Source organism: Ciconia boyciana, chromosome 3, assembly GCF_034638445.1.
Source record: "Ciconia boyciana chromosome 3, ASM3463844v1, whole genome shotgun sequence".
Classification (NCBI taxonomy): Eukaryota; Metazoa; Chordata; class Aves; order Ciconiiformes; family Ciconiidae; genus Ciconia; species Ciconia boyciana.
The window spans coordinates 104,230,001-104,771,892 of NC_132936.1; the positions used below are offsets into that span (position 1 = coordinate 104,230,001).

The 541,892-nt window shown below is 40.0% G+C and overlaps 6 protein-coding genes and 1 long non-coding RNA gene across 14 annotated transcripts in view; 4 read left to right on the top strand and 3 right to left on the bottom strand.

Moving 5' to 3' along the window:
* PROX1 (prospero homeobox 1) overlaps positions 1 to 8,099 on the top strand; it is a 49,797-nt gene extending 41,698 nt beyond the window's left edge. The window contains exon 5 of one of the 2 annotated variants that reach the window (XM_072856925.1): positions 2,405 to 8,099. In XM_072856925.1, the coding sequence (XP_072713026.1) occupies positions 2,405 to 2,593 (189 nt within the window). In that variant the 3' untranslated portion in view covers positions 2,594 to 8,099. The remainder of the gene's footprint in view (positions 1 to 2,404) is intronic. The other variant, XM_072856926.1, reaches the window with a different exon arrangement.
* Positions 8,100 to 96,523: 88,424 nt separating this feature from the next.
* On the top strand, positions 96,524 to 126,756 carry SMYD2 (SET and MYND domain containing 2). 5 transcript variants are annotated; one of them, XM_072856929.1, is made up of 12 exons: positions 96,660 to 96,975; positions 100,157 to 100,220; positions 107,658 to 107,768; positions 109,405 to 109,465; positions 111,668 to 111,792; positions 115,426 to 115,493; positions 117,283 to 117,385; positions 119,758 to 119,868; positions 121,651 to 121,771; positions 122,567 to 122,741; positions 124,166 to 124,274; positions 126,332 to 126,756. In XM_072856929.1, exons 1-12 carry the CDS (start codon positions 96,794 to 96,796, stop codon positions 126,410 to 126,412), a joined length of 1,311 nt encoding a protein of 436 aa, XP_072713030.1. In that variant the 5' UTR covers positions 96,660 to 96,793; the 3' UTR covers positions 126,413 to 126,756. The 5 variants fall into 5 exon arrangements, with proteins under 5 accessions (XP_072713035.1, XP_072713030.1, XP_072713033.1 ...); XM_072856932.1 differs by lacking the exon at positions 96,660 to 96,975 and adding an exon at positions 97,159 to 97,407; XM_072856930.1 differs by lacking the exon at positions 96,660 to 96,975 and adding an exon at positions 97,436 to 98,017.
* Positions 126,757 to 128,017: 1,261 nt separating this feature from the next.
* Positions 128,018 to 250,376, bottom strand: PTPN14 (protein tyrosine phosphatase non-receptor type 14). Its single transcript, XM_072856928.1, has 19 exons — positions 250,034 to 250,376; positions 205,819 to 206,143; positions 197,972 to 198,141; positions 172,616 to 172,713; positions 170,316 to 170,383; positions 167,349 to 167,419; positions 165,510 to 165,597; positions 162,982 to 163,070; positions 161,261 to 161,348; positions 160,458 to 160,540; positions 158,089 to 158,146; positions 154,905 to 154,983; positions 151,761 to 153,250; positions 148,757 to 148,900; positions 147,442 to 147,660; positions 143,279 to 143,407; positions 142,110 to 142,344; positions 139,756 to 139,919; positions 128,018 to 134,892 (listed from the first exon to the last, which is right to left on the bottom strand). Exons 2-19 carry the CDS (start codon positions 205,990 to 205,992, stop codon positions 134,764 to 134,766), a joined length of 3,576 nt encoding a protein of 1,191 aa, XP_072713029.1. The 5' UTR covers positions 205,993 to 206,143; positions 250,034 to 250,376; the 3' UTR covers positions 128,018 to 134,763.
* A 3,073-nt stretch (positions 250,377 to 253,449) lies between these two features.
* LOC140650261 (uncharacterized) lies at positions 253,450 to 261,586 on the bottom strand. The gene is made up of 4 exons (XR_012041908.1): positions 261,486 to 261,586; positions 261,254 to 261,349; positions 259,009 to 259,164; positions 253,450 to 253,651 (listed from the first exon to the last, which is right to left on the bottom strand). It is a non-coding gene; the product is annotated as an uncharacterized lncRNA (long non-coding RNA).
* A 228-nt stretch (positions 261,587 to 261,814) lies between these two features.
* Positions 261,815 to 306,228, top strand: CENPF (centromere protein F). 3 transcript variants are annotated; one of them, XM_072856935.1, is made up of 20 exons: positions 261,815 to 261,992; positions 263,011 to 263,215; positions 264,600 to 264,796; positions 267,042 to 267,157; positions 269,258 to 269,349; positions 272,175 to 272,442; positions 273,997 to 274,199; positions 276,951 to 277,076; positions 280,902 to 281,030; positions 282,636 to 282,758; positions 286,482 to 286,617; positions 287,798 to 291,222; positions 292,828 to 295,128; positions 295,682 to 295,834; positions 296,917 to 297,093; positions 297,833 to 297,994; positions 299,652 to 299,838; positions 300,542 to 300,982; positions 303,029 to 303,222; positions 305,738 to 306,228. In XM_072856935.1, exons 2-20 carry the CDS (start codon positions 263,054 to 263,056, stop codon positions 305,945 to 305,947), a joined length of 8,802 nt encoding a protein of 2,933 aa, XP_072713036.1. In that variant the 5' UTR covers positions 261,815 to 261,992; positions 263,011 to 263,053; the 3' UTR covers positions 305,948 to 306,228. The 3 variants fall into 3 exon arrangements, with proteins under 3 accessions (XP_072713036.1, XP_072713037.1, XP_072713038.1); XM_072856937.1 differs by having other exon boundaries at positions 261,853 to 262,117; XM_072856936.1 differs by lacking the exon at positions 280,902 to 281,030.
* Positions 306,229 to 308,979: 2,751 nt separating this feature from the next.
* LOC140649901 (spermatogenesis-associated protein 7 homolog) lies at positions 308,980 to 348,017 on the bottom strand. The gene is made up of 10 exons (XM_072857737.1): positions 347,957 to 348,017; positions 343,142 to 343,234; positions 340,105 to 340,152; positions 326,827 to 326,948; positions 324,817 to 325,325; positions 324,550 to 324,709; positions 323,311 to 323,375; positions 322,583 to 322,654; positions 319,808 to 319,865; positions 308,980 to 309,144 (listed from the first exon to the last, which is right to left on the bottom strand). Exons 1-10 carry the CDS (start codon positions 348,015 to 348,017, stop codon positions 308,980 to 308,982), a joined length of 1,353 nt encoding a protein of 450 aa, XP_072713838.1.
* A 35,282-nt stretch (positions 348,018 to 383,299) lies between these two features.
* KCNK2 (potassium two pore domain channel subfamily K member 2) lies at positions 383,300 to 492,585 on the top strand. The gene is made up of 8 exons (XM_072858354.1): positions 383,300 to 383,534; positions 386,085 to 386,278; positions 415,675 to 415,985; positions 429,440 to 429,557; positions 463,892 to 464,052; positions 467,352 to 467,538; positions 476,188 to 476,327; positions 490,962 to 492,585. Exons 2-8 carry the CDS (start codon positions 386,245 to 386,247, stop codon positions 491,277 to 491,279), a joined length of 1,269 nt encoding a protein of 422 aa, XP_072714455.1. The 5' UTR covers positions 383,300 to 383,534; positions 386,085 to 386,244; the 3' UTR covers positions 491,280 to 492,585.
* The last annotated feature ends 49,307 nt before the right edge of the window (positions 492,586 to 541,892 follow it).

The following is a 541,892-nucleotide window of genomic DNA, read 5'->3' on the forward strand; positions in this document are numbered from 1 at the left end:
ATGTTTGTGGGCTGCTCTCTGCAGCCTGTTGTACCAGGTTCAAAGGGGCCCGGCCCTGCAGATGTGACTCAGGTGCAATGAAGTTGGACCTTAAAAGCTAGGTCCTAGGCTAAAAGAAAAGCCTGTGTGTCTTTACGGGGGTGGGAGGCCTGGAAGCTAGTGGCTCAGGGGTTTCATGCAGCCTACTCCATGGAAAAGCAGCATCCCCTGCCTGGAAGACTTTCATATGCACAGGTAGAAATTGAACGGCAAAGGCTCAATTTAAAACTCAGGTTGTCACTTCCATACTTGAAGTTGTCATGGGTGTTACAACGTAGGGAGAGGTAGGACTTTTTGGATTTGGACTTTATGCTTCTCATGTAGGTGCTTGTAATTGCCTCCCTCCCATCTCCAGCGACTTGGAAGGGAAGAAAGGCATCTAATGTTCGTCCTCTGGAGGGGGCACCAAAATTGAAAGGTGTGAACTCTTTTTCCCGAGCACAAAGGCAAAAAACAACAGGTTTTGCCCTCAGGAGCTAACATCACTGTGTACACCAAAAAGTTGGTTATCTACTACATTTCTTGCTTTCTAGTATCATGTAGTCAACAACTCCTTCCCCTTGGTTAGCGCCCAGAAACACCAGGGGTGATGAACAACAGCACATGAGCAGTTATTTGAACTGCCTGAACAGAAAAGTGTATCATTTTTTATAGCAATGCAAGAATGAGACAAGCATGCTATCTTTTGTAGACGTATTACCAAGTGCCCAAGCAGCAGAGTGGTTATGTGAAGTTTTAAGTTATTTCTCTGAGCTGGAATAAGTGAAACATAATAGTTATTTTCTTCCCTCATAATTATTGCTGGAATAGAACATCTGTAAAAATGTGTGCGGCCCATTGAATGAAAAATTTCCACAGAAAGCAGCCTGTCTTTGGGAGCAGAGAAAAACGTGGGGTTCACTCTCAGAAGTAGACATAGGACTTCTGCAGGCTGCGGGGCTTCTGGAAGCAGAGTTTGTCAGCTGGTGTCATGGGGAGCTGATCTCATGCTTATCTGATGCCAAAACGTGGCTAGCAAACTGCTAGTGTTTCCCCAATGGTGATAGGTGAGTGAGGCTCCAGAGCTCTAGCATATCAGGTTAAACACGCACGTTTCCAGACAGGTTTTCTGAAAGTGGCTTCTAAAGGGAGAAGAACAAAAGCCTGAAGTAGAGGATAAGGTGCTGGCCTTGATTTGGCAATGTGACATGCATTCAGTAAATGAGTGAGATCTGTCCGGGTGTCTGTTGGCCACAGGAATGGTTGAAGTAGCCTCTACCGCAGGTCGGAGAACTCCTCTTGCCGAGTGGGCAAAGAATAGCAGTGAGGGAATACTTGCTATTATAAGCATGCTGGCTACTGGCCGGTCGTGTATTAGCAGTTCTAGAGCTGTGAAGCCATATTTCCGTAATAAAAATGGAAAATGATACCTTTATGGAGATGACCTCAACCTTGCAACTGACCTACGGTTCATTATAGTGATTGCTTTCGAATCATTTAAGGCAGAGGGTAAGAAGGTGGTGCTGTTGCCTGAGACAACTATTTAGGATGAACTACCAAAGTTTGGAGGTAACTGTGTTTTTTAACATTCACCCATTGTTCAGGGGCTTCTGAGAGTGGCATGCCCCTGCTAGCTGGCCGTTTGGGTCACCTATGAAGTGACAGTGACATTTAGAAAACCCGGATGAGTTTGATGCATCCCAGCTCAGTAGCCACTTGGAGCCCAATGTGCCTATTGAAGAGGTTGGGTTTTGATTTGTAGGCTTCTGAAAAAGAAGGGAAGACCATAACGTCTCCTGAGAAAGCCATCTTATGGAGGTCTTGTGCACAGCAGCCACAGAAGCAAGCCGTTAGCTGAAGGCTTGCTTGCTTGCTTGTTTTTAAACTACAAACAACATTCAGAGATACCCTATTTCTTTGATAGCTTTCAGCACTGGTTGTGACCAAAGTTAAGCGCAGAGGTACGGAGGGTTTTCTATGCATGCATAACTTTCTTATTAGTTCCCACACGGAGAGGAGAACATAGCCGTAAATGCACGGGTAAAATATCAAGCAGAGATTTCTCTCCTTAAAGACAATTGTGTTTGTTTCCCCTCCAGCTAATTATATCCTATAAATCCCCCACTCTCCAAACTCAGACAGTAACATTTTGTTACCTACATTCTGTCAGTAGACTTTACAAAGATCTCCAACACATGTTATAAAAGTTATTGCTATAGTACTATATATAACAGCTTTGCATAAGAGAATAGAAGGCTGCCACATTTAGAAAATGCAGGTGCTATGTAAGCCCCTTTCTGAAAGAAAGAACTTAGCTCAGTTTCCTTTGAAGAACCAGAGACTTGAAATTGAAAACTGTATTAATGCCATTGTCTCCTTGTATCAGCAGGTTCCAGAGAGATTCCTGGAAGTGGCTCAGATCACGTTACGGGAGTTTTTCAATGCCATTATCGCAGGCAAAGATGTTGATCCTTCCTGGAAGAAGGCCATATACAAGGTCATCTGTAAGCTGGACAGTGAGGTTCCCGAGATTTTCAAATCCCCAAACTGCCTACAAGAGCTTCTTCATGAGTAGAGAGTTCAGCAGCTATTTATGAATGTATGAAAGTAGCAGTCCCCTTCTGATGCCCAAGTCACGTGTGTCTCTATTTTAATTTCATATATATGTGTATCGCATACATATATATATGTATATGAAATTAGACTGTAATCCCTCCTGGATTTAAGTTTTCGTTTGGTTCCAAGGGGATGGTTATTTTACTTCAGCCTTCGGTTTACTTTTGCCCGAGACCCTTAACATTTGGAGAATCAACGGGGTTAATTTTCAGGGAGAAGAGTTTGGAAGTGTGTAAAAGCCTGTCTTAGCAAGTTAGGGCATTATGTTTAAAAATGCTTTGTCAGATTTATTGCTTGCTGCAAAGTGGCATTTTGTCTTAGTGAGACTAATGTCATGGCACAATACTACAGACAATGAAGTTTATATTATGTTTATACTGCTAAAGGTCTGAACTCTGTGGAGTCACTTCATAAGCTTCGAGCTTTTTTTTTTTATTTTATATACTTTTTAACCAATAACTAGATTTTGTTTTACACTTCAAAAAACTACAACATCTATTTTAGGTACTCACTCCAAGGAGTGATACCCAAAAAAGCAAACCCTATTCTTCATGCTTTCCTTACAGAAACAATAAATACCCTGCACCAGTAATCAACATGCCAGGTTGTTGTTTCTCTAAATTGCAGCAAGGGACATTTGCACAAATCAAATACCGTTCTTGCAGGGTGAGGCCAGTAATTCATGCACAATATTGTATCGACCACACTAACTTTGGAATATGGTCAGCTTATTAAAGCGGAAGCATTTCACTCTCCATAGAGTAAAAATGAAACCTTCAGCGTCCTATATTGCCATGTCTCAGTCTTACTTTAAGTGGCATTAGTCCCTAAGTTTGTTCTTTTCTTAGTGCACTCTGCCCCCAAAAATCCCCTTTCCAGTATACAAAGTTTTCTGTCTGTATTCGACATCTGTCCTGAAAAGCACTTTTTGAATGATCTTAGATATAGTAGAAGAAAGCGTCTTCACCTCACAGTGCTGAGGCAAAGGAAAAAAAAAACCACCTTGTTTGTAGCTGTAAAATATAATTAGTCTTTTCCTCATCAGAAGAATAACAATTACATTTTCATAAAAATCTAATCACGCATATACAAAAATTGCAGTGTCCTCCTGGCTATGCAGGGTTCAGATAGCCAAATTGGATTTTTAAAATTACAGTAAGTGCAGCTTTAAAAAAAAAAAATCTATTTGAGCAACGCGCTGCACTTGTCTTCTGAAGCTGGAGCTAGTCTTGACCAAAATCTGAGCTACAGTGTAAAGTCCATGATGGATCTGGGTTCGCCTGAATGCTATACCACGCTATGTCAGCAGACGGAAAGAAAGCTAGCTGCTAGTTCTCATGCTTTCTTCAGTGGCTCTCCTTTTCTCACGTTTTCAGAAAGGTATCGTCTCCAGAAGTGTGGGGGAAGGTTGAATATGCTATGGCACTCTGTATTTGTCATTTTCTCTGTCGTCTTTTGTACGGATGCAGTAAGAATTTATTGTTATCGTCAATAGTATTTTCCCCTACATAATTCAATCTGAATCTAGAGGAAGTTCCTAATTAGCTGCGAATTATATTTAGACCATTGAGGATATTGGTATCTTATTTCTTTATTTTAAAATTACATTTTGACTTTGGAGAGTGAAAGTTTACCCATGTGACTAAAGAGCTGACCTGATCATTGCAATTTCACTTCATTTACAAATACTGCTGAAAGACAGAAATGTATGAAAGCAATTATTGTTAGCAGAAAGCCTTAAAAACCTGCTGACTTCAAATTAAACAGCACAATCCTACGATTCCCTGTCATTCTTTTCAAGCACTGGCAGTATCTGTGGAGTATAGGCAATGCAGACAATAGCATGGGATGAAGTGCCAACATTTTCACTATGCATTAAAAGCAAAACAAATCTTCTTGATCTTAGGCTCCCTGAGAGTACCTAATACTGTACGTATCCTTACAGTAGACAGGATGTGTCTTTTTCTTTCTTTTCTTCCACTTTCTTTCATTTTCTTTTGTTTTCTTGTCTTTATTTCTTTTTTTTTTTTTTTGTGTGTGTGTGTGTGTGTGTGCATGATTTGGTAAACAGTACACTTCATAAAGATGTAACTCCAGTGAATTCTGAGTAAGAAAGGATGAAAATTGTGTTCATGCACTTTTTTGATTTATGGGAAGAAGTGGCATAAAATGCTCAAGTTTTAATACAGTAAGTTCATCATTGGCATACCATCAGATACAGAATATAACACTGCATTGTCACCTCGGACATAAGAAAGCAAAGCCATACTTTAGTCATACTATGTGGACATACTACTAGCTACCATCTCAATCTGTGATTTTACCGTTACTTTTATTATGTTTATTATTATTATTATTATTGTTGTTATTATTATTATTATTATTTGGCTGCAATGTGATTCACATAATCTAAATAAGTGAAATTGTGTACTCAACACTTGATGTTGTTGCATTTATTTATTTATTTATAAGTAGCATAATCTCAATAGTAAATGAGGCATAGGAATTAAGAGTAGAAATTTCATCTTAAAAGCAAAATAAAAAACTCCTTCATCTGAAAAAGGAATAAATGATAATTTGATCATTTCAGTGATGTGATTTTTCTGCATTTTATAGCCATATTGCCTTTGTGCCTCCCAGTATACCTAAAATTATAAATACATGGCATAGCTCCTACTAAATTTTAAGTAGAAAGCAGTTTCTTTCAAATGATCTCAATATTATTTCACTAAAAATGGCTAAAAGGCAGGAGGCTACTTTTATTGTAATGAAAAGTTTACGTAGGGAAAGAATTTCAAAATCCATATAGAAACCCCATGTTACCATTCATTTACTGCTAATTCAGATTTATTTCTGCATATAAACTTGAGGTTATAGTCTGTGCCTAGACCTTAAATGCACCAGCGGAAGGATAAAAAAAAATCCTTCAAAATACCAGTTTTTCCCCCACAAGTACAATTGTTCTTGTGCCTTCTGTGGCTTACAGTTTTCATCTTTTAAACTTTATTTTTCAATTACTACAGCTGCAATAAACACTGATTTTTTTTTTCCCGGCTGTTTGACATAATGTTGATAGCTATGCATATTTTGTGTCTTTTTAAAAATTAAAAAAAAATAAAAAAACAAAGCAGGAGAATACGTTTTTGAAGAAGAGAATTTTTAGAACAGTTTGATAATGCAAATTATTTTTTCTCAATTGTTTGAGCAGCATTCAAGTTTTGAAAATTCTTGTAGAAGCCAATTTTTTGTAACTGTGGTGCAAATCTTGTGTTTTCTTAGCCTGATGAAAAGTAGTATAGAAGCAATATTTCATACGTGACATGTGCATATACATATACATATGTAGTCACGCACACAAAGACAAAATGTGTGGGTGTATGTATGTATATATACACAGAAACACACACACACAAAATATGCGTATGAAGTGAAAAGCTTACCTTTTTCCTATCTAGATTAAGAACCTATTTTAGACATTTGTTATGTTTTGTGAAAAGAATGTTCTATTTGAAACTACAAAACATTTAATTCTTACTGTATCTCTGGTCGTTTAATGGGAACGTTTCACATTTAATGGTAAACACGTGGAAGATGTTAGAATGTAGTAATTATTTAAGGAAGTGTTCACCCATGTATTCCTGAGGTTTGCTTTGTGCCTCTGAGTATTATTTAATTAAAGTGTTTTCAGTTTGCAGAATCTTTGTTACTGTACCAGGTATGTGGGTGAACATTGAAAATCGAGGGGAACTTTTATAAAGCAATGTAAATATTCAACCTTATGGCTGTTCTTGCATAAAGATGTAAGATTTTAATAACTACATTCTGAAAACATCTGTTGAATTTATAAGAAACACTACAGTAACTGTATAGATAGTTGAAAGCATTCTTGAAAATCCAGCTCTCTACTTTTAAAAGTTAAGTCTCTTTCATCAGATGTCAAGGGAATGGGTAATACAGTTTCTGTAAAATTGCAGAATTTTTTTCTATGTATATGAAGTCGGTTAATAGAAAAATGTTTTTTTCCACAGGTTAATATTAATTAAGAAATAAAGGTGAAGATTTTGTGGCTTTAAAGATAGGATTTTCACCAGCAGCATTGAAAGATTATACATATATATATATACAGAAAGATATATATATATATATTAAAAATGGAAAGTGGTTTACAAAACCCCCAAAATGAGCACTGTACATGAGAAGTGAAAGCAAAAACTATATTTGCCATGTGTATTATATAGCAATCATTGGTGTTAATAGTGCAAATGTTTCCTTCTGGTACCAACTATGTGTTTGAAAATTCCAATACGCATTGTTTTCAAAAAGCTCCCCTTAAGGAATGTAACTGGTTTATATGAGTAAGCAGTTACTGTATTGCACTTAAATGTTCTGTTGAAGGAAATGCAATTCTGTTTTCTGTAGAACTGTTGGTTGTAAACCATCTATAAACTGAAGCTAAAAATGCTCATATTTAGAGCTGGGATGAAAACTGGTATTTAACCTTTGTATCTTCTTAGGAATATCCTTTTTAGTGTATGAAAGGTGGTGGCACTATGACTTTATTCAGTCTTTTCATCTGAGCCACAGTCACCTCTCTCCCGAAGCAGCCACCTTCCGAATGCACAAGTATACTGGGATATGTAGAAACAAATCTAGAAGAAACAGCGAGCTTACATTTTTCTCTAAAATCCATCCTTTCTGCATTAATTGTACCACTCGAGTGAGATATTAGACAACCACAATAACCATCTCATTACCATATAACGTGTAAGAGTCAGAAACTAAAAAAGAAGGAAAAAAACAAAAGCCTCTTTAGGTTGGTTTTAATGCTGCCCAGAAGAGTCAAAGGTTAAGGTTTAAACTGATATTGTCCCAGCCATTACTCATATGTATATAGTTACAAAAGTGACAAAACACTGCCTTTATATTATTTAGCAATATGTTGTAAATAGCATTATTAAGCTCTTTTTTTGTAATAAAGACCCTTTAATTTGAAGATAGTACAATAACTGAACTGATAAAGTCAATTTTTGATTTTTTTTTTATTTTATTTTTTAGCTAGAGGCAATTTCAACTGTGGATTTTTTTTGTTGTTGTCTATTGTTCTGAAGACTTTGCATAATTTATTGGTTTAATTTATCCTAATTTATTTGATGAAGGTGTACAATTTTGTATTACCAAGGATGTACTGTAATATTAATTGATGACAAGATAAAACAATAAGACTCCCCTGTCCGTTTGGAAAAAAAGGTGCAGTAGACAATTGATTGAAAAAAGTTACAATTCTAGCTTGGCAGCTACTAAATTTAAGATAAACACAGGAAAAATGTTTGGGGGGGTGGATTTTATTTTGTGTGTTTAAAGCTTTTGTATACTCTCCAGACTTTTACCTTTTTGCTTTGTACCACTTAAAGGATACAGTAGTTCAATTGCCTTGTGTGCCTTCCATCTTCTCTAAACTGAATGTATGTGCAGTATATATGCAAGCTTGTGCAAAATAAAATATAAATTACAAGCTCATTGCCATTGTTTATATTTATTTCCCAAAGTTTATGTTGCCCCATATCAAGAGGTGAACCACTGAAGCTCTCTGCTGCGGCCAGGCTGTGCCTAACACTGTAGTCCTCTGAAGGTTTTCTTTTCCCCTTAGTTCGAATTATTTATTAATGAAACTGCCAGCCCTCTTGCAAAATGGATATAATGATTTATCTAATCCGGTGTCCTACCTCCAGCACCGGTTAAGATAATGAATGTTATTTTGCAATAGTCTATCAGACAAGGAATAACTCCCTGGAAGAGACCTGTTATGTCTGAGGCATAGACAGCCCTTTAAATTAAATGTAGCCAACGTGAGCTAGGAAGTACTTTTTATTTATCATATTTATTTATCATTTTATTTAATCATTTCCTGGATATACCTGCCATGCTGGTGTCCTGCAACAGGGAGTTCCACAAGTCAGGTGGATGTAGAATAATGCTCGTTTTGATGTGTTCCTGTTATCAATTTGCCGTTGTTAATGGTAGCGTCCAGATACCATTCTCTGTTCTTTTTATTACAATCTATCACTCCTTCTTGGATCACTTCCTTTTCAAGCTGTATAATCATTAGCATTATATATAACTAATCTGTTCCTATACATTTCCTCAAAATGCAAGTCTCATTTCTTCACTGTTTGTCTCTAGTCCTTTGCTATTTCTGCTGTTTTGTATGTACCTTAACGTTTTGAGGTTGAGTGAACCTCTGATTTACATTATTGTCTGCGTTTCAGATATGAACGGTCTCTTTTTGGCTTAGAATTGGTGCAGACGGCAGTAAGATGGTAGCTTATTTGGATCACAAAATCGTGCAAGAATTTTCTGATTTTGAAGGAGCATGTTAAAAATATGTTTTCATCTGAGGTCATTTATTTTTATAATCTTCTCTGATTCAGCCTCAAGACACTGTAGAGCTGAGCTGGAGCCTGAATCCAGCTGTAGCTACATGGTAACAACCAAATAAATACTTCATATCTGCAACAGCAACTGAAACTCCATGTCTTTTTATACAACTGGAGTTGCATTTGCTCGCCACATCACCACCAGGTGTAAAGGAGGTCTGTGGAAGGTCATGAAGTGGCATCTACGTAACTAATAGTCATTTAGGTGTAAGATCTTCTCTGGTTTTACTGCAAACAAATTGCCTCTCCTAGTTCACATCTATCCACATTACCAAATCAACATACTAGAAGCATTTTCAGGTCAAAATACCTGACATTCAGGTCCTTTCTTAAGGAACTGGCTGCCCCACAGCACTTACTAATCGTCCATGTATTTGGGAGGCTGCTAAGACCGTGGCATGGTGAGCAGGGCAGACTGCAGTGTCTGAAATGAGGAGTGTGTCAAGGTCCCTGGCTTATCCGCTCCAGAAAGCCTCCAGCCTTGAGGAGGTCCTCTGCCAATCTTGGTTCACAGCAAGCACAGGCATCCCAGGAGGGAGCTGCTGGGAAACCATGAAAATGCTTTCCTTGTCAGAGAGAAGCCAAAGAGAGGGTGAGGAGACTAAAACCAGGCAGCTGGTTAAGCACATCCTAGCAAAGGCTTACTAAGGCAGCTACAGATTACATGGGAGGGCTCATTTTTGTGTTAGCTATCAGGACTTAACTGGATGAAGGAGAGGGAGATCATCCTCAGGTGCCCATTAACGGACCAAAGGGTACGAGCTGCATGGGTAATTGCCAGCTCACTCTGTCCCCTGATCAGTTTTTCTCTCAAATATGCTAGTTCTATGAAATACAAGACACCATTTGCCATTTTACCCTGCAGTGGAAAGCATACAGATCTCTAAATAAGAAATCCTAGCTATTGGCATCTCAGAATACTGCAGGAGTTGAGAGCTAGACTGGAACTTGGCAAGAAGTCCCTGTCATTGCAGAGGGCCAAATCAACTTTCCCAGGCTTCAAGCACCCTGAAACAATCCAAATTCTGCAGATCTGGCCATCTGTCCTTGGAAATCCTCAGTTCCCCTAATACCTGGAATTTTTACAATAAGGAAGATACTACGTTCTAGCTTAAAATTCATAAGGAAGACATGAATTGTCCCTGACCAAGGCAAATAGAGCAATTCTGTGTCACTGAGACCATCACTAGGAACTGGGGTCTTTTACACACCACATTACTGAGAAGCCGAACGTAGAAGACTGCATTTTGTGAGTTGAGAGCCTGAAAGAGTTAATTGCTCTCGTTTTCTTGGTCTGTACCCTTATTTATGCCCAGTCTAGGTTGTGCCAACACAATTTCTATGGAGATGATCCCTTCTGATCCAGTCTTCCCTCTTTGTTAGGCGGGAAAGGGAACTGCCGGGTGAGTTGCAGATACGACTGACTGCTTTTAGGAAATTACGGCAAACAAGTCCATCACTCTTTGCAATGGGTTACAGTGTTTCCCCAAACAGACTAATTCAGTTTTAAAATATGGCACCGTGTTTATTTTAAGAACACAATACGGAAAATAAATTAAATCTTTGCTAAAGCTTATTGTTGAACGGGGATGGCGCGCTCCCATGGTGGTGGCAGAACTGCTAGATAAAAAACGGTGGGGGGGTGGGAGGGTTCCTTCCCTGCGTGGTCCGAGTGTGTGAGCCTCCGGGCGTATCGCAAGGCCTGCCTGTTCTCCCAGCTTTTCAGGGGGCAGGGGCACTTGGAGAAGCTGCCTATTAAAGCCTGATCGATTGGTGGATGCAGAAAATCCATCACTTGCTACAACGCTCATTTTTGTGTACAGCTTATTAGTATCACTAGCATACATGTACCTCAAAGGGGTGAAAGAGGTATATTTTATTTACATATTCAATTTTTTTTAGACACTCAAATGCATTCTTTTTGGCTTAGGTTAGCCTGGCTCTTTCCAGAGCTGCAGAGCGGAGTGAGACACCGACGCTCGTGCAGAGAAAGGACCCCCCCACCTCGCTCTGCCCAGAGTCTGGGAGGCTGTGATTGCATTTTCATGAATAAATCCTAGGCAAGTGAATAGTGGTACTTTCCCATTTATTTGGGAATCAGTGTGAAAAAACAAACAAACAAACAAGCTATTTGCTTCACAACAAAACACATGAAAATGAACTGCTGTTCGTACTCAAAGGCAGTTAATTGCATGCACAGTTTAATTTTATTCTTTAAAATTAGACTTAAGGTTGAGGCTCTAGCTAGGCAAAGGAAAGAAAAAAAAAAAGAGAGAAAGATGGCACAGATAGCTAAAGAAATACTACCGGCTCCAATGTAAATATGTTTGCAGTTTGCAAGAGACCTGCCAGTCAAGCAGCTGTGGGAGGTAACAGGGGAGAACGCATGAGAGGAAAAAGTCTTGTGGCAACAGTGGCCAGTTTCATTATGGCCACTGCCAGACTGTGAAACAACTCTGGGGGCTTGAAATCCTATTGCCTATTAAAACTGGGCATGACAGCTCTTTTTTATGCTTCACCAACCAGAGATGGAACTGTGTCCTAGGGGAAATAAGGAAAAATATTTATTACAAGTGTTTAACACCTTTTAGTACAAAACAACCCTAATATGCAGCACTCAAGGATAATTCATGCCAGCACATGTGAAACCAAGGGGAATCGCTTATCAGCTCAATAATTTGGTCAGAGCTTTTAAAGGAAGAGATGATGCTCCAGTCAAAACCCTGAGCCCAGATTTCTCTGAAGTGGAGGTACTTTAGATTTTTTTTTAATATTATTTTTACAATTTCTCAGTAATCGACACAAGGCTCTGACAACGCTCCCTTCCCAGGGACTGCAGGGCTGCCTGCCTTGGGCTGAAGAGCAGCCGTTCAGACTGGAGACTCACCTGCCCCTCATGCGTGGCAGTAGTTGTTGGCATATTTAAGAAAGCTGCAGGACAGTTAGGGGTGGATCTCCAACAGCCCACGAGGCTGAGGTTTAAACTGCTTTCAAGGCTTATTTGAAAAACGTGCACCCTAAGCCTGCCTTAGATTGCAAACACCCTGGAAGTCTAAGGACGCTCGGGTCGAGGGGTGTATTTCCAATCTTTCCTAATAAAATGTGCGTGTTTAGAAGCGGCAAAATATAAAATGAAATTCACCGCTTTCTTACATGAACCTAAGCGTGACGGCTTCCCAGCTTTTGGTGATTCCTAGAGCTGCGGCGGGGAGCTTCACCACACATTGAGTGCCAGAGCGAAAATCCTCCAGCACTTTCAAAAGGCTGAGCTCGACGCTTTTCACGCCGCCGGCTGCGTGTCCCCATTTTACAGAGAGCGAAGCGGAGACGCGGGACGGCTGCGCCTCCTCCCCGGGACCCCCGCCGGCCCGCTGCAGAGCCAGGAACAGCGCCCGCTCCCCCAGCCCCCGCCGGGCGCCGGGCCGCTGCCGGCCCGCTGCGTTACTCATTAACGCTCCCGTTACTCGTTAACAGCCCGAGCAAGGGCTTCCTCTGCAGCCCGCGCAAAGCCCCCCTTTACATTGCGCAATCGACGCGCTGCTGCCGTTCCCGTTTCATTTCCTAGCAGAAACCTTGCTTTCTGGAATCCTTTTGCATCCTTGCAAACGACCAGAGCCGATATTTTAAAATGCTGTTTACCCGGCCATTCGCTTTCGCAGAACCTGGGGGGAACTAGGGAGAAATTGGAAAAGCCGGTCGGTGGCGAGGATTTCCCCTTGCCCCATGAGCCAGGTTGCTGCTTCCTCGGTGCTGCTGCGCGCCGTCGGGAAGGGCCTGCTGCTTAAATGGTGTTTCCACCCTTCCAGAAATTTCCAGAGTACTCGGCAGACCTTCACCAGGGCCATGGCCGGCTGCCGGCGGTGGCACGGGGAGGCGCGGGGCGGCTGTCCCAGCTGCTGGCCGGGGCCGCGCTGGGACAAGAGCAGGTCTTGGGGTGCCATGGTGGGGCAAGGGGGGAAACCCGGCTGTGCCAGGAACGACCCTGTGCAAAGGGCCGGGCAGGGGGGGCTGCCCGAGGCCACAGAAGCTGCTCCTTCCTCTGGGCAGAGGCACCGGGGTCCAGAGCCCGCGGGGCAAGTGGGGCCCGGGGGGTGCCGGCGGATGGCAGTGGCAGCAAGGGTCTGGGCTCCCCACCGCAGCCAGAAGTTTTCTCAGCAGCGGGGTGAAGCCCGTACCCAGCGGTGGGCACCCCTGCCCTTCGCGTGGCTTCCTCCCGGTGTTTCCAAATTTCAGCACCGTTCTCGTGTCTCTTTGGGGGAGGGAAGCAGAAGGGGGGTGACTGTGGTTTTGACAAGGTAAGCACGGCAGCAGCTCCAGCAGATAGGCACGTATGTCAGCCCCAGCGAAAGACCTGTACCACTACCCTGTGATTCTGGATATAGCGTTATATCACTTGCAAAATTCAGGATTTGTCCAAAATGTGGTACTCTTCATTGGTTTTTTTAATAGATAATATCAGCAACATAGAACAATTATTATTGTTATTATTAACCTTAAGGAACTTTGTTCTTCCGTAAATATAAATGAAGTGTATTTATCCTTAATCTGATTTCAAATGACCTGAAAAGAGGACGGAAAAAGTGCAAGATAGCTATACAACAGGGGAGAAAACAGAGAGGGGGTGGGGGTGAGGGGGGGCAGTGAGGGTGTCGACTGCAAAAGAAAGAAAATTATCCCAATTCGAGCACTGCTGGGAAAACGTGAAAGTTATTGCCGCACAAAGAACCTCTTGAACTGCTCTGCCTTCCAAAATTTCTACTGCACTCTCTGCAGTTACTTGTGTATGGCAGAAGCAGCATCTTTGTATTATATGAACAGTCTGCTTCATAATCAAATACCATCTGTCGCTACATCTGAACTTGTTTTCAACATCTGTGCGTTCTGGTCTTAACAAAGCTTTAAAAACTAATTCAAAAACTTTCACAGATCACTGACTAAATATGTACATTTACCATCTTTCATATTGGTTTAAAATATTTCTTCTATAGCTGCATCCCCTTGGCTGGGAATAGTTAAGATGTATACACTGAGTTGCTTTATTAAGCTTATTTTCTAATGGCCTTGGGTAGCCAAGTGCAAAAGAGGGACACTTGCTCAGGCACCGAGAGGACCCATCATATTCTTTCTTGGTGCCAATACAGTCCCTTTCTGCCAATGAGAAACCTGAAAGTTGATCAGCTACCATACCCCAATTACTCAAAATGACACTACAGATAAAACTGCAACCAAGGGGAGAATCAACTGTATGGCTTATATGCTGCTAAAGTGTGTCTGAACAAATGGTGAAGTAAAATCATGAGAGCCCTCAGGAGGATAAGTACGTTGTTACTTTGCACATGCTTCAGAAATGTGAAGTACATCTTTACAGAACTTTTGGCCAACCCCCTGGCAGATGTTGACCAGTTTTGCTTATGTATACATCAGTTGCAGAACACTAAAACAGAGATTGGAAATTTTAATTTAGTCAAGGCAGTTGGGCTAAAATGATGGCTTTTGTTGAAACCATTAAATAGAGCTGCCTAATGAAGTACAGTACAGCACTGGCAAACCGAGCCCTGATGAGATGCAGCAGCTTCCAAACTGCAGCCCTGCAAAGGGGAAGAAGGAAGCTTGCAAGTCTTTAACTAAAGTGGAATGGCGACAGCCCTTGTAAAGCTGCGTTTGATTTTGTGTTTGAGGGCAGACGCACTTGTACATTATCGCCCTGACATTTTAACCATTAGTTGGAAATGTGCCGTTGCAGTTCCTGCCATATATTTCTCAATCCTATTTGTTAGAAAGTGAGCTAATAGACAGTGTGATGAAGTGATCATAAATTCACTTTCAAAGGGCATTTGGGTTCAGAGCCTAAAGATTGAATATGGCAAATTCTTAGGCACAGGGAGGAAGGTGGGGGGCCAGGAGGGTCATTCTCACTGATGGGTTCAGTGATTGATTCCACTACAGAACTATATTTGCCCTTTACTTGGCTGTTTAACACAGAATAGCTATAATAGGTTCCCGATCCATTATTCCTCTTCCTCCTAGGGTCACTATGAAGTTGAAAGAAAATATAACCTTGGCTGTAATAAAATAAACTTTAACATATCAGGTGTTTGGAAATTGGAAGGTGTCCGATTGCTTTATATAGGATACACACAAACACACCCCCCCACACACACACAAAGGGTTATAACATAATCCTCTGTGCCGCCTCTGACAAATGGTTATTACCATTCAGGATTGGTTTTTTGCTCATGCAATAATATGGTGTCATGCAAGTCCACACAGCCTTGAAATTCTTATTATACATAGTCTTCCAAAAATTGCATGCGGTATGCTGCTTTTTTGACGGTGATTAGCAGCATTTTTTTTTTAAGATAGGTGGCCTAGAACAAAATTCGCTTTGAGAGAGCAAAAAATTATCTGAAATGCAAGATGAAAATGAGCGGTTTAGCACAAGGCAGCCCCAAAATATTTTCAATAATTAGGAGAGACTTATGTTCCATTTCACTGTTTTATGTGTTATATAGTATAGAGCAAGTGCCACTGTAGTTAAGTGTTTGTCAGCATTTCCCTTGTAAATCCTGGTTTTCCAGAGGGTTGCTATAACTTGCCAATTTCAAATCACACTGGGCTAACACTCACTATACACATTGTCAGCCCAGATGCAAATTTCTGTTGTTGTTATTACCAAAAATGAAATCAAGTGAAGCTGCTGGTTTTTAGTTCATGGCAAAAGATAATGGTTTGGGGGGGGGAATGCTTTTTTTTTCCTTGTTGCTCCTGGTTGGGATTTTGTTGTTGCCATGGTCTGATTCAAATGGGTTTGTTTTGAAAGGAAGTTAGGGTATGGATATTTTTATACACTCCAAAATATAAGCGATGCATAGAGGGCTCAGGGAGAGAAGAAGGTAGTGTTCTGATCTGGTACAACTTACTCATGGTCAGGCCTATGGAATTCAGGGGTACACCTACTGACCTCCATCCCACGCTTTGGTTCTGTGTCGTAAAGGCCTTAACACGCTAATAGAAGTCCATTCAGCAGCCGAATTCTGCAAGAAAACACAAAATTGGTTGACTCAGCTGGAGCAACTCCTGCGAAACACAGAAGCAAACCCTGGCCTCCTCCCCCCAGCCTTTGGGACCAACCTTTCGGGCTCCTGCAGGACCCCATAAACTCCCCTGGCTGAACCACGAAGAAGTAGCCAAACCTCCCCCTTCAACATCCCCAAAGCCTGCGCCATCCCACGATGGGCGCAGGAGAGCACCGGGCTTTGGGGCTGCAGGCGCAAACATCCTCTGCTTGACAGCAAAAGGAGGAGTGCCTCCTCCTGCCAGTCCCCGGCGGGACTCAGGCCCTGGCTGGATGCAGGACGAGGAGGAAGAAGAGGAGGAGGAGTAGAGTGAGGTTCAGCAGGCACCACAGACTGGCTCTCCAAGATGTGGGGCAGAGAGCTCAGCAGGCTGAGCACAAAGAGCTGCTCTCCTCCATGGATAGAGAGTTAAGGCCACACAGGTGAGGAACGCTCGCTAAATTGACAAGACTTTTCTGTTTTATTTGTTTTTCCCTTCACTTTTAATTAACTAAAATTCCTTTTCAAACTTACAAAAACAATGCTGAAGCATTGCTCTCCCCTTATTGATTGAGTCTTTTACTGTTTAACAACCGCTTGGTTTTGTTGACTGCAGAAGGCTGTACTGAGATGCTCTTGGCTGCTTTCCTCCGAGGACGTAGCCCTCCACCCCTGCAAGGCACAGGCATGTAAACGCAGACTAAAAGCAGATTTACACCAGTGTAGTGCAATCGTATATTGTAAGAGTAAGTGGAGAAATAGGCCTAAGGTCAAAGGCTTGCATCGAGGAGCAGTGCGCTTCTAGATGTTTTCAAATCTAGAGGGTTTTCTGCAAGTAAAGAAATGGGGAGTCCCTGGGTGAACAGCTGTTACCAGCTCTGAACTAGAGAGGATAAAAAGCGGTGATATCACACCCCGGCTGCCTGGAGAAAGACAAATTAGAGAAAATGTTCGTATCACTTAGCAGATATCCACAGGTCTCGTAGTACTTTTAAAGCAGACCCTCAGCTGATGTGACTTGCAGTGCTGTCAGCTGGGTTTATCTCACTACTGTTGGAGGTGTTGGGGTATGGCTTGTGATATTTTTGGTGCTCTGGACTGAGAGACTAAGGTCAGCAGAAGAGACGATGACATTAGTAGTGTTATAGCAATTTACATCAACTGAGGTTTCAGTCTGCTTACAGTAGCAGCAGGTTAATTTTATAAGCCATTGCTCAGGTACCTGCCTCCAAGATCTGCAGCAATCAGAGCTACCCCATACACCACCTTAGCATAGAAAACAAGGTCCATATTAGTCACACACTGTTTTCCCCACCTGGAAAAATACTTCAGTAGATTCCACTTGAAAACAAAGGGCAATTCCCTGCCTACTTAGAGTCAGGCTAGAGTGCCACTTTTTTCCGATATCCGAGCCCCACATTTCTGTATATTGATGCATTCCAACACAAAATTCAAGCTTCGAGATTAGAGGACCCCAGCTAAAGGTAAAGATTTATCCACACAAAAGAGAAACTAGATTTGCCCTCTATGTAAGACACCCAGCAGATAAAACCAATAATACCTTATCTCCTCCCATGACTTCCTGGCCAGGAGCAGCAGCAATATATATTAAGATATCAAATGACTGTTTATAGGATTAAGTAAGGAATAGCTGAAATCACTCCTTGATTTTATTTGAGTTTAATTCATCCAGTCATAGATCTGTCTGGTAACCACCTATAATAAATAATAATAACAATAATAATAGAGCTTTACACTTTTACAGCATCTTCCATCGAAAGCTATCTCAGTGTGCTTCATAAACATTACTCTTGCATCCATTCCTTCACTCTCTCATCTTTAACTGTAGAATTTGCAGTAATATGATAGCATGGATAGCCTTACAAATAAACTAAGGCAAGATGTTATTTCAATGAACTACAGAAAGAGCGAGGTAAAGTTATTTGAAAAATATGAGAGAAATTCAGTAGGTTGGGGATGGTATATGTTCATTTTGCTAACATATTATGTGCTCAGTTAAGGATAAAGAAAATCCATACATTCTGCTAGGTTGGCTGATATTTCTTGTATTAAAGGAACATAAATCAACTTATACCACTCAGCATGTCTTGTTTCTGAGACAAAAAATGAAGAACAAGAAAAATGTCAGTGAAGAAAGTTTGGAAAGATATGGGATTCGTTTCTTTATTACAGATAATATTTTCCAAAATCTCAGTCTTACGATCACACGTTTCTCATGTAAATAAGTCACAGCATTGCAAGGTGGCAGGAGATGTAGGTATGGGGTTGCAATTTGAGACTCCCTGGAACAGCCATGCTCTCTCTATCTATGGTTATATGGCAGCTAGCTCACTAAACACAGTTATGAGACAAGTAAGAAATGCTAACCAATACTGCCACAGGTATTGTCTTCGGTGTCCTGAACCGACTTCAGAACAAGGAAAGAAGAGGCTGTTTGCTCCAGGAAATTCATCCCTGGAAGCTTAGCCTGTCTCCAGCAGAAGACTTCCTAGGGTGAAACTCCCTCCACGGGGACAGCCAGCGCAAAGCCCATGTACCACTAAGCTTGTGGTAATGACTCCTTCCACCTCAGTGCTTTACTTTAAAGTGAAAGGGCAACAAAATTTAAAAGACAAGGAAACCACCCGAGAATGCACAAAATTAATGCAAGCAGGCAGATTTGGGAGAAAAATGCACGGTAAAGTGGTGTTTTCTAAACAGAAAGTGCTGCTAAGCAAGAAAACCCCGATCTTCCACCAGTATTGGAGGCCTTACTCCTCTTGCATGGTGTTAGGTTTGAATATTCTCTCCACAAAGAAGCTGGTCCCTCTACGACTAAGTGGCCATTTCCTTTACTGGGCACTGCAACACCACCAACAAACTTGAATCCAGGCTTGAATCAAGCCCAAGTGAAATGGTGGGAGAGGCACGGATAGCAGAGGGAAAGGGGGACAGGCAGTGAGCTCCAGTGGAGCAGGAGGAATAAGAGACGTGTGGTCCGTGCCTCAACATCTCCATCCATAAAATACAAGCAGTAGTAAGTATCTTCCTGCGTTAAGTATATTGAGACAGGCTGTCTGTGTAAACATTAAGACTACTACCAGCTATTACCCCTTCAGTAATTTCATTCTGCCCCCCCCCCCTTTTCTCCGTATGACAGTGACTGTAGCACTAGCCCAGTAATTGGATATTCTCATGCCTCAAATTCCCTGGTATTTAATTTTTATATCATTCTCAGAACCTATCACATATTTGTTTTGATTTATTCAATATTGATCCTTTCTCTGACTTTCGAGCAGCTATCACCTTCCCCGCCTGTTCCCAGGGAATCTGCCAAGCCAGCAGTTTGTGATTTTGTCATAATACATGTGTTTCGTTCTCTGAGTGGCTGTCACAAGCTTCTGGGTCTCACAAATGTTACATCCCCGCTTTTTATTCACACGTTCTGTATATTAAATGTTCCCAGAGATGAGCTTTTTTTGTGTGGAGAAGCAAGGGCTTTTGTATCAGTTTGCAGGGTACAAATCTAAACCTGGTTTACTGGAGAAAGAGGAGCTTGATTTTTGCTGGATTTGAATAAATGCTCTTATAGTACTTTCTACAATACACTATGCACATGACGAGAAAAAAGAAAGCTGACTGAGATGAACCTGCGGCAACATTTTCTGAAGTGTCTAGGTGACTTGGGCACGTTTCACTTTCTTAGCAGTCCCTTGCATTTTGCTTGCTCTCTGTACAACTTATCCAAGCACCTCCCTCACTTCACAAAATCAGACTGAGATATTCTAAACTGCCTTCCCCAAATCTGTTCTTTGTTAGTTCTGTGTCTCGCAGTTGGTGGTCTCCTCCAGTGTGGCCATGACAAGGAGACCACTTATCACCAGTCAAAGCATCGTCCAGTTAGGAGCTAGCCCTTTCCAAGGGAGAATAAAGCAAAGCCTGTACTGGGCTATATTAAGAGGAGCACAACCAGCAGACCGAGGGAAGTTTTCATTCCCCTCTATTCAGCTCCATCTGGAATACTACCTCTGGTTTTGAAGCCCCGCAAGTCAAAGAGGATGTTGAGAAACTGAAGAGGTCCCAGCAGAAGGCTACCAAGATCATTAGGGCTAAAGCACATGAATGTTGAGGAAAGATTGAAGCAACTGGGCTTATTTAAGAAGGTGAAGAGGAGGCTGGGAAGGGAGGTCTCTAGTCAATATTTGAAGGGCAGACACAAAGACAACAGAGCTGTTCTTCTTGGTAGCGGCAGGCAGTAAAACAAGGAGTAATAACTGTGAGCTGTGGCTCAGGAGATTCAGAATAGACATTAGGGAAAATTTACTCACTAGAGGAGTAGTGCAGGAACAGGTTTCCCGAGAGCTGGTATCTCTGTCCATGGAGGATTTCAAGACGAGAGAAAAAAACAGAGGTGACATTATCTGGCCAGTAAGTAATAGCTGTGCGCTGAGCAGGGGGCTGAACTAGATGACCTCCAGAACTCTCTGACAATTCATACTTCTGTGGTCAAAAAGTGTTACGGAAGTTCAAAGGAACTTTTCCAAGGAGCCGTCTGAGAGCGTACACATGTACACACTAACAGAGTGAGAAATCAAACAAGGCTTCCAGAACAAACAACTTCTCAGGATAGTCTGCCATCAAAGTCAAGCTCCTGTGATCTCCATAGGCATTTGAGAGATGAAGTATGGTAGAATATTGCAGTCTGAAGAAAATAGTCCCAGTGTTGTTTACTTTCAAGTTTTTAGTCTTATGTCCCCATAAAAATCTTGTACTGTTCAGGAAACCCCAGCTTTCTGCAGAAGCAACTGCCAGCTTCCTCCCAGTTCTCCCCCAAATTCTTTTTCTCCCCAAACTGTTTTCCCTGCTTGTGAAAGTTTTATCTCTTTCTAATTCCACATCCTAACATTATTTGGGTTTTGCCTCTTCTCTCTCAGGAACGTGCCATCTTGTGTAAGCCTGAGACCTGGCTCCTTATCTCAAGTCATCTCCACTCACAGCAGCCTCAGAAATAACTGGTTAATTCAGGGCATATGCTTGGGTGCTGGGTCCCTTTTGACATTTTATGCTGTAGCACGCAGTGGAAGCAATGGTGGAAGAATCTATCCTTTTCTACGGAGAGCTATCTTTTGCTTGTTTGTTGTACCACCCCAGGCAGCTAACAAAGTAAAAGATGGGTTTGCACAGGGAAATTCAGAGATGGGGCAGACTTTTGCATGGATTCTTTTCAATAAACATTTCGCTGCATTACCATTTCTGCTATTGCGTCCAGTGTCACCAGGGAACGGTTCAGCATAAACACCTCCTGAGGAACTGTTCCAGAGCCTAATGCCAACCTGAGACAGCTGCTGATGCTGAACAACATCATCAAGGGCCCACTGTCCCTTCCTGCCACTCCTCCTCCTTCACTACCAGTGAAAGAACTATGAAAAGACCAAGAGCTGGTGTACAGCCAACAAGAACTAAAGATCTTGCAGCTGGTTGTACCACCTGTGCCTTGTGAAATTCCAGCCAAAACAACGTCCCCTCCCTCCCCTCAGATAACCCCTTTATTAAAGAGAAGGGCATAACATTTGATAACTTTATAAGCAGGAGTGACACGTGCACAGCAGCAGATATGGAAGGCAATTGCTCCCGCTATTGCTCGTGGCTGTGGACAACTGACCATCCGTTGTGGGTGTGCAGGGCCACTCTGGGCGAGCCGTCTAGTACGTTCAGATCCACACGCAGCGTGTAAGCCACATTGTGCCAGATATATATAGCTCTTCAATGCCACCCTGCTGAGCCAGTGCCAGGACAGATCACATGGTGCTTGCTTTATTTGGGCTGGTTTGAGGGAGATGTACAGAATCCATGAGTGAAAGCGCTGATACATGCTACTCTGACACAAAAGGAAGAATCCTTCACTTAGGGCCATAGAGCAAATCCAATGTTCTGGATTCCCCCGTTAATATCAAAGGGCATTATACGCACATAGTCAGAGCACATTGTCCCAGGCCAAGTTCCACCACACAGCTCTGAGAGGGGAATTTTGCTTGAAGAATGCTAGAAATGGGTCTATAGCCATTAACTGATAACATTCTTCAAGCGGCAAAATATTAGGCCTATTTGTTTTTATCTTTTACTAGCAATTAACGTTTTGATTAATAATTTTTGACTGGACTGGAAATGGGAGGGGAGTACAGTTGAGATGGAAATTATGCATCTTCACTCCATCTCATTCATCTACGTGTTTCAATTTGTGTGTTTTCACAGGTAGCATGAGCTTACACTTTGTCCCGCTTGTGTCCATGTCATTATTTAGATTCACTACTGATGGGTGCTAGAGAGAAAAAGACCCTAAACAAATATGTCTGGGTACGACCAGGGAATTAGTTGTGATTACAGCGCACACCCTGGTGACACTAACGAGAGAGGTGAGACCTTACTTTTCATGGACACTTGGTCTAAAGGGAGTCTCCTGATGCCAGCAGTAGCCCTGCCTTCAAACACATAACTGACCAGCTTTGACTCTATTCAGTGAAGGGCAACAGCATTCATATACAGTGGCTTATTAGAAAATATCAGCATTACAGCTTTTAATCCAATTAAAAACATCTGGCACTGGGGTGATCCAGCTGGCAGCCCATAGATCCATACCTAAACTGTGGAATGGCTGTGCCCATCCCACCATGGTTGCCTCAGCAGAGACCAAGAGCAGCAGCTGGAGTGGTGCTGGAGGCTGAGCACCTCTGCTGCATCTCTGCCCAGCTGAGGGTTTCTAGACATCACCTGGAGGCAGGATTGCTGCCCGGGGCACGGCTGGAGGCCGGGGGGGTGAGTATCTCCTCCGCCTGGCCCACAGCAGGGCAAGGTAGGCTAGGGGCAGGAGCACCAGCTCCTCTAGCCGAGAAGTTTGGTTTTGCCCTGTATGAAGTAGCTGGAAATCTGTTGCCTATTAGAAGCTGATCTCCTATTGAGGGTCACCCGATGTTTTACTGGAAGCACTGGGAACATTTTAAAATGATCCTTCAAGACAGGAACTACTTGGCAGGAGGATTTCATTTTGCACACTTGGTTCTCTCTAGCAATTTCTGCCACAGAACACGTACTCTTCCTTATTGACTCCACAGGGTGGTACTGAGAGGAAATACACCATGACCTTCATCGAAATAAGAAGTGCCATTAATACAACTCCTATTCTTTCTCTGCTTTCCTCACAGAGTTAAGCGAGGCGCAGGAATCATCAAATTAAATGGCTGGGTCAGCTTAATGTAATAAATCTATTAGTTCATATCATCATATATTTGATTTATACTACCCTAGACAATTACTAGCATGTCATTTCTTTGTTTAGGGATTTTTAATTTGAAAGTGTTCTAATCCTTAGTGTCAGCTGTTCCTGGTGGGTGATGACATATCTACTGTGAGTGAAACATTCTGATGACATATAGAGTGTAGGAATCAAATGTCATAAGCATAAATATTTAAGCAATAAGACATGACAGGTAGAGCATTTCTTGGCGATTATCACACACCTCGGGTGGTGTTATGACGAGGCATTTGTCCAAAGGCCAACTGACTTTAACACACTAAAAGTAGCATGATCGCCTGGAAGTGTGCTGCTTGAAGTGTCTTATCGACATTTTTCCTTCTCTTGATGATTTCTTCATTTTCCAATGGGACCCCCAAGGAATTACCATTTCCTTCTTCCGAGACAGGGAAAGCTTACACCTTAGAAAGATCTGAGCACCCGGAGCTACCTGGAAAGGGGGTCTGAATGAAGATGGGCCTAAGCCTTAACAAAAGACATGCGCTGCCCACATTCACAGTCCGAGTGTGGTATTGAAATGGCAGGTCTGGCATTTCCTACCGTAGTAAGTGCTTTCTGAATCAAGCAGACATAGTCAGCATGGCAATGAGGAGCTGAGCAATTTCTTCAGCAACATTCAAGCTACAGACAGCGTTTGAGGAGAAAATACCATATCATCTTCACTTAGAAGTTGCTTTCTATAGTTAATTGCTCTGGTTTAATAGCATTACCTTTTCTATGAATGATATGAGGATATGCTGTGAAATATAGAGGGGCTGGTCTTGACTGAAAGTAGCATGTAAAATACATACTTAATTTCAGAAGTTATAGCTTTAGTTCAATCCATCCAATACTGCCAAAAGCCAAACTGAGATAAACCAGCCTAGCTCCACTACAAGCAACTAGACCAGTCATACCTCTGGAGCTCTAGTCTCCTGGGCTGCGGGACTAGGTTAATTTCTGTCTGAACTGGATTATGTTAAAAAGAACATTATACACAAAAATAAATGTTGTGAACCTTCAATGCCTATAGTATTTTTTCCTATTTGCTTGCTGTGTAAGAGAGGACACATATGGAGGAGTTTCCTAATTTGGCCAGGTCTACACCATCCATGGTAATTTCTGCTGTGATCACAATACATCAGCTTTTTGCATAAGTACTCTGCTGGGCTTAGTACAAATAGGTGGAAGAACATATATACACATCTAGTGCACCTCACTGAGGAAAATTATGGGCCACATTCATGGTATGAGATTAGAGTTGCAAAGCCAATTTTAGGCATAACTGACTCCCTCAGCAACTCAGATCCTTGGCAATGCACAAGCAGAGCCTGGTTTTAATTTCACAGATTTCAAAATTGTGCTTAAATTTTGATTTTGAACTGAAAGGAAAATCCCACATCCTTTTCTTTTACCCCCACCAATGAGAGAGCTCACTGAAATAATAAGGAGTAGCGGCAGTAGCCATGGCAGTATTTGCCTGCTCCAGCTGAGACACTGGTGTTTCTCTGCATGACTTCCAGGCTAGTGTTAAGGTAAGCCCCATTTTTTGTGAAGAAAGAGCCATTCTCTCTGGCCTGGCTGCAGATCTCCCACTGTCCCTTCCTCGGTTGCAGCTCCACAGCAGCTTCAGCACCAAAGCTCGAGTTTGTTCCCCAGCACGCCAAAAGCATCAGTAGCACTCAGCCTTACTGGCCTTTAGCATACAAATCACAGGAACGCCAACAGGACCATCTCGTGCAACAGAGTGATAGAAAAAAGCAGAGATGGAAAAGACACCAGCAAAGTTTTCTTTGTGATCATTGTTTAACACTGTAAGTAATTAAATATTAATGAAAGTACGCTACTTTCATTTTGTGAGCAATTTAATTCAATTAAAAATAAATGGATCTCCTTGGCTCAGTGGATATACTGATATTCAGCACTGCCCTTAACTTAGTTTCAACAGCATTTAACTCCAGCACAGCACAAAGTACAGCGACTGAAACATAGCCCCCAGCTAACATCGTTAACTCTTTAAGTCCCAGCGGCATGATTCTGTCACCCTGCTGAACCAACACCGCCTCTCCCAGGGAGTATTGGCTATGCTGTTTAACTTGCAGGAGCAGTAATTTATACCCAGTGTGTTAGCGAAGATATCTTGCACTGGGGCACTGTTTTCTTGAAAGGAAGCCATTTCAGAAAAACTTAGCAGGCCTGCGTGGGTCTGAATCTACTAGCATGCCGTGATCTGGTTAAGTAATATATCTGGGAACTTCATGTCACATAATGTAGAACTATTCTTTTATTGCACTGAAAGAGCTGTTTTAGATTCCCTCTGAGCCCATAGGCCATGTCTTTCTGATAATAAGAGTGTTATCAATGCTTTAATATTGAACTCAAATCTCTGCGTGAGAGAGCATCTAAGAGCTATTACTCAGCGCTGAAAGCAAAACCCAACTGTTCTGAATGGAGAGGAAAATGCCAATCTGTTGACAAAAAGTTAAACAGAGGTGAAATCTAAACTCTGGCCAACATTTTGCAGCCTTAATGCATTGTTAACTTTTCATCTTATCTGTCAGGAATAGGAAACTAATGTTTAAAAACAATGTATTGCTTTTACGGGCAAGGTCAGCATTTGTTAGATTTCAGGGTTATGCCGAGCATAGTCAGCCAGCACTACACAGAAAGAATTGCTCCAGCACCCATGGGCTGAGGTCTTCCAAAAGTTAAAACGTACAAACCAGTTTCATTCCCACTTTTTCCACGCAGCCAACAGGAGCTCTGCTCTGACTTTTTTGTTCGGCCTCTGTTTTCACATGTGATAGTGCTAGCAGTGGCTGGAGGTTAACATCTTTCAAAAGGTGCTGCTGAACAAACCCTAGGTCAAAGAAGCGGTTGCTGCATTTTGCTTTTGGGGGAGCTCGGGTTCAGGGTCACTCCGCTCTCTTCCAGGGGCGAGGTGCAGATTTGTGCGCCTGCCCCTCGGACAATGCCGGGCTTTGTTTGAGCAGCAAAGCATCCTTGCTCGGCCATGCAGTTCCCAAGGAGCTGTGTAGGTAAGATAATACAGGGGAAGTGGAACAGAGAGTCATTCTCTGTGAGAGAGAGGCAGAGATCTCGCTCGGAAAACACGGCTCAAGGATGTTTTCCCTATATGCTTTTATATTAAATAATCCCACCTCGTGTACTTAGAAAGCATTTGATCCATGGGGCAACTGTATGGACTAGCAGATCATGATGTCATTACAAACAATCCGCGTGCAACGTCCACTGCGCAGCAAACAGGCCAGCAAGAGAAAAAGAAATGAGTTTCATAGAAAACAAAAGAGCTTCCAAAACACGTGCTGTGTGTGCTGCCACATTCCTGAATTTGCTTTCCTGACAGATACAGCCCCTCTCTTTCCTTAACAGTAAACATTCAGGTGGGCAAGACTTGTAAGCCTTTTTGTGCAAGCAGTAAAAAACACCATGAATGCCAGTGTAGGTGAATTTTTGTGGAAATCCTAACAACAGAGAGGCATTTTTTATCGTTCACACTGAAACAAAATGTATTTATCATTAAGAATATTCTTGGGTTATGTGCAGGTAAGCAAAATACCATTCAGTGGAAAAAAGGCAACACCGTATGACCTAGGTGATCAGTCACACAGAAGAGCTTATAAATTGCAAATACTCAAAAAAGACCAGCTTTTGAACAAGTTGTAGAGCCAATTTTGCTTACAAAAAATAATACTTAAATACAATCATAAAAGCCAAACAACAACAAAAAAGCACAAAAGGCCTCGTTACATCAGCTAAAGGATTTGGGATGAATTCTTTGACCAGCTCTAGGTGAGGTATGTTTTGTACCTTCTGTCCCACGTGCTTGGAGAGTTCCCAGCTTGTTTTAATCTCGCTAAGCAAATGAAAGCCCTCAAGGCTCATTAGGGCTATTTACACAGTTCTTAACTAGAAAAAATTAGATCTACAAAAATGAATAAATAAATAAACTGATGTAAGGTATGAATGGGAAGTCATGTTTAAAATCGATTTCCAAGTCTGTTACTGACATGGACCTCCCTGGGGCTACTTCAAAGAAATAGCCGTGGGGAGAAAAACAAAGGAAAAGTGAAAAAAAAAAAAAAATTATGGTGAAAAAATGGTAAGAGTTAAGACTAGGGTTGGTGACAAATCAGAGGCACAAAAGTCTGTAATAAAACAGCTCAGAGAAGAAGGGAATCTTATGACTAAAGGATCCGTGATTCGGTCTTGGCTCTCCTAGGGTGGCCATTTGTCTGATCTTCTGCTCTTTATTTGTAAAATAAAGGTAATGGCACCTTCTTTTCCCTCCAAGTTATTGGTTCTATTTCTCTAACTATGGGATAACTCTTATTCTGGATGTGCATTCCCGTGGTTATTAAGGGAGAAAGACAGGGACTCTTGTTACATGGGACTAGAGGAGCATTTACAATCATATTGATCTCCCAGACATGCAGGTGCAACTACTCATGGCCAGCCAGTTCCTGCCATCCATATACACATGTTCCTTTGAATGGCAGCTTGTACCTACCCACCCACCCCAAAATAACAGCTATCTGATTAGCATAGCACCTGGACCATCCACATTTTCCAGTGCTGAACCACTTCTTGGAAAGCAGGCCCTGGCTTCTAGAAAGGAGAGGGGGAAAATGGATGTTGCAATAGAGGCTATAAATTACCAAGTGGCCAATTCAACTGATGCACGTGAAAGGAAGAGTATCTTCCCATCACCTTTCTTCTCAGACGCTGCAATTCCATCAGCAGAAAAAGTGTTCATTCTTAACCCAAAGCAGCTTTCAATCTGCCCTGTTGCACTTCTCCTTCTAAGCACATTGCCTCTGTTTGTGCCCCTGCAGACTTTTATCACTATCAGAGTTTGACTCTCTGCATTGCCTCCGTACTGACACTTTCCCAGATTCACCAGCATAGGCATCAGACATTAGACACCACCCAGTACTCTAATAAAACAGTTTTGTTTTTCCAGCAGTCCTTTGCTTCAGGGATAGGATTGCCCATTTCTTCTGCTTGTGCTTAACTTAGCAAGGCTCACATGGCATATCCGTTGAACTACCTATTTCTAATCTTCATTGCTACAATAGGAAGAACAGAAAAGGCAGCTTTTCAAACACCCTTCATGGCATTATCAGCCCAGCAAGAACAAGTTGCTCTAAAAGCAGAAGTTTAAACTGATCCCTTTATACCTTGGAAGGCAGAACTGAAGACTGACGGAGAAGGAAGCATTTTGTGATCAGTGGCACCACAGCTGAGGTTCTCAGCTGCGGCGGTCTCAGATGCACAATCAGCTTCAGCTGAATCAAGAGGAATCATGCATGCAAACCTAAATGAAAAGTCAGTCTTGCATCCTTAGTGTGCGCTCTGCATTGCACCCAAGATATGTATTTCTGAGCAAGATAAAAGTTACAGCAGACTTTCAAATTATAATCCCATCAAGCAGAGGTGAATAACTGAAGAACGTTTGCTTGGGACATTCAATAATTCAAGTTTATACCCAAATATTCTCTAGAGTTGCAAAATGTAAGCATCAGAAGCTCTTTCTTGAGACTTCACCCCATCTTCAACAGTGTATTAAAAAAAAAATTCACAAATTTCCAATAGCATGTGAATAATAGGATACAAATATCATAACATTGTTCAGCGTTAACTATTAAATATGGCCTGCAGCTGTACCACCTGGGGCTCTGATCTTGACAGCTCTCACAAGTTACAGAAGATTTGACTCCCGCCAGAACTTGGACAAAAAGCCTCTAAGGAAAATATAAATGCTACAGAAGAGATTGTTGCAATTCAGTAGGAAAAAATGACATAAGGAGTTTCTCGTGGTGGCAGGGTGTTGTAACTGATGGCCTTTGTAGGCTCATTCACTGCTTGGGGCAAGGGTGCTACCTGCCGCATTCCTCCTCAGTTATGAAATGACTTCCTGCTTCTCTAAATTCCCCTCTAGGATTTCCACATGACACTGAAATGTCCAATGCTAAATTATCAGGTCCTGTGGCTGTATGATCTCAAACAGTTGCTGCTTTTCACTCCAAAGGTAACTGCGTTTCCACAGTGGGTAAATCACTTCCTACAGATGTAAAGTCTATGGTAAATTGCTGGGGGTCCTTTGAGATGACATATGCATAAAATACTACTGTTAATATACTACTAGAGCTCAGATAATAATTATGTGAAGCAAAGATGGAAAAAAGAAAAATCTCTGCTTTTTTGTCATCTTTTTTCTGTCCCACTCACCCCTTCCCAGCAAAACCACAACTTGAACACATCTGCAGTTACATATAGGGCTTCACCTTCACACGATCTGACAACTGGAAGCGTTTTTCCCTCCAAACAGCCCCTTCAAAAGCTTTTGAGCTTCAGGTCTGTTCCCTCAAAGAGTTTTCAGGGGGAGAATCGACACTCAAACCCTTTCCCTCATTGACAGGGATTACATTCTTTCCCCTGCTTCTCTTCCCTTACCTGGGTTTGTGGTGAAAACCCATTGCGACTGCTCTAAGGAAATTCTGTTACGTGCTGACATTTACCAGGTGACAACAAGGTCGGGTCAGGTGTTTGATACTCAGGTCTTTGCATGTAATTACCAGGTAGTATTACAGGTAGCTGAGGCTCAGCACATTTCAAGGGGTTACGATGAAGCAGCTCCCTCACTTGTCTAAGCTTTTTCTCAGTAAGATTTTTAAAGAGGCAGGTGGAATTTTATTCCTAATCCTGTGTGTGGTCAAACTCAGGGGTTACTTTTTTGCAACTAAAAAACTGTGAATAAGCAATGAGTGGGTTTGTGAGCCCAGAAAGGTGACAGTCACTAACATCTCTGAGTGGTAATATATTCTATGAGGTTTTGATATTTGCCACCAGATTTCTGCTCTGATGTTAGCAGATCAATCCCCGTTCTCCAAATCTTCTTAAAACCTCAAACGAGTGCTGCTTTCAAGTCTTGAAAGAAAAAGCTATCCACTTTCTGTTTTTTCTTCTATGTCCAGAAAACAGTCCAACAGAAGCTTCTTAAATCAACGAGAAGCTTCACTTGGGATTAGAGTATCAGCCTGTGGATCTGACCAGACTGGAGTTAAATTACATTTCAAAACAGCATTTTAAATACTACAATCACCATTTCTGAGTCTGTCTGCATGGATTTCGGTCTGTTTGGTTTTCTTTTAAGCTCAAAAACTTGCCGTCACCGCAAAGTTGCTGTCTTAAGTGTAAATCTAATCTAAATATTTTCCGATAGAGAGAAGAAGAAGAAGAAAAAAAACTTTCTAAATCACGCTGGAAGCTTTGAAAGCGATCCCGCGGGCAGGCTGTGCCGCCGTGCTTCGCATTTCCAGGCCGGGTGCCGGGCACGGAAACCAGAGGCTCACTGACACCCAGCGGCTGCCGCGGAGAGCGCAGCGCCCGCCCCGCACCCGCGCCCGCTCCGGCCCCGCTCCGGCCCCGGCCCCGGCCCCGGCCCCGCTCCGGCTCTGGCTCCGGCTCCGGCCCCGCTCCGGCCCCGGCCCCGGCCCCGGCCCCGGCCCCGCTCCGGGCGCCCGGGGAAGGGTCGCAGCATCTCGCCCGAGTCGCGGGCTTTCGGAAAGCCTGCAGAGTAAGGCCGCTCCCGCAGGCAGGAGCTGAGGGGCTCCCGGCTGGGCTTTCCAGGCTGAAGGGCTGCCGGCTGGGCAGGAGCCCGGGGGGAGGCGGATCGCTGCGGGAACCGGTGCGGGGAGAGAAGAGGGGTGCCCTGCGATTTAAAGAAAAGTTTTTTTTCTTAATCTCAAGGGTCCTCTGCCGTTCGCTTATTGCTCTCCGTGCTACTGCGGTTTGATCGGCTCCTGAAAGGCGCTGAGCACCCATCTCTCCCTCCCTAGGCAATGCACCAGGTACTTTTCGAAACCAGCATCTTACATAGAGGCCAACAGTGAAAACTAATCAGCCTGTCGTGCTCAACGACAACAAAAAATACACGCACGCCCCAAAGCACATTCCAATATTTTCCATCCTAAAATCTTTATTTTAAAAGGGTTTGCTGCCCCAGAGAGAAGTAGCCTTTTTAATACAGACAAATGACACGCACCAGATATCCACACAACAGAGGAATATACTCTGTAGCTGTAGAGACGTTGTGCTTCTGATCACCTGGGTGTGCGTGCCCGTGATTATGAGGGCTAAGGTATTTCAGGGAAACAGCTACTGATCATCTGAGAAAAAAAGTAAGAGTAGGAATTGGAAGAAAGGGTAAGAAAAACACAGGTGGCAGAGGCCAAGAGAAGAAAAAATATTTAAAATTAGAAGTAAACCAAATATTCAACCTCCATCTCTTTGATTACTATAAAATGAGGCAAAACAGTTGCATGTAGAGGACAGATGAAGTAGCCACAGAAGCTGAGTATCCAGTGCCTTTAGTGTCAAAAACCTGAGCTGCCCGGCTGAACTTCCTTAAGCTCTGAGGATGGCCTGATTAAAGGAGTGTGTCGGTCTCAACACTAGTAAAAAAAAAAAAGGCAACAGACTCCTGGAGCTGCAGGACTGGATGCCCAACCAAGCACACGCTGGTACATCTCCAGCAAAGACAAAAGGCAGCTCCAATGCGAAGAAGGGTGTAACTGTGCTTGTGTCCAAGATTAACAGCCCGTCTTTACACAGTGCCTATAGCTCACAGCCACAGTAAGTGAGACCTTTGCTCTTTTGATACTGGCATTCTTGCCGTGCTCAACACCACAGTTTCTGAATGCTTTACAGACATGAAAGGAATAGCGAAAAATGGGTCTCTTCACCCACATTCTTAGTTCTGTCCTCCAAATTTTGCTATCTCTATTTTTTTACTGGAGCAGTACAAGGAGGAATTTCCTATCTTATTTTAGATTTAGGAGTGTTGGGCAGAAAAGATGCTCTTTTCATTTTGCCTGCAGTTTGTATGTACAAGACAAACACTAGCAGTGTGGGGTGCTGGTTTGAAAACCAGTTGCATGAGCCTGACTTGCAACAGGTCTGCAGCCACCTACTTCTCTTCAGTTGTCTACACGGTGGGCACCCTGCAGTTGCTGGGCACTTCACAGAGCGCACTGGAGTGTCCTTGGAGTAAATGGAGATTCCCCGTTAGCAGCTGGAGGTGCAAGGTGTCTGAGACAGGGCTGGGCTGGTTCAACGCAGCCCAGAAGACAGCAGAAACAGGCACCGCGCACAGTGTGCATTTGATTTCCTTGCATGGGTTTTTGGCTTATCTTCAGATATTACTGTCAACTTTTGCAATCGTAAAGACAGGAGGTTTGTTCCTCCCACAAGATCTGGAGTGACAGCCCCATGTGTGACACTAACCTTTTGACAGAAAATTGTTTCGGTGTCTCTTCAAGTGAGTGTCCCAGCAGCACGAGAGAATCTGGAGACAGCGCAACCCAGAACTTTTGACAGACAAATAATCTAAAAAATGTGGGATGTGGCCCTAAGTTAAAAAGAATGAATTATTTTGTCTTTTTTTTTTTTTGGGTGGAGAAAATAATTCCCTTGTTCTTTTCTTCAGCAATTTGCATTTGAATAGGTGGATCTGTTCTTTACATTACTTTTGAGAGCCTGCATTTCCCAAATTCCTATTACACCACTGGGCTTTCAAAGACAGGAGGGAAGCCAAAACATTTCCATCTAATGCAAACATGGATTACTGGAAGGATGTTCTCATTTTTTAAAAATGCACCGGGAGCAAGAGCCAGGTTTGCTAGCACCTTCTCTGCAAGCCATTGCTTCCTTGGCTTGCTGCATGTAGAGAAAGAAAACCTCACCAAAAGGAAAGGGCAGAGGTTCCTGGAACACCACAGCCTGCAAAGAGAGCTGAGGAAAGTGCTACTGGGCAGGCAAGCACACCCACAGCAGCTGCAAGGAGGGTTAGCACACTGTCTCGCAGTGAAATCAAGCACACTGATGGCTGGAGACCCTTTGCCATCAGTCTCCAGTTAGTCAGCATCCTGTCTGTATCAGTGGAAGACCATCTCCAAGATAAAAGATCCAGTGCAAGGAGGGGAGATATTTAATACCTCCTATGTTAGCGAAGCTGAGGTTTCTGTTGCGACTACCCCCAGGCAAATCCAAGTTTCCAAATGTTCCAGGTGTGGTTCCAGGAGGCATCTTCAGTTCCAGGAAGCAGATCTCTGTGTTAGCACAACCAGTGTCCAAAGCGTTTCTTCCTTAGAGTCTAGATGGAAACTTCATGTCAACCCAAACTGTTCTTCCAGCCAACATACAGTAAAATCCTGAGAAGTACTGATGAGCTGAATGTTGTCATTGCATATATGTGTGTGTATATATATGTATGTATGTATTTTATATATATATATATATAAATACATATATTGCCTCCACTTCTCCCTCCCTCTGCTCCCAAAAGTTTGGGGAATCTGGGGAGCTAGTCAAACACAAAGAGAGAAATCTCAGGGCATGCTGCCGATGATCCATCCCTGCAGAACTCATTACATGCCAGTTGCTGTACTTAGGGTGGATAGGAAGGGGGATCTATTAGAGAGAAAAAGTACAGAGTAGAGTTAAGAAGCATTTTTTTTCCTTCTAACTGCTGTCCTTTTATCTGCTCTCCTTCTCATGTTTCTGGGCTTTTTTTTTTCTTCTTCCTTCTCCTTCATCCTATGGAAGTGGCACTGAATGCTGATGAGATAATAAATGGTCCAACCCCAGGCAATCATTTTCAGGTAATTAGTTCAGCTACTGAACTTCTAAGAGTCATTTTTTTTCACCTGCCCAGCCAGAAAACTTGGGTGGTTAGTTACCCCATCACTGCTGAGCGGTCTTTGGGGAAGGGGCACTCACAAGTACAAGTACTTGAGCTCCTGGATACACTATGCAATCTCTAATTAAGCCTAGCCCTGGCCTACATATTTAGTATTTTATTTACTTTCTATGAAATTCCTTACTTGTGCCAAAAGCCAAATGCCACATCCCGGTAGGACCAAATCTGGGATTTGTTGTAAGCTTCTGTGCACAATCACACCCAAGACCACAGATTGGTTCAAAACAATTGGAAAAGCACTACTTTAGGGAACTTGGGGGGGTGCCCTTTTTCTGTTTCAGAATAAACATTTCAAAATTTCCCTTGGAAGGGAAGTTTGGAGAGGGAAATCATGGCATTTGGTTTAATGAACCTGACAGGTGAGCTTCCAGCTTTCCTCTTTCCCAGGATGCTCATCATCCTCATGCCCTGTCAAAGTCCAGGGTACCAGGGTGTGTGGGGTTCCCGGCTGCGGAGCCTGGAGCTGGGCTTTTGTGAGCACTGGGCTTTTGCAGCTCCCAGCCCTGCAACAAGGAGCCCGCAAGCCCTAGGGTTGTTGATCCTGGAGCAGACTGCCTTGGAGCTGCGGGCCCCAAGGGCTCCAACTCCAAAGCGGTCCAAGTGATGGAGAAGCCCTGGATCTGTGGACCCTGGAAGCCCACCGGGTGAAGTGAACAAAAGCCTTCCTGGCAGGCAGGCAGGCTTCCAGGGGAACCTTTGCCTGTGTTTTGCTGGCGGGTCCCCAAACCTGCCTAGTTCCAAGAAACACTCTCATTCCAATAATTTGGCATTTTCCGACACAGATCTTTTCCATCTGAGAATTCCTGCCCAGCCCTGGTATACCCTCAGAGCTTCAGGGGTTACCTCTGATAAAACGAGGGGAGATTTGGGCTTTTGGATGTATAATTAGCTTCTTTGTGGCAGAATACATGATAGCCAGGTCTGCGGACGGGGAGAGGAAGTTCTGCGTAGGCGAATTATGGGGGCTTGGTGCCCTCCCCTCTGACACTAGTCAGCACCAAATGCAAAACACAGGATTAAATAAACCAACTGTTTGTCTGCTTTGGTACCGGCAATTCATATTTGATACTCATTAGATTCAAAAATAAAGTTAAGCATCCTGGAAACACACAGAATTTATCAAGCACCTCTGTACTTCACGAAGCAGCAAAGGAAGGATGCAGCCACATTTCTTCCTCCACACAGATCATCATCAGAAAGTTTTGTTTTAAATCTTTGTTTTATAGTCCCATACTTTTTTTTTTTTCCTTTTTCTCCTCTTAAAGTCACCTTGTGTGACAGATGTCACCGGGCCTCAAAAGAGCCGCTCAGATAAATCGGTAAATAATATTCATGAAATAGTATGTGCTAGCATATCCTGCTTTTCTTTTTATCCGTTCTAACAATACCAAATTCCTCATCCCTGAGACTCACATAAAGCCCACGACAGAGGGTTCACATTCAAACTCCAATCAGCAATTCACAAACTAACACAGAATGATCTAGCTGATTTCACTAGGGACCTCCATATGGTGATGAGATTTATTCTGAGCCATGTTTAGGTTTTGTAGTTGTGGACACCATACACAAACCCTGAGAGAAACTGAGATTTTTAAAGCTGAGCTGGGAATTTACTAATACAGCTCCTACTGAAATAAATGGATGCTATTTGCCCTCAAAATCTCAGTCATCTTAGAAGTCGGACAGAGTCCTGTATCCTGCATGTTTATTTCTCAACCAAAATAAGGATAATCTCTTTCAGCCTTTCGAGTCTCCAGTTCACTACAATGATTTCCCAAAGCGTACTTTTTTAGACAGTACTTTTGCTGTTATATCCTGGAGGTGGACATGTCTTCTCCAGTTGTAATATTTTTAACCTATAAATTGTTCAGTTGGATTCAATTTTCAAAAAGCTATAATAGGGAATTCATATTCCCCAACTCTTTGAAGCATGTAATAAGTACACATTTTTACAGTATGGTATAGGTGTGAAGTTTGTGTGGCTTGTCTTCAAAAAAAAATAACACTCCAGATATATTCTATTTTTTCTCCCTACAGTTTGAAAATTTGATTGATTTTTTTTCTTTCATTTTTGCCTGTTTAAGTACAGGACTGGAGTTGTTTTTTTCTGTATTTTTCCCTTCAGACAGCATATTTTCCTGATGGAACTCCCCTCCCCCAATACACAATGTGCTTTTCTGATTTACCAGCTCTAGCATTTTCTCAACAATCATGTGAGCGAGAGCAAGTACTGAATATTTTTAGACACTAGAACGAAGCAGATGGCAAAGGATGTGGAAGATCAATAACTCTAGTTTTTGTAAAGTTTACAGCTCTGCTTATTTCAGTGTATCTCAAAATGCAATGAGAAGAATATAAAACTTCATAGAATGAATGAAACAGGAGAAAACTGCACTGGCCTGGGTGCCTTGTAGGAGAACATGTTTCAAGCCGTTCTTTGAAAGCAAGCCATGCACTTGCTCCAGCTTTAATTGTGAACTCTCCCTTTGTTAATTTAATTGTACTCATGTTGCTGTTTGGTAAAAGGTCTTGGACAGATGTGTGCTCATCTGACATTCTTCCAAGCATGTCTGCGTGGTCAAACTTGAAAGGTTTTTGGGAGCTGAAAGTCATCCCATCAGGAACCAGAAATAACACCATCTGCTTTAGGTGACTAAGCACACTTCAAGAATAGCCATCTCCCTCCTTCTGGGCTCAAGCCTCCATGCTCCCTTGAGCTTTTCCTGCGGAGCAGCTGCCCTTCAGAGGTGCAGAGGAAGGGGAAACCATAAAAAAAGTTCTGGCCACAACACAGTTTTCACTACCACTTCAGGAGCCTGAGGGCTTAACTGAAAACAGGGTGCAATCAGGCAGTTGCTCAAAAGCTGCTGGTGCAGTGCTGGAAACGGGATCTCCTGGCCCACAGTAGGGGCACTTAACAGGAGAAACCAGTATCCTGGTTTGTGTCCTTGAGTAAGTCCCTCCATCCTTCTGCGCCTTCACTTCTCAGCTGCAGAACGGGGCAGCACAACTTCATTTCTGTGCCTCCTTTCCCTTACAAATGGCAAGGCTCGCAGGGCAGGCGCTGGGTCTATGACCCTGCAACATGTGGGAAGGTGTGTTGTTATTAGCCTGCAAGCATTAAGTGGAATTAGGAAAGCCAGCCACCAGACCAGCAGTTGACAGAGGTCAGAGGCGACAAACAAAATTCCCCCCCAAGTCATTAAGACAGAGTTAACATTAGTGAGCGTGTTTCCTGGTGGGGCTGTGGGGCTACAGGGCAGGCACATCCCACCCTTCAGCAGTATCTGCTGCAAGCATGGTGCGAGCAGCTAAATGCCAGAGACAAAAAGGCTGGTAGGCAAGCAGATCCTGCTGTAGCTTTTCATCCACGGCTGCTGACCTTTCCAGCCCTGTGGCTTCTGTTTGTTAACGGGAATGCCCGCACCGTGCTGACGAGGAGGAACGGACCGGGAGCCCTTCGTGCATTTCCCTGAACTTGTAACGGAGCAGTCCCTAAAACCGGGGAATGAGAACGGGGCCGAAGAAGACCAAAACACATTTCGATGCTTTGTTTTCAGCAGACGTAAGGCAGCTGAGGTTTACATGGTATTTTTAGTCCTTGCGACATCCTCAAGCTCTTTGTGCTTGGTGCTGGCAAGGCAAGCATCACACAGCTGCCATCTTGCATTCAGCAAGGGTCGGGGGACTGGGGGGGCTAGGGCCAGCGAGGCTCCTTGCCTGCGCAGGAGGTCAGGAGGAGATACGTGGGGCAGGGTGGCGATGCTCTTCTCACACCCACTTTAAAGGGTTACGACGGGGTTTCCAACTTACAGCCAGATCCTCACCACCCAAAAGGCGGCCCCGCGAAGTGTCTCGGTGCCATCTCTAGCAGCTGTCCCTTCCACCCGAGCAGTGTCAGCCCTGGAGCCGGGCCAGCATCTACGTGTGGAAGCTGTTCCCTCCTCCAACCTTCTGGACCTTAGGCAAAAGAGCTACTAAATGAGCCATACTGACACCAATACTGCAATCAATTTGTTAATAAGGATCAGAGACAGACTCCGCTGCTGGGAGGAGGAGGAGAGGGGAAAGGAGATCATTATTTTTAATTTAAATAAATCAATATGTTAATAGGGGAAAGGATGCACCCCGCACAAGGATGGTGGAAGGGGGAAGGCAAATGAGTACAGCTTGGTTTTTTGTTTGGGTTTGTTTTTTTTTTTTTGGGGGGGTGCTATGTAGTTTTTCGGTAGCCTGGGTTTAAAAAAAAGGAAATTATTTAATACAAAAAGAGTGAGAGTAGACAACTTTAAAAGTCCAGTAACAGCAAATAACTAATTATACCCGTCTGAGACTCAGAATCATGCCTGGCTCTTTTCTTTCTTTAAAACAAATTAAAGAAAAAGGAAAGCTTCATTCCCAGGAGGGCTTATCTAAGGCCTCTCATCTCTAATACACATCTAAAGGGACAGGGAAAATATCTTTTATCACTTAAATCTCCCTGAAATTTAAGACCAGCTGGGAATTTTTTTATGTGGATATGATTCATTAAATTCATATCATTCCAAAGAAACCTTCCTGCCGGTTTATCTTTGCTACTGCAGTCATCTCTCCAGAAAAGCACAGTTTCCTGAATGTTGTCAACCTGGACAGCTCAATTTTTGGCTGAAGTTTAGATTTCATTCGGAAACTATGGAACTGGCCCCACATTTTTCTTTTCAGGGAACTGGTATGTGCAAATGATTCTCGAAGTCAACTTTTTCCCCTCTGCTGAGACAATAGGAAAATCCTGCACCACCGTACCATTTCCAGCCGTTAGGCTTCTCAGTCCTGAGAGGTGGGGTGGTTTTATTTTCACAATACATTTCAATATTTATACATGGTACTCGGGGGTTTAGCGTCTTTGATCAAATATAGGTACAAGAGCTCTGAAGGCTCGGCTCTGAGAGCTGGCTCTGAGAGCAGCCGCATCCACCTTCCGCTGGGATCAAATGCAGTAAGTTTGTATTTCAGCAATCTTTAGAGCCGCTCTACAGTGGAGTGGTGTACGGGCTGACAAACAGAAGGCTGTGGCGGAGTTAATATCCCGGTATAACGTGAAGCCACTGAAATGCTCCGAGCAACGCTCCGCGGAGTTTTAGCAGGAGGAAAATGTATGTTTTACATAATGAGCTCCTTCACATATAGTGCCACAAAAGTTACTAGGGAGACGGTCTGTCTTAAGTGCAAAGAAAAACAAAGGGAAGTTCATGTGGCAAGATTGCTCCTTGCTGGCTCCGTCTCGCAGCCGATGCGGAGGGTGGGGAGGCACTTCCAAGGGCGAGCGTTTGAAAAGCGGAGCTGAGCCGGGGTACCCGGGCGGCGGGGAGCGAGAGGCTTTGGGAAGAGGTCAGGCAGAGGGCAGGGTGGATCGAGTTCAGGGGCGGCTGTGGAAGAAAGGATGCGCGGCCCCGACAGATGCTAGTCGTGTTGTTCGGCGCGCCGTTGGAGGGCACGTGAGTGCCATGGTGATGGGTGCGCTCTGACATCCCGAATAAAGGAGCCTGAGATGGGGGGGCTCCGGCGAGGGGGAAAGGGGCCGTATCCCAGCCTACGTGAGTACCTCAAATCAGACTGCACCTAGCACTCGTGACATTAAAAATAACTGCAAGCGATTGCATAGAAGTAAGCAAGCCGGAACTCCCTGAGTTTATCCCAGGGTAGAAGAGCGAACAGTTTTCACCCTGGGGTTTTTCTGTTCTCTCATCCATTAAGCAGACACAGCTCTGCCTTTTGAACAGCTCCATAGGACATGGCCGAGAGTGGGAAACTGCCCCCGGACTCCCCGTCTGGAATGCGTCTTTCCCCAAGCAGGTATCTGGGCACGTCCAGCTTTCGTGTTTCCCCAGCTGAAAGTATCATTTTTCCTGTTTCCTGTTTTCCTCTGGAGGAGCTCACAACTTCCCTGCATTTTAGTTCTACTTATTACTCGAAGATTTACAGTTATATTTTTAAGGTTCAGAAAATTCAACTCATGCAAATACTCTCTGTTAGTAAAGGCTGTGTAATCTGGTTTAGATACAGATGCAATCCTTAGATTCAAATTAGGGCTTTTACCACATTTCCAAAATCCTCACAGACCTCTGCTACCTTGAACACAGCGAACGTGATTAAAAGTATCGGCTCCTCTCGCCAGATTCCTGTGGGAGTATCTGATCTAAACTAGATTATTGGGCTAAACCCCTGCTTTTCAATTCAACCCAAGTTAGCAGTCGGGATCCTCTGGTTACAATTTGAAGCTATCATCAGCATTTCGGGGCCAGACTCGTGCAGGAATCATCAGCGAGAGCTCGTGCCACAGATTCACTTTGGCTTTGCAGCTCCTAAACGCGATACAGCTCTCTGCCGATCTCCAAACACAGCCAGTAACATAAGCTAGCAACCTTCACTAAATATTCCTAAATTATTATTTTTAAAAAGCCTAGCAAAACAAGAAAAATTCTCCTGGTAGAATAGTTCTCAGATTTAAAAAATCTCTTTACTTATTCAATAATGGCTTTTGCTTTAGGACCTCATGCTGTCATCACAAGAACAGTTTTTACCAGTGGGCAATATCTTGCTGCTGCCTTTAGACCAGCAATTAGAACAACTAACAGATAGTCCAGACAATAGCCAATTTATCTGCAGAAAGGGAATTTGCATTTCTCTTTATATACCTTATATTAAAGATATACAGTATCATACAATAATTATCACTATATGAACAAATTATAATTCTAAGGTCTTCAGAGCAGTGACCTTCCATTTTTATAGTGCACCTGCACAAAAGCTTTTAAGCTGTTTAAAATGTTTTGAGCCTCTTGTCCATAGCCTTTGACTACTCCTATGATATAATTATCAAATGGCTACATATATATAATATACAATGTATAATTAATATTGTATCATATATACTAATAATATTACACTAAAATATACTTACTCAATATTAAATTATATATTACTGTAACTTATGTTTTATACATGATATCTTAAATTATGTCATATATTGTATATAGTATTTTTTAAAAATATACATATATAAAGCCAGCATTTCACATGTCTCCACACATGATCAGACATGTACTTATGCATGCAGCTGTGGGTATTGTGCATACATATGTCAGCAGCATGCTATTAATGCATAACAATATTTGGGACTGCTGTTTTTTAAGTATATGGTTAAAAGGAATTTCCTTAAGACATATTCAGTAATTACATAAATAAAATAGATTATGAAAGTCTATATAGGTATCAGGTGCTTTCTGTTAAGAAGAGTACTATGAAAAAAGTATTAGTAGCTGAACCTAATTATTGGTGATGAAAGTAATTTCGTTTCAAACATCCTATTAACTAAAATCCATACATAGAAATTATTGGCTGCTTGTACCAATCCCCATTATAAAAAATGGTGAAATCCCTTTGCAAAAAATGGGAAGACTACAGCTTAAACCTTAAGTACTTCGATAAAAATATAAGATCGGTTTCATCCCAAAGTACAAATCCCAATCTCCATCTAAAACTGCCTGACCCTAAAATATATTCAGAGCTTGTTCTAATCACAGGAGATGTATTCTGAATAGGACAGCCCTCTATCATCTGCTAAGTCTCTTTAAGTCATCGTTTTCACTGTATCTGAAAAATTAATTCCTTTTCAGAAATATTCTCATCTTCTACTAAAAGAAAAAAAAAAGCTTTTTTGATGTAGAGTGACAGGATTATGAAGTGACCCTTCAGGTCAGAAGGAGACTTTTCCTTTTCTCATCAAGGAAATCAATTTCTAAGTCCAAGTCTCTTAAAATAATATATTCTTGTGGCATGCATACAGCTTTTTTTGATCTGCTATGAAAAGAATAAGAGGTAAAGAGGATCAGGGGTGGCGATGGAATATTATAATCTGCCACACTCACACATCAGCCTTTCACTAAGTAATTCCAGATAAATTGAGGATTTACATATTTAAGATTAAATGGGGAAAGAGTAGTGATGCATAAATAGAAGAATACAAAGATACAATTTAGGGAAGTTAACTCTTAAAAACTTAATGTTACTTGATGTTTGATACCCTTCCCCTGTCCCACCCCATCTTTTTTAAAGCACATAATGTTTATTAGGAAATAACCAGGATAATCTCTTTTAGATCAACTGAGCACAAACACAGATGCCTCAGGGTTTCTCTCCTCCACCCCTCCCACCTTCACTACTGAAAAAATACCAATTACCATGACAAGAAACAGTTAAATGCCTCCAAAGACACATACACACAGCAGATGGAAAACAGGAGGAAACCAGCTGGAAGTGTGTTTCCCTTAGAACTGTTTTTAACAGCCTGTGCACAAATAATGTCTCACTAATACGCAGATAAAAATAAAACATAAATATTTAAAAGGTGACTGGTCAAAGCAACAAGATGGCATTCGATATGGGAACTTTCCCTTCTCTATTCCCTTCCATGTCCATACTCCAGGTAATGGTTCAGAGACATCCTGAACCAGGTCTCTGATTCAGGGAAGGTAACTTTTACATGAAAGCTCTGGTGATGGCCGTAACCTTTTGGTACTGCTATTTGCAAGGCACATGGGCTTGCCTTGTTTTTTATTACTCACCTGTTCAGCCTTTGCTTTTATGTTGAGCTTCCTGTGTGGAGGGCTTCCCGACGCTGCCTGCCCCAGCTGAGCTGCAGGAGCAGTTGTTCACACCAGTGCACAACAAGGAGGCCAACCCTTTACAAAATTCCTTCTGCTCTCGGGTGCTCAACCAGAAGCATTCTAAAGGAACTTTCTCCAGAAAATCCTAGGCACTTTCTGACAAGCAGGATATTTTTAAGATGTCCCACATAGTAATATGAGATCCCCCTAATCCATGGTTACCACCAAACATCTTGGCCTGACCCCCCAGCGTCCACACAGCACCCACGCTCCCTTGTACCCCTGTGGCTTTGCCATTAGGGAGAGCAAAATCAGTGGAGATGAGGAGAGATGGATATGCTCATGCCCCTTTCTAGCTGAAGCAATGCAAGAGTGGGCAGGAGAAAGCACAGGCATTGCTTGCAAGAAATAAGAGGGACTTCAGCACTATAACTGGGGCAAAGGCAGCTGCAGGGGACAGCGGAGATGAGAACCCTACAGTTCTTCTCGAGGACTGCCCAAGCCAGAAGCATTTGTGCTATATCCTGCTTGTCCTGTCTTTCATCTTAACAACCGTATTATCAGCTAGAACAATTTTAAGCAGTGTAGACGGGTCGGCTGTCACTTATTTAGACCCCTTCCTTTGCAGTCCCTTCTCCACCGATTCTCATTGGGCAGCCCTCTCGCACTCACCAGGAATTCAGCAAAGCAGATCCTTAGCTGCTGTTAATTGGTCTAAGACCATTTACTTCAAAGAAGCTGCTCAAATTTACAGTGCCCAGAAATCTGACCCAGTTTCACTTCTCCACATTATGTGGTCTCTTGATGCAGTAACAGATGTATTCCTTCTGCTCTGGGTCTGAAGCTTTAAGTCATTTCACACGTTTTTGAGAATCCAAGAAATCTGGATTTTTTGGAGCAAATAAATCCTAAACATGGTGACTTACTCCAATGAAAGAAGTTGGAAGCTCTAGAACATAATGCAGAAAAGGAACGGTATATCATGCTGGTCCACCCGAAGCCAGAAAGAACTAGAAAATCCTCTCATGAGACATCTAGATGACAGGGGAAGGCAGGGGAACACATAAGCACCTGGAGGAGTCTTGGCCTGAATGACATGAGGCCATCAAACATGCTCTCTAGACAACTGGTTAAACAAGTAATGAAGAGTGATTTGGCCCAAATAAGGTTTTACTGATTTGGACCAGTAAAAGATGGTTGCATGTAGTCTGATGATTCAACGTAAAACATAAGGATGTTATTTACTTCATTTTTTTTGTTAATTATTTTTTACAGCTTTTTTCACATGCCTTCAGAACCAAGAGGTGTGAGTGAGCCCTGGTCAACGCCACTCTCTGTTTAGGTACAGCCCTAGCCTGCTTCGGAGGGCAGCTGTAGCACAGGCAGTAGCAGCGAAGGCAGTGGGAGGTAAGGAAGGAGGACAAGTAATTGCCGGTCTGTGAGGCAAAGATGGGGAGAGAATGGTCTTACTCAGGCGGCATCACGATGGTCAGCAGCTAAGGATGAGCACTTCTCAGGAGCTTTTCCTGTTCAAATTCTGGCAGCACATCACTTGGCTTTACCAGAATATTAAACATAACTTTAAAGTTGTTGTTTTTTAGTGCTCAATTTCCTTGTTAAATGTCTACAGAAAAAGAAAGATCTGTTTCCTCTGATGTTTCTTTCCCTCCATGAATGAACTATACTTTTGTCTGTTTTTATTTTTGTACTGCCATATTTATACCTAACACCTTCAAACACATATTATTTTAGACATCTGATACCATCTAGTGTTATTGCTGGCTTTTCACATCTTACACTTATCAAGTAACCACAGTCAGCAACATGTCAGAGTTCATCACTGCATCACGTCAGCAGTAAAATAAAACCTGCTTCCCATCCAATATCTATATTTACACACCCCACAGGTGGGTGGTGAAATTTACAGTTCATCTAGGAAATTTACTCTCCTTTAATCTCTGGAAATTAGTTTATCTGTATGTATACGTACCATTATCATCTAGTGCCTCACCACTGATTTATTTCAGCCTCTGTAGCAAATAGGCTGGGATTATTAATAACAAACACATGTATTTATAAACAGCCTATGTACAATCTTGGGTGCACTGAGGTCAAGGGTACACTTGCTTTGAAGCAACCAATGTTTCACTCTGTTTTTCAGTGAATTAGGTGAGATTTTAATTTGCAAATAGTAGTGACTGGTGCAAAGTCTTCCTAAATATTCATAGTTACGAAAAGCTGGTGCTGTCCAGGAAGGGGATCCTTATATGATTTCGTACTAAAAGAGGACAAGATAAACAAGAAGAGCCAATTTCTGCTGGACAACATAGTGTGTTCATCTGTTTGCACACAATGAGCTTTAAAACACAAAGTGTTGCTGAACTGAAAATATGCAGAAATACAGTATATTCATGAAGGTAAAAAAGAAAGAAAGGAGCAGTGTGGTTAGTATTATAAAAGATGGTGGATTAGTATCCATGGAGACTCCTTTCTTTTCTTTATTCACCCAATATGTACAGGACGATTGGTGATTTCTCTACAACATCCCAACACTGCCTTAATCTGGACAGACAGCAAACACTTCTGTAGCTAAAAGGGTAATTTGGACTTCATGTCCCTTAGCTCAAGGCCTCTCTTCTTGTGTAATTGGGATGGATGTCAGTTATGATAGTAATTTCTGCAGCAGGGCCACTTGTCTACTTGGGAAGTGGACCGGTGGCCATCAATACTTTTAAGTCACTCAGCAACCTAGAAACAGCAATCGACAGGAGGTTCATATTTATTGCTACCCCTTGCAAACAATTTACTACCTCCAGAGGAAATTATTCTTTAATGATTAAGTGCTTCATTGGAATCGGGAGGGGGGGGGGGGAGTTTATTATTTCATAGCTTTGGGGAACATAAAATTAGGATATTTTTCAGTGTTGTGTTTCACTTGCTTACTTATGACTGCTGGCAGTGGATACTAAATGCTTTTACACACTAAAGGTCTAGTTTTCTGTGATGTTTACACATGCTAAATACCTGGGGCTAGGAAACAGATACCTGCCTTTTAGGAGCACTCCTCCAGGCAGCCCTTTTTATTATACAGGCCATGTGAATGAGATCAGCTTAGAGGGAAATGCCCTTTTGTGCCTCTAGTAAGAAGGTAAAGAACAAGGAAAAGAGGGAGAAAACCTACCTAGACAGGACTGCCTCCAAAAAATGAGGTGTTGGCATATGAATGTTAATAAATTTTGATATTGGAGAAACAATTCAGCAGGTAGGAAGAGCTGCCTCATGCCTCTATTTCTTTCAAGATGTATAGTTAATTTATAAAACAACGACTAAAAGTTAGCACATTTCATCTGTGACTGTCTACACTTAGAACAAAACTGCACTGAACACTGAGTTAGCTGAAGCACGCCAGCAACACTGCATCTCCCCAAAGTAGACCTGGCCACGTCCTCCAGATATTGCTGCACAGTCAATCAACAGCTTAACCAAAATGGTAGAGTTGTCAGCGCACACTGCAACCCACTCAGATGTGGCCACACCAGTTGTGAGAGCAGGCATGATGAAGAACTTCAAGTAAAATAACACGCTACCAGCTATCGGGAGTTCGGCTCCCAGGAGCTCCAAAGAGGCTGGATCCAGCAGACAGGCTGTCCCAAGGCATGGGGAGGGAAACATGGTTTTGGATACACCTCTATCTAGCTTAGAGCCTGCAGCCCACTTTGGACCCCCATCCAGAGGCACACAAAAATGCACTGTACTACTTCCTTCAGGGATCTTTAAGGGTTTACTCAAGCCAATTACACTGTAGTAACACAGAGGTTACAAAGACAAGAAAATGTCGATAACAGAGGGGGACAGTCACAGCCTCAGGGCTAACTGCTAATGAGAATTAGCAATGCATGTCCCTATGCCTATTATCTAGGAACTGAATAACACTAGTACGTATGATATGACCCCAAATGTATCTAGTCTTCCACTCCTCAGCTTCATTTCCCCTCTAGTTTCCCCTCTGCTACTCCAGTTACACCTTTTTAGTCTCTATGTTGTGCATATATCTATGGCTATTCTCGTTCTCTTTCTGCCAGTGCATGTGCAACAGCTCTGTTGGAAAGTTTTCAAGAGGTAGGCTGTGAAAATAACATTTTTTTTTCTATAGTAACATTTTTCAAGGGCTCAGAACTGGCTTGGATATCATCTTTTTTCATTTCTCATGAAAAAAGGTTGACAACTCTTATTTTGAAACAGTCTTATCAAAGAAAAAAGGAAAAAGCAGCTGTTTCACACTCTTTGAAGCAAAATTGACTAAAATATCTCATATTTTTGTTTTACTTAAATGTTCTATTTTCATTTATATGACAAGAGGACTTGGAGCAACCCCTCTCCCTTGACCTGACATTAGAATTTTTTTAAGTGATGCCTGTTCTGGCTGAAGTCTTGAGGAACTCCAAACCAGACAGTTCTCTCATGTGAACACAGGACTTCGATGTCACCGGCACGTACAGCAACAAACGTATTGATAACAACTTTGACAACAGCAGTTCAGTCTACCTCAGCTGATATCCCAAAGTCAACAATATATGTACATTTTCTTCACTCTTGTAGCGCACGTGGGCTTTTCAGCCAGAACTACTTTCTATGTTTAAATTAAACATATGACATAGCTATATACTGAAATGCTTTCCTTGTGAAAGGTTCCTAGATGGACTGCAATAATTATTTGCTTTTACATAGTTTCAGAAGGTATGTAAAAGCCCCTCTCAATTTGACACTGATGTAACTTGGGTGCCTTTTATTTTTAACAGAGACAGCTCTTAAAGTATCCTTATTTTTACTGCTGTTACTATATTAGCAGCTGAAATGTGATTATCCCTTTGAGATGCATCATGTCACCTATAGTTATCTTAAATGCTGTTCTCAATTCATTATACACAGAAATAAAGATACAAATCCAGTCCTGCAGTCTCATTTTATATGACAGCTCTCAGTCATGTGGGAGATGTGTACCACCAAACTGTATTTATTATAAATCTATATTAAAAGCCTGTCCTATATGAGTATGTGGATTAGAAAATGTGTTTCCTGAACATGTCTACAAATGCACAGTCCAATCCATATTCCTTGCCCTAATACAGATCTAATAAAAATGTTCACAAAATTCTTAAGGGTTTGCTGCCTTTCAATTTCTCCCCCTCAGGTGCTTCCTTCCCAGGGGACTGGTTGTTTTAAAAACAAATCTAACTATGAGTCTTGTTTTTCCTAGAAAATCTCCAGATAAGCACAAGCTGAAATCGCTTTTTTTTTTTTCATCAAAGCTATTTCTTTATATCTTTGACATTGGTTTTGTTCTTTTAAATTAAAGGGGGAATCTGTAAATCTCTGAAACTGCAAAGGACTGTATTGCAGCTCTGCCTGGGAAAGGCCATGGTTTAAGGCAAAGCTTGTAGCTCTGGAGTTGAACACGCGGGCTCCCAGCTCGCACCGCATGTAAAGGGCTTTCCAACCCACTGCATTAACAGAGCGTTTCTCTGTGCATAGGTGTGGCCACCCTAACTCTGGGACAGTCGGGTAATGTTAAGTCATCTGTTGCATGGACAAGGTCAAGGGAGGAAAAGGGAAAATGTGTCATTTTCCATCACTTCCCACCACTTCCAAATTTAGAAGTGAAGCAAGGTCTATGGAAAAAAGGCATTACCTCCCACAACACACCTTGACTCTCTTCTATCATTAGACCATCACGGCTACAGTAATACAACTGTTACAGGCTTAGAAGCAACAAGAGTTTAATTACCCACATATTCAGCAAGGGAATCTTCCGGGTTGTTGCGGTGCATTCAGAAAGACCTGCTTTAAATTAATTTGAAGCAATACGCAGCATTCCCTGTGAGAGGCACACTGCTTTGTTGAATCGATGCAGATCGCTTCTCTCTAAGGCAAGAAGCACATTTGCACGTGCTGACAGAACCCACGTGAAAGCCCAGAGTTGCTCAGGGCTTCCTTGACATGTTTGCATAATTGTGGTTTTTCAGACCAAAAGCGGAAGGTAAACTTCATTCATGCCTGACCTGCTGGCCTTCACAGCTGGAACATGTTGGGAATCACTTCTGGCACCGAAAAGGTTAATTGTCTCCTGCTGTGAGGTAGGAGTCTAGAAAAGGATACCACATTTGGTGGGAATTATAGTAAATGAGGTTTTCTTTATAGCACTGCTCATTCTCAACATGTTGAAAGGGCATTAGTTCACAGTCACTTTCTCTGGAATTATCAAATCTGCTCAGGAAGCCTTCATTAGGATATTAAACAAGACTTAATAAGTGAAAGTGATTTGCATCGCTGATAATCGTGCGCATTAATCAAGCAAGCTTCTGTCTCTCCCTCTGCAATATGTTTCATGTTCCATTGTAAAGCCTCTTTAATTCTGTAGGGCTTCTTAAAAGGGAAACGTTACATTTAGAAAGCCATTTTTAAAATGATTTACTTCGCAAAGATCACTATAAATAATGTTCAACTCACTCCTCAGCTTTAACCATCAATATAATTAATACTGAGGGGTTTGTATCAGGGATATGGACCAGATGTGTTCCCATTTATCAGATATAGATTGCACTTACTCTAATAAATGTGTTTTCATTCTGAGTAACTTTTGAAACCAAATAACTGCATGTGGCACTTTAATCTGAAGTCACAATTTTAGGCTAAGGCATTTATTTCTCATGCCATGGGGGACCATGCAAGCTTTCACTACATCAACCCACACGCCAGAGTCACACCCGCAGTTCTTAATGAAATTGTGTGGCAAATATCTCCTGCTGTTCAGTAATTCCAAGGTAACTTTGCATGATCTACTTTTAGGGGGTGATGCCACTTCTATAGAGCATAGCCAGCTAGCACAGTGTAATTAATACCTTACGCTTCTCCAACATCTTCCTTCCCAGGATCCCACAATGTGTGTAAATAGGTTTAATTTTCAGAACACCCCGCAAGACAAGCCTTTTGCACGCAGGCAAACCGACACTCAGGGGATAAATGTTTTTGCCTACACCAGAAAATCCTTGAGAAAACAGAATTAGACCCTTCAAAAGTCTTCCTCTGCTGCTCTTGCCACTAGCCTGCACTACGCCAGTGTTGGCCGCCCCCTCTAACATGGCCCCACAAACACCAGGAGGGCTCTGCACACTCACAAATGCCACCTGGATACTCCACAGCCAGAGGAATATTTTTAACAAGAAAACCAGTATCGGTATTACTGTTCCTCACCAAACGTCTCACCAAGGATAGCCTTGAGGAAAATCTTGTCCCAAGAATCAGCGGTCATTATGAAAAGTGTGGCAAAATGAAAGCCTAGTTATTGTTTATAGCGCATCAGGAAGGACTGTGGCTATGGTCTGTAAATATAAATATACAAAAGTGACCAACACCAGAGTCTAAGTAAGGAATAATATTGGTGTCAGGATGAAGAAAAGAAGCACAGCATCTAAACAAGCTCACCCACAGGGGTGACCTCTTATCCACAAAAATGTGCAAGAACAAGGATGTGCTTATGCATGTATTTAGGTGTCCAGATCAGAGCCTGAGCACCTACGACCGTGTTAGGTTACTTGTGATACATCTATGCTTCTGTTTCTGAAGAAGAGAATTTCTGCAGGTCTGATCATTTAGTCCACTCCCTGGGAGGAGCAGCCATTGTTTCTCATTACTTGCTGCATGGACTTTTTGCAGTTGTCCTTACTGCATTTCATGCCATTTACATTCTCCTGAGACCTGAAAGCATCATTTAAGAAACCATCACTAAAATTAAGACTGCGAGAGTATTTATTGCTTTTAAGGAAATGCTGTTTGCTGGAGATCTTGTTTGCATTCACTCAGGCTGAGCACATAGCTTAAATGGAGCTAAAGAGATGATGTTTCTATAAAGTTGTGGAGACTCAATTCATTCTAATGGCCTGAAACATGAATTATGTGCCCTGCTTCACTACCTTCATGGTTCAGTAAGCTGCTATAGCTCAGATGGAACCATTTATCTGAAGAGAGAACGATGTTATTCCCTGCTTACTGCTGATTTCCTTTTATTTGTGTTTATATATGTGTTTATGTGTGGTGTTTTCCAGATAGCAGGTGTTAAGCTTCATAGGTCTATCTGAACAATTTTCTTTGTTTTCTAGAGCATACTTGAGAAGATCAACATCCAGTAATTCTTTTCTGTTTTCAGTATCAAGTTTTATGGTTGGACCACTCATGTGGGTGAGAAACTGTGCCTCTAAGCTTTGAAATCAGTTATGTGGATTCATTCTGACGATAACCAAATGGGAAAAATATTTCAGTGTCCGCTAATAAGAGCACAAATGCAACCATATTTTTTCCTAATTGCTGTATAAAAGTTTTAAATTTTCAAAACAGGAACATAAAGTTTAAGCTCTCAAATCTACGCTTTGATGTTTAAATGGATTTGGCCATTTATTTTTCAAGTATGTTGGGAGTTGCACTGGAGGTCAGTGCAGCAGGCTTGCCTGAACACGGTCCATTACCCTCTGCAGCAGCAGCAAACAGGGAACAAAGGGACCCCTTCATTATCACACACAAGGAAAACTCTGGCAGAGGCTGAAAGAAGGTAATGAGTATATCTACAGTGAAAAAATATAGTGCCGTACCAAGATACCCAAACCAGCTCTAATTGACAAAATGCGGTTTCTCTACAAGGCATTGCGCTGTGCCATGTAAACATAGCCTAAACCTGTGTTTATGGTGGTACGTTCCCAGGAGTTCTGGGTAAAGTTAGCTCTAGGGCCAAGACCCCCTCCAGATCCCCTAGCTCTGACAACTGGAAGATTGGAGATAACGCTAATGACACCCCTCTATTCTGAATTATTGTTGCCAACTGTATCAGTCTTAAAGCCCCTACTCCTGGGATCATATGATTTGCTGAGAATCTCTACTCTCATTTAATAATAAAAAGGTAATTTCCATCAATGATGCAGAGGAAAGCTTGGAAGCATGACCAGAATATGTCCTAAAACCTCTCCTCTCCTGCCAAAAAATCCCTCAGAGGTAATAAAAGGACCCTAAAAGGTATTATTTTTAATCTTCCAATATTTGAGCCAATGACATAATTCTCTTGCTGCAGCATCTTATGATTTTTGAGCACTCAGAAGTATTAATAATGCAGCCTAAAACAGATATTTGTGAAAAGACAGCACTAAATAGCATAGGGAGGAGGCACATCAGGCCTTCAGAATAGCATAGCAGAGCTGGGAAGGAGGGAGGGGGAATGGACACACGCTCTATCAGTACGACTAAATAAAACAGGCCCTAGATGTTTCTCCGTTCAGAGGCCAAGTGGAACAAAATGGCTGGTGCCCATATACGTCAGTTTGCTTTCCCCCAAAACAGGGTGGCTGTGTTCAAATTGCCTACTGGGACTAGTCCCTTGCTAATGCTGGGGAGCTATGGCACTGGCCAGGAGAGTGCTAGTGGCTGTCAGCTAAAACCATGCCAAGAAGCCTGCTGAGAGCTGAACAATATAGATGCTCACACACAGGTGCTCAAGCCCGTGCCCAGTCCCGTTTTATTTACTACTAGAAGCTCCTCTGCAGAGCTGCAGACTCGGGTAGCTGGGGAATGGGGTACATGCAGAAGCTCTACCCAGTGGCAGGCGTGAGGGGGCTGCAGGATGATGGAAAGGGGTAAGAGAAGCACAAAGTGAGCGAGTGTCTGGCAGGTGGCAAAAGGAAAGCATGAGGAGCCGGAAGGCGGCAAAATGTGCAACTCTTAACACTAAACTGGAATGACTTCCTGAACAGAAAAGCGTAACTGCCCTTTTCTTTTTGCTATAAAATGTTACTACGTAGCTTCAGTTTCCCACCACCTCTCTGTCTTAGCACTTGTAGAATTCTCCTGACAAATATAAGCCTTACTAAGCCAGGCTGGCATATTACCCTGAAAGAATTCCGTACCAAGTTTTAATTGAATCTTTATACATCACATTCAAAAATCAGGCAAGATGATACCAACCAACTGCTTTCAGGCAAAAAAACCCACAAACACAAAAGAACTAGTCTATAATGAGATTGTTGATTTGGACTTAATTGAAGCAAATGCTGTTATAAAAGGCATGTGTATATAATTTCTCAGACTGCTAAAATTCATGAGTAATATTGGTGTCAAATACAGTTCTGTATGATTTTAAAATGGAGGAGTATGTCCAAATATAGGGCCTGACTCTGTCTCCATTGCCTCTGACTTAGGTTTTCACTCCCTGAGAAAACGATTACACATTAGAGACAAATACGTACTCCAATTTGGAGGAAAATTTGGATGTGAAAATTTTGGGCAGGCTCATCTTGTGACCTGAGGTCAAGTCTAGGAAAATTTTTTTATAACCACAGGGCACAAACACAGAGGGATCTAGTCACAAACATTTTTATTTAGTGGAAAAAGTAAAGCAGAAAGCTCTGGCCTTTGAGACACAGGAGAAAGCAAGGAAGTTGATTGAGCTAACATAATCAAAGCACCTAGACTCTGCCAGAAGCCTTGGACATCACCTGTTTTTAACTGTGCAGGCCAGAAGGTCAGATATAAACCGTAATAATTGCTTTCAGAAATTATAAAAAGCATTCAGCAGTACTTCTCATAGAACATGAGTCTGATTCTGGTGATCGTGATGTGGAAATAATAAGAGGAAATCCTTTCAAGGTTTTGTGCAAGCATTGCCATGGATTCTCCCAGCCACCAGCTTTCTCACTGTTAGGCGCTAAGTGATTGCTAATCTCTGTTTGGTAGCCCAGTTGCAGTGGGATCCTCTCTCACCAACGGACTTCTCTCAGAAACCCTACTCCTCTCCCCTGGGGCACCTTCTCAAACCTACAGTAGACAGTAGCTCACTGGTAATTTCTATAATGATGTGCCAGTGGTACTAAGATACTTGCCTTCTTGCTGGAAGCACTTGGATAACCTGTCAGTGTCTGTTATGTTACCATGTCATATCATATTCTATTTGACACTGCCTACAGGGCTGCATATATGGAGTTTCATGAGCCCCTTTCCAGTGGTCATGGGGGGTGTTTGGAGCAATATTTTTTACAACTTCTGGGGTAATTCAAAACACTTTTGGATTTAAAATAATAAAACTGACCTCGAACAGAGACTTTGCTGTTGGCCTGATGTATGGTGCATCATGAAAAGGACAAGAAATGTGCCTGCTATCCTTCACAGTAAACTATCACAAGGATCCAGCAGCCACATAAAATTGGATTCTGGCAGAGTGATCAACTCATTTGTACTCATCTTTCCTGTCATTTGCCTTGTGATCTGCTTAGCAATGTCCTCTTGGTGAACCTGACATTACATCCTAAATGTACAGGTCTTTTTTTGCAGCAGGAGTATTACCACTCTCACATGCTGCAAGCTCAGTTTTGGTGGTGAAAAGTACTTAAGTAAGAGAAAAACACAGATTAACCAATCAATATAAATTAGCACACAACCAAAGTAACTTAATTAATAGCAATGAGACTTCATCATAAAGGCAGAAAATTAAAGGAGAATCACTGTAATCAAGTCTTCAAAGTAGGATTTACGGTACCCTAGTACAATAGCAACTGCATCTTCCTGTTGGAGATGGACTTTTTACAGAGAGGAAGAGAGAGGATGAGAGAGGAAGGAAGGAAGGAAAGAAGGACAACTGATGTTGTTGGCTTTCTATTTTGATATATCTGGGTGATATATCTTGTTCAAGGAAAACTGAAATACCAGTAAAGACTAGACAGGAATTACCAAGATTGTGGGAGGCCAGAGTCTGAACTGCTTTCACACCTAACATAAAAAATCTTAAAACCTTTTATAGATTGTTATTATTTTATCTACATTTATAAGAAAGCTAATCACTGTTATATCCTTAAGGGGTGACGATAATCTAGAGTACATTCAGGCTGCAAAATGCCTGTGAGAGTGACAGAGCCAAGGATGGAACCAAGGGGCTATAAATCCCAAATCCCTGCTCCGACAAATAGTTAATACTTCCCCTCAAATGTGAGGAAGGGTGATTTCTCTTGGTTATGTTACCCTTTGGGGCTACATAACCTCTTATTGCCCAAGAAATTAGTTGTTCAAGCTCCAAGTGAAGTAACAGGTTCCAGGATGGCACACTGTAGGGAAAAGTGGAGATCTCATATTCAGTTATCTGTGATAGCCTCCACCTCTGAAGAAAAATGCTCCTTTCAAATATAATTTTATTACAAAAGCAACAGAAAAGACTCTTTTCTTAAATGAAGTTTTAAAATTATTTTTACCACATCCTTCCACATCTCCTTTTTCTATGGATCAGAATGACAGAACCAGATGCTAAGCCAGAAACGACATTGTTCCACCTGCAACATCTGGCTCTTTGGCAAGCCATACAGGAAGCTTCAAAGTTGCATCTCTGCCTCTCACATGGTAAGGCTGCTGGTCGATTGCTTTATCTTCCTGGATGTAATTTTCCTTTGATTCACCTATAATTCTGAGGAACTGATGCATTTGTATCCATTTTGAATAAGGTTCTGTACAAATGCCACATTTGATCTCTAGGCAGATCCTTTTATTTCCTTTTATATGTTCTTTACTTTAATTCATGCACTAGCTTTACTGCTGCTCAGCTACATCGTGGCTGATACTTGCACACACGCCACAGCCTTTTTTCCCTACATGAAGTTAAATATCCAGGCTCTCAGCCATGCAAAACCAAGTAGAAATTAAAATACTTTTCTTAGTATTTCTCCTTGCTGCAGTGAGGCATTTTTAGAGGAGAGGCAGCCTCCTGTTACTTGCTAACATTCCTGAATCATTCCTCAGTCCTCTTCTATGAGATTTTTTCCAACTCTCTGTTTCTTGTGAGCATTAAATCAAGTAAGTTAAACATTAAAGTAACTTTCAGATGAACCAGAAAAAGCAAGATGACTGTAAGTTAAGAGTGGGCACGACTCTCCTCAGAACCAGCTAGTCTAGTGAGGTAACAACTAATTTCAGCTGTTTCCAAGCACTTTGATGTCTAAGTATCAAAAAGCCCTCATCCCTACAAAATAGTGAGATAATCAAGATAGCGGAGAACTACACAAACCATGTATAGCACAACAGTGTTCTGGCTGGGCTCTCTAGAGGGTGCTGTGAAACACTCTGTTAATTAATAGGAAAGGAGTAATAATTCATTAGCATTCATTCATTTAGGATTTAAATCCTGATTAGAAATGTATCCTGCCCTACAGCTATCGGTATCTTTTTTCTCTGTGCTGGAATCTGTAAAAGGGAATGCGGTTCCCACCTTCAATCCGCTATTCCCTTCCTCAACTTGCATCAGCTGTCAGACGGAGATCTATTTTCCTAATCACCGTATCCCTGCTCTGACGTAGGTAACATGCAGCCCATCTTAATGTGGGATAAGGTAAGGCCTAAGAAAATGATTTTTGTCTTAAAGGCACATTTTTTTCAGGTTCTCTACCTGGGGCCAACCAAAACGCAGCAGCTGCTTCAAAACAATATAACCTGTCATTAGTCCACAGAAAGCAATGAGTACTTTCCAGGATATGGCCCAGAAATATTTGCCTCATCTGTTTGCTTTAAACACACCGGGTCAGGCTCTGTTTCATGGTGGATGGACACAGTCCTACTTCTTAGCAAGTAAACCCCAAGGCAGAGGGAACTGCAGCTTTGCCTATGTCTAAGTACCAAGCTCAAGGATAAATGCCTTGCAACCTACAGTCATAGAAAGGAAAATTAGCGGAGGTGAAATGACTGAGGATTGCACCAGTGTAATTGGCAGAAACATATGACCCACCGTGTTCCAGCTTCACTAAAATCAGCAGGAATAAAGGAAGCCTACGTTTTTCTGAATTTAAGTTTATTTAAAATATGGGCAGAAAAGTACCCAAAACTTCTTTTGCCTTTCTGAGTTTTAATGATAATTCCACTCTGAGTCAGGAAAGCTGTATTTTCTCCAACCTTTAGAAATTCCTTGACATGAAAGTTTCTAGGCATGGCTATTACATTCAGTAACACAGGAAGCTGCAGGTGAGGTTAAGTCCCAGTTCTCCTAAGTACTGTGCGAACTCAAGGTAAGAGATGGTCTCTCATGCAAAGGACTAGCAATAAAAATAAAAAAGACATATAGAAAGTGGCAATGGAAAGAGAAGCATAGAGGTGAAGTGACTTAATAAGGTTACATAGCAGAGCTAAGAGTAGAACACAACTCTACTCGTGCCTTCTTAAGTACCCGCTAGAAGAGGCCATAGGCATCCTTCAGTGTCTCCAGGCAGACCCCCAGTATTTGTTACCCTTGATTGGATGCCTTCACTTGGTCTTTCTGGGGGAAAAAAAAAAAAAAAGCCCTTGGACTGTACTTCACGATATTGCCACAGTAGTTTACAATTATAAACAGCTACATGTGAGTTTTAACTCATTTATTATTTTTATTTTACCCATTTTGCACATTTATGTAGTTGGCTGTATACGAATATAAGTATATGTGGGGTTTGACTTGTTTCTCCTGCAATCTGTACAGACCACCTTTTGCAGTCTGACAATATGGCACCCATGGTTGATAATCTCTGTTATGAGGCAGCCACAGACAGTTTGTGGAGAAAGCAGTTTGTCAGTATTGTTTGCTTGACTCAAAAAGGAAATAAGAACCAAATATGATCTGAGAGTGATAGCTTCCATGGAAGTCTACACATCCTTTCCTCTCTTAACAGCGGAGAAGCCAACCAGAGGTGCAACACCTCAAGCCTTCTCAGACTGACAGTAAAGAACTCCACTCACTTCATGCAACAGTGTACAGTGAAAGGGAAGGCATGGGTGTCTCTAGTTGTCGAAACCTCATGAAGAGCTAAAGGCATGCTGATTGCAAGCCTAGGAGTGAGCAAATAAATGCAATTGATATGTATGTATTAACACGTACTTTTGAGAAGCAAAGGGGAAGCACTCCTAGCTCCAGTGGATACCAGCAATCACAAATTCACTGGGTAGGTGTTGGCTGGTATCAGGTAATGCCCAGTCCTCACTGGCCCAGCTGCAGCAACCGCCTGTCTCCCAGCCCTCCCACGTTTCTTTCTGTCCAAGGAAACCAAACGACTGCTCTGCCCACTCTGGAGGTGCCAGTCACTCTCTTCTCTCAAAGAAGTCAAGTCCAACTCAGAGAGATTGTTCCCAGCCTTTACTTAGCTCACTGACACTTCTGCTTCAGACCAAAAGGAAGTTTTGTGAACCAAAAACCACACCTGATTTTCTAGCCTGACATAGAAGCAGATACTCTTGCTCCAAACCTTGCCTCTCTCCCACTGGGCTCTGCACACTTCTGTCTGCCGCAGAAACTTTGCCTTGCAGAAGGGTATCACCAGGGAAATGGAGTGGCATAGAGAAGAATCACCGTGTGCGGGAGATCCCCTTTGCTGCTATGATCGTTATCTGAGAGATTCATTAACTCTGTCAATAATGTCACCTAGCACACAGTGCTCTCTGGTATCTTGAGGAAAGGTCACAAAGAACAACCTAGGAGCTGAAAACCTACGTGGCACCAGTAAGATTAGACAGGATAGAAGACATGGCCAACAGAGGTGAGAGAGAGATGTGGAGATCAGACATGCAAAAGAGGTGGGTGCAGACTTCCTCCAGAGTCAAAAGTCTGAAGTGCCAGTGAAGCCTTTGCTTCGGAGTCCTTCTCTAATGCTGGCAGACTACGTAGAAATACAGATTTTTGGTCAGACCTACACTGCCTTGCCAGCTTTACAGATGCGCCTTTCCTCTTCTGCATTTTTAAGCTGTGCAGCTACCAAGATAATTCTACAATGTTGAGCTTTATCTTCTGAATAAAAGAGCTCATCTTGTGTCCAAAAAGACTCAGTGTTTCTCTCCAAATATATGATTTTATGATTTGTCCTTCCTCATTTACAGTGACACTGTAGTTCCCTAATGGTCAGAAACCTAGGGCCTGATTTTCAAGTGTCAAGGACCATGAAAAAAAAAAAAAATTCCCTGTGAATTGAATAAGATCTGTGTGTGTGCTCAGCACCTTTGAAAATCAGGCTCTCTTGTGCTTAGCTATCAAAATGATTGGCACTAGGCATATCCCTAGACAGCGTGATCTATATAAAAGTATTCCTTCTTCAAAATCTTGTCACTAATTCCAAATCACATTCCTTCAAAACCCTGTCAAAAATATATTAAATTTCTACATAAACCAGTCCAGCTACTCTACAGAAGAACAGTTTAATTCGCCCTGTTCAACCTGGTTAGGCTATTCATATTCTCCATTCAATTAGGCCAGCTCTATTTTTGATCACATCAGCACCAGAACAAACATCATTTCCCAGATTCGGTCTTAGGACATTCACCTTTTAATGTCTCCACTCAAACTCTGCCGTTTTGATGCTTTTTCTTCTGTTCCCCAGTCCTCTTCCTCCATTTCATATCATTTTCAAAGGATTTCTTTCTATGGTGCCCTGTGAGACTTTCCTCCACTGTCTCATGGAGTGCCTCAAAAGTGAATGGCGATTCGGCTTCTCTTCGGTCATTATCCTTTATGTGTACATTTGCGAAATCAACAGCATTCTCTTTACGAAGGCAGTGACACTGTTCTTTCATAAACCACTATTAATATTTCTTTTGTGTCTGTGGTCTTTCCCAGGAAAAATGGGATGACAGAAGGTGTCTCCACAGTGGTTAGGGAATTCTCCCTATTTTTGTTGAGTGTGCTTACATCAGGCAGCTTGCATGTGCACACCCACCCACAAGCAGATATGCTTTTATAGCAAATTCAGTCCATCTAGTAGATGGAAATCAAAAGGGCTACACTGCCCTGTGACACATCTACCAAATACCCAGGAGAAAAATTTGGCATTAACCTTCAATAAATGAATGGATTATATTGCAAATAATAAGATGGCTAAATATAGGCACAGTCTATGAATTAAACATTGCCTAACTTTGCATGATGCTAATTTATTTCGGCATATCTTGATGATTGTGCTGTGGCTGTGTCCTTCTGAATGCTTTTTAATTGTCCAGTGGTTGTCCTTTATAATCCAGCTGCTGGCTACAGGAAACTATACAGTAATTCATGTCAACACTAGATACACAACTGTACACACACATTGTATACTGGACATGCATTATGCTTTGTGTGGTACAGGTAGACAGACAGGCATACATGTACATAAGGCCTCATTAATTTCAACAAAAATAAAGCAAAATTCAGTCTATTGAACTGATTAGAAATACTATCAGTAGAGTAACTGTTTGTGCATAATATGACTGTAGACTAAAGTTTTGTTTGCATTTCCACACAACAAAGCATTAGCATTCCCGGTACAGAGAAATATTATCTTATTCTTAGGAGTAAATCTCTGCGTTTGGCCTTCTGTAAAAACTACAGGCCTCTGCCAAGATAAAAGCAACCTTTATTGGGTGCTGTACAACAACAGAAGAATGAGCCACTGCTCCAAAGGCAGTCCAACGTACAGAAAAGATGACAACAGGTAAAAAGCAAACACACAGAGAGGGGACTTGCCCAAAGTCCCAGGTGCGTGGCTCCTGTAAGGTTCGGCTTGAAAACAGGGTGAGACTAACACCAGACAAGAGACAGGACAGCCACTGGTGGGAAGGCAGCTATATACTCCACTCTGGTGAGAGCCCACCTGGAGTACCGTGTCCAGCTCTGGAGCCCTCAGCACAGGAAAGACATGGAGCTGTTGGAGTGGGTCCAGAGGAGGGCCACAAAAATGATCAGAGGGATGGAACACCTCTCCTGTGAGGACAGGCTGAGAGAGTTGGGGTTGTTCAGCCTGGAGAAGAGAAGGCTCCAGGGAGACCTCATTGCAGCCTTTCAATACTTAAAGGGTGTTTATAAAAAAGATGGGGACAAACTTTTTAGTAGGGCCTGTTGTGACAGGACCAGAGGTAATGGTTTTAAACTAAAAGAAGGTAGATTCAAACTAGATATAAGGAAGAAATTTTTTACAATGAGGGTGGTGAAGCACTGGAACAGGTTGCCCAGAGAGGTGGTAGATGCCCCATCCCTGGAAACAGTCAAAGTCAGGTTGGGCAGGGCTTTGAGCAACCTGATCTAGTTGAAGATGTCCTTGCTCATTGCAGGGGGGTTGGACTAAGTGATCTTTAAAGGTCCCTTCCAACCCAAACTATTCTACGATTCTATGATCCTATAGGAATAATTACCAATGAGAGAGGCTGGTTGAAGAAAGAGAATTCAAAGAGGAGCAATTAAGAGCCAAAACTCCCTGTTGCAGGTTGCAGAAGACCCCACGCCGAGACAGGAGGATGTGCTGAACCTGCCCCTGGCTGGGGTGCCGTGAAAGGGCACTGACACCATGGCAGAGATATCCCTATGTTTACGCATACGGTGCGCATTCACCTAAATGACGCTTAGTGTTATGAGCACCTTGGTATGTACACGGCACAATCATTTATAGCATGGCCAGTGCTATAAGGCATATGACTTTGTCCTCACATGTTCATTTCAAATACAGGTGCACTGTAAGCGCCGTGCTCCTTTTAGCCAGAAAGGCTGTTTGATCCATAAACATGCTTTTTACTCTTTTGCTCCTCTTAGAAGCCCACCTGTGCCTCAGAACTAATTTTTGAGTGGGACTTTCAAATGCTCCAAGGGTGCTTGTTCCCCTCTCCACTCCCAGAGCTTCACCATATCTGTTCTTCTCGAGGTCAGAAAATGCACCTAAGGAAAAAGTACCAATACTTTCACACAAGACATCGTGCATATCACTGACCTGAGGCTGACTGTTCTGCTAAGACACATAAATTCAGCCTCTACCACCTTCCCTGTGTTCTAAATGGATGGTCACCTGGAAGGAAGCCACAAAATCAAGCACAGAAAATATATTTATTGTTGGTCACTGTTAGAGGACACACAAGCATCCAAGCCATTACAGCCTGTAAAACCTCCTGGATCAAACCAGGCACAATGTACCCTTGTTTATTGTCATTCTCCCTCAACTCATTTATGCAAATCCTGCTCAAGTTTCTCAGGTACCAATATCAATGGCTTGAGTCATGTAAATGAGGGCTGGAGAGGGCTTTGGCCCTTTAAAATTTGTCTTTGGCACTATCATTTTTACCATGTTTTTCCTGTTATTTTCTTTACAACTCAAAATGTGGAATATTTTGTCATTTTAAATCTGCAGGTAAGAAGATTAGCCAGCTTTGGAACGTGGAAATGTGCTTCTAAGCAAGTGGCAAGCACCACCTCAAACACGCAGCCCTGAAAGATGTGCTCAGTAAACTAGTAAGATTTTTTTTTCATGAAGAGATGAGCTTCCCATTGCTCTCTCTCGTGTAAAGCTCATTATGGAAGCCAGTTTCACCAGCTCACCCCCATGTTTACCAAAACTGTATCCTAAGAGCTCAGAGAAATAAAAGAAAATGCAGAAGTATATAAAATAATAAATATTGGAAATTATATGTTTAATTCATATAGCAAATTACCAGAGATTACTTGTACAAGTAGCCTGCAATGTCCTTAAAAATATTCTTTAACTGAGGAAAAGTTTTCTGACCTTTGGAGGAAATGCTTGCTTCTAGCTATGACTAAAAAGAGATTTCCTTCTTTCTCTGTTGTGTTAAGAATCTTTTCTTCTTATAAAGAAGGCACCACAGTGGTTTATAACTGTCATAAAAGCCTGCAATCCTTTTGAGGTTAAGCTACTCAGCTATTCAACTTTTACTACAGAAACTTTGAAATTCAAAAAGAAAAAATAATGTAAGTTTTTGAAGGACATGTGTTGCTGTAGGTGATCCTGTTAATTAAAAGTGATTGCCTGCTAGGAAATCATACTTTAAAAAGTTTCATGAATTTATTAGAACCCTGAAGGTATCTTTGTATGCACAGGGCTTTACATGCCATTTATGCAATTTTGTTTCAGATCTGTTTAAAGCTTCACTGACGCTCCCTGAGCAGGGAACAGCACTGCCAGCATTTGTATGTATTTTGGCTAATTGAATTATGTGAAAATACATACTAATGAAGCTTTACCAGTGATGTTTGCTGGGGATAGTTTAAGTCTCATTTTCTTCTATATTAGCAGTATCTTTCTTTTGCAGATTTGCCTTTTTGAAAAGCACAGATTCCTATAGATTTTTGTGCAGAAACTAAGTCCCTTTTTTTGCAGTGTTATTCAGAAAGTAGCTATGTGAATGTATATGTGAATGTATGTTGATGGACATACAGCTTTTAACAGAGATGAAAAGAAGACAAACAGTAAACTATGATTTGAGATTAAAATATACTAGTTCGTTATTAGGAGTGAACAATTTTAAATGCAAAACTAATGAACATCTATCATAACAATTTATTTTTCCTATTACTAGATTTACAGATTGTATTTTAATTGGTCATCACTTAATTATCCATTTCTGCACAAATCCATCTGGCAATATTCTTATATAGACTTTTCCTCAGCAATGCTTTGCTACCCCTTGACAATAGTGTTTGAGGAATAAATGACTGAGACAGAACAGTTGTTTATTGTGTGTGGTTTTTTTAACCTGAACCATGGGAAATATCAAAGATGAGGTACATGACTCTATTGCACTTGAGATGGGTGGGGATCCAAATCCCTGCGCTCACCAACTGACTGCAGGTATCTCAAGTTTGTCACTACTTCACAAAAGCAATCAGCTAACTGCCTAATAAAAATTGCGATCGGGTATTTGCTGCTCACATTTTCTTTTTCAGGTCACAGACATTAGAAAACTCTTTTTTTCTTTTCTGTCATGTCATTTTTGTACTTTATAGTGTATTGCATAAACTAACCCAATATGCAGGCAGCACCCTGCCTTGGTGTAATATCAAATACTGAAATGTTAAAAGGAAAAAAAATCCTCTGTGACTCTTACCAGCCAAGAAAAAAAGAGATGAGGAAAAGTAACAGGAGATTTATGAAAGTTCATGGTACACTTTGATGAATGTGTGGGCAGGTAGTTTTGCACATGCTTTGGAATATGTTGTCTGTTACAGAGAAATTTATGCATCCCAGGATTGACTTGGAATGATCAGTGTTGGGGAGTTGTTGAGACTTGCCTGGGCACTTGGTAACATTAACGTTCATCTGGAGCCGCTGCACTCTCTCTTGCTGAGCTTTTCCAGATCGACACCATTTTAAATAATATCCCAGTGTAGCTATAGACAATGTGCGTGATTTCAGAAAAAAGCATGTTAATAGCAAGCAGGGGAAACTGTCATTTGGTATAATTCAATCCTCTTTTTTAACTCTAGAGTTCTTTTAAATTATTGTTCCTTGTTTCATAAAGACTGGAATTTAATTTTTTCAAGCTGGGCTTCCCAGGCTATTTATGAAATTTAATGGCAGCACCTTTAGAAACTTAAATATTTAGGGTTTGCATGTGGGTGTGCATGTGTGTGCACTTCAGAGTCAAAGTTACAGGCTTGAGAGTTCTGTCTAAATTTTACCTTTTTAAAGTCAGAATCTGCATTTATCTGATATATCTACCAGCTGCAGCATGGACAGTTTGTTATGTAATGCATGAATAAGAGATGGATGCATTTGTGAATAACAAAGCCAAGAGTTAATACTTTAGAGGGGAATATAAAGTACAGTAAGAAAAGCAAATATGCAATTTTTATCAGTCTCCCACTAATATTGGTACTGTCGATCTAGACTATAATGTCTTTGAGGATTAAATAAATGTGTCAGTTCATCTGAATGACTGAGTGAATAATGTATTAACGTGCATTTGATGTGCACATTTACAAATATGTATCTGCCAAGCCCAGTAAAAAAATCTCTTCTACAGAGACTCTTCTTTTTTCAGAAATCATACCTCTTGAGGCATTAGAAACAAACAGAACTTTTCCCTCAAGCTCTTATAGTCCCTCTTCACCCTCCAAAGTAATCAGATAAACATTATTGACATGTCAGCGAATTCATCATTAAATAATCTCTAACTTCCATCACTGTAATAGCAAGGTGTTTCAGAAAACTTAAATGAAAGAAGCCTGCAGGTTAAGGGGAAGACTTTGTTCAGTCATGCAAGACGTACGTAATGTGGAAGAAAGCATCTGAAAAGACCCTGAGCCTTTTGAAAAACCTGTAACTTCTGACCAACAGAAAAGAAGCATATTTTGCATTTTGTCATATTTATCTGTCATGCCTCTCTGCTCAGTGCTCGTATCTGTAACTGCTTCTGCAGCAGGAGTCACGGCCAGTTCTACTACAAGTTCTCTGCCACCAGTACACTCTCAAATACTCACCAGCTGTTTTGCTCTGAAAAGAAAAAAAAAGACAACCTGGTGTTGTTACCAAATGCCAAGACCCTAGTTGAGATGCAGACAATGTCTCCAGGCTCCCATTATGTTGCTTCAGCCCTGAGCTCTGAAGAGTATCGATAAGGGGCACAAAATAAAACAGGGAAATCAAGAGACGCTGAGTAATAGACCTTTGAATCTTTGTTATTGTTAGATTTACAAATAACACAAACTGGTTTGGGTAGGGAAGGGAAATCAGTTTGCAGTTCAGCATTGGCCTTGATACAATATCATTTCTCATATGTGGAAAAAAGCATATCTGAACACTGAGAGTCATCCTGGTACAATGAAAGTGAATAAATCATGGCTGCTGTATTAAAGGGTCAGCCTCTCCATAGCCATGTAAAAGGGTGAGCAGTGTTCATGCTAACGTAAAGCTTATCCACCTGAATGCATAGTGTATTATATGTGCTTTGAAAGAGAATAATTTTGTGTCCTGAGTATTTTCCATCTTGCAAGATCCTCTTTCCTTTGTATCAGGCGTTTTTCATCTCTTTATATTTTGCCTGCAGCCAGTAAAATCTTATGCTTTTGAACCCAAATGAAGATTTACATAGAAATTCTGGATTTTGAACAAAAAAACTCCAGAAGCTGAAAGCCTATTTTGTGTGGATGTCAGTTTGTGCATGTTTGCATGCAATTTTTCAGCCTTCTAGAAAGAATGTATAGTCACTTGCTCTTAAAAACATCACCGAACCCAAAACATTTTAAGCAAAGCATACTATGCTTCACTAAAAACCAAAAAGATTTCATCCTAAATGCTCATAATTGAAACCCTTTCCTGGAGGAGATGCCTGGCACTCATCCAGCCACAGGGCTTGCCAATCTTTGTCCCTGGGCACTGTCTGTCTCTGAGGGATGTCTGGGACTGCTGCGCCTTTTCCTAAGTCCTTGCTACATCACTGCCCTTTACCCATTCCGACAAAACTGTGGCGGCATGGTAGTTCCACCTCCCTGTCCCACTGGTGCTAGCTGCTGTCGTCCCCAGAGCAACAAGCTTCAAAATGCAAAATAATTGGAATAATCACAAAGTCACTTTAGGGCAATTGTTTTAGATGGGTTGTAGACTTAGACGGACAAAATTGCGTTACTTAGTTCAGATCAAATTTTCAGCGTCTCTGTACAAAAATGAAAGCTAAAAATAATGTATTCAAGGAAAAACTGTGGTTTTGCCATCTTTGCATGTCTCTGTAAATACATGGGCTTACTGTGCCACTACTGAACCTGGAACTCAGTCGTCCAAACACGTCCTTGGCTTCAGGTAGGGTTGTTATCTGCCTGCTTTCCAATCACACTGCCCAGTTTGGCCCACATAGACTGATCTGTGCCTGCACAGCAGCCCTTTGTCTGAAGTGACTTGGGTTTTGTATTTCCAAGGTAGCAACCCTAGATGGAACAATAAATACTCTTTTCTGGCAATGTTTTTCTCCTTAAGATGGCAGCTTGCATCCTGTTATTTTTAAGGTAGTCCACTGAAGCAGGCTATTGCTTTGAGGCAAAACCACAAGGAAGCCAGCTCTTTACCAGTTCCTGGGTAAAACACACCATGATTTCCCACCAGACTGGTATTACAGTAGAGATTTAATCCTTTCCCAAAAGAGCCATCTTTCTTGAGCCTCAGTTCCAACCAGTAAAGTAAAGGATGGGTCATCCAGAATTAAAAAAAAGAAAACAGACGTGGCTCTTTGCAGCTTGCAGTCCTGATATAACAGCCTCCCCAGCCTCTGGGGGATCAGGTAACAATGGGGTTTGATAATACTGCCGGAGTTTATTTGAGGGATGTTGACAAGCCTAATTGCTTGGCAGCTCGGAGCAGCTGTAGGGCCCCTGGCTGGTCTGAGGGGGGGCATTAACTCTTCGCTTGCCTGTGGGGTTCCTCATCACAGCTGAAACACTGCCTGAGAGAGGGTTACTGTGACACGGAGCTATGAGAAACACTCCTGGAAAGCATTCGAGTCCAAAATAGGGGAAGTGACTAAGAAAGATACTGAGAGCATGTAACGGTACTAGAAGAATGAATAATGGATTGTAAATGGACCGCAGGTCTAGAAGTGGGCTTTCTGCATGAGTTCCCTGCACATTTAAATTAATGTGCAGCAGTGTCAGTTCTTGCCACAGAAGCTTTTTCCTGTGTTATCCAGATAGCTAGTTGCCTGAAAAGAAAGACCAACCAAGGCAAAAAAGCCATGACAAATCATTTCTCTAACAGAGACAATGAGTCAACTTCCCTCAGCAGTCTCTCCATCATTTATTTTTACTTGTCACTGAACTTTGATTTTTAAAGCAAATGGGAAGAATATATTTAATATTCTACTGAGAAACAGAAGTGAATGGGGAAACATAACTCAACACCAGCATTGCTGACCGTGATATAAAACATTGCAGATGTCAGAATCTGCGTCATGTCCACTTTGCATTCTACCCTAGTGGAAATGGGTAGTTTGCAAGTCTAGCAGCAGGTATATAGCTGTAACATGGCAGAGTAAAGTTGCTGTGGGAGTTTCAGCTATGTATTTCCAGATTATGTTAATGAAAGTGAAGTCTCCATTTTGCATTACGGTGGTGGTTTTCCAAACAATGTAGTTATCTGATGTGGAAAATAAAACATGCAATTGTACAATTGTTTTGGAACACAATAAAACTGCAATTCTCATTATGCAGTGACCATTTAATACAGAAATCCCTGAATCATGTCTTAAAATTTTGGATTAGTACTTGGCATTTTATCATTTCACGGCTTGTGCTAGCAGAAGTCTGAATAGTCAGAAGTTTAGCAGAAACCAAGAAACCTGCAACTCTTCACCATCACTGCCAAAAGGTCTGCATGGTGCTAGCCACAATGTCTTGCTTTTCTCAATTCTGTGTCAGTTGGGAAACAATCCTTAAAATTTGGCATGCAAGGGCAGCTCTACGTCAGCCCACTTGGCACAACTATCCCAGGCCCAAAGGATCTCTAGGATTACTATCTTTCAGAGAGACTCCAGCTGTGGCATACAGTGTTATGACTTCTCCCTGCTGTGTACATGTGCTGTCCACTTTTCTACCTGGCCCAAAACATGTGTGTCATCTCCCAGTAAGTGTCAAAAGGAAACATATTCCTTCCCTTAATTATGAATCTCTTCTTCACCTTGATTTTATCCTTATTTAAGCATTCAGGATAGTGTTTTGAACCCACTCCTGCAACATTTCTTCATGAAATCAGGCATTTCAAGTCTGTATCACCTGTATGTTCTGTACATAAGAAAGATTTTGGTTTAATTCTTTTTACTGATACTGGGCCTTCAGTGCAAGGGTTTCCAACATATGAGCTGTAAAGCCTAGGGGATCTGTGAGCTATTTGTAAGGAATGGCTAAGAAAAGCAAGTATATTGCAAATAGTTATATTTTCTTTGCAAGCATCTGAACATTCACTAGAAAAATTTTCAAGGGTTACAAATCAGACAAGGTCGAGAGCTACTGCCTTAGTGTATCTTTCTGGGAATGTAATTCAGATATGCTTGCCGAAAAGATGACTCCCTGAGCTCTGCGAACACTGAAAGCTTCCTTTGCACAACTCATGTGATTTCTTTGTATTTGGCTTGGATCAGTGAATCCCACACAGTGCATCATTTCTGATAGGAATGGCCAAAAGTGCTTATATATCAATCCACACTGTCTGCTATTCAGGGAATATTTTGACCACACCTCTCTTTGGTGCAGACCTTTGGATTTTTCCTTTTGTGATTTGCAATGCTGACTTCTATTTTCTTGGCAATGGATAAACTCTGAATATGAAAGAGCTATTTTTAGCTGTACATCAACACATTTCCAGTACCCATATACAAGCTAATATATAGGGGGAGACAAGATTTTAGATAGCTAGTAAACTCAAGTTGCTTTTACAGGCTCTCACGGCTGGCAAGCTAACTGCTTGTTTTGCACTAAGTAAAAAAATACCTTCCTATCTGTTTTAAATAGTCTCTCCTTTCATCACTTCTATCAGAGAAGAATACTTTGTCTTTGTTTACTAGGTGTCTTGTCCTCTTAAAGTGCTGAGAGGATTGATAAAAGCTAATGAGTTCCAGCATTTAAGATACAGTAAATGACACAATTACCATCTGTGTATTAACGTACATCAAGGTGATTAATTTTATTTTCTTCCAGCTCAGTGAAAAAGAGCACAGTAAGGTAAAAAGGGCACTGGATTCCCAATGAGTATTTTCTCCTGCATCAATATTTTTCTTTCACCTGGGACAGTTTTGCTTTTGATTAATTTTTTTGAATGCAGATCTTAATTCCAGGCAACCCTACAACATGAGCCACCCAAAATGCCATTTATGCCAAGATAGCAGAGGGCCACAAAACTCAATCTGCCAGCAGTGTCCATGTAATTTCTAGGGCACAGTAAAGGCATACAGTGCTATGTAGTGCTTGGAGGACTTAGACACACAGTGCATATTAAAAGTAATGCCTGCTTACTTGTATTCCCTTTGACCATAAACAGTTTTGTTCACAAGTGGCATGTTAAGGACAAATAACTGCTTGAAACATTTCCAGGTAAATACTTCGAGGCAGCACTAATTTGAAACACCAGAGATCTGCTCAAAAATAACCTGAACACCTGTGTAGAAATCCTACACCTGGCCCTTGCTTCTTATGTGGCTCAGAGTCGGTTATTTGCAATTCTTCATGACAGTCGACCCATCCAGAAGACTGGGACCGCTATAGCAACTCCTGCAACAGCCAGGGATTGATTACTCTAGCCTTCATTTGCTGGTGCTTATGAGGTACCTTAAAAGCACGTGGCTGAAGAACTGGAATTTTATTCTGTCATTAACTCACCCTTTGGCTTTGAGCATATTATTTACATTCCTTGTATATTCAGTCAAATGGTCAGAGGCAAGGGGCTTCTGAGGCATGCACTGGCCACAGTCACCTCATGTGAGAGCATGGACTCCTTCCAAAGCAGGGCAGTCCATTACAGTTTCCTTCTGCAAACAGGGGGAAAGGGAGAGCGTTAAGTGGACACAGCGTGGTCAGGCAAGCCCCACGATCTGCCACGATCCCCCCATTTCCCAGCTCTCCCAAGGCAATGTGAAAAGCTGCTTACATGCTTTGGCACAAGGAGCTTGCTCCGAATGGTATGTCGCTGGCCCACATTCCCTCCGCATCCCTATAAGCACCAACACCTGCTCTAACTAAATACACTGGGGCCTGCGTATACCACTGAAAGAAGGGTCTTTCCATAAAAAAACCCAAACAAAATGGAGAATGTCACAAAAGAAGGGCGCTGGGCCCCCTCAAGCCGTGTCGACCCTGAAAAGAGGCCTGCCACCGCCCGTTCGTTGTCGGGCCTGGCTCCTCAGGGAGGCTCCCGCTGGCTCTGCCCGAGGAAGGCCTCCCCAGGCCAGGCCGGCTCCTCGTCCCTGCCTGGCAGCCCTCCGAAATAATTCGTGCCGTAGCCAGCAGATGTCAGCAAGTGATAACAAAAAGCAGGCCGAGCCTCGCAGGAGAGTGTGAATTTGGGGGTCCCCGCACCTGGCGTGCGCAGAGGCCTCGGGGTGTGCCTGCCCATCAGTACGCCTGGAGAAAGGTGCCCCGAAATCCTCCCTGCGATGCCCCGTCCCGCGACAGGCTGGCCACTGCTCGGAGGGCCCAGGCCGTCTGGGGCCTGAGGGGTGTCCTGGGGCCTCGGGGCAGGCGGGTGCTGGGTGGGACACGCAGCCTCTGAGGGGAGCGAGCAGTGGGGTGCGCTCCCACCGGTGGCATCGCAGTCTGGAGAAGGAGCTGTGCCCACCTGCACGCACCTGCCAGCTGCTGTTTGCTTGATCCCCTCCCAAAAACCGCTCGCCATCCTTGAAATGAGGGGAGCTGCCGTGATGCCGACGTGGGGCCACCTGCGGAAAGGGAGGTACTGCCCTAGAGGACACAAAAGCATCAGGTGAGCCTGGCCCGGTGAAGAAAACATGGCTGCTACATCTCCACTAATAAATGAAATGTGCCCAAAGCACCAGTCCTTGGGAGCATTCGCTGGCACCGCTCACTTTGCAGTATACGAATAGCCAGCACGTCTCTGGACCTGCTGATGAACCACTGTTAAGAATAACAAACAAAAAAAACCCCAAACCGTAAGGCTCTATCCCAAAACTCTTACTGCACAGATTTAAGAATCACCTCAAGTGGCAAAATAGCATCACAGTAATGCCCATATAATGGTGCTTATATCAGTGTAGTGTACTTTTATATAGGTTTACATTTTGATATAGCTACAGCCAGAAGTGGAAATGGGAATGCATTCAACTGAACAACATACCGATCCTCTGCAAAACATCAATATATCTGCCGACACTTTTCAGAAACTCTACTTAACATAAGCAGCAAGTTTCATATCAGAGCTTTATAACAGCTGCTGGGTATAAGAGTAGTTTAGTTCTTACCGTGGTTTTAGTGCCCCAGGTAGTAAATGTGAGCAGGATCCCAGACCAACATCCTGCAAGTTATTCACTGACTGCTAACTCTATTCTGGCCTCACTAGCAGAAATAAGGGTGAGGTAGCAAATTTTGATTCTTTTTGTACTTCTGGATGAACAACTCATCCCCTCATCAAGGAAAATGAAGCCGTGTGAGCGTTGACAAGGCATGTGGAAAATTGCTGTACATGTGCTAGGATTTTGAAGTGAAGCCTCACAACTAAGCTTGGAGTATTCTGTGTTTGCACTGAGCTCTGCAGGCCTTCAGGAAAGCAGAATAAAATCCAATGTCCTGGAGCCTGCAACTGAAGTTTCGAGTCAAGCACTGAACCCTGGAGGCAGACAGGTCAGCACACACCAAGAGACAGTGGGGGGTTTAAGTCTGCTTTGTGGCTCTTTGGAAAAATACCTACTTTTCTCACTTGGGGCCACACATAATGTTGTTACTCAGATTTCCAGCCTTTACACAAGGACTGGAAAGCATCTGATTAAAGCAATCAAATTACAGCAGCATTTGATTAACAAGCAATGAAGGAATTTTTTTAATAGAAATAAAAGGCATTCAAGTGGCATAATACGAGGGTCTGGCCTTGCACCTTTAAAATTGCCTAACTTCTTTTCTTCATATTGGGCTTTCTTTTGAAGTCTCAACTATCCACAAAGAAATCTTTCTCACATAGCTCAACCCTCTGATTTCACTGAGCCTGTGTTGTGTGAGCTGGATGACTTACATTTTTTGGCCCCGGTTTGAAACTCCTCATTTCAGGTGGTTTGGAATTATCCGAGCCTGAAAATGGATTGGAACTTATGCAGAAAAATGGTATTTTTCATACGAGTATGCCAAAGGCTTTGCCAATTCCGCCCCAGCTGTCCGAATTGTCACCAGGCACAGAAAATACCAGCCCCAAAGGAATTGCTCCTTGACATTTATGGGCTGCTAAAGTGAGGTAAGACCAAACCCTTCTGCCCTGGTCCTCTCAGGGAGTTGTCCAGGCAGGGAGCACTTTATCTATGTGTAAACCAATGAAGAAGGTGAACGTGGATGAGAATAAAAATGTTGAAATTCATCAGTGCAAATTCTAGATGATCTCAGGAAGTTATAGGAAATTCCCTACTCTAAGCCTATGTATGGAAGGAATACAGGGAAATGGGCAATGTGGCCAAAGGGGCTGGAGATCATCTAGCAACACCTGTTGCACTGGATTTAAGTCCATTTGGACAGAGAAGAAAGTCTAAAACACAGGCTGGGTTAAAGAAGCTCCAGAAAGATCTATAATTTCAGGAGTGAAGGACATAAAAATTTTTCTGAATAAAACTTATAAAATCAAAGTTGGAAATCAATAAAATTTGGTTTAAAGACCAACTCATGGTATTTTACATCTTATTATTAATTGGGGTAGCCAATTCTTCAGGCTCCCACATGCCCATGGTGCACTAATAACAAGTAACCCAAAGTCAGAAGATATCACTAACATTACTATTTACCTCAATAAAAGAAGGCAGAGCAGGTTCCCAGGGAGGCTGTTACATAACTTGGTATTTTCTTTTATGCTAAATTGCTATTGCTACAGTAACCCCAAGAAAACACAAAACCAAGGATGTTTGCACAGGTGCAGCTGTGTTTGTTATTGCAGGGTTTCTACTGAGGACTGCAGCACAGAGAAGTGGATACAGGTGCTGGGTGCCAGCAGGGCCCGGCAGCCGCAACGTGGCTCCCTGTCATCCGACCCCGTCGCCCCCTGCCCCTTACCTTCCTCTGAAAATACCTCTGTGACGTTGGGCTATTTATCGCAAAACTTAGCAAGGAGGGCTGTAATTTGAGGGGCTTACTGGTGCCAGTGTGAGTTTTTCCATAGGGTTTCCACAGGGTTCAGACCCAGTTCTTAAGTTCTTATTTGCCTGTCCATCTTATTAGTTGTAAACTTAAAAACGTGTACTTGCAGGATTAAAGCAGGTGTTTCGATTGCGTGGCTGAACAGAGAGGCATTTAAACGCATGCTTAAATGATTTGTGGAACTGAGGCCTGGAAACCCCCCAATTTCTCCTCAGCGTGAAGGAAGAATCAACAAATGACACGAGAAGTTAGTCACGAAGTCCAGACAATTACCTTCCCCTCCCTGAAAGAAAATTCAGAGAAGAGGAAAGAAAAAGAAAAATAAACCCAAAACTCTCCTCTAGCACTTCATTTTTACAGAAAATGTCCCCGGTTTCCAGAAGAGTTTAATCTCTTTTCCAGTATCCACCAGAATAACAACCTTTCTCAAAACACCAGCACAGATGCAATGTCAGATGTGATGTTCTGACAAAGCAGGAAACAACCTTCACAGTCCAGCAGGAAGAAGGTCAGATCATCTTGCCCCTCTTTCTGCTTGGAAAACCCAACACCACTGTAAGAACTCTGCTCGGATGTGAAAATTTTCCTTGTCCCATAGCTGCTCTTCTTTCAGCATGTGGAGATGGCCTACCTCAACCAGAAAAGCTCTGAGCCCAACGACTCCCTGGCATGATACTGCAGAATGTCCATTATAATCTTTCTATACATTTCATTCTTAGCAATCTCCCTGTCTTTCGGCTTAAACGTCATGTTCTTCCTCCTTTAATTACAGATATAACTCCAAACTATGAGTTATTTCTCTAGTCCAGAATGTATCAGATATTTTAATTTTTCTTGTGGGATGTTTGACACCAGGAGGAAGAGCAGCACAGTTCTCCAAAGGCACCATTCAGCATTTTACAGTTCTTTCTAACTTACTATTCTCTATTCACACTATTTAGGTCTTTCACTGTTCCTTTCTTTGTGTTGTCAGATTTCTCTTTTGATGACTGAATTAACTCTAATGGAAAGTTCTTTCAGCTGTTTTCACCACTCCTGCTCTATTTTTTTTTCCAGACAAATCAAGGGTACATCTCAGCTGCTGACGCACAGTTCCCAACAGCCCTTAATGTCCAGGAAAGCAGGCATTTTGGTAATGTCCCTTTACCCATGGAAATGGAGTCACCCATGGGTTTCTTCAAATTTTTCCAAGGATTCCCAGAAATCCATTATCCCTTCTGTCCTTCTCACCTCCCTCTGACCACACTGAGCCCAAACCCCAGTTCAGGAAGGGTAAGCACAGATCCTTCAGGAGTCCCAATGTTTGAGTGCTGATGGCAAATAACTCAATGTGCCGTAAGACATGAAATATTTTATGACTGAAAGCAAATTTTAGTGGGAATCCTCCAGAAACATGAACAGCAAGGGACTACCTTGGATGCAGTCCTGTCTTCCATCAGGCACTATGTGTTGCTACCAAATGGATGGAGGTATTGGAGTTGCTATTTTGGTCTTGATACTACACACTCCTCTTAGATTTTGCTTGTGCTAAGTAGCAATCCAAATATCTTTATGAATTTTGGCTGTATTTTAGGATGTAATACAGGTTCAACATATACTTGTGCGTCTAAAACAGTAATAAAAATTATTCTTTGCGATACCTGGGATCCCATTGCAAGGGGATGCCTGAGGAATCCTGATATTTAAGAAGAGGGTGAGATTTCTAAAGAACTGGCAATGTGGCCAGACTGAAGCAGGACCAAAGAGGAAAGACATCAACACTCTTTGAGACATTGAGGTTTATATCATAAGCCTAAGATAAACTGGAATTTACCTAAAGGTCTGAAGAAAAAACAAATAACTCCTTAGAGCAAAGCTGTGTGTACTCTCTCTTCATCCCATGTCAAGCCTAGGGAGTTCTCTGATTCCTGAACAGCTATTTTACCTGCATTTTTTTAAAAAATTATTATTTATAATGTTTATATAACAAATTAACATTTAAAATTTTGAGGAAAAGACAACTTTTCTATGATTGTGTTGTTTGTACAATCTCAGAGAGCTTTAAAATTATCAAAGTTGTAGTGAAATAGAAGTAGCTACATCAGGCCATTACCATGCAGCTGTCTAAATATTACAAATGAAGGTAGAACATATCCATAAAAATAGAAAAATATGGATTACAGACTCATTCTTGTAGAGGACACTCTCAGCTTCTACAAATTTCATTAAGGGCTAGATTGTGATACTCTTACCCATGTCAAGTGATGTCTTAATACTTCATTCCAATGGGATAACTCAAAGAATTAGGTACTATTCAACTTGAGAAAGGTATCACAATCTAACCTTAAAAGCTGAGTGCTCTTAATGCACAATAGCACCAGGCTCATTAAGGAGAAAATTAATGTTAGACTTTTGAGGTGAATAATATTCATTGTTTTCCATAAATGATATTTTCTACCAAAAATCATCCGAGAAATTGCTTAACTTATATGTGAAATCCTCTGGGGGGAGGGGAGAATAGCTCCAGTTTCACTGCCTAAGTGTCTGTTCCATTTAAAGGATATTAGCTAGCCAAATGAAAAATGCATGAATCAATCAGCAACAAGGACCTTGATCTCCGAATGAGACAATGCTGAGCTTTGAGATTTATAGTCTTGCTTCCAGAATTCCATTATTTGGAGGAACAACAACAATAACAATGGGAGATGACATCAGAATAGCGAGTGTTCTTCTTTTCCTTTCTTTTCCTGTTGATCACAAGATGCTGACTTCTGTGTCATTCACCCCTGTCAAATGAGTAAATGTTCAGTGCTTTAAAACATTACCACATGCATGCTCAGTTCAAAATAAAACGAGAATGTCTTGAATGGAAAGGCATTATTGCCGCTTGCATTTTGCACTGCTGATTAGTTTATCCACAGAGCAATTACTTACTGCTTACTTTTCTCCTGTATTTCTTCTGCAGGCAGAATTCCTTTTGATTTTTACACATAGAAAACGTATTGTTGGGAGTCATACTGCACTGACGTAGAGCAGACAAGGATTTCATTCTAACCACTCGTGATTCTTGTTTTCATTTCCCTGGACAACTGCAGAAAACATAACAGAGTTGCCCCTTAACTTTATGGTATCTACATTGGGTGAAGTTCCTCAAGACATTGCTGCCTGACAAGACCTGCCTAACAGGCTTAAACCCTTCTACCATAGTGCCAAAAGTGAGAGAAGGTAATGAGGGGATTGATTTACTGGAGGAGGCAAGAGGGACTCACATTAACACTGGCTGGACATGAGGACACTATCACACAATGTGATATGCTTGTGACCATACAGCTGTGGGGTGTCCTTCCCCATTCAGGCTGGAGCTGTGTATCTTACTAGTGAGAAGTAAATCCTGTTTCAGCCTGATCGCACAAAGTATGTGGAGAACCAGCAGAGCATAGATGGGGCCTTTACTAGAGTCCAGGTCCAGACCAACCTCTGGATTAAAAAAAACCCCAAAGCTCTTATGCCACCTTGAACATCACCAAAACACTCTGGTTACATGTATATAGAGAGATGGGTAGAGATAGATAAAGACTGGATGGAAATACTAAGAGGATAATATGTTCAACATATAGATTATTAGTAGCTATTTATAACATTAGTTCTGATACTCCTTTTAGCATGCAGCCATATATATATATTTCTGGTAGGAGAAATAGGCAAAATAAGTTTATTGTGAAAATATGCATACACTTGAAAATGGCAGCAAAGATCAGATGCAAATACAGCCCTAAACTCTCTCCAGACTAGGCGATATTTGGATTTAGGCTTTGTTTGGTGCCTTACCTTGCATGAATGGCTCCTCTCTGGGGCTCTGTCCCTTCTGCAAACATCACGGCATAGCTCAGCCAGTGAGGCAGGAAGGAAGGGTAAAGGATATATCAGAGATAGGGATGCCCTTGCTCCCTTACTTCAGCAAGTATGGGTTATTCAAACCCTTGATATAATCTTAAGACGCGTCAAGTTAACCAGCTAAACCTCTTTCCCTGATGACATTATCCTCATTTGGGATGGCAGTGAGTTTAATACAGAATATATCGTTGGGGAGGTAAAGCAAGAATTACATCACTTCAAACCTCCTCACATTTCAGCAGTGACTCAGTAACTGGTTATCTGCAATGAAGATGGCATCCAGAATGAATCCACGGCTCTGTATAAGAATGTGTGTATAGAAAAAATAAATTCCAGTGTTAAACTGCAAAAGCAACAACCTCATTGGCATAGAATCTCTTCTCGGCAGCTTTGTACAACCTCTTGCAAATAAATCTGCACAGAACATAACTTACTTATTCTACTAGCACAGAGAAAACACCTCCAAAGAAATTGGTATATATGCTTGCTAACAGATAATGCATCTTCTATATTTGGGTGCCATATCCAGTAACAGGAGCAAAAAAATACACACAAATGTTAGACCTGAGAAAAATGCAGTAATAGACCTGTTGATAAATCTGTTACTTCTACACTACTAGTTGACATGTTGTTGTGAAAAAAGTCAAAGCACTGATTACTAACCTGCAGCAGTGGTGTAGTCTGTAGCCATGAATGTATCATCTTATCTGCTCGGTGTTCTTTGGAGAATGATCCAGTGTGCCACAGACAGAAAGTCATTTGGTTCTCAGTAAAAAATCCACATCTCCTAGCAGGAACATAATTTAAACCAAGACTGATTTCTCCCACAGATCACTTAAACTTATATTTTAATCCCCTTTCAGCCTGAATATTTATAACATATTACAACTGCATTTGCTTTCCTGGAAAAACTTGGTTACCATGTCAGGATACATTTTACAGATCTTATGATGAAGCCTACGAGGAGAAAGCAACTGTCTTCAATACTTCTGACCTGATACAAAAGCCACTGGAGTCAATATAGGAATTCCTCCCTGGTTTTGGTGAGTTTAGGAAAATGGACATGGGAAAATTCTGAAAATATGACAGCTAAGAAACTGTCTTGCTTGGAAAAATATTAGATTTAATAATTAAAAAAAAAGTCAGACGTTGTCCATTTTGTATACTTTGAAGAAGTTATTATTATTTATTAGCATTACTGGGGATGCTTGCTTAACAAGAAATTCTTATGTTTTCAGAGTTCACTTGCTCCTGCTGTTTATAGGAGCAGTTTGCTGAGACCAGCAGTCCTCCAGCTTTTCAGGTCATTTATTTCAGACAAACCAACCTTTCCCCGTCTGGCTACTGCTGCTGTCCTGAGTGATGTGGCCATATAGAAGACACTTCAATGTAGGACATCATGGCATTGTCTGGTGGTGGTCAGCTGATGACTCAGTGCCATTTCTAGGAAAAGCAAGTGACAGACAAACCCACCTGTGTATCTCATACATACCCAGGTGAATCATGTTTTGGAGAGACAGTTAGAGATAAGGGAATGGACTGCACATGAGCTCAAAATGAGCTTAGCCTTAAAGAAAAAGATCCCCATGGCCTTTATGGCCCATCCCCTTTATGGCCTTGGGGAATTAGAAGGTCTGTACAGCTTCAGGAAGAAAAATACAACTCAGTGCGAGGGGAAACAGTGAAGGTAAGCAGGAACTACAGTTTCCATTCGGTGGGAAATTCTACCTTTTTGAAAGTGTTTTCCCTATTGTGAAACAGAGTAAAATTTCTTCCCACGTTTTCCTTGAAGTAAAACACTAACAGAAAAAAGTATTTTAGATTTACCCAAATGCTTTGCTTTGACTTTGAATTTTTAAAACATTTGAATTAAAATACATTTTGAAATGAAAATAAAAATGTAACATCTTCATTTTGATCAGGTATTTTTTACATTTTTTTTGTAATCAGCTTTCAAGGAGTTAACCTTTTCCATATACAGTTTTCTGTTTATTTCTGAAAATTTCCAAACAGGCAGGGAAAATAACTCAGTTATTTTCCCTGCCTGTTTGGAAATTTACCAAAGTTACCATAGAGCTTTTAAAATATACCCCACTGCAGCAAGTAGCTACGCATACAATAAGCCTCTGCCAGTGCCATTCTAACCTGGTTTCAGCACGAAGTTTCTTTACCTGCCTTCGTTGCTCCAAACATTCTTCCAGACAGGTAATCTGAAGGAAGGGTCCATGTGGTCTTGTTGATCACGCTCTTTTATTTATCAGTAGATTTCTACTGCAAAAAAATGATAGTGTGACTTCAGTGGCCCCCTGCGGATGAAGAAATCTGGAAATCTAAAGTTAGGTTTCCCATTTTAGCAACATATTGTACTAACTTACGATGGTTTTTCTTTTAGCTAAGAGCATCACCCAATTTCCAGCATGGTTACAGCTGCAGGAAAAGACTGGCAGCTAACATAGTAATGAGTCAGTATCTATTGAGATTCACTCATTACTATTAATTTCCCTGTTGCTTCCAACTGATTCAGGAACTACTTATGGAAATTCTTCTTCTTCTGTCTTACTGAAATCCAGCACTGTTGCTGTCAAACGTGCCAACAGGCGCAGCAATGCTACTGTGATAAAATAAGTCCAATTCTATCCTAATCTTGCTTTCCTAGGGAAGAACAGAACTCATTAAATAATTATCAACTGTGACAAGAAAGTAGCTGGCCAAACACTTGCTGCTAATCTAGGCATGACAGCAGGACTATACCTTTCAAAGCAGTAATTAGCTAGATGAACAACAACATAAGTACCAGACAATGACATGGAAAGGACTGTCCCTAAAGGACAGATTCATTATACGTAGGGTTTAGTGTTTGTGTGACTTATGAATGTTATTTTGCAGTATACAATTACACTTCTCCTCTGCTGCCTTTCTCTTTGTTTTCTGCACAGTTTATGGAAGGGGACAGAGAGAAAATCTGGAGCTGAAGCCACGAGAGAACAGGTGACGGAAGCTCTGCAAGACCTTCCTTACATTCATGAAAAAAGGGTGGCTGCACAGATCTCACGGTAGAACACCACCATCAGCCTGCACCCCCATCTTGTGGAAATAAGAAATCCAGTACTTGCACCCTGCCCTCATTTTATGCTTGGACTGGTATTCACCTACTGTTTGTAGATTAGGTCTAGTAATCCTTGTGACTTTTCTTTCTCAACCGGGCAGATTCTCAGTTGGTGTAAATTGGTGTAACGCTGTTGAAGACAGTGGAATAATATGGATCTATCCATGGCATTCACCAAACCTGCAGTCAGCACCAGTGCTAGAGGTGTTGTCCTATCAGCTCAAAGAAATCGCAAGCCCAAACTGCTTCCATTGAACGTAAAAGGCAGGACTATGATTGCACCTAGAGACGATGCTGGAATTACACGCAGCCAAACTTATTTTCAACTGGACTGTTCAAGTGCTTAAAGTTAAGCATACACATAAGTGTTTGCAGGATTAAAGCCTCCGTTTGGAATGACAGAGTAAATCCAAATGGAGATGGATTAGCTGGCAGGGGGCAGGTGAGGTGGTCAAAGGCACATGCAGTTTATCATATGGCTCTGTAATTTACTACATGATTATCACAACTACATATTTGGTGTGGGGATATAGATATACATGCACACATATATACACAGAGCCAAACTTTTTTGGCACGGGGGCCACACAGTCATTTCAAATCGAGACTCTGGGCTGCACTTGTTCCAGGACTGCTTGTCTGTTGCCAACACACTGAAGCGCCTCAGGCTTCAGTCTGATTCTTTGTTTGCTTGCCCATTAAAGTTCTTATCCCACAGTCCCTTTTGGCAGAAAATTTTGTTATTTCTGCTTTATGCTGGCCTAGGCCCTTCTCTTGCCTCTGTTCCTATTAACCTATAGCAGTGACAGCCAGGAGCAAACTGAAGCAGCTGGTTGGAGATGCTACTATCAGACTGCGAAACAGCTGTTGTGCAGAGGGGCCACCCTGAAAAACTTCTATTACAGCACTGCTGGGCCTATTTTGGCCATTGCAGACAGGGAATTGGGGAAAGAGAGCACTTTCATTTGCAGATATTTAATTGCTGAAAAATGTAGGGGTGTGTGCTGCATCTTTATTGGATGTCACACAGAAGTAATGCTTTCCAGGTATTTTTTTGGCACTTCACGTCATTATGCTCTTACTGCCAGCATGCAGTGGCCCCATGTTGCAACTCAGTGTGAAACTGATTTCCAATTTTTCTGTTTAAATTAATATTTACCAGTTGGTTATTTTTGGCAGACTTGTATTGATAGCATTGATTCGAGATGAATAGCCAAATTCCGTTCTTGGTTACAGCAGTATGACATCTGGAGTTAACTCCACTTTTACCAATGTCACCAAGAGCAGACGTGGTCCTTTTTCTGTCTTTTTATAGCATGACATTTGCTCTGTCCTTACCTATAGATAAGAGTTGGGCTGCAGTTTTAACTTTGGAAGAGTTGGCATACAGCATTGAGTATAGCTCTGAAATGTATTGATTGGGCACTTCTCTAAGATAGTTAATAGTACCTGCATCTTAACCTTCGGGAACCAGTCACTTCAGAATATCATTATGTATGTGCAGAAATAGTTCTTACAAAGGCAGTATAAATTAGACCTTCGCTATCAGCCAAAAAAAAAGAATTATTTGAGTACTTTTGTATCCATCATCACTCAGGTGGATTAATCACTTCAAAGTTATTTTAGCTATTTCTAAACTAAAGATGTAGCAGAATCCTTGACCAGGGCATAGGACCTACATTGTAATTTGAATGGACTCGTAGCAACTGAGGTACTTGATGCAGCTGCGCAGAATTTTCTGCATGTCCCGTTGTGTGGTGGAGGCATCTCTGTAAGTGTACAACAGTACACGTTGCCTACACTGAATCCACTCCATTGGATATTGATACAAGTAAATACCTCAGCTATGTCTATAGAAAAGCTATAAAATTGCATGACAATGCCTATGTAATTGGCATGCGAGCCTAAGCACTGTTGCATTTGACTCATCTTAAGAGCTGTACTTTGAACCACATTCCTGTTTGTCATCTTAAGGGTGGGAAACCGCTAAAAGAACAAAGTCAACCACAAAGGCTGCCCAGCTAAGTTTGCTGTGACATTGATAAATATTCAAGCCAATGTCTTTCAAATGCTATTGTGAATCACCTTTCCCTCCTTCCTTCCCCTGCTTCAGTCATCTTGCTGGCTCAGAATATTCACCTTTGTCTCAGACCTCAGCTGCCTTCACTTTATTGCATATGATTGCTATTGTCTTTGTCTCTTCTATCCGCTTCGCTGTGTCTCATTTTCCTAAAGTACCTGGCACCCACTTTTCCATAACACTGTTCCTTTGTTTCAGGAAAACATAATTTCAGGAGGCAGCAGAAATACAGTTCCAAAGGCCACAGGGTGACATCCTCTCTCACCTGATCTTTATTCATATCGGGGTTTAATGGCATTTTTTTTTCCATTTCTCAAGCACCCTGCAACTCCCTTCCTCCCTGACAGGAAGGCACATTTTATTTCTCATAAAAATGCTTTCCTACCAATCTTCTGTTCTTCAGAAGTTTCAGAGGCCCTTCTGTTAAATGTTCGTTTTCTCATGTGGCTGGACCTGTTGACCTGCTTGTGGTTTATTACTCTTTTGACATTTTTTCTCCTTCCTAAATTTGGAGGAACTTAGACCCTTTTGTCATTTCTAATCTCTGTTGTATTGGCTTCAGCAGCAATCTTCCCAAACTCTGTTTTTAATTTTGTGGTAGGAACAATTGAGAAGTTTCAATATCTGAACTGGTTGGCTTTCTAAAAGTAGTTTTTTTAACGTACAGCTAATCTTGTGTTTGTGGTTCATACATAATCTACCTGCCTCGGATATCACCGACAAAAACATGTAGTTTCTCTCACTTCTGCCAAGTCAGGAAAGGATGCTGTTATGCAGTCCTTTATGTACACTTTCTTAGCTCCTTGATGCACTAAAAAAGGGCCCTCAGTCCATTGAAATAATACAAAACCTCAGTTGCTGATGGAAGTGGTATGTGATTTTCTGTGTACATTTTACACCAGAAGGTACAGTGCCTATTGTACATCCCCATTTAAAACTTAAACACAATGGCTCATGCAGCTGGATGGTGACCTGCCAATGAAGTTTAAGACAGCATAGACTTCCACATGAATCTGCAGATTAATGAGACAGAGAACGATCTTCTTTTTTACCCACAAAAGGCTACTCGTGCATTCAGAATGTGCTGCAGACTAAAACCAAAGTTCAGCTCGCTACAGGAATAGAGAAGAAACGCGCACAGGATACACCTCAGAAACAGCCCAGCCCTTATGGAAAACTCCTGTGGAATTTAACACAAAATGATAAGCTTTCTGCAGCTTTTTTTTTTTTTTTTGTACCATCCTGTACCTCAGATACCTCTGCTATTAAATTCTATACAATGGCTCAAAAAAGTTTGTGTAAAAGATGTAATGCTCCATAGGTTTTAGAGTAATTTCTGCAGTGTTCTGTTACATTTCTATAGGACCCCCTTGTTCCTATTCCAATTATGTCATCTAGAACTTTTCATAAAAGACCTATCTTATAACAGGCCCTTTCCTTCTCTCTCCCTTTTCCTTTAAGTATAAAAAAATGTGTAGAGAGATATATATTACAATGTGTACTTCTTACAACTCCATGATTTTAGGTGTACTACTACATCTGGCAAAGGCGTTATTTGTCCTTTGGCTAGTAAGCTAAGTAAAGTAGTAAGCAAAGTGTCAAAACCAGACAAATATAAATAGCAACTGCCTTCTCATCTTGATTAGGCCAATGAAACAACACTAGTGTGGAAGAGGGGGAAAAATGAGCTTACAGTCTTTTTTTATTATAATTTTGAAGCAAAGCCCAAATTATAAACACTTACAGATACATTTATTTGTGAATGTCCTCTCAGGGCATTATGTTGCAAGATGAAGTAAGTTGCGCAAGGGTTAATTCAGCTCCTCAGATAAATAAAAAAAGTCTTCAAGTGTTTGGCACATCGTAGTCCTACAATTCTGATGTAATTCTTATGTATCTGTCCTTCTGGAATACAGCGGCAGTTGTTTTAGGTGTTGATTCAAGCAGTTCCATGAAAAGGGGCTGCTTAATATTTGTCAATGGACACAAAGACAGCAGGTACTTCAAGGCTGACTAATCAGCTTTTAAGGTATTTTTGTTGTCTTTTCTTTTTTCCTCTCCTATCAGGCAAAATTTTCACAATTTGCTCTTGCCCACCTCTTGCCCTCTTATGACTGCACCCAGTGAGCTCCATTAGAGTCACTGCTTCTGTGTTCCCACCCCGTTACCTCCTGAACAGACTATGGATCCACCTAGAGAGGGGCAGATTGTGGTGGGAATTTGGACACCGGAGTTACGGACAAGCTGCCTATACTCTGCCAAGACCCAGTGGCAGTGCCAGTGGGATGGTGATGCTGTCAGGCAGGTGGCTGTGACCGCCTGATCACAAGTCACCCGAACTCAGAGCAAGTTAGGTTAAAAAGGAACATCTAATTTATCTCAACAGAGGCTCAGAGAGCAGAACTCTGCACAACCCTTCATCTGCCTCTTCCTCATCCTAGGGCTTGACTGGGAGAGCTGAAACAGAAGATTAATATGGTCTGATACCTTTATAACCAGAAGGTGGTAATCCACCATGGAAAGATAGTTCAGACTATTGTTTGAGCTAATAATTAGAGGCTGAATTAATTTAAAATGGATTGGAGAAATGGCAGTAATTTAAATAGAATTTTGCATTTTAAAGGTCACCTAGTTAACTGTGTTATAACAACATTGGATTCACTAGTCCCTGTTTGTCATGGTCATGGCTTCAAATGTGAAAGTGTCTTCACGTATGTCGCTCAGAGGGAAGGGGGCTGCAAGAAATTCCGTATGACATTATGATGAGCAATAGAAATTACAGTGACTAAAGAGATGCTGTCTAAGAAATAGCTTTCATTACTCAGTTTACAGAGGTAGTGATCAAAATAAGTAATTCAACATCTGTGAAGGCAAATGCTGGGTATAATAAGAAGTGTATAGAAGACTAAAAGTTAAAGTAATTGAACCAGTGAAGGTCCCATGGTCTATTATTTTTTTCTCTGATATTAATTTCATAGAGTAACCATGTTTTAATCTTAAAGAGGCAGGAGATGGGAGCATAAAGCAAAGTGACAGGCTTTAGCTTATCAATTTGAGATAAATATTTTTAGTCACTGATTCTTGACACAAGGATTACCCATGCCAGCTTTTGTGGCTTGAAGAGAAGGGGCCCCAGGAAGGTTTGTTGAAGTCAAAATGTCTTCAAAAATGACTCACAGAAAAAATACAAGTTACAGCAATCCTCCTTGAGATGACTAACTTGATTTGTTGAGCAACTGTTTTGTGTCAGTTTTGGCTCATCAAGTGGTCTTAGCTCATGAGGATGCCTTTGATGGTGTAAAAAGATCTCTGAATACATGAATCACAATTCAATACCATCCAAAGCGTCATCAGATGTCATATAAAGGGATAAGTTCAAACTCCCAAAGTGTTTATGTGGATAATGTATCCACTTAGTTTTATTATCAAATCTTTATTTCATTCCTGAGACTACAGTATCTTGTCTTACTGCTTTCATGATTGTTTAAATTCATCTAGTTTCTGCATATCTTTGAGTCTTTACTTTTCATTTTTTACGCAACTCCCTTGAGAAGCAGCTTTGCATTGACTCATTTTCTTTCTTTCCTTTCTTTAAGAAAGTTTTGTCTCTGTGGATTTTCTCTGAAGATGTTTGGAATTGATGAGCTGTGATTTCAACAGTTTCCGTGACTGACTTGAGCAGGAGAGTCTCACACATGTCACGAGTATGTTTGCTGAAGTTGGTACTGTGGGTCCAGGTGAACACAGTTTTCAACTGTTAATACCGTAATCCTAATGCATCTTCTGCTCTCTGTCTTTCCTTTGATCATTTAAAATATTTATTGAAGTATAGACAAGCCCTACTTCTCTTCAAGCACTGCAGGAAAAGTACCACATTAATCTTTCGGGATGCTGATTTCTTTTTCTAGTTTTCTAGTGTTTGGAGAGATCCTGACTTTCTGTTAACACAGTCATTACCTGGGACAGAGTTTACAGTTGATATATTTGTCCATGCACTCCTGTTTTTAATTTTATTATTTTAATGCAACGGATTAAGAGAAATCAAAACAATGTATTTTTACTTTCATTTCATATTTGCACCAAATCCTTGGTTGGATCTAAACCCAGCTATATTACCCCGATCTGTTGCTGAATACCCTCATTTTCTCTCTTATATATTAGGATTTTCCAAATTGTTGTCTGAAAGAACATTTGCTTTTCCATCTGGTCAATCATGTCTGCTACACTGGTCCCTCCACATGCCTGGGCCCTACAGCCCATTTACCCTGTGCAGTCCAGGTGCCCTAACCACATGGCTGACAACTCCCAGTGCCACGTAGCCTTCCTTTCTCACCACATTCCCAGACTTCTCAGTGACATAAACCTGCAGGACACTCACACTTGAAAGTAAAAGTTCCCCTAGTTTTATCACTATCATTATTATTGCCATTGCCATTCTCTTAACTCTGAAAGCTAATAAGCACTGATAACAGGCAAGGAAGAAGCAAGTATTTATCCAAAATGTACTTGTTCTGAATCTAAAATACTTTCACAATGTAAATCTCCACAGTGCTAAATACCTGAAATCCCTCATCAGTTCACAATGATAGCTTATTCTCTGGCTTTGCTCTGGACCGCTCCAAGTACATCCCCAAAACAGTGCCCTGGCAGTTTGGCAGATGGTTTCATCCAGAAAGCATTCCCAAAGGCAGTACGGACAAGACTGCATCGTGTTATCTCCCTTCCCCATCCCCATGACGTTCAAGCCCTCCAAGTATTCCCCTGTGCTGTATGCCTGGGCTCACAGCGTTCTGTTCAGTGGAACTAGCACCAAAGGGGCTGCAGCCTAGGGGCCACGTTATTTCATATACATTGAACAAACACCACAAATTAAGAGTGCTCTCCTCGGGCCAAAGGCTCACCACCCCAGGCCCAAAGGTGAGCCCGTGTGAAGCGATGGCCCAGGGGACACAGCCAACCTGCTGCGAAGAGCACTACGTATGGGCAGGGCGGACAGGAGCGGGACTGAGCCCCTTAGCCAGGGGGCCAGGGCTGCACCCCAGGTCCTGTCCTACTAGCAGTGTAGACTCAGCCAGCAGCTAACAGCACAGCTCCCAAACACATTTTAGCTCCCACACACATGCCTGAGGTCCAACTTCTTTTTAAATAACTGTTTCGCTAAGTGTAAATGTAACATAGCAGTGCCTGGCCTGATAGCTATCTTCCTATTAACCTAAAAGAGGCACAAGCCTCCTTTCATGCAAAGCAAAACTCCCGGGCTTTGACTACATTTTTTTTTCTTCCCCGCTAAGCAGAAAGGATCCCAAACAAGCAAAACCACCACCAAAAAAATTCTTGCAAGGAGTGAGAATTCCCCAAGTTATTGATTATAATAAAAATACTCTACATTTGGCTTCATTTTCAAATGCACTCTGTACCCACAGCCCTTGCTGGTATCAAATGCAAAGCTAGGAGAGCACAGCATTTCTGTATAAACACATCTGGAGGCCTTCTAGCTGCTGCTGGTGTGATGCCACTCAGCGTGGGGCCTCTTACAAATATTTAGTACTCTGCTGGACCAGATTTCATCTTTCAAGAAGTAAAAGTGCCTGTTATCTGATGATGGATGGTGGTTCTTCTCTCGGTAGAAGTCTGTGTATTCTCAGCTTCTGTCCATGTAGAAAACCAGTCACAGAAGGAAAAGCAGAAGAGGTGGCTGACAGAGAAACCACCAACTATGTGGATGTGAATTAGCCTGCTGAAAGATGGGCTCCTCAGTCAATAGGGAACACCAGAAAAGGGAATAAGAGGCAGCTGGTATCACTCCTACCTCTTCTACCTGGAGCATACTTAAAGAAGGCTCTTTGGTTTCCAGAATCCATCCACTCAATGCTTTTTAGAGCACTGGGTCCAGTCAAGTCATTCATGAAGTTAAACTGGGACAGTAAGGTAAGAACAATATTAGTTATAATTAAAGAGACCCTGAAGATAGCAGAAGAATGAACTCTTTCCTTCCCCTTCTCTCTCCTTCCAGCTATTACTTCATTTTGTAGGAGGCAGAGATTAGAAGGAGGAATAGTGGCCTGCAGCAAAAGGAAGAAAAAAGGGAATTACGACGCACAGAAAATTGAAGCTTAAGATATCTGCATATCCAGCAAGGCAAAAGAATAATTAAAAAAAAGGACAAAAAATAAAAGAGTATTTGAAGTACATTATACACAGAAGACATCCCAGCAATGAAATTAGCCAGTTACCAGATGAAGGCAGTAAAATCATCAATAATGAAGAAAGCCATATTCAATAAACATGTCTCTCCTCGATTTGGAAAAAGTAGGATGACAGCAGTATCATATCAGGCAGCCAAAGCCTTTTTCAGTCCATTAGTAACCAAATAGGATGTTAAACATCTACTTGTGATAAAAACCTGTAATTCATCAGGCCCAGATAACTTGCACCTGAGGAGTCTCAAATAGTTGGTGGAGGAGCTTCTTCCTTCCACACGTTAATTTTTAATGGGTCTTGAAATAATATAGAAATTCCAGAAGACTGGAAGAAGACTAATGTTTTGCCGGTGTTCAGCAAGGACGAACATGATGACCTTGGTAAATATAAGCCAGCTAACCTAACATCAAACTGGAGAGGAGGTGAGGGGGGAGCAAAATAATAGAATATGGGATTCAACTGATAAAGAATGAAAGGACAGGAAGTAATTAATGCCAGTCAGCATGGTTTTATGGAAAATAGGTCTTGTCAGACAAACCTGATTAGATTACAAATTTGGCTGAAAAGGTAACTGCTTCAGTGCGATATACTGAGACATTTGTAAGGCATTTGATTTAATTTTGCAAAACATTCTGATTAAAAATAACATTGTGCAGTCTCAGTGAAATACCCACTAGAAGAACAGTGGTCTTATTAAGCGGCACATCTCAAAAATGACTTATCACTGGGAAGCCATCACTGAATAAAGATACTTTTAGCAAGGCTGGAAAGGGGTCTGTCTTAGGCCTGGCACTTGAGCATTTTTGTTGCTGAGTTAAATATAAATTACTGTTGATTGTACTGGTAATGCAATCTTTGCACATATGAACAGAAAAGCAACCAATATGTATATAGATGTGATGTTAAATCTTTATACAGCATTGGTGTGGCTACTGAGATGCCACAGTGTTTCAGTGATCATATGTTTAATGAAACTGAAAAAAATCAGAGGTTTGGAAAATAGCTGCAAAAATCATTGTTAGAACTGAAGAAAACACCTTACCATGAGAACTTTAGAGAATATGGAGAGATTGCTTGATTACAGTGTGGAAATGCTTCCATCAGCAGAAAAGCAGCTCACCTGCTTTCCTCTTCCAGCACCCCCAGTGAGCTGGGACAAAAGAGGTAAGCAGTCTTAGGGCCCGCGTCACCCTGAAGGGTTTCTGTTTCCACATCAGTAGCAGGACAGGTTAAGCACAGCCCGGTGGCAACGGGGTGTCCCTCATGCCGGGAGGGGTGCATGACCTACTACACACGGCAGCACGCATGTAGGTCGTCTGCATCTGTGAAGGCTCCAAGACTTTTCTCTTGCCTGTAATCCCTCTCCAAGTAAAAGGGCAGATAAAATGACCCTGGATAACTCGGGAAATGTCCTGGCCAATTATCTTAGGGAGCCTCAAGGAGTTATCAGAGGATCAAAGACCCTTCTCTAGTCTTCAACGCAGAAAAGTTGCAGCTAGATGACAAAAGGAGAGGCAGGGGAATAATGTGACAACTTAATGATGCTATAGTAGCACCAGGTAAGATCCTCAGCTTGAGCGAGCAGGTGCTGTTCCTTCAAAGTCAGTGGAGAGACGCTGATTTACACCAGTGGAGAATCTGACATGCTATATTTTTTTATTTGCTTGAGTCCTGCCGTGGCTCCATAAGCAAAGGTTAATGCAGGTCTGCCAGGGGCAGGCTGGAGTTAACACAGAATGGCAGTTGTGAGGTTGCTGATTCTGATAAAAGCAAATTGTGAACTGCAAGCATCTGAGTGTTGAGTGTCACATTCACACCTAACAGCTGCCCTTGCCTGTTCCCCACAGTCATCCACTTCTGTCATCATGATATGTTCCTGAAACCACATTTCTGCTGCTGTCACTTTTTGTCTTTGGAAATTTGTGTGCAGGCTTTCTGTAATGATATACTAAAAATGCTTGTAAACGTCAAATGAGTGGATTAAAATATATTTAACCCAGACAAATCACTTCCATATATTAGGCAGAAACTTGACTCTTTACTTCTTCTAGGTCTGCGCTCTCCCCTGTAAAGACTTGCAGTAGGGATGTTAATATTTATAAAGTTGTAGGAGGTCCCTGATGGGTGAGGGCGGTGAAGAGTTTGTTCCTTTCATGAAAAAAATGAGGAACCTCTTTCTAGAACTTTGGGTCTTTCACTATCACAAATGGCTCTAAAGAGAAGAGACCGACATCTCTATGGGGTTGCCCGGCTTCTCCATTTCTACCAGTCCTCTGGTTGGGAACAGCCTATCAACAGAGCTAGGGCATCTCTAGAGCATTTTTCTCTGTGTATCAGTACTGGGCAATGTCAATACTGTCAACATGTCAACAATCCATGGCATAGATGTGGAAGATAACACGAGGACAGATTTTGAATGTCAAGCCCAGGCCCCTCCAGGGCTGGGAGCTGGGAGCTCACCAGCCTGAGAGACACCGGTGACATGCCATGCTTGCAGCCCCTACTGAATTCTGAACTCACTGTCATCCCTGAACTCCCACCTTGCAGGTTATTTCCTAAAAGTGATTAACTGCACTTTTCCTCTTTGAAAGGCAGCATTTCCCAGCTCCTGCTGAGTTTTTACCTTCACACTTAATCTCTGGTTTGCAAAGGATAATATAGACTTGCACTTACCTGCTGAAAAGGTGCAAATCTCTGAACCCAAACTACCCATAAATTGCCAAGATACCAGAAACAGCTGCCTAGCTACAGCAGGACAGAGTTTAGGGTAAGCTGCAAAATCTGCCCACAAAGCCTATTAAACCAGCTTACGCTGAGTTTTTTGTTACTTGGACTGCAGCACGGGACATGCTTCCAGCTGCCCCAGCTATGCTGTTGTCAGTACTTGCACTGGCCAGCTGAAAGCAGCTAATGGTACCAATAGTTTTGGGAAAAAAAATTAAAAAAAAAAGAAAAAAAAGACAAGGTTAGTAAACCAGATCTCTCTGGAAATAATTGCATTAAATATAGAAAAGGTTATATACAGTTTCCTTTGTCCTTTCTCTCCCCATAGGCTGCTGGCCTATGATCGTTCCTTGTACCTACCCTGTAGCTGATTTTATTGTTTATTCCTAGCTCACCCTTCAGTTTGCTCGGGGCCCTGTGTCTTAGCGAGTGACTCCCCGCTCCCTTTCCAAGTTCAGAACCTTTCTGGCTAAAGTCTGCAGTGACACATAACACAAAAAGACAGCTTTGGGCACAGGGCGTGCAGCCGTTGCTGGAGAACAGAGTCTGCGGTTCGGCGGTACCGTTTCTGGAAGATTAGTGATTAAGCCTAACTAAAAGTGACTAATAGGGATGGATCTTTTCCTGTCAAATGCGCACGGTTTTCCGTAGAGTGGCTCCAAGGTTGTGAGTGAAGGTGAACAGCTCTGCTTCTAAAGACGCCTTAATTTTAAGAAATTCAAAGAGCAGGCATGACACTTTGTTCTGTGACTTTCTTAAACCTTATACCCTACTTCACATCCTTTCATGAGCCATCATCTTTCATATTTAAAACAGACGTAACGGAAGTTAAAAAAAGACAGAGGAGATGAGAAGTACAAGTCTCTGCAGATATGAGGTATAATTTAGCAAAGTATCACTTTGTCACTCAATCCTGCCAGGTCCTCAACACATCCTGCAGGGCACAGACTCCTCCGCTCATCTTGTGAGCAGTGGGGAGTGAGAGCACTCCAGTCTTTTTCTGCTTGCTTGAAACTCCCTGGTGTTGGCTATTTATTCAGCAGTTGCATGCATATTTATATGGCTAAAGCCTTGAGAATCTTCATAAATTGATTAACAAGTCTGTGTTTTGCAATAAACAATATTTATTTCGGCATTCAAACTGATTCATAAAAACCCATGTTCAGGTTATCTGATGAACACAGTATGAAAACACAGATAAGATAGGGAGATCCAAACGAGTATGTTTTATTTACAGGTTTTTGTATAAATATAGAAAAAGGGGGACAGGATAAATATACTAACAAAGTATTTACAAACCTGTTTTCATTAATAACTTATCAAACCAGTTTTATTTCTTGAAAACATCCAAAGTAAGCTAAAAGCTATGTAGGCAGCTGGTTGAATTTCTCCTGGAGGGTTTGAATGAGGCTGCAGGCCGGTGCTGAATTTCACTCTTGTGAATAAATTCATGCATTATCTCTTGGAAAGCAACGTTTTTCAGGGTGGAATAAAGCCTATTTAGTAAATTATTATTTTTTGTTTTTAAAACTAAATGACTGTTTATTAAAAAAGAGAGCTACTGAAATTCAAATTTTTCCTCATTACCTGCAGCATAATCAAATTGTCAGCTGTTCAACAAGGGTGATAATGTGGAACAGGAGTGTGATAACGTTTGCCATCATCCCAGCTGGTTCCCCAAAAAGAAACCTCCTCACAAGCTTCTCATCAGTGAACCTACACGATCTTAGAGAAGCCTATGACACAACACCAGGTATCGTTTAGAAGTGATCTGATAATGTGTATGAGTTTTTAGCCCTCTTTTATTTGGATACAACATTATTTGAAACAGAAATTAAATCCTGACTTCATTAAAGAACGTAGGAATTTGTCATTGACTTCAGTGTGACCAGGATTTCACTACTGGAGTATATAATGCTACGTTTTCAGATTTCAGAAGCAAATGCTGAATCATTTCATTTTACCAATGTCTACAAGTACTAATGTAGAGAGAAAAAAGCTGAGAACTTTTCAAAGTAGTTTATAATGTTATAACAAGATCCCGTAGCTGAAAAGACAACTGGGCATGTTAAGGGTGGAAATAAAGCATATGTTTTTAGTAGGGTTTTTTGGTAAAACCACTTATTAAGGACATTTTAAAATCAAGACTGGCTGTTTCCTAAAAGTTTTGCTCTACTTTGAGCAGGAATTAGTTCAAGGAATTCAATAGCTTGTGCAGTGTAAGAAGTCAGAGTAGATGGTTTTAAGAGCTGTGACTCTATTTGTCTATCTATAATTGACCCATCAATTAATCAAACTGGATTGAACATAAGGGCAGTTTCCCAGTTAATGCTAATTCATTCATAAAGTGAACACATTATTGATTACTATTTTTAAATATACTTAGTTGTAGAAACGCCTATAATTAAGAGTCCAGACCTTTGAGCTAGACATCCACGATCTACACTGAACTGGGATACAGAGTAAATGGCAGTCCTCGCACGCAAGATGCTTTACTTGGTTAGTCAATTAGATACCGCTTTTATGTTCTAACTGGATACACTAATTCCATCCCTGCTGTCCATAGATCTACAGTGGGTCATGATTAACATTTAGCTCAGTGGTAGAGGGTGATAGGTTCAGTCATTGAAAAATACGCTATTTTCATTGCTTACTCTTTCCTTGTAAAAAAGTGATGTTTTAACGAATTCAAATAATGCCAGTCCAGAAAGATACATTATTTTTGCAGTGGCTCCAATAGTTTCATCATGTTATGATGGATGAGAATGTCGAAGATATTAAAGATATGCAACTGGATATAAAATATGTCAGTTATATGGAATAGTTTATTGTTAGGGCCCCGAGGGCACTAATAGGCCTTAATTTCCCTGGCCAGCCTCCCTGGGGACCCCTACCCACACCCTCTGCACCTCATCTCCTGCTGCCCCAGACAGGGCCCCTGGACCTGGTTCACCCCCTGGCCCTCCCTGGGGCTGCTGACAGACCTGATTCCAGCACATGGGCTTTGCACATGGGACTGTGCTGCGGTGGGCGAGGGATCCAGCTTCAAAACAGAGGGAGGCTGGGGTTTGGGGGGGTTGCATCATTTCCCTTACACTAGAGTACTTCCAAATTCTGATTCTCAGGGCGGCCCCACAAATAGTTGAGCTTACGCAGCCAGGGAGGTGCTTCACAGCTGAAAATGTGATGGGGCTGGGGCAGGTGCAGACACCCCTATGCTGCAGCTCAGGTGGTGTGCGGAGTCAGCTTTGACGTGGCTCGTTGGGGTGCCGACAGCAGAGGAGGACCAGCAGCACCCAGCTTGATGGACCTCTGTGATGCTGGGGAAAGTGCCTCGCGCCTCAGCGTTGCTTTTCACCCCCACTGTGGCTGTCACCCCGTGCCTCCAATGAGGCAGTATGGGATGCGTTACATCTTTTGCAAATTGAATTTTGCATGCGGATTTTCTCTACTGTTCTTTTAGTGTTTCTACTTCTGTAGTTGAAATTATCCAGAGAAACAGACTGAGTTGGAATATTAATATTGAACACCTACAGACTACTGCTGCTGTTTTAATTTAGGACTAGATTCTCGGCTCAGCAACACAAGAGTAGCTTTAGCAAAATGAACAGCTCTGTCACATACTGCACTGTTAATAAGATTAAAATCTAGTCCTTTCATCTTGATCCTACTGGATCAATTTTTATTTTATTTTTATTTAGCTACATTCTCAAAGCACTTTTGCAAGCTAATTTCTTATTTCAAGTTTGCTTCTGGAACGTACTGCTTTTCTTTCCACTTTACTGATTTACTTCCTCATGGAAATTTTGAGCCTCAAGTGTCAACCGGTGTGTTTAGTCAAAAAGGAGCTTACCAATGATTTACTGTACAAATAATTTAACACGAAACTAAATACACAGATACTAATAGCAGAGATTACAACCTTTGGATGCTTACATCAATCTACACTGCTTGTGAACCACAAGTGGCACCAAAAATATTTTCATTCACTTCAATGCTTTACTCTTATTTCTGAAAGGAATATTCTCTTAGTGCTGGATCAGGGTGTTGTGCAACCGATAATTATATGCAAAATACTTGGGCACAAAGCTGTAGCACTTTTCTTAGTACAGACAGCTTTATTGGTTTCTCTGGGGTTGCATTCGGATTTCAGTAATAGATTTATTCTTAATAATTCTAAGATAGGAATTCCTACTTCACATAAATTCAGTATTTTCTTGCTGTTGGAGGTTTTGTTGTATTGACAACACGGCTGTTGCTGTCATATCAGCCTTCCTGGTGTTTGTTTCTTTGCTGACTGGCTGATTTATTATAAACAGAAGCCCATCCCTTACAATTTTTCATTAATTCTATGGGGGTTTTTTGGCTCACACTACAGGATATCATCCTAAAATACTAGGAGAGGAAGGTCAGCTTTCCAGCCTCTGGGCCGTAACGTAATCTGGCATCCACAAGCCACACGCGACAGCGCTGGGCTGGCCAAGGCCCTGGCCTGACTCTCAAGCTAGCACAGCTGCAGCAGGGGTGGGCCAGCCACCTCCTTCCCTGCATGTTTTGTCATCTCCTGCCCACCCCACCACCTTCAGTGGCCTTGCTTCCTCACACCACTGGAGAAATGGGTCATACAGGGGTCCCTCTGCCATCACAGCCCTACGGTGGGGGGTGTAAACCAGGACAGGTGGTGGAGGAACCTGAATGGCATCAGACCTGCATGAGCTGAGTCCTGCCCTAGTTCTCAAGCGGGCCATGCCACCTGAAGGCCCGTGACCCAAACAGCGAAACTGCTCATGACTGAAGTGCTTTGTCTTGGGAGGCCTTGCTGCCACTCCAGAGAGGGGCTGTGAGGTTGGTGGGCTGAGCCCCTTCCCTGGGGCACTCTCTGGTTGAGATCTGGGTCGAGGCCAGGTCTCGGGGAGGCTTCCACCAAGTCTGTGAGTGGACGTATGCGTGGACAGCCCACTCCCCGATGCCAGCCCCCGGCGGCTGAGCTGAGGGGGCCGTGGGCCAGGCGGCTCTCCCAGCACTCTTGCCGGGCAGGGTTCTGGGGCCTAGGGGCCCGAAGCTGCCCCGGCTCCTCCCCGGCAGGGCCGCGCCCGCAGCGGGAAGGCGACTTCCCGGGTGCGCAGTCGCCGGCCGCCCTCTCCGGTCGCGGCCGGCTAATCCCCCGCCGCCCGGAGGAGGCGCTCCCCGCGCCGCACGGCGGGCAGGGGCAGGCGGCAGCAGCCCTCCGCCGCCCCGCAGCGCTCTAGGACCCGGCGGGCCCCGGCTGCGGCCTCCCCGGGTGCCCGCTACCGGCGTACGCGGGCCGGGAGGGGAGCCCGGCGGAGGCCTGCCCCGGCGCCCCTTCCCTTCCCTGCCCTTCCCTTCCCCGTGGCGGGATGCGCTCGGAGGCGGCGCCGCAGCCCGGCGACCTGGAGAGGTTCGTCAGCACCGGCAAGGGCCGGGGGCTGCGGGCGCGGCGGCGCTACGCTGTGGGGGAGCTGCTCTTCAGCTGCCCGGCCTACACCGCCGTGCTGACCGTCAGCGAGCGCGGCACCCACTGCGACGGCTGCTTCGCCAGGTAGGGCCGGGGGAGGCCTGGGGCGGGCCCGGGGGGCGGCGGCGGCGGTGGCTCAGCGGGCGGCGGCGGGGCCGGCCCCGGGGCGGTTTCTCGCGGTTCGGCCGGCAGCGGCCCGCCCCAAGCCAGCGGCGGGTCGGCCCACCCGCGTCCCCCGGCCGTGGCCGTGTCAGTCAGCGGCGTGCAGGCCGCTGCTCCGCGAGCGGGCTCTCTCCTCCGCCCCGCGAGTGCTGATCGTGGCAGCAGAGGGTTTGCCGGGGGCCTCCGGAGGCCTTTCTTTGCAAAACTTTCCTCCTCCTCGGCTCGTGGTTCTCTGGCGGCAGCGCCGTGACTAAACTTTTAGCTCACAACTGGTTTTCCTTGCTTAACAGTTCAGGGAAAAGGAAGAAAAGAGGCAGTTTTGCTCTTCACGTGCTCTGGCAGTTACGTAGACACGTGCGTAACCTTGCTCTCACGGGAAGTTCCATCGATCCGTCTAGTTTTGTAGTAACGTGATGTTCACTGATTTTAATGCAGTTTTGACGAGGGAGAAAGGGTCTGCAATTGCCTAATTCACGCTTTGCGCTTCCGTGGTGCAGATGGAATATATACGGATGGAATTTATATGTATCTGTAATTAAATATACAGAAATACCTGTATGTTCTGCTTCTCTGTCCGAAACCTTAGTCTTCTGGCAAATTACTTTTACTAGGGCAAAGCACAGGCAGCGCCAGAGGTTCGTTACCGTGTGGCTGTGAGCATTTAAACTCGAGTGCTTCGTGCGCTGACGGTGGGCCTGCTGCTGCCTGTTCGGTGGCTCCCGGCTCTGGCAGGCTGCGGGGTGCTCAAGTTTTCTGGGGGCTCAGCAGCTGCCCTCCTCGCCTGCGTGGAGGGGCGGTTTGACCTGCTGCGACTGTTTCAGTGGTTGCTGTAAACCTGTCAATGTCAGCTGCTGCAGCAGGAAAAAAAGAAGAAGAAGAAAAAAAGACAGTTTAGGGTTATCGTTAGAAAATTAGGCATGGACGTGACACTGTGGCATGTCACACCACACCACGTTTTTAAAAGGTGACTTTCCTGACTTCTGGCAGCTTACCAAAGAGTCGCAGTGCTTACCTGGTTATAACTCGGAGCAAATGTTAGTGTTTGCCTCAGTAAAGGGAAACAACTGTTGTACTTATGCTATTTTTATCAATATGTAAGTATTGCTTGCATATGTAGACTGAGAGGCAGACTGAAGAATATGATTATTACAGTCTAGTAGGTCCTTTCATCTCTTGTCCTGTCATCTTAACTCACTTATGCTTTTCATTTTCTTCTCTTTTCTCTTGACCTTGTCCTTTTTTTCCCTCATTACATTATCTACTCATATGACTTATTCACTTCCTTCACCCCTCTCTTTGTATATGAGCACCTAATATAGTTCCTAGTGAAGTGAGTCCCATTAATTTGAAGAACTGTAGAACTGAGATGATTTTCCTCTCCTTCTTCACACCAGTGGCTTTTCCTAGCCCCTGAGTTTGGTGGGTTGTTTTGTTGTTTTTTTGTTTTGTTTTTTTTTGTCTTGTGCCTAACCACAGATTCCCTTGTGCCAAAGAAACTGGCTGGTTTTGTTTATCACATCCAGAAGATTTCTCTCTGTAACAGGACCAAGGAATACTTTCCATGCTCCATTGATATGAAGTAATATTGTAGAGATAATAGTTACCTCATGGAATAGCTTTTCAAGATCATCTCCAGGAGCAGCCTATTTAAATGCTGCTTGTTCTCCCTGCAAGCTTCTCCCATGGAGCTCTGGAGGAGCACAGTGATCAAGGAGTATACTGAATGCAGTACCATAGCAGTTACAGTGGGGTAGTCTGAAACCTATTTCACACCAGGATTATGAGGTTCCACTAAGAGGAAAGATACCTCAGTGATGTAACTTGATCTGCCAGTGCTCAGAAATGTTTTGTGTCTGTGCCCCGTTGCATTAGCACTGAACTAGCACACACTAGATTCTGAACTGTGCTTGTTGAATTCGCAGAGTGTTAGGAGGAGGCTTATGGGCTCAGCACTATTCTTGGGAAGAGAAACTTTGCTAAGTGGTCATAAAACGGTTGTAGTTAAATGGGCAGAATGAGACTAGAACGTTGTATTTGCATCTGATAGTGTTTGTTACTTCACGCAGCTGTGCTTGAGGTACATACTGTCAGCAAGCAGAGTCATGATGTTAGCCTCACCCACTCACGTTGCACCTTCTACTTTGCAAGAACAATCAGAGGATGTCAAGACTTGCTATGCTTTATGGACTCTGAATGCCAGTGACCTCTGAAGTGTTGTACAGTATCATATTGTATGAGGACGCTCCCCCTTGTTTTACTCCAATGAACTTATCTCAATTTAAGACAATTTTTTTGCCGCTTATACTGGGGAGGGTGTGTAGACATTTTAAGTATTCAATACTGCTGAGAGATCCCTATTGCTGTCACACCAAAATGTCACGTGTTGGGTAACACGTGCTCTATTTTTGATGGGATCTGCTACAACACATGCACCTTGAAGCAGAAAAGGACCTTCCTTTTGGCAGTTTCCTGTGTTGGGATATATACAAATATAAAAGAATGGAGAGCACAAGCCTTAGGTCACCTTAGAATACACAGATATCGGAGCAGATGTTAGTGGGACAGTAAGAGGCTATGTGGTGACAGGAGATCAAACAGTGTACTTAATAATGCGGCATGTTTTCTTGGTGTTGGGAGATGGTTACTCATGAAACAATGGCCATGCTTTCTGGAACCAGACAGAGAAGCAATAGAACTGGCAGAGCAGAAGCAAAGGGTTAATATTGGTGCGCAAGTATACAGAGCAGTTGGGAAGTTTGGAAAACAAGGGAAAGTTAGCTATCAGTATGCATCATATAGTGGCAAAAAATGACACTATCTGTCAAACAGCATAGAATAACATGTTTCCAAACCCAGCAATTTATCAGGACAGCAGAGTGCTTTTGCATAATAACAGTTGTTAGAGTTTCAAAAGCAAGTTTTTCCTAAACAAATAAAAATAGTGTCTGCTACCGGAACATGGGGTTCAAGCTGTAGCTGTAGTGTTCTGAAGAAAATACAGTTTTCATTGTGAAATGCAAAATATTGTGCAAGAAGTAATACAGGATACATTAGTATTTCATTCAGATTTATAGAATAGAATAACTTCTGTTTTCTTTTTAAGGAAAGAAGGATTGTCCAAGTGTGGAAGATGTAAACAGGCCTTTTATTGCAATGTGGAATGTCAGGTATGGTAATGCAATTTGTGAGGATGTGGGGGGAAGGAGGGTGGGGATTGCTGAACTCCATTTTTTCGTTTGTGTGGCATTGACAGTCTCTAATTGTAGCTATGGTTAATAGTAGTCCAGTCAGTTTCAGCATCCCACAGATGCTGACCATGGAGTTGTGCATTGGACAATTACAGGATTTGGACATGGTCTGCATGAGTCTTTCAAGATCAGTAGCTCCAGGGCTTGGTACCACTGAGACTTTGATTAGAGCTGCCTGTCAGCCTACTAATTATGTCTGTATTACTTCTTTCTTTAAGCACAAACCAGATAATTTAACATTAGCTCGCTAAACTGGTAGGAGAGTCTGTGTCTAATGGAAAAATCAAATCACTAAATAGCTATCTTAACGGGTTTTTGTTGGCTTTTTTTAGAATCTTTGCAAATATTTTGTGTGGCCACAGCTGACAGTAGTCATAACCATTTGAAACGTAGCATGCTTTCTCCCTAACTCACTCATTCTGGCAACTTTTATTCTTTTTGTATACTTTGTTTTTTAGAAGTCCCTGAAAATAGAATATAAGCATATGCTAAAGTAGAGGTATATGAAGACATCTAAAACATTTGTATGCAGTTTTAATTCCATTTTTCCTTCAAAATAGAATAAGCACCTTTCAAAAAAAAAAAAATTTTGCCAGAACTATTATCTAGCCTCTGTGGGCTGTCAACCTGATATGAAGAATTATCCAGTTTACGTGTGAAAAACTCAACTGGATTGCTAGCTAAATAATGTAAGCTATGTAAGATCTGTGGTGCTGGGCACAGGGTATGGAACAGTGCTCGTGAAGGATTTGAGTCACCAAAGGTCTGGCATGCAACTATGTATTAGCTATAAATAATCCAAACCTCTCCTACAGGGTAGCGTGCCATTGAGTGTGTGGGTTGCATGCAAAGTATTCTTCATCGTCATTATCTGGATGGAGGTGTTGTGGTTTGTGCTGTTCAGTTTGCAAGCACTTTGGAGATGGCTACTGCTTTTATTTCAAGGATGTATCTTATTCTCCCATTGTGCAAGTTGCAAGTGAGCCTGGCCTCCCCTTGGTTTTCCTTCTATTGCCTCCCCAGGCTCCTGCTTTCCCACAGTGTCTTAGTGAATTGTGGGTGAATCAAATGGCCTTTTGGTTTTGAAGCACCAGGAGGACTCAAAATGCTTAAAATAAATAAGTTTTTTACAAAATTTGCAATAGTTCACAGAATATTGCAAGACTGACAGCTGGCAGTTGCTGGGAAGAAAGAGAATACTTACTGTATGAGTATCCTTAAGGCTCTTGAGAGAAATCTGGATGAGTTTTAAAGACAGTGTAGAGAAAACCCACGATTCATTCATGAGAAATGCTTATTTGTAAGAAATGTTTCCATATGACATTATTTCTTAGGAAGCTTTTAACTAGATGAGGGAAGGAAATACTTGAACAAAGCAATTTATTGGCTGTTTAGTGCTTTTTGTCTGAGATTGTGAGTTTCTTCTCTTACCATACAAAATTCACAGTGGTTCATGAAGCAGGTAAGCAAGAGTTACTGAAGTAGAAAAGCCCAGTGATTTGTGCCAGGAAAAATAGCAAGTAGATATCATGGTGGAAGTAGTAGGACCTGTTTCTGCTGATCCACGGTCCTTTGCTTTTACCTCCAAGTCCCTTCTTCAGTCCCTCCCTCCATGTCCTGACTTATAGCCTTGACAAAGTTTATACTTTTATATTTAAGAACAAGGAGGGTTTTTTCTCTCTTTCCCCTGGGTAAAGTCTTGTACATGTATTGCTTTCTTAATTTGATTTTTTTGTAAGTAATTTTTTTGTTGTTGGTGATGGTCAGAATACTCTTTCTCTAGTGGGGCATATTCCAAGAATAAAGAACTGCTCAATCTGAGTGTCCTTAAGAATGCAGGAGATAAGCCTGTCTGTCTGATAAGTTAATGAATTAAAATCTTGTGTGTAGTATGATGCTTTAGATATAAAGGCATTTTTTAGATGTCGTAACGTCTAGACAATAGTATGACAAGCACAGGTACTAGCACTTCACTCTTACTGGTGATATGCATATGGGTTTTGACTCCCTAGTTGATATAACATTATCTTCCATGTTTTGGGCCCTTCTGAGTCAGTCTGATGAAATTTATGAATGTTGCTGAGATTGAATTCTTTGACATTCTTTCAAAGTTACCTTCAAGCATAATATTCTCTAGAAACCGGTCTCCACTGACTGTACGTGCTGCACAGACAATCTGCACTGCATCTTCATCCCTGTCTTGTTCAAAGGCACTTTTCAGCAGTTCAGCAATTCTTTGTCAAAGCCAAAAAGGACATCTGTGCCTTGATACTGAACTTGTAACACTGGGATGTACAGTAAAGGTGTCCCTTTTGCCTCCATGGATGTGAGACTTCTTCATGCAACACTGATAAAAGGGCAAGGCTGTACTTGAGAATTGTGATGGCATTGTTCATTTGATTTTTATTTTTTTAAGTTAATTTTCTCTGTAAATCCACGTTTTCTTTGCTCAGTTCAGCTAAAAATTATATGTACCCAACAAGGACATGGTATGATTTCATATGTTGGCTAGTACCTTGTTACTCAATATAAATCAGTTTGACAGCTGTTTATCTCGTGAAGTATACTGTATGGGATAGAAAACCAAATTTTTTGAGCTTATTCTTTTCTTACTTAAAGACCTGGTATACCACAACTCATGGGAATTCTTTCTAGTGGTGGGGAGAGATGGATCGGAAGGAGACATGAGAAAGGTGCCAAAGTGTGCAGCAGGAAACAAATTTTTTGGATGTCTTCAGAATTACGAGTTTTATAACTGCAGACATCTTCCTCTCTCTGGTGTTTTTCTGTTGAATGAGATATTTTTTTTTTATCTTTCAGAATAACGTGGTTATTGAAAATAAAGTTAGTGGCACTGCATGTGTTTCCCACTCTGTTGAGCCATATAGTATCCTCGTTTTGATGTTCTTAAAATACGTTCCAAGCATTTAAATAATGAACCCTCACAGCAGCCTCTGTGGCATTTCCGTTTTTGCAGACGGGGTGTAGGCACACAAAGATACATTGACTTGCTGAAGGTCCCCCAAGTGGTAAAAGAGCGCATCTTCTGCCATATGCCCAGGTGTTTGATGCATTGACCAAGTCCTGCTTTGCAGTATGCTTCCTTTGTCCTGGTCACTGAGAAAGGTGGTGTCACACTGTAATGTGGGGGACTGAACCCAGGGGAAGACGAAGTCTTGCAGTGATACAGTGGCTGATTTGTTTAGGGCTCTCTCTATACACACACATATGCATGCACGCTGGCCCTGGCACAGTTCCCTTGGTGCTAACGTGTGTCTTTTTCCTGTTTTGGTCTATTATTTTGCTTTTAAGATATATGACCTTGAGTTTGACCTATATTAAGCTGGATCTTTGAATAGGTGTAGATTCAGTCTCAGATGCGGAGCACATGAGAGTGGAAGTTATCTTCACTGTCTGTCCTTGCTGCCTTGAATGTTTTGTGGGTTGGTAGGATCTAGCCTGGGTTTGCCGCGTCTTTCTTTTCCCAGCCCCTAATCCAGTTCTCCTTTTAAAAGGGTTTGTGATTTCCAGCTGATTCATACCGTTCTGCTCTCCACTATTGCCTCCTCAAAGCACAGGCCTGTTATTATAGTAGTGGCTTTCAGACCCCATCTGCAGCTGTTTGGGTCTTGACTTCTTAAATTATAATAATTTTAGTCAAACAGCAGGAGACCTGTGCTCATTTTCTCTCCTCAGAAATTAGCTGCTGAAACACTCTGAAGAGAAATGTTTTAAGAGGGTTACGTGGTTGCAATTGTGGAACTGGTGAACTTGAACCAGCTACTGGAGCTCCTCTTTCTGTTATTACTCATAGCCATTATTTATCCCAGACAAAGTGGAGATCAGCTAGCCAAAGTGCAGGAAGAGATGTTTTTGTCATGACTTTCCATATTTGAAATATATTTCGAACAAAATATTTATGGTTTTTTCTTAACATGTCATGTTAAAAGAGTGCTGTAGTTGATATTTCTGGAGTAAGGGAAACATATATTTTTAACCAGCTAGTGAGACTCAAAATGTAGTTGTAGACCTGGAATTAGCATCACGCAGATGTGTTTTAAATAGGACCTTGTAGAAGTTGTCCACTCCTTTTTGGTAAGCTGTAGAAAAAATATTAAATTATTGCTGTAATGATTCTGCACAAGAGGATTCTGACACTGCAAGACCCTGCTTAAGATTGCCTTGGGGAAGTGTCTGTCCCCCTATCCAAAAACTTTTTCCATGTAATTTTCTTTGATAAATGTCTCCTCTGAACCTTTTGAACATTAATGCATGGAAGTCAAATACCCTCTATGGCCCAGAATTCGGTAAATGATGGTAGGGAAGGATGGCTGTGAAGACGTGTGAAACTCTTTACCTTCACTGCTTGGTGAAGGACTGTATCAGAGAACTTTACCAGATAATATCAGACATCAGAAGTTGCCTCACTGAAATGTGGTTAAAGAGTTGGATGTCATTTGAGCATATTTGGGCCTTAAGCTTTTGAAGAAGTGGGCTTAACCCCTACGCTGGCATGCCCAGCATTTCTGTCTCGTATTTGTGTGCGTTTCTTTTTGATCAAGTGAAATACAACAGAAATTTTACGTCCTATTGAAAAAGTCCATGTGAGGAAGGAGGTGCGAGGACATTTGTTTGGACTTGAGTCTTATTTTTTTGAGTATTATGCTTTGTTGTTTGGGGTTTTTTTTTATGCTGAGCTATATGTCAGTGTTCTGGGAATTTATCCAGTAGTCCTGGATGGTGGAATCGTTTTGAAGAACTTGGTGGAGAAGATTGTTTCCATGCTTTGATGTGAAAAGCATAAGCTTTAAAGAGCTTCCCTTCCAAAAATGTTGTCACTCACTCCTAAATGAAGGGAAAAATATCGCAGATGTAATGAAAATAGGAAGAAAATATCATTAATGTAGCATTAGGGACTCAACTAGAACAATGCTACCTGTTATAATTCAAACTACTTAGAGACAAATGTGGAAAAGAATGCAAAATACAGTCCTGCTGTGATTGCAGAGAAAGCTGCTGTCACAGTGTTTCCATCCCAGGTATTACTCAGTCATCAGTACTCTCTCTTCTTGTGGTGTTTCAGGCTTTTATCTCATTTTGCACAATTCAGCCATATCTTGTCCCTTTAACCTCCCTACTAGTTCATATAACTCAGTATGATTCTGCCTGGGGAAAGATTTTAATTAACAATGGGTAAAGAATAAAGGGAACAAACGAATTTTTAAAAACACTGCTTTGAGACAGGCACCTGATTTTGCATTTTGGTTTTTTGTTTTATCAGGTAATCTCTCCTGTTTATTTAACCAGTGTGTACGGATGTGGGACCTACAAAACTTCAGATTCTATGCCTTCGCTTCTTGCACACCCAGCAACCACACTGAGGCTGGTGTGCAAGAAGGGGTGAGAGATGAGATCTCTCTCTGTCTCTCTTCTTAGCCTTTAGCCTGTGGATTCCTAAGCAAAGGCTATCGGGAATTTTCCAGAAAAAGGTCTTGGGGCATACATAGGAAACAGGCCTCTCAGGGGACGTGTTTTGTAGTGTGACAGCTGTAGGAGAGCTGAGAGTGTAATTTCACATGACATGATTGCAATGTAATATACTATTTTGGTTCTCCTGGTCTGTATTGCCACGTCCTCTTAGAACGTTTACACTGGAGCTAATTTCAAGCAGCCTGTATGTAGGCTTTTTGGAGGTACCATACTAAGATATCAAGGACAAAGAAGCTGACATTGTGAGGGGTTGAATACCGTTGCAGTATTTCACTGCTTCAAATCCTACATGAGACTGGGGCAGGTATTCACCTTTCTTTTCCTAATAAGTTAAACTCCTAAAGCTGCCCATGCCCAGGGCAATTAAAATGGCCATTTTCAATGGAAGAATTTTTTTGCTGTACTGACTCTGAAATTAGTGATCTCAGCTTTTCTTTTGATCTGCAAAACCTGTAAATAAGTGGACCAGCAAAGGCAGGAGACACTGGGGTCCTGATTCAGCTGAGTATTTGAGGTGCCTTGGGTTGTTCTATGTGGTCTCCAGCCACAGCTCCCACAAGGCCTGCATCTCCCAGGAGACCTGTATCATATCTACTGGTCCTACATAGATGTTTTAGATAGCCTAGGGTGTCTCAAATGGCTCTTGCCATCAGTGGTTAGGCAGCTGAGGGAAACTCTGTTTCGTCTGGTCCTGCCACTCAGTCACTTTGAATTTTTTTTTTTAAATTATTTTTAAAATTTTTTTTTGAGTGGGGTAACACTGGGTCTGTGATACTGGGTGAATCACAGTAAGGGGAATTAAGACCTTTCTGGAGGCTGCAAAAAGTTTTTCAAGTTTTCACTTTCAATCAATTATAAGTTTGTGGGATTTGTTGTGATTTCTTTCCTCTGCTGCTGCTTTCCACCAGTTTAAATCTGGTCTGAAAACAAAACTTGATGGTCCCTATACAGGCAGAACACTATAGGTCTGTTCTAACACACTGCTATAAGTGTCTGTCTGGGATGAGACACAGAAATAAATAACTGCATTACTTGAATATAGAAATAAGAATATTTCCATGTTTGAATAAATAAATAAAATGAAATTTGATGCAGTCTGGGAACAGCCCATGCCAGGCACTGTGTGCCAGTGCAGAGTGTTAATCTGGGATTCTGTACTCATCTTTGAAAGTTTCTGTTGCTTTGGAGGGAATCTGTAGAGTGCCAAAAGCCAGTGGCTTGTGCCATCACTCCAAGTGTTATTGTATGTTGAGCTAGGAATATGTTATACATTCTTAACTAAAAGGTGTTTGTCTTTATTAGTGTGTTTTCATTGCCTAGCTGTATGCTTATTCTACAACATTTAAGGAAAAAATCTGATAATTCTATTCAGTAGGTCTGGTTTTGACCTTACATATACTGATTCTTACAGTGATTGTGAATCCATTGACTTCAGACACATTACTCCTGATTACACCAGGGTCATCTCATAATGAGGGGCCAAGGTATTAAATGGAAATGAACCCAATAAAGCCATCAAGCTCAGACCTACTTTGTCCTCACGTGCTTGATCTGAACAATAAGAACTGGTGATTTATAAATCATGTTGTCTGTTTGCTTCTTCGTCATTTAATTCTTTTTTTCTGTTGAATAAATGAAGATGTTCTGACCTTAACTCATCCCTTGTGAATTTGTTTGAAAAAAGCAGGATAGCTGTACCCCTTAAATGTGACTCAAGCTTTTGTTCAGATTTAGTGAGCGTCATCTTATTTTTTTAAAGGAAACACATTTCACTTGACCTCTAGGATCTGCAGGACTTGCTGCATCCTCTTTTTCATCACTTTATCTTCATGGCTTATTTTTTTAAATATTTTTCTACATTTTCAGAAGGCAGACTGGCCAATGCACAAGCTAGAGTGTTCCGCCATGTGCGCTTTTGGGCAGAACTGGAATCCCTCAGAGACCGTGAGGCTAACAGCGAGGATCCTTGCCAAACAGGTGAGCAGGAGGCTAGACTTGGGAGGTACATTCCTACTCTGGGTGCCAGGGAAGGCAGGAAAATGAAAATTGACCGACAGTAACTGTCCCTGCAAAGCATGTACATACTAGCTTCCTGTGTACAGACGGGTGTAATACAGAGCATGAGTAACTGAACGAACTGACCATCAGACCACTGCAGTAGTGTCAGGGCCACCATAGACCAGCTGGAGACTTTTGGGGGAAGGTGGCAAAAAACTAGTGAGGCTTTAAGCTGTGTAGCTGTAACTTATGGCGAAGGTACTGTTCAACAGAGTCTGAAAGAGTTCACTGATAGTTTCACAACGCGCATGGTGTTTCAGCCTCTGTTCTGGTAGATTTGAGCTCTTGGTTACAGGTGTGGGCTAGCACCAAGGCCACGTTGGTGAAGAGAAAGATTATGAGACTTGGTGTAAGTGGTTGAATTCTGAGGAATGCTCCTAGTGTTACATGCCTGCAGACACTGACATCTTCATGAAGCAGTTGCCTGTTGTACTATTTTTCAGCTATAACTGCGTAGCATTGTGTAGTATATAACTCCCAGTACGTTTGTGAGTCAAGAACACCTCTGAGGTATTCAGGTTTAAATGTTTACGATTACTGGAGTTAACTGGTGAAAAACAGAGATTGAGAGAGAAATCTCAGGCCCTTGGTCTTTGGAGAAAAAGAATATTATGAGTAAGGAAATAAGATTGCAGTGTCAACCTCCAATTCAGTGTTCCCTAACTATATGGATACTGAGGATAACACAAGTGCTTACAGGGAGGGGATGGGATTCATGAGTTTCAAGGTTATTATGCTGTATCTCTTTGTAGAGCTCTCAACTCTCTCTGCAAAAACAAATCCTCTTTGAAGCATATTTGTGTGATTGAGGTCTGCTTATGTGACAAGGGCAACCTGGATACTGTATGTAGTGAGGATTTTGGTGGCCTGCTGGGAAGGTAGCTGCATACTTGCTGTGTGTGTAGATGTGTGTGTGTGAATGTATGCTTGTGTGACTTAATTAAAGTGTGGTTTAGTGGTGAACCACAAACAAAATCGAATGTTTAATGACAAAAAGTCATTGGAATAAATTTGTGCTTTTATCGCTTACAGGGAGGGGGGAGAACCCTACATGTCATATAAAAGCTAAATATGCAAACCATAGTCCCTGAACCTCAGCTGCTGGGCCACCTGCAAAGCCATATTTAATGGCCAAGATTACAAAGAAGTGGCCTTAGGCCAACAATGGAGCATTGCTTTTGAACTCTGTCAACAGTCAGTTTATTCACTTTCCTCAAAGCGAAGCCTGTCTCCTGCCTGCTTGCTATTGTTAGCAGCTTTCTGGGTGTCTAGAACAAAGCAAATGACATATTTTAAATACTGTTCAGTTTATGTATATAAATTTGATAGGAGTTAATCTTTGGCTGCCTAATTTGGTGCAGAGAGAATATTTCTATGGATTTACTAAGGGTAGTAAATTTAACTCATTGCTGTTCATCAACTTCTATAAATTCCATGCAGTGTGGATTTGGGTTTGTTTTACAGGTGGGAGTTCCCAGCTTACAAATGAGTAGACAAAACTGCCCACTTAAAACATTGAAATATTTTCTTGTTGTTTTTTTCCCTGTATTGCTAGAAAATTCACCCTGAAAGAACACAGTCGGAGAAGCTGCTTGCTGTAAAAGAGTTTGAATCACGTAAGTAAAAAAGGCTTGCAGGTAAACAGAGGCAGTTATCTATATTCATGATTTGCTTTACCCCCTGGTCCCCCTCCATCAAAACCTTTCAGAGCATCCGACTCCTGTTGGAGGAAGGGAGTAAACAAAGAGAATTGTGGTTCCTCGTTTTTTGAAAGTACAGTGCTCTTATTTCAGTCTTTTTTTTTTTTTTTTTTCCTCCCTTGGTCACTTGTGGGGGCTGTGAAACAAGGGTGAAAACCTAGACAGAATTAATTATGTAGCATACATCCATCTCATGGCTTTTCTGGTACTCTAGTGTCTGTTGAGAATTGTAATGTTGTAAAATTAAAATAGCTCGTATTTGTTACCAGGAGGCATAAAATCAGAGACAGCACAGTTGCTTGATGGTGACAGTGACTAAGGGGCTAATTGCAGAACCCTCTGGACTGTGCTTCAGTATCTGTCACTGCCAGTCAAATCTGACATGTTATATATGATTGTGTTGAAATTCCGTGTCCTAAATACTCCAAAATAATTCAAGGAAGGAGATGAGGCAATGGCTTGCTTTTAACTGGAAGGCTACTCTTTACGTCCAGTGAGGCAGAGTTAGAATTTGAGCAAGTAGGGGACTAGTAACCATCCTGGCATAGTTTTCACTGGTCTGTTGTTTCTCTCTCTTGGTGCTGCGGGTAATGTACAAGGAGTCAATAGGTTTGTATATTCAAATTTCTCATGCTGATGGTTTCCAAAACCCTTTATAAAATGCTGAATAAATGCAGTCATTGCTAGGACTTGAGGTAGCAGAGTAACCAAGCATAGCAAGATTACAGTCTTATTTGCTTCCTGGACAAAAGCTCCTGTCACAGCTGTTGGGACAACTGGGGAAATAAGGGGGAAAAATGCCAACATTTGACTTTGCCTAAGGCAAGGATAATTTTTACAGGTAGGTTAGTAGGACTGAGGTTGAGGAGGATGGGTTAGTGCTGAAGTAATTTCTGTATATTCTTCTGCATTACAGCTTGTCTTCAATAATTTATTAATTTGGGAGCTAAAAGGCTGAAATGATTTTCTGTTGCAATGTCCCCCTTGTCCTCTAGGAGCCCTTGTTTCATTTCTGGTTTTGTTAGTAAGAACCCCTTGTTCCTTCTGCCTTGTTGACTCTCCTCATCTCTTAGCACACTTCTGCCGTGTTCAGCAATTGCCTTACTCTTTGCAACACCCTGCACAGGAGAGGAAAAGGCACCTGGCTGTCAGTTGTAAGCTCAACATTTCTTATTTCTGATTTGTCCTAATTCTCGTCAAATTGTCCCATTTCATTTTCCTCAGTATTTTTTGTGACTCTCCTGTCATTCACATCTGCTCTTACAAATCATATCTCCCTTCTTCCACTGTTTTGCAGCCTTTTCTCTTCCTGCATGTTTTTCTCTCCACTATTATTTTGAGTTGGAGAGGGGAAACTGATGAGTTGCTGGCTCTCTTAGAGCAGGAGTGAGCTAGTGACACTGCCACTGTGAGAGAGAGGATTAGGAAATAAACTTTCCAGCGCTCTGCTCTTGAGGAGAGAGAAGGGGCCAGGAGAGTATATGGTCGATCACCTAGCTTGCTCTGCATGGACCAGGCAGAAAAAGGTTCAGCGGCCACAGCTTTGGCTAGAACCTGTTGTGGGCCTGAGGGGTAAATCTCTGAACAAACCCATAAGGGAATACGCTTGGCAGGTGTGCCAGGACATTTCCACTGATTTTCCTGCTGTCTCCTATTACCCTCAGATATCTGCAGCATAAATGCACTGCTGTTGATGGTCACCCTCCAGCCTATGGAGACATGGGCATTCTCAGGTAGCTCATAAGGTCATGTTAGGCAGCTGAGGATAGCTACCCATAGTTGATAGGGTTCTAGAGGGTAAGGGCTGGTCTGTTTGCTAGGGTTAACGAATGCATTTTAAACACCGTAACCCTTCTCCCAAGAAAGGGAAATTTGTGTCCAATTACCTGCTAATGTAAAGAAAATGCTTTTTAATACTGCATGTTCTTGTAGTGTATGTGTGGCTTAGGCAGAAGCAGCATTACATTTATGCAAGAACAGACACTTCTTGCAGTACTTCCAAGCAGCTGTTCCTTGAGGGGTTTCTGTTTAAGTCTAGGCCTGTTCTAATCTAAGTCTAGCTACAGTTCACGGAGGAGTGTTCCTGTTACTGAAATGGAATGTATTCTTTGTCCACAGACCTTGACAAACTAGACAATGAAAAGAGAGAGCTGATTCAGAACGACATTGCTGCTCTTCATCGCTTTTACTCAAAGCACTTGGAGTACCCTGACAATGCTGCCCTTGTAGTTCTCTTTGCACAAGTAAGTTGGCTAGAACACAGCCTGCTTAGGTGGATAGTGCTGTAGGATTTTAGCTTTTGCAAAAGGGGAAAAATGTCAACTACAATGGAAATGGTAGCTCTTTGCTTATCTTAGGGAGGGCTGAGTGTGCTTGATGGAGAAGATCCACTTCCTTGACCAGAAGTGGCTGGACATGCCCCATTTCAGTAGTGAGGGGAGAGACTCTTGTCTGCAGACTTTCTGTGAGGTGCTTCTCAAATATTGAAGAAAAGGGGAAACAGCCTGTATTAGATTTTGTCAAAGTTAGGCTTCTTGTGGGCCAAGCATAGTGCAGCTGTTGTTGGACTTGTGTGGAACGCTGCTGGTTTGAGACCCTGCAGAGGCAAAACCTTAATTCAGGCTTCAACTTTGTGGAAATCCTTGCTGGTCAGGTCATCGTTGTGTTTGACCTTCACAGGGAGTAAACTTCAGAGAAGTAGAAAGAGCAGTCTTGACACTTTTATCTGGTGTGTGGCTTTTAAATGCAGTCAGGTAGTTTGGTCATATGGAGAGATGAAGGAAAGGCAGAATGTCTTGTTAGATAACTTCTGAAATGTGTCACCTCTTTTTTCTCACCTGCTTTTCATACGCATCTAAATTGAATGTATTGTAGTGGATGGAATAACACACCAGTGGAATACTGAAACATCCATTTTCTTCTTTTTCTTCCTGTACTTCAAAATAAGATAGTTTTAAACTTAAATGTCCAAGTAAAAAGTTTAATTTTTTTTGAGATTGGGGCAAATGTTGACTGCTGTGATGAAAGCTGAGATGGCAATACCCTGGCTGGTAGAGCTGGGCATCTAACAACAATGAGGCACGGTTACTATTTCCTTAATACAGAGGTACTGTTATTTTGTAGGGGAATGATTCTTTAGCATGTTTAGCATCTGCTCATCATCCATTGTGTTGTTTCTAATTATACATTTCCCTTCAATGAAAAGTTTTTTTCTGTTTTGAAGACTTCACAATTTGTATTTGTGAGAGGGGTACTTTCAAGACATCAGTACATCCAGTTTCTTGTGGTGTTTCGGAATATTTTTGTTAGAATGTAGCCAGAATCCCCAAAGAGTACATTATTTTTGCTATAATGACCTTCACTTCGTGTCCTGTCCTGGACCAGCTCCACCAGATCATGGTACTTTAACTGACTTCTGTGAACTGCTGACTCCCAGATCTGAGATTCTGTCCAGTCTTCTCTGTAGATGTCTAATGTCACCCTTAGGTGTCACCTTAAGCTCATCCTGATCATCAGGCAACTGTCCGCCACTGTGGACATTGCAATTTTTTGAACTAAAATCTCCAAAGGTTATCTGGATGCTCCTCAGAAGTATTTTACAGGACACTACCTTTTGAGGTTTTAGCTCCAGCATAAATCTTTCTAGAAGAAGGGGAGGCATGTCTGTACTTGGTATGTACAAACCTGTTTCCTAATAATTAGTTAACTTGACCTAAAACCAATAGTATGGATATGCTGCTGCTCCTTTGTTTTGCTTCAGCGCTTTCTCTGGCATCATGTTGTCTACTTTGCTTCTCCATTCAGCATTCTTTCTCCCTGTGGCTCAGGGCAGTTGTTTGGGACTTGACTACCTCTGACTCCTTGCTCACTGCTTTTTGTGGGCTTTGTCTGATGTTGTTTCTTACTCAACACAGCTAAGGTGTAATTGGTCCTTCTGAATGGAGCAAAGATTTTTATCCAAACTATCCTTGCCTTTCATTGCTCTCTTCCCCAACTGTTGGTATCATTCTACTCTTGTCCCTGTAGAACATAGCTCTCGAGACTGGTGCTCTTCCTCCTCAGTCTCACCTTGTCGTACTCTTAAAACAGTTTCTCTCTTGTCTCAAGATCCAGCATCTCATCCTTTTCCTTGAAAACCTTGCATAGTTTTGTGCCTGCCTTTGCACGTTCTCTTTTCCACCATTGGGAACAACCCTGAGCTCTAGTTTTCTCACTGTTGTCTCTCTACTCCCTCCACATTACCTTTTTTAGTCATGCATTCATCCGGTGAAACCAGTGGTATCTCATCCCTTCTAATTCTTCCTTTTGTGTCATTTCTGGTATGATGCATTCAGAAGTGGGTTGGCTCTGGCTTAGTGGAGGGGAGTTGATGATAACTCACTACATATTTTTAAATATTTCCCTGTGATTCAGAACCATCAAGCTGTTCTTCATGTCAGCCTTTATAGCCTTATGTTCTTACTTGCTGTTGATGTAATCTTTCCCTTCTATTGTTTTTGTATTCAGCAATTACATTTTGGTTTTGGTTCAGGTGTGCTCGTACATTGGCTAGTGCAGTAGCATGCTCATCTTGAGAGACAGGGAGCCTTTGGGTGTTACCTTGCTAAAAGTAGCAGGGTAAAGATCAAGCAAAGATAGCAAAGATACCGGTGAATGAATTTGAGAAACGGGACACTTTCCTTACTTGTGAACTCATCCTGAATGGTTCAGACCTGAGGAGTGGCTTTGGGAGGTATTTGTGTATTTCTAAAATCCAGTCCAAGTTGCATTCCAGCTTGTGGGACATATCATTGTTGGTAGTGTTTGTTGTCAACTCTTGCCCTTCCTGAACAAATACTTACACTGTACTTGATTGACTGTTCCTGTGCCCATTGTAGCTTCAGCTGGACTTGGCCACATGACAGTAGTTGTTTTAGTGCTTTTCTGGCACTTCTGAACATTTTGATGATTGTAGGGAGATGTTGGTGAATGTGGAGAGGGTTCTCTTTATGTTGGCATGTACGTGACTCACAGTGAAAGTGGGATAAAGTACTTGATTGAGGTGCATTTTGGTCACAAAGTCACACAAACCACATGAAACAAAGCTGAAACTCCTGAAAGATTCCTTTGTTTAGTGAGAATAAAAGAGGGAGAAGGTTTTAAAACCTGCTTGAATTTATTCTATAAGAAAGATTTGTGAACGAGCTCTTTTGATCCTATGTCTGTTTAAATTAGGAATACACTTCTTCTCATACTCTGTCCTTTTTCTGTCCCCTCCTATTCTATGTCTTCATTAGGTTCAAGTCTTTCTCACTGCCTTTTTTGTTCTTTATATGTGCTTTAGCTGTAGCTGATATGTGCAACCCTTGATGACAGATGTCATTGTGGCAAGTCTCTGTAACACATGCTCCATTAAAGCTCAGTACTTCCCCAGCCCAGTTGAGTTTGCTGCTGTTCATCCCTACATTGCTCCTTGCATGTGTAGTTCTGCTTCAGCCCTTTACTTGTCATGGCCAATGAAGTCTCTGCCCTGTCAGTCAGACGCTTTTTCGTGTTTGCAATGGTCTTGTTTTGTCTGACACTCTTTCTAGTGCTCTTTTGAAGCCCCATTTCTTTTGGTTGGCCTTCCAAGGAGCAATCCCCTAGATGTTGTGTCCTGAGCAGGTGCCAGTGTTGGACTGTGAGTTCTTTAGTGTCCTGCACATTCCTTTGGATAGGGACTTTGTCCTCACTTCACTTCTTGAGATGTCATGTAGCTCCCTGTGAGTACTGGTGAGGTGGAAAGAAAATTGTAAGCAAATTACTGCAATTGACTTCGAAACATGATAATGTGACATGTGAGTGTGGAGTACTTAGCCAACCAGAAGCTGATCTAGTCTCTTTCTCTTTTTCCTTAGGTTAACTGTAATGGCTTCACAATTGAAGATGAAGAGCTCTCTCATTTGGGATCAGCCATATTTCCTGAGTAGGTTGATTTTAATATTTTTAAAAATAAAATTAACTTAGTTAAAAACAAGCAAAGGTTCTTGCACATGTATGGAATTAGATCTCTACTGAAAGAAATTTAATTAAACGCTTAGTTTGTCTTGTTTTAAGTATCTTTAATTAGCTAATAAAATGTGGCCAATGATTTGCAGAAGTTTTTTTTTTTTAAATCTGGTAATTTTGGTAAAATTGCACTTGTAATTTGTTTTGAAGCTTAAATTGTGAACTATATGCAGGTCCATATGAAACACTTACTTGGCTAGCAGGTTCTGGACAGGGACATCATGTAATGATCAAAGCAAAAGGAAAAGGATTGCAGGTGACTTGCTCTATTCACAACTTTCTGTTTTGGCTGGGTATAATCCTTCACCTGGTGTTCTCTGAACAACATCCCTTCTACCTTTGTTCCTTTGCGAACAGTAAATCCCTTTCATACCTTCTTTCAGACTCCTCAGATGTTTTAAAAACTGTGATGCTTTATGTTGCTATGACAGTGGAAAAAATACGTACAAGCTTCTTAGCTTTACAAATAAACTGCAGATGTTAAGTGTTAACTGCAGTTTGTGGACAGGGGAGCACAGCTCTCTTTAAGGCTGAGGAACATTTCTTCCATTTAAGTCTGTCCTTCCCACTTAATGTAGCAAAGGAGGATATTTTCTGCCTCTGTTCTTTGCAAACCCTCTACTGAAAGTATTATCACTGTCTGCTTAGGTTGACTTCCTTGTAAGGCATAGGTTACTAGTAGCTTATCTATGTCAAAGTAATCTGAAACTTACAGATGCCCAATTAAAGCAGGACCTGATTTTGCTGACTGCTGCATACAGACAGTAGTAGATAGTACTTGCTTCACAGGTTCTCCTTCTTCAGGCAAGTCTGTCTGAAGTTCACATCCCTGATCTACAGATTGGAAATTAAGGCCTTGAAATGTCCAGGATCAGAGTCATGGTGGAGAGAGGAGAGTATTAAACCAGGATGTTCTGGAAACATGTCCAACACCATCCTTTGTTTGTAGATGCTCAGCATGCAAGAGCCAGATCTTTCCTACTGAATAGTTATGCCTGTGAGCTAAAAAGGCTGAAGAGACAATTATTATTTTGGTAGATTGGAAGAGAAAGAATTAAAATTATGTATTTTATCTCAAATAAGCAGCAAATTGCACTTTCTCCAAGCTTGGTAGTAAGGGGGAGTACTTTTCTCTAGTGGTCCAAGATTTTGTGTAAGTCGTGTGCTTGTATAACAGAGATCTCTTCCCTCCCACCTCAAACATGGATGCTGTTTACGTTTGCACAGAAGCCAGCTAAAATTTTAACGCCCATCTTAAGTTGTGATGCAGCAAATTACTTTTCCTGTATTTGCTTTTTTCCTTTAGGTTAAATGTGTTTCTCTTTCTTTCTCCTCTGAGGAAAATAGTCTGTCCATCATAGGTACCTAAATAGGATGTTGATAGTTAAGCTACATGAACGCCCCTGTCAGCTGTCCCGTAGCACTGTAAGAATGGGAAAATAATAACTTGCCTAGTCCTGCAATAATAGGATTTGAAAATTGTAATGATTCATTAGCACAGCCATTCTCCATATCATTAGAATAAATAACAGTACCACAGATTTTCCCAAGGTTACCTTCATGTTAAGCCTCAGAATAAAAACAGCTTACAGAGAGAGACTGACTCAAATCTTTCAGACTTACTTGTTTTGTGAAGTGGTGCTTAACTTTTTGCCTGTTGTTTTTGGTGGTGGTGCAGGAAAAGGTTTACTTTTCTACTTTTACAGTGTTGCACTGATGAACCATAGCTGTTGCCCAAATGTGATTGTAACTTACAAGGGGACCTTGGCTGAAGTCAGAGCTGTTAAAGAGATTGAGCCTGGGGAAGAGGTAAATGCACTGTGTTTGAATGTACTCTGTACGCATGCATCCTAAAAAGTAGGATCCATTCTGCTTTTCAGGATTAATTTTGATTAGGTGACAATTTAATAATAGGGGGGAAGGATCTCTTGTTTCTCAGAGAAGTGTAAGATGTTGCTTTGGAAAAGTTGGGGTGGCTGTGGAGGACTGAAGTGATTCTCGGAGGCAGTATCCTATTTTGTGCTGAAACAAGGGAAGGACACCTGCAGCAGTCACTGTGTATCTGCCAGCCTCTGTCTCAGTTTACCCATGTGTAAAATGAGGCTGAGTTTACTGATGTTTGGCTGGTGCTTTGAAATTCCAGGATCAAAGCAAATTATTACTGCTATAATAGTTCCCAGTATAATAGTAATGTATTGAAATTGAAGCCAGAATAAACAAGGTAAACGGGTACAGATAAGTCCTCTAACTTCTGTTTGGACAGAGCATCCACAAAATACGGGGCTCAGTCATGTCACGTCAGCAGCGTTTGCTGGGAATTCACGGAACAAGAGTGTGTTTTTAGGTAGAGCGAAGCTGAACAGCAATGGATAAAATTCTGTGGAATTGAATAAGGCTCTGGGTTTACCTTGAAATTTTCTCAATCAAATAATGAACTTGGCAGGGAGTCTTCAGTAGCAGAGCTGCTTTTTGCTTTAGAAAAAAAAGAAAAAAGATGTTAAACAGAGTTGAGGAGGATGTTCAAATATCTGCAGGGGATGAAGATATGGAACGTTCTCTCTGGGAATAGAGTTTGCATAGAGTTTCAATGGCTCTTTTGTTTATTTAATGTTAATTTAGTGGGCAAGGTTAATGCTGATCAAAGTAAGTTTGGGTTTGATTTGGTAACTCCTACCACTTTCTGAAGTATGAAGTATGTGATACCATTTTTGAAGAAGGGGAGAGAGATTATTTTTGTGGATTATAGCTGTTCACCATTGTGAACAAAGTGAGTTTAGTTGCTGGAGCCAAGGGTGAATGACTCAGGTGAGCAACTTCTTTTTATGCCATTTACTAACAATGATTTGTCTATGATGTTGGCAGTCACTGCAAGTGCATTCTGGTAATGGACAAGGACTGATCTTGGTTTCGGAATTTTACTGTGGAATCCCGGACGTTTCGGCATTTTTGGGGAGGGCTTACTGTGAGAGGTAGAGATGTAGAGTATTTACCTTGCTTGGCATCTTCTTTTGATTGAGTTGTGTCTTAGAAGCTGCATCAGTTCTCCGGGACCTCATGGCTTTTGCACGTTCGCTTTTCTGACACTTAAGAATTTTATAAATGTGAGCTCGTGGTTTTGCCTGGGCTCTGTGTCTTACGGCCTGTGTCTCCATCTTCAGGTTCAATGTAGCCATTGCATTGCAACATTTTTGAAGTTTTTGCTGTAAATGGAGCTCCTGCATTTTGCATGCTTTGAAAATAGGGAGGGGAGGAGAGGAGTATGAAGGAAAATGTGAGATCACACAGAGTGAGAAGAACATGTACTGTATGAAATTATATGTGCATTTTACTTTAAAGAAGAAAGAAACTTTAAGCATAAAGGCTGAGCAAAACATTTCAAATAACTATAAATGAGGAAATGGAACTAAAGCTGTTCCTTGGTCTGCAAAACGATCAGCTGTGCTGTGCATATGACGTGTTTCTTGGGGGACATCTCATTTTAAAAACAGAACATTAAAGCTAGTTGCAGGTGTTCTTTTCTGGAATACCATTGAAGCAGAGAAAAACTTAAGAATAGTGTATGAGAAGGGCCTTTAAAATGTTCAAAAGCAGGTTTTCTTTGCTTTAATATTTTGCTGCTGAAGTAAATCTGATATTCATTCTCCTAGAACTGGAGCACTGGGCCTCTCTTCAGAGAGCTAAAGGTCTTGTCCTAAGTTTCTAAAGCTACTAGTGACTGCTGTTGCCCCAATTTCTTGTAGGTTTTCAGAAAGAAAAATTTGAGATTCCAGCCTCCAAAAAACCAGGCCACTGTAATTTATCCTAGGCTAGATACCTGAAATAATTATTTTACTTCTGAAAAGTAGGCATCTCTTTGTAGTCTGACAGGAGCCTGAGATTTATGCTGTGATAGTTTCCTTATCCACACCTGAATCTTGCTGTTCTGGGTTTAAGCCAGGGTAATATTTGAGGGAAATCCCATAATGAATAGGAAACACTTCTCTGTCAGATTGCATTCACAAATGGCAACTCCTGATGCTGCCGAGAAGCTTGGAATGTGAGGAAACAGGCAGGTGATGTGGCTGCAGGGATCCACAAGTTGCATGAAGATGTAGTCGTTATACTACGTATACCAGAACTGGTAGTGATAAATACGTATAGTGACACTGCTTTTCACTGACTGCTGTGTTTTTACCATATAGGTTTTTACCAGCTATATTGACCTATTGTATCCCACAGAAGACAGAAATGACCGGTTAAGAGACTCGTATTTCTTTAATTGTGACTGCAGGGAGTGCATTACAAAAGAAAAGGTAATAAAATTGGTGTGAAATATGCTTCTGACTGTCAAGGCAGACCTACCCAGGTCCTTAGATGTAATGTTATATCTGGTTTAATTAAATTTTGGAAAGGAGGATAATGGGGGGGGGTGACTTTGTTTTTCTCTAGAAGACTTTCTGATACTCATTCTTTCCACTGTAATCATGACGCATCAGGAAATTTCCTGGTAGGTGCCTATTTAAAGTTGAGCTACAAAGCAAAGATTAAAACTTTGTTCAAAGTACATAATTATACTGTGTCTGCGCTACGTGGCCAAAAGAATTTAGCTCAGAACTTGATTTTTGTAACTGCATGTTTTCTACCAACTCGCAGCGGTAAATCTTGCTTGAGGCATTTCTGGGCTCCTGTTCTGGGATAGAGTCCTGCTGCAGTTCCTGGCTGGGACATCTCAGTCAATTCTAGGTGATGTTGTGTGACATTGCTGGATGGTTTGGAGACCCACCAGAATCTGCAAAACAAGTTTTCCTGCAGTGGCACCATGTCATTCTTCTCATGGACAGGGTAGTCCTGGGTCACAGCCCCTTGTGATGGACAGGCCAGATTTATGTTCATTAGACATCACCTGGCACCCTTCAAAGGACAAAGGCAGACATCCAGTGTTCCTTAAAACAAGGTGTTTGTAATTTTGAACAAAAGCACTTGGGGGGGGGGGGGTGGAAGAAGGCACCCCAACCCAGCAGATACTGAAGCAACTGTGCCTGTCCTACTAATTATTTACTTATCCTTCAGTGGAGGTCCTAGGAGAATTGAGCTTTGTGTGGCTCATCTGTCATTCCAGTCAAGATTGGTCTGGCTGGCATAGTCTGATCCTTAAGTTCTAGATTATTTTTTCCTCCATTTTCACAAAGGTGTCCTTTTAAGAGCTGCTTTCCAAACTGACCAGACAACCACCTCCTTTCTCTAAATGCTGTTGTCTTTTGTAACTTGTTTCCAAAGAGTACCCAGTATTCTTGTTTGAGGCCATTCTGTTGATACCGTAGTTGTGTTTTTCCCCACAGTTACCTTGATAATTTTGCCACTGAGTTTAATGAAGCCAGGATTTCATCTGTGATTTCCAACAACACGCTACTCTTGGAATCACCTGTCACTCAGCCTCCTTCAGCTCTGGAAAGAGTCCCCTATAGCCCTCTCAGCTGGCAGATGAAATAATAAAGGAAAAAGGAATCTAGCAACAATGTGAGGCTTAAACAGCAAAAGATTGTCTCCAGATTGCAGCTGACTCTTCATGAAGTACTAAGTTAGACAGAAAAGATAAGAGTAAGTGGAGCTGTCCAGCAGAAATAACAAAATGTGTGGAAATGTGGGTTTGTCTGTAGATATGAAGGATCCTTTTCTGTAGTTAATATCATCTCGTTTTCCACTAAGCTATCACTTGGTGGTAGGCCTAAGGTATTTGGGCTTTTCTAGCCTTAAAACTAAGTTTGTTTTAATCCCTAATCTCTTGGAAGCCGTGAAATTTCCTATGTAAAAGTGCTTTCATCACAAAATTGAAAAGCTCTGGGATCTTTCAAAAGAAAGGGACTTCATGGAAGTAGAGAACGGCAGATGAACTGAAAGGCGCAGAGGATTCTAGGATTCCCAGCCAAGGCTTTAGAGAAAAATTGCAGGTGCACATTCTACCTTTGTTTTTACATTCTTTGAAGAGCTTAAGTTCCCATCTGTGTCTTTTTATTAGAGTAATTTTGTGTAGCAGGTGCACCTTTATTTGCGGGGCTTGGAACCTGCATTTATAATGTCTGTTGTGTTTCCTTCAGGATAAAGAGAAACTAGAAATCCGCAAGCTGAATGATCCTCCATCAGCAGAGACGGTATGGGACATGATAAAATATGCCAGGAACGTGATTGAGGAATTCAGGCGAGCCAAACACTACAAATATATCCTTTGTCTCACCCTGACTCCGCTGGCTTGGTGTGCGACCTAAAAATCTTACCTGCTGGATTGCTTCAGAAGTACCTGCAGGAGAAATACTATGACCATTAGAAGTTAAATATACCTCTGTCCTCTTTGTGTCTGAAGAGTTGTCCCTGGAGACAAGGGGCAGTTTAACCTTGCAGGTGCTGTGGGATTGTGAGACCCTGTGTTTGTTCTTTCCTGTGCGGCGCTCAGTTTCTAAGAGTGCAGCATATGGCTGTCTCCACACAACAAGCCAGAGACTAGAGTGAGCACAGGTGTGTGAATGTGTTAGTCTACTGTAACATTGCTCTGTTTTGAGAGACTGCATGGGAGGCTGCAGCTATTGCTGAAGGTCACGAGCTTACCTGTTGTAACAGTGGTGCGATGCAGACAAAAATGCAAGACTCGTTGGGCCAGAAGCAGACCAGGCTGTCTCATGCCTGATTCAGTACCCACTGTGCGGGGAATTTCACTCCCCCTTCTTCTGACACATTGCTGGTGCGGTGGTGGTTCAGGAAAGCTGCTTTATTTGTTGCTTTTTAAATCTGAAAGCTAGTTTTGTAGAATATCTGAGTAGGAGGGGGAATAACCTCATGAGCAGGATACCTCTCAGAGTAGCTCTGGGCTTGTAGCGTAGATGCTTTGATGCCATTTGAGAGAAAAGAGGACTTCTCAGAACCATTCTGAACAAGTTTAAGTCGATTCTTCTTTGGCATTACCAGGTAGTTGTCTAATCACAGACCATCTACTTATTGGGTTCCTTGACTTCTTCATACCTCCTAGTGAATTACTGGAGATCTGTGAACTTAGCCTGGACAAGATGGGTGCAGTGTTTGAAGACAGTAATGTTTATATGTTACATATGATGTACCAGGCCATGGGTGTCTGTCTCTACGTGCAGGACTGGGAAGGTGCACTGCGTTATGGGCAAAAAATTATCAGACCATACAGGTAAATATGAGACTGTATTTTATTTTTTTTTTAGTGCTCTAATTCAGTAATCTGAATAATTAAGACAAATTTGGGCAGAGATCACTTCTGTCAGTATGTGCTGTGTAAACATGCTACCCATGACATCACTACTCAGAAAGGAATGTTGAAATGCTGGGGCCGATTTTGTTACTTCAAAATGTGGCCTGCAATATATAGCAGAAGGTGATTCTGAAATCCTTCAAGTTCTCAAAATAAGTTTGTACCCCCTTGGATACTGTGCTAGTTCTGTTTAGCTAGATAAAAAACTGGGGATTTTTATATCCTAATACTTGACTAAAGCAGAGCTTCGAAGTGCACCTGCAGTCAGTATTTTGTGTAAGGTAATGGAGGCAAAGCCCGCTGTTGCTGTCAGCCTCCCACCCTCTCCCGATCCTTTCTCTCTGCAGCGGCACAGCGGTCATGGTTGCAGGAGAGCAGAGCCGAGCCCTGTCCCAGGGCTGGGGCTGGGCAGCAGAGGGAGCTGGAGCCGAGCTCAGCTCCTGCGCTCGGAGGCTGTGGGTGCCCTGATGTCCCCGATCTCCACTGCCCTAGAGCCGGAGGCGTGGGAGAATGTGCAGGCTGAAGCCCCGCGTGGGGCAAGGCAGCATGCAGCCTCTGCAGGAAAAAATTAATACTCTCTCTGATAAATTTTTCTGTGTTTTTACAGTAGTGATCTGGTTCATTCGAGCCAGCCATTTACAGGCTGTATCTGATCCTGCCATGAATCCCCCAAGCAGATTCTCATCTTGAGATGTGACTTTCTTGCCAGCTGGGGGGAGTGCAAGTAAAGCTCTCCCTTTGGAGCAGATGCCAACGTAAAGTCACAGATCACTTGGCAGAGAGCAGCGATACGAAGAAGGAGCCAACGTTCCCTCCTGGGGGCTCAGTACTATTTATCTTCCCTGGGACTTGCCCAGCTCCTCTGGCTCTGAGCCTGGCATTCCAGGTCAGCTCTGCTGAACTGGACTCTGCTAGCTCAGTGTGTGCGAGTACGGAATGGCATGTGCACTGTACGCGCTGCTGAGGGCCCCTCTCTTTCCATTAAAGACCAACTATTGTGGAGTAGGCAGAGTTACTTCTGCGAGTGTAGGGTGGCTCCAAAAACTCGTAACAATGCAGTCTCTTTCTGTAGCTGGCTAGATGAAAACTAGTGGCAGAAAGTCACGGCCATCTGACAGCTGTTCAGAGGCATATGGTAGTTTCAGTTCAATTCCCAATTGTCAGGCATCCCCGTCCCAGAAACAATTGGCACTGACTCTTGGCAGTCATGGCAGAGGGGATGAGCGGTGAATGGGCAGGGGCAACGAGAGGCAGCTTCTTGCCCCCTGAGAGGGGGACGGGGGCTGGGAAAATGCTATGAAACTGCCAGGTTTGATAAAGCTGAATTTCTTTCTCTCTTGCAGTAAACATTATCCCTCCTACTCGCTGAACGTTGCCTCCATGTGGCTGAAATTAGGGAGACTGTATATGGCGCTGGAGAACAGAACAGCTGGAGTTAAAGCCCTGAAGAGGGTATTTATTTCCCAGTTTCTTCATTAATAATACCAGTGCAGGCATGGGATCATTGAAACACTATGTGTTTCTCTGTCAGTGAGCCTGGCTTGGTAGGAAATGCACCATGTGTTAATATATTTGGTTCCTGGATTTTTGGCTCAGTTTTGATTTTTCCAGAGATGCAGTATAGGTCTGTTCTCACATACGAGGGGTCTTACCTTTTCACGGTGCACTTCTACTGCAGCAGCCGGAGTGAGCATTATGCTTAAACATTTGCTATACCTTCTTCACTGAGCTAGAGCTGTACTAGTGTAAGTAAGTGAAGCAGAACTCTAGCTTCTCCTCACTTGCTAGGGAAGGACAGAAAAAATGCTTGGCTCTTATAAAAGGCACATAGTGTTTCATTGAAGTCTGTGATTTCTACATCCAAGTTAAACTAGGCATGCTTTTGGTGGTTATTTGTTCTGGAACCAACTGATTTTTAAATAGCTGAAGGGAATTCAATGCATATGGTAATGCTGAAATTGGCAAATACAGCATTTGGTTTTACATTTTTCTTCACCCCTTTTTATTAGCCTGTTCCTTATTCTTTAGGTTTTTATTCTTCTATTTTTTTTATTAGTCTGAACCGTGTTTCTTGACTTTCTTCCCCTATTGTTGTTGGACAGAAGTTTATTTTAGTTTCTTAAGCATCAGTGACTACTGTAGCATATAATGACTTGGTGTGGAATGTCACGATTTTTTTCTTTCTTCCTTTTTAGATGCTGGCAGGTTTTTAGCCAGCAATAACAGAGCCATCCAGCCATGGTGAAAGATACTGCAAGAATATATGCTCTAAAATTTAACTATTACCTAGTTTAAAATTAGCGGGATTTGTGCTAACTAAAACTGGGATTTGTGCCAGCAGGAACATGGGATGGGGGGTTGGGAACTGTAGGTGGATTTGTTGGCGTAGTTAGCTTCCTAACACAACCATTTGCTAATGACTCACTTCTAAAAGCTGCTTGCAGGAACTGCCCAAAGTTATCCCAGCCCCTGATGTTTGGGATTTAGTGGAAAAACAAACCCATTGTTCTCTGTCAGTGTGCAAGCAGCTCGTCCAGAAGGCCCTCCTTTCTTCTTTTGGGCAGGAGGGCGAATGGAGTCATTTGTCACTGCTGCTGAGGTGGAACCAAAGGCTCTTCTTGTGCTGACTTAACAAATATAAGAGCATAATGCCTTAAAAGTTTCCCGAGGAGAAAATGACTAAATGCTCTGAGGGCTAGGATGCTGCAATTCCTTGCTTTATCATCTTAGCACTGTGGTCTTTAAATGTTCTCAGACTTACTCCGAACTTGCTCCTTTCAGTCCTATCTACTGCCGCTTTTATTACCTCTGTTTGGGGCCACTGCTGTCCTTTTCTCCAGTGGAAATCTTGCCTCTACACCCACTCCGCAGTGCAATGGGGATAGGGGCAGGGAAGTGCAAGTCAGTGGGTTTGGCCGCCTGAAATGTTCACTCTTAGGACCAGAGCAGGCCGTAGGTGAAACGGCAGGGAGTCAGGCAGGGCAGCGTCTGTCCGAATCTGACAAGATTTCGCTTTTGCCTCGGTGGTCGCCTAAGCAATTGCTTCCTTTGTAAAGCATTGGTAGCCCTTGGAACCAGTGGAGGGTTTACAGAATCAAGTCTGAAATGCCTTAATGTAACTTTTGCAGTAGGCCTGCTCGTCAGTCTGACAGCTGAAGGACAAATTGGGAGGAACAGAGCTCCGGCTGATACTGGTTAAGTCCGCTGCCAGAATATTACCCACCCCACTTGCAGCTTTCTGTCCTGGAGCTGGTTGCATTCAAAGTAGTTTTGTCAGGAATATAATTTTGAAAGGTGCTTTGGGATCCTTTAAGATGAAAGAGGTATTCTCTGAATGTAAAACCTTTATTACTTAGTTTTGAATTTCATTTTATTTCCTACTGGGTTTATGACTACAAGGGGACAAAAAGTAGCTAGAGGTGTCAGACTGTTTCAAACCTCTAAAGAGAGTATTTATAGCCTGGTGTTATATAGGAATCAATTGTGTGAATATTTTTTTCTTTTCATAGGCAATCGCTATCATGGAAGTAGCACATGGGAAGGATCATCCATACATTTCAGAGATCAAAAAGGAATTAGAGGACCACTGAGCCTTTGAATCTACGCAATCCTTCAAACCTTTATTTAAAAAGCCTTGTTATGGAAACCTTCAGGAGCGCTTTGAAAAGCGGTAGAGTATGAACACAGTTCTGTCCTATAATTGGAATGACAAACACACTTAGGCCTTGCAAAATGTTCCTAGCTTCCACACATCTACAATTGCCTGCCTTTTTTTTTTTTTAAGGAAGCATCCATGGTTTTGTAAAGGTTATGCCTTTTGACAGCTCATGTGCAAAAATGGCCATTTTTTTCTGTATGCATTTTAATGTGTATCTTATTTGTGTAAAGTAAATAAAGTGGTCTTGACCCCTCTTGATTCCACTTGTACACTTTACATGAGCGCAATAGTTTTGTGACATCTACTTTTGCCTAAGTAGTTTCATTTAATCTGACAAATTAATTAGCAAAAGCTGTACTTTTTTTGGTTGGTTTAGTATCCAATTCCTCTTTTCACAAATCGTTTTTGTTTGCAGTGGCTTTGCTGAGAGAAAGCGGAAAGAGGGGTGCTGAATTCTGTGTGCTGTGCAGGGAAGCTGCCACCTTTCCCTCAGCTAGGTAATCTGCAGGCCCATCACTGCTGCTGGCAGGTGGGGATTCATCATTGTAAGGACCTAGAGCTCAGCAGGTGCTGTACAGAGTGCTGGCACCTACCTCAGCGCCCGAAGGCTTGCACAAGACATGAACTGTGCAGCTTCTGGCTGTTTAATCCCCTTTACAAGTTAAAGTGAATTTATTGCAGAGGAGAGCTCGTATTTCCTTATAGCCATACCTTTGCCTCCAGTGGATTAAAACTATTCTATTAATACCTTAGCAATTACTTTTAATGGAGGAACACGAACATTTTCTGAGGAAAAAAGCCAGGGCTTAGCTTTCTCTGCCCATATATAAGACTGGAGGGTTTGGGTTTTTTTTCTCCATTTAGATCAATGGCAGGAGATTGCTTTTAAGGATGGGGAGAGAGAGTGTGGCTGTGTACTTCCAGCACCAAAGTTTAAATATGTTGCACAGTAAAACTACATGACCATTCCTTACTGCTTTCACAGCTTATAAAGTATGATGAGAGAGAAAACGCACCACCGTTAAGAACTTCATCATATTTTCTTTCTTGTAAGCACTGCTCTGAAACTAAAACTGCTAGAAAACAAGGGTTTGTCAGCTCATTTTGCTGCAAGCTTTCATTGCTCTCTAGCCAGCAACTGTTGCTGGAGTACATAAAACTGCACCAGGTCTTACAATTCCAGGAAGCCAAGGCCACCGAACCACAGCCAAGCCCAGGAAGAGGGCACCAGCTGACTACTTTTATCCTAACTTTATCTTGTCAAGCAAACCCTTGTCTGGGGAAATAGCACCTTCATTTCAGAAAGTCTGGCCAGAGCCCAGACTGTACTTCAACATTAAAGAATGGGATTAGCCTAGCATGTGCACCCATAGGAGCCTTGCCCCTTGGAAACTTGGATTACCATTTACAGAAGGTTCTTTAAAACTCACTGTGGCCCTGGCTGTGCCTAGCAGTTTAACATGGGAAACCAACACAAGCACAATAGGTGCAAAGACAAAACCTTAAGCTGGTACAGGAAAGAACACAAGCATAGTTTTCCTTGAAAAAAATGGTTTATTGTATACTGTGAATATGAAGGACAGCCTTACCAAAAAACCTTAGTGACTGAAGACATTCTCATATTTGCAAAAGCATAAGAAACTATTTACACAAAGGCAGTGAAAGGGGTAAAAAATTACAGCAGTCAATTAATGCTGAATAGAACTTTATAAAAAGGGAAAGAAAAGAAACAGTGCAAAAATACTGTCAAAAGTAATCAGTTCTATACAGAAGATAAAACTGACAAGCATAAGCTTATGTACTGATATGAATAATACATTAGAATATAAAATAGCATGCATAGATTTATTTTTTTTTTTAAGGCTTTCAATAGCATAGAACGGTTCTGTCATTCAGCCCTAACAGGAGGGAGCGGGGGGCAGGAAGGGCATGTAACTGATGTCTCGTTTCTCTACAAAACGTGTACATACAATGAGGTTGTGAGATTCAGATCACTGTTTGGTGCTAAACTGTCATGTACAGAATTACAGAACAAATACAAGAGGAAGCATCAAAATACTGAAGTAAAACAGGACAGTAAAATCCAGTGACATAAAACTTACTTAAACATGTTATTTCATTTAACACGTCCCACACAATTATACATGGGAATATTACAGTCATCTGCATGTGTAAACCTCTTTCCTTTGTAAAATAGCCAAAGAAAGGTACTTTACTAATGAGGAAAACATGTTTTCCGTACAGAGCAATCTCAACAGGATAAACATCCTATTAACAGCGTCTCTGGCACTAAAGATCTGTTTTCTTTTAAAGACCAAGTAGCAGCAAGAAAATACTTTTATTTAACATACACAAGAAAGTTCTTATAGACGTAACATAAAATGAAGTTGTGGAACTCACCAACACAGGACTTTGTGAAGGCCAGAGGAGTAAATGGGTTTTAAAGGAAAGGTGATGTGATTCATGGAAAATGGATCCATCAGTAGTTACTAAACACAGAGAGCGGGATCTAACTTTCACCTCAGGAAGCCCCTAAAGGACTGCTTGCCAGGTGTGCTAGAGGGGCTGAGCACCCTCTTCTAGACACGTTCGTATTTCTTCCACCAGCCCCTGTCCAAGACAGGGTGTGACCTCCAGCCTGCCGTGGAAGTATTTTGTAGGAAGCCTTCCTCTTTTATCCCTGCCTGCCTCATTGGGGAACACTGCCCCTGAAATATCTGGAGCTGAGTGTCCAAAACACTGAGTCCTTACCCAGGTGATTTGGAAAAGTAAAACTATTAAGCACTATACTCATTTCAGGGATCAGCTGAAGTATTAGACTTTTCCTGGCTGTTAAATAGTGCTGGGATTCTTCAGTGAAAGCTGCTATTTTACCGCTGACTTCCAGTTCACCCTCCAAAGGCAAAGTCCTGCTGTTGTAGCACGTGGGAAACTCTCAGTGAGGGTGCACACAAAGCACAGGCATCAAAACTTTAACACACTGAAAAAACACCAACCAAAAAACGGCTGAGAGGAACCAAGGGAAGTGTAGTGTAAGATACTCTAAAAACAGACAACATTTCTTTACTTTGAAATGTTTATGTAAACACTGCTATTTCTGACCTGTGCACTAAGTGTTTTGTTTCACAATCTAACAATAGTTTATGGCTAAGACCTCCATCTTCTCTTTGCCCAACAGCCCAAGCAGCCAGCTGCTCCCTTCCTCGACTCACAATCCCTGCCAGCCAAGGCTACATGCAGCTGCACGTATCATGTCCTCCTCTCTAAAGACTCAGATGGCATCTTCAGTTCCCATAGCACCAGATTCTACAAGAAAACTCTCTAAAGGCTAAGAATGAGATGGGGACAATCGCCTTTGGGGTTTTAGACTTGCAACTTTTCCCTTGCTGGCATCAAAACCCATCTCCAAACTCCGTATGGCTGGGACTATACATCAGCAGATTTACATCCATTTTTACAGAGGGGTGGACAAATGACATTTTCGTGCAGCAGGTGCCACCCTAGCTCTCCGGATGTAAAGCATTCTTTTCCATAAAGACAAGCAGCAAAATTTAAGTCTGACCTCTCTCAGTGATGCAGGAGAGCTGCTCCAGCAGGTCTCAGCCATACTGATGCTTCCACTTTCTGAGCGCACAGTTCACAAACTGTTAGCGAGACTGACAACAGCCAATTCAGTCGTCATCTCCTCCCAGGAGACCAGTGGGAACTCAGCTGTTGAGAATGCAGCACAGTCAGTAGCTGCTCAGTTTTCCCCACAGAGGCATGTGCTATATCCAACTATGAGATTGACCATCAGCGTTCATTTTAGAGTCGCTTGTGGGCTACACAGACATAGCAGGTATTGGATCAAAAAACAATGTATTAGCTTAAAATGACCATCTCCACTGAAGCACTCAGACTTACTCATTCTTTTCCAACCTATGTTTTGCCATTTGCATTTCTGTCTGTTTACAAGAAGGTAATTAAATAAAAAAGCAGCTCTTGAAATCATGCAAATATTTAATAATATTTGTAGGTGAGGCAACTGGTTTAAATAAGTGGAACAGAAATGTCCTTCAATATACTTTTATAAAGGGCTGCATTAGCAATAGGTTGAGTAAGTTCTCACAGATGTGTCTCCTGCCAGCTGAAACTAGTTTAGGGAAAAGGTATTTCCAATAAGGCTGAGCATTTAGGGTCCCTATATACCTATATAGGAGAAAGTTTGTGGGATCGAACTTCATCTTTCCTCAGGTAATCAAGGACAAGAGGTGCCAAAGCAGGCCTGTGGAGGAGCTGGAACAAGTAGGACCTGAGCAGCTAATGCCCACCATCCTCCAGTGCAGCCCACAGAGGATGGAAGGAAACAGGATGTCCACAGCACTGAGCGGCATCAGAACTCAGCTGTCATCTCCCCCATCCCTGATCAGACAATGTTAGGCATGACATGCTCAGACTGTAACTTTAACCAAAAATTTGATGCCGGCAACCTCAATACTACCATTGTTAAGAGTTTAAAGGAAAAAAAAAAAACCAACAGGATGTTAAATTGCAAACTTAAGTACAGATTAAGAGTGCGCAAAAAGGAAAACATACACAATGGATTCCAAGTTAGACTTGCTTATCCACTCCAAGTTCTCTCTTAGAAAGAATCAGGGAGCGTAGGCTAAACGTGCCAGACTGCAACGTGGGTGCCGTGGGAGAAGACTGCTTGGGTCAAACTTTTTTAAGGTGCAGCTCCACTCCTTGACGACACATCTTTGTGAGATTTTCAATCCAGACTTTCTTCCAAATGGATGAAACTGGTCTCTTAGAACCTAGCCATTGTCATGCTTTGATGTTAAAAAAACCATGCAACACAACAGACAGCAACCCCAAACTGTCCTCCTTTTCTGCTTAAAGACGCTATTGTTAAAGCCTGCGGGACACAAACTAAACAGTACTGTTGCTTTAAGTCTCCTGCATTCATTCCTGCTATGACTAATGAAATTGGATGCAAAATGCATTTTCCTGTCACTCCCTAATGGTTAGGAAATACTGCCCAAGCAATTTAGGCCCGATAAAAGGACAACAGGTTCAAAGTCAGAAGGTTCAGTTTTTCCCCTACAAAACTGTATCACATTTCAATCATAAAACATCGGCATGCTGAGGTTTGGTTGCAAGCTGGGGTGGAAAGGAACCTCTGAAGACATGCACCAGCCCAATTCACTTATGATATTAGCAGATCTAGTCAAGATAAAATCCAGCAGGAAAAAAATACATTGAAGTCAGATGAAAGGAAAAGTTTAAAATTACCATTCTTTGACAATGAAAGGGAAAAAGTGAGTCACATCGGCCTCTATCTACCATACCAGCCATGTTAGGAGTTAATTGGAAATGACTGTTTACTATGTGGCCACTTATTTGGCTCATTAATAGGCACTGACTTAATTTAGAAAGGATTTTTGGTGCCATTTTGTAATTAATATTTTTCTAAGACACCTATGATGCATCTTTGCATAAAAAACATAGGCTTAATTTTCTTGCTTTCAAACAGCTCTTTACATTCTCTTACGCAATAACTTCCCTGTGCTCACTGTAGAAACAGAAGTATACATTTCAGCCAAGAAGAGCTGAATAGTAAGACATAGGAACAGATTCTTTTCCCTCCTGATTTTCTACTTCTCACATCCAAGTGGAGCAATGGGACTTGACAGCTCTGAGTTCAAACTTAATTCATCATTAGGAAATTATTCAAAAAGCTATAACGAGATAACTAATTTAATACACTTTGCTTCAAGGTTTATTCCTTGGCTTGTTTCCCAGATATAAAGCATCTCTGTGCAATTATCATGCAGATGCTGCTGAAAAGACTTTAAATGGTTGCTGCTAATTTAACAAGAGATATGTTGGCATTGGCAGAAGAAGTTAGAGGAAAACTGAAGTTGACTGAAAACTCAACTGATCCCTAAAAGGAACACGGTCAAGATATTACAGCTAAGTAACTCCTCACCATTTGTTGGTAGCTAGAAGTCTCCACCAGAATCCTTGTCACCTCGTAAGGCCTGTATTGCAGAGTACCAAATCAACACAGCACAGTTTTAAATACATTTAAGAAACATTCTGGTACAGAGCCTTAGATTAAGTTCCCACTGATTTCAGGGGAAGGTAGGTGTGTAGGTCCCTTTAGTGCTGAGGCTGAGAGTGCTTGTAGGCTTAGGCCTTTGTACATTGACCAGGGGTTTGGAGGTGGGGATGCAACGGAAAAGCAACGATGGGACTAAAAGATGAAGTTTATCTGGGAAAGGGATACCAAGAAAGATAATTTCACCGTGACAGAGTAACTTGCCATGCATCACGTGCCCTGAGAGGCTGCGAAATCTCCGCCCTTGGACATTTCTGGAAGTGGACATGACCCTGGGCAAGCCTCTCCAACATTAAAGTTAGCCGTGGGGTGAGCAGGGCTGGGACCAGAGACCTCCAAGGCTCCTCTCCAGCCTCATCCATTCTCTAGCGATCTGACAGGACTGCCGAGTCGAAGCGTGCAGAGATGGGAAAGAGGAGTCAGTGTGAGGAGGGGAGCAACCTTGGTGCAGGAACCTTCCGTCTCTTACACCAGAAATAACAGTGTGGGAGTCCCACCACAACTTGCTAAAGCTTTTTTGTCCTTTTTAGATTTTTTAAAAGTGCAGTTACTATCACTTCTAACTAACTGTAAGTAAATGCTACCATGCACACACTGCAACGCAATTCATAACGTGATTTAATCCAGTGAAATAAACAGTTTGCAGAAAGCAATATGCACTAAGTTGTGCAAAACAGCTAGCCAGTGCCGAGGGACAGAAGATGAGGAAGAGAGAGGAAGACAGGTCTAACTGCTGAGATACTTACAGGACACGGGGATTTTTTCTTAGCTCTGTCATAGATTTCAGTGTTGGCCTAGGACAAGCCAGTTAAGAATCTGTGCCGTAGTTATGCAGTGGAGGAGGTTTGTTTCCCTTTTCTGTTCTGATTGTAAACTTCAGGCAAGGACTGCTTCTCCTTTATGTATTTATACAATATCCTCCTAATCCTAACTGGAATCCCTGAACACTACCAGGATAAAATAGTAATAATAAATAGGAGGGAGAATCCAAAGTGACCAGATAAAGAAGAGAGATGATCTGTGCAAATTTAATACAAAAAACCCCCTAACAAAGTGAGGTTTGCCAATACCGAAAGGAAGACTGCTCCATATGTTCATAAACCACAAGACAGTGACGGGGGAAGAATCAAGGCAGACTCTGAGCTAAAGCTTTCAAGGGTCGCTATTTGGAGAACTCAGATATGAAGGAAAGACTACATTGATCATTTTGACAAAGTTCAAATAACTAGAAAGTAAAATGATTACCGTGCTGAAGACGGTATTTCACACAGGAAACTAAGGCAACTGGAGATGCCCAACTTAAATGATTCCTTTTCTACAGGAGGTGAGCTTCAAGGCAATAAACTTGCAGTGTAATTCATGAGAAGGTGCTTGATTTTAGTTTTTTTTTCAGCCACATTTAGTTGAAATTCCTCTGCTGTTCAACCCACAGCCCACCACAGTTACCGGGAAGACCCTACTCTGGGTCACCCTGCTCTGCTTCAACTCATATGAATCGCTTCAAGGATTGCAGACAGTAGCAAAGACCTTCTTTAAAGGATCCAATATTGCCTTTTTTCAAGGACCAATGAAACCGTAATTCTTGTGGAATTTGAACAGTTTAGCACCCAAAACTCTCTGCCCTCACAATGGCCTGTGTTTGAGCCCTCTGTAACGTGCTCTGCTGCATGTGCAGAGGCTCAGGTCTCCCTGCCCCAGGACTGTGTCCCCTCAGCTCCCACTCGTACAGAGCCATAGCTGACACCTAGCAGGTCTTATTTTTACCATGGAAGCCACATATCTGGGTCCAAAATGTTCCTACATGAGAAAAAGCCCACTGCCAAGTAACTGTTCATTTCAGAAGCTGTGGAGCAAAATAAAAGCCAGTAAACTACCTTTACAAAGGATTGCTTTCCTTACAGACATGTTACAATGCAGACCAGTCATGCCAAATGTGGTTCAATTTGAATGTCACTAAGTTTTACAAGTTATTAAAGTAATTCACAAGTTATTCCAAGAAAAATAAATTATATCTTGTATAAAATAATCCACGGGAAACTTTAGTAAAGAACAACCATTCCTTACTTTCAAGACAACTTTAAAAAGTGCAATATATGCACACTGTTGTCAAGGCATTTCCCCTTGTTCATCAGTAAGGTTCAGTCAGATCCACAAAGCTGGGTCTGGGATGTTTGAAAAGATTAAATAAGTCTGGAGTTTTGCAGGAACTGGATGAGCACTTGATAGACAAACTTGTACTGGGCTATGGTCTGGATCATAAACATTCTCTGCTCCCGCAGGTGTCTCAGCATCACAGGAACGTCCACTTTCTGTAAAGCAAAGAGGAAAAAAAAAACCACCATAAGGATGTAGGTTCATTAAATCAAACAATCATTGTCTCAAATATCAGTTATCTGACACAGGGAACTGTATTGTAGTTATATAATGTAATTAATTATAACCACCTGTATGAAATACTACTTTTTTTTTTTCACCAACTTTCATTTCAAGGAGTATTACAGTAGTATATACAGGTTACTACACATCCAATGCTTTCCCCACTAAAGCTTACAGGAATTTCTGGACTGATGTAAACGGGCAGATGACCAAAGACTTGTCTTCCAGTTGTGTACCACTGATTACCTCTCAGCAGATCATTAACTGAACACATAAAGGGCTGCTTCTCTCTGGAATTTTTTCTGCTTCAACATACCTATTTTCAACTCAGTAAAACAAACCAAATATATCGTATTATCTCAGGTTAAAGGCTAGATATATCAGAAAGGTCCAGTACAAACCAGCCAAGATTATATAGCTCAGTTCAGACTCTACCACCGAGTGCATCAACAGGCCCTGTGGCCACTTGCATACTGCACTCTGATCCATGGTCAAACTCATTCACAGAGGGAGGATCCGAGAGATTTTTCAAATGGCAAACAGGCAACAGGATCATTACAAAGGTTCCTTAGACAAAATTAAAGTGCAGGCAAATATACCGACCCTTCCACTAAAAGAGAAGGGAACTCACTGTCACCAAAAGATCCAGAAACCCTGACACCTGACCTCCCACAGCCCAGTCTCTGCTAGTAAATAATGCTCCAGAAGAAATACATCCGTGAAGTTAAACGAGGACCCAGTATCCACAATACATGTTTTGCGGACTTCAGGCTAGCATTGGTCTATTGCCATCTACTGAATGTCCACTAGCAGCTGGAACATTAGGTATTCTCCAAGAGGGCATCTTCCAGCTTAATTTCATCCAAAAGAAATTCACTCGCGTGCCCTGAAAACGCTGTGCAACAAGAACTAAAGCACAGTAAGTGGGGACGGATCAGGAGATCCACTGTGAAAGAACATCCCTAATCCCATCTAGCGCACTGGGGCACAGGCACCCTATAATGGTCCAAATCAAAAAACGAACGAGCTGTGTGAAACAGAGGCCCATGAGCTAAAGCGTTAGAAATCACTGCAAATTTCATTAGGTGCTACCATCGTATCTCCAGAATTTAGGGAACAAACAACCTATGATGTTATTGTGTTTTATCTGTTACAACAGGTACACGAGGAGCTATTCAGAAGTCATTGAGCCATGAAACTCAGCCTGCCAGGCTCGAATTCAAAGAGCGTGTAATATGATCCAAGATGAGGGATAGAAATTTTCTATGGTAGCAGTAAATACAAGCACTAAGATACATGCTCCTTTTGAGGACACTCCTAAGCAGTTCAAGATATAAAACTGAAGAACAGTTACTCTATCAGGCAACACAAACTGCACTTTGTAATGCCAGTTTGCTATTCTGGAAACAAAAAGGAACTTAGCAATTTGGCTGAGATGAGAAATGTTACAAGCACAACGCCTGGACAAACGGACAGAGAAACAAATTAAGATTGCTGCTAACCCTTGCAACTGAGCATGGAGTCTGCTTCCATGCATACTGGAAGTTTTCTGGAAAGTTTAAAAAAAAAAACACGCTGCATATCGATTTCTGCATATAAAACTCAGAATCTCCATTCTGTGTGAACAAGCCCTAACTCATAGGCTATCACTTTCTGAAAACAAGGCTAAATATTCTGCCACATACGCCAACAAGCTGTTATAAAAGACATCTCTCTAGAGTCAACAAGCGTAAAGGTTTGTGATGAGTAATGTCATATTATTTTCAAATGGGTGCAAAGGAAAACGTAAGCTCTTTCCAGTTAACTTGGCTAACTCGGAGGAAGCTTCCCTGTGGACTCGGATGCTTACAAAAGCCACGCAGTCCTTGCTGAGCAGAGTCACATGGAACCTGATCTCACCTGAACAACTGCAACAAAAATGCAGGCCAGCTTCGACCTGCACAACCACGTTCCCCTCTCAGCAGTTCAGTGCTTGACAGCTCATTGATTTTTACTGGGCACACAGTGATCCGTGCACCTCCTCAAAATGGATTAGGCTTTGACTTATCTCAGAAAGGAAAGAAAAGCCCATCCTGCCTATTCAACCTCGTTATTTGTAGTCAACTTAGCATTCTACTCCAGGTAAGCAAAATCTTCAAACTCACCTGCATCACAACATGCATGTCAAAACCAGACACGTAATGCTTTGCTAACATGGCATTTGCAAAAAGAACAAACAAAAATGCTACTCACTTCTGACTCCCAAACTAAAAGATCTCCCCTATGAAAACACACTGCAGCTGCAATCATGAGTTAATGTCCCAGCGCCAAGTCCAAACTGGAAGTCGGTAGAGCAGAATCTCAATTACTTCCTTGTTCTATGTGCCTACAACAGTCAGGATGTAATGATGTGACATACTACTTACTATATAGCAAGTTACTGAAACTATATCCCTGCAATGGGATACACAGCTTTAGACTCAACCAGCAATTGCCCAGAAGCCACAGTGACTTAAGCTGTATAGAATTTGATTGAACATGGCTTTTTACCTAAACCTCAAAATCAAGAGTTCTGGCTTTAGTTCCAGCACTGCTGCAGGCTTTCCAAGATGGTCTGTATCAGGATCTTCAACCTCCCTCCCTTTTTTTCCTTCACAGCCAAAATGTTAACACTAATACATCTACTTACTAGGACACTTCTGAGGAAATCAACCAATTCATGAGACTAAAGCATTTTAAGTAATAAGTCATTTTATTTCAGAAAAAAAAAAAACATGAATCCTACTTCAAAATAAACCAGTAAAACTGCTGCATGAAAAGGAACCCTCTCTGTGCAGAATGTGGTATCTGTCACAAACTGAAAACATACTGCTTAATTAATAACAAAATGTTAAGATTTTTAATCTTTTTTTTAAATTATGCTTTAACAAACCAATAATATTAACTTAGCACAATCTAAAGCAACAAAGTCCTTAAGGAAAATTGTCTTTAATATTAATGATGATTTCCACCATTAATCAAGACAAAAGAATGCTTTAATTAAGGGACATGAGAGAAATCCCTTATTATTGAGCAGTACCATCAGCTCCTAGTGAAGTTGATGAGAATTCTTCTGAATGCCAAGACTCACCCCCATGCTCAGATGTTGAGGTACCGTCTTTATCGTCACTTGCTACTCAGCTACTCTTTGCCAAATAGGTGACTTCTGTAAACCGCAGGCAAACGGAGGTGGCCAAAACGTGTTGCACAAATGTTAGTGTTTGTTCCTGGCACACCATTAGCATACAGAGGTTACTGTAAAGCAGACACAGCTACACTGATGCTACCAAGCGATTCAGGTATGGCTCTTATAACTATCCAGATTTCCTCTGGCGTGCAGAAATTTCATGGCTGCTGTGTGAACAACAGAAGCAGTCACTTCCAGATGCCAGTGCATTAGGAAGGAAGTCAAGCAGGCTCAAGAGTCAGAGCGGTTGTCCCACACAGGAGCAGTTATTGAACAGCAGCCAGCACAGGAAGGCTGCAGGATTCCCAAAGCACATACCTGTGAGTCCTTTCTGACCAGGCCAGCTCCTTCTTCCCATTCCTCCCCACTTATCCCACCCCTCAAATAAAAAGAAAAGAAAAAGCATAAATTGTGACACAGATCTATGGGACAGCTTCACCTCTAGTGAAGGCCAAACAGAGCTAGAGGAAGTTCATCTCAGCTGAACTGAGCCCAGGATCTCTAGGCGATCTCGTAACTACAGAATGACAAGCTGCTAGCGGGGGATAACAGAGCAGAGAACAAAAAAAAATTACTTCTTGCATCACCTTTTTTAAAAATAGTGATGAAGAGGAAAGTGCACTGGTATTTGCCTGCTTTAGGACTTGTGTTTTTGAACGAGCCAGAAGGTTGCGCTTTGTGTAGAGCATTGCGCAGACAGGCTCCAATCTATAACTCCTCTATAGTAACACAGAAAGTAGGTGAGCGTTTCAGGTGTGTACATCCAGTTCTGCATTTTAAGCAACTCATCCAGTGGATGATTAATGGGAGGGGCAGATGATATACGTCTATTTGTCATTCTTGCTGTGTTCTTATCTCTACAAGAGGTTTTGGTCTTTGAGCAGTTTCTTTGGCAACAGAAATGACCAGTTTCAATAGCTGTCGTGTTGAAACTGTGTGGCACATTGTTATTCAAGATGTGATGTACTTCCTGGACAGTTCCCCAGTGACACAGGACACAGATGAAAAGCAAGTTGCTACACATGGTTACTCTCCTGGTGCCCTTATTCTTAACTGCAGACTGCATTACTAGTCATGTAGTATTGGCTGTAGTTCTTAAAGCCCTATTCCCCAACATACACACACCTTTTTCTTAAGGCACAGTTAAGTTTCATTCCAGATGAGATTAGAGACAATACAAGAGAAAGGAGGGAGTCTAAAGAGTGAATTTAGAGAGCAGAAAACTTCAGTTAAAAGAGCATGGAAGCCTCTCTCAGATAGTCTTTGGTAGTCTCAGATAGTCAAACACGCTGCCCCTAGACTGTTAATTACATACAGTTATGAATTAGACTAAATTCTTAAAAGAGAGAAAAAAGCCCTAATTTTGAATGTATTAAAATAATACTAATAAAAAATGCATATCATCAACTCAACAGGAAACTACAGCAAGTAAACTGCCATGGGAAATCTCTGCCTGTTGCATTTAAGGCCCTTGTCTCACAAAGGTAACAGAAAGCAAGCACTTCAATGCCTTTTAATTGTAACCTCAGACATGTAGCTGGTTACTCAAGAGACGAGCTCAGGGTTTGTCTTGAGAAAGAAGCTGACTTACTTCATTGTGCTCCAAGCACCCAATCATCAGTTCTGTTAGGATAACCACTCCAGTCCTTCCTACCCCTGCGCTGCAGTGAACCACGATCGGAGGGTTGCAGTTGTTGCTGCTGTCCAACACACTGTTGGTATGACGACGCACTGACTGTATCTCCTCCAAGTAAGCTGCAAGATAAAATGCAGACAAGGTTGCAAACATCTCTCTCTCTAAATGTAAAAACTGGGGGAAAAAAGAACGTGTAAAAGTAATGCTTTGTCAAAGTGGCAATAATTTGCATTTTTTACCATATACTAATTATTTGGCCAGGGTGCACTGAACAGCACTGAATCCAGCAAGTACCAGCTAGGTGTCAATTATTACTTGGGAGTCTACTCCTTTAAATTCAATAATTCTTTTAAAAAATTAAATTCTGTTTTCCCCTCTGCAAATCTCCAGGTCACCTAAGCAGATGATTCTAGACATTACTTACAACAATTCCTGCTATTAACAGGCTGGGGTCAAAACAACAGCTAAGGCCCATTGAAACTGCTGCCTGTCAAAGCCAGTATCAGATAGGAAGCAAGCATCCATCTGCCCTGTTTCCCCCTCCCTCCCTTCTCGAGTGAGACAGAATCTCACCCACCTCTCTGCTCAGGGTTTGTTTCTCAACAGCTGTAAGCCCTTCTGGGAGCTCACTGTCTGTTTTCCCTGAAGCCATTTCTAGAAAGTGCATGAATCAAGAACAGTTGTCCTGTGTGGCTGTCCTAGTGTTGTTCAACGCATTCTACTGTCAAACTGCACAGAGGACCTTACATATTGGAAGCTCACCTGGTTAGATAAATACACCATAAAATAGAACTCCAACTCTGACCTCTAAACATTGTTCCAGAATAGTCTAGATGCATGACAAAGGTGATGGACCTCACCCAGAAAGATATATCCAGGTGCATAACTCTCAGACACTTAGCCTCCCACCAGTCAGAGTGGGAGGCGAGATCTGAGCCAAACTCTCCAGCCCTGATTCTTGGTGTCATGGCACTGCAGCCTGAGCAGTCCTTTCGACACAGGCAGGCTGTGGCTGGAGGCCTACCAACATCAGAAAAGCTGCATTTTAATGCACACAGTGAAATGGGACCGAACATGGCAGCAAACAATGGGACAGAGGAAATGGGGACAATCAGGTTCCAATTACTGCCATGCCCAACTACAGCTATGTGGGTTGGTAGGAAAAACAAAGTACGAAACAAACTAGGAATTGGGCAATAGCTTTGCCTTAAAGACAGATCCCATGGCACTCCTTTGCCAAAGCTGAAATGTCATTTTTATTTTCTGCCCTGATGACAGAACTGGGAAAAGAAGAACATGTTCTTTACACCAAGCTTATACCACACAAAGGAGAGTGGATCACTAAAGGACTGTAGCTGTGTCAAGACTGAAGTGGAACTAACAGGCCTTGCTGAGAGAGGACTTAGCTGCAACAAAGCTATGCTGCTGCAGCTGCAAAGCTTTTAGGAATTAAGGCGGCAGGCATCTCCAACGCATCAGTACACCATGTACAGACTCCTTCAGTGGTAACTTAAAGATCTCTGCATCATACTCTACTGTAGTGGCCAGAGACGTGGCTTTAGTTAAATAATGATTGACTTTGTATTACTTCATATGGTAGTGTTTATTACTTGGTAAGAAGTAGGAAGCACTATTAACTCATTACAGATGAATATAATGGCTGTATTTTCAGAAACGCATGAACCAGGACCATATTTAATTGGGAAGGCCCTTAGCATTGCCTGGGTACACGTGGTTAGAAGAGTGGCAGTGAGTTCAGGCTTACCACATATGTGATGGAGCCCTCTGCTCTTCTGCAACAAGTCCAGTGCCTCTGGACTACTAAATACTGGCTGTCAGCGAAAAGGGCCTCCTATGAAACTATGAAACTGGAAGAGTTGTGCCCTATTTCACTAACATCTGAACCTCTCTCACCCAGACCTCTCTAGTCACATTTGTGTGCAGCCTACCATCTCCTATACTTGTTAGGTAGCTGGGAAGTGGCAATAACTTATACTGACAGATCAGCCAGCAGAAGTATCTTATTATTTAAAATTTCCCAAGTCTTTAGCACTGCTGCTGCCTCTAATTTTTCCTCCTATTATGTCAGGTCTTTCAGGACCAAAATCCTCAATCACCTTAGCTCCTACCTCTTGAATCCCACTTTTTTCTCCAAATCGCAGCAAGGTACAACCTAGTTGAGGCCTTCATATGCCACAACAATAACCATTTAATAGCAATCCCAGCTCTAATTAGGTGCAGTAAACTGTATCCAGTGTAAGCAACCTTTTCCTTGATGTATTTTATCATGCAAGTTAAAGAAATCTTACATAAAAAGCCTTGGACTTCTTCTGGACACCCATGGTCTGGCCAGTCAGTATACTGCAAATGCCACACTGTCCTCTCTTGTCCAGAGAGAAGATGCTTGACCTTCAGACCAGTAGTTGCATAGCAGCCGGAGTCTGTGCGGAACTTAGTTGTCACCTTGAACTTCCCGTAAGTGGCTGAGCTGTGTTTAGAGCCCAGTTTAGGCCAATAACGATGACTCTTACTTCTTCCTCCCTCCTTAATAACCAGAAAACAAACAAACCAAAAAAAGAGCCATTAGTTTCTTCAATTATAATTCCCTACAAACAGAAGGCACAAAACTCTGCAGATAAACCAAGTATTCTTATTTCAAATTACTGGAAGAGCAAGGAGCATCCCACAAAGTAAGGAAAATATCCATTAAAACTCTCAGCTATATAATATTTCTAAGTGTAAAAAAGTTTGAAGAACTAACTCTTGTCTTGTAGCAATAGCCAGCTACTGCCTACAACACCTTGGTAAATATTGTCCTCCTGGGGAAGCCTCTCCTTTAAATGGAGGTTCTCTTCTGCAACTTTAAGTATCTGTTGTTGATCAGCCTTGGGAACTGGACAGTGACTTGATCTGCTATGGCACTCCCTGTGTTTGCTGAAAGCAACCAGCCATAAAGCAGAATGCAGTGTTAGTTAGCAACGTGTGCCAGTTTTTATAACATAGCACATAGTTCTTGGATTACAATAGAAATAACTGTTTTGCTTGGCATAAGAATAAAAAGATTTTATTTTTTTTTTTTTTACATGGACACTTCTATGGAAACAACAGCTTCTGGTCCCTTTTCAGCTGATAAGAGTGATGGTATGCAGAACTGGCCTTGGATGGGGCGGAAGCCTGTGTCATTTTAACCAGGAGCAGTTCAGCACTCTCACATTCCAATGGAAACATCTTTGTTTGGTTTGGCCAAACTGAAGTGAAGCAGGAGGAAGGGGGGACTCTGCTTGTTTCGCTTTAGTACTTGCCAAACTGAGTATCACAAAGTTACAAAGTATAGTATTATAACAGAACAAGCATATGTTCAAACAGAGTAAGAGGAAAAAGAGTTGTTGATAGAAAAAACAGGTTACTGGAGTGGGAAGTGATGATAACAGGGGATTCGCTCACATCAGGAAGAACTGTATTCTGTGATTTTACATACCTCTTCAGCTGTGACCATGGCTATAACGTTCACCCCCTGTTCCCACACCATCTGCCAAAAGTCATGGCATGTATGTGGCAGAGGCCCTTGGGTAGCAATGTAGTGCCACTCCTCTCCACCCACAGTAACCTGGGAGTAAGAAAAAAAGAAAAAAAACAAAAGTCAGAGCCCAAATTCTCAGCAGCGTCTGTGCCAGAACTGCCCTTTGAACAAAAGACACCATAGCGAAACCTTTACTTCTTTGTTCTTCCACTTTTGTTCAAAATTTTGAACAAGAATCACCCTTTTGATAAGAGTAAATCTGACAAAACACAATCTTTGGTGCTTCCAAGTCCTTTCTTGATGCCCATAAACATAAAGCTTTGACCAAAATGTCATCTATTTTTCTTGCCATTGCATCTGGATCATACAGATGAAAAAATACTTTTTTTTTTTTTTTTGAGGCCCTGTTTCTGATATGGCTTAAGTACAAATAAGCAGCTGACTGACTTCCCTGAGCTTGGTGACAGACCCATGATGAAAGAAAAACTGAGCACCAGAGGAAGTGTCTATATGCATTAAAAAGGCATTGCATTGCTGCAAATTAACACACAGTGGTGTAGAAAGCCTGAATGCAAATGACACTTTGCACGAGAAAACCTAAAGGCCTCTGCTGCTTAGGACCTCCCTCAATAATCTTCCACTCAGGCAAAAAATGATTTCTTAAACAGACTCTTACTACACTGATCTCTGTTGAAGATGTGGCCAAGCTGTCCCCAGAGGATGCAGTTATGCCCCCACACAACACAGAGCTCAGACAGGCCTGTTGACAGCTAGTGATGAGATCAAGGCAGGCTTCATTTCAAGTTACTCTTCCTCACTCCTCTTGGGTTTTCCAGTTCAGAAGCTGCAAACTACTATAAAGTAAATGCAGCACATTAAATGGCTTTCAAATGCCATGTGAAATTTAATTTAGATAATTTTAAAATTATCTAAAGCTACAGTCATAAGTCTATTTCCCAATACATAACTGGATTACCAACCACATCTCATAGAAATATTTGTGTAGTTGCATCACAACACATAATGAATTTATTTTTAAAGCACTAACACACAGATTTAGACACTATAAATTATGTAGTGCCCTGAATAGACCCAGCAGTACCTTGGAGTTAACCAGTACAAAACACTGCGTCATTTACCTGAGGCAGATCTTCATGCTTAGGCAGTTAAAAAAAAAAAATCACTTGTGTGTAAAAAAATATTATGACAGACTATTTGCTAAACATCAGGAAAGGTTTATACAAAAAAATTTCTTTCAACATTTTAGGTAAAAAGCCAAACCACTTCTAGAGCTACTAGATATCATTTAAAAATGTGCTTACCAGCAAAAAGCAAACCCAGATGAACTAATTATTTTGGAAAGTTAAAATATTTTCTCTTCTTAGGCTAAGACCTCTTAATTCCCCATGTTAGCCCAGAGCCACTTCTCACAACAAAGTTATAAATCCCAGAGAAGAAGATTTACAACAGAAATACTGACACATCCATAAATATCAAGGTGCTGGCGGACAACGCTACAAGGAGCAATCAATAACTCTGACAGGTTTAAGCATATACTACGTTTGAGGTACAGGTCTTTGAATACATTTTCAGAAATAGAACCAATTTATTTTTTATCCTAACAGCTGTTCATTAAGCTGAGTTACTTGGGTTTTCACACCTGTAACTAGCATAGCATTTGTACGATAACAAATTTTTCACTGCACCGAAAATGGTTTTCAACCCTGTATACCAGCTCATTTTCTTATTTCATACTACGCAGCATTCTCCTCTGTGAATGATGGTTAAAATCTGCAAGACCAATGCAGGTAAACTCCTGAAGTTCTTGTACTAGGTGGGAATGAATATAAACTGCACAGCACTAAACAGCATCTTGCACTTGGACCAGTCTTGTGCTTGCATGCTCATCCGGAGTCATGAGTGCTGGCATAGTATTACTGAGCTTTTTAAGTTAATACTGACCTGTCCCAAACAGTCAGATGAAGGGATCTTAAGAACTTTGTTGCTTAATCCATAAATTTAACTACAATTTTTCTCTCTGGTATAGACGGTGATCTTTGTATCTTACCAGCAAAGGTCAATGGTAAATAAGCAGAGAAATACTGTAAAACCGTGAGGCTCGCAGACTGAGCTGGAATCCTCCAGGCATGGATCTTATCAGGATGATATAGGAGTTTTCTTTGTCTACTGACTTCTGGTCCAAACATCCAGCCTCCTGGCACATGATATGAAAGGACCATAAATAGTCTGGAGGGAATGGGATGCCTGGAATGTTTACTGCATTCTAATGCCCTGACTGCAGGATATTAAAAATTGAATATTGGGCTGCAAACACACACACACTGTGCTACTGAGGTAAATTTCGCAGATGTGATTTCACCTTCTAAGCAAAAACACATCTGCTTGGCTTCCGTACGTGCCATTGTGAGAGGAAAATACTGGCGGGGACCACTGTCATGCGCCAAAACATTTGTGCGTGTTCCTGGGTGCTCTATGAATGTGAGATGTGTGCGTGTCCATCACTGACACTCAAGGTAAAATGTGGACTCAAAACTGGCCAGGAAAAATTATTTTCGGGCTAGTATTGCTTTGTGGGCATAATTTATGTTAGGGATCTCTTTCTTTTGGCCTCCTAACAATGTAGATGAAAAATTTTGGGCTCAGAAATCCATCATCATAGCAACATCTGATTATGCAAAAACTCAGTATCTGCTACCTACCAGGCTATGTAGAAAAGTCATAACCTGCCAGGATCCCGGTTCAGAAATTGTTTTGAATCAACAGGATTTAACACTGTAAATCACAACCAAGGAGGCCAGCAAGTCTCTTTAAACTTTTTAAAAGGCTTTTAGTCCAGGAAAATATTAATTTAACAGGATGTGTTATTTATTATTTTTGAATTATTTCTTTTTAATTTGGATTTTGACAATGAGAAAAAAGCAGACAGCCCTCTCCGACAACAAGAGAATCTGTCATCTGAGGGACAGGAGTGCTATTACTTCTCTCAGGGTAGAGTAAAAGGCAACAAAGGACTTTGCAAATTGTACTGGAAGCTTAAAGAAAAACAAGCATCTGCAACCACTGCAGGATGGTTCACTGTTAAACCTGGCCACGTTTGTAAGTAACAGAGTCAGACGATATCTTAAATTATTTCTACATTGAATTACCAAGAAGAAATCTGATGTATCTTGATAAAAACTTATTTTGAAACACATAAGTCCAATGCAGTATCCAATCAGACACGCAGGGATCTCATTAGTAAGGTGTTCTCTTTATCAACGCATACTTAAAATTTTTTTTTAAAAAATCACTCAACTGCCATGATAAAAGGAACAAATATGTTATTTATATATATAATTGCAGTATCTACGTGAACATGCATTACTTATAACTACATACATGTCTTTGGACATTGAACTGCATACATGGAGCTACATCCTTGATTTTTTAAAAATCGTATCCTATATGCCAGTAAATGGAGAAAATATTTCAGTCAAACCTTCTGCAGTATTTCTTTCAGGCTGCATCACTCAGTTGCAGGGACTCATTCTGCATGGGTTGTCGTAGTCCCCCAGTGGCCCACAAGGCTATTTGGACTGATAAATCAGAACACGTACTGACTGAGTTGACAAAGTTTGCCTTGCAGCTGTGTCTCTTGAAAATTTGCACCAGTGGAACCTCTGAATGTATTCCTCTCTAGGAGTAACATCTCCTTGCCCTGCACTTAGCTGCTCTTTCTTTCAGGTACAGGGTCATGACAACCGTATTACATTGGAGGTATTGGGGCTGATCTAACTCATTCTCATGAGGTTTAAGAAACATGGCATCTCCTTCTACATGAACCAATAGAGACCTTCCACAACCAGCTGGCAGAGGTGGGCATAAAAAAGTAAGGATGCCTCTCTAAAATTACTTCCCATAGCAAATAAATCAACTCATGCATGTTAGTTGATAGGGGACTTTAGAGATGCCCATGCTGACACAAAGGTACAATGATGCATTCTGACTAAGCTACTTTTCAGAATTTCCAGAGTTACAGAAAATGCTGCTGTGCATCCAGAAATGCAAACAAAACTTTAACATACCTTCATCTGCAAAGCAAAGTTCCAGAAAGCTTTTACCTTTATGTGTGAAGCATTGATGTAGCCTGTATTATTTTCTTTGGTTGGCACCAGCTCTACTCGGTTCTCCTCATAAGGAACGACCTCCCTGATGCGGTTGCGCTCAGTGTTTTCAGGCAAGGCAGCAGTGGTGAAGATCCCATCTGCCTTTTTCTTTGGAATCTGCTCGTATTCTGTAAACACCATGCCCTCTTCCAACTTCCTCTTCAAGATTTTGCACTAAGATTTAACAAAAAGGAACACCAATCCATTAATTCCTCCTGGAAGAACATTTACCACTAGACCCGTCCATCAGTTCTTTGAATTTCAATATATAGCCACAGCATTCTCTTGCTCACTTTTTTTTTCAGTTGCAGTTATCCGAGGAAGCACGACACACTCTTATTTCTACTGAGTGAAACCACAAGCAAATTTTACGTTTTTACATTCCACCTCCACATTTTTTAAGACTGATACCATAAAAAGCAAAACCATGCTAAATACAATCCTGGTTCAGTATGAATTTGTATGTGATTTCACCACAACAGGTACTTGTAAAAATATTTTAAATTTAGCTTTTTAGGAAGAAGATCACACTGCGAGAAGTGTGATGTGGTCCGCATTTTCAAAATAGTCCCTAACTTGCATGCATGCAATTTCTGTGGTTGAACAAAACCCCACATACGTACAGGCGGAGGTTAAATTCTGTCATCTGCATACCAGACAACACAAGGCTGCAAATTTCTATCCAGAAAGCCAGAAAGATTATTTGCAAATATGTCTCTCAAATCTTAATGGCAGCAAGTGTTTTTAATTTCCGAAATTCCATATACATGCACACACCCGCATGTGCAAACATCAGGAGGCAAACAACGTTTTTTGGGTTGTTGGTTTTTTTTGGTTTGGATTTTGTTTTTGTTTTGGTTTTTTTGTTTTTTTTTTAAATTTAATCCTGTTAGAGACATTAATCGAACTCCTTAGTTGTATCAGAACATGAAAGATGGTATCTATGGATGGTCACTGTAGAAAGACTGCCTGATCAAGTGAAAAATGTGCAAAATGTTTGATTTACAGCTTGATCTTGTGTGACATTGTATGGTCACATGAAACGGTGAACAGCCTCAATTTTCACTGACTTCAGTAAACATTCAAGACATTTAACACTTTGTCAGCATCCAAAGACACACCAGTGTTAACCACAGGCCTTTTCCATTAATGGCTCTGAAAACTTTTAAGAGAAATTTTTTCACATTTTAAATCAAATTTTAATATTTTAGAAACTTTATGCTGCTGGGAACAAAGGGAATGAGCAATATTTCATGAGCCTCCATCTTACCCTCTCATCCATTGGCACCTTGGCGACTTCATCCTGGCTGTCCTCCGGCACTGGAACCCTAGCAACTGAGAGTCCGTTCAGTGCTGCCAACATCAAGGGCCTCTTCTGGGCCTCCAGGCCTGCCATCTTCTGCTTTTCTAGATTCTTTTGGCAAGAAAAGGCACGTTTTCATCTCTGTGTGATTATTTATAATGCCAGTAAAATGCTGGAATGTTTTTTTAATCTCCAAAATCTGCAACTCTCTGGCCAAGGAATGCAGATGATCACCATTAGCATCGTAAATTCAAATACAACCTCTATTCTTCCTGTTATTCCTCAAAGGCCTGCTCCTACATGAGCACAGAATTTTAATTTCAAAGAAGCAATCCCAGCATATAATACAGTTTACATGCCATCAGACGACATACAAATACGATCTCGAGCATTTTTCTGCAAACATTATTCTGAATGTAGGACACACAAAGCATCACCCTGTTACGTTAAAACAGCGCTACTGTAGCCAAGATACCTGGGGCATCTTTTAAAAAGCAATAATTTCAATCTGTTACAACAAACAGTAAAACACAGGACGCTTGTTTCTCTTCTGTGATGGTAATACTTAAAATGAGAAGTTTTCTGATGCACTCAGCTATTATGGAGATTCAAATAGCACCCGTGATATATTTCACACTAGAAACTGAGCTCACAAATCCCAGAAACCGAACATAATAGCAGCCAGGGAGGGATATAATTTATCGTATTCATGCATCATATTACACTGCAACACAGAGAAACTGAGTATGAATTTTAAATTCATCCTGCTGCCCTCCTTATGCCACTAGGAGCTGAAACATCAAGCAAGAAGACGGACCACTTCTAGAAGGAGCCGAATTATGGATATCTTATTCCATTTCCTTAACAGTTCTTTCTGCCAGATTTGGAAGGAGAGATGAGCACAAGGGAAGCCTGGTTCTCAGCATGCATATGGAAGCTGTGGTCACCAAACAGGCCAAGCTCAGCTCCTGGAAACACTACTGAACCTGAATGCCCTCAGACATATGTAAATGACTTAATCTTTCAAAAGCCTGTGAGCTTTTTCCTCACCACTGGGTTCCTCCAAAGCACTAAGTAAAAAACAAGCAAAAAATGCAAAACAAAAATCCAAAACCGCTCTGCTTTCTTTTCTTACTTCCAGAAAGCAGGAAGATGCAAGTATTTTTTCTTTTTTGGGGGCTTTTATTATTATTAATACTTGCAAGGTAAAATAGAAAAGTCTGTGTTTAAAAGATCAAGGTCATCAAATTACCATTAATAAAACATGTGATTCCTATGACAAAAGGAAGGTCTGCATGTGTTAAGACTGCTGATCTAGGCTGAAACCACCTTAAAAGCTTAATGCTAAGACCACCCCTTTACTTTCAAAACAACAGCAGCAGCAGCAGCACCTTTTGAGCAAAGGCTGATCTGACCATCCCTGGAGGTATTTAAAAGACATGTAGATGTGGTGCTTAGGGACATGGTTTAGTGGTGGACTCGGCAGTTCTAGGTTAATGGTTGGACCTGATGATCTTAAAGGTCTTTTCCAACCTAAACAATTCTATGATTCTATGGTTATTCAGAGGAAGAGTACTCAAACAACATCTCTAAGCTCTCTTCTTACCTTCATTTCCATCCTAAAATCCTTTGGGTTCCTGCTTCTCAATATGTTTTCTTTCCTCAGAAGATCAAAAGAGCATATCTATGCTTGTTGTTACACCAATGTCTACAGTATTCATTCATGAAAGATTATGTTTTATACTCAAGTATCTATTTCACGTTTAAAGTTTAAGATTCTGCAAGGAGTAAATTCAGTCTCCATGATACAACTTAGCGGCCCAAGTTTGATTCCTAACCATTACATCAGTGTGAGGATAACCAATGAACAAGAAGCAGTATACATTATGTTTAGAAAATTTTTTTGATTATACAGTAGTATGTAAATCTAACTAGTTACTGATCTAGTACATTACAAACTCTTTTCTGCTCTGGACCATTTAGATGCTTCATTAATTTGTTTCAGACCTCAATTCTGAAAAAAAGAACCAAGGCACACACTGCTTTCTATAACTGCAGCTGCACTTCCCAGAGCATTACATCAAGCACGTACGTAAGTCACTGAATGGTAAGCACCCCTCATATTTCTGCCATTGGTTGCAGTGGCACTGAAGCCTTTAAATACTTTTTATTCTAAATTCATTGCAAGTTTAAAAAGAACCCTATTTCTCATACTTGAGTACATTTTTAAAAAAATAAACAATCCAGATCCTCAATCACCCAGCCTCTACATCTGCTGCTTCTGTAATTAGATATCTGGTCACCCATTTAGTTATTGGCAAAACCAGCAATCCGTATTCTACAGCTACCAGTGTTTTATTCAGATAACTACATTATATAAAGTGGCAGGAAAGGCCACTCATTTGAAAGACTCAAGAGTTTCCATTAGGTTATATATTATGCGATACTTAACTCGACATCCCTGCGAAGATGGAATAAAATGCTAGCACCGAAACACAGTCTCCCACCCATCTCAGCAAACACATTTCAGACTCATCCTGCCCTCAGACCCGCGGGGGCTAGAGCGCCGCGCAGGCAGAAGGGGAGCAGGCGTTGAGGGGGGCTTTGTGGTCAGCCTCCTCATCACCCGGCTGCGTGCTCTGCCACCCACCTCGGGCTGGCACTGCTGCCAGGGTGGTGGCATCATCAGCTGGATCAGATGCGGATCTGGCCAGCAGCTGAACAGCCACAGCAGAGGAAGCAGACAGGCCCAATAGCAGTGCATGGGATCAGCCCCTTTGGTGGCCATACAGACCCACAAAACCAAATTGTATGAGGCTCTTAATATCACATTTCCTAACTTTAAGCAAATCAACATCTTCCCACCCATGTGTTCTCCACAGTTTACTGATCCAACAGTCTTCTGGTATAGAAACTGACCTGTGTGATTACTAATTTCCAAGAAGCCTCTGCAACAGAGGAAGGCACTTACCCTCATCATGATTTCTCTTTCTATAATGCTGTCCTCAATAGAAAACATTTCAGACACAGGCCTTTCCTTGACAGGTTCTTTCTTGACTCTCTCCTTCACACTTGTGAGGTCAGGCTCTGAGATAGAGGGCCCGAGTGAAGACCCGTTTATTGCCATTTGATCAGTTCGAGAGACACTAATGGCTTTGGAAGGCCCTGGCCTCATGGCCTTGGCCCTGGCTACAGCCACAGAAATGCTAACATGGTCCTGCCTTAGGGCTCCATTGCTAACACTTTTACGAGGCCCAGGATACTCTGGAGGAGGTTTATTTGGTATTCTAGCCAAGGCAGCTTGCAGCTGAGCACTATAGTCCATGTTCTCATGGAGGGCTGTTATCTGTGACACAGATTCTGGGGTTTCTTCTTCCTCTTCACTTTCACTGCTGTGTATCAGCATCGTGGCATCAGAAAATGTCTTTTTGTGATGATAATGAGGAACCTGCTGAACTTCATGCCCCATCTGAACTGACTCTTCTGGCTGCACCTGCTCCCGCAAAGTGTTTCTGCGTGGCAGAGGGGCATTTAAAGTTTTTAATGCCATGGCTTCTATACCACGTACCATATTGCTGATGACCTCCAAACTATGACGCTTGTTCACAGCTGCATGATGCTTCACTGCCATCAGGGGCTCGCTGACCTCCTGCAGTGACTGACGGACGACCGGCGAGCTGTCCTCTTGGAAGGTCTTTACTGAGAGCTGGACTTTGCGAGTGACCAAGTCAGGACTGCTCCCACTGACATACTTGTGCCGGTGGCTTGCCAGGTCCGGTGTGCTAGTGGCAGGACGTGGGCGTGGGTATGGAGGTGGGGGTCTGAAGAGATAGTTCTTTAGCATGTGTGTGGTGTTGTAACTCTGGCTGCTCTGCAGCTGCATGTTAGCCAGTTCTGGTGTGCTGACAGTGTGGGATATGGCACTGGCTGCTGTCTTATTTTGCACAGCATTATTAGGGTTCATTTGGTCAGATGGGGCGACAGGCTTGTTATAGCCACCACCCTGGGGCCCGTATGTAATTGTGTAAGGATGTCTCTCTCGAATCTCAGGCTGACTGTAAACTAGGTCTTCCGGTTGGTTATAAGCATGTGTGTTTCCAATATTGAGATTCCTCAAAGACTGACTTTGGCTATCCATCTGGATCACCCCTCTTTTCATTTGCCTCATGACAGTTTCATAATCTGGAGTTGGCCGGTAAGACGGTACTATGATTGCACTATGTCTGTGGCTGGGGATATAGTCTGCTCTCATGATGTCACTTCCAGGGATGCTAAGATTTGAGGACATTGGAGATGCCTGGATGAAGTTCTGTGAGCGATTGAGGGAGTTCATGCTGTGGGCACTGCATACGCTCCCATTGGGTCCGTTACCATTCAAGTAGCTGAAGTCCACTGGACACCTGTCCAAACTGGTCTGAGACCTACAGTAGAAAGTTTCTTCATTTCCATGGAAAATGCTATCTGTGTAAAGCAGAGATAAAGACGTTGACAATTTTAACATACAAGGACTCATTCAATATTAACAAAACTTCAAATGCAGCCTGCACTAATGATTACAGAGACAGCTTGTTTGTACAACAACTGCAGGGAACGTTTGGTCTTGGGAGCACCCTTGGGTCACTGAAATAGAACTAAAACAAAGCTACCCCTGTAAGCACTCCCAACAGTTAGCAAAATATGGTAGTTCAGATCCTTGCGGGAGACATGAAAGGGGAAAGAGAGGAAGTGTTTTTGCCTGGGGTGGCAAGGAAGAATAAAGGGGCATCTCCTCCCTCAGCATCCTGGAAGGATTCACTACTGCTGCCACCTTAAAAATCCAGCGCTGCCAGCCTATAGTAATCCTAAAAATTCTTGTATTTTCTGTTGATGCACTGCTGTCTGTGATTCAAAGTAGCAGAGGACTGTGGAACTGGAAATCCTACTTCAGACCAACCAACGGTTTTGAAGATCTGAAGTATAACACAGCAGGGTGATCAAGACTTGGGGGGGGGGGGGGGGGGGAGAAGGGGGGTGGAAAAAGACGACGACAACAGACGACCTACTCTAAGAATGTGCTAAAGAATATTAAATACTTCAGCAAAGGATATTTGAGAGAGAATCAAGATGGTAAAGATGATGTCCTCGATCACAACTTTACTGCAAGACTGGCCACATTGAAAATCTCATAAGAAAAGAGCAGCAGTTCCCACAACTCTGAAATCAGCTAGTTCTTCAACAATATAGAGAAGTCTGTGGTAAAACTAAGGGAACTTTACAGTTCTTCTACGATTGAGAATACCCCCCCCTTCAGAGCCTCAGCTTCACAGTAAAACAGTAGTAGCCACTAAGTCAAATCTACTGTATGCAAGGAACTATATTGAACAGTTCCTTTCAAAACCTACCAAATTCTACCTTAAAATTAGTCAGACCATCACAACTCTAAAATGCTATCAAGTATGATTAAGAGCTCCTCTAAGTGGTGAGAGCACTTCAACTATACCTCTCATGAACTGCAAAGAACATAGCCTAACAGACCTGGCTACGTGTATTCCAAAAGGTAGTGTGGTTAAGGGTGTGAGACTCAAGGTGGTTAGGGGCTGGGCTCCATTCCCAGCCTTGATCAAAGTAACCTGGTACAACCTCTTAGAGAATTTATTTGTCAAACATGGGGGTAAAAATAGTTAACCCTCCTTAAGTCCATAAGGCTAACAATGCAAGCAGATGTTGGTGAAAAATAAGCAGAAAAGATTATCTAAATATGCAGTTTCGTGACCAGGATACTATTTGCTGTCTCCTTTTCCCTCACTGCATTTCTCTCCCCGGCCCCAGCTGGCACTGTCTTTGAGTACAGCCATCATACTTCCTTTAGAAATTATTTTTTCAGCTCACTGAACTGGAATACCAAGTTTAAGGTCCATATCATCATGCACAGACATTTTAGGAAAATTTGAAAACTGAAATTGGACTTTAAACAGAAGACTTACTGCAACATTAACTATAAAACTGCTAGCTCTCCTCCAGCAGCAACTCCCATTTGACCACGATGGCATTAGAAATCTAGGCATAAGGGGTAGGAGCTTCTTTGCATACACATAAAATTGAAGTCCATTAAAGGAAAAATATATGCTCTAAGTACCTTGTGAATTATGTGTTTCAGTGTAGTGTTCTCCACACTGGACATGCATAGGAGGCAGTATAAATGGATGTTGTCTTGGCTGAAATAAAAGCACAAGGAAAAAAAAAAACATTAGGAACTTTGTTTGCTACAATTTTTGCAGCTGAAACAGGAAAAGCGGTTCTATGCCCTTTCCACCGAATACTGCTATTTCTTACCCAGCCAAAGACACATGGCTTGGCATTTCTTTATGGAACAGAGAACAACATTTTGTAAATTGTTTGCTAAGTTTTGTTACAGAGCCCAAAGCTGACCAGTTAAGACTCCTTTAAGCTCAACCACTTCAGAAAACAACATCCAGACTCCCAGCTCACTTAGAACTTTTCAAAAGTTTATTAAAAGCCCTTGCCCTTGAAGAATTAAAACAAAACAAGTACCTAATCAGGAGAAAGCAGGAGATGGAACAAATTCAAGGACCTAGAACACTGTTACACAAGCAATGGGAACACATATGGACTTAAAATAACTCTGCAAACTACATGAATATCGGATTCCCTAGATAATGAATTGGAGCCTTCCTCCAACAATCTGCACTGCAACAACTTTTTCACAGGGGTAATTCAGCATTAAATCAGCAGAATCATGTACAGCGAAATAAATCACAGCTGACATTGTATTCACCAGCTTTGTCCATTGGTAAACCAATGCATTTTGCAATCACATTTTACCACCTGCACTGTAATGTCCTGTCTGGTGCTGCTGAGCAAAGTTTATGAAAACATACTTTGATATACGAAGTAAGCAGAAAGAGAAGGAAGACACTCTTGTCTTGTGAATGTGTCTTCCTTTACAGCAGAATAAGTGCTTTTCGTCGAGGCTGATTCAAGTAGTTCAAACTATTAAGGAATACTGTGGATGCCCAAGGCAAAAAAGAAACACCAAATAATTTGCCTTTGCACGCACATGCACAAAATGAGCACCATGCAAGTTAGCTACTGAAGCAGGGGTGCGGAAGGGGTTAAATTTATGTTTTCTGTGTAAATGGGGAGAAGGAATGAGAATCAAAGAACTGAGCACACATATGAATTCTTGCATACAAAATGGCTGTGCCAGAGCTGGAAGATGGCAGGAAATATTTCTGCTACTACAATTACTTCCAAGGGTATAAAACCCTACTCTTGCCCTTTTTTTTGTTTGTTTTGTTTTGTTTTAAGGCCCATCTGCCTTTTCTGACAAAACAGGAGAAGCTGAGGTCTGCAGGACATCATTATCCAACTTAAGGATTGCTTGGATTTTTTTTTTTGTTTGTTTAAAGTCAGCTAATTAAACATATCATCATATTAAGATCTCCTACACTGAGGAGGTTTTGCTGGAAAACCAGCATCATTGGGTGGCCTGACAGGAAAACGAAACAGCATAAAATGGTTTTAAAGTAATACTTAATAAAATACAGGTTCACCATGATACCAAAACCGTATAGAGGATCTTAATCTGAAAGTAATGAACATGATCCTCAGTGAAGTGGCAGAGCCTCACCCCAAAGATCCCACTTCACTTCCCATTTATGCCTACTGATTTATTACCATACAAGACAAATGAAAAGGTAGGTGTATAAAGGTATGTACAGTGCAGACAGTCAGGAGGGCTTTTTTTTTTCCTCCCCAAAGAGAACTGTTCCAACAAGTTAACAAAACAATCATGAAAAAAGCAGCTGAAAGTTCAACGTGAACTGTTAGCAGCCCAGTTCACTTTTTAATTGATGAGCACACATTCCTCCTCTTGATCTTCCTGAGACTGTTTTTATTTAAAAAAAAACTTGTTGCATGCTTGTGTTCAAAACACAAAGAGGCAGTAGGATTTGTTTTTCCTTTGAAAAAGTAGATTTCCATTTTTCATATCTAATATAGAAGGCAGCTCTCTTCTTCCCTTTGGGATATATCTAAGGCCATAGCATAAGAATGCAAAGCACATTTCTTCACCTTCAGTTTTTCATAATAATCTCCAGGGACCAAACTAGCAGATACCAAAAATACTGTAAATATGTCTCAGAGAATGTAGTACACAGCCTGTGTATTGCATTGTGACACCTTAGAAACATGCTAAGAATGAAAGGACAAAGAAATCCAGAGCCAGCTACAACAGCTTTCCTGACAACAGCTGGGAAACACAGAATGCAACTTTTAGATCTATACGCACACAGGAAAACAGCCCGTGCTGAAATCTGCAAAGATAAAGCTATCCTAATATCAGTACCTGCTTAAGCTTAATTTTGGAACATTTTCACAAGCTGGAACCACACCGTGGGGATATGTCAAGAAAACACTCCTACCCACATTAGCTTTCCACCTCATAGCAATAGGCAAATGGAGTTATCACTCTGGAAAGGTCTACAAAGCAGGTATAACCTATATCACAAATGAAAACTGGCAACCTGAATACAGATAACATTGCCGTCCGTCTAAGGGACCAGCAGTGCTGTTGCTACTCTTATTAAAGGGGTTCTGAATTACTGTAAGAAATACTGACATACTAGATGTTAAAACTGGATCCAAAATAGTGTCCTTAGAGCTGACCAGGAAAAAAGATTCCCACAGATGGTTTTGGTAAACATTTCAGGAAAAAGTTATCCAGTTTTGTCAGATTTACAGTATTTATGGAGATTAGTTAAATGGAAAGAAACACAGTTTAAGAAAAAATCTGAATCACAATCCTGTACTGATTATAATAGTTTTACTTAAAATCGCAGTAACTTCACACAGGAAATAGACTCTTAACCCAAGAAGTTGATAAATTCTAAGTAGACTTTATACAAAAACATGAGGAATGGAAGAAACACAAAAGGAGAAGCTGCAAAATTAGGTAATGACTAGGTTTTGATGTACACAGCACAAGACAGTTCAAATTCTTCCTGGAGGATTATTTTCTTTACATATTGAATATAACCTCAATCCAGTAGAAGAGATGCTCAGTTTCTGCAGGGCAAATAAAAATATAATGCCTTGAAGACTGTAATTTTTAATACTCAGTGGTGATATTATCCAGTTAAATTAATCAACCTGGGCAGCCACGCCCTTGAAACTCATTCCAATCATATTGCCTACAACAAATGAGTTAATTGAAATTCAGAAAGTATTCCATCTTACACAATGCCCCATCCCATTAGAAATGGTATAGACGTTCTTAAAGACCCCGCCATGGCACATACCAAGGATGACCTACTCCAAGTGGGCCGTCGTCTGATAGGAGGAGGAGAACTTGATTGTCTGTGGAAGAAAAAGTAAAGAGAAATACTAGAAACTACAATATTTCAATTCTGATTCAAGAATGAATGGGGGGAAAAAAAAAAAGATATGAAGAATCTGTTAAGTATTGCTCATTAATGAGATTTTAAAAAAATATGAATAAATGAAAATAATTCAGGTCCTTCTCTAAATACAGAAAGTATTCCAGTTCCAAAATATACATGCCTTCTGTTCATTATCCTATTTGGCTTACTTGGAAACACAAGAAGGAAAAATTCTGGTTTAAAAATGAATCAAACAAACAAGTCTCAAGCAATAAAAACTGAACATGGCACACAGGCACAGTCTCAGGTGACTTAAGGTGAACATTAAAACAATGACAATTTTATGAAATTCATAGCAATCACTCCAAAGCAATGTGCACAGATCGGGGGGGGGGGGGGGGGGAAGCAACTGGTTAGATAATACTAGCAGAGCCACATACAATGTTAGAGTAGCCAGGTGCAGTGGAAGGAACAAGGAGTGTAGGAGGAAAAAAATGAGGAAGGGAAAGAAACAAGTTGAAGGAGGCAGAAATATAGTGCTTACGTGAAGAGAGGAAAGGTGGAATTTGTCCTCTTAGAGTTTCTGATCTGGTGAATGATGTTATGTGCGATTAGAGGAAATGCACACAGGAAAACAAACAACTATCATTTTAACAGAGGGCAGGAAAATTATTTGGCTAGAAAACACATATTGGCATATGCTGTCATCAATAGCTGTGGCTCTAACACAGAAGCTGATACCACATGAGACTGTGGTAAGAAGGAGGGCTGTTCTAATGGCAAAAATACATTTAAATTCCAGTTATTTCACTCAGTGACCTCATGACATTCTCTATCTTTATTAGCCCAAATACTTGTAAGTTGTATATGAAGCCACTACATACACCCAGTTCATGGTACCCACACAGCTCAGTGTTTAGAAATAAACACGATGAAAACCTATTGCTTCTGCAGTCTGGATTATGAACAGTAACAGAACAGTCCTGTCTGTTGACCCCAATATACAGCTTCAAAGGGGAAGTATTCCAAGATGACAGACTATGGTATTTTGTTTTCTTTCTTGACTGTCACGTGGGAGACAATCAGAAGCTTCCTTTGAACTCAATTCCTCTGAAGCCATTAAAATTAAATTTAGTATTGGACTACTGAAATGCATTATATGCTGCTAAGAAATGTCTTTTCTGGTCTTCCACTCACCTCCTAAGAACTGTAAATGCCATCTGAAATCTAATCAACATCTCTTTTCTGTAAGTGAAAAGATCACTCTATGCAGTTCACCTCATTTGTCTCTCCAATACTCTAACTCACCGTATGTTAATATATTGTGTGCATATGTAATATTTGAAAGCTAGACCTTCCAACCTTCCCTTCATCATTTTGGCTTTATTTTCCAACAGATGGCATTACCCAGCTAAACAGATGGGATGTCCAGCTCTAACTAGAGCTGTTGATAGAGATGAACTTCTTCATATCTTTCCAGCTAACTAAGCTGATAAGTTCTGCAAGGCATTCATGTTCTCATTGCTATACAAACCCTGCACGCCATGAAAATTTCTCAAAACTCTAAACTTCTCAAAGCAAAATTTATCTCAAACTAAATTGCTGCGTGCTGGTATAAATGAAAACATACTCAGCTAATAAACCTGACTTTTGACTTATAACTGAAGTCTCATGAATTCCTCCTTCAGTCAGGATGAATCCACCTATGTGAGAGGACTAGCTCAAGGCCAGTTCCTTAATAAGTGCTCAAAGTAGAGCCTAAAGGACACTTTGGGTTCAGATTTACAATCTCTGCTGTGTTGTGCTAGTATGGCTATGCAGATTAACGTTCCCAGGTGTCCTCCCTTGTTTGGTGGACATAAGCAGCAGATAAATTATACTGCTCAAATTAGAACATGACAACCTGTGCTTTCCACCGACCTTCGCTGCTAGATGGGTAGTGCATCTTCAAAATGCTACTGCAACTCACATTTTGTCATGTTAACATATGTCACCTTTCACTCCAGTTTATACTAATACTCTGGGTTATGAATGGCAGAGACCAAGAGCTTCCATTTAAGACTCTTTGTCAGATTTGGCTGCTTGGGGAGCATCAAGCCTCACAATGAAATTTCATTCTCAATTCTCTGTTCTTGCTGGTGATTAAAACAAAACAAGAAAAAAAGGGAAAAGGGAAAAGAATAACTGACACAAGTGACTAGAAAAAACAAACAAAACCAGACACACCAAAACTCAGAGCAATTCCAAAGCAGGGTGTCAGAAAACAACTCTGAAGAAAGAGTACTCACTCTGTGCAGATTTTGTTCTGTTTGTAAAACTTGTGTCTTGCTGCAAACAGCCGTGAAATATATTTGGCATTTTCAAGATCATCCTTTAAACACAAGAAAAAATAGGAAAAAAATATATATGTGATCATTCCTTTTGTTATTCTTACCAAGACGTAACAAAGAAGTGCTTTAAAAATCCAATTGCAGTAACGCTCGGTAAGGTCTGTCATGTACAGAATCTGGCTGCCAAGAACATGTCTAGTGCCCTCAAGAGCATTCAAGGCATTGAATTACTGAAATACAGTGGCATGCCTTTACATGCTGCCACTTCACTGCTAAGTCACAATGGGAGGGGAGGAGGGACAAAAAAAAAAAAAAAGGCTCAAGCTTGCTGGTCCAGTTTCTATCCCAGCCTTGATTCAGGGAGATGTGGAGTGATTTTAAATAGCACAGAACAGCACTGCAACCCTCTGAGTTCCAGTATGTGCACGCATGGTAGCTTATGCCCAGTTTCTACAACTGCTTATGCTGCTATATTTATGCCAGCATGAAAGACAGTGTGGCACTGTGGATGTTTCATCCAACAAGCACTTCAGTTTTTTGCAGACTTCCCAGCATAGTGTACTTTGGGATGCTTGGAAGAGAATACAAATACCGGTAGCTAAACAAAGTTAATTTCACTCTCTGCATAAAGTAAAATGTGAACTTTGCAGGGAGGGGGGGGACTTATGGCAAGTAAGCCCCTTTGGAAAAGTGGAATTTTAAATGTTTATTTATTTATATAAGCAGCTTTCTTGATGACACTGATTAGATCTTTTTCTTACTGTGTGAAAGAGCACATTCTCTTCTTTGTTGATCAACTCTAGAACAATCGAAGACTTGTTATGTGCTATATTCCCAATGTCATTCCACCTGTAGAGTAAAAAAATGCGGTAGAGTTTGCCAACACATACATTCAAACATTTCGCAAACACATTAAGAATCCCTTAGTCAACATTAGTCTTGTTTTACGGGAAAGCTTTTCAGTAGCTGTTTGGTGAAGAAACATGGTCAGGAAAATAAGGAAGTCATGCTCCGATTAAAGGAGAAACAGATATTCAGCTCTTAATCCAAAGCAGGAGAGTTAAAAGCTCTCTTTAAAAACACCAATTTGAAAACTCACAATAGAAGATACATTGAAAATACGTTAATGATAAACATTATACTGAACTGTGGCAATTTTGAACTGACTGATTTTAGCCACATGTAATAGAAATTTTTTATTTTTTATTTAATAGTGCCATTGGGCTCCCAATGCTGTTTCCAACTTTCCTCCAGTGCCAATTCTTCCTAAAGAAGGCTAAGTTGACAACACAGTTACGTAGGCTATGCATACCACATTAATACTCTGGTTTTATGTTTGCAATCTTTTTTTTCAAGTAATTGTCAGGTTACCCAAGACCAGAGTTATAATCTTCTTACAAATAGCTGACAAACATTTGCGTACGTTGCATGCAATCCATGGGGATGGAAAGGACTTGTCTGTTCTATTTGCAGCATGCATTCCTCTTCATGTCATGGCAGGATGCTTGAAGTGCATATTTCCAAAGAGTAAGGATCCCAGCAGCAACTGTCACTTCTACATGTAAAGAAACTTCTTGCTTTTGTCACCCAGTCCAGTTAAAGGTTTATCTACTTTCTTCTCAAAATTAAATAAGCAAAACATCAGCTATGTGGAAAAGGGAGCCCTAATATTTTTGAAGATGACCACTGAAAGCCCTTTTAAGGCAAAAACCCCCAACATTCCAGCTTAAGTCTGATACAAGCCTTAGCTACTGACTGAAAATTAGTGCTTCTCATAAACCACAATTTTTTGGCTGCACAAATGTTCACATTCTAATAACAGGGACTAGTAAAAATCCACTTCAGGTTAACACTGACAGTAATGGAAATACCCACCAGAAGAGTAGCAAAGAGGAATGAGTGAAACCCTAGCCTCCCTGGAATCACGGAGATTTCTAGCAACATTTTCATACGGAACAAACTTTTATAAGAAGGAAGAAAACCCACAAAAGAAAGTTAATGGAAAGGCTTGAGTGATTCTTAATAACCAAAATAAACAGCAGAACAAATAAACAAGTGACACAGCCAGGATTTTCAAACGTACGGAATGAGAAAGTTCAGCTTTATTTAGGTGCCCCACTAAAAAATGGCAACCAGATTTTCAGAAATGTTGAGTGCCTAGGCTGCCAACCATGAGGTTTAACAGATTTGCATTCAGAAGCATCAAAGAAGCAGACATAAAGGCAAGAAAAGGGATCAAAGTCTTATAAGTAGAACAAGATACATGACAGACAACTACGTCTTTCTTGCCGTCAAACCCATTCACAGACATCAGAAATTATTCTTTATCACATCTCTTACAGCCAAGAGGCCAATCCTGAAACCAGCGAGGTGACTACTTCTCAGTTAGAGGATTGGCACTATTGAAGTCACATATGTAAGTAAGGAAAAAACCCCACACATGGAGAAACTCGCTTTAAATACAGAAGACCCTAGTTTTTACCTATAAATCACAGTTGTCCTTCCAATTCTGTTTTTTATTAAGATTCCCATGAAGAAAATCCCGAGGTGTATGTCATTTCCATGATTATCCTGCAGAGAAAGGATATATATTTAGTTTAATAAAGAAACTGGCCAATACATGCATATGAATGCATGCTGAACTACCAAACAGAAGCCCTTCTTCAGGATGAACGCAGGACTAACCCTTGACTAATCTATATTTTGCTGCTTGATCGGACTCTGATTTTTGTTATTTCAAAGCAGTTAGCACTTAACTGGATTCATTCTATTGATTAGCAAGAACAGATGAAGGCTAAATGAGCCCAAAGTTCTCCTCTATCAAACAACACACGCACCACAAACTGGCATTTATTGTACAATACTCCACATTCCCTATCATCGTACTTATAGCTATCTAGAGCCCATGTGACTACCAAAAGCAATAGTCCTCTTTCACATTCACAGCATTTCTCCAGTCACCTGTTAAAACACGTCGAGATTTCAGAAAACCACACCTGGAGATGGAATCCCTCTCAAAACCTATACCCTTCACAGTTGCTCCTTTAAGTACTCCATGCAGAAGTTCACAGCATGTCACTCTAGAAAGCACTTGTATCTGTACAGATACACATCCTCCACTGTTTTTCAATTATTGAGTTAAATATTCATCTGCATGTACCATATAATGTCCACTGTTCTTGCACTGTTTTTCAGAAGTTCTATTGTTTTTGCGCCTACCCTTGCAGGCTCCTGTTTGAAAACCATGTGCTCCTGTTCCATTTTGCAATCAGTTGTTTTCTTAAAAATGCTTTTTCTTTTTTGCTACAAAAGCTTAATGCTGTTGACAAAGAGGTTTTTCTACATTTATCAACAAAAACAACTCCCCCTTAGCTGCATATATAGTAATCGATTCACACTTTAAAGTGGTAAATAAAAATCATGCTAACACAAAGACTCCGGTTGCAGAAGAAAGCATATGAGAGAAGTTAATACACTACGCATGAGCAAATTCTAGAAACCATCAGGTGTCCCTGCATTTTAATAGGTCAGAGCTGCTCTCCTGGCCTTGCTGTACTTGGTCCCCAGAAGGCAAAAATGGAGTATCTGCAACTGTTTCTAACTACTAAGTGTTAGGCCTTTTGCAAACAAATGATGGCTGCCAATTTTCAGCCTATGCACTGATTCTCAGTGCCGCATACAGCGGCATTCTTCCACATATGCTACAAGTCAGCAGAGGTCCTGCGGCTGACAGTCTTCAGCTTAGTCTGATTAGAGGACTACACATTCCTCTGCCTTGTCCCAGAGGCAGCTTTAGAAGGCAGAGAGATTGGGAAAAATGTATGTATTTGTACACATATACGTGTGTGTGTGTATACACATAAACAGCTATACAGAAAGAAAGAGAAACATATTTCTAATAGCATTTTCTATCAGGAACAAAAGAGAAATCTTTCATTTTTCCCTTTGAATGCAATTCTATTTGTCTACAAGGCCAGCACGCTGCTCTGATACAAGGGCAACATCTTCCTGCAATTTCGCAGAGCACCCAGTCCGCTGTTTATACTTATCACTGACATGCAGTAATATCTAATGACAATTCCAACACAGAAATCCTTTGCAGCAGCATTAATCTGAATTCACTTGAAGAAAACACTGATTTCATTCATTGGCAATAAACATTCTATAAATTTTGTTGGTGGGTAGGGGTTTTTTTTTTGGCCATTCAGCTCCTTCCCTTCAGGCCAATTTTGAGACTGGCCAAAGGATCAATTTTGACTTCAGCATAAAGCTTTTTTGTTTGATGTGGGGTTTTGTTTGCTGGGTTTGTTTCTAAATTCCAGGTCAACTTTAACTAGCAGAAAAACTGCTAGTAGTCCACCAATTACAGTGGCTGGGTTGGTTAGCAAAGAGAAATGGCTCATGTTGGTAACAGCAGTTTTCAGTTTCTCAGCACAACTTTATCATGGTGCCACGTGCTCCATAAGGCCAGGCAGAGTGTCCATGGCAGAAGGGGGTTTCCAGCAAAGGGAAAGTGACTACGAACGCAAAATAAACCTTGAAACCTCCCCTTAATTTTAAATGTGTGGAGGGCCTGTGTGCACATGTAAGAAACTAAGGAAAGGTAAAGTTAATACTTGGGAAATAGCAACTTAGAAAGACATGAAAAGGTCTTATCTTCCTATCCTGTTAAAGATGACCAGAGCTGAGGTTCATTTGCCCCAGCCACTCTCCCTCAGACAGCACTCAAAGAAAAGCAAGGAGCATCTCTGCTTCCCAAGTGAGCAGGCCCTAGCACATAGCAACCTCTTCTGTGAAAACCATTTTGGTGGAAGAGAAGTAGCACTACAGGCCTCAGGTACCCTCATGCTGCAATGTCCATTCAAACTACCAGCAGTCATTTCACCCTCCAGAACAGTGAAACAAGTCCTGTCTCTTTTGGACAAACACGACTTGCATGCGTTCCAAAGGTTGCTGCAGACTCCTGCATTGTTTGATTCAGAGGTTCTTTTATAATATACACTAACATACCTTCACAGGGAAAATTTCCTGTCCAAACCCATCAAGGCGTTCCACTTCATTGATGTACATTAGCTCAGCTTCTGCTGCTGTAATGCCACTGCAATTAGAGCAACAAAAAGCAGAAAATGGTTCAATATTATATGCACACAAAAAATACTAGTGAAAAAATTAGATATTCACAAACCACTTTGGAAGATGCTTTGGAGATGCTGCCTAGAAATGCACAACACAAAACTAACTTTCAACATTAGGATCATAATCAGCAAGGGGAGGAATTTTACTAAATGTTGCTAAGGTAAGGTACAAAGCACAGTTCAAATTACAGGAGGAACAAACTGAACTGATCATATTACTCAGTTTCTTCTGCACACATCAAATATTTTCCAGCTTTATTAAAATATCAGGCCATTGCATCAGGTTGTGTCTAGTTCTGGATGGCCAATTTGAGCCATAGGGGTCCTAATTTGCATAAATAGTATACAAATCCACTGAAGTCGCTTAAAATTACTTGAAAGGGAAGACCTACATTTTCATGTTGGCTGTCCAAAAACATAGGCGCTAGATCAAATGTTGAGCAGATTCTCTTTCATAATAGAGAACAAACCACCTGAAAACTTTTACACACGTGTCTACACATGCTGCTGTCACAGCTCAGGAATTCAGACAGATTTCAGTTCTCAAAAGCAGGTCAGAATAGATTGCAGGTTGCTCCAAAAGAAGGCCACGATTAATGTTTCTCCTCTTTGCTCCTCCCTACCACAGCTTACAAACAGAAATACAGGAACCAGACAAAGACTTGGGAGAAAGAGGGAGAGAAAGGAGGAGGAATGTGATCTACCGGCTGAAGTGAGGATAAGTATTTGTTCTTCATGTTGCAGAAATAGTGCTAAAGAGCACAGCAGGGGAGGGAAATCTTTCCTTTCAAGGCTGTGAGTGAACCAAGATCACAGAAGCAGCCCATGGCAGAGGGAGAAGAACAGAACCAGGCCTGTTCATGGCCAGCTTGGAAGCTAACCCTTTGGTTGCATCAAAGGCCCAAGCTTGCTTTGAAACTCAGACTGAGAATAGCCTTAGACTCAGAGACTGGTATTTGCCCCTTTACAACCATTTTCTGTCATATAATGGGGAGTGCTGCACCCTTCACATAATACTCCTATTGCATTTCATGTAATAAAGCTTTACATTCAAATCCATAATATAATACAAAAGATTATTTCCAATGACATATAGGCACTGCCATTTTTCTAAGAACAGCACTCTAGAGGTTTGAATACTTCCACCACCAAAACACCTAGATAACACAAAAGAAGCCTCCTTTCAAAGAAGGTATTTGTACTGAAGCACTAATACATACACTGCTAGCTCATTAAGTGGTAACAGCATATTGTATCTTTTCCACCACTAGGCTTAAAACCCAGCTCCTGTCATTTTCATTTCCATTACATTGAGAGCATGTGTATCCCCCTCTCTCTTGAATGAGAGAAAACCCTCAGACAGACCCTTGGACCACCCCCGATCAAGTCACAGGGTCTTTCACCATCAGGATTTAAATGAAACCAAGAAGAGAAAGGAGTCTACTACATAGCACAAGTAGCGTTACACATGCTCATTAAACCTTATGGTGCAAATGCTCGTTTATTTGGGATTAAGTTCCTCAGCATTTTGTGTTCACAAGAGGCAAATAATCTTTTGTCACAGACTAATTAAAAATCCAGCGAAACGTAGCATAATAGTAACACGAAGACAGGTTAGTTTACCCCTGCCAGAAAAGCATGGGGAAGAAGGGAAGTCTTAGGAGGATGATGACAATAAAAAAAAAAAATCCGAATCTTAACACGTCAAGCTCACCTGTGAGTTCGGTGCTCCTGAGCAACCTTTTGAGTCAGCTCCTCCAAGACAGCTTCATCCTGGGTCCACTCCTGTAAAAATATGAAGTAGCATCGAAAACTAGTCATCCAAAAAGAGAGACGACAAAATGCAAGACAGGAATTATGACGGCAGATGTTTCAGGATTGTTTCCTGTTCATGCTCTTCCAGGTAGTTACACAGAGAGAACCTATCACCAACTGCATCGAAAATTCAGAGCACGAGATGCTGAAAATGTGCAAGGAGAACACGAGGGTCTGATTTTTTAATATCTTTTTTTAGGGGAGAGTAAAAAGATACTGTCAAAAATAGGGGTAAGGCGCACTTTATTCCAAAATAGAGAACAGAGTGTACAGCATGGATAAGAGATCTTTTCCTGGATAAGGACCGAACAAGTCTTTAAAAACACTTGGAAGTCTACAAATTAATATATACCTTTTAAAACAGCCCAAAATAATGCATAGACCATGGAAAACGAAGTCATGGTTATTTTCTCTCCTGCAACCTACAGGTACTCCCTTCACCATGTTAAAAGGGATTGAAAGTTTTGTTACTTCTTGAAATACGTAATAAAATGTACTTTATGCTTGCAACACATTTCTGAACAGAAATTTATCTTCCGCAAATTTAATAATGTGTGGTAGAAACAATTCTGAAATAATTGGGAGCAAGTTAATAAAGGAAGTCTGCTCATAAATTCAAGCAAAAAAAAAAAAGGAAGCTGAACAACTTTCTTGCAAAACCTCAAAGTTCTTATTTTTATTTTAAAAAGCCTTAAGGCTGCACGTAACGTACTTAAATACACTGCCTGTTTCTTGCTCAGTGGGGCCCTCCCTCTGATATTTGCTTCTGCCACAAAAAAATGTGAAAGTGGTAGCATGCTAATGAAAAATGGCATGGTACATGCCTATGCACAGCTACACACCTGTGGGGTGTACTGTGTACATAACTTTGTTCTTTTCCCTGCTGAAGAAATGCCATTTGACACACATTGTAGCCTCCTAAGATCAAACAGTACAAATGTAGCTGCCCCTCCCTCATCCACCAGCTCACTTCACTAATGAATTTATAGCAACGTTCTCGTTGGAGGCTCTTTCTATGCCCAAGATTCACTCAAATCCTCCCACTTGCTTCAGGACTAGTTTATATCTGCAGCACTTAGCAATTGTCACTGAACTTGCAGTGAAATATTTACTATTACGTTATCCACTCCTCCCCAGAAGAGCAAAGACAAGTAGTTAAAGAAATGTTGAAGAAATATGTTGAAGTAATGTAGAGAAACAGTTGCTTTAAGAGTAGGTTTCTGAAGACTGCAGGAAGCAGACACTTTGCTGATTTTGTTAAATTTAGCAATAGTAGCATGGGTGAAAGGCAAGATACCACGAGGTCAGTACATGCAAAACAGAGGAGAGCTGACCATAACACCATGTAGGCAGCTGACTCAAAAATGGACGTTCTAGGACATGGGCCCAAAGAGTAAACTGCTGAACCATACAGAAATTAACCACCTGAAAGCTCATCGAGAGGGCTAAACCCTCCCCTAATTTTTTCTGAATAGAAAAATAATATCAGTATATTGAAAGAACTTTGCAGAAGTTCAGTAATTTACAAAGTGACAGCTTGATGACACATTTCTCTGTCTATATTTGCAGCCACCTTCTTTCCCACTTAGGCTATCATACACGACTTCATAAGCCACCAACTATACTTATCAATATCTAAATACAATTACTTATCAATAAATAAAGGCAGCCTACCAAAAGAAACCCTGCTCCACTAGTCAGGCTAACAGAAGTTTCTTAGTGAAAGGTCAATACTGAAGCCACATTCTAGCTATACAAGGCATATTCAGATCTCTATATGGTCATTAATTCCCCTTCTTCCTGCTGACTCTCTTTTTCAGGTGGTATTGAACCCTGTCTACCAGCTCAAAATTGCACTTTCACTTCCAGACACTGTGCAGCTGTCACCTTTTTGGACTTGAGAATGGACTATCTGCTGCAGTTCCTTTACAAAGAGTGCTGGTAAATGGGATGAAATGCTTCTGGAAGTGCCTTTCTCAAGCCTTCGAATTACAGTGAGATGAATCATTCTCCCTCTACCGCTCCACTAATTGCAGAGGAAAACCAGATGCCTTAACTTCTAGGCAGCTACACTCAGGGCATGGGAACCCCACCCCACTTCCAAATTTTTTTTTCCAGTTAGGAAAAATTCCAAGATCTTTTACATTTTATGAAGCTTACACTCAAGACTTGTGCTGATGGACTTGTTATCCAAGATAAAGCCAGCCTTAACCCCAGCAGGCTTTTTTTTTCTCTAACCCATCTTCCCAGAGAGGCTCAATGTCATGGACTGCAAGTGCTGGGCTTTTGTCACCAGAGTTTCTAACATCATTAGTGACCTAAAACACTTCCTTCAGCATTCAAATTATTTGCTAGTTTCCAATGTAAATTTAAAACACATTTACAGCACAGTCCCTGGAGAACATTTTGAGAAGACCCGATTCATGCTTCACTTTAGTCTAACAGTCAGTTGATGCAAATTCACATTCTCTTGAGGAAAGGCTGCATGATTTGCCCTGTAACACAACATTTACTACATCAGCAGCCCTCATATCCCCTTGTTATGCCATGTTACTAATACTGCAGTACTGCTAATATACACCTTTTTAAATAGCTGCAAATTCTTTTTTTGATTCAAAGAAGTACTTTTCTTTTGTTGACACCTATTCCTAGTGGAGGCTTAACGGGAACTGAAAAAAGGCTAAATTCCCATAGCATATATTCATTCAGATACAATCAAGTATATTGCAGGTTTGGGGGAGCAAAGCTTATTTCCACTATTAATAGTTCAGTGCTGGTCCTTTTACTCTGTTATCAACAAAGCCATCACTGAGGCATGGAGAAATTATTCATAAAAGACCACAAAAGAGGAGGATAAGGAACTCACCATAGGGAACAAGACATACTCTCGGAGGAAGTCATGAGATTCAAACTGATTATAGTCTCCAAAATCCGCTGGAAAAAACAACACAATTACTCATTTTAGCACTTTCCACACATGTTAAGACCACACTCAACCTTTGCACAGATGCTTAATTTCAAGTGGGCGAGTTCTCTCTGAAGCCACAACCCAGCACCAAGATTTCTGCTTGTACTTCAGCTTTTAACATGGAGGTCTGAAAATAATAGTGTTATTACTAGAGATCAAATAACAGCCAACAAGTAATTTTTCTCTTTTGATCCCTAATATTATGACCATTTGCAATGCTTAACCGTCAGGAATGCAAGAGTTTCTTTTTCTCTAGCCTTCATGAACTAATATCACCATCTAACAAGGCTGGGATTGCTCAGCCTCTTTAAAAATGGTGCACACTTTTCCTTCTCCAATGTTTTAAACCCTGACCAGCCCCCCTCACCCCCCAAAAACAATTAACCTACTTCTGCTACAGTTCTGCACAACTGTACAAAAGATGCTTAATTTTACAGCCTAGGAGGTTAAAATCCACTAGCCAATTCTATTAAAAATTGTCCACAACCAACATGGTTTGAGGGGCAGGAGGGGAAAGGTCTTATCCTTCTGCACCAAATATAACAGTAGAAGCACTGTGTCAGTTTGACCTACACCTTTCCACTTGCTTTTCTACTTCTTCTACATCTCTTAAAGAGGTACTTATCTCCATGCTCACATTCAGTCATAAGTCGGGCTGAGGATTCTTGTCTAAATGTCCTTGAAACTGTGGAGTTTTGAAAGTGCTTCCTAAAGGCTAAACTACATTAAAAAACAAAACAAAGCCTATATTTATCTATCTGTTAAATACACAACAGCTTATATCAAAAGAATATCTTTGCCAGGAGGTTTTTATTTTATATTAATTGAACTGGATCAAACGCCATCTACAAGATCCTCATATTATAGAAGTTGGAAATTCCCACCATAAATCATATTAGCTAAACATTCTTTCAAAGCTTCTAGACAATTTCACCTATTGCAGGATGCCAAAAACGCAGTTTCATTTTGTTTTCACCTCAGAGTTATGTTTTAACATAAACAGAAAGAAATAAAAATGGACATGAAACAGAGTCTGTAAGTTTAAAAGAAATAAGTATTTCAAATATCTTCGGTTGCATCACATGCAAAGGACAAAGGGAGTAATACAAGGTCACGAATAAAGTGAACAAGACTAGGTGCAGCATTCTGATGCAATGGTCTTGAAATATAATAGATTATGTAGAAAATTCAGAATAAAGTTATTACTTCAAACTGATTACAAAGACTGACTCACTCTCAAAGTTAGCAAAAAGCTCCAAAACCACAGGACCAGTGAAACATATTCAGTATCTATTGAGCCCTAACTCACACAGTGGAAAAACTTCATTTACTTAAATTGCAAGATTCGGTATGGAAACTTATACATATATTTTCCTTTTTATTAATAAAACATTTCAAGATTTGACAGGAAACATTTTTTCTTCAATTTTAACCAAGAAATTAGATACTAAAACGGAATTTCTACTGCCCTAAGGAAGACCATATTAGCATTACTCTCCACTGAACCTTTAATTTTCAAGAATTGGATCTTCATGTTTGCTATTTGTATATATACTTCCCCCTTCCCTCTCATCAGAGGACATGCCCAGAGCATGACTGCTGAAACTCTACGTTAGGTTCTCAGTCACGGATGGACTGAAACATACTTTCTCCCAATACAGGGCTTCTTCCTCTGCCCGTATACATTATGTGATCCTACTTTTATTGATGTCCTTAGGAGGCTCAGAATAAAAATCACATTGTAAGAAGTAGTTTATTATTAATTTATAGCTCACATAACAATGATGGTCATGTGTTCTTTCATACTTCAGACAGCACTATACAGGAAAACGAGTTTTTAATTAAAGGCAAAATTAAAGCTGCTGCTATGGTCTTTGATGTAATTGCCTTTCAAACCAGAGAACGTGAAGCAAATTCATTACTGCAAAGTACTCCGCGGTTGGGGTTGGAAGAACTGGAGTTTTGTTCAGAAACACTAACATGGATTTTAGAAATAGGAAAGTTGAACACTGTGATGTGGTCCATCACTACCTCCCTGAGGGTGTTTCATCAACAGCAGTCCACCTATGCACTTTTAAATCAATAGAAAATCCAGCTGTTGTGAGTAGAAGTCATACAAGGCCTTAGTGAGTGCCCAGTCAACATACAGAACAAACAAAAAAAGCCAATGTTGGAAAAGGGCTATCAGGTCACCTTACCTTGCACTGCCAAACCAGCTAGTCGAATCCCCTGCTCCAATGAAGAAAGTAATTGGCCATCAAGAACATCCTTTTTCACTTGTAGGTAATACTGATATCTACAAACAAAAAAAAGAGCACAAATTAAAACATCTACATGTTTGTACATTTTCTACAGAACAAAAGACTGCTGAAAGCAAGAAAAACTCACCACAAACAGGTCAGGCAGTTAAACAGTAGTCTGTACCTGGCTTCAGAAGTTCCACATTACCAAAAAAAAAAATCAATATGACCCCTATATGTGCAATGCTTCCAAGTGGATGAAAAGGAAAACAAAAAGTTCTAATTTGTGTTCCCTGGACTACACAGAAGAGGGACATCTTCTGGGATTACTTCCTCCACAAATTTTTTAGAGGTTACAGAAGACCATGCAATCACCAATACAAAAAAAAGAGTCTGTTCCATATTTCTTCTATTGTTTTTGCTCCAGTGTCACCATTTTGATAGAAGAAACAGAATTTTAGCAATATACTTTGGCCTACTGACATAACTTTAACTATAGACCATATAGGAGTTTTTTAAATTGGTATCTCTCATCTGTAAGGATGACTTAGACACACAAATCAAGCAAACCCAGCTTCCAATATCATGCACTTGCTGATCCACAGTAACTAATCACACGACAAACTATGTTAGTTTTAACCACAGCGACAGAACTCACACATTTGACCTTACATTTGCAATAGAGCAGATGAGGACAAAGAAGTAGTTTTCCACAAAAAGCTTAACAAGTTACTGTCCCCATCCATGCATCCCTCCCATCCACTGAACTGGACCAGACCCACAGCAGAGCTGGCCAAAGCAGCAGGGATATGTACCAGTCCCTCCAGCATATCAGGTTAAAGTCCAGTGGAGACAGCTCCATTAACAGGCCACAACTTTTTATTCTGCAGGCACGAATGCATGTTCCCTCAAGCTACCTGTGTGGCATGGGCAGTAAAACCAGGCAGGGGCAAGACAGGCAGCTGAAGAAATTATAGTCACAATTGCAAGGACACCATATCAGCCACTGATGTGCCAATAATCAAATACAGTTGAGTTACAGTGATCTAATGATCTCATGTCCATCAGCTTAAACTTTTGGTGCAGATATACATAACCTGTCCTAACTGAGAAGAAACACAATTCCTTTTCAGCCAACATGCAACAACTCATCAGGTCTGAGCCCAAAGGTAGAGATACTGTACCAACATAGCCGCAGTCATGTGTGCACTCAGCCTCATGCACCCAACCCCTAGACCTGCTGATAGTAACTGATGTGCCTGGGTGGCCCAAGTTAGGAAACCCCAAAAACCAAAGGCCTTTCTCAGGCTGTGACCAGACATGCCAGCCTGGCCGCAGCTGAACCATGTTAGGACATTAACGCTCCCTTCAGCTGCAAAGCTGCTCACCCCCCCAACACAAAGGGCATCCCCTCAAAATGGCATGGATTTAAAAAATAATTACTTGAGATAAACCAGGTTAGAAATAAATAGTACACAAGCATGCTAGACAGTCTCAGAGACTGCAACCCTCTGCAAGGTGGGCAGCAAAGAGCGGTCAGAAAGACTGAGGGCAGTAAACTAACCAGACACAGCTGCACCCAGCACACCACATCTGACCTTACCTTTGAACCTTTGGGAATAGCAAAGAAACTGTTCTGGTCTTGTTTTAACGATTTCAGATGTGCATGTCTGTGTGTGTAAGTCACCTTCCCAGTACCAATGCAATTAACCTTTCCTTCTCAGAAAGGAGAACCACTGTAACCCACGTTGCAGGGACTGCATTGCCTTAGCTATACTTGAAAATGTTACCATTTAATTCTGTGTGGAGGCATTAGAAAATACCTACGTGCTTCAAAACCAGCATAACCCAAGCCATGCTTTTAGGGCTATTAATCAAATGCAGCATTTTACATTTTTCTTCAGTTAACTCTTCCATTAGCGATGTGAGATGCAATAACTTGCCACTAGACAGCACCAATGCTCTGACCAGACCGGTACTCTCAAGGCAGCAGGGTGTTTAGAGGCTACAAGCACTGCAGGGCAGAGAAATCCCCTCAAGGAAGGCCTCTGCACGTATTCTTCATGTCTGGGAAGTTCCCTTTGGAGTTCACAATTTTTACATGCGCTTAAAAGGTAATTCTTGGGTTACTGGTTTTAGGCTTCCTCTTCGCCTCTCTCCACTACAAAAGGCAGAAGAACATTTTCAAATAGGAAAAATATAATCTCATTTAAAATGCTTAGATTTGGCTTTCACACAGCCTAATGAAGATTAAAACCTCAGAGGATTTTGAAATTTGATTGAGAGAGGCAGTGTAAAAAGCATACAGCTTCTCAGCTTGAGCCCTGTGCTTCAGCCCCAGGTTTCACAGTTGCTCAGTCCAAGAGACAAATCAGCTTGTTTCCACTCCTTTGCAATGACTAAATCCCAATTCTGAAAATACACATGCTTTCATACAAGCTTGACATAAGCTGCTTTATCAAGTATGCAGGTGAGCAAGTGCTTGCTGAATCTGGTCTTCGAGACTTGTAATGCTGAAAGCAGGCTATTTATGTCAATGCTACATATATATGCATGAGTTGCATATTCTAGTCTAACAGAACAAAAGTAAAACACACATCTGCCATAAAGTTAGAGCTATTGTTAAAACAAACACAAAGTTAAGACACTACATGAAAGTGAAAACCTTGAAGTGTAAAAATCTTACAGTGACATCCTAGCTCTACAGAAGTCAAGAATGTCACCAGCTTTACTGGAGCCACGGTTTCAACCACGGTACCCACAAAACTATAGATAAACCATAGATAGGATTATTTAGGTAAGCATCATCAAAAATACGGTGTCAATGCAGTTACTGTAGTATCAAATATTACGACCCAGACTTTCAAAAGAAACAGCTGATGTGGGGTTTTAGTTGCAATTTTAGTTGCCAGTACTTTAGAAAAATTGTTTTAAGACAGCAGTCAGCACCCACTTTATGAGAAAGATGCCATTTACAGGTGTTTCACCCCGATTGTCAGAAACAGGTCACATTTAAAAATTTCAATAGGAATATTCTACAATATTATGGTACAGCATTGCATTTACTAACACTGCAGCAGAATAAAAGTTTAGGATTTATTATATATTGTAGATTGACATGCAGTAGAAGTTTAAAGACGTATATAATTAGCTCTGACATTAACTAGTGTATCCATCAGGAAAAACCTCATGGAGAAAGTTGTCACCTTTCACAGACAAACGCACTGAAAAGCAATCACCTTCTATGGCTCTGACACTTTTCTCAATGGAAGTACCAAGATAAACTGAAGAAGATTGAGGCAGAAACCTATGGTCTGTACCAGCTTCATCTTTACCCCTGGACTGACAGTGACAAGGGTCACCCACCTAAGGTGTCCCCTGACATCTCCTTTCATTGTGGCCACATAAGGCACGAACTGGGACATCTCCTTTCACAAGGCACGAACTGGAGTGGCTAATTCCATTGTCAAGGAAGAGGAGGAGCATACTCTGGAGGAAGCTCTGCTAGAAGGCTCTAATAGCTCTACCAGCCACAGATTCATGGCTCAGCTCTGCTGCAAAACTGTGGTCAGGCTCTGCCCAGCCAACAGAGAGGAGAAATTGGCCCACATTCTGTCAAGGATTTGAGGCTCCTCCATCTGAAATTACATTAAATGCTGTTATTATGTCACTATGCTAGCTGAGATTGCTCTTTGTTCACTTGGATTGCAAAAGTAGATCTATAATTTGAGGGAAATCAAACATTTTAAAAATGATTCAGCTGTAGATTCACTGAGGAAAGCTGTTCCAGAACAGCAGATAAAAACATGCATTTCTTAAGCCTCCTATTAGGTGGTTTACTTGGGAAAGCATATGGAAACTCAACAAAAGAGAAGTTTGCAATCTGCACCCCCAAATAATAAAAGGCAAGAAATTCAAAATTAGGACTTACAAAGCTTTAATCACAGAGCCATTCTGGCATACTAGGGGAGTGCAGGGCAGAAGAGACACCACCATAGCCACGTGGGCTGAGAGCTGAAATCTCTCACCTTCGTTGCTCATTTTGGGTTAAACATTTTAGCAGAGCTGTTGTGTATTCAATATAATAAAGGCTACTACAGTTTGCCAGGCTGTAGCTAATTCCAAGGGGAATGGGAGTGGACAACAAGTCTGAACAAAGCCATAATTATAAGGATATCATTTCCCACAACTCTATTTAGCCAACACAGAAATCCTTAAAAGTATATTTGCATCTATTGCATCAAAAAGCACACTAGATGCAAAAGTACATAAGCTACAACTGGACAACTATGAGACAACATCTGAACTCCAGAATCAACATCTGCATTTTAGCAATCCATACTACATCAGAGGGAAAAAAACCCAAATAGTATTAGTAAGCAGGAGATAAAGGTACTGGTTTTAAATTTAATTGCAACACCCAGATTCAGACTCTGCTACAGCTGTGTAAATGTAGAGAAACTCCATTTGCTCGTACAATTCTGCATAGACCTCCCAAGACCAGGATTCATGTTTGTTCTCCTGTCACTTCAAAAAAAGAACGTGGGTGTTTGTACAGTGTCACTGAATTCATTGTACCCTTCCATCACCACGTTTATCCATGTTTATCTGATGTATAACCTCTGTTGCCGTTTTATATATGCAGAAAATAACTCAATTTTACTGATTTCCATTCTCTTCAACAACCAATGTTTCAGATAACACAAGCCACGCAGAACCTGGCCTGATCAATATTGGAAGTGAGATCTTTGTAGAGAAATTAAAGGACAGTTTACAAAGGTAAGAATATGGATTAGTTTTGCAGAGTAATTGCACTGGTACACTGCATCTTCACAATTTTCCTACTAGTGACTTCCACAAAGAACCACAAGGCAAATACTTCATTAATAATTACTCAATATTATCAGACCTGGTAGCCTTAGTAATCAAACAGCATCCAACTCTGCTAGGAAACGTATGAAAACAGAACAAAAAATGCTTACTGCCCCAGGGATTTACAATCTAAATATATGCTTCATACACATACATAGATCTATACATTTATACAAAAAGGTGACAGGATCGAGAGAATAAGGATTAATACTGTTTGAATGCTATATTGTGATCAGCCTGGATTTTTGTTATTTTTCCCTGGTTTTACTTTCCTTCTCTGTACATCAGGGACAGGAAGGGTTTGGAATATACGCATTATCTCTAGTGCAGCAGGAAACACTTTTTAAAAAACTTTTTTTTTTTTTTTTTTTAAATCAGTCAGTGTGTTTTTCTGGAAATTTCAAGGCAGTATGAATAAATACATTACAGTTTCAATACCAATAAATATTTACCTTGAGTGTATCTGAAAATACACAAAGCACTACAAAAGATGTATTAGTTACCCAAGAGGTACAATTCCTTTAAAATCATTTCTAATGATGCAATTACTGGCATGACTAACTTTTTATAACTCATTAGGTACCTTTTTGGCATCAAGCCTATCTATTGGATAACTGCATAGCTATGTAGTTTAACTTCTTCTCTGGAGGAAAAAGAGAACTGCTTTACCGTTTCATATCTCCAAAATAAGAAGTCTTTAAGACTCAAAGGAGAAACAGATTGGCCCACAAGTGGTTTAGCTCAAGACCTTCAGCTCTTTTCCAACTTCAAAAAAATTGCAATTAGAGAACACTATGATCTTCTAAAATTAGGAACACAATAAAAGTCTCATTGAATCACAACAGTCCGACTCAGCTCATTTGGGTTTATCTTAGTATGGTAATATATTTCTGAGCAGAGATGCTGCAATGTACAGTTATGCAATAATCTGCCCACAGGGGAAGCAGTTTCTCCAGAACAGAGGCCTTTTATAATTTACTAAAATTATTTTAAGCATTAGCTTTGATATTGATGTGTCTATTGTTCATCTCACACCTTAAAATCTGCCATGATCTTGGCTTTGATACTATTTAGCAATAGGATTCCACAGATACCTATATGCTGTGTTTTAAAGAGAAACCCATTTTTTATTTTAAACACAGGGCCTTTCATATTTTCCCAGCCTTTGAGTTAGATGAGCCAATGACTCAGCTATTCAATGGGCAATCAAAGGAACTAATTGATAATGACCAAAAGGTTACTTTTATTTATTTATTACATATGAGACAATCATAATAATACTTAACTCTTACTGGTTGCTTTTCTGAGAAAAACATGCTTTAAATGGTACTAATGATCATTAGCCTAATTTTATAAATAGAGTATCTGAGGCGCATGGCTGGTGAAGTTACTCATGTAAACTTGGGCAGGAAACCAAAGCAGATTTGGGAGATCTAGGCTTTGTTCCCAAGTCTCAATCCAGAGTACTACTTACTGGATGCTGCTTATTTCATGTAGGTCACTCAATATACTGCAACAAAATTGACTGCAAAATTGGACTGGATTTTATATGGCACGAAAGAAAGGCAGGTAGACAAGACTGGTCTTTTCAGATACAACGCTCAGTATATTGGCAAAGATGGTGTTATGATTTCTGGGCTTGAGCATGCTGAAACACATTTTAGATGCAAGGATTCAATCAGCACATCTTAATCTAAAGGCACTTTAAAAAAAAAAAAGAGGTACATACATTGATGATGTCATTGTCAGTAATGCAGTGCTAAGGCTTTGTCTTTGCCGGTGTAAAAAACTTGGATGGTGTTGATAAACAGAACATCTCCAGCTCGCTCCTCTGGAATTTCATCAACTCTCCCAGCGAAAGTCTGATGTTTCGCAGTACTAGACAATAGCCATTTATCTGGGATTTGTGGTAGAATATAAAAAGCAACGTCTGTGCTTCCACTACTAAAGGGTAATATTTTTGGAAGGGTATTATTGAGAACAAGTCTACCACACCCTGTCACAGACCTTCAGAAAGATCAGCAGACTTGCCAGAAAAAAAAAGGGAAGGAGGCGAAAGAGCCTTTGTCACACATGCAGGAGGAATTTCCTTCAGAAGCTCAAACTGTCAATGCCAATAGTAAAAACATAGTCATAACAGTTTCTAGGGTAGGAACTCCTTGATCATAGCAAACTTATAAGGTAGGTCAAGGTTAGCTTCAGGTAACTGAGAAATGAGGTTGTTCAAAAGCAGCATCCAACTGCCTACATCCTGGTTTCCTCCAGCAGCTGGATGGAAAACATGACTAAAACTAAAAATAAAATAAATTAAATACATGGAAAGATTTGTGTCATTCCTTTTCCCCTTCCTAATGAGCCAACAATGCTGGGTTAGCATCACTTTCGCACGTAGGACTGAAAAAGGAGGATAGATCAAAACACAGTTTGTATCACCTACTTCCACATTGCTCAGTCTGTCTCTTTAAAAGTAACAGTTGATAGCTGAAGGGCAGAAAAGGGGATTTGGCTAAAACAGGCTAGTTTCACAACGATGGCCACTTTCCATTTGTTTTGATATGCAACTTGTGAGCATAAGGACAAGTAATACACAGCCTCGATGGCTGGCTTGCTGTATGAGCTGCATTGAGGCACACAATGAAAGGTAAGCTACCACATGTGACCAGTGAAGTTCCTACCAAAGGCCGATGTCTTCCAAAGGTTAAGGTCCAGCTACACAGTCAACTCCTGGCTAAGGATACTAGAACAGGAAAACCTTTGTGCATCTAAAAACAGTCTGATCAGAATTTTGCACTGCTTAGTTGTTGTTTATCACCTCTATTTCATCAGTTTACTACTGAAAGGTGGTTTGTTTGCATGCATTCCCCGAAAGACAGTCTATTAAAATTTCAGATCTCCACCTCCACCAATTCTTTACACAGCTGACAGAAGATTTCAAATGTAAATGCAAAGGATGAGCATTTTAGGAGCAATAAGCTTTCTTCTGGTGTAAATCAGTCAATAAAGTCAAATTTCTGCAGCAAAATTGAGCATTCAAAAAAGAAGATAATATATGTATTACAAACAGACATCGGACTGTTTAGGAAGGTAACACATGCTTTATAACCTCTTACATATAAGCAGCTGTTTCCAGTATAGCCTGGTATCAAAGTGTTGCAGCTCTTTGGTGTCCAGTGTTAAAATGGATGGCTAGTGAAACCCCGAGCAGTTAGACACAAGATAACAGCATCACACTCAGCATTCTCATTGGCAGCCAAAGACTGTGCTTGGATTGTAAAGAAGTGCTCTGTGAGTGTTTTTCTTTTCCTGCCATTTCTGATGGGCCACAAGCACGGACATGCACCCAGGCCTTGTTGCAGCCTGCAGACATGACACAAGCCTTCCAAAACACGCACTCCTTCCACAAGAGGCTTAGCCAGCAGATGCAGCTTTACAGCATCCACCAATTTCTCTGTATTTAAAAAGGAACCCCCCAACCACAACAGGTCCGTCCTCTGTACTTGTACTTTTTGTTAAGAGTGTGCTATACTTTTTGGATACTCCAAGTTCAAATAAACCCACAAACACAAAGTTAAACCTTAAATAGAAAGGCCAGTAATGGCATGCTTTAGCAAGAAAGGAAGGCATGCCACAACCTGATCCTGATTTTCTGCCCTTGAACTCTTGAATTAATTATAACAAATTACAGGGAGCCCCACTACAATTTATAAGCACAATAAACTCCCTTACAACCACCTATAATTTTATCAGAGTTAATCCAAATACCTAAAGAATTATACAGCACAAAACTCCAACATGCCTTTTAGAGTAAAAAAATGGGGGAAGCCATATTCTCTTGTCTTCCGAGCCCTCTCTCTCAGCAACGGCTACCTTTGGTCTCTGCAAGCTGGAGTCCAGCAAAGCCAGGCCCTAGTGACACCACTATAGCATAGCATTCATCCTTATAAAGGCTGGAGTGGGATTGCAAAAGTAAAGCAAAACAATCAAAATCATATAATGTGAAGAAATCTATATTTTAGTGTTTTCAGCTGAAAAACAACATTCAGTGCAAGCATAAATATTACATGGAAACACTAGAATAAAACTTTTGGGAGTGAAGTGTTTGTTAGCCACACATCTTTGAAAAAAGCCATGTATCCATCTGGTTTGGGTTTTAAGCACATGCTAAAAGTGTTATTGTTCAACATGGCAGTCCTATTGACTTCAGACTGCTCACATAGTAAAGCTTAAATACACGCTCTACTACGCGCTCATGTCTCCTGAACTAAGCAAAACACTTGCATTTGGCTACAGAGATCCAAAGGTTACAATACAGGAGACTATTTTTTCTTATTAGATCATTTTTTGATCATAAAAAAAAGAGTAGAACTGAGTCAGGTAGGTGAATTGCAGCAATGCCACATACCGCTTTTCATACATAGATCTTAAACGCTGTAGAGGAAGATCAGTATTCTCATTCTCCCACCCTATGTCAGTTGCTCAGGGCTTTTGCATGCAAAGCCACCATCCGGCTCAACAGCAAAATTAGAGGGACAACACTGCCGTGTACCACTCTGTATCACTTTGCAGAACGGTTCTACTAGCCATCTCCCCTCCTTTGCTGCATGACACAAATCTGGACTCCAACTATGAACAGAAGCTCCAACCACATATAGGCTCCACCTATATATAGGTGCTCAATAATATGACATGGCATGCAGCCTACATGTCATTTCCCACTTAATTAGTCACATCCTCAAAGCATCAGGTCCCATGCACAGAGAGCAAGTCATGCCCCCAAAGCCTTAGATGGCATAAAAGTTATAGCAGCTGTGAAGATGCATCCTCACAAAGACGCAGAAATGAAAAGATGAGTCATGGCTATGTATGCTGCAGACTACTAAACCTCATGGGGAAGAGGAACACAAAAAGCCCTGTTGGTCTTTCCTGATTTGGAACCAGGAAAGATTTCAGCAAAAATGAGATTAGACCCCAAAAAGTTAATAATAGCTTGGATTTACTTCCTTTACTCATATGTGTTGACTCAATTCAAAATATGCTGTTCCCTGCCCTGAAAAGAAAACGCAGCTAACCTTCAAGCTGTGTCCACTGTGGGAAAAGGTGGTTTAAGTTACACATGGAAGCAATATGAGTCAACAGTTTGAAAATTCTCCTGGTAGCCAGCCAGGTTAATGGCCAAGCAGGTTAGAATATCATGCTAAAAAAATGTGGTGAGTTAACTAGAACGTATGTATACTCTAGTTCATACACTGCAACACTGAAAATAAATAGACAACTCTTTAAAAATTGGGCTAAGTACAGGCATAACTCTAAACTATTCTTTGGACACAAAACAAACATGAAGAGTTCCGACTGCCCCATGCTCCTCCACTGCATTATGCCAGTTGGAGTAATAAAACGTATTGTATCACCCCATATACCCTGTCTCATTTTTCAATATGTATTTTAAATATTCTCCTCCAGAAGGGCTCTAAACTCTGGAATGACATAAGTCCACCAGCCTTTTCTGGTTAAATGCACCACTGTGCCCTGATGCAGAAGTTGAATAGAGGGAACACATATACCAGTGAACAACTGGTATGCATATATAAGCATCCAGAAACACATCACAAAATGATTAGTTTGTGGGTGCAGAGCAGCATGCAAGTGTATTCAGGTGTTACTTTATTCAAAGAGCAAGTGAACACGTTCAAACTTACAGAATGTGTGCTTAACCTGAACTTCAAAAAACAAAATAAATGCTCTGGTAGCCTGCAGTGAAACCTTGTTCATGAATTTATGGAACTCATTAAAAAACCCCTATCAGTAAAACCTTTAGGTAGTATCCCAACCTCACATAATCAACGTCCGAGAAAGCTCTATTGATTTAGTGGAATTTTACCTTGTAGGGAGCTAAAATCCAGTCCATTCACTATTGCCTTTTACAGTAATCTGCCCTGGTAATAAGAAAACACTGCTTGAAATGTGACACAATGAAGTTGCCACCTATCTGTAGGCCATCAGTAAAATAGCTCATATTCCTGTGAAAAGATTGTTGAAGCACCTACATTAGCGCTAACTGCCAGCAGAAAACAGGAAAACTCAGGTTGTTTCCACCTCCCAAAGAGCCTGGTGACCCTAGTGTTTTCACAGGAATTGTTGAAAACAGTCAACCCACACATCAGTAAATCATGCAATAAAACCATGGCCCAGGAAGTTCTAACGTCCCAGTGAATGCAACCCTGCAAAAGTGAACACAGCTCCGATAACAACGGGATGTTGCCAGAGAAATATGTGAATCAGTGCCCTGTTGGGTGGGTAAAGTAGATACATTTCATGAAATGAATCATTATTCTTTGTAAAAGCTTCAAAAACAGCTGAAGATATCAAGTGCAAAAGCAGCTGCCAAAGATAAAACAGTGAACCAGTAAACATCTCACTGCACAGGAATCTGCCATCTTCCAACACTGAGATTTCTGCCAAATTCTTGTTGAGATTTTCAGCTGCATAAGGGCCTCCACACAAATACTTCTTTTAAACACATTCAGAGACATCAGGATTGTACTGACATCCAATTGCAGCTCCTTTAGCTTTATACACTGCCAGCAAGGCAAAAAATATTAAAGGTATTCAGCTCCCTGAAAAAGGGTATGTTTAGAACTAGTTTTCATGGTTTGTGTCTCAGCTCTAAGAGAAGGGAAGAAGTTTTCCCCAGCCTGCAGTACAACCATCAAAATTCAATAAATTTAACTGAAGACTGGCAGGGCTACTGTAACCAAGATTTCCGCTGCCTACTGAATTCTCAAAATTTAAAAAGCAGTTAGAAACCCCAATCAAAAAGCATAGGTCTGTTTGCTCACAGGTTGCTGCTACTGGCTTGACCGTCTTTCTGATGCTGTAGCCAAATTTCAGACATCTATCTGGGACTTCTAAATAGACGATCAGTGAGCTGCAGTTCCCTTTTCAAAACATACAGTAGAAAAGAGAGAATGAATCGCCTGCAGAAAGTGATGCACAACAGAGGAACCCTGAATCATGCTGTGGAAATGCCCATTTCTTCTCACTGATTACATAGGAAGTCTAGAGCAACCTTCATTCCTGAGGCTTCATCAGGAGAAACTACATGACTAAGGTAAGATCGCTCTGTGTCACGAAGACTTTAAGTAGTATATCCCGCAGCAGTCTGCACTTCCCTAAGGGGAAACTGCTAGTTGCTGCTACTGCATCACATGGGAAGATAAACAGGAGAATACTAGCCCCAATCTAGGTAACATATTCAGCTGTCAAAAACAGTGCCTTAAACTACACTGGGAGGCAAGTCAGAAGCAGCATACCAATCTATGAGGTACACCATAATATTCACTGTGTACACAGTGCTCCTTAATGAACGAGCAACCTCATTCTGCAATGATATACATTGTTACTACACCTTAAGGGGAAAAAAGGCAGTCAAGCACTTTGCAATAGTCTAAATGACAAAGGCAGTGAGCGGCACAGTTCATAGATTAGAAGAGGAATGATCCTTTTCATCTTCATTTGAGGAGATGCATAAAGGCTGATGGGCACTTCTGCAACTCAAGCAGCTAGGGCTGACAAGTGTTTTCCATTTTTCTACTTTTCTTATCCTTTCTCCTGTAAACCAAAAAATTGAACATAACATCTTTTTTTGCCTAGGGAAAGCAAAATCACTCCATGACAGTAACTCTCTCTATAGCTGTTATACCAAAATTTCACAGAGGAGGAAGAGAACAGACATTATGTATTCAGTAATTTTCAGAATAACTCTCAAACTCCTCACTGTTAGCCACAAGTGAGAAATCAAAAATACATATTTGCTGAAATAACTTGCTCCTTTTTTCTGCCTAAAAATTTGACAAATAGATTTATAAAAATGTACAATGCCTTCTCCCAGAAAAGCTTAAGACCCTAATGTAACAGGTCAGAACCAAGCTCTGAAAAGTTGGGCAGGGCCTTGGTAGGGCAATCGCAAGTGAAGTGCATGATAAGCTGCTCCTATTTCATAAGTAACCAAGCATCATTTGGCCTTTACTTTGAAACGGTCTCATTTTATGCAAATGTTCTTTCTAGTTTATGGGCAACAAGAGTTTATTTTCTCTTTCTCTTAAGTTTCTCTTTCTTCTCCTCAATTAAGGAAGCAAAAGGAAACAGTTCCAGTACCAGCACGTCATTTGTTTGATACTAGAACTCCATAGGCTTGTTTATTTTCATAAAAGTATATTAAAATATGGGCTATTTTTAGGCTAGCAAATTACTTCTTGCATCTATTCCATGCTGCTACAACAGTTACTAAGTGCTTCCAGACCCTAAATATTCTTACCTGTGGCCAATTCCAATAGGAGACATGACTAACACCACCTAGCAGCTCAGAATGGGACCCTTTGATGCAGTTTGAGACCACTGGAAACACTGAAAAGACAATGTAACAGATGCCCTGAAATGCTGACAGTTTTCCAGCACATAGTAGCATTCCCATTTGAAAACAATATTGTCCTTACAAATTTTTTAAATGTTGTAACTGCTGTATAGCAAAGCCAAGGAACTACAATTCCTCCTGCCTCTGCTGCTGTTTCCATTTTTTAAGGTACAGGAAAACCTCATCAACTACTGTAATCTCTTCTCAGTGCTATTCCTGATGCCAGTAGTAAATAAAACAAAGAGAAAAGAGATTTTTTAGAAGGTATTTTAGCTTTAAAGAAGTTTATTTCTTGGTGCATGTATGCCAAGAGTAAAGAGCTACTTCACCTCCAAATTTAGTGACAGTTAATTTAGTTCAAATTATCTTTTCTCTTCATGCAATGCAGAACATCATGAAGTCTAAATGAAAGGAGCAATTCTGCCTTACAGGAGAGAAAAAAAATCCCTCTACTTGCTTTTAGTTGTGTCTGTCTGGTTTAAGAAGATGACAACATACTAACAACCTTCAGAGAACAAAATCCATCAAATCTGATCCTATTGAGAGTCATTCCAACAGCCACCACAGCAGAAGCTTCTTCACTAAGTTCACAGGAACATTCCGACCAAAGCTCAGTCTTCGCTTCAGAGAGAAGGCAATGAAGGCAGCAGGGAACCCACGTCCATCGTGGTGATGGCAGTGTGCTCCCATCTGTCAGGAAACATTAGACTTGAGTTTCAAGTCTACAGAATATTATTTCTGTTTAGAAATGAAACTATAATAAAACAAAGTTCATTTTTTGTTTGTCAGTTTGTATCTCTACATCCTACCTTAAGCCTGACAGTCCTTGAGAGTAAATACCTAGCTGAAGGTTTCTCGGGGAGTCTTCAAGTATGAGTAGATCTAGCTGGGCCCATGTTGTTAAATGCAACTTCTTCTGACAAATCCTCCAGCTGTGTAAGCAGAAGCTTACTATCCATATGCTCATCCTCTCTTTAAGACAGTCTGTAGTTTAAAGAAAGCCGGATGCAACTTTCCACTTCATTCCAACAAGTAAGCTGCAGTTTTCATGAGGTTGTTCTACTGCCAATTACAGCAAGATTTAAAATAACTTTTCAGCACTATTTAAGGTAACCTGCTACAAATACAAAACAAGAACACGGGGACACGTTCAGATCATACAAGCAGACTTTCAACCGGTTTTCCATAAACACACACACATTAAAAATGGGTACTGTTAACAATACAGCTAGGAATATGCAACCATATGGGTGTCTGGCACTGGGAAATCTAACAGGGGAAAGCCAAGGGCCAAGAAGGACAGGATTTAAATAGAACTGATGCTCCAGGTTATCCCAGTGATCCACATAACACAAACGTTTATTGCCAACAGCGGTGAGGACAGCTTCCTTGCAGGCTGAGAAACAGAAAGCGGTAGGTGTGACTCATCCAAACACACAGCTTCGTACACAAAGCAAGCTCTTCACTGATAAAAACAGAAGGACAGATTTCTAGCCTCAGCACCATTTCAACTGTCAGATATCACAAAATAAATATATAGGCCACTCAAAAGGTTTTGTTTCCTTGCAGGAAGGCAGAAGACGCTCTCCTGCATCAGAAGTTGGTTAGACCTCCAAACCAAGTTTCAAAACGCTTCATTTATTTCCTTCTCTTTAAGGATCATAAAATGTCCTAAGTACCAGGTTCAGTCTCATGGACCTTCAGCTCTTCTTCATGGAATTAAGATTCAATCCTGACTGTCCTATGCAATTCAAGACACATTTTTAACATGGTGATTTGCAGCCATGTCCTAATCATGATTAGCTTCCTCTGGTGACCAGGAATAGGACACGAGGAAATGGAATGAAGGTGCATCAGGGGAAGTTCAGATTGGACATTAGGAAAAGCTTCTTCACTGAGAGGTTGGTCAGTCACTGGATCAGGTTCCCCAGGGAAGCAGTCACAGCACAAAGCCTGTGAGAGTTCAAGGAGCGTCTGGACGACACTCTTAGTCATATGATTTAGTTTTACGCAGTCCTGTGAGGAGCAGGGAGTTGGACTCGATGATCGTTATGGGTCCCTTCCAACTTGAGATATTGTATGATTCCTCCTCTCTCCTGCTGCACATACCTACATTTTCTATCCATCTGCTCCCTCTGCGCTTCTGAAATGGATGCACAATTAATGTACTGTCATCTCTGAAGTTTCATGGGCCATGAATCAAGCCCCCTCAAAGCCATGCTATTATTGAAGAATGATACTTCTGTATTTAGTAAAGCTAGGTGCTCTTTTTCCTTCTGGTTTTTGAAAGCTATAGATTACTTGGAGTCAGACCTCTCATGCCTTTATTTCCTTGCTGTGTTACCAATCTAGTTTGAGTTTTGTTTTGAACATCTAAAAAATAATCTCAGACTGAAATTCGTATCATTACCTCATTTCAAGAGCTGCAAAGTTTAAGGAAAATCCTAACATACTCAATAAAAATCACAAGCATGGACAATAAATTTGTTACATTATTATACCCAGGTGCAGAATTTTTCCAAAAAATATGAACCATTTCTGGTTCCCAACTATGGTAAAAGCCATCCACATTCCTCACCCCCTAGCAGGAATCAGCAAGAGCTGATCAGCGTTCAATGCAAGCTCAGGCCACCCAACCAACGCACAGGTTCGGCAAGTGTCTCCAACACCACGTGTGCCCAGGTGGACAGGAAAGGAAGATACAAAGTGCCTTTTCCCAAGTGCAAATGCCTTCACCAGCGTGACTGGCATGGAAGGATTCAAGCTGGTCTACCTAAGACCAGAGAGGAAGCTCCAGCACTGTGTGTAAATAGTGTATCTTTATCATACGAGAAGAGTAGAAACTCAAAATGTAGCCTTTGCTGCCATTTAAAAGGACCCAATAAAAAGTCTAGAATACTCCAAAAGTATCTGTTGTACTAAAATTGAACATACAAATAGTTCCCATCAGGAGAGCGATATGTAAGAACACGTGACTAAGCCTCAGAACATAAAATAAGTATTATTTCCTCATGATCAGATGTAAATGTGATACTGCCTAATGCCAAGACATTCCCGTTACAACATTTCTAACCATCACAGCCACTGCCTTCAAAACACACTAAAGCAAGAATGCAGGCCGAAGTATCCAACACTGTATTTATAGTTATGCAACGCTATTTTTTAGAATTGCTACATATGTACTGCCCAACCACACACATGAAAACACATTCACTTTCTGGTCTAAAAGCACAGTATAATGTAATAGATTAGATCTAAGCGTCAACAGTTTCTTAAAATATCTGGCACAAATTGCTCAGCTTTCAATAACCAACGCACAGAGAACAAGCTCCCCATTCACTGAAGAAAGTCAGCTGGGAGAAGGGTTTGCCCTCCTCAGCAAGTTATTTTATAAACAGGGAATTAGTGTTGAATCTTAGGTCTGCCTTGAAGGAGTTCTTATTTTGAAGTCAAAGTTTAAACATCCACTAAAATACACATCCAAAAAGAACCAACTCAAGAGTGTTACTGAAAAGCAAAACAACACATACGCTGCAATAATATGAACACAAGAAGACCCAAGCAAATACTGCACATTATTTGTTGTTGCTGTCCTCTAAAAACAACATTAAAGCTAATTAAGTATCAGCTTGTTTACAACAAGGCAGGCTACAAGCCTAATGTGTGTTTTTTATGCTGCAGTAGCCACTAATATTAAAAAAGTCTAATAATTAAAACAAAACAATAAAACCATCAAAGGAGCACCAAAATGCAAATACCCCAGACTGTCTAAGCCTGGGTGGCCACCCAGGGCTCTTAAGACTCATCCAGCTTGCAAGCAGTTCCAGAGCTGCTCCCCTGCCTGGGCTACGTGAGCTCCTAGACAGTAGCTGGGGTGGCTGACAGCATTGCTGTTTAGTCCCAAATTCCTGCAGCTGGAAGAAAAGAACAAAAGGTCGACATTACCAAGTTACTTCAGGACCCATCCTCAGTCTTGTCCAAGAGAAGACAGCTGGGATCCCTGGGGGTTCACAACTTCCTCCACTTAGCAATGAATCCCAGAGCTTGCCTTTCTCCCAGCCTTGGGAGATAGGGTGCAGTTCCAGTCCATGAGATGATCAGCACTGGGACCATGATCAGGACCGGGACCTGTATGTAGGGTCAGGCAGGCTGGCAACCACAGTCTAAACCAAAATAGGATTCTGTACCAGCAGAAATTTCTTTGTCTCCCGTTGATTTATAAAATTTCAGTTCCAGAGTTCCTGCTGCTTTCTTTGGGAGACCCCACCACAATGTCTCATGAACATTCTCATTAATAAGACATTTACTTGTCCTAACTCTTCTTTTACTGTGTTTCATGACACAGCACCTACCTACAGCACTATATATTAGTTCTTCAGTTAAAAAAGAAAGAATTAGTACCACCACATATAGGTCAGTTGGCACCCCATGCCACTTCACAGTTGTTCCCTACCATTCCCCTGTAAAACTTATCCAGTAATTTACCTCTCCAAATCATTTAGCGGACAACAAAAGGTTTGACAGGATTCATGGGATGAAATTATTTTCCATTTCTAAGGTCTGCCGTTCTGACAGAACATCCTGTCCTTTTCTGTTCATTTGATACGACTTTCATGTATAGCAGTGATTGCCTTAATTCATGTGAATCATTTAAAATTACAGTCCACTGACCTATAGCTCTCTATAAAGCAGAAATATGATACATATAAAATATATATCATTAAAAAGTTGGAAATATTCTGTTAGAAGAAAGGAGCTACACTGGTTTATGCTACACAAGGATCCAGCCCAATATAAGAAACAGACAAAGAGAACTGACAGAGACTTTTAAACTGGAAATAGTTAAAAACAAGGGACTGTTCTGATCGTTGATATCATATTTGTGTTGAAGAGAACGGTCTTGCTTCTTAGTGAAGAGGTGCAACATCTTTCCAGTTGGGCAAGCCACATAGCTCTTCCTAGGGTCAAGAGAGGGCTACGTGTCATGGCCTTTCCTGCGTGGTGTGAGCAGAGCTGCTCCGTAAGCGCAGCACAGCTGACTGGCACCCACACAGCAGCTGTGACATTTCCCAGAAAAAGAGGGCAATGAAAAACTGGTTGCATTCATTTCTCTGGAAACTATATAGCCTGCTCCCAGATACCATCTTTCCAAGAGAGCAGCCATGCTCTTAAAACATGTGCTGGGAAGTACACCATAAACATGAAATGATGAAGGTTCTTGGGAAGAGACAAATTTGGACAAGGCAGTAAGGCTTCTGCTGCTTGAAAACCAAAAACTTTTTTCCGCTCAGTTACGCCAGTAATACTGAATGGTTAAATTCTGACTTAAATCTCCAGGTGTGAGACACGGAACTCTGGCCTTTTGTGTTTTAAATACTCCACCTTCCCACTTGCTGTGTATCACTCAGTTCTTGCTCACTTGCCGACCCATCCAACTTAACCACACATCTCTATTTTCCGCACATCCTGCATGATATTTCTCTGTACTTTCATAGAAAAAAAAAATTTTTAAGTGTTGCTGAATTTTTAAGAACCATTGGCATTAACAAAATCCTATGGGTCTACCAGAGGTATATTAGCAAGCATAGCCACACAACCTGCCACAGTCCATCACTTCAGGCAAGCACAGTCAAGGCTGTCCTGAACAAATCAGATGGTACACATCATGCTGTTTTTTTCTGACACACTGTGATATACAAAATAATCATTTTGGACAATGAAGTCACTACAGTGCTCAAATCAACTACCATGAACTCAAAGGTACACACAAAGACTTCTCAGATAGCCACAAGCTGCAGGTGTGACCAAGCATGAAAAGCAAAGCAGCCTCATGGACCTTACAACCTTAACAGCCAAAAGAGTTCCACACCATCGAGCTTGCCACAAAACCAAGCTAGCACAGGAGCATATGCGATATCCAGCCTTAACACAACAATTAAAAGCACCAAGTAAACACAGCAGTGACTGCTACAAAACTCCAGCTGATTGTACTTGTATTAAAAGCTAGCAACACAGGAGGATGTGAAACTTTAGCTTGTTCAAAAAAAATAAAGCAAAGCAGCTAAAAGCAAAGATAAGCTCAAGTAGGCAAGACATTTAAGAAGGACTTTTTTGAGAGGAAGGAAAAAAAGCCCAGAGTTTATAAAAAAAAAAAGAGTAGATTTGCCAGAACATTTTTCCGTGTAAATATGAAGCAGTCAAACAGTAATTTTTTCCCCCCTACTTTATCCTCACATGATTTAAAGATTCATACAGTCCTAACAGTCCGTAGCTCTGTATGTTTTAGAAGAATGTCTGTTTAAAAATTCTTCACCTAGCACTTGAAGAAAAATAAAGAAAGGGAAAGGTGGGGAATTGTGAAGAAGAAATATTTCCTTAAAAGACAAACAGAAAAACACAGCTACAAGAAATGGTGAAGGAAAGGGCAAGGTAGCAAAACATCTGAGGGAAGAAATGCTCACTTAGTTAAAGGAGGATAAGTTTGAGGCTGATTTTTCACAGGCCCTCCAGAAAAGAGGCCTGGCAGCCACAGGCTCTAATTTTCCACCTGCAAACACATTCATTCCCACACTTTGCAGGTGCAGCCATCCCATTCCAAACACTCTGTGTTTTCTTTCACTGGAAAGCTGTACAGCATGTTCTTCAGGGAAAATGCAGAGCTGACAGCTGAACTTGGGGCAAAAGCCTAATGCAGAACAGTGTAGATGCTGGAATATGTCCCTCCCTACATAGTCATGCATACCAGACCTACCGTGCACAGCACCATGGGGACCCAGCCCCACTGGTGGCACCCAGACTAGGAACTGCTCTCGTTTTGCAGGATTATGCCCCAATCTGCAACAGCACAAACACCATCAGATATTACTGGGTACAGAGCACATAAGCAAGATACTGAAAGCTTCTTCCAAGAAAGTAAAAAAGAAAACCAGACCAAAGCACACCTTCATTCCTTCACAGGAGGCACAGGAGTATCGCACATGAAGATAGAGATACTGTGGGGAGCAAAATGTAACTTCAGCTTTCCTTTCGAACTCTGGGAAAAAAAAAAAGGCCACGGATTGTCTGATGCTTGTGCAGAAAGCAACATCGCACCCACATTTTCAGAAAGCCACAAGAGTGTGTGGGTTCTCTGTTTTTGGAACAAGAGCACAGTGAAAGCAAGCTTGTTTACTTTGACACTGTACAAAGGCTTATTTTTTTAAAATAAATGGTTGAAAGGATGCCTCCCCTCTGAGGAGTTAGCAGAAAATAAAAGGCAGATTTATATTTCTAATCTATGCAAATATCTACTCTACAGGGCATCACAAAGACTGCTTTATATCAGACAGTATGCAGATCCCAGGTGCTTTAAATATGCCAAAAGCATGCGCAGCATCTCCACCTGCGATGGCTGCTCACTCTGAGAACAGCTGGATGACTAAAAAGAGGCTGTCTAAGTAGCCTTCCATGAAAAATGCCTTTTGCTAATGTGCCAGCCCCCATACTCCCACCCAAATGGCTCCTGCTGTAGCTGCCATCAAGCCTGGAGAGGGTTTTTTTTTGTTTGTTTGGTTGGGTTTTTTTAATTTGGTTTATCACAAATTCTTCTAGAAATTTTCAAATTATAGCCATTACAACATGGTGAAACTCCTACTGACACCTTAAGAAATTATCATGGGGCTTTAATTCATAATTCCCCCTGGAAGATGTCTGTGGAAGCGGGTGCAGGCAGAATGCCAGGACTAGAGGTGGGGGAGATGCTGGAGTCACCGAGATCTTGGAGGAGACAGGATTAAGATCAGGGGATATCTACAGATGGGAGCCTCAACCCAAGACAAAAGAAACAGACTAGAAAGAGTAGGGAAATAAGAGAGGACTAGAGGGTAGGAAATAGCTCTCCGAGGAGAAGGCCCAATGCCAAGAGTACAATGCTATTACGTTGAAAGGAAAGCATAACAGTAACATTTATTTCATTGCCATTACCAGAAAGAAGAGACAGGTACTCTACAACTGGTGGCTGCTTTCTGTACATTTCCCTAGGACATCCGTAGGAAGCTTCTGTTCACAGGTCAAGAAACATGGCTGTCCTGAGAAGCCTCACCATTCGCATTCAAAAATCACTAACCAAACAAGACTAATGATGTCCTGCTGGTGCTTCTTACCCTGTCCCAACGCTCCACTTTGTCTGAGGAGGAAAACAAACCCACACCAACTAACGTTTGTATCTTTAAGCAAGAGCCAATTTTGTAAAAAAGAAGAACTGCAAGCTACAGAGTCAGATCTGACCTACTAAAATGATTAATGTGTCCCCCAGAGTACTCTTTGCCTCATCTTTTCTTGCAGGCCTCAGAGGTTGACTTCAAAGAGCTGTTAGCTGCATAAACTGCTCTGGCAGTCTTGTCTTTTCATTTTCTTTCCCAAGGATCCCACAGGCCCTTCTTTCTCATATTATCAGAAATACCTCTTACAAATTAACTACAGGCATCCCACATTAAGTCATGGCTGTGCTTGTGTTCATACGACAGGTGCCTGCAGCAATAACCAGTATTTGGTTATTAACCAATAACTCAATAACCAGTTACATGGCCAAGCCACATAACCCATTCACTCACTCAGTCACTCAATACCCGTCCACACCTTTAAAATTACGAGGTCATTTGTGCACAAATTGAAATACAATAAATTCCTTCTAAACACAAACCCCCCTTAATTTATGGCAGGGGTGGCTGAACACTGGAACGGGTTTTTCAGAGAAGGCGTGGAGTCTCTCCATCCATAGAGATATTCAAAATCCAATGGCATACAGTCCTAGAGCAATCTCCTCTAGTTGACCCTGCTCTGAGCACACGATCTCCAGAGGTACCTTCCAACCTCAACCATTCTGCAACTCTGTGGTTAGCACTTCTACTTGCATTTAGCTTCAGCAAGTCAAACATTGTACCCACATTGTACCTCTGAAGGACAGCACTGACTTCTTACTAGATTACTATTCCACTCCTCTCCCAGCACATCACATATGGACAGGTTCCCATAGAGTCTGTTCACCACTGGGGGACATAGCGCTTGAAGCAGTGTTACTCACCCGTATTTCTGCATCCACATTTGGCTTGTGCAATACAGGAAGTTACCAGCAAAACCATTAAGAGCTCCTGACCACTACCAATACCTGCAGGCAGCCAAAATCCTGCTATTATGCCTGCAGGCATAATTAGCATTTTAGACTTCCAACAGTAATGATAAAATGTAAAGAAGTTATGATTTTATAAATAAATTATTATGGGTTCACCTAAATATGAGTTGTCTTATTTGTACAAGGGTTCCTCCTGTTGGTCCCAGCTGCGAAACAATAGCAGAACACAAAATGGTCCACAGATTGTTTTGAAGAGTCAGATGGTCTTTCAAATAAAAATGATAAAGGAACACTGCCTCAGAGCCACTGACCAACCCCTCTTCTCAACCAACAAAACCTAAAAGCCTTGGATCATTTTCCCTCTTTGCAATGATAGTGCATGAGGTGCAGGGGGCTGCAGTTGCTGGAAGGAGGGGGAATATTCAATTCAGGACAAATCTCTGAAAACCAGCTACCAAGCCAAAGTCTATAATCCTACAAACCAGAGGCAGAGTAAATCATCTTAGTAAACCAATTCCCTGGGTTTTGAATACTTGTGGATTATGTAAGTGTTTGCTGAAGCATTCTCAGAAGAATTTTCATCATCTTCAAGGAATATATAATCAACCCTGGCAATTCTGGAGTCTACAATTAACTAAAAGCCTGGACTGAAAGATGGGTTTAACCTCAAGCTCCAAACATGGCCAGGCAATCTCGGGGCTGGAGATGTTTCCACCAAGAGAAGGTTACAAAGGTAACAGGTTCACTGCTGGCAGTGCTGTCACTAGCTTTGCAGCTTCAGCCTTTGGCAATGGTTTTCTTTTGGGGTTGGGTTTGTTTGTTTGTGGTGGTTCTGCAGCTTCCCAGAAGGAGATGAAGTGTCTGATCATCAGTTTTGCATTTAAGACAGATTTGTCATTTGTACATAAATATAAGTCGAATACATAAGCACTGAGTGGGCGAGCCTAGTGCCTACCTCGCCATCACAGGTAATAATGATCAAGCCTAATCCTAAAAGCAGCCAGTCTCAATTTCAAAACAAATGTTTAATCAGTTTACCAAGAGCAAACAAAGCCAAAAAAACCTACAATCCTCCCCCCCCCCCCGTCCATCTAATCACACATTAGACTAAGCCTTTCTCCGCCGTTTGTTTCAGAAGAGTCCTCCCTGTCCCCATCACTCATTGCTTCAAACATGAGATTTTCCGCATCTACCTAGAATTGCACAGTTGAAGGTTTGCTGCCATCATATCATCTACAGTGAAGCAATTACACTTCAGGAAACAACACCACCACCACCACAACAACAAAACCTTAACAGGCTATTCTGTATCTGAGATACATTTGTAAGCTGCTGGTTTTGCTACAGACATTTAAAGAAACATAAGAGGCACTTATAAGACTCTGCAGCTTATGTTATCAATCACTTCAGAAAGAAAAACAATTCAGCAGCCACTCCAGTTGAGAGTGCTGTGAAGTTCAATTGTCACTGAAATGTTTTGTTATTACCAACCTGGGCAGAATGAGCAAATACACCTCTGCAGGCGAGCTATGAATGAGCAATCAGCACTGCAGGCTGCAGCTTGAAGAGATAATAGCATCCAAGTAGCCACAATGCTTCCTTGCACACAACTAGGCCAGGACTGGGATGACAAAAGTGAGCAACAGGACATTTCAGACATTCCGACTGTATGTTAAATAATTCTGAAGGAAAAGGTATGAGGCTTCCCTCTCCCAACGCGTACAAAGCAGCAACACACAGATACAGACAAGCATCAATGTTCAGTCTATTCCCAGGGAAATTTAAGTTTTGTGATGCTTTCAGCCCACTGTTTGGCAAGAATTCTGCATATACAGTAGTCAAGAGACTGCTTAACAGATGTCATTTTAAGAATCAAATCTTTCGCATCCTACTAAAGTAAATTCTCCAGTTCAGTGTTAAGAAAAAATCCTTTAAAATACACAATCTGCAATATAAAAAATGCTTCACATCTTGCACTTTTGTAGAAGTAAAGCCACTCTTTCTCCACTATTTATACGTCTTTTTTTAGACATGATGACCACGTGGTGAATTTCAGGATTGCAGCAACAGAACATTTTTTCCAGTGGGGAGGCTTCTGCCACCCTGTAGCCCTCACCCACTTATTCTAGGCTTTACTTCTAGTTGTGCTGATGCAACTTTGCTCTAGACCAGATCAATGAAATAATTTTGGTTGAAAAGAAAACAAGCCCACCCCTTTTTGGGTGAGGTGGGCTTTTTTTTCCCCCCCTTTTTGTTTTTTTTAATTCAAATACAGCACAGATGTGCAGAAACCACAGTGAAGTGGTTTACAAGAATAACCCCTCAGAACAGTTGCATTTTTACAACTGCAGCACAGGGCTCTGAAGAAAAGAGCCATTCCCACTGAAGTTGTTTGCAAAGGTGCACACTGATCATAATTAAAGGACTAATACCCTCTAACAATTTTAATCCTTTTGTGAAGCATAACGGGAAAAAAAATCAGGAGTGGGATAGGCAAAACCCAGAAAAGATGCCAAAGTTCACTTTCAGCAAAGCACAGGTAGACATAAGAATAATAAACTAAAACTGTATATAGAGGTCCTTTGCCTATGGCTTCCTTTTAATCAGTAGAAGGTTACAGAAAAACAGTATGGTGACCACGGTCCCTTATAAAATTTATGTGAGGTTTTTAAACATATATCTCTTATTCCCTTTTTGTTTCTGCAGTTGGTCATGTATAATCATTCACCAATACTGCTTTTTAGTTTTTTTCCAAATTGATATTATCAAGTGGTAACTTCTCTCACTTTTTCCCATTTGGGCAATCATCAGGAAAGGAAAGAACCAGATGATACCTGAGCAAATACTGAATGCCAGAAACAAAGCAACTGTCTGTTCCCTTCTAGCTGTATCACAACAGTGTGAACAGAGGGAAACCACATACCTTGTTACCTCCTGCTGCAGTCGGGAAACACTGGGCACATAGAACATTACCCCAAAGAAAAGCAAAGGCTCATTGGCAAATTTGTCCAGCTGCTTCTTCAGAGGCTTTTCCAGTTCAACCCAGCGGGCTTGCTGGCTCTTGCTGAGAAACCAAAGGCCAAAGTAGTGTGTCTAGATAAAGAAACAAAATACCATCAGTTTACCTTGTTCAGCTAGATCACACACACAATCAATGACACAAATGCAAATAAGAAGAGATGGCAGTGTGTAAATTTTTCCATATGCAAAATCAGAGTAATTTCTTTTTTATTGTCCTTTTTTATTTTTAGGACAACCTTGAAGACAATGACAAATTAATATTGCAATACAATGTACTTCATGGAGTACTATCTGGCCCTTACCATCTCTCCCAAATGCATATCAAAAGAGCTCTATCTGACATTATGGCACAGGTGACATAAATGATTTATGGTAAGTGTCTGAGTCTTCATTTTCTTTTACACCTGTGCCTTGTGAACAGATAGCAAATACTAGGTCTGAATCAAAGCACAGAGGCTTCATGAGACTTTGGATCAGGCCCACTGCAGGCAAAGGACAAGGACTCTTCCAACTATAAAAAAGAATGCAAACCCACATGCATATGTCAAAATACATCTACCGATAACAGAACCTTTTACCCAATACAGAACATGTTTACTTTTTTTTTAATGCACTCACAAGGTTTTATGATGGACAAGTATTACACTAAAAATGTGCATCACACACAAGTTGCTTGCTCTAGGCTTTTACAGCAATACCAGTTTGAAAACCTCAGCTATTTCCCATCCTGTGTAAATCTCAATGGCTGTAGTACCTCCTGCATAAGCCACGTGGGACTGTTGCTGGTGGAGAGTAATTAACAAGGAACAGTGTTCAGAACTAGAGCTTCAAATACTACAAATTGATAATAAGCAGCTGAAGGAATAGCCAATCCATCATGAAAGATTCTATCGAAAAGCCCTTAAACCGCTGTATTAAACACACTGATCTACTACTGCAGGCAAATGCATACTATAATTAACAGCAAGTACTACGACTACAGATCTGAAGAAAAGGAAAAAAAAAAAGCGTTCATGTTTAGCAAAGGAACTAATCCATCAGTTGCTTGGAAGTCTGACTGTAGCCCTAACTGTGAAGTTCATATCAATATCTTTTTCTTCAGTATTTCAGCTGACAGCATCTGGACATTTCCAGCAATGCCTTCAATATAAAATACCACTCTGTACTAACACTGGAATGAATGAAACAGAAACTGTGAGAGGAACTTTTGTGGACACCAAGCACATTTAGGATCCGAAAGTGGGATCATCACTACTTCTGCATATTTCTCTCATTTTTTTTCCATAAACTTTCTTGGTGTTTAATCCAACTGACTCCTTATTCAATGAAAACTTTCCAGTAGTTTCCACTAGATTAAATTAACCCTAAAACAAGTAAAATACTTATTTTGTTATTATAGCTTAACTTACCTGGACAACAATCATTCCCCAGGCAGTCACCTGGGGAAGCAATCTTTTATACATAGCACCAAACTGTAAATAAAGATACTTGAGACAAAGAATAGAAAAACCCCCATTTACTGTTTTATAAAGCTTTCATTTGAAATTACTTTTAATACATTCAAAAAGTTTGGCCTATAAATCAACCATCAAGATTTCACCAACTGGATTTCCCAGATGTTCATGCTGTTAAATAAAAAGTCTTTGAAAGTAGCAGACAAATTGCAACCATCACACTTTGCAAAAGCCACCATCAACAGACTGTTTCACTTTGGTATGGATAGTTGTCTAAAAACCATTGCATGTACCATGACTTAGCATACAACACAAGGGCAACTAATGCAATATTGAACAATTAAAATGCTTAGAAATTAAAAAAAACCCATCAGGGACAACACTGCTCCAACCATTTTATAGCTGAGGGCATTCAAGAGAGAATCATATGCAAAAACTCTGAATTGGAGTGCTGGTGCATTTACTTTAGGGTCTCATTACGTACATATTTTCAACTTTGGAGAACGTCCAGACTACCATTCAACTATGGTGATAACTAATTCAACTTGATTCCTCCATTAAGCCTGACAAACCTGCAGTATAGCTTGAACACTGCTCAGCCCATTCTCTTTAACCTTCGTTTGGTACAGTGAAGCAAGCTAGTTCTTTTTCTGAAGAGAATCCATGTAGTATTTCCTTCTAGAATTTAAAGGCATCTTCAATAAATCAATCAATCCAGGGCACAAATAAATCAAGAAGTCAGCATCTCCCATAGGATAAACTTAAAACAAAACCAACCAACTCACTGATACATCTACATTCCCTCTGTAGTCACCACTGGATAAAGAGTTCTTTCCGACAAGCTCACCATGATAGTAATTAGATTAAAATGAAGGAGGGAGGAACAGCAGAGACAGCAAAGGAAAGGAATTAATGTGAAGGCAGAAAAAAAGCACGGTGATTTTACCACCTCATAAGGGAAAGACTTTAATGCACAAACTCTTGAAAATCTCTGCAGGACAGCTCATCCTCAACAAGAAACAGTGCAGAGCTGCGAAAACACATCTTCCATATTACTTTAAAAAGTAAACATTCACATCACCTAGGACCCAAGTTAGCAGTGTCAAGTACTGGTAAAACATCTAGCAACTAAGATGATTTGGAGTCTGAAGGCTAAAAGAGTTATTCAAGGGATTAAGAGTATTGCAATTAAACAGCTCAAATGAGCACAGTCCCTCCCCTTTGAGTGGGGGCAGGGGGACAACAAAAATTTAGATTTGCTACAGTAGAAAGGCTCTTCAAGTACCAAATCCAGAGTCACTTCCAAGGAATAAGAAGTGAAGGGAATGCAGCGTTTAAGCTTCTAGACTACAGCAGATACAATGGACCAACAACAGCAGCATGTATTTCACACAACTAAAAGACTGTTTTCCTGGAAAGCAGCCTGGAGAGGATCGAGCAATTGCAGATGAAGCATAGGGACTGCAGAGCAAAGCTCAAGTCACAAATGCACGCACTTTGGAGAGACAACCAACACAGTTATCTGAATATCAGCTCCCTGTCGCCAGGAACTTTACTTCTTGAAAATACTAGCATTTTTTAACAATCCACAGTGGGGAAGGACTTCTGTAGCCACTACTGTGAATGCCTGAAGAGACTCTCTCCCCTAGGAACATGAGTAATTCCCAAACAGGAATGGAAGAACCTGGGACTGGAAATGGCTGGACCGTCAAGTTCAGTATGCTATGGCCAGGCATATGACAGTCCAGAAGGCCTTACAGAATCCAAGTCATGCATTGTCATACCTTCCAGCCCACAAATTAGATGAGAGGATATAAAAATGGGATCTTTTTATCTATAAGCAGCTGATTGAAAACTAGGTTGATTCCAAAAGCTAGTCTGTTTGTCCATCTGTACAAAGGGAACCACTGACTTCATTCCAGTTTTCACCTGGCAGGCTCTGATATAACACAGGCTGCTCTAGCAGATACATCAGCAAAGTGGCAAAGAAAGTGAATGATGCTTTCACTCCTTAAAAAAAAAAAAAAAAATCCTTCTTCCAGCCACAGTTGATAGATGGGTGATACACACTGAAGGAAAGCTTTTCATAACGCTAAATGTATGCACACACATCCATTCTGCAGACGAAGAGCTTCAGTTGCTAGTGCTTTCTGTCTGCCTAATCTGCAAATACATGAAGAGCTCTGTTAGACAAGAGTTTACATTAATTTTCTCTCAAGGTTTTCAAATTCGTCTTACCTACCACACACGACTTTGTACATGGTACAAGGAAACTGGCTTACACTCCTCTAGGAACTGCGGTCCTCTGCTAAAGCAGCGGACAAGAACCAGAGCACCTACACGCCCCAACGACACTATGTGAAAAGGTGATCCTCAAAATATGGAGAGTCAGAAAAGAAAACTGGATACACAAAACCTGTGCTGAGAAGTCTTAAAAAGGACAACATTATAGCTGCCGGTTCAGGAGGCAACATATTCATTTTGGACTTGGACTTAGCTATACTCCCAAGTCCAGAACTACCTCTACCTTTATGTCGGGCAAAAGAGCAGAATTGTCAACAACAGGAGAGGACAGACACTTACTAAACCAGCAAATCTCACTCAAAAGGATCCAATGAGACAGGCTCGGTGTTTACTAAAGCATCTGGTTAAGCGGCCAACTAAATATTTATCCTTGAGAAAGAGGCAGAGTTCCAGCTCCTCTGGGCAAAAAGCATTAAACACTGCTATCCTGGGGCACTCGCACAGAGAGGAAAGCACCATTTACAGCAGCCAATTGTTCCTAGAAGGTCTCTTGTCCAAGCACTGCCTGAACCCCATCTCAGCTTAGCTGACAAGATGAGTCAAACCAAGCCAAATTTTGAGGCAACCTGTCTGCTGAACACAGGTTTCCAGTTGTGCCCTACGAGGAGGGAACACCTTCTAGGGCACAAAAAAAGGTCAGAATGGCAGCAAACAGCCACCCCTGCGCAGCAGTCAGTGTCCACCTGGGGTTCTCAGCTCGTCATCCTCCTCTTTTGGTTTAGGTTTTGCAGTGTCACAGTGTTGGAGGTACCATTGTGAAATTCAGCTTGAAAGAATAATTTTGGTTGGAAAAGACCTTCTGGCCAGCCCCCTCACCCAACCTTGCAATATGTCAGAACATTCCATCTTTAAACTTTTTATTGTTTTATAAAGTGAATTAAGGAGAACAAAAAGGAGAAACAGACATGAAGTCTCACAACAAATTTGTATAGATTACTCTGCTATTTCAAGCAGGTTCACTTAGTCTCACTTGAAGGGAAAAATGTCATTATATTGGGGAAAAAAAGTCCTTTTTATAATCTGCGCACATACATACAAGATTACAAAATTACATTTCTGACCTTCTCTTTCCCTTCCTCCCCTCTTCTCGTCTTTACTTTTTACATAATGCTGGCATAAGAGCTCATTTTATTGGAACTGGTAGCTGTTCAACTAGAAGACCTGATGCTTTGTCAAGAGCTTTGCCGAAAAGGATAAAACAAGATTTTACAGTAGTTACATGTCTACACTTTCTACTGACCTATTCCTGAACCCTGACTCAGTCAGGGAGGGAGTTGCATTCCCCAGAGATCAAATAGAAATATGCATAATCCATCAGATACTGTTTTTCAGTCATGTGTGGTATAATGATCGACAGTCCTTCACAACAATACGTACCGTCATCTCAAACAGTTTTGCTTTTTAGCAGGGGGGTTGGACAGTTTTTTGTTTATTTCTAAGTGAAACATGGATGTATTCCTAACACAAAGGTAAAAGTCGTGGTACACCTGGGATTTATTTAAATGTAAGACCAAACTAAAGTATCAAACAAAAATTGATCTTTACTTTTAAGAGAACATACATTCTTACCTGAGACTGCATGGAGGAGACAAACAGGATTTTAGTACTGTTTTGTAAGCATGGGAGTTAACGAAGCTTAGTTTCTGCCTTACTTGTACGACAGAGTTTGCTGATCTGGATTTCTAAGAAAATGCATATTCCAGCTTAAGTTCTTGCTGCATTTGTGGAATTTTAAAAGTGTCTTTCCAATATGGACACTTGCAAGGATTTTCTTCTCAACCCGTACACTTAATGGGTTTCTTTCCTCCACCCAGCTATCCAGTTGCACAAGTCTTGTAGAAATTCAAGCTTCGTCGTAGTATTTTTGACCCTTCTGTAAAATTTGATTGGTCAGTGAGGGAAGGGGACAGCCACCAAATGATTACATTAGCCTTGTTTCCCTACAAACCATGGCAAGAAGACTAGAAGGGCAGAAGAATTGAATTTCGGGTGAGAAAGAAAGGACAGCACACAGCATCAGGTACCTCTAAGCTTGCCAACTCCAATTATTCCTCATGAAAGGAGGAGAATCTCTCAGGGTTGAAAGTGGCAGGTACTTCTCTCCTAAACATCTAAAGTAGCAATGGATGCTACCAGAACCAATCAGAAAAAAAGATAACAAAAAAAACCACCCACCAAAAAACCACCCACAACCTTCTGTCAAAAAATGCTGTACTGCTGAAATCTGAACTTTACAAAATGGGTTCAACGCTGCCAAAACCTTGTTTAGAAAAAAAGCAGGGAGGGTGATGAAAGAAGGGGAAAGTGTTCCAACAACATCAAAGCATTCTCTTCTGTGTTGTTAAAATATTTTTTATCTTGAAACACAAACCTTTTGTGCTGACATATTTCTTTTTGCATGACACAATTTTGAAAATTAAAAAACCCAAAGCAATAGAAAACCCCCATGAAATTGAACACTGACCAAAACAACTTCCTTTGCTACTCTACTGACCAATCTCTTTTTCTGGAAAATTTTGAAACTTCAGGCTTTGTTCCAAAGTGGAACAAAACATATTCTGAAATCACAAAATGCTTTGTGGAAAATAATACTAACCCACTGATGGAGCTATTATTTGCAAATGCAGGTGGACCTCCAGGGAGAATCATTAGGCCCCAGACTTCTGCTGCGCCAACTAGATAAGCCCACAAGGAATATGAGGAGAATCACTCCATTCATTTCACTCCTTTCTGCACTGGAAGGAAAGGGAAGGACCTAACCTCTGTAAGGACACCCTAAAGCATTGCCAACAGAAAGGGGGGAAAAAAAAAAAGTAATTACTGAGATATCTTAATCTCTATAAGGGGAGGGGGAAGATGATTCCACTAAAATCCACATGAAGAAAACCCCCAAGTATGAAAAAACACTACACAATATTCTGACTCTCTTGCCCTATTCCTGCCTGCACATTTCCCTGCCTGTTCTGCATGCACACACAGATTGAGATTCTTCTCTCATTCTTTATCATTACTGATATACAAAAAGGAGTTTTTGTTTATTTTTCACCTGCACTAGCTATTTGTATGCTACCTTCCAGTTGCCACCATTACAAAGGGCCCTGGACCAACAAATATAAGACACTGCAAGATTATTAGATTTCCCAGCTGTGCTTACAGAAAGCTTCAGCCAGGACAGTCAGATGATAACATAGCAGTTTCCAGGCAATGGTTTTCAACTTGTGATTTGCAAAAGCCCATAAACATGCAGAATACATGTAAGGAGTCCACAGAAGGTAAGTAAGAAAAGACAGTTCATTTGTGCTGTGCACATTGGAGAGAGATTTCTAAAAAGGCCTCAACACCTAAAATAAACACCGAACTCTACAGCAGGAAGTAGAAAATAAAGGATTTCAGTCTTTAATAAAGTAAGACTGGGTTTCTTCAGCCTTTTCAGAAGCATTGGGAATGTAAAAGAAGCCTTTCAAAGTATCAGATGTGAAATAGTTTAGTTAAACGAAAGGAAGAAAAAACCCACCATCCTCAAACTGTTACTAGTTGCTCCCACTAGTAACGCAACTGTTGCCTCTTTCGGAATGTTAGTAACAAGAATATATTTATATGAAAGCAGATATTGAAAAGCCAGTGGTCTCCTTCTGGCATAATTCAACCAGCAGTTTTGGTGAAACCACGGTTACATTCAGATAAAAGTTACTGTAACTCAGCCATTGGCATCCCAGTTCAGAAAGTAACACCCATCGCTTTCTAAGAAAAGATGAAACCTCATCTTCGTATTACAAAGCGCTCTCAAAGCTATGATGAATGAGCAACAGCACAAAACCCTGAGTGCCGTTCTGCCTTCAGTTTTCATGCAACCAGAATATGTTTGTCCAAGCCCCAGCTGCTGATCATATCTGGCCAGCTCTGAGAATAACGATTCAAACGAACAGACTGCCTGAGCTAAAAATGTGTCAAATTATCCAGTGACAGATGGTCTTTCCCGGGTTACTCTTACCTCACGTAATTCCAGCCTCTGAGCGACAGCTTCCAAGCACTCCTGCCCTGTGCTCTCCACGGAGAGGGTGCACTCAATCACATTGCTGTCCAGAAGACGGATCCTTGTCACAAAGCAGTTCTTGCTCAAGACGTTGTAGCGTCTGGTCCGTCGCAGTTTCAGCCCGAAAGGCATGGCTGTTGGCCTGGAAGGTCCCCCCTTCCTGTACTCTTCCGAGAGCTATCAGCACACTTGTCGACTTGCCTTGAAAGCTTCTTCAGTTGGCACTACTCTCCTCCAGAAATGGAGGTAGCTGTCCATTCCCAGGGTGAGCTTCAAGGGATTCCTGCAAAATACATACAAATAAGTAGAGTTAAGTGTGAAATAAGATGTTCCTAAAGACCAGTGGAAAAGAAAAAAGCTTAAAGGAAAAGAGTCACATTTAAACCCGTAAAACAAACACCTCCACACACAGGACTGCCAGGCACTTACTACGCCCTCCCAGAAGAACACCTTATATAACAAATCTTTCAAAATTCTATTTTGGCACTGAATTTAAAGCCCAGATTTAATTGCAAAGCCATTCTTTGAGAAGCTCAGTACAAACAGCAACTCTACAGGGCACACATCCAGAGGTGCTAACTCTCTCACCATTACCCCCCCCCGCCACAGGGGTCTATAACATAATCTTCAAGTTAAGTTTTGGTGCCCTCAGGCCAGCTTTGAAAGCTAGCTTAAAAAGCTAAGGAATAGAGGCATTTAAAAGAGGTGCGATTTTGAAAGAAGAAAGGCTGGCTGCAGTCAGCAGGAAATGCAGGCGCTCAGCACCTCTGAAAAAAAAAAAATCAAACCTAAAGTATGCATGTGAAAGGCAAGAAGCATCCGAGCCATTTCAGAGAAGGCTCCTCTGAGGCAATCCCTGACATTTTGCTCACTTCCAGCTCCAAAGCAATTCTGCATTTCACCCTTTCAGGTGGAATGAGTAACTGCAGGAACAGCTGTCAGAGACCAGGATAAATGTGAGTGGGAGGAGGAGAACACATATTTGAGATATTGTTCCTAATTACTACTCCTAAGATTTATCAGGGACACATGCAACTGTTAAGCTAAAATATAAAGTAGACCGAAGAACTAGAGATACAGAAATAATGACATTTAAGAAGCTATGATCCTCATCTATGAGATCCACTTCTAAAAAAAAAAAAGTTTAGTTCGGAGCAGGTTCAAGCTAAACCAAAACAAAGCATTTGCACTGGCATAACCAGCTTTAAAATGTCACTTTCCACATGCAGACAGGAATAAAGTAAAAAGCAAGTTACTTGCTACCAAGCCTTCCTGGTTTTGTTTGAATATTCTGGTGAAAGCGATGGAGGAACAATAAAGCTGGCATTTAAAAGTCCGTTTCTTTTAACAAATAGTACTGCAAACAAAAACTAGCTCCCATTTCTTTGCTTCTTAAGAGAAGCAAGGGAAAGCATTGCCAGCAGAGTATGCATCATTTAGCTGAATGTGACATTTCAAACAGATAGTACATTGCTCACATGTATCATTTGGCACAGAACTGCATGAATCAGTTATTTTCACTTTTTACTGAATGTAGTTGCTATGGAGATTATTAGAAGCAGACTGATTGACTACAGTGATTATCATTACACTAGAAACATAACTATCATATATTTGATAAAGTGTATTTTCCAAAGCCAGTATATCTTGGCATTTATTAGGGGGTTGAAGCAACACAAAACAAAAAAACCCCACACAAACAGAAAACCACAAGCAACCTCTCACTCATTAGGTGTGCAACTACCCTGATAGTCTACTACCTTTACCAGAGAAAAGCCTAGAGACTGAGAGAAAGGGGCATGTGCTATTTGACTGAAGTGCAAACAAACCTATCAAATTAGCTGCTGTAGTTTAATCTCCCATTTCTAACTTTTGTGGATACAGACATAATGTATTATTTTCACGATTGCACGAGAGAGCTGTTACACCTTGCATCGCTGTAACATCAGAAACCATCAAAGACACATGAACACATCCTCACAACAATCTGTTGACGCAGGGATGTTTTACCCATGACTCAGAGAAGAGGAATTGAAACAAACATTAGCCAGCTCATCCAACATCACTCAGGAGAATGGCAGCAGATCTATGTACTAAAACACACAGGCCAGGCTAGTGCTTTAACCCCTAGCCAACTATTTGGCAATTACCTTTCCTACCAACCTAACCAAAACTACAGCACGAAGTTGAAAAGTGGGAAGAATGGAAGGAAATTACAAAGAAGGAAGGGTGTGGAGGACTGTCTTATCAAGAACAGCACTTTTGTTCAGTCTCTGGCTTTGCAGATTATTCTAAATCGGACGCATGGAGAGTTTTAGCTAGCCCATTCAATTAAAAAAAAAAATCTTATCTTGCATTAGTTAGTTGCACACATTTCCTCGCAGAACATGAGCCATCCTCTGTACAGTAACTGTACAGTTAATAGTAGCTTAAAGATGAAATCAGTGTTAGTAAAAAAAAAAAAAAAAAAAGAAGTGATTGCCCTTTCTCACCAGGGACATTGAACACTACAGCTATTGCAGGATAAACCATCCCAGAAGACTTGGGTGCAACCATGCTACTCTGGGATAAACCCACCAATTCCTGTATAATGGAAATGTTGACATGGATTGCAAATGAATCGTTCTATCATATGCTCAGGTAAACAAGGCCAGTATTTCCTCCATTTTTCAAGAAGCAGTAAAATAAAAGGAGTTTTTCCTCAATTATGCCGAGGGCAATCAGCCAGCACCATTTTCTAAAGATGCGGACATACAAACGGGTTAACGGATGCACTTTGTGTAACAGGGTTTGGGTTACATTTTCATTTAAATATACATGAATGCCTGATGACAGCTCTTTCACATGAAATGTCACACTTAAATTAGTTTCCAATTAAAGAATTAATTGGGATGGCGAGGCTGGGACAGCTTAAACCAGCTCCCGTTGGTCCAGCCTGTAACAACTATTAATTCTCAGTTCAATGCACATGTCTAACTCTTCTGTCTACACATCTTCTGGATGTTTGACCAACTTTCCACTTGGGTTTTCTGTTAAGTTGACACTCAGAAAGCTTCTGGTAAGCTTTCTAAATAAGATCTCAAAGGCCCCGGTCGCTTACAGGTTCCTAAGGCAAACAGTATTTAGCTTCTTTATGTTTGTATAATTGTAAAAGCATCAGGAGCATCCTTTTTTATTCACAGTTATTTTGTAGACAACTTAAAAAAGAAGACTGGAGATAGAAGGGTTTTGGTCTTCCAAATGAAGGATTATTTCATTACAGCATCTCCTTTCCTGGTTAAAGGGTTGCCAAGGAGCAGCAATGTCCCTAACCAAGTTAACCAAACTATGCAGGCGTTCACAACACTCCCCTCAAACTCACACTTTCACTACCATTAAATCAAAACAACAAAAAAATGAAACTAAAGCAAGTCTATAAAAAGCTCATCAGATAACCATGAACTGGTTCTGCTTTTAAAAAAGGACTTCTAAGAATATTTCAGGTGTGAGAGAGACAGACTTGATATCTTTTAAACTGACATCTATTTAAGGATTGATTTTTCCGGAAAAAACCTAGACTGAGCTCTTTATGAACCTTGGGTATTTTTCCTTTTTTTTCAATGTTTTGATTATTTTGGATTCTTTCTTTCCCTTCCCACCGTCATACTTCAAATTAATGTATCAATTGCTCTCTGCGAGTTAAGCTTACTCTAACAAGTGTGCTGAACTGAACAAGTTTTTTGGTAGAAGCATAAGCTTGGGAATTTAAACATTCTGCTAAATAGAAATTCCCTTTGTTTAAAGTACATACTTTGTAGGCATATAAAACAAACAAAAAAAATGTCCCCCAACCATGTCTCAGAAACCACAACTACAAAAAAAAAAAAAAAGGCTTTGCAGAAGCACAAACAATTTACCTGCCCGTCTAACCACTCATCTATAAGTGAGCCATCACTAATACCTGCTATGAATACCAACTCAAAAGTAAAACCTCAAAATCAGAAGTTGAAACGAGGTCCCTCTAAAAACCAAAAGCCTGGCACTAAAACTCTCAAGTATCTCAGAAAGTAACAGTCTGAGAGACTAAGACTTTTGGAATGCTTAGACAGGTGTGTGCTGATGACAGTGCGGTACAAAAGCACAGGCATTGCCAGGGAGCAGCAGGAGCAGGGCTGCCCTGTGAGAGGGGATGAGCTGGGAGCCAAGGGTGACCCCGGCAGGGCACCATCCTCACCCACCGCAGCACAGTCCTTCAGGAGATGAGCTGGATGAGCGGAGCTGGGTGCTGGAAACGGGTCCATCGACAGCCCCAGGCATGGCCAGGGTTGAACCAGGTCCAGGGGCCACCCAGGGAGCCCCATCTGGGGCAGCAGGAGATGGCTGAAGACCACCAACCACAGAGCTCAGCCAGGGACTGACAGCCCCAGGCTGACCACCTGAAATGGAAGTCCCAGACCTGTGGGCAGAGGATGGGGTGGAAGCCCCAGGTGAGGCTGGTCAGGGCCATTAAGGCACACAGGTACACTCAGGGTCTGCATGCCCAACGTAATTTCCAGGTGCAGAACCAGGCCAGCTGAGTACTCTGACTGCATTTTAAACCTCTAACTCCTATCAGCGCATGCTCATTTGAAAGCTAAGCTTCATTCTGCAAAATATTTCTTCTGAAACAGTTTGATGACAAACATTGTGTACAAAATGTAAAATCAAAACAGCTTTTTGAAAAAGCATCTATGCCAAATGCAGTTTCATCACTATGAAGATGGTCTTAGTGGATTCTTGGTAAAGTTTAATATTCACTTGTTTCAGCAAACCAAGAAAAAAAACCTGAACAACAAGCCAACTCCTTTGCTATCATAGACATTGGAATCCTATTTCTTATGTTATTTACTTGAAAAAGCCATATGGATAAAGTCTATGGCTATGGGGAACACAGGGAAGACTGAAGATGGCAAAAGAGGATAAAGAATGAAAACAGATTTGACACAGAATAGAACTAAACCTTTAACACGATCTCATTCCAAGCACAACGTAAGTTCTCTTAACCGTTTTCACTAGAAAGCAGCTTAAACATGGAGCCTGATACAAACCGCCTCTGTCTCAGCTCAAGACATGCTTACTTATCTCACTCGATACTACATGTAGAAGCCTTACCAGCATATTGCCTGTGCAAAGGCAGCAGATATGGATGTATGCTCTCTCCAATGGTATTTGGATTCCCCCATAACACCACTCCATCTTGTAACAGGAGAGAGGAGAAATCACTGAGCATTCTTGCAAGAAATCCTTCCCTGTACAAAAGAGGTTTCAAGAGATACCACTCGCCCATCATTCAGCAACAGAATACTGTTAGTCACATACGTGTTTTTTGCTACCTCTGTGTATCTCGTATAACCAAGGATATCTTCCAAGCACAACACTGGGCACCAAACTGAAACACCTTCAAGCTGCAGGTGGCACAGCTGTAGTGGTTTAGGGAGAAAAAGGCTTATCATGACCTGGAGCAGTAACGCTACCTATTAGCAACCAGCCTTCTTGACTGGCCAGTCCTGCATGAAGAACTAGGTCAGATTCACACTGTGATATGTAACTCAGAATTGCTTCTGATTTTTAAGAAAACTTGATTACTTTCTGTACAAAATATAAAAATCTCCTGAGGGGTTTAAATTACCTGATACAGATAAAAATCTGTGCCTTTCCAAAACAGTAATTTTTGTTTCTTTATGAGACATTACAGTGAAACTAGCTCAAACCACTAGTACACAAGAAGCAAATAAATAAATATTACGCACCTTTTCTAAACCTAAAACCAAAAGCCAGAAATATGAAAAATTCTTCCTTTGCCCTCCCGAAGTCAGCTGGGGCTGGCCAGATTTTTTTGTTAGTAGTTTTAAAAGACAGACTGAAGGGAGCAAGGGAAGCCGCTGGGTGTTTCATGAGGAAGAGGCCGTACGGCAGAAGCGGCTTTGTGTGGTGAAGGGCACCACTCTGGTCACAGGGCATCCTCCTGCTTCCTTAAATTGATTTAAAGGCCAGGAGAAAAGAAAGACTTATAAATAATTAAGGCCAAGATAAGTCTCAGGACATTTCCAAGAACTTTCTCCTCTATTACAGACTTCATATATTTAACTGTACCACATTCAAAGGAGCGTAAAAAAAAAAAAAAGCATCTGATATGAAACGCACTTAAAGCAGAATGCTTTCTCTCACTTCATTTGCTTTTGTACGTAATTTCTGAAACTCCAGGAAGAAAGCAATTACTGTCAAACTGCAGCCTGTATTTACCAACAGCGCGTGGCACCCCTCCAGCATTCCCAGTGCTGCAGCAGCAGCAGCACACCTAACAGAAGTATGTAACCCTGGGCTGGGCGTCAGACCGCAGCATTTGATGTAAGCTGCAAGTGGTGTGCAAGCCTATGGTTTTAGGGAAGAATAAAAATAACAGTGTACGGGAGACAGGACGTCTGGCACAATCCCATCTCCATCTAGTTGAGTTCTGTCTAGAGAAGGAAATCTCTCCCTGTGAAACAGCCTTCTCTCCCTCAATAGCTCTCATGTGACTATTTCATGCAGGTAGAGCATGGCAAGGAGTATTTGTGTACCTGACGAGGTGTCTGTATCCCACCCAGTTATGGGTGGAATTCCCATAAAGCCTGATAAACTCTCAGGAGTCAAATTCATCTCTGGACAGATGAAAGCGGTTTTTAACTCTTACATAATACAAGCCTTCTGCTGCAAGGCCACTGGTTTCAACTACTTGTTTATACAGTCCCTGGCAAGACATGGACCTCACCCCCAGGCATTTAAATCTTTAAAAATTCTTGGGGAGGTTTAAGTATTACCCTAATCCAAATAGTAATAAAACCAATAACATTCTCACCTCTCCATTCTGGAAAGAGAGTCAAATTACACTTTCATTTCACTTTTATAACTATTACAATATCCTATGCACAACTTTTAGAAGTCTCTAAGCACCTAGAGATCCCATACCCCTGTGCATGAACAGATGCCAAGGACTCTCTAGGACATTCAAAGCAGAAGACAACAGCTACTGTTACTGTGCGTCACCAGACACCAACACACAGTGGCCAAAGGTCAAAAATTGTCTCAGCATTTCTACTTTCCCAATTCCATCATAGCTTTCCCTTCCCAGGAAAATTTCCATTTTCAATCAGATTCACCTTTGCTATAACAGACTTTTTGTGTCTAAGTTGTCCTGTGTTTTCACTGTATCCCACTTGGGTCAGATTCTGCTTTCAGTAGACCAAATAAAACGCCTAGAGAGGTTTAAATAAAGTCAGAAGAATCACTCCAATTCCGACCAGTTAAAATTCTACCCTTTCTTTCTTCTCTTTTTTTGCAACACCTGCGAGAGTATGTACTCACTACCTCTGAAGTGCATAAATGTTAGTGGGTGCACCCTTTGTTATCCCCTCCTCCCCTGCTAAAGCACCACTCTTTTTGCGTAAAACCACTTTTCTTGTGCATCCACAGACCAGTTCTGTGGAGTTTTGTGGATACAAATCTATCAGGCAGACACCCAATTACTCTTTGGCATCACGGTGCACAAGTACCAAGTATTTTTGTGGATCTCACTAAGTCAGTGTCCAACAGTCTCTATCACAGAAACTGTGTGAACTTCCCAAATTGCAAATTAGCACCTTATCCATTACTTCCTTTCTCATTGCCCACCAGAATACCCTCAACAATCCAACAGGTCTTTAATGGCAACTACTGATGAAGGACTCTTTTTCAGTTAGTGTAAGCATTCCAGTTAGGAGTGACATCTGCATAAAGTAACATATCTAAATGACGCTTAGGTTGCCATTGCGGTCGGTTTTAATCCACAAGAACATCAGTAACGAAGCTGGAGTTTTTACCACTCACCTGTACACCTTGTAGAACTTTGTGCTCTAAAGTTAAAAAACCAAAACAGAACAAAATGCCAGACCCCAGTGGTTTTCCTTTCCGAGCAGGAAATGCTGCCTGTCTGTCCACACCAGGTGTCTGCAGCAGCTCCACCTCTCTGCCATGGCAGGGTTTAGCTCTGCAGGGTACAGCAGTTAACCATTTACCACCTTCTCACACCTTGGCTATGTTATTGCAAGACCTCAAATTAGACACAGCCAAGAGTGATCAGTGCCTGTATGGCACCTGGCCAAGGATGCTGTTTCGTACCTGAGGCAATCTCATCTAAGAGCTCACTACTGCCAGGAATGGGAGGGAGGTCCTGCTCTCTTTTTTTTTTTTTTTCCCTTTTTCTTTTTTTCCCCCCTCACCTCCTTAACTCCAGAGTGCATCACCACAGCTTGTCTTATGCCAGCTCTGGAAATCTGCTGGGACCTCCTCCTAGTTGAGCCACTTCAGCTCCCTAACTTAGCAATAGAATAGGATCCTTTTCAGCTTGGTTAGTGAGTTTAAATAGCTCACGGTGGAGCCCAGCATCAGTAGCTCACCCAGCACAGGGAAGAGAACAGAACCACACAGCTCAGAGAAAGAAGAGTAAGAGTGATTCTGCCTTAATTTACAGCACTCGGTCAGGTCAGCTGAGCAGTTTGTGAAACCACAGCCCAAGGAAGGCTCCTGGTCTCAGCAGGCAAGGGAAGTCCCCAGACCACGTTCCCATTCTTTGTATATGGCAAAGCTACATTAGAATAAAAGTTACTTTCTCCAAAATAGCCAGTTGATTCGAAACACACTATTTTTTTTTTCCAAAAGAAAGCAATTTATTCTGTAATTGAATGTCCTTAAGAGGAGTTAATACTGCAAACTCTCTAGACGGGTTGACGTTTTCTACATGGACAAACCATTCAGAAAAAGGAAAGCGAGACCAGCATTTTGGTATTTTGGCACATCCTTCTTTCAGACCTGGTACTACTCCTGTTCTCTAAGTGCCACCCTTCAGAAAAGGCACCAAAGGCACAAGGTCCTGCATCCTAAATTTTTACTAAACACTTCCTAGCAATCCAAGATCAGGAGAACCTAACCATTATTGTAAGGGTCAACTATTTTAAATCAATTATACCCAAGTGCCTTAAAACCTCTCAGAAGATTTGAAAAGATTCTTCACTTTTTGTCCCTATTTTACCCCACTGGCTACAATCAGTAGCAACATAGTATCGGCACCATTTACTTTTTCTTTCAGTTAGTCACCTTTCTGAAAGGTTTTCAACTCCTTCAGGCTCGCGGGAGCTATAGTGACTATAGGAGATTACATTTCCTGCTAAATGTGATTGATAGGCATGCAAAACCATTATAAAAACAGTGAAGGATATGCTTAGTAAAAACCACAGAAAAACTTCGTACAGTGTGTTTTCATTATTCTCTCATGTTACACAGACATGAGTAAAACTGCAAATAAAAGTTCTAAACACAGGATAACATGAAGAGCAGAAGCGGTAACTCTAATAGAGGCAAGTAATTGAATCAGATACAGAGTAAAATTATACACCCCGGTACATTCACACCAGTTAAACACACACTAGCACAAACTTGTGCCAGTCATTCTATAATTTCAAATGATGCAATAAAAAGTTTGTTAAAAATAAAGACAAAAAAGTTCAAACACCACCTATCCTGCTTCAATGAAAAAATACCTGTTTTCAAGCTCTGGCTGCAGTTTCACTTCTGTATTGGGATTTTGCAACGGGATGGTGACAAGAGCACACTTGGAGATTAAGAAGCAAATAGCCACAATGCTTGTGAGACTGCAAGGTCTGCCTGCAGCTTGTTACATGGGTACCACCACTCCAGTGTCAGATGAAGACTGGAAGCTGCCTAGCTGCGTTCACGCAATGCTGCTCTCAGCCGAGACCCTGCTGGGAAGGTGTGTTACCCTGGCAAAACATGGTCCTATGCACTTAATAAAGGTGTGATATTTCTGCTTCTGCCTTTCTTCTGATTTTAATACGGTTTATACAACTGAGTTTCTACAATTTCTACTCAAACAGTGGTTATGCTTGTGTACCTCCCATTCTCCTTCATGTCCTTATATATATATATTTGGAAGATTATAAAGTCTTTCAAATGAACAGAAACTGGGAAAACTTGGGTTATAACTACAGATTTCCAAAATGCATCACACTACCTCTAACTCTAAAGATTGCAAAAGTCAAAAAGGTACCTATTTAATGTAAGGAGGTTCCAACACATTGGGATTCCTTGGCCCACCAGGAAAGAAAATGTTTTCTGAAAAAACCTGTCTTGTAAAACCCGAAGAATCACATGTACAACTGGGGGAGAGGGGAAAGATCAGCAAGAAGCACTCAGCTTGCAACAAATCAAATGTAAACAGTGTGGGGGCCCCTCCAAACTGCAAATCTGCCCTTTTCCTTACGGGAATGAGATCCAGTGCTGCCCACACTGATGTCAATAACCAGACTGGCACCAAGTGAAGCAAGACCCGTACCTGCAGGCTTACAGTAAGAATAAAACTTTGTCCAGTTTCTTGAAGTTCGGCACAATGGTCTACTTCCCAAGAGAGGCTCAATTAATCCCATTCAGGTATTAGATAACGAACTGGGATAATGCAATGGAGGAAGTGTGGCTGCAGATAAGCAACGAGAGCCAAGTGTAATGGGGTGGAAGAGAAAGGGAGGAGGGGGGAGAGGAAAAATAAAATTAAAAAAGCATGCACACTGTACATCCTAACCCACAACCAGGCACATTTAGTTACATAAGTAGATATTTCATGCAAGATCATAACATGAACTTTTGAACTTGCATGGAAAAAAGCCTCTCCACTACTCAATGCATTAAACCATCGATGCTACAAAATGCTGAAAAAATTCCTTCAAGTTCTGTCAAAGGAGGATTATATTGTGGGCACATGCATGAAGAAAGTAAATCTGTTATCTTTACTGAATATAGGCCTTGATGTAAATCATGCAGCCACAGTCTATGAATAACTGCATTTGTTTCGACAGCAAAACACCTCATCTGAAATACAGAATAGCTGCCGGAAATGAGCTAATGGTACTTTCCTTTCTGTATTAAAGGATTATTTTCCAGTGCCCACTGTGTGGGCTTAAACACTAGCCTGAAACAGTCAAAATACTTAGAAGTAAGATTTATGGCTAAAGGGGAGGGGTAGGGGGGACCTTCTTTGAAGCGACTGACTTCTTTGACCGGTGTCTCAGAATTACAAGGCTACAAAAGGACCCCTCTCTGTGAGCAGCCCTCTGCATTCTTCCTTCATCTCTGTTGCAGATCGTATTGATAAACAAGATTTGAAAACAATTACCTGGTTATCACAGAGCTGGATAGCACATAGGAACTGAGATATTATTAACAACAGATGTCATGTTTTTTCCTAATAATTTTTAACAGGGGAACTCTTACACTGCAAATACCACTCAAGCCATCAATATGAATCCTTCAGCACTAGTATGTTTTTCAAAAGCTTTCAAAGGAGCTTGGGAGAAAAATTATGAATTTACTTCCACAGCATTCCAATCAGTGCTGCTAATTGCATTGACAGAGGAAGGAATTGTACAAACTGTAATCCCATATTGTTTCTTTGTACAGAAGTGTAATTTTTCTTTTTTAGTTATAACAGTACTATAATAGATAAGTTTAGAATGGCTGCTTATTTCCTCTAACATATTGTTTGTAATTAGTTCTGCTCAAGAAATCAGCTTTGCACTGAAGGCTAGTAAAACTGTATTAGTTTTGGAGTGTAAAATACAAGTTGCAGCTTTATACACAAAACCACTGTAATAAATTTTAAAAATGGTGTCATGCCATTCTTTGCTCAGCTTTCATAATAGTGCTTCAATAAATGCTTTATTACCTTTCCCCATAAGTCTGGACAAAATACTCACCCTTTACATATGATGATAGCTTTATTTGGAATCATACTTGAGGTTATCATCTTTTAATGAGATTAAAGCCTAATTCTTATTAACTGACCCTATTAGAGACGGTAGTTGCTTTGTAACACTTTAGAGGGAAAAAATGCTATGCAGAAACTTTTACTCAGTCATGAGCAGAAAAGAAATTCTTCTTTAAAATAAAACAGCTTTATTCCTTGCTCAGATTAATCCACTTTTATGTTAACGTTCTAGCATGCAACTGGAGCAACAAAGGGCAAAACTGACTTGTAAGCTTGTGACCTTCCCTAGCTCACAAAATAGACTTTGTATATTAAAAGAGAGACACAAACATTAAGATCTAACATTAACATTTTCTTATTTTGCTGTTCTTTACAAGCAATTGTGATTTAAAATAGAGACATTAGTCTGACTTTTAGTTCTCATATGAAAAACAGTAAGGTTACTCCAAATTTTAGTTACACAATTTATGAAAGAAACCTAAATCTAAACACAACTTGCACAAAATCAAAACATCTTCTGTATGACCACAGGTAGCTGTATTTGTTGTACATGCATATCAAAGTGGCACAAATAGGCCTTTGATCCATTGCAGTGGCCATTGAAGTGCTACTGAATGCAAGCAAAGAAAAATATTATATATAGATTATGTAAATTTATTTTCTTATTTGTAAGTACAAAACCTAAACAGCAGAACAGAAGAAGGTGGAGTAAAATAAAAAATTGTTAAACATTCTCTCTGTACCTATCATGTTCTCTTGTTTGGTATCACATAATTGGACTTGCAGAAGTCTAAGGAGACGAGATTTCTCTAACATTTACACTCAGCATTAACTGGAACACAGGGAGAAGCAAGAGAAGAAACAAGGAACAAAAATAAAACAAGTGCAGAAAGCCCATGTGGTACAGCCCTTCCTGTAATTCTGTCTCTGGTTAGCAAGTTGGAAGCATCTAATTTCTTTAACTTGAAGCCTGATATTCACATTCCTCTGCAGCTTAATGTGGACATGGACAACAGATCACGCTCATTTCTTAAAGGAGCTAAATGATTTAGCACAGCAAGCCCACAAACTACGAGATTGATAGCAAGAAACTTTATGTTTACGTCCACTTTGAAGAAAAAGGAAATCAAATTTCATAATCCCCAGTTCTACTGCAGAAGTAGGCAATGCCATGTGGATGTACTGGCCACATTAAACAAAAGAAAGTAAAAATCTGTCCTTCACAGTTGTGAAGACATTCATGCCTACTGAAGTGCTGTTAAGCATGGCCACCAGTCCTGTGCAATCAATTAACCTGAACCTACACAGCATGGGAGTGAGACACGTCTCCAACCACAGCCTTTCTGGAACCAGGGCTGAATGGCAACAGGTTGAACAGAAATCCAACTGCAGACCAAAATGCGATACCAGTGTGCATTTTGTTCAACAATTTACCACAAAGACAAGTCTGTGGTAATATAAATTCCTATTATCATGGAATAGCAAGTTGCTGTATGCGATGAAAAAAAAAAAAGCAGCAGACAAAATCACGCATGATGCTGACTTACAGCAACATCTACCGCATACAAGGCAGCAGTGTCAGTGGAAGGGAAAGAGAAGCGCTCCCCGCCAAGCGGCCAGTCCACTTGCAATTCCAACCGAGCTGTTTATTACTGCTAAAGTTCATCATTTCCATTTGCAGAGACAAGGCTCTGAGACAAACTTGCCAAGAGTTAACCAGTTTGCCTTTTTTATAAAATGATTAGCTGTACTTTTGAAAGCGTTACTAAGGACCAAAGGGCCATGGGGTAATTATTTACAGAACTGATGCCAGGGATGAAACGACAGATAAAGCCATTACAAAGACCATGCAGAGTAAGGAATGAGAAACTCCCACAATTTGTTGACAATCCCTGTGAAGTGCGATTCAGCTCAGAGATAGCACCAGCTCTGCTCTTCCCTCTTGATACTGATAGACTCTAATGACAATACAAAATTTGACTCAAGACCTTCAGTTCTCCATTTCCAAGCTCACATTGGAACTACTTAAGAAGAAAAAAAACAGAAGAAATCAAGCCCACCACATGGCAGACATCATGAAGAAGTGACATTGCCTTGCTTTGGTTTGGCAAGGTATTCAGCTCAATTATGACAGAATTAAAGTATTCCCTTTCAGCTAAATAAAGGCTAAATTTGCAGAACAAACCATTGTCCCGCACCTCCATGTAAGGAGGATTTATAAACCTACTCTTGTGGGAGGGAGACTGGAGGCAGCAGACTTCAGCCTTGACTCTCTCAGAGGGAAGAGGATCACTGGAAAAGAGTTTTAAGTATCCTCGTGAAAGAAAGCACAGCTCGTATCTTCCCCAGCCACTCCTCCCCACTGCAGAATACGGGACACTCAGTCCAAAAGTATTTTCAGTGCCTAAATATAACACAGGCATTCACACAGCATAAATAGGAGAATCCTTCTGAAGGGCTATCTTCAAAACAGCCTCCATTTCTAAGTAAGACTAAAGTTCAAAGTCATATACTGGCACGTCAAATTCAGGATATCCTTGTAAGAATAATGAATTTATTGTTATTGTACCCAGCTATTTTTATAAAGTTTCTGGAAGCAAAAAACATGAAATGTGCTTAAATGACTACTCGTGTACCTTCATGTTTCTCTTCAGTCACAAGCCAAGAAGATTTGATGGAATACGGTCATATCCTTATGGGATTTCATAACATCAGTTTTCATTGGCAATCATTGATTACATACCTCAAAATGAAGCTGCTACATTTTTTCAGTCTGTTTTCCAAACTTTGATATATAAACTTGTCAGAGTAAAATATAGCTGGCCCTTAATACTACAGTTTATGCTGAAAATAATATGAAACTATTTGAATCACAAAGCCTAGAATTCAATTGGAAAAAGAATACTGCAAAATATCCAAGCATAAATATTACAATTATATCAAGAAAGAGTAAGGAAAAAAAAACCTGGAGTTTTGAAGAAAAGCTAATAGGTAAAAAACAAATAAAAAACCCCAAACCAAAACAAACAACAAACCCTCACAGATAGAGCACTGACAGGGAATCCCAAAAGGTCACAGAAAGAAAATCTAAAAGACAGTCCAAGAACTCTGGTTTTTGTTGTGATCCTCCTGCTCCTTCAGGTGTTCTGGTAGAGGAAACCAATCATCATTAATTTCCAAATGAAGCATCACTGGGGACCATTAAACACCATGCTATGAAAGGATTTGTTCCTCTTTCTAACCTCATTATCCCACCTGAACAATCAGCTCCTGCAGGACACAGCATTAGCTGTTCATGGCTATCAAAAGCGGTAACCCAGCTGCACCATAAATAACCAGCAGTGAATTAAACTCTTAAAAGTGACAGGTATCCTCAGTTCTTACTGGAGCAAGTGTGTGCCAGCTTGGGTGATGTAGCATCCTGACACCAGCTACTCATGACAGACAAATTTCAAAATCCTTCGTTACTTCCTCTAAACACTCAAGTAAACTAATCACTTTAACCGGCAGTAGGATGTATGCACTGAGAGATACACATCTTCTGACAGTGACAAGGGCAGCACAAAATCTTCTATCCTATTTTCACAACTGAAATTAAAATAAATTAATTAGTAGAGACACAAGACCAAGTTCATATTGCAGGATCATTTTTCAGGTCACTGGGCTAAACAATGTTTTGCCTTCTAGTAAGACTCAAATAGCACCCTCTCCTTACCACGAGGTATGAAAGTATGCAGCCTTACAGGAGGAAAAAAAAGAAAAAACAACTTTTTCTCTCCCTCCCTTTTTTTTTTTTTTTTTTAAAGTTAGAGCAAGTATTTACTTTGCAGAGGGGAAAAAACCCATCACTTTGTCTGGCATAAAGTGGAGAGTGCGGAGGAAAAAAAAAGGTTGGCAAAGATAAGCAAAGAACACAGAGAAAACATTTCTTCAGTGCAGATAGGAAAGGGCAAAAAAATTTCCCAGCTGTTGGCCGATTTGTGCAAGTTTCAAAAGTGTTCTGAAGAAGTAAAACAGTGGGTGGCATGAATCCCATGTAACATACATAATTTAGAAGACCAGACCCTTCTCCTAAACTCCTTTGCCTATTCAGGCTGTACTTTTTTTCCACTGCAGCCAAAGCTCATCTACTTTTTTTGTAGCTAGCTAGTAAAAAGCAACTCTAATTCATCTAACTTGTGTTCTAAACAAAAAGATGCACAAAAATCTGGGATTCATACTACTGATCAAAAACAAAGCTAGAAACCACCTCAACCCTATTTTATCTTTTAGCTCCTTCAGTACAGAGGTCCAACGTAACTACTTATTACCCATTTTCAAGAGTCAGGCTAATCCATTTTATGTGGGTTATTATTCAGAGAGCAATTATACCACTCCATGAAAATAAGTTCCCATTAGCATATTGCTATCAACTCCTGACAGTTTGTTTCTGTTCATCTAGTACCTCACAGAAGTGAGGATGATCTATTTGTGTACAGATGTGAAAAATATTACAGTACTTTCAAAAAGTTAACTAGTGAAGTAGCCCATTCTAGAATCAAGACTGCCTGCCACTCTAGACATCAAGTAGCCTCCTGATTTCTCACTTTGCTTTTCCTTGGAACAGTCTTTATGCATCTTAAGGGGTTCTAGAAAACAAAACTAACTACTTTCATGGCCAAGAAAAGTAATAGTGTACCACATAATTTCCTACCACTACTACAGCTACCTGTGGAGTCTTAAGAAATTACAAACACAAGACAAGATTGTCTGGGATCTTGAGAATTGAAGGGAGATGTTCAGGCAAGAAGACCTACATTAAAGAATGGTCCACACAGTTGAAGAGGTTTGAACACCCTCTTTCCACTGGAGAAACAAGACAGGAATGACATAAAAACTCTCAAGTGGTATTAAAATTATGTGCCTCAGCAGTATTCCGTATATAGTTAGCTCCCCTTCATAGCGTGGTACCCTGAATACTGCACAATGAAAACAGAGGAAGAGTCTGGCTATAGACATTAGTGTAAACCTGCTTTTATAAGTATTGATTTCCTTCTACAGAACAGAGTGAAATATTCCATGTAACATTTTATTCTCCTGTAAATGAAGAATACAGCATGCAGACTTCCTGTAGTGGAACGCACTTTTCTTTTCCATACACAATTTAAACTGCCAAGTTTAAACAGAGAAAAATATTATAGGTATCCATGGATATCTAATTTTAGAAAGACAAACAGTTCTCCTGCTCTAGCAGCAGGGAAAAAGATGGTAAGAAACAAATAGTTTTTACAAGTCATACGGAAAGGAACTATGACAGTACATGACACACGCAGAAGGTAGTAAGGACTGCGGTGGGCAAGTGCCCATGAGGGAAACAAGGCTTCTGTAGGCTCTGCATCTGAAATGGACTGACTACAGTCAAAGCCATCACATCTCATTGCCAGCTTGATAAACTAATTTTTCTAAAATGGAAAAGCTTTGAAAAGGATAATGCCTTTAGAGCCTTTGCAGCCATTTTCAAGCCCTATGCCATGTTACTAAGTACTGAGATTGGTATTATTATGACTCCATGAAAAGAACTGTAACGTCTGCATGTAATTTATACGCATTTTTTCCCCGAAGTCATTGTGGTTTTGGCTTACAGAATTTGGCCAGAAGTCTTCAGAAACTTAGCTGGGAGATTTTCATATCTAGAATCTGAAGCAGAGAGCATCTAGACAGTTTTACTGCAAGCAAACACACCTTCATCACATATTATAGTTCTTGCAACCAAAAAGGAGTAAAACCCAGCATCTGAAATGTACTATGAACACCCCAAAGGGAATACAGACTGAAAAACAAAACAAAACAAAATTCCAAGAGACAGTTGAAATTTGTTTCTTTTCTAAGAAAAAAGAAAGTCGAATTTCTCAAAACAAATACCTGGATATAAATGTAGATAGTGTGGAACACTGTAAGCAGCCAACAGATCTGCTTGAGCAAGCAAAGTAGCCAGGAAACATAGGACACTACAAGTAAAGAGTTTTCTGAAATCAAAAAGTAGCATTTTTTCTATTTTTAAAACATAAGAACTGGCAACACAAAAGCTGCTGTGGAGAACCCATTTTCTGTTGACACAAAGCTACAGAAAAACTGTTGGAGATGCACTGTTTCAAAGTATTTTGGACACTAAGTATAAATTCTTTCCTATTCTAACTGTAATAATAAATCATGCATGCTTGCATTTTAAAGTTTATTTTCTACTTTAGTTTTAGGCAACATAATAAACATATCGAAACCTTTAAAGGAAAATATTTATGTTCACTATAGGACACATTGTTTCTGCATGAAGAGGTCCCAGTAAACAACAAAGGCAAGCATCTAAAAAGAGAAAGTGGATAAAACTTGGGATGTTATGGGTTCTAGAGCAGGAGGCCAGACTCTCCTTACAAATGGAGTATCAGTACTGGAAAACTGGTACTAAAACTAAGCTATGAAAAGGCCCTTGTATTTATCTTAAGAAGCCATTAAAGGTAGTAGTGCTCTCCTTAGTAAAAGTCACTAGTCTCCACTACTAGCAAAACTTATTCCTGTCAACAGAATACAGTTCCTCAGAATTACAAACTGTCTAATTAGCAACTGAGTTAGCTAGTTTCAATTACAAACAAGCTTTATAATTCAGATATACCTTCAGGTAGTATTACTCAATTTATAAAACACTTTCATTCTTTAAATATACTATTAACCAGATCCATGAAACAAGAATTGCTATCTCACTTTCAGAACTGAAACATGCCTTGCATTTCTGATCTCTTGTCCAGAATCAGCAGACAAAAGTTTACCAGTCCTCAAGGCATGCTGAATCCTATTTAAACTTTCCAGGTCACCTGGACTTGAAAATTCTGTTTATTGTCCTTCCTCAGCTCTTGCACATAGAAACTCCCCACAGGATTGTACCAATCACAAATATTTATCATAAGAAATCAAATTAGTAATCTTGGGATGATCTTAAATGCTTGTTTTTATTTGTTGACAATATCATTAACAGAAGGCAAAAGCATCTTATCCAGAAGGGCAGAGAACGGAAAAATAATTTGATTATCATGATATCAAATGTATGACAAGACTCATGACTTTTTAAGGATGGGCACTGAAAAGTTATTTTCCAATCTGAGAAGTTGCTAACGTTGAATCCCAAGAGATATATAACCTGTCCTTAAGTTTGGTAAAATATTGGTCAGAGATGCACCTATTGTTCCATGTGATTTGCAGTTTAATTATCTTGGTTAATAAAAACATTAAAGTATACACAACTAAAAAAAGTTTCATTTAAGTAGATGGTCTGGGGACAAAGTAACCACCCATGCCCACTAAAAAAAAAAAAGGTCTGTAGAAAGTCCAAGTGAAAAACAAAATAACAAAGCATTTTTTAAAGAGTGGTTTTGAAATTTACTATAAAGTCTAGAAATAGCCACTGAACAATTACAATCATGAATTTAGCTTGCCAAATTACAACTGCATTGTGCAATTTCAGTGAGTTATGCTGGATCCCATGCAGGGCACTAACACCCCCATCTCAAAGTCCTACCAAGACCTTATGAATTACAGACCAGCTGATCTCCCTCCTCTAACTCTCTGTGTGGTTCTTTGTTAGTGCCCAGCTCAATTTTCTGTTTCCTTATTTTTATCACACATGAGAACATTGGGATACTTTGACTACTTAGAGTGTTCAAAATGTTTTTGAATGAAAATAGCCAAAAGAATCCAAATAAAACTAATCAAGGGAAAATAATGATACATGACACTCATTTCCCTCTGTTAAAACCTTGCTTTTTAACCCAAATTTTATCTGCTAAAAGTTTACCAGCCAGATTTCCTCCCCCTGGTCCAGCCACTCAGGCACTGCAAAGTGGCTGAACCTCTCTCCCAGCAGCCAGCCAAGAATTCCCTAATTTCCGACCCATGCAGTGACCCAGGCTGGAGCGCCAGGCCAGAAGTGCCCTGACAGTTAGCTAGCTCTTGTTTTCCACCGTCTTGTTTTCCACTGAGCACACCTCGACACAAGTTCTTCTTTCCAAACAATACAAATTTAAAACAAACCAAAGGCTCCTAAAAATCCCTGTAACAGGGAGCTGAAACACGTTCGTGAACACACACACAAAAAGTTAAACCAAATATAACGTTACTTAGGAAGGCCCAAACCCTGGTCATGAGCATGTGTTCAAGACCCGACAGCCAGAGTAGTTTGAAACACGATACAGTCTCTTTGACAGAACTCACTAGATACAGGTCAGTAGTTTAGAAGTGGAGGGGCCATATCCTATTAAAAATAACAGGAAATTGACCACAGCAATAAATCTAAAGCTTTGGCTGCTGCAATTTCTTATCTTCCATGAGCAGTTGTTGGTGTGCAAAAACCATGCAACTTTTTCTTTTTAAAAAATAAAACAAACAATTAAAAATCACTCCAAAACTGGAGCTTGCACTTGGTAATAGCTTACATCAGCCAGTCACAGACTTGGGAGACCTAGATCCCCGAGATCTTCTCCCTGTCATGCCAGGATATCCTGTTATATTTTGATGGTTTACTGCTGCCTCCAGGCAAAACCATGTCACTGAGAAAGTTAAGTCAGGGCACTAAGACTGACAAGTCCCAAGGAATCTCATCAGAGGCTTTGGCACTTCTGACAGTTGCGTTACTCTTTTCATGCAATTTCTGCACCCAAGTGATCTCTCTGTCTCCTCTGATAGCATTTTTCTCTTTATCTACTGAAACAAATTAAGATCTGAGAGGACCGTAGCTTCTTCTAATGGCTTACCAACACTTAAAAGGGACTGCACTGGCAGTGTTATCTCCGTGAATCCCACTAGTGGAGACACAGTTTCTGCTGGGCTGGAGAAAAAGGGATGGGGGGCAGGGAAGGGGTAGCCAAGCCTCTTCCTTGAATGGAATAAAATACATATGCCAAAGGATTTCATTCAACTGGCAGAGACTACACTGAGCTTTTTGCCAGCGTAACTGTGTCTACTGTGGGTATGACTTGTTTTCCCACTCCTAAAAGGCAGAGCTTTGCCAACAAAACTTTAAAGACTAAGACCAACAGTGTGGGTGTGGGGTTCGGTTTGTTTTCAGTACACACGAGTGAAGTTAACCATGTTCCAGTTTCCTGCCAACCTAATCCACACATCATATAACGTCAGTATTTTCTTTGTTTCTTATTCTGATTAGGTACTACAAGCATTTCTGGAACAGACTTTTCAGGCAGGCAATCCCCCTCTGAAGCCATTTTATTTATTTTTTTTAAATCCCAGTGTAAGATTCCAAAGGTTGGAAAAATATCAGGGACAACTGTTCAATACAAAGGGCAGACATCTACTTTAAGAGCTAAAAGCGCTTCTAAAACATGTATATTTTGCCTACATTTAGACAACCAGGACATGCTAGTTGTATGAGATATTTACAATGGAAAGATCAAACCACCGCACCTACTAAAAAAAACAATGAACAACAAAAAAACCACTCTTCCAGCCCTAGAGACTTAAAAACCAGAAGCTGAACCTCCTTGCACCAGGACTAATTATAGCAGAGTAGTTACAACATGTTTGGAGATCACCTCACCTTAAGCATGTGCCAAAACCAGGGCTCAGTTCTCTCCTGCTACCCCAGAGGAAGGTGGGAGGGAAGTAACTTCCATTTCGGATCCTGCAGGACCCCAAGAACTATGTCCCTTCAGAAATTTATGTAGGAAACAGAGTTGAAAGATCTTCCTCTCCCTTGCATAGATTATTTTTGGATACCTGTTTCTTTGACTGTAAAAGCTATGCTAGAGCTGGGACTGCTACGTGCATCTTCTCATTTCAGTCATCCAATTTTGAATCTCAACAAGTTCCTGATCCCAAGCATGAGGAAGGCACCACATATTTTTCAGAAAATCTGCCTCCAAGCACAAAAGCTTGTTAGCCAAAAAGTTCTATTTCTTCTCATTACTCATGGATAGTCTCTTCCCTAGTATTGAAAGGCCTAATACAGAAGTCCGCAAAGTGCATGGTGAACCCGCTGGCAGGAAAACTATGTTACATTGGCAAAGGAATCACCATCAGGCCACCAAAGTGACTTTCCACCAGCATATTAGAAGGGAGAGTTAGAGCTATGGAATTTCTTCATGCTTGAGGGCTAAGTCTTACCAACACCAACCCATCTGTCACACATTGTTTTATGTCTGCTTTGATTCCTTTTTGCTGCAAAAAAAGGGAATGCACATCAGAAATGTTACGGACCACCAGATTTGTTTCATACATTATCAAAGCTAAACATTCAAGCATTTTATGGAGATTAAGAGATTAGGGTCCAAGAGTTTTTATTCTTCACAGAAGGCTCTCTCTTTCAATCAAATTAAAAAGTGGAGTTCAAGGTATGTTGTTAATTCCTGAGGGGAAATGATACATAACCCGCATGCACAAAGAAGTTGGCTTGCATGCGGTTGTTTTTACAGCATGGAATCTGTTTCAATCTATGTTTGTTTAACAAGATGCAAGTCTAACAATGGTAATTTACTAAAAGCTTGTGCACTAAGTATGTACAATACCAGAAACAATGGTCATAACTCCTTCCAAAGATACAAAAGCATCTACAAAACTACCAAAACATAAGCACTGCCCTGGATTAGTTGTTTCAAAATCCCACATTCCAAACAGCTTCATCATTTCAATAATCCACCTATAAACGCTTTAACTAATTTTGGACTCCTGTTTCACATTCCAGCAACAAGTTACTGCTAGTGAATCCAGCACAAAATTTCACTATTTGTATTTTCATTGATTTTTTTTTTTTTAAATCCATAGTATCATTGCTGTTTGCTCAGACATCTTTTGCAGCAGTAAATCTTGGCTTAAGTATTGTACTAGAAACACCGCTCGTTTAAATAGCTACTTACTATTAAGCTACTCAATCTATATTTAAGCACTTGAATAACCAGCTGCTTGTACAACTAATGGTCAGTGACAACACAGCTGCAGGAGGCGAAGTGGCATTCTGCCTTTCCAACAGGCCTGTTTGTCAATGCCCAGGCCCAACCTGCATCCTGCAGGATTACAACCATAATCACATCTTGAAATGATTCATTATTTACAACAGTTGTTTGAGGCTTACTAGATGATATTCTGATCTCTTTTAAAAGCTGATACAGCTAAATAAAACTTTGTGATGAACAACCATCTCTGCCTTTAGCTATTGCATCAGATAAGTCAAAACTTCTTCAATCCCTACCTTGTGTGCTCCCAACATACGTACATTACAGAACGTATCCCACCATGATCTATGTGAATGTCTTACCTGCTTAGTGTCTGTGCCAGAAGACTGAACTTTTTTTGTCTTGCTGAACATGTGGACTGTAAAAATATGTTGGTACAACATTTGCATTTTGCTCATACAATCAAAGCCCGGATACAGTTTTAAGTCAAGATAGCGTGGAAACTTCTAAACAGGCAAGTCACTTCATTAAAAAGGAATCAACCAGAAAACAACCAGGTGTAGCAATTCTTATGGAGGCTCATTATCATTAGAATGATAATGATAATCGTTTAAACGTTTAAAACAATGTTTAAACAATTGTTTAAAACAATATTTAAACAAACGTTTAAAACAACAACGTTTAAAACGTGAGTTAAAAACATTAGAAATACTTGCTTGGCAGCAACAAACACCTACTTAATGCACAAACCTATTCCTGAGGACAACTGTGGACGTTTTTGCAGGTAGCTATATTGTAGTAAGGTCTGTAAACTATGGGTGTTTACAGTGCACTTCTTACTACCTTCAAAAATAAAGTGTTTCACATTTCAGATACATTTGGTCTTAATCAACTGCAGCAATCAGTTAACCATCATTCAATCACACATACTTGGAGGGTGACTCATCAGATGTCAGGTGTTTAACTTGCATGTTCCTCAAGTAACCAGCTAGCTACTGACATTTTTCCTCCCCTGTCTCCAAAGCACTGGGCACAAATGATCACAGCAGCGGAAAATTTGCATCAGAGGATTAATATCATTAGTTATCATGGTTAGGATTAATATCATTAGGAGAGATCTGCAATGCCATAACCACTCTGAATCTTGTAACAACCATGAGCTAAGCTGCAAGTTGTCTCTCCAAATAAAATAATTAAGGGAATGGAATTTCCAAGATTATTTGGAAATCCCTTTTTTCTGGTAATGTTCTACTGCTCTATTCTTCAGCCAATACAATGCAGGCATCATCATTATTCTATTATTTTTTTTTAACATAAGTTCAATGGTGCTACCTATTTGAAGTAGATCTGCCAATTTAATTTAGCACATTTCAAAAAAGTAGCAAGCCACACACCTCATTGTTTTCCCCATTACTGGCAGATGTCAATGTATTCAGCACTCATAGAGCATCTGGTTAGCAAGATGTAGCAGCCTTCAAGTTTTGGAATTCCTTTCAGCGCTTCTCTAAAAGAGAATGGCTTTGATCCCCAAGTTGGTCCAGATGGTATCTCAGAGTTGTCTGACTCCTCCTTTCGAGATAGCTGTCACTATTGTACCAGACAGGCAAGCAAACAGGCTTTTCAAAGCAAACCATCACTACTGGAGATGATCTAAGGAAGTTTGTAGCATCTACATTCTCTAATAAGCACTGACAGGAGAGTTTTTGTAAATGAAAACTATTTCTCCAGTGTGTCAGACTAGAGCTTTGAAGTCTCATGCAGCTGCTGGGCTGGTAGCACCAGGCAACGGAGTTCCCCAGAACTCTCCGAGTGCTGATCCTAAAAATGCAACAAACAGCCTATATGGTTGGCTTGGACTGGAGAGCCTGATCCCACGGCTGAGAGAATGTCAGAGCTTGCATGGAAAAATCAACACACTGAAAACACTTAACAGCAACACAAGGAGGCAAGAAGAGCAATTCTCTAAAAGTAAATACTTAAGAAAAGACGATTCCCATTACTAAAGCACTTTGTGCAATGCCTCATGTGCCTAGCAGTCCTCTTCCTGTCCCACCAACTCAAGCCAACCTCAAAAGCCACAAAAAAAAAAAAAGCCCAGAATCTCTCTCTGTAGCAGCATTTAAATACAGAAAGCACAGTAACACCAACAATCAATGCACAAAGGAAAAAACAAGGGGAAAGTCAAGCAAGTTGCTTCCATTTTAGTGGTGCCTGTTGTCTCCAGCAATGCTGCCATTACAATACTGTGCAGGCCAAGCAAAGCCAAAGCCTTTCCTCTGGCTACTTTGCCTAAGCAATAACTTAATGCAATTCATCATGTAACCAAATAAATAAAATGCTTTTTTGATCCTCCAATAGGAAAAAGTACATGTAGATGTACATGCAGAGAGATCCATTGATAACTGAAAGCACTGCAGACTTAAGCCAGGCTTTATGTACCAAAAAAATTTACAAGTGAATTATAAGGGTATCCTCGATCTCTGGAAAAATAAGGCCAAATTTTCTGCAACCTGTATAAAAACCACTGACATTAAATGCACCAGAAGCATGGTATTTCTGCAAAACCCAGACAATTTAATATAAATATGCACATTTTACAAATAGGTGCCATTTTTAGCAGTTTAATACCATGAGAAAAGAAATGCCAGTACACATCTCAGTCTCTACATTTTAATCCCTGTTACTTGCACTGAATTTTTATCTAATCTGGACAGCTATCAGAAACCGCATTTTGCAGATACTAAACCAGTTTCGAAATGAAATAGGGAAGTGTTTATTTGTACCTTTTGGATGGAGACACTTTAAGGAAAGAGTTAAATGAGTGCAACTTGAGTAATACCTTACGGTATATAGAAAAAGATACTTGGCAGTATCTTTTCTATCATGGTGATGGAGCACGTGGGGGGGGGGGGGGCGGCAATAAAAATCAGATATTATCATCATCATCATCATCATTAACTCTTTCTTACAGATAAAACAACTGAGATGTGTAAGACATGGAAATGAGGTATTCAAGGGTTCTTAATAACCCCAACCAACCAGAGAAATTGACGGTCCTCAACGCTTTGGAGAATTCCTTTGTCTAATCCAAACTGGAAGTAAAATTATCCTTCTGGAAGTGCAGAAAAAAAAGCTGTGTAAAGAAAGTGATTGTATCACTATGATTAAGGAAATCCTCTTCCTCCAGATTGGTTTCCCCAACACAACACTGCAAATTCAACAAACCACATTCGGTCCAAGCATTTAACAGCCATATACACTTTAGGAGCTCTTTTAGTTAGCAAATACAACATTGTCCTTAAGCTACCAAGGAAAGAGTGTCAACATTCCAAGAAATGCTTCAAAAATAAATCCTAATGAACGAAAAATTAGAAGTCACCTACTCTCCAAAATTACCAGACCTGATTTGGAAAATACAGCAAGTTCCTCAAATAAGGCAAAAAGATTTTAATGTATAGAACTATCAGAAAAGCTTGTTAGAGAAACGAGGTCAATTTCTGCAACTATTCATTACAGTCCTACATATCTAAATATATTATTTCACTTGGATAAATGTTTTTCAATAAAAAGCCAGACAAAATGCCAAAAAACATTCTCAGTTCTGTGAACACCAGATATTAACTCCATTAAAGGGATATGGAAGACATACCCATGTGCAAGATATTTTGATTTTTTAATGGAAGGATTCACTTTGCCAATAACCATTCATCTTCTTTGAAAGGTGTGTTTTCCATTTACCAAAACACTAAAAGTGTAGTTTTCAAGTATGGCTGATAAGGCCTATTTTCCAAATATTGTACATGTTTTGTTTTTTTTTTTTTCACTTGTGCTCTAAACCAACAGAATATATTTACTTAATGTAGATTTTTTAAATTAAATACCAAGCTAATAGTATTTCACACTAAAATCTGACAGAAATAAATTAACTCCCCTGTGAATGTGACAAATATCGCTTTATGTTACACCTCAGCATCAAAACATTTTGCTTGGAATTGTTGTGATTAATACTTTGCTGACCACAGAAATCAAAGTGAAAATGTTTAAAAATATCTTTTCTTCAGCTTGTTAAGATGGATTATACGCAAAGTTTATTTAAGGAAAACTTGCTACCTTTTGCATCAGCCTTAGCAATTTGGAGAACACAGGAAGGATGCAAATTCTCCCTCAAGGTCTGAATCTAATAATCAACTTTCTGATACCCTCAACATGAGGATACATCACAGTCAGAGAAGTGCACTTTTTCCACATACACTAAGGTCCTCTCTATCTTGCCACAAACCAATGGGAACCCTCACTTGCTGTTTCCCCTTCCTACTTGGTGCTGTCGTGATTGAGGTCAACACTCTCTGCATCCACTAATAATTGTTCTGCTTCCCTACTGCTGCTGCAAAATCACTCTTCCGCTAAATGTAATCCAGGAATTTCTGGAGGCAGTGACACAGGCAACCGAAACCACTGTACTGGAGAACCCTTTTTTTCCTTTCCTGTTCACTGGGGGCTCTCTGAAATCACTTCTCTTTGATGTCTTCCCACCTTCAGGACAGATGATTGGCCCCCCAGGGCACTGTGCTAGGGCCACTGCTTGCCCTCCCTTCTCCTCTCCTGTAACTTTGCATCACTCTTTTAACACTGCTGGTCTGGAAGGCTCAAAGAACAACCCCATGTCCCTTGTTTGCACGTATGTTGCTGTACCATACACATAGCGACAACAGAAAACATTTTTGAAGTAGAAAAATAAATGACTGTCTCAGACAGGCTTAGAATGTGAAAGTCAGTTTAAAAGAGTTAACTAGATGGTATCTCTTTAAAGTCTCCAATAACCAAAATTAACTTTCTGGTTTTTAAATGTAATTTTCACATTGTAAACCCAAAAAGGAGAGGTATTTGAGAAAAGGAGCTTTAGATAGAAATCTGACCTCTGGTGAAAAAGCAGCATAATCTAGCAAAGGGGCAAAGAGGTTGCTCCAAAGGAAGGGTTTTTTACTGCTCTTCTACTCAGACATGGAAAATTCACATCCAAATAATGTATTGCTAAACACTGAAATAGGGAATTTCCTAAAAGCCATTTTGGAAGATACCACTGAAATCCTTCAGGAAGACATTCCACAGCAGAATCCTCTGTCTACAATAGGCTCCTCTTTCATTGGCATTATCCAAACGTGTTTCCTTACATGGTGCGAACTACTGGACCTTTAATACATGTTACCAATCATAGGGTACTGAAGCAAAATACTGATCTAGGCTAATAATTTGCAACAACCGAATCATACCACTGCAGTTAGACCTAACACAAACCTTGAACATTAATGCACTTCAAAGGCCCAACCCTGGCCGATGAATGCACTCTCACAACAAAAAAATACAAGCAATCTATATTTCTGTGTACACACATGCAGCACAGACAGGGTCTTAAACTCATAGCGGTGTCTGGTTTCATAACATATGCCCTTCCTTATCAAATGTCATTTGTATTGCCATCCCTGCATCTGTCTCCACAGATGTCATCCCATGTAATGAAGCATATGGGCTTAAGCTGACATTGTTTGCAAACAGGAAGATCTTTTGGCAAGAGAAATCGAACATAAAGTGTTCTGCGGGCTGCCTCTCTTAACCCATCTTTGGTTGGCTCCTCTGCTCAGCTGAAACTGGTCGGCTACTTTCTGATAGGGCAGAGTGCCAACCTAACAGATGGGCAAAAGTAAAGTCATGCCAAAGAACCAGAATGTGCATCTAATTTGATAATTAGGGGCTGAATTTCCCCTTAGAAATATTGCAATGGCAATGCACACCAAGTTTCCAAGCTTAAGGGTAAAAGAATATGCTTCAGCCTATCCAGTTGAGGGTTAATTCTGAAAATGTCAAAAAACCCCAACAAAAGTGAGCCATGGAGGAAGGAGACCAACCATGGGCTCCTATCATTCAGGATTAGTGTTCTTCAAGGAGAGACGAAATAGAGAGAAGGGGAGGAAAGAAACAGTAAGATTAAGCCTTTATCCTGAAATAGCTCTCCACAAGGGACACCTACAAATCTTGGCCAAAACAGATCTGTGGCCTTGCTGAAAATAATTTATGCTGAATAGAGATAAAAGCATGGAACTGATGGCCACTTTACAAAGCATTAAACACAGCTTTCCTGTCCACAAGGAATAGCCAAGCCAATAGCTAGTAAAAGGCAAAGGACAAAGAGTGTTTATGGCTCAGTGGAAATCAAACATCATAATGTACACACGTACTTGGAACTGTTGACAATTATTGTCTTGGTTTTGATATACAGTGATACAGAGCTATGGCATTCAAATAAAAAAAGTTAATGGTAAAAGAGAGAGAAAGCTGGGGACCCAACCGAAATTCTCTTTTCATACATTTTACAAGTTTGCATGCAATAAGGCAGTGGTCCTGTAACTATTCTAAAGAGTCCTGTTGAATCAGGCTCTTCTGGGCCATTTTCCTCTTCATCTTGTGTGTTCCCTCGCCTTTCTCAAACCACTTTACTCAGCAGGACAAATGCCAAGAGCCACGCAAGGCACAGTTTGGAAAAAACATTGTTCTAATTCATTCTTCTCTTTCCAATCCTAAAGTGACTCTTCAGATTTACAGCTTTTAAAACAAAAATATTAACAGTAATAACTGCGATGGTTTCAGTTAAGTGGGATTTACAGGCTTATATTTTGGATTAAAAAGAGAATTTTTAATCCTGTCTTTTTATCATATAGCACTGTGTTGAAATATTCCAAGAAGCTACGAGGTCACTTACTCTCATCTAGCCTACTTTGGGAAGACGACATTTTGAGGGGGCTTTCACGTTGGTGGTGGACAGAAATTAGCTCTCCAGCACAAGCAGTGCTCCGAGTTACATCTTCGGAGCAGAGCAGAAGGCTCAGCCACAGACTTAAAATAATTTAAAAGTGATAGCTGGTAAGTGCCTAAAATCACATGTGCTGATTTACAGACCTCCACTGAGACATTTTCCTCTGAAGAAATCTGTCAATGAAACATCCTTTGTTCTACTGTCAAATTCTGGCAAGCTACTTCCCAGTATAGTGTGAGACTTAATTGGGCTTTTGTTTCATTACCATCAAGACAATGACGCTCAAATGAAGAGCACAACATAGGCAAGTGAGTGAAAGCAATCAATTAGGATGACCCTGAAACTATCTTTTAAGGGAAAGGAAGGAGCTACTTGTTACTGTCGTCATAGGCTAAAAATGCAAAATATAAACCTGTCACTCACTAAAATAATATGTAGCTTTCAGAAGCAAATAAATTAAATGACAATTAGTAACTACAAAGAAAAAGCATCATTATGAAGCAAGCTCAAGATTTTATACCACAGTGCCACTGCCACAGCTTAGGAAAACATAGAATTGAGTTAGCAGATTAATGTGAACGCTGGTGTGAAACTGGGGCAAACTCTCCCATTCAACTCTACCACAAGTGTCATATTTAGAAAGAGCCTAGATGATATAATAAAGGAACCAATGAACACAGGAAGAAACTGTCATGGGAAATTTTAGGGAACAATTAGCATGCAATGAATCAAGAAACTATTTAGCATCCCAAAAAATAAAATATGAAAAAACCAAATCTAAATATTATCCCAATAACTCCCAAGTTCAGTATTACATTTGAAGGCAAAAGAACGCAAGAGGAGCTAATGCATACTCTACAGCAATAACACAAGACTTGATGTGAAATCCACAATGAAACACCAATTGGCAAGGCAACAGCTGCATTTGTGAAGCCAAAAAAGTTTAATCAGAGGGGTAAAACCTCAAGACAAGCCTAAAGACCTTCACATTCAAGTGTTACTTCAATCATTACTTACACTAAAAGTTGCAACCTCACCAACATTATAGGCAAACACACACCCTGGCAAGCAAATGACATCTATTAATGGAAACCGAGACTTAACCATAAGGGACACGCAGAAGGTCAAACAGGGTATGCAGCAATGGCAAAATGTTTGCCCATGGTCTAACTAAGGTGGGACTGTCCTGGAGGAGTTCTACCCCACTGTCCTGAAAATTCAGCTCCACTTTTTGCTTTAAAATCTCATGTCTAGGTTTACTCTTTACTTTGATAAGTAAATGAGCACATGTGAAATCCAGCATGTCAATTATTTTCAGTGCCCAGAATTTCCATGCTTAATGGTAAGAGAATGTGCCAAAACTTATATATTTCAAGACTTCTATATTTCAGTATCTCTACCCTCGATGAGCCAAACATGACACTGTGCATCTCAGATACTTATTTTTTCAGCCAGAGCTCACAGTTGAAGGGCCATCTATTTAACAACAGCACTTTCCCCACAAGAGGCCAAGAAAAATAGTATAATGGTTGGTTAGAGCAGGTAAACAACACAGTTCATGCCATTTTTATTGCCCAACCTGAGATATCACACAGGTGAATTTAACCCTCTTCCTGACATACAGACATCTAACAAACCGAAAGTAAGCAACCAAAATACCCACACCACCATGCCATATGCTAAGGAACTCTTCTGACTCATGCAAACTGGAGTCATCAATCTCTGGCACAGTGAAGGACACTGCTCCTACAGCACATACACCACACTTAGAAGTTCATTTAAAAGCCTAGGGTACTTCACAGAGCAAGAATAAGAAGTGATACAGCTAAACAGGTTGTTCAGCTTTTTGTACAAATTATTAAAGAGCACCAATTGCAGACAGAAGTAGTATTATGCATTCTTAGCCTGCATTTTATTACAATAGCATCTGCCATTAAAAAAAAAATCTTAAAGTATCAGAGTTAGAAAGCTAATTTAGACAAAGACAGTGAAGAGAAAAAAATTAATAATCCCAACGGGAAAAAAAAAAACAACCATAATTTAAGTGAAACTTTTATTACAGAAACATGATATTGGTACCTCCTGAAAGAGATTGTAAAAATAATGGAAAAAACCCTGGTGAGACAGGAAGCTTAAACACAGCTAATCTAACGACAACTTTTGTAACACAGGAAGCAAGCATGCTACCAAAGAGATAACAAAACCAGAGATTATTGTAGGTGTTTACTTATTCCCAGATCTAGCTAAAAAGTGTGCTAAAGGATCTCAGGTTAAGCACATCAGTCTTACCACTACAGCGTTTTGTTTTAAAATAAAACCATAGCAATTGACTTTGCAAGTAATAATCCTCCAGGTTTAATACAACAGAACTTACTTTGCAACAAGCTGTCAAGAGTTACAGACCCCTTTGACACACTCACCTTTGGAAATGCAATTTCCTATTATAAACTGATGTCCTGATCCTGCAAACCTCTGCTCACATGAACACTCTGGTTTGGTCAGCAGGGCTGCAGGTTATGGTGGCAGCAGTGGGGCCGGTAAGCATACACAGGAGGCTTTGGGATGCAGTGCTCACCAACTGGACTTCCTGCTTGGAGCTTACAGTGCCAAGGTAAATAATCACGATACCACATTGACAGATGTGTCAGAAGTACAAGGTATTAACTAGATTTACTACAGTCTTGAATAACTAAGTTGTAATTTTCCGCTCTCCTAGCATGTAACATAACGATGCGAGGAGTGTTACAATGCCAGCATGTACCCAACTGCAACACTTAACCTTTCACATTTTACAATCTGTGTGGATGGTACTGGCTTCTCTTGCATAAGGCTCTGAGCCCCTTTTGTCTAATTATGCTGCTCCGTAACTACCTCCAGGAAGAGGTCTGAATTTAACCTAACCAAGTCTCAATTACCTATGCCTCTACCTGGTCAGAGGACATAAGACACAACTATCATCATCATGATCCTAGCAGGACAAGGATAGAGTAATCAGTGCTCACTCTTAGCAGACATGGCAATCAGGCATTCTTTTGTTTTTAATTTCCTCTGACCTTGCAGTTTGTCCTTGTAAAGTTCTCGCTGTTCATGAGCTAACGCATCTGTGTTTAAACAAACTCAGTACACGAACTGCTTCCACATACTCGATAACATCTTCTGCTTACACTTCCACCAGATCATCAGAATCACCATTCATCACTGTATTTAAGTCAAGAAAAGATGAAAGTATACAAATCACTGAAAATATAATAAGAAAGATTTGACACATAGTCTTTAAAGGCATATGCAGACAAATACTGCAACAAAATACCTATTGATTCCAGTATTTCAAGGTCTCCTAAATACAAAGGGAACGTTTCATTGTCTGACATATTTCTAACTCCTGAGAGAGATAAACTGCAGAGGTAAAGCCTACAGCCACGTTGACATCACTTTTCCAATGCAAAATGCCACAACAGTTGTAGTGATAGGCAACACAACGATGCAATCGTGCACAGCCTGTAATAAAGCACATCACATTTGGGAGACTGCAGATTAATGGTTTTTATCAGTTGACAGAACTACTCTTATGCCATATACCTTGATATTTTATAAACTTCATTTGCCTTTCCTATATTTCTCTACCATTATGGGGATGAGATACATTATGTTTTTAAAAAACAAAACAACAACAACAAAAACCATTTCAAGCTCTCCTCAATCTCTTCCTAACAGGCAGAGGACTCACTGCATAAAGAGTTAATAAAATACTCAACACTGACAACAGCATCCAGAACAGATTCTACACTGCTTGGTGCACAGTCCCTTCCACTGCAGTTAGCACTTGACACCCAGCACTATCAGTTTGTTACACCGATCAAATTCTTTTAGGTTTGACCCCTGTACACAAAGATCGCCACACATGCCAGTAAATAACTCCACCGAGACAGCAGTGGAGGAAATCGACATTTAAGTCATCACACAAGCAGTTCCTATCCACACTGGTTCTCCATGAGATGAATTTAGTGCCTTGCTTAAAGGATGTTGTGGAGAGCAGGTCTAATGATGTCTGATAAAACCTGGTGTATGAAATCTGGCGTACAAAGCACCCAGTGTAGCTAGCGTGAAACTAGCTTGGACATCACGCTTCAAGACAGCCATAGCCAGGGCAGGAATATACACGGGTGAATGAATATATGGCCTGTCAAATGCCTCAGGATAAAGCAAATGAAGTGCATATCAAAGTACAGGTACAAAGGTATGAAATATTGCAAAGGAGATCGCTTTGTTCATGAAGGCCCCAAAACACTATTCTGCCAAAACTATTTACTTAAAGATCTCTGGATTGGTTTTATACTACTGTTTTACCAGATTCTTTGCTAAAAAACGCGCATTAAATGCACAAACAAAGAAAAAAAAACACCCAAAAAACCCAACCAAAACCAAACCAAACCCCGACTTTTTCTCAAGTTCAGTAACCCAGCTCATCTTCATCCTTAATAGAGCTGTAGAAAAATAACAATTACTAGAGCTAATATCACATGTTTTTAATTTAAAAACTATTTCATTATTTCAAACCACTATGAAGAAAGAGACCCATCTGATTACAAACTTTGTCCGTTTTTCTGACAGAGACTTAGACCCTTCACTGAATGCTGTAGTGTATTTTCTAATGTTATTTTGACATGGTCCCCACAACAGACCTGCTATTCCCGAGAGATTAATACGATAAATCACAGAGCTCATTATCGGGAAGTTTTTCCTGATAAACAAACTAGATTCTGCCTTAATCTTATAAAATTATTTTATTCACTGTATTACCAAAGGACCTTTTTCAACACGTAAGCTTTAAATGTTATTTTATTTTCATTCCCGTATTTTAACTTTTACAAAAGGCACTCAACAAAACCAACATGTTCCGCTTTCCAAACTGCAGCCACAGTTCTCTCAGGCTATGGTGAAAAGCCTTTTTAAGATAAACATGCACAAGTCCGTTTTTTCATCCTAAGAAAATATCAGAATAATTGAGGATATCCTTCCCTGTCATTGTCACATCCTCTGTCGCTCTGTTTGATTGCAACATACAACATGAAGAGACTGAGAAATGCATTTGCTCTCATTCCATCCCATGTACAAAATAAATTAAATTACATTATAAATCCACACTACTAAGGAGAAGAGAGAAAGCAAAATTAAGTGGTATTTAACAGTGGACAGTATTTTATGAAATTAGCTGAATACCCCATTCATTTAACAGGTTTACTTGCATGGAAGTTACTGTATTATTGCAAGCTCACAGTCCTGCCACTCATGACTATTTCAGTGTATTGCTCTGGGGTTGGGGGGGCGGAAGGAAGTGCAAAATTTCCCAGCTGTATGCAGAGAGTTAGTGGTGCTTGTCAAGGACACTGAACACATAAAGCTACCATGAAAGTTAAGCTACATGCTAACAAACTTCTATTGTAACACAAGCTGAAAATACAAATGTAGTAAAGAAACCTTATATAACATCAACAGAAGTTGACATTAGTGACTAATAGAACAAAATGACTGTGTCTCCCATGTGTACACACCCCTTGTCAGATGTTTTGACAGATTAATTAGTGCATGGGTGACAATCTTCATAGCTAAGTCAGGTTCTAGGAAAACTGTAAGAATATATCAGTCTCTCTGGATAAACCCATTTGTACATCAGAAGAAACAACTGGGCCATCATTAGGCAAGGTTTAATGTTTTCTGAAAGCACATCCTACCTGCATTAATCATTTACCCTTTCAGCAGTGAAGAGTTACATGCAAATGTATACTACAAGAGCTGTTCTGTGAGCAACTGTTTTAGGTGACTACGCCAACAACAAAGAACAAGAAGAAGAGCTAGAGCAAAACCAACCTATGGCACGTAGAGAAGATCTCATAATCCAAGCTGCTGTATTCTCCTTGAATGTGCCTCCCTCCATTCCAGCTCCAGGGAAACGCTCATCACTTCATAAGGTCAGATCCTGAGGTGGTATCAGTAATTCCCTTCTGAAACAACTGTCTCTTAATTACTGAACTGTAAATTTGCAGGAAATATGCCTTCCTGAATTTGCATATTTAAATGCACGTGTTTATGACAATTTACCAATTAAATGCAGAAACCAGAAAAAACTTCTGAGAAATGAACCAGCTATAGAGGAGGGCAGGCTATGACCAAAGAAACCAAAACCCTCAGATACATGCCAGCTCTCCCCAACACACCATTTGCCTATTGTACCAAAACATTTCTTCTCCTCCTCAGATTGTAATTCAAGACACGTATTATGTCTTTTGCTATTTGTAAAGCACCCAGCACATTCCGCAATGCAGAAAGGAATTAAAAAACATTAATTATTAAATGAAATCTAACTCTCCATATGCAGCATTCTATTTATTTAAACACTTTTCTCTACATAACATTAAGTAGTATGAAACATTAGACTGCATACCAAAAGCCCTAAAATATGTAACAAGCAAAAATAACTTTCGTCTTTAAATGGCAGCTTTTATTTCCAGCTCATCAGAAAGAAAGTTAACAAAAAAAAAATTGGAAGTGCATCTACTAGCAATGAACATACTTATGTTTGGATACTAAATGCTGACCTGTCTCAACAATGCTCTCCTGCAAATATTTTAGTTTTATTTTATGAACAAGATTTTCAGCTATGCCCAAATGCATTTTGGGGCACCAAGCCACCAAAAGGAACATGGAAGAAAACTTGCAAGAAAACCCTGGCATTGCCTTTCTCTGTTCTCAGAAGGAACCACAACAAAGTGGGAAGCAGCAGCCCATAAGTATCAATACTGTGATTTAGCTTCCTCTGTTATCACAGATTCCCACAACACAATCTTGGCAAAGGTGCAATGAATCGCAGGACCTTTACTCAAATATGTCTACATGAGTTGGTTTATTCACAAGCAGAAACCTGCCCTGTTCACCCTCCGTTCTGAACCCACCAGAGCTCCGAATCTCTGTTAATATTTCTGTCTACCAGCAAAAGACTGCATGAGCCATCCCCTTAAGTTAGCAGCCAACTTCTTTATCTGGTAAGCTGACCAAAGCACTTTCCTAAGCAGACTGAATCTTCACAACACTATGAAGAATGTAAATAGACACCAATCCTCCTCAGTAGCTCTTAAAGTATGCCAACCAAGAAAAAAAAAAAAAAAAAGATAATTTCAGATGCCTGTTTTCCAGGACCTTTGAAATAAATTCCCATCACCCCCAAAGCTCATCAGAGTTCTTCCTGAGCCAGGTCTGTTCACATTGAGCATTTCAGAAAGCTCATATGGGAAAAGTCAGATTTTCTCAGAAATCTCTCTTTTCTATATTTGGGGTAGCACTTTCAAGGCCTGCTCCCACTGAGGGCATTAGAAATTTTCCTCCACCTCAGCACATGGTGAATTAGGCCACTGGATATATTGCTTTTCCCCTCTCCCCTCCCTCTGTCCTGGTAAACAACAGGCACAAAGTTTTGTGTAGAAATTCTTTTACACATTGTCTCACTTTTAAAGCACCTGAGATAAGCACTGCATAACACCTATGCAGAAAATGCAGGCTTTCCACTACCAACAGGATACAGTTCTGCATTGAAAGAACAACCGAAAGTTCTGAGGGAAGGGGTTGAAATGAAAATGGCATGTAGCGGTAGACATCAAAAATGGGATCTGGCTTCTATTAGTTGAATCTCTGGTTGGCAAAGTCCCCTGATTTTGCCCAGGCTTGTCCAAAAACCTAGCTTAATTATCATCATCAATAAAAAGCTAAAGGCATTTTATCTACAAGGTAGCGAATGCCTCCTCTCAAAAGAGGGAGTTCCATGATAAGAGCTAATCTAAAAAACCTGAGGAATGCAAACTATTTTCTCAGTTGCAAAAACAAGAAAGAATTGCACAAACACAAGTTAAAACAACTACTGGTAACCTTGCGCTTCTACACAGCCACCTTCTCCTGGGCTAAGGCCCTACCCAGTGTCCTTTGGGTAGCTATGCTTTGAACAAGCCCAATGTTCAAAGGATGGAGTCCCAAAAGAGGGCATTACTTTTATGCATCTTCACAAATGCAGGCCTTCCCATTAACCTTATTTTCTGAGTTCAGAAAAGCAGTGCAAGGCTACCTTCAAAATAGCTTCAGCCTTTTCAACGGGGAAGTCAGAAAATCAGTACACATTTTATTTTGTAGATTTTTGTAGATTTTATTTTTTGCCAGGCAACCTGTAAGACAGCTCATTCTGGTTGGTCAGACCACCTAAAACTTACTAAAGACTTTACTTTTTATACTTTGGGTTATAGTATAGTTTTCTGAAACTTCTACAGACAAAGCTTAACTGTGTTATACCCTACATACACTAACCTGTTAACATGAGGTGTTGATTATTAGATCAGTCACGGTACCTCCTACTAAATCAATTTTTTTCCCCACTTTCTCTTCTGCAACAGATTAACATTTACAGTCTATAGATGTGCAAGAATTCCACGGTGTTGGTACACTATTGCTTTGACATTATTTTCTTTGAAAGACCCCCTAAGTTACAGAAGATCTAGTTACCTCCAGAAACTGGTCCACCTATTTGTCACAGTCAGACACACAACTATCATTCTGTTACAGAATTCAAAAATTTTTGTATTAACTACACAAATTACAAAATATTTCTTGTCCATTAAAACACATACTGGAAATCATTGATCATCATAACCAAATCAATTAATAATAGATACCAACGCTAACCACCTTTTAAATGAAGCCTAACCATTATTTCTGTTCTTCTCTATGCCAGCCCAGGCCGCAGCAGAGCATGCCTCAATAAATTAAGACATCAAACTTTATTGTGTTAAAGAGTTGAGGTCCAACATATACTTTCTATGAAGCCTGAACATACATAAAAAAAGAAATCTTTCAATTCCACCTGCATTAATATTTAATTCAAGCCACTATCATTTGCAGCACAATACAGAAATTAAATTGCTATAGTGGGTCAAATCATCAGCCCGATATCCTGTTTCTAGCAGCAGCTTACCCTATGTCCTCCAGAAGAAAACACATGAAATATCACAGCAGACACTAATAGCATGATCTGTCCTAAGGTAAATTTCTTAATCCCTATCAGATACTCTTGATTTATGCCCTACAGCCCCACAGTTAACATCCCTTCAGCTGTAGCTGTGACTGTTCCTCCTGTCCCTAGGAATAGTTCACTCTCCTTTTTCATCCTGCCAGGCTCTTGGTTTATATGCTTTCCTTTGGCGGTAAGTATTACAATTACTTGTATTTTAAGAAAAATGGTGATTTAGGGGTATTATGTACATTGTCTTTCAAAATACTCCCTATAACTAGTCATTGTATCAAAGGGTAATGGAATTATTACTTATTAATGGCCAAACATCATTTTGCACATATATGTCCTACCTCCTCTAACTGACCTCCTTGAAACAAAGCTACAGTAACATTTTCAGTTCATCTTCATATGAATATCTTCCAATCTCTCTTCTTTGATAGGAGATCACAAATTGATTATTCCAGCTGAATTTGAGCACCAGTTTAATCGCGTCCTTTGTGTTATTAACACAGCATTGCACAATGACTGTGGCATTTTTTTCTGCCCAGTGCTAAGCATTAAGGAGGTGCACAAGTTCAAATGAAACACTGTTGAAATCTTCCTCCCCACCTTAATAAATATAGTTAATTTACAATCCAGTAACATGAACGAGTAATTTGATTATTCCCTCTAACGTGCATATTCTTGAATTTATCAACATCATCTGCCATGCTTCCCTTTTACCCAGCTTTCTTGGATTCCCTTTACAATTTCTCAGTCTTCTTCAGTCTTGCCTAATCCAAATACTTTTGCATCATTAGCAAGTTTTGGCACACCATCATTCATCTAGTTTATTAGATCACCAACATACACCTTCACCACCCTCTTTTCAGAGTTGTTTCTACATCACATGGTAATTTAAGGTTTACATTGTTACTGACAAAAAAAAAAAGTATTCTTAGTCATAAGAAGTAGTACACTCTTTGAGAAACTAGAAAGGAGAGCTGCGATTTCCAAAAGAGTTGCTTAGTTTTAAGCAAAGCTTGATATCTAAACTCTTCATTTGAGCAGAACACAAGACTGTCACAACGTCTACAGGACATCAGAGGGGGCCTCTGTAGGTCGGTGTTCTCTTCTTCCCGGGACATCACCCATCCAACAGGTCACATACCTGACTCCCTCCAGAAAAATCCTTTGGTTAGAAATCCTTCTTAATGTTACCTAAATTTATGCCTAATTAGTGCTATGTTTATAGTCCCTTAGGTATTTTCAGAAGCTGCTCATGTACAGTTGACTGTAATATGTACAACTGCTTATTAGGGCAGCAATGATAGGCGGGAAATATATTTTAAAACAAATATGCACATTCCTTTTACATGCTTTGTGCTGCATCATAGTCTTGTGTCCTTAATTCCAGATGGCACTTTTATCATTGATTTGCTGACCTTGAGAAACACTTTAAAGAGCAATCTTAAAGCCTTCTTTACTTTCCTCTGCATCTAAAGCCAAAAATACCAATCAACATTGTTCAGATGGCAAGGCATTACATTTGCATAGTTACATTACCTTTATATGACCACAATCTAATCTTGCCAATTCACTAAAACTGGGCCAAATTTCATGATATTATGCACAGACATTGAAAGTTTAATAGAATGAAATTAAAATGCTCCTAATGCCTCAAACCTTCACATGAAGTCATCCTCAATTTCAGTAAGTTTGCTTTTAAAAAAATGTATTCCACTATACATTAACAAGTAAAAAACAACAACAGATTTAGCTAGTGAAAGTCACTCTCATTAATTCAAAAGAAAAATAGCTCAGCTGTGATATCTTAAAGGAATCAGTAAAACCAATACTAAGATTTCTTGCCTACCAAAGCATCAACTGTAAATAAACAGGTTAAAATTACCTAAAGGTTTATTTAAACAGAAGAGGTGCAAGCAGAAGAAAAGGGTAGTATGTATGCGTTTAACAAGGAAAGCCAAATCTGATTTTCATCTAAAAAAATAACGTCAGTAACAATTTTGATTCCTCATATATTTAAGATAAGCTGTACCTTGTTATATCTTTTAGCTTAAAAATTTTCAGCAAGCTCCAATTTTGTGTTCTGGTTGCTTATCATTAAAAACTACTAGATGTTTCAATCATAAGCTCCATTTTGTCAGGCAGCTTAACAGTAAAAAATAAAACAAAAAAACACCACACCAAAAAAATCCCCCAAAACTATCCCCAAAGACTGGATAGTCAAGCCAAATACTATCAAGAGACAGGAAAAAAGAAAATAACCATCCCAATGCACACGACCCAAAAATAAAGATGTAGTGTTACTGCCTCAAAATCACACTGTTTCACAAAAGAGATTAAGACCAAGTCAACAAAACCCCCATAACCTGATAAAGCACCGGAATGTCAGCTTTTGGACACTTGGGACATTCGACTCATTGATTCTTTCACAGTCCAGAGTTCTCCTCACTCCCTCCTACAGCCCAGAGGAAAGAGAGGGGAAGAGTAATGGATTGCAGTTCCTGCTCCCAGGGCTATTTCCACATTTGTGAGGCACCCTATTCCTTCACAGCGTGCGAGATGTCTCCTCATAGATCACCTCTTCAGCTCCAAGTGCACAGCAAACCAGAAGGCCTTAAGCAGAAGATGGGCACCTGTGTAGGATAGGCTACACTCACTCTGGACACGGACCGGAGGAAGCTACGAGCGCCCACTGAGGTTTGAGGTCTCCTGCACTAGGCACAGGAGGATGGGCTTAGGCAGTGGAACCAAAATCACACTTTTATCATGATCTTAGACTTCAGCTCAGGTCTACCTCACTTCCTTTAGGATCTAGTCTTTAATTTTGATTTTTTAATATATTTTTTAAAACAATCCAAGAGGTGGAGTCAGCAGCTTTCACAGAGTCTCTGAATAGAGAACCAATAGCTTTCAAAAATGGAACCAGACCTTTTCACATCAAATTTCAGAGAATCTCGTGCACAGGCATACTCTTCACAGGAGGAACATCTACAGGGTAATAGTTTGTTTTCACAGATCAGGAGCTGTTCCAGTGGAACTCCACAAAGTATAATAGGCCAAGGCACGCTGCACTTCACGATAGACTTAGACATAAAAATACTTTTATGGCATCTGCTCAGCATAAAAATTAAGCCTTTATTGAAATCTTCTTGTAATTGAGCTGGATACACATGCACAAATATATTGCATACTAAGTATTATAACCTGGCTCCTGCAAAGACTTGTATACGTTTTATTATTATGTATATAAAAGAAATTCCGTGGTTTCAAAAGCACTATTCATGAAAATGAATTTAAGAACATGGGTGGGTCTTTGCAGGACTAGGACCCATACGTTACTGAGCGGCACTGCCTGCTGAAAACTTTTTATCTTTGTATACTACCAGCAGTTTATAAAACCCCCTCAGCTGACTAACCCTTGCAACACAGAAGGACTTGATTCCAGCTGAGGAGCTAGAGTTCAAGTATACTTTTCACACCGCGTATATCTATGCTAAACTTAAATCCAGATTAAAATGAGCTACTTAAGTAACATTTAATCAAACACAGCCTCACTGGATATGGAGAGAAACGGAATAAAGAGCAGCCCCTTTGGCTGTAGTGGTACAAAACACGCACAGAAAAAGGAAACCATAGAGTTACCAGAAGTATGTAGACAACTTTTTTTTTTTTTTATATTAAATACTTTCTCCAAGATTGGAGGAGCCACTGGCAGCCAAGACAATTTGCTAAGTGTACAAAAGCAGATGTATTTCATAGAAAGCCATTCTATACCTAAGTTACGATAACTGACTCACAGGCTTCTGCTGGACGAGAACCACCAGGAGAAAAGTCAGTCATTAGCACTAACATTGGTTGCTAATTAACGTTCATGAACAATGCTGCACCAAACCTACTTCTGCTACTATTACAGAAACATTTAAAGACACCTTTAAAACTGTAAGTATAACGTACGTACAAAAGGTCGATTTGCTCAGTACTGAGATCAGTCCTGCAGTCCTCGCTCTGGCCTTGATCTGCACCACTAGATCCTCTGAAGTTGCATCAAGCCAGTTGTGCTTTCAAGGTTCTCGCACACAAATGCAACAGCACACAAATGCAAGCTCTGTCACAGATTTTGGGGACTACCTTTTAGCTGATGGACTGTACTTCAAACCATAAGTTTGCAAAGCTCCCAACTTTTGTATCATGACCCATTAGACACACACAAGTGCCCTCTGCCTGCAAGCAACTCTGGCACAGCCTCCTAAAGAAACCAAAAAAAGTTCAAGAAAGTACTGCCAATAACAGAACAGGGCCTAAAGCTTATTTGCATTACTATAATATCAACACATGCTTTATTTTACACCATGTAACAAGTACTAGATGTCAGCTACAGACCCCCCCAGAGGGCAAAAGCAAAAGCTGTATAATCTGTATTTTGTCACTCATATTTGATAGGACATTCTCAGCTGGACAACGAGAGAGCAGCCCCTGCTAGGACTGCCTCCCCTCACATCTCTCCCCAAAAAGACCTGACGACCTTCTCTCTTAATATGGAGGTTGGCAGGTGGTGACTTGTGATTTGGGGGGAGCCATTTTATATGTATATTTTTCCAAACTCTGAAGAACTTCAGCATATAACAGTGCTTTCAGAATAACCAAACCCAGTAGCGATTATCTGCACAGAGTTTAAAGAAAAAAGAACTGGCTTCTGGTAAAAGTATTTCTTTCAGCTACAGTTTCAGGCTACATGCCAAAAATCCCAGAAAACTTTTTGGGCAACAGCATACTGAATCTGAGCCTTTACCGGTCACTGTTTGTTCCCACCTTGGTAAAGTTACAAACAGCCGAAGAGTTGCTTATAATGGAAACATCTGATTATTTTATGCAAATCAGAGATAAAACGTTCTCGATAGGAAAGCTCCAGCACACGTTATATCCACATACCACGCATACATTATGTAACGCTTGTCCCAAATACACTCCGATAAAAAGAGCTAGTTTGAGATCTTAAAAATTCATTGACTTTGCCACATCAGAAATGAGAGCAGATGTCATTCTTCCCTGCCTCGCTGCGATCTTTTCTGCATAAGTCGGCGTTACATATTTGCTGAGGACGAACAGCCAGTTTAGGCTTGACTGTAACTAACAAAGAAGAAGGTAAACCCCTGGGCGGGGGGAAGGCAAACACAGGCATGCCGCGGTGTAAATACGAGCAGCCCAGCCGAGAGCCCTGCCCGTTCCTAGCTATTTACAAATACCTCTTGATTATACAAATGCCACGTTATCTGGGTGTCTAGCAGACTAAATTCACAGGCTGGCCGGACTGTCCGAGGCTTGTTTATCGCAGGTCACCGACTGGCATTTGTAACCCGAGCTTAGCTATTTTCGTAATTTACAAACAGCAGCGTATACGCCGCTGAGCTGTAACTGCACACGGCAGAGCATAACGAGCCTTACGCCAATACTGCCCATCGCGCACACAGAGTAAAAGGCGTAACTCGGCTTGTTTCAAAGTCAGCGCTGGGGGCTGATAGGCGCGGGGACGCGCCCGAGCCCAGACTCGAGCAAACTCGGCGGCGGCTTCTTACCTGCTCGGCGGCCGTCCGGGCAGCGCGGTGGCTCCGGCTTTGTGCGCTCCCGCGGGAGGCGGCTGTCCCGGCGCGGAAGGCGGCGGCTGCCGGCGGGATCCGAAGCGGGCGGGGAGCGCGGCGGGCCGCTCCCCGGGGGCGGTGGGGAGGGAGACCCGCTCGCGCCGCCCCGGCCCGGCCACCGCGGGGAAGTTCGGCGGGGCGGCCGGGAGCTGGGGCCGCCGGTGGCGGCGGCGCGGGGGGCCGAGGCGCCCTGAGCTCCTGCTGCCGCCCGCGGGGTGCGGGAAGGAGGGAGGCAGGGCAGGAGGGAGGGGACTGGTGTCCCGCGGGGGCGAGCGGGGCAGGCGGGCGAGCCGGAGGCGGCGGGGCCGGGGCCGGGCTGGGGCTGGGGCGGCGCGGGGAGTCACAGCCCAGGAATGCCAGGAATGTGGGGCGGCCGCTGCGGCCGCGGGGCCCGGAGACGTCGGGGACGCGACTTGGGATTTCTTTTCTCTTTTTTTTTTTTTTAACTATTCCCCCCCCAAGGAAGGAGGAGGGCTGAAACCCACCCCGCGGAGGAGGGAGAAGGAGGGAGGAAGAGGAGGGCACAGGCTCCTGCCAATCCGGGCGGGTGCCTGCTGCAGCTCTCCCGAGGAGGGCAGAGCTGCCAGGCGCGGGGCGCCTTCCTCTCCTCTCTTCTCCTCTCCTCTCCTCTCCTCTTCCCTTCCGTCCCGTCCCGTCCCGCCTCCCCGCCCCGCCGGGGGGAACCGGCCCCTTCCCCGCCCCTCCCGCCGCGCGTGTCGGCGCGGGGCCCGGGCCGGCCGGGACCCGCCGTTGGGTTCCGCGCACGTGTCGGCCCGGCCCGCGGCGGAGGGGGCCGCGCGGGGGCGAGCCCGGCGCCCTGCGGGGCGGCGCGGCCGGGAGGGAGGCGCTGCGGCGGCCCGGGGCGGGGGGCACCCCAGAGGGACCCGGGGCGGGAAGGAGCGAGTGGGAGCGCGCTAAGGCAGGCCTCGCACGCGTGGGCCGTGAAGCTCCTGCGTGCCCCCTTCCAGCCCTCCTGTACGTAGGCAGGGTGCCACCTTGCTTCCCTCTCGCCCCTCTCCTGCCCTGCCATAACCCCCTGTTCATCGCCCTCAGTCTTGCATTACCGCAAGTTTCTTCTCCTGCCCTCCCTGTCTTCACTCCTCCTGCTTTTCCCACTTCAGCCCTTTCGGTCTCCGGCTCGCTGTGTGACCCTCACTTCTAGAAGGGTGGTTATCCCTGCTCCTCCAGCTGTGCAGAGGGCTGCTGCAGAAGACACCCGTGGTGCTGCCATCATGCACATGCCTTGCTGGAAAGCAAGCAGGAGAAAACCTGAAGTTGGTTTGAAACGTGGCAGTTGGTAACTACGTGAAATGCCCAGGACGCTTGGTGCTTGGCAGATGTGTCTGCTGTAAGAGAGAGAGGGGGCAGAGAGCGCACCACGCTGTAGGAAGCAATGAGTACCGTCAGGAAGGTTGGGACTACCAAGAGATGTTGAATGGATCACACCAGACCAAGTAGGCTTAAGAATGGTGTGAGTATTAGAAATGATGTGTAGATGCTCTTGCGTGTCATAGCTGATGGACAATTTGCAAAATTATTTTGGCCTTAGACTACATTTATTTAAAATTACCCACATTCCAAAAAGTGTATACAAATACTTCTGGTACCGGTGGGCACCAGCAGAAATGTCAAAGGGAGGTATCCCTCTAAAACTGTGACACCAGAACTTAAGGACTCCTACAAGCAGGGGAAATTACGAAAAATAGTGATAAATGAGAATTTATACTATTTTTGAGTTGCTGTGCTTTTTTGCTACTTGTACACCTTACTGAAAGGAGTACGTGAGCAGATTCGTTGGAGTCAGGATTACTCAAGATTATTAATGGTAAGAGGATCCGGAGCTGAGAGAGGGAGAAACAGCACAGATTCTTGATTTTGATAGATAAGTAATTGTATTTAAATACTGTATGTGGAATCACAGGCCTGTGCCTTACCTCTGGCATAATAATATTTTAATTACATTTTGCAAGGAAAGTCCTTTTCATCTGAGACTCAAACATTTTACAAACACCACACCTTAATGAAGTAAGTAATTATCCCCATTTTACATACGGCTACACTGAGGCACTAAGAAGTGACACCTTTTAAGATTTTAACTTGAATTATACTTGACCACATGTAGATACAGAGCTTTGAGTAACAATCTGGAAGAAACATCAGGTGTCAGAATGAGATGATAAGATGGATCAGAGCCGCTGTGCTCTGAATTTATACAGTTCAGCTTTATGCCAGAAAACAGCTTTCCCCTACTGAGTGGAAAGTTCATGAGAGGGTAGCATGCATCAAAACTAGGGTTTAACTTGTTTGGTTCTTGTCAGGTTCTCCCCATGCTGGGGCAGATGTAAGGATGTTGTTTTTAAGACAATAAATACTGACTTTTGCATCTGTGCCTCAAGGTGGTGTGCTGGCTACCTTAAGCCTTTTAGGCGAATTCCTGGTTTGCAGCTGGTCACTTTCACTTTCATAGGTCTCTCTGCATTTGAAGTAAGCTTATTTAATGACCTTAACTGCAAATTAAATAATGTTGCAAGAAGCATAAACATGCTGACAGATGGGAAGATTTGGAGGGGAGATTTTAGGTATTGGTTACCCGCAGGACGGGGTCCCTTAGAAGAAATAAAACCAGCTAGAATAAATATAATCAGACTACTTGTCAGCAAGAGCTTTTACTAAAAGGTCAGCTCAACAAACTCTGCAAAATGAAATGTATTTCAAACTTACCCAACCAAGAGAAGCTCCCGAAACTGGGAATGGTGAAGATCATTACTTTTTAATGAGATTACTTCATGCAGTGATTAATGTCTGTATTAGACTCTCAGAGATTGTAGCAGTAGGTGCTTTAGAAAAACCAAGCTTCCCAGAGATTATAGCCAGTTACTGCAAAGAGTCTTCCATGAGGAAATCTGTTGTGTTGGTGCTACTACCACTTTCTAGGACCACTGAAACCTGGCATCTTTACATACATCTTTGTTCCCCAAGAGCTGTCAGGACTATACGACCCTGGGATTAGAACCAACAGTTCCTACCTGCTACTTGGGGAGTGGTTTCATAAAATACTAAAACTAGATTAGATGTTCCTCACGCCGTTTCAAAAATGGGATGTTAAAATGATACAAATCATTAATTTGGTTCCAAACCCCTGTGCTGGTTCAGATTTGTCCAGAAAACTTTGATGGTTAATCTTCTGTCAATCATATGTAGGCTTGATTATTTATTATCTTTCTATGCTGCTAGGGAATCATGTTACAGCAATGGTTTGTTTGTTTTTTTTTCCTGAAAAGGTGGCAACTCTAAATTATATTTAGAGACTTTATTGACTTGCTGTAATGATTTATGGAGTTTGCCTCCAAATTATTCCCTCTGCTCTGGTATAAGCTAATTTTTATACTGCTTCCTTCTACAATTTCATCAGGATTATTAAGATGCTCTACAAAATAGTAGAGTAGATGGGAAATAACTTATTGACATAGGACTGTACCTCAGTTACCTTAGCTACCAGTCTTCGGTCTGATCTTGGGCATGTAGCAGCACATCCCTGTGTCTTAGTTTTCTTCTCTGAAAATTGAGATAATGATAGTGATCTTAAGAAGGTGCTTTTTGATTTGCAGATGAAAGCACTGTATACAAGAGAGACTTTTTTTTTTTTTTTCCCAAATTGTGGATTTGACAGGCCTGAATGTTGTCTCAAAACCCTTGTGAAAATAAAGCCCAACACCATTCAGCTTGACCAAATGGTTAACTATCAGCAGAGGAAAACTGATTTTGTCTGGGTCAAAATACAGGAGACATTTATTATGTCAGTGTTATCTGAAGCTATGTGCAATGAAGTGTCTTAGCACCTTGCTAGCAAGACCTGTATTAAACATATTTTGAATGTGTTTAAACCCAGGCTAAAGTAATTCTAGAGTCTTGTTATAACATGGAAAAATCTCAGTCCTTGTTGGCTGGTGAAACCATGTCATAACCTGTTTTGTATAAAACTGTCTTTAAACTGTGCTTAAGCAACAGCTGGTGGTTTCTCCTGTGAACAGTAGATGATGTTTAATTAGCCTTACAGTCATCTACATTACAATCAAATCAAAGAATGCAGTTGCAACACATTCCCGATTTGTATTGTAAATGTGACCCTAACTGTGTTCCTAAAATCTCTGTCATGTGCTACAGCTGGGTACACTGACCTGATTGTAACGTAAGCAGAAACTTAGTGCACTAGCAGAAATTCCCATTCCTAAAATCATATTCATTCTTTAGAAATTGATACTTTTAATGTTGGAAGCTTACCACAAGCAAAAAAAAAAAAAAAAGGTTTACTTCTCTAGTATTCTGTGCTCTCATTAATTATTCCATTTAATAATGCTTCTCAAAATCATCTCTTAGAAAAGGAATTTGGATTACACAATCTTGGAAAACAAACCTGTTGCCACCAAGCATGAACTAACATGTTATAGTACTCTACGGCTTATCACAAGTAAACCAGCACCCAGTTTTGTAGACCAGAAAAAGTCTTGGTTGATTATCTGTGCAAATAAACTATGCTGTGTTGAATATTCTAGTTTGCTTAGAGTTGTATTCTGCCTGAGGACTGACTTAATACCTGTGCTTCTTTTCAGCTCTTCAGTAACAGCTGTAAAATGAAAAACCTTTTAGCATTTGTGAGCAAAGTAATGAACTTCTGATTCCATGGTTGTAAGTACTCCAAATGGGATTTAGACAAGCAATATACCTTTCTATGTAACTGTTACTGCTGTCCAAGCTAGAATAGTCTAGTGACAGAATGAATAACATTTTTCCAGTTTTCATGGATTATCAATTTGGGTATTTTTAAATGTATCATTTAGCATGGTCATTAGGTCTTCAGATTTCTGAAAACAGTGGTCTCCTGAGCAAAAAAAAATTCACTAGCTTTTAACAGAAGTTAATTTAGCAGCATGCCTAGAAGTCAGCATACACCACTGATTTGTAGGTATTTTACTGGCTGCTTACTTCTGGTAATCATAATCTTTATGCGTCTCAGCATGGATTTAAGCGTCTGACTGTGGGCACCCACAGTCAGATTTTGAAAATATTTTGTTGCCACTTAGAGATAAGTGGCTTCTTGAGAAATGTGGTTTTGGGACTGTCAGAAACTTGTGTAACTTGAATTGAGCCATTAATGTTTGCTTATCTCTGTGAAATGTGTGTAAGACCATGCTTGGATATGAGAGTACTGTGAAGTGCTGAATTTTAAGACTTTCTGAAATTAACAGTGAAGTGCACTGTAAAAGAATAAAACCTCAGCTAGATGTACCTCAGCTTTTTGAAGTCTGTATATTGTTTCTAAAAGAGCCTGGATTCTCATTCTCGCTTTTGGTCAAAATTAACAGGAAACTTGCTCTGAGTTAGAGCAATTTGGGAATGCTGAGAGGTATATATAGATATTGACTATTTTCTATGCTGACTATCATTTGCGTGATACACTAGATACCCTGGAAATACTTAAAACACACAAAAACATTTTCCTGGAAAGGACTAATACAAAAATGGTATGATAAATACCAATAAAACTATTAGAATTTAGACTTGGAAGAGATAAGGAGATCAAGTGATAACCAAAGTCATTAAGATGTAGAATGCGGTTGTTTTCTCCTTGCATATTTACTTATTCTATTGGATCATTTCAGTTAGTGGTTCATAAACTATGGCTGTTTGAGATGGATTTTGCACTGCAATTAGTTGGGTGACTGAAAACTCACTCTAGAACTTGCCTGTAAAAATGGCAGAAGTAACATTGAGGTGGTTACGATGTGTGTAAGATAAGGAGGTGTACTTTTGTCTTATCTATTCAACATTTTAACAGAGAAATACTGGAAGATTTTAGAGACAGCATTAAGATAGATAGAGGCTAATAAGTAATTTGATTAGTTTGTCATGAGTGGTGTAGGTGATGTTCTTAATTATTTCACTGACTAATAGAAGATTTGACCAGTAGGTGAACACAATAAGAAGCAAGTATAGATTCTCAGATAATACCTACATAAAAGTTATATATATAACTTTGAATATATAAATACATATATAATAAATATATGTGTATAATAAATAAATATATATAGGCCATAACAAAAGAGAAATGAAGTATGAGCTCAAGGCTTTAATTTAGGTAGTTCATAGGAATGGGATGTTCAAATGGAGATTAGGCACAACAAGGGCAGCCATGATAAATGATCAAGAACTTAGAGTACAGAGGTCAACAAAGAAGCAAAACTCAGACTTTTGAAGGCAATCATGCAGATGTCGGCCACATACCACTGTGAGATTTGGCCTTAGAGGAAAAGAGAAATTAAAAGTAGTTAAAAAAAAAGTTAATAAAAGACTTAAAGGTGATAAAGGGAGGAAATTACTGAATGTAAACCAAAGAAAAACCAGATGTAGAGAGCCCTAACAAGAAAAAGAGATAATGTAACTTACCAACGGGCATTTTCTACATGCCCCATTTATAAAAAAAGTTGGTGGTAAAGATGGAAAGAGGCAGAGATGGCTATGAAAGGTGGATGCCTTTTAGCTTATATGTAGTGCACTTATGTCTTAACTACTTTTCTCTCTCGCTTGAACAGAATGATACTCAGAGTAGACGTACCTTTATACGGTTAAGACTACAATCCTTAACAAAAATGGGGGCCAAAGGAGATGCAAGCTATGGACCCATGAAAGTCAGGGAGGAGTGGGCCATAAGGGAAACAGGTTCCCATCTTACCAAATGCCCCCTGAAACCTGATAATTCTTTGCCCATAAGATATAGCAGTCTTTGATAGTATCATGAATGTATTTTTTGGTGTTAATATTTGTAGTGTGAAAGATTTGCTTAGTATTGCCTGTTCTGCTGGCAGCAGAACTATAACGAGAGGGAATTTACCATTAAGAAAAAAAGAGAGTTCCAATCTTATTTACAGTTCAGTAACTGGTAATTTGAAGCCCTAGACAATATGGACTTGATGTGTCATATCATAATGTAATTGCTGTAATTATTTATCATTTTCTTCACTGCACGTTAGTTATTTAAGCATTATGCTAATGACTATATTCACAGTGTTTAAAAATGATGTCTTTAGAACAGGAAGGAAAGACATAAATACCTTTTCACTAGTGTAACCATTGCTATAGCTGCAAACCATTCACAGTTCTTCAGTTCAAGACAGTATGTGTGCACTTAAATAACAAATATTTTTTATATGTTTGCTTTCTTCCTCCACCCTTCCAATATACTAACAAGTGTTAAACAACTAACACCCTCCTCTTGTTTTTAATCCTTTATATTGTGAAATAATTTTACTATTGTTTGTGGTAGTGAGTCTATCTGTGTAACTGCTCAGCAGCTTTAAATTCAGAGGTTAACACTTCTGCAGAAGTTTGTAGATTATTAAAAATCACAATAATGCTACACTGCGTGCAAAGGTCAGAGAATATTTTCCTGTGATGAAAATTATTCAGAGTAATTGCACTTAATATGTAAGAGACACTTAAATGAAAGCAGAAGCTGTAAGATAGTTTTATCCTTGTAAAACACAAGTTATAAAACACAAGAATGCATTTACTGTGGGAAGGTTTCTTACTATCATTTATGACAGATGGGTGTTAGGAATTAGAGCATGGGGACTTAGGGTCTTGTTACATAGTGTTATAATTGATCTATGCTGGTGTCGCCACAGTCCTGTCCACTCTCTCCTGCATATCCCCATTCCATCTGTTGAGCTGGGTCAGGCATTTATCTGATGCCACAGTGCAGCAGTTTGGAGACCCAAGCTGTACACCAGCTGATGTTACCAGAAAGGTCTTTGTCTAGTATAATACCCATTACCAGTTTAACCATCTCACCTAGCAGTTCAGATCAGCACCAAAGCTGTCATAAGGGAGCAGTGGCAGCATGCAGGTGAGGGACAGAAGGAAAGATGGGAATGTGGCAACATTGACTCGAGGTGTTTTAGACTGCCACGGAGCACCCGTGGGTTCCTGTCCAGCACCTGCATGTGATTCACTGTGTCACCTTAGACAAGCCAGGTAACCTCAGTCACCTTTTCAATACTATGAAACATATCCACTGGTGTTTCATAGGCGATACCAGACAATGTGATCACCAAACAATAGAGCAGCTGTAGGTATTTTATCCACTAATACGTTCATCCAGTTGACCCTAATCAATATGAGTACTTCAGTAGCAATTTCCCTTAGTAGGTAAGACAAACGTAGAGAAACACCCCATTTCCTTTGGGAACAAAGTTATAGTTTAGAATTTGTGATATGCTGTGGTCTCTGATTTTGTTAACGAACTGTAAAAAAGATTGTGCAGGTTACTCCAACTTTTTTTTAAGAGCATAAGACTAGACAGTTAAGAAATCTAAGGTGTAAGGTTTTCTATGCATCGTAATGGCGCCCTCCTTTACATTTGTTCTGTTCACTGGAAAAGGTATGGGTTCTGTGGAGAAATGCAATTGTATGAAGGATAGGAAATCTAAGGGTATGTAAGCAATCAAACATTGTATTTTACAACAATAGCTCACTGGGCTTTATTAGTGCAGACTTAACCTTGTAACTCTAGTACTAACACCTAAACTGCCACGTTCTCAGTTACCTACTTGCATTAGTAGAGATTAAGAATTTTGTTTTCCAGAGGCAAGAGGAATCACGTAGTACAGGGTGGGGTTTAGGTGAGGCTAAGGGAAACGATCCGGCTTTCTTCTCTTTCACCCCCAGCCTGGCAGAGTTTCTGCCTGTCTAGTGCCTCAACAGGGAAGCTGGGAAGCTAGAACCATGTCAGACGCAGAGCGTCTGGCCTATTTCTGTCTTTGTCTGGGTCAATGGGATTGCTCCAGCTCCCCAGGTGCTCTTTGATGTGTGTACATATGTGTGTATATATAGATACATGAAATAGGCTTTACCTGACAGATTCCAAGTCTGGCAAGGAAGAATATGGGGGAAAAGCTTTATCTGGTTTCTGCTCCTTGTAGTGTCCAAGCAGGGTGGGATTTTCTCATCAGAAGCTCTTTCCCTCTCTTTCTCTTCCGGTTTTGTTCCATCGTGTGCTCTGACATAAGCTGCAGTAATATGAATTCAACCTTTAGTGGTTTTTGTATTCTACTTACTGTTCTGGCCCTTTACCAAAAACGATAGTAAGGAATGCAGGTAAGAAAATGTAAACGGTGACTTTTAACATTTGGTAAGAACTGAATTGAATTTCAAGGACAGAGAAAAGCCACTTCACAAGGCTGAGGTAGTTTTCTCTGCTCGAAATCATGGGTTGCTCCAAATCAGGGAATTTTGAGAGCCTCTTAGAAAGATCTCAAGAATTCTAGCCAGTAGAGAGGCTAGAATTTTTAATTAATCTTATTATTTTTAATTTTATTATTTTTAATAATAAAAATTATTAATGTCATTATTTTAACAATAAAAATCATTATTATTTTTACTATATTATTAATTAATAAGTAAAGTATTATTTAATTTTAATTATTTAATAATTATTAATACTTATTAATAATTTTATTATTTTTACTAATAAAAATTAATAAGTGTTAGGCAGACTGATGATTGGTATTAACACCCTTTTTAACTTGTTATTATTTGTTTAGAGTATTTGACCTCATTCTTGTATCTTATACTTCCATCTTACATTTACTACTATTTTTGTATCTTATATTTATTTCTGATAACTAATATATATAATACTAATGAAGCTACTGTGCAAAATAAGGTTGATATGGAAAAGAAAAAGCAAGTTTCTGTACTCTTCATGAGTCCTTTTATCTTTCACTATAATTAGTTAATTGCTGCAATAGTCAAGTAAAGGATGCCAAATATGAAAGAATTCATTTGTAAATCATTATCAACAGAAACCCAGTACAAATCTGTCCATTTTTAGAAATAGGTGTCAGAACAAGTGTTCTCACATATTTAAGTTTGCAGCAGCAGTCAGGTTCCTTTTTTTTAGCCTCAGCTATCCAGGCATTCATCAGACTGCATCTTAAAAGCTCTGCACACACCAGCTGATTTTCATTTTTCATGCCTTGTAAGAACCCCAAAGGCTGTCTCTACTCATTTTTCCCCTTCTGAAAAATATGCCACCGATCTTGGAAGTTAAAGCTGTTCCACTGAAGCCTTCCCTGAGGGATTCATCATGATGCAGTAGTTTAAATGCTAGTGCTCCCTGTCCATTAGTGCTCCCACTATAATAGCATCTGCAGCAACTGAAAACTCTTTCAACTTCTACAATTGATTAAGTAACATTTGTTACTGTCAAATGAGAAGCGCTTACCGAATATAACATATAATGCGTATTTGCTTCTTACAGAACATTTGCCCCTTGTCCACCAAGCGGGAGATCCCCTTCAGTTCAGACTGGTCCTTGGCTTTCATGAATTATTTGCCAGTACCGTTAGGGGTTTCCCACTCTTCCACTAGTTCCTGCTCCTCTGCTGTTCTGTGCTCTCCCCTCAGTAACACCTGCACAGTCATCTCTAAGAGTGCATGAAGTTCATCACAGAATTTTCTAGCTTGCTTTTTTTAACTGTTATTTGTTAAGAGGTATTTATGATGGATCGGTTCCATCAATTCGATGGCTTGTTGTTTTGTTCTGGGGCTAGTTTAGAGATTTTATGTGCTAGTGAGTTTGTTACACCATATTTATTTATAATTAGAGCTCTTGCGAGCTGATTGGTGAGCTGTTTAACTTATCAAGGAAGATTTGTTTAACTCAATTTCCTAAATATGATTGAAAGAACAGTGCTTGAGTAAATATTCTCAGAATGATTACAAGAGGCAAGATGTTTAATTAGGTGGAATAATAATCAGATCAGTAATTCCCAGACGCTGATGGAAAACACCATTTTGTTTCAACCCCCCCCCCCCCCCCTCAGGTCGGGGGGAGGGCAACACCTGAGGAAGCGTTTGGAAACCGATCACCGGCACCCAGGGAAGTTCACAGCAGCTTTAAAATCCTTAAGCCTTCGCTGTTGCTATTTGCATTCAGTGATCAGTGTTAGAAAACACTTAGAAAAGTGTTCTTTTTTTACTTTGTGTTTCTATTTTAGGGTAGAAAATGTGCAATATTGGGCTGAATTGCCTTTTTCCCCCCCTCAAAAAAACCCCAACCCCTAGGAGCACTTTAGGCAGAACTGAATACTAAACCACTCTGTGATCCTTCTGTAGATCTTTTCAAGTGACTGGGTTATCGTCAGGACAGCGTCGGGGCGGGTTCCTTCTCTTTGTCAAAACTCAGGTTCTCTGTGGGATCGGGAAAGGGATTTTGGATAAAAGGTCTGACGCTGCCGTGACACCCCCACCCCTCTCCCCGACACCTGCTACCCCTCCGGCCTTTCTTTCCTCACAGCCCTCTACTCCCCACCCTGCTGGGCCGTACCGCGGCGCTCTCCCGATGGCCTGGCTTTGCGGGAAGGCGTCGGTCACACGGTTTCGCCCCCCGAGGCGGTGTTCGGAGCTCCCTCACGGCCGGTCGCCCCGCCCAGCTGTGGGCAACGGCCTCGGGGGCCAATCAGGAGCCGCCTCCGCCCCGCCGCTGCGCTGCCGCCTCCAATGGAGTTTGAATGCTTCCGAACCAGCCAATCCGGAGGGCAGGCGAGCCGGCGCTGCGCCCTTATTGCTAACGAGGCGAGGCCCGCATGGCGAGCGGCGTCGCGGCGGGGCCAATCAGCGCGCCCGGGTGCGCCATTGCTTGGGCGTGCACAAACGGCCGCTGGGGCAGCGGCAGCTTTGAATTGCGGCGGGGAGCGCGTCCTGTCGCGGCGTCTGGCCGCGCTGTGTGGCCGCGCTCTGCTGGTTGCCACCGGCGGTGAGGGGCTGCGGGAGCCGAGGGAGCCGGCAGCCGCGGTTTAGCCGACTGTCGCTGGGCCCCGTTCGGCGTTTAACAGTGAGTGAGCGGGTGGGCGGGGGCTCGGGGCGGCTGTCCGCCTCTGCGCGGCCGGGGCCGTCAGGCAAGCCGAGTGGTACCCCGAGCGCCTCGCAGTGCCGTCCAGTGACGCTTTACCAGAGCGGGTAAGCGCCGTTAGCAGGGCAGTGGCCCCGGCTTTCCCCTAGGGCGGGGGTGCGAGCGGTGCCTGCCTTCGGCCCGGTGGGTCCCCGCGCGGGGACGGCGTGCAGCCGCCCGGCAGGCGGCAGAGCCGGGGAGCCGCTCCCTGAGCCGAGGGTCAAGCCCAGTGAGGTTCGTGACACGCCGAGCCCCCCAGTCCGGGGTGGGCTCTGTCCGTCCGTCGTTGATCTCTAATTTTAGTTATTTTGAGGTAATTTATCTCTCGCAAATAATCTCGGAGCTGCGCTGGTGTCTCGAGAAAGTAAGCCCGTGCCAGATCCTCTAAAGGCAGAGCCATTACAAAAACAAAAAATAAATTGTACGAGTGTGTCAATCTTGTATTTAAGGACTGAGTGTCGCACAGCTGTTTCTGCCAGTAGAGAGCATTCTCAGTGCCCCGAGCTCAGCTGTATTGGTTTGAAAAACTTCTGTAAGGAAAGAAGTGTAGCTGCCACCTAAAACAAGGCCGTGGGTTTTCGCAAGGCTTTTGGAGTAAACACCACTGAAGTACAACGCAGTCATAAGTGCTAATGACTTTCTGCAATGTGAACTTCAAAGTAAAATGTGGAGAGAAACTTTCTGAAATGCAGCAAAGGCAATTATAAGAATATAAACCCTGTTATTGTTAGGAGACTGATTAATGTGAGGGTTTTTAAAAAAAACTCATCTTAACTGGACAGATGTGTGTCAAAATAGGACCTAATGTTAAAAGTTGCTGCTTGGTGTTCAGATCAGGAAGCCTGCATGGTTGTGAAATACTGTCTCCTAATCACTGCTAAGCTTGAAAATGCAATTTATTTAAAAGGGAGGCTTATTTAATGTCTTTCAAAGTCTAATTGTAGTTGTCTCTGTGTTTCAGACATAGTATTATCCATTTTGTATTAAACAAGAATCCTGTCAATATGAGCTGGGCTGTGGAGGAATGGAAAGAAGGCCTCTCCCCCAGAGTCCTTCAGAAGATTCATGAACTGGAAAGTCAAGTAGACAAGCTTAAAAAGGAGCGTCAGCAAAGACAATTCCAGTTAGAGTCTTTGGAGGCAGCTTTGCAAAAACAGAAACAGAAGGTAACGTAGGTACTGTGGTCATTTCCTTAAAATGCCATTCTCTGTGCCAAACACAATTATAAAGATTTATTATCTGGTTGTTGTTGGGGGTGGGTTAGTGTTTTGTTTCTTCCCACTGACTGACCGGAAAGGTAGCATAGAAATATAAACTGCTTATCTTCATCTTACTTCATACTCATCATATTCTCCCTTCTGTTTAGTTCTTATTGACTGTTAATAGAATTCCTGTCTCCTGTCCATGTTTGGCATGATTGTCCATCTCCAGGTGTCTATGTTTACTTTGAGGCTTTCCTACATCTCTTTATGATTAGGAAAATAAATTACTTTATTTTTATGCCTGTTAAAAATCTTGATAACAACTAGGTCTGTTATATAAAACAGAGCTGCAAAGTTGACATGCTCTTACTCTTTCACCTTGCCTGCAGATACCTATCATCTTTTACTTAGTTTATGTAATTCTCTGTTTTTTTCCTTGTAGAGACTGTATTTTGGGATTTGGTTTTCTTTTTTTTTTTTTTAGGGCTGTAATTTTACACCTCATCTGACTACCCTGTCAGCCCTCTAGCCAGGAAACCAGGGACCCTTTAGGTGAGGGTCCTGCCATGCTTCAGATCAGAAGCAACCCATTTGGTTGAATTCTGTTTTGCATGTTTGAATACAGCTCAGAGGCAATTTACAAAGGTTGCCTTTTATTCCCTTTAGGCTGCTCCAACTTTCTAGCAAAACTTAAGCCTAGTAGTTTTCTGAGTTTCTTCCTGTGAGTTTCCAGGTGCTTATTTTAACCATCCAGAGGAACTGCCGTGTTCCCCAAACAAAAAGAAGGGGTGCGCTTGAATAGGTGTGCTTTAAAACTTTCAGAAGCAGCAGCTAATACTACTTTTCAGTCAAAAGAATAACATTGTGCAAAGATGTAGCCTGCCCCTTAGAAGCTGGAGAGGAGGAGGACATCTCTATTGCCAGGCTCTACTTCCAATTTCAAAGCTGTGACTCTTGATAATCATTGTGCATTCTTTGTTTAGTGAGTCAAGGTATGCTGGTTGCTAAAGTTAATAGCCTGGGAAGAGAAGCGAGATGATCAGTGAAGAATGCGGATTAGTGTGGATTACTAGTATTTAAGGATTGATTAATTTTCTTATGAGCTTGTGTCTAGTCAATAAATAGAAATTGTTAATGTCACTGAGTTGAAATTTAGGAAATGTGGTTTTGTTCACTCCCAAGAATATTTAAACAATATGTATATCTGAGGTTTTCAGTGCTGTCAGGATTTTGAAATGCTAGGAAGAAAATAACAGTATGTAAGCTTTGTGTTATTAAAATAATAATAACTGCAGAGAAGTGCAGAGATGACTTGAGACATTTTTGAAATGGTCTATATTCCAACTAGGTGGAAAATGAAAAAAATGAAGCTGCAACACTAAAAAGAGAGAACCAGAGCTTGATGGAATTGTGTGATAGTCTTGAGAAAGCAAAGCAGAAAATTTCACATGATCTTCAAGTAAAAGAATCTCAAGTCAATATTCAGTCAGGGCAGCTGAATTCCAGCAAGAAAGACATCGAAAGGCTAGAACAAGAACTAAAAAGGTGAGGACTTGCTGTATGTCTCTAACCTATGTACAATGGTTATTTTCTCATGTTTTGCTCATTTAATGCATGCTTCATGGTCTTTTAGTTTTTCTTCATCTCATACTTCATTCAGATTTTGTGACCAAAATCTCAAAGCATTAGCCTGTTTTTACATACACAATGCATATACAGGCTTCTACATAAATCTGTGTGCCACTTGAAGCAGTTAGCACCTATAGTTCCTGTTGAATTTGAGGGAATTCTGCAGTGTCGTGTGAAAAGGGAGCCATTCATTCTGTGATTTTTAAACATCAGAAAAAAAAAAAAAGCAAGCCAGTACAACTGAGTCACTTTGCAAAAGTAACCTGCAAAGAGCTTGGAGTTGCAAGGGAAGTGCATGGACAATTCAGTCTGTAAGCTCAAGTCTATCAATAAAATCTGACCAGTGGAAGAAGGAGGCATGAACATCTATTGGAGTGGAAGAGGAGGCTGCCACAGGCAATGGTGCTCTGACTGAATCACTGAATCCAGTTGCTTTGGTAAAGTGCCTAATTTATAACACCTCAACTTGTAAATATGGTTATTACTGAGACAGTATGTGTCTACTGTCTGTAGAGGTGGAATGCAATTCGTACAATAAAATAATCTTCTGTAACGCAGACACATGTAAAATCCTTCATGTGAGGGTGCTGCACAAATGGAACAGTTGCCCATAGTGAAGTGAATGTTGTCATCTGTTAAACTTGCTCTCACGCTAGAAGCACCCTCCATTCTTGAATAAAAGTCTTTCTGAAACTTTGTGTGTGTCCATAAGGCAATAAACTGTTGTGCTAGTACTAGTAATGCAGAAATACTGTCACAGAGGGGGGTGAGTCTGTGATACCAGGTTTCTTAATGGTTTGGTGTGGTTGTGGTTTTTTTTTTTTTTTCCACGGCCTGAAGTATGTCTCCTTCCTTTAACTTTTGGATGGTATGCCTCATACATGTCCTAATAGAAGCAAATAAGGAAGTTGTGTTGGTCTTTCTGTCTTTCCTCTTTGTGCCCTATCCCTCCCTCCCCGCCTTGGGAAAACTAAAGATAGTTGAAGTATTTGACTGCTGTGAGAAGATTCTAAATTTCAACAAAACAATTTATGGCATGTAGAAACACCAGCTTTGTGTAAGGAGTTGCTGAGATCTGTCAAAGAAGAATCTAGTGAGATTGAACAGGGTTGATAGAACCACGCTTATGTTTTCTGGATCTGTTCTCAAATGTTTGGCCAGAGATGTTGTGGGCGAAGGATATGTGTTCCACTTACCCATTCCCAAAATTAAGTCCAGTTTACTGAATTCTCTCCTTCCCATTATATTACTCTGAATAGTTGTCCACTACAGAAGGTCATCAGTTATTACATGTAGCTTCATCTTGGCAACTGGTTTTGTATTTGGTTCTGTTTTGTTTTATGCTGATAACTGATCATTTACCACTTCATAGCAACTGACAATCCACTGGGAGAGGAGTTCTTGGTGTTGTGCTATAAAAGGGAGGGGGAAATGGAAAGGCAAGTTGTGGAGTTACTAATGTGATGGGCTGCAGCCTGGAACCATTGTCTTATCAACCTGTGCTCACTGGGCAGGACAGAAGTTGCTGTATAACCTCCAAACTAGTTATCTGGTTTCATTGGATGAGCTTGTAACTCTTCATGCTCACAAAAGTCACTGGAATGCATAGTCTGCTGTGATGTTTTGGGTAGCAATGTAAATGGTACACATGAAAAATACAATGTTGGGTGTCAGGTGGAGGGTATTCCCTTCCATTTTCATGAGGTATATGCATAGGTTTCTCAAAGTGTGCAATATCAGAACATAGAATAAAAGTAGTATGTTTTCTACCATAAAGATTCTTACTGAAGAGTAAGAGTCTTGTATTATCAGTGTTTACAGTGATTTGGGTGTGTTTAGCTGGACTACAACCTCATACAGTTAGATCTTAAGCAGTTCTAACTTATTTTCTAACTGACTTTGGGTTGGTTGGTTTGGTTTTGGTTTTTAGCTTTCAATCCTATGTAATTGATTAAATGTGTTGAAACTCCAAATAAAAAGTATTCTTCATATTTCTGTGTTTATACTACCTAAAAATTTTCAGTGGACGTATCTTGACTTGATCTTTAAACTAAGTTCTTAGAATCATATAATTTATTTGTGTATGTCAGGCTCTTAAAAATAGATAATTAACCTTTTAGTTTCCATTACTAATTTCTGCTGCTGTTTCTTTCCTAAACAGATACAAATGTGAGCTTGAGAGAAGTCAGCAAACATCAATTACAGGAGACTTATCATTCAGTGGCACTCCACAGAAAAGTTTTACTGCTCCTTTAACACCAGTTCAAAGTCATAATGGTAAATTATTTTTTCTTCATCTAGCACAAATAGCTAACTGTCAGTTTTCTTGGAAGGTGGAGGAGTATTTGGAACATTACACTTGTACTGAGTTGCCTCGTCCCTATTATATAGCTTGTTATGAGAGTGTCTAATTCATAGCACCATAGGTTCCAAGTTTAAAAATTATTAGTGCAGATTGCACACTTATTGCAAATATTACATCTTTTCAGCATTACATCGATGGACATGGAATAGTAATAGAAATATTCATCAACAGACTGCAGCAATTTTTTGAATGCCTGTTCCTAGTGTCAGCTCTTCCCTTTGTGTAGTAAAGAGCAAAATTCTTCCTTCATGTACCACAGGTATTTTAACTAAAGTTCAATCAACAGTCATATGTGTTATTTCTTTAGAAAATTGATTTTTATTTAGACTATTATTGTGCATGATAATCTGCACAATTTATGCACTGTGTCCATTTCAAAGCATCACTTCTATCTTCAAATTAGTAACATCAAATAGATTTAAAATATATGAATGAACTGGAAAAGCAAAAGGAAGTTTCCTTAACAGAGAACTGTTCTGTAGCCAGACACCCTTATGCTGTCTATGCTGAAAAACTTTGATGGGTTCAATAATACGCATGCTGTTTACCTCTTTCTTTGCTGTGAACAAATATTCTATGAGTTTGGTATCTCAATCTTACTCTGATGGGAAATCTGAGATACTTTCTTGCACTCATGTTCCTTTTAATTTCTTTATACATATCTGAAAAGGGGTACAGTAGTGGCAATGTCAAGCATTCCACTAAACGTGGCACTCCTGAAATGGGGATTAGATTAAAATGATTTAAATAACTGTATTTAAAATGGTATTGCTGGGGAGGTTTTTTCTTTGGAAGCTGGAATCTTAAGATCATAGAATACCTCAAGCTGGATATAGGGACCCATAAGGATCATTGAGTCCAACTCCCTGCTCCTCACAGGACTACCTAAAATGAAATCATATGACTAAGAGTGTCATCCAGACGCTCCTTGAACTCTGACAGGCTTGGTGCTGTGACCACTTGCCTGGGGAGCCTGTTCCAGTGACCAACCACCCTCTCAGTGAAGAACCTTTTCCTAATGTCCAATCTGAACTTCCCCCAATGCAGCTTCATTCCATCTCCTCGTGTCCTATCATGGGTCACCAGAGAGAGATCAGCACCTCCCACTCCACTGCCCCTCTTGAGGAAGTTGTAGCCTGCGATGAGGTCCCCCCTCAGCCTTCTCTTTTCCAAGCTCAGCAAACCGAGTGACCTCAGCTGTTCCTTTTAAGTCTTGCCCTCGAGGTCTTCCACCATCTTGGTCACCCTCCTCTGGACACACCGGAATAGTTTGATGTCCTCCTTATATCGAGGTGCCCAAAACTGCACACAGTACTCGACATGGGGCTGCACCAGTGCGGTGTAGAGGGGGAGAACTGCCTCCCTCAACTGCTCCCTAGAATGCTACAAAGCATTCTAGTCCTAGAATTTTCCTAAGAGAATTGTAGAATTATATACAAATTCAAGAAAAGGGAAGCAAGACTTTTGTTTCGGACTAATATGCTCCTCTTACGATTTCAGTGGAAGAATCCTAAATAAATTCTTTGTCCAATTCCTATTGCATTTGAAAGGAACTCAAGGAAAAGATCCAGCCTTGTTTTCTGGTCACTTCTTAGAAATATTAATGCTATTGGGCTGCTGGTAGGAAAACTTAAAAAAAAAAAGTATATAATCTATATGTATGTGTATATATAATGTAACACTTCTATGTTATATATATTTTTTAACATGTATATATGTTTATATATATACACATATTTTTTTAGAGAGAGATAAAAAAAATAAAATTCTGGCATTGGATCCTTACTTTTAACAGTTGTGTTTTCATTCTAATGTCAAGTTCCAGATATTCCACCACTGTATTTTTGAGGTCCTAAATTACTGAACATATTGTATATACAGTTGTTTCTTCCTCGTGATCTGACACTTCTGATAGCTGTCCATTTTTGTCATTCTTGTGATAGCAATAGGCTAGAAAAGATTACCTATGTACTGAGTTAGATTATGAAGAAGTATTCATCATGTCTTTGTAGATTCAAAGTTTGAAGAACTAGAAGAAAAATACAAGAAAGAAGTACAAGAAAGAAGAAAGCTAGAATTAGAACTGAGAACCATGCAGGTTAAGGTAAATATCTCTTGAGAATGGTGTGTGTGATATCTAAGAAAGTAACTACTGAGTGAGCTTGGAAAAGGGAGTGGAAAACCAGTGAAATATATTCTACATCACTTAAAGTATCATTTAAAAAAAAAAAAATTAATCTGTGTGTACTGCCATTCAGAAGTAATCTTGGAGAATCCAGAAAAGCCAGCATAATTGAATAGCAAAGGAAAGAAGGACATTAGAAATGAGAACACATCCTTCAAAAACTGGAAGTCTCATGCAAGCAAGGACAAGAGAAAACAGTGTCAGTTTTGCCAAGTTAAATATGATAGGATAATAAAATAGCCTTGAAAATATTATGAGAAATAACTTGCCTAGCAAATAAAAACTAGTAAATTTTTCAAACATATAAGTAGTAGCAACTGTATTAGGGAATCTCGGAGGCCAATAGATGACTAAGATGTGAAAGCCCTCAAGGAAAAAAGGGCCATTGCAGAAAAGCTGAAATATTTTTTTTTTATTTGGTATTTACTATCTAAAAACTTAAAAAGTGTTCTGTATCAGAGCCTTTCTTTATTGGGGTTGAATCTGTGGCACAGCCTCAAATTGAAAAGTCAGGAGTCTTAGAATAGATTGCTAAAATGAATATTAATTTAAAAAAGTCACCAGATACCGATAATATTTACCCATGAATTGAAAGGGCACTGCAGCGTGGGACTGCGGAATCACTGTGATGTGCAACTTGCTTCATTCTTCTCTTGACACTGGGAGGTGACAAGGATGATGCCATTTTTTAAAAAAGCTTACAGTGCTGATTCCTGGAAATGTAGTTTGGTCAGGCCAACTTTTTGTCCTGGGCAAATGGTTAGAAACTTAAAGCAATATGTTTATTGATGCATATGTAGGTATTGTGTATGGACAAAAGATCAACTGTTTATTTGTAAAGGGAAATAATGCCTCACATATTTTCAGAGTTTTTGGTTTTTTAAGAATAAATCAGAGAATGTGTGAGTTAAGTATGACTTACTATAATGTCGTTGGATAGCCACAAAACACTGAAAAAACAAAACAATTTTAATAAGGGGGAGTTCTTCTTGTGAATTTAAAGGTAAAGATTGAGGGCAGTGGCAATAAATGGTCAGTTTTTACAGCTGGGGAATGATCAACAGGATTGGTAAAGGAGAACTGTGCTATTCAGCATATTCATTAGTGATCTGAAGAAGATCTTGTTATGGATGAAGACCATAACTAATGATATCGTTGAAGACCACATAGTATTTTGTAATGACAAATAATTGCAATAATTAAGATGGTAAGTAAAATTCAGTGTAAAAAAAAAAAGTGAAGTAATGCATCTGGAAAACATAATCTGAACAATGCATATGCAGTACATTCAGGCTCCAAATTTAATGAAATTATTGCAGGAAGCAATTCAGTAATTATTGTGGCTAGTTCTCTGAAAACTTCAGTATTGTGTTCAGCAATGATGAAAAATAATTTTTTAGGAAAATAATTAAGAACTAATGAGAAAATATTCTTTGCCCATATGTAGCCAAATGGCTCTCACATCTTGAGTATCCCTTGCAAATTCTGTTCGTCTCATCTCCAAACAGATATGGTAGAAGTGGATCGTACAAAGATGAGTAAGGATCAAGAGAGGAAACGGGGAGTGGTCATTTTCCTACTTTTCATAAGGCATAATTACAGTACCAGCTCTGCAGGCTCAGAACAAAAACTATTTTATTACACTGTACTGTGTTAAATGGCTGAACTCTTCGTCACAGAGTATTGTAAAAGGCCAAAATGCAAACAGATCCAAAAGAAAAAGTACATGTAAAGTATTTCAGTAAAAATTATTATTAATTCCCCTAAATTTCCTGGGTTTTGTCTCAGAAACTCTGTAAATTTAAATGACATAAGGGGAATGATTACTATATGCGTGGTTAGGTTTTTATGTTCTTTATCTGTAAACAAGTTACTTTACAGGATTAGACACAGCATTCTGGACTATATAAATTTCTGGTCTTAGCACAGCTGTTCCTACATAATAACATATTCTCTGGTTGGAAGGAGAAGTCACACTTTGTATTGCATGGTTTAGGGCTTTAGTTAAAAAAAAAAAAAAGAGAGGCATTTGAAAATCCAGTTAAAAAATACAAAAGGGCTTTACTGTTTGAGGGGATTTTTGGGTTGGTTTGGGTTTTGTGTTTTTTTTTTTTCTGTGGGTTTTTTTTTTTTTTTTTCACTTAAGGAGAAAAAAACACCTAGTATTTTGTCTCCGTTTAATTTTTCTGTAGGAAGAGGTTGAAAGCTAGTACCTGGCATATTTTATTATTGCAATTTGAGGATATTCTGTGTGAATAAGTTTAAATAAATAAGTCTGTTCTGGATTTACCTCTGTTTGTCCAGAAGAACTAAATGTGGGTCAAATATCTGATATGTTAGTCTAGACTTCTATATTTCTTGCAGCTTACTTGTGTCAGCACTTGCCTGTAAAAATGTAGGCTTAGATTTTGAAAAATGTAGGAGGTAAATTATGGGGTCTCTCTTGAAAAACACAAAAATCTGGGTATGTTACTTATAAAGAACACAGATCGAACTACTTTTTTGGAGATGCTGGTTTGTGTTTATAAGTATCAGCTATTCTTGGATACTTGGGCTAAAGTTATTTAATTTATGTAGTATAAAAAATAATTATATGAATCAGTGGTTTGCACTGGTGGATGATGCGATGTTACAAAAATGTGAAATGACCATGACCTATTATCTACTTATTAATACATTAATTATTTTGTTATATGTTGGATTTGGAACTGTGTAAAGGTAGAACCTTTTTTTCTTGGACACAGAAAATAAATCAGCCTCATCCTCAAAGCTCTTTGAGTCACAGGGAGATTGCTCGGCAGCAGGCTTCCTCATCTGTGTTTTCATGGCAACAAGAAAAGACACCATCTAGAAATCAAGAAACACCTGCAAGGCGAAGTTCTACAACATCCTCTTTTCCATGGGAAAAAGAAACAAATTCTAGTGTAATATCAGAGAAGAACGAGTTCGACAACAGCTTTGCTGAGAATTGTAATTCTTCACTCATGATGCAGCTAAGAGCACAGAACCAAGGTATCTGGTATATTTCTTTAAAACCCAGAGGCAGTGTCCTATATGGTTTCATGAAAGCTGGTGTGTAGACAGAAGAGAGGTATTGAAACTAGTGCTTTAGTGAGGAAAAGAGAAAGATACCTGTTGTTGCCTTTGGCAGCTAGCCCAGTTGGCTGCTCATGTGTGTATTTTCAATGATCAGCCAGTACACAGAGATTATCCACAAGCTGTGGTATCTTTTACATAAGGGGTGTGAGAGTTAGAAGGGAGGAGTTTGTATTTTTGGGGTGGGTAGGGGACATCATATAAAAGGAAAGTGGCCTTCTCCAATAATTTCATTGCTCATGGAGCAATTCTCTTAAGACAGAGTTAAAAAACTCTTCAGGATTTCATTACTTCTCACTGTTAAATTCAATTCTATTGCTTCCTTAATTTTGCATGATTCTTGAGATTGATGGCTGAGCAATACCTGTGTTAAAAATTAATTGATTGAACGTGCTTAATGCATAACTGAGTTGGTCCATAACGGATGTTACTAGAAGCAGAATGAAGTGTGATGTGAAAAGTACAATGAAAAAGCAAGATATGATCTTGTATTGTGCATATTGGCATGAAGAAATATTCATTCCTGATATCTGATAGTTGGAAAAGAGCAAATAGTGGATTTGTTGTGGATTTGGTGAACATTTACTTAAGCCTACTATTTGGACCAGCTTTTCCACTAACTGTTTCTTGTAGGACTGTTTTACAAATTCCTGTACTCTCCCAACTGTTTATTCAAATACCTACACGTAAAATGTCAATCTAGGCAGCATTTTCAACTTGGAAGCCATATAAATTCAGCATCAGGAAGACAGGGGTTGTTTTAACAAAAAGAATTACCAGATAATAGTAATTCTGGATAACACTCCCTGTAGCTGACTAATGTTTTCTACTATTTAGAAAAAAATTATGTTGGGATATTGGAAGGTAAACTCTTACTGATATATATTGTGACAAGATCACTTGGTTTCACTTTTTATGTATGCTGCTTTGGAACGGGAAAGAGATTAAAATATAAAATACTGTATTTACAGATGCCCAATAGCTGAAAAGCCTATTGGAAGCAGAGGCTTACAGTTGCCCCAAACAAATGTTTGTAGTGGATAATCTTTCCTTTTAAAAATAAAAAAATTAAAACAGATATGTCAAGTGACATGGTTCTGTGTGTTTAAAAACAACAAAACCAACCAAACAAAAACAAACCAGCAAAGAAAGAAATTGTCTTTGCCTTTGCAGCATTTCTGCCTGACCTTGCATTTTGCTGTGTTCTCATATATTATGAAGTGGAAATTATTGATTTAGCTGTCTCTTGGTCTTGATAGTTTGTCATTGATGTAGTAGTAGAAGAGAGTTGAAACTTTTGTTTTAGCTTGCTGAATGTTTTACAGAGTGTCTGCCTGTGTCAGGAACTTGGGTTGTTATCAAACATACCAAATATTTTAGAATGTGTAGACACTTGGAAATTTGAATACCTGGAAGACATACCTTTCAAAGCAGAAAGTATCCTTAATCTTCACTGTTTTTAAAATTCAGAGTTAAATTCCACTGTTAAGGACCTAGAACAACAACTGCAAGCTCAAGAAAAAGTGAAGAAATCCCATATGAATAAACATCAAGAGACTGAACTGCAGCTGGACAGAATGAAGTTGGAATTAACAGAGAAAGATAAAGTTCTGAACAAAACCAGAGATAAACTGACTCAAATGAGAACACAACTTGATCAAGCTAACACACAGGTAAAATGTTGCATCATACATCATCTGACTGTCCTTACAATTCATTCCCAGTATTAATGTGTGTCAGTTTTCAGCCATTTTAGTAAGAACCAAGGTTCTCAGATAAGTTTCTTGAGCATTTGCTGAGGATCGAGTTTTGAGAAGTATATGTTAGTTTGTGTATTACCTGTAAAAATCTAAATACTCATAAGCAGTCACCCATTTTCTGGAAGGTTCTTATACCACCTGAAGAAATATTTTTCATCCTCAGGCAAGATTGACTGGAATTCTGAAAAATATTTTCTGATCAAGTTGCATAGAGCAACAATGACATCTGGTGGCAAGTTCTGACCTTAAATAGACTGTCATGCAACTTTGACTGAAGATCAGTATCTGTTGCTTATACTACAGGATGTTGTGGGGGCATAGTCTTTGGATTGTAAATTACTTGTGTAATATAAAATCTAGGAAATCATGCCGTGCAAGATTGCAAATGTATGTAGCTTCTAAATGGGATTTCACAACCTAATCCTAAGGAGTTTGGATTCATAGTAAAAAACATAATAGGATAGTACAATTTGCTTAGTCAAGAATTTACAGTGTATTTAAATACATACATATAAAAATGTGAAATGGTTCAGATTTTTGCTCATAATCATGCAAAGAAGAAGAGAATGCCAGTGTTTAAAATCATTTAGTTCAACTGTAGAAGATAACAAGTAAGAAGCTTTCTCTTTTTCTTGATTAATGAAGTTGCATTGCCTTCCTAAAGTCCTTTTTCACAGCATTTGACAAATTTGAAAGTAGTGCACAGATATAATTCCTTGAATCTTCATATTTCCATCTATCTTTTTACTTTTTTTCTACTACTCTGGATTCATCTACAGGACAGGAAAAAAGACGTTTCTGTGTGTATCTTCTCAGGGTATAATAATTGTTATCCGTTTTTATCAGCAAGTTTCTACATGCTACCTAAGTGTATTGGAAAACTGCTGTTTCCCACAACTTCTGTATTGGTCCTTAAAAAATAAACCTTTGCATGTTGAGGATTAATCAGTCTGCCTTTTGAGAGAGAGCGCAACATTCAGCTATTGCTAGCTCTGTGAGTCACTAGTTTAGGGGACGTCTTGGCTGGGTATAAGGTAAAATCATATTCTTGACACAGTCCATTGACTACGTAAAGGTGCTGGCATCATGGTGAGTTTGTGGGAAGACAGCTGACCCAACCTAACTGCTCACTTCCTCTGAAAAAGTCTCTTTTCATTTACCTTATTCCCCAAATGACTTGATTCAACTTCCTAAATGATTAGCATATTACATATTTAATTTTGCCTTGTTAATTTTCTACGGGTTTAAGAGAGCTGAATTGTTTCACTAAAGAATCAGAGGCATTAAATCCAGCACAAGGGAAGGGGCAAGGTTCTATAGCTGGGAGCATGCCTGGGGAAGGATGAGAAGAAGTAGGACTGACTGGCCCCATTTGAATTGAGGTGAAGCCCATCCTTAAGGAGCAGCGCAGCATCTTGTCCCAGAAGGTTCCTTTGGTCCTGCCGTCTGAAAGTTGCTCCTTTCTGTTCTGTTTCTTCCTTCTCGCACTGAAATTGGATGTCTACCTGTCCCCCAGGCTTTGGATGTAGAACTGCATTGAGATTCTGGGTTTTAGTTTCCTGCCTTGTAGCCTGAATTTAATTTTGGTACACGCCTTGTGCACTTCTCTGTTGCTGGTACTATTCACAGACCTTGACCACAGCACCTCCTCTGTGTTATCAAGTATTTTCACATCTTGTGAGGTCTGCAGCCCCTCTGCAGGCAAGTTTCCATGTGATCTTACAGGAGTGCATGATCTCTGCAGTCTGTGCCTAATAACCAGACATCCCAATACTACCTGCTTCTTATTTTCTTATGACACAGATGGACTATTGTTTCACTAACTCATTAAACAGTCCTTGTTGCTGGAAAAGAAAACAGTCCCATTCACCCTTTGCCATTTTTCTTACACCCTCAAAAAAAAAAATTGTACATATTTGGCATTAACGGATTGTTTTTTGGAATAAAAATGCATTTTTCTGTTCAGGGAGTTAGGTGGATATTGCTTCATTCTCTTAGGTAATGTAATATTAACATAATTAAACTAAACTAGATAACAAGCTGACATAGTCTTAATGTGGAGGTTAACGTAGAACATAGGCTACTGTTTTTTTTTTTTTAATTAAAGTTTAAATTGTGAAAACCACTCTTTTGTTGTTGAAGTAGACTAAGATAGTTGCCTTGCGCCCCCCCCCCAACCCCCCCCCCCATCCAAATCAATGTGCTGAATCACTCTGAAATTCAGTGGAATATCCAGTTATTTTCAGTCTAAAAATGTCGTTGTGTAGCAGTTAGCGGTCATTTGTTAGTACATAGCAACCTAAGGTACCAAAAATATAATCTGTTTTTAGTGTCAGATACAGTACATCTCTGTAGACTGTCAAAGACTGATTTTCTGAAGATGTTTTTGTGTTTATACACATATATGTATATATATGTATACACACACACCTAACTATATGTATAAAAGTATATACGTATTATCACTAACATAAGCAAGTATGGATTTAGTACTTTGGATTGCTAGGAATTTATATGGTACCAGCTAAAGTTATGCTGTAGGTTATATGAATGCTAGAACAATTGTAGTAGGTGAAATCAGTCTTTTCATAAGAATGCATATGAATTTAAATAAAATGTCACTTGCGTTTTTAACACTTGTGATTGATAACTAAATTATTATAGGTCCAAATGATGGAGCAAAAGGTGAAAAGATTGTCAGAAGAACTGAATTGCCAAAGACAAAATGCTGAGAGTGCTCGTCAGTCTTTAGAACAGAAAATAAAGGCAAAGGAAAAGGAATACCAACAGGTAAGGCAAAAAGAACTTTTTAATTTTGTCTTCCTAAGGAGATTAAATACACACATGGCTTATTTTTGTATCTGCTTTTCAGTTAATTGCAATCACATTTGACAGGTAAAAGTTGCAAAGGTAATTGAAAAACTGAAAACAAACATCCCAACAGAGGGGAGAGGCTGTTGGAGACATGCAGAATTATGTTAGTATTCACTCAACAATAGAGAGTATGTGCGAGAGACCCAATTGCGATACAAATCCATGAGAAACTAGACTTCATTGTTCACAGAATTATGTATATGCGAGTTGAAACTTAATAACTGACTCAGTTATTTCTGTGGAATCTGAGTTAATTTTTCATGCATCTCTCACACAAGAAAATAATTTCTTTAGGATTATATCTCTATTCTAATTTTTGTTCATGCTCAGAAGATGGTAAAATATGGGATTAGCATAGCTGTCTTTAGTTTCCTTCATGCCAGCTCTTGCAGAGAGACAAAATATAGCAGTTTCCCAGGAACTTCTCTGGACTGAAGTTATGTTTAGCATTAACACTGATTTGTATTAGGTCTAAACTTTGTATTTTTCTTTTTAAGCTTAGTAATCAGTGTTAGGAAATCCAAGATGCAGATTTGGAAGTGATAGTGCCATTTCAGATGGGCATTTTAAGTTTGCTTTGGGGATTGGCATTCAGGGCATTACCCTGAAGACTGCTGTTGTGTCAAATGTTTAACCTGAAATGTTTTCTCCAAGGTATATCCAGACAGATAAAATAATTGGCAGAGGAATTCTGCTGGAGTGGCCAATGAATAGTGCTGCTACCAATGCTCTTGAATGAAAAAGTGGTTTCACAAAGTCTGTTAGTCTAGATGCTAACCCAGGATCTCAAAGAGATACTGAACCTTGTCTAGAAGTGGTAAATAAGAACAACTGATCTTTGTATGTGAATAGTTGTAGCATGAAAAAAATGCTGTTGAAAGATTCAAATATAGCAGTCGTATTCATCAAAAGATGAGTTGAAGGCCCATGAACCTTCTGTCATGTTTTTTCCTTACAAACCCAGTCCATACTGGCTCTGCTATGCCTGATGCATGCCCCTTGGGCACTGGTACTCTATTCAGTGGGATCATTTAAGAATATGGTATTTCTGAGACATTCTTTCAGAGAAGCAGCACGTCATCTTCCACATGGGTTGTTTGTTGCTACAGCTTGTCTCAATAGCTGATAGCTTGGATGTCAAGCAGTTTAGGTGCCAGGCACAGGAACGCCTCCCGTGAAGCAAAATTAATTTTTAGTTAGAAACAAAAAGACCTTCATAAGAATAATACATAAATCGCACACTGTCATTCTAGGTTGTTCAGCAAGGCCGTTAACTGTGAAGAACCCTCTCTCTTTTTTCCATAACGTTTGTGATTTGTGAGCTTTTATAGGCTTTTATGAAGTTTGTTTAATGTTCATTTATTTATAATATTTGTCTGTCAAGTCCAATTTAAAGGTTCTGTTTTACACATTCTGGCATCCAAATTTGTGTAATATTGTGGAAATTCTGATCTGTGCATTTTCCTCAGGGAGGGATTCTTACCTTCTGTGAAACCTAGATACTGGTGCTGGTCCTACTGAATTTCATCCTGTAAAGCCTTGCTGGTGTGTTCCTTATTACATTTCTGTTTCTAGAAGGCAGGTGAGATCCAGGAATGCATTTCATTAACTTTCAGAAAGGCCTGAGAAGCTCCAGGCCTTGTTCTGAGACGGTAACACAGGCTAGTTTCAGAGTTGCACTTGTATCAGGGCATAACGTTCTTTCTCGAATTTTTGTTTAACTGTTTCCATCCAAGCTTCAAATTGGAAAGGTGAGATTCATATCACCTTAATTCAGATATCTGAAATCTAGGTGTCAGTCTAAGCTTGTTACTTAGGCTTCTACTTTACTCTGCAGAGACAGAGGCACCTTCAGAAGGCAGGTTATTCCAGACACCTTAGATGTGGGTCTTCACTCTGGAGCTGGGTGTTTGCCTGCTGGTAATGGAAGGAGCCTCCACTTCTAGCTTAGGTGTGCATAACTAATTTTTTGACATCTAAAACTAGAGAAAGCACTTCTTTTGTTTTGAGCATTCACCTAAAGAAAGAAAGGTTTTCTGCAGTTTCTCTCTTATACTGTAACACGTAGGACTTAGCAGGGTCTTTTCAGTCCATCAGCTTTAGAAATAATTATTGGAATGCTTTGGGACATAATGATATTGAATTCATCCTTTCATTAATAAGGAGTGCACTAGGGTCCAAAGGGCCTCCTTGCATGAGCTCAGGAAATGCTCCTGACCAGAGGTTGGCAGAAGAGCTCTTTGGAGCTAATATGTACTTTACTCAGCATTAGTTACTAGTGCCAGTTACTGTGACACCCAGCTGGTGTCACACCTTTCCTTTCTAAATTGTATAGTGCTTCTGTCGTTCTGTCACCTTCTTGTGTGGGAATGCAGTTGCAGACTTATCTATATTGGGTTCTATGTAGAAAAATGCTAAATTTTATATATAAATATAGATATTTATATGTGCATATATAAAAACACACGCACATATATTAATATTGATCTTTCCGGGTTTTCTGTTTGAGAGTTCCACACTCATCCATACTTTCCCTGATAAAGAAGAGCTGTTTGTTTACTGTCCGTCTTATTGGTGTAGGAGGTGCTTGAACCTCTTGTGCTGTTTTTGCTCTCAAGCAGCATGTAAGGAGTGCTGGTATTATTTCACAGATATGACTGACTAAAATACACTGACTTGTGTGTAGGGGGTTCATACACCTGGGAGCCAGAGCCACATTGCAGAATATGTCAGCTCTAGTTCCTTCAATGTGAACATTTCTTTTCTTCTGGTGTTTTTTTGTTGTTGTTGTGTTTTTTCTTTCTTTTATTTTGTTTTGTTTCACTGGTGACAGTATGGTACTGTGTCTTTTAGTGAAGCAGCTTGCCTGTATGAAATGACTACACCTATACTCTAAAACCAATAAGAGAAGCACAAGAGTTTTATTGCCTTTTCCCCTTCGCAAGGATCTTAGAATTTGATAGTGGAGCATATTGCAACTTTTGCATAGTGATTATTGCTGATAAATATCCTGTTTTTTTCCTTCATTGCTTTTTATTACCCTCACACCTCTTACTGTTTTACATCCTAATAAATCTCTGAAATCTGTGCAGAATCAAAACTACAAGGTCCAAAGGCCTCATGAGAAGTGACAAGTACAGCTGTTTATCCTAATGGATGCCTACGTGGCATGTTGTAAGATCCACACAAAATGTATTGTCCTTCTACAGATTTCAGGAAGTCTGTTTTGGGAACGCTATTTTTTGTGCAGTTTTCATGACTGCTCTTGTAAGATCATCTTGTTGCTCAGTCCCATGCTAGGTATTATTCTAAGACTATTTTAAAATTTTCCTAGAAAAAAAAATCAACCCTATATTATGGTAAGTAAATAATAGCAGAGATGAATTTGTCCACTTGTAGTGAAATGTAATTCTTGTATGAAACTTATCTTTAAGATGAAGAATTTTAATACCATTACTTTCACTAGTTTTAGATTAATTCTTTTCCCCTTTTCTGTGATAGGAATGTGCTGTAATGGAGTTTTTAAGCAAATGACATAAATCAGGTTAGGGCCATTCTTGCCCATGTGACATTTGCAGCATGCATCAAAATTGTTTTTAAACTGTTGCTCACTGTGTAAGACAAGTGTCTCTGAGCAGACAGTATCTGCTAATGAAAACCAGTTGTTATTGCTCCAGTAACCAAAATAGAGACTTGTTGCAGTTATGTGTTTATTTCTTTGCTACTATACCACTTTTCTAGGAACTCTCTTGTCAGCAGCGTTCCTTACAAACGATGGATCAGCAGTGCAACCAGATAAGAAACAAACTGAATCAGGAGCTACAGCAAGCCAAAAATGACTTCAATGCTCTGCAGGCAGAATTTGACAAAGTAGGCTTTTTTATATTAAAATCTTCTACTAGAGCTGGTATTTAGTTGTCTCAGCAGTACTGCCTTAATTTAATTATACATAAAGCAAAGTATAATTAATGTGGGTACTTGTATTAATGTTTTGTACAGTTTGTATTAGGTGTTTTGTATTTACCATTTCTCACTGAAATACTGTGTATTTAAATGTGAATTACAGGCTTTTAAAAGTTTGGGGCTAGTCTACTTCCCACAGGGAAGGAGATATGAATGCAGAAGAACAGTGCAGATAAAATAAATCTGCTTGAGAGAGGAGCAGCTAAGGCTGATCACAAGAGACACCTTGCACAGAAAACATGCGGAGGTGCAGTTTGATGACAGAGCTAAACTGATCAATGGGTAGTTGCCCTTTGGAACAACAGCCCCATTTCATACACCCTGGCTATGCACTTCTGGTACTTCTTTTTTTAGCAGTGCTACCCCTCATGTGACCCTGCAGAGAGCTGATACAGGAGCTAAAAGAGCAAAGAAAAAATTATATAAACTAGCATATGTGTACATAGGCACAAGTGTTTGCTATCATTTTAACTCCCTGAAATGGTTCTCCACAAAATCAGATGAGTGTCAGGGCTTGTGTAAGGAGGAACATCAGTACGAAGGAGGTCTTCCACAGCGTTGGCAGCAACTAGCTATTAGAACACATTAGTTGTCACAAAACCCACAATTTTAAGGAAGTTAGAAAGCAGCACAAGCCTGAAGAGTGGGTGACCAGAAAAGAGGAATGTTTAAAAGCCTCAAAAAACTCTTGAGAGCAGCTATAAAGCAGCAGAGCTAATTGAATTTCTAAAAAGGGCCACAAGTTTTTGAAAGTTATATTGAGAAGCCCCATTAGCAGGCAGGCTGAACTGAAACAGCATTTTGAAAGCTGACAACAGCTTTCTTGCAGGCTTGTTTTATTTTAGAAATATAGCCATGGGAATACATTCAGTCAAATATTTTTCATGGAGGTTTCTTTATATGCATATTCTTTTGTATATGCTTATTGAAGAAATTGATTTCATAGAGAGAAAAATGGGTGCCTTTTAGTTCTTTCCCCAGGAAAGCTAATTTATTGCCTAATGACCTCAGAATAGACTTTTTTTTTCCTTTTTTGACCTCATAATGGCATTTCCTTCCTTTTTGATCTGGAGCATTGTGGGACTACTTTGAAAGAGCTAAAACCTCTTCAGTTTTTATAAAATCTGTGTCAATGGATCAGTAAGTCCAGTTATGATCCTAACTTTCTGATTCTTATAGCTTAGCAAAAAGGCTATTACATTCCCAATCTCAGTTGTATCCTACCGGTATCATTGTGGTGATGTAGCTGGAAGTTGGATGTATTAATCCAATTTCAGACAGTCCAGAAACATATGTATTTTTGAGACACAGCATCTTTCTGGTCAGAGGCAAAGGAGTGCAAAGGCAATAAGCAGCTATTTTCTAAACCACAGTAAAGCAACCTTGGGTTCATGGTGGGATAAAATAATGTAGTTTTATTTTGTAATAGAATGTTGGTGTTCAAGAATGGGAGTTTTTAAAAAAAATTATATATGCCTATGAATACAATGTCGATTTTCAACATTCTTACAGGTAACGGCAGTGAAACAATGCTTGGAACATGATACCAGTGATCTCACCCAGAAGCTGTGCAGAGCAGAGCAGGCTTTATTATCAGCCTGGGCTAAGGAAACTGATTTGACAAGAAGCTTTGAGGTAACCAATGCAGAGGAGTAGTTGATAGAATTAATAGCATAAATGTGCAATCTGTAAACACTAATACTGTCAAGCATTTACTCACATAAGCAATCTTTAAACACATTTATGGATTATCTTAATAACGTATCTTAGTTGTAACACAAAATGAGGTCTTTGCTAATGTCATGTAGATTAATGCAATTTGTGCAATTGGCTGGGTGGTTAGGATTCATTGCTGTAATGCTGCTGATACGGTTCTAGTTCACGTTGGACTTATCTTTTATCAAAAATAGGTTTTTGTTTCAAGAGATTCTTGCTTTTGGTCCTGAAATAAAAATGTATCAATGCTTGCCTGATTTTAGAAGTAAATTCTGGAATCATTGACTACTGCTTTGATGCACACTGCCAAGCTCAGTGATTTTGTACAAAGACTTACTAGATCCTCTTTTTTTTTAAAAAAAGGCATCTTTTTTAGAAGAAACACAGTCCAACAAATATACACTGCTGTAAAAACTTTCCCCCAAATGAAGATAATTTCAGAGAATTCTTTGGATCCTGCCATACTACCTCATATTCACACATGCAGAAATCTTTTCACTTTAATGTCTCCTTTGTCTTCTCAGTTATATTATTTTGCTTTGCTGGCAGTTCGAGCAGCTACACTTGAAATTGTTACAGTTGTGTCACTAGAGACCTCTCAATGCAAATTTTATCCTTATTTTGATAAGCAGAAGTAAAAAAGAAAGAGAGTTCAATACCTATGTAATCCATGTCACAGTTTGTTTTATTTAAACACTCTTATTTTACTTGTTGTTTGTTGTCATGAGCAGATATAAAATAATCTGGCATAATTTCTGCCAAAAATTTACCTGTCAAAATTCTGTGAACAAATTTAAAGTAAAATAGTGGGTTTTGTTCAGATCAGTACAAACATTAGTACAGCCTTAGTATATTGTGAAACTTTAGGTACATTCATGCTGGTAGATTACAATGTCTGGGAACATTCCCAGCTATTGGAATGTGACTATTTATACTGTTAATTGTTAGAACAGCACTTCACATGGCTTTGGCCCAGCTGACTAGTACTCTTTCATACAATTCCCAGGCACAGTTTGGGACTTCGCATGAGCCTGGGACCATTCCCAGCAGGCGGTTTGGTTAGAGCCACCTGTTTTGGAAGATAGAAGACTTTAGTGGTACAGATATGGGCTGTTCTGTGCCACTTGGCCTCGATGCCAGATAGTGGTTCTTGAAACCTATTTAGTAAATAAATGTAACTGGTGCCTTCCAGTGGTAAAGCTAATCAAGATAATTTTTGTTCTTCCAATGTATCCCAGAGGAGGAAAGCTTCCATCAAGCCTTCCATCAAGCTTCTGCACATTCTTAATGTAATCTTTCATATTTTTACACAAAAAAACGAAAGATAGTTTATATCAGATATTGTGGGCTCATGCCCTTTCTGGCTTTGAAATTAAGGAGTGAGGTTAGATTTGATACAGTTTTTTTGAGATCCCATTGTCAGAGAGCATCTAATTTGTGGAAATACCTTTTTTTCCCCTGCAAATTCTTCTGAGTGCTTCATTTTATCTACCGGTCTTGTATCCATCTTACTAGGCTGTAACTATAGTCAGATTTTTTTCTTCATATTTGTTTGTCTTGGTCAGACAATTGACCAGCTGGTGACAGTGATGTTGTATTAGAATGTGACCAATAAATTTATAAAGAAGCTTAATGTGGGGGAGATTGTAATACTTGAAGAGATCAGTAACACTACAGCTCTCTATCTTAAGACTTGCACATGAGAAGGCATGGTATATGTCAGCAGAACTTAGGGCATGGCCTGTCTTCCTCACTCTCATAAATAAGTATAATGCAAAAAATTACATCAAATTGTTTCAAAGTCTTGGAGGCTTTGTTGACAGTAGATTGTGTTTATAGCAAAAGAAAACAAGAGTGAGATTGGAATTTCTTTTCCTTTATTAAAGGGAAATTATTGCGGTCTTACACTAATGGTCTCACTACCCAGTGGAGAATACAGTTGTTTTCTTCTGGTTAATCCACTGCTGTGTTTGGTCCTTACTGTATAAGACTGGTGTTACAAAAAAGTTGCAAAACAGATAAACTTGTGAGGCATACAGGATATGCTTAGTCTAAGGACTACTAAGCTTTGCAATGGTGATACCTCAATAGCATATCAGTTCTGGCATCTTAGCACATGGTTTACATTTTGATGGTGCAAGCAAGCCCATAACTAGTCTTGGAAAAATTGGTCAGTCAGTCCCTAAACTGCTCATAAGCCTGCCCTGTGAAGAGTTTCTCCAGAATAATAGTACTACCTGTATATAGGTTCTGGAGTTTGCTTTGGTTTGGTTTTTGCTTTTTCAAGGGACAATTGCAGAATGGCTAACTTGAGTAATACAATGTACAAGTAGAATCAATAACTGGATTGAAACCAAATTGACTATTTTGCTTATAGCTTTGGAAAGTGTAAATGGCTAGTTACTATCAGGTACTTAGTCCATTAAATTATGGGTTCCTGGGTTTTGCTGAGTGCTGCTTATTGGGAATGTTTGCACCAAATCAAAATAATTGGACCTTTCAGCCATTTTAATTTCTTAAACTTGTCTGATTTTCTTTCTGTAGATCACCCTAGATTTTCTAATTAACAAGCTTGTTTAGTTTGTGTTCTTGTATTGCATCTGCATATGGTGCTTTGAATGCAAGAAGTTTGAACATTTGTACTTCTTTGTAAAATTATTGTTAAGATTACTAGAAAACTTTCTTCACTGAAACTTATATGTGACTGGATTTTTTTTTTTAAACTGTGGGTAGGGAAGGCTATGAGTAGAAGGGAAGGTAACTGTTAGTGACAGTGATAATTTTAATCATGTTCTGAGGGTGATTTATTCATATTGTTGCAAAACCAAGCCTGCCACACCAGCAAGCTTTTAATTTTTTTCATCCAGACCTTTCCATTTCTTGAGCTTGCCTTTTGTGAATTGCTGCCCATCTGCTAGCAGTAAATGGATGAATAATTGATGGCCTGTTTCCAATTGGGCCATGCCAGTTCCATGCCATCTGTTGTCCAGCAGCACAGGAGTTTGGAGAAAAAGGATTAGTTTCCTTAAAAGAACTTTTATTTGGCTTCCTAGATGCAATGTAGTTACATAGTATTGTTTGTGTTTTGTTTTGGTTTTTTTAAATTCAATTTATTTGGAAGAAAATACTCTCGATGGCAAAACAACCCTCTGAAAGAGTAAGCACTTCTAAATAAAATTTGACCAGTGTTGCCATGATGATGATGTTCAGTGGAAAGAGAACGTGTCCCTACATGAGATGATAGGTAAAATCTGATCTATAAATTTCTTGTTAATTTTGATGCCATTGCAGGGATTTGTTTCTGTTGTTGCTTTGGGAAAGTAGCCTAACTTCATCAACTCAGATTTTGTAGGGTATGTCTTGTCCTGTCTCGATCTGTTTGGAACAGGTCATGTGGAGCTGTTTGCTCTATGCAAACAAGGGGCATGCTAACTATGTCAACTGACAGCATCTCTCAGATGCTGTCAACTAGTTAAGAATAGTTCAGCTTATGTTCCCAAGCAGTGCTTAGGAACCTAGGCATAGCTGCCCAAAGCCTTAATAGGACTTAATGGAATATCTTTCTTTTGATTTAAATGAACTGAATTCTTTGATATTCTTGGCAATTCACATGAAATATGGTCTTATTTGGTTTTGTTTTAGGAAGTGAAGCAGGAGAAAAACCTTCTTGACTGTCAACTTGAAAAAAAATTGCAAGAGATCCACCAACTTGAAGAAGAGCTAAATACCATCAAGCAGTCTCTAAAGCAGAGCCAGAATTTTGCAGAAGAGATGAAAAGTGAGTTAGATATTTAAATTTGCAGAACTCCTGTTGCATGTTTAATGATGTATGTTTCCTGGAATCCTGTAAGTTTCATTGTGAATTAAGTAAAAAGGTTTCCACTGTGGGATATGATTAGTGTTTTTAACCAACATTTTTTCCTAAATGGAAATGAATTTTTGTCTATGAAGATATACAGTTCTTGAAGATACACAATTTTGAAATTAATCAAAGTGCACTGAACTTATCAGCAAACTGAATTCCATAGAATGTATTTAAACCAGAAAAGTTTTGTTTTGTAATTCTTTTATGTGTTTCACAGAGTTGGTTGGTTTTTTGTTTGTTTTTTAAAAAAAAGGTAGGAAAACGTTGCATAACCACCGATAGTTGAGTCTTGCTTGCAGTGTTTGTTTCTAATTGAGAACACAGTTTTTCAGGAATTGAGTTGAAATATACCTTGTAGTTCTGCTGGATCTGACTGAAAAAGGGGGATAGATTCCCACGCATTTCTGTGCATCCCACTCGTTTCTGTGCATCCATCAAACTTCATGTAAGATTTCAAAAGGAAGCTTTTGAATTTGATTCTGTTCTCCTTAAAATTAATGACCAAACTTTTAATTGCCTTTCAACTGATGATTTGCCTTTGATCGTATAGAAAATTTGCAGCCTTTACCAGCTACCTAGTGGAACGTAATGCCTTCCCCTGTCCTGTACTTATCCTTGGTGGTTCTTAGTCTGTTCCTATCAAGGCAGGGAAACAATGATGACAACTTGGAAAATGACTGTGTAGAATTAGACATTCTTTGGCAGAAACTGAGCATAAGACTGACCCACAAGAAGGTCATACTGGAATGAGACCTGTCCAAAAAAAAAAAGGCAGTGCCACTTCATATAAAAATTTGGTGAAAGTGAGACACAGAAACAACAGGTAGTTATGCCTGAGAAGTAAGGACTGACCAGCTTGGAGTGCAGAGTTGTATCAGACTGCAGAGTGGAAAGTTGACAATGTCTATGAGTACATAGTGTCTGATAGCCTAAGGTGATATCAACAATCCTTTATCCAGTGATATAACTTGAGAGTAATGCTTTGCACTAGAATGCAAATTGAAAATAGTAAATCATAACATTTCATCTAGAAAATTATCAGTAGAATTGCCAGTATTGACCGGCAAAGATTTGATGGTGTTTTCTTTTACAGCTAAGAATACTTTTCAGGAAGCAGAGCTAAAGTTACTGGAAGAGAAATTTGAAAAGCAAGAGAGCTCCCTTTCTCTGGAGAAGCTGAAAATAGCTTTAGCTGACATGGAAAAGCAACAAGATTCTACCCAAGACCTGCTCAAGGAAAAAGATAATCATATTAAAGAACAAAACTGTAAAATAAGTAAAATGGAGGAGCAATTAGAAGCTTTGCAGAGGCTCCTTGGATTAAAGCAGAGAGAATGTGAAGAATTGCAAAAAGAGGCTACTGCTTTTTCTCAATGGAAAAATGAAAATGATCATCTTATAAATAAACTTAAATCTGAAAAGCAAGGTATGCTGACTAATATTAATGAGTTGGAGAGTTCCCTTCAAAGTCAGCAAATCAAAAATCATGAGCATAGTGAGAAACTCAGAATGATGGAAACTGAAAGTGACAGGAAAAGCACAGAGATTAGAGAACTTAAAAACATGCTGGAATGTCAAAGTGCAGAATTAGAAGAACAAAAAAAAGCTTTTGATGAACTTCAGTGGAAAGCAGAATGTTCTGATAAACAGTACTGTAAAGAGATAGAAAATATGTCCTGTAAAATATTCCAGCTTACCAACCAAGTTGGTGAACTAGAAGAAAAGTTACAGTCAGCAGCAAGTGAAGGACTGCAAAGGGAGCAATGTTATCATGACCTGCTTGGTGAATATGAAAAAATCTGTTGTCTTGTAAAAGGAAAAGATACCTCAGAAATGACAGAAGATGGAGAAGTTAATTTACAAAGTGGTCAGGATAAAACTGCTGTAGATAATATGCAACTTGCAGCAAATAACTCCATTGCTGAGGATCACAGATGTGCAAGACCTCTTCTAGAAGCAGGAAAAACTAAGGATCTGTCCATTTTACAAGATCACATCTCTTCTCTTGAGTTTTCCTTAGTGGCTCAAAAGCAGATGAATTCAAATCAGCAACAGCAGTATGAAGAAAGATTATTTAATGTAGAACAGATGCATGAAAGCTTCGTGACAGAAACTAAACAGCACATTAGTAACTTGCAAGTGGATATTTCAGCACGTCAGAAATTAGTTGAAAAAACTTTAGCTATTCTTGAGGAAAAGGACATGCAACTGCAAACTCTGAATGAAAGATTAGAAAACCAGCAAGCTGAGCTTCAGGATTTAAAGATCAATAATAAAGTGCTTGAGGATTCACTAAGACAGCTGAAGCTCATGTCTGGAATATGGGATTCGGAGAAGGAGGACATGTCTTCAATGATTTGCTCATATAGCAAAAAAATTGAGGAACTTACTGAAGAAAATGCAGCCCTTAGGGATTTAAGCAGAGCTTTAGAGAAAGAACAAATAACTTTACTCGAAGCAAATAAAAATATTTCTGATAGTTTAAAGGAAAGAGAAGAAATCATTTCTGACATGGCTGGAAAACACAAGGAGGAAAGACAACATATTGAATCAAGAACTGAAGAAATCAAAACAGAGCTTGAAGTTTTGCAAGCAAAGTATAAATCGGTGGAAGAAGAAAATGCAAACATGATGAGCATTCTGAGAGAGCAGACAATTGAATTTGAGGAAAAGAAAGCAAAATTAGAGCAAGAGAAACAGGTATTTAGTGAGAATAAAGATATCTTACGTAAGCTAATAGCCTCAGAAGAAATAAAAAAGGATTTGGTTCAAGAACTTCAGCAACTGCAGTCAGAATTTTCCAATATCCAACATGTGCCTTCTACAGAGCTTGACTGTTTAGGACAGGAAATGTTAAATGTCAGGGCAACACAAAATACAATGCCAGAGAAATGTGGTATTGTATTTCAAGACAAGGAGCAATTGGGGAAGGAACTAGAAACAAAAAGTGAAAGTCTAATGTGTGATGTTAGTTGTGAATGGAGACTCCATTCAGAACAGTTGAGGAAGTCCATGGAAGAAAAGCATGCTGAGCTGAATAAATACCAAGTTAAACTTGAGCTTCTTCAAATGGATTTTGAGGACAGAGAACTCTCCCTAGAGAACTACAGGTTAGAAGTGATGCAACTGGAGACCGCTTTAAAAAGCGTGGAAGTAGAACTAGAGAAAAGTGTGAGAGAGAAAGAGAGACTGCAGCAAGAACTACTGTCTGTTAAAGAATTGAAAACTTCCGATTCTCTGCTTGCAGTATTAGATGAAGATGGCCACTCATTGGAGTGTAATTATGATAGTGTTTCCCAGAATTGTGGCAAAAGAGGAATGGATAAAAGTTATTCATCGGTCTTGCTAGCATCCTCTTTGCAGGTAACGATAAACAATCTGAGTGAACTCGAGAAAATGTGTGAGAAGTTGCAGAGTGAGAACATTGTATTAGCCTCTGGATTTAAAGACTCAAAAAACAATGGCATCACAGGTATTAATAAAGTGGTAGAGGAGAAAGAGAACATAATGAATGCAGATAAAAATTTAAAAGCGGAGAAAGCTATTTTTCCAGATGAACTTATGGATCAAAGTAATAACAGTGATCTGAGAATGTATTTTGATAATAAGGAAATGTCCTTCAGACTTAAAGAATGCAGTACTGGACCCAGTTCTGACTACGAAGATTTAAAATTGTCCAGCAAAGAAGTTAAAATATGCTTTGCTGAAGTAAGAGAGAAACTTTTGTCTTTCCAGAATGAACATATAAAATTATATGAACAACACTGCAGTATGAGCTCAAAGATATCTGAGCTACAGTCTTGTATTGAAATACTGAAGGCAGAAAATTCTGCACTGTCGACAAGTCTGAGCAATGCTCATGTAGATTCAGTGAGAGTGCCACAATCTTCTAGCCAAAATGACACGCTGTCTAAATTAGATGAAACTAAGTCCGTGGCTTCTTCCTCGGATCTTTTTGAAAGCCCCTGTTTTATAGAATTAAGTGAGGTGGTTGATTCTTGTAACAGTGGTATGTCCAAATGGGCAGAGGAAATGAATCAGCCGGACAGTTCTGCAGAAATAAATCCAGAAGTTGCAACAAGAGTTTTGGTTGAAAACTATCATTATGATCACAAATTGGACTCTGTTAGAGAGCCCAGGAGCGTTACTCCTAGAAAATCTAACCTTGAGAGTAGAATTGAAGAACTTCAGATGCTGTGTCAGACATATGAGAAGGCCATCAAGGTGCTCGAAGACCAATTTCACATTCAAGAGAGTATGAAAAATGAAGAAATACAAGAGCTGAGAAAAGTTATACTTTCTGAAAGAAAAGAAATAGATCATCTCAAACAGCAAAATCTATCTGACAAGGAAGAATGGCAGCACAAACTGAATAACATGACTATGGAGATGGAGTGCAAACTGGCAGCAGAAAGAAAACAAACGGAGAATCTGTCTTTGGAGCTGGAAGCAGCACGACTCCAACTACAAGTCCTTGATTTAAGTTCTCATTCACTGCTGTGCACGGATGTTGAAAATGTAAGTAATTACTGTCATGTAAATCAGTTTTATGTAAATCCTTTTTTATGGTAAGCCAAATTTAAATTTTGAAATTGAATGTATTTAAAATTGTGTCCCACAGAAGCGGTACTGTTCTTTAGAGAAAGTAGAAAAATAATCTGTACCTTGAATTCTGGTTTATGCATCACAGAGATAATGAGAAATAACAAATGATGACAAACCCAACAAGTTTAGTCTATTAGAGTTGTGTAATACTTTGCGCTACTTTCTTGGTTTTTCTTCAGGTCTGTGTCAGTGTGGATCCTGCTGTGTTAGTGAATGTGCATGCACTGTATGTATCTGTACTGCGCTTACAAGCTTAGATCTCTGATTTAACAGAGTCGGTTAAAGATGCACACAATTCCCATGTCCCTTCGTGGGACAAGCAAACTAGGACTGCTTCCACACCTCTAATTCCTTTCAGCACCATCAACAGCAGAACAGAACGAGTTGGTAGCAGAACAGTTAATTTTCATTTCAGCCTGAATTCCTTCAAAATACCTAAGGGAACAAGAAATTTGGGAGTCAGCTCTGTGGTTTTTTTCAGTGCTGTAGGTGACATGCAACCAGTGAACTAGATTTTGCTGCTCCTTGTAAGGAGTGGCAGAATCAAAACTTCACTTAGACTGGAGGAAAACTAGTTTAATTCTTGCATACAGTGTATCAGACTAATTCCCCTTAAAGATAAATCTAACAGGTGCATTTTCTGCATGTGAGAGTTCCAGTTTTGACCCTTAAGTTCTGTGCAAGTGGCCTCCAGTGCCCAGTCAACACAGACTCAGAAATTAAAGTTTAACACTGTTGTCACCGTCAGAGCACCTTGAAGCTCTACATTTTGGCCAACTATGCAACACTGAGCAACTTGCAGAGAAGTAGTTCCTTGCAGAGAAGAAAATCTTTCACTTCTATGTGTTGCTTACAATTCACATAGAGCATCCACACTGATACATAGACACTTGAAGAAAGAAATATGGTTCCTTACCACACATAGCTGGAGCTGTTTTAAGATGAAGTACTCAATACAGATCATTCAGGTGCTGCCTTCAGACCCAGTTGTTTTTTTGAGTCCTCAAGTTTTGAAGTTAGTCATTTTTATTATTTAAAATGAGAGCATCAGGTAGTGCCAAATGTAAGCCCAGCTCTGACAGACAGTGGTGATTTGGAAAAGGGATTGTTTGAGGATATGGGCTTGTGTCCCTTGAAGACTCTCTGCTGTCTAATGGAAGGTGAGCAGTAAACCTTTCCCCCATTAGTGATACAAATAATTTTTCACTTTGTCATGTAGACACCTATTTTCCCAAAATACGGAGGCATGTGGTATCTTTGCACTTAGTCTTTCAGTAAATTTGGCTGAAATGTCTCCCTCAGTATCTTTAAAACCTTTTGGCCAAAGATGCATGTGTGTATAAATAAGTGTAAATCCTTTCTATAAGAAAGCAGATTCTGAAGTAGAAAAGGATGCTATCTATTTATTTCGCATAAAAGGAGGAGCTTTAGTAGTTTAAGAAAACTCACCTTGGTTTTTTGTTATATATATTCTTTTTCTTTTCTTTTTTTTAACGGATTGATTCTTAACCCTTGCAGAACGCTGAACAAGGAAACAATAGTCCTTTTCAATTGGGAGTGCCTCTTGAAATCTCAGCACTGAAAAGCAATAAACCTAAACTAATCCCCATTGAGAAAATGGCTGTAGGAGATACCACTGTGTGTGAAAATGTAGCTGAGACCACTGAAGCAAGATTAATGGAAGATCATACTGAGAAGATTTCTGGGGAACACGAGCGTAGAAATATGTCAGGAAAAATAACCAGCCCTTCAGACCATGCCAGTGCCTTGTCATTTTCCAATAGTAGTATGGTTTTGAGTGCAGGGGATTTCTATGAAAATCAAATAACCACTGAAACACTTCAGGAGGAGGCAAAACAACAGACTGCTGAAAATTTGAAGTTGATCTATGAGACAGAAGGAAGCCATAAACATGTTGATTTACTAATGAAAATTGAGCAATTAAACTCAGAGCTGAACTTTCAGAATGCACAATTAACTCCAAAGAGCTCAGCTTTTGCAGAACTGGAGGAAGCCACTGTAGTTGTTAAGGAAGAAAACTGTGACATAAAGGAAAAACTGGAATCAGTCTCTGTCAATAAGCAGCAATTATCTCTTAGAGTAGTCTTGTTAGAAAAAGAACCCGAGAACATAAAGTCTGAGCTAGAGATATATAAAGGTAGATTGTCTAATGCAGCAGACACATTGGATGATGTAGAAATGACCAAGAGAGATTGTAATGAACAATTTCTTGCAGCTGAAAATGAACAGAGAAGTCCAAAATCTGAGCAAGTTAATATTGAGAAGCATGCCTTGTTCACAGAGCATGATATTGAAATGCTTCAGGCAAAATGTCAGCAATTGGAAAGGGAGAGGAAAGTTAACCTGAAAACTATTTCTAGCTTTCAAGAGCACCTTGTTTCAGTCACAGCTGAGAGAAACCATATTACCCAAGAACTGAGTATTTTGTCTGAAAATAAAAAAGAACTGGATCAGAAGTATCAGAAGCTACAAGAGAAATTAAAAGAGCTAGAGTCAACTGAGGTGGATTCTACTGAATTCATTGGAAGGTTAGAGGGTGAAGTGAGGATACAAACAAATCTGCTTGAGACTGCAAAATCTGATGTAAATCAATTATCAAATGAAAAAGATCATCTTCTGCAGAAGCTGCAAAGTTTGGAAAATGATGCTGTGTCTTTCACCTTAGAAAAAGGAAAACTCCAAAATGAAGCAGCAGATTTGAAGAAGGAGAAGGAGCTGATTGTAAGAGAGCTGGAAATGATGCAGAGTAAATTAAGTTCATCAGAAATGGAAAATTCAAAGCTTTCCAGATCTTTGGAAGGCTTGTTAATGGAAAAAGGTGAACTTGCTGCTAGGCTCAGCTCAGCACAGAAAGAAGTAGACCAAATGAGATACGGAATTGAGAAGCTGAAAGTAAAAATTGAATCCGATGAGAAGAAAAAACACCAAGTTGCTGAAAAGCTGAAAGAGAGTGAACGGAAAGCTGACTCCCTTCTGGATAAAATAGAGAGACTTGAAAGAGAATTGGAGATGTCAGAGAAAAATCTAGAAGATGCAGTTATTCAGTCGGAGACTGCTAAAGCAGAGGCAGAAACATTAGCAATGGAGATGGAAGAGATGACTGAAAAGCTGAAATGTTTTAACTTACAAATTGATGTCCTCACATCACAAAAAGAGTGTTTGGCTAAGGATTTAAAAGAAAAGCAAGAAAGAATCCTTGAACTAGAGTCTTCAAATTTGACTACAGCAAAACTGTTAGAAGAAAAGGAGGAAGAAAAGATGCAAATCAAGGATGAGTTTGAAAATACTGTGGTATTGCTGAAATCTGAGCTCAAAGATATAAGTGAGAAATTAGAGTTTTCTTGCAAGGAGGAAGCAGATGCTAGAGCAAAAGAGCAAGTCTTGATTAGTCAGGTGGCTTGTCTTGAGCAAGATAAAACAATACTATTAAAGGAATGTCAGGAAATAAAAACCGAAAATATCAAATTGGATCAAACGAGGGAAGTACTTGTTCAAGAATTGATGGATTGTAAACAAAAACTCGATGCAAAGGTGCAGGAAAATGGTGCTCTTCAAAAGCATGTGAAAGAAACAGAGGAGCTATCTTTACAGCTGACACACAAGCAATATGAGTATGAATGTTGGCACCAGGAAAAAAAAAGGCTGCAGAATTTGATTGCTGAGTTGAAACTGAAGGAGCAACGTTTTTCTGATAATGAAACCTTTCCGGATATCCTGAATGTTCTAAAAATGTCTTATAAGGACCTTGAGAAGGAACTGGAATCTACGCTTTGTGAAAAGAGCACTTTATGTAAAAAGGTAATACCATTTCCATTAGGGTAGAGTTCCCTTTTTAGGAGTGAGGATAAAGTGTCCTCTGGGCTTACGACTTCCTTAAAAAATTATATCTTAAAATTACTTTAACCTCAGACTCTTACAGTAAGCATCCTATTTTTAAAATTATGTTTTCAATGCAATCATGAGTTTGCATTGAAGTTACAGAGCTGGAAAGCACGACATTGTTTTGTGTAGGATGAATGGGAAGGTTGCTTGAAAGTAGGCATAGAAGTTTAAGTAATCAAATAATGCAGGATAGTTTCCTCTTTCCTGTAGAAGAAAAAGAGGAAAGACAAATTAGTATTCGGTGAGTGAGTTTTTATATCAAGAATAAGTACTTTGGGAGCTCAAAAGAAAGTGAAACAATTAGACACTTGATGTGAAAACAGCATTAGCCTGTTGTGACTCTTGCTTGGAGTTGGAACAGCTATAGGAATAAAATAACCCATCTTAAAAACGGCTTGTTGGATGTAAGAAAATTGTTTGGACGTCATGACACATGTATTAAAAGTAATTCTGGAAAATTTAATTTCAGGTAAATGAACTGACTGAAAGTTGTACTGAGCTGCAAGTCAAGCTAAGTGATACTGAACAGAAGATTTCCAAATTACAGGAAGAATTTACCACAGAAAGAAACAAGCTTGCTGAAGAAATACAACTTATTCAAGAACATTCAGAAAAGAACAAAGTTAGTTACTCTGTAGTATTTCTGTGTTCAAGGCCAGATGCTGAAGTACAGTAAATGTGTGGAGGTTGGTCAAGGGAGCTACGCTAATGTACCGTATCAGAGGTTCTTGCTTCTAAATTTACAAAAATTTAATGTTCTCTTCTGAGATGGAATGATTAGTTAGTAGTTTTTCCTCCTTCCTTCTATCAAAACTATGTTTTCTTGGTGTAAAGGCCACAGGTGAATATCTAGAAATCTTTCAGTATCAAGAAACTGTCTCTACTACAGGCATTCAATCATCAGACTGAGGATGGTAGATAAAAAATGTAACACTTCTCAAGTTTGTTTTAAAACTAAATTACTTTCAGTGTTTCAGTAGTGTTAAAGTACTTTCAGGATAAAGTCAAGGAAGAAACAGTTTTAGAGTCTTTATTTTGTTCATATTTAATTCTTAGAGGCTGTTTTACCATCTATATGACTGTAGGTCTTATTTGTGAACAATATGATGTGTTTAAACCAGCTTAAGTGGTCTTCTGACCTACTAATAATATTTATAAATTTTTATAACCAGGGGCTTCTTTCTGTTGTGGCATTGAGGATTTTGAGTGGGAAAAGAAAAAAGATTTCTGCAACTTTCAGAAATCCTGTATGGAAATGCAGGCCAGCTGTCCAAAAAGTACAGTTATAAAAGTGGATCAAAATGAAAATGCTTAGAAAGTTTTGTCATCTTAAAGAGGGTGAGGAAAGTGACCCGTAACCTCTCAAGTCGCTCTTGGAGGGAAAAATGTTTGGAGACGTTAAGCTTTGATTTTTGGCAGTGCTGCTTGATTTAATGGTGTTGGCAAACTTGCACTTGGTGTACCCCTCAGATTGCAATGTTTCTTTTTAGAAGACCCTCCTTTGCCTCCTATCCTGCCTTTTGTGTTCAGATGTTCCATTCTTTGATTACAGTGTGTTTAGCCACTGTTAAGTACTTTTTTCCTACCAAGTTGTTTTTGGAAATTCAAATACATTTCAGATGTAAAGTCAAATAGTTTAATGGGTCAACTATTCTCTATTGAGAAAACTTTAAATATCAAAGAATGTGCTATTACTGTTTACAGATTCAGCTGCATCTAACTATGTCAGAAAAAAATGAACTGACTAAGAGTTTGGAGATGGTCCAGAAAGAACTACAAGAAAAAGAAAGTGAAATGAAAAGAGAAATATTGGAATACAAAGACAGACTACTTCAAGCAGAGAAAGAACATCAGGATGCTCTGACAGAAGCAAACCGAAAGGTAAATTGGAAAATGGGAAGAATGGTGCTGTGAGTTTTTAATTAAATTCTATGTATCTCACAAAATTTTGCTGATCCTATTGCAAAAGAAACTGTTAACAATATTTCTGAACTCTCTATAACTTGGAATTCAGTAAGTGCTAAATTAACTTTTTTCCATATAGCAAGCAGTGAAAGGTGAATTTACCTGGAACTTAGTAAGTGTTAAGTGTATTTTTATCTGGGACTATACATTTGAAAAAGGGAAAGCAACAGTATGTTTTAGTCCAGGAAATGGTTGTTTTGGTAGGAATGGGGAAGAAAGATTAACCGCTTTACGATATAAGGGCAAATTTGTTGGAAATGCATTTGCCAGCCATAAGGTATACAAAGAGCCATCATCTTTTCTGCAGAAATACCTGTCTATGAATATGTACTTGAGGCCAGTAGGATGCAGGCAAACAATTTACTATAATTATTTCTTAATAGTTTTCATTCTTGTGAATATAAAGTAAATTTAAGAGCAAGTTATAGTAAAATATAAGGGCTTTCTAATGGCAGACTTCTTAGAGGCAAGATTCTGGTATTCAAAATGCATACTTGAGACAAACTGTTCTTTCAGTTTTAAACTCCTTAAAACATAACAAGCAAATTTGCTGTGCAATTCCTGTGGGCTGTGATATGCTCTTAAGTACATCTTTAAAATACAACTCAATGTCCTTTTCAGTATCATAGTAATTAGGCACATTTTCTTTCTCTAGAATGAAGTAGAAATTGAGGCCTGTCAAGGTAAGATGAATTCGCTTGAGCACTTCATCAGCTCACAAAAATTGGAAATTGAGCATTTGAAGTCAAGTAAAGAACAACTAAATAATTCCCTTAAAGAAGCTAATCAAACCTTAGGAGAACTCCTAAAAACTAAGGTAAGAAAAAAATATGTAAGCATTGCCAACTACATGAGGCCCAAGGCACCGTGTAGTAAAATAAATGTAGGATTGGGAACCAGTGCTCCAGAGCTTTGGCTTGACTTTGATACAGCCTTTGCTTCACTAATTAGAATATAGAGCATGGAGGAAACTTTGTTACTATTGAACTATATTAGAAAAATTCTGTTACGTATGCCATGACTGAGATCACCTAGAATTGGTTTATGTGACACTAAACACAGCAGTCTATTGTCTACACTGAACATTGCAACTGGGTTATAATGTGGTTAGAATACACTCAAAGAAACTTTGCAGTGCCTCTATTTTCTGTTTGTGAATTACTTTGACGATAAAAGATACCGTGTTCTGTCTTAAGCATTAGTCTCGATACATTGCTCTTGATTCTTGAGAGTTTATCAATTCCATTTTATATAGAATTCTCATTACAGTTATTAACTAGTGTAATTCTCTAAATGAAGAACTGTTCTCAGTGATGTTAGAATATAAACTCCACGTGCTGTGAACAACTGATAGCTGGGAACAGTTCTAGATGTACTTGGTTTGCTTTCTGGTAGTACAGGTGAAGTTTAACTGTCCATATAACTGAATTTGTGTTAATTTCCCCTGCATTTTTCTTCTCATCTACCTTCCTCTCCCCCCCGCTTCTGTCTGTGATTTATTGCTGCCTCCAACTCTGTACTCCTGCTTCAGGAATGAGTCTCTCTCTAAATGCACTCTTGAAGAAACATAATTCAATTTACTTGCATGTAAACACTGAATTGCAATACATTCATCTTGCCTAACAGTTCTTTCTTCTATAGGGCCCTCCACTGTGGTGTTAATTTGTTTACTACCAGCAGTCCAATGATACAGTACTATGGGATATGTGCCAGTGACAGAAAGCAGTACCTATCGTAGCATAAATGTAGAATACAAGGATTCCAGGTGTGCTCACTGTAGTATTTGCACACAGGTTGATACCAGACCAGATGAGCAGGGAGCAACCCAGGAGAGTTGAAGTGGGTGGAAAGGAATGATCTGCTGCTGCTCAGAATAGTATTTTTGAGCTGGAATTTAGAGTGAAAAGCAGGCCTTGGGTTCTTGTATCTTGCCTCTGTATCTCTAGTATCTTGCCTCTGTGGTAATAAGATGCATTAGGGACAAAAAGAAGAATAAAGGAGACCCAGACTAGGAGAGAGCACTTTAAAATTTAGCATATTGGTTTGAAATCTGTTACCTGGAAAGCAGCACTTTCTTATGCTGTGTCAATGAAGTGGTAACAGGTAGAAAAAGGACTGCCTCAGAGTTAATACAGCTTTCTGATAGGCAGGATGCCAGTTTTGACATCGGTAATCTGAACATTCATAATTTGTTGGTATACCTGAAGAGAATAAGTCTCCCTTATTGGTATTTGATTTCCTGTTTTTCTGCTGAGTTAATCACCTGTATGTACCTGTCTAGTAAGAGGACTTTCATGTTTCCTGCAGTAAAGGAGCTGCTATAACAAGGTTGTACGGAAACAAGCAAACAAGTATACATTACAACCATGCTCTACAGCTAATATTGCATAACAGTTGAGCTTCCATTTGACATTGTAACGTTTAAATGGAAGAAATATGTTTCTGGTGTAATAACTACATTTCTTATTTTGTAGGCTGATAATGTTAACATTATAGTTCAACTGAAGAAGGAAAATGAATTTGCCCACAGTAAAGTGCAGCTGTGGATGAAATCCTGTAAGCAGATGGAACAGGAAAAGGAAATGTTGCAGAAACAACTAGTTGAACGTGATGAACTATTAAGGAAGAAAAATCTAACTATGTCAAAGTATAAGAAAGAAGGTAACTGAATCTAGATTCAATCTTAATGCTTTCTTAGCAGTGCATTAGTTTGTAAAACTTTCTTTTTCCGTAAAATGTCCATTTGTATATACAGCTGTAATACAGAGCATGATTCTTAACTAGCATTAAAAAGTACGACTGCAAATATGTCAAACACTTTCAAAATCTAGTTAATCTTCTTCCTTTTAAAGTATCAGAGCCAACTCTGGATTATTAATATATATTTTTAATATTACATTTTTGTGGTTAAAAGTGACTTAAGGAAGAAGGGGAGTGTTTTTCTTAATAACTAAAGTTCCTGTACAAGTTCTATCATTTTCCAGCAAGCTTTCCCCTCTGATTCTCATGCTTTGTTCTTTATATTTTGGGTCATCTCATGAGATTCACTGTATTGTAAATGATACTTAAAGAAAGTTAGGGGCACAAACTTGAGTGTTTGGAAGTTACAAAATGACAGGGAAAATGTTTGCCCATGCACTGTTCAAGGATTCTTTTCAAATTTTGCATGTTTGTTCTCTATTTAGCAAATACATTATTATGTGTAACATTACTGATTGTTATACACCGTCACTTATTTTTTTAATAGTTGCACAGTTATAGAACATGTGTAATTAACTAAAAGATGTGTGACCATTGCATTATAAATGCTTGTATATGCATTTTCGATGTCAGTTATATGAATAATGATATTTTGCTTTGAAAGGTGCTGATGAGAATGCCAATACAGAAGAAATTAAGTTAAAACTGGAAGAATTACAGGAATCTACAGAAGTGAAAACCAGAGAAGCAAATGAGAACTTGGAGAAATACTGCTCTCTAATTGTTAAATATTATAAACTAGAGGAAGCAAATGAGATGCTAAAAACACAAGTCAGTTTGTTGAGTGCTCAGCTGAAACAGCCAACAAGTGATGCTGTCAGCACTCCTTTGCTGAATTCGGATAACTCGTTAACAGTGAGAAATCAGTCTGTCAAAGAGATGAGGTCAGATGAAGATACTACTAAGCTTTCAAGTAAAAGGCAGAGATACGAAGACAGCAGGAAAGATAATGGAGAACCAAGATCCCCTCTGCCAGAGACTTCATCCAAGAAAAAAAGGAAGGATGGTATCTGTCAAAATCTGCTGGGTCAGGAGAACACAGACGGTGAGCCAGATGGGCTTCCAGAAGTAGTGAAAAAAGCTATTTATGGTGTTTTATAAAGGCAAACATTCTCTGAGCATAGCAGGCGTTTTTTTTCTCTTTTGTTTTGCTGAATTAGTTTTACTCTGGGTGAGTAGGTGACTATGCAAACATCTTTGGTGACAATGATGGAAGGTGAAAGTAGTCAATGGGAGATGTGCCAGTTAGTGCCAAGTTAGTGTTTGTGGAGCTGTGGTGTTAGACCAGCATAATATGTTTATGTTGGTTTAATAACTACTGTTCTGATAAGAGTTAAATGGTCCTGGCAGTCACAACTTTGTAGTTTCTCGTGATGCATGTATTAGAGGCTAAGCATATGATATGTAACAGCAACAAAGTTTTGCTGACAGAAGACTTGCTCTAGTCATTTAAAAACATTATTTGAACTATTCACTGAAACTACAGGAGAATAGATGTGGAGTGAATCTAATCTTAAAGGCCACAAGATTGGAGCGCTAGAGTACCATGCTGTGATGGAGTCATGTTTGCTCCCTCCATAGCCCCACAGTTCCTTCAGTATTACTCTTTACGAGGTCAAAGAGGCAGTTAGCAGCTGTGCAGGATCTGACTGGCAAGTGGTTGGTGGTGAGGGCTGCAGGGGGACTCTGAGGAAGGAGGTCAGGGCTGCCCTGTGCCGGACATGGTTGGGTCCAGCTGGCTCCAAGGGACAAAACCATGCACCAGAACGGAACCAGTCAGAGGTGTTTGTCGAGTCTCTGAAATTGTAAGAAAGGGCAGTAAATGCTGTGATGAAGGAAAAACAATGCCAGGGCTGGAGGGACAGCAGTAATGCTGAAGCAAAGTATCCTGCTGAGCAGGACATGGGGCTGAGGAGGGTGGTGGTGTCCTGAGCAGAGCAGGAGCTGGGGTGAGGCCCAAGGGGGGCTGAGAGGAGACTGAGGAGGAGGTATGACCCCAGAAGGGACTACAGCCAGTGGGTTCCTCTATGCCTGAGCAATTGAGTTAAAAACAAGGAGCAGCATCTGACCCCCATCTCCTGTGCTCCCATTACTTCACTGAAGGTGTAGCATGCGGTGAGGCAATTGGAGACCAGAAACTGGGGAGGAGAGGTGTCTGGAGGGAAGCCAAGGTGTTTTCCCCAAGTGTTTGCTTATTTGTGTGCTTTTATTTCTTTCAATACCAGGATCAGTAATTGAAAGTGTGTTAACTGGCAATACATTTAATCGATTAAAATTCCCTGAGTTGAAACTGTCTTGTCCACAGCAGTAATATATTAACATCTTCATGAGAGTTCAGTTTCATTCTGCTATGAATGCAGTGAAATTGGGTAGCCTGATATTCCATATAAGGGTTCACTGTAGCAGAAAGTAACTGAGAAGATTGCACAAATCAGGGCTTGAAAAATATATTGTACATTCAACTACCTATTAAGTACCCCTTTATAATAAATGCAATTGCAATCATTAAAGGACAAGCCATAGAGATACTGAATCGCCTCAACTTCAGCCATCACTCCCAGAAGTCAGGATTTCTAAGTCTACACATTATTTGCATTTCATTTTCTTACCAGCATTATGATGTTTCTGGAAATACACCTGTTCTGAGGACGTGTGCCAGTTAATGTTTGACTTCTAGGCTAAATAGAGAGATAACAGACAATCTATAACACTATACGCAGAGAAAAATAAGAAAAATCAAGAATATCATGTCACGGTATTGTGTTCTGATTGAATTCTAGTAAAACCAGTATGTTTCCAGACTGAAATTATTCTCCAGATAATAATGTACCTGTAAAGAAAAAGACCAAACACTTGTTTGAAAAACTTTGCTATAGAATTACTGTTGTACGTTGTCGCCGTTTCCAGGGCTTGCATATGAATTTTGGAATACACAAGATCTGTTCAGCAATCTTCTTGATCCATTTTCTTCAATAGAACAAATTATTTATTTTAATCAGCTATTTTTATCCCCGATGCGAAAAAAGGGAAGATCCATTTGACAAAATGTAACTTATTTAGCTGTTTTTAATAGAAGCTCTTTATTTTTCAGGGTTTGCTGATATCCCCACTGGAAAGGTTAGCCCTTACATTTTACGTAGAACAACCCTAAATCTAAGAACAAGTCCCCATCTGTCTTCCCCAAGTGAGAAATTGCCTTTGCCTACACAAGATGTACAAAAATGCGGACCAGATAATCTTGGTGAGCGCTCCTGTTGGACACCTGGTGGCAGCAAACCACAAAAGGTAACTTTAAAAAAATGTATTTGGGTATGAAAGCCGTGGGGAAAACTAATACATTCACTAAATGTATTCATCTTGCCAAGTAAGTTTGAGGACATATCATCATTCTTCACATTTCTCAGCAATACAGTGAAGATAAGGTCATAAATACTGAATTGCTAAAACACGACAGAGGTCTTGACCATGCTAGCAATATGCAAATTGTTCCTGTGATGTAATTTGTGACTGCATAGGGAAACCCATTGAGAAAAGTAAATTAAATACAGGTATATTTTCAATTTCTTATAATGGATATTAGAGAGCAGATATTCCTTTTATTGTGGTTTCTTAAGTTTCAGAAAAAGTAAACAGCAAAAGAATTAACCTCAGGGAGTCTGAGTTGAGGCTTAAAGTTTTCTGCTAACAATTTTTCTTGGATTTCCAAATTTGAGGTGCTATAAAATAACTACAGATATTTGAGAGGCTGTTAAACATGTAAATAGGCAACATTTAGATGGTAAAGACACTAGACTTTAATGTTAGCATTTACCAGATTTTAAGGTTATCAAACCAAATAAATACTACAGAGTTAGGTTTTGAAAGCTGCATTTTATTTTAAAAAGTTTAGTAACAGTTTATATTAACTTTGCAAGTGTTTTCAGTAATATGACACACTGCTGAATGTTTCACAGTACACCAGAATAAGGCGTTCTTTCTAAGCTGATGCAAATGCTTTGCAGATTATAGAAAAATGTTCCAGCTTTAGGACAGAAATAAACCTTTTATTGTCTGAAATCTCCAAAGTTTTTAACCATGCTATCTCAAGCTGAGCAATAAGAGAATAGTTGTTATATATTGGTACTTCTTTACATGAAGGCTACACAGAAATATGCCAGCAGATAAAAATTCTTCCAGTTTGCCAGTTTACACAAAAGCATCCTCTTGGCAATCAGTGGAGCCAAAAGTGAAGCCATAAAGCAAAGAGTACAACTTTTGGTTTTTGCTATTTGGGGTTTTTTTTTAAATGCAGTGATTTTGTGTTAGCACATAAAGTATGTTGGCAAGATATCAAAAGTAAGTAAAGGCAAGAGACACATAGTTTAGTGGATGTATAGGTTTTGAGGCCAGAAAGCACCATTGGGAAGATGAGTCAGATCAGAGCCATCATTTGTTTAGAGCTATAGCAATAAGAAATCTGTATTTTGAAGTGAGAGTGAATCCACTGAATTCGTGCATGTTGTTTCAAGGGTTAATTACCCTACTTGCCAAAATTTGCTGCTGCTTACAGACATTGCCTGGAGGTCTGTGTTTTATTACTGTTTCATTAAGTGATGCCAATAAATTTTTTTTACACTCATTTATGCATGTTTTCCTGTAACTTTAGAAACAAATGGAGGGTCTTGCTTGTAAAGAAACTCAGTAGTGCAAAAAAGAAGCAAGCCTTGGCAGCAGAAAGTTGTGTAGTAATCACCTGCCAGCATGGTGTAAGCTTGTTGTAGGCTCTCACTGACCATAGTCAAGGTTACAGCAAATAACAAGTAATCAGTAATAAATTGTTTTTAACTTAACTGGGGGAGGGATTTCCCAAACAGTCCTCCTCTTTGCCTAAGCTTGTATTGTCTAGGTCTAAGGACAGGCTACTCCTTAATTTCTCCTATGTAGTTGAAGGTAAGATTTCAGGGTTGTCTTTTCCCCCCCAGTGTAAATATGCGGAAGTCATCAGTTCCAGGAATTTGTGCCCTTCTCTCTTGGACATTGCTGGATATATGTGTTTGTTTTATTTCAAGATGATGTACATCTGTGAATTTCTGGAGGAATTGTTCACAATATCGTATCATCATTTGTTGAAGCCATCAAAACATGTTGTTTCATGCTTTATATTAATACAGTAAACGGTGTGTCTTATTTTAAAAGTGAAATAAGCCTTTTTTCCTTCTCTTTGACAGGTACTTATGTACTTCATTTCAGACACCCAGTTTCAAACTGTTGCAAATTTCTCATGGTGTTTAAAATGTGCCCTGTCATTTTCATACGCAAATTTATTCACTTTCCTATGTGAATTTAATGTAGAATTTAAATTGAGTGCTTTGACTGCACAGCAGTTAAAATGTGAAAGCAGTGGTTTCTGTCCAGATGTCAGCAAAAAGTGACAACTGTGTTTTATGTTTGCAGAATATGTACAGGAAAAATGAAATACAGATCTCGGTACACAATACCTGGTACCTTAGTAAACAGATTAAGAGTACTGTCTTCTGTTCCTGGTTTAGCTTTTTTCTGCTCCTAGCAAATAGCTTGCCAGCTGTGTAGCAGATATTCCATCTTACACGACAGCAAAATGATTGATATAAAGTCTCACTGTATTGTATATTCAAAGTGATAAACGTCTTCAAAATATTTTTTCTGTTTTCAATATATATGTATATGTTTTCTGCAAATTCCTGATATTTAGTCTTCTGCAGTGAGTCTTTTGACCTACTGCAGAAAGCTAATAATGGTTTTCCATTACCAGTAAACCAGGACATTTTTGTTTGTGTTACAGGTAAATGATGAACAGCAGTCCCAAGCAGTAACAGCTTTTCCACCAATGAAATCTACTTCAAGGTCACCACTTTGCCCGTATAAGCAATCCACAAAAACTGTCTCTGATAATACTAGGCAGAGTCATATGATGCACAAAGCCAAGAATTCTCTAAATGAACAGGGACTACCTGAACAAGATGAGCAAAAAGAAAATTGTAGGGTGCAGTAAATCTGTGTGGACTTAATCACAACTCGGAATAACTGACGATCAAAAACCAGTTTGTGAAATAAATATCAGAACTATATGGAGGGCACCATTTTCTCTTATCCAATGATTAATGATATATGGGTTCTGCAGAGCTTGTTCTGGAATATTTACTAATACCAATAGTTACTCAAACTTGTGGAATGATAATGAAGGAACAGATATAATGGATCTTCTGTAGAATTTTCTGTAAATAATTCCTCATAAATGTGTTTAAAAAATTAAACCATGGAAAAAGTGGATTACATGTTGCCATGTAGTTCATTGTTGCCATTTTTTCTATATACCAAAGGTTGATTTACAAATGGAAACTAAACTCACCTAAGTATGCCTAAAAATATTAGGTTCCAGGAAAAATGAGGCAAACACTACTGGATGATTCCAATAGTGTAAGTGCAAAACCAAATATAAAACCAGATATAAGCTGCATCCAGTGCACAGGTCCAGTGTGCTGTGTCTTGGTATCCCTTCTTCCAGACGGAATAACATTGTGCAAGGTGGGGTGAGACCTGCTCCAAACAAACCCAGGGAGGACTGTCTGTTTTCCCTGAAACTAAGCATCTGCCAATCTATCTTTGTACTTCCCAGTATGCACTGGCTTGGACCATAGCTAAAGGTCTTACAACATTAATCTTCACCTCTGCAAAATGGCCCCTGGCCAGCCAGTAATCCTCAGCAAGCTGGGAGTGGGCACTATGTACCTGGTCAGAAAGGACACCATAGCAACTGTGCTCGCTCTACCAGTAACGGCTGCCTGCTGATTCTCTGCAGGTCATCCTTCACCCTGCCAATGCTTGGCCTCAAATGTGTCACTTCATATGAAAATCATTGCAGACTTGTACCTGATGTAATGAAAATGGATGTGTTGGAGAAATGGTCAGGTGTCAAGAAATACCTGCATAGAATGCCCTGAGTTAGCCTCTTTTCATTCAAGAAAAATCCTATTTGAGATTCCAGAAGAAGGTAACTCACCTGGAAATAGTATTTAAGATTCTGGTATCATCAATATAAGAAAATAACTCCATCTAGTTCATGACAGTGTGCTTGAATTTAGGATGATTCATTACAAATAAGCTCACCACAACACGCTTGTACTTGTGGATTTCAAAGGTCTAATTGGGCTTGCTCAGTAGCTCAGAGCAATTCTGTGCAAGAGAAAAGGGTGACATCAACTCAATCAGTCGTTATCAAACTGAACAGAAGTTACTTTCCAATACTTCATATTGCTTATTCTTGCCTACCCAGACCAGGTATTAGGAAAATCAAGCTCCTGTACATGAGCGGTAGTGCCCTAAGACTCCAAACTGCACAGCAGAGAGGCATTTTCATGTTATTCTTCTATCAGGAAGGTATTGTTTTTCCTTTCAACAAAGTGGGTAATAATGTTTTCTACTCCTTAAGACTGACTCCTTAACTTAACATAAAAGACAATACTTTTGTTCCAAGCTGAACTTTCAAAGTATAACAATTGCTTCTCTAATGATACAGAGATAAGATTCTACTTGAAGTTGAGTTAGTTTTACACTCACAGCAGAGTGTTTTTCTCTACTTACATATACATACACACCATTATTCTGCCTTGCTTGCAGCATTGTCCATTAGAACACAGTTTATGAGAACAAATAATCTACTCATCAGTCTAACTGAAAGACCTTTAAAGAAATTCAGCATTTGTCTCAAGTCTTAACAGAATAACACAAACCAAAATATTCCATATAGTTCAAACAAACAAAAACTTTATATATGGGCTATCCTTCAGTAACTAGATACACCTATGGTTGGGGTCAGATCAGTAGACCTTGTGGCTTTTTCTTAAACATCTCTAGTTGTTTGTTAACTTAAGTATTAGGTAATTAAAATAATCCTTGTGGCACTATGCCTAGAGGCATCTTCCAGGGAGACTGAGAGGCCTGTCTTAACGGATGCATTTTGATTGCTTCATCTTCTGTCAGTATACCAACAAAGCTGCTCATAAAAGTTAAATTATTTTAGATAAGGTTTTGTAGCTTCAAATTATTTAGGGATCATGTGTGGAATTGTAGCAATTTAAAAAAAAAAATTAACTCTCTTGAGGTAGAAGCATGGGTGTGAAAACACATTGGTAGCAGACAATAGAAAAAAAACCAAAAACAAAACTGGTGTGTTTTATTTATCCCAATCATTGTTTTTCTATTTTAATCTGATGCCTTGAAAAGTGTCCCACTTGGAGAAGGGGGTGGAAAAAAACATCTATCTCTAGAAAGCTGTCTAATCTTAACCAGACAAATTTAAACAACTATGTTATAATGAAATAAGTAAATATCATCACTAAAAGAAAGGATTGAGGCTTTAGTAATTGCATATTTTCCAACTGGGCCATGCTTGTATTTTATAAGCCTTTAGATTTGGTAAGTGTGAAACGTTTGCATTTTGAAAGATTACAATGCCTGTTATTTTTCACTAACTAGTATGTATTGTAGTACTAGCTAATCTTAGCTTTTTGGCATATGAGCTAATATAGGTTAAGATTTTCAAGAGATCTTTCAAGAGATTCAAGTTACTTAGATTAATACCTAAATTGCTTGAAAATGAGACTTAATATTCTACATCCTGTTGCAAACTGATGAGACTTCAGGTCACAATTCATGTAGGGTTTTGAAAGCTGTATCGAAAACTTAATTTCCAACGTATCTGTAAATCAAGCGTGCAGTAGGAAAAAAAAAAAGCCTCATCAGAATTCCTAGTAAGAGGATTGCATAGGATGTGTTTTGTCAGTGTCAGCTATCTGTAATGAATGAAAGGACACTTGTGTCTGGCTTTCTATTCTGATTGTGAAAGTCCCTGTAAAAACGCCGTCTTTGGTGCTCTGGTATTGTTCTTAGTTTGTTAACCTGATTGTTGCCATAGTGATACTGTGTTATGTCACAGGAAGATGCATTAGCTGGATCTCTTCTTCATTTTCCTGTTTGCCCAAGGTTTACACTGCAATTGAGGTAAAATCTAGTTTGCTGTCCTAACTAACTTTGAATGCTCTCTGAAATGCCCAAAGTTGTAGGTGAAAAGCATGTTGCAGGAAAGCTGGCATCCTTTTGCTGTGTGCCCTTACAGCTGGTGGAAAGCTCTGGTTGGTTTGTGATGTTCAGCTCTTTCTTCAGGCTTTGAACTATTCTTCTTCTTTTTACCTAGTATTGAAAGGAAAACATAAAAGGAGATTTGTTTGGCTGCTGGTCTTCCAGGATTATTATTAAGGGCCAAGGTGTGAATTGATCTCTCATATGTCAGAATCTAAAATGCTCCCAGGTCAGATCCTGCCCTGACTTCTAGCAGCCGACTCAGCTGCAGAGATCCTCAGGACCTCCCCAAGCCTTGCGTGTAGGAACCGCACAGAAATGGCAGGCCTGAGACAGCCCTGCGCTTCCCATGACATAGCCACAGTCTAATCAACTACCATTTGGGTAGAGTTTGTACAAATTTGTAAAAAATTAATTCTTAGTAGGAGAAATGCCATTTATTGAACATGGGCCTGTGCTGCTTTCTCAAGCATCAGCTTCCAGAAGATGCGCTGCATTGCATTGCCGTTCCACTCTTGGGCACAGTGCTGCCATTGCTCACGTTTGTTGGCTCACAGCAGGATCACTTGGAAGAGGCTGACAGTCCAGTAATGGACTGGTAGGAGGGAAGGATGGAGCTGAAAGAAGAAACACGTTCTTGCTCTCCAGCTTACTAATTTTGTTGATGTGCCCTACAATCGATGCAAATTAATATACTTTAAACAGAGGAAGAAAAATACCAGCTGGAGCTGTGGTGAATCCAAAATCTGTCTAGTTTCAGGCATGCGTATTGGACAATAATCCTGTAGTGCCCTAAAACCTTGAAGGCGATGACAGAGAAAAGTGCAACACGCATCTAATGGGGATTTTCTTTGTATTATACGTTGCATGTGAGCTCGTTTTAGACGGGGAAACATAGCTGAACAATGTAAACACTCTGTACAGTAGCGAAAGTAGTGTCACTCCTAGCCCGGGTGCCACCTCTGTAGTGAGAACACTGAATTTGTCCCAGAACTGGTTTCAGCTGCCTGATCCTTGTTCCTGCTGTTTGAAATTTCAGCTGTCTAATCCTTAAAATGACTCCATCTCCCTCTGCTTTTGCCACCTTATCCTGAATAACCACAAATTATGATAAGGCTGTCAGTAATTTTCTGTAGAAAACAGTAATTGAAAATGGCTGCTTGAACTTTTTAAAGATGTTGACAACTGAATACATGGTGAACTACTGTGAAAGCAGATTGCAATACCAGTATTCAAAAGCAATGTTGTGGATTTGCTTAAAATATGGACTAGTGTATCTGTAGGTCCAGTGACAGGAGACAGGCTTATCTCCTCTGTTATATATATGTGTGTGTGTGCGCGCATATTCTCTGACAGACCCAAGCACTTATTTCAGCATAGAGTTCAGAAACTATATGAAACTTAGAAAAACGACGTAGCTATAAAATAGCTAAATCTGCTTAGCTTTTTGCATTGTTTTATTTGTCTCCTGGAAGCTTTTTTAACAGCAGACAAATCATGATCTCTATTCACAATTCAGCTGTTCAAATACTTAGGTGAATGCACTGGTGATTGATGGGTGCACAGAAAAATCAGCAGCTTTCTGTACTTTGCCTTTCTGCTACTGTGCTTCATAAATTAAACAGATGAAAGCTTAGTGAGAATCTGCTGTCAGTACTGGATGGTGTTTCAGGGTTCCTTTATTTAGAAGGCCTGCTAAGTACCACATGAAATACAGTGTAAATAGATCTGATATTGTGAAGGAAGATTGCATTTTTCACCAAGTCTGTGTATCCACATCAGATTACTGATTTTTTTGAGAGGCAAAACAGGGGAGTGAGAAATTATTAATTGTGGTTGGGGACTTTTGTGGTTGGGTTGATTTTTTTCACTATAGAGGAAGAGAAATGTTCTGTATTCTTTTGACCCCATGCTGACAAATAATCTAAGTACTCTTGTTGATTTTTAAATATATGTGTGGCTTTAGTCATTCTCTGGCACTGAGTGACTGAAGATTTTGGTTTTCCTGAGGAACACAGTTTGGATCCTTTTTAATTAACTTAGATTCAGATCATGGAGGCTAAAAGTAGTAATGGAGATTACTGATACTTCATCCTTTTGGATTTTTTTCTTGTCAATTTCTTGTGAGCAATTACAAAAGGAAAGAACCTGGTCTGTGATTTCCAGATCTCCTACTTGCTTAACTCCTTGTTTAACTTGGTTAGCTGCTCTTCTACCTCTTTTTTTATTTAAGTACTTGGTGTCTGGCTCCCTGATACTACGCTCAGATCAACAAGTCTTCTGCTGAGACAGGCTGTTACATGTGGAAGTATTGGTTTATATCAAAGAGTCTAAATAACAATCTCTTATTAACTGCACATACCCTTAAATGGTGCTTTTAGTATGAATGGGAAGGGTACCATATGATGGGCTTGTTCAGGTGTCTCAATCCCCACTGCTGGCTTCTTTGACACAGCAGCATGCTGCCTGTGTTGTAAGCATCATTTTAATGTGCTAAAATGACATGGAAAAAATGGAAGGTTAGTGAATCAACTGCAGGAAAGAGAATATAGCCTGGAAAGTTCTGCCAGAGCTTCCAAAATGTACATAGGTTCATGGCTAGAGTTCACACTGTTGGGCTACAGCTCAGAACTAAAAGGTGGGCAAACTAAAGTCTTGTCTTTGCTCTAATGCTGACACTTTGAAAAAACACCCAGTCAACCTAACCCGTCGTAGGACTGGCACTGGAAGAGCCCATACCATGTGAACTGGTAAAGGGTTGCACAGGTCTAACAAAGGATGCTGTGGACAGAGCAAACTTTAATGAAGATTTCTCCCCCACTTGTTTCTTATTCCATAACTCTTCACCAGCAGAGGAAAGTGTGAGAATACAATCTTTTTAAAGTCAAGTCTCCCGGTTTCAGCCACCACAGTTGCTATTTCTGCACTGCTACCTAGGGTACGTTGTAAAAACGTTGATGGGAATGTAAGCGATTGCTGGCTTGCTGTAGCAGGCAGGAGTATTCCACAAATTCACATCGTCCCTGTGGTACACTGGAGATACATCTATAAATTCTGTAATGCAGCTATGATTATTCTTCTCCTTGCCTCTCAATTAACCAGTACTGCACATATTGTTCCCTGTCAAATATCTTACTTTGTCAGATGCCAGAGAGCAGTGTTGTTCTCTTTTCAAATTGCTGGTTTGATTTCTGGCAGTACTTGATTGCTTTAAAATGTGCTTTCTACATCCATTTTCCTCAATACTTAATTAACTGGAGAAAAAGACTGAAAATGAGGTTTCAGTTAAGTAGGTGTTTCACTTTTGTCCACACTATCTCATTCATTTATTTCCTTTAGCTCGCTCAAGTAGTCTCAGAGATTTTACCTTTCATTTGCAAGAAATTTTGCAGTTCAGATTCTCTCTCTTATAGCTAAATCCCCCTAAAAAACACATCCTGTGCTGCGAAGAAGCACAGAGGCAAGACTGCAGAAGAGGTGGTGAAAAGCAACCCACTATCAAAGCAAAATTGCAGTGAGTGTAGGTAAGCAAAACACAGCTGGTCATTTGAGAAGACTGTTCAACTGGCCATGGCAAAAAGTCATGTGCCTGAAACAGTGCTGCAGTAACAGCGCAAGAGTTGAGTTAGTCAGGAGTTGCAACACATCACAGGAACATTCTTGTAGCTTTGCAGTAAAGAGTTCAGTTTTACCATTGCAAATGCATGTTCCATCTACGCCAAGTACTACACAAAGTTAGAAGCAAGCACTGCTTTGCAAGAGTTCAGCTATTACAGCACTAGCAATACTTGAGCAACATCTGGGGTAGACTTTCCTGCATAGGAAAGTCTTTAGGCATCTACAGTGCAGGTAAGTGCTTGAAAGCGCTTGGCTGTCACCTTTATCCCCCTTCCCTTGGTGTGACCTGTTCTGTCACGAGTGCCCGTGGGAAGATAAGAGCCTGCATGCAGTAAGTCATCACGGAGCAGCAGCTCCATGGAACACGTTGCATTAAGGTAGCAGCAAATTTACCTTTTCTTTGTGAGAATAATGTGGAACACTGCTACTAAATCATAGCCTGGGACTCCATATAGTCTAAGGCTATGCCTACCATGTGCACAGGTTCCGCAGAGGTAAGACAGGGGCTTGAAGTTCCAGAACTCATTAGAGCAAAACAGTCTTTTTTTTTCTTTTTTTTTTTGCATGTTTTCCTGTGACCCATGTGTTTATCTATTTCAGCCTTACAAAGAGCCAAGGCCATTTCAGCCTAATACCTCAGTGATCCAGTGTAATCATAATGGGAGAAAGGAAAACATTGATGAAATACGCAGTCCACAGTTTGAATTCCAGCCAGTTAGGAGAACTTTTTGACTGCTTACTATCTTGAAAAATACAAGAGTAGATTCTGAATGGCAGATGATTGCTGAGTAGACTGAGAGCGCCTGACCAGTGCGGTTTGACTTGATCAAGACTGAGAAAACTATTAATATTACAGTAAGAATGAATCAAGTGGAAAAGGGATTATGGGTTAATCAATTAGGATTACTAGAGCATCCATGTGGAATTTTGCTTTATTACGAGATGATAATCGTGATGGCCTCTTTTTCTTCTGTGGAAGATGACCTGGGGGTATTCATGACACAAAATGGAGTCTAGAAGCTGTCATGTAGAAAGGCAAAAAGGATGTGTGGAGTTAGAAGCTGTTCCACAGATTCTGAGGAACGTATTGGGAAAATCTTAAGACTTGAGTTCAATTTGAAGGTCATGACAATGGGCATTCAATCTTAAGCACTTTAACAGAAAATTAGTTCTTCTCATGGAAACATAATAAGGACAATGGATAATCCACTCTCCATGAGCTAGAAATACATGATGTCCAATGCTTTAAAAGGAACCACTTTTCTAGCTCAGCATACTGGTGTTCAGAAAAAATCCAAACTCCTTGCGACAGAGATCCAACGGATTTCTCTGTGCACATGCTTTGTTAAACTGACAGATGAGATTTGCAGTCTTCAATGTCAAATGATTTCTTTTTCTTTTGAGAAGTTTATGGCCTTGGTAGACATTAAGAAATGCCCAAGAACACTGAAAAGAGCAACTTTAAAACCTCCTCCATGGCTCTAAAGTGATTCTTATAATAATTTCTGTACTCATCTAAAAGTTATTAGAACCTATCCACAAGGCTGCTCTTTGTAAACAGTAATTTTATATTTTATGTGTTCTTTTTTGCTGAGTTGACTGCTAAAGTGAACCTTCAACAAAAGGGAAGAATCCAGTATGGTGGTCAAGGCTATGGAAGGCTGAGGACTGAGAGAGCTTGTGGCCAGACCTTGCATAGTGCTGAGCCAGCAGACTCGATCCTGTGTTTTAACTATGTGAGTGTCACCTCTTCTTCTCTCTTTCTTTCTAGATCTTGCTGACATATAACTAAAGCATTGTCTGGGTTAGGCTTGGTTTCAGTGGCTAAAGTAATGAAAGCTGTCAGCTACTCAGGTGTGAAGAGTCTATTGTATGTGTGTCCTGTGGTTGTGAGATGGATCATGTTTAGTGATACTCATCTGTTTATATTTTCCAGTTGTCTCCATGTACGGAAACCCTGGTTTACCTAGACAGATACCTGTGTACTTGAAGAAATCGGTATTTGCCACTGCACACACATAGTGCAATGGGCATATGAAATGGGAAGAACTGGAACAACATTTCAGTATACTCAGCTATGCAGTATATACTGCCAGAGCAGGCAGTGAAATGAGTATGTCCAGTTGAAACTTCAGAAGAAATTGAAATTAAGCTATTTACGCCGGAATCTCTAAAAATACTAGCCATGTACTTTGCCAAAATAGAATATTGCTGCTTTAAGTCCCACGCAGAAGAGAACTTGATTCACAGGACATTTCCCCTTCTGTCTGCGATGGGGCCACTGGGTCAGTACTGGTTTGGAAGAAAGTTTCCACATACCAGATCACTGACATTTTCTGTTGTGAGAAGAATAAACTTGGGTCCTGTGCGCATCTTAGAGCAGTCATTTTCATTTTTACTGGTTTACTTTTAAAACTTTCCCATGCGCAGTATCTAATTATGGTACATTACAAAAATCTGTATTTAAATGGTAACAGTGCACAGTGCTGAAAGGGACTGTTGGTAAATTGGTTATTCACTTTGATGATTAAGCCAGTAATTATTGCATTAGCATCCTAAACCACACTCGTCTGCTGATACATCTCCTCCTAAGGCAATCCCTTGAGACATGATGGGCTAAGTAGAAAGGGTACGGCACTTGAAGGGAAGGGCAAAGAACATGTAGGAGATAGTGCCAGGGATTAAGTGGAGGTTGCTTTCTCCCGTGTCTGCTTCAGCGTGACTCAGGATAGTGCTGGGGCACGGTACATAAAAGAAGGATTTTTTTGCCTCAGAAATGTAAAAATAGACCTTTCCATTACTGGCAATGAAAGACCTTATGACACTTCCTGCCAGGTGTTATCACTGAGGCTATACTGGCACAGTAATCAAAGCAAATAATTTTATTTGGTTGAGTAAGATGGCCTCTCAGCTTCCACACTGCTGTGGTGTTCAGCTGCCTATGCTGTCCTGTGTTCCTTTCCTGAAATGTTTGGTAACACTGCTGGATGCCATTTATCAGCTGTCTTCCACCTGCCCCTCACCTGAGGTAAATCTTTTGGTGCCTTTACACTGCATTTTTTTTGAGAGCGAACGCTTTATGGTCCTCTTAAAAGCAAAGGCATAAAACAAGTGTAAGATACTCCTTTGTGTCTTCAGGAGCTTTTGGCTTTATATGATAAAATTCCAGAAAACAAGTTACTTGGAACAGTTTGTTCACTGGAAGACAGATGGGCACCGGATCCCGCCCCCCTGCAGGTGCTGTGTTAGGTCCCCATCGATTTCCTGAAATGATGCACTTACAGACCCATTTCAGTGGCTATTTCAAGCCCAGGAGTGACATTTTTTCTGCTCTCCTGGATTCTAAGAGCTACTCTTTTACCAGTACCCCTTAGCAAGAACCAGCATTTTTTTTCTTTTTAAGGAAATATTTTTCATGGAATTGATGGCTTCTTGAATTGTATCTGAGTATGGATCAGGTTGAGACCACTGTTTTGCAGCTGAAACATCATCCTTGCACTTCTAAAGGTATAAAACTGCCTGATGTTGGTTTTGAGCAAGTGGCTAGATAAAACTTTTAGAAGCTTTCCTGAGTGAAGGCCATTTCATTACTACAGAAAATGGGAGAAGCTGTTCACTCTGTGAAAATTTGTTAGAAAAACTCTCCAGTTTCTTAATAAGTGTGCTAGGAAAAAAAAAAATAGTTCTACAACATAAAGGAATGTTTGAACCTCCAGGGCTGGGTAGGTGAAAAGCACCCTCAGCTGAAGATTTCTAAGCAGACCACAGAATGCAGTCTGCAGAGGCATTAAAGCAGCGTGAACAGCAGAAATAAATCTTGGTGGGAAGAGTAGTGCATGCTTTCTCCTGGGCACACTATTTGAAACTGCATGTTCTAAAGCAAACAAAATTGCTCCTCAGACATACCTTGATGAACCAGCTTGAAAATTGCCTTGGGCTGGAGTCCAGTGAAAGAACTGCCCCCTGTGCCCCCACTTTACATCAATAACTATGCCATGTAGGTTCACAGAGAGAAGGTGCTAGTTGTTTTAAAAGGCTCTTGTCTTTGAAGTACTGTCCTTTTCTCCATGTATGTTTTTCCTATATTCTTTCTTCACTCTCTCCTTTCCTGCTATGCAGTTACTATCTTTTTTTTTCTAATGGAATTAAGCAATTAATTGCTTTCTTCTACTCCTCAGTCCCCATGTAACATCCTATTGAGTGCATGTCCTTCTCCCTGGAAGAGCGATGGTGCTACTCTCTTTCTCAAAGCTGGAGAAGAGGCTACAGGTACTACAGCCACAAGTTCCCTGGTAAGCGGTGGGGATTGCTTAGCTGATGCATGGCCAAACATGGATGGTGGGTCAGGCAATGCAGTTGGATGGGTTTAAGCATCCTCACAGTGCATGAACTGGCAGGAGACCTGTTGTTTTAGGGAACAGATCTCACACGCTGTGCTGGAGTAAGCGCAAGCAGGAACTTGGGGAGGGGCGTTGGATTTCTATAGCAAGTACACAGAAGAGTAGAGCCCAGGGAAGCAAGTACCCAAATAACAAGTTGGCAGGTATCCAGCATGGGTAAAAAAAACACTGCAAAGACCTTGACAAATGTTTCCATCTTCTTATTTTGTCCGTCTGGTCCAGAAAACAGTGATAATGAATAAAAAGAGTTTGGTGTGAAGACAAGAAACTAAAAGAGAAAATTATCTTTTGTAGGACAAAAAGTCCACTCGCTATGGAGTTCCTTTCCATCCGCTGGCCCATTCACATTTAAAAGCTTTAAAGTGATTCAGCTTCCATTAATTCTCTTGTGGGAACTGCGCCTGTTCTAATAAATGTCATTGCCCACAAGCTTCTCCTGGTGTAGGTCATGCTTATGCTTCTCATTTAATCTTTCCAAAGAACGACTCTTTCTCCTTCACATGCTACATCCTTCTAATATATATAGGCAGTTTGGTCTTTTTCCTTTCATCATTGCATGACTAAACATGCAAATATGTGGTTTAAAAAAAATCCTTTAAATCTATTCTCTGCCAATTAATTTTGTCTTTTCTGAGTTTCTTCGAAGTCTTCAGTCAGTATTTTTGCAGAGGAAAACACCAGGCTTAAGCTCTACTCCGGTGCAGAACAATATGTTGCTAGATATCAAACATGTCACAACAGGATATAGTAAAAATCCACTACTGGTTACAAACTCATCCTTCTGGAAGTGCTGGGAGCCTTCTGGAAGAAGGAATCAAGTACCTTCAGTCTCCTATTAAAGGATTCTCAGCTGTGTCTCGAAGGCACTCAGAGCCTTGCAGGGATTGACCTTAGAAATATGCTCAGCATCCTCTAGTCAGATGTAAATTACATATCCTCTCAAATTGAGGTTCTGCTGCTGATTTTTTTGCCACAAAACTGACTTAAAATTCACTAATTTCAGCTCGGATCATTCCTCAGACACTCTTGCTACCTACTGACTGTCACTCAGACCAGCATCTAAACAGATACCAAAACACCATCTCTCTCCTAATCGTGGCACTTTGAAAGAAAAAATAACCTTCTGCGTTCTAATTATTTTATAATTCCTTTGATTGTTATTTATTCATCGTGCAACGCATATGTGTAACTCCCACATGCCTAGTGTTGAAGAAAGTACAATACTAAATGGCAGCATTACAAATTTGCAGAAGCAAATAAGCAAAGGTAGTCCATTTAAAAGCCATACTATGCCAGTTCCTCAGAAATGCTCCCACCTGAATCTGCTGCAGCAATATGAGCTTTAGAATGCAAAGTCCAAACCCCTGACCATGACTCCTCTGGATCATCAGACCAAATGAGATGCCTTCTTGTATAGAGACCCTTAAAGTCAGATCTGGAGGAGGACTCAAAACATCAAATCCCTCTCAAGGCTAGAATTGGCAGCCTCGCTCCCTGCAGGACATGGGAGAAGCGTGGGACAAAAGAGCCCCATGACCCAAGCCCTGTGCGCTGGGCCCCTCCGACAAGCAGCTGGCAGGCAATGCAAGTGGAAGACTGTGACTAAACTCTTGCACCCTCTGCAGAGCTCGGAGTTCTGCTCCAGGACTTTAGGAATGTTTTTTTTCTTCCTCCTCCCCTTTTTTTTTTCTTTAATACAGAGACTGCAAAGAAGAAAGAATTTCTATTTTGCAATTATTGGGAAGGAGGAAAACCTAGTGTCTTTTAAGTGAGTGCAGCAACCTCAGCTTATAGTGCTAGTGTCTCCCATTTTGCTCTTATTATCTAACCTAGAGGAACTATTTCAAAAGTCCAGTTGAGTCATCTGCTCATGAGGTGTGGTGCTGGATTTGAGTCTCCCCCATCTGGGGAAGGCATTGGAACCTGCCTCCCCCATTTCATGGGCAAATGCTTCAACCAATCTGGGATAAGAGCAAAGATGACAACGCCACCGCTAATACCATCTTCTCTGTGAAAGACTTTAAAAAGGAAAACAGTGTGTTCTTTCAGATTTTTCAAAGGGCAGTTATAAACCCTGCTCTCAGGAGAGGGCTCTAAAATCTGGATTAAAACAGGCAGAGGTGCGTTCACTCATCCTAGATAAGATGCTAGACTTGCAGAGGAGAGACATAGGACTGTGGCCATGTATTTGTGCCTGGCATTTCCTATTGTCTCTCCATAGGCAGCTTCCCTCTCAGCACGTGAGATTTTCAGATAAGCGTTTTGAGGTGTATAATTCTCAGCAGGCACCACATGGGGAGCCTTAACGTTCAACTTACAGTTTTATATTCTGCTCTGGTGACCAAACTCCTAAAAGCAAGCTATTAAGAACCAAGGTCTTCTTACTGGATGTAGTCGCAGCCTACAAGTCTCTCTTGCTGTTCTACTCCAGAAAATAGCAGTCACAGCAAAAATGTGCAGCAACAAACATTCTTCGTAAACAGTTTTTATGTAATTGAAGCCATTCTGCACGCTAAGTGCATTATCTGTCTTTTAGAAACCTGATTAGAGTAATACCCAAAAACTTACAGAAAAATCTCTCTTTACCAGTCCTCTATGGAAAACACCCTTCCTGCTGCTTTTGTAGAAGTAGTTTCTCCTTGTCTTGTATTTAAATAGTGTAGCAGTCCATCTGCCATAAATTGTTGCTCGGCATTGATATACAACATTTCTACTGGAGGTGACAGTGTATTTAATAATAGACATTTTTTGCTCACCTCATCAAGGTTATGCCTCTTACTTTTAATGTGCATTTGAAATACATCTTCTAACGCCCTTAAAAAAAAGAATAAAAAGGAACATCAGTGCAGAAAAAAAAAGACTGTTCAAAGGCCATATACTTCCAAATGAAAAACACCACTCAGCCTGTCTTTCAGATCACTTAAAATACACCCCAACTTTTCACTTTTGCTCCATCCCCTCCCCATCCCTACCGTACCTGTAAATGGATTTAAAAAAAATCTTAAACATTTTAATGTTTGTTGAATATTCTCATTCCAAGTGCATGCAGTTTGGCAGGAACCGTGCCAGGGACAGTCTTTCATGTATATAATTCCAATTTCTTCTTCCACGTTTAATACAAATATAAGAGTATTGCGGCTCTCCATCGCAATGTAGTAGTCCCCCTCTGTGTTTTGGTGGGGCCTAAGTCTCTGTTGCTGCTGTCAAGTACTGACCCACCACGTCAACTGGGTGAAACTGCTGAGGGTACTGGGGTGCTGTGCTGGGCAGTACTGCAGCTTCCTAGATTCATTTATAGCTGTCGTTCCTTTGTCCAAGATACCGCATTACTCAAAGAGGACTTTTGAACTGCCTCTAGCCAACACTTTTTAGACCTCTAAAGGTCATTTTCATGGTCTCCTTGTTCTTGGGCCTCCTTTTCAGTAACTTTTAAGGGAAACACTGAAGGTTGAACTTTCATGGTCATAGTTTTGATAACTAGGTGTACTAGGGAAAGAGAGATGCCTTCAGAAAGTGCTCTCAGTATTTTTTTTGATAGCTATGAGCAGCTGCAAGCAAAAGATGTGCTCATGGCGATGAGCATCAGTAAAAATAAAGACCTAACTGACTAGGGAAATTAGGTGTCCAGGTTCTACAATCATAACTCAGTTAAATCTAACCCAATGGTTGCATTTTCAGACGATCATAAAAAATGAAAATATCTGCAATGAGCTGGAGGGCTCAGCAGAGCTGTTTTGCTTATATACTGTATATTTGAATTGGGAGGGCATTTATGATTTTATGTGTAGAGAAACTGGTCTAAATAAATGGAGATTTTAAAATATGTGTCTATTATATTAATCCTGCAGCAGGTTAGCTAAGGCCATTAGTTGTGTCTTTTCTAGTCTGTCACAAAATCTCTTTAGAAATTCAACTTCTGATTTAAAATGAAAGGCCACTATTGATTGTTCACTTTTATTCTGCAGAGAATTTAAGTTCTGTTATTAGAGACTACTCAAGAAAACAATGGATGATTTTTCATGTATTTTTAGTAACCTTTCTTTTCGAGGGAAGAGTGCACAGCACCTAAGGAATCTCCATCTAAAGTCAACGGAGCAGTTCTTTCACCCTACAAGACTGAGCACGGAGACCCTGGTGTCCCCCAGTGTTCTGAGTTGGGCCCAATGTGGAGCACACACATGATCCCTGCTGCTGTCACATCATACAGGTACAAGTTTGTGTTCTCTCCTTTGGTTTTCACGATCTATAGAGAAAAAACTTATTTTCTGAAGGATACTAATCATCCTGTTAATATGGAGGCTGACACACAGTAGCTTTTTGAGGTTTTATTTTATTGTAATGTTATCTTCTTTTTAACTGTATGTATGGGCAGGCATGATACTTAGCAACCTTTTCAATGTGTGGTGAGTCGGTGTTTTTCAAATCTACTACTGTTCCTTCCAGTGTAACCAGAAAATTCACTTCTAATTTGGGCCTTGAAGTTTGTCTGAAAACTGATATACTTAGAAGGAGGGAGGAGAACTCTTACCTTTAACTGATTGCTCAGAAAACAAACTAACCACTTGTGTTAACGGCCGCTTAAAAAATATATATATTTAAAAGAGCCTTAGGGATTTTAACTGAAATCCTCTAGATTGAAAGGGAAATATCTTGGCTTGGTGTCAGAGTGGGTTTGATTGATTTCAGGGTGTTAGCATCTCTCCAGCATGAAAGCACAGCACTTGACAAAGACTGAAACCTTAAACATTGGGGTTAAGTCCTGTATCAAAGGAAGAGTTTCTCCCATTTAAGATGTAGGCCAGGAAATGGCATAGAAAAGGAGCACAAAACGTTGTTGCTTTTAGCAAGCCTACAAACAGACCTGTGGTTTATCACAGCTCTCTAAATATTAGAAATGTGATAGATTTCTATTAGAAATGGGAGTGCAAGGCGGTGTGTGTGTGTGACAGGATGTCCCGTACAGAACATGAAACCCGAAAAGGATGCTGCAGTTAGACACCAGCAGCACTGGGTGCATTTGGCTCTAGCCTTTATGTGTAGATCATTAACTTGATAGCGCATACATCCTAAAGAAAGCAATTATTGCATTTATTTATTTTGCTCTCATATGAGGGAGGAAGAACTCTAAATACAAAATCTTTTGCTGTGATGCACTTTGCTAGGGAAGACTCATTGTAGCTCCATGGCTTGCTAGCTCAGGATTGACTGGGAACTGGAATGACACTGTTGTAACAATAATGTCTACCACCATACTATATAAGGGAATAGAGAACAGGGTCAGAGAACCTAATGTTTCCATGTTTCTATTAGAAGTCACTGGGAAATACGAGGGTGGCTGAAAATGTTTTGTGTTCAGCAACTCAGTTGAAACCATGACTCCTGTAAAGTGCGGTCACAAAAGTATTAATCAAATTAAACTGATTTCAAGTTTCATTTTAATCTCATTAAACCCACCAATTCTTTACAGTGATTGACTAATCGGTCAAAGTTTTGTCACTCAAAGGAATAAATAAGAAATGCAAAGCACTTACTCTTTGTGATAACAACCTCTAATCAAAATATCATTTGTAAGATCTTGAAGAAAACGAAGATACTCTTCTTCTCTATACAAATACACAAGCTATCAGCATCTTTCTTTAACATACACTAAATACAAATAAGGTTTATAATACCATCCAAAGAGGTAGCAGTTTTAGAGTCATTAAACTAACTCAAATAAAGAATTTTGCCAACATATTAAAAAATGATGAATCTATTTACTAGTCTGCATTTTTTTACTATCCAGGCTTATACTTTTTTAAATGACTAATTTTCACAGCTCTGTTGGTCAAATCCCTAATTACTTTAATCCATTACTTTAATCCATTAATTTAATTAATCAAGAATATCTATGCCTTTTGTGAATAATCAGTTAAAAAAAATTAGTTCCCATGCACAAAATGTAGGTATCAGAAGATAAATTATTATGAACATTTTTTATTTATTTATTATTTACTTATTCTTAACATATTTAGTTTGTCTACAGTAAGAGGGGACTGGGTCGCATGACTCAGAAAATCTCTTCCAACTTTCTGATCCCACACTTCCCAAGCAAGTAGCTGAATCCTCTATCCCTAATAGAGTTCCTTCTACTCACCACATACAGCCATTGGTAATTGGCTTTTCTGCCATGTTTTCAATTTTCCACTACATTCCTACCTTAATATTTTGATACAAAACTTAGAAACAGTTAAAAGCGACAAACAAATATTTAACTTACTTTTCTTCAAGTTGTGATCCTGGAGAAAGTGACAGTTCAGAATCAGGAATCCATAATTCATGGTTCTGCCACAAGCAAATAAAGAGGAAAAGTAGATTTTTTTAAAAAAATTATCTTTGTATTAACGTTTTGTATTTCCATTCAGAGCACCAGGGGGAAATGATCTGATTTCATAACATATCAAAATCACAACAACATCATACTGAAGTGACAGGCCAGCTCATGTGAAATAAACGTCTTGAGTGTCAATCACTCATATAAATAAAGAAAAAGTATTATTATTAGGTAGGTTCGTGTAAGCAGAAATGGAAACAAGCTTGTATAACCTGAGAAAAATGATGCAAGTGCTATAAAGGAAATCAGAAGTTCTGACAAAATAGAAAATAGTTGCAGACCTCATTCAAATAACACAGCTTTTTCTTTAAAAGGATGTGCAAAATACATTTGTATCTTTGAAAGAAGACTTAGAAAACCAGACTGATATTGAAATTATCTTTTGCTGCAGATTATCAAGTGGGAATAGGAGCTTCTCTTGATAATGTTGTAAAATGAAGGTTTTGGTGGTTGGAACAAGGAATGGAATAGTCCCAGCTAGCATAGGACTAGCACAAATCAAACCTGTGGTGCCTTGGCTGAGCTATATAGAAATTAAACACTGATTCTGTAAAGGGATGAGCAGGCCAAGGAATCTTACAAAATCTCTCTATCATGCATGGCTTTGGCTGCTGTTAAGCATCTCTTATTTTTAAGAGCACTAAAATTTATTACATTAATCCCCTGTTCATCTTAAAAATCCAGGTTACTAATGGAGTGCAACTTCCAGATGAAGTCTTGTATGGCATACTACAGTACTGACCATAGGCTGAGTAATGAGCACTTTGCCTGGATGTTTCTGGGCTCCAAGTTATTATTTGGATGGAGTGAAAGGCTGTAAATCAATCAAAAGCTGAAATGACCACTTGAAATGTTAAGGGTGCAGCAAGATGTCAGTCAAGTAGGAAAAAGCTCTGCTTTCAGAAGAACGGATTTGTGTTGGAATACTCTTTTTTTCACATTGCATAATGCCTCATTTACATTTCTCAGAGAGGAGTTACTTTAGCTGTTCCTATTTTATTCACAGAAGTCTGTTGACCCTATCTAGCCACACATGCTAGATTTCTAAACTGCAATCTTAGTGACTTCTCACAAGATGATTTAATTTTTTGGTTTTGCTCTTAACATATATTCGCCAAAGCCAACGATTCTGTTACTCATCTTACTTCCACACAACCAGGACAAGTTTTGTGTATGAACAGTGGGCTGCCTTCTTTTTCTATGTAACAAACTGGGTACACCAACCTCAACTGGCTGCTGAGAAAAGTGATCTGAATGTGGTCTCACATGTGCATCTTCTAAAAATCTGAAAGATTAAAAGCACAGTGAAAACCAGTTATGGTTAAAATGATGTGTTTGAAAGGAAAATTACTTAACTTTTAGCACTGATGTATAAACAAACTGAGTAAGTACCTGTGCAACTCTCTTTTCTTTTCGTTATTGATGTCTGCTGATTTAAGCGATGGTCTGCCAGGGGAGGAGCTCTTTTTTTTGGGAGGAGGATTATAATACCTATGTTTTACGAGAAACGATTGGTGCGATGTCTTTAAGATTTGAGGGGTAAAGTGCTGTTTCTTTTCCGTGAAGCAAATGGAATGTTTGTCAAGGAGGTCCCCGGAGTGTGTTTTATTAAAAGAGTTTTGAAATGCCGTCTTCCTGTTGCAACTGCCTAAATGCATGCGAGACTGCAGAAGTGGTGAAGCAGACGATCTGTTTGTACTAGAGTTGTCAACAGGAGTCTGAGACAAAGCACGCTGAGCAGTATTTTGGATAGTCTTTCTTGCGGTAGGAGCTGGCATCAGAGTGCTTGAAGTGAGCTTCTGAAAAGATACAGAGGAGGGCTGCTCTCTCTTTGTGCTGGAACAGTTGTTCTGACCAGATGGGAAACATAGGTGTCCCTTTTCCAACAGTGACCACCTCGCCTGTAAGTTAAAGAACAAAACAACTGACTGAAAAAATCGCAAAAGCCTTTTGCTGAAGACAGTGTCTCCTACAAATCGATTCACGCAGGAGGAATTTTAAGAAACTGTTTTCAAACTGTCTCAAGTGGTCTAAATGACTTGCCGAGTTTTGGGAACCGCAGTTAGGAGTTAACCCACCCTGCCACTGTACTAGAGCCAGTTAACAAGTCCCTTTTCTAGTTTCTTTTTCCTTCCTTCTCTTTACAAGGTTGAGGTTGCTAGTGACAAGTAGTCTTGGGAAATTACAGAAATTCCATTTTGCTTGCCAGGGCCCACAGAGGAAGAACAACAGATTTTTTTTCTTCCTTGCACATTGTGCATTCTCATCTATGGAACTGATGTCTCAATAGCAATCCTACAGCCCTTCTTCAATGGCATCTTCTATTCTCTCTCCCTGTATGCCCATGCAGGTGTGAGCATGACTCCATCTCATGAGTTTGAAGTAAAACAGAACCACTGTTATCCTCATAAATACCATAGGTGAAATTGTGGCGTATCCTTTTGCTATTTATCTCAGTGAGAGCAAGATTTTACAAATCAAAATAATGCACGTTTGAATTGGATGACATTCTTTATAAACAGCATCATTAACAATCTAGAGGTAAACCCACTATAATTCCCAACAAATAGAAAGTTTTACAATCTAAATATAGTCTGCTGAGGAATTTTTGCCCCAGAGAGACTCTGGACTATGGCAGAATGAAATGTTTTGCAAGACTTTGTCTATTGAGGTGAGGTCCACTGGCAGAATTTGGTGAAGAATAGGCCTACTCACACTAGCATGAGGTTGTATAGTTTCTGGTATCTGGCAGAATACATAGAATTAGGATTAACACTTTAGGGTCTTGCTTTTACCAGTAAATACCATTCTGAAATTCAGAGAATCCTGTAAAACAATGTAAAGTTACTGCATTGCGTTCAGTGGGAATACTAAGAAAATCATTGGGATTTAGTTATCTTGAAAATATTGTGTACAGAAATCATCCTAGTAAGAATATTCACACACATCAGCAAATCATTTCAACAATTAACTTCCCCCCCGCCCCGGGCACCCATGTAACACTTTGTGAAAAATTCTAATTCCATTTGCCAGAGGAGCAAAGAGAACGCCTGGGTGTTTGTGAGTGGCATGTGCATATTTGTGCTTGTGCATATGCAGTGCAGAGACACATTTTAGTCATGTACATGTAGTCATGACATGGGTACCTGTCATTGTAGGCCATGTAGGGATAGCAACAGTTAGATGAGAGGATAGCTGCCAGTTGGCAAAACTGAGTGTCAAATATTATCTCTGTTTGCCTAGAATATAAAAAGCCACACTGAATAAACCTGCACTTACCTGCTGTGTTACAGGCACTCCCCAGCACTTCACCGTACAGCTAACTAAGAGAAAACTGGTCTCTCTCACGCAACTCGGGTACTACCTGTGTGACGGGTCCTATGCTGTCAGAATATCACATACCTTCTGCTGGCTTGGAGAAACACTTCTGGAGTTGGACGGTGAGGCAGGAAGACCATGTACAAGATCCTTCTTATATTTCTCAAGGGCTTCAATTAGTCTGTCTCTTTTCTGCTGATCCTTGTCTGTACATGTAAATATGTAAACAAAACCCTTTCCAGTTTAATCAACGGTCAAGTCATTGAGTATTACTCTTCATTCTTCTTTTTGCCACTAAAGACTATTCTGTCTCCTCCTCTTAATACCAAGTAGCAGACAGAGAAGACAATCACTCTACTTTTTGCGGTTGGTGCTTGCTGCTTCCATGCTCAGCACACATCTGAATTTGAAATAAATGCAAGCCAGGACTCCGTTACATCACACTCACAGAAAGTAATGAGCTACCGGAGGGATAAGAGAGTATGGCAACATTTTGTTTCCACCTTCTGCGTACTCTTCCCCCTATCCTAGACAGGAGCTGAGGCAGGCCAAATCAGAAGAAAAGCTGAGGCAATCAAGTAAGGATTCAACTCTATGTACTAAGAGTTGAGTGGCCAAAGTCAGGCTGCCACTGTGGTCTGTGCAGACTGTAATGCCAAGAAAGTGCGCTTCTGTATCAGTCAAACTCAGGCTGAAAAGAGTAGGGTGACACTTCTGCTAGCACCCCATACACAAAAAGGACAGAAACAGACTTAGTCCTTTGGATCTTCAAATCTCACTGAAAATATGCAAGTGAGAGTAGGAATAAGAATATTTATTCTTATAATAAGCATTATTATTATATTTCATATTATATATTTATATAGATTATATATTAAGTATTATGAATAATAAGAATACATAGGAATAAGAAAGGGATATGAGTTACCCAAGCCCACAGATGCCCAGGGGGTCATATTCATGGATAAAGCAAAGCCTCTCACAATTTACCATCTTTTGTCAGAACCTTACTTTTAGCAATGCAAACAAGAATGATGCATGACCAAAATTTTCAACCCTTTTTACCTGCCGTGTTCCTTCCAAGCCTAGCTCTGAGAAAAGGGATATGAACTGTGATGTGCAACACCACCTTTCTCTTTGTAGATGGCATCTAAAAAATAATAGCGCCAGCAGTTCTAGCTGAAACTAAGGATTCACACACAAAATATTGGCAAAGTGGGGTCCACTGAGGTTCCGCAAGCTGCATATGGCTCTTTTGGGTTGAAAATGCAGATCTGTCAGAACTTCCTTGCCCTGTGGAGCTCTGGCACATGGTGGCCCATGCCAGTACTGCCAGGCAGGCCAGCAGAGAGCTATGCTCTGCTCCTTCCCCTCTGGGTGCTGCTGCAGACTCCACAAACAGACAATTCTGGAGGGCTAGCAAGGCTTCAGGTGGGCTGGTAAAATGTGACTTTTGGCTGTGTGATGTTACTGTGAATAATATTGACTTATTCCTCACAAAATGCTCGACTGGTTCTTGATTAGCCTAAGGCCCCCTTACACTGCTATTGTGGCAATGTACTAGAACATACGTCCACAATATGCTGCAAATTTTTTGCTAATGAGAAGCAACTCCTCTTCCTCTGAAATGATGTAATTGCAGTGTGTCTCACTAGTAACGTGACAAAATAATGCTTGAAACCTGGCCAAGCAGCATTTACTGCAGATTTTCTTTTGAAGGGGAGATGCATCGACCTGAATTTAGTGTTGCACATTTCTGAATTAGCAGAAGGGTTACAGGGTTTTAGTTAGTCTTAAAGTAATATTTCTTTCAGAAAAGGAATAGCTGAACCTTTTAAAAAAAAACAAAACAAAAACAAACACTTGGATACTGCACTAAACGGTTGGCTCCTCCAAAGTTTGTGATGGCTCTTGTATGGGGCACACCGTCTCTTGACAATTCCCCTGTAAGGCCTTAAGGCTGTGGCCTAGTCATCAAAAAAGCCAGATTTCACTAACAGCTAAAATCGATATATAGTCTCCCGAGGCATGTAATCTGGCTTTCCAGTCTTGCATGGACATGAGTTTATAGCATCATCCTATTAAGAAAAACATGTTGACAATGCTAAATCCTATTTGGATGACTGGGAAGGAGGATTATACAACTCACTGGAACAAATAACAAAATGTACTTGCTCAATCGTGTTCATGCAGAGATTAATACCTTCCCCTTTTATCTAGGTTTGTACAGTGCCCAATCAAAGTACCCCCCGATTCTGATTAAAGAGTTTGAATTCTGCAGTCATATGAAAAATAACAGGCAAGGCAGCTTGCTGCAGTATCTCTGCAACAGTACCGCCAGTCAGGATACCTGGCTTCTTTCGTGGCAGTGCAAATGACTTTGTGAGGCCTTGGGAAAAAGTGACATCCATGCCTCTCCGCTCTTCTGCATGTGCTGGCGAGGCAGGACAACAACTGTCTACCTGAGGCATGGCTGAGCCTTCACCAAGCCTTGCCAAGGACGAGAAAATAAAATGTTCCAGGTCAAAGAGCCATAGGTTTTAAACAGACTTTGTCTAGTATTTCACTGATATTTTTACTATAAATATGGGTTAGAAATATGCCACGTGGCATTAAGCCTATTCAAATAAGTACTATTCCACTGCATTATAGTTTTATGTTTTGAGTAGGTCGCAAAAGCTCCTGGGCCAGAATGTCTCATAGCAACTCTCCTTCCCCTTCCCTAATAGACACCAGGTTTCATTGCCCAGACTGTCAGGTTTTGTATGTGCCTCAGCCACATGAGGCAGACTGAAGGGTCCTGCAGCATATCCCGGTTTGCTGACATGTCTGCTAAGGGATTTCCTTGCCTCACCACCTTCTAGCCCTGCTCTCTCCAGTTTCTCTTTTCTCGCTACTATTTTTTCTCATTCACATTTTTCCCTATGCCCCTTCTCATGATGCCAGGGCTGCAGAGTCTCACCTGCTCCCAGCGCCCATCGGCTGCCAGCAATGCTCCAGGTTGCTTCCTTTCTCAGCCCCTCCCCTCCTACACTTCTCTTCCCAAAGTGACCTCGCCCCGTGGTGACCTCGCATGCTCTCCACATGTGTGAATGAAGGGGCTAGGAGTGGAAGCCATTCTTAAGTTTTCAGGTCACATTGTTGGCTTTCGCGTGTATTCCTTACAGTTCTGTTTGAAAGTCAGCTGTGACCATGCCACACTGAGCAGCAGCCTGGCCCAGCTACACGGACTGCTCATTGGCAAGAGCGATACAAGGAGAAAAGGATCACCTGCCCATTCCACCTTTCTCCAAATACTTTTTAATAACAACTAGCAATGACCAAGAACGAAAAAGGAAATAACATGCAAACTTTGTATCCCAAATGATAGGTGTTTGGGGTTTTTTCTTTTTCTTTTAGAAAAGCAAAAATTAGACATCCCTTGCCTTCTGATCTCACGTCCCAGCTGAAGTGTTTAAGAACTGGCTGTAGTTTATGGTTAAAGCCATAACTAGGAATAATTAACTGGGGGGGAAGGTTTCACCTATAGACACCTATCATGATTTAGTGTGTCACCTGAATTCTCTTACAGGACATGACTATTTTTATTCCTGCAACAGCCAGTATCTCTTTACTTCTTTGCTGCTTCCCAGAGAACAGAATAATATGGTATGGCCAGTGCAGCAGTTATTCAGGCAAATGTATTCAACAGCCTTTCTGTTAAGCTCATTTATTTGCTAATTTATCATCCTTCCTACTGTGGCAGGTGTTAATTTATCAGTGCTATTGTACAATTTCACTGGTACTTGTACTTGTCAATGCAACAAAAGTACAAAAAATAAAAGGGATTTAGTTGAAATCTGGTCCTTTTAAAAACAGGAAGATTCAGATACTATAGCCCCCACTCTGTTTTCCTGGCAGTTCTTGTTGCTTGCCAGTTAATAAAACATCTTGTCTCTCCTTTGCTGCTGTGTGAAAGGCCTGTGTACAAAATGAGTGGACACAAACTTACTCGACATAGTAGAAGCAGTTTAGCTGATAATATTGGTCAATCAGAATGAAACAAACTACTTTTTTTTTTTTTTCTTAAAATCTAGTGCCTTTCAGTTCTACTTATCTTAACTAGTAAGAAGAGCTGGCAAACACCTTAGACTGATTCCACAGCTGCCTCCTAAAAGAGAAGGTTATTTTCAGGTCTAAGGCAAAACATTGTGGCCCAAGTATGAACATGGGATATAAACCCGGAACAGGTTTCCCCTAAGTTGTTTACCAGATGTTACAAAACTCAGTGATTATAGTTAGAAATAGAATCCACACCTTGGCTCATGCCTTCATTTTTGGCTCGCAGTGGGAGTTCTGGTTTAATTCCTACCAAGTGTTTTAAAAGAGTTGGCTGATGTTTAACTCCTGATGAGTTTTGAAACAACAAGGAAGTTTTCAAAGGACTGTGGGGGAAAAAGAAGAGCGAAAGTGGTAAATGAACTCCAGGCCTGTCAGACTGATACCAGTCCTGAGCATAATAACTGAATGGCTGTTACGAGACTTGATTAAAGTAAGTAATATAAGCAGCACCAATCAAAAAGCTTTAAAAAAAAATCACTGTGCTAACTTGTTAAGAAAAAAAAGAGAGATGCTGATTGCGGCTGAGTGAGATACAGGTGTTGGTTTAAAAAACTTCTGTAAGCTCCCTGGCTTTGTTCTGCATGACATTTTGACTAAGAAATTAGAACACTACAAAATTACATGTGTTTACAAAATGGCTAACTGGCAGATCTGAAAATGTAATTAGAAGTGAGGACTCCTTCCTTGCAAGGCAGGTGTTTCTAATGCAAGGATCATTTTTGATATTATATTATTAAATTCTTTCCGTTATCTGAAAGAAAACATAAAATCATTCCACACAAAGCTTGAACAACTACAGCTGGGGAACTCGTGAGTAATAAAGGGGTGGTTTACTGGAAGAAAGTGATCTTGCTCAGTGAGGTAGATGTAGGCAAGCAGTATACTTTTCAGCATGGATAATGGAACACTTCCATTCAGAAAATGCAGGCTCTTACTTTAAGGAGGTGAGTCTTATCTGGGAATCCATGTCACTGAAAAACATTTGTACCTTCTCCTAGACAAACAGCTGCCTGTAATTTCCCACAGTGACAGTGTAGCCAAAACTAGTGTAATATCATTGCCCATAAAGAGTGGAAATCTCAAGTGTAAGTACAGTGAGCCTTTACTGCAGTTTCCTTTGACAGGTGGATAGCTGCTGCTGGAATTACATATCCTGCTCTAAAACTTTACTACTCGAGAAGCATTTATAAATTGGGAAGGATGCAGAGAAGAGCCATCAGAATGATGAAGTCTGGAAAACGCTCTTCATGGTGATAGATTTCAGGAGTTGAATGTATTTAGTTCCTCAAAAGGGTGGTTAAGAAGTAACTTTATTCCAGTTTATAACCACCTATAGACAGAACAGAAATTAAACAATACAGTTTGTCAAGCAAAGATTTACCAAGGCTAGACAAATTCTTCCTAAAAGGCGTATGTTCCTCATAGCAAGGTAAGTTAGCTTTTGGAACAGTTAATGAGAAATGGGATGTAAATAAATAAGGTTTGGACATACTTCTAAACCATTCCCCCCCCAAGTCTGTAAACCAGCAATGAACGGAGAGAAGACTTAGGGAAAAAACAAAGGCTATATAACCGCAACAGTTTATTCTCGCTGTGTCTATGAAACTCTGAGATACGTGTCAGTCATCATGGATCACCTATCAACCTCTCTGACATTTCATTTATTCTCAGTTTTTGCTGTTCTTGTTAACTGATGTAATCTCAGATTTTGGGCCAGTGCAGTGCAAATGGATACAAGGACAGTTACTCATGATGTTCACTTCTATGGGCCAAATGCTGCAGTCTGCACTGGTAATAGTTTGGTGTGGGGACTGCTTATTTTGGCATTTCAGAGCAAACAAGACCATTCCTTCAGCAGAAATCAGTGGTAAGTGAGGCTCAAGTGCTTAGATTTTATTTAAGATGCTCTTTGCCATGCTAGCTGTCATTATGAAAAGCCTATGTTGGCACATTAATCTACAGCGCGTGGGTGTTTTTTAAGCCCCAAGCTCTGGTTCAGCATTATTTGTTTTCATCAATATTTAAATGCTGCAATACTATCAAATGAGTGGATAACAACAATTTTATAGGGGAAGAAAAGTCTCCGAAATGCCAGATATACTCAGGAAACATTGCTAAGAGACACTGCCTGTTGTCGTTTGCCATGTTGTTTTCTAATCCCATGCCAAATTCTGCACATTTTGCTAATGTGAGTGCTCACGCTGACACTAACAGGAATTTCCCCAAGAGGAAGGCAAGAAGGAATCGGCTTTCCATAACAAACCACCCAATCCAGCAATTCTGAACTGCTTGAAATCTTTGGCTGTAACCCACATCTGCTGTGACTGGTTCTGCCTTACTAACAAATTCATGGACATCAACGGAGCTGACGGCACTTGACACAACTCCTTCGTAGACCACCTCAAAATAAAGAAAGAACACACTCTCTTTTATTTGAGCAAAGACAAGATTTGGCATTTGTTCTACTTACGTAAGGGAAGTAGTCTATTTTTCTTAATCGTTTAGTGAGTATAAATAAGATATATTCAAAAGGTGAGGTTCACAGCTCTGTAACTACCACCCGCTCTTAACCTCTAAGTATTCACAACTTCCTGCATAAGCAAATAAGAGCAAACTCTGACACTTAGAGCATCTCCCATTCTTGCAGCCTGTTTCTCATTTAAAGCACGTTTCAGCACATTTCTGATACAAAAGGCCAGATCTCCCTCCCTCCCTCATGTGTCAGTACAGATTTACAATGGTGATTCACAGTGTGAAAAGGTGGTCCAACAGAAGGATACATCCAGCATCATTGCTCTTGATTTTTTAAGATTCTGATCTCTTAAGTTACTAAAAATTGGTAAAACCTCTTAGCCAAGCTACAGATTTTCATCTCTTACCTGAAGCCAACAGGCAGTAGGTGGAGGGATGCTCAACTGTAAACTCTGCTTTATGCCAAGGAGCGACCAACAACTTTTTCTAGAATTTCTATTACTTTGGCAAACAAAATTTCCTATAGCTAAGTCACTCGTTATTTGAACTGATTCTATATTTTGTGGTGAAAAGTCATTGTTGGTAAGGCCAGAAGTAGAAGTCATAACATCTGTCCGCAGATCACTGACAGGAACGCACAAGCCTCTAGAGGGATAACGGCACTTTTCTTATACCGATACTGTACGGAGGTATTCAAGGAGGAAAGGAATTCTAGAAGTTGGAGTACAAGAGAAATGTCAGGATGCTTCATCCCTGTTTAAAGTACTGACTGATTGCTGACGTATGCTGCTTTCTCCTTTGGCAGTGGAGTAGGAACGCAAAGTTAAAATAGCCAGTGCACAATGGTTATGATGACTCCTGCTCTCTGCATCCTCCAACAGCTCCCACTGCTTTCTTCCTCCCCTTTTACAAATACTCCTTTCAACAGTGCTGACTCTAAAATTGATGGGAAGGATAGTTTTGTGATTAAAGCACTGCAGTAGGACTTAGAAAACTATCATTTAATTCCCAGCTCTACAACAGGCTCCAGTGTGATCACAGGTATGTTAATTCATCTCTGGTGTCTTAATTTCCTCTCTGTAAAAGAGGATGATAGCACACATTTACCCTGTTCTAGCTGGTGCATCATTTTGGGCAGATATCCCCAGAAGATGATCTTTAAACTGTGCAGTGGCTACCATAAAGGAACTCAGATCCCAAATGGAGTTGCTAGCATAGTGTAGGATTCGAAGCGTGAGAAGAAGAATTTATGAACCGGACTAGCTGTTTAATCATTGATAGCTGAATGACGCACTGTAGTCATACATTTGATTTTCCCTTCATTGCAGCTCCCTTGTAACAGTGATATACACATTTATTTTTTACAGACTGCAAAATTTATTATTAAAAACCATCTCACTAATGCTCCATAAACTTCCAATGATAGAAAATTGATGTTTGCATATGTAAACACATTAATTTCCACTGATTGCTAAATGATCCATTCAATTGCCCAAGATTAGTGACAACTAAGATTCTACATCTGTAAGGATAAAATTACATTTATATAATTGACTGCATAGATTATTCACACAAACTATAGATAAAACGCTGCAATTTTGTATGTCTTTGAACTGTCTGGAGGAACAACTTGTTCTTTTTCACGGGTGTTACAGTCTTGAAAGTCGCAAAGCAACTTCATTTTAAACTGGTTAAAACCCAAGTGGAAATTATTATTTTGACTAATGTCTGTCTCATGCAGAGAATTAGAAAGGGAAAAACATAGGTTATAAAAAGACCACTATGTGCCATATCTAAGCACTTAAGTACTCTGCTGGTACACAGAAAAATAAAATTCCTCTTAAAGTTACTCTTCCTTTTTCCAGTTACTAAAGCACATGTTTCTGCACACCCTTGTACGTACATTTGGGTTTCATATTTATAAAAATGAGTCAGAGCACATGGAGCAATTATATGATCAATGCTCCATAAAAGGTGAATGGGAAACAGTCACATGGCCTCATGTACTTACATATACTATTACTTGTAATTCCTTTTGGGTAAATGTATACACTGTACTCCTAAAAGTGCAAGGGAGTTGTGCAGAACACACAATGGTCTGAATAGCTCATCTTGCCATTTTAAGTAGTTGACCTTGGTTTGGTAATCAATTCGTAGCTCAACAGAGAGAAGAAATGGCTTTGCCTTAAGACCAAGATTGTGGAGACCTAAAGGTGTGCGTAGAGAGCCAGATTTACTTTAGGTCTTCCTTCAGGAGATTCTTTAACTTGGGTAGAGTGTGCCTGAAGCACCTGACCACTTCCTACCACAGCTTCACCATGCTGGTGTGCTTATTTTGCTGGACTGCTACCCAATACTCTGCTAATGGAAGCAGAGCAGATACTGCAAAACTAGGAGAAAAACAATACATGAGAGCAGGCTTTGGTGGAGTCGCTCTCATTCCTGGAATGGGAGAGTAGGAAGAGAACTAGGGCAGGGTGCCCTGGACCACCACGCTTCCCTGGAGGGGTGGACTGAGTCTGTGATGGAGCCAAAGAGCTGAGCTTTAGTCAGGGATTTTCAGAACTGCAGGACCAACTAACGATTTGTGTGGCTCGTTTTCCTGTATGAAGTGTGGGTTACCTTTATGCATTCCCCTGTCTAGGGATGGTTTTGATTAATCTTTCATGAGTGTTAAGTTTTTCCTAGTTTCCTGCCAGCTCATCTGGGACAGCTTCATATGCGCATCAGCCAAGATTTCTGCTCCTCTTACTGAGCTGATCAGCCTCAGGAGATCTGACTCAAACTTGGGCTCTGTGAATCTGGGGCAGAGCATCATAGTATCATGGAAATCCTGGTTGGAAGAGACTTCTAGAGCTGGCCATGGGAACACTGTCTTATGCTTCCAAGGTCCAAGAATGTAATTTAGCTGCTTATTATTAATTGTTAATTATTAAGCCCTAATAACTGGGAAATTTGGAGGACTTCCTGGGTGTCACAGGTAAGTTTAAGTCTCAAGCTCAATGCCGTATAAATAAATAAGGTATCTGATTTCAAACAAAATTATTTTATATGTTCTCCTTTGTTGGAATAGAAACAATGCCTCAAAACGGATTTTTTTTTCCCCCCAGAACTTTCACATTTTCATTGGAACAGAAATTCTTCTTTTCGATTGCTAAGACACTCTTCTGAAACCTGGTCACTGGTGTGTTCAGCAACACACCTTATGCTCTTTCCATCCTTATTAGATGTTCTTTCTAGCAAATGTGTCTTCAGCTGAGAGTAAGAAATGTAAACGTCCTCCTAGCCAGACATTTTCCACACTGGGATGGCCAAGAAATCACTGTTTTCACAGTAGTTTCATAAGCCATGCTGCTCTCATGACTCCTAAAACACCTCTGCTTAATTTTACTTCCACAAGAACACTAACAATGATGAACCGTATCTCCCATATTCCTGATCTCTGATGCATCTCCAGATAATATATCTAGTCTTAAGGCAAGGGCAGATACACGTTTCCATCCTTTGATGAGAGATGAAAAACAGACCGCGATTCTTAGCACAAGAAGACCAGAGATGCAGTCTTACTGCTACAACAAAGCGAGCTCCATATCGGAGGGAAAGGACTGCTCAGGAGGTTTCATGATAGCTGTTTCTCCCTAACTTTTGTCATAAGTTTGTGCAATTTCAACAGCATTTCAAATATTACTCTAACAGTAAAGAGTAATTATTACTATTACAACTATTACACGTTATTACATTAAATGTTATTACTATTAAATGTTATTACAACTATTATTTCACCCTGGTATTCAGTGATAGGACACGTGGGAATGGCTCAAAGCTGCGCCAGGGGAGGTTTAGACTGTACATTAGGATGCATTTCTTTACCGAGAGGGTGGTCAAACACTGGAACAGGCTTCCTAGAGAGGTGGTTGATGCCCTATGTCTGTCGGTGTTTCACAAGCATTTGGACAAGGCCCTTAATAACATGCTTTAATTTGGTCGGCCCTGAACTGGTCAGGCAGTTGCACTAGATGATCGTTGTAGGTCCCTTCCAATTGAAATAGTCTAGTTCTATTCTATTCTATTCTATTCTATTCTATTCTATTCTATTCTATTCACACAAATTGATGAAAGCTGGCACTTGCAATGCTTCATAAATGATATTTAAAGGTCATTAGAAGAATTTTTAAATGAAACAAACTCACCTAATTCAATGACACTCTTACCAACTGCAACATTATCAACTTCATGAAATCTAAACCAGCAAAAGGCCCAATGGAGCACCAAATTTAAAACAGTGCCCTTCTAAACCCTAGGATTGAAAATCCGAGATATGTGTGAAGACATTCAGGAGAAGGTCCTATACATTGCACATCTCCCACTTCTTCTACACAGTTCTTAATCTGAAGTGCAACAGTACAGACAGCTTGTGAAATGGTGCATTTTCAGATTGTCAAAAAAGCTAATTATTTACAGTGTTTTATCTGCAGTGCATTTATTCTTAAAATGAAAGAAAGCATTGCACACTGTATTTTCTTCTGTCTTTTCAGAACTAATCTTTGTAGCTGTTTGAGTTTTTCTCTTTATTTTAACAGGTTTGCATATGTCTGCATCACTACTGAGGGACCTGAATTTTCTTCTTGCAGCCTACCATTGAAACATGTGGTATCCCACACAGATCACACATTTGGAAAACAAGGTTATACCTATCTGAGTATATGGATTGAGAACAGGTAAGAAATTATACTGCATTAGAATGTGTATCTGTCAAAGTTCTGATAAATTTCAAGGTTTTAAAAGCACACCACACTTAGTAACTAGTAATAGCAATAGTGGGAGACTGTTGTGGGAGAAAATTTTACATGAAAAGAAGAAAACGCTGTAATCTTGTGCTAAGCAGAAAATTATTTTTGTCCTCCTATTATTCTAGGAAGCTGGCAAAACAGCCTTCATTTATTTTGTGTCTTTGAATATGCAAATGATAAACAGAAGCCTATTTTTGTAGGCATAAAGTCATTTTATACTGCTCAAATGATTTGCACATCAACCCCATTAGCAGCGACTGTACCTCCATTGTGCTACTGCCCTACTTAACACTTCAGAAGACATAAGTTCTGATGCACCTTTTCATCATGACTTCTAAATTTTGAGTTTTATCCTTCGAGGGACAAAACTTCTTTTGCCAAGACAGACATTTCCAGAGCTAACCTGTCAGAAAAAGGACTTAGCTGACACATAGTATCTTTTAGTGAAGGTAAATATTAAATGACAAAGGTGATTTGCATTTCCCCAGCGGGCTAAAAATGGTATTGGGTCCTCACTTTCTCTGACTGAGAATCTCATGTTATGGCTTCTGTGTGCACCAGCAGCCTTGTACTCATGTGGGCTTCTAAATTAACAGAAACTTCACACAACAGTACAGTCCTGCTTACCTGTGTAAGAGGAATACCTTCCTAAGAAAGCACTGTAAGAAACACAGATAGTGTTTTACTCCGATACATCATCTAGGAAAACTTGCTATTGTAGCTAACACAGGTAGCTGAACAATTTTTATGTCCTCTTGATGTTCTCAAGTAGGTGAGATTCTACTCCTCATGCACTTCTGTGTCAGGATCATCTCTCTGTCAAACTACCATTCTCAGAAAGCTTTCTGTGGCATTTCTTTCTGTTACTTTCTGTTACTGTCAAAGTGATTAATCAAAAATACTACTTTAAAAATTATTATACAAAAGACAGCACTGAAAAAAGAAAAACATACTGTTGAGCATGAGGAGTTAAAAAACAAAGAGATGAGAATTTTGATTGTGATGTGTGATCCTGAACTTGTTCTCTTGCTCTTCTGTACTAAAGATCTCATAGGACACATTTTTCTAAATCTTTATGGGCAAGAGTTTTGTTTGCCTTCTTGGCTTGCGTGTCTTGCTTGAACAACTGCATCTCACTGTTGCCTTTGAGCTATCTTTGCTTCCAAGTACATTATACTCTGCTCAGAGCAATAGCCCACTGCAGATCTCTGATACATGGTTCCCACTAGGCATGCACTGTGGAAAAATAGAAGCTTTCATTTTTCCAGCTTTTTAAATTTCATTTTAAAATGGGGGTTTCTGTGTAGAAAGGGTGTGTGCTCCTATGTATGTAACTATCAAACAGAGAAGTAGCATATGCCACACAACCTGGTGAATGAAGAAAACTAAACACATTCCAAAGTGAATGCTCTCTTTTCAGGGAAAGGGATGAATATATTGCTTTTCACCAATCTTTCGTCCTTTCAAAAAAGGAAGGGCAGGAGAGACTCTGCCTACACATTGGGTACTGCAGGCTTCAGCCAAGAGGTGGCGTTAAGGTGCAGTGCAATGTTCTCTTACCAAAACCCCATTCATTCCTCAAAACCTTTTAACTATAGTATGCCTGATGCCCAGAGATACACGAAGCAGTCAAGGAAATGAAAAATACAGCTTGGATTAGAAAGGAATTCAAAGGACCAGTGGTCTGAGTTTAGACTGGAATACTAGAGCAATTTATGCCTCCAACAACCATGTTGCTTAAAGTATCTCTGTTGGAGTCCCATGGTCTGCAAGTTAGCGTGTATCTGTGCACACATGAACCAAGTGCTAGGTACAGCTATTAACTTAGATACTAGATTAGATATTAGGTACTAGATACTATTATCTTAACCACAGCGATGCGTATTTTTGGCACATCTATGCCTCTTCAGAACACCTTCATCATAAAAGACAAGCATTTCCAAACCAAACAAATGGAGCCAGACCTATTTTGAAAACAAACCAAAACAAAACAACTCACATTTAACACTGGTGTGCAAACTCTTTGGTGCAGATGAATCAACAGCAGCTGTATTAACGAAAAAGAAGGTTCAGTCCAATGAAACACTAACATCACAAATAATCATACAAAAATGGATAGAGATTAAACTGATCATCCTAAGGTGTTGAATTCCCTGTGGGAATGTAGTACCAGTCTGCATATTAGCTTTATTAATAATGCAGATCTACAAACCACCAAATGCTATTGTTTCCCTAGTGATATATACTATTTTCTTCCTATTTCCTGCTGTTACCTTTGCCAATGGTCATCTCTCAAAAGCTAGCATAGCTTAAATGTAGTGAAGTTAGTTGAGTTACACCAACTAGAATTAGACCAGGTGCAATTACATCAACTGAGGATTTGACCCCTTGTCTTCATCTGGGTAAAAGCATAAGATAAGTGCCCCAGCAGTGCTGTTTTTGGTTCAGTATCAAAACTGGGTCTGAATTTTGTGGCTTTCTCCCATCTTTACTTAGGTAAAGAAGTAAGAGCCAGTACAGCTACATTTATTAACCTTCATTTTAGTTTACAATTTAAGAAACGCTGTACTAATTTTGTATTGGCATCTATTGCTACCCAGAAAGTTTATATTTCAGGGATGAGTAGTACAGCTGCTATCAGCCAGGGGAAACTGCCAAGTGATGCTCTAAGAGTGAGACTCAAGTTGTCCCTAGGCTCAAGGTCATCAGTTCTTCATCATCTTTCTAGCAACAGGAGTTATTTGATTATACAATTACATAGGCAATTTTGTACACAGCATTTTCTGTTATTCGGTCATGTGGTTTTCACCATAAAAGGTTAAATCAAGTGAGCTTCAAGGAACCAAGCCCAGTCACTCTACTGCTGCACAGTCTTCATTAAGTCATGTGTCCATAGAGGAGATGGTATGGATGTTAATGGAGCTGTATGTCTGATTGCATATACCTGGATATAGCTGAGGAATATGGGGAAATACTATTTTTGACTGTGGAGGGAAAAGCAATCACCTAGGAGAAGTTCAATATTCCAGTTTCATTTGAAGGACACTGACTCCATTTCCATCCAAGACACTTTTGTGATTATTGCCAAATGTCACAGCAAATTGGAGTTTGTACAAGTGCTCCAAACAACGTTTCAGACATGCAGGGCTAGCTACTGTCTGGAGTGAGGCCAAATACGTTGTATTTTAAAAGGCAGCTGTATTTCAAAAAGATTGGAGAATATTTAGAAGGATACTAGAGAAGGCCTTTAGACAGCCCTGATGCGATTTTTTTCAGAGGCACAAAATCCTATCATCTCCTGTAAGGATGTACAGAACGTGTGGCAAGTCAGCACTTCAGAGCATCAGGGTATGTACAGAAGAGAACCTTGATGTCCTTGCAATATTGCAGTTTTTAATATGTATGCAAATGTTTAGCTCTACAAGGAAAGCCTGTAGAAATGATGAAGCACTTAATAAGTCAAATAAGTGTTTTAATATTAAAGGATCCTGCTCTAGTACACTCCAAATCTGACTTTTGAGAACTGTAACTTCAGATGGTGAAACACCTAAGAATTAGAAATTTTAGCCACTGGAAGTTTTGATTAGCACCTACTGTGAGAAGCTCTTTCCAGCTTAACTGAATTCTGCTACAGACAAGCAGGACTGACATTTGAAAAAAGAAAATTGAAACCTGCTTGGGAACAAAGCACTTGGCTCCTTTTATGCCAAGAATATCTTCTGTATATTTTCTTCTGAGCTTTAAGAATGTAATAGACAAAAAGACTGCAAAACATCTTTGTTTTTTTCCTTTCATTTTTTGATCTTCGCTCCCTCATTTAGGCTTCACCAGTTGAGAATAAAACAAATTTCAATTACATATGGCAGTCTTTGCTGTTCTTAATTAGTCCTGATGCTTCTGTATATTTATAAGCAATGCACTAGGATGTGAATTCTACAGTCCTTAGAGTTCACTCTTTCTGTGACATTACCCATGCAAAAGCAAAAGTCACTGAAGTACAAAAGTATACAGCAGCAATGCAGCCTCCAGCTCCCAATATGAGTGGGATAGCCACGAACTGTAGCAGAGTGAAGGTCAAGAAACTTTTAAATAGTGGTTCTGATACCATGATAAAAAGGTGCACTAGATTTGAGCTAGGTTGTTTAAGATAAAGCACTTGGCATTGCAAATTGACAAAAGGATTGGTCTCCTGGCAAAAAATGCAGCAGCAATCTCATTTATTGTTCAACAGCTATGGGTTATTATAAAGCTCACTGCATGTTATCAGTGAATTGTTTGGTTAGAAAGCCTTGGGAGCCCAAGGACTGGAAGTCTTGCAGTAACCTAGCTACAGCTATGACCATTCAACTCCAGTTGTTTTCATCTGCACCTGAAGCACCAGGAAGTTTACACAGCTCCAGACAACTGACGGAGGACACTTTTTTATTCCAAATTCTCTGTCTAGTGGTTTGCAGCTATTTACAGGAGGGAGAGTATTTGAAGAGCCCTCTCAAACATGACTGCATGCTAATGGAAATTCCCTCTAGGTTATTCAGGACTGACACGGTAACTTTTTAAACATCAAAAGCTGTAACCGCAGTGTTACTCTTCAATGTTTTCTCCCAATTAAACAAATACCTGCCTTAGTTTTCATTTTACCTTTCCTTTTAGTCAACTGCCATATACATCTGAACAGAAAACATTATTAAAATAACACAGGGGAATGAAATAATATTTCCCTCCCTAACATGAACTTGTCATTTTGTGGAACTGTTTGACTCTGTAGACTTTACGCCTCTCAACAGTTAGGATTACCTCTCCCAAGACAAGGTTTCAGTTCCAACGGAGTGTTCTACATAACGCCTCTTTTAGGGCACACCATGTTACGCCTCACTTTTAAATCCTTCTACACCTGTTGAGTTGGTGACAGGGAGAGGGAGGAAAGAAAGGGGAAGAAATTCAGCAGCCAGCCAAAACTAAGGGCAACGAACATACCCCTGACTATGATTTCATCTTTCAGCTACATAGATATTGTCGTCCTTAAAGACTGCACATACCTTTGGCAGACATCAGTTTCTTGTAATGAGCAGCCATGTGATCTTGAATGATGTACTGGTTGGAGAGCTTGCAGGAAGGTCCGGGAGAAAAAGCTGCAAGAGGGAAAAATCTTAGTTCATTCAACAGGGCAACAAATGTCTCAGGCAATAATGGCTCTGAAAACATTTTAATATTTATCCTCTCCTGCTTGCAATAAAATCAAGTCAATATTCATTCATTTATTTCAAAGGGTAAGGGTAACACGAAATGTAACATGAAAAAGTGGTAAATTATTCTCATTTTGCATGTTTTTGAATACCTGAGAATTATGACTTGCAATAAGTAATGTATGAGCCTTGGATATTATAGAACTCTGGAGAATAATAGAGGATCTCACTGTTTAATATCTGATATAATAAAAAGCATTTACATTTTGAAAGATTTAATACTAAAGAGTAGGACAAAGTACTGTAAAGAACTGCATATGAATATCTTACCACTTGGTAATACCAGGCCTAACTTTACCACTCGATTGTGAGGAAAATGGACTGGATACACACAAAGACAGAAGTAGGGCCAGAAAAGGAGCCAGGATGTAGAACAGAAATGTGTTATGCAGAGACCGACCATGACATTCCTCTGAATCTCTAACCCACAAGACTTCTCAGATTAGGAAGAATTTGTCTCTGTATCTGACATAAGTTCATTAGCCCAGGAAAAAAAGTCAAGAAGCAGATAAGCATTTACTCATTTTAAATTTTAAATTTTAACCTGGTAGTGCGGCTGAGATAGATCATTGTGTTTCAACCTTTTTTCGAACAAAAATATTATTTCTGGATTCCTTTTCAAATCATCAGACAGGATTTGTAGATAGAATGTTGCTAGCAAATAATATTAAAAAATAAACAGAATACTGGAGATCAGAAATCTAACGTGCCTTTGGCCTTCCATCGACAGACACAGAATAGGCCTTACACTGAGATAATCAGCCCATCCAACCTGTTCAGATTTGGCTTTCTGACACAGTGAAGTAAATTATTATTTCATTGTTCATGTCCCCAGTGTACAATTTCAGTTAATGACTTAGTTTCAAAGTTTTTCTTGTATTTTGAAAGAATAGGAGACATTGGGTTGAGAGTCTGGGAACTAATCCTTCTAACCTCAGTTTGGCTGCTTTCTTGCTGTATTGCTTTTTCTTGTCTAAATCTCTTGCCTACCAAGCGAGACAGTGCTACAAACTGTTTTTCACTGCCAAGGAGCTTGACTACATTCAATTTATTGTGTCATCTTTTGAACAAGCACCATCAGAAAGAGCGGGACAGAACACCTAATGCCATAGTTGTTGTTTCATTTAGTGTTATTTACCAATGTGCTCCTGCAAGTGACTGATTATTTACTAGTAGCTCCTGGCTACTAGAAGCCTGCCAGAAGGGCACTGGCATGAAGACCTGCTTTCAACAGCCTGTCCAGGAGCAGCATCACATCCCAACATGACCAGCCGCAGAAAGGTGGTGTTACTTCAGCTCCAGGACCATACATTCTGATTGTTCATCGAACACGTAGGCACGGCCAGAGTGCTTACACCATGACACAAACAGGTGCAGAGACATCAACAGAAATAATGACTCTATGTTTGCTATAAAGCAATGGAGAACTTGATGCAAAATTATGACCAAACTGCATTTATCTCTTGTCTCAATGAAATTTTAGCATGAGTAGTACAGGTACCACAGTGGAATGCGATCCTTGAAGCAGACAAATATAAAGCTCATGAAATTTCTAATCACGAGCATTTACCATGTGTCCAATTTCAATCAGGGAAACCACTCATGGGTGTCAGTACCATGCTAAAGAAATCAAATAGTTAAAATCAGTACTGTTCTGTTTCAAAGCTTTTCTGTGCTTGAGATCAGTAGTTATTAACTTCCAAAACTTTGAAAACTTAATTTTTTTCATGAATTTTGCCAATTGTGTTGTAACCTCCTGCTGGCAAAAGCAACTGGAACAAGCTCTTAAGTAATATCCAGCACCGTCCCTCGCTGGTGTAAAGTGGGGCAGCTCTACTGAGTTCAAGGAACGGCAATGCCCTAAACTACAGCAGCTAGACGCTTTTGTCACTAAGGAAAAGAAAACAGTATTTCAGGAAATGCCCCGAATCTTTCCTGATTGGCAGTGACAGCCTGCTTCAATGTACGCAGTGAAAAAGACAGCATGATACAAGAACAATGTGATAATCCAAACAATATCTGAGGATTAAAAAGGGATGGAAAATCCATTTATAAAAAGAACATTCTTCTCAAAATGAATTACCGCCCCAAATTTGAAATGCTGAAGATATACAAGGCACTACTAGTTTAATCTAATTTTTTGTCTTTCATAAAATCTAACTTTATCCTGTGTCCAGAAAATTACTAACATTGTGCAATAAGCAGCATTGTGGTTATTCCTATGTAAGGAAAAAAAAGCAAATTCTTTTCTTTGCCAGAGACTTTCTGTTGAACTTTGGCAAGTCATTTTGTTTTTCTGTGTCTCAATCTCTCTGAAAAGAGGACATGAAAAAACACATCCATTTCTCAAAGAAGATGTTTTAAGGATAAAAACAATAAAATGGGGAAATTTAGTGGGTGCCCATCTAAGTATTTCCCACCCCTAGAAAGGGTGATCTTATTTGAGCTCACTGGAAAGTTCATACTTTTTAACAGATTTTTCTTTTGTTTGCTTTTACATCTTTGAATAACTTCAAATTGAGGGAAATGTTAAATAGAAAACTTCTAGGAATTTTCAGTAGCCCTGTTATGAGGCTCTGTTGATGGGGCAAACACACGTCAGGTCAAATTGAAAGAGCCCTTTCGTGTGCTGTAAAGACAGGCAGAGTTCTCAAGCCCATGTGTGAACAGAATCAAATTTCTGTATTTCCTGCTGATTTACACAGATCTCATTTACCTGCAACGTTTAGCAAATTGCTTTATCCAAGTTTTCAACATTTCAGAGTGTCAGCATTTTCTATATATGAGCACAGATCTATCTACAGAAAGTTGCCTGCTTTTGAAAATCTTTCTAAACTCTGAGTACTATTGTACTTTTGAGACATTTACATCTTGCTTCTATATGTGAGGAAAGATCTCCAGGAAACACAGATCCAAGAACGAGCAATAAAGAACAGTGACAACTCTCTCAACACTGACTCTTTTTATTTCCTATTTTGTAATGACTTTCCTAGTAATTTATTATAGTCCTGAATGCATAGTTGTACGATGACTAATTTACCTAGTTTCCACTGATTGAATTGCAAGAGATTACTTCTGCAAATCATGTCTGGAGAATATATCATGTCCAGAGCTATAATGTCATATCATAAATCCAGTCTTAGCAGTACTAAAGTTTGACTGATACAAAATGACAGTGATAAAACATATCTTTTCCATGTAGCTGAAAAACAAAAATATGCTTTTGAAAAACACAAGAGGTGACTTTGCTCCTCACCAGGCTGCTAATTCAAAGCCACTACTTTTTGCCTCTTATAGGAGCAAATAAAAGCACGTTCTCAAGAACGTGTCAACTATTTTACTCTTTAAAAGACTAGTATAACTGCAGTGCTGCTATACTGCAAATAGTTTATACCATTGCTAACTGCTAATTCCTACAAGTGGAAATTTCACAACATGGGGACAAAGCTACATGTACTTATAATCAACAAATAAAAACTGTTCAGTGATACTTGAGCCTCAAAAGGTCGGAAATATCAAATTCTTATCTACCCTTCACATCACTGTGGGCAAGTGGGAACCATCTCTGCAACATCCTTGGCTTTGTCTTTTGTAAACTGATAGAAGTACCTATCTAGCATTGCAAGGAAAGAGCTATCTCGTACCATAAGCAGTAGTTCACAGTTATGGCCCTGCATCTGTTTGTACCTGTCTACTTCCTCATCTTGTATTTAGAGCCTAAACTTGGAGGGGAAAGGGACCACCTCTTTGCTCTGTGTTTGTCTCATGCTTAACAAGGTAGAACATTTGCCCATGGCTATGGCCACAGTGCTTGCTTCAGTGCAGATAATATAGTAACCAATGAGACACTCTCAGCAGAGTGGCCCAGTCAATGGCTGACAAATGTTTTGCAGATCCTCTGATTTTGGTTCAGCTGCATAGTTATCTCAAGCCGCTCCACTTCTGCGTAAGTATTTATGCCTATTTTCAGCTACAGGAAGCACTGGCAGGCATTGAGCTTTGGCTTCTGCTTTGCGCATCTGACAGAGGTGTATCTCCTTCTGTTCCCTCCAGAAAATACTATATATCACTTTATACAGGAAACCAGTATGACAGACTGCTGAGGTGGGCACACAGTAGGTGTCCTGCTCTCAGTCCTTTGGGGTTCCTTGGAAAAGGTGGGACGAGGAGGATGGCAGGATAATACCCTGTGGGCCCTGAAATGCAGCACTCCCTATGCGCAGAGAGTGAAATGCCTCCGACTGCAGCTGGGCTTTGTCAAGGGAGGCACAAAGGACAAAACGGACAAAAATGGTGGGTGGTGGCGTGTTTGCCAGCATCTAATTAAGGACTGAAACTAGTGGAACAGCGTTTCCGAGAAGGGAAGCTTCAGGCAGAACAGCTTCCTAGCAATTCTTCTACAGGTGCTTGGCAAAGATCGTGACCAGGAAAGCTGCTTGCCTGAATTAAGAAGGTGAGATTTTTGTAATAGAAGGTATTAGAAGCACTTACCTACTTTGTATTGTTTCAGTAATAAAATATGTATTTTTAACAATCTTATAATATTCAAGCTGTTATTCCAAAGTTGGAGCACATAGGCACCTCTCAAGTAATAATTTGAATACTTACGGCTACTTTTGAGACTCATGTGTCCTCTGAAAGGTCCCATCATGGAGTATGTAGGCACCATGGCTATCTGGGACCCTTGGTAGGGAAGGAAAATGTATTGGTTACATATTACGGAAGCATTAAGAGATATGATTATCTTTCTGCAGGTCCTATGGGGATTACAGAAGAGTCATCTCCTGGCCAGAATGCTACGCTACAACTGATACAGGTATGAAAAGGCTGGCACTTTCGAGTTTACTTTCCCCGCCAGATTACTTCTGTTTGTCTTAATCCTTACCAATTAGTAGGACCCTTTTGACCAGATACTCTGAGAGAAAATTCCCTGTTACAACAGCATCTAGAGGGCAATTTTCTGCAGGCCACAAAAATGAGCCATGGCATTGCGCAAATGTCACATATTTTGCAATCTGAAAGATCATCTCTGCTAAACATAAATCTTCAAGGCAAAAGAAGGAGCAGCTCAGTATGCCACTGTGCTGCTGGTGCCCAAGGGAAGCAGTGGGGAAAAAAGCAAAACATTAAAGATTTTCTAAAGATACTCTACAGAATCGTATAGGCTCACATCACAGAAGCCAGACCTAGAAAAGCTGGGCCCAACACAGCAAAGTAAGCAAACAAGCCCTCTCATTTCAAATTAAGGGCAAGTTGCAAGAACACAAATTCTAAATACATGGAATTCCACCCATTTTATGAAGATACGTCCCACTGCTGACAGCTGAATTCATCTCAGATTAGTTACAGGGTAAATTTTACTATATACTTTAACAGCTGAAGGGGCTGAGTCTCAATTTCAAAAGCCACTTAGGTTCACAGGTGTCAGACAGACACAGATTCATAGGAAATCCAGGAGATTTCAGTCCCTACCTGCCCAGTGGCATGGTTTTCAACACAGTCATGTTCCTAACTCCCACTAAAATCAAGGAGAAGCTAGTACCTTAATTTGCAAGTCTGATCATGGAGACTAAACTTCAGTTCTCATTTTTAACTTACTTTTAACTTAGTGAAATGATTTGTCTATATGAAGAAGTTAGAGCAACAATTTGAATTATAATTTAAATAGACTTTCTCCAGTTTAAAAACTTATTTTGGTTCAGCTTAAACCTATTCCTGGTTAATGTGAAGCAAGCTAGTCACCAATGCAACGTGCATACATAAACTTCTCCACCAGATAAATCTTACCGCTTTAAACCCACACTTGAAAGTCCATGCTTCTTAAGCAGATAAGCCAACTGGCATACAGGAGCCTAAACCTCGGTAGCTTTATACTCCAAAGGGTTGTCTACCAGCAGAAGTTGCTCAATTGTAAACTTGTATTTGTCTGATTAGATTTGTGAGTTGCAAAGGAAACATCTCCTTAGAGATGATCCTGAATGTCAAAGGACACGCCAAGTGCCATCAGGACTAGAAAAATCAATGCAATTCTTTCTTTGGTTTCAAGGTAATGTTGTAATTTGGGGGAGGAACCAGGAGTGTCTGACTCTTAAACAATGAAACCTTTACTTTTGTTCTCATACACACATTTCAGGATAATTTTTGGCTTCAAAGGTGTTGCTGCAACTTTGCAAACCTTGCGTGTATACAGCTATAACCAAAACCTAAGGCCACAGGCTTTAGAAAGTGATTACAGGCTTTGGATCTTGATTTGGTGACACTTGACAAAGAGCCTGTTTTTTCAGAGACTGCATTCTCAGCCAGTTCTGAAATTCAGGCCTCACCACTAGTAGCTTAGTTTTCAGCAAAATCACCTGTCTGGGACAGCCTCCTTAAAGATAAAGGATGCAGGTAACAGAGAGTATTATAACAGTGTCCTGAGAAAACAAAAGCTGGAAAGATTATGAGCAGTGCTTTTTTGGATCAAATTCTGCCACTGTAGACCATAGGCTTAAAATAAAAACACTATGAAATAAATGGGACCTGAGTAAACGTTATTGCTTTTCCTCTGTGCTCATCTTTCTAATTGTCATAGGTCCCTAAGTTAACAAAATCATCAAAAGGTCAGCTTTTTTTTTGTCTTTTAAAAACATCCTTCTATAGTTACAACAGGATATGGACAAAGGAAGTCACCACTCTCAAATCCAAGGTAGCACATCAAAACATTTGATTTTTTTTTTTTAACATTTATTTAGATATATTCCTTAAGCATTTTTATTCATGTTTTGAAAACTAGTGCAACTTAATCATAGCTTCATATATACTGGCTAAAGACTTAAAAGCAAATTAGTTTAGCTGCATCTCACTGTATATTACTAATAATCATTTTGATTCTTTAATTTCTTTTGAAATATAAATTACCTCTGGCTAAATCCTCACTTCTTTTGGCTTTTGCTTTTTTATGTCAAACATCTGTGAAAGGCATGACAGATAGAAGGATACTATACTGCAAAGAGCTCTTTATCACGTGCAACTTCCGAACAGAGAGTAATTCTTTATCTTCTTGTGTCCAGTCCTACCATTTTAGCTCAACAATTACTCCACTATGATTTGAAGTGGAAAAACATGAGTGGGAAACTGCAGTGAGTGAGGACAGATAAAAATGGAACAAGCACGTATCAAAAATTGTAATTGTTTGACCCAAATACTTTTAACTTAATATGTGCATGCTACGTGTAACATGTGATGCAGGCACTAAACAGTTGTTATGATTGAACACAGTCACAGTAATGGCAGATCTTTATGTAACTAGTCCTTTACATGTGCATTGACAGCAGTTAACTCATGCAATAATGTTGCTGCTGTTGCTTGAACTCTGGGGATTTCCTGAAGTCTCAACCAGATCGCTGTCCCAGGCTCTTTACAAATAGTCAGTCACTCATTAACGTACCCAAAGAGTTTACAATTGAAGTTTGCAAACCAGATAAATAGCAGGTGGGGAAAAAAAGCATTGTCTTCATTTCAGAGGCTGAAAAAGATTAAGTGATTTATTCATTGTAACAAGATCAAGTGAGTTAGTGGCAGAGAAATTAAACTTGATTTCCTGAGTACCAGACCAGTGCCTAAACGTCAGGACATCTATTTTCATCTTTATCTAAATATCTAATATGCGGAATTTTCTTTCTCATGAGAAGAAACACTGAATAGTTTCCGTAGCTGCAACCATTTTTGACTTATGGAGCCCTAAAAGCTTCTAGGAACGTTGCGTTTTCCCATAGAAAGCCATACAAAAAGGAAATTATTTTGGCAAGAGGTACTTCCAAAACTAATGAGATGATAGTATAAAACTTACTGTGTTCAAGTTACGACGATTCATTGTGGTGGTCCAATACCACACACGGAGCCAGAGCATATCCAAGGTGATGCCACTAGCAATATACTCCAGTTAACTGCAACAGGCCTTGAATGATGAACACCCTTTTCCAGAGCAAAGTGTTTGATAGTGAAACAAGGGAACTGTCTGATGGAGTTTCTGAATCCGAAGAGTACAGTCTCTTAAAAGCAGTAATTTGGCAATGCTCCTTACCACGAGCTTAAGTCTTGTTGGCTTTACACACAGACTCTGTAAAACCATACTTTAGTACTATTGCTAAAATAATTCAGCAGCTATGCAGATGCTATTATTTTTGCCTTTTCTTAGAATGAAAACAAGTAATATATAGCCTTTGAAGGAATGGTGTTAATTTTTGCGAAGCTTTTCATTTGAGCCATAGCAAACTGAGAGAGAGGAGAGCTTCTGCTTCATCTCTGCTTAAACTCAGATAGAGTAACAGAAGGTGCTGTGTTTTGGGATAATTTCAGGAAGGAGGACTTTCCTGTCATAATTTATGACCACCTCTGTTAAACCTGTATAAGACACAGTAGGGAATCTATACCGCATACTCAATAGTTACCTATCCAACTATAAATTAAGCCCTGATCTTTGCAGTCACTAGGTAAGGGAACAAGTCCCAGATCTAGCAGAGGCTCATTTCTATTTAATGATGTGTTTTGTTGTCAACATAGTCTCTTCAGTTTCTTTGTATTTTCTGCATTTCTGTAATACCTGAATCTGCCTCCCTACACAAACGCTGCAGCAGTTACTTTCATTTATGCCCAGCTGCTTTAATTTCACTGGATTATAATAAAACAACTCAATCAGTAAGTGTTATACTTTTCTATTTTACATCAATGCGCAGTTCTTTGAACAGGAGACCCGGGCTGCAAATTATATGGAAGAAAAATCAGGTCTCTCTTACAGCAGACAGATAGATACTAAAATGCTTCACAGGGAATGGTTTCTATTGAATATAAACCACAGCACACCTAAAAAGGTGACAGTAAAAGTGCTGAATGGAAGTTAAGAGAGAAGAGAGATGCTTTTTTACATTTTAGCTAATAATAGTGGACAGGTACAACATGGCATTGCTAATGGCATTCACAGAAGACATAAGACAGACTCTTTCTGAATATTTTGAATGATGTACAATGAAATAGATTAAAGCATACAGCTAAGCAGTTGCTGCTGTGAGTGGATCATTCTCCAAAAACAAGGGGTTTGATTCTGTAGCTTTGTACTTGCCTCCAGTAAGCTGCTGAGCAGCATCAGCCCCCAAATTTGCAGGGCTCTGTGTGTTGCAAGATTTGACTCTCAGTACAAAAGTTAGAGACAAGTGCAATTTTTAAGAAGGTTTCAGCATCAGTCTAGTCTCCTGTACTATTATTCACTAGTGATAGAATATCCTGTTTCACATATTCATACTTAAGGACTTATCACTGCATACTGTAGTGAGTAAAAAATTAGCCACATATTAGGCCGTTCCAATTGATGGGAATACGGAAAGTTTAGCACAGTTCTGAAACAGAAACAGATCTGATCATACGTTTTATGCAATGGAATTTATGCTTGAAAACGTTCTCAGGGGTTTTCTACTGATAGAGTAAGTTTGGGTAAAAAGGAATGGACCTTCATCCACAGGAACATAGAACTATAGTATCTGAGATATGCGTATGGCCTTTAGCATTCAAAACTATTAGAGATGTATTATTTGTCAGCATCCTAAAAGCCACATTAATTTCCTAGTGGACTGGAATCACTCTGGGTCCATATTTGAATACCTGCAGAAGCTCGTGTCCCTCGTCAGGCATCAGATACGGAAGCAGCATTCGCAAACTTAATCCACTACATTAAAACAAATCCAACTTGGCTATTGTTTGTGCAGCACTTTAAAGCTAGTTGAAAAATTTCCAGAAAAACAGGACTTTTGCAGGTATTTTTTGTCAGTTTGTCCGAATAGAAATATTTCTCAAACAAAGAACAGGGTTTCACTGAACTTCAGAAAAAAGGCCAGCAAGGAATGCCATTAGGCTGCGGGAGAGCACAGGCTCACAGGACGCACGGCTCCAAGGCAGTCCCACCATATGGCCTCCCCTCTGTCGGGGACTGCGGCCACTCCAACACCTGCCATTTCCAGGCTCGCTGGCTTTATGGAAGTAGTAGGTCCATCCTCTCTCTCTTGAAGGCTGAAAGCTACACGTCACATTTGGCCTTCCAGTTGGGCAGCAGGAAACCTGCTTGAGAACTCAGCTTATGTCCCAGCTCTGAGTCTTGAAGCCCTGGGAGACCCACCTCTGGGCTTCTCGGGACTCGCTCTGGTACAAATAGCTAAAAACTGTGAAAGCTCTGGGATTTGGGAATGTACGAGACAGAGTCTCGAGATTCAATGAATTTTTAAAAATGAATTTAAAAAAATGAATTTAAAGGCACGAGCTGAGGGGTTCTAATATGCATTCTAATAAGGCATCATTTATTTTCCTTAATTTTGGACCTTCCTGTGGCACAGGAGTTCTGCCGCTTGACTGCCTCTACTAAAGCCTACCATACTTGTATTGGGTGAACACTCTGATATTCGTACTTTGTGGTATTTAATTATCTGATATCTTAAACTGCGTGATTAACTATTAAGAGCTGGAGGCAAATTAAGCAACTGTTACAGTTATATAAGCGATACCCTAGAGAGCCCCTGTGAAGATATGTATGAACCCATACCCAGGCCAACCTCCCACTGATCAGCAGGATCCAATTTTAGCAGTGTGCTTGTCAGCTGCAAGGCCCCTCAACGGAGCGAAGACACTCCTTTTGAAATGCCTTTGCTGTCACTGGGTGGTATCCACTTGTAGCTACAGAGAAAACATGGAGAAGCAAGGAGAGACAGATGAAAGGAAGAAAGATCAGGGCAGTCCTTCATCAAATCCCTTTGATGTAAAAGGGAGCTGTTATAGTTTGGGTATCTGTACAGGCAGAAAAATAAGAACAGAAGACAAATAATAAGAAAACCATGAAAGCATGTGGAAAAATTATGACGCTGCTCTTTATTCTCTATCTCTTTTCATAAACAGAACAGAACATGGTTTAACTAGCAATATGTTTTAGGAGGTTGTCTTTCTTTTTATAAGAGCTCAGACATTTTCACTCACTACTGCATATCATTTCTGGGTAGCTGCATACAGATCAATTATTTCTTCTCATCCAGGACAGATTCATAATTTCCTAGTAACACTTTCAAGATTCTTAAATAAATAGAAAGAGCACCGTAATTGTATCAGGCCTTTTACCCCAACTAAATAGCTGAGGGTTGCTCAAGTACTGATTAGCCTATACTCTTGCCCTGCAGGATAAAGAATCACCCTTATTGGGCTTTTCATGTGCCAGAGCTCATCTGCAAATTGTTATCCTTTACACAGTATCCAATTGAGAGAACTTCTCAACAGCAGGGAGTCTATTCATTAATATATAAACTCTAGTTGATGAAGAACAAATTACTTGATTGCCTGAGAAAGTAACTGAGCTACCTCTCAAGTACGCAGCCATGCTGTGGTAGCTCACGGATTTCAGTGGGCAACACAGTCAAGTAGTTATTTCAGTAAAGGCACGAACCCTTTTCTGAGTTTCTAAAATAAGCATGTTGTAAGTGAAGCACTTTAGATTGCATTTATCAACAAGAAATATGGCCCCATCCTGGGCAGGTAAAAGCAAGATATAAATAAACTTATGCTGTCTCTGCTGACGGATAAACCTGCTGCTGGCACATTACTTCTGTTATTTTAGACTCCTTTGAAAATTCAAGCCCTAAAATCACTTCTACCCCCCTGCCCCTTCCAAAACCCTATTTCTCTTCTTCTCAGCAGGGAGAAGGCTGACTTTAGCAGGATGGGTGCAATACAGTCTCTCCCTTCGCCCAGTGCCCAAGGGTCGCTTTGGACACGGTCTATACCTCAGAAGTATCCATTTCTCTACTGACTGTGGCAGCATCTGGCCAAGGATGTGCAGCCTACTCCACCAGCATGCTCCGCTCTCCCCCAGAGCAAGCAAATGCTTTCTCTCTATTCCCTGTGAAGAGGGTCGAGTGCTGTGGCAGTGGAAATTTCCTTGAGCTTCAAATTGCTATGAAGGGTTCTGCTGCCATGACTCTGCAGCAATGTTCTATCTACCAGACTGGAAATTACTTTAGGAATATATTTATAATGAGTGCATAACTTAGAGCATCAAAGACCATGATGCATACCTTTTTCCCTTCCAATCTGTCTTGTCTGGTTAAACCAGAGGTTTAAAGTTTCTCAGGGCAATAGTTGTCCTTCACTCTACGCAGGCATGTGCCTCACAAAATGAGTCTTGACCTGTCACATTTAAACACTAACACAGCACAACCAGCAAGTCACGAGAAATAATCTAAGCACAAATAAGCATTGAAACATGAGATGGGTGCTGTTAGAAAACTCTGAGGTTTATGTGTCCACCACACTAGTTAGCCAAAGATTGAAGGCCATTTTTCCCCAAAGGGCTGAGAAAGGACAAAGGGAGGAGGGAGAGTGTTAGGGGAAAGTATTGTATTCTTGTCCTGTTCTTGTACTTTCCCAGGCGTCTAATTATGGCCAGTATTGGAGACATATTTGACTAGATGAACTTCTAGTCAGACGCAAGGCTGCACTGGTAAAGTGTTCTGCCACTTTACAGCCTTCTTTACGTACAAATTATAAATGATATTATATATAATGTAAGTTATAAATTAGAAGAAACCATTCAGACTCAGTTTCTTCTGTCAGTATAGCTTGGCTGGTAACTCCTCTCCATTGTTTTGAGCAAGATAAAGCCACAGGCTGCATCAGGGCCACTGACCTACACCCAGAAGAAACCCAAACTCTACCAGTCTTACATGTTTTATTTACTATTTGGTCTCCTCTTGCCTGTAAGGGCTGAAACTGGAACTAATGCCTATTATCCTAGTGTTTAGATGCGAAGGAATGGCAGGACATGTGTGAACTATATTAATTTAAAAATAACAGTATACCTTAAAAAAGAAGTTAAATCAAAAGGATGAAAAAGAGCACAGAAAAGAATATTTAACCAGAGCAGCTGCTAATTGCTGTCTCTTCTTCCTTGAGTTTCAGATATTTTTTCCTCTACTTGACTGGGTTTCCTCTGCTCATGCACATGCTTTGACTTTTTCTACACAACATGACATTCATATGTTATTGCCTGACAAAGCAAGAAATTTTGAAGCCAACTTCTGTCCTATGCAGTGAGGAATTACTGAAATTTCCCCCTTTTTGTCAGGTATAATGCATTGCCATATGTAATGAGTGTTCACTACAGTGTGGGAACTACAATATTACATGAATGAACTACATGAATAAGTCTATCATTTATTTTGTTAGGACTTTGACAAGAAAATAATTTCATTCCATTAAATTGTCATGCTATTTATTATTATTCTATTATTTCTATTTTCCATTTTTCAACCCACAGGACTGTAAATCATCACTGATGTGCCATGTGGTAGGTCAAAGGTGACCATCTTGAACATAAGATCTTCACAAGGAACTACAGTTCACATTTGAAACCTGCTGGCTCACAGCAGTTAGCTACAAGTTTCAACAGTTCACAAAGGTAATACACCATCTTCCCGCAGCAGCTGCAGCAGACAGAAATAACAGACTGATGGTTGAAGAGGAGGAAAAAAATTTGGGAACTTTTTCTTGTCTTTATGTCACTTCAGGGGCATGCTGTGCACTTGGCAGGGCTGCCAGGAAGCTTACTACAGCACCTTCGGCACTGGTGAGGCATAATCAGTGTCAGGTGTCACAAAGCAAAGTCAAGATCGGCCGCAACTGTGGCCACAGCAGTGACAAGGGAGGGTGAAGCACTGGATGCTAGCAAACTGGAAATTTCTCCAGAGTAGGCAAAAAGCTCCCGGTGGCCAAAAGCCAATAAAACAGCTCTGCTCCATCTAGTCATAAAGCCTCTAGCGTAAGGATAGCAGGAACAGCAATGTGTCTGTTCCTAAATGCCAAGAAACCCCCACAGGAGGGTGTATGAAGCCCGACTCAGGGGTATAGAGCCCGATACAGAGCCAGTATAAATCACTGAGGACATGAACACCGTCAGTTCAAGAAGCTGAGCTTTCTGTAACTTTTTAGTGACATATGTCAATAAAATGATTGCTCTTTTGTATCAGAACTGCAGTCCATCTAGTTCAGCAACCTGCCACCGGGATCCTGCCTTTCAAGTACCTGAAAAAACCCTTCAGCAAGTATATATATAAAAACCAATCTGCTCTTGTCCACATACTATGTCTTCTACCACCCACAAGTTACCTTCTGAATAAAGGAAGAGATTTATTATTCTTCCCAATAAATCTATCAGAATTCATTATGGAGTAGTTGATACATCAGTTTGTGTCATCTCTAAACACAGTTAAAAGGATGAGAAACAAGATCTTGGTATTTATCAATACTTTGTAGTATTAGCAACAACTTCAGCAGCTGCCTTGAAAGCATTTCAATTCCTCTAAATCGCTAAGTAATATTAACTCAACGTTTGCAAATTTTCCAAATACTCCTCCTGTTAACTGTACACTGTGACACTTTGACTAATGAGGCCAAATTAACAACTTCCAAGTTTTAAATTAAATAATTAAAGACAGCCACTGATGTCTAAATCTGCTGAGATAAAATTAAACCCACGATTTACAGCCAAATTCTCTAAAGTTATACTGTCACAAAGTTGATGTGGTATTGAAGGACAGGGAAAAACATGCTGTCAGATATTAATGATAAACTCAGCCAAGGTTGAGACCAACAAGTTTTTGGGAGAATTATAAGTTGTAAAGTTAGCATCATATGCTTGTGTGTTTTTGGCTTGACTAATCAGATATTGCAGGATGAAAATAATGATATTATAACGCTTCTTTCCTGAGTGACAGGCATAAAAGCTTTCAGTAAGAATTGACATCACATGCAGAATGGGGCCAGCCAGTTGTAAGTAACTAAAAGAGCCTAGACTTTCTCATTATCTTAATGGATCAGGCTGCCAGCACCAGCCAGATCTTTAAGTCTTTATTTACCTACCTGCACCTTTATATTCCTTGGTGTTTCTTAGAAAAGATCTTAGGCCTTCACATTTTTGGGGAACCGACAGCTCTTCGTACATGAATGAGCATGTTTCTATAACCTCAGCTATGTACCTCAGCTATGTAACCATTTCATTAATTTAGATGGGAACTTTTTTATTTTGTTACAGTTTCTTGATATTTTTCATATTATGTTAGTCAATAAATCATCAGGACACCTTTTTGCATATTTTCATTTTTTTGTATTTCATTAAAAAAAGAAAGGTAGGAAAAAAACCCTGTAAAATCTGTTTTCCCTTTTTATCCTTTACAAAATTGGCCCAGTAAAATACTTAACAAATGTATAATGACTGTAATAGGCAAGTACATTTTACTTTTGCTTTTCAATCACCATTGTAAATTTGCTTCCAGCTCCGGCCCCCACTGAAGTCCATAATGATGTTGATATTGACTTCAACAAGGTCACAATTTGATCCTCTAGAAGCTCATGGGTGTTTTCAAGCAGAAGGTATGAATAAACATGGGCAGGTATGTGTGTGTTTGTGAGAGCAACAGAGAGGCCACACCTCTGTCTTGTATTCAAAAACTATGTGCTCAACGAGTTTCTTCAAATACCATCAGCGCTTGGCTGAAAAAGACTTTGTTGGTAGCTAAAGACTTCATAAAATGAACCCTCCAAAATGTGTAGCAAAACTGGACTATTGCAATTAAACTTTCCATTTTCTGAAAAAAGCCATTTTCTGCTAGCAGTTCGACAAAAAAAAATGTACCTAATTACAATGAATCTCTCTGAAGCGGGACTGAGTATCTTCAGATGCAGGAACATTTGCAATAGACTACTGGCTATGCTACTGCAGCAAAACACTGGCTGTCTTCATCATGGAGACCCAGCTCTTCTTCTCAGTAAACAAATGACCTATAGTGAAGTGGGACAGTTTTCTGATTTTTGTTTCTTTGCTTTTTCTTATCTTCTCAAATGATGCAAGAACACAAGAAGAGCATTCAGTAGGACAAAACAACGTTGTTTAAAACTACGGCACCATTAAACTACCAGGCTTTACAGGCACATGATTTTTCTTTTTTCATTGTGCAAGCGAGAGCATTCCTGTTACAAGGGGAAATTAGTTAACAGAGCAAGATCATACAGCATAGTAGGGGAGCCCTGCTGTTACTTGCTGAAAGAACGTCAGAACTGAAAGGAGGAGGTATTAAATGTAACTCCCTGCTGCTTGCTCTCTTAAGGCACAGGCAGCTCTCTACTGGAGGCCTGCTAGCTGCAATCAAAGTTTGCCCTAAGAGACCTTCTCCACCATACAGCCATAAGCAGCAGCAGCAACAGCGGACTATAAAGCTCTCATTAAATTTAAGCGCAGTCCTGGAAGTCTTAAGCAAGGGAGGATCCTCAGCTCTGGTACTTCTGAGCGAGGCCCTCCAGGATTTCACAGAGCGGCTGAGGTGGGAAGGGAACTCTGGAGGTCAGCTGGTCCAACCCCCCTGCTCAAGCAGGGCCACCCAGAGCTGGTTGCCCAGGGCCATGTCCAGATGGCTTTTGAATGTCTCCAAGGACGGAGACTCCACTGTGCAACCTGTGCCAGTGCTCTGTCCCTTCGCAGGAAAAAGCGATTCCCCACGTTCAGAGAGACCCCCCTGTGTTCCAGTTTGTGCCCATGGCCGCTGGTCCTGTCACTGGGCACCGCCGAGAAGAGCTTGGCTCCTAGCCCCCTGAGCTGCCCGCTGCGCTCCCCACAGCCTCGGGGAGGCCTCCCGTCCCCTCACGGCCCCCGGCGAGGCCGGCGCTCCCTCCCGCGCACCCCGGGGGCACCCGCGGCCCGGGCCCCTGCCCGCGGGTGCCGCGTTACCTCGCAGGCGGAGGGAGGGGAGGAGGAAGGGAGCCCGCCGAGGTCCCGCGGCCCGAGAGCCGCACGGCAGCAGCTGCCGGCCCGCGGGGATCCGCCTGGCAACCGCGGCTGCCCGGGGAGGAGCCCCGCGGTCGGGCCGGGCCGAGCCCGGCCGCCGCTCCCCCTGCCCTGCCCTGCCCTGCCCGCTAGCGCCGGCCGCCCTCCGTGGGCTCGCTGCCCCGCGGCCATCTCCGCCCACCCAGCCTGCCTCGCCTGCCTCGCCTCGCCTCGCCTCGCCTCGCCTCGCCTCCCCTCCCCTCCCCTCGGGGCGCCTCCTGAAGGCGCTCTCCCCTCCGAAGCAGCGGCGTTGACGGGGCATTTTGAAACCGCCTTAAGCGGCTCCTATTTATAGCTCTCCCGTCTTATTTTTAGAGCCGAGCCTGGATCTCGGCAGCAAAGGCTGGCGAAGCGTATGCGGGGTGCAGCCGGGGAGCCAGCGCGTCACCCGAGCGCTTTCAGAAACACGGGTAGCAACGGGTGAGCGATAAAACGTGTCGGCTCATCGGATGAAACGCTTAGAGCTTCAGTGTGGGGTTGGGGCTGCTAAGGACGGCCGTGTGCCCGCCTGGGGCAGGCCACAGACCCAGGGTCTGAGGTGGAAGAAAGGCAGAAGCGACCAGAAGGGCCATGTCGGCTGTCAGCGCGGCCTACTGGGAGCGTGCCTCTGAGCGCTTCCTAACTGCGCGTCTCTTTGAAGGTGTTATAAAAAATAAGATCTCGGAAGCAGTGGTGCTCCCCACATGATTAATGTTAAGGGTGATATTGGATGGGTGGAGAGTGGGCAGAAAAACATATTTCAGTGCCATTAATAACATGCTGTTGATCGAGACGAACAATTGAAGCACGCATCAGTCATAAAAGTGCTTAGTTATCAATATCCAATCTTTAGCATTGTCTTAGAAACAGACATTCTTGTAGGAGTTCATTAGCTTTTTTTGAGAATGTGCATTCACCCTGAAGGGTATGTCTTCCCTTTCCTTGGTATGTTAAATTCACATTAAACTTATAGGGAGCCGCATGTGCGTAATGAACCAGCATATAGCCCAGGGCATGCACATTCCATCACTGGCATCCATTATCTGCATTAAGTGACCAGAGGATAAATTAGATTTCATGTGAGCACTACCCAGATATTTTCGTCAGTTCTTTAAAAATGTGTTTATCCAGACCTCTGTGTCTCCTGCCTTTCAGATTACGCAGCTCCAAAAGAAGCTGTTAAGAAGTTCTGTCACAGAGCAAAACTGGAACCAAAGAACCCACGGTGGAAGAATTACAGGCCACAGTATCAGGCAAAAAGGTTCAAATACCATAGGCCAAGCAACTGCATAGGCTCATGTAATTTTGAAACAAGTCCTTCACAGGATTATTAGCAGGGATTAAATCTAGCCTTTTCAGAGCCCAGATAGTGTCTTAGCACTTCACCTGAAGGAATATTTTAATTAACTGGTAGTTATTGTACACTCTTACTCATTGTGCTCTAGCTACTGCAGAGGAACATCTTTCTTTTACGTAGTTTCACCTGCTGTAGAGCAAGAGATGAGGAAGGGCATTCTGAGTAGAACATTGGTGCTCCTTGTGTATAGTTAAAGAGATTTAAACATCAATACCATGCTCTGGAAAATAGTATAAGTTGCAGAACGCAAGCTGTAGCAGTGTCTTGCTCTAAGTTTCAAGTGGAGAGTGACACTGCTGTTCCAGAGTCATCCTAGTGACATCCCCTCTCTAATGTCTGTCTTGAGCCTAAGCAGCATATAGAGCAAGAATGTATCTAGAATAAAGCAACAGTTATACAGGAGGGGGCTTAAACTTGCAGCTTTAGAAAATTGTGTTTAATGTTTCCAGCAACTTCGAAATAAAATATGCCCAGGTGGCAAGTGGAAGACTTTCTTTCCCTAAAAGTCTTCAGATTAAATCAGACAACTAAACATTTTTATCTTCTAGCTTCATGTCTTCTAGCAGATCACTACAGGTAACAAATGTTCTGAAGGGCAAGCTATGCTCTAAATTTCACCTAGGCAGTTAATTTGCATACAAATAACTGACTAGTCCTTTAATTATCCCATAGTTCTGATGATGACAGACAAGAGCTATAGCTCATACTCCCTCGGTTATGTTGGTGCAGCAAGAATAACAAGTAAGTTAAAAAAAAGTATTTTTGTTACTGAAGTCAGCACACACATCTCCGAATTCACACAGGGAACAGATGTAATAAGTAAGAAGATACCATTTATACGCAGTCGCTATTTGGGGTTGAACTGTGCTTAAGAGAAAGTTGCGTAGATCATAAGTCTGCAATCAAGAAAAGTTGCTCTTAATGTGCTGATTCTTTCAGAACCAGGATAAGGCTTTTACATCTTTTAAACACCCACTTTTCTCCTATCAGTCATTGTTTTGATTGAATAGAAGGAAAGACAAAACAAACACCTTATGCAGAAGATATAGAGCTATTTTGAAGAGCTTCCTTTACAAATGCTCCTCTTGGGACCCAGTCTCTCACATAGAGTGGATCTCTTGTCTGAACCATCCTTCTCTGTGAACAGGTAAGTTCTGATGCTTTTATTTCCTTTTAATCTAATGGGCAGGTTTCTAGCTTGCATTTAATTAACATTTCTTATGCTGGCACTCTTGAAAAGGGGGAAAAAAAGGTTTGTTGAAAGCAAGCTGTTAAAGAATTTCAGAATGTTGAAAAATAAGCAAGCGATAAAGGAGGTCAAACAGAAAATTGCTGGTTATCCTTATAAAGACAGAAAAAGCTGTCTGTTGTTCTTTCTTTCTTTTCTTTGCTTTCCTTAGACTTAGCAGCTTCTTTTCATGCTGGCTGTGATAGAGTTTTGCTTACAGCCCTACTCTTGTTTAACTCAGTAGCAAGATTTTTTTGATGACCTATTTCTGCAGGAATAAGGCAATGTCAGTCTCAGTGCATATGTAGTTTCTGATTTGATATGTTTCTGAGCAATATTAGTCTCTTACCTGAAGAGAGAAATACAACTCTTTCAAAGTGATTTGATCAAAGTTATACTTTGGGTATATATATACTTTTGGTATATGCATATATAAACCAAGTTTAGGTTTGCAAATGTAGCTCAAGATTAAGCAACTTTTTATTTCAATTCACAAGTGGGAATAAAAAGCTTTGAACCTTAAACTTGATTATTGTGAAACTTCAGTTATGTTGTTATTTTCACTTTTTCTAATACAACTTGGTCAGGAGACAACATATGAAGAAGCAACAATAAATATCAGTCTGGTTCTGTAGCCTTTACTCAAGTGAGTAATAGCACTGAGTTTGGGGGGACTTCTACTGCTGTAGGGACCACAGTGATGGGAAGTTACTTAGTTCTTAAAGATTTAATTAGTCAGTAAAATACGAAGAAGATGTATAAAAATTCAGTGTTGTTGGACTTTTCAAGAGGCACAGCAACTAAACAAACAGTTGAATGATCTAGCAGCAGCAGGAGACCTGCTAATGCAAATACTTAGTGGAGTGACTCATACAAACAAGCCAAAAGAAAAACATTAACCAGCTTGCCCTTTCTTTCTCTCTCTCCTCCCTTCTATCCCTCCTTCCCTCCCTCCTTTCCTTCCTCTCTCTCTCTCCCCCCTCCCCTCCACTTCCCGCCCCCCCCCTCCTTGATCTTAAAAGCACAAGCAGATCAACACCAGGAATTTTTCCCTACTTGCATATGGTACATCCAAAATAATTTGTAAGGGAGGCAAAAGTGAGATGCCGTTCCATTTTAAAACCTAAACCAATCTATGACAGTCTCCCTCTTACTAAATCACTGAAAGGGAAGAGGTCTAAAGAGCTTCTCTAGCTGTCTTACTACTTACACTCTTTTGTCACCATCTTGGTGTATAGGGCTAGCCCAACCATAGCAGACAATGCTGGAGTAAAAACAAACATCAAGACTAAGACTTCAAATGTAGTTGTGCTGCAAGAACTCCTTAGAGGCTTTAGAGCCTAATTTTCAGAAGTATAAATATCAGAAATAACTGAATACTCCCAACCTTTGGCAATCTTAATGTATCTGAGCGATTTTTGTACTAATTCATGTTATCCTTTGGTCCTCTGCTTTCTTTCTCTCTGTGTGATATTGTTATAAGCTGAGTGTACCGTAATGTGTTTGGAGTTTTCTCTGCAGTTTTCTGTGCCTTTGCTATTCTAAATTTTTTTTCCAGGAAGCTGCAGTCACATGAGTTTAACCAACATACCTCTTAACATTGTGAAGTGGTTGCATTAGCGAAGGATCCCATTTGAATCAGTGTGAGATTCAAACTATTAGGTGAAAGCTACTTATAGTACAGGAATTTTAAAATATTATTGTCTGTGGTTGCCACATACGACTATCACTTAGGAAGTAGACCATTCTCTGAAGGGGCTCTCTAAAGCACAAGCTTTACTTCTTGAGAGAACATACCAACTGCCAATGCGGATACTACCCTGTGAGCATTAGTGGAGATTGTGCATCTTGCAAGTTCAAGCATACCATAAAGACTGCAGAATTAAGCTGCTGTTGAGATTATTTCCATTATCTTCTTTTTTATACGTAACACACGAAATCTGCATTCTCATTCATAACCAAGCTAAACTGACGGTACTTATAAATGTACTTACATCTGCTCATTTATCTCCAGAGTACATCTTAATGGCACAGTTATGTTACTCTTGTTGTTGCTGAAATTTTACAAGTAAAATCTATCCTTTGTGTTTCTCATCTAATATATAAATAGCCTGATTTGATTCTTGGAAACCTTTAATTTCTGGCTGCAATAAACTGGTAGAGGAACATGTTTCTAAAATACATGTTTCCAACCACTGGAAGGAAGTCTATCTTGCTAATATATTTATCATTAATTTGCAGTAATGATCCAGAAACTCAAACCAGCAGGAAGGATAAAAATATAGAGGCAAGCCTTAAATAGCTTGTTGACAGAAAAGCTTTAGAAATAAATTTAACCTCAATCTCAGCTACAGTGACCACTTGCCACTCTCTTTTTATATGGCACTGTATTCTGTGCTATTTACTGTTTCGTTATGTGTCTGTAGAGCAGACACTGTCCCTCGATCCTTCACAGGAAACTACATGTCTGAATGCAGCTCTGTAAGAGAAGGCAGGATTTGGGAGTTGGTGCAAGAAATCTGTTCTCTAAGCCCTGTTTGGGGGTACACCATCAGTACCTTTACTCATGCTATGGACTTCATAAACAGGGCTGGTGGATTCTACAAGTCCTGAAGCTAATTAGGCATTGCAGTTATAAAGTAGCTCAGCCTGGATGAACCCATCCACCAGCCATATGGACCACTGCAGTAATTTAGTCTCTGCAGTGGCACTCAAGATAGATACAAATTTGCAGTCTGATAAAGGAGATTATCTTTAGGCCCTGTGTCAAGCTGGGCTTGGAGTGGAGGACTTAACATCTTCACCTGAGACCCTACTGAGTATTGCTTTTCTGTGTTCATTGCAGAAGATACATCTGCACAGCTAAAGGAAGTATTAACATAGATTCAGTCTTTTTTAGAGAAGGGCAAGATTAAATACGGGTTTGCAGATTGAGCTTCGCCTTTCCAAAATGAAACCCATGACCCAGGGATTCCAAACCCTTCACATCCAAAGGAAAAGTGACCAGCATATATGTTGATGGACATCTGTGGGGTTTAATTCATGGTATTGACAGCAACTCAAATTATTACTGTCATTTTCAGTAATGCAATTATTTAATTAACTAGTTTAAAAATAATTAGCAGAATTGATTTAATAATATTTTCAGCAAATCTCAACCTGGATGCAGATGGATGATCCCTGTTGAAGTGAAGTGCAGGGATATAATTTGAAGTATTTGATTTGTGTTACAAGGGCATATTCCATGGCATTACCATGTCATGTGTTACCTTGGCTGTAACATTATGTTGCCTAAATCACTATGAAAGCCCTGTTCACTGCATTGTGCAAGAGACCTGGTGATTGCTTCCCAGCAGTGATGAGAATGAGTTATGAGCCCCTCTGCCTCTTCCTAAAATAACAGGGAATGAATTTCATGTGGGCAAACACTTGACTCATTCTTCTTGGAACTGATAGCTTACCACACAGGACTTGGAGGCTGCTCAGTGAACCAGTCCATGGTTCACAGGAAGAAGAAGCCTCCAGAGGAACTCAGACACTCAAAGAATAACATTCTTGGCCAAAAATAACCCAGAGCACTAAAAACAAATTAAAAAAAAAAAAGTTGGTTTACTTGTAAATCTGTTGCAGCAACATGTACCTCCAGACATATCTGAGAGATGAATGGTACAGCCATGTTTGTCTCTTCACTCTTCTGTTTCCAAGTAAAGCTTCTTCCCAACCAAACCAGCGCTACATACGATATACATGGCTTATGATCATGAGTCACATGAGCTATGTCAGCTGCTGCTGGTGAAGACCCTGGTGCAAGATGTGAAGGTAAGAATGGCTGCCCTAGGGCAATTGCAATGATACGATGGTAGCTGCAGAGGGAATGAGAAAAGCAGGACAGCTTAGGAAAGGCCAGAACTGTAACAATGGCAGTGTGAGAGAGGGACAGTCCCACATGTGATGCTGTACAGGGAGGATGGGTAGGCGTCATTCTTGGCATGTCCTGAATGAACGTGTAAACGATGCGGTGCAGCATGTTGTGTTGGGGGTTTCAGCGCTGGTTTGTATGGGTGTGTGTGAACATGGGTGTGGGGGTGAGATGCATTCAGGATAGTAGAAGCGATACATCTCTCCTACCTGTTCACACACACTGGTGAACTGGAGATCACCTTTTCTCCCATATCCTCCACAGATGCTATATGTTTTTTCCTCAGATCTGTAGCTGACTGTGGGGAATGGCATGGCCAAGTGTACACCATGTTTTTGAATCTATGTGTTTTGTCTTGACTGACAGACCTTCGGCAGACTCTTTGGCACAAAGTAGAAAATGGCTCACTGACAGCAGAAGGAATATGTCCTTCTTGGAGATGTGAATCCTTCCTTGGATGAAGGAGCTGCTGTGTACTGCCAGCTAGCATTCTTGCTGATTGTTAAGTTTCCAAATTAAAAAATGATTTAACTCTACATGAGGCAATATGTGCTATGAGATGCTGCTGTGGCATGAATCTTTATGGACTATTGCACAGATAGGGAACCAAAACCAAACCTACCCACACACCTTTTTCCTTCCTTCGTGTTCCCTTCCCTACCCCCTGTACAACCACTCTTCCCCAGCAGTGATAAAACTGAGCAGTGATAAAACTGAGCAGTGATAAAACTTTTTCACACTTTTTAAATTTTACACAATTTTAAATAGGGAGATAAAGAGAGTGATCAGCCTGCCAATAGCAAGGGAAAAGGTCTGGAATTGCTTGGTGGTAGTGGGAAGTAAAGGAGAAGAATTGTCACTCCCCAAAGTCATTCCCTTGCTTCTGAAAATATGTAATTCTAGTACTGATACCACAGAAAGAATAATCTTTCCCATCCCTGGGAAAATTTCAGGAATGCCTGCTCCAAGAAGTACGCTTAGCATCCTCGTTTGTACGCTGACAAATCAGCCTTCATTCCAGAGATGGCATGGGTCTCCAAGGAAAGAATAACATTTCTGTTCCAGAGTATTAGTGGCCTGAGGCTGATCTCTGTAAACTGTCTACAACTGAGGCTTCTCTGCACTGGGAAATGACATTCATGTTGGAACAGGAATGCAGGAAATTAATGTGGTAACAAACACAGTGCTAAACACAACTGTCTATATTTGGAGTGGGGCTCTCATTTGTGCTAAACCCTGCTTACCTACACAGGAAGCTATAAAGGGATCTTGAAGCGGATAAAATTATTAGAGTCAGGGGCTTTTAACAAGACGTGGAATACCCCAACTTGAAAGACACATTTTAATGCAATTTACTGGTGTAAACAGAGCAGGAAACAAGTAATTTAAAGGAGGCTGTTGTCATTATCTTAATTGGTCATGGTAGCTTCATGCTGAAGTTGAGTTTGTACTTGATAACAGAGATAAGCAAAATGAAAAACCCTATGAGCATCTTTATAAAATAAATGAGGATCATATTTTTATATTAGTCTGTTAAAAGAAATATGCTTAGCATGGTTACGTTTACCTGTAGACATTTGTGTCAAAAAACCTAGGAAACATCTAACACCATTTGCCCATTCTTGCAGAGGGTCAGGAGGGGTCACTTAAAAATGGCAGGTCCTGATTGACATGAAAATTCCATTTGCTAAATGTCTTTAAGGAGCACATTGCCTCTGTTCTATCCAGCTGATGGTTTTGTTAGGACCTGTGCATCACTAGGAATGCTTCCTGTTATGTTATCTTTGAACAAAAATGGGTTGCATTTTTCTTCTCTGAGAACTGGGATATGTAAGTACCTGTAATGGGTTTGAACAAATCATAATAAGACTGGAAACATTAGACAGTAACTGCTTAATCCTGCAGTTATTTTATTAATTTTTCTTTGTTATTAAGGTAGTAAAAGTAATTGAAATGTTAATCTAGGATATTTGCTAAGGCATTATGCCTACTCTATATTCAATTCATGCTCCAGTGCTGTGGGTTAAAGATGGATTCGCTATTAGAAAAATATGAAAGTCTTGGATCTCAGCAGTTTTGACTTAAGGGATTGAGTTGCATTAATTGTACTTGTTGTCTGCCCACAGGGTGTAAAGAGATGATCAAAATGTTGGCAAGCCTTATATGGCTTTGATATTGTTGCATGCTAACAACAATAGATCTGCAAAAGCAGGAATTTCTCCAGAAGTTAGCCTATAGGGTAACTATTTTAGCAGGCAGCGTAGTGCAGGTGTAATAAAGCTAGCGAGGGTGTGACCTTGAGGAGTACTATCCTTGGTACTTTCTGATTGAGATCATAGGCGCTTTTCTTTGAGCTTGGATAGAGGTACATGAAATATTTTTAAAATTAAGGGATATACATAGTACAAGGTGGAAGATACTGGTGTTATTTTAATTCTGTTTTCATGCAGCATAGAAAGTGAGATAGCGTTTTGGATATTGTCCTGAGAAGAGGAGCCAAGAAATTCTGTTTTTAAATCCTGATACTGACATTTACTCAGAGCCAGAAAGAATGAGGCAGCTCCTGAGGCACAGTTACCCCACTTTTGCTAGAGGATCGCTAAATTACCCCAAGTTACCCTATTTTCAAAATGTAGAAACAATACTTATATTATGAACGTTAACTAGATAGTGTATGACAAATTGCTTTAAAGATTGAGTATCAAAGAAATTGCATACTTTTAAAGAGGGCTCAGTATTTAATAACTTATCAGATAGCTGGCTCCTACTCCCTCTGTCTTGCAACAGTTTTGCAATTTGTTTTAATGACAGTAGGATGACCTCCGGAGTTTCTACAATTTTCATCTACATTTTATTTGAAGACTGCAATGCCTGGTCTAAATGACTTTTTGTGTTGTCTCCAACCCCAGTTCCATGTAACATTCAAAAAAGTCCTATGATAATTCAGGAGACAAAAAAGCTCCTCAGGCCCTAAGATCCTTCAGCATTTTAGATATATTATCATGTATCTAAATTCCAGCATCGTGTCAGACGCACATTTTCTTTACTTTCATCACTCTTCATCCGCTATTTAAAGAGAAAGCCAGTTGTTCTGTCAGATGAATACTTCAGTACGTGATGTGATCAAAGTGAAATCAGGAGAAATAAATGGCATAGGAACAGCTTCATTGTACAATTGCACACAGTTTAGGAGAATAAAACGTGTGCTCACTTACTGTATTTGGACAGGAGAGAACTATTGTTTTGTAAGAATAATTTCCCAGCTACGGGAAAATAAATTTAAAATTCCTGGCATATCTCTTCATCTGAAAATTCAGGGGAATTTAGAGCTGCATGTGAAATTTGTGGCTTAAACCCATCTCTGGGGAAAGTAGAAGTGTTGATGGAATAAGTCAGGGTAAAACAGTGACAACTCATCCATTTAAAACGAGGTAATTATATTGTGATAGATCTGTGAGGGTCTGCCAAGAGAGATGATTTTTGCTTACCCTGTTCTTGTACTCTGTTCCATGTACATACTTGTGTCCATTCTCAAAGATAGGTACTGAGCTGGCTGGACCTTTAGTTTGGGTGGATGTGGAAGTTTTCGGGAGCTGCACCCTTTCCCCTCTGCGTATGGGAATAGGCTGTGCCATGTGCCACTCTTTCACGTCCTTGACCTGCTAGCTTCACATCAGGAGTGGTGGACAGTGATGGTGACCTCAGGCACTTGTTGCCTCAGCTGCTGCTGAGCCCCTGGCCTTCTGCCATTGGCACTCTGGGCAAGCTGTAGCTCGCACTTCCTTTTGCCTAGTCCCCCAGCTCATTCCAGATAGCATAGTTGCACTCTGGCTTTTCACTCTTGCACAAGAGCTTCTCTGACACTTCAGGTGTTGGGAAAATGAAGGGAGTACATGGGCCGGGTTTCTTCATGTGTCAGTGCCACGTACAACAGGTAGGCAGGACATTATGTGACCGTATTCTTGCTGATGGACACAAGGCTGTGTAGGACACTTCTCTCTTCCCCAGTGCAGATGTACAGATGCATTCCAGTGGGAATTCCGCACTGTTGCTGCAGAAACTTCTAGGGCTACAGTAGTACTTAAAGTTCAGGGTTGCTCAGACCCCTGGAACAGAATTAGATCTGCACTAAGTAAATTCTATTGAATTTAGAATCTGTTGTTGACTTTCATTTAAATCAACAAACATGAAGGAGAAACAATTAAATATATTGCTTGCTAACTACACACAAGATGTATGTGTTCTATTACATTTCATTCTGTTATTTTTGTCCTTTGGTTAATAAATATAATAAACATGCCCAACTTAAATACATTACTGCAGGATGCTAATATACTGAGGATATTGAATATAATAGTTGTCCCGGAGAAATGGTCCAACAGAACAAATAAAAAAATACATAAATAAGTTGATATGATTTGATGTGATTATTCTGTCTTAAATTTCTAGGGACAACAATTATCACTCTAATTTCTTTCTCAGAAGTCCTAAATAGCAAGATAGAGGAAAAAAGGATGGTCACCAGAGTCACAGACCAGTAACTGACTTAGACCATCTATAGTGAATTTTGCTCTAGTTTATTTTAAACAGCTGATTGTTTAGCATATACATACTGAAGGGACTCTTTCCTAAGAGAAGCAGCAATACTAATGAGTAATATATTTGTGCTTTATAGAGATATATATTCATGAACATAATTTATCTGGCCTTGGTCAAGCTTTGGTTATCTGGTATTTGTCAGCAGACTTCTCTTATTTTATGAAAAATGTATTTTATGAGAAATAAAGTACTTAATTCAAAGCAAGCCTGCTACACTTACTTTTCAGTAAAACAAAAAAACCAAATTCAGTGAGCTTTCCAGCACACAAAAATGTTGAACTAATCACTCAGCTTTATTATGTGTTCTTTGATAAAGGTTTCAACACTGCAATTTAAATCAGCAGGGTACCTGTTCGACATGATTTTCAGGGAGATTCCAACTGAGCCCTGATCTGTAAAAGTATATACTTTAAATAGGTTCCTATTTTTGTAGTGCAAGTGCTCAACGGTCAAATGAAAAAGGGAAATCAAGGTGCACGTGGAGGTCTATTTTTAGTTTTGCATTTTGCATGGCCAGGTTGGTTACAAATATGGTGTGTGAAGTCTAGAGTAAGAGTGGAAAGGCAGACCACAACCATGTATTTCTTGAAGTAGCACACAGTTTAATAGATACTGCAACTTTTATTTCTGCATGAACAATGCTCTGTGGATTTCTTCAGTAAATAACAAAACAGGATATTGATGATGCTTTGAGTCTTCGGAGTCTTCACACATCCTTGTAAGACCAGTGCAAGAAATCCTCTTACTGTTTCTGTCATTTTTCTGTTATCAACAATATCATTCACACCAAAGCAGTTTAATCAGAGCCTCTTATGCATATACATACAGCAGATGGCTCTGAAATTAGCTGCCTTGAAATACAAAGTTGTTCTTTGCAGGGAATAGCTCTAGTCTTGTTTGTGCTGATGATATACCCATATGAAGAATATTTCCTGAGTTTTCCGGTGGTTTTCCTTAAACTTGACAGGCTTAGTTGGATCTTGGCTTTTAGACTGTCATCGTGTTCCAATTCCAAAATATGACTGAAAGAGGCCTGTGCTCTAATCTCCATATGACTGCTGGATTTTTATATTCCAAACACCCACCATCCTAACTGCAATACATCTAAAATGTGATCTATGGCTTTCTGCAAATGTATGCAGAAGTTCACAAATATTAGTCATTTTGAGGGATGATACTCATTTCAATCCCAACAACACTTATGTGCGAAATAACTTTGTGTCTTCTTACCTGTACACTTGTATTGGTAAAATTATTTGTATCACACATAATTGCAAAGCAGGGTAGTTGAGTCCTTGTATGAAGCCTCATATCACTTTAAGTTTACTGCTTGAAGGCTGTGCATCAAAGCATTTTGTACATCATTAGCTTGTTCCTTGCCAGATGACGTGGTACCCACACAAATATTACCATCTGGTAACTTCTGTTTAAAGCAGCTGTTGTCAGCATATTCCAGAATTTTAATCAGTATCTAGATTTCTAAATGCCGAAGCCAAGATACCTTTGATCTCATTGCAAACGGAAGAGCTTCTTAGATTACAGGGCTGCACTACAGTGTGCTGATCTCCTCCTTGAACTGTATCCATGCACAAAAGGGCCATGTTCCAGATATAAGTTCCCAGATGATAATTGACTTGTTTTAGGATAACTTTCTGTGGGAACATCTGCAAGGTCACATGGAGGGAAACAGGAGTGGAGAGTGCAAGAGAACAAGAGTTGTCCACTAAATTGTGATGGTCTAGAAGTTGCTCAGGCTCTTGAGTTTTAAGGCAGGATGCAACTGAAAGCATGCTGTTTATTTTGGTGCAATGCTTCTTAATGACCATGCCTTGATAAAAGCAGCTAGTTTTAGGTTTTGGGATATCTGGGTCAGATCACAATTAAACACTGAAACAACTTGGGGCTAAAAAGAAATGAATGTGATATACAGCTTTGCAAACAGTAAAATCTAAAAGAACCGGTATACGATGGGTTTTTTTCACAGGGATTTATTTATAATTTCAGAAGGACACAGTAGTTGAAAGATATTGATCAAAAACCTGGCAGGAATAGGTCTTCCATTGCTGACATGTAACAGGTGTGAAAATTTTATCCTCCATTTCCTTGAGTCACCATAGAGTTTAAATTTTAAGCTACAGGAATGATTTAGTAGGAATTTCTGTGTGATATAGTAGCAAGGAGTAGTATTGCCTTAGCTACAGACACTGGACTTGATTATTTCTTTCCCAACACAAATGTGGAATTTTTTTGCAGGGAACTCAGTATTGGTACCTTGTGTTCCAGTCAGTGGAGTTTTGCCATTGATGCAGCATGTAATTAGTCATGACCCATAAGTTGTAACTATAGAAAACAACTATGTGTTGCTGAAAATTATGATTCCTTCTAGAAATTATTGGAGGAGAGAGAACTGGGGGAATTGTTGCTATAGCAGTGGGTAAAATGTAGCCCACTACAGATGAATAATATTGGCATGAGATTTCTATGAAACACAGCAGAACGTAGGTAAGAAATCAGTGAGTACATTTAAAGAAAGTTTAACACGAAAGAGTTCAAATATCAATTCTCCATCATCTGATTTTACTCATTCCCAAAACAAAAAACCAACCAAACAAAAGCCCATCCCCCTCCAAAATTTTATAACATTTTATTTCCCTAAACCTTAAAAACTAGTTCTTCTATGCTGTTGTTTTTCACATCTCCTTCTTATACTGGGCCAAGTTTGTATTCATATTTGCCATGTAGCCTGTAAAAACACTAGCTGCAAAGACTGGGGTACTCTACTAGGAACTGCAGATACTAATGCTGTTTCTAGGGGATGCTCTTGGGGAGTATTTTGCAGTGTGGGCACCAGTGTGCACAGATATTACAAAGAGAGAGGAATGTTTTACTGTGATTCTTGTGTTCTGCAAATTCTCACAGCTCTCCTTTCCTGACGAATTCTTATGATGAAGGTTTTTCCACATTTGTGGCAGCTGTGAAGTTGTGTGGACTTAACGTCTGGTTGTCCCATTGAGTCTAGGAAATAGGTGGAGTACTTGCCTCTGCAAAGAGCGTATAGCTGCAGAGAAAGCGTTTCCCATTGTCGATGTCTTCTGTCATTGGGACTACACTTTTTCTGCTACTTGTAGTAATCTCCCTGCTCACTTCTGGCAGGGTGGCTGGATACCCTTTCACCTGAAACTGTGCCACTTCTCCATGAGTGATTAAGGGACTGGATCTCAGTCCTAGGCTTTCACACAGCTATTGTCACTGATTTGGTTCAGATCAGCATACAAGTCAATAGTGAGCCACATTTGTCTTGTGTTAAATAGCTCCACAGAAACAGCATGGGAGATTAATTTGGATGAATATGCTGAAACATAGTATATATGAGGACATATACTCTCTGCACTCCTCTTATGTTTAATGTATATTATTTATTCTGTATGCTTATCAGTCCAGGCAAGAGGGCGGGTTTCTGTAAAGCACTTTGTTTTCCCTCTTCTCTGATTTCACTGAAGGCAGAGACATGCTCAAGGCACCCACACTCTTTTATGCATATCTACTGCTGTTCATCAATCAGAGAGCCACAGTCAGCTCATCAAGGCACTTTGCAACCTTTGTAATGTGCAGTTGCTGGTGATTTTTTTTCCTCTTCCAGCATATAATTGCTCAGTCCCTACTTTATCACAGATTTAATAAGATATTTTTCTCAACCATTCAAGTGTTCTTGCTAAAGTACAATTATAGTGATTATATTAGGGAAGGTTATGAGCTGAAAAAATGTAGAAAGCCTTATTTTGAAATGAGGTAATATTAGCAACGCAAATTACATGAAGCTTGGAACTTGACCAAAATAAAACAGATTAAAGAAGACCAATTTTTTGAAGACCAGGATATTTTCTGAAAATCATAAAAATGTTGGAAGAATTGAAAGTATCACAATAATGCTGATTTGGAACAGACAGAGGAATCAGATTGTTTTGCTCTCACACTTGAGTAAATCAAGAGTGATTCCATTCGAGCAAATATAATTCTGCCAATAGAAAAACATATGTAAATAGGAGGAGAACCGACCTAAAGAATCTTATCCTTTGGAAAGCTGTATGCACAAGTCAAGTCTGACATTTTCTATTTTCTGTGTTGAAAAAAGCAAAACAAATACACCTCCCGTTGGTTTATTTTGTGCCCTCAACAACACAGGAAAGCGTGTGGCACACCAAATGTCATTTCAGTTTGAATTACATACATGCATACACTCTGCTGGTACAGAAATCATAGCACTTTGCAGGGCATTCTGCTGCCTCTTACTCCTCTGGTTTGACAAACTAGACTTCGGAAGAAATAGTCGTCAGAAAAAAGGGAGCCTGCAAAGCCATGACATTTCATCAGTACCTGGCTTCTCTTAACAAAACTCTTGATAGGCAGAACATAAACAACAAGCTGTATCTTTCAAGAACCATTTGATATGATTGAGTTTATGCTTGGTGCAGCAGTAGCAGTCTGCCTTGTGCATTAGAAATAGACCATGAAAGTAGCCTGATTTTATCAGGTCTACTTGTGTAACGTTTATATTTCTGTGGTTTTTAGAGGAGATAGGCACATATGACTTTCTGTATCACATTAAACTATTGGCTGATCAAGTCAGATATCTTGCTTCCTACAATGGCCATGACCTAATACTTCGCAGCTGCAAATAGCAACTATTCAGATGTGGCCAACTTAAAGACAGAAAGTAACTTCTGCCTGCTCCTATCACAGCTTCAAGAATTTAAACAAACTATCCATATTCACTGATTATTAGTTAACATTGTCTTAAAAACACAGCTCTCGATATTTATTTCCTGAATTTATATACTTCTGTTATTACAAAAAAAAGTAAATACAATTTTATAGAAAATTCTCTTTTGGTAAAAGCAAAGAGGCATCTGTTGTCTCTGAACTGCAGGTTAGAAAAATATAAGTCATCCTCCCCATTCCTTCCATAAGCAATATAATGAGATATTAATTGAGTGTATCTCAAAAATGAGAGAAGGGGAAACTGCAGCCTGCTCTGCAAACACTACTGATGGTACTATTTCTGGTACTAAATTGCATTCAGTTGTAAATCTGTGTTGGCTTGAGCCCTCAGCCACCAGCTATGGATTTAATCAATGTTTGGAGCTGGATGAATAATTCAATTTGATCTATTCTCTTTCAGCTTGTGAAATCCATCTTCAGGTTTCAGCTCCCTCATGTATTTATCCACATACTACCTGAATCCTTTCAAAGCTGTGCTTGTCTCCCTTCAGGATGATGGTTCCAATAACATGAGCGGGCTCTCAGTTCCGCAAGGAGTTCTGCTTAAACAGAAACAAATCAAAAAGGGTGTGCAAGGGCAAACCTGCAAAATCAGCCCCGATATTTCAGTCTCTGGGTTAAATGGATACATGGGTGACATTCTAACAAGGGTGAAGTGAATGGCACAGTTCTTATGGACTTGGAAAAGCGCGTGGTTTCAGATTAGGTCCCAATTCCTGCATGTGAGAATGTAAAATCCAGACTTGTGAATGCTGTTTTGAAATGTTTTTTCCATATCCAGCTCTATGAAATGCCTCTTGTCAGTTCAAAGAAAGAGAATGCAAGGATGACTGATGTTGTTGCATTGTAAACATTTGTATGAATGCTTGTTCAAACTCTTTTATATCGGTTTTATGCAAAAACTTCAGGTTGGTCTGGTCAAAATACAACTTCCTTACATTACAGAGGTCAGAGTATGTTTTCTATTTTGGATGACCTGGAGTAAAATAATAACATATGATTCATTCCCCCTTCCTGAAAACATGGCTTGACTGCTTCGATGCCAATAGAAACTTGGTGGAAAATGCTGTGATTTAGGGGTGGGGATGGTCATTTGTTAGCAAGTTGAGAACGTCTTTGCTGGAGCAGCTGTTTTATAGCAGTCCTATCTCTGGACTAAATGATCTTCCTGCATTTGATGGTCTTTGTATTTTGGGCTTACTTTTTCTGGTTCTGTTAGACATCCATTGCGTTACGGTTCAAGTTGACGTGCCTCATATCTTTCTTTCCCCATTAGACATCAGTAAAAGCCAAGGAGCAATATTCAATACAACCTATTTCTAAAAGCCAAGTAATGTTTCTTTTTTTTTTTTTCCTGTTTCTATGTACCTTCCATCCAGATCCCACTCTTTTCAGAGAACACATTTAGCTACTGACATCAAGAAAACAAAATTATACGTTTTAAAAACAATCAAAGTGTGACCGTAAATGGCATTATGATGAAATAGGTGTAATGCGGCTATACTGTGGGCAGCAGACTCATGTTCTTAATTATTCATTTTCATGCTTTTAGGTGCTTGGATTTTTAATGTAATGTAATAGGTACCATTTTATCACATTGTTACATTTAGTGCCTTCGAGTGGATTTAGGAATATGTGTGATGATTTGGTTTTTTGTTTTAGTAATCTGACAACATTTGGGTGAAATGCAGAAACAACGTGTAAAATGACAGGCTGGTGAGAAGGAAGGTCAGATAGATGTAATTTCCACATCAGGGAGAAGGTGTAGGCTAAAAGAAGTTGGAGACCAGTTTCTTTCTTGCTACTTGTGTTGTGACAGAGCTGCTGCAAAGCTTTCCAGCAATGTGGGAAATAATATTTATTACTGTTGCAAAAGTTAGTGGTTGAGGCTAAGGCTGGAATTGGGTTAACTGGTCCTATCCTGATAATAGGTGGTGGCAAGAAAAGCTGAGTTGAGTTTAGTTACTTACATTGCCCTCTCAAGATATTCCCCGACCCTCCCTGGGACAATTGCAACCATCTTAGCTTATAAAGGCTCTGGGTTGGACAAAAGGCAGGAAAACTTCTGCAGTTTTGCTGCCGTGCCTTCAGCTTGCTTTTCCAAGTTGCTGCAGTCCACGTAGTAGAGATGGAGTCCTCTCTTGTATTCATCGTTGCCTGTAGTTCTTCCTTCCCGTCCAGCCTGATTGTTGCTGTCCTTGAAATGTATGTATGTGGCACAGGAGTAGGAGGACACCTCTGTATCCTTATAAGACCTTTTCTTGACTGTGGAACTAAGATGACAGGAGGAAGCAGGAACAGAATCTATTTTTGATACAACTCTTCCCTCACCTGGTGAATTGGAGAAGAATAAATTATCTTCTTCCTCAAGCATACCAGTCAGCAGCATCTCCCTGTCTCATTGTAGAAGGAAATCCATGCTTTCAACAATTTATTTCTAGAAATCAAATATCCATAAGAGCCCAATTGTCTGTAAGTCCATGGAAGAACAATACAGTTCACAGCAACTTTGAAGTACCTTGTCCTTTTGAGTAATTTGGGTACAGATTTAAGCAGATTCACCTTTTAGCAGTGATTCTCTATACTTTGTACAGAAATGACTGGAAATATTTCTGTTTACTCCTTTTGCCTTCTGGGCAAAGATTATATTATGTTTCGGATTATGATCTGAAAATATCTAATGCCCTCTGTTTAAGTGCAATGAACAACATTTTGACTTTCATGGATACTGAACGCTAGTATGGATTTAACAGCTCAGTTCTTATTTCTCTTTCAGACCATTAAATCTGACATATGTACTCCATGGGAAACAGAAATCATTTTGTTCCTCATGGTTATGAAATCATTAGAAAGGCTCAGGTACATCTGTAATGGCTGACCATTAATATCATTGTTATATTTAATAATAAGCAACTTGCAGGCTTGGATTTTCTAAATGCTGTTACTGAGAGAGCCACTAGTCTTGGTCTTTCCAAAGGACTATGGAGCCTTTGCCTTCCTTCAGGTGAAGGTGGTTGGGGATGTTCAGAGCAACCACTCCATCGGGAATGCACTGCCCAGCAGCACTGAAAGTGAAATGTAACTATTAGACTAGCTCTTGGTTCAACCCAGTTATATGTTGGTGTTTCTTGGGTAAGATTTCTCACCTCTCTATGATACCAATGTAGATTTGAGCCTTATGGCAGAAATGCTGAGTGGGTGGCGGGGATGTGAGCAATTTATGAAGCCACTCTTGCTCCAGAGATGCTAGCCGGATGGCAGTCAGACTCATCAAAAAGGCTCATTATCATTTCCTAATGTCACATTCCCATCATCAAGCAAAACAGCTTAATCTAATGCGAACAACATGTGCAAGATGTTAGAGTGTCTGGTGTCACCTATTTGATACGTAAATATTTAAATATTAACTTATGGGATATTGTTTTTCTAACATGCAGCCCTGTGTTTTTCTAAGACACAGCAGCTATCCATCTGCCTCAAGTATACAAAAGCACCCATATTTTCTAAAACTCAAGTGTGCTCTTGTACAATTGAAAAAAAGTTCTAGTCATTTTCTGTAAAGTGACAGTAAATAACTCCATTTTCATGCTAGGGATATTGAGTTATGCTGTCTCTTTCCAGTGATACAGTCTCACAGTCTTCAAATTAATCCTGTCTCTACAGACCTGTTGGGCACAGTGAGTTACTGCAGATCTAGCTGCAGACAGCATCCATCTGATTCTGTTCATCCAGGAGGAACAGAATCCAGCTCTTAAAATCCGTCCTTGGCTTGGCTGAAGTTGGCAGTTTGCAAGCATGTATGAAGAGATCAGCGCTGCTTAAGGAAAGGCTGTTTCTGTGTTCTTTGGAGGAAGATGATCTTATAAGAAAAAATGAATGCAGTAAATAGCTGAAAGCTGCTGTGCCAGACTAAAACAGGACAGAATGGGATTGTTGGTGTCCCAAATTTCTCCCTTTTCATGCTCCGTTCTCTCCTCCAAATTGGCAGCTGTTTTCATGAACACTCATTCCTTCCCCTAACTGTTGGCTAAGAGGCCATTTCTAAGACTGATGCAATATCATTCAAGATGAGAGTGCTTTTCTTAGATACACAAGTTGTTGTCATACTCCTATCCTTTCCCCTAAAACCCAAGTACATCTGTATGCCACACTATTCCCTGTAAAATGACCGTAACGGTTCATTTTTCCTCCCCAGACCTTTTTATGGCCATAGCATAAAGGTTATTTTAACACCAACTTTGTGACTGCCAATACAGCTACCTCACAGTTATGTAGATTTTCCATGGAGACATGGGCTGTCTTATTCTTGGGGGAACTCCAGCTTAGCAAGGTAAGACTGTGTTAAAACTGAAACTATGTTAATTGCATGGTCTACCTTATTACCTTAGGCTTCAACCTTCTCTGAGTCATCTGTTGTTTGCTTTTTCCCTTGTGAAGTAATGCATCTGGACTTTCCTTTGTTTTTCACTTAATTTTGAAGTATTAATAGAACCTTTTCTTGGTTGCTTTTTTTTTTTTACAATCGTTGCTTTTAAAACTCGTTTTGCTTCTTAGCCTTTCTGATACTGTTATTGCATTCTTGTGCTATTCCTTCATATTCATCCTTAGTCCTGTGGCTTTTTCACACTTTTTCTATGAGTCCTCATCTTAAATATTAGCAAAGAGAAATTTTATTAAGAATTGCTACAAATTATTTAATTTATTTTGTAACTTTGGAACAAGTACATAATTCTGAATATTCTTTTACATAAAAAATAGTTATGTAAATGCCTAAATTAATTTTGATCTTGTAAATTCTTGTCACGCTGAGTAAAAAGGATTTTATCTTCAGTTTTGAGTTCATCACCTTTTACTTTCACTGCAGCTCTGGTTGTGCACCACTGTAGTGTGATGTTCCTATTGTGTAACAATATTTTCATGCCAGCATGTATACATAGTTGTCTGTGCCTTTAAAAATACGATTTTGTATCTAAAATCCACAATTCATTTCCTGTGGATTTGGTTTTTTCCCATTTCTTAGATGAAAACAAAGTCATCAGCTCAAATAGTTTAATTATACCTGAAATGAATGGTGCCACTAGCATGGTTATGCCTGTGATGCTGTTGAAGGTACATACATTCAAACTTTTACCTTCCAACAGTATCAGCAGATCAGCATTTTGTAGGCATTGCATGACTTTTCTGTAATTGATGTGTAATTCAGGGGCTGAAGTATAGAGCAGGAGCAGTTTTATCCCTAATTCTTCTAGTTCTGGCACAGTTAAGGTACCTTATTTTGCCCAAGTATTTGTATCTGTAGAATAGAATAGAGTCAATATTATCTCAGTAAAATGATATGAGATTGAATAGGGAGGCATTATGGAACCTGTAAAGAATACAGAGGATTGGTTAGATAGGATTCATATGTCTTTGAAAGGAGATGAATTTTTATTTAGAAAAATTGTTTGTATTTCTCACTCTTAAGTGTTGTATGTGGAAATTTTCCAAAGTGCTGTTTTGCCATTGATTTCAAAAGGAATGGAATTAATCTGATAAGATTTTATAAGAAAAATAGTTACTTTGAATATTTTGCTAATGACATAATGAAATCACTCTTTCAGTTGTGCACTTTTTCTTGATCCCTATAAATGGCATATCTGGTATGAATATATAAAACATGACACTTTTAGGAAAGTTACAGCTTCACAGGGCAAGGGAGTTGTTGTCTTTATCTAAATAATTAAAACATCAGTGTTTAAATAAAGCCAGCCACAGATTCAAAGAGTCCACTACTGCTTTATTTATCCAAGTTCATTCAGGGCTTGCATGCTGAAATGCTACATTTGCCTCTACATTTCATGGATTAGCAGGTTTACAGCCTACCTATAGGACTATTTTCAGGAATTGTGCCTGACGTGAGAACTGATAGCTAGAAGATAAGGGGTAGCAAACAACAGCTTACTAAAAGCTGATTCACTGTAAGGCAGCGTGAGCACTCCCCACTCTGTTTCAGGACAGACAGACAGTTTAGTTAAAATCAACTCAAGCAACGCCTGAAACTCTTCTGCTTGACTTTGTGTTGAAAGCAGGAAAAGGACACATCTTCAGGTGCAAGTGAGAGAGGCTTTAGGAAGATGTTTGAGGATTGATTATTGGTTTTTTTCCCACTGAAATGGATTAAGAGTGCTCGTGGGATGAAACTTTGAGTGAGCAACTTTACCATGTACTCATGGGTGCCGAGCTCGAAGCCTGCAAAGGCAACCACCCCTGCCCCTAGGGCACCTTTGTCCCTCTGCACTGACTTTGAACCTGCGCCATGTTTGGAGCTGGCCCGTTTTCTCAGATGCTGGGAACTGAGGCCAGTTACTCCAGCTGAGGAAGTAAATGGATGTCTTTAGCCTTGCATTTATAGTAACTGGCTGTTGTTAATCGTCTTGTGATGTGAAAAGGGAAAAGCAAGTGTTTCCTGCTCGTCTTTTTTGGTAGCTTTCCATGCCTTAGGTGTGAGACAAGCATCTGAACTTTGTAAACAGGAAAGTCTTTTATGACCTTCTTCAGAGGAGGGCAATTTGAGTAATTTGCTTTATTTGTTACAAGATGTCAACAGTTTTATGTCTGAAGGTAGAAGATCAAAAAGGCATTTGAAACTTTGAATGTTTTCTTGTGTTGTCTTCTATCAGCTAGTATAGCACAGTAAAACTTTTCTCTGATACATTAGGAAAAATGCTTCTGGGGTCTATTCCAAGGTTAGGCATATATTGCTACTATGCTCTAAAGCATAGATTACTATGCATATGTATTGCATGTGAGTCAGAGATGTTATGGCTTTGGTACACCATTCAAAACTGACTGTATTTTCACATTCTAAAATTCCATCAAAAAGAGAAACTTGGAATTGATTAATGGAATTTTTGATGGAAAAGGAGAAAAAGGTAAAGCCATTTTGAGGGCTTAAAAGTATTCTTGAACTCTGTTGAAATGAATAATTCGGGCTTTTTGGGGAATATATTCACACTGCAAATTGCAATCAACATGGGAAAAAAACTACAAATAAACAGTCAAAATATGGAATTAAGCAAAAAAATATGCCTAAACCATTTCACAAAACAGATAAATTTATGGAACTTATTATTACTGGTTTTTTAATCTAAAATTGCCCTATCTGACACTAAGATCTTCTGAGTCATCTGATATAAGTGTATTCTACAGCAGAGATTAAAGAGGTCCTGAAAAAACATTGTTGGAGACATGACTGAAGAGAACAGTGTAGGGAAAAGAAAGGAAGGAAATAAACAGTGAGGACAAAATGGAAATTAATGTAAGATCTACTAGCTGTAATATTTTTTCAGTTTCTAGAAAATTCAAATGACTACAGGTTGAAGATTGTGAGAAACATGATATCAGAGTTATGGCTGCATAATCTTGGACTACAAAGGAGATTTGCATTATTTTATCAAAGAAAAGGTAATTTGATTTGCCCTGATTCTCAGGGGACAAGCCAGCAGAGTTCCCATTCCTCTAGGAATTCCAAGAAAACCTATTAATTAGTCTCTGATTCATAGAGTCTGACTCTTCCCCCACTCTGGATTTGCACTCGAAGATCTTCATTAACTGACTCATATTAAGTGAATTCATTTCATACATTCCTAATTATTGTCAGTACCCAAGTGCAGGCACACTAGATTTACAGAGAGTTGTGGCAATTGCTCACAGAAATGAATTACACAACTTACAGAAATGGGAAATGAGAACAGGCAATTTGTGTGCTTGTGTAATAACCAAATGATCAAAAATAGCCTAAATAAAGAGAATTGATCATCTGAAAGCATTTTTGTAGACATGCACACCAGGAAAATGTTTTTGCCCGTAGAAAAAAGCCAAGCAATCAAACCAGAATTAGAGCAGAAATGCATGCTATGTGGAAAATCTTTTTTGATAATTTATGCTTTCAGCCTACAGTGTCAGGCTTGCTTTGACCATCTTTGATGCTTCTTATAGTTCTAAGAACTTCTTACTTAATTTTGACCTAAAATTCCTGGGGCTTGGTTTTCTGTGGGATTGATTTTTGTTGGCTCTTAGGTGGCAGTATTTACATGTTTGTTTTCACAGAGAGACAGAAAGCTGGATCAAAAGATCTGTATCACTTCAAATTAAATGTGAGCAGAGGAGCATTGTCTATCAGAACTGTTACTGTAAGCAGCTGCTTACAGAGTAGCCAGGATCCTGTACTTAAAATGCACAAAAATAAAAAACATTCTCTAATTTAAAGAACATCTTGCACTAGTGACTTATTAACAAATAATACACAGCTAAGTGTTGCTGCAAGGCAGATTTTCCTTTAATTTGCATCTCCATCTTCATCATAGCTGTCAGGCTCTTGGTAAGTATAAAGTTTTAAAGTTTTATATTTTTAAAGTATAAAGATTTTTAAAGTTTTAAAATATTTGCTGACTTCAGACATCAGGGCTTTAAGCAAAATATTAACTATCTTAGAGCTCCTGGTGGAAAGTTGTGAAAGTTAGAGATGTGAAACTATTGAAGCATCTATCACAGGGACTCACATATGGCACATCTCCATATTAAGAGGTTCTGTGAAAATCTTAAGAAATGACATCATATGACTGGCCACGAGCACTATAATTGCTTTAATGCTATCACATATGGGTTTGTTTCCAGAGTCTGGGCCCAGATTACCAACCTGTGAAATTCTTGTGAAATTCACAATAATAAGTTCCTTTTTAATTAAATAAGAGTGGGAATTAATTCTCTGTAACGCTGCCTTCTGAAACAGTTTTTTTCAGATCGTTTTCTTTTTGTCTAGAGGAGTTCACCTATTGGCCATAAAAGAATTGGGATTATAAGTAGTGGATTGGAAATCAAACATGCACAACTGTTTGGCTACAAGTTAAAGTCCCAAGGGTCACGCCAGACTTTCTTTCACTGAAGATAATATTCCTTTGTTTGTGGATGGATATATTTACAAGTGGATTAGAGAATGTTTAAGAGAGTTAGCTGGTTACATGCGTTATCTTAACCCCTCCCCATATCTTCAAATATTTAAAATGATATATCAGAAATTTAAGAATAAGGTTATATGACTGCCATATCACCACATTACTTAAAATAGTATTCTTTGTCTACTTTCTTAGGTGACTGTCGTGACAATTACATTTTCACAAATATTATGACTAACAGACCAGTTTTTCTGTGTAACATTCCTATGTGATATGATTTTCTATGCCATATTATTTTTTTAAGGAATTCAATAAAAATATAAACAGTGTGCCTCAAATTACTGACATCTGAATTTGGCAAATCTGTGTGCAACTGAAGGTAGGGAACTAAATAAATCAGGGTCCTTTTTCAAAATGTATAATTGGGATAATCATAATACTGCCGCCCATGGGGAGGAAGAGTGGATGAGGGAGACATGAAAAATTAAATTTCTAAAAAAAGTTACAGAAAATAAAATCAAACCCTGTAAAGATTATGTTATTCCCTTCTCCCTTGTCCTAATCAATAACTATTGATACAGTTGAGAAAAGATGCTTAAAAGCCCGTTTTGTGACTGCTACTTAGGAAACTCATAAATTAAAAAAGAAATTGTAGCAATGTAAGTCTTTCTCCTTTAAACAATGGAGAAAATTGTATACTTTGAGGCACACCTGACTCTAAAACATACTGGGGATCTTTCTGCGGCAATTAGACTGCATGCTGCATATGCATGTTTCATGTGAATGATGCTTAAGAAAGGAAGAATTAATGGGAACACTGATTTTCATCTATTCATTTATAGTAAAGAAGCTGTGGTCTTTTAAAACCTTCTGGAACATTTGAGATACAATTATTCAATCTTTTAAGGGACTCCAGGTAATTTTGGTTCAGGTTTCTAAGCGCTTCCCAAGCTGTTCAATCAGCTGCCCTTTGTAAAGTACTATGAAAATGTAAGCCATGATATCAATGCCATGTATCATAATTAGTAACTCACAAGTTTACTTTTATGTGTACATTGAGTATTTTGGACAGGAAATACAGAGAGAGACCATATGTGTACTTCGGAAGAGACTATGTTATGACGAAATGACTTGGTCAGAAGACTCCTTAAAGACAGCGATATAGGAAATGCTTTATCTTAGAACAAAAGCATGGTGACTTCTGAATATTACATCACCAAATGAGGAACCCACAAGCAAGACATAATTTTTACTGTAAGTACCACTACTATAGACAAATACTTGATTTAGTTAAACTTTACAGTTTTTAATCAGTTTCCATAACTTGAGATGGTGGACTAGAATGTAGAATTAGATTAATTGATTAATAATTAAATCGGAGAAAATGCCTCAATGACATACATATCCATTCTAAATAAAGGTGTCTTATTTTAGTTAATGGCCTTTCTTTTGAAATGTTGAGTTTGTAGTAAGGTCTGTTTAGATACAACACTTGTGCATGTACTGAAGATTTGCTCTGTCTGAATGGCATAATTTAGGCAAATTGCATCAGTTACCCAGTATGCTGTTAATGAGAATGCTTATTTGGGAAGTTGGAGATGTCCTTAACTTTGATCTGATCACAAATACCACTTAAATACTGTGTATATTTATTTACATATAACAATGTGATGATTAATTTGGAGCTTGGAGATTAAGAAACTGTTGAATAGACTGATCTTTATAAAAAAAAAACACACTCAAAACATGGTTTCATTTAAACATATTAGGATGAGTAGTCCCTACTATAGTCAGATATTGGAGGTCCTTGTGTTTTTATTTCGGAATTATCAGCAGGTATGTCAGTTTTGACTGGAAAGTTTTCTCAGGCCCTGAGGAAAATCCTAGCCAAAATCTGAGAGAGAAAAAATTAGTGCTCTAGTGCTTAGACCACACAAAAGAGGAAAATCGTTTGTAGATCTCTATCAGACTAGGGACTCGCACTGTAGGCTTCTGAAATAGAGATGAATCTTTTGAGCCACCACAAAAGGAGCTATTCGGGGTTTACAATATTTCCTTTGCTTTTGTGTATTTTTTGTTCTGTTTTTTTGTCTTTTTTTTTTTTTCCCAAAAAAAAAACTTTAGAAAATGTCTGCTTCCTTCCAGTGTGATGTATGAGTGTTTTTTGTTTGTGAGCAGGAATTTTCTCCTTCTCCTTCGTTGTCTGTAGCCCTCATTGAGCATAAGGGTAAACATAATCTTGAGTAATTGTGTTGGATTGGGGATAAACAACTTATCACCTTCATAATGGAACCTTTAGTGCCATGTAGTAGAACTTTATTCTTTGATGCAGTTCTGTTGTTTGCAAAGTTATGTGTCTCCTTTGGATCACGGTCTACTGTTCAACATTTCTGAAAGTGAACTAGAATTTATCTTCATTTTGAATGCTTAATTATGCTGAAATGATGCTTTCCAAAATACTTAGCCCTTTTTATTGAAGGAGCACTTTTCCTTGAATTAATTTAATCCTTTATCTCATACTCCTTTTACTGCTTTAAGGTGTGTACCATGGATGTGAATGTTCAGGCTGGAATTACTGATTAAAAAGCCCAGCCTACAGTGATTTCTCCTTGTTTTACTTTCTTTCCTTCTCTGCTCTCTCAGAGTATCAGTGATTACATACTTTTCTCTAGAATTAGTTTAACATTGCTTTCTGAAGCAACGTCAGAGGCTTTAGATAACCTGTCAACCATTAGCATTAAACCTGAAGAATGAGTAGTTAGGAAGACTACTTAGGAATCTTTAGAAAGCTGATGAACTCAAGCAATTATTTTTAAATACTGAAAACAAACACCACCATCACCACCACTAAATTATTTTCTATAAATTTTTATCCCATGATTCTAAAAAGTATGGAAAACAGCTGAGGTAAATTATACTGAGGTACCAAAACTGCTGTAGCACCCAAGTGCAGCTGTTCCATAGCCTGCAGCACCACTGCAAACTCATGACAAATGAAGAATACATTTGCAAAGTCTAAAGGAGACCTCAGGCAGGCAGAATGTAATTACCTAACTAGAATTTAAGTAAGGCTGCAGGACCACCTGGGAAGGAAGGTGTTGCTCACTGTTAGTAGGGTGCCAGGCAGGAAATGTTTTTAGATTATTTACTACATAGAGTAACCTACAGTGCAGTCATAATTTAAAATTATAGAATACTAGAGAGAAAAATGTCCAGTGTCAGTAATTTTCAGCCTAGTAATGAAGCATAATGGAACAGAGCCATCATGATATATTATGCAATCTGCATTTTATAGGATGTGTGAATATAACTTCAGTTATTTGCTCTCTATTGGGTGAAATTATACCAACTTAATATTTTAAAACAAAAAGTACTTTTCAAAAGAAAAGGGAAGGAAGTAGCAACTCTGTCCTCTCTGAAAAGGAAGTTTCATATAGGGGCTTGGATTAGTAGGACACAATCCTTTTCTGTATCTATCTGTGGCATTAAATCTGAAGGGTACATTAGAGCACACCTCAAAAGAGAGTTGGTGCACCACATACCAGAGGAAAGTGGAGGTAAATATTAGCCATGGGCTGTAGCACAAAACCCTTTTCATATGAAAAACAAAACACAATGCAAACAAACCAACAAGATCAGATGGATTTTCTTTGAAGGTTGTATCTAATAGACATTTATTCTGTACATCTTTAGGGTTATTGATGCTGTTTCAGTATTTGCAAGACAGGTGTTGCCAGAAAAGCCGTAATCTAAAATGAGAAAGGTGAACTAAGAGTCGAAATAAGGAAAAATCATAAACAGCCTAATACCACAAACAGCACCTCAACTTCTTTCTCTGAGGATACTGGAGAAGCTGAGGTGAAAGTCTGTTAAGAGAATGGAAAAGAGAAAATATTTCTGGTATTTCTAAATGCCTTAGGAATAGGTATTATGTTTGAAAAGAGAGGAGAAAAAGTAGAAGGCTGTCCCAGAACTGGCACTCATTGTTTGACTAACTGTTCGCCTTGCAAGTATTTTTGGTACATACTAGATCATGCTTCAGCCAAATGGATGATGTTTTATTCTTGTAGCCTCTGTTCCATTATTCCATTGGTCTTCAAACTTTCTAGTTTCCTAGATTAGTTAAGGAGCTGCATCAATAAATATAGCCAGGCATTTGTCAGCCCACTACAGCTGTAAGGACTTAGTTTGCAGAGATTATGTAAATTTATGTACACTTAGTATGTATGCTTTGCGTTTCTCCTGGCCCTTGGTGAGAATTCTACTGTGGTCAAGATTTTAAATTTGGAAGTATACCAAGTGCAGGAACAGGAGAAAGCTGAAAATTGTCTGGGAGAAGATAATGAGACAGGGTTTCAAAAAGATAGAGAAAAAAAATAGATGGAAATTAATTCCTAATACCTTTAAAGTATGAAGTCAAAAAGATAAGCAGTACTGACAAAGCATGTTTGAGAAGTTGAGAGGCATCATGTTGAGACTAAGTAGATTTTCCATACTTTTATTTTAATGTGATTGATTGACATAGATAAAATAGATGGTAGTTTAATTTTCTCGTATGTATAACCACTTCCCATCTTAATTAATCTGTAATTAAAAGAGAGGGTTTGCTTCCTACATCCACTTCTGGAAGAGAAAGGAACTGCTCTATGCTGGCAGGCAAATTCATATAACATTCAACACGGTATAATGCTGAGATCTTCAGTACGATGCGGTAAACCACAAAATAACATGAAGACAAATACCTTTTTGGCCTCCTTCCACTGTTTTATTTATTACATCCTTCTCAATTTTTGACTGGTAGAGGGGAAAAAAAAGCATGTTTTAAAGTAGTCATGATCACTTTTTAGCAATTTCGTGTTTTGAGACAATACTTACTACATGAAACATTACAGTAAAAGCATAGAATTGTCTATCCATGATTTTTGAGTTCCTCAAAGTGAGCAGAGTAACTCAGGGCTGGCAGAGGGATTATTTTATTCATGCAGTGTTTCCTGTAAAGATAAAATGCAGGTTACCAGTGAAATGCAATATACTGTAGTCCGGGATTCCACAGTGGTCTAGCACAAGTTTGCTGGGTTTGTTTTTCTACCTCGTCTTTTCACATACCCAGGACTTTAGGCCAGGATCTAAAAATTCCTTTCATAACTATTCTATCTGCACACTTTGACTAACAGAACCCTTAAAGTTTGGGCAGGTTCTGATTCCGGTTGATAGAAACAGTCCAAAATATCTGGGCAAAAGAGTCCAGTGTGATTTTTCTGAATAAGCACTGAGTAAAAATAGCCATGACTTTGAGTTTTGGCCTCCTGAAGCATTGTTGCAGTAGCACTCTCCTAAATCAAAATCAGTGACAAAAGTTGCAGAACATCAGCCTATCTTCAGTGTTCAGCTTCTGTTCTTAGTGTTTTGGAAGGAGATGGAGATCAGCTGTCTTTGGTCACCATTTATTCTTTGAAATAGTATGACTAGCACTTAGTGGATCAAATAGATGCTATGTTCTCTGTAAATTACTGTAACTGTCATAGATGAAATGCTGCTCTGCAGCTGTGCAAGGATACAGTGTCAAAGCAAGGGGTTCTAGTGGTGGGACCAAGGGAAGGTGAGTGGCTGAGAGCCATCGGCGACGAGGCTGTGACATTTAGCGCTGAGCCTGCATGGACTGGGGAAGAAGAGAGAAGAACCAAGTACTAATCCAGGCAAGAGAGACCCCATTGTCAGAAAGACAGTGCCTGGCGATAGAGCTTTCTTCAGAGAGCTTTTAAACTCTCACCTCTATCAGACTAGGTCAAACTGACCTCAGTACAGCTCTGCAGCTTTCTATCCCTGTATGCTTCAAAGAATTAAAGTGCTTTCTGTGCTTAGACTAAAGTAACCCCACTTCAGTAAAATAAGAGACAATTGTGATAGATTGGGTTTGGGATTGTTACTTCAATCCTTCTGCTGAAACGCCAATAATTTACAGTGCGGCATTAACAGTAAGGTTTTTTCTTTCTTAAACTTTAGTAAAATCAGCCATCCAAAAGGAAGACTGTGTCTTTTAATTCTTGAAATAAATCCATTGCATTGCAGGGACACTTAACTAAGTAACTGATATTTTTTATTTTATTTTTTAAAAAAGACTCATGTGTTCTATGTCATGAAACACTGAGAAAGATTTTAAAAATTGCTCTCTAAAATATGCTTTACATGTATTCTGCAAGAATCTGGACTCTCAGACCTATAAAGACATACTGTTTTTAGGCATAAAAGCAAAATTCCTTTGCCAGTCTATAATTTTTTTAAGTAGAAATACATTTTAACTACGAAATTTATTTAAGAAAAATATGAAATTAAAAACAAAACTCGGGATGCATGAACCCACATGAAACAGCAAAAACATTAAATTGCCAGCTAGTGAGCTTGAAGCATCAAATTTTGCAAAGTTCTAGTTAAAAAAAGTAGAAAGACAACCAGAACTTTTTTAAAAAGAAAAAGAACATTGTTTCTTTGCTCCATAATATCTAAAATGCTTTAACTAATGTCTAAGTTAAAAGGAAGGCATTTTCTCCCCTACCTAGGGTGCATAGCAAATATCAAGCTAGACGGAGTGCCTCTTTTTTCTTAAATTGAAGCTAAAACTGCAGAGCTTCATTCTTTTCCTGGGTGAATAGTCCTTTTGTAGCAGTTAACTTTGCATGTGGCCAGGGGCCACAAAATAGCACTTTCTAGTTTTAACTTTGCAGCCACATCTTTGATTCTGGCTTATGAAATGGATTTACAAACAAGAACAACGACAAATGTCTACCTTGAAAATCTGCTTCCAGCAGGCAAGGAACTGCGTTGTAGAAATGCGTTGTCTATACAGGGGTTTGTGCACGTGTGAGGCCACAGCGCTGGTAATGCTCCAGTGCAGGAAGGACTGAACAGGAGAGGTGCCTACATGTAAGGCTGGTTCATGTGCTCTGCCTGTTTTGGGTAAAAATGGAGATATTTTAAAGATACTGGTTTGATTTTAAACAAATGTTTTAATACATTTATAGATCCATGAACATCACTTTTTCTCTGAATGAAAAAACGTATCTGAAATATGTTAAAAATTAACTATCATGAAGAACGAAAGGTTGTTTTCATTACTACAGGATATTTGCTCTTGGAATTAGTAGACAAAAGAATTGTGATTCCTGGAAATTAAATATATGGCAGTAAAGTGATAGTCATCAAAAACTACAAGTTTGATTTTTGGGTCAAATTAAAGGCTGCTAGTATCATCTACAGTGTCTTACCTGAGGGGATATTCAGGGACACCAGTATATCCCATATTAGTTATTTAAATATTAACCTGACCCATGTTGGAAGAAGAATGCCTGTTGGTGATTACATGTAACAAAAAAAGCCATCACTTCTTTTTAATCTGCGTATAAACTAATTTAAAAGCCCAAAATATATCCTAATATCTCTTTTGATCTGGATTATTTTTTTTTTGTCTTAGTCTTAGACTCTTTACAAGTTAGAATAGTCACTTATTTAAAAGCTTGATGGCGAAATCAAGTGATTCAAAATACATAAACTTAACTAGGAAACTATTTTATTTACTTTGGGATCAGGATTATAATCAAAAAAGATTATAATATAATGCTTTTCACTGATGATATGTGGTGGGAAGAGAAGCCCAGAGAAGAATAACATTTTTTCCACAAAATAAATTAGTAGTTTTAGGAGCTGTTGTACTGGAACAATATATTGGACACAGATAGATCAGCTATAAAGCAACTTAAGGGAGCTTATAACCTGACTTTTTTCTGCTACCTGATAAGTATATAAGTCTCCATATATAAAATCAGTGGGATTCTATACAGGCATAGCAATCCATTCAGAATTGATTGACAAATAGAAGAAACCCTACCAACCCTATGTTCTAAGCCAAAATATGTTGCTTATTTCTGTATTTAACATGGACCAAACCTTGCACCAAAGCTGAAAAAAATTATCTTCATTTCATATGTTTGTACTAAAAACATTATGTGTAGATTATTTATGAGAAAAATTATTTTGACTCGTTCTCTCCCTCAAAGACTTGAGTAATATATGCTGTATCATATTATAAACTGAGCACCTGTTAATAGCAGAAAAAAATCTTTCTTAACAGTCACTTGAACAATGGAGTGGTGGTTGCTGAACTGTTCATTTGAAAACTCATTGAGTTGCACAGTAATCACAGACTCTCCAGTTTTATTATCCTTTATGCCACTGAGAAATGCCTGCTGTTTTGTCGTTCTGTTTTCATTTTCATCATGTTCCAAACCAGAAATGTATCACTGTCTAAAAATGTGTTGGTAGGTAATAGAGAAAGGCAAGTGAAAGGTCAAATCTCTTGCAAACTGGTAAAACCACATGACTTAAATTTAAATAGAAACCACATTGTATGACCAGAGATAAACAACTTATGGATTGTAATATAATTTATAAAATAAAGAACATTATCATTAAGGGCGCCTGGGATTGTAACACTGATGAATAAGGCAAAATTCCCATTGACTTGCCTTTAGATGTGTGCTGGGTTCTTGTTTGGTTGAGTTAAGGGCATTTGTTTGAGTTTTTTCTGCTGCATCTAATATCTTTTATTTTTTCCCACTCTTCACAAAAACACGTGTACAAAACAAAAACTCCTCAGTGGGAGACATGCCTACATAATGATTTTATCTTGCTAATATTGCCATTATTCCCTCAAATAGATCTTTCAATTTTCCCGCCTACCATTTGCTTTATATTTGCTCACAAAACAACTTAGTGATTGTGTGCACTTATGTACACACAGGAAAGTTAGTAGAATGCTGAAGAAAGTGCTGTCACCATGCTCTGTTTTCTCGGACTTGTAACTTTACCTCCGAAGGACTCTTAGAGGTTGCTGCAGGATCCCTTCAAAGTCTTGTTCTGCCCCCATTCCTTGGTTGATGAGGATAGCTTCAGAGATGTTACCACCATACCAGAAGTTGTGGGAGGGATGCAGAGGTCACACTAGAGGTTGTGCAGGTGATCTTTGTCACATGGAAGACAGGAGTGCAGATCATATCCCCATCTATAAACACATGGCTTGAGGTTGTGCAGCCTCAATAGCTCTGAGAGTTGAATCTTCATGCCCTTTTTGGAGTACTCTCATGGTGTAAGTAAGTCAATGAGGCCATGGCAGCTGCTGGCCATACGTCCTAACCCACACATATACCAGAAGAGATCTACCTTCAGACGCACTGTTCCTCTCACATGGAGAAAGCAGAGCCTTGAACACCTGGTTACACATTCAAATAAGAGACTGTATTTGACTATTACAGTACCAGTGCTGCCCAAACTGCTTCTGTCCAACTCTCCTGTAGAAAGGGAAGCAGATCAGCAGGGTCCATCTGTAATGTGCACATGTTGCTGGCTGAGCCTGATGTACATAGTCTCATTTCTCACACAAATAAGCATTTGCTTCCAAAGAAGTCCAGGCAGGCAGAAATCAAACACTGGAGCTGAGTGCAACATTTTGAAAATCACAATGGACTTGTATTATATACTTTTTTTAAAGGTGTGCTACCTCCAGTATAACCTTGGCTATTGCAAAGAACCAAATCAAATAGTGAAATGATATCCACTACCAATTCATGTAGGAAAAGGTTTCTAAAGTTTTCTTGAGGCCTTTTTTAGAATGTTGTGGTGCTTCAGGTGAGACATCGATTACTTTCAAATGTCATTGTTATTATTTTAAGGAATTTTGAAAACTATTGGTCAAGAAGTGTATAAAAAAAAAAACAGTTGCAGAAATAAATTGGTCTGGGACTGAAGTGGAAAGAGGTATAGCCCCTGTTGCTGGTGTATATGCAGAAATAACATGATGAAAAGTGATAGGCATCACTATACTTTTGCTTTAACTTGGAAAACCCTTGTAAAGAATAAACTGTAGGAGACTGAAAGTAAAATTCTATTAATGTATGAATCACTGCTGCTTGGATTTGATGACCTCTGGAATGGAAATTCCTATGAACAGAACAGTTGCAAGAAAATGGCAGAAAGGGCCTCACTGAAGATCTCCGCTGACGTAGCTCAGCCCCCCTGTAGTCGATATTTCAGAATATGAGCTATACTTCACCATCTGTCTTCTGGGCCACGATCATCTCTCTTCAGACCGTCAGCGAACAGAGACGCAAGACACTCAGGAGATGCTGCATGCTACAGCTTCCCTTGTTCTTTGTATGTGCTGCTTGGAGTTGAGTCCTTTTTGAGGCTGTGGCAACGACCACCTAATGTGACCGCAGTGGCTTTATGGTGGTTCTGTGGCTTACTGAGAAATGGCCAGCTCTCAGCCTGTGAACCAAAGTAGCAAGATACAGTACTTGTCCTCTTCAAGGTGGGACAGAATTCTTGCCTTTACCAAAGTGTTTGATACAAAAGTAAAATTAAGTGTAAAACTCTATTGAAATCAATAACAAAACTCAGCGAAACCAATGTTTCACTGCAGATACTTGACCTGACATTTTTTCTTTGTCATTGCCTGGGCGCTGCACGTGAACTGTGCTGCTGTTTGCCTGTATAGCCAGTGTTCTGGGAACCTTTTCTTTAGCTACTTAGAGTTGCTGCAAGAGTCTTGGTTCTCTTGCTACATAAATGCAACCTGATATTAAAAAATTCAAAAGAAGCTGATATATAACGTGTGCCTTTTTACCAAGGGCAAGAAAAGATTAATTTAATGAACAAGGAATTGGTAGCAATGGTATATTTCTGGTATTCTTAAAAAATATACAATATATATATAAATTGCATCTGAAAAACCTATCCTTTGTGAATATAAGGAGAAAAAAACTGTTTTAGCTTAAGTAAAGTCCTCAGAGAGAAGAAACCATATGTTACTGACCTTGCAAAATACAAATTTTTGGTCATTTATATGCTTCATTTGATTAATCCTGTCCTCATGCAGACTGAAAGGAGGCTGGGATACTTATATTCAAGAATCTGCTTCAGGTTTCTATTCAGCTGTGGTAAGTATCCAGCAGAAGGGGACACCACCATGAAAGCTCACCCAGACTGCTATTGTGTGGTAAAAAGAAGGCACGCAGATGAGGAATGAAATTCTGTATAGAAGTTTTCTATAAGTTACAGGTGCTATTGCTTCCATAGAGAACTGAGCACTTGTGCAAGGAAGAGAACAACGTCTTCACAATCCAAACGTGCTTAACGCAAGTGCAAAGCTATGGATTAGGGTGGCTTAAAAGATCAAGGTGAAAACTGGTGGATATAAAATGCCTCTCAACAGAGATGTAATGACAGGAAAGAGAAATGCAGCTGTATCCAGGAAACACATTTATCAACAGGCTTTGCAAAAGTATTTGGGATTTCTAGTAAACCATAACAAACACTGCAGAAATCGTGTTTGTATCTGTGGGTGCAGAACAGCTTCTTCACAAAACCTCAAGTGTATTTAAAGCTATGGGGAGACAGGGCTGTAACAGGACAGTGATGGCAGAACTGTGGATGCCTCCAGCTGTTTGAGTTGAGAGTGCGCTGTAAGGCAGCCTGTATGACAGATCTCTAGACAGAAAATCATCAGCTCTTAAGCAGAGGGTCATTCCTGGCACAGGTTGGCAGTCCTCAGAGTTAAGAATGGGGGGAAGTCTACTGTCTTCTCTACTGAACTCCCAACCATCCTTTCGAAATTCTCCAACTAGGTAGGCATTTGTCTGGGAACCTCTGTGTTGGCTTCTCCAAATTGTATTCACTGATCCATTGGGCGCTGTGCACTTTTCATTTTAAACTAACATTAAAGTGAATCAGAGCTCTGTTTCCCATAATCTATGGGAAAAATGATGGGGTAGGAACTTGGCTTTTACTGAATTTATTCAACACTGCATAGCGCCGTAGCCATGCATGGATGTAATTTTGTGCATGGATGTAATTATGCCCTGTACTCTAGCTATGGGTGTCTATTTGCGTCACTGCAGAGTTAGCATATGGTAATAGGGATGTACGACACCCATGAAAGACTAATGCCTTCATCCAGGTTGGCTGCAGACAGAACTAGACAGCAGGAATGCACATCTGGCATAGCGGGGACAAGGCTGTGTTGCTATTCTTTGCTACCATGAATTGGAGATGGTGAGAAATTTTTCTGAGGTGTAATAAAATGTCTTTGATGACGGAAACCAGTTCTTCAAGAAAAAAACCTTTGCTCATAGGAAAGTACCAGTCTAACTAAAACTTCCCATGGGAACCTGCATTTCAGCTCCACCATGGACACAATAATGCAACTACTTGATACTGCCAGGCTAGTTAAGGTGCTGGATCAAGCAGATAAATACCGTCTCTTCCATATTCCAGGTGAGGGTCCTGACCTACAGGCTAGTTGCATTTGCAGGATGTGTGAGGGTCTTTTACTTAGTTCTTAACAAAAAAAAAAAAAAGAAAAAAATTTTTAAAAGTTTTCATTCTCACAGTATGTGGAAGAGGGCATTCACATGTGTGGGAAGATCCAGCTTCTGCCTACCTGTGCAGTCAGTGCACACGCTGCCTTCTTAGTTTAGTTTCAGCAATTGCCTGGCTTCTTAGATCCTCCTCAGCAGCAAGTAAGTCATATCAGCCTCTGACACCCTTTAGATGAAACAAGGAAAGGTTTTTATTTACCCAAAGTAAGAAGAATAACTCTTAACAGCAGAGAAAATGGAGATGGAAAAATCCTGAAAAGAAAACATTTAGATAACCCAACGACCCACAGTCAGCCCATGCCCACTCTTCTGATTCATTTTCCTAGCTCTATCCACAAACACGTATTTTGTTCCCTGTGACTGCCCCAGAAAGGGTTGACCTCCTATTCACTATGACATTTTTTCTATTTCAAATGGGAACAAGCACAGCCTCTTCTGCAATTTCCAAACACGTATTATAAACAGAAGTATATTGTAGGGGAAAGTAACCTTACTAACCTATGCAAATATCAGAGAAGAGTGTGAGGATTATATTAGAAAGGGTAAAAAAGAGTTAGTAATATGAACAAGCAAAAAAAGCAGAAAAAGGGTATTCCCACTGCTTTTTAAATCTGTATTTAAATTATTTACTTGGCACTTTGACAGCTCACAATTTAAATTTTTTCATTCATCTTAGTATTTAATCACAATTTTTAATTATATTAGTAACTTGAGGCTACTTCTTTACTCAGCAATAGCTTCATCTTCTATTAATAAACGGCACATATCCTTGGCTTTGACACTTACTTGCTGCGAGTGTTTTGGCTTTGGTAGAACATGCAGTCCAGGACATCGTTACTGCCTCTTAAACCTCAAATCTTCTCAAGTTATCAGTACAGTGTTTCACCCTGATGATGATAACTTGGCATAAAAGTGTTTGATTTTTACTGTGGTTCTTAGTGCTACTGTTGCTAAAAATACAGGAGATGAGAGAACAAGTTCTTAAAAAAAAATAATCTTATTCTAAAAGGCATTCTTCCAGGTGATTTTTCTTCTTCTTAGTCTGGAGAAGGGACAGCCTGGTACCTGAGAGCTGTGGGTTGGAAGAATGTTACATCTCAGTGTGTGTGACTGAAAGGGTTTGGGATGAAGGTCTCAGGTTTTTTGAGCTGCACACCAAATGAACTCCCATGCTGGGGTTACAGTGCTCATGTGGCAGTGGGCTGCATTGGTTTGGAGGCTGCTGGGGGACATAAGCCAATGGGCACGACTTCGTCTGGGATGCAGAGGCCATCCAGCCCAAATCCAAAAGGGAACAGTAAAAGATCTGGGACTTGCTGAGCTATCCACTCTCCCCACAGCTCTCTGAAGTCTCTGTGGCTCTGTGAAGACTGGAGAATGTGGCTTATGGGGTCAGGAAGATTGACCATCTCTCTGCTGAGCCTCTGAGACCAATCTCCTGTTTTTGCAGGCAGCATGTCAGATGATAAATCTTTTTTATAAATTGACCAGCCTCTATTTTACAACATTAGGTTTTTGTTCTTATCCTCCCTATTGAGAGTTTGTTCCAGAAGCTGGCTCTTCTCATGCTTTTTGTGATTTCCAGCCAAAATTTATTCACAGAATGGTTTTGTTTTTGTGCCAACACGGTCCATTAGCTCAAAAAACGTCTTTTTGATTGATCTACACACAGCAATCAGATGTCTTCTCAGCCTTCATTTTGCCAGAATAAGTGAGCTGAGCTCTTCCAGCTTCCTCTGACACAATCCATCTAGGAGTCTTTTCTGCTCCCCTTTGGGTTAATTTTTGTGGAGCACCGATGACTAGAACTAAGTGCACTTCTCCCCTGATATTTCACTGGGGCCTGTCAGTTGGCGTGCAGCACTCTGATAGCACTCGCTGGCCAAACCCCACCTCCTATGTATTGTTGATACTAGCAAAAATAATCAATATAAAGAAGATGGTGGATTTAACAGGACTTCTAACAAATGTGGTTAAAACACGACTAGAAGGGACCAGCTTATTATGTGACACTTCTTTGTATTCATACAGTGATAGCACCAGGATCAGGAACCAGAATGTGCTGGCCCAAATGGGTAGTGCTGTTTATAGGTGGGTCTGAAAGAATCAGTACCCCAAATATGAGATGTTTGGTGCCTTTCTGCTCAGGGGCTGTCCATTTTGGGTTCCTTTCAGAAAGTGCTAACTCTCCCCTTTCACTTATAGGAGACCTACTGCTCATAAGAATCTCCTTCCTATGGCCACAAAGCTTATTTTAGACTGAGGTTGAAGCAAAGGTTTAAGGATAATTGGACCCTGAATAGTCTTAGGCAGAAATGTAACATTCCCTGTGCAATGTATTGCTTTGAACAAGAACAGATCAACAGCAAGAGGAAAAAGAGAAGCATCAACTTCCCTCCCTCACAAGCTCCAGTGTTACATATACCTGATATATGTTTGTCAGTTTACCCGTTACAATTAGAAAGATTCACCACAGTTACAAGATCCAGCCTGGGCATTTGCATTAATAACGACCAAGAGCACTCTGTGGTATCTGTAGGAGAGACAGAAAAAGAAACTTGCGTTCAGTGTCAGAAAAGTAGAAGAAAATGTGAGGGATGAAGGATCTGGAATAGCAGCTAAGGGCTACAGCTATTGCATCTAGGGTTCCCAAGAAATGCATCAGGCAGGGGGATTAAAGGAGAATTTTGTCTCTTCAAAAAGAAAAGTTTCTAAAGAAAAAGGAGGACAAAAGCTAGCTACTCTTTTTTCTAGTAACCTCAGGCCAGAGGCAGTGGATATTATTTAATAACCTACAATTAAATAAGAGCAGTCTAATTACCAGTTTGTGCTAAAAAAAGTCCAGAGAGTTACACTCTTTGAAAGAATGAAATTCGGAGAGGATTAATTGCATGTGAAATACCCAAAAGAGAAATTGATTTAATATTTGTAAAAAAACCCATGCTTTTTTCCCTGTTTATGGGATCCTAATTTTGAGATCAGATTGCAGTAGAGAGACCAAAACTGAGAGAGAAACACCGTATGAGATTCTGACTTACGTTTAGAAGCATCTGTGTTAGTTTGCCAGGCTGCAGGACACTCTTGGATGAGAATGCACGTTTTAGAAAGGTGATGGCACAGTAGATTGGGCTGACAAACAAGTCTTATAAAAAAAAAAAAAAAAAAGGCTTGACAAAGTAAAAGAAAACTTCAACAGTTCCTTTCTCGTGTGGAGTGAATATGCAAGGAATAATGTGAAAGTTTACACTTGCAGGAAAAAATGGGGAACTAAACAATGCCTGGCCTTCGATAGAGCTAATATTTTGGCAAGAAACCAAACTATCTGTGGGAAGCTGTACCTAAAAGGAAATTAAGTATAAGTATTCTGCACAGTGAAGAAGATTGTTCCGGGGAAATTGCTCAGATAGAGAGCTATTTCAGATGACTGAAATGCCCCCTTGAACATGAATGGAATTGTTGTTGCTTATAAATTGGATATTGATACCCAGGTCAATATGAAATCTTAAGTCAATTTGAATACAAACGAAATAGCCCAAGTTGTGCAGTGGCGAACTCAGTTCCATAATAGCTATATACAAGCTAAATGTAATTGCAAAGCAGTCTCTTGAAAACATAGAATTTTACTTATTTATTGAGGGAGAGAAAAGCTGGAAATGCGTGTGGTACTTCATCTCACAGGGAGAATGTATAAGCTAGAAGGCCAGAAGCACTTGGAGGTAGAAAGAAAAACAGATTAAAAAAACCCCAAACTAAATTAAGATATAGACGGCAAAGAAAAAATTAGAAGGCAAATTTCACACAGAAAAAAGAAAATTAAAATAGTCGTTACAGTTGCAAGAGAACACTAAGGAAAATGTAGAACAAAGATCAGAAGTTGTTAAACATACGTCCATGATTAAAGAAACTTTCTATCCATGATCATTATATCCATTATAAGTTTTGGAGATTTTAGAAACAAATGTCCATTACAAAGGAGAAAAAAGGCCCAGTTCTCTCAGTGCAAATTTAAAACTGAGTACACAAAGAGCGAAATCGCAACCTGTTAAAAATTTCTTGTCCACAGGGAACTCCCTATGTAATGTTGTCAAGTCACTATTTTCTAGGTCCCTTTGATAAAAATGGATGTAACAGCACTTTCCCACCTCAAAGAATTAATGAAATAAAGAGCACCTCACAATGTTTAACATATATATGCAATTGTAATGAGGCCAATACACCCATCTTACCTAGCTAGACTTAGCAGTCTGTACTAGAGAGAAAATTTATGGTAAGGACTAAAGGAATAAGCCAGTTTGAATAAGTGGCGTGCCCTGCATTGTAAATTAATGGGTGACTGTGTTTTGGCTTGGTTGATATTCTGGTTTTGAATATGGTGGGTAAGTGGGTTTCTATCATAGTTCTGCTTTATCCAAAACCAAGCTCTGCGTGCTTTTATTCAGGTACACTTTTTTTAGTGTTTGCCTTCTGTGCTTTGCTGCAGTTCTGATTTTCTGAGAGCTGTGCTTTGCTGAACGCCCGTGGAAACTTCTTAAGCAGGTAGGCTGCTTCTGTGTCATGGTATGGGGGAGTCCTTGCCATTTCCCCGGGCTCAGAAGCAGATGCAGGCTGAATGCCGCTGCTGTACGGGGGCAAGACGCAGGCATGCACCATTCCCTTGTCCCTACACCTCTCAGACCCAGTTCCCTTGCCAAGGAAAGCTCAAGCCTGGAGCCCAAGCATGAGCCATGGCATGTTGTAGCTGGGCGTTGGTCTGAACGCTCTGTGGAGCAGGACCCTGGGGCGTGCCAAGGCATGCATGGGAACATAAATATAGACACAGCCATAGACAATGTGAGAACTGAATGCCTGTAAGTTTTTAGGCTTCCTTTGAAGTCGATGGGAATTTGCCTGAATAAGGTATGTGTAAAAATGGAATTAAAGTGTTCAGTTTTGGCCTGTTAGGACATGGATGCCAATAGTAGATGCTTTATTGCTGAAATCACAAGCAACTAAATATTTGGGGATTAAGAATATTCCACCCAATGGCTTGATGGTTAAAGCATTCACAGGGAGGCAGAAGATGTGAGCCCAGATCTCCTCTTCTGCCTCTTGGGTGGATGCTTCAGCTACTGAGCTGCACCGAGTGGTGCCTTTTAGCTCTTTGTTCTCTCCCTTTCCTTCCTCCCTTCCCACTTTTACTCCGTCCTTGTCGAGTACTTTAAAAAGCCCACCAAAACAACATCTGGAATCTGAACTGTGGACAGATCCTCCCTTAAGAGATTTCAATCCCAGAGCTCGACAGGGTTTAGTACACTTCTTTTTCTGTAGTGTTGCCCAGTGACTAGTCGATAGCAGTTCCTGGAAGACCGTTGTGAGTTCCTCTTGTGGGTGACTGACTTTCCCCCTATGTTATATAGGGAACCCAGGTTCTAACTTTGGTCTGCATCAGTTGTGTTTGAAAGGTGACTAAAGCTAGATGCATCAGCGCTAAGCATGGTGACTTTTAAATCACTGTGTTGACTAAGCCCAAAGCCCTTAAGAGCCAAGGTGAAATCACAACAGATAATGACCAAAGCCTGGCTGACTTTGTTTACAGTGATGTAATCGAAGTCAGTGGGATCACTCCAATATGCAGTAACTGAGGAGAAGTGAATCTGGACTGGAAGAAAGACTGGGTCACCTACCCTTGTCCTCCGCTATTGCAGGCAGCTAGACCATGTAATTCCTTTCACAAACTGGTGATCCTACAGCCTCCAGCCTGACGTTATAAATTCTGTAGCATTAAATGAATATAAGTCTAAGGAACATAAAGGTAAAGACTTTACTACTGCAGCATCTTGTATGTCAGTATGTCTGCAGTAAGGGGCCTTAGGGAACATTTACGGTAAGATAGGGAGCCCCATGCTGCAGGTCAGAAATTCACACATTTGAATGCCAGTAGTCTGTTCAGCTAAGCGATAGCTCTATCTTTGTTGCATTATAGGAGTGTGTAAACAAGTTCATTAAGCTACTGGTATTTATTTCATTATTATAAACTGCTTGCAATATACTAATATAATTTTTAATATTATAGTAATACATAGAGCTTAGAGCTAGTGTATAATTGCAGTATGTGTAGATAATACAGATGTATACCTATCTAAAATGCGCAAGTGCTACATTGAAGGATGCGTTGCTGTTTGTTAGTTCATCAGTAATTGTTATAGATGGCTTTAATGTTATTTACTTTAAGAGAAACATGGTTAGGTGTGACACTTTAAGTATAAGTTGTGTTTTTCCATATACAGCTTTCTGTTAAATATTCTACACAGCAGCTACTGTGCATATGTTCTTCCCTAAGTGATCATTTTGAATGGCTAGTAGTTCAGCAGTTATTGACAGGTTACTTTCTTGTCTAAAAATAGAGGAATGTGTGGATCCTTGTACACAGCGGGTATTCAAGCCATAATGAAAGTGATTGATGATAAAAAGCTTTCTTTCTACTCTTCTGTCATCAACAACCTATTGGGATCAAGAGAACACTGGGCTAGAAATTAATCTTTCTTGAGTTATTCTAAACAGTCAACTGATGGGAGATTTCTTTGATCTCGTTCAGTTGAAATTGATTAATTCTGTTAATTACTCTGTTTGAACTGAGTTAGCAGGAATTTTCTGCATGTTGCAGCATCCTTGATGGTTTGTCTTCTTGCATGCTAAACAAGTAAACTTGGTAAAGAATTTGAAGGGAGGTGGTGTCACTGTAGTGTTTGCTGACTAAGATTGATGATGACTATCAGTGATAAATATCTGTAGAAGTGATCAGATGTAATTTGTTTCTGTACTTGGATTTTTCATTGAAACTGTCATTGGTTAAAATGCATAAACAGTCCTTGGAGCAGGAACTCATGTCTTCCTCTGCCAAGTGAATACATAATCACTAGGCTAGGAATGCTTTCTCTTTTTCTCCCTCTGTCCTTTTTCCACCTCATGAATCCTGAATTCTACAGGAAGAACTGGGATTACATTAGAGTTCTTTGATGCCTGCTGGATTACGGGATTGTCATAAATCTAAGGAGGTCCCTTGAATCTCATGCCATCTCCTTATTACCCTGATGCCTGTTGAGTAGGTTCTGACAGTGGGGGACTAATCTCCTACGTGGAGTCTGGTTTTTGCAGTAAGCAGACTGAACCTTACAAGCTAGAGGAGACACTTGGGGTGCTTGGGACTGTAAGAATAGTCTGACATACACTGAAGGATTTGCCACATACTGAGGAGATGGCTGCTTAAGGTTCGTCAGCCATCCTGAAATCCATTTTTGCTCTAACTAGCTTTCAGTCAAAAATAAAATGAATTTATTATACTAAAATGTTAAGATTAAAAAAACATAAATCAGTGACTATTTCTGGAGAAAGGTATGAGAAATGAAACAATAAAACATGTAGCTACATCTCATTCTAGTGAGGCTTCAAAGTGACTTGTCTTTCCCATGTAGCTAGTAGGCACTTAAGCCAAAATAATTTCCAAAATAATTGCCACAGCCCTCTGGTGCTGGGATCCAGTTCTCTTGCATCTTGCCTGCCACAGGTTAGTCTTTGCTCTATAAAAATGCCTTTGGAGTGCCCTTCTGTGACAGTGTAGGCTCAGCTGGAAGTCAGCAGCTAACTGACTGAAGAAACCCTTTATGCAATAGGAAGGCAAACATAATGACAAGCTCAGTACTTGCTCTGGAGGTAAACAGGTCATTTACCTGTTTTCAGTAAAATTCTTTCTGCTGATGGCAAGGGAGGTTAAACTTTCTAAGCACCCAAGTAAGTATATTACTATTTATAACACTCAAGTGTAAACCTTATTTTGCACAAATATGTAAGTGAGAACAACCAATACAGGTCAGTAATATTTCCTAGAGACCAGACACAATCACAGGACAGTGCACTTGAGTCCAGTAATGTGTCAGGATTGGTGATCTCTAAGCGTGGCTTGCTGGAACTGGGGGAGTCCCAGTGACAGGCTCTCTCCAGGAAGGTGAAAGATGTGGATTTAAATTCCTTTATGCAGAAGAAATAATTGGAGTCCTTTTTCCCCATATCCTGAGAGAGTCTTCCAATCATTGCATTATTGCATAAAATCTAGTGGAGGCGTTTCTTTTATTTATGTTTTAAAAGAAAGTGGTAACCATCCCTACATTTTACATAAAGTCTGCTCTGCTAGCCTTCCAGAAAAGCCTACTAAATAAACTCCCCTGAGGAGATAAGTAAGGAAGGCTTATTTTCTGGATCAATTGGGCATAAGAATGCCATTAGTGTTGAGTAGCATGGTGGGAAGTGTATTTGGGTCCAGAAGCAGAAGGCTTGCTAAAGAACACTAGTGGTGAAAACCGAGCCACACCACAGAAATTAAAAGAAATAGGTTTTTTGGATCACAATTTTTCATATAGGCGCCTCTGTCCAAGTCGGATGCCATGTCTGTCCCCTGCACAATGATATAGAAAAACCCAAAGCAGCTGACATAGAGGTAACTCCAGAACGGGAGGCAACGCAGACATGCCATGGAAGTACTGTATTTGAGCCAGTTTGCCATGCTGAGAGGTCACTTACTAGTTTGAGTGTGCTGCTGTGAAGACCACACCTGCCCTACCTTCAGGGGCTGGCAATATTTTTGTGTTACGCTTCACAATCTTATGCATGCAGCAGCTTGCTCTGAATTCCCACATGGCTCCTTGTGCGGGGTTCTGCTGTGATGTACAGGTATATCCAAAATGATTCACATCTGGATTACACGTATTGCTGTAGATTTGCTAGCAGGATGCAGGACCTACTCCCTGTAACTCTGTAAGTTAGGAATAAGGGATATTTTTCCCACAGGTCTGCTTCACTAGTTACAATATTGTGATCATAGCTGACTTTCCAAAATATTCTAGACAATTTTTATGAGTAAGAAAAATCATCAGATCTTCCCTCTAAAACAAAAAAAGAAATTGCCAATGAGTCCCCAAGAATCTGGTACAAATGTTCGGCCTGAGGCTTCTTTCTTCACTGCTTTTGCTGTATTTCTTCCATCGAGATATTCTTACTGGATAACGCCTTAAGTAAATTTTTCAAGTAGTAATCCCCTTAATATCTGAAGTTGTTCTGAGAGAGAACATGAAAAGCGAGGAAAGCAATAATTTCAGGAATTGGTTTCTTTATGGCTTTTCTATTAACTTTTCTTGGCACTCATGCTTCTTAAATTGGTATACTCCCATTTTTAACAAAAAAAAAGTCACAAAGTTTACATAAATTGTTACAGGGGGTCACATGCTATATCTATTATCAATATAAATAATTTTTAAAAATAATATTTTTTATTGAAGAATACCTTTTACACTAGCATAATGAATTGTTTACCATCTTACTTTGCCCATTTATGCAATAGGGCAAGTGATCTTTTGGGGAAAGTGATTATAAAAATATTAAAATGTTGAGGATTTTACAAATAGAACAGCCTTCATGTCCAGGCTGCTAAAATGTCATGGAAATTTCATAATATTAATTTTAGCTGTTTTATGTGAAGGGGTCATAGAAAGTAACTTTCTCATCAGTCACAGTCCTCAGTGCATCTGGTTCTATTTGGTGCCTGTGATATTTCCGTCTGTGGTATACTTATATTTGCTACGCAAAGAGGAAAATGTGGGCCAATCTTCCTCTATATTTTGTACCTACATTTTCCTTGGAGCTGGAGACCAGCTTTTAATGTTCCCTCTAACAACTGAAAATAAAACGGGAAACGGTACAAAACGGTGGATCAGTTTCCTTGCATGCTTAACATCAGTGGCACGACACAACCGAAAGACCTTATTTCTAGCAAAAATGTAAAGATAGATTTGCAGATACTTTAAAGCTGAAAGGATGAGTACGAACCTTTAGCTTGTTGTCCTGCCAACACAGTCCATAGCTGCCAGACCAAGATTAAACCACCAAGCCCAGAATTTCAAGGTCTACACTTTAAAGAAAATAGAGGGAAGAGTGTTCAAGGATGGAAGTGCTGAGCAATACCAATGCACCATGCATCTGAGTGGCAGCAATTTATGCTTCTTGCTGTCCAAGCACCTTACAAAAACTGGGCTCTTGTTCGCCCAGCCTTCTGCCTGCATGGTGCTAGTGGCATCTTTATCACAGTGGAAAGATTTGGTCACTGGAAAGGGCAGGTGATCCTTTGCAGATAAAGTTATGAAGTTGTGACGCCCTGATTGGCAAAGTCAGACTTTTAATGAGACATGAAATTGCCTCTTCACCTCTGTTTAGGCACTTAAGTGTAAATCTGGGAGATATTTTTTTTTGCTTAGACTTTTAAAAGCTGAAACTCTATGCCTCTTTAAATTAACTAACCATTACTTACAACTGTATTTTGACGTTAGCATTAACGCATAGCTTAGTTTCACAGTGTGATTTGTGAGCTCTGTGCCTGGTGAGGGGGGTGGAGAAAATGACAAAATAATCGAGAAGAGATAAAATAAGAAGTCTATCCTTAGAACAAGCTATTGAATTTTAAAAAAAAGGGACTACCAAATGCTGTCATTCTATAAAAAATCTGTAGCATCTTTTCCAGATGTATCTCCATGTAGCTGAACAGGCAGAGACTGCCAGAAAACGGAGCCTCTTGTGCACATTTGAAAATAATTCACAGATTTCGTTGCACTTTCTCTTATGGCTACTGCCATGTAGAGTAAGTCTGGTGGTTTTAAAACATAGATGATACTTAATGTTCTCCTTTTTCATCTCCTCATTTGTATTCTTTATTTCTGCTAGCAAGTTCTTTCATTATCCCTGCATGATACTTATTTAGTACTGCCTGGGCTATTTTGTCTTCTCTTGTCTTTGTCTGGTTTGTTTTGTTTCTTCCAAATTTTATTTGTGGATTACTCTACAAGAGAAGCACTAATGCTAATTTAGGTGATTTCCAGTGTCCTCTGTCTGTATTTTATTTTATTTACAGATTGTTGTGCCATAGGTCTGTGTCACTGTTTCCAGAGTTCCCTAAAATGTGGATGTAGTACTTTACAAATACAAAAATAAAATCCTCAGCTCCTCAAGACATTGTTTAAAAGTAAGCACCTGCTTACTTACTCGAAGAAAACTACCTTTAGAGTCAGAACGAACTTTGGCCATTCTCTTGTCAGGCCTGATGTGTGCAGTCTTATTTGTACGTTCTTTTTCTTTCAAAATACTCCATGCTTTTTTCCAGTCTGCAAAGACAATACAGAGATTAGGTTTCCATCTCATAAGTCATCCAGTAGTGCCATGAAAATCTACGAGGACAGTTACATGATTGGTACTAATGGGTGTGGACAGCCAGATATAAAATCTAGATATTCCCATTGTCAGTCTCCTATTTTGAAGAGACCACAACTAGCAAAAATGAAAAACAAATTACAAACCAGCAATTTTGTAGAACATTTTGATGATTACAGAAAAACATTTTGTAATCATCCCAAAGCACCACTAGCTTTCCCTCAAGGAGATCAGTAATTCAAAGTAGTAGTAAGCTTTTCCTGTGCATAAATAATCCATAATAAAGGTGACATATGGCAATTCACATTTATCATTGATGAGAATGGCATTGAAAAGTTAGTTATAATTGTTGCCTCTGAAGCTGTCCAAGCATAACAGATTTGTGAAAGCAAATACGAAAAAACAGTGGCAGAACATGTGACAAATAAATCCCATTAGGTCTGGTAACACGACACAGGCAGGGAGGAAACCCACTGGGAGATTTGCAAGTCAGTAAAGCAAAATACACGTTCACAATATTAATTACAACAGCGAATACTTTATGGGTTCTAAAACAACTTCCCACTTGCTGCACGTGGATAAATAGATAAGAATTACTAGTGATGGAAAGAATTAGAACCTAATTAAAACTGACAGCTGAGCTGTATGAAAATAGATGGGCACATGTAAACATTTTTTCTAGTAATTGATGAGATGAGAAACAATGGCTTTTCTGCTGAACAAATAATTCGTCATACTGTAAGACAGACACTCAGGGTAGGTGTAAGAGCTTGCTAGTGAGACAAAACTCATTAATACATGTTCTAGTTGCACCACATATGCTTAACTCATTTAAAAATGTGAATTAAAAGTGATCACGTATTTTTAAATGGGACTGCTTCAAGGCTTTACCGTTTTCAGAGGCAGATGAGGGCTGAGCATCACTTAGCTGCAAGTGTCTCCTGCCTACTGCCTTCTCTTTGGCCTCCTAACGCTGGTCGTGGGCTGGGAGGGTGCGGTCTCAGCACGGTCACTGTGTCCTTACTGCCTCTGGAGCACATGGTCTGTCTTCTCATTTGCTCAAAGGAGAAGCAGGCTGTATGCCATTAGTTGCTCCTTTAGTGTAAATTCCCATCACAGGATATGACTAATGGTTTAATGGCAGAACACAGTAACATGGCATGGCCTTAAGGTCATAATTATCCATAAAGAACTGACAGAGATCTTTTAATGTCTCCAAAGAAGTCAAGAGACAAGTCATTTGTAAGTCCGGCTGAATAAGTAAAATGAGCCTTAAAATGAACTTACTAAGTAAGTCCAGTAGTATTTCTGCTGAGCTCTGTTGTAATAAAACTTAGCAGTAGCAAAGGTTTATCCTTGACTTTAACTGGGGGTACAGTTTGGCCCATTCTGAAGAGAGGCAGAGGTTTCCTGCTCTCATGTCACGAGGAAGCATCGTTGCCTTTAGGGGGGAAGCCGCTGTGTCCACAGCAAGGCCTGAAGCCTATAGCAATACATTGTTTGATCAAAGGTGCGGGTCCCCTGCGGCGAATTACATAGGTGCCCATATGAATAGCCTGTTGAAGTCAGCGAGGGAAATGCCCTCACTGGAAGCCTTGCCATAACAGTCCCTTAGGGATGTAGAAACCCTTGGCAACTAAGTAAGAGTGAAGAAGGCTGGAACCTGTGGCGCGTCCTATTACGCAGCTGGTTAAAGGACAAGAGCATTTACCGCACCCAGAGGTGGGGGCTTAGCAGGAGCCCCTTGCTCCGGGCACAAAGCAAGTGCTCTTCATGCCCTTCCAGGGACGGGATGGCTCCTGCAACTGGAAAGAGGAAAAGAAAGTGTTAGTGACAGATGAGGGTCCTTTTTATGTACGCTTTTTAAATTGCTCTTTCTAGGCTGATATTTTTCTGGAATAACTATTTCCTTAACAAGTGTGCTCCTGTCCTACCAAAGCTACGTTTAGATCACCTACAGCTGCTATTTGTATGAATATGTGATTGCTATGTTTATCATGCAACTTTGACTTCCTCTGCATGCTGCATGCCTGTCTCTCTCGGCTGAGCCTACTTTTAACATTTCAAAGAGTTGAGCAGCTTCCAGGAGCCACCATCTGTGAGTAATGTGGCCGTCCCAAACTCATGCCAATACATTTTTAGGCAGCATTTGACAGTCCTGTACTTTGTGAGTCTTTCTCATGTTAGCATGAAATACACAAACCTGCCTATACTTAATCTTACAAGCATTTTTTTTTTAGTTTGTTCAGATAAATCTCTTTGGCTCAGTAGCCAAGCCATTTGCTTGCAAGGTTGGAGCTCCATGTTGGAGCTCCTTTTACTACTGAATCTTGTCCATGTTGGTTGGTCGTATGTTTTTTCAGTGATACGCTGCATTTGAGTGTGTTTGTTTAGTAAAGCTCAGGCCTGATGCTTCAAACTGGTTGAATGTCAGTTCCAAATTTGAGGGCAAAATGGTCACGCACAATATTCAAACAATGTGTGGTGTACATTACAATAAAAATATTGGCAGGCACGACTCCACAGAATAAATGCTGGTGCTCTACAAGGCCTCCAGAAAATAGGAGCTGCTATACACAATGTTTTTTGTTGTACACCACAATAAGAATTACTGGTTTTCTTGTTGGATTTGAAGATGCCTGTCATTAAAGGTACCTACCATATGTAGAGCATTTATATCTGTAGTAGAAGTGAGAAAGCACAGCTCAAGCCCACTTTAAGTAAGCGGTAAGCTCCAGCTGAGGCTTACACCTGAGATCACAATAGGTGGAAAATGTCAGCCAGCTGAAAGCAGATATTGGAGATATTTACTAGGTAATCAATGGAAACAGTTACTTTCAGAGAGACAGCTCTTCAGCTATTGAAGTTAAGGCACCAATGCAGTCATTCCTGGAGTGGATCTCAAAATGGTTTCTGCCCGTTGGGTGGAATGCCTGAATTTAAGGCCTGATCCAAACCCTCCTGAAGCTATTGGGAAGCTTCCCACTGATTTCAAATTGTAGGCAATAAGTCTGACCCTTTTTCAGCTTTTAATAATAATTCCTCACTCAAGGGCAAACAAAATCTTACTCCAAATATTTAGATTGCTAAAGAAAGGCATGTAGTACTATTTTCCACAATATTTTATAGAGACACAGGTCAGCATGGAGGAAAATTTGCATGCCTGTTTTCCCATAGGATGTTGGAAGAAGTCCTGTGGAATGATTCTTTTCCATGAGATAGGAACAGACAGTGTTCACATAGGCTAATGGTTAAGAAATCTTTTTGGGAGAAAGGGGGAGAGGTGATGATTTGGTTTGGTATAAAAAAGATCCAGGCATGAAAATGTTTAATCTTCAAGAATCCCTTGAGCAAGGGAGTATCAGTAGACAGGAGTGGGCATTTCACTTCTGTTGTTCGAGGATTGGGACTACGTCGATGAAGTCGACCGTATGACCGAAGGTCTACTTGCAAAAGCGTTTGTTGGATTGGGCCCAACGGCTCCTGTCACTCGACAACTGCTTTGCTGGTTCACGGCGATGGGGAGCGATGAGCTACAGCTCAACCTGAAATAGCAGACGCAGCTTCCTGCCCTATGCTGCATCTCGTGGAGACGTGTGAACACACTAGGGAAGACTGGCGTGATTGATGTTGCTGAAATTGGAGTCCTAAGGAACTCAATATTACACTCATTTGTATTATGTCACATTGATACGGAGAAGCGTTAAAATAAGTGACTTCTAAAGTGTTTGCTGATGGTGCTGCTGATTTGAGCAGGATTATAGCCCATTGAACACCCGCTGTATGACTGACTTTGGCCATTTTACAGATACAGCCTCTGGCTTTAAATGCTCGTGACCTATACCCATTTGTTACGGTGAGTAATTTTTTAGCGTGTTTGCAGAGACTTTTTAGAGAGCGGTTGTGGGAGCCGTTTTTGGGTTCTCTTGGTAAATCCTCTTCTGTCTTTTAGGCGAGTGGAGGTGTTCATCGCCTCAGTGTGAACAACTGACCCGTGGATGATGTCTCAGGTGATAGATGACCGGGAAATCGGGGAGTTAGCCCGTGGCAAAGATAACAAGACTCATTTCAGGCTTTTTACTGGCAGAAACCACAGTTGAAGCAGCATTTCTGACGCGTCTATCAGACTAAAATGGCAGGAGGCAGTGCGCTGGCGGTGCGTGCGATAGGAGAGCAGCTACCAGCCCTGACTCCTAGATCCCACCTAGTTAACTCCTTGCAGCGAAACACCGGGCTGGAAAGCACACGGGTTAAAAATCAGGCCAAGCCGGCAAGGACGGAGCCGCCTCGCTCGGCAGCCCCGCGCCGCTCCCCGGCGAGGGCCGAGGTCTCCCCGCTTGTCCCCCCGCTCCTGCTGCGGTGACATTTCGTCTAGTTCAAAAGTTCACGGGGCGGCTCTGGCGAGGCGGTCGCCTTTGGGGCTGGAGCGGGGGCCGCCGGCAGGTCCTGCCTGGCCGCCGGGGGTGGCCGGTGCCGTCTCCCCCCCGCGCCTCTCCTCGCTCGTTGCCAGGCCAGACCTTGCTCTCTGCAGGTACCGCTCTGCCTCCCCCCTCCATTTTTTCCCGGCGCCCCTGCAGCATCTGCCCGCCGCCCTGCCGGGCTGCTGCGCGGAGTGGGGCGGAGGGGCGCGGAGAGGCGCGCGGCCCCCGGCGGGCCGGGAGCGGCGGGGAGCGGCGGGGAGCGGCGTGGCGCTGCCCCCTCCCCCCCCGCCGGCGGGGGGCGCGGAAGGGGGCGCGGAGGGGCGGGGGGGGAACCCGCGGCGCGGGTGCCCGCCGCCCCACAAAAGGCATCGCCGGGCTCGGGCTGCTCCGCACGCCCCGCGCACCGGAGCACGCACGGACACGCACACACACACACACACACACAGACACAGGCACGCACACGGGCACACTCACACGCTCTCGCACACACACGCACACACACGCCGCGATGTGCGATGCGCGATGCGCGACGTGAGGCACCTCGCACGCCCCGGGGCCGGGGGGAGCCGGCGGGATCCGCGCTGCCAGCCCGCCCGCCCCTGCCGCTCCCTCTCCTCCAGACCCATCCATCAGCCTCTTCCTCTCGGTCTGCTCCTTCCTTTATTTTCTTTTTTTAATTTTTTTTTTTAATTTTTTTAATTTGCTCTAACTGTGTCTACCCAAGCCCTGAAAAAATGCCTGCCCGTGGAGCGAGGAGAGGGCACCGGGTCGGTAAATAAGAAGTGAGTACGAGCACAATGGCGTGCCTCCCCGCTCCCAGCCCTGCGGATGCTGCATGCGCCCCTGCTTCCCCCGCGCCCGGGCGCGGGGGGGATCCCGGGATGCTCCCCGCGGCGCGGCGGCCCGGGCCCCTTTGTACCTCGCCTGGCTGCCTGCCCTTCCTTCCCTTCCCTTCCCTTCCTTTCCTTTCCTTTCCTTCCCTTCCCGGCCCCGCTCCGCGCCGCGCCCCGGCCCCGCCGCCGGCCGCCTCGCCCCCGCGCCGCTCCCCGACGCGGAGCATCCCCGCCGGCGGCGGCTCGGGGCTCGCCCGTCGCTGCCCGCCGCACCGGGGCTGCGCCCCTCGGGGCCGCCGGCATCCCCCGGCGCATTGCACCGGCCGCGGGGAGGGGGCGGCGGGGCCGGCGGCGGAGCGGCGGTGCCCGGTGCCCGCTCCTTTGTTCGCCGCCGGCGGCCCCGGCGGGTCGGCGCTGCCCCGGGCGGGCGGGCGGCGAGAGCGGCGGGGCCGGCCGGCAGGGGAGCGGCCCCGGCCGGCAGCGCCGCGGCCCCCGGCAGCGTCCTCGGGGGCTCGGAGGGTCGCGGGGGCCGCCACGGGAGAGGGGAAGGCGGCGGGGAGGGGCGTCCCCCCGCCGAGATGCGGGGCGCGGGGGGAGCGCGGCCGCCCCCCGCCTGCCCGCGGGGCGTGGGGCAGGCGTGGGCGTGGGAGGCGTGACCGCGGCGCGCGTGGGGTGCGCGGCGCCCAGCCCGCGGGCTGCCCCGGGTCCGCGCTCGGCCCGGGCGAGGGGCTGCCTCTCGCCCTCCTGGCCCCGTCTCCCGGCGCCGAGGTGCGTGCCTGAGCCCGGCGGGTGCCCCCGCCACCCGTGCTGGGGACGTGTCCCACCTCCGCCGTCCGGAGGGAGACTTTCCTCTCGATTTAGGTCTGGGCTTTTCCCACCGGCAGCTGGAAGCGGTGTCGCGGCCGTGCGAAATGTACTTGCAATTCAAAACAATTTAAATATAGCTGGTGCGCTCAGCTGCTGGGGCCATCTTCCCACAGGAGACCTTTACCTGCACTTGATGTGGCGGATTTTTTTTCAGTGCCCGTGTAGTTGCTGGTAGTCACATGAGTTGTGGAGATACTTGATAACACACTCAGCTGCTCTTTTCCGAACCCGGTGGGTTTTTGTAGCTGTAGATAAAAATACACGCCTTAACAAATGGGCGACTTTTCCAGTAAGTACACAGATGTTTTACCGGTATTTTCTGAAAGGCGTAATCGGTACACAGTTGACGCTTTAAGGCAGGTATGACGAGCAATGTATTGTTTTGATGGTTGTGTCTGGGGAGTTCGGAAGTGATCGTGCGACTGTTCTGAGAGCATTTGTCGGAGCGCAGGACAAAATAGGGGAGAGAAAGGATCTGTATTTTTCTGCTACCTCTGTAATGCTGCGGTACAACACAGCTGGAAAGCTGCTTAGCAGGGCTTAAGAGCGCAGCGGATGTAAAGAATCTCTGCAGCAAAATACCACCTTACACTAATTTAAATGCAAGAGCGTAGGGGAAATCTGTGTTTATGAAATGATCGAACATCAGAAGGGGACAGACGCATATAGAAAATGTTGCAAATGTGTGTAAAGTGGATAATACTACCCAGAGCAGCAGCTTCGTTGTAACGTGGCATGGGGTTTATGTGAAAGATTCAACAGGTTAAGAATTCCAGTTGGAAGCCACAGAATTTCTGTAATCTCTTGGCAAGAAGTTCACTCCACGAAATCTGAGCGGCACTGTAAAAATTAACTTTCTTTTTCTGTTTTGCCAGTGGCGGCACCTGACTTGCTGGATCCCAAATCGGCCACGCAGAACTCCAAACCAAGATTATCATTTTCCACCAAGCCTACCGTGCTCTCTTCACGGGAGGAAAGTGATTCGGCTATTAATGTTATGAAATGGAAGACAGTCTCAACAATTTTTCTGGTGGTAGTCGTGTATTTAATAATTGGAGCAACAGTATTTAAAGCCCTGGAGCAGCCTCATGAGACCTCCCAGAGAACCACCATTGTGATTCAGAAGCAGACGTTTGTATCTCAGCATTCCTGTGTGAATGCAACAGAGCTTGATGAACTGATTCAGGTAATCCATACCAAACCCTTGTCACCGTGCCTTAGAGGAACAAATTATATATGGCAGCACTGCTGTGATAAAGGGGAAAAACTTTATTAGCAAAGCTCTGTATTGGCCGAGCGATGTAACAAGTGTTAAGACCAGAAGTTGAGCAATAGCGTTTTCATGCAAAGCCTCATGGTTGAAAAGCTATTGCTATTTTTAGGTCCAGTATGCTTGGTAGACAGCCTTTTCACTGAAGCTTCCCATTATGCTAATTAAATGATTATTCATCAGCAATATATATAATTAATAGTTCACAAAGGAATTGATATATTGATTGTGCCTCACTGGGTCTGTCAATATTCGAAATGCCTAATTCTGAGGAAGAAGATACACCATCCCTTGCCTTAAAGGACTTCTAATTTACCGTGATTGTATCAAGCTAGCTTTCCTTCCAGCTGTATGTTTCTTTTTATTGATTTTGTTTTAAGTAGAGGAAAGTACCACGGATTTGCTATTTTGATCTTAAATCCCAATTTTCTCCGCTTCTTAAAGGCACATCCACAACTGATGTACATCGGTGTGTTCCTGCTAACATGAGTTTACCCTTGCAGGTCACCTGCCTCAGAACCATCGGAAATATTTATTTGCACTAGCACAGAACTAGATCCAGAGCCTTATGGGGCCCTCTCCAACTTAAATCCCATGTTTCCATGTTCTTATGAATATCCAGTGGCACTGCAGGGAACAGGAAGGGGCTGTCAAATAATGTCAGTTCTGGAGATGAGACCATGAAACGGGAGGCTGGAGTGAACAGCCAAGAGTTGGCAAGGATTGACCCCTTCATTAACAGTAGCCGTGGGGCTGTCTGGGTCTGCAGAGCCTGAGATGGGACACCAGAGAGCAGGAGAGGGTGGTGGGCATCCAGACCCTGGCTAGCACGAGCTCTGGAGCATGCCAGCTGCGTGGCAGCAAAGCTTTCTGGAGGTGGTTTTTGACAGCAGATCTGGCTGGGAGTTTAGAAGTTGATTGTACCTCTCTAGACCACTCTGCCTTGAGCATCAGCATGGACACCTGTTTTTTTGCAGTTTTAAATGCAGAGCTCTGATGTACCGAGTTATTTTTATGGCACGCTACTTCTGAATTTTAAAGGCAAACTGGGAAAATGTCTTGTATTTTGTGACTTCTCCCCTGCCTTGTTGCTCAAATGTGTTCCAAAACTGCCACCCTTTAAATGACTGTCAGGCAGTTCCTATCTCCATGTGTCCTGACTAGGCATGCCTGAGGAGGTGCTGTCGATACGAATTTTGATGCTGTGTAATAACTACCTTTCAGTGGTTTTACCAGCAGAATGTGAGATAATCTTTCGGAGAAATATACATGCACATTTTGATTAAAACAGTCTCTTGCAGGTAGTATAAATATCCCCATATGAAATTTTTAGGTCAGATCCTATACTTGTGAAGATAAAAACAAATTTTGAGGCAATATTATCTTACATCATCTATGAGATGGTCCTTAAGACAAAAACTGTTGAAATTTGCTCTGGAGTACTTAGATGTTTTAGCGTTTATGATTCCCTACCCAGAAGCACAGATTGGTGATAAAGAACCACTTCATCAGCATTCAATGCCCATTTGATGTTCTGCGTAAAATAAGTGACAGTTTCAGTACAATTACCAGAGCACAGATACCCGTATCAGCATTAGCTCCCATCTTCGCTAGCGGTCTTGGCATGACCAGAAAGACACAGGCTCGCGAAGCATGGGGGGGGTGACACAGCCTCCCACAGCACGTGGATGAGAGATGGTTGTGGGAAGAGTTTGCTCTGCTTGTTGCTGGGGTAAATGGAAAACTTAGTTTCTCCTTCTTCCCTTCTGCTTCTCCACGAAGAAGAACACCACGATGTGGAGGTAGGAACGTGCTGTTACGCTCCTTTTATAGGAGTAGAGCTGAGGCATAGGGAGCCTCGTCCTACAAGTGCATTTGGGTGCCTTTCTTTACGCAGAGTAAGTGATAACAAATTACAAGTTGTTTAAGGGTCAGGAATTAAGTGACTTGCCTGAAGTACAGTAGGAAATCAGTGGTAAAGCAGAGTCTCAGATCCATTTTTCCAAGTCTAGGCTGCTACCCTAACCATGGGGTCTTATTTCTTCCCTACTTACCACTTTGTCACAGAAGCTAAATTACTGGAATACATTTTGTCTCTCTGGGTTTATGTTTGACTGCTATTACAATATAATGCAGTGTTTCTTCAGTTTTCATTGGATGTCTGAATGAATAAAAATAAATAGTGCGTGTGAGGAAAAAGTAAATGATATGTAAGAATTCACTGAAAGCTATAAAACTGAAAATTAATACGTACTAGTGTAGTAGGAAGCTGGAATGATTAGTGTGTGTGAAGAAAATTACAGAGCTTATAGACTGTAATGTCTTCTTTAATCAAGTATTTACCTTGAATCAAACTATGATGAAATCCATTATAAACTTTTCCTTTTGAACTTAGTGTTCTGGGATTCCAGAAACTGGTTTGGCTCTGGTTCATGCTAGTCATTGCTCAAGGTGCTTATCATGCCAGGCTTTTTCAATCTTCACAACTTCTGATCTGCCATTTAATCCTTATTCTGAAGCAGGCTTGACTATTGCAAGACTGCTAACTGACAGTACAATGTGCAGGGAGACAAGTTTCAGAGCACAAATTCAGCTAAAAGGAATGCTACAAGTGGAATTAAGGTCTAGTTCGCTAGCACCCAGGGGCCATCTAGTTTCCATCACCTTTGCTAAAATCTTCCCTTTGCCACAGAGCACATTACAACACAGAGTTGTGTGCTTCTATAAATGCACACAGGATAGGGAATTTTCCCTTCCGGTCTTCTCCATCCTTATTTTGTCTCGCCAATCACCAAAACCTTCCTGGCACAACAGTATATACTGTTGCCAACTTTTCAGCACGCACAGCTTTATTCCCTCGGTTTCGAATTCCTGAAACTATGTATTTTCACATTGATGTGTGGCTCCGCTAGGTGTGCGCAGTGAGAATTATACTTTTGCAGAGTTTATATGTTTTATATACACGTGAAACATGGGGCCATGGAGAGCTGCTATGCAGCATAGAAAATGTGCAAAGTTAATGAAATAGAGTGCTCCGATGGTGACAGCCAAGTAGCCTCAGCTGCCTCCGAAAAATGACCTGGGTTTTCCTCATAACTCTTCAGCCCAGTCCAGCAGCACTGTTCGTGTTGACAAAGAGGTGGTCTTCACGACCTTCTCCGTCTCGGACTTCCATGGTCCAGTGTTGCAAATCTCTTTCAGTCTAAACCACTTCAGTTACTTGTTGCCTCACGATAATAAAATACACCTGCAACGAACAGCAGCAATGTATGACCCTGAGACCTGCCTCCAGGTACCTCATTTTCTTGATATTTCGTGAGCACTTCGATTTAGTACCATACCTAAAATGTGCAGAAGTCAGGCAGAGCGTATCTGTACACCCAAGAGGCCATTTTTCCCAGGCAATTTCAACTCCTTTTGCTGTAGCCTCAAGCCAGTATTAACGACAATATTAAGTGGATCTCTGCGTGCTGTACACAACAGTGCTGAGGTGGGCAGTGCACAGCAGTCGGTGGTGGTATGTCTAAATCAACAAGTAAAGAAATATCCCAGGAGGCAAGCTTGTGAACGTACGAGGACTACCTTGGTGAGTCTAATCAGGATACGACAGACCAGCAAGCTGTGCACGGCCTGATGTTAAACTTTGGTTTTTAAAGTTTCAGTTGGAAGATCTTGAAAGGATCTCAGTTATTAACAGATGAGAAAGCATTGGTTTGGTGAAGGTTATATGTAATATCTAATACATTATAAAGCTGTAGAAAGGGATGTGGCCAGACACTTTGCTACTATTCCTTCTTTTGGAAGAAGAAGAAGAATTGACAATTCATCATGGATGGTGTTTTGGTTTCTCTGTCCATGCCTGCTCTCAACCTGGCCCTGCTGTGCAATGCAAAGTAACTGCCAGGTGACAGAATAAAAGAGTAAACGTAGTTCAGACTGTGTGGATTTTATGTATATGTGACAAAATATATAAACCTGATCTTCATTTACACTAGGGATTTTTTACATCTCGCATGGAATGGGTTTTTTCCCCACCACTGAGCTTTTTGTGGGCAGAAGCTGATAGAAACCTGGGAGTAATCCAGCTATACACACACAAATAACAATAAGCATTAAAGAATGAAAAAAAATTACCTAATTAGAGAACATGTATCTCTAATTACTTCAATCTGGTTCTAGTTCTCTTTTGGTGTGTTGACTGTTCCCTATAGTAAGCTTGCCGCTAAACATTTGAAAATGTTGGAGACAGTTTCCAAACTCAGATGCACAAAGTGTATTGCCAAGTACCTAGAAAAGTCTCCTGCTGTATTTATGCACCTGTCCATCATAGCAAATGTAAAGATACCTTAGGTTACATTGCTGATGTTCAGGTTGCATGTATGTCATCCTGCAGTGCTGCGCAGCCATCAAATACATGCATATACCTTCATGACATCTCTTGGGGTTAAGAGTTTGTCTCTGGGGACAGGTGAGCCTGACTGAATATGATATCCAACAACCTTGCAAAATTGTCATTATTGTGGCTTCATACACCCCATTCCTCTACAGGGGGAAAATGAATTTGCTTTCCGCCCCCCAGAACTCATGTTGTTCCTAGGAGGTAAGGATGTGACCAGTATTGCGCATTGTGGGATGTCTTGGCAATGAGAGACAAATATTTGTCTGGCTGCCAAAGAGAAAGCTGATTTAAAAAAAGAGAAGAGCTTTTTATGTAAATATCACCTAATTATGTATTGCTCAGCAGTTATTTGTTTTAGTGTTGACCTTTATAAACCAAAATGAAAAAAAAAATCCTTTAAATCCCCAAGCATTGAGTTGTTTAATGTATTATTTTTGCATACAAAAGTTTATAATTTTTGCATACAAAAACTGAAAAGAAGAGAAATTTCAGTTATATTGTTTTGAATATCTAGAGTGTCCCAGCAAGCTGGTGTGAATTATTTTAGTTATCTTAGAGAGTTAATTCTGAAACTTAATAAAGAGTTTTCAAGTAGTGGTACACTGAAACTTAATAACAGAACATACCTCATTTCTGGTTTCTTTAACAGAAACATCCTTCAAATATATTTATTCTGTAAACCCTAACAAGTGGAAAAAATAATATCACACTAAACAGCACAATCTTTTAATGCGTTCCAAGTGGTAATTTTTGCCTTATAAAGCCTTCATTTCGAAATCTGAACAAGTTTTCAGGGTGCTGCACCAAGCTGTCTCAGCAATAAAGGACTCTTGTAGAGTTTTAAGTCCAGCCCCTTTCAGGGTATGTGGATTCTTCTGAAAACTGAATGCCCACAAAAATGTGCTTGCATTTAAAACAAAAAAAAAGAATTAATGAACCACCAGTATTAGCTGAATTGACCTTGATCCCACAAGTTGATCTCCTTGGGTTCTGCTGGGCTTGTGGTTAACATGCGGAGAACAGCTCTCTGTGCTGGCATCCACAGTCATGTCCCATGCCTGTTTTCATCTTACATTTGCGTCAGCTGCATTCTCCCTTTTCTTTGCATTCATCTCTCAGACTGTGAATGAGACCAAAATTTGTTTTCTTTTTATCTCCCTTGAGGAAAAATGTGGTTTTTTCTTTATCTCTCTTGAGGAAAGCCTGACACAGTTATGAATGACATGGAAGCAGTGCTTCTGTCATCAAACTGGCATCACCAGAATGTCATCATGGCTTCTTATGTGATTAATTTCTTGTAAAAATATTTTACTTTAAAATATGTGGTTTCTGTGGCTTCATTTTTATAGTTCAAGGTAGCTAGCTACATTAAGTTGCACCTCCACCAGTAGCTGATTTTGTGTCTTTTTCATAGGGTTTCTTACAACTTGCATTGTAGACCCAAGAAACTAATTTTGCTGCATTCTCAGGAATATGTTGTTTTATTTCAGCCAGATAAGCTCCTTGAGCCGCAGCCTCTCTGATTATGTAGAAAACTGTTAAAATAAAGAAGTGTAAATCCTTCTTTCTCTCCCAGAGATTAGAAGGTATTTAAGCTTGCTGTATCATTTTTGGAGAGAATAAATCACAGAGATGCAAAGATCTTGTTTTCAGACAAATCTGAAATTTATTTAAAAAAATTTAAAATTTATTAGCTAAGCCTATTAAGCTTGAATCAAATTTTAGTCATTCTTTGAATCACAACATTTATAGACATTCTCAGTCCTGTGAGCTGTAGCTTACGGGTCCTCTAAGCAGGAACTTTTTGAAGGAGTTTGAATGTACCAGTTTACACGCTAAATATTCTTAGTCTCTCCCTTTTGCAATTCCTTCCAGCCCCTCCAAAAGGAAGCAGGAACCATCCCACGTCTGGATGCTAACCTGGAAGCAGCAGGTGTTTATACTTCATAAACCTTAAAGCCTTGAAAAGATTGATAGACCAGCATAAAAGCAGTTGATGCTGCAGCATATTTTATTTATTTATCTGGGGATCCACAATACCATTGCATCAGTTGTTTAATGTACTGTCTGCATGTCAGACATGAAGCTTGTGACAAATTGGTTGTGACTGTTGGTGTTTTCAAAGCAACATGAAATGAATGAGTTTTAAAGTAGTTAAAACATGAAGCGCAGGAACTGTAGTTTGTGTTGCTACCTTCTGCGTATGTCTGTCCTTAGTAAGGTGTCTGCCCATCAAAGCACTCGAGCTTATGTGTTCTTAACTTTAAGTATACTCGTAGTCCTAACTGGTACAGTAAGGTCCTGTTTCTCTTTTCCTCTGGCTGAGTCTGTAAGTCTAGTTTTCACCCCAGTATTTGCTTTCTGCTTCACTCTTGTCAGAAATAAACGTTCAGATACTATTGACTCCTTCCACAGTAAAACCCGCCAAATTCTACCTGTATCTCCAGATCAGAGGAATATTTATTAAATAAAAGATCTCCATGAAAGACCTTTGATCATAACCTTACCCAGACCTGTCCTCCACACAGATACCCACCTGTTGTGGTCAAGTCCACATGGGCTGCAGAAGCTCCTGGGTTGTGTGCACTCCTCGCTTAGGGTTGCTCTGGTTCCTGCTGTCCTCTTACAGCCAGATCCCCTCTTCTGGCTCTGCACTTAGCTCCTGGAGGGAGGGGAATTTTTTGCCAAACTTTCTGTTGCCTGGGAGGATTCCCTTCAGTGACAGGACAACTCTCTTTCTGTTATTTTCTACATGGCGGTTAAACCAAAAGGATTTTTTTTAAGCACACAGTCTTTATCCGCCATGAGCGCAAGACCAACACAGATTTTTTGGAGAATAGTAAATAAATTCTAACTGCCCTTGTCACTTCTTTGTTCAAGCAGGTTGGTTTCTAACTGTTCTTGCTGCTTCTGGTGTTGGGGCTCTTAAAGGATACATTTATTTCAGATGAAGAGTTTTATAGGACCTAGAACCTAGCTAGCGTGAATGCATCTGAATGACAGCTTTTGTCTTAGAAAGAGTGGCAGGTATGACTCATTAGTAAGTCAGTTTTACTGAGCAGCTGTCTGCATAATTCTTCCAGTCTTTAATCTCAAGAAGCAAAGAAAAGCCCTCTTCCCTGAACGTGCATGTATACATACATATATATGTATGCATACACACAAAATTTATATACATAGTCTGTTTGTAATGCATATTTAGAAATAGAAATGTATTTCAATATGTTTCTGCATGTTTTTAGTTCAAGTAGATTGTGAACATAGGGTGAAAAGAGTTCTTCAGTTCTTCAAAGTGTTGGGTACTAGTCTCCAGTGCAGATTACAGTCATATGTTATACAAACTAAAAAGAAAAACACGGAGTCACAGAATTATAACACAAACATCATTGCAATCTCTTTCAATAGCAAGGCTCAAAAGCGTGTGCTTTTGGAGGCTGGAGAGTTGTTTGCTAAGTGTTAAAAGCATCCTAGTGTGCCTCTGAACAAAGAACTAGGATTTCCATTCTTTGTAAACCAAAGCTGAAATAAAAACGCAGGACTCGTGCGGTAGCTGGGACATATGAGATTTATCATTATACTGGAGAGTGAGAGAGTGCTCTTGTCAAATGGCAGCAGGACAGCGAAGGAGGAAATCCAGGCTGAAAAATGAGTTTCCAGAAACTTTGAGGCATAGCTGACTTTTTGACATCGCTTGTTAAACGATTGCTGGGAAGCACAAGCTAACCCCTGACAAGCTGGGTAATGAAAGACTGCACGCTCTGTATTTTACCAGAAGCATAATTTAAGGTGCTTCTATTTTAATCTTTGGATAGAAAAGCTGAGAGTAATGAAGTGTGGTGTTACATCATTTCATAAAATGAAGTGACTGGAAGACGGTACAAAAGCGTGTATTAAGAGCGTGGTGTGGAACAAGGAGATGACTATTAAGGCGACTGGCTTGACACATGCTCATTTCTGCCCGATCCCTGTATGAGACAGTGGTAGACTACCAGAGGCTAACCGCCTCAGTTTAGAACCTCTCTGTATCGCTCCTGTGGCTCTGCAGACCCCTGCGTACTGAATGTCGCTCTATTGCCAACAGGCCGTCTTTTGTCAGTCATCTCCATTGACTCCTTGCAGGGTCAGAGGACCAGAGGTTGAAGTCTCTGACCTAAGAGAATTGTCTTCTGTTTTCACAAAATGACTGCGCTGTTGGAAAGGCTGTTTCATCTCTCATTTTGACAGAAAAAGAGTCACAAAATTCTGTGTCTTAATCTGCAAGGGTAGCTCAGCATGGCCTCTACGGACAGATATCTGCATGAACGCAGGGATGTGATAATGCAAAACTGCGCAATGTATTTACCAGAAAGTGTTTCTAAATTATATAGGAAATGAAAAGCTGACATTCAGTTAAAATGAGATTTTATATTGTAACTCTCCTTTTCCCAGTGTTCTGATTTCAAGCAAAAAAGTACAGCCTGAATGCAATGCTTATGTGTCTGTGGAGCTCAGGTCCTGTTTTTGGAAGTAAGGCAGGTCATGCCTGGCCTGGCCACTCTGGCCTCAAGCCTCTCTGCTTCTTTTCTCTGATGCTCTACTAAAACTTGTTCCTGAATATGGGTGTAAAGCCAGGTAGTTTGGATGTAGTACAAGTTAGGACTTGTACTCAGACACAACTCATGCCTATCCTAAGATACAGTACAGAGCTAGCCTAAGAATCCACATAACTTAAAAAATGGGAATTAAGTTCCTAAAAGTTTTAGATATTTGAAAATTTCATCTCAGTTCTTTTTACTATCAAAAAAGCCCACATTTTCACCATTATAAAGACAATTAAAGAAGAGCAAATGGTGAAAAACCTATTACTTTTACTGTAACTATAATATTATTCTTAAGATCATTGCACATGGAGGCCTTGATTGGGTGCCATGTGTGACCCCTCCTCTGCTCAGTCCTCAGTCATCTCATGTGAAACAACTAGTAGATAAACGCTCTGGAAGAAGGTAAGGCAAGTGAAATAATCTATGTAGTTTAAGAATTGAAACTGTCCACATCCCTATTCTAATGCTGGCTGGTTCTGTAGTGCTGAAGTGAAACTGTTTTTAAGTCAGAATTTAGTTTGTATATGGAATGACAATAAGGAAAACTAAAAAAAATTGCCACTGAGGCAGTCAGTAAACTTTAATACTGTAAAGTAAGTTTTAAAAAGTCAATAAATTCCCACGTTAAGATCACACAAAGTGTTTACAGGCTGCAACTTACGATAAATGCACTGATTATGTAGAGTTTTCATGATTCTAACTGTTTTGAGATTCAAAATGCACAGTTACTATTGCTGTTGTGTAAGTTAGGATAAGCCGAAGGCTCAGGTGACAGAAAGAAGTTATGAAGGAAGGAAAGAATGACATGCCAAACCTGTGACAAATGAAGTGGTTGTGTTTGCTCTAGTAATAAGGCATCAGTCAAGAAAAAAGACTGAAGACCAAGAATAAAGTGGCAGAGCAAATTGAATCTAACAGCACTGACAATGAATAACAAGCTATTTGAACACTGAGGGTGAGATCCTGGCCCTCAGTGAAGTTAGTGGAAACCAGCTGCATGAGCCTGGGTTTTTATTCCGGGCTAAGGAAATGTTAATATCCAATATTCCAGGTAAGTTTGTGCAGTGGTCATAGTCAGAAAGAAGATGCTACCCTGAAATCAGTGCCCTGAAATGTACCTCTGTTAGGAGTTATGTTATATATAATTTTCTTTTAAAATTATGCTTGGGAATAGTCTTAGATGAGAATCTGCTCATAGGCACTGACCAAGCTAAGAAGGAAAAGATGTCCTCTGATCCAAAGAACTGAAAATGCAGTTACCACTCCTGAAAAATCTGCAGGCAACATTTGAAGACTGTGAGATAGTAGTATTGATCTCAGTAAACCAGCAACCTTACCTAACTGTCATCCTTGTTAGTAAGGAAGACTCTTACAGAAGAGTCTGAAGGAATGTAATGCAGCAGCTTTGTTAATATTTAAGGCTGGCTCCTCCCAAACATGGGAACAGTGCAGGAGAAAGCATAATAGTCTGTGTTTGGAAACTTAATAACCCGGTGATGAAGAAGGCATCATCTGGCCCTTTATGACTAAAACTATGTGTAAAACTATCGATAAGGTAAATCAGTAAAGTTACAAAGAAAGTCAATGAGAAATACTGACAATAAAAAACTATTTATATACAATATTCAACAGATTTCTTTAAGTAGGTACATATATTATTTAATAAGAAAGAATCTTTAATTTGGAAAAAAGGCAGCTGATGGGTTTATAAGATCATTAATTTCTTGAAGGAGACAAATAAGAAATTGCTATTCAAGTGTTTCTCATAATGTAAGAACTTACAAAATTACTTTGAAGCACATAAAAATCTCAAAAGGGAAATGTTTTTTCAGTGATCCAGAAGTAAATTGCAGAACTTCCTGCCACAGAATGACTTGGCTCCCAAAATACAAGTGAGCTCCAAAAGTAGTTAGATAAATTCATGGTAGAATGATCCACCCAAACCAATCTGAATACCATGATGCAGGTGCAGCCTCCCACTCAGAAAGTCCCTAAACCTGTGCTTAGTCAGAAGCTAGGAGGCTGTATGAAGAGAAAGCATCACTTGCCTACTTGCCCTGATTCTTTTCCTAATTAGCAGTTGGCTAAAACCAGAGACATAGTAATAGCGGCTAATTGTCTTTTGTAGCCATGTGTTGTGTTTTGGTAAGTCTGACCCAACCGAGTAGTTTTGGGTTAAGTTGTGTCTTTTTTCCTGGAAGTCTGTAGGTACAGTGCAGTTAGGAAATGCATAGCTGTAATGGATCTTTGAGCAGTTTAGATTGGCACATCTTTCATATTAAAGATGTTGAGGTCGTATGGCTTCAAAAATGTGTAGTCATGATATAAAGCTCTGAAAGCATTTTACATCTGGATCTGTATAAAACTTGGTCTTGCTAGACTGCCTAAACAGGTGCGTCGCTCTGGGTAGTGCATCCATCCAGTACAATAAACTGTAATAAAACATGAACGGTCCCATAAAATTATACTGGTCCAGTGCTTTACCATATGATGTCCTCACTGGAGAGCATGTTCCCATTTGCAGGTACAAGGACTTGTGGTGAAAGTTCTTAGTCCGTTGAAATGAAACAGTACTCAAAATATATTCAGTAGGCTTTATAATGCAGCACACTGGGGTTTATAAGTCAAAGGAATATCTGTATTGCGTAAATTATAAAATCAATACAAGGGATGGTTTTCACCTGCTGCTTAGTCTGATGTGTCCCTTCCTACGGTAATGTGAACACCTGTCAGTATCAGGGCTGCTGTAGTGACTGTTGCCAAGTTGTATGTGATGTATGAACGTAGAAGAAGCTTTATTCTTCCAACCCAAAGGCAAATTAAACTCTCTTCCCTTTCCCTTTCCCCATCCTTTCTCCTTCCTCAGTAGGACTGAAAATTCCCCATCTTCGATGTCTGCCTTTCTGGTGTTTTAAAAAAAAGTTAAAATGAAAACAGTTGAAGGTATAGACGATAAAACAGTGTCAAGTCTATGTAAAGATACCCCAGCTGGCTTCTGCTGACAGCCCTGGATGTTGAAAACGGCTTAGGTGTGGCAGCAAGATCCCTGTGGCTGCGGAGATGCAGCCGTGGACTTTAAAATGGCTACTTTGTGCATCTGAGCTTTGAAAATGGCAAACTGGAAATGGTGGATTTAAGTTGAGATCCTGTCATGAAAAATTGATGGCCTGGTTAATCCAGCGTTGGTCTTTTGTCATTTCTGTCCAGATCAACTGAATTCCATGGGCACTGTCTAGAAACAAAAATGTTTTCATTTGCAAATTATCAATGTATTTTGGGATGGAAAAAATCACTGCTACTGCACAACACTGTTTCTCTGCAACAGACTGCCCACAGGGAAAACCATTCTGCTCTGCCCTGTGGCTGAGTATCTGCGTGTGCATAATCATTGTCGGACAACCCGCCAGGCAGAAACTATTAGTTAGTTAAAATGTTTATTTTAGCTTTGCAGTATTGCTTCCTCTGTTCTTTTGTTAAACACCAATTATTATAAGGATCATGACTATGAAGTAAGTCCTGTTTTAAAGTTTCAGAATGAAAAGATAACTTATATTCCGTAAAATATTTATTGCAAGTTTAAAAATACTTTTTCTTTATGTGTACTGTTTAACTCAAATACTGGTATATATCTGCAATACAAATATAACTAAACAGGAATACATTTTGTGATCAGAATTTACAGTAGGTGACTGTGAAATAGGAAATGTTTCATATTTCTCGAGACTATGAAACTGTCACTAGTGGCAAGCTTGTTCATTTTAGCTGCTAGAACTGAATTTTTCAAGAACGACATTTATAACGTATATAGTTGTATAAACTTAGATACATGTTTGATATTTGACTCTGAATTTTTTATTAATATAGTGAAAATTTTATAACCATAAGTGTAATTGTTAATCTTTAATTTTTGAGTTATCTGTTCTACAAAAGTGTTTTAATGAATTGGAGTTCATTGGGTCCAAAACAATGCATGGGCATTTTTTTCTTGGAGTTTTAAAGTGACTGTGTTTTAAGAAGTGCATTTGCTTGCTTAACTCAATAGAGGAATATTTTGGGAAACTCTCATTGTAAATCTTTGTCTAATGCATATTTTTCCTCGCCAAATAGTTGCAACAGTAAAAATAATTGTGTTTGCCATCTAGCTATGGTGATGCTGTTACTGATATTGTGGATTTTGCATTCTCCTTAATAGTCTGGAGTTTACAGCTCTGCTGCATGCTGAAGTGCTTGGGGTGTCTGCTGAAGAGTAAATTGTAGCCTGAGTGACAAAACTCAAGCAGAGCAACACTGATCCTTTTCTGGTTTATTGCTTGGATTAAATACGTGATTGTGTAATGTATATTAATATCATTGTTTCATGAATATTGACAAAAATCTTTTTAAACTTGCAGCAAGTAGTGGCAGCAATAAATGCAGGAATCATACCTTTAGGAAACACATCTACTCAGATCAGTCACTGGGACTTGGGAAGTTCCTTCTTCTTTGCTGGCACTGTTATTACCACCATAGGTAGGACACAGCTTATTATCTTTTCATAGTAAATGAGCTGAAACTCTTTTGATTTCCAGTGTGTACATATATTTCTTAATGGTAAATCTTCCAAATCTTCTGGTTTAAAGTAGAGAGTTACTTTTTAGCTGCAGGGGCAGAAATTATAGCTGTCTGTAAGGATCCCTAGCTGAGTAAGTGATTCTTCTGTAGAAGAAAAATGTTGCTGTGTATTTCTGCGAGGTGACGAGAAGAGGTTGTGGAAACATTTGCTGGGGGGAATTTGGTCAACTGTGTAATCACAAGTGTTAAATAGGGCATGATTTGAAGCACATGTGCATTAAACCTTGACTGAGATGTATGGAATTTCAAGTCTGTATAATCCCATTCTGTAGTGTTGTTTTCTCTAAATTCTGAAAAAGACGAGACCATGGTAAAGATTCAGTTCAGCTTAATTTAATCAGTTATGAGTGCTGTATTGATAGGCAGATTTACATTCAAAGGCTTCCTTTGAGGCTTCTGTTGCATTCAGAGCAGTCCAAAGCTGTAGGGTGATTTATCCGTGCTCACAAGCCCAGGGCGTTTTCTGGATCCTTTCTGCATCTGAGAGCCACTGTCCCTCTGAGCAGGTGTGAACAGGAGCAGCATTCGATCTGCCAGGTTCTTCCCTTTGACTACGATATAGTGCACATGGTAGACGTTCAAAGATGTAGTGTAGCTCACAGATCATAGAAGGGGCATCCACAAAGGTGGCTGGAAATTTGAAGAAGAAATCAAATGAGCAAAATTTAAGACCTACATTATGAGAGTAAGGTATATGGAATTGTAGCACTGTTACAATAATTATCTCTCCATAATATTTATATGCATATTGTGATGGAAGGGGATGTTCTTTTCAGCTGTTGTATGTACCTTTGTTCTTTCTTTATCTAGAAGTGCATGAGTACTATACTTTTTGTGTGTTTGAGTATATACATGTCTATATAGATGTATAAATATTATGTCTATGTGTAATATTTTTTCACATCTAGAATAACTGAACCACAGGTTTAGAGAAAACAGAGTGAAACTTTTGCCTCCCCGAGGTTAGTAACAAACTTAATGATTTTATAGTAGTAGGTCCACAAGGTAATAAAAAAACAAGTATTGAAAAATGTAATTTTAACAGATTATAACCCAGAAAAGCAAGAAACTTGAAAGGATAGCTTTATGATCAGTCTTATGTTATCCTCTTCTGACAGCACGAAACTTTATGTCATAAGTAAGTATCCGTGGTCTTGTAGAAAGTGCTTAATATTTGTTTCAGTTCTGAATAAGGATAAAAGTTAACATACGAAAAGTGTTCAAGGAATTAAATGATTCTAAAACTATTTTAAAGCAGTGGAACATTTGGTTTCACTATTTTTGTTTCTAAGTAAAACTACGGCTTTTCTAAATAAAAATGTTTCCTGATTTAATTTATCGACCTGATGCAACCAAAACATGCGTTAAGTCCTGCTTAGAGGAGAGAGAGGGATCTGCAAAGACATCCAGGCCACAGATCCGCTGTCCCCAAGAGGCAAGATAACCCAATAGGAAATACGTCTGAAAATTAATATTTCAGGTCATTTCTGCAAACCAGAGTCATTAGAATCAGGTTGGACTAGGCAACTGTAAATATTTATTTCAAGTTTTGTAGTAGAAAACAGAAAATCTGGGAGGAAGAAATCTTCCGTAAAATATTTTGGCTTTGGAATAACTGTCTTTTTCATTGGAGACCCTTTCTGATGGGAAGCTCCCAGTCAGTTCAGTTTTGACCTTTGTTTCTTAGGACCCGAGGACAGCATGCTTATATGAAAGCCGTAGTGTGGTTGGTGTTGCCTTACTCCTAGGAACCATCTTCCCGACAGTTCACAGGGCTTGTAGTGTGACAGCAGGCAGAGCTGTCAGGAAAAGGCCTTGGAATTGTGACTTTCCCGGGAAAATGTCAAGCGTAAAAGTTGGGTGTGCTTTCCCTTATTTTTTATATTATTATGTGCCATCAAGTGATTTTGTGTTCAGAGCAGTATCTTTTCATATATGAGTAACCTTTTGAAAATGAAGGCGTTCCTTCCAATTAGGGGTCATATGGTTATCATGTAACATGATATTTTAATTTCTCAAGAGACTAAAAATGCGGTTTATGAGCATGTCCAGAGAATTGCCATAGGTTTCACCCAAACACTACAGATATTCTCTATGGACAAAGACAGGGCCTTATAAATTCATAAAAGAACTTTACAGAAATAATTTGTAAAAGTGATTTTATAAAGATGAATAAAATTTATAAATATTATGTCCTTTAGACTGTATACCTTAAGAAGTACTTGAATAGAAGGAAAAAGGATTACTACCATTTAGAGAAAATGATAGCTTTCCAGTGTTGCAGCAGATTCTCTAGCTTTCCAAACCTCTTATTACTATAATTTTACCTTATCATTTAGCCTACACTCCTCCTAGTGATATCTCAGAATCTAAGAAATTCAAATGGAACCAAGAGTTTATTTATGGATAGCGTTTCCCAAACCTTTCTTTAATGACAGTAGCACTTGCATCCCACAAGTATTTGCTTCCTGGGGAGAGGGGATAACACATAAAGCCTTTAGCATTTCCCTAAGCAATAATTTATTGTTTTACAGTTACTGTAACTATTGTATCACAGTAATGATGAACATTTACGTGAAAAATATTGACTGTGTATTTTGGTGGCTATTGGCAGCAGTCCAGAACCATCTGTAGTTTCTTACTCTTCTGGGTCTCCTGTAGGCTGCTGAAAGGCTCTGTGATGGGGACGTGTAAATCTATCGAGCTTCAAAGCCAGCTAACAAAAGCAGAGGCAACACTAGAGAAAGCATGGCCTGATGTTTACTTAACAGGTCTTTTTATTCTCTTACAATCCTTCATGTTATCCAATAAATGTTACAGTGCATATTATAAAATTAATAAACTCAGTTTTAATAGAACATAATCTGTCATACTGCTGCTAGATCTTTCCCAAGAAGTGGATTTAGTTGAGAGGTCAGGGTCAAACAATTTCATGAGAATTTATTTAGAAAAGATCCTTTGTAGCCTTTTTTCCCATGTCTGAGTGGGTTGGTTTTGGCTTTGCATTTATTACTGTGCAACAGCATAAAACTTGTTTCAGGAAAGGACCTCACTGATACAGGTTTGGCTTGCTTAGTTAGGTGTTCTCCCTTGTGGATACGTTTCTAGAACAAATACGCCTCAACTCAACAAAGAAATGTGGAACTACGTGATTACTCTGTGCGTATGGCGCAGTTTCAGACAGTCCCTAAGAGGGAAAAGGATAACAGGGGGAAAAGGGAATGCAAAAATCGTCTATGAAAAATATTGTTGCATTGTTCCCTGGGATACTGTGCGTGCTGCAAAGCACAAAAGATACTCTATTTTTCTACCTGAAAATGTCATTATCCAGTCAGTCCTGGTCTAATGCCACATGTCCAAAGAAAAGGAAGAAGAGAGTTGAGAAGAAAAGCAAGAAAAAATGGTGACTCAATCATAAAGCTGGAGATAGTGCTGACGAAGAGGGGAAAATAATCTTTATGTCACCTCTTTTTATTCTGAGAGCTCATTGTCGGCGCTGCGCATGTTTTTTATCCTCTAGATCATTTCCTTCAATAGGTAGCTTAACTTAGAAATGGGTGTACAGACACAACCTGTGCACACCCCGCTTCACCCCAAACAACTTGTATGTTAGGGCCTGAGAAAGTTTTATATTGGCAGCAGGGTAGGGAAGGAGACCTCTCTTACTGCAAGCTTGAGACCTGTATCTAGAAAAATGAAAAAACAAAGTAGACAGGCCAAGGCCTTGAGCTTAGCCGTTGTTTTCCCAAATGACTGCTGTCTCAGCACATAAAAAATGTAGTGTCAACTGTAATATCAGAAACCATATCATGAAAACCTCTACTAGACTCCTATGGATCTTCATCTAAAATAGCTGTATTATTTCTGCTGTTGTTCTAGCCAGTCTATAATGACTTTTTCAAGCACTGCAAGTAGACATAGAGTGGAAAGGGCACTTATTCAGACTCCTGGAAGATGGAGTATCTCGAATAGCAGTTGTGAACATGTCAGGAGTGCCAGCAACCTCACTGGTAGCTGTGGTTTGCCGGAGCGCATCCTTCCAAACAGAGCCACGTCCACACGGGGGTGAGCTCACAGAGCTCCGTTCATACCTTAGCACTCAAGGATACTTTGCAGCCACACTGATGTCCAAATCCAACAGTTGCTAATAACTGTGTCTAGAAATCAAAAAAGGAAGAACACATAATTTCTTTTTGTCCTTTTCCACTTTTTTTCACCAGCCCTTGATTTTTGAACCTGAACTTCTCATATGCACGGGAAACCGAACCTCTTGAGAAGTTCACTCATGACTAAAGTCTTTAACTTAGCTTCATGCAGCTAGCTATGGTAATATGGTTATGTTTTTTGGGTCCAAAAGCCTAGCAACCATTATTAAAGACTGCAAAGGAATGTGAATCTTTTTTTAAAACAGAAAAAGAAACAAATTGGAAATATTTATGTTTTAGGGAACAGTTGTGAATAGCAAGCAGCTGAGATTCTGAAAATAGGTTAATATTTTTGACTAGAAATCTGAACTCGCTTTGTCACTTTTAAAGTTGCAATTAGTTGTGTAGCTTCAAATGCAATTTCACTGTAAGGAATACTTCTTTCTGCCATTTTCCCACTGCCTGGACACAAGCTTTTCTTGTGAAGGCAGGGTATTTTAAAAAGTCTTATTACATTGCTTATTGATTTGAAGCAATAATAAAATCCTGCTGCTAAATCTGTCCCTTCTGGCACCATGTCACTGCATTTTTTAAATACAAAGTAACAGAATAATGTGTTGATAACTAAAATATACAAAATATGTTTGATGTTATAAAAAGACAAATATTGTTGATAATCAAATATGTTACCTATTATGTCAGATAATCATAAAGATAAAAAATTGCAAATGGCGTTGAAAAATTTGTTCCCTTAGTTCAGAAAAGTAAGAAGCATCACATACTTATGTTGGAACGGTTTTCTTTTTTTTTGTTTGTGCCACCAAAGAAGAAACAGAGCTAGCGAGGACGAGCATAAAAATTTCATTTGAAAAGATTACTCCAATTTGCTTATCAGAATATAGATGCTGGGATTTCTGTTTGTGTATTTGAAAGGGAAGAGAGAAGAAGCAAGCAAAAGAGAGTGAAGTGCAAATGCTGAGGTGATTGAGGAGGGGGTTGGTGAAAAACTCCTAAAAGTAATAAACATAAAATACATTTGCCTGAAAAAGTTCTGATATGTGATTTTCTCCATCACATCAATATTCAAATCTGCATTTGGGACTATGACTTAAATGAACTTGACTACATGGTGGACATTGGAGTATATGGTTTCTGAGGACCTGTTTCTTTCAAGGCTCCTCAACTTGAAATAATCTTCTTTGGTTCCCTTTCCAAAGCAACAGGTAAAGTTTCATTAAGGCAAGGTCATGGATCTTATCCTCCACTACTAGCCTGGATGTGCATGTGTCCAGATTTCGTATAGCTTCTAGCAGGGGTACGTGTGTGGTGGCAAAGCTGAGTATAACCAGTTGATAAGACCAGCTGCAGAGCAATGCAGAAAAAAAGTGGTTAAGATTTATGGTCCGTGAAAATGTGGTAGTGAGAGACATGCTAAAGAGGTCACTGGGGAGTGAGGTGGAGACGCTCCTTCTATCTCTTACTCTGCAGAGGACTCCACCAAAAACTCCTGCTGTCTTACCGTGATTTCATATCGACTCTCAAAGTGTGTTAAATATGTATCTCTCATCTGATAAAATGTCAACAGAAAGAACTATTTTGTTTAAAAAAAATCCCCCTGAGATCTCTTCAGAATTCAGTCTTTCCTCTAGGTTAGTGTAGTGCTTACCTTCCCATCCCCGTGCTGCTGTTCTTAATAGAAGATGTTAGAGCTCAAATAGCTTTTTAGTCTCTTTTCATTCCATTCTAATTTATCTCCTTTGCTTCTTTTGTTGCTCCTGTGAAAAAGTGTCTGAATTTGACCCAGTTATTGGCTGTTGACAAATAGCGATTCACTCATGCTCTGGAGAGACCTGTTAGGATTTGGCAACGAAATTCTCCAAATATTTCATCTGAACTGAGCATACTCTTTCCCAGGACAGTAGCGACTAAACAAGATTTCCTCTGTAATTATTTCTCCCAGGAACAGTGAGTAGAGAGTATATTACCACTATGCCCTCAATTTTCTCCTGCATTTGTTCAGGCAGTGAGAAAGAAGGCTTATCTGACTCAAATGCTGAGGAAATAACACTTGGACTGTACAAGGTTCAGAAGTAATAATTAGGATAAGACTGCTGGGAGCTAGGGAACCTGGAACAGTGGTGGAGGAGGTACCATGGTGAAGAGCTGAAAGGAAATGATATTAGATGAAGAGCTCAGTTAGAGACATTGAGAGCTTGTATATCAGAAAAATTGAATTAAATTGAATGAGCAGATCAGAGAAAAGAAATTGAGCCTCACTGACCAAAATGACTGAGACTAAGAGAAGGAGAGGACCACTTTTTTTCCTGCACATGCTAGAATACTCAACAATGCTAAGGGTGGCTCTGAAATTGAAGAAGTGCAAGTTTATGGGTTGATACACAGCTTTAATTACACAGAGAAGTGCTATTTTTTCTACCAGCCCCGTTTTGATACAGAGGTATCTGACATGCAGGTATATGGTAAATTGCAAGCACTTGCGTGTTCTGTGGGCCATAGTCATAACAGAAAGGATCTGCTCTTTCTGGTGATATTGTTACTTTAAATTATTAGCTATATTAGAAAAGCTTAGGGTGAGGTAGCCTCTTGTAGTGTGAAGGTACAAGGGAGCATTTGTTGACCTGGTAAGTTCTGAATTCTGGACAAGAAACTTGGCAATGGATGGTATAAAGGATGCTGTCTCTTTAGGGAAGGTGGTGGCATCAGTGACATTTCGTATCACTTTTTATATCTTTTTTGCACTGATCTTTTTTTACACATTTTTGGTCTTTTAATCCTGGTTCAGAGCACTTCAAACTACTTACTTTTCTTGTAACACTGAGTTTCCAACTATGTTTATATTCCGGAATATCTTTGCCAACCAACCTGGAATGTTTTTCAACATTGATGTGATTCCATTAAAAATTGATTTTGTCAAAAAAGCCTTTCTAATTTTATTGATAAGCTTCCTGCTAGGCAGCGCTGATGGTTTTATTTTGGTGTGGTGCCTATTTATTGTTGGATCTTGCAAAGCAAGGAGGAAGATGTACCATTTTTTGCAGTTCGATGTGCTTGTACATTCTGACCTTTTAATCTTCCTTTTCCTCAAAACCAGCAAAAAGTTGCGTTAAAACAAATTGCCAGGTATGCAGCTTTCCACCACTCTTTTGTACCTCCTGTGATTTCCTAAACAACAGACTACACTTAAGGCAGTTCTGCTGATGTCTTGCTGTGGAGTGAAAATGCCAATTCGTCAGTTGTGACACAGTCCCCAATTTACGCTGCAAATGAGCACTGAAATTTTCACAGCTTAGTCTGTTAATGCTAGCGTGCTAATGGAACTAGATTTTGGTTTTTTTATTCAGATTTCTTGTCATGGGCTGATCAGTATAGGGTTTCTGAGCCTCCTGGTCATGTCCATTTTAATTTCCAGGTTATGAAAGCTTGTTGTTACCAGTAAAGGAAAGGCTGCCAGGAAGAATTGCTGAATGTGGTTACACTGTTTGCAGAAAGCTGGGATAAATGAAATTATTTCCTGCTTCCCTTTTTGTTTATTTTTGTAATTGCATCAGGAGCGGTGCAACCAACCGTGAGAACCTCAAATCCTATAAGCAAACAGAGGCACAGGATTTTGGAAAATCCAGAAAAAAGTGAATGTTTTGTGCATCGCTTCTACTAAACAAGAAGTAAAAAAATTGGAGTCACTGAGTGTGTAGGGTTTAGAGGTCAAAATAAAAGCACCTGTATGTAGTGCGTATATCCCATCAGGGTGATCTGTTGGTAAGTTCCCCTTTGACCATGTTAAGCTGTTTACCATTATGTGCTGCTTTATTCATAGCTGTTTGCACTTACTGTTTAGTTGAGCTGCTAAACAGGACCAGCTTTTAAAAAGGGAATGGCAGCCATAATCAATGCCAGATTTGTTTTGTTTTGGTTTGGTTTTTGGTTTTTTTTGGAGACTAACAGTATAAGAGTAGCGTGTTGGGCTGTAACCTCCTTTGAAAATGAAGCTGACTGTCTCCGCTGGAGTTCCGGCCTACTGATCACTTTAGAAGGTAAGGCACTTTTTAGGTGCCTTCAGCACAAGTTCTGAAGACTTGGAGATCTCTTGTTAAGCAGTTTGACAAATCTGGCCAAATAGCATATTGCTTTATACTAGGTGAGAACCTGCCTAATGTAAGTCCCACTCTGTTTGCCTATCCCATTGACCTGAATGTAGGATAAGGTGGTTTTTGTTCCTGGAAACGGAGATCTGAAGAAGATTGCTTGTGTTATATTGAGGCTTTGCTCAATGTCCACATCAACTGTACATGTGCTCACAAGTCCCAGGAATGCCCCTTGGTGCTCTGGCAGGTTGGATAGGGCAGGAGCTAGTGCTCATGGGCAATAGCTGGGCTTGGATATTCCAGTGGTGGACTGAACTGGAGATCTAGGATCTGCTGAAGAAAAGGCTTGGTTGGCCAGGATAGACTCTTAGCCCCCTATTCGCTCAAATGTTTGTATGTAAACTGGGCTGTACCATCCCTGGCAGCTGGAATTAAAAAACTGATGGGTTCTATTTCAATTATATTTGAAAGATAACTACTTTTTTTTTACTTTTTTTTTTCTTTTTTTTTTTCCCCCAAAGAATATGAAAAGGAAGTTATGCTGATAGCCTAGAAGGACTTAAAGATTTCTTGAAAAAGTGAACTGCCAGTAGTATAAAATCTGATGTGTTGTGTCACCAGCATTATGGAGTAAAATAGCATTAAAGTACCACTACAGCGCATGAAAATATCCATTAGCATTTTATAAAAGTGGGGTTTTTATACACTGAGAGCTCTCTATTTTATAGATTTCTCATTATTGCTAGCAGCTTGGTTCCATTAAAAAACTGAAAAACCAAAAGGGAATCTGGGTAGAAATACAGGCGAAGGGGAAATTAACAAAATCCATTAACTTTTTTTCAGCGAGTCTTTCGCTGTATTGAATCCTCTGGTGCTTTGGAAAATCTCACCCTCTGGTGTCATCCTTTTTTGCAAGGTCTGCATCAGTCAGTATGACTGCAAGCAAAGTTCTAGCTCACGTCTCAGTGTTGGTTAGAAATCCATATTTTTCAGGAGTGCAAGTTTATTTCTACAGTAACATGCATATTATCTGCATATGCAGTGCTTAAGATAAAGAGTATAAAAAGTGATAAAAACTGATTTGAACTGCTAATGCAAGTGTAATCGTTGAGTACCAAACTTATATTCTGATGACTTCAGTTTTTCATTTGGGAGGAGCAGACATTTACAAATTACACCTGTTCCTTGCAAATTAACAGTAAGATAGGCGGTAAAGAGGACTCAACGGGATGCAAATTTTAGGTGACAGTGCAGAAAAGCCCTGTATATGCATTATCTACCCTTTCCTGGTCATGCTGGGTTTCACCAATGAATAGTTAGATGCTTTTCCAGGTGTGAAAAAAATGGGATGTAAGCTAAAGGAAGGACAATTGTCTGCTACATACTAGCTAAAAGCAAGTAAATATGTGTGGTAGTACAACTATTAGCCTGTAAAACATGATGAGTTGCTCTCTTTCTCAAGGTGTTCTTATATTGAGTACTAATGGTTAAAATTTTAGCCTGGACATGTGCAGCAGGATCAGAAAGAATAACACCTTTTTCCTGCTAGTTAATTCACTTTCTGAAAGTCATCCTGTTCTAGCTAGGGCAGTCTCAGATTGATTGTTTGGGTTTTTTTTTTTTTTTTAAGAGAAGCAGTTAGAAATACTTTTTGATGTTAATAAGAGATTAGCATTTAAGGTTTTGGCTTTTTGGTTCTGTGGGGACAAATGTGCAGATAGTTTTACTGTTGTGGCTTTACTAGAGATCTGCTTTTCTCCCTTTTCTGCACTTGTGTGGGGTTCTGATGTGTTTTGCTGGACCAGTAACCAGAGCCTACAGAAAGCCAAGTGTAATTAAAGACATTCCTTCATTTGGACATCTTTACTGTGCATGTTCCATAGCAATGATGCAAACTGTGTAAATTCAAGCCTCACTTGGACAGGAATGTGATGGTAATCATGGTCCCAGTTAGTCTCCATTACCTGCAGGGATCCTTACTCAAAACCAGTTGTCCATCTGATATCAGTCATTCAGTATGCTCAGGTACTGTGGGTTTAGAAGTATTAATTTAATGCTTAGATGAACAGGTGGAAAGTATCAAGCAGTCTGAGTAGGAAAAAGAATTCCAATCTTGAGAATTCAAATACTTTACAAAATCCATCACGGCAAAGGTGGTTTTTTAATGCGTTGAATGTAACAATTTTTTTTAATTCCACAGAACTTGTTATTCTTTTCTGTAAAACATATGTTTAAGTTCTGTTATCCAGTGTTAAGACTACATATGGTTAAGGATGACATTATTTGAAAGTGTTGGTGGTGTTTCTTATCTGCCAGAATGTCATGCGGATGCCTGAAATTATAACCAAGTGGAAGAATCAGGTACATTGCTCTTGGGTCCTCTCTGGTTTCGGATAGCCAGGCTCCAACTGTAACTTCTGAATAATTGCTTCCCTGCTGTCATCACCTTTTGCTGTATAGATTTTTCATCTCACTTCCTTTCTCCAGGCATATAATCTTAATTAAATACTTCTCAAGAATGGATTGATGATGCTTGGTACTTGTGGGGCTAACAAATAAACTCTTTTCTGTCACTGTGGTTAGTTGTACAACTTACTTTAGTTCAGGAAAGTTTTCTTTTTTAGTAAAGATAAATACTTGAAGGATCAGATCGCTTTTATGAAATGTTAGCATTTTGTTAACCTGTGAAAACTTTCACCATCTGAAGAGACTGCATAGGAAGGAAATTCCCTCCTCTTATCTACAGTTGCTGTTTCTTCTTGTCCAAATTCAGAATGTTTTAGTTGTCTTTTTTCTTCTTCAACCCCCAGGATTAGCAATAGTGAGGATTACTGGTTCACCTGTAATTTTTGCAGACTTTCATTCTGAAATTATATCATTAGATCATATATTAGTAATGATTTGCTCAGTTTATCTGCATTCTTTGGGTGGTGTGGCACAGAACTGGGGGAAACATGGATGGATGGATGGCCTTGGTTCACAGGTCTTTGAGGCTTTTTTCAGTGTGAAGCATCACAGCAAACAAATGATTGTGGAACCAGCATGGTGCTTGCCATCCACTGTTCTGATCTCTTTGCTGTTGTGTTGTTTTGTCTGTCTTGTTTATGTAGATCACAAACTCTTTGAAGCAAGTATTTTGGGTCATAAAGGTAACAATATGATCAAGTATCCCAAATGTCTGTATTGCTCAGTTTAACTGATGACATGTTAGGGAGGTATCTTACAATACACAGTTAAAATTGCTAATTTTTATTTCCTAATTCTGCAATCAAGAACAATTCCTGCACCAAAGTTCTGTCAGATTAAGGATCTGTACTACTTCTAATTTACATGATCTAATTTTATGTGATATTTGAATACTCTTTAAAAAAAAAAAAAACAACAACGGACTAACTTAAAAAGACTGAAACTTTTTTCAGTGTAGTGGTGGATCTTTTAATCTATAGTCTTTTAGTTAAATAAGATAAAGTAATGTCAGAGGCTATTAGAACCTCTAACTTTGGCTTTTAAGTAGGTAACATTCTCTATAGGAAATAACTTTGGTAATTTTAATGGCTTCAGAAGGTCTTTGATTTTATGTTGTTGGCACCCACTCTAAAGTCATGTTGGCAATCTGAATGTAGTCTTAGATTTGGACATAAATATGCTGAAACACATTTGATGTCACCAAATGCTTTTAGAAATCTGCCAGCATCGTTACTGAGTTAAACCTTTTCTCCTCTTCAAACTGACCTGGAGATACCAATTCATGCTTTTATTGCAACACAGATTGATAAACTTCACTCTGATCAGAAAAGCACAGATTATTTGCAAAAAACCCAGCATTCGGACTTTTGATAAACAACCATGATTGCTGCTTGGAGAAATGGGTGCAGGAAAATACGTTTGCTGGAATTCGGGAAGTGTTAGGGCACCGACAGCTATGGCAGTGCTCCTGGTGAAGGCAAAGAAACTTTTGCTCTCTGACTTGCTCTAATCTTTCTGTGATGTAAGAAAGGATGCTGGATGTGAAAGGAAATATATTAGGGGCTGTAAACCTTGCTCCACATTTTGGACAGTGTAATTGGAAAGTGTAATACAACAGCCTGAGAACGGAGAACTTCTCTGACCATATGTCTGTCTACTGTCTGGTTAAGAACTGGCCAGAGAAAATGTGCTTACCAGAACAAGAATCCATTATCTGATTCACTGATCCATTATAGATCATCAAGATGAGAAATTTTAAATTTTTGTGTGCCTTATTATGGGATTTATTGAGCTTCAGCTGAGCCCTGAAGTGGTATTTTCTTAGGCTACATAAAAATGTAATTTAGGTTTGCATTTGCCTGAAATACCTTATTTTGCTGTGAGATGGTTTGTAGATCATCAGTGTGAAGAGATATCTATGAATTTGTAATGACGTGACAGATTCTTGTTACTTTTTTTTATCCTAGTCAATAGCTTTTAAATCTGTACTTGCAAGCATTGCATGCTCCTGTCTGAACTTTTGACTGCTAATTAGTCATTGCTGTTATATTGTTCAGAATTTTCATGTCTACAGAGTAATATGAAATATGGATTTGATTGTTCAGCTAAACTTATAGTCCCTTTTGTCCACTATAGGTCAGTGAAGACTTGGATAAGTCATTATTCTGCACTCTTTGCTCTGTGTTTTTATCTTGCAATCTTCAAGCTATGCTTTTCTTATGATTGGGTAAAAGGACCAGTAACCAGTGTGGTTCTGCAGCAATAATTAGAGAAGAAATGAGTAAGTGCCATCAGAAATGCACACGTTATAACTGAGCAATTGCTACTAGTAGAATATTAATCTCAAAATAGTGTTAGATAAGAGTGAAGATACTGAAATGCAAGAATTAAAGATTTCATTGCTAGGTGTCTTGTTAAATATATAGATTCATAGGTGCCTCTGAAGCTGCAGTATTACCAATAGAGTAGTTTTGGTAGGTCTGGCGTAAAAAGGAAAAAAAAAATTGTATCCTACTAAACCAGTTGACTTTGGGTTAGTGTACAGGGTAAGATACAACATTTCCTTCTTTCTTTTTATTTTCATTTACTTATTTGCAGAAGAGACAAATGTTTGCATGGAGTGCTTCACTAGTGGGGTGAGAAACCTGAATTGCATGTGGAAGTGTACAGGATCAGTTTGTCTGGGACTTTGTGCGGTAGATTTTTTGGTATGAGTGAACGTGAGTTTTGCAGAGACCAAGGATCATGCTCTGTTTTAAAAGGTGGAGTTGCAGGAACTGCAGATGGCAGATACCTAGTCTTGGAGCGTGATGTATTAGAACTTATAACAGAAATGATTGTTTGATATCTTAAGTTCAGCTTTTTTGTTTCATTGAGATAATGATGCCTAGAGAAGGCAGAAGTATAGTTCCTTTAAGCACAATAGGAGAGGTGTGTTATGTTATGCCATGTTCTGCTGTCCTTTGAAGTAACCAGCCCTGGCAATTGCCCCCAGTGGTAGTGAGCTTGATGAACCTACATGATAATGTAGTATGGCAAATATTTGATTCTGTAGACTAGAGAGATTTACAGAGCTAAAAAACACCCTTGGTGATCAATAACAACAATAGGGAAGAAGAGATAGACAGGAAAGAAATTTGGAATTTTAAAGATTAATTTAAATTAAATTTTAAATTATCTTTAAAATTAAAATAATTCTCAGATGAGTCTAATGAAGGCAGTTCATAAACCTGCAAATGGTTGTATGAAGGAGTAGATTGTAGTACAATATGATCACTATTTCTTGGTGATCTATTAAGTGTTTGGAAGAGTGTTTTGTAGGGATTTCTTCTTTTATGAGCAATTCCTACTACATATTGATAAAACCACAGCATTTTGTGATGGAGAAAAATGACTATAACATGACTAGAATTCAATAATGAGTGATTACTTCTTTGTAAGAAGAGGTATGATTTGTTGGGAAAGGCACTAGGGCCACTGAAAACAGCTGGAAGAACAGATGAGCTTTTTGGGCATAGCTGAGGAAGGCCTCATTTACCCCAAATACTGTTGGTTTTCTAATTGTATCAGATGCTCTACTCACAGACATTTTGCTTTTCTATCATTTTATCCCGCTTATGTTCTTCTACCATCCTGATTATAAAAGAACTATTATTAGGCCTCTATGAAATGTTTGAACCATCTTGCAGATACTGAGAGACTCATGTCTCTACTCATAGTAAAACATTTAAAAATGTTTATTGTTCTTACTTAATTTTAAAATGAGATTTCCGTAATGATATGCTGCTGGATTATCATACAAATATCAAGTAGAGCACTGACAGTGGAAGTGTAAAGACCCATCTGCGCTACTAATTTATTTTTTTTCCCCACCACGTTTTATGTTTGATAGTTAGAGCACCTTAACCTTAGTGGTTGTCTAACATTTCTCTGTGAGTGGTAACTTATAGGGACTAATTAGAAATAATCATTATTTCCATAATATGCTGAAAATAGGAGATCAGATTTAGAATAAATGAATTTAGAGATATGATTCATAAAACATAATGAAGCAGTCAAAATTATTTGTCAGTCAAGAAAATAATTTGTAATACAGTGGCTTCCACATTAGAGACATCCCTTCTTCATGTTTTGGCTGGCTGAACAAGTCCTGTCCTGTGCTCTGCAGGGCAAGAGAGGTGGGAATCAAAGAAAGAAACATGAGGACTTCCCCCTAGAACTAGCAACAAACCAGAGACTGATGATATGGGATGGGACCCATATTCAGCTCTCATTAGCATCAAGAAGTTTTGTATTTGACTTTGAGAGAAATCAACCCATCATATTTGAGTGGGTAGCTTTACACCACGGTGCTTTGTGAACCCTATGTTTGACAGATGTGTGAATGCATGTGCATATATATGAATATATAATGTTATCCATCATGAAAGTAGCCTGCCAGTCTTGGGCATGTGTGAGTTCCCTGCCAGCCAGGATGCACATAACAGTGAGCAGTATGCCTTTGCTGAGGGTACGTGCTGTGATGTGTTTCAGAAGGGCAATAAATATGTCATGGCAGCTTGCCACTGGCTGGCCATGCACTCCTGCAATTGTAAGATGGTTCATGTGCTGGATGTAAAAATAGAACTACTTCATTCTCATCCTCATCCAGAAAGTTCAGGATTTTTCAAAAGATAAATTTTTGTGTTCTACTTAAAGCGCCTACCTCTAATGATGGGATAGAGGAATGAAGTATTGAAAGCTGTTGGAAGACGTGGAAGATTACCAGATGCTTGTTAGAACAGCATGTTGCTAAGTAGTCACACAGAGAGAGGATGGAAACTTCAACGGCAGTCCTCTGTGAAAATGCTCCCACAGAGATCTGCTTATTAACTAACAACAAAAAATCATAGCCGGAGAAGCTGAAAAAGCAGCTGGGATGGTGAATGCTTTATTGATGAGGGACCACTGGACACAGAATAGTGCAAAGTGTGTTCTGGCTCTGGGGATGTTATGCCTCTCCCTGGCATGTGGCCTTTGGAAAAATTGCAAAGAGGAGACACCTACCATAAGCATCAAAGCCAGGATGTTCTTCTGAGTTGTCTGGAAGCCCAAGTGGGCGTTCTGCATCCTGTGCTGGCTGCTTTCTCCAGCACTCTCTCCTTCTCTCCCCATCTTTTTCTAACATCCTTTTCATCTCAGGTTCACCTACACCCACCTTTCTTGTCTCCTTTTCCATCTGTCCTCCCTCTTTACTCACCCAGGAGAGTAACCCCAGAACTAACAGAACACCTCACCAGGGAAGGCTGCAGCCTGCATCTGAATGAGGAAGGGGCTTTCAGACAGCAAGTGGCACTATTTGGAGCTGCTTCTTTTTATCACGAAGCATTTAAACACTTAGTTTTTGGGCTAGTCCGGTTGTGAGCCCCTAGTAATAAATCTGTCACATAATATATTGCATATGGCGCTATCATTAACACCATAGCTAAATGCTAAATCACAAAGAAATTTCTGGGGAAATTAAAATCTGAAGATTCCAGAGAGAAAAGCAGATTTGACAGTATTGATGCATACAGGTAGTAAATCTGCACATGAGTCAGGTGGAATCATACCCGACCATGAACGTTTAAATATAATGCATGTGTGACATGGTGTCGTTAAAATGCTAGGTCCTGAGCCTACCAACGCCTGTGCGTATGCCTGACTTGAGGAGCATGAGGAGGAGAACTTTTGTGAAAAAGGGATGATTTTGAGGCTAGGAGAAGACAAGATGTGCCTGGTGTTATAGCTGGATTCAGTATTTGCGAGTTCAGTGATGTCTAACCCCAGAATTTTCCACTCTTCTGTTTTCGGTCTGTGGTAGAGGCATATGCTTCTGAAGTCTTCCTGTAGTCATGACATTTTGTGCTTCCTGTGAGGCACTCTTTGGTAATATTAATACAAATTAATTTAAATATACTGGAAAAAACAGTATTAAAAAAATTTTCCTTCAATCTGGGGAATACCGCCAGGATCCAGTGGAAAGGTAGTTTTACTGAAACTACCTCTAGGTTACTTGGCTATATATTCTTTAATATTTCTTCAAATCAATGCCATTCTAGTTTTCTCTCTTTTACACATTAGATTCTGTTAAGTTTATTCTGATGCGGCTAAAGTCCTCTCTGCCAATCCTTGTCCTCTCATACACATATCAAAATTCTATTTTTCATAGAAATTGTATGTTTCTGTTGACTCACTGGCTTTCGGTCTCCTTAAAGCATGTAAGTTCAGCAGTCAGCTATTGTGCACTTCACCGATGGCTCTGTTGCTACCCACGCTTACTGTATTTTGGACACTTTCCACTGAAGTCCCGCTCAAAACTGGTGACTTGGTGCGTAGATGCTGAGTTCAGACCTTTGTGCTGCTTTGAGTGCTGCATGTACTGTCCCAGCTGACAATACAGGAGGGTTTCAAGTCCAGCCTAGTAAGGTACTTCTGCACGGGCAGGTTTCAGAGATTTTCTCTCACCTGTTGTAACAGTGGAGCAATTTAGTTCCTGGTACCTGTGTTGTAGGGCAGCCACAGGTGTTCCCATAACTTACCTCAGCTTGCTCAGAGCTAATGGCGGTTAAAATAACTTAACTGAAACAGCGAAAGACCTCCAGAAGGGTATGTCTTGTTGTATGTAAGAATATGAAGATTTCCTGGTATTTGGCTACAATACCGTGGCTCAGCCATGCAGTAGGAAGAACGGTATAACACAATCGGTGTATAATAAACTTCTTTATTCTCCAACTGCACAAATAATGTATGTTTAAAGGTATGGACATATGTTTACACATATGTATGTGCATCAAGGTCTTTTAAATATATACATATGTTGGCATGCCTACAAGCAGTATATGGCTTTACCTTTAATAGTCACTTATTGTTCCCACCTCCAGACAAGTAAGTGTATGTTAACAACTTTTTGTTCATGCAGAGATTTATCTTCAAATTAATGCGAAGAGGAGAGAGGCTGACCAGCTGTGAGAAATCAGATCTTTTGTATATAAATCCTGTACCTAAGATCTCCTTCTGGGTGGTGTTTTGAGTGTTACTTCACATGTAGCTGATATACCTTGGTAATTGCTGTATAATGTCCATTGAAGGTATCTGTCTCTGGGATGCAAAGATACAAACGATCCCCTCAACCAGTATATAAGTAGACACTGATTTAAAACCTCTGGTGTCTGCAGTTCCAGTCTGAACTGGGGTAACAGATGGTTTCACAGCCAAATGGCTGCACCAAGGCTTTGTGACCCAGTAGCTTCTGGTGTTGATATGGAATCAGTATCTTTGCCCTGATACTTCCCCACCTGATGGGAGGGGGACTGTGGCACTTTGTGCTCTGCAGTTTTGTTCTTTGGAAGCTCTTGACTGACAGGTAAGCTTGATTGTCTAGGGAGACTTTTGGTTTGAGCGATAGCAGGAGTGATCTTGGATGCATATTATCAGTCCCTTTGAGAACAGTGCAGTTTTATGTAACATCTCTAAGGGATTTCTCAGGAATTTTTGGAGCCCTGAGCAGGGTTCTAGCTTATGCAGGTCTAATCTCTGGTAAAAAACCTAAATATATCCAGCTTTTATAGGATATTGTCTTAGGAACTGTGCAGAGGAGTGGTACTGCAGTCAGAGCCTCTGGCTGAGCTCTGGATCCTGGTTTCATTTCTGGTCAGAGAGGTTTTAATGGAGCTAAATTCTGTGGGGCTCAAGAGTTTGTCAGCCTTCTCTGAAGGGGGTGTTGTGAACGGAGTGTGGGAGCAAGTAAAAGAAAGCTAATTCAGTAACCGTGGGTGAAAAAACTTCTGCCTTTTTTCTTTCTGCTGTTCACGTTCTCCCTTGTTTTGAGCCTCCTCAGCCAGGACATCTCATGTCCCTTGGCTAAAAGATGCAGTTTCCTCCTTCATGCTAGAAGATATCAAACAACACAGGGGTAGTGGTAGCTGAAGCCAGAAACAGTTATGCGGATAGTAAGATCAGGGGACGGTGAGTGACCAGGCCTATTCTTTGTGCCTGCTTAAGAAATACAGTGGGGAAAAAAAGGACACACTCATGTGGCTTCCCTGAAGAAGAGGAATGGAGTTAGCAGTGTGTCTGGTTTTCTTTTTGTACATGAGCAACATGGAGGAATTTTAAATAGCTGATTTTGTTCATCAGGGAGCTCTTCAGGAAGAAGCTGCATTGTAATTTATATTCTTAATTAATTTTACTACATGACTGTCCAAAGGCCAGGGTATATATCCAGTTTTGTGCTCTGGATTTTTTATATGTACGACGATTTTGCAAGGAGATCTTTGTTCTCAAATCAGCTTGAGAGCGGTAGGTGTTAAAATGAGTGACATAGTAAAAGGCAAACATTAGCCACTTTGAAAAATGTGCAACTTTTTTTGTCCAATCCTAAAAATTTGATTTGAACTTCCTTCACTCTTATATCACTTGCCCAGTTTCTCCTAGTCTTCCACCATTGTTACAGGCAGGCCTGCATCCCAAAATACTGATGCCAAATAAGAAAATAAATTAATTTTTTTTGTCGGCTAAATGCTGCCATGTGCAAAGATGATATACTGACTGGAGAAAACTTCTGGTTTTGAGGATTTTTTATGGGGAATCCTAGCCTAAATTTTTCAATTGAGTGTTCAGTTTGTGTGGTGGTTTCTAGATTCTCAGTTCATCAAATTATTTTAACAGTGCTGTGGGAAAGACTGGTTGTGCACTAGATGTTTATTAGGACTCCGTAGTGTTTACCGAGAGTTTGAGTACAGGGTCGTATGACACAGCTGAGGCACACAATGTAGTCTTCAGCTGAAGAGGGCTGCACTGAAAAGCTCTATGCCAGCTTCTGTTAAACACAGAGTGTATTTCTCCACTGCAGACATCAGATTTATAATTATTTTTCTTTTTTTTTTTCCCCCAGTTCAACTGATATATGAAAATGAGCATCTGGAGGCTATTGTTCAGGATAGAAGAGGTAGCATCAAGTGGCTTAGTCATATGCAGTAGACTTTTTTTAAGATGTGCAGAGAAAGAATTGTGGTATATAGAGCCAGTTACTCTCTCTGTAGTATTGAACACACTTATTTCCAGTTCACAGTATGTACTTTGCCTGGAGAAGAATTGGGAGGGGTGTTACCCATTTCGAGATGGTTAAATGTAGCGTTAAAACAGTTCTAACTTTCTTTTTTTGTCAATGCACATCTAAAATATACTTAATCTCAAGGGTAGATTATTTTTCTAGACATATCGGTGGAAAATTGTTATACTATTCTTGTAGCTGATTTGTATTTTTAATTGGCAAAAATCTTCTCAAGATAAGGAAGGTGATTCATGTGTTTCATGATCAACATCTTATGTTCAAGTATTTAAGCATCTCATCAGAATAGATAACCTGAAATTTCACTTCCAAAACTCTGTGTCCAGTACATGTTTTTTTGAGGGTTGTTATGTATCCACGTTGAGGATTCTGATTTTTAAAATTTGATTCCTTTTTTGCACTTCAAGAGATATGAGACTGGCTCTTTGTATGCAAACTCATGATTTGGTCTATTTTCATTATTGTCTGCATGTATTTCTAACCTGTATGTGTGGACCCTGAAGGCAGAAGCATTCAAAGCTTAGTCTTAATATCTTTTTGGAAGGGCATTTCTTTACTGAAATAAATACACCAATATGCATTCATAAAAATAACTGTTACTGTATTTCTGGAGCATGTTGACTTAGTATAAGCTAATGTGTGGAGCAATTTTCTTGCAGTGAGGTGCAAGAAGGAAAGGCACATCTGTTGCACCTAATTAATTTTTTTTGTGTGTGTACGCTGCATTAATATAATTGAAGACACGAAAGAAATAGGATACTATTATGTTGAATCTTTGTATATTCTCTGCGTTTCCTGAGTGTGGCTGCATGTGAGTCCTATGTCTACTTATTTTCATAATGGCTGTTCCAATTAGAGACAGCTTTGGATCATTCAGCTCTACTTCTGTGGCTTCCTCTAGAAGGCACATATAACTATTTTATTCTAGTAGAGAAATGCATTTAGGAACAGTATTTCTTCTGAGAATAAGTTTCATCTGTAGGTATTTCATTGAGCATTTATTTCTATTCAAAACTTTTTCTCTATTTTGACTCTTCTGAACTGTAGAACTAAGTGTAAATTAAATTTACATAGAATTTCTTAGAAAAAATATTTCTAGTCTGATTATTCATAATTTTAATGTATTTTAATGTATGTAGCGCTGTAGTATTTAGCTACCAAGTAACCTAAATTGCCAACAGTCCCATCTGGAAGAACTGTTATTGCCATTCATTCACTTACAATTCTTGCTGTATGGGATGTTCCCCTTTTTTTGTGTGGTGGCAATACACTTTTGTTATGTTCTGAATACTAAAGTACTACTTTAGACTGATTTCAGGAACTATAGTATGGAAAACCCTTAGGTCCCAGAGTTTCATCCTTTTGATTGGAGCTAATGTATGTTGGACCACAGAAACACTTGCAGTTAATTTTGTGGCCTTATTTGGGGGGAAAAAAAATGTGGTGCGTAAGTTCTTTTGACTTCAACTTTAACACCGGGGATGCAGTAAGGATTTCAGTAGTGTCTTAGTTGCCAGTTGAGAGCCTGAAGATATATTTTTTTTTGGTGTGGAAAAACTTAAAATGCCAGATGATAAATATCGTAACATTTGTACATGATCACTTAAAGAAGGGAATCAAAAGACTTACAGTAATGAATCCCACTGAGTCTTTGGGCATATGAGTAGACATATGATAATTTAGCTTTCGTCTATTTGTGGTCTGTTTGTGTGTAAACATAAAGAATTCATTCAATGGTTCTTTTTCTACCAAGAGTCAAAGCTATACTGAAAAATTAAAATGGCAACAAACAATTTATTTCCCATTTTTGTGTCGACAGATGAAACTGAGATACCAAACTGACACAGATTGCTCTTACAAATATTTCTGGTCCCAGAAAAGAAGTCCTGGTTAAAGCAAGATATAAATCGTTAGGCTTCAGTTTGATAGCTTAATTACTTGCTGCAAAATTAATTGTTATAATTGGAGGATTATGGTGTTCTCTTGAATGAATAGTGTCCAGTAGAATCAGATGATTGTAGTGTAAACAAATTAATTTAGGCTTTACGAGTGGGATTTTTTAAAACATTCACTGTTTTCCCAGTTAGGTTCCATTCTGGTTGCTTGAGGAAAATGAGATTCTGTAAGCAAAAGCAGCTGGAGTTACAAAATGTTTTCAGTAGTAATCTTTCCATGATAATTCCATATAAATTAAATAGCAGACAATGTATTTTGTTTACATATTTGAACACAAACTAGCTACTCTATTTGCCTTGTTCAAGCTGAATGTAAAGAAAGTAATAGGGATTGGAGAAAGGAAACATTTTATTTTTTTGTTTCTTCTGTTTGTGATTGATTGTTATGCAGGCTTCTGCAAAATTAGCTGTTGTTAGCTGCCAAAAAAATTGACGAAAATAATTTGCAGCATTTGGCTTCTTATAAATCCTTCAACATAGACAGTCTTGGTTATGTTCGTGTGATTTTTCAGGATCATATATTCCTAAATAAAACTGGAAACCTTTGGAGGGGGTAGACAAAAGTATGATGAGTAATACTCTTGTATTAACCTAGACTCTTAATGTCTGGATTTTCCCGTTGTCCCATCAGGACGGTATATGAAATAAGCACAAATACTTGTTCAGGATGGAAATGCTTACAAACAACAATTTAGTAAATATTTGTATGAACAAAAGCTATATAAGTAAATGTAAGTAAAATAAGTAAGTAAATGTAAGCTAAATAAGTAAATGTATAAGTAAACACCAGTTCAGATCTTCAAAGACAGTTTATGAACAGTGCTGCAGAGTATTTGTAAAAAAACCCTTCTAAATATTTTCTGGCAAATATTATTTTCTGTGTGAAAGGGCAAAATGCGTTTTAAGAAAATGAGTGCAGATTTATTTCTCTATACAGGATTTTTTCCTGAAATGTAGCCTAGGGAATTTTAAATTCCATGCGTATGTGCTATGTCAAACTGGAGTGACTAACATGGAATTCACAGCAGCTAAAACATTGATGAAACTTTCCCTATAACTAAGGATGCGTCTGAGCTACTATTTGCTTATTTCTGGTAGTAATGGAGTGGTAGTGACCTTTAGTGAGGCTAATTAACACGTGTTCTCTTCTGCAATGCATTTCAGAATGCTATAATAACAACAAAGAAATTAATATCGATATATGCTATCTGCTAAAATACTATTAAGAATATGACTCTTCTTACCTCCATCTTACTCTTTTAGTTTTCAAGGTTGAATAAGGGCATGGGGTATACTTTAATTAAAGTAGCTGTTCTCTTCTCATACCAGGAATAGTCCTATTTAAAAGTCATTAAGATTTACTGTCCTTAGCTTGCATAACTGCTGTGCTCTCTGTATCTCTATATGCTTTCATGTTTTATGGGAAGAGAAACAATATTATTTTATTCAGGAAAAGGTTTTCCTTGTCTTTCAGTTCAAAGAGATATCATGCTTTTGATGAAAAGGGAGCTGTTGCTTTTACAAGACGTACTGACACTTAAAGGGGAGACAGAGAAAAAAGTAAATTGAGGCTTCTGGGTTTTAAAACTGGCATACGGGTGAAGATGTTTGTTCCAAGTAGGAACTAGATCAAACCTGAGTCCATTAAACCTAAAACTTTTATTTATATTGCAAGACACCAATATACACTCCCCAGAGGTGATGCTCTTTCCTGTTCCGACTCCATGTTACTGTTTGGCAGTGGTAACGCAACCCAGGACTTCGTTTGCTTCTGGTATCTTTCCTGGGTCATCGTTTGCTTTCATGTGGGCCGTCAGACACCAAAGGATGGAGAAACCAAAGGACTTGACCCTGCAGGGTGTGAAATGCCCTCAAGTAGTTTAGATTTAAATAGGACAGCAGGCTGATAGTCTCCACAAGGATCCAAGGTTGGGGAATACCTGGAGGCCTTTTGGGAAGGCTGGGGAAGAGACAGGTCGTGCCTTGTGCCTCACAGCCATGATGGAGAGGAGCACTAAATGTTTGAGCTGGTGATCTGAGCTTTTTAGATGTCACATTCTCAAGTTATTTTCCTGTTGATTTTCCTTTTGCTTAATAAATAAGTATTTTTTTTAATTCTTAGTTGGTGTGCTTGGTCTAACTGAGACTATTTCACACCTGCTTTCAGGAGACTATACATATCCCGTAGTCCAAGCAAGACTCAGAGCTGTGTTTGTAGAGTCAGATGGCTTAGTCTACACTAACTTAGCTATTCATATTCCAGCTCAGGGCTTTGAAGAGTAGGGGAAGAAGTGAAATAATGTTTGAGAAGTATCTTTACACATGGTTAATTTTTATATGTATTTATTTTAGTGTTTCTTTCCCCCCTGTGAACTGAAATGCAAGATTATATAAATTTCAGACCTTTAGCTGAAAGCTTTATCCTCTGTCTCGTGAAGTATTCTGTCCCGTTTTGAATTATTTTCCTATGTGCAGGTGATGTGATTAGAGACTTCTGAAAGATTCCTCTTGCTTCGTAAAAGAAAAATCATAGTCTAGGTATTTAAAAGTAAGGTGCAAAGGAAATGATTGCTCATGATTTTGCTGCTTGCTGAAATTCCTGTCCACTGTGAATCACATTGGCTTCTTTCAAAAGCAAGCTGGGCATGTAAACCCAAAATATTTCAGTGTACATAAAGCACAAACTTTGGAATTTATTTTGCACTGCCTGACAATAATCATTTTAATGGCTTTACAGCATGCACAGAGACAATTTTATATTCAATTACCGCTCTGTTAGGAACTTTTGGTTAGAATCACAAACTCTTATGAGAAACTTATCTTTATTCTTTTCTATAGAACCCCATCTTTAGACTGCTCTCTTTGCCAAAGAATCAAGTGAGACTCTCCCGTGTGATAGCTCACCAAGTAGCTTGGGTGAAGACATGGAGTTGTACTGAGGGTTGGTAGGATGCTGGTGAGCCACGGAGTGCTCATCTTCCACTGCCTTCTGCTGAAGCACTCTCACTGCAGAGGAAAAACCCACACACCTGCATAGTTTTAAGTCACTAAAAATTGCAAACTGTGGAAGCAGAAATTAGTTCTTGCTCCTTTGAAGGATTTCAAATATTTTTGCAGTCTTGTAATTGCACTTTCTTCAATTGCTGGGATAATGACATTTTAACAAAAGATTTTTGATATACAGTGTGAAATTCTGGGAAATTGAAGAGCTGGTGACAGCATGATTTCCAGGACTGATTTCTGCCACATCATGACAGTGTTGAAAATCAATTGAAAATCTGTTAAGAATTTCATTTGACAAAGTATATATATGTTTGTTCATCTTTGCAGATGTATATGCTGACAGAATGAGTATGCTTTCAGGTATTTAAATGTTACCTGAATAGAGATAAATTTAAACATTTTTAAAGTTAAGCATGTTACTTGCTTTGCTGAATCAGGAATATAACACATAAGTAGCTAGAAGCCAAAATGTGAAGTCAGTAGAAGTTATTTATACATGGGGGTTCATTTTTTCTGGTTTTAAGTTTTCATGTTAGTCCTAATTGTAAAGATTGCTGCAGGGGGAAAAAAAAAAAGATAAATAGGAGAATGACCTCCTACTTTCAGATATTTGATGGTGAGCCTCACTGACCAAAAAATTATCTCATTTTCTTTTTAAAGAAGATAATACTATGAATAAAAATCTTATAGCTTTTTCTTTTAGAAACTTGGTAGTGTTCTCTTTTTCTTTTTAACGTTAACTCTTTTGAGGAGATTGTGTTTCTTAATATGCTGGTATATGTTAGGACTAACTGCATCAAGAGGCATTTTTTAGTAATAAAATACTCAGCTATTTGATATTATGTGCAAAAGAACGTGTGTGTGTGTGTATATATATATTCTCTTGAAGGGTCCTCCTTCCTATCTGCCTTACTAAGATGAGGCAATTGTGTAGTTAGATAAATATGTGCAAAGAAGGAGGTTCTCTTTCCTGGAAGTCTCCTTGCCTCCCATCTCCCCTGGACTGCTCTCTCTTCCCCAGAATTTCTCTGCTTAACTCTGATTCAGGGTAAATGATCTGGATATATGGGCTGTGTATGTGTAGCTTATAAGCAAGAATAGATACAGGACATACAGAAAAAACTGATGAGGCAAAATATTTGCATTTTTGAACACTGACCTGGTGAAAGGTCTCTTAAGGTGAAATGGGGTGCATGAAGAAAAGTTTAAAGCCACAAAGCAAATTGTAGCTTAATTGTAGAAAATTGTCAAGGTACCTGCATTCATTTTGGCCAGTTGTATCAGCTTAACGGGATCTGAGGTCCGAGTCTGCTGATTGTAGGATTACGGGATTGTTCTTGTTTTAAATCTGTGACTTCACTGAAACCAGGGTGCGTTTACAGAATACCTGTGCTGGCACAGAACATGTTTCAGAGGACAAACTGGATGTCCTGACCTCTGGGAATAGCAGTGCTCCTAGAGAGAAAGGGCAAGTGCAGGAGTCTTGACGTATTTTAGCGGTTCACATCTCATTTGTTGCTGTAAGTCTGCCATAGTCCTTAATTTGCTAACACTTTTGCTACATTTTATTATTTGTAGGGAAGACAGAAACATGTACAAGCAGGGTATGGTTTAACTCCCCTGGAAAGCACGCGGGTTGCTTTGTACTTGGGATGGAGAGGCCAGCAAGAGCTTGCTTTACCCAGCACCAAGAATTGCTTTATTTGTAAACAAAAACCCAAACCTGTTTCTTCAATTACTTATAGGGAACAAAAAAGAAAGGTATTAAAAGAAAGCTTCCAAACTCTAGAAAAGAATTATTTCAGATCTCCACTTAAGTCACAGTGTCAGGAAAATGGTTCATAGATTGTTTTTGTCAGTACATCTAAAATTCACAATTCTCGTTTTTCTGTGGATTACCTGTATCCATGTATTTTATTCACACATTGATATTGTTCATGACTTTGGTGCAGAACAAGTGTCACTTTGTCACGTTTGATACGTGTTTACACTTGATAAGAATATGTGGGTAGTAAAAGTTTCATGATATTGTGAACTATTAACTTTTTACTTTAAAGTACATGATGTTTTTGCTAGCTGTGTTAACCAGGCATCTTGCTCCCATGGAGCAATCTCGCTTAAAGGAAAAAAGCAAGTGGGAGTTTTCGGGTTTTGGAGATGATTCAATTTTGCTAGAATAAGAATTAGAGGTAAAATGAATGCAAGCAATAACAACAAAAGAAGAAATAACTGAGAAAGGGACAGAAGTTCTACTACTGATGAGAAGTAGATGCTCTTCACTGGGCAAAGTGACAGCTGAATGAAATGAAGAACCTGTACTGGGAGGCAGAGCTATCTGAATTGATGGTTAAGCTTTTAAAAGCCTTTTAACAATTATTACCCAGTTCCTTGAGAAATTGCCTTAGCAACTGAATGTGAGTTATTGAATACTGCAACAGCTTCTGTATCCATACAGAGACTTTCCTTACAATGCTCCTTCACCTCTCCAGCACAGCACTTTGACTTGAAGGAAACTTACTTTCTATGAATATTTATAGCCTGTTCTTTTAAAATAAGTTTTATTGATTTGATTACTGCTCCCACAGAACACAGATGAAAAGAAACCACTGAAAGGACATCAGCCTCTGTCTTGTCAATTCTTGAATATTACACATTTTATTAATGTCAGTCTAGGTTTTCCTGTTATTATTCCTGGTTGAAAAAGAGAAGTTATACCTTATGGTAATTGAGAGGTTTTTTAATAAAATGTCTTTTTTTCAGGCTTGAGCCAGAACATTATAACCTTCAAAATAATATCTTGACATTTCTGTGACAGAGAATTATGGATTAGTGTTAAAAATCAGAATTTTGTAGGTTGGAATCCAGATAATATGGAAGGGAGTGCTGTGCTGAGGAATGATATTAAGTAAATAGCAGTACTTTGTGACAACATCATTCCCAAATCACTGACTAAAACTAGTAAGAGAATTGGCTTCAAGAAACTATAGTGACTAGTAGAGAAATTACGCCTAACTTTGGTAAAGCCGAGATTTTCAGTTTCATAGTAGAGCGCAGTTTAAAACAGAGGTGCCTTCACCTCTTTGTTATTGCACAGGGCACTTCCTTCAGCAACATTCATGTGGCAATTTCATCAATTGCATGTACAGAGAAGTATTTAACTTTTAAATGGAAGAATTAACTTGGAGGAGGAGCATTAGCTGCATGCCCATAACGAGATCCACAGGCACCAGCTTTGTGAGCAATGGCTGTAAGATGTAGTTATAGTATGTGCATGTGTGAAAGAATTCATGTGTCTGTGTAACACAGAAATATTGTGCTTTCACTGCAAGGGTATTCATATTCAATTTATCCAAGTATTCAGATTTGCAAATAGTCTTTGTCCTTATTCAGCCTTCAAATTCTCCTGCACTGTGTTCAGGAATATATGTGCATGCGCATATGCATGCACGTGTGCCCTGACAGAAGGGGAGTCCATAGATTTTGTAAGTATTCACAACAGATTTCTGTGTGGCCTCGAACAAGCTTTCGAAACAACCTCGAACTGAGGTTCTTTGAGGACTTTAGATGCCAAACTTTCCCTAGTTAAGGGTCAATGCAATGTGATTGCATAGTCCTCAGCCACAGATTTGGTGTGAGTTACAGACCTAAATGATACAGAGAATTTTGGACTTTCCTTCCCTCTGTGCTTCAGTTACCTATTTGTAAAAAGGGGAATAGGAATTTTCTAGCTACTTAACAATGTTGGGAGAAGTCACATGGAAGACTGAAAATGCCCTTATACTATTACTAACCAAAGCCATAAAGCCCCATGAAGTATTTATTTGTAAATATATATGTATATGACACAAGTATATGCAAGTATATCAAACTTTGGAGTGTAGGACAGTGTTAAGAAGAGGAAATGAAAGGGCATCAGTGTAAAAATGCAGATGTTTCCACACAGTGAACATGAACGTGCGAGTTTTAGTATTTCTGCAATGTATGCAGAGATTTCCACATAGCCAGTATGGGTACATATACTGCCTTTTTGTTTAATGACTATGTCCAGACCATTATTTACGCTAAAAGGGATATCTTATTTATCTATGAATAAGTGCATATCTTTGCCTGGGCACTGATGGGCAGGCATGTATTTAAATGCTAATCTCCTGAGCTCAAATGGCAATCCAAAGGGAGAAAGCATCTTAGCTACTAGAAATTCAGCGAGGTACCTTTCATAAAGATTTCATCAGATAGCTCCTCTGGGCCTGGAAAAAGTATCTTTTGATCTCTTAAAATCAATTTGACATTCAGTATCAAAACACACATATGCCCTTTGAAAAAGGTAATCACCGTAATTGAGCTGCATAGTCAGGGTGGACGTGAAGCTACGGCAATACTGCCGACAGTAGCACACAGAGTCCGGTGGCTGAAGGCAAGGGCACGGCAGCTGGTTCACCTGGCCCCGGCCTCGTGGCATTCAGCAGCAAGGAGCTCAGCCTTTCCTCTGAGGCTATGCCATCTTCTCAGTATCAAGTTTCTGTAATCCATTTTTGTGTAATTAAGGGTGTGCGTGTTCACCAAGTCGTTTATCTTTCAGTATTGAACTGTTTCATCAATTGCCCACATATCCAAACCTACAGCTGAGAGTAGTTTCTCATATCTCAAAATATATGACATTATTTCAGTATAATTTTCACTTTGTTTGCTACCTGATGAATGATGTCTTGTGTAATCTGAGGTATGTCAAAAACAGTGAGAAAACATTTACTGGTATTTGAATTTACATTTTCTTGTTTGGAAAGAAAATGTTTCAAACCTTCCCCAGACCTTTCAATCCCACTTGAGCTATTTGATATAAATGAATCATAAGTGGTGACACTCTTTTCCAGTCAATTTTGCAAGTAAAATCTAGTCCTAGAACTCTCAAAAGCACCTATAATCTCTCACATGAGAAATACTTAATTGCAGCCAGCTAGTTTCAGTAGATGCCCTGCTTTGTCTAGGAATTTTCTGTGAAAATATATTCATTTGGAGTCTTCATTCTTCTTTGAAAATGTGGATTTAAAAGAGCTTTCTGAAAGACTGAGATACCAGCTAACTAGAAAGCAAAGGACTTTTTCTCTACTTAAAACAGAAATTAGATTTTTTTTTAAAGTAGTTGCCAATCTTCCTTTTTATGAAGGTTTGAATGCAAAGGCAGTCTCCTGTCTCATCTGAAAAAAAGTGTCTTGTCAATTGTATGAGAATTTCTAGCATTTCACTTTTCCATATTTGCAATATAACCTATTGTTTGTCATGGGGGGAAAAAAAACCCACCTAGAAATTGAAACTTCAGACGTTGTTTTGCTGAAAAGCAGTAACATATTTGTAGTTATCAAAGTTACTATTTTCTACTTAATAGCAAATCTATTCCAGATGGAAAAGTTAGACACTTTCGTCCTCAAACAAATATGTCCCGAAAAGGGGGCATGAAAATAAAAAATATTCCTATAAAGTCTCTTGGGTTTTTTCTTTTCATTTAGCATACCCTTGCTTCCATCTCTATAGCCAACCAAGGGGACTGAGGTTCCCCTTGAATCTGATTTGAATCTTGGAGGCTGTAAGGGCTTTGGAGCTGAAACCATGGAATATGTTATTTTGTTGAATGGAGCAATTAGTTACAATCTATTTACAATGGCCTTTTATTTTTAATTCACTCAGGGGTTACTGGAAGCTCCTTCTAAAATGCATTTCTTGTCCACAGCTGCTTGTCAGAGACAACATATTCTAAATGCACACAGTCCTTTGGGCATTAGAGGCATGCTAAGCATTTAGCAGGACATGACAGGGATTTGGTGAACCTAGGAGGCAAATCGTGCTCCTGGTTATGAAAGCGAAGTGAGGGGGTGGATTGGGGAAGGACAGTCTGAAAATGGTACTGACATTATCTTGGGTGAAACTGATCCCATTCTGCAAGTTCAATTTTGTACTCTGTACTGTTCATTACAGACAGTGTTGGTTAAAAGCTCTTTGAGGGAAACTTTCCGATAAATTTAGTGAGTTTAAATCAAGTGCTTAGCTATTTCCCTGTTCAGAAACAAGTGTATTGGTTGTAACGGGGAACCAACTGGTTCTAGAAAGTCTCCTTTTAGTATAACCAGAGGAAGAGGAAAAACTGCATGGGACTGAAGATGTGCAGGGTGACCGAGGTGCTGAGGCTGCCTGTAAGATCACGGTGTGTTCCGCTCCCCACCTCCTCCAGGCAAGCAGCTCAGAGGGAGGGAAGAGGCCGCAGAGAGCGTGGTGTGATATGGCTGATTGCCCGAGGGTTCTCAGTGAGCAAGAGAGTTGTCGGCAGACTTTATGCCGGCCTCTGGAGCAGAAGTGGAAACTCTGAAGCAACAGCCCCGTGCCAGGGAGCTGCTGCAGGGGTGCCGGGCGTTCCTGCCCTGCGTATGGAGACCGGCTGTGTGGTACGCAGGGACATGTGGTGGCATTCCCGTGGCTGTCTGCTCCTCTCCAACCACAGCGCACGAAACGAAGTTTTCCTTTGGTTTTACCTAGCAGCAGGATTCTTCTGACTTTTTTTTCTTTAAAGAAAGGAATAATACTTTTCTGAGACAAAACCCGCAGGAATTACATCAACCATATGAAATATAAATACATTTTTCGCTCCCATCGCATAAATGATGGATTAGCTTTTCACTGGAGAAACTGAGAGTAGGATGTAAGGACGATTTGTGTAACTCACGAAGTAGGCTGTGGTGTACAACAGCAGACTGTTATGAAACATGACGCTGTAGGAAATATGATTAATGTGAGATGGACACCCCTTGGTAGATCAATTTGCTAAAGTACATGCACTATCATGAGAGCGCGATGGTTTGTGTTATGTGCAGTGAGCATCTGGACAGAGAGAAGCTACTACCTGTTGGAGTATTATTTTATCCGGTAATGTGTGAGTTCTTTAAAGCATAATTAATAATACAAGACCATCTTTGTTGTTTACGGAAGAAAAGCATTTGTCATTTTTCAGGATGAAAAGCAAGAATTTGTGAGTGTAGAAGTGAGGTACCATCCTCTTCTTGAGCAAGACATGACTCTGATTTAGGGAGGAGAATATATAGAGCTGAACGTGAACTTCTTGTCCTCATACCGATTAGCAGCAGATGAGAAGCATGCCCCAGCAGCAATTCTCTCTGTAATAGCTGTGGGATGCATGGAAAATGCCAGTTTACATTTTGAGGCTAACCGAGTAAAACTGCCTGCTTGGCATGTGTTTCACTGGCCTGGTATTTTGTCACCATTATGAGACACCACTTTTGTAGAGCAAGTGAATACAGTTCTTAAACCAAAAAAGGGAGAATGATTTCCAAATCCCTTAGTACGAGTTTTATATATCTGCTCTATCCAGACCCCTGATTCTGAATTGCATTAAGACCCCTCAGGAATTACACGCTGGCAACTGTTCCAGCTCCTGTTGATGCATAAACAGGCACACTTATGAAAACAGAGTAGCTTGGATCTGTTTGTCCCTTTTTGGTTGGTGATGAGCTAATTTTATTTTAAAACTCAAGGGTCTTTTCTGCTTGGTGCATGAAGGGACAGAGTGAACTCAGTGGAGCTGAAATTTCCTGAATTATAATAATCAGTAATTTTAGCCCTGGCTCTGGGTTAGGGAAGGATATAGTAGGTTGGACTAAAGGCACTGTGACTTTATTCCGCTTGCCTGAGACAGACTTTTTTGTTGTATTAGTGCAGGGAAAGCTTATGAAGTTGGAGGACTCCATGACCTGTCATTGATGATGTTTCCTGTAATTTTGTCCTTTATGTTTAGTTTATTAGTCATGATTTGGGGAAAATATGAACTTTTAACTCTTTTTTTAAATCTAAGTGAACTCTATCAACATGGCATTTATTGTTTGCACAATTACTATCTGGTAACAGATATTAGCGCAAAATATCTAGGAGTAAAATATATTCCCAATGTGATTTACTTTTTCTTTAATGAAGTTGAGTGAGGGGCAGCTTTGTCTCCTGTGTACTGAAAGGAAAAAGTAGTTTTGACACAGCTTTGGTGTAGCTTACCTACATGAGAGCAGAACCTAAAACTAAGATAATAAGTTTCACAAAGAAAACCTATATTTATGTTAAAACAACATGCTCAAAATAGTTCAATAAAAATTCTGATAAATAGGTAAGCTATTCATTAAATGTGCATTGCATTGTGGAAGCTTACAGTCATTGTGTGTAAATGCCAAGCTATTTTGAAAAGAAAACTGACATTGCAAGTTCTCAATACAGCTGATAAAATTTGTCTATCAGCTTTTTCACATGAAAATTGGATTTTCATTGAATGATTTTTGTGTATGTGAAAAGTATCTCTCTTACTACTTAAGACACTGAGAAACAAGTTTCTTAATTACTTGCTAAAATATTTTGCTTTTTATTTACAAGTTTTTTCCTAGAAAAAAGGTAACTTTTTCAAAAGGCTTTTGTTGAATTTCTCCATGGAAAATAAGCCTTTTTCTGACAAAAGGCCTTTTTTTTTCCCCGGCCAAAATAAGTCTTTTTCCTTCAAAGTGCACACTGTGCTGAAAAGTGAAACCATGTCAATAATGCTGGGGTGTGACTACAACTGCCCCACTGCTCCCTCAAAACATTGAGAGATCCTTTGGAGGAGAAAAACCTTTGAATTGAAGCTGAGGACTGATGTTCATGAAACTTGTCTGTAGGGTTCTGCTGACCTTGGGCAAATCATTAAAATACTAGTCCTGGGAGATGCGTCTGAGGGCGTTTCTCAGGTGCTGGGCCTTGTGCTCTTTGTATTCCAGTTTCTCCGTTTTAAGTGGACCAGCAGGAACAGAGCTATCACAGGCATGCTGGGGTGCTCTTTTACACAAGCCAGTGAAGACAAAATGATCTCCACTTTTGAATGGACAGAGCTGTGAACTGTAAACTGTTTCCCTAAGCTTTGTTTGCAACACTGAAAGAACCAAAGCCTTTAATAATGAAGACTCTAAGCAGTCCCATTTATTCTGTTTTGCTCATCCAAGTGGCTTTTTTTCAGGCTGCTTCGCTTTGAAACACAGCACATCTGAAGGAAAATTGTATCTTGTTTACAAGTGCTGCAGCCTGCCAATTACAAGTCCAGTAATAGACATTTCCAGGTAGCAGAGGTTAAGGCAAATCTTAACCAATTGGTATTAACTACGTGTAGTAGATGAGAAAAGATGTCATTTATTTAAATGATAAAAAAAAATATTTCTCTAATGGGAGAGTTTTTCTTCTCCACGGTATATATACAATATATAAAAAAAATTGGTGAATTGTGCAGCAGTTTAATTTTAGCTCAGAGGATTATATGACCTACACTGTCATTTGATTTTTCATAATGTTTGCTGTGTCATATGGTTAACCTAATAGGACCTGTTTGCAAACTGTCCTTTTAAAATGTGTAATGTAATATATGTAACTCCTTAAACATCTCAAGTTGTTTGTAATTTAGGCTTTGGAAACATCTCCCCACGCACACAAGGTGGAAAGATATTCTGTATCATCTATGCCTTATTGGGAATTCCTCTGTTTGGTTTTCTGTTGGCTGGTGTTGGAGATCAACTAGGGACGATCTTTGGGAAAGGAATTGCCAAAGTAGAAGATACCTTTGTTGTGAGTATGCTGACTGCCTCGTTTGTTCTTCATGCTGCTCATTGTTCTGAAGTTAACAAGTGAAACAAAAAGTCTGAAAAATAGGGTATAGCTCATCATTGTAACCAGATGTCTAGCAAAAGGTAGGAAGAACTTTGCAAAGTCTGAACATGTAACTGAATATTGTTAATTGAGAATTGGATGAAGCCCAACATTTTCTACAATAATTATGGTTGGGAAGAGGAACAAGACCCAAAACATTTTATTTTTGCTTTGCCTTTATACTCGTAAGCTTGCTGTGATGTTTACCTTTAAAGGTTGTCGTATAGATTGCGGTAGGAAATCACTGACTCAGAGATGGAAGAGGGGAGCTGTAGGGGTAACGTGGAAATTATTGCTGCAGCTTTGAGTTGATTCACAGAAGACCTTTGGTGTCTGAGCCTAAAATCACAAGTCTTAAAATCTCTCCTCAGATGTCATCATACCAGAGGAAATGCTTAGAGCCTGTAGGCATCTACATTTCCAGATTTACGGGTCTGTAGGTGACTAAAGCTTTGGGCATTCACAGGAGCAGGACAGCCTAAATGGTACAGAGCCTGTTGGTGTTTCCCTGACATTGGACTCCTCTTTGTGTTCTCCTCACTAGGCTGTAGGATGTTTTACCGTTTCAGGTATTTTCAGCCTCTTCTGCTGAAGTGCTTAGCACAGCCTAGAGGTTCATGCCCTTCATTTTCTTTGGCTACCGGTCTTTAAATATTCATGCAAAGTGGCACAGCTTCAGTAGAGGAAGAGACCTGTCAAACAGACTAGAAGCTTGTGCAGATATTGATAAAGTTCAGCCATAGCCAGTCCTTAACAAACAAATGCTTTGAATTCTAGCAGAGGAACTTAATTTACTTAACTTAATCTGTTTCACACACAGAAGAGTTTATTGAGGTTGTATTTTTACTAATGCAGTTATTAAAAAAGTATTTACTGAGATTTTTGAAGCATAGAATAAATGGCATAATGAAACAAATTACTTATTTAGGTGTTTTACTAACCTTTAATAAAATGTTGTAGGTTTAACTAACATTCAAAACACATATGAAATACTATTTGTCTTTTGCTATGTAGAATATGTCATATCCAATGAATACTTAGTAAGCAGCCTGACTTTGTAGCTGTTTGTATTAGCACTGCAAGTGTTAGAAGCATTGTTTTTCTGCAACAAGCCCTGATCTTTTCTATATAGGAAGGGTCTGCCATGGCTTTATTTTTGAAGTAAAGCAAACTGGAGCTGTGCTGAGTAGTCTTACGGAATAGGTAAATACAAGCTTGAAAGGTCTTTAAGAAAAGGCAGGTATTTTTGACTTTGAAACATCGGTTCAAGTGCAGACAAGTTACTGTTGAATAACATCCATTTCTACTGAGATTTGCCTAAAAAAGGCAAGAACATTCCCTAAGAACATTTTGTTTTTATCCTTTCTGTTTTTTTATCACTGAATTTTATTTTTTGTTTAAAAGTATGAAAGATTTGAGACCAATTTGTGTGTCTCTTAGCCTGTTGCTCATAGGGATAATGGTTTTCCTTTTTTCATAATGGATGTATCCCTACAACAAGAATGTCCCAACATAAAAAGCAGCATCTTGCCCTCTTTTGTCAATCTCTGAATGAAAACACTGATCTATATGTTGCAGGCTGGAACACTCCCTTGTTCTGTTTACTAGTTCTCCAGAAGAAGAACTGGGAGATGCTGATGGGTCAGAGCAGGGAATTTCACGTTGCCATTACCGAAACTACTACTGTGATTTGAGTTACAAAAGCTGGACTTCAGTCATGCTGACTGTAAAACATAGTTTCCATTGGCACTAAACTTAAATGCAATAAAACATGTATCATCATGACCAGTCTGATTTCATTTTTGGTCTCCTTTTGTGAAAGTTTTCGGTTTTGTGCTTGCTTACTTCAAGTTGAACCGACATGCTTTGGATGGATGTAAAACTGTACTGAGAGGAAAATTGTCAAACTGGCAGGGCATGTCAAATGGGACTTTGCAGTGGTCTGTTCTAGCTTTGGTACTGTTAACTTTCATTAATAGTTTACACAACAGATAAAGGACTTTGTTCATTAAATCTACAGATTATCTCAAGATGGGGAGAACTAAAAGTTGGAGGACAGAATTAGAATCCAAAATGATCTTGAAAATTTTGAGAAGCAGTCTGAATATATAGGATTCAATTCAAGAAAGACAAATTCAAAGTATTCTTTGAAGGAATAATAAAATATGAAATTGCATGTCAGGAAACAGTTGTCCAGGTGCAATTTTGTAGAAATGTTCTGAGGACTCCAAGGGCTCATAAGATAACATGGGTTAATTCATGCCGCTGTGAAAAAGCATACGTCATAGTTAGAATTATAAATAGGAGTGTAAATAAATAGATAAAGCATAAGAAAGGATCCTCCCATTCTATTTTGTGATATTTTTTTATATCTAGTTTTGAGTACAACACCTAATGAAACGTGGATTAGTTGGTTGGAGCCAAGTAACGAGAATGGATGGGTGAAGAAAGACTGGAAGAAATGAATTTATTTGGTCTAAACAATATATGACTGAAAGAAAACACCTGTAAAAGTTTGCTGGAAAGAGCAAAGTAGCAATTTCTTTGTTTGCCTTGCATAAGACAATAAATAGTAGACTTAAACTGAAGGAGATGAGATGCAAGTTAAGCATTAGGAAAACTTTCTGATGACAAGAACAGTTAAGCATGATAACATATTGCCTGGCCAGCAATGTATCTGCAGTGGCTTAGTTGGGTTGTTTTTGTCTTGGGGCAGGATTGGAAGAGGTGGTGTATTCCTTCCAGCTCTATTTTTGGTGGTTCTTTTTGGCCAGTTACTTGATTAGAGAGAACTGCATGGTTAAAATTCACCTTTTTTTATTCAGTTATTTGTGGATGCACAAAAGTAGAGACATCGCAGGTGCAAGCACTACTTGAAGCTCACTCAAGTATCTAGCCCCCACTCTAAACTTTAGCATGATCAGCTGTTAATATTAATGAATGCTACACGTGGCACTCACCCAGATCAGAAACCTGGCTGCAATGGAGAGTCCAGCCCTGCTCCGCATTTCCTGCTAGCAAATGTTTCCTAGGATAGTCATGTTTGCTTTGAAAACCCTTTCAAAATAAAACCCTTCTTTGATTTTCCTGTTTATTTGAGAATTATAATGCACTGTCCTCTTGAGCAATGTAGTGCTCGCTGTGGGTGATAAGTGCTTATGTACAGTGGTGCCATTTTATTAACGATGGGTTTCCTCTCTTTCCCCTTCCCTTTCCAGAAATGGAATGTGAGTCAGACAAAGATTCGCATAATTTCAACAATAATATTCATACTGTTTGGCTGCGTGCTGTTTGTTGCTCTTCCTGCAGTTATATTCAAGCACATAGAAGGCTGGAGCACACTAGATGCAATTTACTTTGTGGTTATCACTTTAACTACCATTGGATTTGGTGACTATGTTGCAGGTAAGATTTTCTCATAACTCTTTTATCTTATAGTATTTTGCACAGTGATATATGCTCTGCATTTTTGTATTATTTTGGGACAGACATATCTCTGTGGTGGTGCCTCTCTCCCAGTTTTACCCTTTATCATTCTTGTGTCAGTGCACATGAGGGGGCCTGCCCTCATCTTGGATCCTGGGGCAGGCTAGAGACAGGAGGTGGGACAGTGAAATGCATGGTGCCTGTCTCTGCATACTCCATTTTTTTCTTCTCCTGTACTGTTAAAAGATGCTTTACTTAATTTTTAGATAGATTTTTTGTTCTTGCAGATTGAGTGAAGTGCAAGAATTAATACAGTATTTTAGTCTGCTGAATATATTTTTCCCGCTGGAGTCGCTTAAAATGTCTCACCCTGTGAAGTTATATGACATAGTTTTTGTGTGCATCTCTTAATTTCAAAGTGTTATTCCAGAGCTCTGTTGCTGCCATTGAAATGCCTCTATTGCTGTTGGATCCTGCTTCTGTGCTTTCTTTTGTTTGCTATGTACACGTTTGTCTATGTGTGTTTTGTAAGGTAAGGAGAAGGTTTAGCACAACCCATAGATCACGTGTCCAACTTTTATGGTTCTATTAACCTGGGTTGGATTGGTTGCAAATAACTTTGACAAACTGAGCTAAAAAAAGCTTGGGCCAGTTCTCTGCATCAACTTCTTTCTTGGAAAGGTGTTAGAGGTGTTAGACCACTTCTCAGAATAGGACTGAGTAAGAATATGTTGTCTGTGTTGAGGAGGTGTATTGGTCCAAGTCAGTGATGTGTTGAGGTGAGGATTAGAAATTCAGAGCTTTGTGCTCTGAGTCCACGACTTGCTTCTTCAGCCTGATCTCATGCGTCTCCTGATGCAGTACCATTATCTCTCTCTGTCATGAGGTGCCTCTTTCCCACCCCTGAACTCTGTGCAAAGCAGAGGTAGCTGAGAAAGGTAGCTGAGAAGGGCAGCAGTGCTGGGCTACTGTCAGTGAGCTGCGCTGCTGGAGGGAAGCGTTTCTAGCAGACCTCCACGTGGTGTGGGCTCCTCCTGTGTCCCATCTGTAGGCATGGCTGTTCCATGAGTCCAAGTGCACCAAGGCGAGGGCCTCAGGCTGGGTAGCTCCTCCTAGTGATTTGCAGGCCTGCCTGAAGTTTGCCTGGATGGCAGGAATGTGACTGGTCTTGTCGCTGGTGAAAATTTTCAGGTTGGTGAAGTCCCACAGGGACCTCTGAAGTGTCTGAACTGTTTGGCATATTCATAAATGATCTGGGTAAAATGGGGGGAAATTTAGTTAGTGTTGAAGATACTAAGTTATGCAAGCTGTTTAAAAAAACGAAGGCCACATGAGGAGTTGCCAAAGATTCTTATAAATTATAGAACGGGGATGTAAAATGGCAAATGAAATTTATTTGGACTTTCACATAGTTTTGGTTTTCTTGATGTTTCCGTATTTCTTTTGAATGTATCTCACTGATTTCTCTCTTTCCCTTTTTCTTTCCCGTATTGTTTTTCTTATTTCCACTTTGTCTTCAGGAATTTGTGATTCTGGTCAGATTCTAACTAGCACCAAATAAAAAATTTATGCTGTTTCCAAGCCAAGAGTCTGGGTGTTTTAGACTTTCGTTCCTGAGGGGTACGTGTATGTCAGGGAATAAAAATAATAGTGTATAAAGGCCTGGTTATATTTACTGTAAAGCATTACGTGAAATGGCCCACTTGGCTCTAACTAGAACACTGAGTACATTTGTCATTACTCTCATAAATCTCCATGGATTTTTCTATTTGTAGACCACTTGATATGATAATTTGTTCCTCCATCATGTCTGTTTTTTAATTTCACCAGGAAACACTTTCTCTTTCTACAGAATGTCCTTGTATTACACTGTTCTGTAGCTTATGGCCTTTTATGGCTCACTTCATATAGGTATTTTTTTATTTTAAAGTTCTCCTGTAAATGCATGATGTCAAAATGTCATGAATGTTTTCTCTTTTCTTTTAGAGTAACATGCACAAGACTTGTCTTTGTATTGTAATATGTTATTGACTTAAACTTTCAGTGTGTGGGAATTGGATTTGTACTTGCAGAGATGATGCTCAAGAGAACAGGGTTAGATGACTAACTCCATCATAACTGGGAGGTTAACGTTACCACTGGACTGTATTTTGTCAGAGATGAAGTTGACAATATTATCATCTTTCTGTGGACTAACATACTCAGTTTCTGGCAGATAACTTGAAGGATTTTTCAAAGAGGTCCATTTGTTCTCTTGTCATTCCAGTACATAATTGTCTAGTTAAATAAAAATTCTGAAAAATAGGTAAGGTATTCACTGACTGTGCTTTGCATTGTGGAAGCTTACAGTCACTGGTGTGCATAAATGCTAAGCTATCTGAAGAAAACTGACATTGCAAGTTCTCAATAGTGCTGATAAAATTTGTCTTAAGGGCTAGTCTTCCTTATTAATTTTGAGGAAGTATGCAAAATCTTTTGCATGCTAACAAATTAGTAAGTTGTCTTTATGATATTTGGTTTGCTTGTTTTTCTTTTAGGTAAGTCATAACTAACATGCAGACACTAAGGGGCATTGATATTTTTGTGGTAGGCTTCACCTAGAACACTCTCTCCTTGAAGTTTAGGAAAGCAGAGTGTCATAAACAGAGGCGAAACAAGCATGTAGAATTAAAGCATGTAATGCTGTATAAGGCTGTAGGAGAGGTTGTCATGATAGAATATGGGTATTGCATCTGAAGTGGTGGCTCTAGAGCATGGTGTTCTTGGTTCTGGTTTGTCATGGTGAGGCATGCAGCAGGCAGAATGATGCTTCAGTCCACTTAGTGCCTAGATGGCCATGCATTTGGAGAAAAACTCACATTGGCATTAATTTATTCCTTTCTGATTTTTCCTGGCCAGAAAGGCATGTTTCTTAAATAATACTTAGAGTGAAAATTACCTTCTTCCACTCAGAATTATAGTCAAATCTAAAGCAGAGTTGTGGGCAGTGATATTCCAATTTGCAATTATAGTGGAATGAACTCTTTTAGCAATAAAAATAAAACCGGCAATTCTTGTAGCATATTGGAGATCCATGGGATATTTCATGATTATGTGTCAGTTTTGGCTCATAAAGTTCCCTCAAAAATCCAAAATTCCTAAATATTTGAAAACTTCCAAATATTCTGGTAATTTTTTTCTGGGAACTGTCATCCCAGAGGAAAAATCATAAGGTTGCAAGCCCTACATACAAATGTCATGGTTGTGATAACATGTGTATTGGGGTTAAAAGAAACATTTCTTACAATACCTGTCATTTTTCACTAACATGGAACTCACTGCTTTCTGGCACCACTGCAGGTAAGAGCTGAAGAGAAGCCCTGAAGAACTTTTAGGAGGTAAAGGAGAGAATGTTTCTGAATAGCTGTAGCAAAAGGGAGCCAACAGAAGAACTTGAGATTCAGGAACGTAATGGTGTTAAAGGCTGTAGTGCAGGTTGTCATATTAGAAATTCTTGTCCAGTTCTCCAGAATTTTTATACAAGTTTCTTCTCATTTGTACTGGAGACCAAGTACTCTGTTCCCAGAAACTACAATGCCAAAACATCCCCTTTTGTACTCAGAATCTAGGTTGCTATTTGGAGCCTATAGAATTTTCAGCTGCAGTTTCCACCAGCAAGAGAAGCCTGAAGGCAAACATAAAAGACTGATCGCTCAGGGTGCATGCAAGGAGGGAAAAGATGAAGAGCCCTTGTAGTGCATGTTCAAAAAAATATATGAACAGTATTCCAAAAACCAAACTTAACGTTTCTCTGTCTTATGAAATGGTTTGATTTTTCTAATTTTTGGCGGAGTTGCATTTTTTTTTTATTTTTGTAGGGAAATAAGTAATTTTTTATAATTGAAGGAAGTGTATTGCTGTAGCTTTTCACAAAAAAAGGAAGTAAAACTGTGCTACAGCCTGCACTGTCTTATGAAAATCAGGACATAGTCAAACATCCCTTTTCTTGTTTTCAAGAGAAACCACTGACTTTAATATGACATAAGAAAATCCAGCCAATATTATGAATATTCTGTGAAAGAGAAAAGAAAGATCTTTTCATGTCAAATGTGTCATTTTTTTAGTATAATGAAAGATATTATTGGGTACTAAAGTTAGCACTGAGGTACATGTATACGTATAACATGACAATATATTGTTCATATGTACAGATAAATCCTTTAACTGCAGTGCAGATTGGAAGGTATAGTCAAATATTTCTAAGGGAGTTAATCTAACAGGTTTCAAATTGAAATTAGATGAGATGTCCAAAACTTGACTGAATTAAGTAGAGGTCAGAAATATAAATAGCACATCAGTAGTCTGTTCCACAGCAGGGCATAATGATGAAATGATGACCTAACGTTACGCTGTAATCAGTCCAATTCAACAGATCACAGAATTTTGCAAGTCTCACTTTAAAAATGTATTCTAACTCTTTTGGGTTTTTGTCTTTTGTTGGTTTTTTTTCCTTGTTTGAGCTCTGATTTTTAGCTTATTGCTTCTTTACTGTTTTGGTCTGTAACTGAATTTGGTGTATTGCCACTGTAATACAGATATCTGGGTCTGCACTGTATTGCTTGGCCTGAGACCCAGTTTATAGAGTACTGAGATATTTTAGACTCATTTAATGTCACCGAACTAGAACACTTCATCTGGTGGTCATAGCAGCCCAGTTGGTCTGCTGTCACTATGTGATCTTACTTACTTGTCAGAAAGACCTCTACAGAAATAAATCACTGTCATGGCAAGCAAGAGGTGTGTGTCGAGCATCCCGTAAGAGAGCTGTGCACTCTCCCACAGGCTTTGTGTCTGGTTTTGGCATTTGGAAGTGCTCTTTGCCACCTCAGGACTTCACGTCCATGGTAGGGGCTGTCTGGTGTGAACCATGCAGCCTGCTTTAAGCTTAAGTCAGCGTGCTGTCTTGCTCTATTTCTGTATAGGACAGCGTGTAAGGAGTGTTTTATAGCTGTGCTTTGTGTTCTGAAGTAGCTCTTCATTTTCCACTGAGTGGCATCAAGTAAGTCATATGGCCTACTTACATTCTCTCTTGCAGACAGTGCATGTTAACTTGTCCCAAGCATGCTGCTTTTCCACGTCTCCGCATAAGGTAGCCTTTCTCTGTCCCTTTTTGCAGTCCTCAGAGGTAATTCCTTTCAAGCTGCAGGGCTGAACCTCTGTATTTCTTTGGAGTGGGACAAATGACATTTCTGGATGTTGCCTGGCCATTTCTGTTGCCTGGCCATTTCTGTTGGCCAGGTTTGTCACAACGGGGACGATGGACAGCTACTCATTATTCTGCAATTAAAACTGTCTTTGGATTTAATCACATTTCTATACCCAGAATAATTTGTACTGCTGATAAAAAATAATAAAAGCAGTTCCTGGTTTGAAGGGCCAACTTTTGAATAACCCAGAAATTTGTGCTGGTATGGAATTAAGATACTCAACGCCAATAGCACTTTCTATTCTCTACTTCTACTTTTGAAGCAAAAATGCAAAGAAAACCAGACAACTTTAGAGAAATAATTGCATGTTTCTATTTTGAGTCAGTTAGCTGCTGGAAGAATGGGGAAAAGAGTGGCAACAATAAAGAAAATTATTTACTTAAAATGTACTTGTTTTATGTAAATAAATTAAAAATACATATATTTGAAAGCCTGATCCCTTAGCTGAGAACCAGAATCTGTCCTAATGCACCCCTGAAATCTTCTCTAATGCCATCCTTCACTAAAACACAGAGCTTTTCACCTCTGTAAGGAGTATGTGTTTGGACCATAAAACAACCTATGCCTTCCAAAGTGTTGAAAATCGCAAATAATTTAAAAGTTGTTTGGCAGATGTAAGAGTGGTGGCAGCAGCAGTACAATAGCCTGTGATGAAGACAGATGGAAAAACTCTTGATTTCTCATAGGTTTCAAGGGACTTTGGATCAAATCTTTACCACAAAACATCTTGGTAATAAACTGTGGCTGCTCTTGGTAAAAGATTATGGCAGTGAGACTTCTAGTTAAAGAGTAAGCGCACTCCAGTTGGGAGATATATTTCTTCTTTATTGTGGTTGGAACATATTTCAAGTAGAGGTCAAACAAAGTTGGAAAAAAGTTTTGTCCCTTGGCCCATGAAATTGGTTTTGCCAAGCAAACAACAAAACTCAGCTTCTGCCTTCCCAGTGTTTTGCTTCCTAAAGGGCTATAAAAAATAATCTGCTTTGCAAAAGAAAGATGATGGCATTATTAAGTAAAAATTATGCTATGAAAAACCCATGCAAATGTATCATGTTGATATGCCTTTTACAATGTTACCAGTAAAATCATTAGATGAATTATCTCGTGTACTTCAGTACAAATACATTTACCTATACATACTCATACCCAAATACATTCATACCCATTTATGTGAATTCAGTAGTTAATGAATTCCATTTACTTTAAATTCAATACAGTTGACCTTTGATCATGTTTTCCTACCAGTGAAATCCTGTTTAATTACATTTCCGGGTAACTGCATTATAGCACTCAGTGATGTTTAAGCATCACAGGAGACAGTAGTTATCGCAGGACAAACATCCTTAGGTATGTCTCTCTCTCCCTGGTATTCCATTAAATTGAGACCTCACCTGAGGAGTCCTTGAAATTCAGAAACTCAACAGCTAATAAAGATTTTAGCTGTTAAGTCTTTTCCTAGAGGGCTGCTGACTGTCCCTTTCTAACTTTAGGAAAGCTGAACTCCTTTGGGCATGGCTAGATGGAGCCATCTCCTGGCCAGACAGTAAAGAAAACTCTTGATTGAATATGAATGTCTCCTAACTCCTGCCCTGGTAATTAACCTTGCTGTAAACAAAGTAGGTATAAACTGTGAAGGAAATGCTCCCTGCAGACTCGCAGAGTTAGGTTCCAGTTTCAGTTTATAAACTTAACACACCAAAAATAAGAAACCATCTGAATGGATGCTTTATATGATGCTTTCCTGTGTATTGTATGAACAGCTGGAGAAGGTGGTGAACCACCAAGCGTGGTTCATCACTAGCTCCTGATAGAGCAAAGGCATGGTGGTAATCAACCATTTTTTGAATGACAGCAAATTTTGGGTGAATCATCCCTAAAATCCTGGTTTACTGGATTGACATGAGCTGGATGATGTTAACAAATTACTTCATTTCTGATATTTTGCTTGTCTTGGGCTGTGACAAACTCAACCCTTTGGTGGTTGGCTGTCTTCTGTTCCAGATTGAGCCCTGTCTTCTACCTCACTTGTGACTGTGCAGGTGTCAAAGTATATCCATTTTTGCAGTGTGGATTCATCTCTTCGATAGTTGAGTATACCACTACAGCTCAATGGATTTTATTCATGAACGGGCTTATTGACATGAGAACAACAAAATTTCTGTCTATGAGGGCTTCCATACAAAGATAACCATCAGTAAAATTCTTTGTTATTTGCATGTAATCTTTGTGATGATTAGATAATAACAGGTAGGAAAAAACATTACTCTTCATGAGAGTTAATCTTGTTATTATAACAAGGTGCTTGATATTTTGGGGCAAATTTTGCTTTGACTGTTTCAGTACAGGATGCAGATACATAGAACAACATATTATGTACCCGTACAGACTACTTTAATGTGCCTGAAAAGATTTTACTGCAGAGTCTCTTCAGTTGTGGGCAGACACACACATCAAACTCCTACTTGCAGCAACCCAAACTAGGAGCCTGATTTTATTTGTTGTAACACCACTGAATTGCAAGTTTAAGGCTTCTGTTTTATTGTACTGCAAGATGTGAAGTGTGAGTTATTTTGTGTTGTCAAGAGCTCTGGATGAACGTAACTTCTTTTGTGTGGAAATAAGGCATCTGTTCTCTATAGCTGTATTGTACCTGAAAGCTCCATTACAGACATCTCTGAAATGTATCCTTTTTTACTTTAACACTGGAAGGAAGGAAGTGACTGGTGCTTACGGCAGTGGAATTCAAAAAAGCTGCCTTCAGCTGACATCTATTTTATCCAACTTTATTTGAGTATGATCAGTTCAGCCCAAGTCCCTGCACTCAGGTTTCCTCCTCTGCAAAACGGAGATAATAATGTTTGCCTACCCAACAGGGACATTTGTTAATGCACGTGCTATTCTTTACTAGGGCTAAAGGATTCATGTAAGTATTGAGATGTGTTTCAAAGTCATGCAAAATCAGATTTCTCAGGATATGATATTACGTATTCCAGAGCAATACTTAAAATTTGGTACAGCATTGTTATTTGGAGCAGGTGGGAAGTCCTTTCTTCAAGCTGTCCTCAATGACCTCTACCTTAAATAATGACATATCAGAAGTTGAATCAGTTTGTCTGTGTTAATTTTTTAATTATTATGAATGATTAGCGATCATTGTCTAAAATTTGCATACTCCAAACTGTGTTTTCAAGAGTGGATGAATTTAGATCATTGTTTATTCAAATTGAATGGAATGTTTTGCTATGAAGTTTTGCATGGGTAAGAAAATAGAAGAAGTTGTAAGAAATATAACTGGTTTTTTTCAGGAAAAGAAGTAATTTAAAAACAGTTTTGCACCTATAACTATTAAGTCTGCTTTAATTTTAACTATATTGTTTTTCAGGAGGATCAGATATTGAGTACCTAGATTTTTATAAGCCAGTGGTATGGTTCTGGATCCTTGTTGGGCTTGCTTACTTTGCAGCTGTCCTCAGCATGATTGGAGACTGGCTAAGAGTCATATCAAAAAAGACAAAGGAAGAGGTAAGAACATTTTGAAAGGAGAACAAATACTACTTTTTAAAAACTTTGATTAGAAGTCAGGTGAGCTTATAGCTGCTTTTCCTCTTAGGGCATAGGGCAAAGCTGTTTATGTATGAAGTATATGCTGCAGCTCAAACTGCAGCAAACTTTGTAGCAGTCTAGTCAAACATACAGTGATTTTTACATGGCTGCATATAAAATTAGATTAAATGTATTATTAAATTAAGTGTATATGCACAATTGCACCTGACTTACAGGAAAAAAATCTCTAAAAGGATTATTCTAGACAGTAGTATGTAGTCCTTAATTTTTGAGGCAAAACCCATTCTGCTTTCATTGTTTCTATATGGGATGCAGGTATGTAAAGAAAAATCCTAAATCACTAAATAGTTATATTCAAGATACCTTTGATCATTTTGTAGTGGTAAGAGAATAAATGTTTCATATCATGCAAAGTATTGGAATGAATTATTTAAATATGCCTGGGTGTATTTTACCATAATATCTTCAGTGGCATGCCTAGTTATTTTTGGTCATGTGCATTGCTTTCAGTTCAAACATATTTTTACTTGTAAATGTGTATTTATCATTGCAATGATGCTACAATATTTTACTTTAAATTTTGTCATTTAAGAAAATGTCCTGGTTTTGAAAATGTTGGAGGATAAATAAAATTTCCTTTGATTGCAGCTAGCACAGTTCAGGTGTTACTAGAAGTCTGAGAAGTAATTTTGTTTTAAGCAACATATTATTTCCCTCTAATTTAACTTTAGTTCCTCTGCACGCATCAGTTAATTTGTGTGACTCAAATATAAAAACTCTCATTTCTTTTTGGTGGAATGAAAATGTTGGTTACTGTGCAGTGGCCTACTACTTATATTGCTTTGAATTGTCTTCCTAGCTGTAGGGCACCGCATCAATGCCTAGATGTAATCCTGGCAATCTTTGAGTTCCCAGAGACCTTGCTATAAAGGGTAGCTTACCCCTGTACACCTTCACTCATTACAGACCCTCAGGGTCCCTGCCGCTTTCTGACCAGAGGGCAGCAGTGCTGGTGATGGCAGGCAGGAGGATGGGAGCTGGGTGCTTGGCAGGATTAAGCCCGCTTTGTGAGGCATGTGGGGTGGGCAGCCCTTTTTCATTGCCCTTGCTATGCTCGTAGCCCTTCATAGTTAGAGACAGCATTGTGGCAGGTCTGTTATAAGTACACTTTTACCACTTTTACTTTTTCATAAACACTTAGCTCTGAAGCAGAGGACAATAGTTGATCACTTTCATTTAACGAGTATCATCTTTTGCCCCTGTGCAGTAAATTTGAAAGGACATTTATAGCTTTCCTTACACAAAGAGCTTTACTAGTGTCCTTCAGAGATACGGAGCAGCAGGTATCACACAAGTGTTCCCATTCGCAAGTTCAACGGTTTGCAGGATCACCATTTGGTTTTCTGGAAAAGCACTGAGGGCGTCTTTTAATACCCAACCTGCATGATTTACACTGGATGCAGGGAAACCAGCAGATCACTTCCAATGCCATTAACCTACGTGGTTTTTCTTCATTATTTTGAACTTCAGAATTAGGTCGGTCTATCCCATTTTTCCCTCTGGGCTAGGAAGAAGAGCTGGGCAAGCACATGTGGTGTTTCCCCCGTGCACTCTCCTAGTGTCTAACTGTTCTCAACTTGGGGCATTTCCTAAACTGCATTTAGTTTCCCTGGATTACTTGTTTCTGGATTCTTGAAAAACTGTTGATATGACTGAGGCACTATGCAAAAATACCTTGTTCAGGCTCGGTTTTGCTGCATTTCCTCAGACACCGGTGACACAGTTTAGTTCTTCACACAACTTCCTAGAATTAGTCTGGTCTTTAATCTTACTTTTCTCATACTCTTCTCTCTTATCCAGACAGTAAGATCTCTGGATAAGATGCTGTCTTGACTATATAATTGTACATAGCACACTGAGGGTTTAATCTTGTTTAGAGTGTCTCATTATCCATATTATTATAATGATGATAATATATTAAGAATGTTTGAATTTTATAATATCTTGTTTTTATTTTATACTGAAGCTATTTCAATATAGACTAACTTTGGGAAAGATTCAAAGAAACATGACTTGAACAAACTCATGGATTCCTTTAACACATTAAATACATTCCTATTTTTATCGAGTAAAACTCCATTTGCCAGGTTATGCAGCACAGTGCTATGCCAAACTTTCTTTTCTCAGGCACCAGGAATGTATGCCCTATTTCATCTTTCCATTCTTTCTCACCTTTGTAGCCTAAACAAGCATATTCATTTTGTCTTCAGAAAGGAAAATCTCATTCTTCAGATATATCCAAATTATCTTGGCTGATGCAGGTATTCAGGATTTTGCTGCATACAAGTGTCTCTTGTGTTAGGTTAGATTAAAGACAGACATAACATAATTGGTACCATTTGTTCAATTAATCATATCTCTGATGTTCAGAAATCTCCCCTCCACTTCTTAACCCATTGCTCAGGCATGTCTGAGAATTCATAACAGAAAGAAAATGTTTTAGCAGTTTAAAAATGCTGCAGTTTTAAAAATGACAGAGACCAGTTTGAGAACTGAATTATGGCATAGCGCAAGTTGTGTGCTAGTTAGAAAATACGAAAAATTATTTCTGTATTCTATCCTAATGATATTTTGTAGGAAGAAAGTTATATACATATATTGCATTTTGTTATAAGATTGGCTGTGTTTGAACAGAAGCGTTGTACAAATAGTCACTTTACAGGTAGCATTTTATGATAAAAACTGCTGCTCTTAGCTCATCCTTACTATCTGCCTAGGAAAATGTGAGTGAAGAAGCTGAGGGAGTTTAGTGGAAATGTAGTCATCAAGTCTCCTCTATGCCAGCAGAAGCCAGAGGAGACTCTGAATTTCATGTATTGTCTGTTTTTTCAGTTAAACCTAAATTTACAATGGTCTGTTCCAGCTTCTATGGATGCAGATTATAGTGGAGGAACCTATCTGGAGTTCAAATAGTAGAAATGAGTGCAATGGAAAATCCTAGTTCTAAGTATGGTTTTTAACTGTCTTTTAAGGAAACATTCTGTCAGTCCTTGGGGAAATAGCTCATTATAACTAAAGGTAGCCTTTGAAATTAGAAACAATGTTATATACTGAAATCTACTGGGAGACAGAGGCTATGATAAAATCTATAGGACCATAATTAATGCATTCTGAAAACTGAAACAGTTTCATGTATTTCCTAGGAAACACAAGACACTGAAAATCTTCCTTCACGAAACTTACTTACTCACTGTGGGTATTAACACCTACAAGTAAACAAGATTTTGTGCAGGATTTGTATCATACCTTTCATGAAAAAAGTAGTAGTAGCCTAACTTGTTTTAGATACAGGAGGGACCAGATCACTCAGTAGTGATCGGTTGTGTTGGTTTCAGCAGTCTAAGACTGAGGGCTGGTGGCAGTCAAGTCTACTGAATTGAACTAGAGTTCAGGATGAAGACAGAGGGGTTGCAAGTGTTGAAAAGCCCCTTTCTACTTCCCCTCAACAACCAAAACTATATATCAGCTGAGTTATTTGATATCTCTTTTGATAGGCAGCTGTAATAATCTCCTCCTTGCCTTTTCCCTCAGTCTAAAATAAAAACCAGTTTATCACAGCATATTTAGAGTGTATGTTGTGAAAGGAAACCTCCATATTCCAGGAAGTGGCCATGTTGATAATGAATATCACCTAATATCTGTAGTCCTGTTCACATTTTTCTTAATGCAGTTGCATTGTTCTTAAAAGCAGTTTACATAAGACTTTGCGGTAATAGCGCATTTCACTGTTTCAACGAAATAAACATCTATTTTTTTTCAGGATACTACCAGGAAAGTTTGCCATATGCAAGTGGAACTGAGACAAAAAAATCTGATCAGATATGCACTGATCCACAATAATGCTATATTTTGATATTAAAATCCAGATAACCAGAATGTCTGTCAGTTGCTCAGGTGGCTTTTGTCTCCTGAAATACTCTTGAGAGTTTTGAATGCATCAAATGGGGAGGGAAGTGAAAGACAAGTAGAGACAGAAGTGGGAGTTTTAGAAGGATAGATCTGCTGCTGGAAGCAGTTCATACAGTAAGATAGATGAAGTGTCAGAAAGTCACTGGAACATGCTGTGTGCTGTAGTCTTAAGTAGGCGATCTGTCTCTGAAGTTCAGCTTCAGCTGTACTAGCTTGCCTTAAACTCCCTCCTCTTCATTATTCTCTATACTCTGATTACTCAGAGCACTTTTAAAGTCTTCTGAGTTTAGTCTCTTTGAAAGGTAAAATTTCAGCAGGATTTTTTTTCCTTGTATTTTTCTTTTCAGTATGCAGCAGCTTCTGAATTTCAGCATTTCCAGCAAGAATGCCTACCCAACCAAGAATCTTAGTCATTTAGGCTATAAATTTCAAATTCCCATTTTTAAAATTAAGTGCTTATGTCCCTCGGCCTCACGATATTATCTTTGTTAAGCTCTAGTCCAGACTTCATTCAAGTCAATGAAGAAGGGATTCATCTCCAGTGTAGATATCAACATCTGACCTAGTCATCTACATTCCCTTTACAGTCAGTGGAAGGAAATGAGTGTTTCTAGCATGATCCATTTGAATTTTTTAAGGCATCTACCATATGAGATGAATTGCATCCTGGAAGAGCCTGTTCTCTTCACTGTATATCAAGAGTCCAGGTGACTGACTCATGTTAGACATTGGCTCAGTTTGGACAAGTGATTTTTCATGCTGGGTGTCTTTTGATTTGAACAATATGGATCCAGCTTTAAAGACCAAGCCTAAAATTTCATGAGAAATAGCACATTCACTTCTTGTGGAAATTCAAGAGGCAGTTGTTATCTTTGATAGTTATAAACAAATTTGACTCATCTGAATCATCATTCAGTTTAATCTTCTTGGCACCAGTGGCAGAGCTGTCACTCATGTCTGTCAAAACAGAATTAGGCTTGTCATGATGATGCCATGGAGATTATTGCACTCCCTATAATATTTGTTGTCTTTTCATTTTACTAGCTTTAGGCTAAAGGTGCTCACCCAGCATAAGGTGCTCACCCCATCTCTCATATGCTGCAAGGAGGGACCCTAATTGTAGGTTGTATGCATGAAAAGATGAAAAAATGAGTAGACTCAAATGAGAAGCAGTTTTGCAAGGTTTTAGTGAGTTGAACCTGCATACCAGGCAAACAGATAGGCCTCAGAGGCTGTTCAGTGAGGGTGTGCGACCAAGGAGGAGGAAGGAGAAATTCTTTCAGTGGCGGTGAGCTCTTAACCTGGCTCTTGCTGTTTTACGAAACAAAATCTGTTCACTTAGAAATGAAGGTGATAATAAGTCTTCAGCCTGGTGATCAGAGGCTTTTTACAAAGGTGTGAGTCAATTGCTGATCCATTGTGCATTGTTTTTAAGTGAGATGGATCAGCTTCTGTTGAAGAAAACAACTGTTTGGGCTTTTCCTTTTCTTACAAAAAATTAAAAAAAAACAATTGCAGTAGTTTTAAGAATTGTATATCCACATGTTCAATGGGTAGGTCAGACTGACTTGATGGAAGTCTGTTCGTAGAAAGCACTGAATCAGAAATATTTGTGGGAGACAGTCATGGTGTGAAAGCAATTGCACGTGAAGTCCTTTTGCAAGGCAATGAGTAATAGGGGTGTCACAATTCTAGGATGCTCAAGCAGGGGATCATTGCGTTTCTGTAGGAAAGTGGTGTTACTGCTGCAGATGTTATTAAAAGGTGTATTACCACAAAACAGTCCCTAGATCTGTGGTCTAAACTTCAGAAAGAATGCAGAGAATTACGAAAATGGCAAAAGAGCCGTCTGAAGTCTGCCTAGCATTTAAAGTTTTTTCCAGTCCATCCAAGATGTACAGAAAAGTGTATTTGAAGAAGAATAGCCACATTCAAAAAGGTGATTGTTTCTAATAATTTCTGAGGTGGGGAAAAATATAAAATCTTTCTACACTAAATATGGCCATAGGTCTCTAGTCAAAGTTGACTAGCAACAGGACAAAAAAACCCACCCCAAAATGAAAGATGGGAGTCCAGTTCCTCCATAATGTCTCTGAGTCTCGGAGATGTATAAAGAGTGGTATAGGTGTAAGGAAAAGGTAGAAATGGCTGACCTGGTTTTGAATGCAATTTGATCTCTTCACTTCTCAAGAGATTATAAGTCATCCTGGTGACATTCTCGGTCCTGCCCTAGCAACAGTCTGTAATACTGAATTTCTGTATCGATCACTCTTTTACAAGTGCGCTGTAGTACTATGTGCAATAATGAATATGGAAGAACATGTTGTTCTGAGAGTCCCAGGAAAACTAATCTGCTAATGGTTTTTGACACTTTGAGATGCCTTTCCTCATAGCTTTGTGTACTTTGGGCATGTGATGCCTGCTTAACTTCAGATTCAACACACACACGCAAAGGTAACATCTACACTGTTATCATTTTGGTGTGGTTTATATTTATATCGTGCCCCTACCCCGGGCCCTGCTCCCCACAGTGCTCCCCTTGCCTCACCGTGCCGACCGCGTGGTTCAGGGGAGATGGAAACGTCTCCGGTGCAGGCTGCATGCAACCGAGTAGCGATGGTGAGAGCTATTGAATTTGCAAAAATGAAACTGGAGCAAGTGACTTAGACTTCCTAATAAGAGAAACTGATTAAAGAGAGCTCAGTTACAGCAGTGGCATTTCTTGGAGTTAATTACCCATGAAGATTCCCTGAATGTACATTATCATGGTTTACATTAGGAAATCTTGATTTTAGAGACAAGATGTAATCGATCCTTTAGGTTACTGTGACAAACATATCTGTGATTTAACTCTTGACAGAGTGATATTTAATCTGGAATCTGTTCGGCCCACATCTTCATGATTTACATTCCTGAAAACTTTACTTTTTTAAGGTAATCTCAGTGCTTGGATATTGTTAGGAAAAGATGCCAAAACATGTTAGTAATACTGAGCGTGTATGCATTTGATAGCTGTCTTGTGGATGAGTCCCCAGACAAAGCCAGTTCAGCAGAATACCCTTGCATCTTCAAGAAGTTGTGTTGACAGTGAGGAAACTGCTTTGCAGTCATGGATAAAGAGGACTGAAGAAACTATGGAATATCTTCCTTTACAAGGGATGAGTGCAGTTGTAATACTAGTGTTGAACAAAGTGGAGCTTTAATATTTCACACAAATATCACTCCAGATATTGACATTAGAAAGTTAAGAAATAAACAGTTTTTACTGGGCCTTGACCATACAGTTACACTAGCCATTCCTTACTCAGTACCAAGTCAAAATTAAAAGTCCTTTTTTTACGTTTTCTTTAGCATATCTTTATAAGCTAAAAAAGTCCAATGAGTTTATGAAACAGTCGTTGTCTCTTTCCTGTGGGAGAAAGTTGAGACAGTCTTTCAACTGCCTGTGGCTTGGGTTTCATTATGCTTCTAGTGTAATTCTTAAAACGTTTGCTATTTCTGGCCGCAGCAAAGTTGTTGGCTGTATAGTGCAGACAGACTACATGCTGTTCTCCTGAATCACCTTAGGCTCAGCTGGTAGAGCTTTATGAAAACCTAAATAGTTTCTTGTGGTTAATACAGGTGGATGTCATTCACTCTCATCAGGCTGAAAGAGGATCTGGATGGCTCTCTGAGGTAGATGAAACAACTAAACAGAACAGCTGATTTTGATAGGAAAATGTCAGCATCTTTTTTTATCTTTAGAAGTTATTAATAAAGCAGAACATTAGGGACCAAGATAATCAGGCCAATAACTTCTATACAGTATTGAGACACACACATATGCAGCTCTATGCAAAAAGGTGTCTGATGGGCAATATTCAATAATAGTTCTGAGGAGGTACCTAACATAGGAGTGTTCCTATTGCTGGAAAAAAAAAAGAGGTAAAACAAAATAAATGTGGTGACTGTTAGTATATCTGGTTCTGGTTTTGCAGACATGATTTTTTTTATTTTGTAGGCTACCTGGTTTTGTTTTGTTGAATCAGACCATGATAGATCAAAAGGGCCATTTCTGTGTCTGCCATCTGTCACATCTCCACAAAACATATTCCCACAGCTGCCACCATAGATGTTCCTCCACAAAAAATAATCAAAATTCATGGGCTCTCTGCATTCCTATTGGAGAATGTGGTTTATTTCATCCAAGGCATCAGATGTGCTCATGGAAGTTATGTGGGTGAAACCAAACAATCCTTGCTCACCACAATGAACTCACAAACATTACTTACGACAGGACTGAATAATCCAATATCCAGTGGGAGAGCATTGTTCCCAAAACATTTCTGACCACCATGGCTACAAAACTACAACTGTCTATGTAATTTAAATGGTACTCCAGAAGACGGCAATTTCACAGAATAGAATCTTTTCCCTTCTAATACTTGCCTGAAAAACAGAGGGACATGTATACCAGTCAGGGGAACCAAAAAAGAGATCACTTACTGCTTCATTTGTGCCATTCACTTTGAAATTAAAGTCTGGTAGCTTAAAGACCTGGTGTAGAAGAGTTCTCTGCTACAGAGCTGAGGTCCTGACAGAATGAAGGCATAGAAGATAGTGGTTAAACACCTGGGAAAGCTCGGCACAGGTATCTCATTAGTGCCTGTGGTATTTCTATGTTGCATTTTGTTACTCTTTTCCTTTACCTTTAAAGACAAGTAGAGCACAGTCTTCTCTAAATACCTGTCCACAGATTACAGCACAATGGGGTTTGGGTACTTACTAATAATGCTATAATTGCAGAAACACTAAAAGCCAGGTAATTGGGATGGGAATTTATTTAGTTGGACTATAAATGAGATTCCCTTAATGTACAGGAAATGCACAGGCTTCAATAAAAATGCCTGTGAAACTTGTCTTTTTCTCTTCTGCACTCCAGTCTTCTTTAGCCTATAGACAACTGATGTGCTGAACATAAATTAGCGGCCAGCAGTAGCCCAGGTGGGAAGAGGTGGTGTATGCTTGCCCAGAACTGCAGGAAAGTGAGATGGCAGGCAGACAAACCCTCCTACCCACGCAGGGAATCAACCCACCCTGCAGCTGCATTGTTAAACCTATCAACCCTCTCCGTACCTACATTTTTTTTAATTTTGATTTTTAAATGTGACTTTGAGAACAATTTCTGCGAACGCTGCATGAGTTTCTTGAAAGCTAAGACAAAATGTTATGTACTCTGCTCTGCTGCCTGGATAATGTGACATGTACATGCTCTTTCTAGTTTTGTCTCTGAGTAGCATGTCATGGAGAGGTTAATTGGATGTGTTATTTTTAAGTAACAGAAAAAGTACATTGGAGAGGAAAAATGAAGCTGCGAAACTTTGGAGAATGCATTAGGGATAAATGTTAGAAATTATATACTGGGGAACATCTAGAGCGTTAAGAATATCTGTAAGGAAGGCCACTTTTTTTCCCCCTAAAATGCAGTCAGATAGATATCTCCAGCTCATCTACTTGCTCTTTAATTCATTTTTTTGGCTTGCACTAACATGGCCATCGTAAAATGTATGAGCCCTGTATGCCAAAAGAAACAATATAAAGTACAGCTATGAATGAAAAAGCTACATACATTATTTAGAAATATATATTTTCATTTTCTTGCACAGCATATATAATGTTATTTTTTTTCTTATTTGGTACTTAGTGGTTTAGCGCCTCCCAAGTATATAATAACTTTCACGTCATATATTTGAGTTCCATCCAAGCAGGATATCTTTCTTCCCACTCTGTAAGTAGAAGTAGATTAACTTGTTATACTGTAATGTTGGGATTTCTCAAGAATCTCCCTGAAAGAGAGGAGCAAAACTAAGGCAAAGTTAAGTTAGACAAGTGTGTATTCATTTCGGTCTGTTTAAGGATGTCCTTAATTAGGCTTGTGTTTGTGTTTTTTTTTTTTTCTGTTAGACCACAAATGTGGCTTAATTCAAAGTACAGATTACTCATGTAAAGGTTATGGCTACATGGCTTGTGCTGTCCAGACCACACTTAATAGGATGAGTGGTCTTCCTGCGTGGTGGGCAGTTTTGTTTGTATAATTATTTGGATATCTGTTGTGAGTGGAGTGTCCAGAAAGATCCCCAAACTCCTGACAACTATAAGGAATTAGAGTAAATGTACTGAAGAATGAAGCAGGTGCTTCAGTATCTTCAGATGTTTTTTTTTCTTTTAACAGTAGCATCCCCTTGGACATACTTACATTCTGGGTTATGCTATTGGCCTCTATCCAAGCGTGGAGCTCAGCTAGACAGTGACAAAGCTAAAACATGGTGGTGATGAAAATGAATAGAGAGTTTTGGTCTCGCCAGTGATATTGGCTGAGAGCTAGTTTTAGGTCATTATTAATTTAGGTGGGTTTTGACAGGAATAGGTGAAGGAATGGTTGCTTAATGTCCATGTTTTTTCCTAGTTCTGTCAAATTCAGTATGTCTGTCTTTAAATTATATTGGTGATAATGTATGTGCACAACCTGGGAACTGTTTAGTCATTCAGGAAGTTCATGCAGTATTTTTTTGATGTATAGTTAAAAACAAACAGACAAACCCCCCAAAAATCAAAAGCGGCTTTAACAGGAGTGAGTAGACCCACTTCAAAATTGTTCAGAGGCTTTTTCTCATTATATCCTAATAGAGTAAATGTGACATTTCTGCTACAGGTAGACAGAGACACCTTAACATAGACATCTAGAGATGCTACTAGAGATGACCCATGGTATCTGAGACATCCCCATGAGGCTGTCAGATATGATGCAGAATGTATGGGATATCCAGGCTCATCTGCAGTGGTAGCTGGAGGCCAGGCAGCCTGTGCTGGGCAAGGAATTGGCTGTTTATTTGATAGAAAAGTATCTAGTTTTTTGTGGTGAAGTGTGCTGTGTGGAATATTTAGTTGTGTTACCATTACCATATTTCTTGAGAATTTGTCATTGAGACCTGTCTTCCCTGGACTCATAAGGCTGTAGGGTATTGCTTCATAAATACCTTATAAAGTTACTAGCTGTTGATATTCAAAGTACAATGTTAATAGGTTAGAGTTGATACTCCTTGTGAAATTCGTCTAACACCTTGCAGTCTAATTGGGATTTTGATGTGGAAGAAGTCAATCCTGGAGCTGGGCTAGGGACTGTGTCCCCATTACTGGTGGCATCTCTATTCCCCGAAGGTTAGGAGTGAGCAGCATCGCCACTCACACAATCATGGCTGAGTTAGGTGCTATCACTGTGACGTGTTTTTCCTATTACTTTTGAAATATTTTGTGTCATTCAGCCTTATGTAAAGTACTTAGTTGTCAATAATTTCTGTGACTAAGAGGCCTCGTCCTCATGTCACATTGCTCCCAACTATGACAGCTGCAGAGTCTACAGAGCTGTGTGCTGCAATGAGGCAAAAGAATTGGAGAAAAGTAAACAATTGTTACAGTAGGTAGGTATGTGAAGATTTTTTTTGAGCAGCATAGGCAACTGGCATTTCAATCACTTTGCATAAGACATTTTGTGGCTGTCAGCCCCCAGATGAAGAGGAGCTGTAATGCAGTATGATAAAATGTCATACCCTAAGGACAGAAAGAACCTGAACATACACAGAAATGTCCCTATGGATAAAGGAGGGATCAAAATATAAGAGCAAGTTGCTTATGTATACTGGCAGTTAAAAACTGCACATTTCTTTTCCTATAACCTTTTGTGCTTGAGTCAATAAGTGCTATGGAATTAAGAGTTTTATTCTGAAGAGAGAACATTTTTGAGTGCATTTCAGTTCACACAAAAGCTAGGGGCTGAAAGCAGTAATTTGGGGCACACATAGTTCACACAGCACTGAACTTCTGGTTTCTCATGCTGTGCCAATTATGTCTGTTTTACTACTAATGCATTTCAATTCTGCTTAGCAATAGCTCTGCATTTTTCAATTCTTTTCTATGATTTTAATATAAAACTGAAATTTTGCCAAGCAGCATCATAGCTCTGGTCTATGGGTAGACAGGATTGAGTCCACCACATTCATGTTCCACATCACCTTAATTGGAACATAAGCCCACCTCCAAAGGCATATTTAATGATGTTCTTCAGCTGGCTGCATAAACTTGCTTCCCAAAAGAAATCGAATTAGAATTTAGTAATTGGATATCCTAACAACTACAATGTTAAAATTCTCCTGAATAACTTACATGCACAAGAGTTAAAATATAGCAGCTTACCCTGTATAAGACAGGTCCATCACCAGCATGTGGTGAGGTGGGCTGGCAAGGGAATTCTGAGCCTATCCCAGGGGTTACACGGACTTGCTTTCATCAGAAGCATGGCCAGCTGGTTTTTATTTGCTGGGAAAACATGAGAGAAGTGGGAACTGAAACTACTACTAAAAGGAAGGTTAAAAAGCATATGGGAAGACAGTTCAAGATGCTTGTAGCTTCCAGTAAGTTGCCAAGGCAGAATTTTAAAGCTACCAGTCTGATAACATCCCTTGAATGTGACCATATACAAGGCCAGAGATGTGTGCCTGAGCAAAATAACTGGTCTGGTGAATGCTTACGCAGCTGGTGAGGGGTACAAATGCGTAGGGTAAAATGGGAACCCATATACTGGCTCTTTGCTTCCCTGGACAGAAGCGTGCTCCAGAATCTGAGCAGGCCGCCTTTAATAAAACTTTGGAGAAGGACAAAGCTGCCCCAGGGCGTGCACTGATACTGCTTATCATATTCTTATTACTTGTTTACTACAAATAAATATCGTAGCAGCTGAAATGTTTCAGCATTACAGATTTCATTATTTTCAGATCTCAAGTGCAGTGTGTCTGATCCTAATTGCACAATTTAAATACTAATAATCACTCAGCTGGGCGAGTCCTCTGTGGATTTGAGATAATAATCCTTGTTTTAGAAAATATACATAATGGGTCCACATTAGTCATCCGTGTAATTCACTGAAGCTGAGACAAATGTAATAAAATGACCCCTGGGTAAAGAGATCTTTTTGTTTTGTTTCTGGAGGGGGAAAGTTTTCCTGAAACCCTGTCACTCCTGGGTGAGCTGATTATTTTTTACCTTCATTATATTCCTGTTTTCCACTGCACTGCAAAGCATGAATTAGCCTGTGGCCACTTTTCTCTGATGGTTTACCCCCCGTATTTCTCTGTCTTAATTTTTTTTTTTTTATTTCTATGCTCACCAAGTCCGAGCTTGCTTGCCAATGATTGAAATTCTGGACTGAGCAGTACCAATTAGACTAATTTATTTAAGCGGGTTAATTCTTCCGAAATGCTTTGCTTTGGAGTTAGATTTATCAGCAGTCTATCTTCCCTGTACTATACCTTCCAATTCTTAAACTGCCTACAAAGCAGAGATTTAAAGAGAAACAATCTATTTCCTTTGCAGTTATAATGAGATAATCTCCTCAAAAGGTGCCTTCTTTAATGACCTATATAACTTATTTAATGTTGTAACAGTGGTTTGGTTGAAATACAAGAGCAAAAATATAAATGGCATATAAATTACAAGGCCATAGTTCACCTCAGACTATTATCTGGGTGAGGTGCGCAGTCTACCTCATGCCATATCTGAGGAAAAATAAGGATAACTTGGGACTCTGCCAGCAGCTGCCTTCCTCCCCCCTCCTCAGAGCCTGGGCTCATGGGATGCTCCAGCTTTCCTCGTACTGAAACACTGAAATGGTGGAAAGAAGTCTTGAGGAGTAAACATTATGGTAGTTTTTAGTGAAAGTGGATCAGCCTTTGCCAAGGCTGTCGATATAAGGACATAAGAGTGAAAGCACAAGAACTGAGCGGGCAGCAGGGAATCTACATACGTTCGCGAAACGGTCGCGATGGTCCAAACTAGCGCGTTGCAGCCACCCTGACTGGAGGTCTGGGCACAGCATGGGGAATACCCCCTCCAGCTGAATGGTGACTGTACAGCCGCCGCGGGCAGCGACTGGCGGGCTGCGTTTCCTCTGGGTGTGATCGGTCACAGCTCCCGGAGTCCCACTCTGCAATTGTCTTGTTGCTGCTTTTTGGTATGTCACTTCAGCAGAGTCAGGGTGGTACGCAGGCATGTTGCTGACATGACTGAAACTGCTGCTGTGTTGGTGCTACGTTTGAGCAAGCATAAAAAAGAGAGAATACAAGCAGCTGACGTTTTCCTTTAAAAAAGCTTTCCTGTCTAAATTTAGAAAATTCTTTGCCAAGTCTCCCAGGGATCTTTCCAGAGACAGTAAATAACCCTGCACCCTAGTAACAACACGCAACACAGCCTGGATTGCTGGGATTTCAGCAGCCCCTGACCAGCTGGGTACTGTGCAGCTGTCAGGGCTCTGCAGCTTCCCTGTATTGTTGACTGCCTAGAATTAAAGAAAATTTAGCAGAAAAGGTTTTTACTGTGTTTTTAGAATCGTTGTTAACTCTTACCTAGTGCAACATTTCTTCTTGTTTAGTTGCTATCAATAAGAGAGTGAGTCTGCAGCGTGAGAAATCTGTGCCGGATGGAGCAGCTCTGCCAGCCCAAAGCCATGCTGCTCTCTCACTAGGCTCTGGAGCCTAAACAGTGTCTAAAGTCCTCGGCCCCATAATGCTTTCTTTTTCCTTATTTTTGCTGCAGGTAGGGGAGTTCAGAGCCCACGCTGCGGAGTGGACAGCCAACGTCACCGCAGAGTTCAAAGAAACTCGAAGGCGCCTGAGCGTGGAGATCTACGACAAGTTCCAGCGGGCTACCTCTATCAAAAGGAAGCTCTCCGCAGAACTTGCCGTCAACCACAATCAAGACCTGACCCCCTGCAAGAGAACCCTGTCAGTCAACCATCTCACCAGTGAGAAGGACATCTTGCCAGCTCTAACAAAGACGGACAGCATTTACATGAATGGTTTGACACCGCACTGTGCAGCAGAAGAGATAGCCGTTATTGAAAACATTAAGTAGCCGTGACTTTGGATCCCAGTCCTTCAGAAGCTCTTGGCTTAGACTAGCCATATACCTTTTTTTTCCTCCACCCTGTCGATGATCAATGCTAATAGCATTTTATATGTGTGCATGAGTTCCACAGAAACTACAGTCCAGAGTTACCATTGCATCTCTTCAAAGACACAAAGATGAATGGCACTTCTGTTATCAAAAGATGCTGGAACAAGCAATGTCTTCTGCCTTTATCTGCCCAGACTGTTTTTCACTTCTCCTAATGTGCCATAGGGCCTCAAGAATGAATCACACTTGTTTATGGTAACAATGTAGCTTTGAGGGATCAGTCCTTAAAATTTCAGGGTCTACCTTACTGAGCCTAGGAATGGACCATTTCTGGACTACAACACATTTGTAAATGGCAAGAAATTCTTATGCAGCCTTTTACCTAAGAAATTTTTGTCAGTGCCTTATCTTTTGAAGAACCAGAACCTCTACAGTTCCTGTATGGTTTTTTGTTTGTTTGGTTTTTTGCATGAGAAGTGTATTTCATTTGAGCTTTCATTCTTCTTAAAACGATGGTGTTTTAAAGGTGTCTGTCGTGAAGATACCAACCAGCATGAATGAATGCCAAAACTCAACAATCATCAAATGATGTTCTTAGCTCTAAATTTAAAGGCACTGCAGTTTCAAAAGTTGCAAACATGTCCCCCAGAAGCATTTTGTTTTACTCAGGTCCAGCTGATACTTGTTCACACTGACTTGCAGAATTTGCAGACCCTCTTCAGGTCTTATTTTTTCAAGCAGTGTTCAGCAGTTGTTTTTTTTTCCTCTGCGTCAGATGTACCAAAAAACCTGCAGCTTATCTATCACTAAATTATTTGGTAGATGACAAGAGCAAATACAAATTACTATTTTGAGGAGAGGCAGGAGAGGCTTTTAATTGCTGTATTCTAATAACCACATCCAGAAAACAATGCAGAAAAATGCAGCGATTTTTAATAAGCATAAACCTTCTGCCAGATACTTGCTCTAAGAGAAGGCTTCTTAACTTCCTCTTTAAGTCAAGTCACACCAGACGCCATATGATATTTTACCCAGGAATCCTGCTGGAGTGCTTTCCTGAATGTCACGCTGTACAGTGGCTGCCTGTGCCGGAGCTGTGACTAACGTGGGAATGCAATTGAAACTGGTATCACTGTGACTTTCTACATTTCAAATAGAGATGGCTCTGAATATAAGTGCAGGCATGAAGAAGAGCTGATAAATAGCACAATCTGAATACCGATGATTGTTCAGACAGGATAGGCTGACGAGAAGCAGATCTAAACCAGACTATGGGTTTTCTTCATTGGTTTTAAGAAAACATGTTAACTTTAATTTTGTATCTTCTGTTTTGCTTATAGCTGTACATGAGATTCAGAAGAAATGCAGGATGGAATGGATAATTTTGCTTTTTTTTCTTATGTTAGTCTATTGGAACCTGGCTGTACATAAAATGAATAGAACAGGCCTTAAAGAATAATTTAGGCTCTGTGTAAATTAAACAAGAATGGGACTTTGCTGATTGGGCATGATTCAAGTGGCAAATCTAACAGCATCTCTGACCATTAGATAACATGCAAGATATGAATGTTAATGTTTTTTGGATGCTTAGCTTGTTTTCTAATAAATATAAGTTAATATGTAAATTCAGTCAATTCAGTGTAAATACCAGTCAATTAACATTTACAGAGAGTACGCTTTTAAAACTAAGGAAGTTCCATGACACAGCACCGAGCAATGCTCTTATAACAAAGACCCTTGTCTCCCCAGCACAGTGTTCTGAATGTCCACATGGCGAGGGTTCGTCTTGCCATGTATAAACTGTGAACTGTAATGAAAAATAAAGTTTTTAATTAAAATAAGCTTTTCTGAATCTCCTGCTTGCTACAACTGGAATGCTCAGAAATAATTTGTGAAACTGATTTTTGTGCTTTCATTGGTTACAGAGTATAGCAGTTTGCCACCTGCTTTAATTTAAGCTGGCTTAGCAATAAAGGCTTGACTCACCCAGCACGGAAATTATTTTTTTGCTTGATATTAAAAATAATGCTCTTTGGTTGCTGTACCTTAAGCTGTGTTTCTTGCTATTTTATTTCAAAACCTTGGCAGGCCAGAGTTTCTTCTGTCATGTGCCACAGAGCTGACGGGAATTGCTCTGTCTTTGCACTGAGGGAGGTGCGGGGAGCTCTGACCCGCTGCCCTGCCAGGTCTCCCATGCTGGTGGTAACCTCCTGCAGAAGTGTGTGAACAAGCAGCTCTAAGGGCTGTAGCCTTTTCACGCCAGAGTGGTCATTTCTGCAGTGAATACTTTACAATGGACTCTTTAATTAGGGCTTGGCCAAGGGAATGATAGCCCGCAACTGCGTGGTGGTAAGTGAAGAGGACTGTTTTCTTCCATCGTTCCAATCTGATTTGCGTGGGATGTGCCTCAGTGCCTTTTGGATCTGATTGTCGGAAAGGGACTGGTAATGTTTAAGGTTTATTGTCTTTGACACTCAGAGATGTGATATCTTAGTTTAAACCCTTGGATCATTCAAACCAGTTTGTTTCCATTTACCAGCCTGTGGAAGTGAATGTCTATGTGGTTTCTTTCGTTTTGAAGAAACTTATGGTCATCTAAGGATCTGCTGAAAAGAGTATGTTCTTTCGAGATCCTGTGACAATGTTTGAGATAGTAGCAAGGATATTTGTTAAATCCATTCAGCATTTCTTTACCTTGATTTTGTATATGGTCTCTGGGAAAAGAAAACCTGTTAATTTATATATAGAAGATATTGTTTCTTTTTTCACTTTTGTAACAGATCTAAATTATCCTACCTTATCAAAATAAATTAGACTAGATTTGCCTGTTTGGAACAAAGCATTAACAAATAAAATCCTTTATTTGTAAGTTTAATAACTGAAGAAGAGGAAAAGATGCAACAGTCCAGATGGTGTAAGTAGGTAGAGTTATCATGATCCAAATGTGTCTAGTACCATTAATGTTATTGGAAAATCTTTTTCTCCCTCTCCACATACAGTGATAGATCACAAATGCTGTGGATGGCTAAGTGAATTTATAAAATTTGGTGAACTCTATAAAGGTTTTTCTTTTTATTCCTATAAGAGCAGACTGTTGTATTAAAAACCTGTGTCTTTCTTGCCTCTGGAAATCTTGCATAGCTCGCTTTTCCCTTCCAAATGTGGAGTTACAAAAGCATGAATTAGGACTTAATGAAATTCGATTTGTAACCTCCTTCCTCACATGCACACAGAGACATTTCCAGACTATTAGGATACTTGCTACTTAAGCAAGTTTGTGAAAATGGTATTTCAGCTTGGTAGAGGGTTGTTTTCTCTTGTACTGGCAAACAAATACCATAAAAAAGGACATTGGCAAAACATTTTGGATGAGAGACAAGTTCTAGCACATAAGGATCTGTAAAGGCACATGTGCCACCTAACAAAATAATCCATTTCTCAGTGCTAGAGGAAACATTACATTAATAAAAATGACCCAAAATCTGTTAGAGAAGTAGCTAATCTGTATTGTTTGTTGTTGCCTATGACAATCCTGTCTTTTTTTGCATTCTCTGGTGTACTACATCTGGTAAAGTGTCCAAAGTGTCTATGGTGGTCAAAGCCTCGATTTTTGGATAGCCCTGCATGAGTGGCAGGGAGACTCTGAGTCACAGAGAATTTGTTCCATGCCCTGTTCTTGCTTGAGTGCCAGAGGAAGAGCTTGCTTTGGCATCCCCTCCGTATTTTGTAGCTCCCGGCTGCCTGTCCTCCTTTTCCCAATACGTAGGCAGCCTTGAGGTGCTACCATCTGAGCTGCGAACAGCCTGGAAGGGTCAAACCCAGAAGCTCGCTGAATCTCATGAACATCCTAGCCGTGCCTTCCTCTCTTCACCTCTTCCTGAATTTTTTTTTGATACAAAGGGATTAAAGCTGGAGGGTAATATAGAAACCCACAGAAGTGCTAAACCTCTAACGGGACCACCCTTGAACCGGAATGGACCTTCCTTAGGTCACTAGGCAAACCTGTAAGACCAGGGCAGCAGGTGGAAGAAAATCTGGTCTGTGTGTTTGTTTTGAGTTCTTGCTCCTCGAGCGTTACTTCTACACCAACGGTCTCTAAATAGGAATACAATACAACCCATGGAAGAAGAAATGGAATGCTGCTCTACTTAGTCAACCGTACATGCTCATCACAAGTCTATATATGTATATAATTTCATTTCCTGGGAAGGAAATTTTCCTGTCAGGGAAACTACATATAGTGTCGAAATACAGCAGTAATATTTCTAATAAATTGCTGTCATACAGTTATGTGGTAATTACCTTTTCTTTCCCACCTTGCAGTACTGTTTAAAAGGAAAGGATTTTATATATTAAGAAAAATACACATTTTACATGAATTTGTCAGAGTTAAAGTAATTATTTTGCCATAGAAACACGAATGAGATTTTTTTGCTTGTGTTGCCCTGCAGATTTAAATGAACAATGTAACCTTACTGCAAACGAAGTGTTCCACTTGGGAAAAATAGGGAAGATGCTGATTTACTGTTATTAGAAATAAAAAGCTGTTGAGCTGCACAGAGATTTTAAAAATGCTAGCTCTTTTATTTGAATGAGCATTCTCTGCTTTGAGAAATTATTGTTACAATTGTAAAGAGCCTGTGTGAGAATCGATTGTAATAGGTTTATTGTACTTAAAAAACTTGAACATTTCAATTTTAGCCCATTGCTTATCATGCTTTCACAAACTTTCAGAGGAATATGTTGAATAAGTTTATAAACAAGTACATTACTTATTGTAGAACAACATCATTTTACCCTTTATACATAACAGCTGATACAGTACCTTATAGAGCTTTTATTCCGGACCCAGGAATATTCGTGCTTTCAATATGTATCGACATTGTTGTATAATCCTAAATTGACTAAAAAACCCACTTTGGTACATTGACTATTGTTTCATGTTAATTTAGTGATTTGACAATATAGCTCAATTTAAAATCAGTATCTTAGAAAACCAATGGACTTCACAACTTTTTATGAATTATAGCAGTTTATCTACACTGGTGATATAATAAATAATATATTATTTATTGCTTGGTTTAGTTATTTCTGGATGTTCAGCTGGTTTTCTAGTCTAGATGCTGTAGACAGATAATTACAGAGAAAGCAACTCATCTCTCTATGGTTTGTAATTAATACACTATGACCAGGCTTTTGATATTGGAGTTCTTTATGACTAAAACTGGGATAATACGTTGTGTTCTGTCCCCAGTGTAACTAATTATTAATAGTGGCATTCATTAAACACTCTGGGTACACTGTTTTTTCTGTGAATGTTACAAGGAAGTTTATATAGACATCTTTAGTATGACTTTGGCAAATGAATGTCCCCGGTGAGAAACTCCTTAAGAAGGATTTACTTTATTAACTCAATTGTTAATTCTAGCTAATTCTCAAGAATAGTTATATGCAGTCAGATTTTCATCCTCCAAAGGCATATAATATGCATATAATAGAGATCCTGATGGGAATGTACTATTTGTCATCAGTAATAAATAACAATATTCTCCAGAAGATAAACAGCAGCCTGAAATGAATTCTTAAATAGTAGTTTAGTGATAGCTCCTTTTTTTTTGTAATTGCAGTACTAATTGGATCCTTCAAATTAAACAGGGAGGTCTGAGAAGTTTTTCTGAAGAGATACATCTTTCACAGTAAGTGTATTTTAGTCTTGTTTGGCTCAGGGAAGACAGAGACTAACTTTGCTGGATGACCAGAAATATTGAATCTATTTGTTAAAAATTCTCTTATGGGAGCATGAGAAAATACATTGCTATACTCTTGATTCTGACTTTTATACCAGTCACAAATATGCTCCTGTTTTGTATGGATTTTGCATTTTCTCCAAAGATTATAGTATTCAGTATTCGTGCACTCAAGCATGCTAAACTAGAGTGGTGGAAAGCCATTCCTGAAGTTTTTTTCCAAGATCATGGGTTTGTCCAAAGTTTCCCTGTATCTTCTACCAATTTCCTGACAGTTGAGTGCCAGGAATATCTGATTATTAAAGTTAATAGTCTGAAAGGGGCAAATATAGGATGTGCCCACACAAGGTAGAGTGCATCACTGCAGTGGACAATCCCTGATTCAAGTCCACTAGATCTGGTGGTAAACACGATCAAAAGAAGTTCTGCTTTAACTAGCGCAGCCACGCTTAGCATACCCTTCTCTGTGATATATAGAGCATTTAGAATAATTTGTCACCTTTGCTTGTTCTGTAGCAGAAGAGAGGGAATTTTACAGATTTAAAGGTGCTATATTGCGCATTTGGACAGAGTAATAGCCGGGAGTCGCGGTCTAGGCCCTTCTGAACTAGAGAGCGAAGAGTCACCAAGTCTGAATGCTTTTTTAATAGAGAAATGCCTTAGTGGTTTGTAGCAAAAAAGAGGATAAAAAATCAGGCTCCACTGTGAAAAGTGGAAGTGGGAGTAACATGTCATGTACTATTGTGTGCTTTGTAAAGTGGAGGTGGTACAGGCACAAAGACCTTTTCATTTCTCAGTGTCCTTAGAGACTGTCAGAAGAGAGTCAGAGTGTAGCCTGCATTATAGCAGTGTACTCCTGCTCTTTTGCAATGCTTTTGCAAGCTCTGAATGTGCCCCAGCTATAAATATATTACAGCTTTCTGGGTGCTGGTTGACTAACAATGATGGGATAGCTGGAAAGGGAAGAAACTTTTTCTCTTGCTCATATTGCACAGGTGGGATATGAAGAGATGGGTTGGGCATTTGTAGGACAGGAGCAGCCTTTGGGAACAGGCACTCCACAGCAGAACGCTAGATGAAATTCACTTTTTCCAATATGAAGCCCTTAAAACACTGTTTTATGTAGAGAAAGGGTTTTGAAAAAACGGATTCCTATTTGCTCTATCAAGACCAGAGCAGAGGCTGCAGGTTTTTTTTTTAATCACTGCAGCTGCATGCTGCTTTTGAGCTTGACCTGTCTTTTAATGAGCAAGACTTTAGTACAAAATTAGCACTAGAGATGGTTTCTGCTGGTGTGCACTGAAAATATAAGAAAACAGTTCCTTGAAAATTAGTAAAGAGAAAATTCCTCTAAATTCTTGCTGCTGGTTGGTGATCACGGAAACCAGGTTTAGAACTGAAATTAATTTTTATTTTCAGCACAGAAGGGCTGCATTTGCACATCAGTTTAACTCTGCTAGCCTCAATAAAGTTGTTCCATACTTACTGTCCTTTAACAGAGCCTACTGCTCCAAGAGTAAAGGATTACAATGGAGAATATGTAGAGCCCTTAACTACAGAGCATACCATAAACACTTCGTCCTTTTCATTACAAATCCAAAGCCAGTTACTCAGAACAGAAAAACAGAATGCAGAAATGCTTAACTAGCTACAAAGATAAGCCGGGGTATCTTCCTTTCATTCTTTTTTAAAATTGCTGTTTATGTCTGTAGGCTATAGTTAAATGACTTCATACATTTTAATGTTTTTTTAGTGGCATCTTGCATAACAAATGTAACTCATTGAAGCAAATTCCTGTGCTGTACGCCTCTGGTTTGCACATTTCTGGTCCTATTAGAAATTAATACAGCAATTTCCAATGCAGGTGGAAAGGGTTATTTATAAAAAATACATAAGAAATGGTAAAGATGGACTAAGCCTCTGATTAGTGTTTTCCCAATTAATATGCCAGAAGTTTTGAAAACAATATGTTGCTGTGGAGATTGTGGCATGACATGATGTATGACGAGGACATGATCATGTGCAGCCCTCCATGGGTTGCCATTTCCTGCAGTGCCTAAGACAGCTGTTGGAATGGCATGCAACCAAAATAAAGCTGTTTTCCTATCTCTTCCAGCTTGTCTGCCTGTCAGTTTGGTAATTTTGCAGCAAAAAGATCTTTGAAGCCAGTTGGAAGAACAGAAAGACAGGGGATACTGACCTGAAAGGATTTGGGGGCAGCTGGGGTGATTACATCAAGTTCTCAAGTGGGTTTTTTCCTCCACCTGTGCTATTTGGGAGCTGTGTGAGAGAAGTAGCTTGACAATTGAAGTGCTCTCTCATCACTGCAGATATATAGCTTGGGTTTGAAACTGCCTGTGAGCCTCCACTAAATCTTATCCTATCTGAGATAACTAAAGTAAAAATTAGTTCAAAGTAGCAATGGCAATTCTTGGCATAGTAATTATCTCAGGAGCTTTTGATGGTCAGTCTGTATTTGAGCTATATCTGAAGCAAGTGATCCTAAATGCAAGTCCAGAGCCTTACAAATCGGGGTACCCCGAAGTCAGGTCCTTTACACCTGACTTAATATTCCTCCAGCATCCTACAGATGCTGAACTAAAGCCAGAACTAAATATCATTAGCCTGAAAAATCATTACAAACAAAATCAGTCCAACAGTTCAGCAGAATTCCTTCTTTCCTCAGTATTTTCCAGCAATATCCCACCACTATGATGCTGCCATTGTTTTCTTTTTCTTTTATCTTTTAAAAATTTTATTTTACATCTGTTGTGTTGTACAGCAGTAGAGAGGAGTTTGAGAGTTAGGTTTATGTACTCTGTTCCAGTTTGTGGCTGATTCAGAGAGCAGCAACAAAAACCTGTTTAGTACAGGTAACAATTGCGTTAGGATGTGTCTGTAAAAAGAAAAAAATATTTTGAACACCTAACATACAAAATGCAATTCCAGAATGCTTTCTTTTTACTGCTGCAGGTTAGTGCCAGCACATGCTTCCCCTCATGCTTGAGAGAAGCTCTCTACATGTATTTTATCTTATCTCCTTTTCTTCAATCACTCTAAGAAATTATCTTCTGCTGTGATAAAAGATGGAGTACTGTTTGGCTGCCGTTGTGCTCAGAGCAAATTGGTTGTGGTCACTCATTTTGTTTCCATTTTGCTGAAATACTCCACATCTTTCTGTACCGCTGTACTTTTTCTTGTCCTGGGATTGTAACCTTTGGAGACAAGGATCATCTCTTTACTCTCTGCAGTACTCTCTGCCATGTGCAGTGGGGTTCTCTGTTGGTATTATAGTAATGCAGATTCATTATGTGATCAAACAGTTGCATCTTTTCACTGGGTTGGATACCAAAACATCTAATTTCTTTCTTGTGGCAAAGAAAATGAGTCATGTTGAGTACCCCAACCATGTAGACTACCAGGAACTTCTTGTACTCCCTGGTTATCTTGGCCACCGGTGGTTAGTTTATTGCCTCAGATATCTACTGAAGTGGAGGGTGATTCTGAAGAAAGGAAAAAATGTGCACAGAAGAAATCTTTTTGAATTGGGATGTTAAAAAATTGCTGTGTGTTTGTGGAATTAGGATGATGATACTTTAATTCTTAACCAGTGCAGTTTACTGGGAATGATTTGTAGCTATGTAATAAATAAACAGGATCACTGTAGTGAAAAGTATGAGAACCAGAGATAATATGTTAATTTTGTTTGTCATGTTTATTTGAGAGCACTCTGAACATCTGTCAAGTCACTATAATGACAGGCATGCAAAATCAAAGCCAGCACTTGGGCTCTGGCCTTCTCCCCAGAACAGAACTGCTGGCTCACTGAAACTTCATAGTCTTAGGCTGTAAAACAGAACTCATTAAATGTCAGAATTTTTCTAAAAAATAGGCAACCCTTAGAGTACAGACTCTTGGAAAGTGTATAAAGTGGAATAGACTTTGGACCTACACTTCAAGCTGTAACAATGGTTACCTCCATATTCCCTTTCATGGGAGATGACAGCAATTATTAATTTACTGAAAGCTACGCTGCCAAATCACAGTAAAACACTAGACGTGAAGCTGCTTTGAGAAATGAGGTAGCCAGATTGCTAGAGTGCTTCAGAAGTGCTACTCATGAAAAATCCGAGTCCAGTGGCAGGTACATGTAATAAAAAATATACAAGAGAAAATATAAAAGGAGAGCTTTGCTTTGAGTACTGCTACCAAGAATCAAAAGCCGAGGAGGCAGAGTCCTGTTTTTTATGTCAAATAAACTGTCGCTAAAGGCAACGTAAATAACTCTGCTTCCTATGAGAAGACTATTAAAGGGATGTCCTTCCACCTGGGCAGAATATCAGGCCATAGTCTCATCTCTGTATCTCTTTGACTAACTCTGTCCCCCAGTCTCCTCCCAGAGTCTCTCCTGGACTCTCCTCCTGGAGTCAAAGAAACTGAAGGATTGGGCAAGAAAATAGGAATACAATGTTTGCAGAGATAATTCCAATGCTGTGTGCCTCTCTAGGCTTCTAAAGTTTGGATGAAGTGTGTTGTTGAATTGCCTTTCCAACCATTTTTTTGACCCTGTTCTTAAAATTATGCTTTTGTCTAGTTTCTGAATAGAGGCAACAAAAAAACCCTCCAAACCAACAAAAAAAGGCCTTTTCTTGTAGTTTCTTCTCCTTTGCTTGTACAGTTGAACCTCACATATAAATATCACAACTGCTTCTGCTCCAATAACCCACAGGGTAACATTGTCTTTAGAAAAAAGTGGGAGAGTGAGGACATTGCAGGAAAGGGTTTGCTTTAAATCAACCAGAAGTCTTAGTATTTGCAAAAGCACAATTTATGCAGTGAGTGGGAGCTTAATACAAGTGCAATTAACTGTAATGATGTTGCTAATATGCCTGAATGTTCATTCATCTTAGCACTTGAAGCTACAAAATCAAGTCACTTTCAGGTCTGTTGGGGTCTGCAGCCATCTCAGCTCACTGTCAGTGTAGCTGAGTGGCAGAAGGGGAAGAAGCTGCTGTGGGCAACTTACAGCTGATCCTAGGGTGGTGAGGTGCACTGAACTAGAGCTGCTTACGGCTGGCCTAAGCTGTGCAACCTGTGCTCCCTTCAGACCTCTTCTGCTGGCCCTTCATTGGAAAGATGCGTCCCAGGTATTGGAGCGACAAACACTGACTCAAGCTGGAAGCAGAACAGTCACATCACTGTGGCACTTCAAGTCACCTAAGCTTTTGGGAGATCTTCTTGGTGTTCAGTAACTTGCCAGCTCAGCAATTTTGCTTTCTGAACAAGTGCTAGTGTGTATGCTTGACACCGTGTGTGCTGATCTGCATGGAGGCGAGGGAAGAGCTACCTCAACGGTCCCTTTGACGTTGCCCATTCTGCAGAGCAGTCAAACCTTCTGAAGATGCTTTTTCCACCCAAGGGAGTGCCTGTCTCATCTTTGTCAGTCTCAGTTTATTCCATATGTAGGAGAACAGATAGGCTGACAGATGAGGTTACCACTGGGGTTTTTTTGTTTTGTTTTGTTTTTTTTTTTTTTTAATAAATAAAGCTAGGAAAAAGAAGTGGATGAAAAGGAGGAACTCAGCTTCATCTTCATCCTTCTGCAATGTCACTACTCAGGTTGTCTGAAGATCTTGTCACAGCCTTCAAGCCACTAGAGGAAAACGAAGGTCATCGTATTGCTTGTCTAAAAGGAAAAAAAAACAGACCACCAAAAGAACACTTTCTAAGGTAATCTTTATGCATGTAAGCTCCATAAAGGAAAGGACACAATATGTCTAAATTTTGCTTTGCAAATCACATGGAGATGACATAAGCACAAGAGATGAGGCTGGAATATCATGTGGTGGGATTGATCCATTTTGCCTTGCCCCATTTTTGAGTGACCTCCACGCAGCTGAATTCTTACTATGTGTAAAAGCACCTATCAACTGCTGGGGGGGGGGGTTTTGGTAGAATAAAATACAGAGTTAATTCACATGCATTAGAATAATTTCTAGCCCTCACTTCTATTACATTACAGAACATTTTCCTTCTAATTCATAAGCCCTCAAGTTTAAAAGATCAGGCTTGACATAAAAATATCTGAAATGACAGAAAATGAGAAGAAGAGACAGAGACCTCTGATCAAATGAGGGAATGCTAAGCTTTTCAGCTAACATGAAAGGCTAATTATTGAGGTGATACTTAATAATTGATGCCTTCATTCAGTATAGCTCTGAGATTTAGGTCCAATAAAGAATTTATGTACCTAAAAATAGTCAATACAGACCTAATTTTCCAGCATTTGGTCCCCAGATAGGGACCCAGAACCCTATGCACATTATTGATGCCCTAGAGCAACAAAGCAGCCAAGCAACAAAGCAGCCAAGGAAATTTCTCAGATCATCAGAGGGGCTAAGGTTAGTGCCCTCAGCCCGCCCAAAATCAGCTAGGCTGGAAGTGACTTTGCTAATGATGCAGAAGATGTAGCAGGAGGGCTGAGGAGCAACTGAGCTCTCTTCTGCCATCTAATAGAAAGCACCAGGGTTTGCTAACCCAGAAGTTGCAGTTTCCTTCAGGTCCTCATTGAATCCTCACGTCTAGATCCAGTTTAAAAAACAGAAATGCTGAAAATAGAGGCAAGTGTTATGTTCAAGATTTATCTGAGGATGCTGAGATATGCTTCTTCCCAGTCCTTGATCTAATGTGTCACTGAGTTTTTTTCCTCCTGAAGCACTTATTATGACCTTTTAACGTGCAGTCAGAGAAGGCTGAAGTGGGTTTTGCCACTGGCCCTTTTTACACAATAGCTCTTACCCAGCAGCTCTCTGGGAGATTGAATTTCTTTAGCTGGAGAGGATGAGTTCATGCATCCCTGAAGAGCAGCTGAACCACAGGGCAACAGGTCAGGCTATCAAGGTAGGACTTTTATTCCTCCTGCCTGAAACTGAAGTGGTGTGTGGCAAATCATGGAGGTGAGGAGACAAAAGCTCTGCAGCTCAGGTGCAAGCTAGGCAGTCCTACACAGCTGAGCCCTATTGGTGACCCACTGCCTGCATAAAGCAAGGTGATGGAGAGGTAACCAACTCTAGGGGCAGAGGTTGGTAGCCAGCTTGGTGAGTGTCTAGTCTGGGAGAGGTCCCTGGGTACTAGCCTAAGGAGTAAAGCTGCTTCTGAAAAATAGCCTAATTGATCCAAGTCTTCTGGCAAACCATGGTGGTTTTGTGCCCTGCAGCAGGGTATGGTTGGGGCCTCATCAGCTTCCACACCTGGCAGCTGTGGTGGTGGAGATGGTATCAGGTGGTGGGATGATTGTGGTGGTAAGGCCTTTTGGGTCAATGGGCTGCATAGAGAGCCTGTGCCTGGACAGGGCAGTGAGCTGTGGTACCAGGCTGAGGATTGGAAACTCCCTTGGATCGTGACTGGTGTATCCAGACAAAGCCTGGTGAGTGGGTTATAACAAGGGAGGAGGGTAGTGTGGTCACTTGTTCCCACCTTGAGGGTGCATTGAGTTTGGGCCATGGTGGAGAAGAGGGTTGAAGGGCTGTCTTGATTATTAGTGTTTTATTTTTATGTTTTTCTTTTTTTTTTTTCTTCTTTAAAAATGATGGGTGAGGGTTTGTTGCTGTTTTGCTTCCCAACAAGACTGTCTGGGACTGGAGGGATTGTGGCTGCCAAGTAGAGGGACTTGTCCAGAGGTGGACTCAATCCAGATGGGGAATCAAGGGTGGGGGGGTGTGTTACACCATTCCGCAGTAAAAGAAACTAGTATTTTCTAATACACCATGTTGCTTCTTTTCTCTCAACCTAGAAGTGAGAATTTTGTTAGGTCTGAGGTTGTCTTGTACTTGAGCCAAGATAGGGATGCCTGCTGTAGCAAATATTATGACTGGTGATGGCAAGTTAATATTCTTCCTACAGTTGTGGAATTCCTGGAGAGCTGTAGGAAATGTCCCAATGTCATTAAGTAAGCAGGATGGTAAGGAATCCAGCAGCAACTATGCTGCAGAGAGAGAAATCAAGCAGGAGCAGCATGTTAATGGAATGCATAGGAGGAAAGAAAATGTGCTGTGCAAAATCATAAGAGTTGCCTGTTTCACTGCTTAACAGCTTTTATGTTGATAGTTCACTGAAAAAACTCTTTGTCAAGTTTATCTCTGAAGGTTACTTAATGAATATGGGGTTTTGCCAGATATAACTAAAAGGACAAAGCAATTATCAGTGTGTGCAACTGGCTTTTAGAAGAGGAGTCAAGCAAGTCCACATTTTAGTACAGGAGGAAGGAAACTTGCATGCAAGCTAGCTTTTCTTTAAGTTCCCTTTTTGTCCCTTAGTTTTTTATTCTCTTTTGCCTGTGATCCAAATTCATCTGTGCTGATCAACATGAAGAATGATACCTAAAAATACGTCATTATTCCTGGTCTTATCTGTGTGTTTCTGTTTGCCTGTTTTGTTTTGTGGTTTTTTGAGGGTTTATTTTGGTGGGGGTTTTTTGTGTGTTTGGCTGGTTGTTTTTTAAATAAAGCAAAACTTATGGCTATCAGGTGAATCTGTCTAATTACGAATTGGTAAATATGGTTTTGAAAAAAGTGGCACTAGGCTTGGGTAGATAGCAACAATACCGAACAATCCAGGGAAGATCATCACAACCAAAAAATCATGTGACTTTGAGTCTGCCTTTTAAATGGCAGGCTTGCAGGTGGTTTTTTTGGTCCTAATTAACAAATGTGTAGGTTTAGTGTTTAAAACCTCCCCTCAAACAACTGTCATTTGACGTTTTGTTCTTCTGTGTTGACTTAGTCACTTGGTTCGGTCTTGCATCCCTCTGAGAGAGGCTGTTCTCCCTCCTCTTCTCACTCAGAGCATTCAAGTTCTCACCATTCATGTTTGCATGAAGGCTCCTGTCCTGGCTTTGCACCGACTGCCTAATGATGATGGCACCAAGCTGTGGTAATAGGCCACAGAAAGCCATGTGTGGGAGACCGCAGTGTCTGGAATTGAGGGCTTTTGGATAGCTACCCAGAGATGTCAGCTGAGGTACTGTAGGCAAATACACAGACATGTTTTATTTACTATTCCTGCAGAGAAATGGATTAAAAACCAAGCATTGCTAGTTCTGGTTTGCATCTGCCAGATGCTTGTGTGCTCCGCTATAATATTTTCCTTTTTGCATTCAAGAGGAATGGACACTGCTTCCTCCCTTTATTTTAGCCTGCCTCAGCCTGCTTCCACTCTGGTGCTCTCTTTGTACCGACTACATGGTAGTTTGTTGTCACTTTGGGAGCTGCAGATGCCCCTCTGTAGCCCAAGGCAGATCTCTCCATGAGACTCCTACTCTGTGCAAAGTAGTCTGCCTGGGCATATGGGTTACTAAGCATATCCACCTTCATTCCTGGCACAAGCTGAGGTAGCTGTGAGTTGCGGGACTGTGCTTGGAGAGATTGTGAATCACTTGCGTGTGTCATCAACTGGTTAATTTCAAATTTAGGTCAATGTGCAAAATATTTCTGGGGTCACTCTTTGCTGATTGTCTGACTGCCTTCTTATATCTAGCTGTAGAGATTTGTAAGAAACATTAAATTTGGCATGAATTAAATACGAATTGAAATGTGCCTATGAAAGCACTGGAAGAAGCAGCAGACCAAGGGTTAAAAGAATGGTCTGTGCTCAAAATGAAGGATGCTGCTGCCAGGTTGCTCTTCCCAGAAGTAAAACAGAAACGTGGGTTTTATGTCAAGACCACAGCACAGGTGACTCCTTGGTGGAAGACCCTGCATCCTGACAACGAGGCATATGGCATTCTTTTTCGTGTTAGCCCAACAATAAAACAAGCTTTCCCTTCCTGCTGCATGTTGTTTTGTGGGGGTTTTTTTGTTTTTTGGGTTTGTTTTTTTTTTTCCCCTCCCTTCTTTCTTACCAGGAAACCAATGAACAGCAATTTTTGCTGGTTTTGTGGCATGGAGCTGTGCTCTCATTCCAGAGAGGACCATTCCAGGGCAGATGCAAGATGCTTGACTGCACCACTGAGCCACTGTCACATGCCAAATCTCTTCCGCGTGTCATCAAAGTCTTCTTAAACTAGACTTTTTATCAGCAATATACAAGTCTTTTTAAAATATTTCAAAATTTAACAGTTGGCTATATGCTTCTCCTGTTAATTTTGGAAGATCTGAAGGTTTTTTCTATTGTAGACTTTGGATAGTTGGTCTTGTTCTATAATCTGCCTTCAATAAATATTTTATTCTTATATAATATATATTTCTTGTATATTAGCCTTAATATATAGTCAAACTACTGGCAAACAAGACCTTAAAATTTAATTAAGGTTGTTTAGAAAAGGAGATGCAGGGTTGGACTCTGTAAAGACTTTAAACTGTATGTTAATTCTGTCCTTCTGCCACGAAGGCCCGAGGAAACCCCTGTCTTCCGCTCTCTGAAATCCACAAGGCTGCCTTTCCCCTCCCCACCTCCATATCAGATAATTAACTTTTTTAGAATATGTGGTCATATAGAGCTTAGTTGTGGAGTTCAGAGAATTTAATTTCTGCATATTGCTTGCATACCCTTATTGGCAAATCCTTCAACAGGGTCAGGTTAAACAATGAAAACTGATTTTTGGAAATTGGTGACTCTGACAGATAATGGCTTTCTTGGCATTGCCTGTTGCTTGGAATCAGTATAGCACCAAAAAGTGGAAGTGTAACAGCAGACAAACATGTATTACATATAACATGCTTGCATTGCTTATTTTCAAACTGTGCTGTAGTCTTGATATTAATGAAGAAAAAGAAGAGAGTAGGTGGAGAACTTTGTTAAGGTTTTACCTTTGTAACACCCATGCTCTTTTCCCTTGACTTTTGATTATTCATGAGGTTGTTAGCATCTCAGGGATAAAAATAAACCAGTTCAGGCCAGCTCTGAAGAGTGTTAGCACATTAAAGATAAACTATTTTGTCAAGAGGAGAGGACAAAAGAGGAAACACCACCAGCATAATGGCCATTTGGTCTCAATAATAGTACAGCTCCAAAAGGAACTACAGCTGTTTTAAGTGTATCTGCTGTAGACAAACACTAATGTTAACTAGAAATTAATGTAACTGAACCACTGAAAGAGGGTAATTAGTTTAATATGAAAAATGCAAGAACATGATAACAGGCCAGGATTTGAAGGAACCATTAGATTTTCAGCAAATAGCCAGTCTCCATAAATGTAGCTTTATGTAGTTCTGTTTCTACCAATAGTGAAGAGGGTATTAAAGGATAAAATTATTGAAGCTTCCAGTTAACAACATCCTCTTTGGTCTGTTCACTTTCTAAACTATAACCAAATTATTCTTTATTTGTATAACTGAAAGCTTGGCAAAATTTCATCCAAACCTCAGCGACACTCTCAAGCTCTGGAGTAATTATCCTGTAAACTCACTATAAGTAAAAATAAAAACTGCAAACCTACCCAGCTTGCTGCTGTCCTGGCACACCGAGTCTGGTTTCCAAGTTTTGTTTTTATTAACTTAGGCAGACAAGTTGGTAGGAATTAAATGTGAGATCAGTTATGTACTGCATTTCTGGGTATCCAAAAGCGCTGATAAAATCCATTATGGATTGTGTGAATCAAATGTCATTAGGTGCCAGACATCTTTCATGTCTGGGAGCTTTACATCAGGCTTTTGGCCATGCCTTTGAGAAATCTGTACCTTCATTTGGAGCTACCTTTAGGTTAACCAGTACCAGAAGGGGACTGTCTTGAAAAGAGGCAGTACATTTTTATGTAAGTCGTACATTTATTCACCCAGTTTCCTCAAAATGAAACGGCATGTGAACACTTAAATGGCATGCTAACTGGAGAAGTATCTGATAATTTCATTTTACCACTATAGACTAGATAAAATGAAGCCTAAACTAAGGTTAAAAATGATCACTTCTTTCTTCACTTAATCTTGATTCTGTTGTTTCTGAATGATGTGAAAATATATAGATACAGGCTATCTATATATAGATCATATTTATGGGGCAAAATCTGGGCTCCACTAAATTTGGTTGGCCTCCAGATCTCATTTATACTGCTTTACCTAGCCAGAGATAGAAACTTTTGGAGCTAGAAAAGAGAACAACTCCATTCACATGATATCCACAGCCAAATCAAGTGACTAAAGCACCAGCTAAACCCCACTGTGCTCCTTAGTTTTCTTGGAGCCCTTTTCTAGAAATAATGAAATATTTCTGTATACAGAAAAACTGAAATACAGCACACTGATTACAACAGAAATTTAACTGCTATACTATTTTTATCAAAGCCTTGCTCACCCCTTTTTAAAAATGAAGGGTCGTGCAGGAAAAGCAAAGTCTTATAGTACAGCTGTTTTGAAGATGCCAGACACTTCAGGCAAAGGTTTTATAGCTCTAAAACAGTCATCAAGATTTCTCTTAATGGTGTGATTGACAGTAAATCCTGTGTCTTCCTTGCTCGGTCACTTACTTTTAACTAAGAGGACATTCTCAAGACAGAAAAGACAAAGACATTGGTGTTCAGGAATAGCCGTAGCATTCCATGATTTACTACTGTCTATGGTGCTTTGGAAATGAAAGATACAATATTATTATTTGGGATGTTATATTGGGTGCTCAAGATCTATCGGCGAGGGGAGAAGGTGGAGTTGGAATCTACTGGAATTAATAAGTAATGTGGATTTGTTCAAAATCGTTTGTTGTTTCTGTATTTTCGGAGGGATAGGACAACACAAGAAAGCTTAGAGCACCGCTGTCTGTGCTGTTCTTGCCCTCTGGATAAAACAAGGTTCTTCATCTCTCTGACTGCCAATCTGACTGTCGGGGTACCAAAACTACAGACATTGTTCAAACCTGCTTTTTCTTTTTAAGTCTTCAACTCGCTCTACCAGAGGATGATAAAGTAAATGTGTAACTACCTGTTTGATCTGGAAGGTAGCCTGGATGTCTGGTAGTAGAGGAATCATGGTTCCAGCACTTCTGAATGTAGCCAGGCTAAGAGTATGCTTAAAATTCCCTCTCTTTGCAATACCGGAGTTTGTATGAAACAACAGAAAAGGTCTTACAATAGAAAATAAATTCTGTTTTCATACGACACAAAATTAGAAATATTTTTGTTTCTGTTTTAATGATCGCTACTCCTTAGGATTCTTTCACAGTCCTATCTTCAAACTGGCAGAGTCCCAGTGATTTTGTAGCACATTTATTTTGCTGTTGTAGTAGTGAAGAATCTCGGAGTCATCAACACTCATCCTGTGTAGCAAAAAGAGGTGTCTTTTTGTAGTTTGGTCTCAGCCAGCCAAACTCGTCTTAGCTGAAAATAATGCTAAAGTGACAATGGGTTTTTGCTGTTGTTGACTGCTTTTGCTTTTATATTTCAGTGATTAATGTCAAGATATTACCCTTTGAACCAAAGAGTTAGAAGTTCAGCTGAGTGTATGTACTTTTCTCTGGAGCATGTATGGTAGGTCAGTTTTAATTAAGGATAAAACCCAGAACATACATGGTTCTTTAGAATGGTTAAGAGTTTTCATGCCTGGATTTTTTTTTTCTTTTAGTTGATTTGGGCTATTTTCCTACCGATTTAAAAAAAAACAAGTTTGGAAAACATATTTCTGTTTCTGTTGAGATGGGAGTTAATCTGCTGCCTCCTAATGATCATCTCAGACTAAACTCAGGGACTTTATGTTGAGGTCATTGGATTTACTAATTCAGTGTCTGATTCTGCTTTTAATTTAGCTGCAGGGACAAGCAGTACAATTTAACTTCTGGTTTTTATTTTTATATTTATAGTTGGTAATTTTAAGAGCTGAACTCTCCAAGGATATGCAGGGTTTTTCTTCACGCTTTGAAGTTTAAATTTAATTACTGTGCACATAACTCTTGAGTGGGTATCAACAATTTGATAAGAGTGACTTGTTTCTTTTCTGTTGGCTTTCATAAGTAGCCAGTAGAATAATTTTATATTTGTTTGTTAAAAAATTTATTTTGAGTTCTAGCAATGTGCCCTGGAGATACATTTCAACCAAAATAGGTATCCTCTCCTTTTTTTTTTTTTCTCCAAGTAAGAAAACATTCTATTCACCTCACAAAGAAATCAAACTCTTGCAGTCATTTTCAGAGTGGTAGATGATCAAAGCCGCCTAGATCAGTGCTATGGAGCCTAGGTACAGGATTTAGTTCTTGCTAGAAATCATTTTAAGCAAGTATACTTTTAGCTGCTTATTTCTGGAAATTTAAGTTTACTTAGTGGAAGTTGCATGTCTTGGAAATTGTATTCTGGATCATTGTTTGTGATACAAAATTAGAAAACAGATACATAAAGCCAAACAATCTGCCCATGTGAGACTTCAGAGGAAGATGAAGAATTGCCCAACATGCAAGTATCCCACTATGTTAGAAATTAGAGTTCTTTTGATATCTGAGTAACAATTAGACTTCAAAAATCTTTCTCACAGTTGCAATATTTTGCTTATCCTGCCCTAAAAGTCAGTGTACGTTACAAAAGCATAAGCCATGACTTGTGTTTCTGCAGATGTGCTCACCAGTTGCATGTTGTAATGATGTGGGGGAAGTCATGCAAATCAACTGCTGTTTCATGGGTTTCCCTAAGGACTCCTGCAGGTTGCAGAAGAGCAAGTTTCTGGTAGCAATAAGCTGTGTATGTTAAGATGGCTTAGCCTTTTTGTGTGCTGTGGACCTCATCTAAGGATCTGTGACCTAACATGGGACTTTCCTTTCAGGTGTATGTTTGGAGATAGCAGTACTCCAGAAATTTACTATGACTAGGTCAAGGCTTATCTAACAGTAAATGAGGCTACAATAATAATCTTAAACGGAAGTCCTACTAAAAAGTGAAGTTTTTGAAGCTTTATTGTGCATTTTTGAGTAAGGAATGAAAAAATAAGGCTTGTGCTCCTCTTCCTAGAGGGAAGAGAGTCTTGCAGGGGGAAAAAGTTATCGGAAAGACACTGCTGGTTATTGGGCCTATATTTATTATGCCAGGTAGAGTTCATCTCTTAGCTGCACTCATCTAAAAGTTGTTTAGGTTTCTTTTCATCTGCTGGAGAGGAGAGGCTTATTTTGAACTACCCATCCAATTGACTTGGGTGCAAACTTTAGCTAAACCCTTCCATGTTACAATAGATCTTTTTACAGTGCAATATATACAACATGGAATACATTATATAATTATAATTTAGAATGAAATGCTAATACACTGTACATATAAATAAAATACAATACAATCTACTTCAGTTAAGAGGAGGAGAATTCTCTCCCCTTCATTCAGTTAAAACTCCTATCCTTCACAGGATAGGAAGTGGGAAGAAGAAAAGTCATGCTTTATTTAAATAGATAACCTACCTGACCGTGTCTGGCTTCAAATTTGAATTCTCCCAACCTTTAAAGTATACGAATATCAAATTTTGTTTCAGATCTAGCTCTAGAGCTTTGAAATCCAGAACAATTTTCAAAACTACATGACTGCTTCTTATTAAAGCATTTTTTATGATGGTGCCTGGGCTGTTGCTGATAGTTTTTTTGCTAAAGTAGTATTTCTTGAGATGCTTCAGTGAAGACCATTTAATCAAGTTAGTTATTTCCCCTGGGGAATTGCCAAAAAAACCCCCAAACAATTTGCTAGCTTAGTTGCTGGCAACTCATTTGCAAACTAGTAGGCCTAGCTCTTTTGCTAGTAAGCCTTTTGCAGAGTCAACCATAACTTCTGCTATCTAATTAACGTGATCTGAAAAACTAAACATACACTGATATGAAAGGTATAAATAATGCTGGAGATCTGAGCATATCATCCCTCTCCCTTATTTATACTACTTTGTTCTTCAATAACTAAGGACAGACTTAATCAAAGGCATTCTGAGCTTGCCTTTTATACCATATGAGCTGTGAATGTGCATCTCTCCAGGGTTTCATGGGATTGCTGTCTTCGATATTTTTCAGTCCTTTTAAAAATTTTTTTTGAGGTTTGCTGATATTCAGTCAAGATCAAAACATGAGAATACCACCAGCATGAGAATACCACCCCATACCTTTGCTTGAGGGTAACTAAAACATTTTATTACTTTTCTCTTCTAACTCTGAAAAGAAAGAATTATGGAGGAGGGTTAATTATTTCTGAAAGCTGATTTATTTACAAAACTTATTTACAGAATTTTCCACCTGCATATCTGAAGAGATTTTACAGATGGTAGTGATATTATCCTTAGGGGTAAAAAGTTAAAGTGCAATCTCAAGCGACCCTCTTAAACATTTTTTCCTAGAAAAGAATCGCAAATCGTTGTCCTCTTTTTCTGCCATATGCAGTGGTGAAAAGGAAGGTCCTCTGTAGCAGAAGTGCTCCAGTTAATTTATCTGAAATTAAACCTGAAATTAAATATTCCCTCTTCAAAGAACAGCTATCCATAAGAGAAGACTTCTTACCATTCAGTTTCCATTTGTTTTTATAAGCTAAAGAGCCTTGCAGTACTCTCTATACCTGTGTAGCTATTGCCCATCTCAAAGAGCAGAATCAGAGCAGTGGTGACTGCATAATTTGAAATGGCTGATTGGAAACACTCGATGCTTTGATGCATAAGAATAAGAAACGAGAGATGTATTTTAATTACAAATAAGCAACACTTCTGAAGTGATGATTCCTGAAATAAATGGCTATAAGAACGGCAGCTCAGAAGTATCCCTGTTTTTCTCTGTGCAGCTTCATTACCACAAAGTTCAGAGGATCTGCACATCTGTAATGCTAGAATTTCACATCAGCTATGTCTTTGTTGGTGAAAATGCCAATAATAACTTTTTAATTGGTTTAAGTGGTATAAAATAAGGGCCTGAGTTTTGTGGGCAAAAGACCTTCTTCAAAATCTTAGCAATTGAAAATGCTGAGTTTTCAGCTATTCTAGCTATAAAATGTGAAGTTTCTGAGTCTGAAATGCTATGCTTATACTACCTTCTGGGGTGGAGCAGAGGAGGGTATGAAGATAAATAAATATGCTTGGAAAGCTATGAACTAGGTAGAGCTTTCCACAGAACCAATTTTCCTATCATTCTTTTTCATTGCACATCTACATAAGTCATGTACGCATGGTAAAAGTTCATTTAAGAAGTCTGCAAACTGCACAAAAAATTCACTACTCTGGAAATAGCACATGAAGGGGTTGTGAAGGGCTAGAGTATGCTCAGCTTCATTTTTAGCCTAATTCACGTACGAGTTCTTCAACAGGAAGAACTATGCATGGTCTCCCTACACTTGGTAAGATTTTTAAACATTGTAGCTGTCAAGGTCCAGCAAGTCTCTGCTAATTACCTGCAAACAAATGATTCTCAAAGGTACCTTTAATACGATCTAGGGAGCCTGCACCATTGACACAAAATCCATAAAGTGATTAGGGTTTTGCAAAGTCATAACTAAGCAAAAGTAGCGTCTTGGGGAAAATTCCCTGACACCTTCCATTATAATGGCTAGAGCTATGTAATTCCATGGAGCAACCTGGGCTAGGAGTCTTGTAAAAAGTGTGTACAGTGCTAAAGACTCTGAAAACAAATTGCTTGAAGAAGTTGAAATATATAATACTCTGAGAGGGTGTGTGTTTTATTTATTTATTTTTAGTTAAGCCTCACTTGAGGAAATGGCCAGTATTTTGTCTCACTGGTAAATTCTCCTTTAAAATCGCAAGCCATGAAGGGTCCTGAACATATTGCTACACAGTGACACAAAATGAAGAATATCTCACAGTTCTCAATTCAACAAAATTCAGAAAAAGGAAAAAAAAAAAAGAGCACAGAACCAAGTTGAGTGGGATTAATGGTGAGAGCGGTCACTCTGCCTAGGTACCAGAGGGGACAAGTCAATGGGATGTCACTGGCTGACCTCGGGGTGATCACTTTGTGCTCCCCCACTTCTTTCTCTGCTCACTGGAGAAGACAGCAGCAGTGGCTGATGCCAGGAAGGGCAAGGCCTTGCTGCTGAGCTGTGCTGGAGCTGGAGCTGCTGCCTTCCACACAGAGACCGGACTCCTTCAGGGCATGTCTCATCTTTGAGCAGCGTGTGAGGCGTTGATGGAGAGCTGAGCTCAGCTTCCCACCTTGTATCAAGTTGCACTTCACCCTACAAGGATGTGTGAAACACTGCCTGTGAGCTACTGTTCGAAAGCATTGTTGTATCCTGTGTATTTTATGTTATATTTCAAATAACAATAGTATATATCATAGTAACTGATACATTATTTAAATTACAAGTAACTTAAAGCAAAGTTACTTCCAAGCAAATACACTCTTCCTTCCCAGCTAGTAATGCTTGCTGCTAGGAAAATACTTCTTTTTGCATATGTAGAAGAAAAACATAACTGAATCTAATACTCCCTGGCTGAATGTAGGAAAGGTAGTACCTTTTAGCTGAAAGAGATCTGATTACTTCAGGCTACAGCAATGATGATTAAAAAAAAAATAAAATCCTATGTTCACATTCTTAGCCCTTTTCTGAGTTGCGTTTTATAGTGGAGGGATGTTTGCAAGGTTACTCTTGCTGTTACTCTGATGCTATAGATATGGAGCCTGACCATCCAGAGCCCCAAGCTGACGTGATTGTCATTCATTGTATTAACTTATGAGTTAAAGCTGCCTGTTCCTCATGGCATTCACGTGTGCTGGCAGCAGTATCAGGATCTGGTCTAACCGAGTAACAACACTGTAATTTTCCTTTCCACTTCTATGGCTTTTCTGGTTGGTTGGTTGTTTTTCTTTAAAGCCAGTCTCTCTCTGCTCTTCAAACAATAAAGTGAATTTAAGTGGAATAGCATAAAAATAAAGGCACAGGTGCTTTTGTAGTCCTAAATATCTGCACACACAACAAGCCATGTTAAGCAGAATGAGGACTGCAACTGATATTTAAGCTCCCTCACATGTCTCCTCTCCTAAATTAATATTATCTGTCCAGTGTAAGCTTAGAGACCTCTTCACTGATATTAAGGCAATGTTACCAGGCAGGATAACGCTGACTTCAGAAGTAGCTGCCTTGGTTCCTTGGTGGAATTTGTAAATTAGAGGAGGAAGGGGGAAAAAAAGTAAAAAATCCAGCACCTTCTTTCCTAACTAATTTTTCTGATGTGCTAAAAAGATGAAAGGAAAACATCAAAAATTTCTTTAAGTAAGAAAAGGGAGAGATCTAGTTTCAACACTGAAGGGGCCAGTCAGCAGAGGAAAAAGGTGCAAAATATGTTTGCAAGTTACCCTGACTTTTATAATATTTAGATGTGTGTGATTGCTGTATTGACGTCAGCTGGCAGGGCGGGATGGCATTCTTCCAGAGCACTTTTTTTTTTTCTCATTAGCAAGGAAGAGCTATCAACCATTTTTCGATATTATGTCTAATTGAAGCCGCAGCTTCTGCACCATGTTTTCATTTCCAGCTACTTGAAAGGATCAAGGACAAACTAAAGGGCCTCCTGTGACTTGCAGAACATTAAAGCTCATAACCTCTGGGACTGATTTTAGAACTTGATAGGGTTTGGTATTTGTTTTTGTGTTGGGTTTTTTTTTCCCCCTCTCCAAATGTCTTAATGCTTTACAGAAAAGTGTTTCAGGACCCAAGCTGATGAGCCATGTCTCCTTTCTTTCTTTTTTTTTTTTTCTTTGACTTTTTTTTTTTCCTGATCAAAGCATCTCAGCAGAATTTCTTTGATGTCTCCCTAGCTCTAGCTGTATCATAAGCAGTTTGACACAGTAAAAAGGAAAAAAGCATTTGTGGAAAAAATAATTTTCCAAATAAGATGATTTTTCACTCAAGCGACTAAGAAGTGCACAGGGCAAAGGCTTATACAATCAGTGTTGTTTTGATTCCATGCTCAGCCTTCAAGGAATGGAGCACTTAACCAAGATTTTTTTTTTTTTTTTTTTTTTTTTTTTAATTCCTGCTGGCTTTTCTTCTGGAGGTTCTTGTATGCCACCTCTCAGAGCCTCCCCTCACACTGACCGCAGAAAGCCTGCTTATTCCATCCCAATCGAGACTTAAACAAGCGTGAAGCCTATTGTGAGTGAGAGGAAAATCAGGCCAAGTGTGTTTATATTGCAAGATGTTAATAACAACAACAGCTCTTCTCTTTTGTGAAGCACATGTCAGGCAAGGGATGCAAAGTGCTTTTAAAATGGGCATTAATTAAGGTTCACAACCTCTACCCTCTTCCCTTGCCATGAAGTTAGTAACAAGCCAGGAATGTTGACTGGCTTTTAATCTCCCTTCCCAAATGGTGACCTGCCCTTCGAACGGCGTGGCGGGTGCGCCAGGGCAGGGTAAGGGAGGAGATGGGACCTTTCCATCCGTGTGAGGACGGTGCTATCCCCCCCAGAAGGGGCTTCTGGCACCCAAACTCTTATATGACTCAAAAAGCAAATCGGCTTTGGGGCAAGGATTTCTGAGGTGTTTTGACCTGTCTCTAGAAACGGCTGCTGTTCCTTAAATGTTAGAGCTGGGACTCGCTCATGTACCCCACGGTGGGAAAAGATAGATTGCTCACAAGGTAATTGAGGCATGGTGATATGAACTGTTTGGTTGGGCAGCTACTCTTCTCTGCTGGATTTCACTGTCCTGTCATTGTGTCTAGTGATAGAATATCTCTGAGCCAATCCAGAATTTAAAAAATAAAATAAATAAATCCCTTTTGGACTAGAATTGCTGGAATCTAAAAATACTAATAAAGGGGAGCTGAAAACCATTCACACTATTTACTGTACCCGCTTTCTATGAGGAAACTTTGGTCATGCATACCTGGAGAAATGTATAGCAGCTACTTTGCCCGAGTTATGTATTGGTGCAGACACTGGGAATGTGATGGTGTAGTCTTTGACACAAAACTAGGATGAAGTTATCGTTAGGCTTCCATCAGCTTCAGCAGGGTTTGGATTGCACTGAGATTTCACAAACTGACCTAAGAATTCTTCTCCTCATGCACAGATCTAAATGCTTTTTATGGACCTGAGCCTTCCCTCGAGCTGTTTGGGCTAGATGAACCAGCTGACAAATCCATCAGAAAACTATGTGCTGCTTTTGCTAGATCATTCTTCTGCTGAAATTGTGAGCTGAACTGACTTTTGAGTAGGGCCTAGAAAAAGTATATTTTGATGCATAAACAACAAAGAAAGGGACTACTCATTTGTTTACCAAACAGAGGGCCCTTTGAGGTGGGGTGGCATTTACCAAAGTGTTTTCAGTTTTGTACACTTCCAGTTTTTCCACGTTTTCACATTGCTTCTGTTAGACTCCCTCTTCTGTACTCACTAGTTCCTTCATATAAATCAGCTTGTTGAAGAATACGTAATTTAAAACCTGTTTTGGAAGCTTGCCCAGTGAAACATCAGCACATGGAGGGTGTTAAGAGTCTCTCAACCAGAAGATAATCTTCTGAAAGACCATTTTAAATAGGGGTGAAGTTTTAAACACAAAAGTAAAAGTTACTTTGTAAGAAGTAGCTAAAAATATTTGCCTAGACAGAAATACAAATCTCTGGATTAATTGTCTTAAATCCTTCAGTAGGAAGTCTTACTGAATTGAGAAAATTTGTGAAGTGTGGTACAGGACTGTAAAATATACTGCATTAGATTTCACCTTAGTCAAGAAGTTCGAAGTTCTTTGCTAAATAGCCTTGTAAATATTTTGACTGGAGCAGTCAGCCACAGCAGAAATGCCTCCCCTTTTTTTTTTTTTTTAAAAAAAATCTTTCTTTTTTTCTGTGCCATGAGCATAAACAATAATATGCTACAATTCCTGGCTCAAACTCCAGAATCTGATTTTATATCTACTCACCTCATCTAACTTGACAAGGCAGTAGATATAAATTATTCAATCAGGGAGTCTGATTGAATAATATCAAGGTTAAAATTGATAAACTTACTGTCTCTCTATCTTTAAATGACACAAAAGTATCTTTAAATATAATTTTAGCATCTTTAGACCTCAAAGTATCTTTTAAAGTATCTTTTAACAGCCCAATGTAAAATTGTTGCTATGTAAACTCCCAGATTAATTCAGATCTTCTAATATGGCAATTATTTAAACATATTTATAAATAATATACAGGGGAGCACTTGCTTTCCTACTTTTTTCTTGTTAATCTTCCATGCAGCTAAGGATTCAAACCATGGCTTATAAATTAAGTTTCCTTGGGAAAGGAAAATATAGTGTTCAATGGCATGAACATTAGCTCACTTTAATAACAGTTAATGTATATTTAAAAAGAATCTAGCTCTGATTAATTCATTTTCCAACAAAACTAGACCGACATAAAGAGCTAATACCTCAACACCGTCCCTCAAAAAACCAACCAACCAAAAAAAAAGACTTGCTACTTATTAAGAGATATATTTTTAACATAGCTGAGCATGTCCTGGCCATATCTCATAATAGTGTCCATGTTGCTTTTTTTTTTTGCATGTATGTAATTACATAGGGAGCAGACTCATGATCTGTTTTGTCCTGCATCCTGCCCCTATGATGGGCCATCAGTTCTTACTTCAAAGGCGAGTATTTCAATATAGGAGAGATTTTTCTTCTGTATGAGTCTTTTCCCTGATCTTTAAAATCATTATAATCTGTAGCCATCCTGAGGCTTGGGGTTCCAAGCTTTTGTGGCTGTGACTGGTATAACTTCAGGTAGAAACAGCTGATTCCTTCTACTAGCACTGAATTATAGATGTAGTATTTGTGTAAACATTTATTATTATTATTATTATTAATTATCTGAATTGCCACAATCCCTACATAAACCAGTTACAGACCAGCTCTTTACTGTGTTAGGAGCTTTGTAAACACAGAATAAAGAGATTTTCTGTGCTCCAGAGAGTTTAATATCTATATAAAAGTCTTAAGGCAGCAGATGCTGATTGACAGATGGAAGTTGCTGAATACAGGCAGCAATGAGATGGATTTTATTTGCATGATATGGAGTCATACCAACATATCTGAGGCTTAACTTCTACCAAGTGTATTGTAGTTTGAGTTTTAAGGAGCAGCAAGGGAAGTGAAGAAGATCACTGGGGTAACTTCGTGGGTATCGATGAGGAATGCCTTCCCAGCACAAGGCACAGCATGGGAGAAAGCAAGGAACTGTATTGCAACAGAAAGAGGAGGAGGAAACAGGGGAGAGAACTCATCTGTACTGATGGACTGAAAGTTACAGGAAAAAGATGTGAGAAGGCTGGTGATGTGGAACGGCATTAAGTGGTGCTGGGAGAGAGAGAGCACTTCAATATGACTTCCACTCACAGTTTAATAATAGTTAGAAGCAAAAATGCAGAGACAAACACTCCAAACAGAAATTATGTTGGCAAAATGAGGTTACCTTTTGTGTTTGCTTTTGTATCTCGGAGTATGTTGTCACACCAACTGAGAGCTAATTTGCAACCCACTGGTTTGGCAAAATCAATGCCCCAGCTGGGCAGCTCAGACCATGAAATGCATGTTAGATATGCCTTAAAGCCATAATTTCAGACATTTATTATGGTCCTCTATAATGAATATATAGTTGGTCTACATAGACAAATAGTTTTGAGTAGTATGACTCAGCACAGCCCAGCAGTATCTGTAAGGGGCATATGTGACTTGAAGGAGTAACTTTTCAACTTAATATGTAGCAATATTTTTTTTTCTCAAGCAGGAAAAATATCAAACCCATTTTCACCCTTGGAGGGGGGGTGCAAAACCAGGATTTGGAAAAGAGCAATTAAAATACACAAAGGAGTCACATATGAACAGTGTGGGAATAAATGACTTGATTAAGGAAGGCGTGATGCTTAGAGCAGCCTTTCACTGACGATTTATTTCCACGCAGTTCTTGCCTCCAATGAAACTTAAGAGTGCCACTGGCTACTCTGAAGCTACTCTGTTAAGCATTCTCCCCATTTCATATTTCCTATGTGTGGCACCTGAGAAATCTGAATTGATATTGAATTGTCAAGAATAGCAATCACACTAACAGTGAAGGATGAAGTCCCTGTGGTTTATTTTCTGCCATTTACTGAGTAGTGAATTACTATTCATAAAACCATTTCTCTGCTCTCAGTGCACAGTGCCCCATATTACTAAAATAATTTGGTTTCACAAATCTGATTATGTTCATACTATTTCTGAAACAAGACATTTCCCTTTCTGTTATCTTGGATAATACAATTTCCAGTGTGCATTTAGAAGATCAGAGAACATCAATGACTACAGCTGCTCCTATTTTTATGGCGCATATTGTTCATGGCTCTCCACAGCTAGAGAGGACTTAGTTATGTGCTTCTGATTATTAAACCTTATAATAACATAAGGCATGCTATACAATCAATTACAATAAATTACTTTATTGCCAATATCTAGCAATTTCCTGTTATTCTTATCTCAATTATCTGCAACAGAACAAATTGCTTAAGGGCGATTATGGGTGTTTTATGAGCAGATCAGTGTGACCTTAACACTGCAGGGGCAATGCATGAAAAGGGGTACAGAGAGCCTTTAAGATCCTCAATCATACTTGCTCATTATCGCATCTCACTAGGGAAAGCATGAAAGGTCCCTACTTTGGTTGTGCACATCATAGTCCTGACCGTCTCTGTCTATGTGCTAGTTCACTAGCAGCCTATGGTGGTCAAGGAGAGAAGAGAAAGATGGTGGTTATGGTAATGTCTAACTGCTAAACGCCTATGGGTTGACTTATAAATTATTAAATGAAAAAATATTCAATATTCAACCATTTTATTAGCCTTCTGAGCCTTTGACTATTCCTCTGTAGCAATACGAACTAGAACAGTCTTAGAGAGGACTGAGATTCTCCTGCAACCTCTCTGCGGAATAGCAAGTACCAAAGATCACAGGGATGGCACTGAAATGATGCTAGCATCATTGGCTAGCACTTGGCAACATCTCGCGCATTGTTGGCTCTGAAGAAGCAGGCTAAAATTGCAGGAGTATGCTGTGAAAGGCCATCTTGTAAATGCAGGGAGAGACACTTGCTGCACCCAGGAATATGTAATCTGAACTATGAGACTGACAAACTATGAAGTTCATTTTATAAAACAAATTGAAGTGCGAAGAAATGGGGAAAATTTGGTCCAAACCCTGTATGTAACAGGAATTATAGTGGAGCCCAGAGTTTCCTATTTCAAGTTCAGAGAATTAACTAAAAAAAATCCCCTTTTGTTTCGGCATGTGCGTAGCACTGCTCAAGAACGCTGAGAGCATAGAACAGCTAGGGATCCTCCCAGCGCTCACCCCGATTTGTGATTTTCACAGGCTCTGGGACCCAGGCAAAGCATTGCTGTGCTCTCTCTGCCTGCGTCCCCCCCTTCCTAAGTGGCACCTGCATTCATGTGTTACTGTCGTGACCTTCACTTCAGCAGAGAATGTGCAGTTCCCTGTGAACAATTCAAGGTGTTTTCTCCCTCCTGCACGTTATCAGCTTCCATTCGTATAGGATGTAGCCGCTGCGTTTAGATCCTAAACACTCTTTCCATAAGACATCAGGCCAGTCTGAGGTCTAGAAATAATTGCATTCAGAGCAGATTCTTAGATGCATATCCAAAGTAGATAACACTTCTGGTTAGTTATCCCATACTTGCTCCTTGCCATAAGGAGCAACAACGACATCAGTAGGTTATTCACAGCAAAAAGTGAGCATTTGGGAAACAATTTATTGGACTAGGATGAACACACAGAATCACAGAATCATATAGGTTGGAAAAGAGCTTTAAGATCATCGAGTCCAACCGTAAACCTAACACTACCAAGACCACCGCTATACCACGTCCCTTAGCACCTCATACAAATGTCTTTTAAATACCTCCAGGGATGGCAACTCAACCACTTCCCTGGGCAGCCTGTTCCAATGCTTGATAACCCTTTCAGTGAAGTAAAATTTCCTAATATCCAGTCTAAACCTCCCCTGGCACAACTTGAGGCCATTTCCTCTCGTCCTATCGCTTGTTACCTGGGAGAAGAGACCGACCCCCACCTCTCCACAACCTCCTTTCAGGTAGTTGTAGAGAGAGATAACCATTCACTATGGATAAGAATATAAAAATGCCCGGAGAATGTCTTTGAAGTAGCTCACCCTTCAACTTGTTGTCAAAAACAGGACACCTAAACCAATGAATTGTTGTTATAAGAAAGAGATACTCAAGCTTTCTTGTTCATTATTAGAATACTTCAATTGGCTCCTGTGCTATAGAAAATTAATTAATTTTAATGTGACAGGCCTAATGGTGGGAACTTAAGTTTTTATATAGTGATAACTAAGGCTTGAAAATACATTACAAAAACATGTTTGGTCAGGTTTGAACAGGCTTGGAAAAAATGTTACAAGAAAATAGAACAAGCTAACTAGAAAGTGAAAGTGAAATGATTTCTATTCTTTTACAAACATGAAGAATTTATCTGTTTCTATTGGTGCAAAGTGGAGGAAAAAATTATAAAAGAAAACAGGAGAATAATGCAGTTTTAAAGTAAGCCATTTCTATGACAAAAGGAAGATTTGCTTTCAGTTTTCTGAATTATTTTTCAAAATGGAATTGAAAGTCTATTCATTGGGAGCTTTTTCTCAATAAGAGGCTACTTAAATGAGTGAAGAATTTAAGTTCAAGGGGTGTTTTTTGTTGGAGTTATGGTTTGTTTGGCTTTTTTTAAAACTTATTTTAAAATGTTATTTCCTTACATGAATAAAGTTTCTGTCACATAGCAGCATTCAGTGTTGTGGAAATCACAGCAGAGAGCGGGCAGGTCTGTTAAAAATGTTTTGCTAAATAAATCATAATGAAAATTTATTAAAATATTATTTGCCATTTAGAAGGCTGCAGAAGTCGAGAATCATGTCCAGGCTTGTGTATTTGGTCCAAAATTCACTCTACTGGCCTGAGGGCCTAATTTAAGAGCTCAAGTTCTTTGGGCTACAGTTGATAGATGCTGGTGGGATGTGTTGGCCCCATTGACTCTGGAAGGAATCTGAACAGATAAGTTTTAGGCACCAGAGGTCTGAGCCCTGAGGTTCAGAGACTGAGAATCAGATCTGAGAAGTCCTGACACCTGATTTTCGCAGGTTATCTCTAGATGGGCAGCTTCAGTGATTTCAAATTTGAAAATAAGTTTAAAAATTACTGTATCCACATTTAAAGGATTCTGCCTTGCTTCAAATTGGAATTAGTTTCTGAAGCTTTGGCTTTCTGGAAGTGTTCGACTAGTTCTGGTCTTCACAGGTGGTGAGTTAATAAACTGCTTGTAATAAAACACTTTTCAGGCTTTCTCCTTTTCCTTTAGAGGTTCTTATATCCTGTCTGAGACTGATCTGGTGAGTGTCAGTTCTTGCAAATGGCACTACTTTTTAGTCTAAATGAGCTCATGTTCTCCAGCTCTGCATTGCGAAGGGCTCTACAATTTTTCCCAGAATCAATTCTTTTTATACAACTCTTAACCTTTCTGTCTTCTAGGCAATGATCAAAAAAAAAAAAAAAAAAAAATCCAACGTGCCAGCAGCTCTCTATGAGATCAAAGAGGATGGAAAAGTGGATTGCTAACAATAGACTACCATCCATTGTATGAACACGCTGAAATTATGATGAGGTATAAGGTTGGGACACATTTTTGACGCATGGTTCTGTGCCAGAGCTTGAGCATTTTGAAGCTTTAACAGGAGCACTTGAAGGTATTTCTGTGTGTGAATAGGAAGAAAGTTTTGCCTTGGTGAAAATCATGTTATTTAGTCCTATATTAATCCTGACAAAATTCTGAAATAGCAAAAACATTAATATATTGATTTCTGAAAACATGGTTTAGCAAAGAATTTAACCACTTGCTTAATAGGTAATGTAAACTAAGGCTTATTTCTTTGCTTAAAACTAACAGCTTTCAAATGTTTTGTTTATTTTGGCCCTATGTTATGTTTGAGTATAGGGAAAGCTTGATTAGGGAGATAATGATTTCAGAGTCTCCTGATATAGCCTGTCCTTGGGAGATCCTGCTTCTTTGAAATACGTTCTCTATGCGTTATTTTTGGAGAGCTACTGCCAAGCTGAGAAGCTAGGACAACTGTTTCATTAGTGATTTCCCTCAAGGATGCTGGATAATGACAATATATTACGTGTTTACAAAGTAAACACAAAGTATCAGCCGCTAGTCTGTGAAAACCCTTAGGACTCAAGTCTTCCGTGCTTGTACGTGAAAACCTCCCAGAGGACCCCAGGAAGACTTTTTTAATGCACCCCATCGGGTTCATTGAACGGCCTGCTTGACTCTTAATACCTTCATGGTCTACAGCTGCTGTTACTTCTTGTGAGAGAATGCAGTGGAAAATGTGTTTTATCAGCACTTGCTTCACTGGGAGGAAATTTAATCCATGGCTCTCTGGTCTTTAGCTTGATGGGTCCAGGATATGAATGCTTTATCAGAAATTTTCCAAACAGGAAGGGACTTGACCATTATCAAACTCATCAGTGATAAAGCAGAAGAATGTGGGAGTTTTTCATTTTGAGCCTTGCACCTGGACTTTGAGAGCTCATAAACAGATGGTCTTTTTCCCATTTTGGAATCGGCAGTCCTTATGAATCCAGCTTAGACATCCTGAACACCTGGCATGGAAACAACAGAAGTGCCAGGTTAGTGGACTTGGACACAGAAGGACACTTACATTTCTTCTTGGCAAGTCAGCCTTTTTATTTTTGGCTATTCAGTGTTTTTTAATGTCTCATGCTACTCTGTTTAAAAAGCCGTAAGAAAAACTCATAGGTGTTCAAGTAATTTTGCATTTCTGGGAAAGCAGTACTCCCTGTATTAATATAATTGGACATCTGCAGTTCTGAATTAGACCTGCATAAGACATAAGAGCAGTGAAAGTATATTCATATGAGTTCAGAAGCTTTTTTGCCACTTTCCTTCTAACTCAATGATCTCGTGTGAGTCTTCTGAGAGAGAACTTACTCAGGTTTTGCTGGAGTTAAAATCCACCCAGTCCCTGGGTATTCTTTTTGGCATTGTTGTGTTTTTATATTTGTATAATCGTAGTTCTTTATAGTCATGACATTGCAGACACCTTTTCAAAACACCTAAGAAAACTGGGGTCCAGCTTTGTTAGGAAATAGCAAACACAACTGCGATAAAGCATGCTTCGTCTAGTCTTTGTGGAAACAAATAGTGAATCCTACAATTAAAGGATGCTCAACATCGCTCTAGGAGTACTTAGCTGACAACACTGTAGCTGATAAAATTATGGTATAGATATACCTGTGCCAAAAAAAAAAATCAATTGCTTCTCAACCTCTAATTTGTCATGTAGGTTCTAGCACAAATCTCATTTTCTTAACTACTCTCAGTGCACCAGAATATACATCACTTAATTCTTGGCCACAGTTGTGTTGATAATTCTTCACAATTAATGAAATGTAAATCATAGCAATTGTTGGATGTGTCCTGTGGTCTGGGACAACATACAATACACATTAAATGTTAAAACATGACCTATGCTCATGCATCATAATCATCCATTGATGGATTAATAGCATCCATCCTTCTGAGACAAGGTGGCCATTTGTAACTTTTACAGTAAATGTCCCAGAATAGGGACAGTGTCCCTAGATGACACCTTGCAATCCAATATGTTCTACAGATACCGAGTATGTATTGTTACCAGGAACAACACCACAATTCTAGTTTCTGTTTTACCAAATAGTGAGGACTACTTGGGTTTAGCTGTTTAACTGGTAAGTCTTTTCACACTTAGACCATTGTGCTAAAGGTCTCCTAAGAACAGAATCAGTGCTAATCATCAAATATAAAGGGGGCTGCCAATACAGGAAAAGCCTCCATCTCCACGTGAGACCTTTTCCATAGAGATACTTTTGAAATTATGACCTCTGTGTTCTGTGTTGGTAGGAGAGTTTCTATTTTCACGTGCATTAAAAACAGTGAAATCACATGGGCTTCTTTTATATATATATATATATATATATAAAATTCTTACCCAGAAAGCTAATGGTTTTGACCAGTTTCTATGAGTTTAAGGAAGGATTTGCTAGAACAGAAGCCAGTATTTCATTGTGGTACCCAGCAATGATAGACAGGGCATAAAAGAGTCCCTAAGTGTACCACAATATAATCAAGAATATTCCATTCTTCTACAACATATCAAGTGAAATCCTCACCTTCGTGAGGTCATTGCAATTTTTGCAGTCACAGTGATTCATCTACCAGACCGTATGAAACTCTGTAATGAAGTACGTTTCATTAATAACTTCTGGGTAGAGAAAAGGTATATTAAAAGGCCATACACTGTAGTTTTCAAAATTAAGTTATTCAACAACAGGAACAAGCGTATTTCTGTTGGAAGAATATCAGAGGTGAAAGTGGCTTCTTTGGATTTTATATGCCTTTTAGGAGTCAAAACATTGTGCTAATTTGCAATAAACAGCCTGACTTTCAAATCATAAGTAGAACCCATTGAGCTCTTTTAAAATGGTGTTGCAAGGCAGTCTGAAGATCTCATCCAGCTTACATCCCTAGAGGTTGAAAGCTGGAAAATTTGGAGCCTGGAACAGGATATCTGGAGGATCCATAATCTGTAGACAAAAATCACAGAGGATGCCTGTGTCAGGAAAATGTAGAACATGACTTTTTCTTAAGTGAAAGCAGGTTCTCGGAAGCAGGACTGCATTTGTGTATATTCCCAGATTCTGTATGGGGAAAATAAAGGGGGGCTGGTGGGGGGAAGCACTGCAGCAGAGTTGATGTAAGGTTTTTGTAAAGGAAACTGAAAACCTAGCTGAAACAGCACAGTCTTCCCAGTATTATGTAAGAGAAAAACTGATTACTCGATCACTAGTAGAAGATGGTCAACTTCCATATTTCTTGAATAAGGTTTTGTATTGCACATGAGAGCATTTCGGTGTGAATAATTTCAAAATAAACACTAGAGCATGAAGTTAATGCTGTAATATTATAAATATCTTTCACCATCTTCCTCTGTGTTTCTGTGGTGAACATTCACCCTTTGAGTCATGTGGTTTCTCAAGGAGGTTTCTGTGGCTTGATATCAGCCTTCAGGATCTCCTGGGACGATGCAGTGCTATTCTGCTGCCTTGTGTGGTGAGATGTACCTCTCTAGCTCTGTCTCAGCCACAGGCAACCTGTTTTGAGACAGGAGAGAGATGGGAAGTCCAACTTGGAAAACACCACGCTATTCAGATCTTGAAGTTGGCACTAAAAATTTAACAAATGTTATCCAGTTTCAGGGCATCATTACGGCCTTCAATGAGGCCTGATGAATTCAGGACAAAGGCTTACTTTGTGGAAAGAGTATAAAGGATGTAACCTTAGTCATGTTGTTGTGTGGGTGCATGGTCACTGGGAACTGGGAAGAGACCTCCAGCTAACACGAGACAGTAAGAAGCTCAGCTCAGTGGGCTATAGGTAAAAGGCTCCCTCCTGCTCATCTCTAGCACACTAAGCCACTCAACAGTGCCAGCAGGACACGACAAAACAGATGCAAAGCAGAGATTGTACCTGGAGTATGATTTTAAACCCGTTCTGTATTTACACGTCCACCAGACAGCCCTGGTGAATCTGGTGGCACATGTGGGCAGATTAAAATGTCTGTCTTCAGGAAAAATCCTCCTCCCATTAAATGTGCAGAGAATAAAAACAACATAAGGTAATTTTTAGAATTTGAATTAGATTAAAATAAAATGATGTTGCTTTTGTTATCCTTAAAATGAAATCCAGAGCACTCCAAGAAAAAACTGGGGAAACATAGGTCAGAAGCAATCTGGGCAAAAATGAGATGTTACTAGTAATAAGGCAATATTTCTGATATGGCGTTCACTTTCACCTGAAGTAGGATTTGCTACTTCAATATATTTTGTGCCATTTGTAGATTATTGCTCTTAAATTAGGTATGTTGATTAAAAATCAGTGGGTCCAACACCAGCCTTGTTACAGATGTTATGCAGAAAGTGTTTCTACTTATTCAAACATTTACTCTATATTTACAGATGCATAATTGCGTATAGTGTTGGGACCCCCTACAGTACAGGTAAATAAGAAACAAGCCAATATATAACCAGGTTTTAGTGAGTAAATGTACCTGTCACAAATAACTGGAATGCTTTAACAGTTGTCTTGCCAGAGAGGCTGAATGAAGTCAGACTGGGAGAAGTCTGTACCAGGACTTTTCTGTTCAGAGTGATTAATTGGACTTCTTTCACATAGGCTTAAAACAAAAAGGAGTAAGATCTTTAGAGGCAAGTGAGTCAATAAGTTGTCAGCAGTAATTTGTATTGTTGATGTATAGTATCTCATGGAAAATGATGCATGAAAGGCTGGCCACGTGCTAGAAGGAACTTCAGGACATAATGATAATTTATTTGAAAGAAGGAGAATAACCATAATTAAAATACACCCCACCCTCCAACCTGAAAACAGCAGTAATAACAGCCGAAGAGGTAAAAAGACATGCAGTATGTGAGAGTTTTAATGTGATAAATCCCAGGACCTTTAGCCGTATCCTTCAATGTGCTGCTTTCAAATTTCAATCCTCCTGATTGCTAGGAGAACCTTGAAGCGTAGAATATGAATGAGTGGTGTCTCTTTAGCTTAGCTACTCCAAATTGAAAACAAAAAAAGAGCAATACAATTCCAAGTACTGATCAAGCAGCAGTCTCAATAAGAAGAAGAGATAGACCCTTTTCGGAGCCTTAGGCTAGCTGCTATTTCATGCTTAGAGGGCCAAAGCCTGATTAATCCTGGCAGAGGTACCACGATGTATATCGGAGTGAAGGGATGTTCTGAGTTCCTCATTTGGCCTCTTCTGTCCTTCTGTACTACAGCATATTAAAAATTTATCGATTCCAACTCTTAATGCTTGATCATCTTTATGTTGTAAGTGCAATAAAAATGGCATCCAAGTGTAAATGAGGATCAGTCCTGTCAACATTCACAATTAAGATTTTTAAGCATAACAGGGATATAAATGTTTTCACTATGTCTCACTCCTATGGACTGTCGAGATAGTCAGAACAACAACTTTCCATCAGAGCATAAAGATAATGCCCCCCTAAAAGAAAAGGAAGTCATAAATACAGATTCTTCTTCTTGAATGTTTCTTGTCACCAACATTTTCCTTGAAAAACCTAGCATTTTATTTGTTCAGTTTCCAAATGGATGCTTCTCTCTCTCCCCAGGTAGCAGAGAATAATTTAGAGTGAAATTCACTTGTATGTTGAAGATGCACCCATCAGGTATGGTAACCCTTGAAGGTTTATGCAGGACCAGGTGAAAGAAATGCAGTGTCTCAGAGCGGAGGGCAAGGGTACTGGCCATAAAACACTCCTCAAGAGTCTACAAGAAATTCTAAACCCACAGTTAATGTACAGATATATGTATGTACACTTTGCCCAACTGAGTTTTGAATATCTGCAGGGAGGGATGTTCTCAGTCTCTATGGGCACCTTGTTTCGGGGCTTAACCAAAACTTTTTTCTTCTGTCCATCTGGAATTTCCCTTGCTGCAATGTTCACAAATTGCCTCTTGTTCTTCCTCTTTGTACCACCAAGAGGAGTCTAGCTCTCTCTTCTTGATAGCCCCCGTTTAGCAGCAGATTACTGCAACTGGATCCCCTTTACACCTCTCTAAGGCAAAGTGCAAATTATGTAAGGATTTAGTTATATGCTTATTTTGTCTATTTAATTCCACATAAATTTTAATGAATTTATAAAATACACCTAATGTTATGTATAATTTGTGCATATTATTAAACATGCCAGTATAAACTGGGTACAAAGAGTACAGTTCTGTGTTAGATTAGCTGTTTGGAGTACATTTTATAATTTTCATCTTTGAGTTTAAATTCATAAGTGTCTCCAAGAAAGAGATATTATTATATACAAAGGACTACCATCTTTTGAAAATGTACTATTTGCACTCCATTGAGATGACAGTCTGGAATATGTATGAATAAGTGATAAAAATATGCAATACAGTCACTCCGTGCTCTATGACTTTGATTTTGGATAGATTCTGACCGCTATATAAACTGTGATTGCAGTTTTCTTTTAGTCCCATAGACCTTAATAGTTTCATTACAAATGTGAGTCCCAAATTATGAAAAATTGCCTCAAAATGGAAAAGAAAAAAAATCTCATTTTTTTCCTCTCCAAATGGAGCATTACATAAAACTATGGTTCAAGCACATATTTCATATTTACTTGCTTGGGCTTCTCAGGCAGAAGCCCTACACTGGCAAACAGAGCCTCTGGTGCATGCGTTGCCTGTGTTTTATGGGGCCCTGTGATTTAGTGAGTAGTCTGCTACAGCCAGTTGGCAGAAGCCAGCTGGAAGACGCCCAACACTACAAAGATGTACCAGGTTATGTGCTCCTATGGAGCCTGGTCATTTTGTGCATGTGCAACAGCTCTGTGTGTACAGGTCTGCTGCTGAGTTGCGTGGGAGTCTTGGGGACAAATATGCTGCCTCCCTTGCTTTTCTCTGCACTCTGCTCTTTCTGGTCCCTTTGCCTAGGGGCAGAGTTGGGGAGTGAAGTAGCAGAGGAAGGTCAATCAGGGAGCACTGAGGCAAAGTGCCCGTGCTCAGATGGGATGCATCCACGGGGTGCCATGGGAGATGGCCAATGTCCTTGTGAGGCCACTACCATCGTCCTAGGTGGGTCATGGCGGTCAGGGGAGGTTCCCCATCACTTGAAGAGGACAACATCACAGCCATGTTCAACAAGAGGAAGAAGGAGAAGCCAGGGAACTACTAGCTGGAAATATCACAGAGCAAACTCTCCTAGAATTTATTTCTTCTAGGGAGAAGGTGACTGGGAACAGCCTGTGTGGATTTGCTAAGAACAAATGTTGCTTGTCAAACCTCATTGCGTTCTATGATGAAGTGACTGTTTCAGTGGATGAGGGCGGAGCACTGGGCATACCTTCACTTTAACACAGCTTGCAGCGTGGTCTCCTATAGTATCTTTGTAGTCGGACTGGATACATACAGACTGGATGGGTGAACTACAAGGTGAGTGTCAAACTGGCTGGACTTCAAAAGTAATGGTCAGCAGTTAAAAGCCAGCTGATGTCTGGTTACTAGCGATATTTTTTATGTTTCAGCAGAGGTGGCAGTAATGTCTAATATCTTTGTTCCTGGATGATGGGACAGAGTCAACTTCTGCAAGCTCATCAATGACACCAAGCTGGGGAGCAGGGCAGGGAGACTTTCAGAACCTGGAGATGTTCAGAACTTGAGTGGCCAAGGTTCTGAGCAACCTGATCAAACTCTGGAGTTAGCCCTGTTGTGAGCAGGGGTTGGAACAGATCATCTACAGAGGCCCCTTAGGACTTATATTATCCCATGATTCTATATACAGCATCTATGCAAGAGGCACATGTTGTATATACACAATAAATCTTTTTCTTGAGGAACGTCCAACTTCATGGTAGGGACAGAGCTGCACGAGGCCCTTCATCCACTGAAACTGTGCTTCTGTGTGAGCAGGTGTGTAAGATTTACAATTTTAAACATACTTACTCTATTGCTTATATGTGCAGAATCTTCTCATCTTTAAATCATAAAGTCACTTTGTTCCTCACAGAAATAATGAACCACAAGAGATGCCATTAATAATGCACCCTTCTAGATGTCCTAGATTTAGAAATGGTATGCTAAAACAATATTTTTAGCTATTGATCATCCTTTAAGCAAGAATTTATCATACTTTAACAAATAGTCTCTTTTTGTCTCTGCAATTCTGTCTAATATAAAGGTGCCACCTCTGTCAGCTTCTCCTTCTCCATAGTAAAATTTACTTTTCTTCCATGACAATTTGAGCCACCGAGTTAGTGGACAGAAGTTCAAAGTAGTTAGATACAGCTCGTTTTAGTCTAGAAAACTGAAAACACCAGTGGGTAAACTTTTCCTTTGCCCAAACAAGTGCAAGAGAGCTTGGGGGAGATTTAAATGTGGTGTAACCGAAACTAGCACTCAGTCACCAAGGCAAGCAGCTCCGAACAAGAAAAAATTAATCCAGGGAGAAACCTACCAAAGAAATCTCTCTCAGCTGATTACTGAGCATTGTTGATGGAAAGCGTATAGAAACTGAGAAAAGAGAGGTCCTGAAAGACCCCTGGGAAATGACCAGTAGAAAACCCAGCCCTTATTACTTCTGTGAGTCTCTGAAACAAGGACAGAAACTTGTGGCCTCTATGTAAATGGAGAGGCGAGGTTTTGTTTGGCAGTTTTTTTGGGTAACGTGAGGTTTTCTTTGGTTGCTATAGTTCCCTCTCCAGAAGGTAAAAGCTGACTGAGTCCATCCTATTCTATATTTGAGAAGTACGGTGGAAGAACAGCAGTCAGTAGCCTGTTTACGTGCCTGGCAGCACCCTTTAGTGACCACAGCTGTAGACTGGGACCTCCTGAGGGGCTGGGCACGGCACAGGCAGAAGGCGGCGGAGACAGGACCCGCTTCTGAGTCTGCCCAGGGCACGAGCAGCCCCAGGCTGCTGAAGGCAGTTTCCACTGGTGATCCGTGCCTGATGGAGAGCAGCAGGGCTCTTGCCCCCTCCTTTTCTGCTCAGTCTAGGCAGCTGGCAGCTCTGTGGTTGTGTTACGTCCTGCAAGGATCTTCCTGCTTTCTGGATGCAGGGATGAGAAAAGGACCATACAGACGATAGGTGGTGAAGCTGCCTTGCATGGCATCTCTATAGATGTGAGCTGTGAGGGTGTACGCTACCGTGAGGGCCCACACTGTTGCTTACTGTAGCTCATCTGACAAAGGAGAACTGGATAATCTGTTGTGCTTTGAGTACTACCAATTAGGTATCCATACTCTGATTCATTTGGTGCCATGTCTGTTCCTTAATTCCTACAAAAATAAAAAAAGTTCTAAACCCAATTACTTTGTTTGTAATGTAATTACTACTAATGAACAGCTGCCAAAAAGACAATTTTGTCTGAATTATGTAATAACAATTTGCCAATGGACAGCAGTGTAAATGAGCTGTCCATCAGGCAGTACTTTCTTAAATTAAAAACAAAAAAAAGCCAGATCTTTTCCTTCTCCTGATTTTGATCTTGCATAAACTGAATTGAACAGGCGTTAAAAAAAAATCACCATAAACTTATACACAAGACTGTGACTGATACACAACTTGGGAAAGGAGCCAGAGATCAGAGACTGTAACTGCTCAAAATCATCTACATGCTTTATGCTGCCAACTTGATTACAACCGAGAGTAAATGAGGTGACAAGGCAGCTCTCCATAGGAATGAGTGTACAAAGTTTGAAGCTTGAATATCTTCTCAAAAATGCACTTAAGCCTGTGCCAGAGGAGAGAATGGATACTCAGGCCAAGATCAACCCAGAACCCTGCAAGCAGACGCAGTGCTGTCACTTAGTGCTGGGAGCCAGTTCAAAGCCAATCCTCCTGACCCAGCAACAAAATGTCTGAATTCTTACCCTCAAACCCAAGCACAGCATGCAGGTAATTTGCTGCAAAATCTTGAGTGGTAAAGCACTGTTTCTCAGATGTTTATGTTACAAATTTACCTTACAATTTATTTAGTCTGAAAAAGCAGTCTTCTGTACGATTGGACCTGCTTGCAGGGCTGATTTTACATTTTCCACATGCTACATTTTCTGCTTCAGAAGCATCAGCTGTGTTGCTAGAATACCTACCTGTGTAATCTGCTGGAAGCATGTATTTGAGAATGTCTCAATAACAACCCATAAACAACCAGAGAAGAAAATGGTTCTTCAGAAGACAGTTCCTTCTGTGCCCTGCCCCTGTTCAGCTGTCATTTTGAAAAGGGGGGGACCACAGGGTTTGGAAGTGGGATGGAGTGGAGAGAGGCTGAGGTGCTAGATCAAAGTTCTTTAAAAGGAAGAAAAAAAAAAAAAGGAAAAAAAGAAAACCAAAACAAACAAAACAAACCCTGTGGGTTGTTTGAACTCCATTAGCTTGACTCAGGAATTTCTATGTGTGGGTGTTTCTGATTTCAGTTACTTTTTGGAGAGGTGGTTGTTTCCCACGCGTCGGCAGTGTGTGGGCCCAGCCTCTCCGACGCTGGGGTCCCTTTCCAGCACGCTGCTCGCCCACCTTGCACTGCAACTCTTGCAGCCTTGTCAGGGCAGATCTTGTGGGCAGCTCCCAGCTGTTGCCTGTCCTTCCTTGCTTTAGGTGGGACGGCACAGAAAGAGTGTGCTTTAAGTCATCCCAGTATCTGCAGCACCAGCACGATGTCCAAATAAACATTTTTATCCCTGCGGGAGTTTGGCAGCTGGCTTGCTCCTGCCTTCTCTTGGAGCCCAGGAAATCCAGAATTTCTTTCCCAGACCAGGCAAAAGCAGGTATTGCTGTAGCAGTGCAAGGAGCTGGATTTATATGATTGCAAAGGAGACATTATAAAGAAAGGAGAAACTATAAAGAGAAATTATAATTTCTCTTCTCACGAAAAGAAGGAGAAGTAGGGGTGTGTGTAGGTTCCTTGTCACTGAGATTTTTGCACGTGAGAAGAGTTCAAAGCACAGTCAGAGCAAGCAGCGGGGCAGAAGGCAGGGACATAGCAGAAAGGGGTCAAGGGGTGGCTTCTGCTTGTGAAACAGTGCTGAGTGCTGGTACAGGACTAACGACAGTTTATAAGGTTGTTTAATTCAGCATATTAGCAGCAGGACGACTCTTTGCATGTAGGTCCTTTTAATAATATCTAATATATGACAATTTTCTAATAAAGCTCAGGCAGTGCTTTACACATACCTTCTGCTGTTTTAATGTAATAACGTTTTGCAGTTATTGATTTACCATACCATCTTTTAAAGAAGACAAAATGCTTACCCATGTTAAAATGTTTAGTTCAAATAATCTACATAGCAAATGCTTGTGCTTGATAGCCCATCTTGCCACCAGATGCAAATTGTCATATGGTCCTTGGTTTTGGGAATCACGCACTGAAGTCCACCTTGGTGTAACCAGTAGAAGCAAATGGGTGTGAAGTGGGACACAGCAGCAGAGGATGACTGTGCATTTTAAAAGTTGCTGGGTCCCTTTTCACGTGGTGTGGATGACCTAATTCATTTAATGCCACGTTATTTTTATTCTACCAATTTTTTCTTTTTTTTTTTTCTTCTTTTATTTTTTCTTTTTCCCTCTCTGAAGGGAATGGAAGCTTATGAGACCATACTGTGCAGGACTGTGATTTTTTTGCCTGTGTATCTATTCCTTTCCTAGAGGCTTTTTGAATCCATCAGTTACTTTCAATACAATTTAACAGTGAGGTTTCTCTAAGGTCCATGAAAAACAGATAGGCAGATAAAGGTGCAGGACAATTGTGGTTTTCTTACTGCCTAGGCAGTCGGAGCTCATGCTTCATTAGGGAGTCCAGGCAGCAGAGAGGCCTCACAAAATGGCCCCCGGTGGCAAAAGCTTTAGTTGTAACTTGTACCTAAGCAAGCAGGAGACAGAAATCGAGAGGAAACCTGGCTTCATTAGCACCCCTGCTCCTACGGCTGTTTGTTTTTCCTTTACATGTTGCACAAAGGCTTACTTACACCTCTGTTTTCTAGCAAGCCTTCACGTCTCATTGACCTCATTTTGTCTCTTTTTTTAATCTATTCCATAAAGGGTCCTTTCTCCTCCATCATTCGCTCCAACTCCTAGTTATTTCCTAGTAAGTTTAAGTGTTTTCTACCCTGCACCTCATTATATACCCAATTCTAATTATGATTTGGTGCATGTAAACAATTTATTTTCTGTGTAAATTAGTTAAGCTGGTTTCTAGTACTTAAAGTTCCTGCAGACAGGTGGAGGGCAAGAGGCAAACAGCCTTGAAAAGCAGGCAGACATCAGAGACAGGCAAGACAAATGGCCCTGATTTTGTTCCCATGCTGTGCGGGATTTGAGGCAAGGTAGATTAACTCTCTCCTCATTTAGTTAAGGGTTCTCACTGATGGCAATATGAGTGTTTTTCTCCTCAAGTGAGGAATGAGTGAAAACTCAACAAGATTTGGAACTGAATGTATTTGCAGTTGCTTATGTTTTTGACTAGCAAGATACTTTTGCATTCACTGTCATTTGCCCTACAGGCTTAAATTATAAATTATTTGAGGCAGAAGAAATATTTTTTGTTCGACTTGTGCAGTGCCCAGTACAGTGTGATGCTGATCCATAGCTGTGGCTTGTACATTGCACAGATACAAAATAAAGCTAATAAAGGCAGCAGAAAGCAGAAAGTTCTTTTTTGTTTGTTTTGTTTGGTTTTTTGTTTTGTTTTTCTTCTTCGTAAAACTTATATGTTGGGAGGTGCACATGTGCACCCACACAAGAGGCTGGGTGCTGAAAGACATTAGCTTGCAAAACCAGGAAAGCAGTGTTAGTGCCGGTGGCTCTGGGAGTAAAGCACCGCTTTTCATTGTTGCTATTTCTTTAGAAATGGAAATTTCCAGTTTAACACACCATCATGTGCTAAACTCTACAGCATGCAAAATATATCTTGTATCAGCCAGGAAATATGTCCCTGGATACTTGTTAGTGTAGTAACCATAAGAAAAGGTGAGTTTTTTGACCTGATATTTGGCCTGGGAAGGTTTTTCGCATGTGAATCACCCTAATACTACTTTCTGCATGAGCATTTATCATGTAAAGGACTTAAGAGGGTTCAAGAAAATCATGCAAACACTTGCTTGTGGGTTTCTTATAGGTAATCCCAAAGTTAGGCTTGGCTGAAGTTTTTTTAGAAGTAGCAACAGTATAGCGGTGCCAGTGTAGTACTGTGTCCAAAAGAATTAGCTTTCCTCATTTGAAGGACACCAGATTACTTTGTTTTCACTATATTTTTATTGTACTAATCCTCTGCTTACAGCTTCTGTTTGAAGGCAGGGCGAGAATGGTTGAGACATGAAGAACCTTCCCCTCTGGATCCAACACTTAGCTCACTTTTTGTGAACTGTTGCAGACTGACCACAGATAAAACAAGAAAGGCGTTCCCACACTCTTGTGGCACCAGTTGGTATATTTTGCTTTTATGCTCGTGGTTAAACTGATTAAGGGCCAAGACCAAATTTTCTCCCCGTGCACCCCTAGCAGGTGAGCAAGCGTTGCTAGAAGATTTTTGTTTGGTTTGAACCCTTCTTTAGATCACAGAGTGCCATCCATTTCCCAGGTCATCTTGGGAGTTGTACTTAGGAAATCTGAGGGAGCCTGAAATACGGCAGTGTCCTTGATATTTCATGACATGCTATGGTTGTAGCATGTGATGACTTGCTGTAGTTAATACAGTTGATACAACTTGCTGGGAAGGTGCTGCGTATGGTGAATTGCTCCCAGGCGCAAACTGTGCTACTTCAGCTCTGTTACTTTTGAGGTGGTTCCTAATATCTCTGTGTAATACTACGGTCACGTGCGTAAATGTGCAGATTGCTTAGAGCTAGCTTCGGGATATTTAAAATAGCATTTCATTCCATTCTGTGAACAGACCCTAAGTTTAGCACAGTTTTGTTGTTGGTTTTTGTGGTTTGGTTTTTTTTTGGTTTGTTGGTTTTGTTGGTTTTTTTTTTTTAATATTGATTTCTTGTTAACTGAAGTGGAAACAGTTTAGCAAACCTGGACTCTTGCAAGCAGATTGTGCTGACTGTGAAGATAAGTTTGTGGGCTGAGTTTTGTTATCTGCTGAAACGGTATAAAAATCTTAGTGTGCACTGCAAGCTAAGATGATGCTGTTGCTCAATTTGCTTTAAGTAAAAGTGCCTGCAAAAGATCAGACTAATTAAGGCTGCCTCTGAGGACCTAAAAAATGCACAATCCTATTAAAATACTCTTGAGCTTTTAATTATTTTCAGGTGGAAGTGCAATAGAGGTTTATGTCTAGATTTTTGTATCTGAAACCAGCTAGCTGCCTTCTAGACCTGGTTGGGAAAAGTGCAGGTGGTTCCAGTGGATGGACGCAGGAGCTGGGGCACAGCATGAACCTCAGCCCCAAGAAAACCTGCCAGTCCAAACATACACCATCTCTCTTGTTGGAACTACTCTAGTTTGTATAAATAATGGTTTTTGTAATAGGCTTTCAAATATCCCAGAAGATGCTACCCCTACATGCTACCTCTGTACCATAAAGCCATAGAATAACTTAGGTTGGCTGGGACCTCTGGAGGTCCAACCCCTGCTCACACTAGGGCTAACTCCAGAGTTTCGTCAGGTTCCTCAGGGCCTTGCCCAGTCAAGTTCTGAACGTCTCCAGGTTGGAGATCCCACAACCTCTCCGGGCAGCCCATCCTCCTGTCTGATCTCCCTCACCAGGAAGATTATTTTTTCCTTCTGTCCAGTTGGCCTTTCCCTTCCTGCAGCTTGTGACTGCTGCCTCCTGCCTTTGCTGCGCACCTCTGAGAAGAGTCTGGCTGGGTGTTGTCTGCGACCACCCATGAGGTAACGGAAGAGCCCACCGGGTCCCTGCTTAGCCTTCCTTCCCTCCTGCAGGCAGGGGACGCCCAGCTCCCACAGCCTCTCCTGGTGCAGCACCGACCCCAGCCCGTCTTGGTGGCCCTTCCTCTGCTGCCCTCCCACCAGTACAGCAGCAACCTCTCTCCTGTGCTGGGGAGCCCACAGCTAGACATAGTACTCGAGTAAATCTCCTGCTTTCGCTTTCCAACAAATATTTACATTCTTTCAGCACAGAATTTATTTCTACCTTCCCTCCGCACTTCTATGTGATTTGTGTCCTTATAGTGAGGTCTGTAGTATTTTTTTTCCATCTCACAAGTATGGATTTATTAACGCAAGTGAAACTATTTTTTCAACCCGTGCTCTGGGTTTGATGCCTAGGAAAAAAGACAAAAATGTGTTCTCTGGCCTTGTGTGATCATGTATGATTTGGGCACAACCAACTCCTGCAAGGGAATCCTGCACTGATTCTTCAACAGTCATTGCCAGCTGAAAATAACAATAATTATGACTAGCTGTCAATGCAAAATGTGGGCTACTTCTCTGTGTTTCAGTTCCCAGTCTCTCCCTAATCTGGAATCCAAGCAGCTCTAACCACCTTATTTTCTAAAATTGGGAGATTCAGAAGATATGCATGACATCTTTTTGAGGTGAGAAAACACAGTTAACAAAATAGCCCCGTAATCTTTAATAATCATCTCCATTATTCTGACACTTTGCAGATATCTTAATTTTTGGCAATTCAGAGATATCAAAGTGATACTGAACTAATGAAAATTAATTTGGTCTTCTGTTGGAAGAGTATAATAAAACATGAGGAAATGTACTTCTCTTTTGATGGACCCAGGTCTCTTCTAAAACATAAAAGAACTCCACCCTTTTAATGCTACTTTCCCTATGTTCTTAAAGAAAAAGGACAAATGTGAGGGGGAAAGGGAAGAATTAGGAGAACTCCAGCCATTTTGGGACATCTGATTTTAGTGGTGGCTGGTTAGGCTCATCTCTGGGATGCTGATTAATAAAAAAACAGAACGTAGGTCACCAACGATGGGAGACTGACATGGCAGTCGACCCTGCGAGCCTGGGGAGCCCCAGAGCTGGGCAGCTCAGTCTACGTGGCTGGAGAGCAGCTGTGATTTTAGGGAGGCTCTGTTTCTGCAGTTCTTACTGAAGTCTGCTGAAATTCAATACTTTTCTTTAATGAAACCTTGGAGAAATAAAGGGCTTGATACTTCTGATTGGAGATAAATATCTCTGCTAAATGACCTGATCTTAGAGGTTTAGGGGGCTGCGGTTTAAACTTTATGGTATTCTCAGGCTAATAGAAACAGAGACTGTATCACTTTGCCTATCTTGGATGATCTCAGCTGATGAAATATAAAGATACAGTAACTGCTGAAAATAATTTGTTCAACAGGGATTATTCCTGAAATTATCTCTTCTTTGGCTTTGTCATTCCTGAAATCGTATCCCTATTCTCAGGCTTCAAAATGGTATAATATACCAATTCAGAAATGAAATTGATAAACCACACATCAAGGCTCTAGACTGCTTCTCTGATCAGTACCATTCTGTGAATTACTTAAATAATAAAAGGGAACCCTCACTAGGTTTCCCCTGAAGGTCTGCTGTCTTGGGGGTTTTTGTCTGCACGGCACTTGTCCAAGCAGAAATGTTCCCTTCTGTGGTTGTGTTTAGTTTCCACAGCAGTTAAGGCTTGCAGGTGAACACAATTTTTCCTTCTTCTTAAAACAAGACAAATTTCTTTTGGGAATCAGTCACAGATTTCCAAACTTGGAATAGAAATTCATGTATTAGAACATTATCTAGCGTGCTGGTAGTAAGTGTGGTGCTATGCAGGTATGGATTATTTATCCGTAACCTCAACGCTAGCTGTATTTGTAGGTTTTATAGCATCTGCTAACAGTTACATTCAGCAACTAGTGCAAATACTGATTAAACATAAAGAATTAATGGTGTTGCTTCCATGCCTGTCTCGAGAGACTAAGCCTGTATCTTCATGGCAGCTCTGCCTGCTCTTTGCTCCAGAAAGTTACTTAAACTTTCATGTGTTAACATGAAAAAAAACCTTTGTTCACTTAAAATGCGAATCCAGTTTTGGTCATCCAGGAATACTAGAAAAATACTCCAGGCCGGAGTGCTGGATGTAGAAATCTAGCCAGGGCTTGTAGCATCAAGATACGCGTCTCCTGAGCATGAGATGCTCGGAAGTCCGTCAGGCAAATAGCCCCTGCAGCTTTTTTTGCTACCGGGTGAGTAGTACCTGTAAACATTTTACCTCGCTAGTTACTACATTAATATGTAAATCTGCTAGGGTTGGTCAAAGAAATCAGGAGCCTGTAGCTTCCATAGGGTTCCTGGAGTGCCTGGTGGTACC

Bases quoted from the DNA above. Each gene is read 5' to 3' on its own strand.
- CENPF (XM_072856935.1), top strand. From the start codon at position 263,054: ATGAGCTGGGCTGTGGAGGAATGGAAAGAAGGCCTCTCCCCCAGAGTC. The intron at 269,350-272,174 runs GTAAATATCTCT...TCTTGGACACAG, and splicing joins TGAGAACCATGCAGGTTAAG to AAAATAAATCAGCCTCATCC. The intron at 297,094-297,832 runs GTAAATTGGAAA...TTCTTTCTCTAG, and splicing joins TGACAGAAGCAAACCGAAAG to AATGAAGTAGAAATTGAGGC.
- SMYD2 (XM_072856929.1), top strand. From the start codon at position 96,794: ATGCGCTCGGAGGCGGCGCCGCAGCCCGGCGACCTGGAGAGGTTCGTC. The intron at 100,221-107,657 runs GTATGGTAATGC...CTACATTTTCAG, and splicing joins ATTGCAATGTGGAATGTCAG to AAGGCAGACTGGCCAATGCA. The intron at 111,793-115,425 runs GTAAGTTGGCTA...CTTTTTCCTTAG, and splicing joins TTGTAGTTCTCTTTGCACAA to GTTAACTGTAATGGCTTCAC.
- LOC140649901 (XM_072857737.1), bottom strand. From the start codon at position 348,017: ATGGTGCCTACATACTCCATGATGGGACCTTTCAGAGGACACATGAGT. The intron at 343,235-347,956 runs GTAAGTATTCAA...TCCCTCTTGCAG, and splicing joins CATGAGTCTCAAAAGTAGCC to CTTTTTCTCCCGGACCTTCC. The intron at 340,153-343,141 runs GTATGTGCAGTC...TCGTTAATACAG, and splicing joins GAAACTGATGTCTGCCAAAG to CTGCTGTTGATTCATCTGCA.
- KCNK2 (XM_072858354.1), top strand. From the start codon at position 386,245: ATGAGGAACCCACAAGCAAGACATAATTTTTACT. The intron at 464,053-467,351 runs GTGAGTATGCTG...TTCCCTTTCCAG, and splicing joins AAGTAGAAGATACCTTTGTT to AAATGGAATGTGAGTCAGAC. The intron at 476,328-490,961 runs GTAAGAACATTT...TTTTTGCTGCAG, and splicing joins CAAAAAAGACAAAGGAAGAG to GTAGGGGAGTTCAGAGCCCA.
- PTPN14 (XM_072856928.1), bottom strand. From the start codon at position 205,992: ATGCCTTTCGGGCTGAAACTGCGACGGACCAGACGCTACAACGTCTTG. The intron at 154,984-158,088 runs GTATGTGCCATG...CTTTTATTTCAG, and splicing joins CTTGGAGTAGGTCATCCTTG to CCAAGACAACATCCATTTAT. The intron at 134,893-139,755 runs GTAAGTCAGCTT...TTTGCTTTACAG, and splicing joins GGTGCTTGGAGCACAATGAA to AAAGTGGACGTTCCTGTGAT.